Source organism: Peromyscus eremicus, chromosome 7, assembly GCF_949786415.1.
Source record: "Peromyscus eremicus chromosome 7, PerEre_H2_v1, whole genome shotgun sequence".
NCBI lineage: Eukaryota > Metazoa > Chordata > Mammalia > Rodentia > Cricetidae > Peromyscus > Peromyscus eremicus.
Genome location: NC_081422.1, coordinates 101028678 through 101585086, shown reverse-complemented (window position 1 = coordinate 101585086; position 556409 = coordinate 101028678). Strand labels below are relative to the sequence as shown.

The following is a 556409-nucleotide window of genomic DNA, read 5'->3' as shown; positions in this document are numbered from 1 at the left end:
TTGAGAACCACTGATATACCTCTTATACTAGGGACTCTAATGTACAAAGCCCTCTGGGCTAGGTTCATGGACCAACGTGAGCCACATTAGCTCACCTGTGGCACTGGGTATATGGATACCCACATTTTGGTCCCATCTGAAGCCCTGACAGTTGTGAGGAGAGTGAAGTTCCCTTAGTAGAATAAGCGATTGCTACCACTTCTGAGGGAACTGGCAGTGCACCCCTACCCAGGCTCTCTGGGTCTCCTGAGGTCCTGTCTCAGTTAGGGTTTCTATTGCTGTGATAAAACACCATAATCAAAATCAGCCTGGGGAGGAAAGGGCTTATTTCAGCTTACAGTTTCACATCATCCATCCTTGAGGGAAGGGCAGGGCAGGAACTTAGTGGAGCAGGAACCTGGAGGCAGGAGCTAATGCAGAGGTCACAGACAAACGCTGCTTACTGGCTTGCTCCACATAGCTTGCTCAGCCATCATTCTTACAGCACCCACAACCACCAGCCCTGGGAGGCTCTGCCCACAGTGAGACAGGCCCTCTCATGCTGTCAATCAAGAAAATACACCACAGGCTTGCCCACAGGCCAGTCTGGTGGAGGCTTTTTCTCAGTTGAGGTTCTTTCTTCCCAGATGACTCTGGCTTGTGTCAAGTTGACTTAAAACTACTCAGCACAGGTATCTAAAATGACCACTGGGTATCTTTGGCCTTATAATCAGGAATGTGAAGTGGACCAGTATTAAATCCCAAGGGCCTCTTTTCTTCCTGATAACTGCCTACCAGTCCTGTAGGTGGTCAGTAAAGGCCAATTTTATAGTTCAGAGAGTAAGACAAACAAAAGGAGGTTACTTTGGTCTTGCTGGGAGACTGAACTGAGCTGACTTTCTCTAGGGCCCAGCTGAGGCAGCTTGGAGCATCCCTGACAGGGCGGCCCCTTTCCCAGGGCCTGGGTCTCCCTAGGGCTTCTGCTTCTCAGAAGAGGCAGCCACTGAAGTGTCCCTGTTCTCTCAGTTCTACAACCTCCTCCAAGGGGAGCATCTGGAAGAGCAGACAGGCCAGATGTCCCTGCTCTGGGTCCAAGCAGCAGGTGCCATTGTTGGGGCTTGGTGTGCCTAGAGAGGTCCCTGTGCAAGTGAAGTTAAGGCTCAGCAGGGCAGGGGGGCAGGACAGTTCTTCCGGGGATCCCAGTCGCCATCATTTCCTCCACCCGCTAAAGGCTCCTACCCCGCCTTGCTTTGCAGAAACAGTGTCACCTGCTAGAAGAGGTAGTTTAGTCCCTCTGTCCTTCCTGGAGGTCAGCGAGAAGCTGAGTTCTGTGAGTATGCAGAGCGCATTCAGGATAGTGCTGCCTGAGCCTTTTGCCTGTTTGTTGACCTTGTGGCTAAGTGTCTAGTGTCCAGCTAGGCACTGGACCCCGAACAGCTGATCTGCACCATTAGTTATAAGTCTCAGGAAACCCTACAGGTCTTGTTACTGAGAACACCCCAGATTAGGTTGCACAGCAAACTGGGAGAGAGGACGAGGCTGCCCTTGATGCCCATCTGACCATCAGAGACCCTGAGGTGGGTGGGGATAAATCTTGGGATGCACCCTGAAGAGCTCAGCGTTAAGGTCCACCTGTCAGAGCAGTGGCAGAGGTTGCTGGGCCTGTCTCCACAGGGCTTCTCAGAAATGTAGCAGCTTGATAAGCTCCTCTACTGAGGCATGTGCAGCTCCGAGCTGGGACCTCAGTCTCCCAAGCCAGCCTAGGAGCCAAGCACCAGAAATACAGCCCATACCCACGAAGAAGGGCTATTAAACACAGAACTTGAATGATGCATGCTAGGAAAAGAGCACTGGATTATCGTAATCAGCCTTCGTGCTGGCCTGTAAGGTGGAAGCTGTGAGGCCATCATTTTACAAAAAAGAAACCAGAAAGATACGGCAGGTGGTGGGGAGAGCCTGGGAAAATGCCTAGGGGCTGGAAGGCACATGAGCAGAAGTGTGTGGTGCCAAGTGGGTGGGAGTGCAGGGGCCTGGCTGAGCTCTAAATGCACAAGTAGGGACCAGTGGCTAGTTCATTTGTTACTTGTTTTTGTGTGAGTGTTTGGCCTGCATGTGTGTCTATGTATCCAGTGCATGCCTGGCACCCATGGAGGCAAGAAGAGGGCATCAGATCCCCTAAAACTGGAGTTACAGATAGTTGTGAGCTGCCATATGGATGGTAGGAATTGAACCTGGATCCTCTGGAAAAGCAGCCAGTATGTTTAACCACTGAGCCATCTCTCCAGCCCTGGGCAAGGGGCTTAAAAGCAAGGTTTTTGAGCTGAGTTACAGGGATTGTAACTCAGGCATTGAAGTTGTAACGCATAGGATTGTTGTAATCTAGGTATTGAAATTGCTCTTTCATGGTCACAGGAAAAGGGGGCTCAGGCAAGTAGCCACAACTGTCCAATCTGGAGGTGGCTGGGGCTACAGTGGAGGCAAAAGGCGTTCTGGATCCACTGACTCACAAACATTACTGAGGAGCTGGATGGGGGTGGGAATGGAGATGGAGTGGTCAGGATCCTGATGCACAGCCCATGGCTCTGATTGGCATCAGAGGAGCTTGGGACTGCTCTGAGCTGGAGACTGGGGATCTGGAGACAGTGAGTCTAAGAGTAAAGGATACTCTCAGAACGTCCCAGAGGCAATGTGGGCATCCAGAGATCCAGATGTGACCATATGGGAGCTCAGCATCCAATTGGGAAGATGCTCCCAGGCCTTTGGGCTGGTGACAACGGTAGTGAGACATCTGCCATGTGTAACCAGTGATGGGCACCACAAGCCTTTGGTTGTAAGTCGGACAACAGCATGTCAGGGATGCCTGCCTGGCCCACTCTCAGGATAAAGAGTGAGACCTGACCTGTCCAGGGTCACACAGCAAGTGTTCACACTGGGGTTTGCACCTAGTCCTCTAACATCTGGACAGGAGAGAAGGTGAGCAGGCCACAGAGGCTACCTGCATCCAAGGGCTTTACTTCACAGAAGGTTTGGCAGCTGGTTAGAGGCCCAGAGCCAACATAGGCCCCTAGGCAAAGGGGAAAATGGCCAAACCAAACAGCACCAGATTCTGGTGAGCTTCCTCTTGGCTGCCCTTGGGTGCCTAGCTTTCACATCCCACTGCAGAGGAGCTAGACAAGGAGCCCTGGGTGTGGGGGAGGAGGCAGGGTGTGTGACTGGTACTGAAACAGGACTCCTGTGCTCTGGATATGAGGTGGGGCTGGCAGGCATCACACTTTGGCTCTTGGCTGGCAGGTGAGTTAAGGAGGTGAATCTCCATCACATTGTGAAGAAGAAGCATTTCAGGTCCCCAGGCCTGGAAGGTTCTAGGAGGAGTCACTGGATGGATGTGCCTTAAAACCCCTTTTGGAGGCACTCTACTGCTGAAGACTTTATTTATTTATATTTAAGACAGGACTTACTTGGAACTTACTACATAGACCAGACTGGCCTTAGACTCAGCAGAGGTCCTCCTGCCTCTGATTCTTGATTTCTGGGACTAAAGGCATGTGCCCACCAGACCTGGTAAAACGCCTTCATTGCACCCCAGCCCCTTACAGCTGCAGAGTTTGTTCCTTCAAACCAAGTTTCACATGGCATTCAAATACGTTTTTAAAAGGTAGAAGCAGCATTTTAATAACATAATGTTTCAACATTGAAATTCTTTCTTAGCATAAAATCCACTTAAGGTGAACAGCAAAGAACACAAATGTCGGCCCCAGGGCCTAGCATGGGAATTGTTTTTAAATTTAAAGATGTATTTATTTTTATTTTATATGTATGGGTGTTTTACCTGTCTGTATGTCTGTGCACCACAGAAGGGAAGGAGACTCGACTCACAGATGGGTAGTTAGGAACAGTAGTAGTGCCTTTCAGCCCGCCTGACAGTCTCCAACTGCAACAGAACCCTCATTGCAAGCTCAGGTCATGGGGAAGATTCTGATGTGTTATAATTGTGGGCTGTGCTTGTTTGTGTCTGTGGTGTTTAGATATCATCATCATCATCATCATCATTATTTGTGTGGGTGTGTGTATATGCCACGGTCGACATGGAGAGATCCCAGCGCAATTTTGTGGAGCCCGTTCTGTCCTTCCACCTTGACATGGGTTCCAGGGACTGGACTCAGGGCAGTAGACTTGCATTATGAGTGTTTTACCCACTGAGCCGTATCACTGGTCCTGAAATTGTTTATTTTTTTAAATTAATTTTTTAGTTAGTGTACAAAGTAATGAGTTCTCATTGTTAGAGAGTATATGTGTGTATATACATTTTTTTTTTCATTTTTTTTTTCTGGGACAGGGTTTCTCTGTGCAGCCCTGGCTGTCCTGGAACTCGCTTTGTAGATCAGGCTGGCCTCAAACTCACAGATCCACCTGCCTCTGCCTCCTTGGTGCTGGGACTTAAGGCATGAGCCACCATGCCCAGCTACATTGTATCTTGTTTTTATTCACTCCCCACCCCTCCCCCTCTTTTGCTTGTTCTTTTCATCTCAGGTGGTCCCTTCTGCTTTCCTGTTATATATAAGTGTGTGTTGGGAATAGATTCTGCATATAAAAGAAAACATTTGATATTTTGTCTTGCCTTTCATGACCCTCTCCCCTTACACAGTCCCTCTTCTGTATACTTCTGTTCTCTCTCTCTCTCTCTCTCTCTCTCTCTCTCTCTGTGTGTGTGTGTGTGTGTGTGTGTGTGTGTGTGTGTTCTGCTTATGAGGAGAAACACTGGACATTTGTCTTTCTGAGTCTGGTTTATTTCACTTAGCGTGATGACCTCTGTTCCATCCATTTCCCTACACTGTTTATTTCTAAATGTGAAAAAAAAAAAAAGGGAGAAAGGAAGGGGGAGAGAAAAAGAGAAAGGAAAGAAAATTAAAAGAGGGTCACAAGATGGGGGTGAAGATGTTTGCTGCCTGATGATCTGTGTTCCCCGTGAAAGAGGAAAATGCATATGACCTTCACGTGAGCACAGTGGCACACACACACACACACACACACACACACACACACACACATCAAATAAATGTTAAAAGTTTTTACATTAGAAGGGAGGGAGGGGGAGGGGGAAGGAACTTGTGGGCTGGCATGAGGCATCAATTTTTTTCTGTGTTGACTGTTCTGTTCCTGAACCCTCCAGCCTCCCCAGCTCTCATGTCCTGGAGGTATCTTCTCCCACCCAGCATCTGTCACAGCAACCGCATCTGGGCCACGTGTTTCTGAAAGTTCCCTGGAGTCCACAGCCCCAACCTGGCTTCACAGTACATGTGCCAGGTATGCAGTCCTTGGTCTGAGGCAGTAAAAAGCAGGCCCAAGCAGGAGGCACAGCCTAGGGGCATCCCCAGGCTTGATGTTGCCTTTAAGGTGGGCAGACTGGGGAACCCAGGGCCCCACAAAGCCTCAGATTTCTCTGGTTCTGGGTACCTTCATTTCTGGGAACTGGCCGTGCTTTGGAAAGAGAGAAATGAGAAGCAAAACACTTTTGGGCCCCAGCATCACCACCCCCCTTTTCTGTCTTCTTCCGCTGAGTCACAGTCAAGAGCCAGGCACCTCAGCCTCCCTGGGGCCATTGGCTGGGGCAGGATTCAGGGTCAGGTGAGGACAGCATCTGAGAGAGGTTCTCTTTCCTGCCAGCATCCTCTGTGAGCAGTTCTGGGGCAGCTGAGGGCTGAGACCACCTCCCCAAGCTAGGAGAGGGGGAACTGAGATGCTTTGTGCCCTGTCCCCCCATTTCCTTGTCTCATGTTTACTCCTCAAGCTTCTACTATGCTTGTATGCTGGAACCAGGAAGGTAGGGTGGTTCAGGCAGCCCTTAGGTTCCTTGTCTTTAGAGAGCTCATGGATGGAGACAGACTCCAGATTGTCTCCCAGCAAGGGACTCTGGGTCTTTAGGATTTCTCTTGTCAGCGATGGGGACCCTCACAAGATTTACCCTCCAGGGAGAGTGGCCATATTATAATGCTTATCAGAGATCTGCATATATGCCTCAGCACAGGAATGTACATGTACATGCATGTGCATGGGTGTGGCACTTGAACACCAGCTGGTATTCATGATCATAGGCATCCTTACAGAACCTCCCTTGGGTAGAGGAGCTCTAGGTTCTAGAAACTGGGTCAGAGCTCTCTTTGTGTGTGTGTGTGTGTGTGTGTGTGTGTGTGTGTGTGTGTGTGTGTGTATTATCCTGTCTCAGAGGCTCCATCAATACTTATGAGTCATGACAGCCTGTGGAAGCCCCAGCACATCACCCTCATATCATGGAAAAGAATGTTGACCCGGGGGTCTCCCTCCTTGGCTAGCCTAGTGTCACACAGTGTTTGGGGGGGGGGAGGGTCTGGGAGGGTGACTACCCAGGTCTCTGACATGTTTGGAGCCCCGCTGAGGACCAACTCGGGTCCTCTAAGCTTCAGTGGCCTTTCTCCAGGATTTCCTGCTCTCTATACCTTGCTAGGACTGTCCTGGCCTCCTGGGATCCATTCTCTCTAGCCAGAATGAACCAGCCTCCCAGTTCTGCTGACATGCTCCCTGCCTTTCTCGTCCTCTGGAATTTCCCTCTGACTCTAGCCTCCTTCCTTCTAGCCTCTGTCCCCTTCATGTCCACCCACTAAGGCTAAAATTGGCCCATGTATCCCTTTTTCCTGTCCTTTATATTAAGGATTGTGTTGGGCTGGGGTAGATAGCTCAGTCAGCAAAATGCTTGCCATGCAGGCATGCGGACTGGACCCATATAAACGCCAAGTGTGGCCATGTCTATTTATAATCCCGGTGGCTGGGGAGGTGAAGACAGGAGGATCCCTGGGACTCATTGGTCAGCCAGTCTAGCTTACTTGATGAGTTCCAGGCCAGTGAGGGACGCTGATTCAAAAGAGAATGCCTGAGGAACGACTCCAAAGTTGACCTCTGGTCTCCACATGCATGTACACACACACACACACACACACACACACACACACACACACACACACACGTGTTGCATGATAAAAGCTGAAATTTTTAAAAATTTCATGTACATTGGTGTTTTTGCCTGCATGTATGTCCATATGAGGGTGTTGGATACCCGGGAATTTGTGAGCTGCCATGTGGGTGCTGGGAATTGAACCCAGGTCCTCTGGAAGAGCAGCCAGTGCTCTGAACCAGAGCCATCTCCCCAGCCCCCGAAAGCTGAGATTTTTTTTTTTTATCCACTATGTAAGCAAATTAGTTAGCCCTCCACGTTTTCAAAGCTGCTAGCAGGAAGAGTAAAACTCTTGGTATAGAAACAAAAGACAGATTACCTCCGCTTCATCAGGAACAGGGGCTGTCAGTGCCTGCTGACCTGGCAGGGGTACAGAGAGGGAACGAAGTGTGGAGCAGTCTTCCAACATCCTGCTGGGGGCTCCTTAGCATCGGTTCCAAAAGAGCTACATTCGTTAGGTTCCAAAAAAGCTACATTCGTTAGGATCCTTGTCTCGGTGTGGCTCTTGGGCAGTGCAGGAAGTCATGCCTAGGAGGAGGCTTTGTCTCAAGCCTCCGCTCTGTGCCCCCAGGAGGAGCTTGTAAAGGACATTTTAAACATTGTTTCAGTTCAATTTAGAAATATTTGATCTGTCTAAGAATTTATGGTGAGGCAGACATTGGATATTTTTTTCCCCAAAATTATGCTAGTATCACGTGTTGGAAATTACATCTGGTCGGTTGCCGTTCTCTCGTAACTTCAAACCTGTCGTTTGAAGTAGAGTCCAAACCTATAAAAAAAATCAATTTCTGATACATTTACAAAGAGTGCAGGGCTATCACCAATACGAGGGTCTTGATACCCCGTGCCTGGTGCAGTGAGACAAACCCATAATCCACTCCCTAACAGTTCGAGGCCCCGGGAAACACAGGCAGGGTCTTCTTCTCTGAGGGAGCATAAACTCCCCTGCAGCTGTCGGAGGATTTGAACTGCATTCTGAGAAGGTTCATTTCTATGAAAACATTTAACAGGACTTAATAAAAACTTTAGTACTAAGGGTAGGCCTCACTGGTAGAGCACTGGCCTGGCATACAGGGGACCCTGGGTTTAATCTCTAAAAAAAGATTAAATAAAAAATAAAATTTTAATTTTCAATCATCTTAACGTTTGACATTATGTTATTCTTTCTGCGATAGGGTCTTATTCTGTATGCCAGCCTTCCTGGAACTCACTCTGTAGCCTGGGCTGACCTTGTACTCATGACAATCCTCTCGCCTCAGCCTCCTAAGTTACTTCCTTTTAATTCATTAATCATTAATTTTGCATGTTTTTCTGGGGGGGGGCTCACGTGTGGGTAGGTGCCCATGCATATGCATGTAGGTGCCTGTCGCTGACATCAGCGATCTTCCTGGGTTTCTCTCTGCCTTGTTCTTTGAGACTCTGAGGCTCTCCTGTCTTTACCCTCCTAACGCTGGACTCACGGGCAGGCCACTCCCTGCCCCCGGGCACTTAGGTGGGTTCTGAGTTCATGGAACTGCAGTTGTAGGTACTGTCTGTCCCTCCAAGTCACCGTCCCAACCTGTTACTTCACTTCTAATAGATAACTTTAAAAAAGTCTATTCATTTGTATGTGTGTGAGCGTCTGCGTGTGTCTGTGGGCACCATGTGTCATTCTTATGTGTGTGAGCGCCTGCGTGTGTCTGTGGGCACCATGTGTCATTCTTATGTGTGTGAGCGCCTGCGTGTGTCTGTGGGCACCATGTGTCATTCGTATGTGTGTGAGCGCCTGCGTGTGTCTGTGGGCACCATGTGTCATTCGTATGTGTGTGAGCGCCTGCGTGTGTCTGTGGGCACCATGTGTCATTCGTATGTGTGTGAGCGCCTGCGTGTGTCTGTGGGCACCATGTGTGTTCCACAGAGGCCAGAGCTGGACCTCGAGGTCCCGCTGGCTGTGAGTCTGTCTACATGTGGATACTGGGAACTGAACCTGAGTCCTCTGAAGACCAGCAAGAGCTCTCAACTGCTGAGTCATCTTCCCAGCCCCGATTCTTATTCTTTTAAAAATATTTTTTTGGTCTAGGGATGTAACTCCTTGAATGTTTGTCAAGTATGCCTGTTTGGTTCTCAGCACGGTATAAAACCATGCATGGTGGCACATGCCTATAATCCCAGCACGTGGGAGATGGGGGCAGGAGAATTAGAAGTTTAAGGCCCTGTCTGAATAAATAAATAAATAAATAAATAAATAAATAAATAAATAAATAAATAAATAAATAAATATTGATCCTATGTTTAAAATACTTTCAATTTTGGTATTTTTCATTTAACCTAACATTTTTATATCATTTGGTTATACTATGGTTTTATTTTGTTTGGATTTTGTTCTTTTTTTTTGGCTTTTTTTTTTTGTGAGGGGTGTTGTTTTGTTTTTCAAGACAGGGTTTCTCTGTGTAGCCTTGGCTGTCCTGGAACTCTTCCTGTAGACCAGGCTGGCCTCCAGGGATCCACCTGCCTTTGCCTCCTGAGTGCTAGGATTAAAGGTGTGCACCACCACTGCCCAGTATACTATGTTATTTTAACCTTGTAAACCATTACTGTCAAAAAACAGTAGTTACATGCAAATCTTATAATTGATCTTGTAAAACATCTTTTCTAGAATAAATACAAGAACACCCAGCACTACAGGATAAATGGAGAATGCATTATGAGTTAAGTATATCTCTGTTTTCTTACTTAAACCTCAGACCCATCAGAGAACGAATAATTGCCATGATGTTCAAAAATCCTTGCTATCTCCTGAGTTTCAGACTTATAAAAGCTGTCCATTGGTAGATCCTTTTATTGCTATGAAAGCATGTTTGTTAAGTAAGAGGCTAGCATATATTTTATTAGTAGCTTGTAGTTTATGGTTTTTCAATATTTAGATTCATATATTAGGACTTCCGCTTGTCCCTTTGCCCAGAGCACAGCATGCATCAGGGCCTGTGCTCCAGAGGGAAGGAGGGAGGTGTGGTCGCAGTTGTTTTTTTTTTCACTCCCACTTCTTGTCAGCTGCAGTGGGAGCCCCGGATGATTGGTGGCTTCGAGGTGAGGACACAGTGGGGAACGGGGTCTGGGTCACCTGCACTGCCTTTTTACAGGGGTTTCGGGGTCTCTTTCTTAGAGACCACCTCATAGCTGCCCCAGCCACTGCCCTGGCCTTCGGTCCCAGGACCAGCCTTTGATGGGGAGGGATGGTTTTCTCGGAAACATGGATGGGTAGGTTACAGGCTGGTGCTCAGGCGAGTGTGCAGATGTGAGTGGACTGGCAGTTCCCTGCTCACAACCCAAAACCGAGGCGCCAGAAGGCAGGTTTTCTCAAGGCTGCACAGCCGAGGGAGGCCAGGAGAACCCTGGATGGCTTGACACTGAAGCTGGCCCTGTTCTACGGTGCAGGGATCTGAAACCAGGGATAACGCTCACCTGGAGGTTTCCTGTTCAACAGGAAGTCCTCTCAGCAAGGCATTGTTGATCTTGCTCTGAATTCCCACTTTCTCTTACACCCCTCTTTCCTCTGACCTGGTAGTGCACTCATGTCTAACACCCCCTTTCCCTGTGCACATGCCCCCCTTTGGTGCTGTCCACAGCTGTTTCTAGTTGTTCACTCTGCCCCAGATTGGACACTTGATAACCCTAGAGGCCACACCAGACCTGGGCCCTCCCTGGGAGAGCCCTTAGTATGATGATGGGGTTGAAGGAAATAACTCCAGTCAAGGAGGGCTTCCTGGAGGTGGGGACCTAAGCTGAGGCTTTGACACTCTGTCCCTTCCCCAGGTCACTGGACGTCCTCTGAGCCTTTCCCTTGAATGGCCATCAGGTTCCAAGAAATGTCCCCTGTCTCTGCATTGCTGGTTCCAAGAACTGCAGCTTCCGGCAGCATTTGCCTGGCATTCTTTCTTAGAGCCTACTTGGGTTTCTAGAGTCTCCAGGCGGGGAGAGTTGGAGGTGGAGAACGGGAAGAGATGACTTCTCTACAGAGAAGGTCCTTCATGAACTAGACGTTAGGAGGTGGTCCTAGACTGTCAGGCAAGGGGGATAAACACACTGAGGTTAGGCATAGGAGGTCAGTGAAGTGAAATGCCCTATCTCCTTCCTGATCAGCCATATGAGCAGGACTATGAGTTCTCCCTCACAAAAGGAAAATGATTCCCTGAGCCCATCATTTCCACTAGCTTCCCACACCCCACTCCCCATCCCATTAGCCTGGGTCCCCAGAATTCTAGGCCACAGAGAACTGGCCCAGGCCTTCTCCTGGCCTCAGAGGAGACCATCGTCAGAAAACACCCAGAGGTACAGGCCAGGGGACAGTATGGCAAGTTCTCAATAGTGAAGGGGATGGGAGCAGGAATTCTGGGGCCTTGAAAGAACGTGACACCTTCACTCTGAATCTTTTTATAATGTTGCTTTGCCTGCTTAGAACTGAGTAAGTCACCCCTCCAAGTCCCCCAGCAAGTGGGGTGGGTGTGACTAGGGTCAGGGAGAGACAGGCCATGATGGGTGGGCAAAGACAGAGTCCAATTTCTCTCAAGGTCAGCTGGGCCTCTCCTCTGGGTATCTTCCACCCACTCCACCTCTGAGCTGGCACCGGGCCTGCCCACTCGCCTGGGACCTGCCCGAGCACATTGAGCAACCAGTTCCTGAGAAGCGTGGAAAGCTCTTTGGTTTAAAATTAACTCCCCCGCGCACCCTCCTGCCCGCCCTCCTCGGAGTTCTTGGAAGAGCACTCTGCTCTTCCTGGGAAGAGGCCTCTAGCCACAGCTGCTATGGTTCTGGCGAAAACACCTCACCCAGGGTGGGGGTGGAGCTGCCTACACTGTGCCTTCTCTGCCCTCCAAAAGCACCCACAGGTAAACTGCTGAGACCCAGGAGAGAAACTGGGGATGGTCAAGTTGCTGGAAAGGGGGTGCTGGCGTGCCCCAAACCCACACCTCCCAACCCTGATACTGACTGGCTGACTCCAAGTGAAAAGGTACAGGGCTATGCAGACCCAGCCTGGGTGCCTTTCGGGTAGGACACAGAGCAAATGGATCCCGCAGACAGTAAACCCAGAATCTTGGCCTGTGATGAGAATGTGTGTCTCAGGAAGATAAAAACAGCCTGCTCAGAGTCGCCCAGCTTTGCCTGTTAATGCTGCGCCTATCCTGTCGATGCCAGACTGGTGATGGCAAGATCCCAGAAGCACAGGCACCCAAGTGCCAGGGCTAACAGTACACCTTCCCAGGAGGTCTCTTCCTGTGGCCCCTCCACCTTTTCAGGCTACCACGGGAACTATCTCCTTCTGGATAGGCCTTCATGTCTCTGAGCTTTGAGGAAATGTTTACCTAAGGACTCTCTCTTCTATGGCTCCTCCTACCAAACTGTCCTCTGGAAGGAGCTGAAGAAAACAAAGGAATGTTGGCCAAGGGGAAAGGTCAGCACACATGCAAGCCCACGCACGCTCGCGTGCGCGCGCGCACACACACGCATGCACGCACGCACATACATACGCACACACACAAGCACATACACATGCACACACACACACACACACACACACACACACACAAATTGATGTGCTTAGTGGGGAGGGTAAAATGCTTCTTGGGAGGAGGCTGAGAGCTGAGAGGCACTTACAACATAGCCTTGGCCTCATACAGGCTGGGACTGAACTCTAGAAGAAAGGGAGCCCATGTCTGGTGACAGGAAAAATCTGGTCTGGTTTATTGGTTCTAGGGCTGGGGAAAGTCCCCAAAGCAGGGTTCTGCCCCTGGAAAGAATTTGCTAGATGTCATGCCCCCTTCAACCACACCATCGGGATATCTCTGGGGACAGTAAGTTCCTGTGTGGGTGGAACAGTCCCAGAGGGCTGCCTGGAGGAGTTGTAGTAGCACCAAGTTTTCCAAGCCTTCAAAGGCTACCTGCTGTACCCTGGACTCTGCCTGCTTCGACCAGGCTTGGGTCATGGAAACCACTGTCTTTCCACTGAGCAGACAGCTTATGGCCTCCTTCCGCACTCAGCCAGCTGCGTCTCCCGCTCATAGATGGGTATCTGCTTCCATGGACTTGGCTTGCCCCCAAAGCCAGGCCCAGACACTCTCTACTCACCCTCTGGTCTGCAGTCTGGCCAGAGTTAACCCTCCAGGGACCTCCTCTAGCTTGTGTCCCAGACGCGGATCCCTGATCCTGCTGCCCTACAGTGACCACTCATGCCCTCTAGTTGGCTGGCTGTGCTGCCCACTGAGCCAGAGAGGGGTGGGGAGGCCAAGTGCAAGCCTGCTCTAGATTAAAACTGGTCTAACAGGTTGGTGTGAAAGGGTTGCTCTGCCCTGCCCAGGCTCCCTTTCTAAAGGAGGACAGTGGCGGCAAGAGGGTTGCCATCGGAGAGTTAAGACAGCCCGTCATGGCTTCAGCTTCATTCAGACACATTCAGCCTTGGTCTAGCAGGCTCTGCTCAGGCAGCAAATTAAATGCTGGGCTTAGGTTCAGGGGCCCTTGGGACCAAGGGAATGCTAGGTGACTCAGTAATCTTGACTAAAACATCTCAGCAAGGTCTAGCCAGTTAGTCCTGCTGACAAGAAATACCTGGGTGGCTTCGTACTACCTGCCCCCTCCAACCATTCCAGAGGCCTGAGTCCAGAGAGCAACACCACATAGGACCGCTTTCCAAACCCATCCTCCTGTGGCTGGGCAGAATCTTCCAGGCCCCAGCTACGCCCCCATGCCACGCCCTGCTGAACCTCTCTACTCTTCTGTCGGGCTTTTGAACCTTGGGAGTCTAAGGCTTTGGCAGGTGAGTCTTCAGAGACAGGGTAGAGTAGTGGTTACATGAATAAGGTCTGGAGGCAAGGCTTATGATCCTGAGCTAGCCATTACCTCTCTCTAAGCCAGTGGTTCTCAACCTTCTTATGGTGTGACCCTTTAATACAGTTCCTCATGTTGTGCTGACCCCCAACCATAGAATTATTTTCATTGCTATGTCATAACTGTAATTTTGCTACTGTTATGAATCATACTGTAAATATCTGTGTTTTCTGAAGGTCTTAGGAGACCCCTGTGAAAGGGTCATGACTCACAGGTAGATAACTGCTGCTCTAAGCCATACCCCTTCAACTGAAAACAGAGACAACCTCTGTTAGTGTGCAGGGCTGGAGCCACGCCCCAAATTGCCACCTTTGCCTCCTCCGGTTTCCGGTGGCACCCCACCCCTCTAAGTTCGGTACCTGTGAGTCTTCTCACGGGCCACCTGCTTTGACGTCGTCATGGAGCCGCCCACCTAGAGTACTTTAGAAATGAGCATCAGAGCTCAATACAGCCTTCTAGACTCCGGGTGCTCTAGGATCAATTCAGCTGCCCTCCCCACTCATCCTGGATTCTAGGTTGGTTTCTGTCTTAGCGCCATTGTACTGGTTGTCCCCAGTTTTGGGGGGCAGCCCCTCCCCACGTTACCCACAGGACCTACCCCTGCACTTTTCTCTGGTAGCCAGGTTCACTGCCACCCTCTCAGCACCTTCTCGAACCCTCTTTGCTGCAGGGTGACCCGCACCAAGGCCATTCTTTCTCCCCACTCAGAACCTGCCCCTTTGTTCACATTTTACAACCTCTCTTGCACTACCCACAAGCTCCATGAGGATGGAGGCCATGTCTGTCTCGTTCCCTGCTGTGTCCCCAGGGCCTTGATGGAGTCTGACTCAGTTAGTGGCCAAAGAGCACACATGAAGGGACTCAGTCAGTGAAGGGTGACATTAATTACTCCTTGGGCATTACGCAGGGTCCAGCATGCCCACCTCGTGGCTTACCCTTCCTCTCCAGCTAGTGCCAGCAGGGTTGTCCTTTCAGTAGCCCAGGACCATCCAGGGTGGTCGCACTGGCCAGCTGCTTTTCCCTTTCTGTTAGGCTTGGGTCTCTAACTTGGATCTGGGGTCCAATGACATGTTTTCTGCTGTCCCTGGCCCTAGGCAGGCATTGGTATTCCTCTCATATACAGACTGAAATGTCAGTAGCTGGCAGCCCCTTGTCAGGAAAGGGCTAGACTCTGGTTTGAGGGGAGCTGGGGATGGCACATTGCCAGGACCACTCCAGCGCTCTCAGTAGGTGGAGATGGGTGGAGAGAACAGCTGTCCAAGCTACCACCCAGCTGCCGATCTCCACCTCACAGAGCCGCGTGGGGCGAGCGCAGGTGGATGAGCGCTGCTCTGTGCTCAACTCTCTGAGCGGCCTGAGCCAGCCCCTGCTCCTGGCATTTGAATACAGGGTAGTATTTGGACCCCACTCCCGTGCGGTACAGAGTCCTCATGCAGACTTGCACCTGGCAGGCATTCTTAGACAGTCGCTCGTGTGAAGAACGAGGTTTTCTCGGCTTCCTTTTCTTACAGCAGCTGACTGTCCAGGTTGAGGCACCAGATGTGGAAAGCCTGCCTCTGGCCCCTGTGTGCCCACTACTTTCCCACTATATGACTCAGATCTGGGGGGTGGAGGGCAAGAGGGATTACCTCACACATTTTGGGAACCACAAAGAGGCTGAGATCAAAGTTGAAGAAAAGGCACTACCAGGGCCATGGTAACGCCGGGAAGAGGTGCACTGTTGGCTCCCACTGTCAGCAAAAGTTTTACCAGCTGCCACCAGCAATGGAGAAGGTGTCAGACCAAGTGGGCGTGGACACTACTTCCGGCTTTTAAAAATATCACCCCTCCTTCATCTACCTCTTTTTAACTCTAACCCAATGTCATTCCTTAAAAAAAAAAAAAAAAAAGAGGAAAAAAAAAAAGGATTTTTCTGTGTGTGTTTCTGGTGTGTGTAGGTGCACAGAGGCCAGAAGACGACATCACTTCCACTGGAACTGGAAACTCTGGTCCTCTAAAGAGTAGCAAACCCTCTTGACCCCTGAGCCATCTTCCCAGCCTGCACGATGTCATTCCTCTTCTTTGTCATTACTGTCGCCTTGTCCTCAGTCCTGGGCCTCCCCGATTCTGGTTGTTTATTTTTTTTTTAGCCTCTTCTGTATCAAGATGCCGCTTCTTACAGCTTCCTGCTCACGATCCACCATTACTGGCCTCCTGTAATTTGCGTCTTCTAATGGTCTCAGGACTAAGACCATATCCCAAATTGTTTCCATAAGGCTTAGAAGGCTATGAGCACAGCTTAGAGGAGCCTTCCTGTGAGGCCCTCACACACGGTGGGAGAAAAGATCAGGCCATAGCAGGATCCCAGCAGTCTAAATATCCCCAAGTCAGACCATTAACCCTGGACAGCAAGAATTTTGACACTCCTCCCCGAGACCAGACCCTACCAGCTCATTGGTCACTATCTCTGACTCAGCTGATCTACCTCAGTGCCCGGGAAGAGCCCTCTCAGACCTCATGTCAGGGATCCTCATCATTCTCACATGCTTTTGTTTCCACTGTCCGTCCTCCTTGCCAGGTCTGTCCTGAGTGCTGTGGCCCCTTCTTCTCATACTACCCTCCCTCTGTGCCCACTTGCACTTTCGTTTTTTCTGGAGCTGAGGATCGAACCCAGGGCCTTGCACTTGCTAGGCAAGTGCTCTACCACTGAGCTAAATCCCCCCCCCCACTTGCACTTTGAACGGCTACTTCCTCTACATACACCTCTTGGGCTTGGAGTCCCTCTGCTCCCCACTTCCCACATACCCAGCGGTGCAGTGGAGAGCACACCGGAAGGCATGCAATAGACCTTCACCTCCTGTCTCTCATTTCCCAAGGGGAACAGGGGGGAGGTGACAAGAAAGGCAGCTCTCTGTTACCTTCACCCCTCAGGCCCCTGGCAGAGACTGCTCAGCCATGTAAGGTTCTGAGCTTCTGCTTTTCCAGATGTGAAACTGGATCACAACAGGACGAAAGGGAGACAGACTATCCGCAACTCCAGATGCCCACAGAAGGCTTCATAAATGGAAGGCATAATTTTATTATCACTACAGAAAAGTCAGTGGAAGAAAAACTACCAAGCTGGTCTTTGTGTTATAATAATGGTTTTATAAAGTCTCGTTAGGTATGTATTTCTCGCTCTCTCACATGCAGGCGACTTCCTGGTCAGGAAGCAGACACAAAAGAGCTGCCAGAGCAGCCCTTGAGCCAGCATCCCCTTCCTGACCCAGCACATGCCCCTCTGCAGGGACCGCACCACAGAGAAGCCAGCTCTGTGAAGGAAGCCATGTGAGGAGACGAGTGTGAGCTCTGTGTTTCTGGCTCCCGTCTGTCTGGTTACCCAGCCTCCCAAAAGAGGCTAGGGAGAAAAGAGAGTGGGCACATCCATATGCAGGTGGTCAGGGCCAGGACATTCAGGACGGCTTTGGGCCCAACAATACATCTGGGGATGGGGGTCTCCACAGGGAAGAACCAGAGCTGGGGATCTTTGGACCACCCAGGCCTTAGGGCAGAGAAATGGGGTGGCTCATGCCATTAACCCACCCCCAACCCCCACAAGGAGAATAAATAAATAAATACTGTATAACTGTGTAGCCCCCCAGGCTGGCCTGCTTCCTCCCAAAGGGATGGCACTATCAACCTCAGTGCCTCTGCCTGATACTCTCCCAGAAACAGGCTGGCTGCTCTATAGTTGGGCAGGGGGCCTGCCCTACCCAGCAGACTGAGAAACCAGGGCTGGGAGGAAATATAGAGTTCGGGTGGCTAGGGCACACCAGTGAATGGAGGCCTGGGTCCAGCCTCCAGGGTGAGACAAGGTCCTGCCTGTCTGTCTCTTCTCTGCCACGTAGCTTCACCACAAAGAGCCATGTGGGACCTGGAGGCATTGACCTCGGAGTTGTGTGACAATCCCTCTTCCACCTGCCTTGTTCTTGCTGGCACCTTCTGTATGTATACAGGCACCAGGATGACTGGAGAGGGACAGCAGGAAGCCAGGTCCAGCTGGGGCCTGTGTCCGCTCCAGGATATAATTATGTGAGGCAGGGCAGGGTGTCCGGCCCCGTCACAGTTGGAAGGGGTACTGTCGGAGGTAGTCGGCCATGCGCCGGGGCAGCGGTAGGCAGTCCACGTCAGCCACCAGACGGTTGATGACAAGGCGACACAGATGTTGTAAGCTGCGGGCACTGCTCCTGCGCACAAAGGGCTGCACCAGTTTCAGATGCACGGCAGTCGCCATGGGGAGAGGCAGGGCTGAGTCACCAGGTGCCTCGTGCTTAGGCACAGGCAGGGCTGCGGTGGGAACAGGATCTGGGCTGTCACTCCGGGTGTCAGCGGCACAGGAGGCCACATAGTGCTGCACAAGGCTGACCACATCTGGGAAGGCCAGGATTCGAGGTCTGGACAAGCAGTTGGAGTCCAGTCGGAAGCTGGAATCGGCATACTCAATGCGTACATTGGTGGGGCCACGGGTGGTTTTGACGGACAGCGTGAACAGGTAGCTGGGGTGGGTGCTATCTCGTACTAGGAATGTGCCCTCTGGCATCTTCTGTAGGTGTTGCCGGGCCTCACTGGCTGTAATGGAACCCCAGTACCATCCTAGACAAGTAGAGAAGAGGCCAAGGGACGGATCAGAATGGAAATTACCTAAGGCACCAACTCAGGGCTCTCAAGATGGAGAGCCCCTTCACATTTCCCTGGAGAGGGATGCATCTCTACCATCAGACTTAGGGGCAGGACCAGGCTTCCCAAATCCAATTCAAAATCCAAAGAGCTTAGTTCCTCCACAGACCTCTCAGGACAAGGTCTGTCTCTCCTGAGACTCACCAGATTCCCGAAGGTAGGAGAAAGTCTTGGCTATGCACAGCAGGTCCTCCTCAGGGTCCAGCACCTTTGGTTCGCTCTCTGACTGGACAGGGGTCTCCTCTGCCACCTCCTCTGGGAGTGCCCCAGTGGGCAAGGGCTGCATGGTTGGCTCAGGCAGCTCCAGAGACTGGGCCCACAGAGGCCGCTGCCCGGTTTGCTCCACAGCCAGCAGAGGACAAGATCTAAAGTGGGCAGATAGGCAACAGAGCTCTCATATGATCTTCATTTTCAGAAAAATCCTTTGATTTCTTCCCCCAAACATACCAATTTAAAAAAACAAAAACAAAAACAAACAAACAAACAAACAAAAAACCAGGGCCTTACTATGTAGCCCTGGCTGGCCTGGAACTAGTTATGTAGACCAGGCTGGCCTCACATTCACAGAGATCCACCTGCTTCTCTCTCCCAAATGCTGGCATTAAAGGTGTAAGCCACCACACCTAGCTCATATATACAGATCTTTCTTTCTTGTTTTTTGGAGTGCTGGGAACTGACCTCAGAGGCTCACACATGCTAAGCAAGTGTTCTACCACTGAGCTATATATACCCATACCCCCAGTTTCATAGAACCCATTCTCAAAAGATTCTTTTCTACTCTCCTGCATTTACTCTATACAAGTTAACTCTCATCTTGTATCACCAAAATCATAGGCCATTTCCCCATGAGCACTTCCAGCATGCTTACCACAAGAATGGGGGACCTGTCAATGCAAAAGCTATCTCCCAGCTGTACTCTGATTGAGGTAGCCTGTCAAATGCCACTGTATCTGGTAGAATCACAGGATGAACTCGGGTGGGATCCTCAGGGAGACCTCAAGATTACAGGAGAAAACCTAAGGTTACATGGTAGCTTCCTGTCAATGGAGGTATCTGTTGGGGGTACCTCTGTCCACACCGGCTAGGACTTCACGACTTAAACAAGCTCCTACCCATAAGCAGCTGGATTCCCAGCCTGGGCTCTGCTCCTCTCAGCTGAGGGGAGGCAGTGGCCTCTAAAGGCATTGGTGACTCTCATCTCTCATAAAATATGAGCTCCCACCAAAGGACGGAACACTCAACCCACATTCCAGACTCCACCCTGTCGAGTGTGTACAGTTTACCTCTCTCTGGGTTGCTGTTTTTCTTCCTTCCAGATGAGGGCCTACTTGCCCTGAGGGGTTTGGCAATATTAGAGAGCTTTGGTTAGGGGAACCGAGATGGCTGAAATCCTAGGGGAAGCCCACCCAGGTGGTGTCCCAGGGGCTCTGCGTCCTGAGGAAGGAATAGTTGGAGCTCTCTATTTCTAATAAAATATGTCTCCGGGCCTCAGTTCTGTGTCTAGGTCCCTGTTGGATCTTAGGACCTCAAGATAATGAAACCCTAGGCTCTACCCACACATGCTGGGGAAGGCGACCCTGTATCAGGTATTGCTTGTAAACAACAAGGTGTGGTTAGGAGCTGGTGGCAGTCAGCAGGGACAGAAGCCAGACCTGACAGTGTAAGTGGTGTTTAGAAGGTCACGGTCCTGTGACCACTCATCAGAAGGGGTGGCTGGCTCTTCCTGCCAAGTGTTTTTCCACACTTAATCAATGTGACTGAGCCGTGAGAGCTCTGGAATCCCACTTAGTGAGTAGAATTTTGAGGTGACCTGCCTGCTGGGGCTCATAGCCTGTTCCAAGTACCTTTTGAGAGGATGTGGGCAGCTAGCCAGTCATTCCACAGCCTCAGTTGTAAGCACGACCAGACAGCTTAGTGAGGCCTCTTGCGCAGGTCCCACATGCATGTGTAGTAAGCACCTCTGGGGCTGGTATGGCGTCTAGGTGTAGAATGGCTATGTTAATCCCCTCAGGTTGCTGGGGAGAGACTATATATCTAGGCAGGGGTGTGTCTACCACTGTGTCATTGTGGTGGGGGTGAGGGCTGGTGTGTTCCAAGAACCTGTGTGTGCATGTCTTGGAATCTAGCCATTAAGTCCTGCCTGACGATACAAGCCAGTGAGATGAACCAAGCCCAGGGAGGTGGGATACATGCGCATCTGTTCAAGAGCTTGTGTCCCTAATGCCCAACGCTGGCCCCGAGGTTCCCAGGGGCTTTCAGTTAAGGCAGAGTCAAAGAGGCTGTGGGAGCCCAGAATGGAGGAGGGGGCCACCCAAGAAAGAAGGCAGTGTGTGGGTCTGCTGAGGAGTCCAAAATTCAAAGACTGAAGGAACATGGTAGGGACTACCAAGGAATTAACAGTCTGCCCAGCACTTCCATGTCCTTGTCCTGGGACCCAGGACAGCTTAGAGCAAGAGCACTTCTGCCTGGCCTTACCTTCCATTCTTCCTCACTTAGCACCATATGCATGTCAGTTATAACAACTGCTACCGCACCACCCAGCTCTCCCTGGATTTGTAATACCCACGTATACACATTTCCTCTCTTCTTAGCATTTTCTTAATTCCTGACTGATCAATGACTTAAGGGGACACTGAAACAGAGTGAACAGGTGTGCCAAAACCACTCAGCGGAGGCCAAGACTTTGTCTTATCAAAGCCCCAGTCCACCTACAGCCCCATATTTCCATGTCCATCTCCAACCTTGGAGAAAGCAGGCTAACGTTTTTGTCGCACTGAGACCTCAATCTGGGCTTAAAAGAGGTGTGGGAATGCTCCTAAGGGTGCTGGTTATCAGGTGCCAGTCTTGGGAGAGTCAAGGACCTCAGGGATGGCCTAACCGCTGACCTAGGACGGAGGAATGGACACCTGAACAGAGAGGAGTCCAGGGGCTGGTCACTGGCAGCTAGGAAGCCGGAAGGCGTGGTAAGCTCTGGGCTCAAAAAAGTCTAGACTGGTGAGCTCCATCCTGGGGGACCTCTTAAAGTTGTTGCCAGTGAGATCTCAGGAATGGGGGCTCCTCCCACCGCTCACCAGCCCGGTTTAACTGTGTATGTGTGTGTGTGTGTCGGGGGGGGGGGGGGTATCCTAGGCACACCACTCAAGGTCCTCTAGCACTCCATCACCTCCAACCGGTCAAGCCCTCCCAAATCCCGCAACTAGCTGGAGGCCTGTGATCTCCCGTGCTTCCCGCGTGGAGCATGGGCAGGGAGAGAGCTGCGCTTACCCCTGTACGCAAAGGACCATGTCCTAGAGGCCACGGCGGCTCGAGAGTCGGGGCTCGGCGGGACGGAAGCAGAAGGGAGCCAGTGGGTGTCGAGGGCCCGAAGGTCAAGGTCCCGGGGCTCACGGCCGGCGAGCAGGGACTGAAAGGCTGTGGAGCTAGCAGCCTGGAAGGACGAGGGGGCCGGACCGGCGGGGCGGGGCGGGGCCAGGCGCCTCCTAATCTTTTGTCCGCTGCGTCCCAGCCCTTCCCGGAAGCCGCATCTTCCTAGAACCGCAGGCTTTGCGGCGGCCGGGAGGGGAACAGGGGCGCTGGCGTCTGGGGCTTCGGACTGCGAAAGGAAACACCTTTGACAGATTTCCAAGAACTTTCCAGGAAAACTGGGCAGGAGCTCCTCGAGTTGACCAATCGCAGCGCTGAAGGTGGAGCCGAGCCGCTGGACGGGCCAATTGAAGTGCGTGAATCCTGGACTGACGTGACCGAGTGAGGCGGGGCCTAGAGACTTCGGGCGAAGACTGAGTTTAGGGGCAACTGAAGAAGGAAAAAGTGTGCGATTCAGGCCAGATTGTCTTCCTTTCCTCAGCTTCTTTGGGGATGGGTGCGCTTATCTCCCCGTAGAACTACAGGGTGAGGGCAGGGTCTGGGCCGGTCCTCCTAGCTGGCCGCTCCTATCGGACGTTGTATTAGGGCTCCCTATTGGGTCTCGTTTACAGCAGGACGCTGTGTGGAGTTGCCAGGAGGTAGGTGGTGTGCTGTGAGATTTGGAGATAGACTTAGGGAGAGGCGTGGGGTGCATAAGGGGGCCGAGGAAATGAGTAAGTAGGTCTGCTGTGGTCACCACAGCTGAAAGGATTCAGGCTACATGTAATCTTTTGTATCAAATGAGTTCATCCTATCTGTATCCTGATCTCTGAGCGGACCTCCAGTCATGGAACGGGAGATGAACAGAGACAATCAGCTCCCAGATAGCTCAGTCTATGGCTTGGTGAGGTACAACCAAATGCTGTGAGAAAACTGAGTTCAAACAAAGGGAGATAGTTTGGGGATAGGATCATAGAGGTAGGGGACAGAACCGTGACACTGCTCTCCTGTAAAACAGAGAACTTGCTATGTTTTATTCCCAGTAACTCACCAGGGAGAATTAAAAAAGGATCCAGACTATCCTGGAACTCGGTATGTAGACCTGTAGACCAGGCTATCCCCAAACTTCCAAGTACAGGCTTCCCGTGTGGGATTACAGGCTAAGCCACCGTGTCCAGTTTACCAGGGAGCATATTGAAGGACTGTAGGGTCTATAGAGAACATCCTCCAAAACCTTGGTCCAGGATGTGGGGAGATGGGATCTAGAGAGCCAGTAGCATCCACTACTTCCACACCCAGCACTGTCCAGTATGTGTGTCTCTTCCCTTGACACATGTCACTCCACTCCACTCAGAAAGGGTGGCTACAAGATCTTTGGCAGGGCCGACAGGTTTCTGGCAGTGTACAGGACCTTGAATAATAGCATCTGGGCTTTCCTCAGCACAGATAAGGCTCTGGGTGCCCCACCCAAGATAGAGAGCTGAAGATAAGACTCTGTGAAATGGAAAGAGTACTTAATGAAGATCAGAAATGACTCCAAAGGACCCAGTTCTCTGTAGCTGCCCCGAAGGGGAAGTTAAGCTTCAGTGTAACTCAATCAGAGCTCCCAGAATAGAGTAAGAAGCCAGTTTCTTGGAATATGGGTGGGGTAAAGCTGGAGTATCTAGAAAGCATGGGATCCCTGTGTGGCTGCTAACTCTTCTGTAGGAACTACTGCCACATTGCTAAGAAGATAAGGGATTTCCCAGGTATCATGCAACTGATCTGTAATTTTCTTTTTTTAAAGTGTGTGTGTGTGTGTGTGTGTGTGTGTGTGTGTGTGTGTGTTCAAGTGTTTGCAGGTGCCATGGCACTCCTGCGGAGTCAGAGGATAACCATGTGAGTCCCAGGGCTCAACAAAGGTTGTCAGGCTTGGTGGCAAGCACCTTGATTTGCTGATCAATTTCTCTGGCCCCCAGAGCTGTGATTTTGAACTTGGACCTTCCGATGCCACATTTCAAGCACCCCAAGACCGTGTCCCTTCCAGTTTACTGTGACTACTGAATACCTACCGTGTGCTAGACACTCAGCAAGTTCCAGTTTTATTTAGCAGTCACAACAACCATAGATAATGCCGTGTGTTATGTGTGGAAACTAAGACACAGATTACACTGTACCTTAGATCTTACAGCTAGCAAGTAGTGGGTTACAACTAAAGCCTTATTACATTTCCATATACTTCGCCTCTAGGTCAAGGTAACCTTCAAACTCCTCAGCATCCTTCTCTGTCCTTACTCTAGTCTGTATCAGAGCACCTGTGTTCCCTTGAAAGCATCTCTTACAGAGGTCAGGGATTCGGAAGTTCTGTGCAAACCAATGTCCCCAAGGGGTTTGACTCTCCAATAGTCTTTTGTGGATTTAACAGTGTTATGCATCTCACCTGTGTGCTGGGAACTGTTGTGTGCCCCTGTTCTGCCCAAACTGCCCACCTACTTGCTTCATTTAAGCTTTGTGAATAACTCTGGCCATTCCCTTATTACCTCCAATCCCTGACTGCTCCGTTGAATGGACCCCCTCCTTGACTGCTGGGCCCACACTGCCACCTAGTGGCGGAGCCAAATACAAAGAGGTATTCCTTCCTAGTGTATTCTGTTGCAGGCACTGTGTGGATTCCTGTTGCTGCAGGACACCTTTGCCTTCACCCTCCCAGAAAAATCACAAGATGGATCACAAGGATACACAGCAATATTCCCTCAATATCTGGTTTCTATCCTTTCACCATGAGCAGGTTCCCTTTCATCAAAAGGCAATTGTGGTGAGGAGCAGGGGCTGCCCTCCACCAGCCACTAACTGGATGGTCTGTTTGGTCACTGTAAGTTACTTCAGTGGCCTCAGTCTCTGTTCCCTTGAACACAGCTATTACCAAGGGCTAAGTGGCAGAGTCTGCTGCCATGAACCCAGCCTGCCCAGGCCCAGCATCCTATGTTTCGAATCTTTCCAATAGTGTGAAAGGGGGACATGATTCCAGGTGGTTGCTGCAGCATAGGCATTGAGAAGAAGCTACACGTTCTGATTTTCCTGGGCTAAGTGGACAGCTGGAAAACCTCTGTTTATGATTGATATGGGAAATACATGTGTCTATATAATCATAGGCATTTACATTTAAATGTGTGTGTGTGTGTGTGTGTGTGTGTGTGTGTGTGTGTGTGATGGGTAAGCATGCCACGCTGTGAATGCAGAGGCTAGAAGGCAACTTTGTGGAGTCTGTTCTCTCTTTTCACCTTTGTATACATCCTAGGGATTGAACCTTTATGGGGATACTTACATTTCTACTTCAGTGTGGTCTGAACAATTGCAGCAAGCAAGTTTGACTTCTATGCATATAAATTTTAACAAAATGCGGTGTATGGTGGCTCACATCTGTAGTTCTAACACTTGAGAGGATGAGGCAGGAAGGTGAGGAGTTGAAGGCCATCCTTGTCTACTCAGTGAGTTTGAGGTCAAAAAAAGAAATGGAATGCTTTCTGAAATGCCCAGGGATGTGTTCATATGGTGTTGTTCTTGATTCCCATCATTACTGAAAGGGAAACTTACACAGGGTCGGGAGCCCTGGATGTCCTCAAATTCCTTGAGGCAGGGACCCACTTAGGTAGCACCAACCTTCACTTTCAGATGGAGCAGCACACCTACAAAAGGAAAAACGATGGTATCTACGTCATAAATCTGAAGAAGATCGGGAGAAGCTGTTGCCAGCAGCTCAAGCTATTGTTGCCATTGCGAACCCTGCTGGCGTCCGCATTGTCTTCTCCGGGAACACTGGCCAGTGAGCCCTGATGAAGTTTGCTGCTGCCACTGGAGCACTCCAATTGATGCCCTTTCATGCCTGGCACCTTCACTCACCAGAGGCAAGCGGCCTTCAGGGATCCCCTGGAAGCAATGTTACAGGTGGTTGTGACCCACCTGGGTATGGAGAATGTAACTTGGGTCCTCTCAAAGAACAAATGTGCTCTTAACAGCCGAACCCCATTTTTGGTTTGTTTTAAGAAAGAGACATTTTTGAGATGCCCAGCCCTAGTTTCCACCCTTAGTTACCTACCTTGTGGAATCCTGCTCATAGAGAACGAGACCTTGCTGAGCCTTGGGTTCACTAGCTTCAAACTGGTTGCCTACAGAGAGCAGTGCCTGCCTCAGCCTCCTAGCAGCAAAAACTTCCAGATTGCATGGCTTCCTTCAAGCTCTTAGATCTGGGGTCTGATTATTAGGTGGGACTATGATTCCACCTGATCCTAGATGCAGCTAGGCAAATGTGTGTGGGTGTGTGCCTGCACATGGCTATATGTATCTGTGCATATGTATGCCATACACATTTATGTATCTGAATATCTGTGTGTGTCACTTGTATGCAGTGTGTGTGTATCAGGCTTTTTCTTTTAGGCCACCAACCAGCTCCCAAATCATGACATAGAGACTTATCCTTAGTTTTGAATGCTCGGCCTAGCTTAGGCACATTTCTGTCTAGCTCTTCTAAATCAACCTGTTTATCTACCCTTTGCCTCGGGGCTTATTACCTTTCTTCTGTCTTCCTTTCACTGCTTCTCTGTGTCTGGCTGGCTGGTGTCTCCCCTGTTCTCCCCTCCTTCTTCTCTCCTTTTCCCTCCCCTCCTCCTCCTCTTCCTCCTCCTCCTCCTTTCCTCCTCCTCCTCCTCCTCCTCCTCCTCCTCCTCCTCCTCCTCCTATTTATTCTGTCTACCAGCCCCACCTATCCTTTCTCTGCCTAGCTATTGGCTGTTCCTCTCTTTAGTAGACCAATCAGGTACCTTAGGCAGGCAAGGTGAAACAAATGTGACCCATCTCTACATCATTAAACACACATTCTTACATCATTAAACAGATGCAGCATAAACAAAACGTAGCACTCCTTCACACAGTTAAAGTACTTTTCTGCAGCATAAACAAATGTAACACATCTTTGCCCAGTTAAAATAATGTTCCATAACAGTGTGAGTGCAGGTGTCAGAGTATACTTGCACATGTGAATGAGTAGAGCAAAGAAGGAAACATCATGAGAGGTGGTCATTATTTGAGAGAGCCCAACTTTGAGGTTGTGCTTGGGGGTTGAAATGGGGGGGCAGGGGGGGAGGCCTGAGGGGAGAGTCTCCTGCTAGTTGTTGACTTCAAGCAGGTCACTTGCCCTATCTGGGCTTGTTTCTCTTGTGGGCTTTCAATGTGTGTCTAAAGGGATGATCATGTCTTCCTTTCCCCTGTCTCAGTGAGACCATGGGGTTCAGGTAGAGCATTTCCTGGTCTGCAGGAAGTGTTCTTATGATTAACAGAGGCTCTTATCTAGGGACCTCTGCTTCATCGATTGTTGCTAGCTTAAAGGTTGCCTGGAGAAGACAGAGTCACAAATCCTGGAGGAGACAGACTGAGCTGTCTGCACACAGAGAGTACCACAAATAGTTGCAGTACCCTTCACAAAGTAGTTACCAGCAATGGGATGCAGTTGTATAGATAGAAGGGCACCAAATTCCTGCTAGCTAGGAACTAATTCTCTGACAACTGTGGATGTGCAGCCCATGCATCTTTGTATGTGTTGTGGTGGTAGGTTATAGAGGAGGTCTTCAAGGTCACCAATTCCTAGGCCAGGAGATTTATACGTTTTGGGTGGGACAAAGGTCCTAGTGGCTGCAGGTCTGAATACAGCCTGTAGATGGCAGCAGAGACCTGCTCAAAGGGCCTGCCTGTGGCACCACCCACTTTCCAAAAGTTTCAAGGAATCACTTGGCTTGGGTATTTCAACTTGTGGGTTGTGGATATGGTTGAAAGATTTGCCACAAGAGACACAGTCTCGCTATCTGTGGCTCTCACTGAGTTTTTTTTCTCCATGGGCGCCCCTGATCCTTCTGTAAAATAAGAGACTTCTGGGAAAGCTGGCTCAAGATATCTATGACGGGCTAAGATGGACTAAGATTGAAACTGATGTCTAAACCCAGAAAGGGAATTTCAAAGCTAATAGTGTGTCTCTGGGGTGGGAGAAAGGGAGTTTAATGTTAAGTTAATTTCTATTTATTTATTTGGTTTATTGAGACAGGGTTTCTGTGTAATAGCCCTAGTTGTCCTGGAACTTGCTTTGTAGATCAGGCTGGCCTCCAACTCAGAGATCCGCCTTCCTCTGCCTTCCCAGTGCTGGGATCAAAGGCGTGGGCCACTACGCCCGGCTAATTTTATTTTTTTAAACACAGCCTTACGATGTAGCCTAGGTTAACCCCGAACTCAAAATCTCCCTGCCTAAGCCTTCTTCGTGCAGGAATTAAGGGTGTTCACCACCGCGGCCAAGGGCTTGAAACAGAATAATCCAAAGCCCAAACCATAATAAGGTGAAAAGCTGATGTACCTGACCAAATGGAAAACCAAGATTTCTGATTCAGGAATGCCCCAGGTGTGTTCAACCTGCGGCTGCAGACTGCCTGCGTTGCAGAACAGCACGAATGTGGCCCACCCAATACGTTAGCTGACAAGTAAATCGCAAAGTCAAAAGTCAAAAGATTGGTCAGGAAGCGCACAAAAAGAAAAGCTGGCTAGTGCTAGAGAGATACCCTAAACCACCGGGGACCGAAGAGTGGTGAATCAAACAGCATACCAGTTCCCAGGGAAGGTTGGCAAAAATTAAGTTGAATTCTAGCGCGCTTAGCCACCTGGAAAGTGGGGCGTCTAGCAAGGCCCCCTGGTAGCATGCAAAAAGAACACCGCGCTCAAGAGCCTTAGAGAAACACAGTGTCTTACGCTGTCACTTTTCTAGGTCGCGGATAAAAATCCGAGACTGATAGGGCACTTGGAGGAGTTTCTACTCGGTGTCCCAAGGCGCCGGGAAAGTTACAGCCACTTCTGGAGGCCACGCCCCCATTTTGTCCGGGGCGGAGTGGGGGGGCTCGGGGCGGAGCCTGCCAGGGGCTGTGCCCTGGCCAGCCCAGCCCGGACCCGCCTGGCCCTTTAAGGCTGACCTAGCGGGGCCCCAAGTCCGGATGACGTGCGGGGAAGGGGGGGTGGAGGGTCACGTGGGCCGCGGGCGGCGAGACTCGGGCCCAGGGCGCCCCTCGGCTACGGGCTCCCGGGATCACGATCCCTTGCCCCTCTTGCCTGCTGCATGGCTTCCGTCTAGTGCATTGCCACCAAGTGCGCCTTCGCCAGGTACGTTTTCCCGGGGTCCCTGTGTGGCCAGCTCTCAGGATCTGGCGGCTACACAGCGCTGGACTCCTTCTCCACTCGACACGTGCCCCGACAGAGGGATCACCTCCCCCCTGCTGCACGTAGGTACTCTCAGGCAGTTTCCAGCTTGTCTTGGGCCAGCAGCCCAGTCAGTCTAGTTCTGGAGAAATCAAGGCTGGGGTGTGTCCCAAAAGTCCGTGTGGGGAGTGACTCTTTCCCTTTCCCTCAGGTGCCTCCGGACGCGTCAGGCTGGGGCTACCTCCGAGCGCCCCGTGGGGGCCATGGATGGCGAGACAGCAGGGGAGAAGGGGAGTCTTGCGCCCCCGCCAGGTGCTCTCGGTGGGCCCACCTTGGGCGGTGCTCAGGCCCTAGGTGTGCGACGGGAGCCCAAGAAGTACGCGGTGACTGATGACTACCAGTTATCCAAGCGGGTGCTGGGCCTGGGTGTGAACGGCAAAGTGCTGGAGTGCTACCATCGGCGCACGGGGCAGAAGTGTGCCTTGAAGGTTAGTGACCCATCTCTCTGAGGGCTGGGATGACCTGGAGGGTCCAACAGCTGATACCTGTGGGTGTGTGTCCAGGGCCTCTATTAAGCATCTACACTTAGCATCGTGTTTTATTTTTATACTCTCCCTCTAAGATCAGACTCATAGTCCTCCCAGCCTCACACATGGGGAAACAGGCTCGACCTACCCAAGCTCCGGGTGTGTCCCAAAGAGCAAGGGGAGGAGTCAATGTGAGTAGGGCTGTTGAACCCGGAAGGTGGGAGGGAGTGGCTGTACACTCTGGCTCTGGCTTGGGCTCAGGCCCAAGTGGGGCTTTTAAGGCTTGGCTATCCCCCCCTCCCCCAAGTAGCTTCTGCTATGGAGATGGGTCTAAGTTTCCCTCTACCTGAGGCTGAGCCCCCAAGGCTCAGAGCGGCCTGCTTCCTTCTCCTTGCCTTTGCCTGCTGAGGCTGAGCTATGAGCCTCTTAGAGCAGGTTCGGGGGGCCAAAGGCTGATGCCCATCACACCTTAGGGTGCTCTTTGACTACTGGGCTCTTGATAAATTGTTGCCCCCTTGTGGAACGGGCCAGCTCTGCTCCTAGGCTAACCCACCCTGGACAAATGATGGGCAGCCATTTAGTCCTATCATACTCAAGGTTCCCTAGAAGCCTGGCACATTGGAGGGGAGCTGGGGGCGTGGCTTGGAGTAGCTGATCTCTGCATCTGGCCCCAGGCACCCAGTTCCAGCCCAAGAGCCCCCATCCTTACTCCTGTCCCTCTCCTTCAGAGTCCCTTGAATTGTTTGTCATTGGGAACCTGTCCCAATTGGAGGTAATGCCATTGGCACTGGGATGATACAGTATGGTGGAGAGTGACCCCTGGTCTGTTTCCCAAGTTGCCAGCAGGAGCCAGAGTGCAGAGTCCTGAAGATGTGACTGTAATCTCTACCTTGGCGTGTGCCAACTCTGTAACCTTGGGCAGCACCTTGGAGGATTGTAGTTCAGTCTCTGATTTTGTTCAGGGAGAAGGAACGGGGCTTGGTGTGAACTTGAAATGAGATGAGTGAACTTGAACAGGCCTGGAATCAGCCTAGAATAGGCTTCGGGACTTACTCAAGGCACAGGCGCTGCAAGATTTGAGTGATACTCGGCCCTGTTCTTTGTCTTTCTCTGGTGTATCAAGGCTGATAGAGGGGTAGGTCGTCCCCCAAGAAGGACTCTGGAGAGGATCATGAAGGTGGCCTCAAGGGCAGGGAAAGGGTTGACCTGGGGGCTGGGACCCAGGTATAGCTTTGTGACCCTCTAACCCTACAGTTGACTAAAGCTTTGAGGTCCCAGGCAGGGGAGAAGGCGGCTTTCCTCACGGTAGATAGGTATAAGGAGATGAAAAGTGAGCCCTTATCCTCTCCCTTGTCATTAGCTGTCCTGTTGTGTGAACTAAGAGGCAGCCTGGGAGAGGGTGAGTGGTGGATTGAGGCCAGAGAACCTCTTCTCAGGTCCAAGACTTTGACCCTGAGAGGGAGACCAAGAGCTCTGACCAGCCCCTCTCGGGCTGTGAGCAAGGCGGGGGTGGGTGAGAGTTCCGAGTCTGTGGCCCAGGCAATTCCAGGTGTGCGCAGGGCTGGGCCTACACCTCCCCTAGAGACTGGAGGAACTTGGCTCCCATGGCTTCCACTCTAGTGCCACTATTTTAGGGCCCCAGTGTCCTCCCTGTCCTGGACTGGGAACTGTGGCAGTTCTGAAGTAGTTTTACCTCTGTATCCCTTAAGACTGTACGTGAGCATGACTGGAGCTACTCGCTCAAGGACCCTAGGATCTGGCCCTAAAATGACCCTCAAAGACACAGATTAGATGCGACCCTCACCCTAATTCTTTCTGATCTTGACTCCTACACTCAAGAAGGGGCCAGTACAACCTCTGGCTCAGTGACTGTGTACATATTGTTTTAGTGGCTTGGCCTTGGGGGGGGGGGCAATGGCATCTTCTCACTCATAATTTCTGTCCTCTGTCCAGAAGAGTGAGGACATATTGGGGGTCTCAACATAGTGGCAGACCTGGGCCTAGGGACCTCAGCCAGCCCTCGATGGGTCCTAACCCTCTCCCAGCTGCTCTAGCTCAGCCTAGGAGAAGGTCATGGGCTCTGGGCCTTTGTGCCTTCCTAGAGTTGTGTCTTAGTTTCTTAGGCTGTCCTATCCTGACCCTGTAGCCTGAACTTGGTCAGGCCATCCCTTTTTTATGCCCATCTTAAGGCTTTGTTGCCTGAGAGGTCAGAAAGGACCTAGCAGGAAGCCTAAAGGCAGCAGGCACTCATGAAACAGGAAGATTGTGGTCATTGGCCCTGTAGCCACGACCATTCTGTGGGGTTCCAGAGGAGCAGGCCCCTCCCCTCTTCCCCTTTCTCTTCGCCTCTGACCACTGGCTTATTCTGGCTTGGCTTCATGCACAGCAAGGCCTCTTTCCCCAGGCCAACTTCTGTGACCAGCAGAACTTTCTGTGGCACCCCAAGCACTTATGCTGTGCTGTTGGAACCAGAAGGTGAAGTGCCTCAGGGGGTGTATGGGGGATGCGGTCTTCATACTCCTTCTGCTGACATCTTGTGCTCCTTCCCAGGCCTAACTGATTAAAAGCAGATGTGATCTGGGCACTTAGTACCTTCAAGTAAAAACAAAGAAGGTCCAGGGGAGACGGGGGGGGGGGGGGGGGGGGGTGAGGGGGCGGGGCAGGGGTGCACATGGGAGGAGAGGTGGGGTTCTTTTTCCTGCTCCTGCTGCTAGACAACAGGACTGGGGACCCTTCCCTTCTGATCAGCACAGCCTGTTGGAGTCGCCTCTGGGCTCCCAGTGCCTCCTCTTCTCTTCTTCATTAAAGAGAATGGAATGGTGGGGTGGGGAATCTCCCTAGAGTCTTCCAGATGGGGCCTCTGCAGTGAACATCCTCCTCCCAGGCTGAAGATCAGGAAGTGACTGGCTGCTGCTTCACCCAGAACAGTTCTTCTTCCATTGGTGTTGATAGCTGAGGCAAGCTAGGCCTCTCTGGATGTGTGCTGTGTAGGACCACAAGTGATGCCCCGTAGCACAATGCCTCAGAGGATATTTTTTTCCCCTGATTGATTGGAAATAACACCCTGGAGACCAGGAAATCTTGCTTGGTGTCACCAGGGTCTTGGTGTCACCCTGACTCTGCATACTTTGAGCCTCTGAGTATGGCATACAAGGCTTTTGCAGTTCAGTCTTCTGGTCTTTGCTTCTGTAGGTGACTGACTTTCTTCTGTAAGTGACTGACTTTCTTCTGTAATGGAGCCATTCCCACCTGGGGAGGCTCAGGCCCACTGACACCCCTTCCAGGAAGCTGTCCCGAGTCTTTGACTTTTGGAGCAATGGAATCTTCTTTGGCCCTAAAGCTATAAATCAAAGCTCCCTGTAGCACCTGGGCCTAGGGCCTGGCATGCAGTAGTGGCTTATAAGTGCTTATTGAAATAACCAAGCACAAGGACCTGGACTTTTTCTAATCTCTCCTACAGCCTCTCAGAGATAAACCACAGGAAAGTGCTGTTTCCCAGTCTAAAGGCCTGGGACTTCACAGAGGAGCACAGCAGCTTCACTTTCCTAGGTGGAGGCCACGGGGAGGCCTGTGGAGGAAGGAAGGAGCCTTCGGTGAGGCCTTCCTGCCACTTCTCTGCCATTGGGCCACCCTTGTGATCAGAGGGGCTTTCTCCACCCAGAACATCGGGAAGGAGGAAGAAGCCTGAATAAGAGGCAGAGAGAGAGAGAGAGAGAGAGAGAGAGAGAGAGAGAGAGAGCCTCCAGTTGGCTCCAGTTGCTCCACCCTGCTGCTCCATGGGCGGGGATGGCCTGTTGGGGCTGGTGTGGTAGAGCTGGATTTGAGGCTAGGTGGGGCTGCCATGCAGGGCAGGCCTCTTCTCCTTTGGCAGCCACCACCCCTCACCTGCCATCTCCAGACCAGTCAGATGAGCCTCTGCTCCTTGTCACTTACTCAGCAGGTCAGAGGCCCACAGATGGACCAGTGGCCCTGTACAACAGAGTCCCTGGAGAAGGAAGGGTTTCGCTGGCCCAAGATTCCCGCCAGGTGACCCCTCACTGAGAAGGAAAAAAATATCTAAGGAGCCTGGAGGTTTCTGAACTGCCAGGGGCGATCAATTTGGTTAAGCAGGTTTCAGGAGAGCATTAAACCTACACAGCAAAAGTGAGGTCTAGATCCAGGCTTGAGTGTTCTGAGATTATTATGCCAGGGCTTCCCAAAATTTTCCCACTTTGCTAGAGAAAAGTTTTACGTGACTCTGAGTTTATAGATATATAAAATAGGTATACAAAACATACATTTACTGACAGTAGATCATCAAGACATTTATTTTTAAATAATTCTTTGTTATAGGTACAATGTGACTATTAAAAATGACAGCAAAATTTCATATTAATGAGATGAATGCACTTGTTTGTTTGTTTGTTTGTTTATTTATTTAGGTTTTTCAAGACAGGGTTTCTCTGTGTAGCCCTGGCTGTCCTGGAACTAACTCTGTAGACGAGGCTGACCTTGAACTCACAGAGACGCACCTGCCTCTGCCTCCCAAGTGCTGGGATTAAAGGTGTGCGCCATTACTGCCTGGCTTCAAACAGCAATTTTGAAAGTCAAATATTCTAACAATGTAATTCAAAGATATACTAGTGTAAAACATGCTGAGGAATGATGGTAGGAAAAATATTAAAGGTCTTGTTTTCTGTAATTAAACCATTGTGTTTCTGTAAGAGCAGACAACTTCGCAAACATGGTTTTTTAAAAAAAACCCACTGCCATAATACACAGTTGTATTAACTCTCAATTGAGGTGGTTCAGGCAGGCAGCTTCCATGTTGCATGTCCTGATGGCATGCACAGTGCAAAGTACATGTGTGTTGAGAACCAAGGCTGCAGAGCAGGCACATGATCAGCACTGCAGCAAACACTTTGGATTCATTATGTATTTGGTTTTTAAGTTTTTGGTCATTGTATATTCAGAAACCCAAATTTTGACAACTCCCACATTCAGTTAGGCAGCCCCATATAGGGTCTCGACCCACTGTTTAAGAAGCTGTACTTCATGCCATGCCTGGTTGGAAAGTGTGCTGCAAACCTACTTTGAGAATCCTCTTCCAGGGTCCTCTCTCCACTGCCCCCAGCCCATCTAGGAGCTAATGCCAGCATTCCTTTGTAGTAGGCTTTCTTTTGGGCCACCGACCAGCTCCCAAATTGTGACATGGAGACTTCTTATTAGTTATGAATGCTTGGCCTTATCTTTGTCCCACTAGCTCTTATAACTTAATTTAACCTGTTTCTCCTCATCTATGTTTTGCCTGGGGCTTTTTACCTTTCTTTCCTTCTGTATGTCTTACTCTGCGTCTGGCTGGCGGCTGCCTGGCTGGCTCTGGGCGCCTCCCTCTTTTTCTTCCTCATTCTCTCCTCTCTCACTTCTCGAGCCTAGATTCCTCCTCCCCTACTTATTCTCTCTGCCCACCAGCCCCGCCTATCCCTCTACTGCCTAACTATTGGCTGTTCAGCTTTTTATTAGACCAATCAGGTGTCTTAGGCAGGTGAAACAAATGTAACACATCTTTACATAGTTAAACATTCCTTGGTATTGTAAATTTAATTTCTTTTGCCATTTATTTATTTGTATGTATGTTCATGCACTTGGGTGTATTCATGCCGTGGCCTGCATGTGGAGGTCAGAGGTCAGGAGAACTGCAGGAGCCAGATCTCCCCTTCTACCTTGTGGGGTTGGGATTGAAGTCAGGTTGTCAGCTTGTTGACAATAGTCTTTACCTGCTAAGCCATCTTGCCAGCCCTGGTTCTGTAAATTTTTTTATTAGATTTATTTTATTTTAAAAAAATTATGTGTATATATGTATATCTATATGTGGGTATGTGCATGTGAATGCAGGTGCCAGCAGAGACCAGAAGAGGGTGTGAGATCCCCTGGGGCTGAAGTTCCAGGCAGTTGTGAGCTGCCCGACATGGGTGCTGGGAAGTAAACTCTGGTCCTCTGGAAAAGCAATAGCTTTCTCAGCCACTGATCCACCCCTCCAGCCCCTGGTCTGTAGATTCTAACACGCCCATAAACAGCGGACTGCTTTCTAGAGAAGTCTGTCTGGCAGGCCTGTCTCTAGTATACAACATGCGTTGTTTTAACGAAATCTCATCATTCTCCTTTTATGGATGAGCACACTGAGGTCCGGAGAGGTTGTAGACTTGCCCAAAGTACCCACATCTGGGGGATGTCATGGCTGGGGTAAAGCCCAGGAAACTGAGGCCAGTATTAGCATCCATGTCACCCCTACCTCGTGCGAGTTCTTGAAGACAAGGGAAGTCTTTGAGACCTGACCTCTAGAAAGTGCTGGCATTGCCCTCTATAATTTTATTGGGAATCTCGCAGTCCCAGCTTAGCCCTGTGTGATACTGCTGGTGTTTGCCTGCATCTCCCCAGTTCACTCACTGAGTGGAAGTTCATATCTGAATTCTCAGGTGTGATTCCATGAGGTCAGTATGCAAAGGTTATGATGAATGTGGGGCTCCTCGGGCTGTACAGCTTGTCTCAAGCCTCATGAAACTGAGCCCAGTGTGCCAGAGCCCACCACAGACCACAGGAAGTTTGGCTGCTGAGTGTGCAAGAACTATCTGGACTGGGGTACAGCAGGAGGGGGGACCTTTCTGGAAGGTGTTCCCCTCTTTAGTCCAGACCTCTGGTCTGAGAAGAACAGTCTGGTGTGGGTGACGATATGTTTGGTTTAACTCCTTAGCACCTGTGGTGTGGTACCACTTCCTCACTTGCAGATCAGGTCCTGGCAGGATATGGCTGATTTCACTGGGGTCAATGTCACAGGCTTGGGAAACAGTGGAGGGACTTAAGAGCTTTGGGGAGGAGGGTAACTGGAAAAGCACCATTGTTGGGAGTGCAGTAGAGATGTCTAGGTCGCTTGGGCTTTGTTCAGGGTCTGGTCTCCATGACAACAGATGTCTCTATCTCTCCCGAGCTTCAAATGTGGGATAGTAGTTTTCCTCTTTGCATTATCATGGAAACTGGAAAACCCTGGCTTTGTTGCTCTTCTGCCTCCCGTGGTCCCAACCTTGTGGCTGGCAGCAGATGTCCAAGTGTGGCGACCATTATGCAAGAGCTGAGGACAGTAGTCATCTCCGTGTGAAGAGTAATTTCAAGCATATAACAGTACTTTTACAGAGTACAGAACACTTCCTGGAGGACTGGCTGTACCCTTCTGGACAGGGAGACCAGGGCTCCTTGTAGCAGGTGTTTTCTTTTGAGCCACCAACCAGCTCCCAAATCATGACACAGAGACTTATTAGTTATGAGTGCTTGGCCTTATCTTAGGCTCTTTTCTTGCTAGCTCTTATAACTTAACCTGTATCTCTTCATCTATGTTTTGCCTCAGGGCTTTTTACTTTTCTTTCCTTCTGTATATCTTAATTTCACTGCTTCTCTTGTCTAGCTGTCGGCTGCCTGGCTTGTGGGCAGGGGTGTGTCTTTCTCCCCGTTCTCTTCTCCTCCTTCTCTCTCCTTTTGTTTAGATTTCTCCTCCTACTTATTGTCTCTGCCCACCAACCCTGCCTATCCCTCTTCTGCCTAGCTATTGGTCGTTCAGCTTTTTATTAGACCAATCAGGTGCCTTGGGCAGGCAAGGTGAAATAGCAACACATCTTTACATAGTTAAACAAAGGCAGCAGAAACAAATGTAACACATATTCACCTTGGTGACAAAGGCAGCAGAAACAAATGTAACACACCTTTACACAGTTAAAGTAATGTTCCCCAGCATAAACAAATGTAACCCATCTTTAGGTAGTTAAATATTCCACAACAGCTCCTAGGAGCACCAGTGTCTTCACAGAACACTGGGCTCTGCTGCTCTCGCTCTACTGGAGCTCTTGTGTGGCCCGAAATGAGAGGTTGTATAAGGCGCAGAGAAAATATGAGTTCCAAGCTTAGCAATTTTTCCTGCTCTTCCTGAGTAACCTTGGACAAAAGACAATTTGGGAATCTTTTTGTCAAAACTCTCTTTGTGGTTGAACCTGGATTTGTGTATATGTCAGGAAGCAGGATTCAGTCTTGGTGGCTGCAACCATCTTTGCATTCATGAGGAGACAGCACAAGCTAATACGCATTCTCAGAGGGTGGGGGCTCTCCTTTGGGTGGCTCAGGGACAGTTTTTGATGGTACATTATTGGCTCTTATAAGGGCTGTCCTGATCTCCCTCTGCATCTGGAGGAGGCAGCCCTCAGGGGGTGGAAAGAATGCTGTGGAGGAAGCCAGGGTAGCTGCGCTCCTCCCCACCCTCTTGCCCTTTTGGAACTAAATGGATTAGATTGTGGGTTTCAATTGTGATTGAAACCCTGCTGTGTGGGAACTGCAGAGGCTTGGCCTTGAGCAGGAATACAAGACACCTGCTTTGGGAACCAGGGCTCCCTGGAAACCCTTTCAGGGCAGGACCAACAGAAGTGCTGAGAATATTGATTTTGCTTTCCGTATAGGTTTGGTGTTAACGTTGCCATTTTCCTTAGACTAGGCCTTTGCCTTGGCCGCTGCTCTGCAATGGCACTGTTTCTTTACCTCTTTGTCCCACCCATTTCTCCTGCTGCGGTCCGCCCTCCTCTCTCAGGCCTTGCCATTGCTTGTTTCAAATGTTTCCAGCTGGGATGGGCCCTCTCTGTGGCAGCCCACAGGCTGAGGACAGACCGAGGACAGGGCAGGGCAGGTGCTGGGGACTTGTTCTAGTCAGCCTACCACTCCCCCATACTCAGGGGAGGGCTGGGGTGGGACAAGAGCAAAGAGCGCCGGGCCGCACCCAGGCCACTCCCCATGTCCCCTCCTGCTGTCAGCTTGGACCAGGTGCTGGCAGAATAGTGGAGTCAGGCGCACTTGGACTGAGCTGTAACTTGAGGCGTCCCTGTGGAGAGTGGGAAGGCAGCTCTCCTTCTTGGGTCTCTTTATGGCCCAATGGTCCGAGACTATTGCTTGGACAACAGTGTGACTAGGTGCATTGTGACTCCTAAGGTTACCTGGCCAAAGTCAGGGAAGGAAAGGACCAACGTCTTAGCAGAGCCTCAAGGCTAGCAGAAGAGACTGGGAGAGACTGGGAGGACTTAGATGTGAGGTGCAACATGATTCTGTTTCTGTAGGGTGGGGCAGAATGTGGGCTGCCCCTGCACTCTCTGGGACGATCCCCAAGGCTTTCTAGACTGTACTTAACTCCGTCACTCCGGTAATCTCAGAGGCTATTTCCAGAGTCTGAGTGGCCAGGGCCCGATCAGCCACACCCATTACTTCATTCCTCCACTCCTGAGGGGTTCGGCCTCCACAGGGGACCCAGAACTTGTCCTACTGATTTTCTGAACATGAACAGCCATTTTCTCAGGATGTCGCAGGGCGCCTAGCAGGTATTCTCCGTGATCTCTGGTAGGCAGCTAGCCAGGAGCTGAAGGGTAGAGAAGAGGGCCCTACTTGCTGAGTGTCCTTACAGCAGAGTCTGAGAACTGGTCACCACCCCTCCTACCCCCCCACCCCGACCCCCATCATGGCTGCAGCCACTGAGGTTCAAAAAGGCAGAGTAACTCATCCATGTTCACAGAGCAGGGTTGTGTCCACGCTGGGCTGGGTGCCAGGCTTGGCAGACAACTAATTCCTGGCCCTCTGCCATACTTCCCTGTGTGCCACAGTCAGCCCAATCTGTAAAATGAAGGGCTGGGTACTTTCTTTGGCAAAGGGTCTCCTTTCTGGCTGGGACACTTGGGTGGGCAGTGATCATGAACAGTGCCAGGGAAGTGGGCAGGAAGGAGTCCTACTCACTGTTTGGGCTGATCTCGCAAGTGGTTGAGCTGCAGGATGGAGACTAGCCAGAAGATGCCCCAGGGTGCCTGTCCTCTAGCCACTCAGTGAATGGTGTTGCCAGGGAAAGTGTCAGCTAGCTGCCTGATGCCACAAGCAGGGTCTATAGTCAACTAGGGACAGGAAACTGGGGTTATGACTCAGATTTGGGAACTCCTCTCCATTCTCCTCCATGGCTCAGTTAAATGTTTGAGTCAGGCTCACCCAGTGTCAGGGAACATTCTCAGAAACCCCAAGAGAGCAGAAATGAGTCATTGTAGCCCATCACCTTCACAGGGGTGTCCCTTGGCAGTGCCAGGCCATCTTCCTGGCCCTAAGAGGGCAAGATCTCTCCCCTTCTCCTGCTCATGTCCATGGCTCTGTGGCATGACTTTTAGACACAGGAATTTTTTTCTAGAAGCTGGCTAGGTATTGGGGACTTGGTCATACTCTGGATGGACAGGAACAGGAGTAGAGAGGGCCTGGGGTGGGGGTGGCCAAGGAAAACTGGAAGCCTGGACACATCACCGGTGCTTCTGGAGGAGTCTGAGTGGAGTGATGTAATGATGCAATTCCATGGAGTCTATCTAATAGTAAAAGGGATTTATTCTGGGTTAACTCACAATGAACATAAAGGACCTGGTCCCAGGATCCAGGAGGGATGGGGTGTGATCCAAGGCAGTTTTCTGGAGAACTCTGCCATGATCCACAGCACCAGCATCCAGTATCCAAGACCATGAGGTAGCCAAGAGAGCAAGCACATATGCATTCCAGGTCTTAAGGGGTCCCCCCTTGGCCACACCCCCAGAGGGGGCAGGTTCCTAGCAGTTACCTGCTGCCTACCAGGGGTGGTGCTTCAGGGGTAAAACACAGACAACTACCCCTACAGTGATGTCTGCCTGCACTCATGCAGACCTGTGTGGGGAGCTGGAGAGACGTGGATGAAGCTAAGGGAAGAGGAAAAGATGCTGAGATGAGCTGATGCAGGCTTCGGGAACTGCAGGGCCAGCGGGTGGGATCAGCAGGTTCCCTGGGTCTCTTGCCATGCCTGCGATGGGATCTAGGCCATCTTCCCTGCACTCACTTTGTTTTTAAAATTTTTTATTTATGTATGTGTATGGGTGTTTTGTCTGCTTGTATATCACATACATGGCTGGTGCCCTCACAAGCCCTGGGAGTCTAGTTACAGACAGTTGTGAGATGCTTGATGTGGATGATGGGAACTGAACCCAGGTCCTCTGGAAAAGCAGCCAGTGCTTGCAAACACTGAGCCATCTCTCCAGCCTCCTCACCCCCACTTCTTTCCATGACAACCAGGGTAAGAGATGCTATCTACCGTTCTGTTGGGAGTTACAGATGTACTGGGTCTCTTTTCTCTAGAACTGGCTGGAAGTTGAGTGCCTCAGCAGGGGTCATCTGGTTATGGCTTCACCTGTCCTGGTCACCCATGCTTAGACAGACACTGTCCCCTGTGACCCTGTGCCAACTATGTGGCTATCACTGCAGTACAGCTGACCAGTTGAGGCACATATTTGTGGCCAGGCTCAGATCCGATGGTGAAGACAGACCACCAAAGGGACATTATTTCTGAGATTAAAATAAAACACGGTATTTACTAAAGTCTCTGTTCATACGGTGAAAACATTCTCTTTTTCACACTATCGTGGAAGACATAGTGCTGTTGTAATGTTTCACAAATTATGTAGAAGTTTTTGTATGGTTTTAAAATTATATCTATATATTGGCTTGGTTTTGTTTGGTTTTTCGAGATACAGTTTCTCTATGTTGCCCTAGCTGTCCTGAAACTCGCTCTGTAGACCAGGCTGGCCTTGAACTCTGAGATCCACCTGTAATTGAAGTAGAATTACATCACATTCCCTCCTCTCTTTCTATGTATGCACAAATACATATAAATACCACTTGTGGGGTCCATTTTTGTTGTTTATGTGTATATGGTTTCATGGCTGACCACTCTGCACTGGACAATCAATAAGGATGTTCATCTCTGGGAGAGATTAATTCTTCCCTCAAAAGACATTAGTTGCCTGTAGTTCTGAGGGTGGGACCCTGTGACATTTTTCCCTGCGGTTATCTTTTAAGTTTATTTGTAAACTAGACATCAAAATACCACAATCCAATTAAAAAATGGGCTATAGAGCTAAACAGAATTCTCAACAGAAGACTCAAATGGCTGAAAGACATTTAAGGAATTGCTCAACATCCTTAGTCATCAGGGAAGTGCAAATCAAAACGACTCTGGGATACCATCTTACACCTGTCAGAATGGCTAAGATCAAAAACACTGATAACAGTTTATGTTGGAGAGGATGTGGAGCAAGGGGAGCACGCCTCCACTGTTGGTGGGAGTGCAAACTTGTACAGCCACTTTGGAAATCAGTATGGTGGTTTCTCAGAAAATTGGGAATAAGTCTTCCTCAAGACCCAGCTATACCACTTTTGGGCGTATACCCAAGGAATGCTCATCTCACCACAAGGACACATGTTCAACTATGTTCATAGCAGCGTTATTTGTAATAACCAGAGCCTGGAAACAACCTAGATGTCTGTCAACTGAAGAATGGATAAAGAAAGTGTGGTACATATACACAATGGAGTACTACTCAGCAGTAAAAAACAATGACATCATGAAATTTGCCTGCAAAGGGATAGAACTAGATAATATCATCCTGAGTGAGGTAATCCAGACTCAGAAGGACAAACACGGTATGTACTCACTCATAAGTGGATACTAGATGTAAAGCAAAGGATAACCAGACTACAACCCACAGCTCCAGAGAAGCTAGCTAACAAGGAGGACCCAATGAGGTGCGCATGAATTGCCCTGGGAAGGGGAAATAGAGGAGAACTTCATGAGCAAACTGGGGGTGAGGGGTGGCAATGGAGGGTAGGGGATGGGGGATGAGAACACAAGTGAACAGTCTAGCTGGAACAGGGATGAAGTGGGAGAGCAATGAAAGAGATACCATGATAGAGGGAGACACCATGCGGATAGGGAGAAACTGTGTGCTAGGGAAGTTCCCAGGAATCCACAAGGATTACCCCAGCTTAGACTACTAGTAATAGTGGAGAGGGTACCTGAACTGGCTTACCCAAGTAATCAGATCAGTGAATACCTTAACTGGAGCCTTTCTCCAGTAACTGATGGAGGCAGATGCAGAGATCCACAGCCAAACACCAGGCCGAGTTCCAGGAGTCCAGCCAAAAAGAGAGAAGAGGGATTCTGTGAGCAAGGAGCATCAAGATCATGATGGGGAAACCTACAGAGACAACCAAACCAAACTAGTGGGAACTCATGAAATTTAGACCAACAGCTGTGGAGCCTCCATGGTACCGGACTAGGCCCTCTGCATAAGCGAGACAGTTGTATAGCTTGATCTGCTTAAGGAGCCCCCTGGCAATAGGATCAAGATCCATCCCTGGTGCATGAGCAGGCTTTTTGGAGCCCACTACATATGATGGGACACCTCATGCAGCCTTGAGGCAGGGGGAGGGGCTTGGACCTGCCTCAACTGAATGTACCAGGCTCTGCTAACTCCCCATGGGAGTCCCTACCTTCTTGTAGGAGGGAATGAGGGGGTGGATTGTGGGGGGAGGCTGGAAGGGTGGAGGAGGGAAGAGGGGGATCTGTGATCGGTATGTAAAATGAATAAAAAATTTTTCTTAATAAGAAAACAAAAAAAATTATCCTTTTTTTTTATTTTTTATTTAATTTTATGTGTCTGAGTGTTTTGTCTGCATGTATGTCTGTGACCACCTGTGTGCCTGGTGTCCACTGAGGAAGATGGCGTTATCACCTGGAACTGGACGTGGACACTTGTGACCCACCATGTGGGTTCTGGAATCAGCCCCTGGTCCTCTGGAAGAGCAGCCAGTGCTCTTGACTGCTAAGCCATTTCTCCAGCCCCAATGTAGTTGATTTGACAGTTCAAAAAAAAAAAGAAAAGAAATGGTTTTTCCTCTGAGAAGTTAGAGGTAGAGAGCAGGCTGCCCTTTGATGTACACTTACAGGACTCACAGTCTTACCCCTTTGAAGAATTGAGGCTATTTCCCGACCCGTCAGACTGCTTCTGGAGGCTGCACCTAGCTGTCTTTGAGTTCTGGGAAATAGGGAGAAGGGCATAAGTTTATCTCAGGGCAAGGCCTAGATGAGGCCAGAAATCTCCAAGCAAACTTGGAAAGCCATGTCCACCCGTGAAACAGTAGTCCCCCCAGTGCATTCAACGTGTGCTTGTCATTGTGCTGATCTGAACTTGTGTGTGTTCTCAGTCTGTCCTTGAGACTGCCTAGGGAATGCGTACAGTCATTGTCCCCATTTTTCAGATGGGGCCAGCGATTCCCGAGATATGGAATGACCTACCGCTGGGTGAGCAGGGGAATGAATTAGCCTCCAGTGTTCAGGTATGTCCCACCTGAAACTGTGGCCAGAGCTGGTCTTGCCATGCAGGACCTGAGGCACTGGGACCCTGGTTTACTCCAGCCAGCACTCATGTGCCCACTCTCCTTGCCTATGAGACCAGTTTTATTCTCTTTTTCTGGCAACATCTCTTTCCCATTCCCAGCCCCACCAGGTCTGGCCCTTCTGCCTTTATTTCTAGGTTGCCTGGAACTGGCAGGGAGCAGAAAAACTGAGGCCATCAAAATTTAATAAATTGGAGGAGTCTGTGTTCTGAGACTTGCTGACATCAAAATGTGCCTTGGCTCTGCTGTCAGCCGGGCATCTTGGGGAGGTTGGGGCTTGGTGCCGCAGCTGCTCCCTCCTCCCTCTGGTGAGTAGTGGTCAGGGAGGTTCTAACCTGCCAGGATCCTAGCCTTGATCTGGAAGGGGGTCAGTCATTTGGGAACCATCTGTGCTCTTGGTTCCCTTGCAGGGGTAGTCTTCTCCATTTTGCCCTCTTTGCAAGGGTATGGTCCCGGAAAGAAGGCAGAAGAGAGGGGCCCAAGGCCAGTTTCCAAGACTGACCTCTTCATCAAACATTGCCGTGACTCATGCATAGAGCCCCCAAATCCTTGAGGACAGAGTGTCTGTGACAGCATTCCCTGCCAAGTTTTAGGCCTGGTGCCAAGATAGGGCCAGTAAGTGTTTGTGAGATATGGGAATGGACAGGCCTTGCTAGGGAAGAGAGCAGAACCTGGGATCCCACGGACTTCTCAGACTTGGAGATGGTCTGATGCAAATCATATGACCTAGGGAAGACATGAAACCTCTGAGCTACAGTCTGCTCAGCTGACAATGTTGGGTAACAGCGCAGCTGTCGAAGGGCAGGAGCTGATGGGTATTATGTGACTAGGACAGGGCATGGGATCTGCAAATGTCTGCCACTTTTGACACCTCTACCAAGCCTGGTCTGGACTCGGGAGTATGGGGCCCAAGTCTAGGAAGGACTGGCTGGGCCCTCTGGTTTATTTTTCCCTAGCTGATGTTGTTGGAGTATTGCCCACTCAACCTCACAGCTATGGAAAGAACATAACCCCCCACCCCCTCTCTCTGTATACTTAGAAGCCAACAGCTCTGGGTTCAAGTGTTGACTCATTATCTGACTGTGTGACTTTGGGTGGCTCACTTAACCTTGCAGAAAGACAGTTTCTCCATAGGTAAAGGGTGTTGCCAGTTCTTCTCTGGATACAGTGAGCGAAGCGTGAGATGTGCCAGCACAAACATGGACTTTGTATCAGGGAAGAACAATTGCTTTGAAAGGGGGTGCTCACACTGACCCGAAGCTAGCTAGGCATCCAGCTTGGGCCTGGGCGTTCGGGGGTCATTGGTACCGGATGAGCTGACCTCTCCGAAACTTCGCATCTGAGGAGGAGAAGGTAAATGACCAGGGTGCGACAGAGGACAGGCTGTGGTCGGAACTTAATGAAGTAGAGTCTGATCTGGCGTGAGGCCAACTAATCCATAGCTGCAAAATTGGTTCCATTAGCTCTCTTAATGAGCTACAAAAGCTGGGAAAATGAGTGTGAGAGAATAATGGCACATGTCTGAGGCTTTAATTTGAAACTGTGGCTAAGAAGTTAGATTTGACATCACTACCAGCTCCCTAAATAGCACTGGTACTCTTGAGGATACGGCCACAGGGAGTGTTGGGGGAAGAGCGCAGTTGTGACGACTTTGGTTTTATAAGGTCCACGTTTAAAGAAGCTCTTGTCAAGCCAGCCAGGTGGCTCAGCAGGTAAAAGTGCTTGTCACGAAGCACTTTTTCATCCCCAGTGCCTACATGATGGAAGGAGAGAATGAACTCCAGCAAAGTGTCCTCTGTCCTCTTCCACACGCCTCCTATGGCACACACGATCCCGCAAGCACACATAGGCACACAAGATAAAAGTAAATAAGTGTTAAAAATACTAAAAAGGATGCTGGGCGGTGGTGGCGCACGCCTTTAGTCGGCAGCACTTGGGAGGCAGAGCCAGGCGGATTTCTGTGAGTTCGAGGCCAGTCTGGTCTGCAGATCCAGGACAGGCACCAAAACTACACAGAGAAACCCTGTCTTGAAAAATGAACAAACAAACAAAACCACTAAATAGGAAGACACTCTTGTCTCTGTACCCTGAACCGCCCTGGATGATGTTTGCACCTAGATCAGAGGCGGAGGCTGTGCCTCATGCTCTCAGCAGACAAAAACAGCCGGAAGAGCCCACTGGCAGGTGAAGGCCAGGGGCAAGTGTGTTCACAACCCTCACAGAGTACACGGCAGAGGCCGTCTCATATACAGGTCGGAACCAGATGTGGTGGTGCACACCTGTAATGTCAGCACTCGGGAGGCTAAAACAGAGGATCATGAGTTTGAGGCTAGCCTGGGCCTCATAATGAGATCCTATAAACAAACAAAAAGGCTGGAAAATGAATCCTGCTATTCCAATGGTGTCTTTTATAACACTAGAGAAGTAGCCCTGTGGGGGTCACAGTCCCCGTCATTGTAGAATTAGACGCCATAAGGGATCTTGGAGATGGCTGAGTTAACAACTCTTGTCAAGGAGGAAGTGTGGCAGGGCTTCTTTTGTTTTATTTTATTTTATTAGAGCAACATACAGAGTATTAGATTCATTATGACATTTTCTTTCCCTCCCTCCCTCCCTCCTTCCCTCCCTTCTTTCTTTCTGTTTGGTTTTTGGTTTTTCTGAGACAGGGTTTCTCTGTTTAACAACCTTGGTTGCCCTGGAACTTGCTTTGTAGACCAAACTAGCTTTCAACTCAGAGATCTGCCTGCCTCTGCCTCCTGAGTGCTGACCTCCTGGGATTAAAGGTGTGTGCCACTAGATCTGGCTCATTATGGCTCGCTCTTTCCTTCCTTCCTTCCTTCCTTCCTTCCTTCCTTCCTTCCTTCCTTCCTTCCTTCCTTCCTCCCTCCCTCCCTCCCTTCCTCCCTCCCTCTCTCCTTCCTTCCTTCCTGTTTTTCAAGACAAAGTTTCTCTGTGTAGCCCTGACTGTTCTAGAACTCACTCTGTAGACCAGGCTGGCCTTGAACTTAGAGATCCGCCTGCTAGGATTAGAGGCATGTGCCAACACCGATTGGCATCATTGTGGCATGTTCAAACATAATTTGTTCTCGTTGCTCCTCTTTCTCCCTCTTTCTCTACATTCTTTTCCCTTCTACATCCAGCCTCCTTTCTGCTTCCACGTCACATGTGTTCTGTTACCCTCAGAGACCTCCTCTCCCCCAAAACACCTGTGCCTTTCCCCTCCCATGGTCCACTTTCTAGTTTTAGTGTTTTTGCTTATTCATGGCCTCCTTTGTTTTTGAGACAGGGTTTTTCCATGTAGTTTTGGTGCATGGCCTGGATCTCGCTCTGTAGCCCAGGATGGCCTCGAACTCACAGAGATCCACCTGGCTTTACCTCCCGAGTGCTGGGATTAAAGGTGTGCGCCACCGACCGCCGCCCGGCTCATGGCCTCCTGTGTGAGAATATGGGCTTCCTGTAGGGAAAACAGTGTGAGTCAAAGCTGTGTTTTCCTATAACACTGTGTTGGGTTCTTCTGCCCAGAGTTTGACACTGGGCATGTGCAACTCTAGTTCATCAGGGGCTGGGAATGCAGTGCTTCACTTCCTGTCTGCCCTGGTCCGAGGCCAGGATGAAACCTCTTATGAGTGAGAAGGTGTTGAGGGGATACACCAGTCCTTGGCCCTTGTCTCCTCTCTGTCCTCTGGCAAAGAACAAAGCCGGAATCCCAACAAAGTAGAGGGTCTGTTTATCTTGGTGCTAAATTCAGTCTTTATGGGGGAATCCATATTAAACATGTCCGTTTGTGTCTTCCTGTATCTTTTGCAGAACTGCTGCTGAAGGTGTTGCTAGAACGCTTTGCCTGTTGCCTCTCATGTAAGGGCTGATACTAAATTGCTTTTGGAGTTTGGTCTGTTGGAAAAGCTGTAGTGCTTACCTGGTTTGTTTCTTTGCCAAGACATCCAGGAAGCTCAGAATTAAAATTTGTCTTTGTTTATACTTGTAAACGTAAATGGGTTTCTGGTAATTTTGTCTTTTCATTCTAGAGACAACCAGAGGCTTTGGTTTCACTCGGCTCCTCTTGTGCTTTGGAATTATGTAATGCCTGAAATCTTGTGGTCCATGGACAAAGTCCATGGAGATAATGGGGTTTGGAGTTTCTGTGGCTCCTCTGTGGAGCCTCCTCATGTCCTGTGTTATCCTCCCATGGAGCTGGGACCTCAGTGGTCTAAATGGAAGATGTCTAATAGAAGTTTCCGGGCTCTGTCTTGGGCAAGGCTGTCATAGGTTGAGCTGTGGCAGCAAGACCGTCGTTCTTCCTTGAGGCCCTCCTTGTGGCCAGTTCTCTGCTTGTCGCTGTGGAGAAATTGAAGCTGTTGGAAGAGCTAATGGACAGATGGATGAATCCCGTTCTCTGAGAGTTCAAAGCCAACTTCATAGAACCAAGTGCCCAATCCCCGCATACCCCATACTTTCTGTACACCATGCATATACCCCTATACATGCACTTTGTCATGCGTAGACACACACATATACCTCCATGTGCTTATACACCTGTTCTCACATTTATTTAGAATTTAGTTTCCCGAGTCTTATGCAAGCTATGGGTTTCCAACTGGTGGCCACCCCTTCCTCTCATCTCCCCTCAGATGCTCTCTCAAAACTCAGTTCTCTCCCTCTCCCAGCCACCACAGTGAGACTAGAGGCCCCAGGGCAATGACTTCATCTTCCTGAGCCTCTGTTTCCTTCATCTGCAAATTGAGGCTAATGGTTCCCACCCTGCTTGCCTCACAGGGTGGCACCAAGCATTCCCAGGAGATAAAGGACAGCAGAGTGTTTTGTAAATTGCAAATTGTTTTCCAAACAAACAAATGCTACTGTTATGTTCTTAGTCCTGGAACTCAAGAATTAAGCCACTGTCACTACACCCTGTATTTGTGTGGGAATGGGCAGAATTGGGAGGGGGGGGGCTGCCTTTCCTGAGGCCTAGTTCCACCTAGGGCTGCCAGAAGGGCACCAGCAAGTCACTGGCTTGCTAGGGTCTGGCCATCTGGCTGTCAGGTCTGAGTGCAGGAGAGAGAATTTGGCAAAGGAGAGTGAGGGAGAAGGCAAGGTGGAAACCTGCTTGAAAGGCTTAGGCTAGAGAAGTGTTCAAGGACATGCCACCTCAAATTCAATACTTGGCTGAGCTTCAGTGGGGTCCAGACTTCAGCTGTAGCCAGGAACCCTGACTCTTCAGAAGGAAGCCTTATAGTGTATGTGTATAGCTGTTTGTGTCTGTTGGGTACTAGCTACAGTCAGGGAGCCGCCCAGATGTCATTGCTAACCCTCAGCTTTGATGGGCCCCGAGGAGCCCAGGACACAGCAGTGAAGCAAGGGTGGGGGCGTCTGTGGTTTGTCATAAGCTCCTTCCCTAATCTTTTTGTCTCTCCCACAACTGTGACTGGGCAAACTGTTGCCCATTCTGAGTAGAGATGAGTGGGCTCCGGTGTGGCTATGGGGTCTCTCCATGGGTGGTGCTGTAGCAGTGGCTACAATAGGGACTTTGCAAGCAGGTCCTGTCCAAAGGCTCCCTTTGTTACTGAGGCTTACCGTTTTACCCTGGGGAAACAGAGGCCCAGAGAGACAAGGGTATTACTTAAAGCATACTAAGAATAGAGTCTGGGCCTCTTGTCCCTGAGCCTGTGTTCATTCTCATGCTTGGGGACACTGTTTAAGAAGGATCATGTAGAGTCATGTACCTGTATGAATGAAGTCAACTTGCCGTGGGGATTAGAGGAAGTTCTCATGGGTCCCTGGAAGAGGGAGGAAAGTCTGGTTCACTGGGGAGAATGGAGGAGGTATGTACAGAAAGTTTGGCCAGGATGTCATGCCTGTCCTTTGTGGAGCCCACCTCTTGTTCTTATCTTGTTCCCATAATGCATTGTAAGTGTTTCCTCCTTTCATCCCTCCTTCATGGATGTAGTCACCTAATTTACAAGTAATATCAGAGACAAAGCCGGGCTCTGTGCCAGGCCCTGTTCCCCAGGACTGGGAACCAGAGGTGACCAAGCAGACAGACCCTGCTCTGTGGGCTCACAGTTTGATGAGGGAGGCAGCGGGATGTTGGCCTTGGGAGAGATTTCGAGAATAGTCATGTGATCAGGGACTAGTTATTTCCTCTCTTTGTGCTTCAGTTTCTTATCTAAAAAATAATGATAATGATGTACTTGCCTCCTAATATTTGTAACATGTTCTGAACAAAACCAGGCACATTGAAAATACAGTGTCTGTGTATATTTGTTTAAGGAGTGATCAAAGGAACAAGCTAATTGTAGGCTGTGAGCATTGTGGCATGGGAGGTAAAAAGGGCTATGACGTGGGAGCTTTCTGGGGAGCTGGGAATGTTTGCCATCTCGATGGGCGTGTGGTTCCCAGGGTGTGTGGGATTGTCTAAACTCATTGAACCAGACCTGTGAGACCTGGATATTTTACTGACTGTAAATTATACTCAATAAACAAACAAACAGAAACTATATAGACAGAGGAGAGAAATACAGGGTGAAAGGAGACTGTTGGATTCCTTTTTAGGAAAGATGGTCAGGAGGACTTCTGGAAGGAGGTGACATTAGGGGAAATCCTGAAGGAGAAGGAGGAGGAGGAGGAGGAGGAGGAGGAGGAGGAGGAGGAGGAGGAGGAGGAGGAAGAGAAGGAGGTTCTAGCTATGGGAAAAGAAGATGAGGAAACTTAGCTTTTACAAGATTTGGAGGCTGACAATGTAGCTCAGTTGGTAGAGCACTTGATCCCCAACACTGCATAAACCAGGTGTGGTGGCACATGCCTATAATCCCAACTCTCAAGAGGTAGAGGCAGGAGGATCAGGAGCTCAAGGTCATTCTTGGCTATATAGTGAGTTCAAAACCAGCCTGGGCTCTATGAGACCTTGTTTAAACAAACAAACAAACAAACAAACGCCTAGCAGTAGGAGTGCACACCTTTAATCCCAGCACTCAGGAGGCAAAGGCAGGTGGATCTCTGAGTTCGGGGCCACCCTGGTCTACAGAGTGAGTTCCAGGACAGCCAGGGCTACACAGAGAAACCCTGTCTCTCAAAAAACAATAAAACAGAAACAAAAACAAAACCAGATGTATGTGGTCAGAGAGATGGCTCAGTGAGTATAAATCACTTCCTGCACAAGCTGGCAATCCCCAGCATTCATGTAAAAGGTGGGTGTGGCAGAGCATGTCTGTTACTACAGAGGCTGAGATGGCAGATCCTAGGGACTCACTGGACAGCCAATATAGCTGAAACAGGGAACACCAAGTTCAGTGAGAGACCCTGTTTCCAAAAAAAAAAAATGGTGATAGTGCTGGAAAGATGGCTCAGGGTTAAGAGTGCCCACATGGTAACTCATGACTGTCTGTAACTCCAGCTCCAGGGAATCTGACACCCTCTTCTGGCTTCCTTGGGTACCACGCTCACATGTGATGCACATACATCGATGCAAGCAAACACTCATACACATAAAATAAAAATAATTCTTTTAAAAAGTGGAGAGGAAGTGTGATGTTGCCGGGTGGTGGTGGCGCACACCTTTAATCCCAGCACTTGGGCGGCAGAGCCAGGTGGATCTCTGTGAGTTCGAGGCCAGCTTCGTCTACAGAGCTAGGTCTAGGATAGCCAAAACGGTGCAAAGAAACCCTGTCTCAAAAAAAAAAAAAAAAAAAAAAAAGAGAGAGAGACAGACAGACAGACACACACACACACACACACACACACACACACACACAGAGAGAGAGAGAGAGAGAGAGAGAGAGAGAGAGAGAGAGAGAGAGAGAGAGAGAGGAGACACCCATTAGTGCTCTGGCTTTCACAAGTTCATGAACAGGCAAGTACACCCACTCATACACACACACACACACACACACACACACACACACACACACACACACCCCGATCTGAGGCTATGCTGAGGGACAAACCAAGGTGGCAGAAGTGACAGTCCAGGAGGTTTCTTGGCAGCTGGGCCTAACTGGGCCCAGGTTCAGGGCTCTGACCCTGTGGTCTCACCTGCAGAGAGTGCAGAGGAATCATTCATTGATTTACTGGGAGCAGCCATTGTCCCATGCCTGTGCCTCTTCTGGGGGCGGGGGCTTGGTACTAAAGGACTATTTATTTAGTCTCCAGGGGAAGTAGGGGAGGGGCCTCACACAGCTTCATCTCAGAGCATCAGGCCCAGCTCTGCGTTTCTATGACTCCTCTGTGGCAGCCCTCTTTCCTCCCTCGCTCCGCTCCTCCCTTCGGCCAGCCCTCACCATGCCCCTCCTTCATTTGCTCAGGCCAGCAGTGTTTCCTCTAAGGACCAGCCAGGGAACCCCAGTTCACCTGCCTTGCTTTCGCTGTGCACCTGCTCCCAACCTGGTAAAACAGAGGGAGGGGCTGCTTGTCCTGCTGGCCTGGACAAACTGTTTAGGGCCCAGAGGTAGCAGATCATGAGGTGGGTGAAGAAGACAAGTCTGGGTGCTGGGGCTGAGGGTGTTTGTCTAGAGGGCCTGTGTCCACAGATGGAGAAGAGGAGGGGCACCTGACCTTGCTGGATGCATTCCATCTGTGAGCTTGGGGTCTCTCAGAAGAGGGAGGGCTTGGGTGGGAATGAATGACAGAGGGAGTCAGAGTGAGGAGGGGTCTAAAGCCAGTCTGGGAGGCCTGACAGACAGGTCAGCCTGGGGAGCAGGAAGGTTAGGAGGTAGACGAGGAATATGTCTAAAGAAGGCTGGCTCACCTAGGGGCCCATGGCTGAGAACGACAGAGCCACCCGGGACACGGTAGAGGTGGGCTGCTGTGGTGATTGCAGGATCTGAGACGAAGGTCCTCAGCTCTGACAGCGGGAAGCTGCTGCTGCAGTGTGGACCGCAAAAGTATTCTGCGAGGCCAGGCTCCGTGGTACCCAGAAGTGGCCTTGGCCCACAGTGTTCAAACATACCTACCCCGGACAGGGTAACAGAGTAGGGAACTCAGAACTGACAGAGGGGCTTAGTAACTTCTGGCTCCCTGTATTTCTTGCACTGCCTGGATTCCCAGGCCGAAGCAGAGAGAAACAACCCCAGAGCTGGAGGAACAGCCAAAGGGCAGAAGATTCCAGAAACCACTGCTTTCCTCTCTCTTCCCTGGGACACTGCCCCATCTTTATCCGAGAGCTTGCTTCTATAGCTTTCTCAATTGTGCCTGTGTAAACTGGCTCTCCCCATCTTGTATCAGGGAAACTGAGGCCAGTGTGTCCTAGGTTCCTCTAGGTGCTGAGCAGGGCAGAGATGATTGGAGCACTGATCCTCAGCCTTCCTCAAATAAAAAGTAAAATACAGCTGGTCCTTGGATGAGCGAGGCTGCTGGGGTGGCTTGTCACTACTGTCCCATTCTGGGCCCTCTCCGCTTGTATGCCGGCTTCTCTCACAACTCCTCCAGGCTCTCACTCCCAGGGTTTGCTCATTTCCGATGATCAGCCTTCTGGAAGGCAGCCATAGCCCAAGGCTGTTAACCTGGGCGAGATTCCTGACACTTGCCTACTTCATGCCCGCTTTACTGAGATGAGTCTTGTGGGGATGACTCTGTTATTACTGCATTTTACAGGGTTGTGGGCTGTGGCTTGGAGCTGTGCATACTTACTTAAGGTCAGAGTAAGTCCTGGAGGAATTCAATCCCCAAACTACATCCAACTCCACTCAGTTGTCATTTTCCTCAGTTAGAGTCCTCCTTGTCCTGAGTTTATACCTCTGTGTTATAACCTGGGGTCTATATAGGCATAGGATGAGGGTGGGGTCACCTTGAGGTGATTCCATCTCTAGCATCATCCCTTTGCTCTGCACAGAAGATCTCAAGGAGGCTACAGAGTTATGTTGAAAGCCAGAGGTCATGACCAAACAGCTAATTTTATCTTATTTATTTAATTTTGGTGTGTGTGTGTGTGTGTGTGTGTGTGTGTGTGTGTGTGTGTGTTTAGAAGACAACTTCCTTCCTTCTACTATGTGGGTCCCAGAGATCAAACATGGGTCACCAGGCTTGGTTACAGGCACTTTTACCCACTGAGCCTTCTCAGCAGCTCCAAGCAACTCATTTTAGAAGCACTTTTCTTGGTAGTGACAGTTTTGTCCCTGCACCCACTCCTGGAGAATGTGATGTCTTAATTACCTTTGCTCTTACGGGAACGCAGCTGTGTCTCCCTCCACTCAGGGTCAGGTCCCAGAGGGATAGACTGACGGACACAGGCCTCCCTGCCTCTTCAGACAGCCTCTGTATATATAGTTCCATTGTGTTCTGATCTTACCTTTTGCCTCCCTCTAGCACCCCCATATTCCCATAGAGATTCTGGATGATGGACACAAGGCGTCACCAAGGGCCTGCAGATCCCAATCAGCCTGGATAACTGGGCAACCCTGTCATCAGTTGTAAAAACGAGGCTGTAAAGATACGTGGTCCCTGGCCTGCTGCCCCGTGACTCATATGATCCACCACAAACCTTGCTCAATCTCTACTTCATTTGCTTCCCCTGAAAAGAGAACCAGGGACTTTTCTGACCTCTGAACTCTAGCCTGTCAGGGTCTAACCGCCCAGGGCCCTCTAGACCTCTTGGCCAAGCTGCTTGTGCCCAGGGTCAACCCCTCAAGTTCAGAGGCTCACTGGACCATAAAGCAGGGAAAAGTGGATTTCAGTTTTCATTCTGCCCCTCACAGATAAATTCCTGACGCTTGGGCAGGTCACAGGCCTCTTTGAGCAAGGGGAGGGGGGTAGTAAGCATGAGCCTGATGCCCTTGGTGCCTGCCTCCCACAGCTCCTGTATGACAGCCCCAAGGCCCGGCAGGAAGTGGATCACCACTGGCAGGCCTCAGGCGGCCCCCACATCGTGAGCATCCTGGACGTGTATGAGAACATGCATCATGGCAAGCGCTGCCTCCTCATCGTCATGGAATGGTAGGCAGGTACCCTGCCTTTAACCCCTCTGGTGTCCTTGTGCCCCCAGGATCACTGCTATCCAAGGACTTTCTTCTCCAGATAGCAGCTCCGAGTGCCACTCCAGCTCTTAAGGAGGAGTGCAGTGGACAGTCACAGGCCTTGGATTTGTAGAGCTGGCCACCAGGGCATTTCCACAAGGGCAGGAAAAATACTTCCATAGCTTTCTGTTGCCTTTCTGGACAGGACTTCCACTCTGCAAGGAGGTGTCAGAAAAGGCTGCCAGGCCCTGAATGTGTGGGCAGGGAGCTTTGGGACAGAGTAGGATACACATGGCTCTTGACTTTCTCCTTTCTATGGGACTTGTCCTATTGGATGCTGGGTATTGAGGCCTGGGGACAGGAGCCATTGGCCGCTTCCACCCTGGGTTTGTGCCATCAGTACTAGGGCACAACCTTAGCCTTCCTCAGACCCTATGCCCCCTGTCTGGGTTCTTTTGTCTGCCTATCAAGCGTCTCCTGCCTCCATAAGTTAGCTAACTATTCATAAGTTAGCTAGCTGTGGGACTGTGGGCACCTGCTAATCTTTCTGAATCTCTGTAACTCAAATGTTAAATGTGGAGGAAGATCGTAATGAGGTGTTCACCCCGAGCTTGACTCTGTTCCAAGCTCTCCCTGTATATCACCCAGTCAATCTTCATGACTCCTGGAGGTTGGTGTTATTATTCCCCTTTAACAAAAGAGGTAGCTGAGGGAAAGAACCAGACCAGGCTTCCGTGGCAGTGTGCATGAAGGGTGGAACTCAGGGCATAGCACACCCCAATCACCCGGAGAGCCATGGACCATGAAGATGACAATGGACGTCTCGTTATGCATCTGGAGGAGTACCCTTGGATAGGGTTGGGGGTGTCCAAGGTCTCACAGCCAGGCAGAGCCAGCACCACAGGGAGCATGGGAGTTTCCTGGCAAGGATCCGGGCCTACCACCTTTTCTTAGTTCCGAAAGTTCAGATCAATCCACCCAAGCTGACAGCCCACCATCTGCCAGGCACATGGGCCCAGGCCTCTGATCCAGGGCAGAGCGAACTGGTGATACTCAGTTCTCCTCCTTTCTGCCTGTCTTGCAGCATGGAAGGTGGTGAGTTGTTCAGCAGGATCCAGGAGCGTGGTGACCAGGCTTTCACTGAGAGAGGTTTGTGTGGGCCCTGGGGCCAGTGAGGAGTTAATGTGGGAAGGCTACACAGGAGTTGCTATGAGATACTGGGCAAGGCCTGCCCCTCGCTGAACCTCAGGATTCACATAAGAACCAAAGAGAATGAGGCAGACTCTCCCATCCCCTCAAGGGGTTGGTTCTTTGAATCTGTAACATTATAGACAGACTATCTGTGGTCTTGAGGTGGAAAACTTGGTGCTGACCCATGGTAGAACTGATATGAGGTAGTGGAGGCCTGAGGAAAGAGGTCTGGGTGATCTCAGAACATCCTCGGAGGAAACTGAAGTGTCTGGGCCGGTATCTAGGATGGAAGATCTACTTAGGTTGCAGGACTGCCGCCCAGTGCTCAAGAGAGATTATAGGGTGGGTGTCCCTCAGGTCACATGACTTATAACTGACATTGTGTCCCCCTTCCTCTCTCTGTGCCTGCAGAGGCTGCAGAGATAATGCGGGACATTGGCACTGCCATCCAGTTCTTGCACAGCCAGAACATTGCCCACCGAGATGTCAAGGTGAGCTGCCAGAACTCAGCCTGGGGGACAGCGAAGGAGTGCCTCACTCATGGCTCCCAGCACTCACTGAACTGAGCCCAACTGCCTTGCCTCAGCTTCCCCGCTCAGACTGCTCTTCTCTCCTCCCATGGTACAGCACACGCATTCTGCTCTTGCCAGATGGACCTCCTTGTTTTCTTCAAACACTGGGTAACCCCAATAGTAAGGAGAATGGCTGCCTGCTTCCAGCCAGTGGGCCCCGACAAGCATCTCTTTTCATCCTCACCTGGCTCTGTGGGATGGGGCCATTACCCATTTCATAGACAAGCAAACTGAGGCTCTTTGAGAAATCCCCTGTCTTGCTTTAGGCTGTGAAGTTGCTGCGTGGGGATTCATTTGTTCGTTTGCTCAGCAAGAAGTTTTATGACCATCAGTGTGCCAGACCTTTGAGAGGGGCTGCCTTATAGTGTAGGTCTTCTGTGAAGTCACAGATAGAGTTTAAACCGATTAGGCTCCCAATCAACAGCATTTAAATAGAAAGAAGCCATTTGCTGGTTATTTGGGGAAGGAATCCAGGTGGTCCCAGGGCTGGGCTTGCTTGCCGTCCCAGTGAACGGGCTTGAAAGATAGGAAGCACAATGCTCCAAATGTTCTTTCCTGGGAAAACTGAGGTCTCCCGGGCAGCCCTACATACACATAGCTACATGCACGCACACACATAAACATTTGTGTGTGAGCCACTGTTAGCACAGAGTCTGTTCCTCCTCGCCTCTGCTTGGCTTATTTCCTCCTAAGCCTGGACCTAGGAGAGCAGAGAGGCTAGCTGACATGCCTCTCTGGTTGAGGGCTGCCAGCCTGTACAGTTACCTTTTGATTCAGGATACACACGCAGCCAAAGCAGATCCACCTTCTAAATCCTTGTTTTATGTTAGCCCCTGAGTTCCCTTTTTCCTAAGGGAAGAAAAGCCTGCAGAGCAGAATATGCTAAACCGCTTCTCTGTTTATTCTGATCCAAGGTCAGATCATCTCAAACAGAACTAAGAAACAGCTCCCACTGGATCCAAACTGGAGCGCGATTTTTCCACCCCAGTTTTACTTGGGCATCATCCCTCCTGCTCCTTGGCATAGGCCTGGATCCTACCTGTTCACTAAAAGCCAGCTTTCAGGGCTGCCTCCTCCATGGAGCCCTGCTGGCTGTCCCCATCTGCCAGGCCCATCTGTGCTTTGCAACTAGGAAGATTTCTTCTGTGTAGCTCCTGAGGTCTGTGTTTGGGGGTACCTGCTCCCTTGAGCTATCTCAAATGGGCCTAGCCTGCTGGCTTTGTGGGCTTCCTTCTGGGTTGGATGTGGGACATGTGCTTGGCAATACTGGCTTATGAGCTGTCTGCTTTCTATTCTACTCCAGCATCTTTCTGGCATTTCATGGTATTCACACCAACTTAGGAACAGAAGTTTCTGCCTAGGGGCTTCCTATGGCACCTGGTCATTCATGGTCTTGTCTGAACACCTGCCTCATTTTTCTCTCTGTGAATGAAGGTATCAACTCCAATCCCTGTTGATGACCAAGGTCCAGATCTTTTCATAAAACAGAGCTGGCTCATCATGTAATGGGATGGAGGCAGGGATTAGAGATTACTTTGGGGCTCTGTCTCCTCCTAGTACCTTCCTCTTTACCAATGCTTTCTTTCTCTTCCGGATGTAGCCTGAAAACCTGCTCTATACATCCAAGGAGAGAGATGCTGTGCTTAAGCTCACCGATTTTGGCTTTGCCAAGGAAACCACCCAAAATGCCCTGCAGACACCCTGTTACACCCCCTATTATGTGGGTGAGTCTTAATGTGTGTGGCTTGTATCCCCCTTGCTGTATACTGCTGTAGAACGGGGCAGCCAGTGGGTTGTGGGAACCAAGGAGTTAAAGCCTGATGAGGAGGGAGGAGGGAGGAGAGAGGAGGGAGCACTCTTGTCTGCATGGAGGCGGGTGACGTGGGGGGCCGGAGGCTGCAAAAATATTCTTCCAAACTTCAGCTTCTGCTTTTGAAAATAGATCCAGGAAAATTCTGGCTGTGGCCTGTGAGCTGAATGACATCACAGCAGCTCTAAATATATACGTGATAAAAGGCTGCCATCAGCTCGGGACGGAGCCCAACGGCGGTTGTTTTTCTCCGGTTTTCATCTTCATATTCAGAGAGTGGGCAGGCCTTTTCTCCTACATTAGAGGGATACAGGGTACTAGTCACCTGCCTGTGGGAAAGGGTCCCTTGAGCCAGGAATTAGGTGGGACTTGGGGGGCGGGGGTCCCACACTTATGATTCCTGGGAAAGCTCCAGGCAGCCTCCACGATTGCCAAAGGCTCCTGTAACAAGTGCCCCTTTCCGGAGAGTAGGGCAATAACTGAAGCTTTTTCCCTTTGGGGAGGGCAGCTAAGGGGTAGGAAACTCCCGAAACGGCCCCCTGCTGACCAGGGTGAATTCTGCAGGACTTTAATGTTAAGTCTGGCCTGCTGACCTCGTTGCACTGATTGGAAGACCGAGGTCGATGTGGGGTAGCCAAGCTGACAGGAATGCAGAAGTCTGTGATCTAGGCTGTGCGTTCAGAGAGATGAGAGACGCAACACAATGCAGCCGGCAGACCCTCCTGTCGGTGGCAGGGCCTCACCGAACTTGGGGCTGGTCTTCTTTCCCCCTCTCTTACCAAGTTGAGACTGGCAGAGGGGCCCTAAGTAGACAGGGGGCTGTCTGAAGCAGCTTATTTTTTTTTTCTGGGTGCTGTCTCTCCTCCCCCTACTTCACACACATACTGCCTTCCCAGAAGGTGCCAGACGCCAGTCTGCTCTGCCCTACCTCCCAGCCTGCGTACCTGTTCCTCACCTTACCCAGCCTTAAGACTCCTTTCTAGTTCCCAAGACCCTTGGAGCTGAAAGATCTATTCTCTCTGCTCTGGCAGCTCCCGAGGTCCTGGGTCCAGAGAAGTATGACAAGTCGTGCGATATGTGGTCCCTGGGTGTCATCATGTACATCCTGTGAGTACTGCTCCTCCACTGACCCACCCCACCCTGCCCCAGCCTTCTGCCTCTACTTTTCCATGTACCTTTAGTATCATTCAGCTTCTCACCCTTTGTGTCCTTAGGGACATGCCATCCCTTGGGCCAGGTTATCTTTTGTTTCTTGTGTCGTGAGACACCTTCCTTGAGACTGCCTGAGGGCTTCCTCATGTCAAGGCTGATGGCATTCCTGGGATATGTTCAAGAGTCTGCAGGGGCTGGTGTTATTGCTGTGGTGTTTGGCTGCCTGTCTCCCTAGTGAAAGGAGAGGATTGGTCTGCCTGACCCTTGTGTGCCCAACCCTTGTACCAAATGACTCCTTGTCTTTCCCAGTTTGTGTGGGTTCCCACCCTTCTACTCCAACACCGGCCAGGCCATCTCTCCAGGAATGAAGAGAAGGATTCGATTGGGCCAGTATGGCTTTCCTAAACCTGAGTGGTCAGAGGTCTCTGAGGATGGTGAGTGAACTTCTCTGCCCAACCTGGTCCCTTCAGCCTTTGTTTTGGGAGACATCCCTTCGGCTGTCAAACTGACCTGTGTTTAAATCCTAGCTATGTGAACCTAGACACGTCATTAGAACTTTTCAAGTCTCAGTTTCTTTATCTGTCAAGTGGGCTCAAAATTTGTCTCCCCAGCCAGGTGTGGTGGCGCATACCTTTAATTTACCATTTGGGAAGCAAAGGCAGGCAGATCTCTACAAATTTGCATAGAGTTCCAGAACAGCCAGGACTATAGAGACCCTGTCTCGAGAAAAAAGTTGTCTCCCAAGGACCCCCTCTTCCTTATAGTCCTTGTTCACACTTTCCTTCCTGTGGGAGCCCGTTCTCGGGTTCCTCGTGGCTTTACCCAGCAGGTCCTCATAGAGGATGATTAGACCACGGGCCTGAGTGCAGGTGTCTGAGATGGTCTGCACTTGGCTGTGCTGGGGGAGGAGGTCTTTTGCTCCACCCCTTGGCGTCTCTATAAAAACCCTGGGGCAGAGGCAGTCGGGGCCCGTTGGAATAGGTTCCAGGCCCTCTCGAGGCTATCCTTTATTTTCTATCTGTTTATCTCCGCGATATTCTCCGCAATAAATCCTTCTATCTAATATTTCCTGCTGCTCGCACTCAAGAAAACTCTGGGGAACTGTGGGGGTGGTTGGGTAAACGCCCCACAGAATGGCGCCATGAACAGGGACTAAAGAAAAAAGAAAAAAGGGACTAAAGAAAAAAAGGGGGGACTAAAAAAGAAGGGGGGACTAAAGACAAATGAACAGGGACTAAAGACAAAGTAATAGGGACTATTGAATAAGGAAAATAATAGTTTTATTACAGAGTTTTTGGCGAAAGTGCTGAGTTCAGCCCTGCCAGTGGATGAGGCATGCCGGTGTTATGGAAAATATATATTTTTTATATATATTGAGAGGCAGGGGTTTTATCCTCGAGAGAAAAGGAAAGCGGACTGGAAGGATGTCCGATGCTGCAGCGAAATTCTCTTCTGTCAAAATTTTCTATCTTCTATCCCTTTCTCAATTTCTATCTGTGAAAAATAAGTATAAGGCATAGGGTAGTAATATAGTTTAGGAAAAACTTAGAAGTGTAAGATTGTGTAGAAAAAAATAGGCAACTAGACAGAAAAACTCAATTTTCTAACTTTGGGGGCTATGAACGCAAACTGGGGAAAAAAAATCTTTCTTTGGGCTTTTTGGGTAGTAAAAACTCTTCTTTGAGCTTATGGGGAAGAAAAAGTTTCCTATGGAAGCTTTTGACCTGGGGCAGCTGAAATGCTAAGTCCAAGCGGCAGGAGAAAGTGATTTCTCCCTGAGGCAAAAATGGGGATGTAAAAAGCCAAAAAGTTTAAAGTTGGGAAGTTCTGGGAAAAGTTGCTCTTTCTCTTGGGGGGAAAAAACCTTTCTCTTAAAGCTTTTCTTGGAAAATTTGGGGGAAAAAACTCTAAAAAGCCTTCATCTTTCTCAAAAGCTCTTAAACTTGAAAACTAAAGCCTTTAACTTTCTCAAAAGGACAAAAATTAGAATCACCTGAAGATATTAATATGGAGACCACCTGTGATTAGCTCTAAGGGAAAACAACAAACCTCTTAAGACAGCAAAATCTAAGTTCTTTCAAGCTTTAAAAAATCCTCCCTGCAATGCAGGAGGCAGGGACAAGTTCCTAAAAACCTCTTCTAAGCTCTGCTAGTAAAAGACAGTGGGTCAGAGTACCCTGAGGGAAACACTTGGGAGAATGTGCGTGAAGAGTTACAGAGAGCCCAAAAGGGCGGGAAACTTTACTTGAGAAAAGCCAAAAAGCCAAGCTTTTCAGTTATGCCCAGCTGAGGCATCAAGGGTTTTGTTTTTGAATGAGCGTTTCAGAATGAAAAGGTGCTCCTAATCGTCCTAATGCAAAGATCCCCTCAAGTAATGCAAACTGTTAGCATTGTATCCTCACTTCTGACCAAAAACCCAGAGGCGACTGGCCAGCGTCTCTGAGTTGGGGTGCATTTCAGGGATACTAGGGTTCCTGCAGTTGCAAACTTCCTGGAGCACAGAGCTGAGGCAGGAAGGTGCAGGACCCAGGGGAAGGTTGCTAATGAACAACCAAAGCTAAAGCCAGTGGGAACAGCACAGTTGTCTGCTTTCCTATAAGTCCCGGGTTGATAGGTCCACAACTGCAAAAAGAAATCTGAAAAAAAGCTTTTCTATCAAAGTAAGGACCTTTCTTGGAAAACAGTAAAGCTGAACTGTGTCTGAAGCAGTTGTGCTGCTGAGTCAGAACGCTGTCTGAGGAAAGAGCCCAGCCAGGGCAGAACAGAACTAGTAAAGCTTTCTTTTCTGTCAGAGAAAGCATCTCTTTGAGAAAAGCTTTGTTTCAACTAACTCCCGATCAGATGAGGGAGTATAGCCCTAAGGGGTGATTGCCTCTGGCATAAGCTCTGTCCTTGAGCACCCAGACAAACACAACCTACTGGGGGACTGGACCAGGTGAAGGCCTCATGAAGCAAAACACCTGTCCTAATGGGAGTTTAGAAATGGCAAAAACCTCCCTTGTTAGATTTTCAGTCTGTACGCAAACCACACAGACCCCGAAAACAGAAACGGACAAAAAGCCCCTACCTTCAGGAGCAGGGAAAGCCGCCACTGTAGTGTCGGAAACTGTTTCTGGGGTAGAGGGGATAAACTGAGACCAAACTGGGAACTGTCTGGGAAAAACACTCCGAAGAAACAGAAGGGACATAATCCTCCCCAGAAAAATATGACCTAAAAAAGCTGCTAGAATTTGAGGCGGATTGGGGAGAAAAAAAAAGCCCCTACTTCCAAGGGCAGCTAGCAGAGGTACAGAGCCGCAGATACTTGAAGCTCTGCATCTGGGGAAGGAAGGAACAAGCAAAATGAAATAGATCAGTGGGAGAAAATCTCTCTGAAAGAGCTATGAAAAAACTGTTGTAAATATTTGTTTTTCACTGACTGGCTAAGACAAACACAAGCCCCGAGGAAAGTTGCTATCAGAAATTGCCCACCTCAATGCGCGCTAACGAGGCAGGTGCAGTTCTGATTTGGGGGCCAGTGTCAATTAAAGGAGAGACACCTGTTAAAGCCAGCTGAGGAGAGACCAGAAACCTCCCAATGTCCCATAATTGAAAATGTAAAATGCTTGTTCAAATCTCCTGTTGCAAAAGCAAAAAACTTTGTTCAAACCTCCCAGGCAAGAATTTGTAAGCAAGTCTGGTAAAAAAGAACTTAAAAGTTGACTCAGACCCAAAAAGAACTATGGGAAATGACTGATATAAGGGAAATGATATAAAGGACTGATTTAAGGGACTGATACTATTATGGACTGATATAAGGGAAATGCATTCTGGGAAAGGTAGTTTTTCTGCTAAAGATGGCGACATTGCCCTGAAACACTTTTGTCAGCTCGAAAATACGTTCATGGTAAACTTTAAAATACAGCTTTTAAAAGAATAAGGAGGAAAATCATCTAAGTTTTAAGTGTCAGTTCCAATGAAACATTGAAAGGATATGGAACTAGGCACTTCGCGGTTTGGGGGTTGGTAAAATGACTTATTTACCCTAATAGCTGTGCAAAGTTTTAACGGTAGTTGGATGACAGAAAGCTACCTATAAGATCAAACAAGCCACTTTAAAATCCTTAAAGCAAGAGAGAGCAGTTTATACACTGAACGTTGTCTTAGATATGAAGGAAACTTATGCTATCTACAAAAGAAAGCTGCCATGCTTTGTGGGCCATATTAGAGTTCACTCCAATCTTCCTGGTCCTTTAGCTGAGGGTAATGCGAAATGGAAAGATCCCTGCTCGGGATTGTGGAAGGGTCCCGATCCTGTGTTAATATGGGGTCGAGGACATGTTTGTGTTTTTTCACAAGAGGAGAATGAAGCTCGGTGATTACCGGAGCGTTTCGTAAGGAGCTTGGAACTAAGAAAGGTCAGCTCCAATGATGTTCCTACAATGGAACCAGAATGAAAGTGGCTCAATTAGTGTTTCTGAGGTTTTGTCACTGGTTAATGCAAACAGTGAGGAAATAGAGTTCGGAGCTGTGCCGCTTTTGGCTTTACTAGCTCCTTTGGAAAAATACTTTATATCACCTAATAACTGTGCGATATTTGGCAAAGAGCTTACAGCAGCTAAATACGGTAATTTCACCGTCAGCATGAAGGGAAGTTTTTCGGTAGAACAAACCAAGAGTACTGCTGTAATAGAAACATTTGTCTGAATTGAAGCACTTAGGGGAACTATTATGAATTTGGGTGAAGGGACAGCCTCTAGTTAAACACCGTCTACCACTGACAGTGCATCTCTGCTGGGTCCGGAACGGCTGAGAGAACTGGCAACTTTGGAGTGTGGCATCATCCTGGGAAGGTTACAGTCCCCTAGCAACAACTATCACAATTCTATAACAACACTCACTAAATCCCAGTGTTTTATAACAAAGCTGACTATAAACTCTAAACATTAGCAATGATGTATGTACTTCCTGTCTAGTTAAGAATCTTTCTAATAGAGATAGTGATAATAAGAGTAAGAAATAGAAAAAGATGAAAATAAGATATGTAAGTTTATAAAAATTCTCTTGTTAGATCTGTGTTAAAAAATCTTTAGGTGTTTGCTAAGTTAAATATATGCTAATGGTAGCCCTATATAAGTTTGTAAAATAGATCTATAGATCCTTTAAGAATATAAGCTTGCAAGAAGTATCTAAGGTAGTCTTAAGACATGTAGTGATAAGCTTGTAAGAAGTAAAGATGTTAGCTGTAAATGTAAGTTTAAATAAGAATAAGATGGAATGAATATAAGAAATATATAAGTAATAAGAAATATATTTGCTAAAGTAGTTCTATAGTTTCCTTAAGGAGTATAAATAAGTAGATGTTAATACGTTATATGTGAGTTTGTAAAATGTAGATGTTGAATGTGAGTCTAAATGCTTTGCAAGGCAAAAGGTTATATGTGAGTTTGTAAAGTGTAAATGTTAAGTGTGAGTCTATTCTTAATGTATATGGTGAAAGAACCTGAGACATACAGAAGTTAGTGTCCTAGCAGACTGCAAAGCAGGCAGTCTGAGCGGTTTTTCAAAAGCTCCAGAAGCCGCTAAGAAGCTAAGAATGGCGGACGCCAGAACTAGCACAAGGCATCCGCAGCTGAGATTCATGGAAAATCAACGCAACACAGAAAAACCTGAGCTAACATCAAAAACGGTGCGGTTTAGAATACTACTGTCCCTAAAAAGGTCTGTCTGTGAGAACAAAAGTTGCAGAGACGCTTGTTTGAAGTAAAATTGTTAACGGCAAAAAGTTTTGGTTAAAAACCATCTCTTCATATTTGGAAGTGAAAGCCTGATACTAGAATTTATTTCTTGTTTGAACTTTTTGAACTTAAAATGAGATAAAACTACAAAGATTTTGGTTATGGATTTCTTCATATTTGGAAGGCTCGTACCAGAATTTATCATTTGAATTTTGGGACTTAAGAAATGAAATGAACAATAGAGATTTCATTGCAATGGGACAATTTTGAGTTTATTCATAAAAAAAGGAACTGTTTAAATGAAGAAATTTATTATTTCTACCTAGAGTCAAGATGTGTATGCATATATGCTTTATTAATTGATTCATGTATTCTGTGTTAAAAATGCAATTGTTTTGTGGAACTGTTTATGTAAAAATGGAATTACATACAGAACTGGTTTTGTGTTACAAACGGAACTGTTTAAATTGAAAAGTTTGGGTTTTCTAACTAGGCTTGAGATTTTGCCTAAATTATAAAGAAAAGAGGGAGAGTTAATATTCCTTAGTCTAATTTCAAAAGTTGTTTGAGTGGATTAATGTCATGTTTTTGTTAGTAAGAAATGCAAATGGGGTATACTAAGAGACTACTTTAAAAGTGTGTAAAGAGTTTTATTAAGAAACTGCTTTTGGATGTTTTACTAAAAGTTTTCAAAGTGTTCATGGTTAGACTGAAAATATTGCTTTTCAATATGGGTTTGTAGGAATTGTATAAGTTTGGGTTCCTCTAACTAGGTTTGAGATTTTGTTTAAAAAATTATAAAGAAAAGGAGGAGTTATGAGATTGAATTATGTTTGCAGAAACCTATTGATAATCACCCTGGTTTTGTGGAGTTAAGGAAATATTTAAGTTTGATGTGAATACATTGAAGTTTTTCCTATGTTCTGTTAGCAAGAAAATTCAAATGATTGAGTTAAAGTTGTAAGACGGAGAAAATTGTTAACTATGTTTAGCACCATATATGCTAATTCAAATGGTTCTGTTATGAGTTTGCTTTGAGTTGTAAGATTGAGAGAATTGTGATTATGTATAGCAATATTTATGTTAACCTGTTAATGGTAATGATGAAGCTAAGGGATTCTTTAAGTTTGTAGTTGCCTTAAGAGTTTTTGGCTTAGAAAGGGCTTGAGGCAGCTAAGACTGCTGTAGTCACCTTGGACCTAATTCAAAAGAAAAATGCCATCTATATCATCCTCTACTCCATATTGGGAGGTGTAACAGCTTGGAGATTGCTGTAAGCCATTAATAGTTATTTTTTTATATATTAAGAAAGGGGGACCTGTGGGAGCCCGTTCTCGGGTTCCTCGTGGCTTTACCCAGCAGGTCCTCATAGAGGATGATTAGACCACGGGCCTGAGTGCAGGTGTCTGAGATGGTCTGCACTTGGCTGTGCTGGGGGAGGAGGTCTTTTGCTCCACCCCTTGGCGTCTCTATAAAAACCCTGGGGCAGAGGCAGTCGGGGCCCGTTGGAATAGGTTCCAGGCCCTCTCGAGGCTATCCTTTATTTTCTATCTGTTTATCTCCGCGATATTCTCCGCAATAAATCCTTCTATCTAATATTTCCTGCTGCTCGCACTCAAGAAAACTCTGGGGAACTGTGGGGGTGGTTGGGTAAACGCCCCACACCTTCCTTGGTAGCACAAACAAATCTGCCTTGTATTAGTTGTCCATTGTTGTTTAACAAATTATCCTGAGCACTTAGTGACCTCAAACAAGACACAGCTGTTAGCTCACCATTTCTGATCATGAAGAATGTGGGAGTACTTAGAGCTCTGTCTGACAGAGCTTGTGATTTATGCAGAGGATTGAGGGACTGCAATTCACCGCTCCCCTCTTTTCTGGGTCCCCTAGCCAAGCAGCTAATCCGCCTGCTCCTGAAGACAGACCCCACAGAGAGGCTGACCATCATGCAGTTTATGAACCATCCTTGGATCAATGTGAGCATGGTCTTGGCCTGGAGTAGGGCTGGCAGGCTGGAAGGTGGTCGCCCTGGAGGCGTGGGTGCAGGGCTGGGCTGGAACCTTGCACAGTGATGTGTGGTAACACCCCACCTGTAGCCCGGCCTGGCTGCTGTCCCAGGCAGGCTCCTTCACCTCTCTCAGCCTCCATTGCCCTACCTGAGAATGGGAGAAGGTATGTGGTGGTGGTAGCCTAGGCTGTACCACACAGTTCCGGGCTCTAACCCATGGGCTTGGGATTCCTTCTAGCAATCAATGGTGGTCCCACAGACCCCACTCCACACAGCCCGAGTGCTACAGGAAGACAAAGACCACTGGGATGAAGTCAAGGTGGGTAGATTCTTCCTCAGTCTCTATACAATACTGGATGGTATCTCCTTAGAATCTGGAGTTTGGTTCTTCCCCTGTGCCTAGAGGATGTCAGTGACTGCCCTAGTGATCCATCCTGGGCATGCCACTGAGCACTGGGCTGCTACACTTTCCCATTTAGGGTGGTGCTCATGGGGTACTCTTAGTGAGGGGACTTTAGGCTTAGGACTCCATGAAAGGATTTGGGGCCCAAGCATTGGCCAGGAACTTTCTTATGACCTGGCATTTGCGACAGGAACCGGCCTTGTTTTAGACGTAGTAAGGGTCAAGGTTGTCCCTATGAGATAGCATGGTAGAGCACTGGGATATCCAGGGTACAGTCTCCACGCTTCAGACGCTTGGGGACCTAGGGAAATGTCATTGTCTGTAGGTCGTCTTGTGGTTCTGTGCAAGTGCCATTGGCTCAGTTCTCTGTCCAAGTGGCCTTGGTGTGGTCTCAGGGGGTCATCTGTTTCTTTTGCCTTCGTGAACAAGCTCAGTGTCCACCACAAAAAAATTGTAGGGAGGATTATGTGTCCAAGGCCACGCACGTAGTGGGCACTGGAGCAGTGCATCTGTTACTCCTGTCAGTGATGTGTTTGAGGGGGCTTCCCAGGCATGACCGTGATGGCTTCTGATGTTGGGTTATCCTGATCTCTTCTTTCTCCCATGCTAATGGTACGCAGGAGGAGATGACCAGTGCCCTGGCCACCATGCGGGTGGACTACGACCAGGTCAAGATCAAGGACCTGAAGACCTCTAACAACCGGCTCCTCAACAAGCGGAGGAAAAAGCAAGCAGGCAGCCCCTCAGCCTCACAAGGGTGCAACAACCAGTAGCTCACGGGGGAGCCAGAATGACAGACTGCCATGTCCCGACAGACTGCCATGTCCCGAGGCTCTGGCCGGGAAGGGCCGGAGTCGTGTTTTATAAGAAAAGGATAATTTTGTTGTCTTAATGTGTCACATTGAACTTGAGGACGAAGAGCTTGGCCCAAGAGTCCCAGCCTAAGTTCAGGCCCTAGAAAGCTCCTAGGCCCCGGGGATGGTGAGCCCTCTGCTACAGCAAAAGCAACCTTGGCCTCTGTGGCTTGGGTGAGGCCACAGCTCTGTTCTGCTTTAGGACTTGGCCTTACTTCTAGGCCTCTGGGAGTTGTGGCAGACCTACCCTTTTTCTACAGAGACATACCCTGCTGTGTGGGCAGATGGGTCTGGCCTTGAGAAAGGTAGCTGGCCATTGGTTGCTATGGTGACCAGAGGCCATGTTGCTGTCTATGAATACTGAACAAAAGAGGAAGGAGGAACAGTCAAGGGGCTACCTTCTTGGGGAGGTTTATCTCTCACAGTGGCTGCTCCTCCCCAGCCTCACTTCTCTTTGGTCTGCCAGAGGCTGTATAGTCCAGCTTGCTTACTTCCCTGGGTGGTCCAGCCCTGCCTTCCTGTAGCACAGGCCCACACAGCACTCAGTCCACTAGAGTCCCTGGGGCCAAGCATCCTGTCACTACCCCCTGTCCAAAAGGTAACTTATCATCTCAACTGAAGGTGTGGGTATGCGTGCTGGGGGTGGGTATCCTTAACCTTTTTCCATTTTGGAAAACATCACTGTGACAAAAGCCCCTGCCTCTTCCTGCTCACCAGATCTCAGGTAGGGAAGTCCCTCTCTGCTGAAAGCAAGGGCTACTCTGGGGTTACTTTTGTGAAAGGGAGTGCTTGACTCCCTGTTTTCCAGGACCTCTTTTTCTACTCTAGATCAGACCCGAGGTGGTCATGGGCTGCCAAGCCATGCTTATGAGGTCCGGTCCTGGTTTTATCATGAATTGGAGTAGAGAGGGTCCTTCTTGGCTAACCCCAGACTTAGCCAGCTCTGCCCTGCCATGCTCAGGGTAGCCTCCAGGTGCTGAGTGTTTGATAGACGACCTGACAAGTGCCTGGCACCCAGCCTTGTTCCTAGATCCTGGCCTTTTTCACTGGCTGGGAAACCTTAGATCATATCAGTTAGAACGGTTCTGCTGGATTTTATATCCAGATATGAATAAACATCTTTTTAACATTTTCAGTGATTCCTGGGTTTCTTTTTGTGTACCTAGGTGGACAGAAGTGGTCAAAGAGCAGCTCCACACCCCTACTAGTGATTTTATCCTGGCTGGAGAGGGCGCCTCTGGCCTGGTAAACACGCCGGGCTGACTCCAGCACCTCTGCCTCATTCATTGTAGAAAGGTCAGAAGGACTGAGGGATGGCAGCTGCCGCATGCCTCCAGCTCTGTGCCGCCCCTGTGCACTGTATGTGTGACACCCACCCCCGGCCCTGTGTGTGCCAGCGTCTGCCCACAGTGGCCACCCCCAGCTGCGTGCCAGCCTGCTGAAGGGCGGGCAGAGTGCCTGCTGCAGCGCGGAGCTATTTTCAGAAGCTGCCAGGTTTCATTTGGCAGTGAGAATATCGGGGAGGGGAGGGGTGGTATGCTGGAAGACTGTCTTTTCACTACTCCAGCAAGAGAGCACCCTCACCCCTTGGGAGCCCTTGAGGGCAGCCTCAAGGGGCCCTCACTGTGGCATTTCAACCCCCAGCTTCAATCTTGCATCCTCCCATTTTCTCTAGCGCTCATCTGGCTCAGGCGGGGCTCGCTCCTCCTCAGCTGCCCCTCTTCTCTCAGGGCATGGGGGAGGGTGCAGAGATGTTAGAAGGCAAGCCACTCTAGAGATAGTCTCCTGCTTCCTAGCCTGGTGACCTTGGACAAGTCCCTCAGCTTCCCTGACTTCTAGTTCCTCAACTGAGTACTGCAGATGAGGTGCCCATCTCATACTATCAGCTAGGGGGTTGGGGTAGATGCCATTTGTGCAGTACTTTTAAGAGGGTGCTTGGTACGGGTCACAAGCCTAGCCCCTTGGTATCCAAATCCATTTAGAAGGAGAGAACTTAGAATGGTCTGAGGAAGAGGGAAGCTTAGTCCAGGCCCACTTCTACCTTTGGGACTCTGCATCCAGAAAATCAGATCTTCCAGACTCATGAGGTTTCACTTCCAAGGACTTGCTCTTTAGGATAGCAACATGTGGGCTTTTGGGGCCTTTACTGCAGCTCTGGACTTCAAAGGAGGGTGATTAGATGACTTCAAGGTTCCTCATAGAGCCTGTGGTTCAGGTCAACATTCCTCGTGTACTAAGGCTGGTGAAATGCTGGCCATGTAGGAAAGTACATATAGCACATGAGGTATAGATGGATTCTTGCACTTGGTTGCCAAGTCCCCACTATGCCTGAGACTTGTAAGTACAGGGCAGGCAGCAGTAAAAGCTTCTGGCAGGGTCACCTCAAGGAGTTTACATTGGTGGGGGAGAGGCAGAGGATACTGGGTGGCTAATAGGACCTGGGCATCCACTGTGTACCAGGCACTCCCCTAAATACCACACCTCCTCTTGGATTATTGAACCATGGTCTTCATGTGGTCTAGGAGGAAACTTCATAGGCAGTTTCATCCAAAGAGAGCTGATGTGACCTAGAGAACAGGAAGGTACCTGATAGGTCCAGGGTTCAAGAGTAGAACAGCTGGGACTAGACACTCAGGAACAGACAGACTGCCCTAGGTCTCTGTCTGCACTTCAGCCCTTCTAGTGTGTTTCCCTGGGGCTGGCCTTGAATTTCTGCTGTATCCACCTTCTTCACAGGTAAGACCACAGCTGCAGAAGTCTTGGAAGAGGCTCTTATCGGACTCAGTGTCTTCCTCCAGCCCAAGGAAGAATTGTTATTAGACACACTTGGCCCATCACTGTCGTGAGGGAGGAAGCTGGCCTCTCATGTGCCCTTAGGGAAGAGGTGCTGTAGGGGCAGTTAAGAAGGTGGAAGGCTTATTCTCTTAGCTCCTCCCTGGTCTCCTTGGCCACTTGCTTGATTCCATGAGAAAATCTGACTCAGTGACAAGCCCAGTCCAGGGCTCTGCCCCATGATGTTGGCATTAGATGCACTTCCCACAAGCCAGGACTGGGAGGTTGGGCCTCAGTGTGGCTACTTGTGAAATGGACAACAGAAAATGACAATCAGGTGATAGGTATTAGATGAGTTAAGAAGCCAACTGGCCACACATTCACACGAGCTAATCTAAACACAGGCATTGATTATACATAGTTACTGTGGTAGCTTCTTTAGGAACTTTTAGTGAAGAATTTCATGAGTGTGTGTGTGTGTGTGTGTGTGTGTGTATGTGTGAGAGAGATATATGTGTGTGTGTGTGTGAGAGAGAGATGCATGTGTGTGTGAGAGATGTGTGTGTGTGTGTGTGTGTGTGTGAGAGAGAGAGAGATATCCATGTGTATGTTTGTGTGTGTGTGTGTGAGAGAGAGAGAGATGCATGTGTGTGTGTGTGTGTGAGAGAGAGATATGTGTGTGTGTGAGAGAGGTCCCTGTGTATGTTTGTGTGTGTATGTGTGGGAGAGAGAGAGATACATGTGTGTGTGAGAGAGACACGTGTGTATGAGAGAGAGATGTGTGTATGTGTGAGAGGGTTGTGTGTGAGAGAGGTGTATGTGTGTGTGTGAGAGAGGTTTGTATGTTTGTGAGAAAGAAGTGTGTATGTGAGAGAGGGGTGTGTGTGTGAGAAACAGATGTGTATGAGAGAGAGGTGTGTATGTGTGAGAAGGATGCGTGTGTGTGTGTGTGTGTGTGTATGAGAGAGAGAGAGAGAGAGAGAGAGAGAGAGAGAGAGAGAGAGAGGTCTATGTGTTTGTGTGTGTGTGTATGAGAGAGATGCATGTGTGTGAGAGAGAATGTGCCTATGTGTGTGTGAGAGAGGTGTGTGTATGTGTGTGTGTGTGAGAGATGCATGTGTGTGTGAGAGGGGTGTGTGTGTGAGAGAGATGCATGTGTGTGTGTGAGAGAGAGGGGTGTGTGTGTGTCAGAGAAAGAGAGGGTGTGTGTGTGTGAGAGATGCATGTGTGTGTGTGTGTGTGCGTGCGTGTGCGCGCACGCGCGCACGCACGCGCACACACACGCACTCAAATGGGTGAGGGGAGCCCTGACTCAGTCCTCAGAACCTGAGGCTGGCTGCCTTCCAGCAGTCTGGCTCATTACTATGCTATACGAGCCCCTCTCTGCCCTCACCCTCCATTCAGCCCCTCCACTGCAGGATCAGAACTGGGTCTCCAAATGCAGCTTGCTATAGCCTTTGCAAGGGTCTCGATGTTCTCTGGCCTCTTGAACTCCCCCTGGAAGGCCTGAGGGTGCAGTGGGAACTGTGTAGCTGTCTCCAGAGCTGGTTGCTTTAGGTTGCGCCTCTGTGGCTCTCATGGGTTCTCACAGCCGCCTTCAAGCCCAGAAGGGTAAAATTGCTCCTTTTGTCCCCTTGAGCAGCCAGCCTGCTTACCCTTTGGAATAAAGATCAGCAGGCAGGAAGCCCACCTCATAGCCTATGTATAGGATGAGGTTAGAACCAGACCTAAACTTTAGTTTGCCTGAGGCCTTGGCCAAGTTTATACTCATTTTTGAGGTTCGCTATCAGTAAAATAAGCTGTTGATTATGCAGGACCAGATTACTCCAGCAGCCTGGCAGACATATATGTTGATATCAGTTGATAGACTGGGGAAAATGTTCTGTGGTCTCAAGCAGGCCATGAGCTTTGCTAGGTCTTAGTTTTCTTACCTATTAAATGGGAGAAAGCCCTCACAAGGCTGGGGGAGGAGGATGGGTAGATGAACCCCCAGAGGCCTTCGTCACCGCATCTGTTGCTAGGTGAGTCCAGCTTCCTGGCATTGCTAATTCTTCCTCTATTTCATCTGCCCCCAAAATATAGCTGTTAACTTAAGGGAGCCAGCTTTTGGGGGGGCTCAGGGAGTTAGTGGACAGTGGACAGCAAGACATGTTTATTGGAGATGTGAGGCCATCTACTGGTCACCCAGGTAAGCATTTTGTTGATACCTACTATGTGCCAGAACTTGGAAAAGGATGCGACCACATCATGATGAACAGTTTGTTTGCTAAGTACCTGGGTCACTTAGTTTAGTTCTCACATTCCTATCTAACTAATAGATGGAGAAACTGAGTCCTATGCTCTTAGGCTCTGTATACTCTCTCCACCTCCATCCTACAGAAGGCTAGAGGAAGGAAATGCTACTCTTGGTCTTGGCTGGAGACGATCACAGAAGGCCTCCGAGATGTAGCAACCATGTGAACTCAAAGGGTAAGCCAGATTTGGGTAGAGAAATTAGGGAAAGGGCACTTTGGCTAGCGCGGGTGAGGCAGGGCTTTGTATGGGAAGGACGGAGAATATTTCCGTCGAACAGCTGAAAGTCAGCTGTGGCAAGGCGTCTCTCATTTCTTCATCTGCCTGTGGGAAGTTAGAGTGGGGTCCTCAGTGTGCGATGGCGGATACAGAAGCAGCTCCTCCCTGTACATGCTCCTAGGGCACAATCGTGGGTGCCACACTTCCCACCCCTACCCCTCACCCCTGGCTCTCCTAGAGATACACCCACCTTTGACGCCAATTTGTCAAACAATGCGTCCACCTCCTCTTGCTGCTGTGGCATTTCCAGTTCGCTCCTGAGCTGGCTGTCAGAGCTGGAACCAGGTCTCGTCTATGTTGGACTCCCTGAACTCCCAGCATTTGGTGGAGGAGTCCTAGCTAGCTCCTTGCCTCACACCTCTGCTGCCAACAGAGTTATTTTATATACTGGGATTTCTCTTGAGATTTAAATTGAGCATGAATTTATGTGCTCTAAAAAAAGTTTATGGACCACTGAACTAGACATTATCAAAATACATCTTGAATCCTGCAAGGCAAGCGCTACGATCCCCAGTTTGCATATGGAAAAACCAAGATTCAGAGTAGGTCAGTGGCTGGCTAAGGTCCAAAGCTGGAGAGCACGGGAGGTGGAGCTCAGATGTGGCACAGTGACCTCCGTGTTATCCTTTCTCCTAGCGTGCCTGCCCTCAGTCCAGACTCTGCAGGGACAAGAAGAGAACAGCTGCCTGCACTCTAACAAAGGGGCAGAGATAGCTAGGTGACCATTGTCATCTTGTGCTGCCGTTGGGGGTGTTTCACTCTGGGAAGAGATAGTTGGGGTGAAGAGGGGGTAATGGACAGTAGGAGATTACAGGGACCATGTTGGGGAGTCGGCTTTCTACTACAAAGGTGGCCTCTGCTTCAGGGACTATGTGAAGTGTCCACATCAGACCAGGGGCAGTTGCCTCTCTCATCTAGCCGAGATTCTTTGTGCAAGAATGAGGCATGCTTGTCAGCTCGCTACAAAGCAGCCTTTCATCCCAGTGTGTGCACACACCCCAGTCCAGGTGTGTGGTAGGACTTGGGCTTACAGGCTATTCTCCACAACATAGCTCTTATAGGAGCTTGGGTAAAGATCACCGAAGAAGGCCAATCTATTGGGCCCATTGCAAACACAGTTTTCAGCTCAAGTATCGAGTACCTCCCGTGTGCCAGCTATATCTCACATGGCCTCCCTTATGTTTCTGTTCTCCCACTAGCTTGTGAAGCGCAAGTTATACCCATATTGCAATCCGCGTCCCTGGAGCATGAGCAGCTATGTCATGGCCAGCGGCACAGATCTCCATAGTTTCCTCGCTAAGAAGTTTGTCTGTAACCAAAGAGGCCGATTCTCTGGTCCCTTCCTAGACCTCTTTAGTTGAGATATCACTCATCTGTCCTTGCCCTCCCCTGACTTTTGTTACTCCCAGTTATCAGGAAAAGGACTCTTGAGGTGATCTGTGGCTCTGGCTCCTGACTCTGGGCAGGGCGAATGTTTAAAGTCAAGGTATTTCTCTGCAAATGAGTACCCTAGTCGTACAACCTGGGGTTCTTTTTGACTCTACTTTGAAATTTTGATAATCCATTTAGTCACTCTGAGTCCATTTTGCATTAGGATATTTGGGTAACAATGCCTGTCCCTTGTACTAGGAGACTAGAAAAGATAAAAACATGACGTTCTGGAGAACTCCCAGCTTGTCACAGGTCCTGAAAAATTTCACCTCACACAGGCCTCTGTGTGCGGGCATGATGGCCTTCTGAAAAGTGTTGAGTCACGGGTTAGAGCCTCTGGAAGGAGGCAGTCTTCCTGAATGGAGCTCTGCTGTGGGATGTATGGCAAATGTGTTGCTAATTAATCAATAAAACACTGATTGGCCGTTGGCTAGGCAGGAAGTATAGGTGGGGCAAGGAGGAGAATAAAGCTGGGAAGTGGAAGGCTGAGAAAGAGAGACACTGCCAGCCGCCACGATGAGAAACAGCTTGTGAAGATGCCGGTAAGCCACGAGCCATGTGGCAAGGTATAGATTAAAGGAAATGGATTAATTTAAGCTATAAGAACAGTTAGCAAGAAGCCTGCCACGGCCATACAGTTTGAAAGCAACATAAGTCTCTGTGTTTACTTGGTTGGGTCTGAGAGGCTGTGGGACTGGCAGGTGAAAGAGATATATCCTGACTGTGGGCCAGGCAGGAAAACTTAAGCTACAGAGCTCCTGTCTGATGGAGCTGCCCACATCTTTTGGGCCTCTTTGTGAAGGTCCCTTGCCAGGCCTAGTAGGCTGTGTGATGAGGCTGCCAAGGCTGCTAAGGAGACAAGAAAGGTAGAGTCTATGCTAGGCGGGTCCAGAGACCCTCTCCTACAGGACTGTAAAGGGAGCGAGAAGCTGTGGGGGTGCAGGCTTGCACCCTGCGTCAGATGGGTAATGGAATGGACTGGCTCCGAGGGCCTCCAATGGGCAGGTTTCCTGTGTGCTGGCTGGAGCAAGCTGAGCAGCTAGGACTCCATGTCCAAAGTTGGGGCCCACAACTGAGGAGTCGGTCACAGATGTGGACAGAAGGGTCAGAGAACACTGAGTAAGAGATGTCTAGTTAGGGACAGATGACGAAAACGTGGGCTATAAGAAGGACATCCCCAGAGAGAAAGAAGAGCAAGTGCAAAGACTCAAAGGCTCTTGGGGTAGCAGAGGGGCAAAGTGTGTATGTTGCTCCTGGAGAGGGCTGTTTCCCACCAGCCTCTCCTAAACAGGAGTGAACACGTGGGCTGCCTATGGGGCTTCAGAAAACAGCTTTTTTCTTTTTTGGGAATAGCGGTGGGGTTAAGACAGGGTTTCCTCATGTAATTTTGGCTGGCCTGGAACTTGCTATGTTAGACCAAGTTGTCCACGAATTCACAGGTATACCTGCTTCTGCCTTCCAAGTGCTGGGATTAAAGGTGCAATGATTACACAGAGCAAGCAGGCCAGACCCAGGGCTTAGGGTAGCATGGCTAAATGTATATCAGCCCTCTTCTAGCCTTGACTCTACAGAAGAACCATTGGCTTCTGAGATGGTTTTACCATGCTATTGTTGGTAACAAACTGAACCCACTAACCTGTGGATACATAGTTTTCTGGGGCTGTTAGTATCAGCAAACCCAATGGCTATGTCTTTTTACATATAATTCACAGGGCTGGAGGGAGAGATGGCTTAGCAGTTAAGAGCATGTACTGCTCTTCCAGAGGACCTGAATTTGGTTCCCAGCTCCCAAGTTGGGTGGCTCACAATAGCCTGTAACTCCAGCTGCAGTGGGATCTGATGCCTCTGGACTCTGAAGCCACCTGCACTCCACATGCACCCTCTCTATATATAATTAAAAATAATAAAATAAATCTTAAAAAAGATGTAACTCACATCTGAGTAGAGATCTGAGTGTGTGTGTGTGTTGTTTATGGGCACATGTGTGCAGGGTTGTGTGCGTGTGTGGAGGTTAGAGGTCAACATTGGGTGTCACTTCTCAGTTGTTTCTCCAACTTATTTTTTGAGACAAAATCTCTCACTAAACTCAAGCTTGTCAATTCAGTCAGTGTGGCTGGCCAACAAGCCTCAGAAAGCTTCCAGTCTGCCTCCCCAGCCTGGGATTATAGGTGTGTACAACCATGCCTAGCTTTTACATAGGTGTGGGTGATCAAACTTGGGTCCTCATACTTGCCCAGAAAACATTGTACATACCGAGTCATCTCTCCAGACCTGGAGATGGGCTGTAGAGATAGAGTGTGCTCTATCTACTAGGCCAGAAATGGAAGGGGCAGATTCCTCTTGGTGAGCTCTCAGAATTGGCGTTCCATTTTATTGGAGTTTATGGATGCTTGGTAGGGAGATGCTGAGGATGGAGTAAGCAGAAGTTCTCAGTCATACATCATGATCCCAACCAGCAAGAGTAAAGTGCCTCCTTCCCCTAGCTTGTGATCAGGACCTCCTGACTGTACCTGAAGCTGTAGAGATGTTGAAAGCCACAGCCTCTATAGTGGACCCCCTTTCTCTTCTCCAACAGGCAGTCCCAGGATGTGTTCCTAGAGTCAGAGCCATGGAGATCCTGGGAAGAGAATGGGAGCTTTGCTTGATCTTGGGGCTTGATATTGGTTTAGAAGAAAGAGGGCATTTGGGGAAGGTTGCAGCTTTGCTCCGGGAAGGGACTTACCACCTTGCTGTAAGAGGTGTGGCCTAGCTGAGAGGTGGTGCACACCTTTAATCCCAGCACTCGGGAGGCAGAGGCAGGCAGATCTCTGTGAGTTCAAGGCCAGCCTGGTCTACAAGGTGAGCTCCAGGACAGTCAGGGCTATTATATAGAGAAACTGTCTCAAAAAAAAAAAAAAAAAAAGAGGTGTGGCCTTAAGAGGACGGGAGTACTTACTGTCCTGTCAAGGGACATCAAAATGTTCCCACAGGACAGCCACATCCCCTATACCTGCCTTTCAAGCTTCATTAGAAGGTTTTTGTCTTTGTTGCTCTCGAGGTCAGGTTGTTTACCTTATAGAGCAGCTTCAAGGAGTAAATCCTCCCCATCAGAAGTTGCCTGGAGGAGGTAAGGACACGTGAATTCAAGAGTTTAGGAGGCCTTATGGGTGTGATAGTTTGTCTCAATTATCAGCTCTGTGGGATTTAGTATCACCATGGCAACATGGGCATGCCTGTTTGGAGTTTCTGGATTAAGTTAATTGGGGTGGGAAGTGTTGCTATACTGAATAAAAAGTAGAAAATGAGCTGACCACCAGCACTAATCACTTCTGCTTCATGATTGTGGATGTTCCTGCCACCACGCCTTCCAGCCATGACAGACTGCAGCCTCCAACTGTAAGACGAAATACATGCTTCCTCCCTTCAGTTGTCTTAGCCAGGGATTTTGTCACAGCAACAAGAAAAGCGACAAATGCCATGGGTGATGTGATTCCACAGTTGGGTCTGTGCGAACCCTCGTGGTCTGCGTGGCCAGTGACCGCCAAGGACAGAAGCCCCCTTTGCTGTCCTCGCCATTCACGAAGCCCTTGGGATTCGCTGCATCTAGACAGAAATTCACAAATATAGGCTGTGTCCTGCACTGGTTGGAGAAGAGAAAACCTCTCCCACTTTTCTCTTTCCCAAAGTATGGTCCACAGCTGAGTGTCACGGTCCTAGAGCTGGCACTTCCCACTCAAGGTTCTGCAGAATTCCCAAGTTCAGCTCTTTGAGGACTGGCCCCTGCCAGGAAATGCTGGAGCTCTATGACCAGCTGTTATCTGTACTCTCAGACAAGCTTCTTCCTTTCTTTGAATTATCTAGTTCATTGCCTGTAAATGGCCATAATGATGCTCCCAGGGTTCTTGGGAGAATTCAATATGAAAACACAGGAGAACCCCCCCCCGCCCCCCGCAGTTTTGATTTGAATTGAAAGTCTGATAATGGAGGTTACTCCAGGATGGGGGGAGTTAGGAGACAGATCTAAAGGGTGGGGAGGGGAAAAGAAGTTAGATGCAAAGTAACAACTGATATAACAGGAGGGTCAGGGCATTTAAGAGTCTAAGGCTCCTAAGTTCTGCAGAAGTCTCTACTGTAAAATCACTGAAGGGATCCATGGGTACACACTGGAGTGAGGCTACCCGGGAAAGTAGGTAGATCGATCAGAAGATGGAGTTTTGTTTTTCAAAGGCCATACCTGTGCTCATGAACTTGAGTCACCTTCAAGTCTTACATATCAGGGGTGGGGTCAGACTCTCATCCCTGCCCACAAGATGGTCTGGTTGACAGGGTGACAAAGCCTTTCAAACAAAAGACAAGCTCCAAGACTTCCAAACCCAAGGCCTTCAGCTGCCTGTCCCCTCAGGCTCTGGTAGCCCTGGCTCATCTCCGCAAGCACAGATCAAATGCATGTTGTCTATTTCCAGGCCTGATTTGTCTTGTCCCTCCAGACCACATCCAAGAAGGAGCTACAGGATGTTCATGTCCTGGTTCTTGTGAGGGCATTATACTGTTTGGGTCTGTTTTGCTAAAGCAAGCTGTTTCTGAAATTCATTTTTGAGATAACATGGACATAGAATGAAATCTGAAATGGAAACATAGATAGTTTTGACCTAACTTATATTACTATGTAACCAGTTTACCAACCAGGATATGGACCATCTCCTTCATCTCAGTTCCTAGTCACTTCTTTTCCCAAACCCAGAAAATAGAATCTGATTTCTATTATCACAGACAAGATTCGCCTAGTCTAAAAGTTCATATAAAGGGAATTTTACAGTATGAAAGTGCATAGCTCTTTGTATTGACTTCTCTTGGAGATTTACCCATGCTGCATTAGAAGTCTTTCCCCATTTATTGTTCCTAGTATTCTTAGGTTTTGGATGTGATTATAAGTGAAATTTAAGAATGTTTTAATTCCCTGGTAGTTTATTGCTGGATTATGGAAGTATTATTGTTTTTCTCACATTGATCTTGTATTCTATGATATTACTATAATTATTTATTTGCTCTTCTATTCTCCACACATAATTATGCTGTGAATAAAGACAGCTTTATTTCTTCCTTTGCAATCTCGTTTTCCCTCTCGATTCTTTCTGTTTTATGCAGTAGAGCCTCATAGCCCAGGCTGGCTTTGAATTCACAATCTTCTTACCTCCACCTCCTGTGTGCTGGCAGTATGTACCACCATTCCTGGAGCTTCCGCTCCAGTCTGTATGGCTCTGTTTTCCTTGCCTTGTTGCATTGGTGGTAACTTCCGTTCAACACAAAGTATTGGTTTGGACTTAAGTTCTCAATACATCATTATTCTAGGGTATGAATTGTACTTAGTCCCTCTGGCTGCCTGAGAAGAATCACAGGAGACACATGTAGAAGAAAGCAGAGAAAGAGGCTGAGAATTCCAAGTGAAAGAGGGAGATGGTTTGGCTTGAGAGAATGGAAGATTTGCATGAATTTAGAGTTGGAGTCATAGAACTAACTCACTGTGGCTGAGTATGGGAGAGGGTGAGGGCACCAAGGATGACCACTAGTCATTTGGAGAGGCAGAAAAGCTTCCTCTTGGGATGAGGAGACTGGGACGGTAGCTTTCTACCCCCTTTCAGGATACCGTTAGAGGCTCTTGATCTTTGGAAGGCAGCTCTAATAATCCAGTTTAAGATACTGGGAGGTAGTATGACTTAGATGCAGTTCAAAGCTATAAAAGCAGGCAGGAGAGGAGAGAAGAAGAGAAGAAGAGAATTGAGAAGAGGAGAAAGAGAAGAAGAGCCTTGGTGGTTTGAATGAGAATGGCCCACATAGGCTTATATATTTGAATGCTTGGTCCCCAGTTGGGAAGGATTAGGAGATGTGGTGTGGCCTTGTTGGACAAGGTGTGTCATTAGGGCCAGGCCCTGAAAATTCAAAAGCCTATGCCATTCCCAGTTAGCTTTCTCTCTGCTTTGTGCTTGTGGGTCAAGATGTAGGATCTCAGCTACTGCTCCAGTGCCATGCCGACTTGCCTGCTGCCATGCTTCCCACCATGATGGTCATTGACTCTTACCTTCCGAAACTGTAAGTCCCTAGTAAACTCTTTCTTCTATAAGTTGCCTTGGCCATGATGTCTTACCACAGTAACAGAAAAGTAAGGAAGGCAGAGCCTCAGTTCTGAGATAGGGATTGAAGAAAGATACATTAGCTGCCTTTTCATCACCACCAACCAAAAAAGCAACTTAAGAGAGGAAAAGTTACTGTGACTCACAGTTCAGGGGACATGCCACCAACAGCAGGAGGCTGTTCTTTCATGTTGTGGAGGATCAGGATGCAAAGAAGAGGGAACACTTGCTTAGCTGGCACACTCACAAACACAACAAAACGTGTGTTTCACTAATGCCCTAGATTTGGCTCTCAATCTACTCAAGTTGACACTCAAATTAACCATCACAGGAGATGAGATGGTACTAGGAAAGTGAGCAGACAGGTAGGAGAAAACCCAGGAGAGTCCCTTGATATCAATGGAGGATTGATTCCAAGATCCCCACATATACTAAAATCTGTAGATGCTCCAGTCTCTTACATAATATGACATACTATTTGCATATAACCTATGCATATTCTCATGAGTGCTTTAAATCATCTCCAGCTCAGTTATAATACTTATACAATGCCACTGCTGTGCTAATAGCTGCTATACGGCTTTGTTTAGGGAATAATGATGAGAAAAATTTTGTGTTCAGTACGAATGTAATTTTAAAAAATTTATTTTCCAATGTTGGCTTAAATCACTGATGTGGAAATCCACAGATCTGACTATATAGTTTATTATAAGACTCTAAAATGCAAGTGTTCCCAGAAAGGACTGGTTAATGTGTTAGATGCTGCTGAGCAGGAAAAGTAGGACAAGGACAGAGAAGCAATCATGAGAGCTGGCATCCTCGGAAGAGTCAAGGAGGGCATTTCTGTAGAGCAATAGAGCTAGGGGCCTATTCGGCCGAAGTCAGAGCTACTGATGTGGAGGTCGATGTGTGCAATACAGCCCAGGGGTGATGGGGTGTTGGAATCTTGAGGAACTTTTGGTGACCAAAGCCCTCACTGGCCACAGAGAAAAGAGTAGATAGGCCCAGTATCCTGCAAGACAGGGATTGGGGCTGGCAGGCAGTATAGATCAACCAGACTAGGGAGGATGAAGCAAGTTAGGAATCCCTTCTCAGTATTGTACTGATTCTCTATCACAAGATCCTCATGACACACAGTCCTGCTCATTTCCAGCAGAGGTGAGCTCCAAGGAAGGTGGGAGGGTGGGCTCCAATGTCGTTCAACACCATGTTCTTCCTATGTGCATTATCCCGAGAAAGTTACAATGCTTTATACAGTTGAGTTTAAGATGGAAACTATATATACTCATTGGGAAATTACAGAAAAGTGAAGGATTATCTTTTGACATATTTTACTCTAGTTTGTATCTACATGCATTTGTTCTTGCATAAGATTTATTATTTTTCATTGAATGCTGTATAATACATATTTTCCATGTTGATATATGGCTTTCATAGTAAAGTTGCTTGGTGTAATTCCTCTTGTTCAAGCAATTCTTCCCCAATGATGGTCATTTGGGTCATATCTAATATTTATAAACAGTATCACATAGAGTATCTATAGAAATAGAACTTACTCTTGATCCATTTCCACAAAGTCAATGATTGTATGGGTTTTTTTTGGTATTTTTCTAGCCATATTGCTGGTGGGAGGTCAACTGGACCCACCCCACTTGGCATACACAGTCTAACACTCCCAACTGCCTGCACATTTGTCATTTAATTTTTAAAAAAATTGATGCACCAAAGAGGGGTCTCATCATAGCTTCAATTTGTCTTTCTTTGGTGGTTAAATAAGATGCTCATTTTCCCATCTGTTCATTTACTGATTCTATTTCTCTCCCTGGGAGAAAGCAGCTCCCAAAGAGTGATTCACATTGGTGTCTTTCTCAGTGAGGTCTCTGAATGGCTCCCTAAGGCCGGTGGGAACTGTTTTCACCTACTGAAGTAAACCAAGTCAAATGCTTGTGCCCTTCTGCATGTCCCCCTACATCTAGCTACTCTCCACAGTTATGTTCTTCATGTTGAAAGCTCCATAGCAGCCTTTTATGGACTCTCCTCTAAATCATCATTGGCCTTCTCTTTAGCCATTTTCCATGGACCTCAGAGAAACTTTAAGAAACACTTCTTGACTAATTTATTAGTCTAGTCTCTACTGACTTGCTTGGAATTCTTTAGTCTGTCTCCATCTACTTGCTACTTCTCCAAAGGAAATCCTGGGCTTTAGTCTGACTTGTTTTGTTTCCTTCTATAAACCTCTATTTCTTCCTTCCTCTGTGTCTTGGTTTGGGGGGCCCTCTTCCTAGAGTGCCTCTGTTTACTCTTTGGCTATGTCAAGTCAAATATTCTCTGAGACATGGCCTCCTCAGCCAAGCTTTCCTGGATTTTCTTCCAGTCTACTCAGCCTCCAGCTTGCCTCTGAGTGTCTGAAGCATTTGCAGCATGTAGGGGATCTCTAAGACAGCCTTCAATACTCCAAGAAGTAGCTCTTCCCTCCTCCCATTCAACTTCGGATAAGGTGAGAAAGGTAGTCCAGGTAGAGGGCCAAGCATCACTTTTTTTCTTTTGATGATACAGGCTTCGTGGAGGAAATAGCTTAGTGTGAAGACAAATAGAACCATAAATTGACCCCAGAACTATTTTTCCTGTCTCTCCCCAAGTCTCAAGTGCTCTGCAGGGGGCTTATATGCCACAGTCAATGGAGGCACATGCATGGAAGGGGGAGTCAGCAATGAGGTATTTACTGCCCTCCTCACAGAGGATCCCTCAAGAGCAAATGCTAAATGTTGTCTGCAATTATAATTTTGTCACTTTGTGGATTTTATTGTCTCAGCTGTGCCTTGACCCCCTTAAGGCCCAAAGTATGTAGAACTTCTTATCTACATTATGCTTTCAGGCAGGTGAAAAAGACTCACTTAGCAAGCACACCCACTCCAGCCAAATCTGAGATTCTGTTCTGTTTTGAGGGCCTCATTTCTCTATTGATGACGGCCTAGTTATGCAAGCAGAACTCATGGGAATAAGTTAGGAAGTTTCCTTGACGGTGCAGGAAATGAGGACACTCTTGTCCTTGCACTAGAATAGGGGGGACAGCCAAATGAGAGTTGGCCTAGCTTGCAATTGTGTCCAAAGCTTCCCTGAGCCTTTATTGGACTTAGTGCTGAATGATCAATCACCCAAGGCACAGGGGAATGACATCTTTTTCACTTATCAGGAATTCATGGACAGAGACAGGTTACAGATTCCACTGCTCCATTGGCTGCTGCTTTCTAGAAGAATTTGAGCCCTCACAGAGTTTGGAGCCCACCTGCTAATGCCTGGATTCCAGAGCTGTGGGTGCACACACATCATTGCACCATGTAGAGTTAGAAAAAGATCTCTCTAAAAATAACCACCGAGGAATATTTAATTTGATAGCAAGACTGTGACTAATCCATGAAACAGAGAGTCTGTGTGACAAGACACAGTACAATAATGGGGAGAAATTCATGTTTGACCTTTAAGCAAGTGCAAAATGAAACATATCTATGCCTCAGCAGCTGAGGACCCTGTGGCTGTAGGTAGAGTGACTATGAGCAGGGGATTTGATGGTCATGGAGGAGAACGGATGACATTTATAGATCTCTCGGGTGTTGTATCATGAAAATAGAATGGGGAAATCAATACTTTTGATGTTAAATAGAGAGAGAAGGCTGATGCTCAGCTAAGTGGGGGCTGATAAAAGGTAGATGTGGACAGCCCGGCTGGGCAGGAGTGACCAAACCAGTCTCAGCCTGGCTTGGAAGAAAGGCAGGTCCTACAAATTTGGGGAGACTCAGTGTTTCTGTGTATATCATGGGGAGAGGAGCAAGATTATAATGTTGAATGAACTTTTACCCTGTGCCATGCTCTATGTTGAGAATCTTATAGGTATTATCCTCATAGATATTCTGGTATTGAAGGCATTGTAATTTTCACTTGCTAGAGGAAACTGAGTTCAGAGAGGTTCAATTACTTGCCTAGGGTCACACAGCGTGAATGTGTCCAGGACTGAATGTGAGCCCAGTCCTGATTCTAGGGCCTTAAGCTCTATTCTTTATTGCAATGTTACCTGAAACTTGATGCAAGGCTGGAAGTGGGCTAGAGTGACTGGGGTCAGAGGTGGGAGGCTGAACGCAGAAGTGGTTCTAGCAAGGCCATTCAATGATGAGTTCTTATAAAAATTTTCAGAGGATCCTGGCACGGCAGGTCGGTAGACCAATATTACTTCTCTGATTGTTTTATTATTCATGACTGTGCATAAAAATTATGATCCATTGCCCTCAATGTTAATTGAAGAATAGCCTCTATTTCTTCAAGTTTCTCTTCCTTAGTGGAAACAGGGTGAACACTGTTTCTGTTGCTCTCTGGGTCAGGACCTTACATTTTCTAAGCACATATTCAAGATCTGTTCTCATAATAGAGTCTTTTGAGTTTTGTTTTGTTTTTCACTCTCTACAGAGTGTTTCTCAAGGAAAAACATTAGCAATGGTCCTTGATCAGACTCAGGTCCAGTTGCTTTCCAGCATGCTTGGTGCTAGTCTTTCCTCAGACCCTTAGCATGTGCAGAGTTGTAGGAAAACAAGCAAATTTTTAAGTCTGAATGCACCTGAAGCACTGGGTCCCAGAACTCTTCTGCAGCTCTGGAGATTAGGCTGCTCAGGGAGGGATGCTGCTTTTTCCTTCTGAGCCTAGGAAATGAGGGCTACAGGCCGGGTACAACAGGTAGGGTATCTCTCGACTAAAGGAGGATTGGTTCAGGAAAAAGAGAGAAGCCTGGTGGGATCCTGGGTGAGAAGCGGTCCTAGGTGATTTTATATAGTTAGTTTTTATTGGGTGCTCAGAAAACTGGAAAATGTGCAAAGGTAAGCTCTGATCCCAATACTCAAGTGGGTGGGCCTTTTCGTAGACTCTTCCTAAACATACTCAGGACTTTTTCTAAAAGCTTTGTTTAAGGGCTCTATCTTACTCATAATGGCTTGTTAGGGCCTGACATGGCTAACACCCAATGTCACAAGACCTACTAGGGTCCTCAAGACCTGGCTCCACCTCTTACTCCAGCCATGTCTCTTCCCACTCTCCACTTGCCTACTTCCAGACCACATCCTAGGTATGTTAAACAATTTTTCTGTTCGATCTACCTCCCCGTGCTCCTTCTGTCTAGAATAGTTTCTCCTTTATTTGGCTGATTCATCTGCCTCACCAGGCTCCAACTTAAGTATCATTTCCTCCAGGAAGTCTTCCCTGACTTGCAAACTATGTCAGGCCACCTGACTGATGCTCCCTTTGTACAGTAGTCTTGTGTCTCTGACTAGAGATTTGCTTATGTGGTAACTGGTTCAGTTTCTCTTTCCCATGATTAGATCATAAACCCTATGATGAAAAAGACCATGGACATCTTCTGTTTCGACCCTAGTCCATAACAGGTTCTCAATACATTTTTGGTGAAGGAATGCTGCGAAATTTTCACATTCAATGTGAAAAGCAGCAAAGGAACACAGGAACAAACTCTCGCTTTCCTTCTTAGTCCCAGTCCCACAGCAATTCAAATACTGGGGAGATAGGGCTGTATCAAGCAAACAGGCTTTGTTTTACACTTCAGTGAGTTGGTGAATGCATTGCAATTGGTTGCTTTTTATGTATAGAGAAATTACCTCTGTCCTGATTTGCAATATCTGTGCTATTTTGGGCTGTTTTTCTCTTTTGGGCCTATTTGTATTAGAGCAATAATTTCACCATTTGGCTACACAGAGGCTCAATTAATATTACAAATATGGTCCCATAAAATTCACTTCTTGACATTAGAACGTTTTGTTGCTAATTACTCTCCAAGGTTTTTAATTTCAATCCCTCCTGTGACTTAGTGCAGAAATTCAAGGGCAAAATTATTTCCCCCAAGAGGAAGGAGAAGTAAGCAATGCCAAGTTTCTATCTGTTTGCCCTTCCTTCTGGGGGTATCTCACTTTGTATTCTGTTTTTGCTCATTTCCTTGGCAAAAAAACAATAAGCAAATCAAACCTTTATTGAAACAAAGATACGCACTTCTGAGATATAAAAAAAAAACAACCCTCTTTTACTAATGCATTCACTCAAAGAATATTTACTGAATGTCTACCATGTGTGACATCCTGTGTCAGGCACTGAAGATAAAAAAAATAAGGACGTCATGTTACTGTCTCCAAGTAGTTCAGTGTTGGGTGAGGCAAGAGGTGCTGTAGATTCTCAGGCACATCTGGACACATCTTGTGGTACTCATCATGATGGGACTAGATAACTATATCCCGTCCAGAATTCCCCTATCAATCTTTAGGGGTTGAAATCAGAAGAACCTTGATTTTTCCTAATTTGAAGACACTGGCTAACTGCAAAAAACCTGCATTTTAATAATATTTTGAATGGGTTGATTAAATAGGAACAGATGGTTAAAGTTTGTCGTTTTAGGAAAAATAATGAAATATTGCACTGCTTAATCTGTTTCTCTTTCACACTCTTCCATATTCCCTCCCCACTGCATAGATATTCATTGCAAAAAAAAAATTTTAAGGCAAAATGCTAATAATGTTTTTTTTAGTCATGTTAGCGCTCCTTACCTAAAAGGACCCTAACTTGGAAGCTATCTCAGTGTGGCTGGGTTAGCCCTTTGTTCCTGGGCTGCCTCAGAGGAAGCTTCCTACATGCTGTCAGTTTGGGACATTTAGGAAGTGGTGGGGAAGTGACACTACCTTAGACACTTCTTTCCATAAGGAAAACTAGCTCTGCAGGTATTTTACCAGCCAGAGGAGGCTCCCACCCTGAGGGTGCCAGCAGAGCAGAGGTTAATTGTGTAAGTCTCATCCATTTACTCCCCGGCTTTGTGGAGGAAGAAGCTCTGACTCCTGGTGCCTCCTGGTCAAGGGAAGGCAGGCCATTTCTGTCGCCAGCATTCTATTTGGGTGTGCTTCTCTGCCGAATGCATTTCTCTGAAGTTTTCTTACCATTCTGTGTAGACAGCATCGTATGAGATCAACTGCTGGGAGAGAAAAGGGAGTGCTGCTTTGTCACTGCTACCAGAAACTCTTGGGAGAATGAGCATCGTGTGCCACATACCCACAGCTTGCAGACTTCAGTAGCGAGAGCCTCCAGAATGCTCCTGGATAAACATCATCTTTGTGGCCACACATTGTTTTATGAGCTGAGTCATCAGCCTGGCTGGCTCCTTAAATGCTGCTGTCTGAATCTTCAGGCAGAAGAAAACAAGGAGGCTTGAAGTGCAATCTGACAGAACTTTATAGAGGGTCTGTCTCATTCGCCAAAGGTGATGAGGGACTTGCCATTATGGAGTTTGCTCACGATAAAAGGATTATTGATCAACTTTCATTTCATTTGAGAGGAAATATGCTTTTCTGCATTTCTTATACATTATTTAGGAAATCTGTTTCATTATAGCTACTTTTAATAGCCACTAGTATTAAGGGATTTCCTGATGAAAATTTGATTCCTTCCTCAGTCATCAAGTTGCAATTTATCATTTAAGGTAATGAGGTATAACCAAAAGTAACGGTGACACAAGAAGCCAGACTGTTTGCAGATTTCTTGGCTTCTTAAATTGTTCTATCATGTTTATGTTTTATATAGCTGTTCAGTAAGATGTTTCTTGATTAAAACTGATGTTCTTATAATGGGGAAATTTGTTCTGATTAATTCGAGCTTCTGATTGGGAGATTTGTGATTTGTTAAAGTATCCCATTTCTCTTTTTCAGCCCAATCTTATTATGGTGTCCGTAGACATATAGGTAGAACATTCACAAAAGAGTACATGTGAGATTCTTGTTAGGTGTCAGGTACTAAGTTAGCCTCTGTGTGGGGCTAACATAACTGAAATCCTTGCCACTGAAGAAGAAAATGGATGTTTATCAGTGTGCTAAGCAGACACACTCCATCTCTTAAAGTGGGGGATTAAGTGCTACAAGGAAGAAGGCCCTGATGGTAGAGAAGACAAACTTCCTGTTGTGGTGGGCAGCTGGGAGTCTTCCTGGAGAAAGTGGTCCCGAGGCAATCCTTGGAGGATGAGGATAACCCATAAGTTTCAAGTGAAAGAGGTTGTGGGCTAGTGGATAGTGTTCCCAAAAGCGCCATCAGATCAAGAAATGGTAGATGCCAGTGTTTGGAAGTAGGGTAGCTCTGGACAATTCTGGGAGAACAGTTTTTTAAGTGGTAAGCTTAGAAATCAGATCTTGAGGGGCTGAGAATCAAATACATTACACCGACATGGAAGGACCTGGAATAAACAGGTCTCTTCTGAAGTTAGGTGGAGACAGGAGGAAGAAGGGATGGTTGAGGAGCGGTGAGGCTACTGACGAGCTGGTCTTCCTGGGGTAGCAGGAGCCTGTGGAGCAGGACAGGGTGAAAATGGAAGACAGAGGCTTCCAAAGGAAGAGCAAGAGGCTGGGTTCTGGCAGGAACACAAGAAAACTGGGTAAAGAGGAGGGGGAGGTCAGTGAGGATTCTGAATTTCAGATGCAAGCTGGAAACCAGCTCAGGGCTGGGAGGGTTGTGTGTAGGGGGTTGTCAAGTGGACGGAGAGCCTGAGGAAGGGAAGGCTCGGACCAGATGCCATGGGGACCGAAGAGCAGGTGCATGGTCCTGCTGAGGCCTGATTCTCCACAATGTGTGCTGTGTCCTTTTGCTTTGTTTCAAGAAAACAATCTAAATTTAGTGCAAACAGCAAGAGTAAAGGAGCCCAGAACTTAACCAATGTCCCCTTTCTCCTCCTTGGCCCCTTTTCTTTCCCTTTCACTGGTTGGAATTAATAATCTCTGACCTCAGAGCTGAGATGTGCAGCAGTAGGGTGGATTTTCTTTGTTTGGAAATGGGAGTAAATTTTGGGGAAACTGGGCCTTAGGCTCTGCAACTGTCATTATATGCACCAGTCAAGGGGATGGAAGTAGAGGATGAAGTAAGAGCTTCATGGGTGTTCAGAGGACTGTGTTGCTTGCACCCACTATTTGGCCAGAGCTCTCTGGAGAGAGTTTTGTGGGAATGTGGCTCCATCCTGTGGTATGCCCTCCATCACTGACATTGTCCTGGGGTCTATATTCCTGGAAGAGCTGAATAAATAAGAGCACCTCTGTTGTTCTGCTTTTGGTTCCTGATCAACCTTCTACTCTCAAAGTGTATCTGGCTATTGAGAAATTCAGTTGTTCACAGCACAGACATTTTCTGGGCAGGAGTGGCAGGCAGCCTTCATTGGTAGAGGGAAGAGTCCGTAGATCAGGATGTAGTGGCAATAGTCCAGGTGACAGTGAGGACAGCCAGGGCACTTTGAAGAAGTAATCAGCAAGATCTGGCAATTACTAAGATACTTACTCTTAAATTAAAAAAAAAAATTTAAAAGCAAGGTCTCTGTATGTAGCCCAGGCTGGCCTCAAACAGGATTCTTCTGCCTCACCTTTCAGACTGCTATAATTACAGGGGAGTGCCACCATGCCAGTGGCACCAGAGTATTCTTATTCTAGTCCTGCTTCTCAATTAATGGCCATGCACTAAATGTTGAGTTGGGTGGGGGCTGAGAGGCCAGAACGATGATCTTAGCCTAAAGCTTGCCTACAAGCCAATAAGCTGACAGTCCTATGGGAGAAAGGCTAGGGTTTTAGATAAAAATGAATACCTGAAATCCCAGACAAAAGATGTAAGGAAGAGGCTGGAGAAATGGCTTTGGCAGTAGGGACCTGCTCTTCCAGAGGACATTATTTTTACACACACACACACACACACACACACACACACACACACACACTCTTAAAAGAGAGGAAACCTGTCATTGTGTTGACTGCTGGTTTAGGCTTCCTGGAAGAGGGTTCCTGAGATGGGTTTTGAAGAATATGGCATCCAAGAGGGATAGCGAGGCATGACACCAAGGTTTTGAACTTACAGGGCTGGTGACAATTTGGCTATGTGCTGGGTCTAAATGCAGAGTCCCGAAGTTCCTGGTCTTTGCTCAGCAGTTGACAGTAGGGGGTCATAAGGTAATGTTGGTAGCCATCCGAATGAATGAATTCTTAGGAGGAAGAAAGTTCTAGGAGGGAGCCGGAACTCAGGATGGCTGGAGGCGGAGACCTACACCCCAGAGAGGCTGTGGCATAGGCCTGGTGTACACAACTAAATAGAGTTCTGAGAGGAAAGGCTTCCTTTCTAGAAAGGCTGCTAAGCTTGCTCAGGCCCCACACACTCACCACCACATCAGCCAACTCAACAAAAGAACTCAGGAGATGTTAGAGGCCTTGGCCTAGATACAGCACCCTAGGAGCCCAGGAACCCGTGCACTTCACGTGGTTCCTTTGAGGTGATCCCACTCTGCCAGCAACGCCGCCCCCCTTTCCTCCTCTCCCCCCCGGAGAATTGCAGAAGAGGACCTTTCAGAGGATGTGGCTGTGACAGCACTGTGACAACGAGACGAGTTTAATGACAATACCCGTCCCCCCCGGTTTTTATTATTATTTTTTAAACGGGTTCTCCTCTTTCTGGCCAGAGGGCGAGCGCCCATCTCGGTAGGACTGGCTGGAGGCACTGTGGCCTTCCACACGCAGGACCGCGACCCCGCTTTGGTGCTCGCTGCGGCCAGAGGCTCTGGGTGGGCGGAGGGACCTGGTTTCCTAGGCCGGGCTGTCCAATAGCCTCTCGCAGATTTCCCTCCGCTGGCCCGCAGCGGCATCTCGTGGATTCGCGCGCGGGCTCGGGCGGCGCGAGCCCGGGTATTGCGAGCCCCCGCGCGCCAGGGAGCGGCGCATGCGCGGGCGTCCCGCGAGCCCGCTGAGGCAAGCCGAGCCGCGGCGGCGCCGAGGAGGCAGCGACGGAGCTGTGAGGAGCCCGAACGGCGGCGGCGCAGGGACGGTGGCGACGGACAGGTGCTGAGCCCTCGCCCGCGTCGCCAGGGGCTGTCCGGCCGCCCGCGGAGTCTCGCCGTCAGGACGTGGCATCCGGCGGTGGCGGTGGCATCCCGGACGGCCTGTGAGGGATGCGCCGCCTACTGCCCCGCGCCGCCTGACCGCCCCCGCCTCGCCTCGCGGTGCGCCACAGCCGGGCCCGCGGCCGCCCCTGCGGTCGTCCCCTCCGCGCTGTCACCCGGCCGCCGCGCCTGCGGGGCTGCGTCCGGCCCGGCCATGTGGACCCCCACGGAGGAGGAGAAATACGGCGTAGGTAGGTGAGGCTCGGGCCTGACAGCGGCGGCGGGGGACTCGGGGGGCACGTGCCCGAGGTCCCGGCCCCGCCTCGATGGCTGCCCTGGCTCCTCCGCCCCTGCCCGCAGACTGTGCGGCCTCGGCGCGGGGCGGGTGCGCTCCGGGCGGCGGGGCTGGGCCCGGGGCTCTGGGTGCGGGAGGGCGGCAGGGGGCGCTGGCGGGGCGGCCTCAGCAGGTGCGGCCCGCGGGAGGGGCCGCCAGGCCGGGGCAGTTGCGGAAGGTTTGTGGTGTGGGGCGCAGGACAGTTTACCCAAGAAGATCCATTCTGAGAATCTGCTTTTTCCAGCAGTCAAAACCCTCGATTTTAATGGGTTTCTGCACAAAAGTTAATGAGCCCGATGGCGGTTTATTTTCCGATTGGGATCTTACCAGAAAGGATGAAAATCGTTGACATCATTTTCTCAGTTCAAAATGCTGCAGATATTTGTCTTGCTTTAAGTATTAGAAATAGTTGCCCTCCTACCGTGGGAGGTGTTTTGGACATACATCATTGTTAAAGTTTAGGGTATTTTGTTGATATGGTTTTGTTAAAAAAAACTATTTTAAAATGAGAACGTTATTCCTTAGTTTTCTTTTTAAGTGTTATGCGAAACTCCAGAGGCTAAGGATTTCTTTTAACATTCCATTTTTTAAAAAAGAATACTCATTTATTTAAGGGACCGAGTGTTTTGCTTTTACAGTGTTAGCATTTCGTGGTCATTACACGACACTTTACATTATTTTGTTCAGCCACTTTACATTATTGGAAATTGGATTTACAATTTGGATTTACTTAGAAATATTTAAAATGTGGAGTGTGCAGTGATTTTTCTCTTTCTTAGCCTGTAATGGAAAATTTTAAAAAACTTGCAGGAAATATATTGCCAAGAGGCAAATTATTATTTCCACTATTGCAACAATTCTATCAGTATTTCGTTCATAATTCATTACAAAGTAACTTTGTAAATTGCAGTGGTAACAGTTGTTTTGGAATACCATCAGGCAAGATATGTCAAAATAGGATTTATATCAGAGAAGCCCTCTATCGTGTTCTGAAAAGTAACATTCCAAAGTTTGTAATTAGCTATGCTACAATGGAACTGGTGAAAAAGACTCCCGAGTCTGTTGAAATAGAATTGGGAAATGATGCACGTGCTGGCATTCACCCCGAGGGACTCTTTTACCTTTTCTATTTAAAGCATCCCTTGAATACTAAGTTGATGCTGTGAAATGAGGAGTTGATGGTTTTTCTTCTTCATAACTTGCTCTCAGAACTACTTAATTAGAATAACAAGCAAGCAGTGTGAAAGTGGTCAGCTGTCCAGTGGTACTTGATTGATTTCTTCTGGGGAGGAACCCCCAAGTAGTGCAGATAGTGGAGTTCAGAGTGCTGGCTTCCATTTACTGGTGCTTTGGGCAAGTTACTCAAATCATCTTCTTAATGTGTAAATGAGGGTTCATGTTTACATACCTTATAGGGCTGTGAAAACCAAACAGGTACACACTAAGTAGTTAGTAAATGTTAATCCTCCATTAGTACTTAGAGAGTGATAACACTCTGACAATAAATACCAGGTGTGTTAGTTCTAAGACTGGCAATTCAAGCCAATCAGGACAGGTGTATGTGAATCCTAAAGTACTAGGATTTGATGTATGATTTACCAAGACAAAAGATGGAAGGAGATTCTTGAATTCTTCGGACTATGTGCTTAGCTTTAGAAAAATTGCTGTTCCCTGTAGAGGAGCACAGCATTGGGCACAGGGTAGGTCTTAATGTTTGTTGTCATTCTGAAGACAGTTTTTTTGCAGCTGTGGTCTGGTATAATTTTGGTGCTTTTTCTTAAAAAAAAAAAAAGGCAACTACTTGGTATTTCTCTCACAGTTTTTTTTTTTTCAACTGTCTCTTCCTCAGTTATGGTCTAAACGTTTTTGTTAAAATTGTTTAAAACTCAGGACATCTCCCCCCCCCCAAACATGTTAAGGGCTGCACTTCTAGGCATTTTCTTAAAATCTAATTTAATCTGTAAGATATCTTCAGTATTGTGCTTAATAATGAGAAAAAATGTCAATTCAAATGATTTTCCATTTGTTCCAGTGTTTAATTGCTTTAAGGACTAGCTTGAAAGTTTAACTATTACCATTGTTTCTATAAGAAAGTATTTTGAGTTTAGCTTTGCTCCTTTTTCAAATTAAACATTTATTTTTACTTATTTGTGTGGGGGATGGGTGTGCCCATGCTGTGACCTGCACGTGGAGGTCCTAGAACACCTTGGGGAGTCTGTTGTTTTCCTCTACCCTGGGGCTTTGGGTGTTGAACTCAGGCCATCCAGCTTAGTGACAGGTGCCTTAGCCCACTGAGCCAACTCACCAGCCCCAGCTTTGAATTTTGTGACTAAGTCAGAGCACAGATATCTGTTTCTGTTTGGCAATTTGTAATCCTCCAACAAGGAAGAAAGTGTACTTTCCATCCGATCTGGAGAACCATGAGAAAGAGCTCCTGATGTCAGTGAGGGAATGAGTTCCTGTTGCAAAGTCTCCCCTCCACCACCCTGTATTAGTAGTTCCAACGCGTTTTCACATTTGTAAGGCTTTTGAAATCTAGTAGTAATTCACAGTTTTCTTTCAAGACAGTTTCTTACTATGTAGCACCTTGGTTTCCCTAGTATTTATAGAGAGATCCACATGCATCAGCCTCCTGAGTACTGGGATTAAAGGCATATGTCACCAAGTCTGGTCCGTAATTTAACGTCTTATTTTTTATCTTTATTTTTACAATAGAGGAGCTCTGTACAGGCAGCAACATTTCTTTTATTATTTTTCACTTAAGATTAGGTGGTACCTGAGCTCCCTTTTTGTTACATAATGTGTATGACTTGAGAAGGTGGAGAGGGCACTGCCCTTTTGTGAAGATAAATGATGTGCCAATCAGTTTGCTGGAGATACCCAATTGTGTAGCCATATGTTGATTCCTAGAGTAGTCTTCATAGGATCTATATTATATAAATGAAGAAAAGGATCTCAGAGATTGCTTTTCTTTCCTTCTTGTCTTTCTTTCTTGGTCATTCAGCAGTTATAGAGTCCCTTTAATTTTTTTTTTTTTGGCAATGGGAGGTATTTTATGACATAACTTGACTGTTTTTGCTCTTCTTCTCTAGTATTGTTAGGGGATTTTTCCCTCCATTTCTTCCCTCTGTGTTTTTGCAACAGAGTTTTATTCTATAGTTCAGGCTGAACTATACTCATGCTGAAAATATAATTGCTTGGAAAATTCTGTATGTTTTATTTCTTAGGTTGTCTTTCCAAGGAACTTCATGCATTACAGCATTACAGTGCATTAAATAAGAAAAATGGTTGACCTTCCTTCTTTTTTTTTGGTTTTTCCAGACAGGGTTTCTTTGTGTAGTTTTGGTGCCTGCCCTGGAACTCACTCTGTAGACCAGACTGGCCTTGAACTCACAGAGATCCACCTGGTTCTGCCTCCCCAAGAGCTGGAATTAAAGGTGTGTGCCACCACCGCACGGCCTTGTCCTTTTTTTAACTGATTGTACTCAAACTACTGAACAGGGAAGCCAAAACTAAAACCACACTCTTCTTACTCTCTCCTAACAAGAACAGGAAATACCCACAGCGAATAAAAATGTAATTAAATTCGTTCAATAGATAAACAGCAAAGATATGAATGTGTTTTGATGTCGTAGATGTGTATGTTGGTTAGTTTTTGTCAACTTGACAAAAACCTCTGGGAAGAGGGAATCTCAACTGGGGAATCACCGTCATCAGACTGGCCTATAGTAAGGGATATTTTTCTTGATTAATGATTGATGTGGGAGGACCTAGCTTACTGTTGGTAGTGCCACCTTTGGTCAGGTAGTCCTGGGTTGTATAAGAAAACAGGCTGAGTAAACCACAGGGATCAAGCCTGTAAGCAACATTTCTCTGTAGTCTCTGCTGCAGTTTCTGCCTTGGCTTCCTCTGATGAGGGACTATAACCTGTAAACCAAATTAAACCCTTTCCTTCCTAAGTTGCTTTAGTCATGGTCTATTTATCATAGCAATAGAAAATGTAACTAAGAGAATGTGTAAACTTCCTCAAAAAGCCATCTTGTCTATTACACTGCTGTCTTTAGGTTAACAAACAAAACCACATGTGTATGCTAGGCAGGCACTCTGCCACTGAGCTACATCCCCAGCCCCATGGTAAACTTTAATAATTCAGAACATTGATTCTTATTGTTTGCTATTTTTCAATTCTTTTTTTTTTTTTTTTTTTTTTTGGTTTTTCGAGACAGGGTTTCTCTGTGTAGCTTTGCGCTTTTCCTGGGACTCACTTGGTAGCCCAGGCTGGCCTCGAACTCACAGAGATCCGCCTGGCTCTGCCTCCCGAGTGCTGGGATTAAAGGCGCTATTTTTCAATTCTTATACCATGAAAAATTTCCCTCATTACCCTCCAGAATATTTAACATATTTAACAGTAGTTTTGCAATGCTACATTCATTTTTTCCTGATTCCTAAGACCAGGTTATGTGTGTACAGTCTTTTATTTGTATTTAAATAAATCACTAAGTTTCATGGAAATTTAACTTCTAAAGATCTGTAGTAGAGCCTGGTGTGGTTTATATTTCCTTCAACAGGAATTCAACAGACTGGAGGATTAGAAGTTTGAGGAGAGAGGGAGGGAGGTAGGGGAAGGAGGGAAGGCAGAGAGAGAAAGGATGAAAAGGAAGGAAAGAAAAAAAAAGATCTGTAGTACAGAGGAGTCTGAAGTGGAGCAGGAACCATATGGAAAAGAACCACTGTCCACAGCATTTGAGTAAATCCACTGGTCACTAGAACAGCCTGAAGACATGGCGGCTTTAGTTATTTTATGGCCCATCAGTCCCAGGAAGGAAACCCAGTTTTTGAAGCCTCTGAAAGAGAACCAACACCTTTTTTTGAGGTAAAGATTCCCACCAGGGGAAGAGCTGTCACATCTCCAGAACTTTATTTTGTTCTGAAAAACAAGTATATAATCTGCATTTATAATCATAGGTTTAGTATTACAGGGAATGTTGACATTTAAGATTTTACTTGAGCATCATGATGGGAGTAAAGTGACAGATCTAAGGTACTAGGCTAACGAGTGCTAAATTGAAGTTTGAAGCCAAGATTTCAGAATTCTAGGCCACAGATTTTCCTCTTTTACAAAAATTTTATTTTATTATTGTTATTATTTGTGTGTGTGTGTGTGTGTGTGTGTGTGTGTGTGTGTGTATGTATTGTGTCTTGAGTGTTGACATATGAGGTCCCATTGTGGTAGGAGACGATTTTTGGGAGCTGGTTTCCTTCTTCCACCATGGGTTCCAGGGACCCAACTCAAGTTGTCAGGCTAGGGCAGCAGGACTGTTTTACCAGCTAAGTCATCTTGCCAGCTCTACAGATTCTTTTCTTATACCCTTTGCCTTTGAGTGGAATTTGTCAGTACTGTATGTCTAGCTTGAAAGTTGAGACATAGTCTAGAACAGTGGTTCTCAACCTTCCTAATGCTGTGACCCCATACAGTTCCTTATGTTGTGATAATCCCCAACCATAAAGTTATTTTTGTTGCTACTTCATAGCTGTAATTTTGCCACTGTTATGAATCATAATGTAAATATCTGTGTTTTCCAATGGTTTTAGAAGAAACCTGTGAAAGGGTTGTTTGATCCCTAAAGGGGTTGAGACCCATATTTTGAGAACCACTGCTCTAGAGTCTTTTCATTTTTAACTAGGTAAATATATTTAAGGATTTTTTTCCATCTTGGACATTATATAAGGCTACATAATATTATTGTTCCATTTCTGAATATAATGATTTATTTTGATAGTGGGTATAAATACAGGGTATGAATTCAGAAAGCAAGTTTTTAATAATGCCTTAAGGGCCGGGCGGTGGTGGCACACACCTTTAATCCCAGCACTAGGGAGGCAGAGCCAGGTGGATCTCTGAGTTTGAGGCCAGCCTGGTCTACAGAGTGAGATCCAGGACAAGCACCAAAATTACACAAAGAAACTTTGTCTCGAAAACAACAACAACAACAAAAATGCCTTAAGAACTGTATTAGGTATTATTATTATTATTAATAATAATAATAAGACAGGGTCTCCTTAATTGGCCTGGAGCACACTATATAGACCAGACTGACCATGTCCAGCATATTGTTCTTTTTTAGAAAGACACCTAGGACAGAGGAAAGAAATTGAATTTAGCAAACATTTACTGAGTGACTTTTTAAACCAAAAGTTGTTGTTTTGACCTCTGTTCTCTAAAGCAAAAAGGAAATAATCTTCAGGGAATTAGCAATTAAAAGTTTGTGTGTGGTGTATGTGATGTATGTGCATGTGTAAGTGGAGATTGACCCTGAGGTATCTCCCTCAATTGCTCTCCTCCTCATTTTTTGAGACAGGATCTCTGGATGAAGTTGGAACTCAAGGATTTAGCTAGATTGGCTAACTGACCAGAGAGTTTCCAGAGATCTCCCTGTTTCCATTCCCCACCCCAGCAGTGATGTTACAGATGTATCTGGCTTTTACATGGATGCTAAAGATCTGAACTCATGTTCCCAGGCTGTGGAACAAACATTTCATTGATTGAGCCCCCCACCCACACCCTTTATAGAGATGGGTATCTTGCTGTGTTGTCTGAGTTAGCCTCTAGTTTCTGGGCACCCACCTTAATATCCCCTGTAGCTGTACAACAGGTGTGCATGAGCTACCATAGTCAGCTTAACTTTTTAATAGAATTAATATATAACAACATCCAGTAGACTTCAGATTTACAGATCATTTTATCATGCAGTATTAGAATATACTTTAGAAGTATTAGTAAATGTGGCATTGTTTTCAGGGTAACATTTAAAATTTTTATTTATGTGTATGTGTTTTTTGTCTGCCAAGTGTGTTCCAGTGTTGACAGAAGCCAGAAGAGGGTGATCCTCTAGAGCTGGAGGTTCCAGGCAGTTGTGAGCTGCTGGATATGGGTGTGGAAATCTGAACTTGGGTCCTCTGGAAGAATAGCACATGCGCTTAACCCTTGAGCCATCTCTTCATTTTAATGTGTAGCATTTTTAGACACATCCTAAAACATGGCAGTCTGAAAAGAATGGTCATTGAGGTTGGAAATACCTTATATTCATACTTGGTGCTGAATTTTAACTTTTAATAGCTTTTGAATCTTCTTTTGAATTTTTTATCTTTATTTTTGATAATAGGAATGTTTGAAAAATTATTCCTACTATGTAAACAGCTGTTGGCCTGCTATATTAGGGATTTATTTCCAATGTTAGGTTTTACAATAGTGAACAAACCTGTTTAGGATTGTGCTCTCAAGTCTCTTGCATACCTGCCCCCAGACAAATTTTGTATAGAGAAGCAAGATTTTATAAAGTTTTTGCACATAATCTCTGAAGACCTTTTTAATTTTTAAAAAATTCATAAATATATCACCACCTATTTTAGTGGTGGTCCAGGTACTTGCTATATTGTATATTAGGATACTTTAGTTAAGATAATGACTTTATTGGGAAGTGTCTTTCAGAAGCTTTCCATTTTCCTGTTTATTTACAATGGTGTAAAATCTCAACTTCCTACTTTCATATATTTCCCCTCTTCTTTCAAAACTCATTTATGTGCTCTTGCTAATGAGTAAGAACCAACATTTGTGGACGAATTAAAGCATGATAAACATAGAACCGAGTAAAGATTTAGCACTGCATCTCCAATAGGTGTGCATTTGACCTTCACTGCTCTTCAAATGGAGCCCATTTTATTAGTAGACAACAATTACTAGAGTATTCTTACTGCTGAATAGAGTTGATGACTTCATGTACATTCTTATAAATTTTTGTTCTTTGCCTCCATATAAATTGTTTGGGTCATACCCTTCACTAGTTCAATTTAAAATTTAAAAAATACATGTATGGGTGCTTTGACTGCATTTATGTCTGTGTACTATGTATATGCCTGGTTGCCCAGGGAGGCCACAAGAGAATGTTGGATCTCTTGGGACTGTAGTTACAGATGGGTATGAGCTGACATGTGAGGGCAGCCAGTGCTCTTAACCCTGAGCTATCTCTCCAGCCCCACTAGTTCAATTTTTGGCTTTTAAGATATCTTAGAGAAAAATACAGCTTAAGGTTCTGTAGTTTGATCTCTAGGAAGGACTTCCATGGTAGAAGGAAAGAACCAACTTCTGCAAGTTGTCCTCTGACTTTCACACACATTCCATGGCACACCCGTGCTCATACACAGACATACATGTGCACAGAATAAATAAGAATGAAATAAAAAATTTAAAAAGTATTGGTGGCAATTTATTGGTTTTTGTAACCCATAGTTAAAAAATAATGTTATTTGCTTGTGGGCTAGAGAGATGGTTCAGCGGCTTAAGAGTACTGGTTGCTCTTCTAGAGGACCCAAGTTCAATTCCTAGCACCACATGGTGGCCAACTACCACCTATAACTCCAGTTCCAGAGATGCTGCCTTCCTCAGGCAATGTATACACCTATAACTCCAGTTCCAGAGATGCTGCCTTCCTCAGGCAATGTATATGTGCCAACTATACAGACATACATGCAGGCAAAATACCCATACACATGAAATAAAAATTAAATCTTAAAAAACTATTTCCTTATTTTTTTTGTTCTTATATATTACATCCTGACCACAATTTCACCTCCCTCTTCTCCCTCAGTCTCCCCCCACACCTCCCCTCTTTCCCAGATCCATGCCCCCTCCATCTGTCCTGAGAAAAGAGCAGGCCTCCCAGGGACATCAACCAAACATGACATAATATACTACAGTAAGACCAGATACATATTATCACATCAAAGCTGGATAAGGCAACTCACTAGGAGGAAAAGGGTCCCATAAATAGGCAAAAGAGTCAGCAACCATCCCTGCTCCCACTGTTAGGAATCCCACAAGAACACCAAGCTACTCAGCCATAATGTATATACAGAGAATCTAGGTCAGATCCCTATAGGCTCCCTATTTCTTCGAGCCCCCATGAGTCCTGGTCAGTTGATTCTGTGGGCCATGTTCTTGTGGTGTCCTGACCCCTCTGGTTCCTCCAATCCTTCCTCCCCTCCTCCACTGGACTCCCTAAGATTCACCTAATGTTTGGCTGTGGGACTCTGCATCTGCTGCAATTGGTTGCTGGATGAAATCTCTCTAATCTCTTTGATGAGGATTCTACTAGGCTCTGGTCCCAGGAACTGCAGCAGGCAAACTGTAGGTAAAAGTTTTTGTGGCTGGGTTGGTGTCCCAATCCCTTCATTTGAGGCCTTGCCTGGTTACAGAAGAAGGCCAGTTCAGGCTCCATATCCCCCATTACTAGGAGTCTCTGCTAGGGTTACTCTCATAAATCCCATGGAGTTTCTATTGTTCTAGGTTTCCACCTTGTTCTCGAAATGCTCCCCAATTCCAATTGTTTCTCTCAGTATTTTCTCCCCCCCTCAATTGATTCCTACTGTTCCCACCCCACTCGCCCCTAGTCCACCCTCAAAATTTATTCTATTTCCCCATTCTCAGGAAATCCTTGCTTTCCCCACTTAAGCCCTACTTGTTGCTTAGCTTCTCTGGGTCTGTGGATTGTAGCATGATTTTATCTTTTACTTTATAGCTAATATCCACTTATAAGTAAGTACATAGCATTTTGTCTTTCTAGGTCTGGGTTACCTCACTCAGAATGATTTTTCCAAGTTCCACCCATTTGTCTGCAAATTTTATGATGCCATTGTTTTTAACAGCTGAGTAACACTCCCTTGTGTAAATGTACCTAATTTTCTTTATCCATTATTTGGTTGAGGGACATCTAGGTTGTTTTTAGTTTCTGACTATTGTGAATAAAGCTGCTGTGAACATAGTTGAACAAATGTCCTTGTGATAGGATGGAGTGTCCTTTAGGTATATGCCCAGGAGTGTGATAGCTGGGTCTTGAGGTATATTGATTCCCAATTTTCTGAGACACCGCTATATTGATTTCCATAGTAGCTATACAAGTTTGCACTCCCACCAGTGACGGAGGAGTGTTCCCCTTACTTTATATCTCTGCCAGCATGAGCTTGTTTTTGATCTTAGCCATTCTGACAGGTACAAGATAGAATCTCAAAGTTGTTTTGATTTGCATTTCCCTGCTAAGAATATTGAACAGTTAAGTGTTTCTTGGTCATTTGAGTTTCCTCTGTTGAGAATTCTCTATTTAGATCCCTACCCCACTTTTTAATTGGATTGTTTAGTTTGTTGGTGTCTAGTTTCTTGATCTAAATATATAATTTTGGCTCTTAGTCCTCTGTCAGATGTGGAGTTGGTGAAAATATTTTCCCATTCTGTGGGCTGCCTTTTTGTTCTATTGACAGTGTCCTTAGCCTTACAGAAGCTTTTCAGTTTCATGAGGTCCCGTTTATTAATTGTTGATCTTAGTGCCTGCACTATTGGTGTTCTGTTGAGGAAGTTGTCTCCTGTGCCAATGTGTTCAAGGCTATTCCCACTTTCTCTTCTATCAAGTTCAGTGTGTCTGGATTTATATTGAGGTCTTTGATTCACTGGGACTTGAGTTTTGTATAGGATGATAAATATGGATCTATTTGCATTCTTCTACATGCTGACATCCAGTTAGATCAGGACCATTTGTTGAAGATGTTTTCTTTCTTCCATTGTATAATTTTGGCTTTTCTGTCACAAATCAGGTGTCCATAGGTGTGTGGATATACATCTGGGTCTTTGATTAGATTCTATTGATCAACCTGTTTGAATTTATGCCAGTACCATACGACTTTTATTATTAAAGCTCTGTAATATGGTTTGAAATCAGGGATGGTGATACCTCTGAAAGTTCTTCTATTGTACAGGATTGTTTTAGCTATCCTGTTTTTTTCCATATGAATTTGAGTATTTTTTCAAGTTCTATGAAGAATTGTGTTGGGATTTTGATGGAGATTGCATTGAATCTGTAGATTGTTTTTGGTAGGATTAGCTCCATGAGCATGGGAGATCTTTCCATCTACTTATATCTTCTTCATTTTCCTTCTTCAAAGACTTGAAGTATTTATCATACAGATAAATACTTTCACTTGTTTGGTTAGAATTATCATAAGATATTTTATATTAGTGGCTCTTGTGAAGGGTGTTGTTTCCCTGATTTCTTTCTCTGTCCGTTTGTTGTTTGTATATAGAAGGGCTACTGATCTTTTTTTTTGAGTTAATCTTCAGCTGTAGGAGTTCCCTGGTAGAATTTTTGGTATCACTTATGTATACTATCATGTTGTCTGCAGTGATACTTTGACTTCTTCCTTTCCAGTATGTATCCACTTGATCTCCTTTAGTTGTCTAGCTAGAACTTCAAGTACTATATTGAATAGTTATGGAGAGAGTGGACAGCCTTGTCTTGTTCCTGATTTTAGTGGAATTGCTTTGAGTTTCTTTCCATTTACTTCAATTTCCTTATTTTATAAACTCTAAAAAGTAGGGATTGTGCTACAGTTACCTCAGTGTTCTTGAAAGATAGAGCTCAATGCCAGGCATATAGAGGCTTCATACATGTACTTGTGAATTAAATTGAACACTTTTGTTAGTGTGGCATTACGTTTGATTTTTGGTGACTTTTGAGATGTTTTTCCATACTTAATGGTTCATATTGAACTTATAACCAACTAAACTCTAGAACTTACTTCATTTGAACCAAAATCAAACTATGTATTCTGAGCTTATACATAATATCAAACAAAAGATGTTAAATTTTCTTTTTTTTTTCAAGACTGGGTTTCTCTGTGTAGCCCTGGCTGTCCTCAAACTTACTGTGTAGACCAGGCTGGCCTTGAACTCAGAGATCTGCCTGCTTCTGCCTCCTGAGTGCTGAAATTAAAGGCGTGTGCCACCACTGTCTGCCCCTAAATGTTCTTTTAAAATGTTTTATTTTTATTTTCATCATATTTAAATTGCCATACTTGGCTTATCAGTACAACTTCTCAAATATTTTTGAAGGTTAAGTTTGTGATTTTACTCATCTTTCTTTGATCATTTATCTATACAATTAATCAGACTTTGTTATCCAAGTGGCTTGTCTTTTTGCTGATAGCTAATAAAATATTAAAAAGACAATATTTAATTTTCAATAAACACTAGAGGGAGGTATTTACTATATAAAGTTGTATTTTTGCTGTCTTATAGTTTGAATGCAAATTATCTGGATGAATATTTCATGACAGTGCCAGCTACACAACCTTTGTGAATCTGACAGTGCTTGAGATTATGGCAGGTTCCAGATTATGATCTGTGACCAAGGTGTTTTAGTGAGGAAGAAAGATGTGGTTGAGAGGAGTGTGTGAACCTGCTTTTAGTTATGGAGCATGTCAAAGAAATGTTAGTATTGAAAAGAGGTTAGTCCCATTTTCATCTTCATACATAGGAGGAAATGTAGTGTTAAAATGTTCTTGACTTTTATTTCTGATTTTCTTTCCGAATTCTACATTGCTATAGTTTGGACTTGGAATGTTCCTGTTCCCAAAGCCCATGTGTTAAAGATGGCCTCTAGCTTGGGCTATTGGGAAATGGTAGATGCAAGGCTGTAGTCAAAAGATTTCCTGTGTCCCGCCCGGCCTCCCTGCAGTCGGGACAAATCTCTCTCACCCGCAGTCCCTCAGCTGCTTATAAAATAATCTCTCAGAAGAATAATATTAATTATAAACTGTATGGCCTATGGCTAAGAATTCTTTCATCTTCAATTAACCCATTTCTATTAATCTATGTATTGCCATGTGGCCATGGTGTTACCAGTCTGCTGGCATGTTGCTCCTTGGGTGGCAGGCTGGCATCTCCTTTCCTCTGCCTTTCTTCATCCTGCCTCTCTCTCTTGGATATCCTGCTTGGTTATAACCTGACTCACCGTAGGCCAGAGCATCTTCTTTATAAACCAGTCATAGCAATACATATTCACAGAGTACAGAAAGACATCCCACAGCACAAGGCTTTCTGAGTAGTCCTCTGGTTAATGGGGATGTATCCTTGGAAAGACTAGTGAGGACCTAGCTGCTGCTTCCTTTTCATTATTTCTTTCCTGGCTTTGAGGTAAATTTGCTGTGCTATGTGCTCCTCCTTCCTGAGAGTCCTAGTTCATCTGCCCAGTAATGGACTAAAGTTCCAAAATTGTGAGCTAAAGTAAACCTTTTCTGTGTAGAGGTTAGTTTATCTCAGATATTTGTTGACTATGATATACTTAAGTTCTTGATACGCCCCTATGCAGAAACATCATAATTTTCCACTTTTTTGCTTTATTCGGGTTATATTACTAGCAAGATTCTATGACTGTGTTTTTCTGCTTAGGGAATGCCAGTTCAAAAAGCTAAAATATCATCTTTTTTATGCCTTTCCACAGCTCTGCCTGATGTAAAGAAGTGCTGCTTCTGACCTGTCCCTTACTCATTTGTAACATGCTTAATTACATTTCTTTGCCCCAGAAGACTTTTGGACAAGAAACTGTCTTCATGTTTGTATCATCAGGATCTAATACATACTCCATTGAGAGTCTGAGCCAGTAAAGAGTTTATTTTTTATTAATCTTGAGGCTGTTTTAAAAGGCAGGCTGTGAATATAATACATGGTTGTTAGGCATGTGACATGAATATATATTTGTGCTGGACCGTTTTCTATCATGAGCCTGTTAGGGATTTACTGCTTATGGCTGAGTTCAAATGACTGATTTTGGGTGGGAGCCTGAGGATTCCAGTAGCAATTCATCTTACCTTGAATTGCAATTATCACAACAGTATGATTCAGAAATCTTACATCAGGTAATTGTAATATAATTTGACTTTCTCCCATTACCTTTTGTTCAGCATCTTTAGGGAATACTGTGTTTTGCATGAGTGGCTTTTCCACCTTAAAAAGCAACAGAAATATTTTGTCTACTTTGGTTGAAGTTTCTCCAAAATATAATGTATTGCACTCTTCTCTATAATGTGAATTCAATATGTTGAATTCATTTGATGTTTATTTATCTGTATTCATTTTGTGATTATAATGTACACATTTATTATGGAAATATCAGAAGATATGGAAAAACACACACACAACCTTTTTTTTTTTTACACAGATATAGCTCTTGCTAACGTATTGACATATCTTTAGTCTTTATTCTGTATATACATATAAATAGGCATTTAAAATAACTTTAGAACCATATTGTTTCATACACACACACACACACACACACACACACACAATTTGAAGTCAAAGGACAACTTGAGTTAGTGAGTTAGTCTCCCCTCCCATCATAATCTCTCCCTTAATCAGTCTCTCCTTTGAGGAAGGATTTGCTGAACCTGAAATTCATCAGTTCAGGTAGTCTGACTAGCTAGTGAGTTTTAGGGTTCTGCCTATTTATGTCTCCTGTCCCCCAAAGCTGGGATTACACATACCTCCATGCCCAGCTTTTCCCATGTATTCTGAGTATTTAACCCATGTCTTTGTGCTTGAATGGCAGGCACTTTACCAACATAGTAATTTCCCTAGCCTTTAGTTTTCTTCTTGACTTATTTAATTAGCCATTCCTCATTTTATGTCATTTAATCTCCATGAGTTTGTAAATTTCTATTTCTCTTGCTGTTATTCTAGTTTCATTCCATTGTGGTCAGATAAATTACAAGACAATTTTTTGATTATTTTTCATTTATTAAGATTTGCTTTGTCCCTCGACCCTCGCCCTTCATTACCCCCACTCATGTCCAGGCTGTTCATGTAGATCTCTTCCATTTCTCCGTCATTGGGCGATCCCCGTGTCTTTCTTGGGGTCCTGTTTTCCAGGTAGCCTCCCTGGTGATGTGAGTAGCAGTCCAGTCATCCTTGTTCCACATCTAGTATCCTCCTATGAGTGAGTACATACCATGTTTGTCTTTCTGAGTCTGGGTTACCTCACTCAGGATGATTTTTCTAGATCCATCCATTTGCCTGCAAACCTCATGATGTCATTGTTTTTCTCTGCTGAGTAGTATTCCATTGTGTATATGTACCACATTTTGTCTATCCATTTTTCAGTTGAAGGGCATCTAGGTTGTTTCCAGGTTCTGGCTATTACAAACAATGCTAATATGAACATAGCTGAACAAGTGCTCTTGTGGTGTGAGCTTGGGGGAGCGGGAGATCCCAGCTGGATCAACAACAGAGAGGGAGAACAAGGAATAGGAGACCATGGTAAATGAAGACCACATGAGAATAGGAAGAAGCAAAGTGCTAGAAAGGCCCACAGAAATCCACAAAGATACCCCCACAACAGACTGCTGGCAATGGTCGAGATACAGCCCGAACTGACCTACTGTGGTGATGGGATGGCCAAACACCCTAATTGTCATGCTAGAAACCCCATCCAACTACTGAGGGATCTGGATGCAGAGATCCATGGCTAGGCCCCGGGTGGATCTCTGGGAGTCCAATTAGCGAGAATGAGGAGGGTTTAATATGAGCGAGAATTGTTGAGACCAAGGTTGGATAAAGCACAGGGACAAATAGCCAAACGAATGGAAACACATGAACTATGAACCAATGGCTGAGGGGTCCCCAACTGGATCAGGCCCTCTGAATGGGTGAGACAGTTGATTGGCTTGATCTGTTTGGGAGGCATCCAGGCAGTGGGACCGGGTCCTGTGCTCATTGCATGAGTTGGCTGTTTGAAACCTGGGGCCTATACAGGATCGCTTGGCTCGGCCTGGGAGGAGGGGACTGGACCTACCTGGACTGAGTGTAGCTAGAGTTTTCCTGCCTGGCCCACAGTCAGGACAAATCTCTATCACCTGCCAGTCCCACAGCCGCTCAGACCCAACCAAGTAAACACAGAGACTTATATTGGTTACAAACTGTATGGCCATGGCAGGCTTCTTGCTAACTGTTCTTACAGCTTAAATTAATCCATTTCTATTAATCTATACCTTGCCACATGGCTCGTGGCTTACCGGCATCTTCACATGCTGTTTCTCATCATGGCGGCTGGCAGTGTCTCTCTGACTCAGCCTTCCACTTCCCAGCTTTATTCTCCTCCTTGTCCTGCCTACACTTCCTGCCTAGCCAATGGCCAATCAGTGTTTTATTTATTGACTAATTAGCAACACATTTGCCATACAGAACATCCCACAGCACTTCCCTTTTTTTTTTTTTCAAAAAGGAAGGTTTTTAACCTTAACAAAGTAAAATTACATATAATTTGGGAATTTGGGCGTAGCTTCTCTTACTACTTCCTGCTGGAGGGGGGCGCTGTATCTTATGGGGACACAAAGAAAATTTTAGGATCATGGAGTAGTCCGTGAGGCTGTATCGTCTGAGCCAGTTGCCTTGAAACCATTCTGGATGTTGGATCGTCTGGGCCATGGTGTCATCGGAGACCTTTCAGGGGGTCTTGGCTGGTCAAACCTGATGTATATTAATCTTGAACAAATCCATAGCTTTTGGCTTTCTGTGTTAACAAAAGCAGAGACTCTTTTCCAAAGCAACATATCCTTATATCCGAATTTTGAAGTCAAGATACCTTTAAAATATGCGTATTGGTTTAACTCAACATCTTTTACGATCAAATGTTTTTCTGCAGTTAAAAATCCCAAAGACAACACAATCCAGATTCTCTGTGTAATATTCATCTCTACGTGGCTTATTTTTTATACTACCTTTACTGTCTCTTTAAAGACTTTATTTTAAAAAACTATTTATTTCTTTATACAACTGTATATATTCCTTTTTCTCTCTCTTTCAAGCCTATGTACATTTTTACACACATTGTAAACTATTACATCTGAATCTGTCTTATTGTGAATCTATTGCTTTAAACTGCAGCAGCTGTGGCTGCTGGCTCCGCCCACCTCAGCTTCCCAACATAGCTACATTTACCACCAGCTCTGGGAGCTATCGTTGGTCTATGCTTTTATCCAAGCAGCGTGTAGTCCAGAAACCTCTTTTTTTTTTTTTTTTTTTGGTTTTTCGAGACAGGGTTTCTCTGTGTAGCTTTGCGCCTTTCCTGGAACTCGCTCTGTAGCCCAGGCTGGCCTCGAACTCACAGAGATCCGCCTGGCTCTGCCTCTCGAGTGCTGGGATTAAAGGCGTGCGCCACCACTGCCCGGCCAGAAACCTCTTTTTTTTTTGTTTTGTACTTGCAAAGGCTAAATCCACCATGCAGCTTAATGTGCCACTTGCAGAGGCCTCATTCCTGCCATACTGCAGGTCGAGCGCGCACGCTAGGAACCCGCCAGTAGCTCAAACCAGCAGCTGCTGCTCATTTGAGAGAGACAATTAGGAAGCTGGTTTTAGCTCCGTTTTAGAATCTTTTTTCTCAGTTTTTAGGTGGAAACTCTTGCCACCACGTTGGACGCCATTTGTAGCTAGAGTTTTCCTGCCTGGCCCACAGTCAGGACAAATCTCTATCACCTGCCAGTCCCACAGCCGCTCAGACCCAACCAAGTAAACACAGAGACTTATATTGGTTACAAACTGTATGGCCGTGGCAGGCTTCTTGCTAACTATTCTTACAGCTTAAATTAATCCATTTCCATTAATCTATACCTTGCCACATGGCTCGTGGCTTACTGGCATCTTCACATGCTGTTTCTCATCATGGCGGCTGGCAGTGTCTCTCTGACTCAGCCTTCCACTTCCCAGCTTTATTCTCCTCCTTGTCCTGCCTACACTTCCTGCCTAGCCAATGGCCAATCAGTATTTTATTTATTGACTAATTAGCAACACATTTGCCATACAGAACATCCCACAGCAACTGAGTCTACCAGGTTGATCTCAGTCCGTGGGGGAGGCTTTACCCTGGAGGAGGTGGGAAATGGGGGTGGACTGGGGGGAAGGTAAGGGGGGCCGGAGGGGGGAGAACAAGGGAATCCGTGGCTGATATGTAGAACTGAATTGTATTGCAAAATAAAAATAAAAATTAAAAAAAAGATTTGCTTTGTGTCATTATAATCTATTTTAGAGAAAGTTCTATGGGATGATAGAAAGCTTATGAGATGAATGTGTATTCTGCAGTGTTTTGATGGAATGTTTTGTAAAGATGTCTATTAGGTCTCTTTGACCTACAATATCACTTAACTCAGATATTTATTTTTATGAAGCTGACCTGTCTATTTGTTAGAATGACTTAATAACATCACCCGTTATTAGTGTGTTGGGATTAACCTGTGACTTTACATCTAGTAGTGCTTGTTTTATGAAATTGGGTGCATCAGTATTCAGTGTGTATATGTTTAAAATTGTAATGTCCTCTTGATTGATCATTCTCAATCTTGAATCAGTATAAAGGGACCTCTGAAAAATCCCTAATTTTCTAGTTTTTTTCTTGAAAAAATGTAATTTTAATTTGAAATTATTTTAAGTTTAAATAAAATAATTTTAATTTGAAGTCCATTTTGTCAGATTGTTAGAATTGCTATACATGCTTACTTTGTAGTGCTATTAGTTTAGAATATTTTTTATTTATTCTTTTACCTCAAGATTGTATTTGGCTTTGCCAGTGAGATATCTCTTGCAACAACACTTAGATGGATCTCAGTTTGTTTGTTTATATATTTGTGTCTCCTATGTAGACCAGGCTGGCCTTGAATTCAAGAGACCTATGCCCCTTTCCCTCCCAAATGCTGGGATTAAAGGTGTGTGCCACCATGCCCAGTGGAACTTGTTTTTTAAACCCATTCTGTTAGTCAGTGCCTTTTGATTAAAGAATTAAGAACATTAACATTCAGGGTTTTTATTGGAAGGTGAAATTCATCCCTGTCCTTTTGTTGTTTTAGTACTGTTTACTGCTTCCTTGTCTTTATTGGCTTATTTATGATTCCAGTGCATCCCTCCACTCCTGTAGGCTCGTGGATGTGTTTATCTTTCTCTTTTGTGTCTGTGATTCCTTCAGGTATCTTCTGTAGTGCTAGCTTAGTTGTCAGGAATTTCTTTAGTTTGTAATTATTATGGAAAAGTTTTGCTTTTCTCTTTCAGTGAAAGAGAATATATATAGAATATATAGAATATATATAGAATATATGAAGAATAGCTTTACTGGATGTAGTAATCTGGATTGACAGTTATTGTCAAGTCATTCAGAGGTTGAAATGTGTCATCCTATGCCCTCTTGGCTTTCAGGTTTCTATTGAGGAATGCGCTGTTACTTTGATGGTTCACTTTTATATCTGAATTGGTGCTTTTCTTTTGCAGTTTTCATTCAATAAACCTTATTTGTTTTGTATATTTTGTTTTGATGGTTAATATTGTCATTTTGACAGTATCCAGAATTACCTTGGAGACAAGATTCTGGACTATCTGTGAGGGAGTTTCTAGATTAGGTTGACTTGAGGTGGGAAAACACATCCTTATTTTTGTGTAGTGCCGTTTCATGGGCTGGGTTCTTAGACCAAATAAAAAGAGGAAAGTGAGGTGAGCAATGGCTTTGATGTATCTCTGCTTCCTGACTGCAGATGCAGTGTGCCAGCTGCCTCATGATGATGACTTCCCTGAACTGATGGATTGTACTCTCAAACTAAACTAGAGTAGCTCTTCCTTAAGTTAGTGTTGTAGTTTTATTTCTGTTGTTATACTAAAATGCTCTGACAAAAAGCAATTTAAGGTAGAGAGGGTTTATTTTATCTTACAAGTTTGAATTACAGTCCATTATTTTAGAGAAGTCAAAGTGGCAGAAATTCACATCATAGCTCTAGACAAGAAGAGAGAGAGATATGACTGCATGCATGCTGCCTGCTTACTTATGCTTTGCTCAGTTTCTCCACTTTTACAGTTTGGGACCTCCTACCTAGGGAATGATGCCACCCATAGTGGGCTGGGTCTTCCCACATTAAATTAAGACAATCCACTACAGACATACCTACAGTCAATCCAATGTTGACAGCCTCTCAGTGAGAATTTCTTACCAGGTGATTCTACGTTGTGTCAGGTTGACAAAGTTAGCCATAGTTGGTTTTGTGAGGTATTTTGTCACAGCAATTAGAAAACTGTTTTAGCAGCAATATAGCATGGGGAAATTATTTTCTAGTCTTATTTGGTGTTCTAAATGCCTCATAGGTCTGGATGTCTTGTCTCTTTTCCTAAGTTTGGAAAGTTTCCTGCAAATGATTTTATTCAAATATGTTTCTGTGCATTCTCCTTCGATGCCTACGAAACATTTGACCTTTTAATAGTGTCCTATAGATCTCATACATTTGGTTCATAAAATTAATTTGTTATTAATTTTAATATTTGCTTATGTTTGAATGTTCTAATTCTTCTTACTTCAAGCCCTGATATTTGGTACTGTTTCCTACTTGATTCATTCTCTTGGAAGGCTTTCACTGAGTTTTTTGTCTTTTTGAACTTTTAAAATATATCAGTAAGATTTTTTTAGTATTTCTATCTCTTTATTGAAATCCATTCTCATGTCTTGTATTTGTATAGAAGCTTTTTGGCTTCTTTAATTATTAGTAAATTATAAGTATTTTACTTTTTTTTTTTTTGTTTCTCAAGGCAGGGTTTCTTTGTGTAGCTTTGGAGTCTGTCCTAGAACTCGCTCTGTAGACCATGCTGGCCTCGAACTCACAGAGATCTACCTGCCTCTGCCTCCCAAGTGTTGGGTTTAAAGGCATGTGCCACCACCGCCCGGCAATTATTTTACATTTTATTTATTTACTTTTGTATGCATATGTTTGTGGACATGCATTTGCCATTGTGTGCATGTGGAAGTCAGAAGACTACTTAAAGGAATTGGTTCTCCCTTTACACCATGAGCATTCCGGGGATCAAACTCAGATCATCAGGCTTGATGACAAGCACCTATTCCTACTGAGTTGTCTGATTTCATCTAGGAAAAAAAAAAGCTTTGTTTTATTTTTAAACTAAGTGTGTGTGTGTGTGTGTGTGTGTGTGTGTGTGTGTGTGTGTGTTTGTATACCTGTACCAAGACCCACATGTGGGAGAAACAGGGCAGTTAGTGTATGTGCGAGGGTTGGTTCTCTCTACCATATGGGTACCAGGTATCCAACCTCAAGTCATCAGGTTTGGTGGCACGGGCCTTTATCTGCCAAGCAGTTGCACTAGTCCTCAAAAAACCTTTTGATTTTTCTTTCATTTATTCACTTAAAAATTTTGATTTACACTTAGACCCATTGATTGTTCAGAATATGTACTTTAATTTCCATGTGTTTGTGAATTTTCCAATTTTCTATTACTGATTTCTAGTTTCATACAACTGTAATTAAAAAAGGACAATGATTATAATTTTAGTCTTGAATTTATTAAGACTTATTTTGTGTCCTAATATTAGAGAATGTCTTGAGTGCTTGAGAAGAATATTTGTTCTATGTTTTGGTGGGAGGTGGCCTGTTCTGTATTTGTCTGTTTTTGGTCTCTTGAATTGTTCAAGTCCAGTTTTACTCTATTGATTTTATATTTGGATGGTGTAGCCATTGTTGAAAGGGGATGTTTAGGTCCCTTAACATGTCTGTATTGCCTTCTATTTAATTTCTCTTTAGATTTGTTAGTGTTTGCTCTAAGTTTTAAGATGTTGTTGGATGTATACATATTTGCTAATGTTATAGCCACTTTCAGAACTAACCCTGTCTCATGCATTCTGTCTCTTGTAGATTTTGATTAAAATCTGTTTTACTGGATAGAAGTTTTACTATTTCTGTGTTTCCTTTTAGTTTCCATTTGAATGGAATATCTTTTTACCAACTTTTATATTCATTTTGGCTTGTAAAATACAAATATTTTAATTGAAAATGTTTTTAAAAAATAATTTTTTGAGGTTATAATATCATTACATAAATTTTCCTTTCTCTTTCCTCCCAATAAATACTCCTGTTACCATTCCTTGTTCTTTCTCAAATTCATGGCTTCTTTTTCTTTGTTGTAGTTGTTGGTGTGTGTGTTCCTAAACATAAAGATACAAACTGCTCAGTTACCTGTATACATGTATGTTTTCAGCACTGACCATTTGGTATTGGATAACCAAATTGGTGTGCTCTTCCCTGGGGAAAACTATTTCTCCTGCTCAGTATTGCTTAGTTGCCTGTAGTCCTTTGTCTTGCATTGAGGCCTTGTGAGATCTCCCCCTTCCACATTCGCCTGTTTATTCATTTTGTCCTTGTTCAGGTCATGTTTAGGCAGCTATGTTGGTGAGACTTCAAAGGTGTACCTTCTCTGACATTTCTAAGAGACACAATCTCACAGCAAACTGCCTGCACTCCTGTTTATTTTTCATGTACTACAGATTTTTGCTTTGATAGTACCATTAGGCTTACTCAAGACATTTTATATAAGTCTGTTTACAACTGATAGCAATTGTCTGTGATAATATGTAAAAAAAATTCTACACTTAACAATATGGTAATTATAGTTAATAGTAATTCTTGGAAATTGCTGAGCTTTTAAATGTTACACAAAATATAAGTATGTGAATTAATACAAAATTCAAAATAGCATTTTATACATAATAGAGATGCGCACTTTTTTTTCCTGTTAGATTTTTCAAAATAGGGTTTCTCTGTGTGGCCTTGCTGGCCTGGAAGTTGCTTGGTAGACCAGGCTGGCATCAAACTCACAGAGACCCACCTGCCTCTGCCTTCTGAGTGCTGGGATTAAAGGTGTGTGCCACACCACTACCCAGCCGAGATGCACATTTTTTTCAATTAGATATAAATTTAAAAAATCCAACTCCCCCACAGAGCTCTTCTCTCTGTATATATTTTATTTAATATTTTTTAATCTTTTTATATTGGACATTCATTAACAGAAACTGGAGATAAGAGTTACTTTTAACTCTGTTGTCTTTTAACTTTTATACTAGAGTGATACATTTTATTATTCTCAATTTGACCATATCCTCTCACCTTTAGAGTGAGTGTTTTTCACTTTGAAGATCTCCTTTCAATATTCCTTATGAGGTAAGTCCAGTGGTAATGAAATGTCTCAGCAGTTTTGTTTGGAAAGAGAAACTTTTATCTTTTGTATTTCTGAAAGACAGCTTTGCTGAGTAATCTGTTCTTTGTAGCAGTTTTTTCTTTTCTTTCATTAGTTTTTTACTTTTCGAGACAGGGTTTCTCTGTGTAGCTTTGCGCCTTTTCTGGATCTCGCTCGGTATACCAGGCTGGCCTTGAACTCACAAAGATCCACCTGCCTCTGCCTCCCAAGTGCTGGGATTAAAGGCATGCACCACCACCGCCCGGCTCTTTCATTAGTTTGAATGTACCATTCCACTGTCTCCTGCTTGGAAGGTTTTTGCTGAGAAATGCACTCTTGGTCTTATGGAAGAACTCTGAAATGTGATAAATTGCTTTTGGTGCTTTCAAAAATTCTGTGTTTGACATTTTAAAATTTGATTACAATGTGTCTTAGTTAAGAGCTGTTTAATTTTTAGTCAAAGGTGTTTCATGGCTATGGCTGATCTTTGCTTGTTTGTTATGGCCCTCAAACCCAGGAACTTGAAGCATGCAGGGAAAGCATTCTGCCAACTCTAAATCTGTCAATTTCAGTCTTCGTTTTTTTTTGAGATAGGATCTCACCATGTACTTGCTAGAGCTTGCTGTCTATCTCCAGTTGACTTCAAACTTGCAATCCTCCTGTCTTTACCTTTCAAGTGCTAGAATTTTAGGCACAAACCATATCACACCCAGTTTTCATTCATTCTTTAAAAAAGCAACCCCTTTCCCTCCTTTTGAAATTTCTATAAAGATACATATTGGTTTGCTTTTTTTTTTTTTCATTAGATGAATGTAGGGTTGAAGTTGTTAAGTTTTTCAGCTTAGTCATTGTTTTCTTCAGGGAGATTATTTTTCTTAGTGGTTTATATTTGTTGAATTGTTCCTCTGGTCCACTTAACTCTTTTCCTAATGTCATTTAGTTGTCTGTGTCCTCAGCTTACTTGCTTTTTTAAGATGCTTTTTTTGTGGCCAGGCATGGTGGTGCCTTTATTTATTTATATTTTTAAGTCAAATCTTCAAGTTAATTTATTAAGATTTATTTTTTTCCCTTTTATTGAAAATAGCTTTTTTTCCTCACATAATATATCCTGATTATGGTTTTCTTTCCTTCTACTCTCAGTTTCTCCCCACCTCCCCTCCCATCTGAATCCACCCTCTTTCTGTCTCTCATTAGAAAACAAACAGGCATCTAAGGGGTAATTAATATCTAATAGAATATTATATGATATGATACTATATGCTATGATAAAACAAAAACTAATACATTGGAATAGGACAATGCAAGCAGAAGTAAAAGAGCCCCTAAAGGCACAAGAAACAGATAAAGACACAGAAACCCACTTGTATGCACACTCATGAATCCCATAGAAACACTAAACTGGAAGTCATATATACACAAAGAACCTGTAGGGTAAAAGGAGAGGAAAAAAAAATAGAAATAATTTTTCCTACTAGGTTACCTCATCCAGTCTTGATATGAGGGTTTATGGGTTTATGCCTAGTCTTTTTTGTTTTGTTTTTTTGAGACAGGGTTTCTCTGTGTAGTTTGGTACCTGTCCTGGATCTCACTCTGTAGACCAGACTGGCCTCGAACTCACAGAGATCCTCCTGGCTCTGCCTCCCGAGTGCTGGGATTAAAGGCGTATGCCACCATTGCCCATAGTGCCTAGTCATATTGCATCTTGTTATGCCATGTTTGGTTGATATCACTGGGAGGCCTGCACTTTTCTGAAGAGAAACAGAGGAGCAGTGCATATGGGGGAGAGGGGAAGTAGGCGGGGAGACTGGGAGGAAGGGAGGAAGGGGAGGCTGCATTTGGGGTGTATTATATGAGAGATGAGTAAAGAAAAAAAACCAAAAAATAAAATAAAAATAAGGTAAAATTAAAAAAAAAAAGAAAGAAAAAGCCCTGAAATGACATTATGAGACAAGGAACCCCCAAAGATGCAGTTAAATTCGCTTTCTGTTGACCATCTACTGCTGGGCATGTAGCCCACCCCAAGAATAGTTTGTTTCCCCGGTAAGACTCCCTTGGAGAATTTGCAAATGATTATCAATTGGAGATAGCTTCTGGGTTAGGGATGAGGGCATGTGTCCACATTTTTCGGCTCTAGGACCCCATCTGGTGCAGACCTGTGCAGACCCTGTGCATGCTGGCTCACAGAGCCGTGTGGATTCATATGTGCGTGGGTCTTATTGATTTAGAGGGCCTTGTTTCCTTGGTGTCCTCCATCTCCTCTGACTCTTACACTCTTTTCTGTCTCTTCTGCAGGGTTCCTTGAACCCTGAGGGGAGGGATTTGATGGAGACATTCCATTTAGGGCTAGTGTGTTCCAAAGTCTCTCATTCTCTGTATAATGTCCAGCTGTGTGTGAGTCTCTGTATTTTTTTCCATCTGCTGTAGGAGGGAGGTGCCTATCCCAGCAGAGGCAGGTAGATTGCTATGAGTTTGAGGCCAGAGTGCCTGGTTTACATAGTGAAAGCCAGGGCTACATGGTGAGACCCTTTTTGTTTGTTTGAGACAGGATATCACTCTGTAGCCTATGATAGTCTTAACTCTTAGTGTTTCATCTTCCTCATGCTGGAATTACAGGTATGAATCTGTAATGATTATTTTGGATCAGTAAGGCAGTTTGTAGGTCTCAGTTTCTTTTGATTTTCTTTTTTGATAAGGTTTTGCTCTGTTCCCCAGACTAGCTTGAACTCAACTATCTTTCTGCCTCTGTTATCAGACTTAGGGTCACAGTTTGCCCCAACAAGCCAGGTTCAGCCTCCTGTTTTCAGTATACCAATTAGAATAGCCCAATTAATGATGGAAAGCAGAAAAAAGAAGAGGGACAAAAACTCCAGTGACCCATCTTCTGAGCCCTGACATGAAGTGTAGGTGTTAGGAGAGGGTCAGGGCTTTAGGCTATCTGAGTAAAGTCCTGTCAAGGAGTAGTCCCACCCACCATTGACCCATCAGTTTCTCTTCTGTAAGGTGGTGTGACAAGTTGTAAATCTCTTTGAGGGTCTTGGCTTCACAAGTGCTGGGATTAAAGGAAAGTGTTACTATGCCCAGTGTGACTTCATTTCAGTTCTGATAACTCCCTGGCTTGTCTCTGAAAGTGTGAACTACTTGGTAGTTTGTTCTCTTCTGTCTCATGTGGATAGAACAAAGTTTGTCAAGGTTGGTGTGATTTGATCCCACATTGGAGGAAAAAAGTGACAGATGTTAGGGAGTTAGTGCTAGTGAACCCTTTACAGACAATTAAAAGCAAGTGTAGAAGAAAGGGTTCTTAATGTCAGGCAAACCTTAAGTCCATTCTGTTTGTCCTGTGGATAAAGAATGCAGTGGTATCTCAAAAATAGTGTTCAGTTTCTTTGTCAGAAGCAGTACTTCTGCAGCATGTTAACAGTCTAAAGCTTTATAAAACACAACTATCAAGATCAAGTACTTTTTCAGAATTAGCATTCAGTAGTTATAAAGCTTTATGATAACACAACCAACAAGAATAAACCTGATTTTAAAATTAAGTACTTGTTTATAGATTTATCTATGTTCAATATCTTTTAATTATTAAAAGGCACTGCTTGGAGTTTCCAGTCTTAAGGCCTGTCTAATAGCCTTTGCTGAGGAGAATAGTCATGATAAAATTAGGAATGCACAGACATAAATCCTGGGGGAGATCAGAAGTTACCATCTCTGTAAAGTGTTTCCTTAAGTTTCATATCACAGAAGGGATATGCAACACATATGTGAAATAGCCGGTGACACCACCATTGAGTTCAAGAGCGACATTGACACTGATTGTTGGGGGTAAGGAATTTATTAGAAAAGTTATTAATGCTATGGTCAAACAGACAGGTAACAGTTTGGCAGGGGCTTTGAGGAAAATTTAGGTCCCAACAGTAGAGAGAGGCAGCATGGCAGCAGCTCTGAAGAAAGGAAATCAGGGGCAATGTGGCAGAAGTGGGAGTCTCTTCTTACACCTTTCTGAGGATGGGGGTTGTTTCATTGCACAAGCCTGTAGCCATGCTCCCTGATTCTCAGGCAAGAGGTAGGGAAGGGGGATGAGGAGCAGGACTTGTGGCCACTGATACTCACTTTGATGTAAACTCACGTCCCCAGGTGAGATACCCTGGTACCTGGAAATCTGTTAGCTAGAAATTCACAGTGTCTTAGTAAGGTGCCTCTTGATATCTGTGAGAGGGGAAGGGCTACTGCATGTATGTGTGTATTGTGTATTACATATTGAGCATTACATTCTTATACATAGAAAAATTACAAAGAAGTTTTTTTATTACTCTTACAAAAATTTATGAAACAATGTTATTATAGGCAGGTTGTGTACATGTATGTACAACAAGATTTAATTATTTTGCCAGGGCAAATACATATACATATATATGTACGTACACACACACACACACACACACACACACACACACACACACACACGGGTTTCAGATAGCATCATTGTTCAGATGACAGATTTTCCCCCTAGATGCCTTTGTCTGTAAGACATTAAGAAGTCAACATTATACCATATGTAATGAAACTTTAAAAAAGTTAAAAAATTATTTTATGTATATGGATGTTTTGCCTGCATGTATGTCCATGCACCATATGCATGCAGTGCCCTTGAAGACCGGAAGAGGGTGTTGGATCCCATGGAAATGGAGTTACAGATGGTTATGAGCTACCATGTGGGTGCTGAGACACATAGAAGAGCAGCCAGTACTCTTAACCACTGAGCCATCTCTCCAGCCCCCATAATGAAACCTTTTTACATTAAATAGATAGGATCTCCAAAGGCTCATCATTATCCATTTTAAGCAGGTTCCAGTTGGTTAGCATCTAAGGGAACTAAAGAAAAATATTAGCAAGTCCAGTGTAGCATGAAAAGATCTCATCATTTGTATCAGTTATTCTTTCTTTCTTTCTTTTTTTTTTCTTTTTTTCTTCTTTTTTTTTTTTTCCAAGACAGAGTTTCTCCATGTAGTTTTGGTGCCTGTCCTGGATCTTGCTCTGTAGACTAGGCTGGCCTTGAACTCACAGAGATTCACCTGCCTCTACCTCCTGAGTGCTGGGATTAAAGGCGTGTGCCACCGCTGCCCAGCCATTTATTCTTTAAAAGGAGCTGAGTTAGGTACAATTGCATGGATGGAGAAATTTCCTTGTTAGCTTTCCATAATTCATAGTCTCCATGAGTTGTCCCTTGTTCTCATCCAGGGTACTGGCAAAGGACTGCCTTGCATTTCTGTGTGCCCAGGTGAGGTTCACTCAAGCTCTTTAGCCTGACCCAGGGCCAAGGGAAAGCAGGGCTATGCTCTGGCCTGCTGTGCCCCTTCCTCAGACTGGCTCGGGTTGCAGCTGCTGATATTGTCAGCCATAGAAGGCCCTGGGCTGAGCAATAGCAGTTACTTTGAGTGCATTAACTTTATATGTCTTTGATTTTGTAAACTTTTAAAATAATATATAAAATTCAGATATGTAGCTAATATGCTTCTGAAAGTCATATAGATGCACAGGGTATCATTTTAAGATAGTTGCTTATAAGCAGTTCTTTAAGGACTTTAACAAAAACAGATACTTAAATGGATTTCAGCTTTGCTAAGGTAATTTTGTAAGTAGCCAAAGTCTGAAGCATAAAAAATGAAAAACAAACAAAAAAACCAACAAAATCTTGTCTTTTAAGTTAAACATAAACTATTAGCAGAACAGTATTCATACTTAAGTTTTAAAATGTCATAAGATGGCATGTAACTATTTAGGTGCACAGACTGCCTTATATTTTTTCTCAGGTTTCTAACAGACAGTTTTAAAATAACCATCTGTATTTTCTGAGCCAAGAAACTGAACAGTCAACTTTCTCAACATCCTTAGGATTCTCAACTGTTGATAACATGGTTAATGGATAACTAGAAAAGAAAACCGAATTTTTAAATGTACTTTGGGCATCTGTTACTTATATTTTGAATCTTGAAAGCTTGAATTACATCTAATTTTTAAACTCATGATTATTTTTAAGACTTTTACAAATATCAAAATGTTAAAAAAAAGTTACTATGGTTTTTTTCCTGTAACAATAACCAGATGAAGTTTGTAATTGAGTGATATTTTTTAAAGTAGTTTGAAAAAACGAAAACTTGCAAATTGGTTGAATTGTCACCTTATAATTTCTACTGAAGTCTCCTAAATCATACCTACACTGAGATGATAATTCAAGATACACAAGTACAGCAACATTTCCAAACCAAATAACAGGTGAAAATACTAAAATGTTTTTGAGTCTTAGGGTAGAGTGATTGAAAAGTTGATAGTATGAACTACAGAGACAGTCTTACAGAAATCGAATTTTGTAAGAAAGCTTTTGCTTTGCTTTTCCTATAAGATACTTCTTACCTAGATGTATAAACTTGAACTGGAGAGTGCATTCAATTCTAGTCATTTGGACATTTATATAAAATAGATTAGGCAAAAAAGGAAGGAGGGGTAGACCTCAGCTGTTTCTGAGAAGTATCCATGGTTCTGTTTACAATGGATAACAGATGAATTTAAGTTAAAACTGTAGATTTTAAAATTAAAGGACACAGGTTAATGAAGATAAAGAAATGTTAATTTTAGAAGTGTTTTATCATTAAACAATATTAATTTGTTTTTAGAAAGATTTACATATAGCTCATTTAACTCTGTAAGCACAGAATCATAACAGAAGGGAGAAGACACAGCATTGCAATTTTAAATATGTAAAATAAGTCTATTGCAATACCATTTTTTCAATAGGTTTCATATACCAAGAAAATGTAACTATTTGAACAAAGGGAAAAAAATAGAGGAATTGCTCAGGCAAAGATGGGGAGGGCTGCTGCTCTAATGCCTTGTATCACAAGAATGGTATTCTTTTATCAAAAAGCAAAGAGGAAAAAACAAGCTCTCAAATTGATGTTGAAACTGTTAAATGCTGCTGGTAGCAGTAAATATGCATATATAAAACCAAAAGGTGAACACAATCTCCAGTAGCATTTTTCTTCATTGTATCTATCCGATTTACATAGTATAATTTATCTATGTCTATATCATAAGACTATTTTGTCTACAAATATAAATATTGAGTTTAATAGTCCAACAATCAGAGACCCTAAGTTCAGTATCTGTGTGTGTGTGTGTGTGTATGTGTGTGTGTGTGTGTGTGTGTGTGTACACTACAGTGGTTTTCTCTTTTCTCCTAACAGCTGCCAACCTGTTTAGCCTGTCTGCTACGTTTCCCTTTTCTCTCGGACTCAAACCAAGAATCATACCTCTAGACCATCAAGCCAGTTTGTTTCCCCTTTCTCAAACTCCAACATGGTCCTTGAGTTTCCTTCTGAGTCCGTTTCCAAATTCTCCCACCAACAAGAATAAGAACCACCCATCATTGTCTTCTATTTTCTGGAAGAAAAATTTGGCTGGGCCAGGCTTTAGCCTTTCTCTTTTCCCAGCATGAGATTCCTGGAGAATTCCAGTTTCTTGAGGTCTGTTGTTTGAGTAGTCTCATAGAGTGAGGGACACAGGTGTGTCTCTTTAGAATATCTTCGTCTATGTCTGGCTCATCACACCTCTACCTTCTGAGTGCTGAAATTATAAGTTGTGTCACATATCTAGTTCTGTGTATTTAGTCAGGCAGTGGTGCTTTGTTTTGTTCCTTTGGTGGCAGTTTTATGTGTTCCTGATTATTTGTGATTGTTTTGGCTTTGGCCTGAATTTGAAGAAATAAGTATTTCTTTCTTTAGTCTTACATGTTTGCTGTGTCCTGGCAAACACTATCAGTCTCTCTGTCTAGAGAGTTTGGGTGGGTCATTTGGCAGGTTATGTAGGTGGCCTTGATGGTGGAGTTCTTGGATGACCTGGTCTTGTGCTTTGGTTAACATGTGGGTGGTGGATTCTTTTCTTAGGGGTTGGTCTGATGCCTTAGTTCTCAGTTGTGGACTTGGAGCCTGAAACAGGTCTTCAGCCATATTTCTTGGAGGCTGGCTTAGTGCTGGGATCATCCCTTAGGTCTTTGGAGGCTAGCCTAGCATAAAAAGGTTCATGAGGGCTGGTATGGAAGTTGGGCCAGCTTGTAGTCTATAATAGTGTTCAGCAGCTAACCTGTCATAGCAGATCTTGAGTTTTATCCATAGATTCTGTTCTGTTACTGGGCCTGAATTCTTGGTCTGCAAGTTGGCCAGTCTGTTAACCAGGATTACTAACACGTTTGCTCAGAAACGGTATTGTGAACCTAGGTCATGCTAGGGGACAGGAAGAGTTTCTGTACATGAAATGTTTTTATATAGGAGCACATGCCACCACTCAGGAATAAATTTGCCACAATGTATGTAACTTTCTGACTTAATGATATTACCTTTTACAATATTGACTGTTACACATTAAAACAGGAATTGTTAAATAATGGAGAGTTTATATTGAACATTCAGTTGCTTAATTCAGTGACTCTGACCATAAGTATGTTAAAGATACTAACTGATATGTTTATCTTTGCTTTTCTAGTGATATGCAGCTTTCGAGGATCTGTCCCTCAAGGATTGGTCTTAGAAATAGGAGAAACAGTGCAAATTCTTGAAAAATGTGAAGGTAAGTGTGGGCCTATGAAACACATAAATAGTGATTAGTTATGGAAGTATTAGTTATGCTAATAGATTTTTTTAGCAATCTTTGTGATGCCATTATTAACCATATTAAATACCGTTATAAAATCTTCCCTAAAAGTGTAAGTTTTTGGCTTTAATGTAGTAACAGACATTTCTGGCCATCAGAATACTAATTTTACTTATAATGTCAAATGGTTATTTTTAATTTCTTACAAATCTACTTGTACTTATCTGCATTTGAGTGAATTGTAATTGGTTCTTTTTTGTTTTTCTGTCACATATACTAGATATTTTCAGCTGTAATAAGACCAAATATATGCTTGTCTTAGGGTTTCTATTGCTGTGAAGAGACACCATGGCCACGGTAACTCTTAAAAGGAAAACATTTAATTGAGGGAGCTTGCTTATAGTTTCAGAGGTTCAGTTCATTATCATCATGAAGGGGAGCACAGTGGCATTCAGGCAGACATGGTGGTGTAGGAGTAGCTAAGAGTCTTATATCTTACAGGCAACAGGAAGTCAGCTGAGACACTGGGCGGTATCCTGAGCATAGGAAACTTCGAAGCCTACTCCCACAGTGACATGCTTCCTCCAACAAGGCCATACCTACTCCAACAAAGCCACACCTCCTAATAGTGCCATTCCCTATGAGATTATGGGGGCCAGTTACATTCATACCACTATGATGCTCCAGTGAAGTTTGATTCAACTACTGTCCTTTTCTCTTATATATGTGGTCATTTTTACTATGACATTTATACATTCTGAAAATATATTCTAAAACCCTGAAATAAAATCAAACTAGAAATAATACAGAATCAAAGCATTAACAAAAAAAAAAAAAAAAGGATACTAGGAAGATAGCTCAAATGTTAAAGTACCTACTGCTCACACATGAAGATATGAGTTTGGATCCCCAGCATGTAAAGCTGGGTACAGCACTATGTCTGTAACCCTAGCATTGGGGGCACAGACAAACAGATCACTCAGTGGCCAGCCAGTCTAACTGAATATCTGAGCTCCAGGCTTAATGAGGGATTCTGTCTCAAAAAATAAGGTGGTGGAGGCTGGAGATATGGCTCAGTGGTTAAGAACATGCACTGAGCTTACAGAGGACTTAAGTTCTAGTTCTAGCACCTACATTAGGCTCACAACCACCTGTAACTCCAGCTTCAGGGGGATCCAACACCTCTGGCCTCTGTGGGCATCTGCATTCACATGCGTGTATCCACACACATATAAATAAAAGAAGAAAAAGTGGTGAGTGATTGAATTAACACCCTATATTAGCTCTGGCCTCCATATGCATACTTATACAGTACATACAACCACTTGAACCAGTGCACCTGCATGAAGATTTGCATACACATGAACGAACACACGTGTATCATACACATGTTGTGTTGTGGGTATGTGGAAGTGACACTGATCCAGTTGGGCTGTTATTATGAGGGTTTGTAAATGTAATATGACTTTGTAAACACACAAGTTTACTAAGAAAAAAATTTTTAATTAGATTTTTTTTTTGTTTTTTTGAGACAGATTCTCTGTGTAGCCCTGGCTGTCCTGGAACTCACTCTGTAGACCAGGCTGGCCTTGAACTCACAAAGATGTGCCTGCCTCTGCCTCTCAAGTGCTGGGATTAGAAGTATGTGCTGCGATTGCCACCAGGCTTAAATTAGATGTTTAAAAAGTGTATGTATATAAATGTCTTGCCTGCCTGTGCCCCTGGTATCCTTAAGGTCAGAAGAAGGCATTGAATCTCCTGAAACTGGAGTTGTTGATAATTGTGGACCACCATGTAGGTACTGGAAACTAAACCAGACCTTCTACAATAGCAGTAAGTGCCCTTTATTACAGAGCCATTTCTCTAGTCCCTGGAAACATACAAGTGTAGTAGTATACTTTGTTGGAAAATTATCTCCAGTGCAGTACTCATTTTAAATTTTCTTAGAAGTGTAAGTCAACATTCCTTCTTGATAAAAACAATAAAAGAAAAATAGAGGGTTATTTTCTTTTTTTTTCTGTCGTACTTAGTTATTTAATGTTCTGATCAAAATACAGTTTTTGAAAAAATAATTAAAAAAGAAAAATTATAGAAGTAAATTAAATGCAACACACCAAGATGTATGGAATTCAGTAGAGAAAGTTCTAAGAGAGAACTTTATAGTTATTGAAGTGCCCACATTAGCAAAAAAACAAGACATTAACTAAATGCGTTATTAAGGTCTTACAAAAACAAGAACCCAGAATAAACACAAGAAAAAAAATAATAGGGGGCTGAAGAGATGGGTCTATAGTTAAGAGCACTTACTACTCTTGTAGAAGATCCAAGTTAAATTTCTTTCTCATTGTGTCTCTGTATGAAAGTATGTGATAAGATCTATGTAAGATGAAACTTGCCTGGATTTAGATGAATTTTCTCAGTTGGACTCAGAGTGTGATGTAGTGGCAACGTTCCTACCTAATACATTCAAGGCATTTGGGTTTCATCCCTAGCACTATTCAGAAGAAAATAAACAGTGACAACTACATCATAAGAATAAACAAGATATGAAAATAGAGTAATAATTAATTTAAAATAAAACCTTTACAATACCAATAAGAATAGCAAAGAAAGGGCAAAATAAACAACAAACTAGTAATAAAGATGAAATATTCTAAAAGCTAATGAAAAAAAGGTAAATGAGAAGGAAGATGACAAGAGAAGGATCTGTTTGAAGAATAAGGGAAAAAGAAAAAAGTAAAAAATTTTAAAGGAGAAAAGAAAAATAAGAAAAATGCACATCTATGTGTATATGTATTCAAGCTAAATAGATCTAACAAAACTTACACTACCCTCCCCATTTTCACTGTGCAAAGTGGTTACCCTATAGCATCACCCTATCTGTCTCCAGTGGGCATCACAAAAGATGTCAGAAACAGATAGGCTTGCAGCGTCAGACTATGCTGTGAGTGTGAAGAAAAACAATACTAGGGTAAATTGCTGGGGGGAAAGGGGTAGTGCCTCTCCTCCTATTTGCAAAATAACTGAGAAATGTCATAAATGGCTCTAGTAACAAATCATTACAATGTGATCATTGATCTTCACTGTCAGTCAATTTGAATGTAACAGTTTGAGGGTACAGTCCATCATGGAGGGAAATCATGACCTTAGGGCCGTGAAGTACCTGCTCAAATTGCATTTGCAGTCAGGAAGCACAGAGATCAATGATCTGGCTTCTTTTTATTCAGTCCAAGACCCCATTATGTGGAATGGGGCTACCAACATTTAGGGTGTGTCTTCATTCTTCACCTCTTTTTGGAGATATTTTCATAGACATACCAACAGGTCCATGGTGATTTTAAATTCAGTCAAATTGACTGACAGTGAAGATTAATGATCACATTGTAATGATTTGTTACTAGAGCCATTTATGACATTTCTCAGTTATTTTGCAAATAGGAGGAGAGGCACTATCCCTTTCCCCCCAGCAATTTACCCTAGTATTGTTTTTCTTCACACTCATACAGCATAGTCTGATGCTGCAAGCCTGTTTCTGACATCTTTTGTGATGCCCACTGGAGACAGATAGGGTGATGCTATAGGGTAATCACTTTGCACAGTGAAAATGGAGAGGGTAGTGTAATGGCAACTTGTTTGCACACTACTACTTTGCAGACTCTGGTGCTTATAGATTTAGCTCCTACATTCAGTCACATTTGATCACTTCTTGCCTTACTACCCAGCTCCTACAGATGGTTTTCCTAGTTCATAGTCTGAAAGTGAAAGCAACCTTTGTTCCCTTATGCAACTCAGACATATTTGCTTCTATATAGACCTCTCAGTGTCTTTTTTTTTTATTTCTTCAGATTTTTTCCTGTAAGCAAACTAACTTGCAAGGCAAGACACCTGTTCACTTATTCAGTAAATTGATATTTGCTATGGGTTCTAGAGATAGGAATATACAGAGACCTCTGACTCCTGACTAAAAGTCTCAGACAAGACCTTCTCAAGATGACTCCTCAGGGCCAGTGACATGGCACTTGCCATCAGGCCTGATGACCTCAGTTTGATTCCTAGAACCCATATAGTGGAAGGAGAGACCCAGTTTTCACAGGTTATCCTCTGACCTCCACATATGTGATATAGCACTTGTGGAAAACTCACATTCACTTACACACTCACTCTTTGTATGTGGGGTGTGTGTGTGTGTGTGTGTGTGTGTGTGAGAGAGAGAGAGAGAGAGAGAGAGGGAGGGAGGGAGGGAGAGAGAGAGAGAGAGAGAGAGAGAGAGAGAGAGAGAGAGAGAGAGACAGACAGACAGACAGACAGAGAGATATTAAAAGATGTCTCCCTGTGATCTATACTATAAGATATTCTGGGAAGAGAGGAATCCCCCCCCCCCCAATCTGGAATAGTACATAGATCCCAGGCCTATTGTCTTTTTAGACTGATTCATGATTTATAACCTATTTTGACTTTGGTTCTTTCATGTACTTCTGCTATAGATTTTTCATTTGATTCCAGTTTCTACTTAACACTTTTGCCTTCTACTTCTCTTAGTATTTTTGGACTTAGTTGTGTGTTCTTTTCTTGCCTATAGTCATAAAATTGGCGCTGGCTGTTCTGTAAGAATCTTTCTACTGCCAAGCTGGAGAGAATAAATCCTTTTTTCTGAACTATATCATAGATAAAATTTCACACAAATTTAATAGTCTTTTCTAAAGTAGTATTGAACAAATGATTCCTTAAGTAAGCCAGTGTTAAAGAGTTCTTTTATCCAGAGAGATCTAAGCATTATAAATATTGATGTAAATTTAAGTTAGTAATAGACTATGGACTATTATAAAAAGAAGCCCCAGGGTTTGAAATTTTATATAGGCTCGTGTTTACTTTTTCCTGAAGCTTGAGGATAGGCTCTGGTGGGCAGTGGAGGGTTTTAATTTGTGTTATAGTTTTGTGTGTATATTTGAAATCAAATTTATTAGAGCTTCAAAGTGACATTGATAATCTCTCATGTCTTTCATGGGAGTTGATGAATGGCTCCTGGCCACTCAACCTGATAGACATCCTTTGTGTTTAGAAGTTCTTTTGTCTTGTATTTTCATTTGTATGCACCTTTGACTTTGTGGAGGTGATAGTGAAGTGGATCTTGAGAAACCAGAATTCTGTATATAGCTTTATTGTTGATGCTTTTAGGGCAATGAACATAATCTTGCTAGTCTTCAAGTTTTCCTTCTGTAAGATAATTAAAATAGGTACTTGAAATGATTCTGGGCATGTTTGTGAGGCTGCTTTGAGAGCAGTTAGGAAGGAAGACTCACCCTGAATGTGAGTGCACCATTCTGTGGGCTAGGATTCTCCACTGAATAAAAAGGAGGAAGTGAGCTAAATAGCAGCATTCTTTTTTCTTTATGACGAGCCAGCGTTCTTCATGCTCCTGTTATCATGTCTTTCCCACTATGATAGACCGCATTCCCTTTAAAATTGTGATCCTAATAAACCATTCTTCCCTTCAATTGCTTTTGTCAGGTTTTGTCACAGCAAGAAGAAAAGAAAGGAATGCAATTTGTTTTCATGGAAATTTTAGGTGACTAAATAAACTAATATCTTTTTGCTATTATTTGAAAAATCTCAGTTTATATTCAGGTATGCCATAGTTGGCATTTCTAAAAAAATGTTCCGTTATAGTTCCTTGAATGTTACTATCAAAACTCAGAAAAGAACATATGGATTTTATATCAGATCTTCAATTCATTTTGCTATTTGTGGCCATAAGTTAACAGGCAATGTAAAAACAGGTTTTAGTTTATACCACTCAGATGAATATTGTCATGTTATTAGGGACCTTGGTATATCACATTACTATTTTTAAAATAACATTGAGATTTTATTAAAAAGTATTTGGAATTCTCTGAGCAAGTTAAAAACTTCCTTCATAAGGATACAAATTTGCTACTGTGTTGAAAAGAATGTTTGGAAACTTTTAGATTATAGTGGAGGTTTTTGTTTTTGTTTTTCTCTGTATAGTCCTGGCTGTCCTGGAACTGTAGATCAGGCTGGCCTCGAATTCAGAGATCCGCCTGCCTCTGCCTCCTGAGTGCTGGGACTAAAGGCATGCACCAGCACACCTGGCTTATAGTGGTGTATTGAGTAACTACATCTACTTTTATCTCTTGAAAGTACTACAAAAATGAAATATAGGTTTTAAAAATATATCCACAGGATATGGAAAGTTGGGAAGGGATTGAAAGAGTGGAATCACCATACTTGAGATAGCTGAGACCCTAGGTACTAATAGAAATAGTTGAGTACTAATCTCATCTATGCAGCATATCCTCAAAAGGCATAGGAAATTGTAGACATGAGTACTGGGACTGAGGATGAAATGTATCTCATTTGGTGATTGTCTTTCTTTTGCTGTGGTAGAAGTTTTGAGATTTCTTTCTTTTATTTTTTAATTTTTTATTCTTTGGCAGTTTTATACATTTATATATTGAATTTTAGGTCACTTTCAATTCCTTTCCTCTTTTATCTCCTCTCCTTTTGATGAAACTCTTCTTCCCAACAAGACTCCTCCTATTTTAATTCCTGTCTGTCAGTCTGTCCATCTGTGTGTGTGTGTGTGTGTGTGTGTGTGTGTGTGTGTGTGTGAGAGAGAGAGAGAGAGAGAGAGAGAGAGAGAGAGAGAGAGAGAGAGAGAGAGAGAGGGGTATCAATCTACTGAGTTGCCTATTTTGCACAAACATGAATGGAAGGTTATTTACTGGAGCAGCTTATCAGTGGGTAGTTAATACTACTGAAGAAAGTGATACCCCTCCTCCAGTAACCATTGACTGCCAGTAGTTACTTCAGAGGAGGGTAGGGCCCAGTGAGCCCCTCTCCTATCCATGATGAAATATTGACAGGACCAGTCTCATGCATGTAACCACAGCTGCAGTACATCATGAGTGCAGTGGCCATGTTATGTCCAAAAGATGTCTTTTTGTGGAATAGCTCTCTATCCTTTGGTTCTTACATTCTTCTTTTGTGCTTTATTTTTCCCTTGGTGGTTACTCTAGAACAAGTATGTCCAACCTGCAGCCTGTATCCTGTACTTTGTCACTCAGGATGTCTAATGAATATGGCCCAACACGTTTGTAGATGACAATACTATGTTACACTGTCAAAAGGTTGGATGCATCTGCCTTAAGGGTGTAAAACATGCAGTTTGGCTTTAGAGTCTACATTAATTTTATGCTTTTATACTGTCAACAATATATAACAATCATAGTGATTAAATTACATTTCCCTTATGTTTTATGTTGCTCTTAATTAATTATTTGCTTACTTACTTACCTGTATATGACATACATATGGGGATCAGAGGACAACCTCTGGTATTGGTTCTTTGGTACCTAGAGCTCTGTTATATAATCAGTACTTAAGCTTTCAGGGACCCACCTTTCTCTGCCTCACATCTTGCCATTGCTGTAAGTATTACAGTTCTAAAGGGAAAGCTATCCTGGCAGTTGGAAGCCAAGGAATACCTACAGCTCGGAAGGGTAAGGTATCCTGACAACCAGAAGCCAAGGATTACCTGCAAGTGTTACAGCTCTGAAGGGAAATGTGTCCTGGCAGTTGGAAGCCAAGGAACACCTACAGTTTGGAAGGGAAAGGTACTGTGGCAGTTGGAAGCCAAGGATTACCTACAGCTCTGAAAGGAAAGGTATCCCAAGTGTTACAGCTCTGTTCTGGTTGGGGACAGTTTCCCCAGCAAAGTGTTAGAGTCTTTGCTCGGGGAAAGGTTTCCCTAATGCAGTCTTAACAACTCTGCTCCAGCAGGGGAGGATTTCCCCAGAGAGGTTGTCACAGCTCTGTTGTTCTTTGCTCTGCTCTGCTTGGGAGAAATGTTACAGCTCTGCTCAGCTTCCCTGGAGTGTAACACTTTGCTCTAGCAAGGGAAAGTTTCCCCAGCCAAAGTGTTAAAGTTCTGCTCTGCTCCTTCACTGTTCCACTCTGGATAGAGCTGTTACAGCTTTGCTCTGCTCCTGCAAAGGTTGTTACTCTTCTCTGCTCCCCTCCAGTGAAAGAAAGTTGTTACCACAAACTTCGCTCACAGATTTATTGGGAGGGAGGATTCCAGGAGAGTGGTTGCCTCTGCCAGGGTGGGAAAAGGGCAGCCCCAAACTGAACAGGTACAGGCCTTATATAGGATTTCTTAGGGGTGAAACTTTCCAAGGTGGAGATTTGCAGGGTGGGGATTGGTAGCTTCTCAATTCCTGAGCTTGGGACAAGCTCTGAGATGGGTTGAATTTAGTGCTCAGGGATTGGTTGGACTTCAATTCCCGAATTGGTTAGAGGCCGGGTGTGTTTCTTTGGCTCTGGTCTCAGGGCCAGGGTTTTCTTCCATTGACCCTTTTTACCCTACATTTGCTGGGGTTGCAGATGTGAACCACCACATATGACTTTTTGTGTGGGTTCTGGGCATCTGAACTCAGGTCCTCATACTTGTGAGGCAAGTGCTTTATGGATCGAGCCATCTTCTCAGGCCTCTGATTATCTATTTTACTTCTGTTTGTATTTATTTTCTTTTACATTCATTAACCCTTTCCAGGGCTTTTCCTTTTTTTTTTTCCATTTGCAAAGTTCTGTCAGAATCATTTTATTTCCATCTTAAAGTTTTCTCTTAGAACAGGTTGGCTGCATTCTTTTTTAGCCTCTACTTATGTGAATCTCCTTTCAATTTGTCATTGTTTTCCCTAGGTGGGTAATTTTAGTTTGATGGATTTTTTTTTTTTTTTTTTTTGGTTTTTCGAGACAGGGTTTCTCTGCGTAGCTTTGCGCCTTTCCTGGAACTCACTTGGTAGCCCAGGCTGGCCTCGAACTCACAGAGATCCGCCTGGCTCTGCCTCCCGAGTGCTGGGATTAAAGGCGTGCGCCACCACCGCCCGGCTTGATGGATATTTTAACATTTAGAGATTTTACTTAATTGGGCTGGCAGGATGGATAAAAGTGCTTCTTGTGCAAGCCTAAGGACCTGTATTCAATCTTTGGAACCTGCATAAAGGTAGAAGGAAAGAAGCAACCACACAAAGTTGTTTTCTGATCTCCATACACATGCCGTGGCACACATGTACCCATCTCCCCACACATCATATCCATACACACAATAATAAAAACAATACATTTCACTTAATACTTGATTTGCATAGTTTTTGTTGAAAAGTCACTGTGTTGTTTTCTCTTAGAGTGGGTCTACCTAGCCTTTAAGCCTCGGAGCTGCTACTTTCCTGGAGCCCTTCCATGGCTACCAGTTTACAAAACTGATAGTCATAGGAATAGAGATTATATACAAAAATTTGGATTGACTGTAATTCACTTTCTTACAGGATTTTATCCTTGAAGACAAAAGTTATTTTGGTAGACTTCAATTTCAACCTCATTGTCTTAGGGAGATTATCATTTTCTAATGGGATATCCTCAGAGAAAAATATCAGGTGAATGGAGGAACTCACCCTTACACAGTTCTTTCCTTAGATATTATAGTGCCTCAAGTCCTATCTGTGGTATTTGTGCTTGTGTTCTTTCATCATTTTTTTCATGTACTTTGTTAAGTTTTATATTTTCCTGAAGTACTTTACTGGAGAAGGAAACAGAAATTTCAAAGATCTGTTTGTGTTTGTGTGTGCATGTGGAGGCCAGAGGTAGACATCTGGCATCTTCCTCAGGTGTTCTTCCACCTTGTTTTTGAGATAGAGTCTCTTACTAGTCTGCCCACTGATTTTGTCAAAGCTAGCTGGCCCAGGGCTCCCCTTGTCTCTGCCTCCCCAGTGCTTATATTACAGATGAATGCTGCTGTGCCTGGTGTTTTACTAGGTGCTGAGGATCTGAACGCAGTTTTTCATGATTGTATGATAAATACTTTACCCACTGAGCCATCTACCCAGCTCTTACAAATGCATTTTTAAAGACATTTTCATTGTAGAATTTTACAAGTATCTTCTTGATCAGTGACAGCATTGTTCAAATTTGTTTAGGGCTTTCCAGAATAGTTTCAAGAGAAAATGACTCATTTGAAAGAAAAATCTCAGTTTTTGAATACATACTTAGTTTTTGCTGATTATCATCTTTTATAGTAATAGGTCATAAATGAAGACTTAAAATAGCATTAAATTATGTGAATAAATATACAAGATTATTCTTTAGGTTTTTTAGTGAAAATAATGGAAAGATAATTTTGAAAGTCAGCCTTCTGAATAATTACATTCCCACTTTTTGGGGCTGAATTCTGCTAGAAGTTTCTTAGGTTTTTAATTGGTTGGCACTTTCTTTCTTGCTTATTATTAGTTTATATGATTGGAAAAGAGACCAAGAATTTGAAGACTATGCATATTTTTATTGATGTACCAAAGTAAGAAAATATTTTTTAAAGGTTGTAGGTTTTGTTTTTGACCTTAAATCCACAGTTGGTTTCTTACATGAATTTTAGAATGTGCAGTCAGTCTAGTCTATCCTTCACAAAGAAACAACTAAAATCCTTTTTATTATTACTGTATGCAGGCATGTGTGCCATGGTGCCTAGGTGGAGATCAGAAGACAATGTTGTGCAATTAGTTCTTTCCTTCTGTCTTTACATAGGGCTAAGGATTGAACTCAAGTCACCAGGCTTGTGCAGCAAATGTTTTTACCTGCTGAGCCATCTTATCAGGCTTGATGGTTTCTCAAAAAATTTAAATCAGACTTTTAAATTATGGGATGGAGAAGAGATTGTATTTGTTTTTTAAGTATCTTGTGCTTTACTGTGATCTCTGTCTACATGGGTATTTGTTCCTGTAGTTAAGGGTCAGTAAGTTTGGATTGTTTTACTTTTGTCAATGAAAAATATATTACACCTTTGAAATAAAAGGCTTGAAACTTTTTGTCGAAGGGGATACTATCCTTGAGCTACATTTGGTACTTTTGATCCAATTTGCTTGGTTTGCACCTGATTTGGCTACTAATTGTCTCATGGCCTGGTCTGCATAGAGGCTTCATTCTTTGAGTTAACACTGCTCACATTGTTCTGCAGCCTCTCTGTCAATAGCAATTGTAGTGGTACTTTTTGCCTCTATGGGATAGTATGGTTTCACTTGCATTGGGTAACTATCAAGTTCGTTTTATAATCTAAACAGTAATGTATATTTAGCAAAGTGATATTCATCAGTGTTTGAGATTATACATGGTAAAACTTGTAGTGCAGAATGTGGCACAAGACTAAGTCATTACCAATTTTTATGCATGTGTTTAAATAATTATGACTTTCACACAAATTAATCTCATATTTACACCAAGATTAAGAATATTTTTTCAAATAGATTTTCTTTATTTGTATTTCTCTTATTTATTTCCTTGTTTAATATAACAGAATTAAAATGAAACAAACAAAACAAGCCATATTTATTTTTTCAAGTTGATTTGAAGTGACTTGACTTTTAATTTATATATGAAGTGTTTGGTGTGACTAATGAAGTAAAATACAATCCACAGTTAAGAGGACAAATGTAAACCACATAACTCTCACCTCTTCTCACATAAAGTAATCACTGACCACTTACTGATGCTATCACAGTTGCACTCTGTTGTGCTTCCTTCTTGTATGGTGATTGCCTAAGTGTTCTCAGTTTCTTCTTCTTTTGTACTTTAGTGACCTTTAAATAGTTTAGACTATTTTTATGAATTTATTATCTTTGGAAGTATTGTCAACTCAGGTCTTCTTAAACATGTGGTTTGCTTCTTGCTCTTTAGCCTAATATAGTTATTTTTTATTTAAAATGGCTTCCCATAATATTCTCATTTTCTTTGTGACCCAATTGCTTAATTGTGCTGTAAATAACTTTTTGTGATGGTTAATCTTATTACTTAGGAGATCTCTAGGTATGTGTTTGAAAGTATTTACAGAGATGTAATTTAGCTGAGGAGAGAAGATTCACTCTAAATGGGTTGGGGTCTGGAAGTAAAAAGGGAAAAAGGAGGAAGTTAGCTGAGTGCTGGCATGCATCTATTCTTTGTTACCTTCCTTTGGAGGTAGTATGACCAGCTGTCCTGTGCCTGCTACAGTGGACTATGCCTCTTCAAACCGTGAGCCAAAATAAATCCTCCCTAGAGCTGCTTTGTCAGGTATTCTGTCAGAGTGCAGTAAAAGTAACCATTGCATTATTACATTAAAAAGCCCTAGTATAAAAGAAGAAATAATATCTATGTGTCAGAAATTTAGTTTGATTGCATACCTTAATTTTTAATCACATTTGGTTACACATAACATTTAATTTTTTTATTATTGTGTGTATCCATCCATGCATGTGCTTGAACATAGTGTGGTATTTGGGTATGGGCACACATGCCACAGTGCATGTGTAGAGTTTAGAGCACGACTTTGTGGAGTCAATTTCTCCTTCCACTTTTATGTAGTGATCGAATTCAGGTTGCTGTGCTTGTGTAGCAAGCCTTTCTACCCACTGAGCCATCCTGGAGGTTTGTTTGTTTGTTTGTTTGTTTGTTTTAAAGAGTTTGTGTTTTAAGTATTTTAATGTTGATTTTGAGTATACACCATTGAATTTTATATATTTATTAAATGTATTTAACTTCATTATTTTTAGTGAATGCAATTAGTAATGTTTGCAGTGAAATAGGAATGCTTCACTTTTCTCTCCCCCTGCTGCCACTGAATTGCGTGGAGGTGGAGGCTCAGTGCCTTCAAGATTTGGCCTCACATGTAATCCACCACCATGGCAGAGGAAGGCATTGCTGCAGGAGGTGTAGTGAACATCAGTATTGCTCTAAAAGAGGTGCTGAAGATCATCCCTACCATGATGCCTAGCTCATGGCATCCACGAAGCTGCCAAAGCCTTAGACAAACGCCAAACCCATCTTTGTGGTTGCATCCAGTTGTGATGAGCCTATGGATGTCAAGTTGGTGTAGGCACTTGTGTTGAGCACCAGATCAACCTAATTAAAGTTGATGACAACAGGAAGCTAGGGGAATGGGTAGACCCCTGTAAAACTGATAGAAAGGGGAAGCCACAGAAAGTGGTTGGTTGCACTTGGGTAGTGGTTAAGGACTATGGCAAAGAATCTCTAGCCAAGGATGTCATTGAAGAGTACTTCAAACACAAGAAATGAATAAGTAAAAATTTCTGCTCATTTAAAAAAATGCTTCACTTTTTTCAGTCATCCTCACTAGAATTACAATGTTTGAATGAACAAATTTATATAGCATAGGGCCATTTCTATTCCAAATTGGCTAATGTTAGAAGAGTCAAAACAGGTCCAGTTAATACTTCAGAGCTCTTGGCTTTACTGTTACTTTTCTACTTTTTTCTTTATTTTGTTACTTCCTATTTATTTTATTTTAGAGGCCTTAAAATCATTTTTAAGGGACATTCGTGTTATCATTGATATTACACCTTCTAAGTGGAATTTCAACTCTACGTTTTTTCCCCCCTTTGGTTTGTTGTTGTTTTGCCTTTTTCCACTTACTTTGTAGCAGCTCTTTGATCGGCTCTTTTCAGCATAAAATGTTTTGTGTATTTCTTGTGTCAGTGAAGGAGTTGTAAGAATTTTTTGTAAACCTGATTTAGAGGACACCCAGTTTGTCTTTTCATGAAACATTTTACCCTCAATAATAGCAGTGTAGACTAAGAACATTTTTTTCTACTAGCCCAGTGTGTGCTTGGGACAGCAAATCAAAAGAGACATTTCAGTTTATTTTAGTCTCTCATATCTCTAATTTACTTTTTGTATCTTGGTTTTGGCTGAAGTTTCTTTTTAAGCCTTGATAAAAAAGACAACCAACAGATGGGTAGCTTTAGATAGTATTTTATGTGAAGTTGAGTTATAAGTAAAAGTTAGCTGTAACAGAGCTGTAGTTAAAATCATGAGAGATTTCAGTGGTGATGAGGGGACTATAGGGTTGCAGAGATGGCTTAGTCAATAAAGTACTTGCTGTGCAAGAATTGGATTCCTGGTACCCACAAATAAATCTGGGTGCAGGACTACATGCCTGTAATCCTATCAATGGAGCTCACTAGCCAGCCAGTTTAGATGAGTTGGTGAGCCCGAGGTTCAGAGAGACCCTGTCTCAGAAAAATGAAGTGGAAAGTGATTGAAGAAGACATCCAGTGTCCATTTCTGTCATCCACATGCACAGGTGCACCATACACATTGTATATACACATGCACATGCATGCACACATGTGCATATATACAGACAATATACCCAAATATGGGGATTATAGATAAAATCATATTAATATGAATAACATAGGCTTTATTGATAAATGTGGACAGGTTTTATAGAGAAATCTTTCCTGTTTAATATTGGAAGAGCCATTTGCTTTCTGTAGGTATTGAAGCTCTTCATACTCATCTCTGGTTTCAGGTCTAGTGATTGTCATTTTGTTGCAATGATATATCTCCTTAATAGTATTTTTTTAAAAACATCTTGTTGGTGAGAATAGAAGCATAGCTGTTAGTTCATGTATGGATTTGCACTTGTTTTTTTAAAAATGTATATCCTAACTTTTTCAAAAGGGACTTTACATAGATCTTTGGACATGTGTGTTTTTGGTCTCCTAGAATCTACACTATATTAAGCAACTTCAGACTTATTTTATAAGCTTAGTCTTTCCTGGAAAAATTTTATCATTAAAAGGCAAACATAGAGCCTTAGTGTTTCTTGTTCCTTTCAACTGCCTCTTCTCTTATTTATTGAGTTACTGTGTGTAAGAGACTATGTAAAGACATTATATGTGTGTTAGTTTAAACTGATTGTACTGGCTTTTTTTTTGTGTGTGTGTCAACTAGACACAAGCTAGAGTCAGAGGAAGAAGCCTCAGTTGAGGAAATGACTCTATGAGATCTAGCTGTAAGGCATTTTCTCATTTAGTGATCAGTTGGGGAGGGCCCAGCCCATGGTGGGTGGTGCCATCCCTGGGCTGTTGGTCCTGGGTTCTATAAGAAGGTGGGCTGAGCAAGCCATGGGACGCAAGCCAGTAAGCAGCACCCCTCAATGGCGTCTGCATCAGCTTCTCCTTCCAGGATCCTTTTCTGTTTGAGTTCCTGTCTTGACTTCCTTCATGATGAACAGCAATGCTGAAGTCTAAGCTGTAGATGTAATGGTCTTATTAAATAAGAAACACAGAGCCAAATGCAGAGTTAAAAGCCCAAGAGGTCAGAGCAGTAGCTAAGAGCTGATACTAAATCTACCTTCTTAGCACCCGTTGCTGCTGCCATCCTTCCCCTGAGAAAAAGACCTACTTCCTGTGTATCTGTCTTTTTATTGACTTTCTGTTCTGCCTTCTCATTGGTTGTAAACCCAACCACATGACCTCCTCGTCACTGCCTGTCTATACAGACCTCCAAGTCTTCTATGGTTGGTATTGAGATTAAAGGCGTGTGTCTCCATGCTGGTGGTGTCCTTGAACACACAGAGATCTGCCTGTCAATGTGATCGGGATTAAGGGCGTGTGCTACTACTGCCAGACTTCTGCTATGGCTTGCTATTAGCTCTGACCCCCAGGCAACTTTATTTATTAACATACAAATAAAATCACATTTCAGTACAAATAAAATATCACCATACTAAGCCAAATAAACCCTTTCTTCCCCAACTTACTTTTTGGTCATGGTGTTTTGTCACAGCAATAGAAATCCTAAGACACTGACCAACAGACTTGTCATATGTCATGGATTTTATCACCCCATATTTTATAGATTCATTCAGTTTTTTCAGCTACTATACATTTGAGTGCCTAATGCAGGTCAGCCACTCTTATCTACTGGCCTCAGCTAGAAAAGAATAAAACACAGTCTGAATTTTCATCAAGAATAAGGAAGAATGGAATAGATAAAAGAACATTTAGTGGCTCAGTATGGAGAAAGAGAGGGAAAGTTATGACTTGCATATAGTTTTATATTTTCTCCAAAAGGAAGGAAAAAACCCCACACCACCACAACAAAATAATAGGAATCAACAGACACTGCTCACTGATAACTCTGAATATCAGTGGTCTCGATTCCCTAATGAAAAGACATAAACTAACAGAATGGATTCGAAACTCAGGATCCATTCTTCTGCTACATCCAAGAAGCACACCTTAACATAGATATCACCTCAAGGTAAAAGGATGGAAAAAGATATTCCAAGAAAATGGACCCAAGAAACAAGCCAGTGTAGCCATTTTAATATCTGACAAAATAGACTTCAACCCAAAACTCCTCAAAACAGATAGAGGACACTACATACTCATCGAGGAAAAATCCACCAAGAGGATATTGCAGTTCTTTATATCAATGCACCAAACACAAGGGTACCCAAGTTCATAAAAGAAACACTATTACAGCTTAAATCACGTATTGACCTTTACACAGTTATAGTGGGTGACTTCAGTACCCCACTCTTACCTATAGACAGGTCATCCAGACAAAACTTAAAACAGAAATGTTGGAGAGCTAATTGATGTTATAAACCAAATGGCCCTAATAGATATTTACAGAACATTTCACCCAAACACAAAAGAATATACCTTGTTCTCAGCAGCTTTCTCCAAAATTGACAATGTTCTTGGACACAAAGTAAGTCTCAATGGATATAAGAAAATTGAAATAATACCCTGTATCCTATCTGACACCATGAATTAAAGCTGGATATCAACAACAATAGAACAACAGAAATCTTGAAAATTCATGGAAACTGAGCAACTCACTACTGAATGAACAATGTGTCAAGACAGAAATTGAGAAATTACTTTCTAGACGTGAATAAAAATGAATACACACGTTTCCAACCTTATTAGACACAATGAAAGCTGTTCTGAGAGGAAAGTTCATAGCAATAAGTGCCTACATAAAAAATTGGAGAGAGCTTATACTAGTAACTTAACAGTACACTTGAAAGCTCTGGAACAAAAAGAAGAAATCACACCCAAAAGAAATAGATGGCAAGAAATAATCAAACTCAGGGCTGAAATCAATAAAATAGAAGCATACACACACACACACACACACACACACACACACACACGAATCAGTAAAACAAAGAGTTGGTTCTTTGAGATAATGAGTAAAATTGTCAAACCCTTAGCCAGTTTATCTAAAAGATGGAGAGAGCAGATCCAAATGAACAAAATTAGAGATGAAAATGGGGACATAACAGATATCTAGGGAAATCTAGAGACTCTTATGGACACACTTTATAAACCTTTACTTTGCCAAATTGGAAAATCTAAAAGAAATGAATAATTTTCTTGATATGTATCACTTACCAAAGTTAAATCAAGATCAGATAAGCAGTTTAGACAGATTTGTAAATAGAAGCAGTAGTTAAGAGTTTACCAATTCCCCTTCCAAAAAAAGAGCCCAGGGTCAGATGGTTTTAGTCAGATTTCTACCAGACTTTCAAAGAAGAGTCAATATCAATACTCCTCAAATTATTCCACAAAATAGAAACAGAAGAAATAATGTCTAATTAGTTTTTTTGTTTGTTTTTTTGTTTTTTCGAGACAGGGTTTCTCTGTATAGTTTTGGTGCCTGTCTTGTATCTTTCTCTGTAGATCAGGCTGGCTCTGCCTCCAGTGCTGGGATTAAAGGCATACACCACCACCACCTGGTTCTCCAGTTAGTTTTACAAGGCCAGTTACTCTGATACCCAGACCCCATAAAGATCCAACAAAGAAAGAGAATTACAGACTAATTTCCCGTATGAACATAGATCAGTGATTCACAGCTTGTGGGTCATGACCTCTTTGGGGTTCCATACCAAATATCCTGTGTATCAGATATTTACATTATGATTCATAACCGTAAAATTACAGTTATGAAGGAGTAACAAAATAATTTTATGGTTGGGGATCACTACAGCATGATGAACTGTATTAAAGAGTTGCAGCATTAGGAAGGTTGAGAACCACTGACATAGATGCAAAATTCTCAATAAAATACTTGCAAACAGAATCCAAGAATGCATCAAAAAAACAAAAACAAAAACAAAAACAAAAAAAAACAAAAACCAAAAACCCTCATCCACTATGAACAAGTAGGATTCATCTCAGAAATGCAGGGATGGCTCAGCATAGATAAACCAGTAAATGTCATCCACTATATAAACAAACTGAAAGCAAAACCCACAAGATCATCTCATTGGACCTTTGACGGAATTCAACACCCCTTCATGATAAAAGAGCTAGAGAGATTAGGGATGCAAGGGGCATGCCTCAACATAATAAAAGCAGTTCACGGCAAGCCCATAGCCAACATCAATTTAAATGGAGAGAAACTCAAAGCAATTCCACTGAAATCAGGACCACAGCAAGGTTGTCCACTCTCCAGACCTATTCAATATAGTACTGTAAAGTTAGCTAGAGCAATAAGACTACTGAAGGAGATCAAGGGAATACAAGTTGGAAAGGAAGTCAAGTGTCTTTATTTGCAGATGATATGATAATATACATAAGTGACCCTAAAAATTCCACTGGGAAACTCTCACAGCTGGTAAACACTTTCAGCAAAGTAGCTGGATACAAGATTAACTCACTACTTTCAAATGACAGTTTTTTTCTTACTTTAAAAAAAAAAAATTATTTATTTATTTTATGTATGGGTGCTCTATCTGCATGTGCAACTTTATGCCAGAAGAGGGCATTAGATCCTACTATAGATGATTGTGAGCCACTAGGTGGTTGCTGGGAATTGAACTCAGGACCTCTGGAAGAGCAAGCAGTGCTCTTAACTGCTAAGCCCTCTCTTCAGCCCCTCAAGTGACAGTTTTTCAAATGAGTTTGCATTGTTATTCCTGGAGCTGTTGATGAATTGCTCATCCATTTTCTTCAACTAAGTTCCACTTGTGAAAGGTTCAGATTAGCCTCCAAACCAGCACTACTAAATGAGAACCAAGTGATGGAACACACAATTCTGTGGGGAACATTTTACATCCAGCCTGGATATTTTGAGCATTGGATATCTCTGCTTGTAGAAGAATGAAATATGATCCTATCTCAAATTATTTATATAATCAATTTAAAATGAATTGGTGACTTAAATATCAGACTCCCAAACTATAAAACTTCCAGAAGAAAACATAGTGGAAACATTTAATGACTTTGGTTTGAGCAGCGAAATTTTGGATCAGGCCTGAAATGCACAGGCAGCAAAAACAAATGCTAATGAATGAGCTTTTGTGAAATTCAAAAGCTGCTTGCTGTATAGCAAAGGGAAATAACAGACTGAAGATGTAACCTACAGAATGGGAGAAAATACTTGCAAACTATATATGTGACAAAGAACTATTATCAGGAGTATGAAAAGAACACACTAGCAAAGAAGCAAATATTTTGAAATTGAACAAAAGATTCAAGTAGACATTTCTCAAAGAAAAACTAAAGATGCCAGGCAAATTAGCATGTGAAAAATACTCAGCATCACAAATCATCAGGGAAATGCAAATCAAAACCATAGTGTGCTATCATACCCCTGTTAGAATGGGTATTATTAAGAAGAAAAATATGAGTGGATAGGTCTGCGATGTAGACCATCCGGGACAATGTTTCATCACAAAGTCATCAGCCTGTAGAATCTCCGAGTGTTGTGCTGGTGGGATCCCTTATATATGTTTCTTTCTTCCAGTGTTTTGAGACAGGAAACTGAGCGATGTTCTGACATATACATAGTGAAGCACTTGAGACAAGAAGACCTATACATATAAGAGGTTGTTCAGTGACTGTAAACAACCAAACTTGAAACAAGAACAGTATTTCTCCCAATGAAATCTTTGGTTGTGGGTTTTTTTTTTTAACTTACGTTGTAATTTTGATGTGACTTGTGGTTGTGGTGGCAGGTGTAAAGAATAAATAAAATTGGCTCTCAAGTATTTGAAAAATGCTCAGTATCATTATGGTTAGATAAATGCAGATCAAGTCTACAGTGTGATGCCATGTTACTCCAATTAGAAGATATTATAAACAGACAAAATAACAAAAAATGGTACTGTTGTGGAGAAAAAAGCAACTCTTATGTACTGTTGGTAGGAATGTAAATTAGTACAGCTATTATGGAGAACAGTTTGGAGATTCCTCAGAAAGCTATAAAATTAGAATTACCATATGATTCAGTTATTCCTGTATTTGGTTGCTATCCAAAGGAGATGAAGTCAGTGTAGCAGAGAGGTTCATGCATGACCATGCTTATTGCTGCACTATTCATAATAGCTAAAATAAGGATTCTACCTGGATATCCACCAACAAATGAATGGATAAAGAAATGTGTTTTGTATTCATGATAGAGTATTAATACAATGACTGGATCAAAGTTCTGTCATTGGCAATACAGTGAATAGAGCTAGAGGACATCACGTTATATGAAGTAATCTAGACACAGAAAGACATTTACTGCCCATTCTTTCTCATATTTAGAAGTTAAAAAAAGTTAACCTAAAGCTGGGCCGTGGTGGTGCACGCCTTTAATCCCAGCACTCGGGAGGCAGAGGCAGGTGGATCTCTGTGAGTTTGAGGCCAGCCTGGGCTACCAAGTGAGTTCCAGGAAAGGCGCAAAGCTTCACAGAGAAACCCTGTCTCGAAAAACAAAAAAAAAAAACAAAAAAAAACAACAAAAAAAGTTAATCTGAAAAATCGAAGTTATTGCCAGGGACTGGGATGCATATATTGGGGTAAAAGTTGGGAATAAAAAAGTTAGATTTTATCACTGCACACCATTTGCATGTATGGAAATAGTACACTCTACCTCAGTATTATTAGTTAATTCATGCTAATAAATAAGAAGAAAATGTGATAACCGAAGTTCGGTGAGTGCGATGCATGATCCTAAGAGTGATCGCATCTGAGGAGATGATAATACCTTTTTTTTTTTCTTCTTTTGGTTTTTCAAGACAGGGTTTCTCTGTGTAGACCAGGCTGGCCTTGAACTCAAGAGATTCACCTGCCTCCTCCCAAGGCGTGTGCCCATGCCCCCGCCCCCACCTCCCAGCTGATAATACTTTTTTGAAGCTATTTAGATCAGTGCTTGCCAGGGCTGTGGGGAAAGAAAGTTTGGGAAAAGGTTGACTGCAGGGGAACGTGGTATTTAAAATTTTGCTCATGTAGTGTTAATAAATGAATGAACACTATACATTTAAGGTTCTACCTAGCACTTTGTGTTACCAATATTCCAGATTTAGGTGGTCCAGTGTGCAGTTGGAGCCTATTTTAATTTGCAACTCCTTAATCAGTTGATAACGACTGTCTTTTGATCTATCATTCATCATCTGTATATCTTATTTGGTGAGATGTCTAGCTTTATCTTTCATCTATCTTTAAATTTGATTTCCTCTCTTCCCCTTCATTCTACTCCCATCATTTCTTCTTTCTTTCCCCCTTCCCCCCTCCTCTTTCTTTTCCCACACCTGATTGACTGTTTATTGTCTTCATGTTGAGTTGTGTGCATTCTTTATTTATATATTTAAGGTAATGGAGTTTACATATATATTTGAGGTAATGGTATTTTATCAGATACATTCATTGTAAAGATTTTCTCCTTCTCAATAGCCTATCTTACTCTCTTTGTTTTTCATAGGGCCAAAACTTTACATTTTTATGTAGTCTAGCTTATCAGTTATTAATGAACCATGCTTTTGGTTTTACATCTAAAAAGTCATCACCGTACCTAATATTATCGGAGTTTTCTCCTGTATTGTCTTCTGAGTGTTTATAGTTAGCACTTTACATTTAGATGTGTGATCCAGCTGAGTTAATTTTTGTGAGGGGTAGAAGCTCGCTCGCGCGCTCTCTCTCTCTCTCTCTCTCTCTCTCTCTCTCTCTCTCTCTCTCTCTCTCTCTCTCTCTCTCTAGTTGAGGGTTCTCTTTCTTTTAAAGGAGAAGTAATTATGTGTTTACCACACTTTTTGCATGCAGTCATTGGATAGACATTTGAGTTGTTTTCTCATCTTAGCTACTGTATGTAGTGATGTCAAGAAGCCTGGGGTACCAATGTCTCTTTTGGAACACGGTTCCAATTATTTCTAATGAATACTAATAAGTTATAAAGATAAAAAGGGAAACCCTGTATCAGGATGGGATGTTTAATTTTGATTGGACAGTTAATTAGGGTGACCAAAAGGGGGTTTTTATTGCTGGATTTTCATAGTTTGATAGTTGGACCTTGGTAGTCAACCTCGGGTGGAAGTGACCAAATAATGGAATAGACTTGGGTGGCTATTTTTAGGAATGTAACTTAATGGTTTTTAGCAAGGTAGGAGGATATGAGAGGAGGACAAGGCCCGCCAGAGCCATGTTTGCCATGCTTGGACCTGTTAGAGCCCCTTCAATGGACAGTGAGACATATCAATGAGCAATTATTGTTAATTCCTGTTATTTTGTTGGTTGTGGTGTTGGCTGTGTGTGTGTGTGTGTGTGTGTGTGTGTGTGTGTGTACACGTGGGTGGGCACAATACTTCCCTTTTTTTGGTTTTGTTGGTGTAAGATTATTTATTTCCTGTGTTTTCATGGGTTTAGTTAACCTCTTTGGGTTTGAGTTTACCTTCTTGTACTTTCCCTAGGGCTGAATTTGTAGATAGGTATTGATTAAATTAGACTTTATCACGGAATATCTTGTTTTCGCCATCTGGCATCTGTGATCTCTTAGAGTCTTCAGGACATCTGTCCAGACCCTTCTGGCTTTTAGAGTCTACATTAAGAAGTTGAGTGCAGTTCTAATAGGTCTGCCTTTATATGTTACTTGTTCTTTTTCCCTTGAAGCTTTTAATATTCTTTGTTCTTTATGTTAAATGTTTTGATTATTATGTGGCAAAGGGACTTTCTTTTCTGTTCCAATCTATTTGGTGTTCAGTAAGCTGCTTGTACCTTTATAGGCATCTCCTTCTTTAGGTTAGTAAAATTTTCTTCTGTGATCTTGTTAAAAATATTCTCTGGGCCCTTGTGCTGGAATACTTCTCCTCCTTCTATTTCTATTCTTCTCTTTTAAAGATTTATTTATTTATTATGTATACAGTGTTCTGTCTGCATGTATGCCTGCACACCAGAAGAGGGCATCAAGATCTCATTACAGATGGTTGTGAGCCACCATGTGGTTGCTGGGAATTGAACCCAGGACCTCTGGAAGAACAGCCAGTGATCTTAACCTCTGAGCTATCTCTCCAGCCCTATTGCTATTATTCTTAGATTGGTCTTTTCCTAGTGTCCCAGATTTTCTGGATGTTTTGTGTCAGGAATCTTTTAGACTGAACATTTTCTTTGACCAATGTATCTATTTCTTCTATCGTGTCTTCAATGCCTGAGATTCTCTCTTCCATCTCTTGTATTCTGTTGGTGATGCTTGATCTGTATGTAGTTCCTGTTCTCTTACCTAGATTTTTCATTCCAGAATTCCTTCAGTTTGTGTTTTCTTTATTGCTTCTATTTCTATTTTCAGGTCTTGAACAGTTTTATTCGTTTCCTTCAACTATTTGTTTATTCTTGGCTTTCTTTAAGGGATTTATTGATTTCTTCTAATTTTTTTGATTGTCTTTTCCTCAATTTCTTTAAGGGAATTATTAATTTCCTCTTTAAAGACCTCTGTCATCTTCAGAAAGTTGGTTTTAAGGTTGTTTTCTTATGCTTAGCTGTGTTGGAATATTCAGGGCTTGCTGTAGTAGGATAGCTGGGCTCTGGTGGTAACTATTGCCTTGGCTGTTGTTGATTGTGTTCTTAGCTGGCCTCTAGGCATCTGGGTTTAGAGTGATTATAGGTCTAGGTGCTGATTTCTGAGTTTATCTTTGTTGGGTGAGTGTTTTGTTCCTTGGTTTCTATATCCTCTTTGGTCTTTGGGCAGGTGTGGCCTCTGATTGAGCAGGGAGTCTCTGCCCAAGTTGTGATCTGGGACACAGAAACAAGGAGGGATGGTGGGATTGAAGATAGGGTGGGGGATACCAAGAGAGTAGGGTGCCCATAGGTGGGTGGCCTACCTGGGCTTCTGGTGGCCGGTGTGGCCTCTGGTTGAGTAGTGGGGTCTCTGCCTGAGTTGGGGCCTGGGACTTGGTGACAAGGAGAGTGGAGGGTGGATTGGGAATAGGGTGGGGAAGGGCACTGAGAGAGTAGGGGAGGTCTGCTGGTCAGTGGCCTACCTGGCCCTCTAGTGGCAGGCTTGGCCTCTGGTGGAGCATGGGTCTCTGCCCGAGTTAGGGGTTAGGCTGAGTGTATATGTATATAATTTATTTATTTTCCCAAGTTGATACCAGTTGTTCTTGCATGATTTGGTAAAAAAAAACCCTTTTCCTATTGTGTTGCCATTGCTTCTTTGTCAAGGGTCAGTTGAAGTCTGTGTGAGTCTGTTTATGGATTTTATCTTTTGTTTGGTAGATCGTTTGCCTATTTTCCCCCCAGTACCCCACAACTTTGAATACTGTAGCTTTAGAGCATTCATGGCTTTATGTATGTATGTATGTATGTGTGTATGTATGTATTCATTCATTCGCAAGGTTTTTAGAGAGACTCATTCTGCCATGTGGTGTCTCAATACATTCATGTTAGGTATAGTAAGATTATTATTTTTTTTTAAGGTTTTTTTTTTTTTGAAACAGGGTTTCTTTGTATAACCTTGGATGTCCTGGAACTAGCTCTGTAGACCAGGCTGGCCTCAACCCCACAGAGATCTGCCTGCCTTTGTTTCCCAAGTGCTGAAGATTATCTAAAATGATCAATGAAGAAATTGAGACTCAGTTTGTGAAACTAATTACTGTAATTTATTGTTTTAGCTGTTGTTACTAAAAGAAGCAGAATTTCTGTTCTTTTGTAGTCTATTGTTTTCATATGAAAAATTTAGATTTCCCCCTTTTCATAGCTCTGTCGTGAGATTTGAAGATTAGTACATGGAAAATGCCTTCAATTCCAATATGTAAAATTAATCACAGAAGTTCTCAGTTAATATTAGCTGTTATTTATACTCTTCACTTTCATTTTCCTTTTGTATGTACTTTTATTAGTTTATACTTTTACATGCTGTTTCCTCTCAAACACTAGTGAACTATATAGCAAAACTCTGAGAATTGAGAAAGGTTGGCAATAAAATTTTCTTTGCTTGAAAATTATACTTCTGTTGGGTAATTGAAACTCTTGTTAGTATTGCTGCATATAAATGCTGAAAGGGAAAAAGATTGATTTCTCTATAATAGTAGGGATACTGACTTTAGCAACTGAACAGAAACAATAACAACCAACAAATAAGTGAATAGTATAGTATGCTGCATGGGAGAGTGAATGAATCAGGAAACAGTCTGGACTGTATTTCCTGTCTGCCATAAAAACCAAAACTGAATAAAGATAAAAACCTATTCCTTCAGGAGTAAACTACTAGCACTTCACTGTAGATCCTAATGAAGCCAAAGTATAGTAAGGAAAATATCACATTCATCTGCTTTTTCTGAAATAACTATTATGTCTTTTATGGAATGACAGTAACATTATTTTAATATCTTTTTAGGTTGGTACAGAGGAGTTTCAACAAAGAAGCCTAGTGTGAAGGTAATGGAGAGTTTATCATTGTGTTCCTTAATGTGTAGGATTTGTCTCATATATTATTAACCGTCATAACAGCTGTTTTCTAGTTCATCTTTAATCCTTTATAGTAGCTGCAGTCATCTTTTTGGCAGAATTGTGTAAGAGTCTTCTAAGGCTCAGGCAGTATTAAAATGATTTTTCAAATATCACAGAAAATGCAAATGTGGTTATAGTTATATACTTATCTTGAAGAAGCCTAGTCCCATACCTTTAAGTGCTTTTTCTTCAAGATTTGACAAAAACTAAATAGACTTATTTATAGTTTTAGTGCCGTGGAACCACATCTATTTAGATGAATTTATTGCTAAGATGCAAAGTAGGGAAAATGAAAATATGCTTAACTGGGCATTTCTTTGTTGATATTAAAAATTTTGTTAAAATGTGAACTTAAATAAGACTGCATTGAATACTGATATTATATATTAAATTTTATGTGTTCAGTCCATTATTACTATTAACTTAATAAAACAAGATATATTTTAATTAGCAATTATATCTAGAAACATTTTTAATGTTTCATTATTATTATATTATTATTATTTATTATTATTTTTTATATGCTGACCACAGTTTCCCCTCCCTTTTCTTCTCCCAGGCCCTCCTACCTGCTTCCCCTCTGTACCACCCTTTCCATCCATTCCTTGTATGTTTTTATTGAGAAAAGGGCAGGCCTCCCAGGGATATTAACCAAACATGGCATATCAAGTTGCAGTAAGACTATGCACCCCCCCCTTGTGTTAAGGATGGGCAATAACAAAGACTATTGGGGTCCAGCCTTATAGGACCCCAGGGTTCCAGAAAAAATGCTACCAGTGGCGAAAATTAATCTGAGGGTTGTTGAATGAATCTAAGTACACAGAGTTCTTTAGTCCATTCGCTTTATTCTTCTAAGTCAAAATCTCCCAGTACTGTGGGGGTACCAGTATATATATATATACTTACAAACAGTAGTACTTTGACAATGCAATTCAAGATTTTCTGGGTCATAAGATCCACACAAAGAGCAGTGTTTGTCAGCTTCATTTGCAACATAAAAGGGAAGTGATTAAAGGAGGTGGGGTCAACTAAGGGCTAAAATCGGTTAATAGATCAAAAAGGGAAATTTATGTGCTCAAACTATATTCTTAGAAGTGGTTAGGTAAAATGTTGGGAGTTTTATGTCACTAAGTCATGGGTAAAATAAAACTGCCTTTTTTTTTCTTTTCCTTTGGATCCGTATCTGTCTCAGCCTAATCTTGGCTGTGCTGTTTTCTGACAGGGTGGGGGTAGCTAGGCAGCCTGTGTCACAGCTTGATGTACCTGGAGTGTAAAAACCCTTTTGTTCTGAGTAATTGTTAAAGGCGAAGTCTAGAGATACCACTTGGGCTATGGGAGAAAGGAGATTTTTGTTTGCATAAGAAACAAGGCTTTGTACCTAATGTCTGTCTGGCCTTGACAGTTGTCTCCATATGGATATTTACATTATTTTTAGGAGACTAGCAGGTGGTCTGGATGTTTATCTATCTGCAGTCTGTCCTTGGATGTTTGAGAGGTATCTCAGATAAAATGCTTTTGTCTGGAGATGACTCTGGCCCTGAATAGTTGTTAAGGAGATAATTACAGAAGGCAGATAACTGATTCAAATGCTAAAAAGTGGAAACAAAAGCTTGGAAAAGAGAAGTCTTGCCTGTGTGACTGTTGTCAACATAGTTGGGGGAAGTTATCCAAATACCTTAATTGTGTAGGGAAAAACTGTGCCCAATGAATGATCAAACACACTATTCTTAGAAAGAGAATTAAATGGAAAAGCTACATTAGCATACAAGAAATTCATTGTAGGAAATGGCTAATATTCAAAAGCCAATATCACCAAGACTCCTTAAGTCTTAGCTTTATCCTCTGGAAGGGCGCTTGGCTTCTTCCAGGTGTTAGCTTTGCCATAGTCAGCTGAATTCCTACTTCATATTTCTGCAGCTCTCAGTAGGGCAAGGCAAACCCAATACAAGGAGTAAGGTCCCAAAAACCTGTAAAAGAGTCAGAGAGAGGCCTTGCTCCCACTGTTGAGTCCCACAAGAAGACCAAGATACATAACTGTAACATATATGCAGAGGGCTTAGGTCAGTCCCATGCAGCCTCTCTGGTTGTTGGTTCAGTCCTTGTCAGCCCCTATGAGTCCAGGTTAGTTGATTCTGTGGATTTTCATGTGATATCTTTGACCCCTTTGGGCTCCTACAATCCTTCCTCTTCCTCTTCTGAAGGATTGCCTGAGCTATGCCTAATGTTTAGCTGTGGGTCTCTGAATCAGCTGTTTCTGTCAGTTGCTGGATGAAGCCTCTCTGATGACAATTGGGTTAGGCACCAGTCTATGTGTATAGTCGGATATCATTAGACATCATTACATTGATTTTCTTTGAAATTCATGTTTGGTTCTATCCTAGGTCTCTGGGCCATCGATTCTTTGGGTCCTAGCACTCAGGCAGTGTCAGGGGTGGGCTCCCTCTCATGGCATGAGTCTCAGGCTGGACTGGTTATTGGTTGGCCGTTCTCACAATTTCTGTGCCACGTTTACCCCAGCACATCTTGTAAGCAGGACAAATTGTGGGTCGAAGGTTATGCGGCTGGGTTTGTGTCTCAATCCCTCCACTAGAAGTTCAGGCTATGTATCCCCTATTGCTAGGAGTTATAGCTAGGGTCACCCTTGTAGATCCCTGAGAGTTTGCATTGTAACTAGGTTTCTACCTGATCCTGGAATGCCCTCCTTTTATAGTTGCCTCTTCCAGGACTCTTCCCTCTCTAACTCCCTACCCCCACTTTGTCCCTCCTGTTACCATTTCCACCTGTTCCCAGTCTACCAGCAAAATATATTCTATTTTCCCTTCCCAGGGAGATCCAAGTATCCCCCTTAAGCCCTTCTGGTTACCTAGCCTCTCTGGATCTGTGTATTGTAGCATGATTATCCTTTGCTTTGCAGCCAATATCCACTTATAAGTGAGTACATACCATATTTGTCTTTCTGGGTCCGGGCTGCCTCACTCAGGATGCTTTTTCTTTTTTTCAAGTTCCATCTATTTGCCTACAAATATCATGATGTCATTTTAACAGCTGAGTAATACTCTATTGTGTAAATGTACCACATTTTCTTTATCTGTTCTAAATGTTGAGGGACATCTAGATTGTTTCCAGTTTGAGGCTATTATGAATAAAGCTACTGTGAACATAGTTGAGCAAGTGTCCTTGTGATAGGATAGAGTGTCCTTTGGGTATATGCCCAGGAGTGTGATAGCTTGGTCTTGAGGTATATCGATTCCCAATTTTCTGAGAAACTGCCATATTGATTTCCAAAGTTTGCACTCACACCAGTGATGGTGGAGTGTTCTCCTTGCTCGACACTCTCTCCATCATGAGCTATCACTTATGTTTTTGATCTTAGCCATTCTGACAGGTACAAGATGGAATTCAAAGTTGTTTTAATTTAAATTTCCCTGATGGCTAAGGCTGTTGAACATTTTTTTTAAGTGTTTCTTGACCATTTGAGATTCCTCTGTTGAAAATTCTCTGTTTAGATCTATACCCCACTTTTTAATTGGATTATTGGGGTTTTTTGATATCTAGTTTCTTGAGTTCTTTATATATATTGGAAATTAGCTTTCTGTTGGATATGGAGTTGATGAAGATCTTTTCCCATTCTGCGGGTTACTGTTTTGTCCTATAGACAGTATCTTTTGCCTTACAGAAGCTTTTCCATTTCATGAGGTCCCATTTGTTAATTGTTCATCTTAGTGTTCTGTTGAGGATATTGTCTACTGTGCCAATGCATTCAAGGCTATTCTCACTTTCTCTTCTATCAAATTCAGTGTATCTGGATTTATATTGAGGTCTTTGATTCACTGGGACTTGAGTTTTGTGCAGGGTGATAAATATGGATCTATTTGCATTCTTCTACATGCTGACATCCAGTTAGATCAGGACGGTTTGTTGAAGATGCTTTCTTTCTTCCATTGTATAATTTTGGCTTCTCTGTCACAAATCAGGTGTCCATAGGTGTGTGGATATACATCTGAGTCTTTGATTTGATTCCATTGATTGACCTGTTTGTTTTTATGCCAGCACCATGTGGTTTTTGTTACTATAGCTCTGTAGTACAGCTTGGAATCAAGGATAGTGATACCTCTGGAAGTTCTTTTATTGTACAGGATTGTTTTTGCTATCCTGTTTTTTTTTTTTTTTTTTTTTTTTTTTTGGTTTTTCGAGACAGGGTTTCTCTGTGTAGCTTTGCGCCTCTCCTGGAACTCACTTGGTAGCCCAGGCTGGCCTCGAACTCACAGAGATCCGCCTGGCTCTGCCTCCCAAGTGCTGGGATTAAAGGCATGCGCCACCACTGCCCGGCCGCTATCCTGTTTTTTTGTTTTTCCATATGAAGTTGAGTATTTTTTGCTGTAGAATATTATTTTATATGTGTTACATTTGTTTGTGTTATGGAACATTTGCTTTAATGATGCAAAGATATGTTGCATTCTTTTATGTTGCATTTGTTTAACTCTGTGAAGCTGTATTACTGTGCCTGACTAAAACACCTGATGGTCAAATAAAGAGCTGAATGGCCAATATCGAGTCAGGAGAAAGGATAGGTGGGGCTGGCAGGCAGAGAGAATAAATACAAGGAGAAATCTGGGAGGAAAAGAAGAAAGAACAAGAAAAGGAGGAGAGGAGGATGTTAGGGGCCAGCCACCCAGCCACACAACCAGCCACAGAGTAAGAGTGAAAGTAAGATATACAGAAGAAAAGGAAAAAGCCCAGAGGCAAAAGGTAGATGAGATAGTTTAAAGTTAAGGAAAGCTGGCAAGAAACAAGCCAAGCTAAGGCCGAGCATTCATAAGTAATAATAAGTCTCCATGTGTCATTTATTTGGGAGCTGGGTGGCGGGCCCCCCAGAAGAATAAAGAGAAAAAAAAAAACAATTGTTCTTTCAAAATCCGTAAAGAATTGTGTTGGGATTTTAATGGGGATTGTGTTGAATCTGTAGATTGCTTTTGGTAGGATGGCCATTTTTACTGTTAATTCTACTGATCCATGAGCATGGGATATCTTTATATATTCTGATATCTTCTTTAGCTTCTTTCTTCAAAGATTTGAAGGTTTTTTATTATTAAGAAATTTTCTATTCATTTTACATACGAACCACAGATTCTCCTCTCTTCCTTCCTCCCACACTCCCAGCCTTTCCTCCCAACCCACTTCCTATTCCCACCTCCTCCAAGGCAAGTCTCCCATGGGGAGTCAGCAGAGCCTGGTACATTCAGTTGAGGCAGGTCCAAGCCCCTCCCCCTGCAGCAAGACTGTGTAAGGTATCCCACCATAGGCACTGGGCTCCAAAAAGCCTGCTCATGCACCAGGGATGGATCCTGGTCCTACTGCCAGGGGACCCCTTAAGCAGGTCAAGCTACACAACTGTCTTCACCTATGCAGAGGGCCTACTCCTGTCCCATGGAGACTCCACAGGTGTTGGTCTAAATTTCATAAGTTCCCACTAGTTTGATTTGGTTGTCTCTGTTGGTTTCTCCATCATGATTTTGATGCCCCTTGCTCATAGATCCCTCTTCACTCTCTTCTACTGGACTCCTGGAGCTCGGCCTGGTACTTGGCTGTGGATCCCTGCATCTGCTTCTATCAGTTACTGGGTGAAGGCTCTATGATGACAGGGTATTCACCAATCTGATTACTGGAGTAGGCCTGTTTGGGCTCCCTCCCCACTATTGCTCCTAGTTTAAGCTGAGGTCATCTTTGTGGATTCCTGGGAACTTCCCTAGCACCAGGTTTCTCCCTATCCCTATGATCATGGGATCTCTTTCCTTGCTCTTCCACTCCATCCCTGCTCCAGCTCTACCATCCCATTCCCTTATGTTCTCATCCCTCATCCCCTACCCTCTATTGCCCGCCCCCCCCCCCCCCGTTTACTCATGGAGATCTCCTCTATTTCCCATTCCCAGGGCAATCTATGCTTTCCTCTTAGGGTTCTCCTTGTTAGCTAGCTTCTCTGGAGCCGTGGAGCTGTGGGTTGTAGTCTAGTTATCCTTTGCTTTACATCTAGTATCCACTTATGAGTGAGTACATACCATGTTTGTCCTTCTGAATCTGGGTTACCTCACTCAGGATGATTTTATCTAGTTCCATCCATTTGCCTGAAAATTTTATGATGTCATTGTTTTTTACTGCTGAGTAGTACTCCATTGTGTGTATGTACCACACTTTATCAATTCTTCAGTTGAGGGGCATCTAGGTTATTTCCAGGCTCTGGTTATTACAAATAATGCTGCTGTGAACATAGTTGAGCATGTGTCCTTGTGGTGAGATTGAGCATTCCTTGGGTATATGTCCAAGAGTGATATAACTGGGTTTTGAGGAAGACTTATTCCCAATTTTCTGAGAAACCACTATACTCATTTCCAGAGTGGCTGTACAAGTTTGCATTCCCACCAACAGTGGAGGAGTGTTCCCTTTTCTCCACATCCTCTCCAACATAAGCTGTCTTCAGTGTTTTTGATCTTAGCCATTCTGACAGGTGTAAGATGGTATCTCAGAGTTGTTTTGATTTGCACTTCCCTGATGACTAAGGATGTTGAGCAGTTCCTTAAATGCCTTTCAGCCACTTGAGATTCTTCTGTTGAGAATTCTCTATTAAGCTCTGTAGCCCATTTTTTAATTGGATTGTTCAGTATTTTGATGTCTAACTTTTTGAGTTCTTTATATATTTTGGAGATCAGCCCTCTGTCAGATGTGGGGTTGGTGAAGATCTTTTCCCACTCTGTAGGCTGTCGTGTCCTTTTCTCTACAAAAGCTTCTCAGTTTCAGGAGGTCCCATTTATTAATTGTTTCTCTCAGTGTGTGTGCTACTGGTGTTATATTTAGGATGTGGTCTCCTGTGCCAATGCGTTCCAGACTATCTCCTACTTTCTCTTTTATCAAGTTCAGTGTAACTGGATTTATGTTGAGGTCTTTGATCCACTTGGACTTGAGTTTTGTGCATGGTGACAGATATGGATCTATTTGTAATCTTCTGCATGTTGACATCCAGTTATGCCAGCACCGTTTGTTGAAGATAATTTCTTTTTTCCATGGTACAGTTTTGGCTTCTTTATTGAAAATAATATGTTCATAGGTATGTGAATTAATGTCAGGGTCTTCAATTCGATTCCATTGGTCCACATGTCAGTTTTTATGCCAGTACCAAGCTGTTTTTATTACTATAGCTCTACAGTAGAGCTTGAGATCAGGGATCATGATGCCTCCAGAAGTTGCTTTATTATTCAGGATTCTTTTAGCTATCCTAGGTTTTTTGTTTTGAAGTACCTATTTTATATATGACTTACAGCATTATAGTGTCAGCCACAAAATCCTCTCCATTTAGACATTGTTTATGCATCTTTCATTTCATTATCTTCAGTCTTACTGAAAGTTGATATGAATGGTACCTACGTACTTAATATAGAAAGATCATGTATACACCTGAATCAGCCACTCTTGACCATGTGCTGTCATGTAAACACTAAGAATGGGTGATTTTAGAGTTGAATTGCATCAGTAATTACTTTAAAATTAAAAAAAATATTTTGTATGTATGTCTTTTTTTTTTGCATGTTTGTCTATGCTTTTGCATACCTGTTACCTGTGGAGGTGAGAAGAGGGCATTAAATTCCCTGGAACTGGAGTTACAGATGGTTATAAGCTGCCATGTGGGTTCTTAGAATTGAACCCAGGTCCTCTAGAAGATCAACCAGTGCTCTTAACCACTGAGTTATCTCTTTAGCTCCTAATAAATACTTTTTACAAATAAATAATAAATAGATAAATATCAAAATTTTGAATGCAGAGGTGTACATTGAATATAATTATAGCTCTCCAAAATTAATCTTTTTCCGGCTTAAATGTGTACGTAAATAAATTACTTATTTTGATTATTATGTGTCAGCAATATCTAAAGAGTAAATGTCTTAGTAGTTTCTAGTGTGAGTCTTATTTTTATTTAGACTTTTAAAAATTAATTATTATTATTATTTTTTGAGATGGGGTCTTTCTGTGTAGCCCTGGCTGTCCTGGAACTTATTCTGTAGACCAGACTGGCCTCGAATTCAGAGAGATATTCTTGCCTCTGCCTCCTGAGTGCTAAGATTAAAAGGCATGTGCCACTACACTACCACACCTAGATAAAAAAATTAAGTTATTTTTAATTAAAACATAATTATATAATTTCCCCCTTTCTTCCAGCCCCTCCCATGTCCTTCCTGCCTCCTCTCAAATTCATGGCCTTTTTTCTTTAATTATTATTGTTATACAGAAATATATCCATATATATGTTTATAGACTTGTTTTATTGTGATTATTTTTCCGTATTCATTCTATCAGTATTTTTTTCACTTTGCATTCTCTGATGTTTTCCAAGTTATATATTTTTTCAAAGAGCTTTTAATATTTATACATTTGCATTCTATTGTTGAATAAAGTTTGAATGAAAACTAAAGGCTTTGGGCATTTTAATAGGCTTTTCTTCAAGCATACATTCTCTTAGACAGAGTAAAAGACTGATAGTAGTGCCTGTCAGCTGGCTGTTTCCCTAGTCATACAGAAAATTTAAATAGAGGCTGGGGAGATGGCTCATTGGTCAAGTGCTTATTGTGCAATCTGATGACCTGAATTTAGGTCCATAAACCCACATAAAAAGCCAGAGGCAGTAGTGCACATGCCTATAAACCCAGTGTACTCCTACTGGGAGATGGGGGCGCGAAAGAGTGTTTCTGGAAGATCGGCACACACAACAGTGAATAAGAGAAACAGTGAAAGGCCAAGCCCGTGACACCTGATGTGTCATCTGACATCTACATGTGCTCTGTGGCACACACAAATCTACACACACACACACACACACACACACACACACACACACACACACACAGAGAGAGAGAGAGAGAGAGAGAGAGAGAGAGAGAGAGAGAGAGAGAGAGAGAGATCACAATCACTAATAGGTGAGGCTTTTCTAGTGTAACAGAACTGAATCTTTGGGTGCCAAAGGCTTATGGATTTAGTTGACATGCTTATAGCTCCGTGTTATGAGGACTAGTAGCTTGTGGTGCTAGATTATAGGCCAGTGTCTTTTGCTCAGGTTGCAAATGTATTTTTCTAGGCTTTGATTGCAAGAGACCTTTAATTGGTAGCTAGTATAATCCTCATCTTAAAAAAGTATTTCTGTGTATTTTCAGAAGACAACTTACGAGAGTCAATTCTCTTCTTCCACCATGTGGGTCCTAGAGAGAACTCAGATTATCTGTCAGACTTGGTGTCGAGTACCTTTACCTACTGAGTCATCTGTTCTGCCTTCAGCTTTTAGCAGTAGGTAGTGGTAGCAGCACTCATTATCAGCTACTGTCATAGTTTCCAAAGCCTTGGGTGATAGACCCATGGCTTCTAACAGCAGTTAGTATGTATTTCTTGGGCTTTGGGTGTCAAGATCCTAGAGTTTGGCAATTCCTTGGAACGCTTTCAGTAATCATTGCCCCAGATCTCTTGCCTTTGGCTCTGCATAGCCATTTCTGTAGTTGTACCATTTTTGTCCTTTTGGATATCTCTTTCTCACCATTTCTGCCACTGACCTTTCTCTGGAACTTTTTAGCTGCTTTCTTGCCAGTATTCTATTTCTGTTACTACTATTATGGCTGTTGCGGTTATTGACACTTGCCATTACTACCACCCATTTTTCTTCTTTTTGTTTTTTTGTTTTTTTTACTAGCTCAGCCTTTATTTTATGATAAAAATCCAGATCCCATCAGGAAGAAGTCTTTTATTATGCCTAATTTTGCAACATCAGGGCCAATACGGATGTCTTTCAGATAGTGTGTTTATATAGTCAGGAGAGAGTAACCATTTATGCAAATGAAGGATTGTTGTTATGCTAATCAGAATCCTTTAGCTGGACCACTGAGGGAAGTGCTCCCTCTGGTATAGTATGATGAAAATGACTGTAGTCTTCTGGAGTGCTGCTTTCTAAGCAAGGTATCTGGAGTGGTTATTCTTCAGCCATGTTATGGTTGTAATGGCTCTCTACATATGTTGGAGTATCCTCAGAGTGGTTGTAAGTATTACTGCTCAGATGAGAAAGGTATCCTGTCAGTTGGGAGCCAAGGAATACTACAAAGTCATACCATACAACAAATCTCACACTCACACAAGAGATTTGTTGGGAGGGAAAAACCCAGGAGGGTGGTTGCCTCTGCCCAGGTGAGAGGCAGCAGAGAACTGAACAGAAGACAGTGTTATATGGCATTTCTTGTGAGTGGAGCTTTCCAGAATGGCTTGAGAATGGAGGGATTATGTGGCCTGATCTTGGGGCAAGCTCAGAGATTGTTGGGATTTTTTTTTCTATAGGGCGTGGTGTGACCACTGTCTCGCCTCTGGGGGTTGGGAATGGCTGTTACAGCCATTAGAGAAGTCTGGGGGCAGGGCCTGGCCCTTGGACCACCTCAGGGGTGGGACCTGGTTATTGGAGCTCCTCAGGGGAGGGAAAGCCACTTCTGCCACCCAAGTCAGTATGAATAGCCAACAGTGATTGTGTCTAAAACAGCCACTAAGAGGACAGTTTGGCAACTTGACAGTAAGGATTTCTTGGCTGACAGTTAATCTCATTTATTTATAACATAATTTTTTGTTGATTCTTTGGAAATTTCACACCATGCACCCCGGTCCCACCTACTTCGCAGTCCCTCTGTATCCACCCTTCATCCTTGTAGCGTTCCCCCGAAAAGGAAAATTTAAAAGGCAATAAAAATAAATAAATAAAAAATACAAGTAAAATATTACTAAAAAAAAACAAAAAAAGAAAACAACAAACAAACCAAAAACACTTTGCTCTTCCATTTTTCCTGCCTCTCTGTCACCTCTTCATTTGTCTTAGTGACATTGGGAACTGTGGTATGTCACACAGTAGACCCTTTTGTCCAAAAAGCTTTACTTGCAAATATTTGTTGTGTAATGAGTTGTTGGTTAGGTTCAAGGCCTCTGGCTTCTGGTACACCATCAATACTCTACCCTCACTGAAACTCCTCTCAGATATCCTGCAGTGGTCCCGAGTCATAGCGATCCTGTAGCTATGGTTCTGTAGGACCAGTCCCTTCATGAGCTCCAGCATGTCAAAGCATATACTTAAGAGGGAAAAGCTAACAGTTCCAAGAGTTGATATTGACTTCTATTTTGTGATTTTTAACAAGCATCCTTCATACACTAATTATCAACAGATGCCTAGAATTACGAGTTAGGAAAGGGGCCTTATAGAATATTTTGTATGGTAGAAAAATTTACAAGGCATAGTCAAGAAACAACAAATAATGCAAGCCAACTAGAGTACAGTGTTAAGAGAATGATGGTTAATATGACAGGAAAAGTAAGTCACATTCGTATTTAGTGTATTATATGCCAACGAGTACAGAGAATGGTAAGATCTTTAGTCTTCTCATTGCTAACAGGGACTCCATGATTCAGCAGAGCTGCATGTGTGCTATTGTCACACAGTAGTTTAACTTTCTGTCACTACAATGAAGTACACAAGATAATTAGCTTAATAAAGAGGTTTGTTTTGGCACATAGTTTTAGATCTTCAAGTCCACGATCAGGCAGCCTGTTCCATTGAGCCGTTCAGATGGTTGTGCCAAATGGCAATGGCCAGGGAGCATATGGCTAATCACTTTATACATAATATGAGCCAGAAAGCAAAGCAGGGAAGTCAGAACACCAGAATCTCCCATGGTTTCTTGCCTTCAATGACCTCCCAGGGGCTTTACTTTCTGAACTGGTTGCCCCCCAGTAGTGACACCCTGAGGACCTTCAACACAAGAACCTTAGGGGACAAAAGCCATAGTACACAGTATAAGACTTACAAGAGAAACTGTTATTAAAGATACATAATGATGACTTTATAGATGCTTTCTGAAGTGTACTCTACAGTACTGTAGTGAGTATAACTGGGGAATGATGACTCAAGGTTGTGTGGTACAGTTTAGCATTGTTAACTAGTGTAAAGTACTGGATGCCAAGTGCATTGTTTCATTTTCTGAGACAGGGTCATTCTATTTAGCTCAAGCTAGCCTCAAATTCAGTATGTAACCCAGGCTGAACTCAAAATTTAGAATCCCCGCACAAGTACAGTTAAACATTATTGGAATTGGTAGTTTATTGTTGAGATTTCCTTAAGTCTTTATTGTAAGCACCTTTTTTGTGCTTTCTGTGTATCATTTTGATGGGGTCCTTTTTCTCTGAGTAGAAATTTTATGTAGGTGGAGAGTTCTTTTGCTGGCCTCTGGCAGCTTTTATATCCCTTGGCATTTGACAGTGGTGAGTAGTAACAGCAGACAAGAAGGTGTTCCCTCTAATTTTATAGCTCTTGTTTAAGGTAAAGGTACTAGGACCCTTAACTATATGGCAATAAGTATTACAGCTCTTGTTCAGGCATAGCTTACAAAGGTCACATCTCTTACAGAGGTCTGGGAAGTTGGAATTCCTTAGCCCTTGCTAATATATTTAATAAACCTAGATATTGAGATTCAGCTTTTGTTGCCTTAATCTCTCATGGTTCAACCTCTTATGTGGCTATTAAAGCAGCTAGCAGCTCCACTGCTGCTTTTCCACCATCTCTGCTGATGTTGCTTCCTTTGTGATTCATCTCAGCTTTCTCTATTAAAATGAGGCAAGAAAAGCTCTTGATACCGAATGCTGTGTATGTGCCATCTCTCTTCCCTCAGAAGACATGGGTTATTAAATGAAAATTTCTGTGCCAGGTGTGTGATACCGCCTCACAGGTTATTAGTCAGGGAGGCTCCAAAGTTTGATTTGCATTTCCCCATGGGGAATTTATTAAACAAGCTTTAAAATAGTAACAACAGCCAAATCACACCTGAGATGCTGAGACCCTGGAATTGGGTCCTTGAGGCTATGTGCCACAGTAGCTGGAGTAATTCCAGAATAACTCTTTCAGTGTGTGTGGGGGTGACAACTAGTAGTCATTCAGTCCACAAGGTGGGGTGGTGCCTTACTAGTCCCAATCTAGTACTGGGACTCTGTTAAGTTCCTAAAAAGCTGCTGATCTCTATTACATTATGAAAGCTTGGAAATGCTGCTGGTTCTGCTGTCAGCAAAGGAAGCAGCAGCAACAACAACAACAGGGCAGATCAACCCAATGGCAAGAGAGAGAATGTGGGCTCCTACCAGAAAGTGCTACCCACAGTTGGGCTGAGTCTTCCCACAGTAATCAGGACAGTTCTTCAGGTGAGACTCCCTACTCAAGTGATTCTGATTTGTGGCAAATTGACATTAAAACCAGCTACAATAATAGCTAAGGATATTAAACTTTTTTTCACATTTTTATTGGCCATCGGTTTTTCTTTTTTATGAAAAGATTTATTTATTTTTATTTCATGTGTATATATGAGTGCTTGCATGTATTTATGTGTACCATGTGCATGCCTGGTGTCCGTCGAGGCCAGAAGAGAGTATCAGAGCTCCTTGAACTGGAGTTACAGATGGTTGTGAGCTGCCATGTGGGTGTTAGGAGCTGAATCCAGGTTCTCTAGAAGAGCAGCAAGTGCTCTTGATTGTTGAGTTGTCTCTCCAGGCCCATGTTCTTCTCCTTCTCTTCTTGCTCCTGTTTTTTCTTTTTCTTTTTTAACAGAAGTAGCTTTTATTTATTTACATGTTTCTCATTAAGCTGGCTGAGTTGGTCGTTTTGAGGGGATTAGTCAGAGAGACCAAATCCCATATCCCCATCTGATTCCTCCGACTCTTGCTTGGCATCAGCCTTGGCTGGAGCTGCAGCAGCAGCAGGAGCAGCAGTGGTGGCCGCGACCACAGGGGCAGCAGCCGCGAATGCAGATGGATCAGCCAAGAAGGCCTTGACCTTTTCGGCAAGTGGGAAGGTGTACTCAGTCTCCACAGACAAAGCCAGAACTCGCTTGTACCCATTGATGATAGAGTGTGGCACTGAGCAACAGTTGGGTAACCAATCTGCAGACAAACACTGGCAACATTTTAGACACCCTCCAGGAAGCGGGAGTGCAGAGTCTGCTCTGTGATGTCGAGCACTTCCGGGTTGTAAATGCTCCCATTGTCGAACACCTGCTGGATGATCAGCCCAAAGGAAAAGGGGGAGATGTTCAGCATGTTCAGCAATGTGGCTTCACTGGACCTACTTTGTCTCCAGTTTTTATCAGCTGCACATCACTCAGAATTTCAATGGTGCCCCTGGAGATTTTAGTGGTGATGCCTAAAGCCTGGAAGAAGGAGGTCCAGTGTTCTGGGCTGGCACAGTGACCTCACACGGGGCGATGGCACCAGCACAGGCAGCAGCCTGTCCCTAATCTCAGTGAGGTCCTCCTTGGTGAACACAAAGCCCACATTACCCCGGATATGAGGCAACAGTTTCTCCAGAGCTGGGTCATTCTCCAGGTGCCCCCCAATGGCCTTGTGCATCATGGTGTTCTTGCCCATCAGCACCACAGCCTTCCCTCGCAGGGACATGCGGATCTGCTGCATCTGCTTGGAGCCCACATTGTCTGCTCCCACAATGAAGCATTTTGGGTAATCATCCAAAAGTTAGATGATCTTAAGGAAGTAGTTGGACTTCCAGGTCGCCCTGTCTTCCCTGGGCATCATGTCGGTGCGTCAGGGATTGCCACGCAGGGTTTAAAGACGATGTCATTCCAATGAGGACGCCTGGTGAGAGAAGGCTCTTTTGGTTTTTTGAGACAGGATTTCTCTGTGTAACAGCCTGGCTGTCATGGAACTTGCTCTGTAGACCAGATTGGCTTTAAACTCACAGAGTTGCCTCTGCCTCCAGAGTACTTGGATTAAAGGTGTGTGCCACCACCACCCGGCACTTTTTTTTTTTCTTCTTTTGAGAGCTGTTTACTCAATTCATTTATCTGTTTATTGATTAAATTGATTGGGGTGATTTTTCTGTGTGTATTTCATTTTTGGGGTTATATATCTATATATATCTTAATATATTCTTGTTATTAATCTCATATGAGATGAATATCTGGCAAAGATTTTTCTCCATTATGTAGGCTCTTTCTTCACTGGTAACTGTTTCCTTTGCTGAATAGAGGCTTTTAACTTTATTTATTTATTAGGTTTTTCTTACTTTCTTTTTCTTTACGACAGGATCTTGTCCTGGCTGTTTTGGAACTCACTACATAGACCAGACTGGCCTCAAACTCAGATATCCACCTGCCTTTGCCTCCCAAGTGCTGGAATTAAGGGTGTGTACCACAACACCTGGCTATTTTTATTAGTTTTTAAAGATTAATATACAAAGTAATGATACTTCACCATAGGATCCTCATACATACTTTTTAAAAAAATATTTTATCTATCCTTTGACAATTTCTTACCTGTATATTATGTATCTTGATAGTATCAACTTAAGTGGCCCTTCCCCCTCTCTTGGACCTTCCCATCTTCTTCATCTCCTCTTCCTCCTCCTCTCCTTCTTTTGTTCAATAACCTGTTGAGCCAGTTATTGCTGCTTGCATTCGAATAGATGTGAAACCACTCACCAGAATATGGGCAACTTACCAGAGCCACACCCCCAAAGAAATATGACCCTCCCTCCCAGTAGCCATGGCCAGTAGCTCTTTGGCTAACAGTGGGGCCTCATGAGTTCTTCCCCCACTTATGCTTGAATGTTGATTGGCTTGATCTTGTACAGATCTTGTGCATATGAAAGAAAAAAACCAAGATATTTATTTTTCTAGGATACTTCACTAAGATATAATTTCCAGGTCTATCCATTTTCTGTGCATGTCATGATTTCATTTTCCTTTATGGCACAATAAAATTTATATATATATATATCACATTTTCATTATTCAGTCATCTTTTATGGACATTGTGGTAGTTTGAATGTAATTGGCTTCCATAAGCTCATAGGAAGTGCCACTATTAGGAGATATGGCTTTGTTGGAGTAGGTATGGCCTTATTAGAGGAAGTATGTCACTGTGAGGGTGGGCTTTGAGGTCTCATATAGGCTCAAGCCATGCCCAGAGCCTCAGTTCACTTCTGGTTGCCCTCGGATCACAAATGTAGAATTCTTAGCTCCATCTCCAGCACATGTCTGCCTGCACACCACCATATCCCGCCATGATGATAATGGACTGAACCTCTGAACTATAAGACACCCAATTAAATGTTTTCCTTTAAAAGAGTTGCCGTGGTCACGATGTCTCTTCACAGCAATAGAAACCCTAACTGAGACAGAAGTTGGTAGCAGGGACTGAGGTGTTGCTGTGATGGGCCTGACCATGTTTTTGTTTGGAGTAATTTGGATTTTGGTACTTTGGGATAGGAAAGTAGTGGAATGTTTTAAACACTGTTTAATCGGCCATACTAATGTATGGAAGACAGTGGTGCTGAGAATGATTTGAACTGTGGGGGGCTGGCTCAAGAGGTTTCAGAGGAGAAGAATTTTAGTATGTTGCCTAGAGATCATTCTTGTGATAATCTGGTGAAGAAAGTGGCTGCTTTTTGCCCTTGTCTGAAGAGTTGCCTGAGGCCAAAGTGAAGTTTTGGATTAATTCTGCTGTCAGAGGAAATCTCAACACAGCTAGTAGAGAGACTCTGTCATGTGGTTATTAGTGTTAACTCTAATGAAGATATGTAATAAAAAGGAACAAGCTGAGGAGAAAAGGAGCTAGGGAATGGAAGGGGAATGGAGCTAAATCCTGTGTTCAGAGAGATAAACAGATTAAGAAATGGACTAAAGGGAGTGATGACCTCAGGGCAAGATCCCACCCAGCTAAATTTCTAACTTGTGAAAAGGAATTAAAGAAAAACCTAGAGGCAGATGTGATGGCACACACCTTTAATCCCAGCGTTTGGAAGGCAAAGGCTGGCAGATCTCTCAGTTTGAGGTCATCCTGGTCTATAGAGCAAGTTCAAGGACAGCCGAGCTTAGGCAGTGGAGGTAACTATCAAAAACAAAGTTGGTGAAGATGTAATTGAACGCATGGAGCATGTTTCAACCCCAGCAAGCAACAAACCTTGGTAGCTTCAATCACATGGTTCTGGCTTTAGAGTTAAGGAGAGAAGAAAGGGGTTATGGAATTTGCCTCTGTGACTAAGGAAAGCCACTGAGACCAGGCTTGTGTCATGGGTATTCCTGAAGGCCTAGACAGGTTATTTTGTGAAGCTGTGAAGTTGAAGCCTGGATTGTCTTGGAGACCCTAAGATGTTGGAGATGCTGGTGCTGTGGGATACCTGCTGAGGAAAACTGCTAACAGAGTGGGACCAGCTCAAGAGAAAGAAGTGTGTTGCAGTCAACAAAGGTGAATGGAGTTGGAGATCTGAAGAGCATCTTGACATCAGACATGGAGATGCAGAGTTTGGAGTTTGCTCAGATGATTTTTGGTCTTACTTTGGTCCAGTATTTCCTCACCATGCTCCCTTCCCTACATTTTGGGATGTTAATGAATATCTTGTGCTATTATATGTTGGAAGTATGTGATCTGTTTTTTTTTTGTTTGTTTTTTTTTTTTAGTATGACTTATTGAAGATGACATTTAAGAGATTGCATGAATCTCAGAAGAGACTGAACTTTGGACTTTAAAACATTTTTGAGACTGTGATAGCCTATGGGGACTTTTGAAGTTGGGCTAAATGAATATTGCATTGTGTTATTCCAACAGCCTTATGGGGGCCAGGGAGTAGATTGTGGTAGTTTGAATGTAATTGGCCACCATATGCTCATAGAGAGTGGCATTATTGGGAGGTGTGGCTTTGTTTGAGTAGGTGTGTCCTTGTTGGAGGAAGTGTGTCACTGTGGGGGATGGGCTTTGAATTCTCATGTGCTCAAGCCACACCCAATGTCTCAGTTCACTTCCTGTTGCCTGTGAATCAAAGATATAGAATTCACAGCTCTGTCTCCAGCACCTTGTCTGCCTGCACACCACCATATCCCACCATGATGATAATGGACTGAACCTCTGAACTGTAAGACACCCAATTAAATGTTTTTCTTTAAAAGAGTTGCCGTGGTCATGGTGTCTTTTCACAGCAATAGAAACCCTAACTAAGAGACATGTAGGTTGGTTCTCTTGTTAATGTGAGTAGTGCATCAGTAAACATAGGTGTGTAAGTATATCTGTAGTAGGACTTAATAATCCTTTGTGCATATTCCTAGGAGAAGTATAGTTTGACCATATGTTAGTTCCATTTTTAGTTTTTGGAGAGATTTACATACTGATTTTCATAGTGCTTGCACAAGTTTACATTCTTGACAGCAGTAAATATGGGTTCCTATTTTCCTTTGTCCTCAACATCATTTTTTGACTCTTGTTTTCTTCCTTTTTTTTTTTTATATTGTGCTGGATTTTTTTAAAAGAATAAAATGGAAAATTTTTATGTAAATGGAAAATGTATCGCTATATTATTATGATAATGTCAATAAAGACTTCAATACAAACAATATCAACTGAAATTGAGAAAAAATAAACAATGACTCTTGTTTTCTTGATGATAGTTATTTTGGGCAGGGTAAAATGCAGTCTTTAGGAGTTACAATTTGTATTTCTTTAATGCATAAAGCTGTTAAACACTTTTCAAATATTCATTGGCCACATGTTTTTCTTCTTTGGTAACTGTCTTTTTGGTTTATTAGTCCATTTATTGATCAGAAGACTTAGTTTTTGCTGTTTGATTTTTGTAGTGTTTTTATTTTTTATTTTATTTTATAATTTAATTTTACATATCAGCCACTGATTCCCTTGTTCTCCCCCCTCCCACCCACCCCCTGCTTTCCCCCCAGCCTACCCCCATTCCCATCTCCTCGAGGGCAAAGACTCCCCTGAGGATTGAGTTCAACCTGGTAGATTCAGTCCAGGCAGGTCCAGTCCCCTCCTCCCAGGCTGAGCCAAGTGTCCCTGTATAAGCCCCAGGTTTCAAACAGCCAACTCATGCACTGAGTACAGGACCCGGTCCCACTGCCTGGATGCCTCCCAAACAGATCAAGCTAATCAACTATCTCACTTATCCAGAGGGCCTGATCCAGGTGGGGGCTCCTCAGCTATTGGTTCATAGTTCATGTGTTTCCATTCGTTTGGCTATTTGTCCCTGTGCTTTTTCCAATCTTGGTCTCAACAATTCTCACTCATATAAACCCTCCTCTTTCTCGCCAATTGGACTCCTGGAGCTCCACCTGGGGCCTGGCCATGGTTCTTTGCACCCGGTTCCCCCAGTCATTGGATGGGGTTTCTAGCACGACAATTAGGGTGTTTGGCCATCCTATCACCAGAGTAGGTCATTCGGGCTTTCTCTCAACCATTTCCAGTAGTCTGTTGTGGGGGTATCTTTGTGGATTCCTGTGGGCCTCTCTAGCACTTTGCTTCTTCCTATTCTCATGTGGTCTTCATTTATCATGGTCTTTTATTGCTTGTTCTCCCTCTCTGTTCTTGATCCAGCTGGTCTCTCCCGCTCGCCTAAGCTCTCTTTCTCTCGACCCTTGCCCTTCATTACCCCCACTCATGTCCATGTTGTTCATGTAGATCTCATCCATTTCTCTGTCATTGGGTGATCCCTGTGTCTTTCTTGGGGTCCTGTTTTCTAGGTAGCCTCCCTGGAGTTGTGAGTAGCAGTCTAGTCATCTTTGTTTTACATCTAGTATCTTCCTATGAGTGAGTACATACCATGTTTGTCTTTCTGAGTCTGGGTTACCTCACTCAGGATGATTTTTCTAGATCCATCCATTTGCCTGCAAACCTCATGATGTCATTGTTTTTCTCTGCTGAGTAGTATTCCATTGTGTATATGTACCACATTTTATTTATCCATTCTTCAGTTGAAGGGCATCTAGGTTGTTTCCAGGTTCTGGCTATTACAAACAATGCTGATATAAACATAGCTGAGCAAGAGCTTTTGTGGTATGATTGAGCATTCCTTGGGTATATGCCCAAGAGTAGTATAGCTGGATCTTGGGGGAGATTGATTCCCAATTTTCTAAGAAAGCGCCATACTGATTTCCAAAGTGATTGTACAAGCTTGCATTCCCACCAACAGTGGAGGGGAGTTCCCCTTGCTCCACATCTTCTCCAGCATAAGATGTCTTCAGTGTTTTTGATTTTAACCGTTCTGACAGGCATAAGGTGGTATCTCAGAGTTGTTTTGATTTGCCTTTTCCTGATAATTAGGGATGTTGAGCGATTCCTTAAATGTCTTTCAGCCATTTGAGTTTCTCTGTTTAGTTCTATAGCCCATTTCTTAATTGGATTGTTGGGCATTTTGATGTCTAATTTCTTGAGTTCTTTATTTATTCTGGATATCAGTCCTCTGTCAGATGTGGGGTTGGTGAAGACCTTTTCCCATTCTTTAGGCTGTCTCTTTGCCTTGTTGACCGTATCCTTTGCTCTACAAAAGCTTCTCAGTGTCAAGAGGTCCCATTGATTGATTGTTTCTCTCAGTGTCTGTACTACTGGTGTTATATTTAGGAAGTGAACCTGCTAGAAGAGAAAGTAGGAAGTAGTCTTGAATGCATTGATTTTTGTAGTTTTTTAAAATACATATCTAGGTATTAAATTAGTTCCTTATCTGAGATATAGCAGGCAACGATTTTCTCCTGTTCTGTAGCCAGTCCCTTCAGTCTGGATTGTTTTACTTACTGTGAAGAAGCTTTTGGATTTCATGTAATTCCCCCCCCCTTTTTTTTAAAGGAATGTTGTGTCTTTCTGAGGTCATTGTAGTTCTCTATGAGTTGAGGCTTCTTTACAGTTCAATGAGGAATTTCACTTATATTTTGATGGGATTTGCATTGAATCTTTAAAATTCTTCTAGTAGTTTTATTCACAATATTAAGTTGAGTTAGTCTCTAAGCATGAAATGTTTTTATTTTCTAGTGACTGTATCAGTATCACTATTAAATGTTTTAGAGTTTTCATTGTAGAGGTTTTTCTTTTTAAATCTTCCCAATAAGGTTTGTATTCCTAGCTTTAAAAAAAGATTTATCTTGTTATTTATGTTTATTTGTGTGCCTATGTGTGTATGCATACATGGGTGCTAGTGCTCATAGAACCTAGAAGAGGGCATTAGATTTCCTGGAGCTCGAGTTATAGGAGGTTATGAGCCCCTTGACATGAAGAGAACCAGACTCCATTCCTCTGCAAGAGCACTCTTAACTAAGGAGTCTTTTCTCCAGCCCCCTATTTTTTTTAAAGCTATTGAAAATGAATTATTTTTCCTAATTTATTTCTTCACCACTTTATTATTGATATACAGAAAAGCTACTGATTTTTTTATGTTGCTTTTAGTATTCTGCTGCATGCTGAAAGTATCAGACCTAAGAGTTTTCTGGTGACATCCATAGCATCCTTTAAGTATAAGATCATGTCATCTGCAAAGAGAATGATTTACTATCTTCCTGTCCTATTTGTATCCCTTTTTTTCTCTCTTATGGGTCTAGCTAAAGTTCTGAGCACTATATTAAGAGTGGGCCCCTTTTTGTCATTTCATATTTTGGAGAAAATGCTCTCAGTTTCTCCATTTAGTATAATGTTAGCTTATAGACTTGTCATATGTAGCCATTATTATTTTTTCTATTAGTCTATGTTTCCCCCTTTTTTTAATTAAGAAATTTTTTCATTCATTTTACACACCAATCAAAGATCCCCCTCTTCCCTCTTCCCTCCTCCTGCCTCCCGCCGCCCACCTTCCCCCTCCCAACTCACCTTCCAGTGGGGAGGCACATCCAGTAGAGGCAAGTTCAAGCCCTTCCCCCTGCCTCAAGACTGCACAAGGTGTCCCATCATAGGTAGTGGGCTCCAAAAAGCCTTCTCATGCACCAGAGATGAATTCTGATCCTACCGCCAGGGGTCCCCCAAGTAGATCAAGCTACACAAACTGTCTAGCCATGCAGAGAGCCTAGTCCAGTCCCATGTATTGCCCCAGAGATCAGACCGCTGAATACCCTGTCATCACAGAGCTTTTCTCTGCTGACTGATGGAAGCAGATTCAGAGATCCACAGCCAATCACCAGACAGAGCTCCAAGAGTCCAGTCAGAGAAAGAAGAGGGATTCTATGAGCAAGTGCCTCAGGGGAAACATGCAGCCATTAATATTTTGAGTTATGTTTCTTCTAATCCTAAGTTTTGAGGATTTTATTATGAAATAATATTGGATTTTTGTCAAAAGGCTTTTCTGTATCTGTTGAGGTGATTGTGTTATTTCTGTCCTTACATCTTTTTGTATAATGTATTACATTTATTACTTTGCATATGTTGACCCAGTCTTGCATCACAGAGACGAAGCCATAATGTAAGATATTAATATGCTCTTAAATTTACTGTTTGAATACTTTGTTGAGAATTTTTAAATCTATGTTCGTTAGGGAAACTGGGCTATAGTATCTAGTTTTGGTATCTAGATAAAAATAAATATCAGAGAAGGTTCCCTAGGCCTCTTAGAAGAATGTATATTTTTTATGTTAGATGTGCTGAATCCAATGAGTCTATTGTATGATTATTTAAAGCTGACGTCTCTTTACTGGTTTGAGATGCAAGGACCTACCTAAGGCTCTTAGTGAGACAGTGAAGCCTCCCACTATTATTATATCAAGATTTATCTGACATTTAATGTGCTTTAGTGTTCGTTTTATGCTACTGGGAAACCCTTAACATTTATTGGAAATTTTTTTTTACAATCATTATAACATTCTGATGAATTGTTCCCTTTATTAATATGTAGTTTCCTTCTTTACTTCTTCTATCTAGATTTTCTTGGAGGGTATTTTATCATATATGAGAGCTTCATTTAGTTGTTTCTGCATGCAGTTGTGTAGTCTAAGTCTTCATATTCTCTCATATTTAATATTCCTTGTCAATGTACAGGTTATCTTTTGTTATGAGCCATTACATGAAATGAATTACTATAGCTAAGTTGCTGATAGCCTTATGTATTATTGGTTGGTGTTATAATTTATTATGCTCTAGGTTAAAGGATAATAGTATCTAGGTTATTCATGTTTTATTTGAAGGAATTTTGTTAGGAGAAATTGAAATGGTTGGAAAACTGAAATGGCTTTTTTAAAAGAATGTATTTCTGTGTTGGTAAGGATACCTGTCACCAAACCTGACCACCTGAGTTCAAGCCTCAGCAACCACATAGCAGGAGACAAGGGACTCCCACAAATTGTCCTCTGAACTCCATAAATGTTGCACACACACACACACACACACACACACACACACAAAATTAATTATTTTTTACTAAATGAAAATAGTTTTAAAAGAGTACAAGCAGAACTATTTGTAAAATCTTCCAAACTTGTGCATTCTTTTTTTTACAATTTTTTTCTTTTTAAAATTTTATTTTTATTTTTATTATTTAAAACAAATTTTAAATTTAAATGTATTTTGTTTATATTCTTTCTCTCCCTTAAGTTCCCTACCCACCCAAATTTTTTTCTCCTGTTTTTTTTTTTTTTTTTTTTTTTTTTTTTTTTTTTTTTTTTTGGTTTTTCGAGACAGGGTTTCTCTGTGTAGCTTTGCACCTTTCCTGGGACTCACTTGGTAGCCCAGGCTGGCCTCGAACTCACAGAGTCTCTTGTTTTTTATTAAGAGATTTTCTGTTCATTTTACATATCAACTAAAGATTCCCCTGTCCTTCCTCCTCCCACTCCCCAGCTTTCTCCCCCAACCCACCTCCCCATTCCCACCTCCTCCAAGGCAAGGTCTCCCATGGGGACTCAGCAGAGCCTGGTACATTCAGTTGAGGCAGGTCCAAGCCTCTCCTCCCTGCACCAAGGCTGTGCAAAGTGTTTAATAAAGAATTTTCTTTCCTTTTACATATCAACCCCTGTGCTCCCTCCTTCTTCTTCTCCCACTCCTCCCCACCTACCCCCCCCCCCCAACCACTCCAAGGCCTCCCTTGGATAGTCAACACAGGCTGTCATACCAAGTTGGGGCCGAACCTAGGCCCTCCCCACTGCATCAAGGCTGAGTAAGGCATTGCACTATAGGGAATGGGTTCTAAAACGTCAGTTCGTGTACCCATAATAAGTCCTGGTCCCATTGCTAGGGGACCCACAAACACATCAAGCCAGAGAACTTTCACCCACATTCAGAGGGCCTAGTGCGTTCCCATGCAGGCTCCCCAGCTGTCAGTCCAGAGTCCATGAGCTCCCACTAGCTTGGGTCAGCTATTTCTGTGGTTTTTCCCATCATGATTCTGACCCCCTTTGCTCTTACAATTTTTCCTCTTTTTCTTCAGCTGAACTCCAGTATCTTGGCCAAGTGCTTGGCTGTGGGTCTTTGCATCTGCTTCCATCAGTCACTGGATGTAGGTTCTATGATGACAATTAGGATGGACACCAATCTGAGTGCAGGGGAAGCTAGTTCAAGCACCCTCTCCACCATTGCTATGAGTCTTAGCTAGGGACAATCTTGTGAATTCCTGGGGTTTTCCCTAGCTGCAAATTTTTCCTCATCCCCTTAATGGTACACTCTGTCAAGATATCTCTTTTATTGTTCTTACTCCCTATCTCTCCCCCATGTTCCCACCTTCCCTCCCCTCCCCTCCCTTCTATTCCCTCCTCCCAGTTTACCCAGGAGATCTTAACCCTTTCATCTTCCTGGGGCGATCCATGTGTGTCCCTCTTAGTGTCCTCCTCTTTACCTAGCTTCTCTGGGGTTGTGGATTGCAGCCTGGTTTATCCTTTGCTTTGTGTCTAATATTCACTTATGAGTGAGTACATACCATGCCAAACTGGTACATTCTTAAATGAATCTAAATATTAGTGAGAATCTTAAAATGGTTTCTGTAACTCAAAGCTGGATAACTAAGTTATTGATAAGATGATGATGTGGGTTTTGAACACAAATGACCTGTATACAGTACTATAGCTTGTGAGTCATTTCATAGATTATTTCTACTTTGTAGTTATTTAACATTTTATTTATAAAGTATTTAAGGCTGTAGTTTTCTCCTGAGGATACAATCTAGTTATACATGGTCATAAAATCCCAACCTAATGCTCTTCCTTCAACTCTGTATTCTTTTTTTTTTTTCAACTCTGTATTCTTGATGTGCAAAGTGGTTGTTTTAATAGAATATTTACTACATTTCCATTCTCTTTGAATATATATATATATATGAGATATTAATCACAATTTGTATTTTGTTAACTGGACTTTTTGTTTGTTTTACAGGGAATCTTTCCTGCGAATTATATTCATTTGAAAAAGGCAATTGTCAGTAATAGAGGGTAAGTAATTAGCTTAAGTTAATTTATAATTATTAGAGGTTGCAGAGGAAGTCTGACTTGGTTCATAGTTTATATAAAATATTGACAGGATTTTTAAAAATATGCATTTATTGTTATATAGAATCCCAAGCTCTAATTTTTTAAATTGTATTTTGGATAAATACCCTTAGCTGTAAATTTTGTCAAAGCAGTAACATATATAGTGTCTTTTATAAGTATATTAGGTACGACTTTGAGAATTATCATTTATAGACTAGGTATTAGAGATAAATTTGTCATTTCACTGTTACATGTCAAAGTGAAGGAAACTTTAAAAATCTTTTTAAGTAGAGATTCAAAAAATTTAAAGGTATACCTTATGGATAGAAAACTTATTATGTAAAATGAATATATTATACACACATTTGAAAAACAAAAATTAGTTTTTGTTTTTGTTTTGTTTGTTTGTTTTTGAGACAGGGTCTCATATTAGCCTTCACTGGCCTGGCACTTGCTATGTAAACCAGAGTGGTCTCAACTTACAGAGACCTGCCTGTTTCTGCCTCCACAGTTTAGTGTTTTTATGGAATTCCTGAATGTATGAATGAGTGGGTCACTGATTGTTGTGCCGTTTCTTGGACTCTTTTTCTTCTGTTTGTTTTGTCCAGTTCCGATGTGTTTTGTTTTATCTTACTATATTTTATTTCATTATTATCCATTAAAAGCCTGTTCGTTTATTTATTTATTTATTTATTTATTAATTTTATAATTTGATTTAATTTTACATATCAGCCACGGATTCCCCTGTCCTCCCTCCTCCTACCCCCCACCCTTCTCCCAGTCCACCCCCCCCCCATTCCCATCTCCTCCAGGGCAAGGACTCCCCTGGGGATTCAGCTCAACCTGGTAGATTCAGTCTAGGCAGGTCCAGTCCCCTCCTCCCAGGCTGAGCAAAGTGTCCCTGCATAGGCTCCAGGTTCCAAACAGCCAGCTCATGCACTAAGGACAGGTCCCGGTTGTAGCTAGAGTTTTCCTGCCTGGCCCACAGTCAGGACAAATCTCTATCACTTGCCAGTCCCACAGCCGCTCAGACCCAACCAAGTAAACACAGAGACTTATATTGGTTACAAACTGTATGGCCATGGCAGGCTTCTTGTTAACTGTTCTTATAGCTTAAATTAATCCATTTCTATAAATCTATACCTTGCCACATGGCTCGTGGCTTACCAGCATCTTCACATGCTGTTTGTCATCGCGGCGGCTGACAGTGTCTCTCTGACTCAGCCTTCCACTTCCCAGCTTTATTCTCCTCCTTGTCCCGCCTATACTTCCTGCCTGGCCACTGGCCAATCAGTGATTTATGTATTGACCAATCAGCAACACACTTGACATACAGACCATCCCACAGCACCCGGTCCCACTGCCTGGGTGCCTGCCAAACAGTTCAGACTAATCAACTGTCTCACTTATCCAGAGGGCCTGATCCAGTTGGAGACTCCTCAGCTATCGGTTCATAGGTTCATGTGTTTCCACTAGTTTGGCTATTTGTCCCTGTGCTTTTTCCAATCTTGGTCTCAACAATTCTCGCTCATACAATTCCTCCTCTTTCTTGCTGATTGGATTCCTGGAGCTCCACCTGGGGCCTGGCCATGGATCTCTGCATCTGCTTCCATCAGTCATTGGATGAGGTTTCTAGCATGACAGGGTGTTTGGCCATCCTATCACCAGAGTAGGTCAGTTTGGGCTTTCTCTCGACCCTTGCCAGTAGTCTGTTGTGGAGGTATCTTTGTGGATTTCTGGGGACCTTTCTAGCACTTTGCTTCTTCCTATTCTCATGTGGTCTTCATTTATCATGGTCTCTTTTTCCTTGTTCTCCCTCTCTATTCTTGATCCAGCTGGTCTCTCTTGCTCCCCTAAGCTCTCTTTCCCTCGACCCTTGCCCTTCATTACCCCCCCCTCACGTCTAGTTTGCTCATGTAGATCTCATCCATTTCTCTGTCATTGGGTGATCCCTGTGCCTGTTCATTTTTTAATGAAAGGGTATGAATCTGGATAGGAGGGAGGTGGGGAGAAATTGGGAAAACTGTAATCAGGATATATTATGTGAGAAAAAAATCTATTTTCAATAAAACAAAAAAATTTTAAATAAAATCTTTAAAAAGACATTTATACAACAACAAAAGAAAAAAATTATTTTCACAGAAAAGAAATGAGAAATAAATATACCAAATGCTAACACTGATTGTTTTACATGTTGAGAGTTCTTTTTAAGGTAATTGTTGTTGTCATGTCATATTTTATAAAGTTATCTAAGTTTTAAAAATTCATTTTAAAATGTGAAATTTAAGTAGTGTTTACTTTTCAACTAAGAAAGCTTTTGACTGGAGAGTGAGTAAGTATCAGAGTCCGTAGTCATTTAAAGTTCAGTCATGAAGATACAAACTACATTAGTAAAAGTGTGACGTGGAATTTAATGTAGGAAATTATTTGTGCTCATGTTTAAAGGGTGAAAAACAAAAGAGGAAATAATGATACCAACCAAATAATAATAACAACAGATTCCAGTCAACTCAAGTGGCTGGAATACAAAGTGTAATAAGATGGGATACCAGATCCTAGGAACTGCAGGAAATGGGTCATAAGACATTGGAGCTCAATGAGAACGGGAGATAACAGGGCTGCTGGTGGTGTTTATGAGTAATGTGGCAATAAGGGTACTCTATCAGTGCCAAAGACAACTGGATGCTAAAGCCAATTTTCATCAGTAGAGAATTGTTTATAGGAATAGTAAGAAACACATTTTTTCTTTGATATCTTTCTAATGTCTGCAGCTTTGACAAAGGGGGTTGTGTAACAAAGTTCATGCGCTCAGCCTTCAGATTATGCTCAGAAAGTTACGTTTGGAAGTGGTAATTTATTAGTAAATCACTAGTCTAACTTCCAAGGTAAAGTTTGTTTTTGGAAATTATAAGAATTACAATATTATGACATAAATATATTATTAAAATAATTCTTTATCCCCCCTTTTTCTTTGTGTGTTGGGAAGTAAACCCAGAGCTCTGTGTGTGATAAATACTCTACCATTGAGCCACATCCAGAGTCCCTGACATATTTCTTATTTGTCCCTCTTTCCTTTTTATGAAATGAACATATCCTAGCATGTATGTGTGTAAACTTGAAAATCCTACATTACAGAATCTTTGCAAGACATAACCTGCCACTTCAATTTTTTTTTTTTTTTTTTTTTTTTTTTTTGGTTTTTCGAGACAGGGTTTCTCTGTGTAGCTTTGCGCCTTTTCCTGGAACTCACTTGGTAGCCCAGGCTGGCCTCGAACTCACAGAGATCCGCCTGGCTCTACCTCCCGAGTGCTGGGATTAAAGGCGTGCGCCACCACCGCCCGGCTGCCACTTCAAATTTTTAAGTAAGGACTATCAAAGTATTAACACTATGTAGAAGTTGTATGAGGAAAAGGGTGTATCTAGACTCACAATGGGGAAAGTATAGATCTTAGAAGTTATAAAAAATATATTTCCAAGTTGAAATGGCCTGTAGCAAAACATAAAAGTGATATTCTTGATCTTTAGCGCTATGATCTATAACAGAGCTGAAACTGTGCAGAAGCACCATGGGCGTGAGGTAAGGAAGGACTTACAGAGAATATGTAGTGATACAGAAATAGAGTGTCTCAGAAAATACTAGCAAGACAATGCTTCCCCATGATAAGTGACTCATCTTGAGTTCAGGCACCATGTGTCTCATTTTTAACAACTGTGAAGGCTTGGGAGACAATTTGGTAGCAGAAAGATACACACCTGAATTCTGTTTGCTTAGGGAAAGCAGAAGGGCTATAGCTTGCAGAGAATTGCTCAGAATAGTCATATTTGTTGGATGTACTCTTTTTCTGTGGGAGCATAATGCAAAGGTCTTTGTATAAATCATAGAAAGCTACCTAGAATTAACTGTTTTATCTAGATGTCCAGCAGGGTTATTATACAGAATGGAAGTTATAAAACCGAGATAAAGTATGAAAAAAAAAAAAAACCCTGCCTGCAGGCACTGGAGAACAACTCACATAGACAGGATCTTTAAAGGTTCTTTTGCTTTTTTATTTTTTTTATTTTGTTTTTTGAGATGGGGATTTCTCTAGCCCTGGCTGGCTTTGTTTTCTTTTGGTAAGGATCTTTAAAGGTGATGGTCCATGAAGGAACAGATGTACACAGGAAGAATTCATGTTTATTTTGGCTTTTTTTTTTTTTCCAGAAAGTTTCAGTTTGCCATCTGTTGTGGAACAGGGCCCAGGAAGACAATGATAGTTTTTTTGGCATCAGCAAGATGGTGGAATAAGTGCTTACTTTGGCAGCACATACAGTAAAGTTGGAACAATACAAAGATTAGCATAGCCACTGTGCAAGGATGACACACAAATTCGTGAAGTGTTAATATTTTAAAAGAGATAAAAGGTAGAAAGGAAACCCCATCCCTCATCCTTTGCAGAAACACTGATTTAACAGTCACATATACAGCAATATATTTTTATGAGTGGTATAGAATCCAATAAAGATGATGCAGGACTCTACAGAGTACAAAACAGGAAACAGCCACTTTTGAAACCTTTAAGAAGAATGTCATTTCCCCGAATCATCCCTTTCTTCATAATAGCTAAGACAGAATTTACATCAGTTGATCTATACCACTAAAGCAATATAAAATGAGCAGAATATACTTAACATCTTTAACATTTCTGGGCACTGCCCAAGTGACATAGCTTAACCCGCTTTACTGCAACTACTGAAGTTACCTGCATAAACTTTCAGAGGCAACTAAAAAGGAGTGGCCACAAACTGAAGCTTTCACAGCTCTGTAAGACTGCGAATAGTGCAAAATCAAGACTTCTTCCCAGATGGGGTAAAGAAGAGTGTAACAGGCATCTAGTGTCGCAGCCCTTCAGTACACTGTTTTAGAAGAAAGTGATGTGCAGCTAGCTCCCTGTGGACAGATAGTTCTGCAAGATTGAGAAAGGGCATACAATCAGAGGGTTTTTTTTCCTCAGAGGGAGAGAGAAGAGCAGAGTGCCTTGGTCTTTTCAATATACTACCCTGGGGAAAAGAGATGAGTGATTTACTGTGGCTGTTTATGAGTATGAACAAATTATAAGGAGACTCATAATCTTGAGACTCTCAGCAAGAATGGAGGAGTAATACATATCCATAGAAAAGATTTGAGAGGTTCCCAGATTCTCAGATGGATTGATTGGTAAAAGCCTTTCCCTGTTAAAGCCAGTCCATGAGGACCAAAGGAGACAGCTGTTTTTATTTTTCATTTTGCTGATAGAAAACGTCAAATTTACAAGAAATATGAAGAGTCAAGTGATATGATGTCTTGTACCTGATGCTAAAAAATGAAATTATATGAATTACCTGACAAAGAATTTAAAATATCTTTTAAAAAGTGAAATACAAGAAAATAGATACAGATAAGGTAATTAGAGAAATAATGTCTGAACAGCATAATCAACAAATAAAGAGAAACCACAAGGGAAAAGTAAATGAGAACCTAACATAGTTCTGGAGCTGAAGAATATCACACTTGAATTGAAATAGTCAATAGAATAATATTCTTGATATAATAAGAGAAATACTTGGTGAAATAATTGGTAGATACCCAAAATGATCTGTGCATGGGACAAAGAGAATAAGTGAAAAAAGCCTGTGAAGTTTATGGGAACATTATATGCAATATGGAATTACCAGAAGGAGAAATGAGAGAGAAATGGACAAAAATTTGAAAGAAATAATGACTGAAGACTGTTCAAATCTAAGGAGGAAAATGAACATCAATTATTAAAGCCCAAAGCACACTATTTAGATAAATTAATATCTAGATCAATGCATGTTATAACCTGACTGTCATGAGTCAAAGACAGATATTTTGAAAGCAAGAAAAGAAAAAGAAACTTGTGTATAAGGAAGCTTTATAAGATATGGCAGATTTTTCAGTAGAGGCTTTTCAGAAAGGAAGAGAATGATGAATTCTGCATACCATCGGAACAAACCATTTAGCAAAAATATTGTGCTTAGTAAAATGATCCTTTAAAGATAAGAGAGAAAGATTTTCTTATACAAATAGTAGCAGAGGTAATTTATTACAAGTAGACTTGCCTAGCAAGAAATACAAGGAAAGAGTTCTTTAAGTTGGAGCAAAAAGGGTGCTTGCTATATGGCATAAAAGAAAATTAAAGTATAGAATTTATGGGTGAAGGCAAAGATAGAAACATGAAGACATGAATATTATTAAGGTAGTATATAAATCACTTGTAATTTTAATATAAAATTAAAAGATAATTATTAAGAGTAATTATAGTTGCAAAATTTATCAGTGAATACATGTTGATGTTAGTGGTGATGTCAGTAACAAAAATTTGGGGAAAGAATTGTAGAATTTTTGTATGCAAATCAAACTATAAACTTACAGGCTGAGGAAATGGCTCATCAGGTAGCATGAGAATCTGATTTCAAATCCCTGGCACCTATATAAAAAGCCAGGCATGGTCATGTGTACCTGTAACCCCTATGTTGCCTGGGATAGACAGGAGGATATTTGGAGCATGTTGGCTTATAGAAACCCTGCCTCAAGAGAATAAGGTAGAGCATGATAGAGTAGGATACATGAGCTCTTCCTCTGTCCTTCACATGGGTACATACCCCCCTACATGTATATGCCCCTTCTCTTTCACACACACACACACACACACACAATATTAGCTTAGAATAGGTGATTATAAGGTGCATTATATAAGCATCGTGGAAACCACAAAGAAAATATTTACAGAAATTTAGAAGTGGTCTAGGCTAAATATAACTTTGTAGTAAAGTGGTTACCTGGCATGCAAAAGCCCTGTATTCAGTCCCCACCACTAGAAAATATCAGAGAAAAATATAAAGGAAGATTATAATAATAGTTCTTGTAGGACACTATGCTAGCTTAGATGCAGATGTTCATTAGGGTGGTAGAAAGTGGTAAGGTGCTGTATCAATTTTGGCGTTTGAACTGATAGAATTTTCTCTCTCTCTCTCTCTCTCTCTCTCTAACAGCCCTAGCTGTCCTAGAACTCACTTTGTAGACTAGACTGGTCTCGAACTCATAGAGATACACCTGCCTCTGCCTCCAGAGTGCTAGGATTAAAGGCGTTTGCCTCCACTACTTCAGGCTAATTTTCCAATAGCACATATATATTATAGATAAAAGAAGATGTGACTTTTTCAACTAAGGATGTAGTCATCATTCAGGGAGATGTGTAGTTTAGAAGGGATATGTTTTCAAGAAGACATAAAATACTGCAATCTTGATTATATTGTATTTGAAGGGTACAGATTTAAGTGGAGTTGTAAATTAGGCAGTTGTCTGTCTGAATGTAAAGTTGTGTAAAGTGTTGGATGTCACTAATTTTCTATTGATTTTAAAGCTAAGGGGCTGATTGAAAACAAGGAGTTAATGTAGCTAGAAATAAACTGAAGTGAAGACAGATTCTAGGGAACTGTAGCATTTCAATTTAGGTGGAAGAGGAGAATTTTTAATAAGATATGGAAAGTTGTAGCCAGTGAGGTATATGGAGACAAGTAACATTTTTAGAAGTGAAAAACAGAAAACATTTTGGAGAAGAACCAGTTAAATATATGTGTTAATGTTGATGTTGAATAGAATGAAACCTGGAAGTATGACTAGCATATTTGGCAACAGGAAATTGTTGCAGATTTTGAAGAGAGTGATTTTGATCAAAACAGAAGAGTGAAGGAGGCTTGACTGAGAACAAGAAAAGAGTAAGTAGAGTAGAATGTAATGACCATACCTTTTTCAGTTCTTAATAATTTTTAAAATTTTAGTTAAAAGATAATTACAGCAATTCTCCCCTTTCCTTTCCTCCCTCTAACCACTCCCATGTCCAGCCCCTTAATCCCTCTCAAATTTGTGGCCTCTTTTTCTTTATCATTCTCACACATACATATATCAAACACATAAATATATAAATATAACTTGGTAAATAAATCCATTTAGTGTTGCTTGTATGCATATGATTTCAGGACTGACCACTTGGTCCTGGATAACCAGTTAGGAGGCCCGTCCCTGGGGAAGACTTAATTCTTCCTTTTCCAGCAGTTGTTAGTTGCCTGTAGTTCTTTGTCAAAGGGTGGTACCTCTTTAATATTTTTTCCCTTCCATGTTATCATGTCTGTTAGTGTTGTCATTGTTTGGGTCTTTTTAGGTAGGCATATTGTTGAGGTATCATGAGTATAGCTTCCCTGTCATTTCCAGGAGACACAGTCTCATATCAGACTTCCTGTTCATCTGGTTCTTATTCTATCCCTTCATTTATGATGTTCTCTGAGCCTTAGGTATGGGAATTGAGTTGTAGATGTATTAATTGGGGCAGTCAAATTCAAATTTTGATACATATAATTGCCATAGAATCTGCCTGCTTTCCATATTTTATAAATCTGCCTTTAACATCTTCTACCTATAGTTAAGAGATAGAGATATAAAAATTGATGGCTTCTGAGGAGGGAGAATCAGTTTTCTTTAAGGGTGTGGCTCATGGTAGGTTGACCACACTCGAGTGGATGGCCCCACACTCAGAACAATATGAACAATACAATTGAAGTCAATGAGCTATTGAATTTTTTAAAAGAATACACAAAATTAGGGGTTAGGGGAGGTAAGGGTAAATCTGGGAGTTAAGGGGGAAAAATATATTGAGATCATGATGGGAGGATGTACAGAGATGGCCGGCCACACTAGTAGAAGCCCATGAACTGTGGTCTGGTGGCTGTGGAGCCCCCATGGGACTGGACTAGGCCCTCTGATACGGAAGACAGTTGTTTGGCTCTAACTGTTTGGGGGGCACCCAGGCAGGGGGATCAGGATCTGTCCCTGGTGCATGGGCAGGCTTCTGGGAATCTGGTGCATGTGGTGTGATGCCTTGCACAGCCTTGGTGCAGTGGGAAGGAGCTTGGACCTGTCTAGGCTCAGTGTGCTGGGCTCTGCTGACTACCCATGAAAGACCTCAATTTGGGGGATGTGGGGATGAGAGGTGGCTTGGGAAAGAGGGCTGGGGGTGGAAGGAGGGGGGAGGGGGAATCTGTGGATGACATGTGGAGTGAGTAGAAAAGTTCTTACTAAGAAAAATGAAAAAAAAAAACAAAATAAATAAATATTAAAAATAATTACTCTGGGAGCTGTTAAAAAGCACTTCCTGCTCTTCAAGGACATGAACTTAGTTCCCAACATCCAACATTGTACATATCACAAGAGCCTGTAAGTCTAGCTCCAGGGTACTTGACACTCTCTTCTACCCTCTGAGGGCAGTATACTCACATGCACAAACCCACACACACATCCCTACATGTAATTAAAATTATACAAATGAATGATGAGTCTTAAAAAAATCCAAGATGAAAATTTTAAATGTATAGAATCAAACAAAAATGGAGACACAATATTCCAGAATCTATGGGATACAGTCTAAGCAGGTTCTAATAGGGAATTTTAGAGCTATGGGTACTCAAACACACACAGACATTGAAAACATCAAAAATAAGGCAAACTTAAAATCAAGAAAGAAAAAAGTCAAGGTCATGGGGGAAATTAATAAAACCAGGACTAAAATAATGATATAAAGGATTAATGAAACAAATAACTGGTTTTTAAAAGGATAAAAAATTGATAAGCCCTTAGCCAAAACAACTAAAAGAATAAAATTACAAATGAAATGGAAGATATTACAACATGTACCACTAAAATCCAAAGTATTGTTAGGGACTATATTGTAAACTTATATCCCACTACATTGGAAAATCTAACAGAAATGGACAGATGTCTATAAACCTATGGCCTACCACAAAACAAACAACTAAGAACCTAAATGGACCAATAATAAGCAATGGAATTAAAGAAATAATAATTAAAAGTCTACCAACAAATAGATGCTCAGTATCAGATAAATTCACTAATGAATTTACTAGACACTTTAAAGGCTTATTTTATTTTATGTGTATGGGTGTTTTGTCTGCATGTGTTTGTGCATTGTGGATGTGCAGTGCCTTCAGAAGCCAGAAGGCAGCATTGGATCCCCTGTAACTGGAGTTAGCCATAATGTAGCTGTTTGGAATCAAACTCAGTCCTCTGGAAAAACAGCCAGTGTTTTTAATCACTAAGTCATCTCTCCAGCCCCATAACTTATCAGACTTTAAATAAGTGATATCCCCCAAGAATTGGTCCTGCTGGGAAAAGCTTAGTGGAAAACAAAAGGAAAAAAAAACTGATTTCTGTTTCCATAACAAAATCTATGCAGGAATGCTATCCAAATGTTCCAAATGCTTTTCCCAGCAAGATTAAGATTTGGGGTCTTATCAGAGCAGGTTACGAGCCTATGGCAAAAACTTCCCAATTAAAGAAAATGCACTGAGTTTCTACTACACATTTGCACTACACCACTGCTCATTTGTGTGGAAGCATGACCCTGACTGTCAGTGTCATACAGTATGCAAGTGGCTTTTTGAAAATTTGTAATGTCTGTGCTGAAAAGCTTGTTCCATTTGCTTAATAAGTTATTTAAATAGGCTATATAGGAATTTTTCCATAGAAAACGTTAAGTTGTCATATTTTTAGTTTGCTTTTAAAACGTTTTTCTGTTTTTTTTTTAATGTTATAAGACAATTAAGCAAAACTTTTATCTACGCCTACATTGTGGTACAGAAATACATTTCAACTGATTAAAAGTCCAACACCAATGAAGACATAAACAAAAACAATGGTACCAAAACTTCCCCTTCTTGTGGGAGGCCAGCTCCCACTTTTTCCCAGGGTACTCTTGAGGAGAGAGAAATAAGAAATATTTACATAGAAAGATAGTGTGGAGAAAACAGACAGAAACACAGGATAGCTTCGGGAGGACCTGGATCAATATCTACCGGCCCCTTCTGTCTCTTCAAAAGGGCTTTTTATAGGAATACCAAGGAACAGGGCAAAAGACCTCCCTCTAGCACAGCCAAGTGCAGACTCTTCCAAACACCTGGTAACCATGCACATGGTCAAGCCATCCCCTAATGCAGCCCTGCTGAGTAAAGCAAGCACAGTTCTCACTAGGAAACCTCTGTGAGATTCCACAGCTCCCCCCTCTTTATATAATAAAGGACCCTCCAGGCCCTTCAGATAGACTGTGCCTGTCTTAAGTCATTCTTCTTTACTAATCTTCCTCACCAGTCATGGAGATACACTTTCTATCAAGCATACTCTGACTTAGGTTGGAAGCTAGCAAGAAGAAAGTTGCCCATCTTTGACTACCAGCCTCTGGCAAGAGAGGGTACAGAAACTAACTTGGCTCTGATTCAGGCCCCTACTAAGAGCTTGCAATTAGTTAGAACATCCACAGCAATCCCTGGGCTGCCACATCCCCCAGAAAAGGAGTAGAGGATAATAAAGATGGTATGTTCTTTTTGAATTGGTCTAAGATGTCTATAACAGCCTTAGCTGTGCCAAACTCTTTTCTAAATCAAAACTCTCAGTGCAAACGCATCAAAAAAACTGCATCAAACTTAAAGATTCCCTTAGCTTCACCAAATCATGGTCCATTAATAAATTAGCATAATTCTAGTATGAACATTACTATACATATTTACAACTAGCATGAATATCACCATACATATTTACACTTTTTAAAAAGCAAACTCTATAGGACTACTTTACAAACTTTAGCAAACATCTAGAAAAGATCTCTTTATAGAACTATTTACATTTTCTTCCAACAAGACAGAGTATGCAAATCATGAGTTACCACAGTTAAAACTGTAGGTGAGCTGGGTCGTGGTGGTGTACACCTTTAATCCCAGCACTCGAAAGGCAGAGCAAGGCAGATCTCTGTGAGTTTGAGGCCAGCCTGGTCTACAGAGAGAGAGCTCCAGGACAGGCACCAAAATGACACAGAGAAACCCTGTCTCAAAAAACCAGAAAAAATATTGTAGGTGAACTCAAAATTGCTTCATTCCTGTAGTTCAAAGTTCACACTCAGCTTTGATATCATCCTGAAAGTTTTCCTGACAATCTGAAGTCAGAGCCTAATTCATCAATGGCTTCAGAGTCTTTTTATTCAGCTCCCTAGACCCTAGAATTCAGTGAGAGTCATTGCTAGGGGGCTGTAACACTCAGGACCACACCACTGCCCCAAAGCTACCTTTCTCACCGGGCCCTCTCAGCCATTCTGGAACCAGCAGAAGTGAGTCCAGTGGCAGACAGTCACCAGCCAGGGGGTTGTCCCTTTACTTATTGCAGCTCCCCTGAGTGCCACAATTCAAATAACTGTTGCTGAAACTTCACTCAGTTACAGCAGCACTTTCAATTAGCTTTCCTGGTGAAGCCTTGCCTCAGAGCGAGAATGGCTGCCATAGTAACTGAGCCACTTTTCTGTTTAGCTGGTAAGACTCAAACTGTTTTTTAAAGGGGCCACACATTAATTCGCTGCTAGTAAACAAAAGCAGTGTGGCTCCGTGTCTCATTACTAAATGGTGACAAAACCTTTGTCCCAAATTCCTCAGCGGTCTGGAAGCCCCTTATTCTCCTACTTTCCCCAGACTGCAGGATGGAATCTCAATATCAGGGATGTTAATTCCACCGCTCTCACTCCAGCTTTTCTGGAGGAGCATCATTGCAGCTGACATTCCTCTGTTCCACACATTGCACCAAACGCTCAGGCAGCCATCAAGCTTCGTTTGATGACTTGTCTTTGATAGATTTCTCTTAGCCTAATGTTTCCCTCTTACATCTCAAGCACAACCCAGGTTCCCTATTCGTCCTTAAGCTTTTTCCACACCCAAAGCAACTTCTCAGTGTTCAGTCCTTTGCTTTCTAAAGTGTCTCAAAGTGGTCTAACAAGTGACATTAGCATTTTAATTGCCTCCTGACAGGCAAGCTTTGTTCACCTGTTTCCCACACCTGGGAGGTAAGCTAAGCTTTCTAACAGCACTTGGGAAAAAGCAGCATTTTAGACTGTACCTGTACCAGCAGCAAGCCGTTTTTAACTCCTTAAGAGTTTAAAAGAAATTGGAACATGCATTTACATGATATTTCCCTGGGCATCTCGCTGCTCTAGTAAGCGGAACATTTGAAAGCCTTGTCTGGACTCACCCTGGTCTAAAAGGGCTCTGTATTTGTACTGAAATCAAGATCAAGCTTTTGCTCTTTTGCCATGGGAGGTTTTTTCTTCCCTGAGCTCGTATTAGGACACCGGAGTTACCGTTTGACAGGTGTTATCTCCTTAGTCAAACTCTCCACCTGGCACTGTCCCCAGAGTGGGTCACGCCTGCCCGCCCACCCACCCACACACATGGACTGGCACTTGGTGCCAGAAGTGAAAACCCCTCGGGGCTCGCTCTCCCGCCTCACTGGGTCAGTGAAAAACCAATGAGAGTGCTTGAAACAGAGCCTCTTCAGAGAGATTTCCTCCCGATAGATCCCCTTTGTCCCTGCTTGTCTACCACCCCCCCCCCCCCCCCCAAGTTGCAGAGTTCCTAAGGCATTGGCCGCAGCTCAGCCCTCTGCTAACTGCTTTCTGTTCTGGGGTTAGGGGCTTGTGTCCCCATTTCTGCCTCGTTTGTATGGTCAAATGCAGCCTAGGCTTTTTCTCATGCTGCCATTGCAGCTACTGCTAGGGACTTAAATCTCGCTCTTCTTCCTCCTGCTAGCCACCTCCCGAATGCTGGCTTGAAGAGGAGACAGCACTAATAGTGAGGGTCTGCAATGCTCCAGGGGATTTTTGTGCTAGGGCAATTACAGGTGACTCTCCCATTCTCATAGATGTTCCCTTCCAGGTGAATATAATTCTGCCCTTACAGAAAGAAAAAGAGACCTGAAGAGCTTCCAGTTTTTTGAGTAAGAGAAATTACTAAGTTTTTCCCAAGACTGCTGTTCCTTAAACTCAGCTTCATGGCCTATAGGAAACTGATTGTACAATGTTATCAACAAGCATTTTTATCCAGCTGCATTGGAACAGAGTTTTGTCTCACCCTTGTCTGCCTCAGGGAAAATTTTCCTCCTGCCGCTCAGGACTCAGATCTAAGCTGTACACAGGCCAAAAGCTTCCACAGGAATCTTTTCTGGCCTGTTTTCTTCATAGTATTTTTGCATTTCTGCTCCGATTCTCCTCCAGGAGTCTGTGTTCAGATTCCTATAGTCAGAGAACCAAGGACACAGTTCCTCTATGAACTCCAAAAATCTCCGTACTTCTTATGGTTCCACCTTAACCCCTCCAGTTTTTAAGCTTTCTACAAGTGAATCTTTGAAGATCTGCTTACTATTTCCCTGCCCCATTTCAGCACTAGGGAAATTCTATTCTTATCCTAAGTTTCCTCTTACCCAATATTCCTATACATAACCCTATATTTTTACTTAATTTAATAGATAGAAATTAAAAGAGAGAAAGAAAGAAACCTAGACAGAGAGAGAGACTCACTGCAGCCTAACTTCTCGCTTTGGCTTTTCTTTCAGCCACTTTGCTTTATCTATATACAATTTTACTCCTGAAAATAGAATACCGTTGCCTTTACTTTTAATGCATTAGTGGGCATGCCCCCATGCTCTCACAATGTCCCCTACTCTCCTTTTGCCAAGTCCCTAGTTATGTCCCTAGTTCTGGCGCCATCTGTGGGTGGCCAGCTCCCACTTTTTCCCAGGGTACTCTTGAGGAAAGAGAAATAAGAAATATTTATGAAGAAAGAGAGTGTGGAGAAGACAGACAGAAACATGGGATAGCTTTCGGAGGACCTGGGTCAATTATCCCCTTTTGTTTCTTCAAAATGGCTTTTTATAGGAATACCAAGGGACAGGGCAAAAGACCTCCCTCTAGCACAGCCAAGTGCAGACTCTTCCAAACACCTGGTAACAATGCACATGGTCAAGCCATCTCCTAATGCAGCCCTGCTAGGTAAAGCAAGCTCAGATCTCACTAGGAAACCTCTGTGGGACCCCACACCTCTTGTAATCACACTAGGATCACTACTCAATCTACATTTAGTTTTCTAGGCTTTCTTCTACAAAAACCTATGCAAATTTCAACATTAGAATTCTTTTTCTTTTTTTTTTTCTTTTTTCTTTATTAAGAAATTTTCTACTCACTCCACATACCACCCACAGGTCCCCCCTCCTCCCTTCTCCCACCCCCCAGCCTTCTGATCCCCCTGCCTGGGTGCCCCCCAAACAGTTAGAGCCAAACAACTGTCTTCCGTATCAGAGGGCCTAGTCCAGTCCCATGGGGGCTCCACAGCCACCAGACCACAGTTCATGGGCTTCTACTAGTGTGGCCAGCCATCTCTGTACATCCTCCCATCATGATCTCAACGTCCCTTGCCTGCAGAATCTCTCCTCTCTCTCATCAATTGGATTCCTGGAGCTCAGCCTGGTGCCTGGCCATGGCTCTCTGCATCTGCCTCCATCAGTCACTGGACAAAGGCTCTATGATGACAGCTAGGTTATTTGCTAGACCAGTCACCAGAGTAGACCAGTCCAGGCACCCTCTGGACCACTGCCAGCAGACCAAGGTAGGGTCATCCTTGTAGATTCTTGAGAGCCTCCCCAGCACCCTGTCTCTTCCTGTTCCCATGATGTCCTTATCTATCATGGTATCTTCCTCCCTGCCCTCCCACTCTGTCCCTGTTCCAGGTTGAACCTCCCATTTCCCTTTGTTCTCATCCCCCACTCATCGCCCTCTGCCACCCCACCCCCCTACACCCAGTCTGCTCACATAGATCTCATCCACTTCTCCTTCTCAAGGTCATCCATGTGTCCCTCCTAGGGTCTTTCCCTGTTAGCTAGCCTCTCTGGAGTTGTGGGTTGCAGTGTGGCCATCCCTTCCCTCACATCTAGTATCCACTTATGAGTGAGTACATACTATGTTTGTCCTTCTGAGTCTGGGTTACCTCACTCAAGATGATATTTTCTAGTTCCATCCATTTGCCTGTAAATTTCATGATATAATTGTTTTTTACTGCTGAGTCGTACTCCATTGTGTGTATGTGCCATATTTTCTTTATCCATTCTTCAGTTGAGGGGCATCTAGGTTATTTCCAGGTTCTGGCTATTATGAATAATGCTGATATGAACATATGAGCATGTGTCCTTGTGGTGAGATTGAGCATTCCTTGGGTATATGCCCAAGAGTGGTATAACTGGGTCTTGAGGAAGACTTATTCCCAATTTTCTGAGAAATCGCCATACTGATTTCCAGAGTGGCTGTACAAGTTTGCATTCCCACCAGCAGTGGAGGTATGTTCCCCTTGCTCCACATCCTCTCCAACATAAGCTGTCTCCAGTGTTTTTGATCTTAGCCATTCTTACAGGTGTAAGATGATATCTCAGAGTTGTTTTGATTTGCATTTCCCTGATGACTGAGGATGTTGAGCAATTCCTTAAATGCCTTTCAGCCACTTGAGATTCTTCTGTTGAGAATTCTCTGTTAAGCTCTGTAGCCCATTTTTTAATTGGATTGTTCAATATTTTGAAGTCTAGCTTTTTGAGTTCTTTATATATTTTGGAGATCAGCCCTCTGTCAGATGTGGGGTTGGTGAAGATCTTTTCCCACTCTGTAGGCTGTCGTTTTGTCTTATTGACCATGTTCTTTTCTCTATAAAAGCTTCTCAGTTTCAGGAGGTCCCATTTATTAATTGTCGCTCTCAGTGTGTGTGCTACTGGTGTTATATTTAGGAAGTGGTCTCCTGTGCCAATGCGTTCCAGACTACTTACTACTTTCTTTTCTATCAAGTTCAGTGTAACTGGATTTATGTTGAAGTCTTTGATCCACTTGGACTTGAGTTTTGTGCATGGTGACAGATATGGATCTATTTGTAATCTTCTGCATGTTGACATCCAGTTATTCCAGCACCATTTGTTGAAGATGCTTTCTTTTTTCCATGGTACAGTTTTCGCTTCTTTATTGAAAATCATATGTTCATAGGTGTGTGAATTAATGTCAGGGTCTTCAGTTCGATTCCATTGGTCCACATGTTGGTTTTTATGCCAGTACCAAGCTGTTTTTTATTACTATAGCTCTACAGTAGAGCTTGAGATCAGGGATCATGATGCCTCCAGAAGTTGCTTTATTATTCAGGATTCTTTTAGCTATCCTAGGTTTTTTGTTTTTCCATATAAAGTTAAGTATTGTTCTTTCCAAGTCTGTGAAGAATTGTGTTGGGATTTTGATGGGGATTGCATTGATTCTGTAGATTGATTTTGGTAAGATTGCCATTTTTACTATGTTGATTCTACCTATCCATGAGCATGGGAGATCTTTCCATTTTCTGATATCTTCTTCGATTTCTTTCTTCAGAGACTTAAAGTTCTTTTCATACAGGTCTTTCACTTGCTTAGTTAGAGTTACCCCAAGGTATTTTTATATTATTTGTGGCTATTGTAAAGGGTGATGTTTCTCTGATTTCCTTCTCAGCCCATTTATCATTTGTATGTAGGAGGGCTACTGATTTTTTTGAGTTAATCTTGTGTTCTGCCACCTTACTGAAGGAGTTTATCAGCTGTAGGAGTTCCCTGATAGAATTTTTGGGGTCCCTTATGTATACTATCATATCATCTGCAAATAATTAAAGTTTGACTTCTTCCTTTTCAATTTGTATCCCCTTGATCGCCTTTTGTTGTCTTATTGCTCTAGCTAGAACTTCAGGTACTATGTTGAATAAGTATGGGGAGAGTAGACAGCCTTGTCTTGTTCCTGATTTTGGTGGAATCGTTTTGAATTTCTCTCCATTTAATTTGATGTTGGCTGTCGGCTTGCTGTAAATTGCCTTTATTATGTTTAGGTATGTTCCTTGTATTCCTGATCTCTCTAGAAACTTTGTCATGAAGGGGTGTTGGATTTTGTCAAAGGCTTTTTCAGCATCCAATGAGATGATCATGTAGTTTTTTTTTTCTTTCAGTTTGTTTATATGGTGTATTACATTGACAGATTTTCGTATGTTGAGCCATCCTTGCATCCCTGGGATGAAGCCTACTTGGTCATGATGGATAATTTTTTTGATGTGTTCCTGGATTCGGTTAGCCAGTACTTTATTGAGTATTTTTGCATCAATGTTCATGAGGGAGATTGGTCTGTAATTTTTTTCTTTGTTGCATCTTTATGTGGTTTGAGTATCAGGGTAATTGTAGCCTCATAAAAAGAGTTTGGTAGTGTTCCTTCTGTTTCTATTGTGTGGAACAATTTGAAGAGTATTGGTATTAACTCTTCTTTGAAAATCTGGTAGAATTCTGCACTGAAACCATCTGGTCCTGGGCTCTTTTTGGTTGGGAGACTTTTAATGACCGTTTCTATTTCCTTAGGGGTTACTGGTCTATTTAAATAGTTTATTTGGTCTTGATTTAACTTTGGTATGGGGTACCTATCCAGAAAAGTGTTCATTTCTTTCAGATTTTCCAATTTTGTGGAGTGCAGGTTTTTGAAGTATGACCTGATGATTCTCTGGATTTCCTTGTTGTCTGTTGTTATGTCTCCCTTTTCATTTCTGATTTTGTTAATTTGGATGCTCTCTCTCTGCCTTTTAGTTAATTTGGATAAGGGCTTATCTATCTTGTTGATTTTCTCAAAAAACCAACTCTTTGTTTCATTGATTCTTTGTATTGTTCTCTTTGTTTCTATTTTATTGATTTCAGCCCTCAATTTGATTATTTCCTGGCATCTGTTTCTCTGGGTGAGTTTGCTTGTTCTAGAGCTTTCAGTTGTGCTGTTAAGTCACTAGTGTGAGATTTCTCCAACTTCTTTATGTGGGCATTTAGAGCTATGAATTTTCCTCTTAGCACTGCTTTCATGGTGTCCCATAAGTTTGAGTATGTTGTACATTCGTTTTCATTGAATTCTAGGAAATCTTTATTTTATTTTATTTTATTTTTCTGAGACACGATTTCTCTGTGTAGCTTTGGTGCCTGTCCTGGATTTCTCTTTGCAAGATCAAAGGAGTGTGCCACCACTGCCCGGCTAAGAGTTATTTTTAAATTACTGTATGCTTGCATAATTGCTGTATTTTTTCTTGTTGATTTCTAGTTTATATATGTTAGGATCTGATAAGATACACAGAATTATTTTAGTGTTTTTGAGTTTAAGACTTGGTTTATGGCCTGTGACATCTGTTTTAGAAGAAATTTCAAGTTTCTGGTGTCGGTCAGGGTTGCATAGGATAGTTTGTTGATGTTCATTAAGTCCATTTGGTCTATAGAATAGATTAACTCTAATTTTGTAAAAAAATTTTCTTGGATCACTTTATTAGTAAGAATGGATACTGAATCAATCTTTTTATATTGATGCCCATCTGTTTCCTTCTCTTTTTTTGTTTGTTTAGTTGTGTTCTTTAAAAAAATAACTTACGTATTTTTAATTTTTAAAAATTATTTTTTAATTTTTTTATTCTTATCTCATACAGTACATCCCAACCACACTTTCCCAGTAGTTTTTTTTTAAATGAAGCTGGGTACAATGATGTTTCATGTACATGTATTTAGAATCTTTTATTATCTTGATGAATTCTTTCTTTGATCATTATGTAGTGATCTTCTTTGTCTCATTTATCTAAGTTTTGCTTGAAATATGCTTCAGTGGATATAAGGATAAATTACTGTTTGTTGTCAAATTCCATTTCCTTGGAATGTATTTTTCTATCCTTTCATCCTGGCTTTGCAGGTGAAGTCAGTATCTTGACAGACACAATTGATTTTTGTGTTTTAATCTAATTGATAAACCTATGTCTTTTAGTTGGAGAATTAACACCATTTCCATTCAGGGTTATGGTTGAAAGGTATGTATTGATTCTTGTTAGTTTATTTACTTCCAATTGTTTCAAATATTCCATATGCTTTTTCTCCCTTATTCCTCTTATAATTTGGATAATTTATTGAGTTATTAATGTTTGATGCTTTCCTCATTACATTTGCTTTTCTAAATATCCCTATGAGTTTTTTTTTTTAACCTGTGCTCTTGTGGTTATAGATCTGTGTCTTTTCTGTGTGTGGGATCTTTTAAGTATTTCCCATAGTATTGACTTAGTTCTGTTGATCCCTATAGTTTTGTACCATCTTTACAAGTTAACTAGATGACATCATCTAGATTGGCAGTTATTTGATTGTAGGACTTGAAAAAAATTCCATGCCATCTTAGCCTTTAACATTTCTGTTGAGAAGTTGGCTGTTTTTCTGATGGGCTTGTCTTTATGCAATTTGGTTCTTCTTTTGTGGCTCTCAATAGTCTTTGTGTTTCCTAAATCTAGGAAATTTAAATATTTTGTGAAATGGAGTCTTTATTTTTACTTATTAATTATTGTTGTTGTTATTAGTGTTTTTAAAATAATTTATTTAATTTTATTTTATGTGCATTGGTGTTTTTGCCTGTGTAAGGTTGCCAGATCCCCTGGAACTGGAGTTATAGACAATTGTAAACTACCACATGGGTGCTGGGAATTGAACCTAGGTCCTCTGGAAGAGCAGCCAGTGTTCCAAACCTCTGAGCCATCTCTCCAGCCCCTGTTATTAGTTTTTTGAGACAGGGTTTCTTTGTGTAGTCCTGGCTGCCCTGGAACTATGTAGTCTAGGCTGGTCTTGAACTCACAGAGATCCGCCTGCCTCTGTCTCCCGAGTGCTGGGATTAGAGTGAACATGGAGGCTTTCTTTTATGGCATATGCATTTTTAAGTTATAAATCCCATCTGCACCTGTAGGTCCTTACCTTTCCCAAGATCAGAGAATTTTCTGTTTATTCTACTAAATGTGTTTTCTGTGCCTACTAATCTGAAGTTTGGTCTGTTATCAGTGTTCAAACACATGTTCTGTCTATAATTTCTTATTTTTTCTTTGCATCAGTTACTTTTGTTGCTATGACCAATACTTGACAAGAAGTAATTTAAGGAACAAAGGATTTATTTTGATGTGTAGTTTAAGAAGAGATAACGTCCTCATGGTGGTGAATTTTTAGTTGCAGGAATATGAGGTGGTTGGTCACATTTTTTTCCAACAGTCAGGAAATGGAGACAGGAACATGTACTGTTGGTGGGCTGTAAAACTTCCAAGTCCTGCCTCCAGTGTCTGACTTCCTCCAGTGAGACTTTATCTTCCAAAGATTCTCCAACCTTTGAAAACAGCCACCAGCTGAGGACCAAGTATATAAACCCATGAGCTTGTGGGAGACATTTCACATAGAAATTGCAGCACTGTTTGGATGTTATAATTCATCAACCATAAGACCTGCCATTCTTTTTCTTCTTAATCTATTTGAAGATTTCAGCTGAGTTATGTTTTTTTTTTAACAGAAGAAAAAGCATATTTTTATTTTTAATTTTATGTGCACAAGAGCATCAAGGAAGAAATGAATACCCAAAGTAGAAATGAGATTTGAGAGCTCATTATACTATCTTAATAGAGGGAAAAGAAGGGGCAGAGGGGTGCTTCTGGAAGAATAAATGGCTTTTTACAGGAGCATGGGGGGAAAAGACATGTATAGAAGCACAAATGACATCTGAAAGGTAAATAGGCTTTGAGAAGAATAGTTGGGAGACCTGATAGTTTGCAAAAATGTTCATCCTGTGTATTGTATCAGTTTTGCCTGGTCTCTTATGATACATCAATTTTTGGTTGAAGTTCCTAGTAAGAGGAAATTTGTGTGTGTGTGTGTGTGTGTGTGTGTGTGTGTGTGTGTGTGTGTGTTTTTAAAAGGATCTAATTTTACGTAGTTAAGAGAAAACTTCTTCCTGCACTGGCTGATTCTCAGATGTCTTCATCTCTAAACAATCTTCATGCACCTATGGCACAAATGTACTGTTTTGGTATTAGTACCCCTTTAATGGATTATGTTGTTTTGCCAGAGAGAGGTTTTTAAATGCAGTAGGTGCTAACAAGGAACTAATTCTAAGCTATATTGTTTTCCTCCTCAAACAACTTATTTTTCACTAAAAGGTTGAGTTTTTTGGGGGGGTCTTTAAAAGCAATCATTGTATATCAAAACTGCTCAGTATTATAACTTCATATTTTATATTAATTGTGGAATTATATGAATGCAATATAGCAAATTTATCAGAATAGAAATATATCTAGGCTCAGGAGATGGTGTAGTGGGTAAAAACACTTGTTATACAAACATGAGGATCTGAGTTCAAAATACCCAGAATTCATATAAAATCTGGAAATACAGCATCAGCATCTATAATTCCAGTGCCTCTCTAGGGAGATGAGAGGTGGAGACAGGAGAATCACTGGAAGCTTGTGGGTCAGCTAGCCACATGACTAATATATGACATTTGTTAAGGTTTTTCTAAAGGAACAGAATTGATACAATGAAAAAATATATGTGATTTATTAGAGTGGCTTACAGTCTGTGGTCCAGGTATTCCAATAATGGCTGTTTCCTGTGGGGAAGGCAAACAGTAGTAGTTGTTCAGCAAGTAAGACTGGATGTCTTCCTGAGTAGTGGTGGTGCACATATTTAATCCCAGCACTTGGGAGGTAGAAGCAGATGGACCTATGAGTTTGAGGCAATCCTGGCCTACTGAATGAGTTCCAGTACAGCCAGGGTTACTTAAGAGAAACTCTGTCTCAGGATAAAAATAATAAAATAAACAAAAATAGACTAGATATCTTAGCATCCCCAATATAGTGCTGGAGTCCTGGGGAGTTCCTAGAGACCTGCAAGTCTTCAGTCTGTGTTGGAATCCTGAAGAAGTAGATTCTGATACAAGCAAAAGAGTGCCAAAGCAGTAAGATAGATGAACACGGGAGCAAGAGTGAGGGCAAACAGGTAAAAATCAAAAGCTTCCCTCCTTCCTTGTCCTTTTTTTTCTTTTTTTCCCCCAAGACAGGGTTTCTCTGTGTAGCTTTGTGCCTTTCCTGGAACTCACTGTGTAGCCCAGGCTGGCCTCGAACTCACAGAGCTCTGCCTGCCTCTGCCTCCCAAGTGCTGGGATTAAAGGCGTGCACCACCACTGCCCGGCACCCTTCAATGTCCTTTTATGTGGGTTGCTACCAGAAAATATGGCCCCAATTTAGGGTGGGTTTTCCCTTCTGAAATGATCCAATCAAGGAAATCCTTCACATGCATGCCCAACTACTTGAGTTTTAGTTGATGAAAGATGTAGTCAAGTTAGCAACCAAGATTAGCCATCACATGGCCAGAAAACATAAGAGACCTTGTATCAAACATGGGAGGGTGGATGGTAGGGACTGAAACCCCAGGTTGTCTTCTCATCTCTACATGTGCACCAAGGTACACACATACTTGCGTTCACAGGTATGAATGCACATACAGAAGCATACATATATTGTATAGACACACACACAATTATATATATATATATATATATATATATATATAATATATGTTTAGCTGAGTGTTTCCATTCATTTGAACTTCTCATTTTCAAGATTTCTGTTTCCTTTTTGAGATCCCATTGTCTTTCTTGAATTTTTCATGTCTTGCATTGTCTTGTGTCATTCATTTATTTTCCATATGACTATGTGAGGAAGAAGGAAAAGTCGTACTTTGTCTATTACTTCTGGTGGCAATACTTGGATCTTACTTAACCAGACAAAACCCCTAAATTTTACCAAAAAGCCAGTTCTTTTGGAGCTCCTTTAGATTCATGGACCATCCTTTCTCAGATGAGCTAGAAAGCTTTCCAAACCGGATTTATGTTTGGAGGAGAAAGGTTTGTATATTATTAATGTAATAAGACATTTGAATAGTTAGTGGTTTGGTCCATGATACTTGATTAAATGCCAGTATCCCATAGCATATTTTGAGCTATGCAAATTCCTTGGGGCAACAGAGTAGTCCACTGAAGGCTATCCATTAAGCTTGTTCTTATGTCTGTAATTATTTACCATGGGCCTTTTGGATTATATCTGCTTTATTTCTGTTGTTAAAATCACCAAAAGCTTAATTTACAAGTTTATTTGCAAGGTTTGACTCAGAGTAAGAGTGCTTGCTAAACAGATTGTAGGCCTGAGGTCAAATCCCTAGAATCCAGTAAAAATCTGGTGTGGTCCTGTGAGTCTATATCTCAGTGCAGTAGCAGACAGAGGTAGGAGGATTGTTTGGGCTTGCTGGCTACAGGTTCAATGTGAGGCCCCATTTCAAAGGAATAAGGTAGAGAATGAAAGCAGGACTCTTCACATCGTCCTTCAGCCTCCACCCACTCTTGGACAACCCCCACATACATGTGGTAATATACTATGGACTTAGACTACACTTATGTATGCACAGTAAGCGTTTGGAGTGTCTGGGGTTCCTCTGCTTCCTTTTGAGGTTTCTTCCTAATGTCTGGAGAAGAGTGCATGAACTAACTTTGTAGTAATACCTGGACTTAGAAAAAATAACTCATATTTATACACCATTTTTCTTTAAGTCTTGTGTTCATATATCTTACTGTGACTTACTCAGACCTTCTGGAATGTGCTTAAGTTTTCTGGCTTTGCCTTCACTTTTTTCTATTTCCATTTTGAAACAATCCTTTACTTAGGATGTAATTACCTGAAGTCCTTTCTCTTCTAAAAATATTTACTTTGTTCTTTAACCTTGTTTATAAAAAATACATTCCATATATATATATGGAATGAACCAGTGAACTCTGGTCCTCTCCAAGAACAGCAAGCACATTAATATTTGAGCCATTTCATAGCCCTTTTGTACCTTTTTGCATTTGATGGTTTCTTTCTGTTCTTTAGAAAACATTTCTTAATAAAATAAACATATTCCAATGAAAACACAGGAAGTTGCAGATAAAACACAGACAAAACACCTTTACTGCCCTTTATATTTTGTGTTTTCTTCCACCAAAGGCAGGATAAGTGTATATCACAGCTCTGCCTTTACTTTGCATTTGTCTGCTTTCCTTTGGGTTATCTCCTTAACTCTGTACATAGGCATGTTAAAGCATGGAGATAACTCACTGTCCTTAATAAACCTGTAACTAGGCTGAGCAGGCAGCAACAGCTTGGTTTAAAATGACAGGTTTTTTTCTTCCTGTAGTCCCAAATTGGATAAGATAAGAACTTTGGAAAACCTGTTTTTCAAAAGAAGGGAACACACTCAGATAAGCTCCTATACCTTTATGCCATAATTGAAAGTTTAAAAATTCTACTAAATTTTTTGTATTTACATATATGCATACACACATTTTTAATTAGACATGCCAAGAATGGTAATTTTAGCTTACAATAAGTTAAAAAAATGTAAAATGTAGTTACATAGGTTTTGTTACTCAGTTATTTCAAGAATTCTAGTGGCAGATTGAGTTTTTTGTTCTGTGCTGTTTTAGGTATAGAATGACACACAAAAACAGTTACCATGGGCATCCATGACACATTTACCTTAATGAGAGCATATTATTAGTGAAAACAAAAGAAGTCTAGTAAAAACAAAGTAGAAAGGTTATATCTATATTATCTTCGAGATGTCAGAAAGGCCTCATTGGTGAAAGCAAAAACAATGAAGAGATGAAGCTTGCTATGTATGCTTACCTTAATACCTTTTTTCTGTACAGTGAGTAAAAAGCTACAAAGGACCAGCTGAGGTAACTTTAACTTTTCTCAAAGCCTCAGCTAGCTGGTGGGAAAAAAGGGCAGGATTTCCCCTTTTGTAAATGACTTCTCTATCTTACTAGAGCTGACAAATTTCTTAATATGGTTTTCTTGAGGGGAGGTCCTCAACCTGTGTCCATTAAGGTTTTATAATTCTAAGCAAGGGGGTCCTGATCTGGAAAGAATGTGTTCTAGGGAGGTGGTCATTGCAGGATTTTGAGCAAATAGTATGTCTGCATGTCTCCATGCTTTCTCCCAGATTCTCTGATTTGTCTCAGAGATGCAAGAAATCTGATCAGCTATAGTCATTTCCAACTTTTAGCCAAACTTCCCTATCACACATCTTTTATTGGGACCAGACAATGTTATACTAAAGTATTAGACTCTTCTTTTCTTTGGGATTAGACCTATTCCAATATAGTAGGGAACTAGAAGCAATTGTATTTTTTTTAGAAGCAATTGTATTTTTTTAGAATTAATAAACTCATTTAATAGTATTGTAAGATACAAAATTAATAACAAAATCAATAATTAACTTCTTAAATTAGATTAAGAAATAATCCTTTTAAAATTGGCATAAACCATTCAAAGAATGGATAAATTTAATGAAAAATTATTTAGTTGTAGTTGTTTATAAAGTGAAGCAATATCATAAGGCTTTTTCTCCTGAAGCCCATTATTTGAAATCCACAAAAGGTGAAGACAGTATTGATGTTTATCTGTTAAAAATACATGTCAAATTAATAATACTCAATGTTGGAGCATGAAAGGAAAAAGCAATATGCAGAAAAATTATGTTAAGAACAGAAGTATTCAAGCCGGGCGGTGGTGGCGCACACCTTTAATCCCAGCACTCGGGAGGCAGAGCCAGGCGGATCTCTGTGAGTTCGAGGCCAGCCTGGGCTACCAAGTGAGTTCCAGGAAAGGCACAAAGCTACACAGAGAAACCCTGTCTCGAAAAAAAAAAAAAAAAAAAAGAACAGAAGTATTCAGCTCCATCCTAAAATAATTTTAAAATATTATATTTAAGTTAAAATGACTTAGTTTGTTGTAGATTTTCTCAAAGATATTAATATAGAAATGTTCTTTAAGATTTCTAAAAAGAGGTGTACATCCTGAAGGACTGTGAAAATGCATTGTGACATAAACCTCCCTTTTAAGAGGCTCAGTTTATTAGATTCACTAGACAGAGATTTGCTTGTGTGAACAGCTCTAGCCTTTCTCCACGCCCAATGCCAGAAGTACAAAAATGACCAGTCTATTTCTTGGATCTCATGTTGAAGAGAGTGTCTTACATTTAAGGAATTGCTCAACATCCTTAGTCATCAGGGAAATGCAAATCAAAACAGCTCTGAGATACCATCTTACAACTGTCAGAATGGCTAAAATAAAAAAAAAAAACACTGAAGACATCTTATGTTGGAGAGGATGTGGAGCAAGGGGAACACTTCTCCACTGCTGGTGGGAATGCAAACTTGTACAGCCACTCTGGAAATCAGTATGGCCGTTTCTCAGAAAATTAGGAATTAATCTTCCTCAAGACCCAGGTATACCACTCTTGGGCATATACCCAAGGAATGCTCAATCATACTGCAAGGACACATGCTTAACTATGTTCGTAGCAGCATTATTTGTAATAACCCGAACCTGGAAACAACCTAGATGCCCCTCAACCAAAGAATGGATAAAGAAAATGTGGTACATATACACAATGGAGTACTACTCAGCAGAGAAAAACAATGACATCATGAGGTTTGCAGGCAAATGGATGGATCTAGAAAATATCATCCTGAGTGAGGTAATCCAGACTCAGAAGGACATACATGGTATGTACTCACTCATAAGTGGATACTAGATATAAAGCAAAGGATAACCAGACTGCAACCCACAGCTCCAGGGAGGCTAGTTGGTAAGGAGGACCCTAGGAAGGGCACATGGATTGCCCAGCAATGGAGAAATGGATGAGATCTACATGAGCAAAACTGGGAGGGAGGGAGGGTAATGGAGAGCAAGGGATGGGGGATGAGAACATAGGAGAATGGGAGGTCCTAGCTGTATCAGGAACATAGTGGGAGAGCAAGGAAAGAGATACCTTGATAAATGAAGACACCATGGGAATAGGGAGAAGCAGAATGCTAGGGAGGTTCCCAGGAATCCACAAGGATGACTCCACCATAGACTACTCACCATAAAAAGAAACATGAAATCAATGAGAAAGGCATGTTAACAGAAAAGATTTCTACAAGGGACATAAAGGTAATAATACATCTGATTTGACAGACTGTATTATCAATGAAGGGATAAGAGGTTTAACCTTAACACTATAGAAAGAGGAAGCCACGTTAGCAAAATTAATACAGAAATGACATACAAGATGAACAGCAGAGTGTCAGGTGTTTGGAACCTCCTCTGTTTTTGTTTTCAGCAACTTTAATCACTGGCATTTGTGAGAGACTTATGTTTTTCCTATTTTAAAGTTCCAAAATTTCTAACATACTGAAATCTATACCTACCTTTCTTCCTTCCTTCCTTCCTTCCTTCCTTCCTTTCTTTCTTTCTTTCTTTCTTTCTTTCTTTTTTCTTTCTTTCTTTTCTTCTTCTTTTTGTTGTTGTTTTCAAGACAGGATTTCTCTGTATAGCCCTGGCTGTCCTAGAAGTCATTCTGTAGACCAGGATGGCCTCTAACTAAGAGATTCACCTGCCTCTGCCTCTGCCTCTCGAGTGCTGGGATTAAAGGTGTGTGCCACCGAGGCCTGGCCTGAAATCTATACTAATTCAACCTAAATTGATATTTATTTCTTTTAAGCTATAATATATAACCAATGTATTTATGATTCAGAAATAGTATAATATGTAGATACATTATTACATAAACTAAGTAGAATGTATTTATAACACTACAAAAAAATACACCAGATTACTGAATCCAAAGGAACCCCAAGTTCAACAGATTTTGAGTTCATGAGAAATGAAAATCTAGCAATGAAAAAATACAACACTTTGATTACATGGATATAATACAATAGAGGTAAGCCATCAGTTGCTTGGTGGAAGGAGAGGTGGCCTTCAGAGAAAATGTCCAGAGCATCAAGGAAAACATATTGGCTACTATCTTAAAAAAAAAGAGATAAAGAGGGGGGAAAAAGAAGGAAAAGATTTATTTTGGTTTTGTGACAGGTCTCACACTATATTCCAGGCTGGGCTGGGAATTGTTATGTAACCTAAGCTGGCCTCAAAGAACTGCTATGACCTTCTTGCTTTAGCCTCCTGAGTGCTAAGATTATAAATATGAACCATTTCCTGCCATATCCACCATCCACAATGCCCCTGATTTTTCTTTGGTGTTCTGGGGTTTGGGGGCCTTCTTGTTTTGCTAACAAACAGCACAGTCAGAAGCATACCAAAAAGGAATACAGTAAAGCAAATCTTAGGGTGGGCACAGATGAGAAAATTGAAGGCCCAAAATGGTTATGTAGTTTTATGATGTCTCTCTGTGTCACTCATAGGAACCACCATGCTAAGTACAAGAATACCCTGAGTGTGACAGGGCTTACTAGCTATAGTGAAGGCAGCAAACAAATCAGTTCCAGAAAACTGAGGGCAGTTGGTTATCCATTGCATTGCCCCTGTTGGATGTACTGAAGGATACCTCTGACAAAGACATAGGTGCCCACTCACAGATTCACAGACTTCAGGAAGAATTAAAACTAGAAAGGAATAGATACCAGCATGGATGCCCTGACAAGAAAACTTGATCTAGCCAATGAGAACCTTCATGGTATGCAGGTCATGCCGTATCGCTATGCTACCTACAAGGGCACAGGGGACCTAATGTGAGGATCTGGACTAACATCTCTAGTGGAAGTTGGGATCCCCAGACAAAATGAGGCATGAGAATAGAGCAGATAATGAGTTTTAAAGAGCCTTGGGCTTAGGCTGTCACATTAGTATAAGAACAAAGCAAAGAAGAAATCTGGAAACCTCCTAGAGGATAACTAAATCCAGCTACCAGCACAAGCAGAAGCACTCCACAGTAGCTGAAGGCAACTTTATGACACATTATAATACTAAAACACACACCCCTGGTTGGAGATTTAGGATGAAATAGAAAATGCATGGGGTTGTATGTAGAACTACATAAAATAGAACATGTGAAAGAAAGCCTGTTTTATGCAAATGACCTAGAAAGCCAGTATTACTTGACATCCTTTCTGCATCAGGGCTCTCTTTGCTGTGGCACATTTCCTCCAGTGAAAATGGTTTTTTTTTTTTTCAGCCACAACTGCTGTAAGTGTTGGTTTCTGCTCAATTCTTTGTTCCAGATGAAAGAATCTGTAATCACTCTGGATTGCATACTCGACACCGATATCAACTGATGACACAATCAGGAAGAAATATTTACATCACTGATTTTTTAAACTTTGTACTCATTCTGGAGGTACCTGAGAGGGGCCACTCCAAATTGTAGGCATGGGTTGGGCAATTAAACACCTAAGAGAACCCCTCCTGCTTGAAGATTACTGTGACAGAATAATCTGGTCATTAGCTGAGGTTAGAACTGTCCCTTGCCAGATGGAAGCACATGTTCATGCATCAGGGTACACTGTAAGGTCATGACTACAAACATCCTGTGGTAGCTCACGGACAAAAACATAATTACTTCCAAGAAGCTGAGAATGTTTTCATTTTCTTCCCTCTCTTTCTCATCCTCTAACAAATAGTGTCTTCCTTCAGTCACTTCTTTCTACCCTACTTTCATCCCCTCCTATCACTTTTCCTGAAGATCATAGGGGTGGTAGGTGTGGGGCAGGGAGCAGGCTGTCTAAGTGCTTATTGTTGCTTGTACACTAAGAGTTCAGTGCCCTGCCCAAAGGAGTGCAGTGCCAGGAGACCCAGGCATGTAAGCATCATGCTGGATGTTTCTTGGGGGTGGTATGAGCAGTGGGCCCCTGGGATAAGGTATATCTTATTACTCCACTCCACTAACTCCACTCCACTAAGAACTGTTGCCTCCCCAGGCTCCCTTATATTACAGGAAGTTTGCTCACCTATCCCAACTCATCCTTTTCAGCACTTTTTGCTAATTTTGCTTTAGATCTTCCTACAACCATTTTAGGTTACTAAGTTTATTTACTTTTGGTTTGTTGGGACACTTTCTGCTCTTATATAATAGAAAAAGCCCATCTCTGAGAGATTTACTCTCCAGGTAGTTAGTAAGTCAGTCAGTCAGTCTGTCTGTCTGTCTGTCTGTCTGTCTCTCTCTCTCTCTCTCTCTCTCTCTCTCTCTCTCTCTCTCTCTCTCTCTCTCTCTTTCTCTCCCTCCCTCCCTCCTTCCCTCCCCCCCCCCTCTCGCTTTCTCTTTCATCTTTGAAATTTTTGTATTTTCTTTTTTTTTAATTAAGAGGTTTTCTATTCATTTTACATACCAACCACAGATTCCCCTGTCCTCCCTCCTCCTGCCCCCCAGCATTCCTCCTCAACACACTCCCCATTCTCACCTCCTCCAAGGCAAGGTCTCTCATGGGGAGTCAGCAGAGCCTGGTACATTCAATTGAGACAGGTTCAAGGCCATCCTCCCTGCACCAAGGCTGTGCAAAGTGTCTCACCATAGGCACTAGGTTCCAAAAAGCCAGCTCATACACTAGGGACAGGTCCCAATCCCACTACCTGGGGGCCCTTTATACAGTTGAAGCTCAACAACTGTCTTGCTTATCCAGAGGGCCTAGTCCAGTATCATGGGGGATCCTCAGCTACTGGTCCACAGTTCATGCGTTCCACCAGTTTGGCTAGTTGTCTCTGTACTTTTTCCAGTCATGGTCTCAATATCTCCTGCTCATGGAATCCCTCCTCTCTCTCATTGATTGGACTCCTGGAGCTCTGCCTGGGACACAGCCGTGGATCTCTGCATCTGCTTCCATCAGTCACTGGATGAGGGCTCTATGATGACAGTTAGGGTATTCAGCCATCCAACCACCAGAGTAGGTCAGCTCAGGCACCCTCTACTACTATGCAGAGCCCTTCTTCATACCTGTTTGCCTTTCAAACATAACCCTCTTTTAGGATCCTCAGTTCTTTCACAGATGTTTGTCTGATAGTAAGAATGTATAGAAACTCTATTTATGTAAAACAATTCTAGAACCTGATAGTTTATATTGTGCATTTGTTCCATTATTAATAACATCTCCTTGATTGTTTCTTTAAATCCCCTATTTATTTCTGCAACATTTTTTTTTTTTTTGGTTTTTCGAGAAAGGGTTTCTCTGTGTAGCTTTGTGCCTTTCCTGGAACTCACTCGGTAGCCAGGCTCACAGAGATCCACCTGGCTCTGCCTCCCGAGTGCTGGGATTAAAGGCGTGTGCCGCCACCACCGCCTGGCGCAACATTCTTTTTTATTAAATTTTTTCATTTACTTTACATATCAACCACAGTTTCCTCTTCCTCCTCTTCTCCACCCCACCCCCACATCCTATCCACCCCCCTCATCCACTTCTCTGTCTCCATTCAGAAAGGGACTGGCCTCCCATGGGCGTCAACAAAGCATGACACACCAAGTTGAGGCACACCAAGTTCCTCCCCCTGCCTCAAAGCTGGGCAAGGCAACCCAGGATGGGGAATACATTTCCAAAAGCCAAGTCAAGTGCCAGGGGCAGGTCCTGAACCCCCTGCTGGGGAGCCCCACAAACAGACCAAGCTACACAACTGTCACACATCTCTGCAACATTCTTAAGACAGTCTGTAGAATTAACTTCCAAACTTGTCATTTGCTTTCAATTATTCATTTTCATCAAGTTATTCTAGCTTGAAAAAAAGTAAAAGATGTCCTCATTCAGTAGTTTTTATCAAGTATGACATTTATCCTTGATTTTCTTATCTGAAATCACTATGTCTTGCTAATTAAAAAAATCCAGTTAAAACTTTCTAATTTCAGAACTTTTATAGTCATAGTTCAATTCATTGCTGTCTGGGATTTGCTAGCTTGGTGCTGGCAGGAAAAGTAAATTTATATTTTATTGGTTTTTTCTCCTTTAAATAATTCTTTAGTATGAAATCTATGACATTTTTCTTGAAGTTTTATTAGTGTGTAACCGTGTATATTTAAAGTGTACATCGTGAAATGATTATCAGAACCAAGATAATTAATATATCTGTTGCCTCATATTGTTATTTGTGTGTGGCTAGAAAAAAAGAATACTTAAAAAAATTTTCAGCAGTGGCTTTTTGAAACACATTCTCTAGGGTGGGATACCTTGCTCAGCCTTGAAGCTGGGAGGAACTTGGTCCTGCCTCAACTTAGTATGCCAGACTTTGTTGACTCCCCAAGGGAGGCCTTACCCTCTCTGAGGAGTGGATGGGGGTGGGGTGGGCAGAGGTGGGAGGCCTGGAGAAGTGGAGGGAGGGGGAACTGGGATTGGTATGTAAAATGAAAAAACTTTTGAAAGGATAAATAAATAAAAATACAAAATAATAAAATCTTTGAAAATAAAAAAATCTTTCAGCAAAGTTGAAGTTTATAAGGTATTATTTTCAACCTTAGTAACCATGCCAGCCATTAGGTCTCTGGAGTTTATTCATCTTATAATTGAATTTCCCCATTTTCTTCATTCTTGGTAAATCAGCTTTGTACCTTGTTTCTGTTAATTTGTCTTTTATAGGTCCCATAAATATATGCAATGTCTGTCTTTCTCTGACTTATTTCATTTAGCATAATATTTTTCAGGTCCTGCATGTTGTCACAAATGTTAGGATATTATTCTCTTTAAGGCTGAGTAAAATTCTGTTAATATGTATACACTACATTTTCTTTATTCATCTCCTGACCTCTGTGTGTGTTCGAGCTGTTTGTGTGTATACAAGTGCATGTGTGGGGCCAGAGATCAACCTCTGATATTGCTCCTTAGGAGCTGATAACATTTTTTGGTTTGTTTGTTTGTTTGTTTGTTTATTTATTTTGTCTTTACATCCCAACTGCAATTTCCCCTCCCCTCTTTCCTCCCAGTTCCTTCCTTCCACTTCCTCTCTTTCCCCACTCCATCCACTCCTCCTCCTCCATTTCTCTGTAGAAAAGTGCAGGCCTTCCATGGATATCAGCCAGCCATGGTATATCACATTACAGTGAGCCTAGGCACCTCATCTCCCATTAAGGCTGCATGAGGCAACCTGGTAGGAGGAAAGGGTCCCCCAATAGCAGGCAGCAGAGTTAAAGATAGTCCCTGCCCCCATGGTTAGGAGTCCCACAAGAAGACCAAGTTACACAACTAACATATATGCAGAGGACCTAGGTCAGTCCTGTGCAGGCTCCCTGGTTGTTGGCTCAGTCTCTGTGAGTCCCTGTGAGCCCCTATGAGCCCAGGTTAGTTGATTCTGTGGGTTTTCTTGTGGTGTCCTTGACTCCATTGGCTTCTACAATCCTTCCTCCCCCTCTTCTGCTGGGTTCTCTGAGCTCTGCTTAATGTTTGGCTGTGGATCTCTGCATCTGCTTCCTATCAGTTGCCGGATGAAGCCTCTCTAATGACTGTTGGGTTAGGCATCAATCTATGAGTATAACAGAATTATCATTAGGAATCATCCCAGGTATCCTATAACAGCAAGACCTACATATTCCAGTGCAGCAGACTACCTTATTTTTTGAGACAAGTTCTCTCATTGAGACCAGGGGTTAACCAATTATGCAAGGCTGGCAAGACAGCAAGCTCTGGGATCCACCTGTGTCTGCTTCTCCAGTGCTGGAATCGAAAGTACATGCTTCCACAGCTAGCTTTTTGAGTTCTATGACCAAGCTTTGGTTTTCATGCTGTGTGGCAAACATTTTACTTACTGAGCCATCTCATTAGCCATTGACAAACTTTTTAATATTTTTTTTTATATCTTGCCTGTTATGAAGGATGTGTCCGTAGACTTGAGGAGAGTAAATATTTCTTTGAGATAGTGATTTAATTTCCTTTGGATATGTATTCAGAAGTGAAATTGTTAAGTCATCTGATGATTCATTTTTATTTTTTGAAGAACCTCTCTATTGTTTTCCATAATTGCTATAACTATTTACATTTCTACCAGCAAGTATAAAAGGGCTCTCTTTTTTTCCATATTTTTCTCATTACTCCTTACCTTTTGGCTGTTTGATATAGCTTCCTAAAAGGTGTGAAATAATATCTCATCGTGGTTTTGATTTAATTTTTTGTATGATTATTGAATTTGGATATTTTAATGCATCTGTTTATGTTTGTCTCATGTATTTTTATTAGAAATGTGTTCATATTCATTAAGTTTTTATTTTTGATGCTAGTATAAATATAATTTTTGTGGTATTAGGTATTAGATCTCACATACTTTATGAAAATGCTCTTATCAAGTTACGTTCTCAACCATTGTAAGTGGTATTTTCAAAATTTATTTTTACATAGCTAAATGCTAATTATAAAAATGGTACTGGTATGCTGGTTTTGTCTCCTGCAACTTTACCAAATTAACTTATTAGTTCTAACAGGTTTATTTCGGTAGACTCTGGGATTTCTTCAACTTAAGAACTAATAGTATTCTTTTCTTTCTCTTCATTTCTTTTGTCTATCTTGTAAAGCTTATTTTAAATTTTTTAAAAAATCTGTTGAAGATGAAACTCAGGACCATTGATGTGCTAAACAAGCACTCTACCACTGAGTCACACTCCCACTCCCCAAGTTTCTCATTTGTTTGTACACCATCTTCCCTTATTTCATTGACTTGCTTGTTTTCTTTCCTTTTTTTTAATTCTAGGTCAGGGTTTTTATTAAAGTTGAAAACAAAACAGACTATTTCCTTATGGCCTAAATATATCTATAGTAGATTAACAGGCACATTTGATATTTGCCTTATTTAGGCTTACCTTGCAGGTCTTGAATGAACACAGTACTGCTAAGTTACATCCCCTGCAGAAGACCTTTTGGGACTTAATCTCTACTTAAGATCATTTGTTCAAATGGCAGCTAAACAAATCCTATAGTTTTGAGCTTAATTCATTAATGCCATTGCCTGCTACAACCTTTAACTGGGGTCATATAATCTCTGTGGTCCTTTAGCTTTAGATATAATGGGAAGCTACTTTGTCTAGTAAGAAAATGCCCTCCATCCAGCAGGGTATAAATCTGACGGCATGTTACTCTTATATGAATGGGCCTCCCCTTTCACTCTATCTTTCATGCCATTAACTGGATCACCCTCACAAATGCCAAGCCCTGCCAGCCAACTCTTGTTTTTTATTTTAGCTAATTTAAATTTCTTAGCATAATCATTTTGAAATATTTTTCTGAAATTCATAAATCTTCATTTATTTGGTGTTGATTATTAGCATGTTATTTTATTACTTTGGTTGTATCATTTTAATTTTTTTTTGTGTGTGTGTGTGTTCCTTGAAGCTTTCCATTTCTGTTTTCCCATTTCTGTTTTGAATGTAAAGTCACCTTCTCCAATCTTACCTGCCTGGCTTAAGGAGAAGAATACCATTACTAAGCATTATGCTAGGGACTTTGAATCCTTTTAGCTCTTTTAGCAAAGAGCTACTTTGCATTACAGAAAATGTTTTTTAAAAAATTATCTAAGTGTTTTAGTAGGTTTCTATTGCTGTGAAGAGACACCATGACCATGACAATTCTCATAAGGAAAACATTTAATTGAGGTGGCGGCTTACAATTTCAGAGATTCAGTCCATCATCATCATGGCGGGAAATATGGCAGCATGCAGGCAGATATGGTACTGGAGAAATAGCTGAGAGTCCTACATGTTGCAGTCATCAGGAAGTCAACTGCAACACTGGGTGGTATCCTGAGCATAGGAAAATCAAAGCCTGCCCGCACAGTGACACACTTCCAATAAGGCCACACCCACTCCAACAAAGCCACATCTCCTATTAATGCTACTCCCTATGAGATTATGGAGGTTAATTACATTAAAACTACTACACTAAGCAAGAATTTTGTAGTGTTACAGTTTTTCTAGAAGAAAAAAACTTAATGTTTTAAGATGATGCTAGAAAATCAAAACAAACAAAAAAATCTCAATGTTTTCTAGGCAGCTTTTCTTTTTTCTTTCTTTCTTTTTTTTTTTTTTTTTTCTTCGAGACAGGGTTTCTCTGTATAGCTTTGCGCCTTTCCTGGATCTCGCTCTGAAGACCAGGCTGGCCTCGAACTCATGGAGTTCTCCCGAGTGCTGGGATTAAAGGTGTGAGCCACCACCGCCCGGCCTCTAGGCAGCTTTTCTAAAAGCAATTGGAAATTATGTAACAAAACCAAATATTTTTACATTAAGTTAGCCCAGTTACACCATTGTATGCTATCACTATATAAAGGTGTCTGAATAGTTAGGTGTGTTTCTCTTTATGTTTTCATGATTTTAAAATTTGAGTTTAGAACATTGAAAAATGTAGCAGATGTCATCTAAGATTTTATCAAAGATAATGGGGCTGTGGTGATTTTTGTTTCTAGGCAGTATGAAACCGTGGTTCCACTCGAAGATTCTATCGTGACAGAAGTTACAACAACTCTACAGGAATGGGCCAGTCTGTGGAAACAACTATATGTGGTAAGTAGTTCATAATCATTTCATGAGCCGTAAAGTTCTGTTGTACCAAGTGAAAAGAAAGTCTGCCTTGGTGACAATTCTTCAGTTTGAAATTTTAAAATCTTTCCAGTTTCTAAATATATGTTCTGATTATCAGTTGGAATGTAACAAACTAAATTTTTTGAACCTAAACAGAGCACAGTTTTCATATTTTAAGACATGCAGCACCTTTGCCCTAATTTGATCATTAGAATTGAAGTTCCATGACCATGAATCTTACCTGTCTTATAAGTTGCATGTTCATATATGCTTTTATAAACAGGTGTTTATTGAATGATTAAAACACTTGGGAATTTCCTAATTTTTATTGTTTATCATCCTAATAGTGATTTAGGCCAAGAAATTGTATTAATGGTTCCTTGTACTACTTAATGAATATATCATATGTAACACTTTGTTTGTCAGCAATTAATTAAAAATTTATTAGAAATCTATGTTGGTTACTTGTCATCTCTGTGACAAGAGAACTTAAAAGAAAGAAATGGAAATATTTCCCAAACTGGAAGATTTATTACAGGTCATGGTTTTAGCACTTTCAGTTCATGGTCCCCTTAGCTCCATTGCATCTGGGCCTGAGCATAATAATGCATCCTGGCAGAAAGAATATAATAGGAGAAAATGGCAGATTGCAGGGAAAAAGAAATGAATTGGAAGGTGCCAAAACCAGGATATACTATTCAAAGGCACTTTTCTGATGACTAACTTCTTCAGTCAGGCCCACTTCTCTAACTTCATGATCTGTCGGTGGATAATCTATTAAGTGGGTCAGAGCTTGTCATGATCCTCTTAGCTCTCAGTGAGTGGATCCTCTCAGTGAGAGGAACCAGGCTTTCAGTACCTTGGCCTTTAGGGATAACAAAATCCAAAATAAAGAAGCCGGGCAGTGGTGGCGCACGCCTTTAATCCCAGCACTCGGGAGGCAGAGGCAGGTGGATCTCCGTGAGTTCGAGGCCAGCCTGGTCTACAAAGGGAGTTCCAGGAAAGGTGTCAAAGCTATACAGAGAAACCCTGTCTTGAAAAACAAAAAACAAACAACAAACAAAAAAAAATAAAGAAAAAACAATAAGCCCATTTAGACACAGAATAGAGAATGATAAGATGTTCATAGTTATACACTAGAAATAAGTAGCAGAATTTGAATTCTGAACAAAATGAGCCAAACACAACTTGTTTTTAGGTTTGAATTCTAGGCAAGATGGAATAAACACATTTGTCTTTAGCACTGTTTTGGCTGGGTTGATTTTTATGCCTACCAACTATGTTTACAGTTACCTTTTCTCCATATCCTTGCAAGTATTTTTGTTGTTGTTGTTTGCTGATAGTAGTATTGCAACAGAGACTCCTGGACAGAACAAATAAACCATATACCAGAAGACTTCAGAGATAGGGTAAAGAAGGGAAGGGACTTGCTAGTGTTATCAAAAGCATAGCTCACAAAGAACAACTTGACAGAGTAGACAATAAAACCTAAAAAGTTTTGCTTTGTAAACCACTGTGGTAAATGGAAAAGATAAAACTATAGACTAGAAAAAAACTCAAATCACAATCTGTAAAAAGAGATGTATTTAAAATATATAAAACATTCTCTAAGCTGAAAATAATGAAATTATTCAATTATATAATTGCCAAAAAATACAAAAAAAGAGACTTCATTAAGGGAGTGTATGTAGATACCCAGTAATCACATGAATATTTTCCTTGTCATTAACCATTAGACTAATGCAAAGCAAGGCTGCAGTAAAATATATACCTATCTGAATAAATGAAATAACAAATACTGCTAATACCAAGTCATGGCAGAGACGTGGCTCATGTTCTCTTCTGTATTGCTGGTGAAAATGTAAAATGATAAGCTATTTGGAATTTTTTTTATTTTCTTATAACATCAAACATGGATTTAATAAATGACCCAGCTTTGTGTATTTACCCTAGAGAAATGAAAACCTAATTTACTTAAAAACCAATTCATGAATGTTCATAAAACCTTTTTTTAAAAGGACAAAACTGGTAAAACACCAAATATTTTACAGTGGGAAATAAATGCTTTGTCTATCAATATTGATGATCAGCCAAAATTAGGTTGTTTTTGAAAAGAGGAAAAAGATAACTTTATGTGTGATTTCAAATGATTTTATAGCTTTCCGTTTGTTTATTTTGATTTATACAATAGAAAACTAAAAGAAATTTAAAAAATTAATGGTACTTTTCAGCAATCTGAATTGATCTCAAGGACATCATGTTGCATAAAATTCATATAATTCATCGAGTTGAATATACTGTGATTCTGCTTATATACATCTTCAAAGTGAGGAAATCCAGTGACTGAAGTAGGTTGATTGAGGTTGAAATGTGACTGTTAAGGTTTAAGGAACTGCTTACTAATGACCTGACTATGGTGAGAGGTATTTCTGTAACCATCTTGTAACAATATCCATTTTCTGATTATGACAATGTACAGTGTCAATACGAGGTACACTCAATGAGTAAAGTTATGTTTATAGAACTCTGTATTTACTAATGCACGTGATATTTAGTGGCAAAGAAGTCCTATCACTTGAGAAGGTTTTCTGTATATAGAAATAAATGGACATAATAAAATGGGTTTCATTTTTATAAGGAGGTTATTTGGACAATATGATGCATACATACATATATACATACATACATGAATTGAAATAGAAAAACCTCATCTCTCTGAGACATCATGCCACAACCTCCTGTTCAGTAGTTTTATTTTTACATAAAGATTATCTGAGAGCTTTCATTTGTAGAAAATACCTGATTATGTTTTTCTGTCAAAACAAAATTGTCAGCTAGGTGTGGTGGCACACACCTTTAATTCCAACACTCTGGAGGCAGAGGCAGCCGTTATCTCTGTGAGTTTGAGGACACCCTGCTCTACATGGTGGGCTCCAGGACAGCCAGAGCTACATAGTGAAACCCTGTCTCGAAAACAAACAAACAAAAAAAACAAAAACTATAAGCTCACTTGAAACCATCCAAAAGTTATCTTTTTCCTTTTTTTCCTAAAACAATTTAATCATTGCTGATCATCATTATTGCTAGACAAGGCATTTATTTCCCCAAATTACTTTTATTCTTAATTTTAAAGAGTTATTGTAGTCCATGCTAGGCTTTGAAACTACTCCTATTACCATTTCTATATAAGATATGCTAAGAAACTGAAGTATTTCTGGCTATTGTTAAATCAATTAAGTGAAATTTATAGTACAAAAATTAAAAGAATTTAATAAATGTACAGTTATATCATGTTTATACATTTTATATGGATTTTTCTGACTCAAAAGATTTGATCCTTTGTGTGTGTGTGTGTGTGTGTGTGTGTGTGTGTGTGTGTGTGTTTTATTTTTTAGTTAGGGTTTTGCTATCTAGCTCTCCTGGAACTTACTAAGTAGCACTGCTTGGCTCTGAACTTCTGATCCTCCTATCTCAGCCTCATAAGTGCTGGGATACCATAGTAATTCTTGTGACTCTTGTTTTCAATATGATCTGCTTATAAATACTAATATCTATAAGCTAACAAAGTTCAAAGTTTCTAAGGTGAGAATTTTAAAAGTCTATAAATGAGCAATTGGAATGATGTTGAGTAGGTCTATTCCTACTTGATGCCTTGAGTTTTCAACACTTGCATTTTGACTGTGGAACAGAATGTAGTTTCATGATTAGTTAATGACCAATCAATTCTACAGGCATAATCTCATTGCTGCAGTTCCTTCATCATCTGTAATCATCCACGCATTCCATAAGTGTGGGGATAAGGTATTATGTGAGTCCATGGATAGTAAGTAATACTGGAAGCATTATTACTGAAGAAGACAACTGTATATGTAGAATATGCCTATTCAGTAAAGTTGGATCTGTATTATCATAAAAAATCGAATTTAATCTCCTTTTCACTAGATTCCCAGGAGAAATAATGTCTTACCAAGGCCTGAGGACTGGCATTTGCTGTTGTTAGATTCAACACTCATTAGAAGCATTAGCCATACCACCTTCATTAAGGAGAAATCAATGTTGCTGAGGTTGTGGGTGGCTTTTGTCCCTGCCTCCCAGGCCACCTTGCTATGGTCTTATTGAGCTAGCACTAGGCTAGCTAAGGAGAAAAAGATTATTCATACTCATGGGATGTGTTATTTTCCTTCATTATTGTGGTGAGTAGTACTTTGAATATCTTCAAGTTAATGTTACTTTACAGAGAAGTCCTTGCGTATTCCTTTTACCCTATATTTCCTTTACTGGTCTTCATTCATCTTCTTTCCAGTCTCCTTACCATCAAAACTTTTAAACTTCTCATGAATCAGTGTCTATGTTTATTTCTGAAACTCACATCAGATACAACGAATGACCCAAACATGACACTCAAACTTCTGTTCACCAAGAGGGTATTTTGCATCATTCTCCAGTAGACTGCTTCTTCAGTGAACTATAGTATGCTTCAACATTCCCATTTTGGTGTGGTACAAACATACTGTGTAGATCCATCTCTTTGTGTCTGTGACAGGCTTCAGTATTTTTCTTTCTTAGTTAACTGGCCACAGGGGACATCCTAGGAGGCCAATAGGCATGGATTAAAGGAGAGGAAGCAGTGAAAACAGGTTTTGGCATTGAAGAGTCTGAATCACTTGTTTCTTTAACCTCTTTATGTCTTATGGATCTGTCTAAGCTTGGTGTCACACTGTTTCCATATGATGACATGTTGATTATTTTCATGACTAATCTATTTGACTGGACGTGTAGCTCATCCACCAGGTCACATACTTGGGACTCCTATTAGATCTCTACAATGATTTGGACTCTTTATCATATGTGGGAATTTTATTTTTTGGGATAAAGTCTCTTTGTGTAGTACTGGTAGTCCTCGTATTTCTCTGTGTAGACCAGGCTGATCTTACACTCAGAGATCTGTCTACCTCTGCCTCCTGAGTGCTAGGAATAAAGGTGTGTACTACTGTGCCCAGCTCCAGTATTATCTTAAAAGTCACATATTATCTCCAGAACCAATGATAACCTGTGCATAGGCCCACCAGTAAAATAAAAAAAATAACCAGTGTAAAGAGGGAAAGGGTGAAGTTGCAAAGATGGTATGGCTTTGCACTAGCTTGTTAGTCTCTAAGCACAGAAATGGAAAGGAAATACGGAGAGTAAGACTAGTGGTTAGAATTAGATCAGCAGGAAGAAAAAGAAGACGAAGAGTACGATGAAGTGATGAACAGTAAAGACAAATGGAAGAAATAAGGCAGTTCCAACTAAAGTAGAATGAAAGAAAAAAAAAAAAGGTAAAGAAATGCAGTCAAACAACCTAAGATCAATCCAGAGCTTAGGAGGCTCAGGCAGGGAGACCACCAATACAGAATAATCCGTGTACTTTAGAAAATTCCACAACTGGGGAGACAGGAGAATACGGCAGGACTGAGTTTATCCAGTAAATTAAAATTACACATTGAATAAGGGGAGTGTAGAAGTGAAGAAAATAGTTTTAGTAAGGAGTGTAGAGTCCCTGACCTATGCACAGGGACTAGGCTTGTTCTTGTGCGATCTCTGGGTTGTGCTTGTGTTGTTCCTCTCGGAGGTGAGGTATATCTGCTGTTCTGCCTCTGTGCAGTCCAGTGTGTGAGCAGGTTTCAAGTGCTAGGCCTGTCTCTGTACAGGCCCTCAGCTGGGTGGTTTGTAGGTGTAATATCTTTATTTATATATCCTATTCTAAATTTATGGCCTAGGCTAGATTTCTACCTTGTAGAATACAGTATATAAGTTTCTGATTCCTTATGTAGAGATATTCCGTAGGTCAGATCTCATTTGTTCTGTCCCATGACACCTGTTCTGGGTTTCCAGAGTTAGCTCTGAAGATAAATTCTTTTCTCTAGAGCTACCTAGTTGCTGACTCAACAGGGAAGGGTCTTTTAAAAATGGCTTCTTCTTAGTAAGCATCACTCTCCAGGGCCTCTGCATCAACTCCTGGCCTGACTTCCCCAGATAATGACTATAAGCCATAAGGTGAAATAAACCTTTTCCTTCCCCCCCCCCCCAAAAAAAAATGGCTTCTTCTGTTGAGAATTCTCTGTTTAGCTCTGTAGCCCATTTTTTGATTGGATTGTTTGGTATTTTGATGTCTAGTTTCTTGAATTCTTTATATATTTTTGGAGATCAGCCCTCTGTCAGATGTGGGGTTAGTGAAGATCTTTTCCCATTCTGCAGGCTGTCGTTTTGCCTTATTTACCATGTCCTTTGCCTTACAGAAGCTTCTCAGCTTCAGGAGGTCCCATTTATTTTAATTGTGCTACTGGTGTTATATTTAGGAAGTGGTCTCCTGTGCCAATGCGTTCAAGATTACTTCCTACTTTCTACAAGACCCAGCTATACCACTCTTGGGCATATACCCAAGGAATGCTCAATCGTACAACAAGGACACATGCTCAGCTGTGTTCATATCAGCATTATTCATAGTAGCAAGAACCTGGAAACAACATAGATGCCCCTCAACTGAAGAATGGATAAAGAAAATGTGGTACGATGGAAGCAGATGCAGAGATCCACGGCCGCATCCCAGGAGGAGCTCCAGAAGTCCAATCAATGAGAGAGAGGAGGGATTCTAAGAGCAAGAGATATCAAGACCATGACTGGAAAAAGTACAGAGACAACTAGCCAAGCTAGTGGAATGCATGAACTGTGGACCAATAGCTGAGCAGCCCTCATGGTACTGGACTAGGCCCTCTGGATAAGCAAGACAGTTGTTTAGCTTGAACTATATAGGGGGCCCCTAGGCAGTGGGATAAGGACCTATCTCTAGTGCATGAGCCGGCTTTTTGGAACCTAGTGCCTATGGTGAGACACTTTGCACAGCCTTGGTGCAGGGAGGATGGCCTTGAACCTGTCTCAATTGAATGTACCAGGCTCTGCTGACTCCCCATGAGAGACCTTGCCTTGGAGGAGGTGGGAATGGGAGGTGGATTGAGGGGGAATGCTGGGGGGCAGGAGTAGGGAGGACAGGGGAATCTGTGGTTGGTATGTAAAATGAATAGAAGATCTCTTAATAAAAAATTTATTTTTAAAGAAGAAAATGGTACATATACACAATGGAGTATTACTCAGCAGTAAAAAACAATGACATCATGAAATTTGCAGGTAAATGGATGGAACTAGAAAATATCATCCTGAGTGAGGTAACCCAGACTCAGAAGGACAAACATATTATGTACTCACTCATAAGTGAATACTAGATGTAAAGCAAAGGATAACCAGACTACAACCCACAGCTCCAGAGAAGCTAGCTAACAAGGAGAACCCTAAGAAGAATTCATGGATCGCCCTGGGAAGGGGAAATAGAGGAGATCTACATGAGTAAACTGGGGATGGGGGGGCAATGGAGGGTGGGAGATGGGAATATGAAGGAATGGGATAGTCGAGCTGCAGCAGGGACAGAGTAGGGGAGCAGTGAGGGAGATACCATGATGGGTGGAGATGTCACAGGGATGGGGAGAGGTCAGGTGCTGGGGAGGTTCCCAGGAATCCACAAGGATGACTCTAGCTTAGACTACCAGCAACAGTGGAAAGGGTGCCTGAACTGATCAGTAATCAGATCAGTGAGTACCCTAACTATCATCATAGAGCCTTTATTCAGTAACTGATGGAAGCAGATGCAGAGATTCACAGCCAAGTACCAGGCTGAGCTCCAGGAGTTCAGTCAAAGAGAGAGAAGAGGAATTCTATGAGCAAGGGGCATCAAGGTCATGATGGGGAAACGTACAGAGATGACCAAGCCAAACTAGTGGGAACTCATGAACTTTAGACCAACAGCTATGGAGCCTCCATGGGACTGGATTAGGCTCTCTGCATAAGCAAGACAGTTATGTAGCTTGACCTACTTAAGGGTCCCCCTGGCAATAGGATTAGGATCCATCCCTGGTGCATGACCTGGCTTTTTGGAGCCCACTACCTATGATGGGACACCTTGCACAGCCTTGATGTAGGGGAAGGGGCTCAGACCTACTGAATGTACTCCCCATGGGAGACCTTGCCTTGTTGGAGGAAGGAATGGGGCATGGGTTGAGGGGAGAAGGCAGGAGGGGTGGGAGGAGGGTGGTGATTAGTTTCTTAAAAAAAAAAAAAAACAGACAAAAATGGCTTCTTTCCACTTCTAGTTGAATACTGAGAGGATTTTCCCGTCATTCTCCTCTCCTTCTGCCATGCCTCTAGAAGCTTTTGGGTCACCTCTCCTCCACTCTCCTTCTTACCCCTTCTTTGAATTATATATCACTAATAAATTATATATATATAAAATATATTATATATCACTAAGACAGTACAGATTTTGAGTCTCCAGCTTTCTCACAAGCAGCAGTTCTGATCCTCTACAGTTGAACTTGCCTTAGCCCTGGTTGGCAAACACTTTCTAATCAGAGTCGAGGTTTCTGTAATGAGCTAGGATGCTTCTGTCCTGTTTTCTGAAGTTTCTTTTCTTTCTTTGTTACCAAAACCAGTGTTTTTCTGCTGTCCCCCACCTCATAGGTTGATTGTTCTCCAACTATCTCCAGTGTATTTCTCAGATACTTTAGCAGAAGGCTGGGACACATCATCTTTCACATCTGTGTCTCAAAAAATATTCTGGATTCCACATGAGAGGAAGCATGCAGTCTTTTTATTTTCTGTAATGTTAGCTGCAGTTCCACCCAGTTTTCTGAAAATGCTATAATTTCATTCTTGCTTATGGCTTACTAGAATATCATTGTGTATGTATATGTGTATTTATATACCACATTTTCTTCATCCATCTATTGGTAGGTATCTAGGTTGCTGATTCTATAACTTGGCTGTTATAGACAATGGTAAACATACATATGCAGATATCCTGTTGTATGCTGCTTTAGAATGTTTTGAGTAAATACCTAGTCATGGTATGGCTGGGTCATATAGTGCTACTTTTAGTTTTGTGAGGGAACCTCCATATTACTATTCTATAGTAGGATAACTATAGTTATAGTAGCCAAATACTTTTAGTTTTTGTGTAGTTCCTGACCATTGGATGTTTGTGTTTTAAATGAAAGAGGAAGCTTATGTAAACTATAGAGAGATGTTTTTAATAATTTTTTTGGTTATTGTGTTATCATTATGTAGACCTGGCTGTTCTCGAGCTTACTTTGCAGACCAGGTTGGTCTTGAACTCACCGGGATCTACTTCTCCCTCCCAAGTATTGGGATTAAAGGCATGTGCCCCCATGCTGGGTCTGAAATGTATTTTTTTTCAAATTTAGTTTTATTTTATTTTATAATAATTTAATTTTACATATCAGCCATGGATTCCCTTGTCCTCCCCCCTCCCGCCCCCCCCCCACATTCCCCCCAGCCCATCCCCCATTCCCCTCTCCTCCAGGGCAAAGACTCCCCGGGGATTGAGTTCAACCTGGTAGATTCAGTCCAGGCAGGTCCAGTCCCCTCCTCCCAGGCTGAGCCAAGTGTCCCTGCATAAGCCCCAGGTTCCAAACAGCCAGCTCATGCACTAAGGACAGGTCTTGGTCCCACTGCCTGGATGCCTCCCAAACAGATCAAGCTAATCAACTGTCTCACCCATTCAGAGGGCCTGATCCAGTTGGAGGCTCCTCAGCTACTGGTTCATAGTTCATGTGTTTCCATTCGTTTGGCTATTTGTCCCTGTGCGTTTTCCAATCTTGGTCTCAACAATTCTCGCTCATACAAACCCTCCTCTTTCTTGCCAATTGGACTCCTGGAGCTCGACCTGGGGTCTCTGCATCCGGTTCCCTCAATCATTGGATGAGGATTCTAGCATGACAATTAGGGTGTTTGGCCATCCTATCACCAGAGTAGGTCAGTTCGGGCTCTGAAATGTATTTTTGAAATACAGAGTATTTGCTGAGTCTTCAGATTTGTTCTTGGGTGCTGATTTGTTTCAATTGCTTTATTTCCTTGCAGATTGCCCATAACGTGTTGATTTGAAAGGAGAAATAGTGTAGTCTTGTTTCAAGTTGCTTCACAAATCATGTCACTATCATATATGAAGGGCTAATAAAATAACATGTATAAAAAAGAGCATAATACAAATGCTCTTCACAATCATTTGTATCTCCTGTACATTCTGCAAAGAAGCTGACTTTACTAGAAATTAACTCATCAATCTTTTTGCTACCCCTAAGCGAAGTGACCATCTTCTATCCTAGCAGCAAGGGAGTTGGCATTAGCTTTTTACAGAGAAGTTTAATTTTGTGCCCATGGTCACTTGCATAGGAGGAAATAGAATGTTGAGTTTATGACCCTAATAACATGAAGAAGACAACTTGTCTGAATTTGCAGAATGGCTTTTGTATTCTAATTAAATACCTAGAGTTTTGCTTTGGATAACAGTTAATTCTAGATTAATTGGACCAGAGTTCTTTAAAATCTTTTAAAATTACATTTTATTTATTTGTTGTGTGTATGTGTGTTTATGTTTGTGTACATGTGTATGTGTGCCTGTCTTATCTATCAGTGGATATATGAGTGCCCTTGTGTATGTGTTGAGGTCAGAGGCCAACTTACAGGAGTCAGTTCTTTACTTCTACTATGTGTGTCCTGGAATTCAAACTCAGCTCATCTGGCCCAATGACAAGACCTCTGTATACAGAGCCATTTCATTGACGCCTGAGGACCTGGAGTCAACAAACAAACAAACAAACAAACAAAAAACCCCAACCAAACAAACAAAAAAACCAGTACCCAAACAAACCATATGTAGTGATATATTGGGTATCAAATAAAGGTTGCCTGAGGATCAGAGGACAGAGCCAGCCACTAGATTAAACATAGAGGCCAGGCAGTGGTGGCACACACACCTTTAATCCTGGCACTTGGGAGGCAGAGATCCATCTGGATCTCTGTGACTTCAAAGCCACCCTGGACTACATGAGATTGATTCAGTCTAGGAGAGAAACAGAGCCAGGCAGTGGTGGCACACACCTTTAATCCCAGTATTTGGGAGTTACACACCTTTAATCCCAGCACTTAAGATCTCATGCCTTTGCTACCAGTATTTGTAAAGCATACATGAAATTAATCCCAGCACTAGAAAGGAAGTGATACAGCTGGGCAGAGAAAGGTATATAAGGCGTGAGGAGACAGGAACTAAAGCCCCTTTCAGCTGGACTCCTTTTGGCTGAGGACTCAGAGACATTCAGTCAGAGGATTCATGGAGTTGGCAAGGTGAGAAGTACCTGTGGCTTGTTCCTTTGTCTCTCTGATCTTTCAGCATTTAGCCCAATATCTGGCTCCAGGTTTTTTATTATAAGACCATTTAGAATTTGTGCAACATCCATATGATAAAGAAGCCCAAATTATTCTTTTATGTAGTTTCTTGAATATATATATGTTACTGTAGACATTTATATTTACATATTATTAAGTTTGTTCAGTTTCAAAATATTTTAAGTCTTTCCTTTAGAATAGGGAAACTCAGATCTTGTGGCTTTTTAAAAACGATCATGTTTTAAACTATTTTATTCTAGAATTTTACTAAGCATATAAATGTTTAAAAATATTTCTATTTGATAAGTATTCGGAAAATTTGTAAAGAGTTTCAGAAATTAATTTAGACTTGCTGATTTCCCTGTAGACAATTGCAACATTGTTTCACTATGTCAGGTGAGCAGATATACTTAAAGAAATTACACCACATAACATGTGATAGGTGTCAGTACTATTGATGTATTAAGCTTAGGGCCCACTCACAGTCCTCTAGAGTGTCTTGATTTGAAAAGCAATTGTCTTTGTTTCTACATTCATTTCCAGATTTCTCACTGTAACTCAGAGAAATGGCTTTGGTGGTGGTGGTTGGTCAAAGAAAAAATGAAGGCAGGAAAAAAAATTAAGCATTTTCTTGAACAGATAGTAGTAATGTTAACTTTATAGTTCAAAAAAGCAACATGATGTTTGCAGTTAAAGATAATGGAAAAAGTAAAACGATTGCAGTTGAAATAATGAGGCATGTATGCTGGTTTCAGGGGACAGTTTTCCATGTGCATATGAGAGAAGAATTGACTGCTTGCATGAACTATGTGTGTAAAGGCAGAGCATCTTGGAGCTATTCTTCGCACGCCTAAAGTTTATAATGAGGGAGTTTTTAAGCAGATAAAGTAGAGGGACGTCATTTAGAAGAGAGTGAATCTAAGTCAGACGTTTCTGAGATGCTTCTTTAATATGAAAGAAAGGTTTTACATCTTTGACAGCATTTTAAAAACCCTAGCAAATTGATTGCTAACAAGTTATGATCTTTTTTTGTACTTTATCTGCTGGTTTATTTTTTCAAAATTTGTAAGACATCTGTAAAAAAATTTATTACCAAAATGATCAGATGACCTGAAAAGACATTTCACTAAAGAGAATACAGAAGTGGCAAATAAGCACACTAAAACTATTCAGTAATATTATCATCCTGGAGAAAAAAAGTTAAAATTACAATACCACACAACTATAAAAATATAACAGTGTAGCTAGAGTTTTCCTGCCTGGCCCACGGTCAGGGCAAATCTCTCTCACCTGCCAGTTCCACAGCCACTCAGACCCAACCAAGTAAACACAGAGACTTATATTGCTTACAAACTGTATGGCCATGGCAGGCTTCTTGGTAACTGTTCTTATAGCTTAAATTAATCCATTTCTATAAATCTGTACCTTGCCACGTAGCTCGTGGCTTACCGGCATCTTCACATGCTGCTTGTCCTGGTGGCAGCTGGCAGTGTCTCTGACTCAGCCTTCCACTTCCCATCTTTATTTTCCTCCTTGTCCCGCCTATACTTCCTGCCTGGCCACTGGCCAATCAGTGATTTATTTATTGACCAATCAGCAACACACTTGACATACAGACCATCCCACAGCACTACAATACCAATTTTTTGTCAAGGATGTGAATTTGATCACTCATACAAAGTGGCAGAATGCAAAATGGTATGTATAGCTTATGTATGTTTTCTTTTTTAAATTTATTCTTCTCTCGTACATTATATTTGACCACAGTTTCCCTTCCTTCACTACTCCTAATCCTCCCTCATACCTATCCTCTTCCCCAGATTCACTCCTACTTTGTTTCCCTTCAGAAGAGACCAGGTCTCCCAGGGATATCAACACAATATAACAAGTTACAGTAAGACTAGGCACAAACCCTCATATCAAGGCTGCACAAGGCAACCTGGTAGGATGAAAAGAGTCTCAAGAGCATGCAAAAGAGTCAGAGACAGTCGAGTGGGAGTGGGCCACTGTTAGGAGTTCCTTAAGAACACCAAGCTACACAACCATAACAAATATGTAGAGGACCTAGCTCAGACCCATACAGGCTCTGTAATTGTCGGCTCAGTCTCTGTGAGCCCCTATGAGCCCTGCTTAATTGATTCTGTGGGCCATGTTTTCCTGGTATCATCAACCCCTCTGGCTCCTATAATCAATCCTTCCTCACCGTCTTCTACTGGGTTCCCGGAACTCTGCCTAATGTTTGGCTATAGTTCATGCATCTGCTCCCATCAGTTGCTGGATGAAGCCTGGATGATGATGATAGGGCTAGGCACTGATCTGTGAGTATAGCATAATATCTTTAGGAATTGTTTTATTGATTTTTTTTCAGTCATGTTTGGTTTCTATCCTACGCTTCTGAGGTCTTCAGCCTCTGGTGTCTGGCCATACAGACAGTGTCAAGCATGGGCTCCCTCTTGTGCCATGGGCCTCAAGTTGGACCCTCAAGTTGGCTGGCCACTCCCACAAGTTCTGTGCCACTTTTACCCCAGCATATCTTGCAGGGGTAAATTGTAGGTTGAAGGTTTTGTGACTGGATTAATGTCCCAGTCCCACCACTGGAAGCCTTGCGTGGTTACAGAAGATGGCCACTTCAGGCTCCGTATCTTCCATGACTAAGAGTCTTCTCTAGGTTCACCCTTGTAGATTCCAGGGAGTTTCTATTTCACTAGGTTTCCACACTGCCCCCCAAATGCTTCGCAGTATCCCCACACCTGATTCCTCCTGTTCCCATTCCCATCTGCCCCCAATCTACCTATAAAAATCTATTCTGTTTCTCCTTCTAAGGGAGATACATGTGTCCCCCTTTAAGCCTTCCTTGTTACTTAGCCCCTCTGAGTCTGTGGTTTGTATCATGATTATCATTTACTTAACAGCTAATATTCACTTATAAGTGAGTACATACCATATTTGTCTTTCTAGGTCTGAGTTACCTCACTAAGGATAATTTTTTTTCTAGTTCCGTTTATTTGCCTGCAAATTTCATGATACCATTTTTAACAGCTGAGTAATACTCCATTATGTAAATTTAGCACATTTTCTTTATCCATTCTTTAGTTGAAGGACATCTAGGTTGTTTCCAGTTTCTGGCTATTACGAATAAAGCTGCTGTGAACATAGTTGAACAAGTGTCCTTGTGCTAGGATGGAGTGTTCTTTGGGTATATGCCCAGGAATAGGATAGGTAGGTCTTGAGGTATATTGATTCCCAATTTTATGAGGAACTGCCATATTGATTTACATAGTAGCTATGTAAGTTTGCACTCTCACCCACAATGGAGGAGTGTTCCTTTTTTGTCCCATAAGATGCCCTTTGTATCAGGCTTTCTTTTGGGCCACCAACCAGCTCCCAAATCATGACATGGAGACTTATTACTTAATTAATGCCCAGCCTTAGCTTAGGCTTGTTTCTTGCTAGCTTTTATAACTTAATCTGTTTCTCTTCATCTGTGTTTTGACTCAGGGCTTTTCACCTTTCCTTCTGTATGTCCTGCTCAGTGTCTGGCTGGCTGCTGGCTAGCTGACTCCAGGCATCTTCCTCTTTTTCTCCCTCATTCTTTCCTTCTCCTTCTCCCCCAAGCTTAGATTTCTCTTACTTATCCTGTCTGCCTTTCAGCCTGCCTATTCCTCTCCTGCCTACTTATTGGCCTTTCATCTTTTTCTTAAACCAATCAGGTGCCTTAGGCAGGCAAGGTAAAACAGCAATACATTTTTACATAATTAAACAAATGCAGCATAAACAAATGTAACACATCTTTACATAGTTAAAGTAATATTCCAATTCCCCCTTTCTTTCTAAAAAGGATTTAACTTTAACCATAGTAAGAACAATTACCAAGTAAGAATTATATTTATAATATCTAGTCCATTTCTATTTGCAAGTTCAGAGAAATTATTATCTATCCTATCTTAATGAGTTCAAAGTTTTGTACCTAATTACTTTCTATCATAGCTAAGGAAACTGTAACTATAACCATCTAGTCTTCAAGACCCCAGAAGGATATAATACTGAGTAAATAGAATGTACAATGCAAGCCACTTCCAAAACTATAGAAATGACAGAGACATCTGGCTGCCTGGGCAGTCACCCAAATTTCCTCTGCAATGTTGGGGCATCCTTCTTTGGTCTACAGGCCTAGAATATCTGGCAGACTTTTCTATGAAGCAGGAATTTTGAAGGACTGTCCTTCCTTTGTCTTGGCAAAGTTTGGCATCTTTTTCCTTTGTGTCCTACAGAATATGTGGCAGACTTTTTTATGAAGCAGGAATTTTGAAGGATTGTCCCTCCTTGTTTTGGCATAGTTAGACAGTCACTTTTCTTTGTTTTCTGCATGTCCAGTTTGGACAGTATACTGTCAACAGTCAAGGCAAGGACAGTTTCTTGCCCAAATGGCTAGCTTTGCCACATTGAAAGTAAACTCCATATAGAGGTTCTTGGGTGCCCATCATCCTTTTATGAAGTAGATTGGTGCTGCCAGGAGCAGACGTCTCACTGTCATGAAAAGCCTTAGGTTATTAAACATCTTAAATGCCATATTCTGTAGGTCTCTGAAGCATTTGAAGAGCACCTATCTATCTAAAATATATCTTCTTAACCTTGAAAACAGAGCTAACTTGACTACAAGTTTGATTGTTATAGATGACTACTAACCTGCCTGTCTTATAGATTACATTTTTAAATGAGCTGCATAAGCAGAATATTCCAAACGAGTAGAAACATACTGTCTTATAGATTACATTTTTAAATGAGCTGCATAAGCAGAATATTCCAAACGAGTAGAAACATACATGCAGTATAACAAAAAACCCATTTAAATTTGTATCAGTATGCCAAAATCCTTAACAATGTAAACTATTTGAAATAAATAGTTGTCTTTTTATCCTTTATTCCTATATCCCCACTAAATGATGGCAAACATCCATAACCCACCGAATGACCACAAACCACACACCCCACCTTTTGGGAATGTGGACTTGTGTTTTCTAGAATCCATGTTGAAGCATGTATGTTCATGTGTCCTATATGGCTAGGTGTCTTACCATAGTAACCTCTAATGATGCTGTGTTCTGATGTTCTACTTATCAGATATGGTAGGAGATGCAGGAACTGCTTCCTCTTCTGGTTCATCATAGTCTGGCTCATGTTGAGATTCTCTACACTAACAGATTTCTAACTGATCTATCACTTATGCTTGTCTTATCTTTGCGCTAGATCAGTTTAGTCATTCTTTGTGTGGCTTAATATTTTTCATAGATTTTTTTGTGTTTTTCAGTTTTATCTGGCTTAGTCACAATCTTACATATATGTAGTTTATGACATTCAGATATATAGACATTAGAAAACCAGCAGGAAAAAAATTAGCTGGGAGCATGGTAGTGCACAATTTTAATCACTCAAGAGGCAGAAGTAGGAGGATCTCTGTGAGTTTAATGCCAGACTGTTCTATGTAGAGAGTTCTAGGCAAGCCAGGGCTGTATACTGAGATCCTGCACTAAACAGACAACAAAATAGTGTAAAAAAAAAAAAAAAAAAAAGGTTGATGAAGTTTGATAAAGTTTTCAAACATAAAAGCAAGAGGGAAGCTGTGGTGGCGGCGCACGTCTCTAATCCCAGCACTCAGGAGGCAGAGGTAGGCAGATCTCTGTGAGTTCGAGGCCAGCCTGGGCTACAGAGTGAGTTCCAGGAAAGGCGCCAAAGCTACACAGAGAAACACTGTCTCAAAAAACCAAAAAAAAAAAAAAAAAAAAAAAAAAAGAAGAAGAAGAAGAAGCAGCAAGAGGGAAATTAAAATCCATTTCAAGAAACTAATGTATTCTGAAAAGGTGAAATGAGCCATTTGAGAGAACACTCTTCATATATATAAAACCAGGGCCAGTGCATAGTGCTCCTTGCATGTAATCCCAGCACATAGGAGCTGAGGCAGGATCATTGTGAATCTGAGGTCAGCCTCATGAGTTACATAATTAGACCCTCTCAAAAATTACAGTAAATAGTGTCAGAACTGAAAGATGTATTACATCTAATGCTACTAGTAAAAAAATAAGAACATATTATTATCTATGTGCTAGTGAATTAGCAAAATTGAAGTAGATAAATCCCCAGAAACGTATAACCTCCCAAGACTGAATAATGAAGGAAGAGAAAAATTAAAGGCACTCAAGTAGGAAAAAAAGCAAAATATCTTTTTAAGTGGAAATCTCTGGTGTCTGTGTATATACATACACCTCAGAATTAACCGACAAATTCACTAAAGTTATAGGATAGGAAGAACATACCAAAGTCATTTATATTTCTATAAAACTAATAGATTATCTGAAAAGGAAATTAAGAAAACAATCCCATTGATAATAACATCAAAAATAAAAATACTTGTGAATAAAGTTAGCCAGGAAAGTGGAAAATTTGTACACTAAAAGCCAAAAAACATTGTTGTAGCTAGAGTTTTTCTGCCTGGCCCACAGTCAAGGCAAATCTCTCTCACCTGCTAGTCCCACAGCCGCTCAGACCCGACCAAGTAAACACAGAGACTTATATTGCTTACAAACTGTATGGCCATGGCAGGCTTCTTGCTAACTGTTCTTATATCTTTAATTAATCCATTTCTATAAATCTATACCTTGCCACATGGCTCGTGGCTTACCGGCATCTTCACAAGCTGTTTCTCATCGTGGCAGCTGGCAGTATCTTTCTGACTCAGCCTTCCACTTCCCAGCTTTATTCTCCTCCTTGCCCCGCCTACACTTTCTGCCTAGCCAATGGACAATCAGTGTTTTATTTATTGACTTATTAGCAACACATTTGCCATACAGAACATCCCACAGCACATTGTAGCTAGAGTTTTCCTGCCTGGCCCACAGTCAGGACAAATCTCTATCACCTGCCAGTCCCACAGCCGCTCAGACCCAACCAAGTAAACACAGAGACTTATATTGGTTACAAACTGTATGGCCGTGGCAGGCTTCTTGCTAACTGTTCTTATAGCTTAAATTAATCCATTTCCATTATTCTATACCTTGCCACATGGCTCATGGCTTACCGACATCTTCACATGCTGTTTCTCATCATGGCGCCTGGCAGTGTCTCTCTGACTCAGCCTTCCACTTCCCAGCTTTATTCTCCTCCTTGTCCCGCCTACACTTCCTGCCTAGCCAATGGCCAATCAGTGTTTTATTTATTGACTAATCAGCAACACATTTGCCATACAGAACATCCCACAGCAAAACATTGCTGAAGGAAATTAAGATACAATTAAAATGTAGAAAAATCCTGTGCCAAGGTCATTCATATTTGGCTCCAGAATAAATGAGCTCATGCTTACTTAGAAATGACAGCTGTGCTTTTGCATCAGCATATAGTTATGTATAACCATATGTACTTTTTTGATAACTGTAAATGCCTTATTATTAATTTATAGTTTGTATACTGTAAATTATGTATAATTTATAGTTTTTATATATTGTGCACCCTAATAAAGCTTTCCTGGGGATCAGAGAACAAAACAGCCACTAGATTAGACATAGAGGTCAGGCAATGGTGGCACACACGCCTTTAATCCTATCACTCAGGATTAAAGTGGATCTCTGTGAGTTCAAGGCCACACTGGGAACAGAGCCAGGCGTGGTGGGACACACCTTTAATCCTGGCACTTGCAATCTCATGTCTTTGCTTGGGAAGGACACACGCCTTTAATCCCAGGAAGTGATGGCAGGAAGCAGAAAGGTGTATAACGTGTGAACCAATAACTAGAGGCTTTTAAGCAGTTCAGCTGAGATCCATTCGGGTGAGGACTCAGAGGCTTTCAGTCTGAGGAAACAAGATCAGCTGAGGAGTTGGTGAGGTGAGGTTGGCTGTGGCTTGTTCTGCTTCTCTGATCTTTCAGCTTTCATCCCAATATCTGCCTCCATTTTTTTTTTTTATTAAAAGACCACCTAAGGATTGGGCAGTGGTGGCGCACACCTTTAATCCCAGCACTCAGGAGGCAGAGCAGGTGGGTCTTTGTGAGTTCGAGGCCAGCCTGGTCTACAGAGGGAGTTTCAGGACAGGCTCCAAAGCTGCACATAGAAACCCTGTCTCAGAAAACCAAAAAAAATAAAAAAATTAAAAAAAAGACCATCGAAGACTTGTGTTACATTTGGCACATCTTATATTGTACTTTGTAGTTCGTCTGACTGTTGATAGCCTTTTAAGTTCAGGTCTAAGACTTCATCAGTAACTATCTCACTTTGAAAGAAAAACAACTACAACTGACTTGTTTACCTTCTTCAGAGCGGCATGCTCTTCAAAAGTAAAGGTTCATTTCATCAGGAAGATAAAGAATTTCTGCATATGACATTTCTTAAAAACAGATAAAAATGAGCCAAACTTTAAAAAGGAATTATGTACATAAGTAATTAAAATATAAAGGAAGTATGTGATACAACAAGATTGTGATTACCATTTGGGTGTTAAAAAGCATTATTGTTAAGTAGGGGTGCTTATAAGTAAGGCACAAGGGCAAGGGTTGGTGGTCATTGTTTAGAAGCTCATCTTGCAACCTAGGTGATATTTTGAGGCCAGGTCCAGAGCATTGTCTACTGGGGAAAGAACAAAACAGAGGTGTGATAATAACTACAGATGCAGGTAGATTCATTCTCATCTCTCCCTCTCTCACTCTCTTTCCTTCCTTCCCTCAAATGAAAAGACCAAGGCATACCACAGAAGTTAGTTAGTAAATTTCACCCAAATCACTATGATTGGTAGTTAAGATAGAGCATCAAGCATTCTTGACCCTGTATCTAGTATCCCTTACCCACTATGTTATATTGTTAAAGAATTATTAAAGTCTAGAGGGACAGTCAGTAGTAGGAAGACAGGGAATGCTCTCATGTTACTGCTAATGATGAACTTGAGAATTCACTTTGGAAGTGCAGGGGTGAATTGTTTAACATTTAATTTAAAGGATTCAGGTTTTTTCTCCTAGGAGGAAAGACAGACTTTTAAGAGAAAACAAATTAGACTTCGGATTTAGTGTAACACTGAGCCTTTAATAAGGAGCTCCTAGGTTTCCTTGGAATTAGGTACTGGTATGAAATGACTGTTGCTGTAGACTACTAGATGTAAATATGTACCTTCTACTTCTTTTCTTTTTCTTTACTGCTACAGAATGACTGAGAGCCTAAAGGGTCTTGGTTGGCAGGGTAGCAGCAATCACTGCTGCTCTATATGTAATGTCAACAGAATATGAAAGCTATCAGTGGACAAATCACATGCTGTAGTCAAGACACAAAGCTTTTTCCAGGGCCACCTTCTGCTGTGGAATGCTTTTCATTTCTCATATGTTACAGGAATGAGACATATAAGTAGTCTAGCTTTTGTGTTGATTTTGACAGGGAGTCATTGTACTTAGACAGATTTTCTAGTTCTGTTTATCAATATTTAAGTTGGTAAAAAGCAATGAAAGCTGTGTTCAGACTGTACTGAACTTTGTGTCCTATGATAACTTACTTGGGGTGAGAGATGGAAGAAGGCCTTTTATAGCTGGGGATATTAAGTTTTGTCTTTTAAAACAGTCAAAGATGTATGTAAATCTGGGTTTTAAATAAAATTATATAGTTATTTAATTAAATTTGAGTTCTAGTGCCGTCTCTTCCCACTTCTAATTCCATACTTATTTTTTCTAGCTCTTTTAGCTATTTCCTTAATGTTCTACATGTCTAGAAATATTCCCTTAGTGGATGTCTTTTTTAAACTTGAGGTATTATTTAATGATTTTCTTACTGTAAAAGATAGTAATTAAACGGAATGCTCATTCACCTACACATGTACTATTCCACTCCTGCCTTTTGTCCAAAATCCAATATCACCATCTTTTGAGTCAATATTCAGTATGTCTCTGTAACTATTTTCATAAATACTATATCATCTCCCTTTGAGTCAAATTTCTGATTATATGATCCATTTCATATTAAGTTGTTATGATGTCTCTGTAATTGTCCTCATAAATAAGGAATTCAGGTTGTGCTTCCTTTCTTGTATAACGTTTTCGTAGTTAGTGACTGCTTGGTTTTCTTTACTCTGTTTTCTAAAATCCAACCTCTTAGCAGAAATAAAAATCTCTGTTGAATATGTTCAAATGAATTAGGTATTTAGTCAACATAACTTTTTTCCAGTTATATCCTGTTTGAAAGCCTGCCTGCCGCCTTTTACATTAATATGTCCTGAAAAATGTCTTTGTCTCTGAGGCTAAACCACTTTTGCCTTAATTTTGGCTTATTTGTTTATTTGGCAAAAACACTTTACCAATAGCTTTCTGAAAAAAAAATCATGTAAAATAAAAATAATCATTTTGCATTTAAAAATATATTTAGCCTACCCTTACCTTTGATTGATAGTTTTGATGAATATAAAAATTTTATAAATAAGATACAGAATTTTAGCTTGATTTGAGTATACACACTTATCCTAGCCAGCACTCAGAAAGTTGAGGCAGGAGGATCAAGAATTTGACTTCATCTAGACTCAAATATCCAGTGAGACTGTTTCAAACAGACAAAACAACAACAAAAGCAGACCCTCCAGAACTTTGAAAGCAGGTCTTCATCATTTTCCATTCCAGTGCTGTTGTTTCTGTCATGCTATGCCAGTGTTGTTCTAGTTCTTCTATTTACAATTTGTCTCCCTGAAAGTTTGTGGATCATCTCTTTGTCCTCAATATTGTGAAATTCACAACAAAGTCCATCATTGAATCTGTTTTTTTGTTTTGTTTTGTTTTGTTTTATTGTTGGTTATGCTGACTACAATCCAGTTATTCCAACATGAGAGCTCATTTTCTTTACTTCTTGTGCATGTAGTTGTGCGCTAGCTTAATTCAGGAGTTGAAGTGCTAGAAGAGCTCTGGTTACACAGAACTTCTACTGAGTTAGTGGCTTTAGTTCTTGAGAATTCACAGAATTTTACTGACTACAGATAGGGTAGGATTTTAGGAAGGACATTACTGTAGATGAAAGCTTAAGGAAAACTAAGCTAGCAGAGTGCCTGTGTAGCAGGAGCAGGTCCCTGAGAGAGGGAACCACTGAATTGAGTGTAGAGGATTGGAAAATAAATTGACACCATATGATTGCAATAATAATGCTGCTTTCTAATTATATGATCCATTTCATTTGTACTCTATCTTTACACAAAAGGCTAGGACAGGTTTTTCCACCTTTGCATAGTTAAATGAGAATGGATTTTCTACTAGATGAAAAGTATGGCAGTTTTATTCCAGTTATCTATGTAACAAAACATGAACAGCTTAGTAGCTTCAAATAACTGCTAAATGTTTTAGTAACTTAGCTGGGCAGTTTTCTCTTATGGTTTCTCATTCTGTTGCAGTCAGATAGTTGTAGAGTGGGCAGTAAGCCCCTAAAGATTTGACAAGGCTATGCATACAATATAGCCCACATATTCAGAACTAGTTATTAGAGTGCCTACTTGTGACTTTAACATGTAGCTTGTGCTTTTAAAAGCATGATTACTTTACTCATTCATTTATTCATGCGTGCTAAGAGACAGCAAGAAGAGAACTAATTAAGGTCTAACAACTGACTTAGTTCACTGCTGTCACGTTCTGTTGCTCAGAACAGTCTCGGGACCTGCCTAGATTCATGGATAAACACACTCTGTCTTTCCCTGAAGGACTGTCCATGTCACATTGTTACAGAAGAACAGGGCATGGTAGATATTATTATCTCTGGACATTTAAATATGAAAACTCCTTATTAAGAACATAAATAATTGTGTATAATTCCTATACCAATATATTCTTGCATAAATATTATGTATGTATATGCATGTGTATAGATATTACATGTATGTGTCTGCTTATATATGTATATACCCATATACATAATTATATACATATATACTACACATATACTCTTACTTTATTAAAGCTGTTATATCAAAATTATATAAACTGTAAAGGACAGAAATTTATTCATCATAGTTCTGGAGTCTGGGAAGTCTAAGATAAAGATACTCACAGAGTTACTGTCATGGGAGAGCCCATTTCCACATAGCTGGCACCTTCTCACTATATCCTACATTGTGTAGGAGATGAACAAACTCCCACATCTGACAGAGGACTGATATCCAGAATATATAAGGAACTCAAGAAATTAGACATCAAAATGCCCAACAGTCCAATTAAGAAATGGGCTATAGAACTAAACAGAGAATTCTCAACAGAGGAAACTCAAATGGCTGAAAGACATTTAAGGAATTGCTCAACATCCCTAATCATCAGGGAAATGCAAATCAAAACAACTCTGAGATACCACCTTACGCCTGTCAGAATGGCTAAGATCAAAAACACTGAAGACACCTTATGCTGGAGAGGATGTGGAGCTAGGGGAACTCTCCTCCACTGCTGGTGGGAATGCAAGCTTGTACAACCACTTTGGAAATCAATATGGCGATTTCTTAGAAAATTGGGAATCCATCTCCCCCAAGATCCAGCTATACCACTCTTGGGCATATACCCAAGGAATGCTCAACCACACCACAAGAGCACTTGTTCAGCTATGTTCATATCAGCGTTGTTTGTAATAGCCAGAACATGGAAACAACCTAGATGCCCTTCAACTGAAGAATGGATAAACAAAATGTGGTACATATACACAATGGAATACTACTCAGCAGAGAAAAACAATGACATCATGAGGTTTGCAGACAAATGGATGGATCTAGAAAAAATCATCCTGAGTGAGGTATCCCAGACTCAGAAAGACAAACATGGTATGTACTCACTCATAACAGGATACTAGATGTGGAACAAGGATGACTGGACTGCTACTCACATCACCAGGCAGGCTACCTGGAAAACAGGACCCCAAGAAAGACACAGGGATCGCCCAACGACAGAGAAATGGAATGAGATCTACATGAACAGCCTGGACAGGAGTGGGGGTAGTGAAGGGCGAGGGTCGAGGGAAAGAGAGCTTGGGTGAGTGGGAGATCCCAGCTGGATCAAAAACAGAGAGGGAGAACAAGGAATAGGAGACCATGGTAAATGAAGACCACATGAGAATAGGAAGAAACAAAGTGCTAGAGAGGCCCACAGAAATCCACAAAGATACCCCCACAACAGACTGCTGGCAATGGTCGAGCGACAATCCGAACTGACCTACTCTGGTGATGGGATGGCCAAACACCCTAATTGTCGTGCTAGAAACCTCATCCAACTACTGATGGACCTGGAGGCAGAGATCCATGACTAGGCCCCAGGTGGATCTCTGGGAGTCCAATTAGCGAGAATGAGGAGGGTTTATATGAGAGAGAATTGTTGAGACCAAGGTCAGATAAAGCACAGAGACAAATAGCCAAACAAACGGAAACACATGAAATATGAACCAATGGCTGAGGGGTCACCAACTGGATCAGGCCCTCTGAGTGGGTGAGACAGTTGATTGGCCTGATCTGTTTGGGAGGCATCCAGGCAGTGGGACCGGGTCCTGTGCTCATTGCATGAGTTGGCTGTTTGAAACCTGGGGCCTATGCAGGGTCCCTTGGCTCAGCATGGGAGGAGGGGACTGGACCTACCTGGACTGAGTCCACCAGGTTGATCTCAGTCTGTGGGGAAGGCTTTGCCCTGGAGGAGATTGGAATGGGGGGCGGGCTGGGGGGAAGGTGAGGGGGGCGGGAGGGGGGGAGAACAAGGGAATCTGTGGCTGATATGTAGAACTGAATTGTATTGCAAAATAAAAATTAAAAAAAAAAAAAAAAAAAAAAAAAAAAAAAAGAACATAAATAATTGTGTATAATTCCTATACCAATATATTCTTGCATAAATATTATGTATGTATATGCATGTGTATAGATATTACATGTATGTGTCTGCTTATATATGTATATACCCATATACATAATTATATACATATATACTACACATATACTCTTACTTTATTAAAGCTGTTATATCAAAATTATATAAACTGTAAAGGACAGAAATTTATTCATCATAGTTCTGGAGTCTGGGAAGTCTAAGATAAAGATACTCACAGAGTTACTGTCATGGGAGAGCCCATTTCCACATAGCTGGCACCTTCTCACTATATCCTACATTGTGTAGGAGATGAACAAACTCCATTGAGCAATTTTATAAGGGCACCAATGGTATTTGGGCTCTGCCCTCTTGACTTTAATCATCTCCCCAAAGGTACTGCCTTCTAGTACCATTGCCTTAGGAGTTAGAATTTTGATATGTGAATTTTGGTGTGACGCAAACATTTACATTGTAGCACATGGGCTGCAGAGATGGCTTAGCAATTAAGAGCACTGGCTGCTTTTCCAGAAGACCTGTGTTCTATTTACAGCACCAACATGTCAAATTACAACTGTCTGTAACTCCAGTTCCAGGGGTATCCAGTGCCTTCTTTAGTCCTCTGTGGGCACCAGACTTGCACGTGATACACAGACACACATTTAGACAAAAAAACCGATGAACTTAAAATAAAAAATTAATCTTTATAAAAATAATAAATCATAACACATATGTACACATGTGATACACTGATGTCAGTACACTTCCTTATACTTGGTCTAAAAAAAAAAGAACTCCACTTTTAAATAGTACATAAATCTCAGAGCTACCTAGCAACTGAATTCCCCTTTAATTGAAGTTACCGTTCCCTGAGAAACTGTTTGATGTTTTCTAGAGCCTCAACATCCTTTTACATCACTCTCAGGGATGATCTTGCCCTTTATTTCTTTGAGAATGAAGTAATCAAAGGAAAAAACTTCAGTCATTTCATTAAATTTCCAGCTCTCTGTGTCATTACCCATACTAGAAGCTTTTCCTTTCTGTGATAATATGGTTGCTCCTTTCTACCCATGGATTCATGTGATTATGGAACATAAATATTTGAAAAAAACTTGTATTGGGCATTTGTTGATTGATCATTAAAAACGTTCTTTATAGACTTGTTTTATTCCAAATTGTTCAGTAATCATATAAAATTATTTTTGTCTTTGAAAGAAACAGAATCCTAAGTATTCAAAAGTCAAGATTTTGCTTCTATGAAATAAGACTTTCAGTTCTTAAATTTTTATTCTTAACATTTTTTGAAGCATCAACTCTGAGTGCTTAGTTTTGGTTTTGTTTTTTTACTTGCAAGGTAATAAACACTATAATGCCCTTAATTAAGTTCATTATGATGTTTCTACTTAACTTTTGTAAACGTAAGGATCTTTATTAAGCTGAAAGGAGTAGAGAGTAGAAATCAGTTACTCTAGGGACCCACACTGTTTAAAAGAAGCTAATTAGAAAGCTAGATGAGGCCTAGAAACCAAGAAAGGAATCTCACTCCTGAGACTGGCTTTATATGAAACCTTAGTTGCTTCAAAATAGGGCAGTTAATTCTCTCCCTCCTCCTTTTAACTTGACTATCCCTCCTGATGAAACTAGAGGTGTTGCCAGATGGTCCAAGTCTTTGCTGTTAAGTGCATTATTACTTCCGTTGTGAAATCAGCTTTGGGCTCCTGTGTAAGTTACTTTTCTGATTAAGCTTAATAACTTTAATTTTCTTTGAGATGAGTAGTCCAGAAAGGGATAGAGGGGGTGCTTTTTCCATGATCCAGATTAGTTACACTGCCTTGTTAGATAGCACTGTGTGCACAAATTTTTAGAAAGTAGGAAGTCAAAACTTTGTTTCTAAGTAAGCTCCTTCTTACATTGCCTGTATAGTTCAGGGAAATGAGCACTTTTCATAGTTTAACTATTTTTCTTTCTCTTTTCATTCCCTTTCCATATCCCTTTTATATTTCACCCACACCAAAATACCTTTCAGAAACACAAAGTAGATCTTTTCTACAAACTACGCCATGTGATGAATGAACTTATTGACCTGCGAAGGCAGCTACTGTCTGGTCACCTGACACAGGATCAGGTGCGGGAGGTTAAACGGCACATCACCGTGCGCCTGGACTGGGGTAATGAGTAAGTATGACTATTACTTGGGCATCTCTTAGTTTCATTGTGACTCAGTCCTCAGAGAATTTAAACTTGATCTAGGCTTCTCTTTGATGATTAAAAGATAGTATATCTTCTGTACAGTTTTGCTAGTTATCGTTGTTTCTTCTCATTATCAAAGGGCATTCACTAGTTCTAGTCTGAAGTTTTCTTAGCCTGTGTTTTATTTCTGGAAAGAATTAAAGAATTGGACTGGGTTATCCTCTGAGCTGTCTTCCAGGAGATCAAATTCCTTTATTTTAAACCTCACTAATCACAGTATATTTAAAAAAATATTCTATAGTATTTTAGGGAAAAAAGGAGAGGGAGTCAGGAAAGATGGCTCAACAGATAAAGGTACTTGCCACTGAATCTCTCTACCTGAGTTTGATCCCCAGATCCTACATGGTGGAATCTCACATGAGAACCTGACTCCTCCAAGTTCTGATTCTGCATGGCATCTCCATGCATACACACACAACAAATAAATGAATATTGTGTGTATATGAGAGAGAGAGAGAGAGAGAGAGAGAGAGAGAGAGAGAGAGAGAGAGAGAAAGAGAGATTAGTGTTCTTTAAACCTTTTCCAGCCATACAATAAATCTGAATAATCTGATTTATACTTCTGATTTATTCTTAACTCATTTGTCATTCAGAAAGATTCCTGCATTTGTGCAGTGGATGTGATGATGTTCTGTGCTATTAAAATAAAATTTAGGGGCTGGAGACATGGACCTGTGGTAAAGAGCACAGGCTACTCTTTCAGAAGACCTGGGTTCTATTGTCAGCACCAACATGGTGACTCACAACTATCTGCAACTTCAGTTCTAGGGGATCTGCTGCTCACTTAATAGCTTCTTTGGCACCATACATGCACATGGTGCACAGATACATGCAGGCAAAATACACATATACATAAAATAAATAAATTTTTTAAAAAATAAAAATCTGAGACTTTGTCATTATAAATTGAGATAGATTTAAAGTTATTTCTTCCTAAATTTAAAACTTATTCATGTCCATTGAACTTTGAAGCAACTAGGTTGTTTCCTACTTCAGACATATGTATTTACTTAAATATATTTAATATTTATGTTCTCCCAACCAAGGCATTATTGAAATGATAGAAAAGAAAAGGGATGGGAAGGGGTACCCACCAGTAAATGAGATATGTGAACCTATTTCTGAAAGGTAGGAAGTAGGCTTCTTGACAGAAGGAGCCAATATAGGCAGAGAGAACTTTAGCTATGTTGGAGACAGTCTGCTCTGAAGCTCCCAGGATCAGGGGATATGAGAGGGACATTAAAAGGTCATACTAATGGTTTGAAAGTCTGTATGAAGACTAATCATACCTCGGGAACAATTAATAGCTACTTGTTTCCTCTTTATGTAAGCAAATAAGAAACCAACAGCCTCAGAGAACTGGGCAACAGGAGGGAGAATTGGGACCTTGTGTTTTGTGGCATTTAAAGATTTCATAGTATAATAATCAGGTCTCCCACTCTTACCAGAAAGGAAAGCCTGCCAGTTATCTATTCATGCACAAAATCTTTCTATATTTCTTCCAGTGCATTTTACATACAAATGAACAATCAAATTTCACCAATATTTATATAAATTAAGCCTCAAGGAAGAGGGACACCAGAATTGAAAAAAAAAAATTACCAGGGCCTAGGGGAAATGACTTCTCCTTTGAGAGAAATAGAAATTCATTTACAAACTTTAAGAACAATCAAATTCCCTCTGTATCTACAAAGAGAATCAAGAAGGCTCATTATGTAGAATTAGAGTCAATGAAAAAAATGAAGTAAACGATTTCTAAAATAAAACACTCAGATAAATTTTGTGTAATCGCCTTGAAAATAAAACAAAAAAGATGGAAAACAATTGAGTGAATACATTTACTGTTAGAGAATAATTACTGAGGAGGTTCAAGATCAGACAGATATAATTCCCAGAAAAAGAACAAAGACAAGGAAGTAGTATTTATAAAGAAACAGAAATTCCAAGAGCCCAGATAGAATAAGCAGCCTCCAGATAGAAAGGGCTCACCATACATTTAAAGGAATGAATGGAGTTTTTTTTTTTTAAAAAAGTCCATATTAAGATACATATTTGTTTATTCTAGGGGTGAAGAGAAATGCATAAAGATCCTTAGATAGAAAAATAGCTTCTCTTAGAAAAGAAAGTAATTACACTGACCTCAAAGATTTTATCAATAATAGCAAATACTGGAAGATAATAAAGTAGTTGCTTTAGAATTCCATAGGGGAAATGATAAACTAGCCAGAGTTTGTAAGAAGTCACACTAACTGATAGTGTCAAGATCAAATAAAGCCATTTTTAGATATAATAGCTATCTCTCATTTCCTTTCTGTGGGTGAAACTTGAAGAAAGAAACTGCAAAGTATATGAGTAAATCAGGAATGCCAGGCAGTGGTGGTGCACACCTTTAATTATCCCAGCACTTAGGAAGCAGAGGCAGGTGGATCTCTGTGAGTTCAAGGCCAGCCTGGTCTACAGAGTGAGTTCCAGGATAGTCAAAGCTACACAGAGAAACCCTGTCTCAAAAACCAACCAACCAAACAAACAAACAAACAAACAAACAAGAGTAAGTAAGGAAATATGAACTCTAATAAATCTGAGTGGATTCAACTGAGAGTGATAATTGTTATTACTAATAATAAGAGAAATAAGAGAAATACAATTTAAATTAGTTGTTTATAGTTTTTCTGAAGGAACAGGATCCCTATCCCGGCTAGTTTTGTAACTGTACACTGTAATCTTTGTTATATACTAAACTACTTATGTACTATAGTATATATGAATTCAAGTATACTGATCAATAGTGGTCTCTAAATTAATGACTTGAAACAATTAAAAAAGCTCAGTAAAATATGTTAAATAACAGTATAGCTAGTGATTTTACCTCCTCAGCCCCAAACACTACTTATTATGTTATAAAATATCATTGCATTTTCTTTAAGAATCAATAGTAGTAACCAGTAGTGATGCACAACTTCAATCTCAGTGCACTGGAGGTAGAGGTAGAAGGATCTCTTTGAGTTTGAGGTCTGCCTGGTCTCACAGTGAGTTCTTTAGTCCTAGTTATCCAAGACTAAAGAGAGAGAGACCCTGTGTCAAAAAAAATCAATACTAGTAAATGAACTTGAATTGATGCCACTAATAGTTATGTAATTCATTATGTTGCAATTTAACTGCAACCATAAAACCAGTAAATAAAGTAAATAATATTTTTCCAAATATCAGTCACCTTTTTGCTGTAAAGCTTAAAAAACAAATTAAACATATTTTACAATCTTAATGAGGGTAGTTTTAAGGTGGTATCTTAGAGACAAGTAGAAATTATTTTTTAAGAAAACTAAGTACACTGGAAATACCTTTCAGTAGCTGCAGAACTATTCCATTTTTGTAACCTTTCCTCAATGAAGTATGTGTATGTTGGGGGGTAATATGTCAATTTTAAATAAAAAGAAACACAATTCCATTTCTTTCCGTCCTTTCCCTGTTCTCCATCTTCCTTCTTCATGCACCACTTCTTTCCTCTAGTTTTCTTTTTTTTTTTCCCAATAGAAAATAAAGTTGAAACTTAAACAAAAAATTTGTTGGTCTGTCTCTAGTTTGTCCTTGTTTTATTTATTCTTCTTTCATACAATACATCCTGACCACAGCCTCTACTCCCTCCACTCCTCCCAGCACCTCCTCCTTCCCCAGAACCACTGCTCCTCCATTCCCTTCAGAAAAGAGCAGACCTCACAGGGATATCAACTGAATACAGCATAACAAAATGCAATGAGACTAGATACAAACTCTCATATCAGGGCTGGACAAGGCAACCCAGTAGGAGGAAAAGAGTCCCAAGAGCAGGCAAAATAGTAAGAGATACCACTGCTCCCACTGTTACATTGCAGAATATTTGTTTAACTATGTAAAGATGTGTTGAATTTGTTTATGTTGTGGAATATTTGTTTATGTAAAGATGGGTTGCATTTGTTTAATTATGTAAAGATGTGTGGCTGTTTTACCTTGCCTGCCTAAGGCACCTGATTGGTCTAATAAAAAGCTGAATGGCCAATAGCAAGGGCAGAGGTATAGGCAGAACTTCCAGGCAGGAAGAGTAAGTAGGAGGAGGAATTTATGCTCAGGGAAGAAAGAAAAAGGGATTTCAGGGAGGTGTCAGGGGCCAGACAGACAGACATGGAGGAAGCAGGAAATAGGACATACAGAATGAGAGAAAGGTAAAAAGCTCTGAGGCAAATTGTAGATGAATAGAAACAGGTTAAATTAAATTAAAAGAGCTAGTGGGACAGGCATAAGATACGACTGAGCATTCATAATTAATAAGAAGTCTCCATGTCTTTATTTGGTAGCTAGCTGGTGGAACAAAGAAAATGCCTTTGACACTGTTAGTAGTTCACAAAATCCCCAAGCTAAACAATTACAACATATATGCAGAGGATCTAGCACAGACACATGTAGGCTCCATGATTGCCGCTTCAGTGTCTATAAGCCCCTATGAGCCCTGCTTACTTGATTCTGTGGGCTATTTTCTTCTGGTGTCCTTGATCCCTCTGGCTGCTACAGTCCTTCCTCTTCCTCTTCTGCTGGGTTCTCTGAGCTCTGCTTAATGTTTGGCTGTGGATCTTTGCATCTGCTTCCCATCAGTTGCTGGATAAAGCCTCTCTGATGATGATTGGGCTAGGCATTGATCTATGAGTATAGCAGAATATCATTAGTAATCATTTAATTGACTTTTTGATCTCTATTTAAACAAACAAGCACATAGACAAATCCAAAAATGTTTGCTCAGAAATGATATAACTTCTAGTTCTTGCTTGAGCTTTAATTTTTCCTTAGTATTTTCAAAAGAAGAGATGATTTACTGTTAAGATGCTTCCTGCCTTTAAATTATGTAAAAGAGACTATTTCACACCAAAGTTGAGTCGGAAAACCATATCCATCTTTCTTGTGTATACCAGAATATTTCTACACTTTGTATTCTACTATTCTTATATAAGTGCCATAAAACATTGGCACATAGCATATATTGGCATGTAGTAGATGCACTGTCAGTATTTTATGAACACATTTTAATGTTTTATTTCATGTAATTAAGTACTAGTCATATGCTAAACTTTTTTTTGTTGTTGTTGTTTTTTCGAGACAAGGTTTCTCTGTGTAGTTTTTGTGCCTTTCCTGGAACTCACTCTGTAGACCAGGCTGGCCTCAAACTCACAGAGATCCACCTGCCTCTGCCTCCCGAGTGCTGGGATTAAAGGCGTGCGCCACCACTGCCCGACCATATGCTAAACTTTTATGCCTTTCCTATAAGCTGTGACATATTATAGTTTGCTTTTTTCTTACCTAGTGAGGGAACTATGACCAAGAAGCACTCTCCTTGGTGTTCTGTCATGTAGTGGGTGCTGGAACTGGCATTTGTACCTAGGGTGAATCCTAAAACTCAATACTTTCAGAGGACTGTACCTATTTGTGTGCATCTTAAAACTCAGTTACATGTCACCAGTGTTTGTAGTTTAGATGTTATTTGGTTTTTAGTTTACTTTTCTCCTAGTATTGCTTCTCCTCCTTTCCTTCCTGTTGTTCTCCCATCTCTCATTCCATGTTCTTTTCTTAAATTTTAAAGTAAACACAGAACTTATTTTTTTTAAAGACAGGATCTCACTATGTAGGCCTAGAGCTCACTATGCAGGCCTTGAGATCACCTGCTTCTGGCTCCCAAGTGCTGTGATTAAAGGCGTGTGCCACCATGACCAACAATATTGTGTTCTTATATTTTTAGGAACTGTGATACAGGAAGGGTGTAATACAAAGTTCTTTTCAAGTGAACTGTTCATTCTCTCTTCTAAAGTATCCTATATAAAGAATAAGTCCAATAATTCTATTCAGCGCAAAGAGTTAAAAAATTATGTACCTAGTAATTAATTTTCAATTTATTAATTTTTCAATACCTTTCATAAAGGCTTTTCTGCAAGTCTCTAATTTCATCACTATAGAAAAATATAAAATAGGTAAATTAAAATTATAGCAATCTAGAATTGACACAGATAAACTGATTTTTCTCTTAGAAAAATACTCAAAGGGACAAAAACTTTCATTTTAAAAAGTTGATATTGCTTCTTTTATTTTTTGAGATTATAATATATCATATCATTTCTTGCTTTTCTGTTCTTACCCCAAACTCTCCCATGTATCTCTGCTTGCCCTCTTTCAAGTTCATAGCCTTTTTTCATTAATTGTCATTGCATGCATATATATATATGCATGCATATAATATATATATTAACATACATATATATTCCTAAATACAACTTGATCAGTTTGTATGATGTTTATGTTTTCAGGGCTAGCCACTTGGTATTGCCTAACCCATTGGTGTGCTCTTCCCTGGAGAAGACTATTCCTCCCACTCTCAGTATTTTTTAGTTGCATATATTCCTTTGTATAGAGCTAAGTCTTGTGGTCTTTCTCCTATCTTATTTAGCATTTCTATTGTTGTTGCCTTGTTCAGTTCATGGTTTGGCAGTTATGTTGGTGATACTTTATGGGTGTAACTTCTGACATTACTAGAAGACACAATCTCACAGCAAACGTCCTGTTCCTCTGGCTCTTAGAATCCTTCTCCCTCTTCTGTGGTGTTCCCTGAGCCTTAAGTGTGGGAGGGTTTTTTTTTGTTTGTTTGTTTTGTTTTTTGTTTTTTGTTTTTGTTTTTAGATGTATCCATTGGGACTGGGCTCCAGAACTCTGCATTGTGATTGGTTGTGATTTTCTGTAATGGTCTCTGTCCCTTGAAAAGAGAAGTTTGCTTGCTCTCATGATGCCAGAAGGTGTCATGAAAGCTTCCAAAGGAGGGAAGCACCCAGCCATCCTACTCAGCTGTGACGCCTGTGAACAACAGAATAGCATGGTAACTCTCAAGTGTGCTGTAGTTACATATACTCGTTTAAAATTATAGAATTTGATGTGTTGCATTTTTTGGGGGGGGAGTTCAGATCTGTATAATATGCAAGTATTTTATAAACTTTTGTTGAGTTAAAATTATGTTTCTGTCGGGTGATGGCACGCCTTTAATCCCAGCACTCAGGAGGCAGAGGCAGGTGGATTTCTGTGAGTTTGAGGCCAGCCTGGTCTACAGAGTGAATTCCAGAACAGCCAAGGCTGTTACACAGTGAAACCCTATCTTAAAAAAACAAACAAAAACGTTTCTGTACTTTATATTGTAAAATGAAATTGGTATTTTTATTGCAAACTCAAAAAATTTTAAATGAATCATTTATAAATTTATAATTCTAATTATTTTATTTTTGTTTTGTTTCAGATCTAGTCTCACTATAGCCTAGCTTTGAATTTGTAATTATTCCACCTCAGTATCCTAAGAGTTACGGTCGTATGTACCTGCATCTGCTTAGCCTTTTGTTCTTTCTTAACCTCACTTTCTCTTTATAACTCTTCTCCTCCTCCTCTTTTCTACCTCCACTATCAGATTTTTACCTGTAACAGCTCCTTCATGTTTCTCTGTTTCTCTCCCCCATTTAGTTTATGTCCTTTATCTAGATAATTGTGGTTTGAGTAAGTATCACAAGCAGGAGTTTGGTTTGTAATATATAAAATGTGTCACTCAGTCAATTTCCTCTCAGTAGATTTTAAACTAGGATTCCTGATTAAAGATATGGTCATTTTTTCTTTGTAGAACATAAAGAACCAGCAGAAATACCAATGACTTCTCAGGTTCTTCTTGTGGTTGAGGTAGTGTCTTCAGCAGCCATTCTTATTCTGTTTAAGAATTTTGACTGTGTGTAGTCAGAAAAAAATCCTTCAAGTTTTATTTTCAGACCAATCAGTTTGTCTCTTTCTCCTTCTCTCCCTTTTCCTTCTCCACCTTTCTTTCATTTTCTCCCAGATCCTCTCCACCCTCTTACTCCTCTCTCTCTACCCTTTCCTCTCTTCCTATCATCATATTTTGTAGTAAGTACAATCCCTCCCTTGGTAGTTAGTATATAAATGTATTTTTGTATTAAAATAAACTCTTACCATACCTGGTGGTTATTCATTAATGAATTAGTATTTCTTCCTTTCTAGATTGAAGTATTGAGAATTAACCCCCAAACTATTATAACTAATCTATTATAAATACAGTCACTTGTAGCCGTTAGTACTTAGACAGTTATTAACAGAAAGATAGTGGTTATAATTGAAATACTATCAGTTCAGAGAAAGATAGACCAAATAAAAACTCATTTCTCCTTAGGAGGCCACCTTTAATCTCTCTAAACCTTCATTTTCCTTCCTTAAAAAAAATGTATCTAGCTCGATGTTATAGTACAGGCCTATACTCTAACTACTTGGGAGATTGAAGCATGAGGATCAAATATTAAGGCCACCTACACTATAGGGATAGGTCAAGGTCAGCTCAAATAACTACTCAAAAAGTAAGAAGAAGGGACTCAGATGGTAGCTCAGTGGTGGAATACTTACCTAGCATATGCAAAGCCCTTAGTTCAATTCTTAGAATGACAGAACGGCAGGGAGAGGGGGTGGGGAACAACAAAGGGGGGAGGGTTGGAAAGGGTTGATGATGTTATACATAGGAATAATTATAATCACAGTAGCTGTCCACAATGCCAGGCACTGGCAAATGTTTACATGCATCAATCCTTAAAATAGCTAATGAGACTATATCAGTCAATGTGGATTGGTGGAAAAAATTAAAATAAAAAGCATACGATCAGACATTGGAGCCCTTTTTATTATTCTGCTGTACTGCTGTTGACTCCCTTTGAATAAAGATAGAAAGAAATCATGTTGACTGTTTCTTGCATTTCAGTTCACAGTCTTTGAAGTAATTTATAGGAAAAAGTGGCCGGGCGGTGGTGGCGCACGCCTTTAATCCCAGCACTCGGGAGGCAGAGACAGGCGGATCTCTGTGAGTTCGAGGCCAGCCTGGGCTACCAAGTGAGTTCCAGGAAAGGCGCAAAGCTACACAGAGAAACCCTGTCTCGAAAAACCAAAAAAAGGAAAAAGTGGCCAGGAACCTCTTTTTCAGGATATTAGATTTGTAGGGAACATGTATAGATTACATCTCCTTATGTAGTTACTCTGCTTTCTTCAAATGAGACTAGTTACTAGTTTAACTTTTGCAAATTTTTCTTCCTTAACTGAAAATGATCATATTAGGGCTGGAAAGATGGATCACCAGTCAAGAGCGCATCTTGATTTTGCAGAAGACCTGCGTTTGGTTCCCAGCACTATGTCAAAATAGCTCACAACTCCCTGTAACTCCAGCTCCAGCAGAGCTGGTGCCTTCTTTTTGCCTCTTCAGGCAACTCCCCTAACATGCACATATCTCCCGCTTAGACAACACATGAATACACATGATTAAAAATGAAATAAATCTTTTATTTTAAAAAATGGTCATAATACATATAATTCAGTTTTCAGTTGTTACTAGATCATTCCTTAATTATTCTCTTATTTCCCAAGATAATGAAATCAATGTACTGAAAGGGCACTTCATTCTGGCTACTTCTAGGAACAGGAAAGCACTGTTCTCAAAGGAGAAAGTATGATAAATAACATTTGCTTGACTCAAAACTGGTATGTTCCCTATATCTAATACTGTTAGTATGATGTGATTAAAAAAAACTTCAGAAAATTTATGTATAGATTGGGTGGGATGGTGCATGGTTGTGTGGCTGAGTGGACAAGCAAGCGAAGGCCCCAGGCCCATCATTACATGTGTTCCACAGTGGCCAGAACACATTTACATTCAATTCCTGCCCCACTTATTTAGATACCAATGAGAGTTTTCTTTAGTTCTTGTACGTAAAGCATTGGATTATTTTGCTTAGTTTCTTTTTTTGTTACTTAATTATTATACTTAGGCTACTCCTTATGCATTTGGCCCTCTATATTTCAAGTTCCATTTCCACATACATAGATTAAATTGACCATAAAATGGAAAATGTTTTTCTTAAATTACATGTTTTTCTTATTATTTCCTAAACAATGCAATTCAGCAACTATTTATATAGCATCTACATTGTACGTATTACAAATAATGTAGAGATGACAAAGTATACAGAAAAATTGTGTATTATATGCAATTGTATTGAATATGTATATGCATTAAGTGCAAATTGTAGCTGTTTTATGTAATAGTCTTGAACATCCTTGGATTTGGGTGTTCTTGAGTGCTTTTCATACTAATCCCTCTTGGATCTCAAGAGACAGCTGTACATCTCTGAACTTGAAGCAGTTGAAGAATATATATGAAATATTTTGTTCTCTCCTACCCATGCTTCTCCTTCGTTTGTTCTTCTCTCTCATGGACACAGATCTTATTATGTAACCTAGGCTGGCCTACAACTCATTATCTTCTTGCCTCAGTGAGTACTGGGATTTAGAGACACTTACCAATCTGCTTTTGTATATGTCTTTTTTTTTTTAGTAGAAAAATTTAAATGACATGGCTTATAAAGACTTTGGAAAATATTTTTAAAGATAATTTTATAGCTTTAGTTTTTTAACATAAGTACTGGCATACACTTTTCATTCTTAATTATAGTAATTATTTTACTGTTAATCCTTGCTTTTAATATACTGTTAATATGCTTGCTTCTATCTTCCTCATAGTTTTGATTTTCCATTTTTATTTTATCATCACCTTATAATTTGATACTTTCATATTGGATATTTTGCTATGAACAAGATTGCCTTAGTTTGTTTTTTGATGTCATGATAAACACCACAAGATCAAAAGCAGCTTGGGGAGGAAAGTGTTTATTTCCTCTTACAGCTTATAGTTCATCCTGAAGGGGAGTGAAGATAGGAACTCCAGGTGAGAAGTAAAGCAGAGATCATGGAAAAACACAGCTTACTGGCTTCCTCTTCATGGCCTGCCCAGCCTGCCCTCCTATAAAACCTAGGACCACCTGCCCAGGGATGATACTGCCCACAGTGGGTATACTCCCACATCAATTTTAATTGAGAAAATATCCAACAGACTAGCTCACAGGCCAATTTGATGGAGGCATTTTCTCAATCGAGGTTCTCTCTTCCCAAGTGACTCCAGCTTGTGTCAAGTTGACAAAAACAAACAAACAAACAAACAAGCTAGTACAAGGAAATTATAAGTTATAAGTAAAATAAACCTACATTTTAAATGCACAACTGACTTTATCTTAAATGAGTAGGGGTCTGTGTACTGAAAGAGCTTACAGAATTAATTTTGCTAGCATATTATGAGAAGGTTTATAGCTTAGTTAAAGTAGGGTAATTGTTGTTTCTTTTAAAAATTTCCATGGAATACTTTTGCCAGCCATAGTAATTCATAACCTTATTTGAAGTCAGGTGATCATAGAACCATCTCTGAAACCCTGATAAGTAAGCTCTCCTCTTTAGAAAAGAAATTCATATATGATCTCCCCCAATCTAGTGTCATAGGTTCACAACCCTCTAACTTAACTGATCTTCATGTTTAGAGCTAGTATCTTAGACTGTGAGACAAGGACTAAAAGTTATTGACTATAAATTATGTTAGATATGTGAATCCAAAAATACTGTTTCTAGTGAGTTCTTTCCACTGCTTAATGCTACCACATAATCAAATGAATATTATCATCACTTCTTTTTTTTCCTGTCCAAAATTATACTGTATCTTGTAAATTCTGTTGCTTGAGTAGTAGTATTCCTTTAACTTCTGTCTAATGTTAAAAATATTACAGCTTATATATGTTCAGGACTTACCAATGTTAGTATTAAATTGGAAACAGTATACAGCTAAACTAAAACAAATTTCTAGGACATGATTTTTGTTTTGTTTTGTTGAGATAGAGTCTCACTGTATAGTCCTGACTGACCTGGAACTTGTTTTGGAGCCTATATTGGCTTTGAACTCACAGAAGTCTGCCTGCTTCTGCCTTTGAGTGCTGGAATTAAAGGTGTGCACTATCATGTATGGTGCTAGGACATTAATTTTGTGTGTTAATTTTTTTCCTTGGGATGAAAATGATTCATAATTTAACCTTGAACATACTAGTATGGTGGGAGAAACAGAGAAATAAAAAATGGCTTATTATTTGTCTAATAAAAAGTATTCTTAAAGTACTGTTATAAACATACTAAATGAAAACTTTTGTAATTATGAGATGGAACAGCTTAGTAACTAGAATTGTGTCTTAAAATCCCTAGCTTCATTTATTTGCCCCAAAGTGAACACAATTTGATGTTGCTAGATAAAGGCATATCACTTCTAGGGCAGTGCTTGAAACTCTGTCTACAAAATCGAGACACGTAGAGGTTTCTAGTTCCATAGAAAGAGGTGAGTAATCTGAGCACTTACAACTGACTGTGGTCTTTCTCTTTATTAGGCATTTGGGCCTGGACTTGGTGCCTCGGAAGGACTTTGAAGTAGTGGATTCAGACCAGATTAGTGTCTCAGATCTCTATAAAATGGTAAGAAATCTTAACAAGGAATGGATTGTTCCTTTACAGCTCATTTTTCTCCTTTGTTTTCCCCTGATAATGTTGTAAATTGTATGTTTTTTTAAAGCAACATTTTAAAAACTGCCCTTTTGCTTCTGTCTCCGTATTTAAGAAACAACTAATTTTACTCTGACGTCACACTTTCCAAGTGTAAATACAAAGCAGAGATGTTGAACTCACTATACTTTCTAGGGATTACTTCTCTGTTAATTTTGCTCTGTTGGTTTCTCTACCACTTGTGGTAGTTAATAACATTATATACTCCTGTCTTTCCTTTTATTTTTTATTTTTTTTAAATTTTTATTTTGCAATACAATTCAGTTCTACATATCAGCCACGGATTCCCTTGTTCTCCCCCCTCCCGCCCCCCTCACCTTCCCCCCAGCCCGCCCCCCATTCCAATCTCCTCCAGGGCAAAGCCTTCCCCACAGACTGAGATCAACCTGGTGGACTCAGTCCAGGTAGGTCCAGTCCCCTCCTCCCAGGCCGAGCCAAGGGACCCTGCATAGGCCCCAGGTTTCAAACAGCCGACTCATGCAATGAGCACAGAGACAAATAGCCAAACAAACGGAAACACATGAAATATGAACCAATGGCTGAGGGGTCACCAACTGGATCAGGCCCTCTGAGTGGGTGAGACAGTTGATTGGCCTGATCTGTTTGGGAGGCATCCAGGCAGTGGCACCGGGTCCTGTGGTCATTGCATGAGTCTTTCCTTTTATAATGAAAAGATGACTAACGTAGCAAAGAACCAGTTGTTAGTTAGAACAATGATTTAAAAAAAAGTTATTGAACCTGAAAATAATATGCTAATCGTTCTAGAGACATGATGTTGTTAAGAAGCATATTCAGGGTCCTGCTGTCAATCACCATCCTCATAGTTTGTATATGTGGTCTATAAACAGTTAGAAAATGGAGGGAACTCAAGTACTCTTAACATACAGGGGTTTCCATTCTTGGGATGAATATTGTGGATAACAAAGCCTATAAATATCTGACAGATCCTTAGATGTATATTGTTTATTATAAAAATATACTGAACAAATAAAATTGGCCTCCACTTAATGTAATTTTTTCTAGTTATGATATTGAATTATAAACTCAGACTAAAGGATACTCAATAAAAATGATGAGCCTTAAACCCCTGTCATATTATTTAGTAGTTGTGTGACATAGTTATTTAACCACTTCTAACAATAGACCATGTATTACTGTATAATACCTAAGTCATATAATAATTATAGAAATATGACATTGTGTATAACTAAGTGTATATAAAATTTTGGGCATAAAATAAAAGATCAATAGATCTAAGTAACCATTTTAATGAAAAAAAATCTATAGGGTTGACTGATAACCACAATTATATTTTACACGCTGAATAATAAGTAAAAAAAGAAACCTACAACATTATGATGTAAAATATAGTAGAAACTTGTGGTGGCGCACACCTTTAATCCCAGCACTCGGGAGGCGGATCTCTGTGAGTTCGAGGCCAGCCTGGACTACCAAGTGAGTTCCAGGAAAGGCACAAAGCTACACAGAGAAACCCTGTCTCGAAAAACCAAAAAAAAACAAAAACAAAAACAAAATATAGTAGAAACTTAAGGTGAGAAGTTCAGACTAAGGAACTTCACTTTTAAAGAGTTTGTAGTGATTCAGAATATATGATGAAAACCTGCAAGTTTTAGAAACTTAAGAAAATGAAATACTTTTATTTAGAATAGTACTGATTAGTGCTATCATGAACCTATGTTAGAAGCTCTTAGTGGATACATCACAAATAATTACCCTTGCATGTACTGCACAACATAAATAAGGTGTATGCTGATGTTATTAGAATTAATGATTGGTGTTCTGGAGACCAGAAAAGGTAAGGAAGGAACTTCCAAGAATGGCACACAACATAAGGAAATGGCAGTTCCAGGAAATGTGAGGTAATTTTGGCTAAGAGAGAGTCAGGAGCCAAATTGTGAAGAGCTTTGTAGGCCCCAAATTAAATTCTCTCCAGAAGTCTGATAGAACATGATAGTGACATGGTAAGTTTTTCAGATCATAAAATGAAACCACAGTGAAGTCATTTAAGTAAGAGACATTAATTTCAGTAGTTTAGACTGGAGCCAGGACAGTAGAAGTGGTAAGAAGGTGTTCAATATTGAATATACTTTGGCATTAGAGCCAGTTGTTGATAGATTGAATTGGTATGCACATGTACAGGAAAGAGATAGATCAAAGAACAGTGACTCCTGTGTTTGATCTGCCCAGATGATAAAAGGACAATGGGGAACTATACAGAAGAATCAGCTTTTGGGGTAAGCAATGGGGAACCAAGAATACTGTATATTTTGTTTTCAAGTATATTGTATCTTCTAAACTTCAAAAAATTGTATTTAAAGTCTGTGGTTCAGGAGTAAAGTTTAGCTATAGTAATTTTAGCATCATCAGGAAAACTATCTATATTTGAAGCTCAGCAAGAGGATTGCTTTCTTTTCTCAGCAAGAGGATTTCTACAGTGAAACCCAATGATAACAGATCCCACATAGTACTTTTGGATAGCCATACATGAATGAACAAAAATCCCTACATAAAAATTAGAGAACAGCACAAGTAATGTATGGAAGATCTAAGTAGGAGAAAACGGTGATTGTTGCCTGCAAAGAAAAAGGAGAAAACAAATACAGAAAGAGTACAATAATCCACACAGCTTTTAAAAATTGAAACCAGCTGCATGGTGGTAACACATGCCTTTAATCCAAACACTTGCCAGGCAGAGGCAGATGGATCTCTGAATTTGAGGCTAGCCTGATAGACAGAATGAGTTCCAGGACATCCAGGCCTACACAGCGAAACTCTGTATTAAAAAACTAAAAAAAAAAAAAAAAAAAAAAAAACTAAAAAAAAAAAAACAAAAAAAACTAAAAAAAAAAAAACGAAAAAGAAAGAAAGAAAGAAAAATCTTCCTGACTTATCCCCAAGTGGGACACCAATATAACACAACTCCTGTGCCCAAGGCTCAGAGAGTAATTGTGAAAGAGGGTGTGAAGAAAAGAGTCAGAGAACAGGGAGAACTACTTTGATAACATGAGGAGGATGTTGCTCCACGAACTCTCAACAGCTGTGATTACTTGTACAAGACCCACACGAGACCATACAAGTCAGCATACCAGAATGGTTGAGCAAAGAGCTCATGAACTTCTACCCCTAGTTTAGAAGCTACAGGCAATTGGGGAAATGAGAGTCAGGTCCCCTAACAATCTAGATTGCCCATGCCCAAGTGGTCAGTTCTGTTCCCATGTACATATAGGCAACAATAACTAGACTCAATAGGATATGAATATGTGTGCACACACAACAATAGTAATTATAGTAGAAGAGGACATGAATTTGCAAACATCATAATAAGATGGAAAAGGATAAGGTAGATGGCTCAGTGGTTGAGAGCACTTACTTCTCTTCCAGAGGACTCAGTTTTTATTCTGGCACCTTCCAGAGTAACTCCAGTTCCCAGAGATTTGATGCCTCTGGTCTCCACAGGCACCTGCACTCACATGCACATTCCTTCATGCAGACACATATGCCTACACATGTTGTAAAATAATGAAAAAGAAATCTTAAGAGAATAAAAGTAGGAGAGAGAAGCTACAAAGATGAGAGATTTAATCTCAGTATAATGGGATTAATGGACTTTCAAAAGGAAAAACAGACACAAAGGCGTGGAGAGGGGGAGGGGAGAGACTCTTTTCAAGATAGTACTGAAGAATAAATTATTCCTTCAAAATGAAGTAGAAAAGGGGTGGAGGATGGGAGGATGGGAGGAGACCAAAGGTACTATGTGCCATCCAAATGGAACCTGCCCCAAATGAAATGGGCAAAGAATTATGATGCAGTCAGGGTAAGGAAGTCCCAAGGTATCATTTGTACAAGTATTTAAGAGAAAAACTGTTGAGAACTGGTCTACATTAGATGAGAAGAAAGTAACCAGGAAGATTATCTGTAGAAGAAAAACTAAATTATCTGACAACCTTAATTTTTCTAGAGCATGTAATTGAAAAATATTTTATAGAGCTATTGGAGGACATAGGAAAAGACCCTTTACAATTGGTATTTCCTATCTGTAGGTTCCATATCTGAGGATTTTTTACCAACTTCTAATATAAAATAATCAGGAAAAAAGTTATGTCTGTTTTAAACATGTATTATTCTAAACCACATATCTTACTTAAGATTTCTGCTGCTGTGATAAAACACCATGACCAAAAGCAGTTTGGGGACAAAAGGGTTTATTTCGATTCCCCTTCTACATCACAGTCCCTCATCAAAGGAAGTCAAGGCAAGAACTCAAGGCAGGAACTGAAGCAAAGGCCATAGAGGAATGCTCTTACTGGCCTGTTCCCTAAGGCTAGCTCAACCTGCCTTCTCAGACACCCCAGGACCATCTGTCCAGGGGTGGCACCACCCACAATGGGATGGGCCTTCTCACATCAATCACTAATTAAGAGAATGTCTCACAGGCTTGCTACAGGCCAGTCTTATGGAGGCATTTTCTTAATTGTGGTTCCCTCTTTTCAGATAGCTCGTTTGTGTCACGTTAAAAAAAAAAACCAGCCGGGCGGTGGTGGCGCACGCCTTTAATCCCAGCACTCGGGAGGCAGAGCCAGGTGGATTTCTGTGAGTTCGAGGCCAGCCTGGGCTACCAAGTGAGTTCCAGGAAAGGCGCAAAGCTACACAGAGAAACCCTGTCTCGAAAAACAAACAAAAAAAACCCCCCCAAAAACAAGAAGCTATTCCTAAGCAGGATGGTATAGCCACTCATTATATAACATTTACATTGTAGTTGATATTTTAAGTAGTTGAGAGATGAGTTAAAGAGCAGAATGTGTGTAGGCTGTATCCATCCTGGAGGTTTTGGTATCTATGAGGAGGCCTAGAACAAATTTCTGACTGATAACAAAGAATGACCATAATTTAAAGAAAAAGAATTATATCCATGATAAAAATATGAAACAAGAGGACTAAAATTGAAGTATATTGACTTACTTAACTGTGAACAATATTTAGATTATAGTGTTATGAATAGTTTTAACCAAAAGTTTTGAAAGGAAGATAGATGAACAGAAGAAGATGTAAACAAGAGTTAACTGCTGTAATAAAAAGTGATTAGATCATTTTAAATTTGGAATAAAAGAGAACATTATAAATGTAACATTTAGAAGTATTTGATAAATTCTGGAGAAAAACACAGTAAGGAGTTAAAACTGTTTCTCTCTATGAAGCAGGACAGATGGTCAAAAGACTAGTAATTTTTATTGTAAGCCTTTAAAGATATTTAGCTCTTAAAATACATGCTGTTCTTTTATTGCTTTTTTGTCAAAATACTGATGTATCACAAAAGCTTAAATTCAAGACTTTTATTTTCTATTTTATTTTCTTTTGTGTTGTGCATTTATTTTTACAATGAAAGAATCAGGTATATAATAAGCTGGGCATAGAGGTGCATTCATTTAATCCTAGCACTCCAAAGCAGAGGCAGGCTGTTCTCTGTGAGTCTAGGCTAGCTTGGTCTTCATAGTGACTTCCAGGACAGCCAGAGGATACATAGTGAGACCCTGTCTTGAAAACACAAATAAACAAATAAACCAACAAAAAAGAATTAGCTATAATGAAGAAAAACTGATTGAGAGTTTACAAATTCACCACTTAGGGATATATATTAGCTCATATACAGACGTATAAATAATGTGGGCCTGGTGTGTGTAGAGGACATACTACTCCTCTTACTGACATCCCAAATTCTGTTCTCAGCACCCTTGTCAGGCAGCATACAAATGCTTGTAACTCCAGTTACAGAGGATCTGATAACTTCTTCTGGCCTACATGAGCACCTGGATTCATAAGCATGTAGACACACATAAGATATACACACATTCTCTCTGTCTCTCTGTCTCTTTCTCTTTTTCTCTCAAGAATTAAATCTTTTATGAGGTTAGAGAAATGACTCAGCAGTTAAGAGCGTTGGATCTTCTTCCTGGGTTTGATTCCCAGTACCCACATGGCAACTAACAACTATCTGTAATACTAGTCCCAAGGGATCGACATCATTTTCTGGTCACTACAGGTACCAGGCACACACATTGTACACACACAATACAGGCAAAGTACCTATACACATAAATAGCAAATAGTAAAATAAAAATTAAAAAAACAAATTTTTTATATAAAGGAAATGGATGATAATTCATACATTTTTGCTAAATCTTAAAAGTTATCAGTGAGGTTCAAAAAAGTCCTTTTATATTAAAATTTAGATAAAATTAGAGATTATAAATCTAAGCCTGAAACTTTCTAACTCTAGTACTCTTTGTCAAACATTTTCTTTAAAAAAACACCTTTATAATGCTGGGCAGTGGTGGCGCACGCCTTTAATCACAGCACTTGGGAGGCAGAGGCAGGCGGATCTTTGTGAGTTCGAGGCCAGCCTGGTCTACAGAGAGAGATCCAGGAAAGGCACAAAGCTACACAGAGAAACCCTGTCTCCAAAAACAAAAGCAAAAACAAAAACAAAACACCTTCATAAATAGAATTTATGTTGCATTTAGTGCATTGTCTTTTTCATTAGAAAAAAAAGCCCCAATTGCAAGTGTTAGGTATTAATTATTAATGAAATTTCTTTAAATGCACAGTTTAAATTTTTATTGTTTGAGGAAAGCTGTTATGTTTCTTCCTTTTTCATCTTCCTCAACAAGTTTAAACCCATTTGTCAACAACAGAAAGTCAGTTCTGCAGAAGATACTAAAGCATTTTTTAAAAGCAACACCAAAATGTTTGTATTAATGTTTATGAACTGGATACAGGTGGAAATTACAAAGAGAGTATCCAAATTGTGCCATGCTTTGGCATGTTGCTCAATGCATTGTAACCCCTACTTCATTCTTACCCTTTCATGCAGTGTTGTATTACTTTGAAATTCTGTTATCCTATTGTTTTTTAGTACTAATTAATATATTTCAAAATAATGCCTTTATTTTTAAAATGTAATTGATATTTTAATGTATAAATGTTCTCCCATTTCTGAAGCCAATCACTTGACTATATTATTTATCAAAATTAAAGTGTCATTGATAATCCTGATCAGATACCTTATATTTTCTTGTAAGACTCAAAATTCTTATATATAAATATATGTAATTTTTATTTTATGTGCATTGTCTGTTTTGCCTGCATGTATGTCTTTGTTGAGGGTGTCACATCACCCGAAACTGGAGTTACAGGTAGTTGTGAGCTGCCATGTGGATGCTGAGACTTAAACCTGAGTCCTCTGGAAGAGCAGCCAGTGCTCTTAGCTGCTTATTCATCTCTCCAGCCCTACGACTCACAATTTTTAACACAGTCCCCAGTGTATACATCAGGCAGTTAATTACATTATTCAGTTTAATACTGTGTCCAAAGATGCATAGGTTTGTTTTCATATGGGTAAATTTGATAGACTAAATGAACTAGAGATTGTAAGGGGCTGGAAACCTCTCAACTGGAGGAAAATTGTCAGGAGGAGTAATGTAGTCTGTGTATTTCTTAATTTCTAAGTTTTATTTATATTGATACACTATTAGAATAAAAAGATAAATAGAACAATACTTTGCTTCCTGGAAGCTCATAGTCTAAAGTTAGATAGTAAATGTGGAAACATTAATGAATTAAAGTCCTGATACTAGTGATGGTTGCTGTTAAGAGGCAGGATTTTTGAAACCTGTTTGTTTTGTAAAGTTTATTTTTTTATTTTATTTTTTAATTTATAATTTAATTTAATTTTACATATCAGCCACGGACTCCCCTGTCCTCCCTCCTCCCGCCCCTACCCCCACCCCCATCGCACCCCCCATTCCCATCTCCTCCAGGGCAAGGACTCCCCTGGGGATTCAGCTCAATCTGGTAGATTCGGTCCAGGCAGGTCCAGTCCCCTTCTCCCAGGCTGAGCCAAGTGTCCCTGCATAGGCCCCAGGTTCCAAACAGCCAGCTCATGCACTGAGGACAGGTCCTGGTCCCACTGCCTGGGTGCCTCCCAAACAGTCCAAGCTAATCAACTATCTCACTTATCCAGAGGGCCTGATCCAACTGGGGGCTCCTCAGCTAAAGTTTATTTTTTTCACTGTCTGAGGTCAAGCCAAGAGCTTTGTGCATGCTAGATAAGTGCTGTATCATTGAGCTATACCTCCAACCCTTAAAGTGTTTTAAAACCAGTTTTATATGTGAAGTTTTCTTTTGTGAATATACATTCTATGAATAATTTATCACCTATTAGACACTTGATTTTGTTACTTTAATATGTATCATGGGAAAATAAAGTTCCAGGAGTAGACATTAATAATCAGTAGTAATTAGCTAATGTTGCTAATAATGTACATAGATAATTATGTATGACATTTAAATTATTATTTAATTTTACCTAGTTATTGTAGTTAAATGCATTTGTGAATGAAATGAAGTAATTCTATTGAAATAATAATTCTCATCCATGCTATGTGAAGCACCAAATGAGTTCTGTTACATACCTCTATATACTTTTAGGGTAGAAACAATGATTAAAAGTTTACTAGTATCAGGCACTAAATGTTTTTGATGTCATGATGTTCTTGGACAGGATTTACTCTTAAATGTAAATGACTTTTCCCCTGTAATATATCTGTAAGAATAATACCAATTAAAGAAATAATAAGTATACTAGTTGTAATTACAATTATCTATTTACAATTTGATAGGTACTATATTGAGTTAATCCACATAAACTTCTATGAAGTTGATTTAAGCACAAAGTTTTAAACTCAATTTATAGATGAGAAAATACCTAACTGGTAAACATGATTCAAAACCAGAGCCAATTTCTGTAATTAAGTTCCTAATTTACAATAGAATACTGATTCTCACTATGTAATTTGAGCCTCAAAAGAACTTCCTAGGGGATCTCTGGAGTTTACTAGCCAGCAAGCCTTGCCAGTTGATGAATTTCAGGTTCATTGAGAGCCCTGTCTCAAAACTTAAAAGTGGACAGCAACTGAAGAAGATACTCAGTATTGACCTCTGTCTTACACATGTACATGCATATGCATGCACACCTGAACCAACATTCTGGGAAAGATGAGACAGGTTCTTATCTTTTATATTTGAGGAAAATCTCTATTGGAAAGATTGATATTTTTTTAAATTTCACAGCCTAGGTGTGGGGGAAGAGGCCTCAAGCAGGGAAGAGCTGAAGAAGGGCCCTTTACACACTCTCACCCTCCTCACTGACTTCCATTATGTTCCAGTTCCTACTTGAATTTAATTTGAGAAAAGTGGTTGGAATGTTTGGCTCAGAGCTGTGACATACTTGTCAAGCTGGGCTAAATTCTTGAAGATAATAAGATTTAAAAAAAAAAAAGTGGAAGCCAAAAAGAAACCCCCTAGTTCCAGATGCCTACCCCAGCACTGCATTTTGATTCACTGGTTCCACCACTGGGGAGGCCTGCTTCCTTTACAGCCTTATCCCAAAGCTTTTGTGTTCCTCTTTAGTCTCAAACCCTGTATGTTGCCTCAGAGCCATCAAGAGGCCAGGACTTACGAGTCACCCCTTAGGTTTCCAGCAGCCTTCCCACGTCCATATCTTCCTTCCAGCTACTCAGAGGTTTCCAGACAGGAAATATGGTGCTGGATTAGCAAGCACAGCTTTTAATTAGTAGTTGTTCACCTGTCCTTTGAAATTCCTACCACTTATTGTCGAAAGAAAAATAAAGCTTTAGATAGCTGCTCCAATAAGTAATGCTGATTTCACTGTCTAGCAGTTATTTTGGGGATTGTTAGATATTTATTATTTCAAAGTACTTAAAATTAGTTTCCCAAAAAAAGTTCACAGCCCTACATGGTAGCGCTCAAATTGTAGTCTACATCTTGTAACTTCAGCCAGTGGTAAAGGAACAACATACAAAGATGTTTGGGAAATTCTGTTAAAGGACTCTATTGTAGAAAGCCTAAAGAAACTTCATCTAGTAGCATAGAAAATTATACAATGTGGAAAATAATTGCCAAATCAGAAATCTAGTAACAAGCACTCATCCATGTGTGGCTTGGATATTGCTTAGGAATAGAGAGGCTTGGGTTTTACATACAGACTTTACCACTTCCTTGTGTGACCCTCAGCAAACCAGTCCTTTACTCTGAGCATTAGTTGTCTCTATGAAATGTGAATAATACTGATTTCAGTGAGATCACGACTATAATAGGCATAGTAGACTGCCTATTTTAGAGAGGTGCTTAATAAAAGTTAGTTTCCTCCACCATAGAGTAAATCTTTCTATATTTCTTTCTTTCCATAGCATTTATCTAGCCGACAGAGTGTACAGCAGAGTACATCCCAAGTAAGTGACTTTCTCAAACCTCCAAGTTTTTTCCATCAACTCTTTCTTTTATAAGATCATAAATGTGAAAACACTAAGAAATGACAGGCACCATTTACTTTTGGGGGCCTACTGTGTGATTAAAGTTTTTAGGACATGTATAAAATAATGGGCTTCTTTAAGACATTTTACATATCATGTATATTATTATACTCAGCTCATATTTGCCTCCCTAAAACCTTGATTGTGTTATACTTTCATTCTAAGGGGTTTTGGCCTCCAAGCAGTTTGACCAGTCTCCATTCTTCTGTGCAAATTTATTTAAGCACAATTAAAATAAAGTAGACTGAGGAACTAAAATGATATTTGCAATGGTTACTATTACCACCTAACAGTTTAAATTAAGCATGTCAGATGCTTGTCGAGCTCAGTCTAAGTCTGCTGTAGTAGTCCATAAATTGCAAGAGAAAAATATTCAGTCTTACCTATTTAATAATCCCATTTGTCAGTATAATGAGACTTAATTTATTTTTGTTTCTTAATGATAAATATAATGAGTAACTAGAATATAAATCACAACATTTTACTTTCCTCACTAGGTAGATACAATGCGCCCACGCCATGGGGAAAGCTGTCGGATGCCAGTACCACATCATTTCTTCTTCAGCCTGAAGAGTTTCACCTATAATACCATTGGGGAAGATACTGATGTCTTCTTTTCTCTGTATGACATGAGAGAAGGCAAGCAGATTAGGTAAGATCCTGGGATGTTCTAGTGAGGTTTATACTTATATTTATATTTCTTAGAATGGGATGGGTCAAAGTCAACTCTGGCCTTCAGAGTAAATGTATCAAGGTGATAAAACAAGATAAAATAGCTTTGCCTTTAGCTGGGACTTTGGCTCCTGTTCCCAGTAGCCCTTGAAGTCATCCAAAGCATCCCATGTTGTGTTAACTTTCCATCACTATGACAACATATCTTCAGTAGGGAGCTTACTAAGAATAAAGATTTATTTCAGTCACTGACTCAAGGGTTTCAGTCCATGGCTGGCTGTTGTTTTTAGGCTTCTTGTAAGGCAGAACAGCGCAATGAGGATATGTGATGGAGTCAACTGCTCTCTAGAAGGCAACTAGGAAGCAGAAAGAAACAGGAAGGGCTAGAGTCTCAGTGTACTCTTAGGTGGCATGATCCATTCACTTACTTCCACCAGCTAAGTCTGGCCTCCTGTAGTTTCCCACCACCTCCCAGTCGTATCACCAGATGGAAATAAAACTTTCAACATGGATCCTTGGAAAGATATTCCAGAAAACACCTAAACATGAATTGCCTCTTTTTCTAATATACCTAATTCCATATGGAAGCACAAAATTAAGTTTTGGCTATCTCTACCTCAGGAAAAAAATATGTTGTGTTTAATGTTAGAGAAAAGACAGTGGAGAAGCATAAGGGCAAAGAAAATGTAACAAAGATGCTCAGCCCCAGAGAACAGAAGTCACTTGGTCCTGGATGCTTTTGCTTTGTGTGAGAAGGCTCACAGAAAAAGGCTGTGAGTGTTTTATCTGAGGGTAGCTTCAGATCTCAGTGCTGTTGTAGCCCTGTGAGAGAGAGTGCATCTTCTGAGCAGAAAGGAAGGCTGGCATTGTCATTCATTTTTGCTTTGGTTTGGAAAAAAGGCAACAGACTGGGTTGACACATAGTAGACTATATTGGCAGAGTGTTGGATCCTTAAGCATAAATAACTACAGTACTGCTTTCTCACTTCATGGATAGGGAAAAATTAAGGAGACTTTAGGCTTCCTTTGGTCTAATAGGCACAAAGATCTGATAGTATGTGGTGACGTTTGTAGCCAAGATGCTATTTTAGAGAGTTCAGACATTTCTCTGTGGTCATTTCCTAAGTGGAGCCAAGAGAAAAAATCTTGGGGTACTTTATATTATTACTTGGGAATTTTCTTGTCATTGGAATACTTTAATGGAGCTTTTTTTGTCCTTTGATTTAAATTTACACTTAAGAAAATTTTTTTTTTTTTTTTTTTTTTTTTTTTTTTTGTTTTTTCGAGACAGGGTTTCTCTGTGTAGCTTTGCGCCTTTCCTGGAACTCACTTTGGAGACCAGGCTGGCCTCGAACTCACAGAGATCCGCCTGCCTCTGCCTCCCGAGTGCTGGGATTAAAGGCGTGCGCCACCACCGCCGGCAAGAAAAAATTTTAATGAAAGTTAATATAATGTGAAAGAAAAAGTTGATTTGGCCAGGCTGTGGTGGCACATGCCTTTAATCCTAGCACTCAAGAGGCAGAGGCAGGTGGATCTCTGAGTTCAAGGCCAGCCTGGCCTACAAGGTGAGTTCCAGTACAGCCAGAGCTGTTACACAGAGAAACCCTGTCTTGAAAAGACAACAACAACAACAAAATAAAAAGGAAAAAAAAAGTTAATTTGCATGCTCCACAGTGCTCTGATTTTGACAAAAAAATAAATTAAAATACTGCTTCCCTTTAGCTATGAATAGATTAATACACTACTGATCAAGGCATGTGATTAGTTGCTAAGACAGGTACTTTATTTATTTATTTATTTATTTACTTATTTATTTATTTATTTATTTATTTATTTATTTATTTATTTATTTATTTATTTGTATGGGTGTTATGTCTTAATTCAGGCTTCTATGACAAAAAGTCATAGTCTGGGATGCTTATATTTCTCGTAATTCTAAAAGCTAGAAAGTTCAAGATGAAGGTGCCAGTTGATCCAGCACTTGGTGATAGCATTCTTTCAAGTTTACAGATAGCTGTCTCCTTTTTATATTTTCAAATGACTGGAAAAGAAATCTACTCCCTTTCCCCTACCGCTGTCATTTCTTCTTTTTTAAATATTTATTTTAATTATATATATATGTGTGTGTGTATATATATGTGTATATATACACACACACACACATATATATATATACATACATACATACACACACACACATACATGTTTTCTGTGGGTGTGAGCAGTTGTGAGCTACCCCATATTGCAAAGTGAACTCAGGTCCTCTGTGCTCTTAACCACTCATCCATCTCTCCATCCCTCTTGAGGATTCTACCTTCATGACATAGCTACCTCTTAAAGCCCTTAATTCCCGATGTATTGGTGTTTAGAATTTCAATAGTAATTTGAGAGTGACACAAACATATGGTTCATAACCTTCTGTCCCTGTCACCCCCAAATGAATATCTTTCTGACATAAAATGTACCCACTTTGTCCCAACAGAATCCTACTTTGTTCCAGCATCAACTCTAAAATCCAAAATCTCATCTAAATATCTAAACCAGAATATGGTGAGACCTGAGAAAGAATTTATCCTGTGGCAAAATTCCTCTCCAGCTGTAAACTTAAGAAAAAGTTATATACTTCCAAAGTACAATGGTGGGGTAGGCATTCTCATTCCAAAAGGGAAAAATAGTAAAGGATGTGTGATAGATCCCACATAAGCCCTCAAAAGACGAACTTCATGAAATCTTAAAGGTTAAGCATAATTCTTGTTTCCACACTCTGCTTTCTGTGCCCAGTAGGGTGGCACCTACAGCTTGTCAGACAGGCACCTGTCTTTTCTAGTATGTGAATTTCCTTATTCACAAAAGAATATCATTGTTTGGTTTGTGCATGCGTGCGTGCGTGCGTGCGTGCGTGCGTGCGTGCATGTGTGTATGTATTGTTATACTACTCAGGTCTTTTTACTGGATCTCTACAAATTTAACAGTCTTCAGAAGTCCTAGGGTGCCAGTGTTGGATTTCATCATTCACCTGACATTCCCTATAGTCTCTTCTTTTTAGTTAGCTCTTGAGAGTATGACCTTGTTCTCAGAAACTTATCTGTATTGGTTGTCATATATAAACCCTTAGACTAGCCATCTTTATATGGATGCTGTACAAAGCAAGCTACAACATCCTCTTATTCCTCTAGTATTTATTTACTCAGCATTCAAAATACCCTTGCACAGAATACTTTTTCTTGGAAATCAGCTGATTCTATAATTGAAGTAGAGGAGTCTGTCTGAGAGTTAAGCATTCTACTTAAATGAGATAATTTGGGTCTGAGATCCCAAGAGTTCCTGAAGAGAAATATTCATTTAAAATTATAGGTGAGCAGCCTGTTCACTAAAGTTAACAGTTTTGTTTTCCTCTGCAAAAGAGACTATGTCTTATAATGCAACTAGAGCTTATCTGCAGGAGCTCAGGCAGATAATTATAGACCACCATCTAAGTCATGGTACACTCTAGCTGTCTTAACTGTTCTGAGACATGGATTCTAGTTCATTGCTCAACATCCTAGGAAGATTTCCTGTGAGTCCCAGCAGGAATAAGACAGGAACTATCCTGCCTTTGGTATCTATGAGGATCACCCCTTTTCTTTACTCCACCCCACTCCCCTTCCTGATATAACCTAGGGATCTGAAACTTGTGGATTAAATGAAATTGTATATAGTCCTATTGCCTTCATTGTTTCATTATTATAGTTTTCAGAAAATTCCAATAAGAAAGTTAGGACAAATGAATGCAAATTGGCTTTAAAAGCTCAATATATTTCCTACCAAATGCAGGCTATCTTGACATGCTTATGTGTTTAACATATCAAATCTTATTTAGAAACATTTAAGTCAAAGTCATCCGAGAAGGCCAGAAGCAGAGTGAAACTTTGACTTCAGGTATGTTCTTTGGCCTGTGGTTAAACCTTTGCCTTTTTTATCTATGAATATGATCAGATGTTACTGTCCTGTGTTTGTCATCTATGTTTTGAGTCCACTGCTCAAGTTGGACAGATAATGGCTGTCACTTTAAAAGGCAGTCAATTTGTCATTCTACAGATAGGGATAAAGACAATTTAAACTCAGATACTTTAAAAAGTTTCATGTTCACTGGTGGTAATGGTGCCACACCTTTAATCCTCACACTCAGGAAGCAGAGGCAGGTGGATCTCTGTGAGTTTGAGGGCAGCCTGGTCTACAGAGTGAGTTCCAGAACAGCCAAGGCTACACAGAGAAACCCTATTTCTTTTAAAAAAAAAAAAAAAAAAAAAAAAAAAAGGAGAGATTTAAAGTAGTTTGTGTTTATCTGAGACCTGGTACTTAGAGAAACAAGTTTAAGGACTGTGTCTGTTGTCTTTGGAATTTCAATGCCTGAAGGTATCTGTAGCTAGGTTCCCTGAGACACACATTCTAGTGACTGGAGATAGTTCTGTGAGCAGATAATTTTCTTAACAAACTAGTGCATACATTTCTCTTCCTTCCCAAAGAAATGTAAAAAAAAAAAATCTGTCAGGCCTAAGATCTACAGGTATTAAAGACCATGTTAGCTGGGTGTGTTGGAGCATGCCTGTAATCCCAATACTTGGGAGGCAGAGGTAGGCAGATCTCTGTGAGTTTAAGGCCAGTATGGTCTACATAGTGAGTTCCAGGACAGCCAGAGTTACATAGTGAGACCCTGTCTTGGAAAAACCAAAAAGCCAACCAAACAGCAATAACAAAAAAAAAAAAAAAAAAAACCAGAGGCAGGAAAAACATGAATTTGAGGCAAGCCTGGGTGACACAGTGAGACTGTCTTTTGAAAGAAGAAAGAGAGGAAGGGAGGGAGGGAGGATCTCAAAATAGATTAAGAGTTTGAAAAGTAGATATTTGAATCTTCACATGGAAATGTATGCACTCTAGGAACTCAGTTCTCTCTGATCAATAAGTGCAGTAAGACTCATTTTGAAGGATGTACTGAATAGTGTTTAAAAAAGCAAAAACAGGACTGGAGAGATGGCTCAGAGGTTAAGAGCACTGGCTGCTCTTCCAGAGGTTCTGAGTTCAATTTCCAGCAACCACGTGGTGGCTCACAGCCACCTATAATAAGACCTCTTCTGGTCTGCAGGCATGTGTGCAGATAGAACACTGTACATATGATAAATAAATCTTAAAAAAAAAAACACCAAAAACTCCAAGGCGTAGATCATGAGCCCCAGGAGGCAGGGAGGAAGCAAATACAGGGTACTGGGAGGGTGGCATGTAGCTCAGTAGTAGAGCACATGCTTAGCATGTGTGAACTGTCACCCCTCCCAATGCCTCCAACATCTAGGAACTGATGAGAATGTCAGGACAGAGCATCACAAGCCTATTGCCATAGAGCAAGAGATAACAGATGTTATGGTAACTGCAAAATAGGTAAAGTAATGGGAAATAGCACAAATAATAGGAAGCTTTGGACTAGCTATGTCTTCAGCAATAAACAAGAACCAGGAGCCCACAATTATTGTTTGTTGCCCAAAGCAAAAAAGTATGAGGAGAAAATGGAAATATCATTTTAAATACAAAATATATACATTTATGACTTAAAAACTCAATTTTTAGGTGGAAAAAAGAGAATATTTTATTTTTAAATTTTATAATTAATTTAATTTTATGTATCAGCCACGGATTCCCCTATCCTCCCTCCTCCCGCCACCCCCTGCCCCGTGTGTCCTCCCCTCAGTCCACCCCCCATTCCCACCTGCTCCAGGGCAAGGACTCCCCTGGGGATTCAGCTCAGCCTGGTAGATTCAGTCAGGCAGGTCCAGTCCCCTCCTCCCTTCACCCAGGCTGAGCGAAGTGTCCCAGCATAGGCCCCAGGCTCCAAAAAGCCAGCTCATGCACTAAGGGCAGGTCCTGGTCCCACTGCCTGGGGGCCTCCCAAACAAATAAATATTTTGTTTTAATGGCACTGGCAGCTATGACTGACTGCTGCTTTATGATAGGGAATGTTCTAGATAGCTTTCCCTGGGAATAGAAATTAGAGTCTGTTGATTATTTGCCTTCAGTTTGGTTCATTATTACTAAAATGGCCCCACCCCATAGGAAAGTAATTATGTTTCATAATGATTCTTTAAATCAAATTTGTAAAACATTCTACTAAATACTTAGATTGCTGTTTAAGTTTTCTACTTAAATACATAAAAAGGTATCCAAAATCTTTTAATAGAAATAGAGCCGGGCGGTGGTGGCGCACACCTTTAATCCCAGCACTCGGGAGGCAGAGGTAGGCGGATCTCTGTGAGTTCGAGGCCAGCCTGGTCTCCAAAGTGAGTTCCAGGAAAAGGCGCAAAGCTACACAGAGAAACCCTGTCTCGAAAAACAACAACAAAAAAAAAAGAAATAGAAATACTTTAGCACCTCAAGGAATAGGATGGAGAGACATACAGCAGATTCACTAAAGTGATTATGGTGTATTCTGAAGAGTTTGGGCTAGAGGAAACTATAGAGAGAAGTAAGGGAAATATGCAGAAGGAACAAAGCAGATCAGTTCCAGCATTTGGAAAAGCAAAAGTGAGGGTCATTTGTAAATTCCCCAAGAAAATTTAATATTAGTCTGAGTCATGTTTTGTTTATTAAAAAATACTACCTTTTTTATCTTCCTTTATCATATTTAATTCTGAATTACATTTTGTCCCTCCAAAATGATGAGATTCTATCAAAATACTTAAGTATTATACAACTGTCTCATAGAAGATCCATTGTTGTCTTTGTAGTATGCTAATGAACCTGTTTTCTGAGAAAGAGATAACAAGCAGATAAAGTCTTAGAGTTTTCCAAGCACAGGAAATAACAGCAATTGCAAAGACCCTAATTTATATGGTTTGGAGAGTAATCTATTATAGCTATGTTTTCATAACCAAAGTAAAATATGAATATTAACTCACTGTAGCTAAATAGCAAAACATTATCAAATTAGGCACTCAAAACAGAGGAAATCAGCCAAGGTAAGGGAGCCAGTTGGACTTCCTAATAGAGTCCCAGGCAGAGCAGAGAGGCCCATCATGGAAGACCCCCTAGTGAAAGAAAAAGTAACAGCAGTGTCTTAGGGTTTCTATTCCTTTGAAGAGACATCATGACCATGGCATCTCTTATAAAAGAAAACATTTAATTGGGTGACTTTCAGAGGTTTAGTCCATTGTCATCATAGCAGGACATAGTGTCATGCAGACAGACATGGTGCTAGAGACAGAGCTGAGAGTTCTACATCTTGATCTGCAGGCAGCAGGAGGTGAACTATGTCATTGGGCATAGCTTGAACATAGGAGACCTGAAAGCTCACCCCATAGTAACACACTTCCTCCAACAAGACCACACCTACTCCAGCAAAACCACACCTCCTCATAGTGCCACTCCCTATGAGGGCCATTTTCTTTCAAACTACCACAAGCAGAAAGGTAATATCATTAAATTGGAGGCTTAAAACATCTAGCAGTAACCAACTGGATTCCCAATAGAGAGAATCTTAGGCAGAGCCAAGTGTCCTCTACAGTGAGGTTTTCAAGTATAAGTATAAATAGTAGCAGATAGAGATATATCAAATGAATTGTTCAACAATATCCAGCAAAAAGCAACTAGGGAAGTTGAGGTTGTCAGTTGGAGTTCCAATTGAGTCTTCTGTCTGTGGCTGAACTTCTTGCTTCCCTTTCCCACTGCAGGTACGTTTATAACATAGCATAATAACAACAAACAAGAGCAGCCAGGTGTGGTAGCACATGCCTTTAATCCCAGCACACAGGAGACAGAGGCAGAAGGATCTCTGTCTACAAAGCAAGTTCCAGGACATCCAGGGCTGTTACACAGACAGAGCCTGTCTCAAAAAATCAAACCAAACAAACAAGAAACACATACAAGAAAAACCCACAAAAATGAAAATAAATAAACAAGCAAAAGACCTAAGACAAAAAATGTCCAATGCAAAAGGAGACAAAAGGTCTACAGAAATACCATTGAGTTTATGTTTGTCAGCTACTCATGGGGCCTGCCCTAAGGTGTGGTTAATATACCCAGTGTGATTCTACTGGAGAAAACTGCTTTTTCCTTTGCCAGCAGCAGGTATCAGTTGCAGAGAGCTTCTTGGTTAGAGGTGGGTGCATATGTCCATTTTCCCCACTAAATGCTCGGACCCCATCTGGCTGGAACCTGTGCAGTTCATGGATATGCTGCCATAGTCTCAGTGAGTTCATATGTGCATAGTCCTTTTGTATCTGGAAGACACTGTTTCCTTGGAGTTATCCATCACCTCTGGCTCTTACAAATTTTCTGCCTCCACTTCCACATAAATCCCTGACCCTTGAGAGGAAGGCTTTGATAAAGACATCCCATTTAGGACTGAGTTCTTCAAAGTATCTCACTCTCTGCACATTGTCCAGGTGTGGGTCTTTGTATTAATTCCCATCTACTGCAAGAAGCTTCTCTGATGAGGGTTGAATGATGCATTGATCTGTGGATATAGCAGTATGTGATTAGAAGTCATTTTATTGCTATGTTTCTTTTGCAGAATAAAAGTAGTAGGTTTTCTTCTAGACAAGTAGTTCTCAACTTGTGGGTTGCGACCACTTTAGGGGTTCAAACGACCCTTTTATAGGGGTTGCCTAAGACCATCAGAAAATACAGATTATTTACATTGCAGTTCATAGCAGTAGCAAAATTACAGTCATTAAGTAGCAACAAAAAATAATTTTATGGTTGGGGGTCACCACAACAGAAGGAATTGTTTTAAAGGATCACAGCATTAGGAAAGTTAAGAGCCACTGTTTTAGGCCCATGACCTATCTAGTCTTAGGTTCTTGGCCCCTTTAGCAGTGTCAGGTATAGGCTACATCTCATGGAGTGGGCTTAAATCTAGAAAGTAGTTGGTTAACGTAACATTCATTCTGCTATTGTACCAGTATATCTTGCAGGCTGGTACATAGGCAGAGTTTACCTGTCCCTTAGACACTCTCAAATTAACACATTGAGGCTTGTATTAATTACAAATGCTCGGCCAATAGCTCAGGCTTATTACTAACTCTTACTAACCCATATTCCTTATTTACACTCTGCCATGTGATGCTACCTTTATTAGCATGGCACGGAAAACTCCTGCTCCTTCTGCATCTGGCTGGTGACTCCAGACTCCGCCCTACTTCCTCCCAGCATTCTCCTAGTCTTGCTCTCCTGCCTAACCTTATTCTGTTCAGCTATTGGCCAGTCAGCTTCTTTACTAAACCAATTACAGCAACATGTATTCACACAGTGTAAAGGAATATTCCACCACACAGGTCACTGTTACAGGTCATGGATATTGAAGTTGAGATGATAGAGAATATGATTGAGATTTAAGAAAGAACCTGGCGTAGTCATTATTACATATCATATGGGTCCCTTATGTAGTGTAGATCTAAAGGGTGCATAGATGATGTCTAGAGGCTGAAGTTGGACAATTTTTTATTATTTATTTTTATTTTATGTGCATTGGTATTTTGCCAGCATGTATGTCTGTGTGAGGATGCCAGATCCCCTAGAACTGGAGTTACAGACAGTTGTGAGCTGCCATGTGGGTTCTGAGAATTGAACCCAGGTCCTCTGGAAGAACAGCCAGTGCTTTTAACCACTGAGCCATCTCTCCAGCGCCGAACAATTATTTTTAAGCCATGTATTTCTCTGTTACAAGAGAACAAGGTCACTGTGATACTTGTCTCTTGTAGAACAAAATAAATAGCAACAATGCATATACATCTTAAATTTGGTGGGTCTTAAAAGGGTTTTAAGTAAATAAATAAGAATTAAATATTGTAACCTGATAGTTGGTATTGATAAATCAGTAATGTCAACCTCACATATGAAGGACAGAGAGTCTAATTTTTTTAGAAAATGCTCAATATGTTATAGTATTTGGACCAAAGCTATTAGATTAAAGGAATATGATATACTCACCATCAAACTGCTTATCATAACTCATTTTAAGCTGGAGTGAAGTGACCTTGGTCCATGCACAAGTTACATATATCACAATTCTGTCACACAAACCTGATGAGATTTCATCTTTTTGAGGGGTGAGGGGTTTCGAGACAGGGTTTCTCTGTGTAGTTTTGGTGCCTGTCCTGGATCTCGCTTTGTAGACCAGGCTGGCCTTGGACTCACAGAGATCCGCCTGGCTCTGCCTCCTGAGTGCTGAGATTAAAGGCGTGTGCTACCGCTGCCCAGCAAGATTTCATCTTAATAAGCTGCAATGTACACTGACAAAGCTGTCAGTCCCTTATAGTTTTGTAGAAAAATATCTGAATTTTCCTTAGGCATGTCAAAATGTTATACCATCATTTGTTTAAAAAAATGTACATTCATACTTTGAACTTACTAGGAAAATACTCTTGTGAACAAACTGTAGAAAGATGAAAGATAAAATACACTTCAAAAGTGTTTAGGCTTTTTTTTTGCAATATTGTATAAAGTGCAAAGAAATCCTAAGGAAAGGGAAAAACTACCTTCTATAATTAGTTTAATCACAGGAGCTTTTGCATAGCAATATTGAAAGGAAGCTAGACACATCAGTTTCCTCATGAAGAGGGTGAAAGAGGTTCTTCTGATTGTGTCTTGGCCATTAAGTTTGCTTTCTTCAGGAATGGTTGCTGATGCTGAATCACCATCAAGTATGTTTCCTGAACAGGGAAGAGGTCTATCTTGGTCTTCAAGGGGAATATCATCAAAATATTCTGTCCAAGTAGGTTTTTGGTATTACTGAGAAAGTCAGTGAAGGGCAGATGCTGGTTTGTTCATAGAGTAGCTGCTACTCTCTGAACTGCAAGAACTAGAGTGACTGACAACGCTTCATCTGCACAGAAGGAGAAATCAGTGAAACCAAGGGATCCAGATGAGGTCATTAAACATGTCAGGTTTAAACTTGGCATTTGCTGCCTTCATACAGTCCTTGGTTGTTGTGATGAATGTGTTAAAGGTGGCACTAAGCAGGGAAGAGGTTTCACTCATAAATGAGACTCAGCACGGTGAGCAAATTCCTGGATGAACCTACTCTATTAGGAGCTCACAGTATAGGTGAAGTTCAGACATTTTGGTTTTCAAAGATATACTAGTTTCACATTTCTTTTTCCTTTTTAGTCCAGCTGTCAGTCAAACATGTTTTGGAGCTCCCATGGGCAACCAGCCACCTTGTTTCTTAGTGGCATTTACTGCTCTCATGTAGAAATGCTGCTTTCCTGGAATAATTAGTTTTATTCTTGTGTTGTCTGTTGAATGGGCTTTAATATCACAAATTGCCATCTTTAACTTCCTTTGAAGACATCATCCTGTGAATGTTAGTAGGAAAAGATTCTATTGTCTAGAATAAACCAGCAAGGCTGCCAACCTGTGAGAGAGTTGGTCCACCTGTACTGAAACCCCTCCATTAGAGCCCTGCACCACACATTAGAGGCCCTGCCTACAGGTGCTGCATGCTGTTTGCTGGCCACAAGACACCAACAACCTTGGTAGGTGCTGTGACCAGTGTCCACTGCCCTCCCACAATGCCACTCCTTGTGCCCTAGCACTGTCTTCCTCTGTGCTCACCTTCCTTGGACAAGTTCTTATAAGAGTTAAGCATGCCTAACTAAATTTCCTTCCCAGGTAAACCCAAGGAAAATAAGAAACAGATTCATAAAAATATTTAAACAAGAATGTCTAATGAAAGCTCATAATACCCAAAAATATAAATAGGAGAATGAGTAAATAATTGGAGTATATTCACATAATGTAATACTCACCAACAATAAAAAAGAATTGATGCCTATAACATGAATGAATCTTGAAGTGTTATGTTATAAAACATGCCAGATATCAAATGACACATACAAATGATCTCATTTATATCAGGTTAAAGAGTAGGTAAGCCTAAAGAAAACTGATCTGCATCCCATTTCTAAATGCCTGGGTATTTACTAGGAATATCACGGGGGGGGGGCGGGGGGAGAGGGGGGTGTTAGAGTGCCAGTAGCATTCTATATCATGGTTTGCATAGTAATTCCATAAGAAAAACTAACAGTCACATCCTTAAAATTGTATGTATTACTATAAGTAAATTACATGACAACATGTTTAGTAATACAAATACATGCCAATAGCTTATAAGATAGGCATTGGAAATGTCCATAAAGGGCTAGTGAGATGGCTCATCCATTAAAGCTAGGCTCACAACCAAAAATATAAAAAATGACCATAAAGATACACATTCAAAAGACATTTCATTAAAAGTATGAGGAGTAGCAAGAATGACCATTGGGTGACTATAAGGATAATGCAAAAGGAGAAGACAGGTTTAAATGAAAAGGTTTTAGATAAATGGTTTTTGTTTCTCTTTTACTGTTGTTACAACAAGTTCTCACTACATAGCTATAGTGGTTTGAATAGATATGGCCCCATAGACTCGTGTGTTTGAATGTACATAGAGAGTAGCACTATTAGAAGGTATGGCCTTGTTGGAGTGGGTGTGGCCTTGTTAGAGGAAGTATGTCACTGTGGAGGTGGGCTTTGAGGTCTTATATGCTCAAGCTATGTCCCGTGTGAGACACAGTTTACTTCCGGTTGCTTGCAGATCAACATGTAGAACTCTCAGCTCTTTCTCCAGCCCCATATTTGCCTGCATGCCATCATGTTTCTGCCATGGTGATAATGGACTAACCCTCTGAAACTGTAATCCAGCTCCAATTCAGTGTTTCCTTTATAAGAATTGCTGTGGTCATGGTGACTCTTCACAGCAATAGAAACCCTAACTAAGACAATAGTTCAGACTTACCTCTAACTAGCCATCTTCCTGCCTCTATCTTTCAAATGCTAGGATTACAGACTATGCCATGCATAGCTTATACCAGTAGCCTTGACCTTTTCTGTGCATTAATTTCAGTTCCCAATACCCTGCCATTCCCTAGGACCATTAAATTTTTTAAATGTTTTTATGTGCGTTGGTGTTTTGCCATGGATCTGGAGTTACAAACAGTTATGAGCGGTCATGTGGGTGCTGAGAATTGAACCTGGGTTCTCTGGAAGAGCATTCAGTGCTCTTAACCTCTGAGCCATCTCTCCAGCCTTTCACCCCTGGACAATTAAATCAAGAGAACTTACATGATTCCAGTGTGTAAGAAAGGTTAAGACGGGGGCTGGAGAGATGGCTCAGAGGTTAAGAGCACTGACTGTTCTTCCAGAGGTCCTGAGTTCGATTCCCAGCAACCACATGGTGGCTCACAATCATCTGTAATGAGATCTGGTGCCCTCTTCTGGCCTGCAGTCATACATGCCGTATACGTAATAAATAAATAAATAAATAAATAAATAAATAAATAAATAAATAAATCTTTAAAAAAAATGCTAAAAAAAAAAAAAGAAAGGTTAAGACTCTGTCTTCAACAGCTGAATTAAGGCACCTGCTGAATTGAGTCATGCTCAGAAAGTCCTTTCCTACACTTATATTATGTTTTCTTCTAGTAATTTCAGTGTTTTGGGTTTCACATTTAGGTCTTTGATGCATTTGGAGTTAATTTTCATGCAGGGTGATAGATATAGATCTGATTTATTCTTCTACATATAGATAACCAATTTTTCCAGCACCATCTGTTGAAGATACTTTTTTTTTTTTTTGAGCGGAGGCAGAGGGCATCTGTAGCTAGAGTTTTCCTGCCTGGCCCACAGTCAGGGCAAATCTCTCTCACCTGCCAGTCCCACAGCCGTCAGACCCAACCAAGTAAACACAGAGACTTATATTGGTTACAAACTGTATGGCCGAGGCAGGCTTCTTGCTAACTGTTCTTACAGCTTAAATTAATCCATTTCTATAAATCTGTACCTTGCCACGTGGCTCGTGGCTTACCGGCATCTTCACATGCTGTTTGTCATCGTGGTGGCTGGCAGTGTCTCTCTGACTCAGCCTTCCACTTCCCAGCTTTATTCTCCTCCTTGTCCCGCCTACACTTCCTGCCTAGCCAATGGCCAATCAGTGTTTTATTTATTGACTAATCAGCAACACATTTGCCATACAGAACATCCCACAGCAGGCATCTTTGTCAAACATTTAACAGCTGAAGTTATGTGTACTCTTGTTTAGTTCAGATATTGAATTTTGTTCCATTGATCTACTTGTCTGTTTTTAGACCAGTACTGTTTGGTTTTTATTACTATGGTTTTATAATATAGCTTAAGATCAGGAAAGGTCATCCCTCCATCATTGTTTTGTTTATTTTTTTTAACTTCAGGATTGTTTTGGCTTTCTGGGGTCTTTTGTGGTTCCATATAAATTTTGGGATGGTGTTTTTCTGTTTCTGAAGAAAGTTGGCTGTGGGTATATAGCATTTATTATGTTGAAATATGTTTCCTTTAGATGTATATTCTCTAGGATTTTTATCATGAAGGCATATTGGATTTTGTCAAAGGCTTTTCTGCCTCCATTGAGATGATCATATGATTTTGTCTTTAAGTCTGTTTATGTGGATTATTATATTTATTGACTTGCATCTAGTGAGCCATCCCTGTATTTCAGAGATAAAGCAAACTTGACCATGGTGGATAATCTTTTTTATATGTCTGTGTTCTGTCTGCAGGTATTGCAAGTTCATCAGAGATACTGGTCTGTAGTGTTTTTGTTTTTGTTGTTGTTGTTGTTGTTGTTGTTGCTATGTCTTTACCTGGTTTGGGTATTAGTGATACTGGTTTCATAGAAGGAATTTGCTAGTGAGCTGGCAAACATTTCTACAGGACTAGTAGGTTTTGGAGAGAAGATAGTGGTTTGATCTTTCATATTGTTCAAATATTTGCAATGAGATCCGAGCATGTGGACTTCCTTTGTTCTAAGTATGATGTATAAAAGACAGTTTGGGGCAGAAAAGAAGATGTACAGGCAGGCTGGGCCTCGAGGTAGGAAATAACTTGAGTGGGATGAAGAAGTCAGACGGACAGAAGGAACTGAAGTGGTATATGGGATGTGCCTTCTGGTCCAACCCTGGAGTGTGGGGGTAGATCTAGCTGGGTAAAGAGTGGGTATGGCATGGGAGGTTGTGGAGTTGGCATGACCTGTGGGTTGAGAGGTAGGCAGGGTCGGGTCCCAGAGGAAGCCTAGAAATTGGTTATTGTGCAGGTAGGAATGGAAAGACTAGGCCTAGGCATTGGACATGGGAGATGGGGGGCTCAGACTAGATCTGGCTGGTCATGGAGGGTGTGTGCAGGGGAGGGTTAGACAGACTCAGTAGACTAGACCTTGGAGAAGGAAATGGGAGATCTGGGTGGATGGAGAGATTGGATGTAGTGAAGCAGGAACCTGTGGGTCAGTGGCAGGTAGGGTGGGTCCTGGTGGACTCCTAGAGGTTAAGTTCCTCTGTAGGCAGCAATGGCCTACAAAGTCAGCACACTGGATGTTGACCCCAGGCTAGGTCTGGCCAGTTTAGGAGAGTTATGTGGAGGAGAGGGTCAGACAGATTGACCCAGACAGACTCTGGAAAAAGATATGCTGGATCCCAAACTCTAAAAACATGATGAAAGTCAATGAAGATTTGTTGAGAAAAATTAAAAAGGCAGGAGCAGTGAAAACTGTAGAAAGACCTTTGTGTTAGTAGTTACAAAAAATGTTCTAATCCCACCAACATGAGTCTGTTCTTTAATTTTTCCTGTGTTGGTGAACAGTAAGATTTGTTGAAGAGGAGAGGAAAGCAGAAACTAAAAATAAATCTGGAAACCGTGGCACTGGACTCTGGTTAGCTTTTATGAAACAAACTCCTTGGGCATGTTTGCTTTCTCTACTTTAACATGAAGCAGGAAAACTTAAGGAACTTGAAAAATAAAGCTAATTGATCTAAATGAGAAAATGAATCTATGAGGGAGTGTTAGAGAGTTCCTAGTCTGTTAGGATATACAATATAGTATATCCTTGGGGCTACTTGCCAGTTTTCAAGCACCTGGCCAGTTACCGTGAGAGAGGTAGCTAAGTGGCAGGCATCCATCTCCAGGGAGGACCAGATGAGGAGCATAAAAACTAAATTGAAAGAGTTGGGAGAATTCAACTGATTTTATTTGAGGGATTTGCATTTATTTCTAAAACTTAGTCTTTAAGAAAGATTGCCCTTTAGGATGAGAGATTTTGCTCTGCATCTGTGCACCTCATTCACCAAGCGTTTGCTGTAGGGATGCTTGAATTGCCAGCAATGAAGTATATGAAATGCAGGGCCACCCAAGAAGTAATAATGTTCATAAAAGCAAGTGATCTTAAAATTAAGATACATTAGACTTGTCACAGATTCAAATTATGGAATTAATTTGTAAGACTGATTTTATAATATGAAATTAATGTAATTTCAAATAGTGTCTGTCCATAGTTCATCATTATGAAGACAACTACATGTAGAGTTTTCTTGTAATATAGTTCACTAAAGAGGAAGAACTGGGGAGGGACATAATGGTGTGCACCTGTAAGAGCAGGAGGACATCAACACAATTTACATAGCAAGTTACAGCCCATCCAGAAATGCTAACAAGATCCTATTGCAACAAAACAAAAAAGGGAAAGAATACTAGTTATCTCTCTTTTCTCTTGAAAGACATCGAATAGTAAATTAGTGAGTTTTTCACCTGTTGTTTAAGAGAATGAATGACCTGTTGTTGTTACATAAATATATTGATGTTGATAAAATCTATATGTGGGGCCATGCATAGTACATGCCTTTTAATTCTAACACTCTGGAGGCAGAGGCAAGTGAATTCAACCATCCTACTCTACATAGCAAGTTCCAGTTCAGCCAGGGATATATAATGAGATGCTCTTTAAAAATTTTTTAAATCTCATGAATAAACTTGACTGTTTTGACTATAATCACCTTTAAAACTCAGTAGAGTGTAAGCAATTGCTGGCAAGTAGATTTAATGATTTCCCCACTTTCCATCCCTATGCATTCTTTGGTAAAGGATCTATTCAATTATTTTTTCCATGTTCTTTGTCTTTTTCATGTGTGTGTGGGTGCAATATCTATGTGCGTTTGCATGTATGTGGGTACAGTTGTATGTAGGAATGCACATATATACATGTGGAAGCGTGAGGTTGATGTCAGTTGGGAAACTCACTCAGTTGCTTTCTACTTTTATTCTCTTTTGAGGCAGACTCTCTCAATTAATTTAGAGCCTTGCAAAGTCTAGTTAGCCATGTTGCTCCAGGGATTCCCTGTTCCTCCCTTTTGCCTTCCAAGGCTGGAGTTAACAGAAGAGGCACGTTTATGTGGTTTCTGGGATCTAAAGTTTGGTCTTCTTACTTGCATGGCAAGCACTTTAAACCATTGAACCGTGCTAGCTCCCTTTTCCATTTTAAACAGATTTGTTCATATTATTGAGTTACATTCTTTATATAGTCTCAATGCAATTCTTTTATAGATAAATGTTTGTTAAACATTTTCTCCCAGTCAGGACCCTATCCTTTCATTTTCTTAACATCCTGTTTCAAAAAGGAGATAGTTTCCACTGGATAAAATTACTTTATCATTCCTGTGACTTAGGATATCTTCTTAATAATCCCAGGCCACAAAGCATTTTCAGTTGTATGTTGAATATAAAATCACAAATTTCAACAAGATACAAGACTCTTTATTTTTATCTTGTATTTCACCTTTATTTTCTTGTTATTTGATAATTTGGCCTATTTAAGTATGCGATCCATTCAAGTTCATTGCTGTAGATAAGGATCAAGGTTTGTTTTAATATGGATTCTTCAGTATTTGTTAAACTACTGTCTTTTCTCTGAAAATGTATTTATATGTATGTCCGTGGGCCATGTGTGCCCTTGGCAAAGGGAGAGGGTGTTAAATCATCTGAAACTAGAGTTATAGGCAATTGTGAGCCACTCAGCAAAAGGGCGGGAACCAAATTTGGGTCCTCTGGAAGAGCAACAAGTGCCCTTCACCCCTGAGATATCTGTCCAGCCCCAGGCTTATTTCTTTGAACTACCTTGATAACTATTGAAATTTATTTGACTTTATCTAGGTGCATTATCTTCTCATTTAACAAAGACCTTCCTTACTCCATGTAACTATTAACTAAAAGTACATCACTTCTATTTCACAACCATGCTTTTTAGAGAGTTATAGATTTGCCGTTTGACCCTCTTTATCTTCCTTCTCACACAGCCATCCTTCTCTATTGTTTCACTAAGGCAGCTCTCCCAGAATCATCACATGATTCTTTTTAAAATTTATTTTGCATACCAACCACAGTTTCCCCTCCTCCTCTCATCCCGACCCCTCCCCCACCTCTCTACCCCCTCCCCATCCACTCCTCAGAAAGAGTAAGGCCCCCATGGGAGTCAACAAAGCATGGCACACTAAATTGAGGCAGGACCAAGCTCCTCCCCCCTGCATCAAGGCTGAGTGAGGCATCCCAACATAGGGAATAGGTTCCAAAATGCCAGCTTATGCGCCAGGGACAGTTCCTGGTCCTACTGCTAGGGGGCCACAAACAGACCAAGCTACACAACTATCACCCACATGCAGAGGGCCTAGGTTGGTCCCATGCATGCTCCCCAGCTGTTGATCTAGAGTTCCTGAGCTCCCATGAGCTCGGGTTAACTGTTTCTGTGGGTTTCCCCATCATGATCTTGACCCCCTTTGCTCATGTAATCCTTCCTCCTTCTCTTCAACTTGACTCCTGGAGCTTAACCCAGTGCTTGGCTTTCATCACACTATTCTAACATTGGTCCTTAGCTAAAGTGCTTCTCTACAGCTTTGACTGAAAGAGCATCCTGTTGTCCTTATTTTTCTCTGTGTTGATGTTTGTCCATATGTATCTAAGTTCTTAGTTTTTCTTTTGCCTATTTCTTAAATCTCAGCATCTTTAGGATTCTGACCAAAGCCTCTTCTCATTCTTATGAATTCCTTTCTTATTCTCATTTACTCTTCCAGATGAAGAGTTTCAACTTTATATCTGACCTAAATCTTTTGAGATTTGGTTATGCACATTTTACTATCTACAGGAATAAAACCTTAGTGAAAGAAAACTATCTTGTATAGGTCTTGTTCACATTTGTATCCCATGTTTAGCACATAGAACATCACAGAAATTTATGACTATTTACTTGGTGAACAAATAGATATATGAAAAGCTAATCAAATTTGGTAGGATTATCTTATTATTCTAAGTGTAATACTTTCATTCCATTCTTTTACTAATACCACATACATTTAATGAGTATAACTGGGCACATAAAGAAAGAACATTTACTTTATAATCACATAGTTTTTGTTTTTGTTTTTGTTTTTTTACCATGGCTTAGTGTTGCTGTTATAGTTGGTAAGGAGCCTGGGGGAAAAGGGCAGGAAGGAGATTTTTAGCTGGGATGGGAAGATTAGAGAGCAAGGGGATATTTTTCCAAATGTTGCAAATACTGTTTCTGATGTGTTATTCCATAATTTTCTACAGAAATGGTCTATGTGAATTGAGAATAAAATATTTACTGTCTCCTAAATTCTCTTTGCAGCAAGAAGAAAAATACTTATAAAGACTTAGGTAAAGTTTAAAAAACAGTATATAATAGTGAAAGTCCTAAAATAATTCTCCAGAGTTAAATATAGGAAGCTATAAACTGGATAATCTAGCTTCCTTTAGCTGTTGTATGATACATACTTTTACAATGATCTGCTCACATCAAGGAATATATCTGCTATAATAGATGTAGAATCATACTCAAGCTTCTTTAAGGAGAACTTATGGAGGAGTATAAGTTCATTGATACTCTCAAGGAGCTCACAACTTGAGAAAGACTAGATACACAACCACAACCAATAAATAAACAACAACATATGTGAGAAGGTTTAGAATATCCATTGCAAATTCCTTGGCAAAACAAATAAAAATAGTGTTTGCCAATGCACATAGTTTTATCCTTGCCTATCACAATAAGCTGTTTGATAAGCATTTAGGGATTTTTCTGTACATGCCTTTTTAATTTGTTCTAGAATATGTAGTTCTTTACATTCATCTCTGTATTTCCTTTCAGTGAACGGTTTCTGGTGAGACTGAACAAGAATGGTGGGCCAAGGAACCCAGAGAAGATAGAACGAATGTGTGCCCTTTTTACAGTACGTGCAAATTCTCTTTCTCTTTATGTGTTGACTCTAACCAAGGGCCTGCTTGTGGATATTGTCACTCTGGAAACAAACATCTATTCTTATCTTCACTTGTGAGAATAGGGATTGACTTATGTTTCCATCAAGTTTTAATTAAATATTTTTAGAGACCTTCAATTAACAATGATTTTTAATTGAAATTTTATTTTAAAAAATCAAGTACCTCTTACTAATGTAGATTTTATAAGCTATTTCATATGAAATCTCTGATGTCTAAGTCATCCACCAGATCTACAGTTTAGGAGCATTTTAGTAAGTTCATGTAAACTAACCAGTCCTCTTTCAAATACCAAATGGAGGGATTTTTTTCTACTCTCACCTATACTTTACATTTTTCCAAATAACTGTGTTATTGTTCATGGTTTCCACTCATGAAGCCATCATCGCAGAAGGCTTGGCAAATCTGCTTATTGAAAACTAAATCTCATAATACTACACTGTCTTTATGTTTTCCAAATCAACTTTATTTATTTTTACTAAGTAAAAATTATCCAACTTTATTTATTTGAATTAATTTATTGAAGAAGAAGAAGAAGAAGAAGAAGAAGAAGAAGAAGAAGAAAAGAAGAAGAAGAAAAGAGTGTGTCACAGTTTAAAGCACTTGGACCCTTGTAGATTCTTTGTCCTATTTCAGTGATAATTAAGATATATTGAATTCATTAGCTAGGCATAGTTTACTTATGTCTGTTACAACTAGCTAGTTAGGAAGTAGAGGCTGGAGGATTAGCAAGATGCTAGGAAAACCAAAACAGAACAAAGCAAAAATCCTCATTAGCTTAGGAAGGTGTAATAGTTTCACAGTGTTCTTGGCATTACATGTAGCTTATGACTAGTAGGTGGAGAGATATCTTAAAACTGACTTGATGCAAATGGTATTTATCTAAAGATCTAATATGTGACTTTATTAGAAAGCTAATTATATTTCTTCACCTGATTTCAGATCATTTACTACAACTTAATCTTTCAAAATGTCAAATGATGGTGCTACAGAATAAGAACCTGCTTTCCCGGGAATAGCTTCACTGAAAATGTTCCATATAGGAAAAAAATGCTCCAGCTGTACAGGAGGATTTTCAAATCTAGCTAAACTCAAATAATGTTTTGTCCATGTCTGAGTTCATCATTGAAACCTCAGGAGATAATGTAAGAAGAAAGAACAGGGAGAGCAAACCCATGACAATTATTGAGGGAATTAAATAAAAATGGCTTATCTGGAAAGAACAATACACTCTATTCAGCATCCAACAGAGGAAAGAAAGAATCTAGATTATAGGGAATGGGGTTATGTTCATTGAGAACTTTTGAAGTGAGAATACCCAACTGAGGTCTCTTTGAGACTTCATTTCTAAAACAAAAAGAGAATGTCTCAGTTAAAAAGAGGCTTTTCTAGATCTTGATTCCCTCGTATTTTCTGGCAAAACAAGAGAAATTGTTGATGACTGTTATTTAGATTTGCAAGAGCTAAGTGTATAAGTAAGCTGTTGTTGAATTCTTAGATATGAGTGCCTGTCCTTTGTCTCTTGAAAAATTAGCTTAATTATGAAGATGTTTGAATGCAATTACAGTAAGTCAAAATTTTTATTTAGCACTTTAATTATTTATATGAGCCCAAAGGCCAAAGCTGTAGCATCACCTGTATAAATAAAAAAATGTGCATAATACTCATGATGTGCTCCTCTTCTACCATAGTGGGAAGGCACAAAGCTGTTAAGTATACTACTGTATAGTTTCCTTTGTAGTACAGCCCTGGATTTTTTAAAGTTCCCCAGTGTTATTGGAGGAGTATTAACAAAATTTTAAATAATATTTTTATTAATTCCTTGAGAATTCCATACATGTTGGTTTTTATCATATTCATCCCCTTCCCTGATCTCCTCCATATTCATACCCATTCCATTCTCTCCCAACTTTGTGTCCTCATTAGGAAAAAATTGAGTCCAATTTGTGCTGCCTAATATACTCTTGGATATGTGGCTGCCCACTGGAGCACTGGTGATAATGATGTTAGACATTGTGAAGTATGGGTTAACACTAATTTAGGCTATGTAGATGGAACTGTATCACTGGAAAATGTGTCAAACCTTCTATATACTTCAGGAATATGTAAATTTTAACCTAAGAATGAGTATAAAATACATGAAAATATTTTGTTTCTAATTTCTGTTATTTATTGTATTTTTTTTCTTGGCTTTCCAAGACAAGGTTTCTCTGTGTAACAGCTTTGGCTATCTTGGAACTCACTCCGTAGACCAGGCTGGCCTAAAACTCACAGAGATCTGCCTGCCTTTGCCTCCCAAGTGCTGGGATTAAAGGCATATGCCACTACCACCCAGCTATTGTATATCTTATTACAATGTTACCTTGAAAATATCATTTAAAATTCCATTTTTATTTTTATTATACTTTTTTAGATTTATTTTATATGTGTGAGCATTTTGCACACAGACATATATGCACCATGTGCAAGCCTGGTACTTGTAGAGATCAGAAGAAGGCATTAGATCCCCTGGAACTGGAGTTCCATATGTTTGTAAGCCACCCTGTAGGTGCTGGGAACTGAACTCTGTTCTCTGCAAGAACAGCAAATTCTCTTAACCACTGGGCTATCTCTAGCCTCTAAAATTCCATTTTTAAATTAGAGAAATGTGCAAAATGGAGTCCAACACATCCCTTCAATATTAAAAGATAACTTTCATGTAAAAGTTTATTTTTGTAATACCAGAAATACCAATTATGTTACATAATAAATTTTTGTGACTTATTTCATTGTTACTATTTTTTAAGAACTTGGCAATAAATTGTAACCATTTAGAATCCAAAACTACAATTTCACCTTTCTGTATTACCTTTTTTTTTTTTTTTTTTTTGGTTTTTTGAGACAGGGTTTCTCTGTGTAGCTTTGCACCTTTCCTGGGACTCACTTGGTAGTCCAGGCTGACCTCGAACTCACAGAGATCCGCCTGGCTCTGCCTCCCGAGTGCTGGGATTAAAGGCGTGCGCCACCACCACCCGGCCTGTATTACCTTTTAATGTCTCCCTGGTTCTGTTGTTTGTTCAGAGTTATTTAGCAGGACAGAGCAGGGACTAGAGTAAGATAAGCAACACACAGGATCCCAAGAGTAAGAGCCTCTGTACATTTTGTGCCTTAGGTTACTTGCTTGCTTCACCTTAATTCTAGTCCAATAAAAGGCTATAAATCAAGACATGGTGACTCTGCATTATAAGCTAACCCAAAGTCAAAGCCACTCTTTTTTTCCTTCCTTATTAAAAGAGACAAGCATGTGAAACCAAGCAAAAGATGAAAGATGGACAGGAAATGGAGCTGAGGGGCTCTTTCCTAGAAAGGAAAACTTGTCTCATGAAAGACAAAGGTCACACCATCAGGCATCACTAAATAACAGTAATTGGCTGGAAGCAACCTGCAAATGGATAGCCTGATGAAAAATCTGAAACCAAATAGATGATAGATAGATAGATAGATAGATAGATAGATAGATAGATAGATAGATAGATAGACAGACAAGAAGGAAGGAAGGAAGGAAGGAAGGAAGGAAGGAAGGAAGGAAGGAAGGAAGGAAGGAAGGAAGGATATATGAAATATATGTGGAAGTTTTACTATTCTTGGTGAAATGTTCTAAATAAAAAAAATAGCAAATGTGTTACTTTAAAATGGATTTTAAATATAAGTATGTTCAGACAGATTTTTGTAATTTTTTTAGTTGGAAAGTTTCTGATTTGGGATTAGGTTTGTTTATTTAAAAGAAGCTCTTTCAAGTTTCTAATAAAATTATTTTCAGGGCTAATAAGATGGCTCAGTAGATAGATGTACTTGCTGCCAAGCCTGATGACCTGAGTTTGAATTCTAGCTCCCACATGGTGGAGAAAACTGATGTGGAAGTTGTCTACTGACCTTCATATGCATGCCATGGCACACATGCTCCCTTCCATAAGTAACTGAAAAACAAAGACAAAGTATTTTCAGTCTTATAACTTGGTACAGATAATAACAATAAATATCTAAATTTAGAACCAAATCTTTTATCAAGGTTTTGCTAAGATCAAATTAATCTCATTTGCAAGAAATATGGCCAGTGTGTAATAATGACTTGTGGACAGTGGGATGAATGTAAAGTTAGTACAGAATAAATTTTTAGCATATTAGTCATTAATGAGATTTTAATATTTTGCTGCATTTTATTGCACTGAACGTTTATTTCTTGCATTAAAAAATGTCTTTGCATGATGACAGAATAACCATGGGTGAAGACAATATGATTTTCATTGTGAAACTTTTGTAGATACTTGATTTATTAGGTGATCTAATTGAGAGCTAGAATAATACTATCTAAATAAAATGTCAAGGTAACATGTTATTCAAATTTTCACTATATATATTTTAACAGTTTTTATTTTAATAAAAATTTTAATGCAATTTTGATTATATTTGCTCTTCCCCAGATAGTCCCAAGATCCTTTCCACCTTCCTACCTACCCAACTCATGTTCTTTCTCTCTCAAAAAAAAAAAGGAAAAAAAAAAGGAAATTAAAATTTAAAAAAACAGTAAGACAAAAAATAATGAAACAAAAATCCCCCCTACACGCACACAAACATGGAGTCTGTTTTGTGCTGGCCAGCTACTCTTGGGCATGGGACCTGCCCTGGAGTGTTTATATACTCCATTGAAGGATACTGATTTTTCTCTTCCCTAGCAGGTTTCAGGTGTAAATAGCTTCTTAGTTAGAAGTGGAACTTTGTGTCCATTTCCCCTTCTTGGAGTTTTGTATAGTTTGAACCTGTGCAGGTTTTATAGGTGCTGTCACAGTCTCTGTGAGTGAGTTCGTATGTACATCAGTTCTGTTGTTTTTAAGATACTGTTTCCTTGGTGTCATCTACCACATCTGGCTTTTACAATCTTTCCTCCTTCTCTTTAGAATAGATCCCTGAGCCTTGAAGAGAAGGGCTTGACAAAGGAATCCCATGTAGAATGAGTCCTCCAAAGTATCTCATTCTTTGCACACTGTCCAGTTGTGGGTCTCTATGTCAGTTCCCATCTAATGCAAGAAGAAGCGTCTCTGATGAGGGTTGAGCAAGGCACTGATCTATGAGTATAGTAATATGTCATTATGAATAATTGTATAGCTGTGTTCCTGTAGCAGAATAATAGTAGGTTGTCCTCTAGTGCCCATGACTTACCTAGTCTCAGGTTCCTGGTCATTTGAACCACTGCTCAAATGGTCTGGTATGAAATCTACTCATGGAGTGAACCTTAAATCCAATCAGAAAGTAGTTGATTACTCCTAACATTTGTGCCACTATTGTACCAGTATATCTTGCAGGCAGGTTGCTATTTTAGGTCATAGGTTTTGTACCTGGTTTTTACTGGTGATTACTTTTGCCTTCCAGTAGTATGTAGAATACCTTCCAGCATCATGAACGCTAGTCAGTAGGGGTTAAACTTCTAGTTGAGCGCTAACTCAATTTTTCATTGTTTGGTGACATATATAGTATTTTTAATAATAGGGCCTCTCTTCTGTATAAATATTGTATTCATTAAATGTTGTGTTCTATAAATCCCTTCTCTCACCTGTAATGTATACTAAAAGCAAACTATTATGAAGTTCAAATGAAATTTGAATGAAATAAAATTTATCATCATTTTCTGTGCATTATTTGCCTAGATTTATTTATTCTTTTTCTTTCCTTAGGATCTGAGCAGCAAAGACATGAAGAGAGATTTATATATAGTTGCCCATGTGATCCGAATAGGTATTGTTCACTTTACTTGTTCTCATGATTAACACTGGTCAAACTTAGGAAAAGTATACATCTGAACTTTGTTTTTCCTGCTATTTCAGGTCTCAGGATTAGAATCTAGCTTTTTTATTTGTTTGTTTTGTTTTGTTTTTTGCTTTACCTTTAATCTGAGCTGCTGCAGTAGCTGTATGCAAATGAATACATGTTTTTCCCGTTTCAAATCTTCTGTTCCCTCTTTACTTTTGAACCCAAACTTTGTATTTTAAGTGATCTGCTTTTTTTATATTCCTCCTGTTACATTGCCTGCATCTGTATATGTCTTTTTCCTCCAGAGTACTCATAGAGTTATTAGAATGCCAATTGAACAGGTAGCACATGCCCTTTGCTATAGTTTCTGTCCAAAATTATGCACCTGTGCCATTTCCCACAAAATTAGAGTTAATGTCACCACTACAGAAGATGAGTAACCTCTCATTTCTACTCAAACTGAGATGAAAGAAAGTGACTTTTCTCTACTGTTCCATTGTTGGATTGTCCATACATATTTTAGTGATATAACTAATCAAGTTTTCTTTTATAGTTTAAATTCTAGAATGTGGTGTATAATTTTGTCAAAAATATGTTTAATCCTTTGACAATATAACAACTATTTTGCCCTACTTCATATAGCATTTGTTGAAATTGCAGCTTTTGCAAGTGCTTGTATCACTATTGGCACAGCCTTGCTCACTTGGAGGAATAAGCAGCCACCCATAACTAAGATTTCTCTCACTCCCACAGTGGCTCATCAGCACCTTTGGCATTAAAATTTGATTAGAGGAAGAACACAATGTCCTCTTTACCTGTGAATATATGGTTTATGAGTGCAGCTAAAAATACTGAACTTTTATAATTAAATGGCCATCAAGTTTAAATCTTATCACCACGCTGATTTTTTTTTTAAGAAATTCATCAAGTCATCCTTATTTTCATTTAATTAATAAATGTACTGTTGGGGTTAATTGACCAAATGCGACACAGAAAAAGGGCTTTGGCCAGAGGCTAATTTGGTGTTCTCCTACACAGATATCCTTAGATGACTCGTGTTAGCTCTTTATTGTTCTTAGAGGATTGTTTAGGTACCTGTAGCTTTGGTGTCACTGGATGATAATTAGAAGGTGCTAGAAGAAGCGCATTGGAGTTCTTTGTCTGATTGGTGTTTTCTGCTATTCCCAAGGCCGGATGCTCCTGAATGACTCCAAAAAGGGTCCTGCTCACCTGCATTACAGGCGACCATATGGCTGTGCAGTTTTAAGCATTTTGGATGTTCTGCAGTCACTTACAGAATTAAAAGAAGAAAAGGATTTTGTTCTTAAAGTTTACACGTGAGTAATAATGCCTATCAGGAATAATGGTGATTTGTAGCATGCCCTGAGAGCAGCAGTTCTCAAGCCTTATGAACATAGACTGACCATAATGCAGCATAGGGAAGTTAGTGGAAATGCAAAGACTTTGATCTAAGGTTTTAAAGGCTTAGGCATTTTTATTTTTAATAAATTTTCTAGGTATCAAAACATCTGAATTTAGGACCTTCTATCCTAAAGTAAAAATCTGATAGTATACATTTCTTATTCACACTATAGTAGTCATTTCCTCTGTAGAATAAGCCAACTTTATTATATATTTTCAGAAAAGCTAATAATATAATTTCTCATGTATCTTAGATACAAAATTCTGTATTTAGTACTTGTCCAACAGTTACTGCTGCTGAGCTAGCCAAGGATTCAGTTTACTTAAAAGAATTATGAGTCAGGTTACGATGTATTTCAAGAAAAGTCAAAAGTTTTGGGGAGCCAAGATTTTATTCTTTTCTTCTGCTACCACAGATATCTTATGCCACATTTGGCATGGCATGGAACAACTTTTTGTATTCTTCAACCAGGGGATCTGCCTTATAGATGCATTTCATCTTTTCATGGTCCTTGTTCAACAGTAGGAAAGAGAAAAGGAACTGATAAAAGAAACAGAACATGGGTGTATAGTCTATCTTTGCTTATGGGGAATCCATAAATAAATACTTCCCTTAAAAATGATTAGTGGTGGCTGGGCAGTGGTGGCACACACCTTTAATCCTAGTACTCGGGAGGCAGAGGCAGGTGGATCTCTGTGAGTTCAAGGCCAGCCTGGGCTACAGAGCGAGTTCCAGGACAGGCTCCAAAGCTACACAGAGAAACCTTGTCTCGAAAAACCAGAAAAAAAAAAAAGAAAGAAAGAAAGAAAGAGAAAAATGATTAGTGGTGAATTTAGCGAGTTTTTGCTTTTGAGACATTCAGTAGTTCCAGCTGGCCTAGAATTCACTGTGCATCCCATGCTGGCCTCTAGTCATGATGATCCTCCTATTTCAGTTTCCTGCATTCTGGGATTGCAGTCATGAGTGACTATGCCCAGCTTTAATGAGTTTTAAATAACTAGTGTATCTCTGATAATTGTTAATATTTATCTTATTTTATGTGTATGAATGCCTTGCCTGCATGTATGTAAGTATACCATAGTATGCTTGGTGTTTGCAGAGGTCAGAAGAGGGCTTTGGATCCCCTGGAATTGGAGTTAGGGATGATTGTAAGCCACCATGTGGTTTCTGAGAATCAAACCCAGGTCCTTTGCAAGAAGAGCCAGTGCTTTTAACTGCAGGCCCTATTTCTGATAATTTTTTGATAGAAACTAGTCCTCTGTTAGCTTTAACATAGTACCATTTTCCAAAATTAAGTCAAATACTATCAGTCATTTTATTAATATAGTTTTACCATAATATTGCATGTACATTTTCCTGTATTATCTGTTCTGTCTGGTTCAGATGTGGAATGAACTTAATTTACAATTACACTTAATTTAGGACTTTCTATAATCAAGTACATTTGATGAATTTCAAAATAAAAGTCCAGACATATTTATTATGTATTTTTCTTCAGCTTTGTTTGGTTGAGATGTAGAATTTATGGGTGAAGAGCTTTCATGGTAGTAGTCATTTACAAAGAAAAGATTGTCTCACTTCTTCTTTAGTGTATGAGTTAGAGTTTCTAAAAATACTGTTTCCTCTTTGATGAGGGGTAAAGCCTGTTTCTTCATATACTTTCCCTTCAAAAGGAGTAAACAGAAATCCAAAGATCATTGTTCTCATCTTACTCCATTAAATTCTTTCCATTGGCAAAGGGCTGAAGGATAATACAAAGGTGGTGTATCTATGTAGCAGCTAATCCTTGCTTTAGAGCAAAATCTCATTGCAGATAAAAGAAACTTCTTGCACTACTTTGCTTCTGAAATCTTGTTAGAAGGCTTATTTGCCTAATTGCCCCTTAAACGACTGCTTTTAGTACCAATGTGCCACTTTACAAGAAGTAGGATTCATGAATAGTATTTTCTTAGCTCTGTCCTACAGGCTGTGTCTATTCTAACAGTCCAGAGAAAGAAAGTTTGTGTTTATAGAAAGGAATAGCTGTTTTTCATTTTGAAGGAGTAACAAAGTTTAAATGTAGGATGACTTTTCCACTTGAAGAGGTTAGTAAGACTTTCAAACAGATTCCCAAATGTAGGTTTGTGAAGTTGATTTTTCATGCAGTTTGGAATCCTTCCAGGATTAATAACTTAAATCCATATCATCTCATTGAACCTAGCTGTCAGAAGCCATATTTTTAGTACCTTTCAGGTAATGTGTTTGTTGGTTCAATTAAATTGTAAACCTAAAGGCTTTACTAATCTCTACTAATAGTGCTTTAGCCTTTGCTAGGATAGAATTTTCTAAGTATGAAAATCTGTTCTACAGACTTAATTGACAAAAGTTACCTCTTTAGTTGATGACATTCTCATTTTTTTTTATTATTCAGAGTCAACTTTTACTAGAGAAGATTCAAACTTCTACCTGTCTCTGCCAAGGCCACTACTGTACATCATAGTATTTTTAAATACCATATGTGTGTGTGGCAAGAGACCACATCCTTTTAAGAAAATGGTAACGAAACAGACATGAAAACTAGGTTGTTTGCTAAATCAAATGTCTTAAAACTATAAATAAATAAATAAATAAATAAATAAATAACCATCATATGCATTTCATTATACTACAAATATAGTATTTCTCATTGCCTAGAGGGACAAAGGGTCACAGCAGGACCAAGCATATTGTCAGGCTTTAGGAAACTAAAGAAGAGGAATACCAGGCTAAAGCCAACATTTGGAAGGGATGAGTATCCATAAGTAATGTATGTGAACAAATACAAGAAGATTTTGAGTACATGATGACCACTGTCTAATTTCACAATGACAAAGGTTTAAGTAAACATTTATAAAGGGACAACTTTAATAAAATAAATATTATTGATATATTAAATCCATAATTTAGATTATCTTTTATATTGTTACATAAATATTTATTATAAATTATGTATTATCTCATACTCTGTCAAATTGAGGAGTATTGCTTATTCTCCATTCTCATATTTTATGAAAAAAATTCCATGAATTCATCATATTTAGCCATGCCATCATGGCTTTGTTATCAGTAGAGCCACTTTCTGCATTAACTGATAAGATTTTTTAAGGAACATAATTTTTGCTCCCATTGGGCTACTTTTTTATGTATCCTGTGATTCCTTAATGATGCTCTATCACCAGAAATTCATTCTGAGACACAGCTAGTTATTTGTTAATTGAACTGTTATTGGTGGTGGGAGTGGTTGTTTTAAGTCCATGCATGTGAATTCACAATATAGCTACTATCTTTTCTGCTTTTGAAGTGATTTGAGAATGGGTATGGATTTTGAATGACAATAGATGAGAATGAGTGAGAGTTTTAAGTATACACACACATACACAAACACTTAACATACACAAGTGGGATTGCTGAGTCATGTGAGAGCATCAGTTTTAGTTTTTTTGATGAACCTCCATACTGGTTTCTGTAACAGCTATACCAATTGACATTTCCACCAAAAATGTATGAAGGTTCCCCTTTTCTGTACACCACCAACACATGTTATCTCTCATGTTTGGATTGTAGACTCTGTAGCCTATATAAACGGATACTTCATGATGGTTTTGGCAACTTTTCATATATCTTCCCACTTGTGTGGTTTTTTTTTCATATATGTCTATTTACTCCCTAGCCAATTTTTTAATCATTAATGTTTATAAAATATTTTATTTGTGTACATATTTTGTATTCATGTAAATATGTGTAACACATGTGTGCCTGGTGCCTCTGAAGGTCAGAAGAGGGCATAGAATCCAGTTGATTGTGAGTCAGTTTGATTCTGAGAATCAAACTTGGGTCCTCTGGAAAAGCAACAACCACTCTTAACTGATGAGTCATTTCTCAAGCCCCTATTATTAATTTTTTAATTAGCATGCAAAATAATGGACTTCATATGACATCCTCATACATACATATTATTTTCTCATCTTCATATTGTTCCTTCATTATACCCCCTTTATCTTTCTTTCCCTCTCCCACGGGTCTCTTTCCCTTCTCCAAAGAGTCCTTTGAATTCATTTATGTCGTGTGTGTGTGTGTGTGTGTGTGTGTGTGTGTGTGTGTATGTGTATGAGTGTGCGCATGTGTGCACACCCACCCCACATAATTCCTAATACCTGAAGTACTCTGTGACGATCACATAAAATATCATGTGTTTTTATTAGCAATGTCAATATAGATTTATTTAATTCTCTGTACTCTAAATGAGCTTCAGCATCTTACACACGAGAATATGATCACACTGAAAGGACTGGTATAAGCACAAGACACCCCAAAACCATGTTCTCAGCACAATGCTTTCCAGAGGGACAGAGGGCAAGGAATAGGAGACAAAGGAAACAGAGGACTAGGGAGAAAGGGGAAAGGAACAAAAGAGAGGGACTAAGGGTGCCCCAAAGAACTGTCTCTTGATAGAGAGGAGACAGACGTGGCTCCTAGGTAAATGGCAGTTTATAAAGGTAAAAATGGAAACACTATGTCAGGATGAAGTATTTGATTTTGATTGAACAGGGTTAATTAGGTTTTCCCAAAGGGGACTTTTGATTGCTGGACTCTAATATTTTGATAGTTCGACCTTGGTAGTCAGCCTCAGTGGGTATAAGTGGCCAAATAAGGGAATAGACCTTGATGGCTAGCTTTAGGAATGCAATCTAACGGGTTTTTGGGTTTTTTTTGTTTGTTTTTGTTTGTTTGTTTGTTTGTTTTTAAGCAAGGAAGAGGGAATAGGGGAAGGGCAAGACCTGCCAGAGCCATGTTTGCCATGCTCAGGCCTACTAGAATTCTTTCATACGCTCTAGTTAAGTGACTCAGCAAGTTAACTTCCTTTCTTAAAAGAACAAGAGAATGATAGTGCTCATATTTTGATTATAAAATTAGTATTTTTACCCTCCAAGAATTAAAACAGAACTACCATTTGTTCCAGCAGTCCAGTTATTAGATATGTATCTAAAAGAAATGAAATCATTATGTCAGGAGACATCTAAACTCTTAGGTTTATTGCAGCATTATTCACAGTAAACAAAAAATGGAGACATTCTAACTGTCTTCCAGTAAGGATTAGATGAAAAAAAATGTACCTATACATAATGGACTACTTTTATCCTCTATGACAACAATGAGAGAACTAGAAATCATCATGTTAAATAAAATAAGCTAGACATAGAAATGCATGGTAACATGATCTCACTCACATATGGAATCTTACAAATGAATCTTGGTAGAAGTGAGAATGATGGTTACTAGAAGCTGAGGAGTTGGGAAGATGAAGGAATGGGGACAATTTAATTTATTAATAGGTACTGTTACAGTTAGATGAGAACTAGAAGTTCTGGTGTGCCATAGTCTATTAGTAAGACAATAATGTACATTTCAAATAACTTGAAAAAAGGGATTCTGAGTTTTCACTATAAAGAAATGCTAGGATTAGTCAGATAGCTCAGTTGGTAAACTGCTTTCTTTGCAAGTGTGAGGATCTAAGTTCTACCGTCAGTATCCCCACCAAAAAATTGGACTTGATGCCATGTTATTATAATCTCAGCATTGGAGAATTAGAGACAGGCAGATCCCTGGTGCTCACCTGCTAATCAGCTTAACCTACATGGCAAGTTCTAAGCCAGTACAAGACCCAACAACAACAAACAAGATGAATAGCACCCGAAGAATAATAAAGATTGAATTATGGCCTCCCCACACACATGTGCACATACCTACATAGATGTGTATGAAAATTCATACACACACACACACACACACACACACACACACACACACACACACATGTTGAATGTGACTGAAAATGTAGCTCAATGGTAGCATGTGTGAGGCCCTGGGTTTGATTCCAGTACCACCACTGCCCCAAAAAAGTAAGGTTTGGGTAGGTAGATGTTTAACCTTAGTTAGTCATTGCCCAATGTGTACATGTATGGAAATATTACATAGCACCCCATTAATGGATGTAATTTCTATGTTTCATGTATCTTACATATTGTATGTAAAGACAATGTTTTAGTTAGAGTTTGTACTGCTGTGAAGAGACACCATGACCAGGGCAACTCTTATAAAGGAAAATATTTCATTGGAGTGGCTTGCTTACAGTTCAGAGGTTTAGTCCATTGTCATCATGCAGGAAGCAAGGCAGCGTGCAGACAGATGTGGTGCTGGTGCTAGAGTCCTTCCATCTTGATCCAAAGGCAGTAGGAAGTGAACTGAGATACTGGGCAGTATCTTGAGTATATATGAGAGGTCAAAGCCTGCCTCTACAGTGACACACTTCCTCCAACAAGACCACACCTACTCCAGCAAAGCCACACCTCTTATTAATGCCACTCCTTTTGGGGGCCATTTTCCTTCAAACTACCACAACAATTTAATTTTTAAAAAATAGTGTTTTGTTTAACCTAAAATGATTCTTAAAAAGCAATAACAAAAATGCTAAGGGTAATAACCATACCATAAACTTTATAAAATATGCTATTTTCAAAGTATCATTCTTTATAATCAACATTTTGTTCTTATTGATGTTGAATTCTGTTTCTTACCCAGTGAAACAAGACAGAAGAAATCTAGCCTGTATCTGTTGTTCTTGCCTGAATCCTAAATGGTCTTTTTAATTAAAAAAAAAGTCAGATATTGGGGTGAATGCTGAAATGCTGAAAGATCAGAGAGACAAAGGAACAAGCCACTGCCATGTCTCACCTTGCCAACTCCATGAATCCTCTGACTGAATGTCTCAGAGTCCTCAGCCGAAAGGGGTCCAGCTGAAAAGGGCTTCTGCTGAAAGGCTTTAGTCTCCTCACGCCTTATACACCTTTCTCTGCCCAGTCATATTACTTCCTTCCTAGTGCAGGGATTAAAGGCATGCATTAATTCCCAAGTACTGGGATTAAAGGTGTATGCCACCACTGCCTGGCTCTGTTTCTCTTCTATACTGAGTTAATCTCATGTAGTTCAGGGTGGCTTTGAACTCACAGAGATCCAAATGGTTCTCTACCTCCTGAGTGCTAGGATTAAAGGTGTGTACCACCACTGCCTGGCATCTATGTTTAATCTAGTGGCTTGTTCTGTTCTCTGATTTTCAGACAAATTTTATTAGGGTACACAATGTATCACCATAGTTGTAATAACAAGTGTAAATGAGGTGAAAAAATACTACAAGATAATCCTCTACAGAGTCAAATAAAAATCCTATATATTAATAAAAATTCAGGAAGATGATAAAATTATTATAAAACATACAAATTTAAAGTAAATAGGATAGAGGGCTAGATAGATGGCTCAGGAGTTAAGAGCATTTGGTGCTCTTGTAGAACACCTGGGTTCTGTTCCCAGCACTTACATGGTAGCTCACAACCATCTCTGACTCCAGTTCCAGGAGATTCAATGCTCTCTTTTGACTTCTGTGTGTACTACACGCACATACATGCAGGCAAAACACTCATAAAAATAAAATAAATACATTAAATGTAATAATAAAAATATGCTGTGTATATACTCAGATACCAACAGAGTGGAAAAATTCTACACACTGATGATAAAATATAAGGCATAATGTACAAAATGGATGTTAGTATATCAGGGATTGATGCAGAAAGACACACGTCCTCTTTAGGGGTTATGTTTTCCAATGTTATCCTCTAAGAACACATTGTTTCTATGCGAAGTGAAACAGCCTCTCAGGGTCGGCACAAAGAGCACATGACAGTGCTTCTCTTTAGCTCTAGGATCCCCAACAGGACCACCACTTGGTTGCTTGTTCTCTGAGAAATAAAACTATTTTCTGCCTTTTAAATTCAGAGTTCACATGCCATTCTGGGGGAATTTCCCAATAGTCTGTGTAGTTCACTTACAGGAACACTGATCAAATTCAGCCTTAGCATTTCTACCTTGTTACCTGAGGAAAAGGCAGAGACAGTGTACTAGGTAGCACCTCTGCCTCTGCTTCTCCACTGTTACAGAAAACCTCATCTTTGTTTTCTCTACAGGGATGCCTACAGTAGCTATAGGTGTAAGTTACTGATAGAAGTGATTGTAATGAATCTAGATTTCATACAGTACATAGTGGAATACATAATGAAGATCTTATTGTATTGACCTATATGCACATAATATTTACCTAAAGCCAACTTACTAGAAACAGAAAGACTACTAACATAGTGCAAAGTTGATTTTGTACCTCTTAACAGATATGAAGACCAAAATTAGTCTGTATGGAGGGAATCTGATATTTAAGAAAATATGAATAAGATTGAATAACATAATAGTAGCATCATCAGACACACTATGACCTTTGTTAACTCTTTTACAGAAAGGGAATAGATGGAACTGAGAGTTTGTATAAAAAAAAATCCTGAGTAATATATAATATATAGCTTAGATTTTTCATAAATAAAAAGGTAATTTCAAGGCTAGGGATATAGCTTAGTTGGTAGAGTGCTTGTCTTTCATGCATAAGGGCCTGGGTTTAACTTCCAGCTCAACAAAATAAGGGGGGAGATAATTTTCCATGTATCTTCTGTCAGCTACTCTTAAGGACCTCATTTAGAAATTAATGTCCCCTGAATACTATACAAGTGAATATTGACTGTAGATTTAAAAACATGAGGAAATAACTAAAGAAGATGAGACTGGGGATGTAGTTTAACAGAGTTTTACTTAATATGCACAGTCCTAACATCACCAAAAATCAAAATTAAAGCTACAAAATTCAGCATAAAGGTTATCTCTGAATATATTAATAGCCAATAGTTCAGAGCCATAAGGTAGGGCCTCTGAGCCCCTCTCCATTATTTGACTGGTTGTTGATAGAGTTAGGAGTTAGTCTTGTGTGGGTCCAGTTCAATAACTATAGGTGTGACTTACTGACATCAGTGGATGTAATGAATCTAGAAAGTGCATTTCACAGCCATTCACTGTGGTGATATTTTGTTGTACTCTAATAAAATTTGCCTGATCAGAGGACAGAGCCAGCCACTAGATTAAACATAGAGGTCAGGAAGTGGTGGCAGAGATCTGTCTGGATCTCTGTGAGTTCAAGGCCACACTGGGCTACATGAGATTGATCCAGTCTAGGAGAGAAACAGAGCCAGGCAGTGATGGCACACACCTTTAACTCCAGTATTTGGTAAGCACACATGCCATTAATCCCAGCACTAGGAAGGTTGAAATAGGAAGTGCAATGGCTAGGCAGAGAAAGGCCTGAGGAGACAGGAACTAGAGAACGTTTTGTTTTTTGTTTTTTTTGTTTTTTTTTTTTGACTGAGGACTCCAGGGCATTCAGTCAGAGGATTTGTGGAGTTGGCGAGGTGAGAAGTGGCTGTGGGTTTGTTCCTTTGTCTCTCTGATCTTTCAGCATTTATTTGGCTCTGGGTTTTTATTACAAGACCATTTAGGATTCATGTAACAATTCACCCTATTTTCCAGCTCTTAAATAACTTCTCTCACCCTTTTCTATCTTGATGATTATAATATATTTGACTTTCAAATAAAACTGAGAAATGGAGCTTCCTCTAAATGGTACAGTGAGTTATTTTGATCTTTACAGACCTGGATGTTGATCCATAATGAAAATTGTTGTTTCTTCTGTGAACAGATACTCTCTAAAAGTTTTATAGAATCAGTTATTTGATTGATCCAGCCTGACAGTTCGAAAGTAAACTTCTATAGATGGAACCAGAATTGTCCCAGCTCTATGAATTATGCTTTATTTGTACTTCTGCTGAATGGTTCTGATGTGTCTTTGATGAGAACTTGGCCAGTAAGCACCCTGTTGCTGTTTCTTCCCAGCATAGACTTTTTGTACTAATTCCAGTTCACAAACTGATAAATGCATGCACCAAGCCTCTCACATCTGCCAGACCTAAGCCTAGTTGTCTTCTGTAATCTTTGTACTCATACTCCCAGCCTTTCTCCATGTTCTTGTATGTCCCTTTTTATCCTAGAAGTACAAGGATTTATACTGATTTATTTCTACCTTGTATATATATTTTGGTTTTTCCTCTTATTTATGCTTCTGTTTATCTCCCTGTACTCTAATGACACAGTACAACTCAAGGATAAGAATTGCAGTAATTATGTTCATGTGTAGTTTCCTCATGTGATAGATGTGCTTCCAAAAGAAGGATTCAAACTGGTATTCTACAAACTATTGTATGCTTTTAATGCTGAGACTATCTATTCATTTAAAAATAGATTACCAGTATTATTTCATAGAGCAGATTATTGATACTGTTTTATCCTTTATGATCTTGACTTAATTACTTAAGTTCTATGAGCCCTTATTTATAGACTTTTAAAATAGAACTAATGCTTGCCTGCCTCATACAATTATGTATATCTCCATAGTTCAGGATATTCATGTTGCTTAAGATGATGCCTATGCTCACAGAATTGAGGTTTTATAATTTTAATTTCCTAAAACAATGATTAGTATAAGTGGTTTTGGGAGCAAGACTCTTTTTCAAAGAGAAACATACTCATGGGACCTGTATTTGAAAACGCAATCCAGATGCTTCAGAATTCGATTGTTTGTTTGTTTGTTTGGGTGCATGTGGGTGTGGAGACCAGAGTTTGACCTTTATGTTATTTCTCAGGAGCCCTTTACCTTGTTTTTTGAAATAGGGTTTCTCACTGAGACTTGGGGCTCACTGATAGGCTAAGCTGACTAGTTGGTGGGCCCACTTAGGCTAAGCTGACTAGCTGGTGGGCCTCCTTTCTTTGTCTCCCCAGCATAAGATTACAGGTGTAAGTATTCACACCACACCTGGCTTTTTATGTTGGTTCAGGGGATTGAACTTGGAACCTCATACAGTTGGTACATCACTGACTGAGCTATCTCCTCAGCTTAGCTTTGATGTTTTGATTGCTTACTATTTGCCTAGCTCTGATAGATGTTTGAAAATATTGTAACTTGATGAAAGTAATCATGGGAAGTCCATATTATTATTGCCATTTTTATAGATGAGTAAATTGATGTTAATTGGTTTCCTGAGTCATAAAGCAGAAGTTAATGGAGCTAGGATTTCAACCTAACTCTTCTTGCTCCATTCTTTCAACACATTTTCCTGTTCCACATTTCAAGTATACATGTGTGATATTGGCAGGAGCCTGGATTTAGAAGTTCAGTGATACAGACTTGGGAAACAGCTGTGTAACTTTGAGCCCACCATATGTCTCTGTGAGCCTCAATTCTTTCCCTGTAAGGTGGCGATCATGGTACCTGACTAATGAGTAAATTTTCTAAGATATGCCCATAAAATAACCACCACAGGTGACATTTGGCTGTTTTCTGCATTCAGGCACTCTGGTAAATATTTGGCATGTTATTAACCTACTTAATATTCACATACAGTTGGTGATCCTCTAAAGTTCTTAGTTCCTTGCCTAGCACAAAAGGCATGCTCTGCTACTGATAGTTCTCATCAATTTTAGCTTAACAGGAAGGGTTTGGTTTGATCATGCACTTCTTGGAAGCCTCTCTGACCAGAACCACCACATGTCTCATGAAGCATGGCATTGATATGTGAGAAAGGGAGCTTCTGACATAAAGCAAAAACAGTTTCTTCCTTGTGAGAATTTCAAACATATATTTTTAGTTGAGATATAGAAATGTGTTCGTGGTCTAAACAGTTCCCATCTGGACAATAAAGGACAGGTATGTCTCATGAAAACTTATCTAAAATCAATTAGATTGGTCAATTTGTATCTGATTAGTCAGGTGATTTTTGTAGGAATGCATGGTTTTGTTTGTTTTGTATTCATCCTTCTAAACTCTTATTTCTCCTTTTGCACTAAAGGTAAAGTCATCATGAACTAATGATCAGTATTGATGGTGTTCCTAAATATGTAGGTATTGACTATTTTCTAACATAAGACCTTCAACTAAATAAACAAAATTAAATAGACCCCAGAGATAAATACATAAAATTTTAGTCAGTGTTAAAAGCAATAAGTCAAAGCCTAAAATTTTAGTTAGTGTTAAAAGCAATAAGTCAAAGCCTTGACGAAAATTTAATAGTTACAGTTAAAAATAGGCAGACAAAATAAGAATACTGACTGATATTGGGCAGACAACTTAGTTTGAAGCCTACTGTGAGAGTGGAGCTCTACAAGCCTACCCTGCTCTCTCCCTAGTCTGCCTTTAAGAGAGCCCAAACATGTGCTATCTTGTTCTCTTTATCTGAAAAAAAAATTGGCATGGTAATACCTACCATATTAATTTTAGAAATTAATGCAGCAGTTATTGACCTTTCATAGGCACTCTTTTTAAAATGCAAACTTACAGATCTTAACAGCCCTCTAAAATATTTTAAATTATGGTTTTTGTGCTACCTAACCAGGGAAATATGAGTGAATATTTATCAGAAACATAGAAATCAAGAGGATAATAATATGGTAGGGAAGAAATAAATAATGAAATATGCTGTAGTGAATGAGAATAAGGTTATGATCTCTTTTGAACCTACATACCTACTCTGGTGCTTCTGAATGCTTGGAGAATTCCTGTGGAAAACAAAAGTTTTCCATCCCTCTGATTTAATCCCTGAACATGCAGTGGCCTAAGAACTACCCAGTTGTCTGTGCTTGTTGTCCCTGTAATGGGTAAAATGGTGTGCCATGGCAGGATACGGATGATGACATCCTTCATGCATCTTATAAGTGAAGACAAACTATTGACATCGTTAATTATACTCTGCATATTAATTTGATTGGTTATAACATAATCATGTTTTATTATAACCATGAACCATTTGATTAATAAATGCTTAAATTTAAATTTTTCCTACAAAATATGCTAGTGATTGGATAAAATATGCTGATGAAGCTACATCCATCCAAATAAAATGATTTGAGTAGCTTCTCTTTATCTTTAGCCTGTACTTAATGTCACTCATATTCTTATCCTCAGTCATTTGCCATGTAATACATCCTCATGAAATTAGCCTTTGCTCCTAAGTCATAGCAATGAAATATGTCTCCAAATATTACAAATGTTCCTTAGAGCAAGATTAGCCCCCCATTGAGAGCCATTGTGACTAACTTAGAAATGAGTTTTACTTTTTTTTTTAAATCTGGTAATTTCTGTTTCACTTTTCTCTAGACCCATATCTTTGATACTTAATCACAGTGTGTTAGTCTGTTCCTGAGTTCTTTGTTCTTTCTGCCTAATTTGTTGCTCTCTCATTTTCATTGCCTTATTTTCTTCTACCTACTTACTCCTTATATCTGTTCTCATGTATTCTTGGTGCTTATTCCCTTCCTTTTTATTTTAAAATCTTTTTTTTTTCAAAACTCGTTGATCTTGATGTGGTAGTACATGCCTGTAATCCCTCAAGAGCATAAGGAAAGAAGATCTTGAGCTGTATGTTAGCCTGGGCTACATTGTGAGACCCTATCTCAAAACAAAAAACAGAATCATAACAACAAAAGAAGTATAGGCTAAAACATTTAGTTATGGAAATGAGGTTGGAGACAGCAATATGAACTCGCCTATTTTAATACAGAGGCAAATGATTGCATATAGACATTTATAAATATCTCTATATAGACAGATTATAAAAGATAAATGAATACTGTTTGTTATCAGTAAAATCCGTGAACAAATATTACAAGACAAAATGGAAAGTCTGAACCAAGTCACTAGGCTCTGCCACTGCCGCTACTTGTTCCTCCTTCCAAAGGGCCACGCATTCCTCGGCCCTGCCTTTTTCTTCAGTCACATCCATTCCCAATGAAAACCCCACCTCTTGGACCAAAACACTCCTTTCAATTGGCTAGCAGTCCAGTGACAGAATTCCTGTAACATTTCCCCCTTTTTGTCTAATTAAGAAGGAAAGGTTCTAACCCTAACATAATAAAACTGTATACAACAAGAATTGTTATCAAGTATTGTCCAGAAGAAGGGAAAGGTAATAACCTTAACAAAAATGAAACTGGATACAAGAAGAACAATTATTAAGTAAGAAATACATTCTAAATGTCCAGTCCATAAGTAATTGGCAAATTTATAGAGATTACTTCAAAAGCTGTCCTCTCCTGAAGAGTCCAAAGTTTTTGTACCTAATATGTCTTTTGCCAAGATTTGGGAGAATTGTAACTGTCTAGTCTTCAACCCCATCGAAAACCTGAGAAAAAAAATATTACCCGAGTAAGAAGGAAGTACAAGTAAGCAACTTCCAAGAAATGACAGAAACAGCTGGTTGCCTAGACAGTCACCCAAGGTTCCTCTCCACTATTGGGGCATCAATCTTTGGCCTACAGGCCTAGAATATCTCACAGACCTTTTTCAGAAGCAAGAAATATGAAGGACTGTCCTAGCCTATCTTAGCCAAGTTTAGCAATTGCCTTTCTTTGTGTCCTGTTTGCCCAGTTTGGACAGTGTACTATTAGCAGTCAAGGCAAGGGCAGTTTCTTGCCCTAAAGGCCAGTTTGTGCCACAAAGAAAGCAAACTCCATGTGGAGTGTCTTCAGTGCCCATCATCCTCTTTAGAAGTAGATCGGTGCTGCCAGGAACAGACAAATCTCATGTCAAGAGAAGTCTTAAGTTATTAAAACATTTTAAATGCCGTATTCTGTAGGTCTTTGAAGTGTTTGAAGATTACCCATCTATTTGAAACATATCTCTGCATACCTAGAAAACCTAACTAATATGACTATAAGTTTGATAAATATGGGTTAATACCTGTATTTCTTTATTATCCTATATAGCTTTTTTAAAAATTTATTTATATTTTATGTGCATTGGTGTTTTGCCTGCATGTATGTTTGTGTGAAGGTGCTGGGTTCCTGGAACTGGTGTAACAGACAGTTGTGAGCTGCTATGTGCTGGGAATTGAACCTAGGTCCTCTAGAAGAGCAGTCAGTGCTTTTAACCCCTGAGCCATCTCTCCAGCCCCACTATATAGCTTTTAAGGACTAAAACTTTACATTGCATAAGTAAACAAGCTATATAGGTAACACTTTAAACAAAAATAGAAACAGATGTACAGTATAAGGACAATAACCTCAAATTTGTAACAATATACAAAAAAATCTTAAATGAAATTAGAAACATATATACAGTATAAAAAATTTGTATAAATATACAAAAATATTAAACAGAAGTAGAAACATATATACAGTATGACAAAAATGACCTTAAATTTGTATCAATATACAAAAATATCTTAAACTGAAGTAGGAACATATATACAGAATAACAAAATTAACCTTAAATTTGTATCAATATACAAGAATTCATGCCAATGTAAATTATTTAAAACCGATAGTTGCTTTGCAGATATAGGGGTAAGAAGTATATAACCAACCAGAGGCTTTTCTCTGTCCCACCCCATCCTGCAGCCACTTTTAAATAATCACTCAGAGGCTTATATTAATTATAAATGCTTGTCCAATGGCTCAAGCTTATTACTAACTAGCTCTTACATTTAAATTAACACAGTTCTAATAATCTGTGTATCACCACATGGCCTGTGGCTTACTGGTTCTTTTTGTTTGTTTGTTTGTTTGTTTGTTTGTTTTGAGACAGGGTTTCTCAGTGTAGCTTTAGAGCCTGTCCTGGAACTCACTTTATAGACCAGGCTGGCCTTGTACTCACAGAGATCCGCCTGCCTCTGTCTCCCAAGTGCTGGGATTTAAGGCATGTGCCACCACCACCCGGCTGGTTTACCAGTTCTTTCACATCTTGCTTCTTAGGCTGCTTGCAGCTTCTGCTGTGACTCCGCCCTTCTTCAGCTTTGTCTTCAGTTTGATAGTACCATCTAACCTTATTCTGCGTCGCCATTGGCCAAACAGCTTTATTTATCAACCAATGAGAGCAACACATATTCACAGTGTACAGAAAGACATCCCACAGCAGGGGTATAAATGGGTAAAGATATAAGGCTACTGGACTTTCTCAAGGGAAAAGAGAGACCTGGAGATGTGAAGGAAGACTTCTTCAGATTGTTTAAATAATCTTCTAAAAAGTCAAAACTTTAGCATTGTGTGCAGTGAAGTTGGAGTGGGATAGGTAGATCCTATGAAGACCTTGAAAAGGGTGGCTAAGTGACTAGATGGGTATTCTGGAAAGGAAATATGTTTTAAAGACTAGTTAGAAAATGTTTATAATGTCCAGAAGAGAGACTATAACAACCAAACTAAGGCAATAAGTAGAAGAGTCCAGATGTGACAGATTTTGATACAGAAAATAGGACATAGTGACTACTGCAGGATTCTGGCTAAGCAAACCAGTGGACCCCACTCAGTAAGAAGGCAGCTGTGAGTGCAAACAGGCTAGGGAGAAAAACTGTACTCTGTGGACACGACACTGCAGAGTGTGGGCTATAATTTTATAATACAACTAATTGGAGGTTAGCCACACTGGGTGACATTTTAAACTGTGGAAGTGGTTAAGATGCCCAGCTATGTTTGTAAAGTGCTGTAAATGGGAAATGGACTAAATGTGAGTGAAGGTCATCAATAAATTATATATAAGCATAGAGGAATTGTAGGGAGTTTGGCATCTGAATTGTATGTGTTTGGTAGAAGGTACATATGGGTAAAATGATATACACTGTCATTGTGATAGACAAAACACTGGCTTCAGTAGTCTTCCAAGGGATCAATACATGCTTTGCTAGAGAAATCCAGAGATGGTGTGGTTGATAGGGTGGTACATTTTCAGGGCTTTCTTTTTGTAAAGAAAGAAGGATGTAATTTATGAAAAACTATAGCACATTTTAACTAAAAGTGACTAGCAATTTCATAAATCTAGAAAGATGTCAAGAAAAAAATGTTACCAAGACAAGTCTTTTGAGTCCTCAACTCCTGGACACTTCTTTAATGTCTTGACTACAAGATGGGACAATGTGCAAGTCAGACAGGAAGACCTGTGCATGCTCCTGCCAGCACCTCTCACTTTTTACTGACAGCTGAGTTATAAATCACAAACATTGTTTTAAAGCATTCTCCCTTCCCCTTTGTTTAGAAGGAGTTCTGTAAGCAGGAAGCTATCCTCAGAGCTCTGGAGCTCTGTTTAACCATTCATCAGAACAGTTGGGAGTACATGAAGCTTACTGATTTGACTAAGAAGTCCAAAGAGCTACTGATTCACTAACAAAATCCATCTAGTTACTTGCCTCCTTTTTGTGAGTGGCTTCTAAACAATCATTTTCATTTAGAAACTTGTGATACATCATACTTCTAGATGGAATGTTGCTCTATAACCCTTACACTGGTGTTTTCTTCTGGAAGTGGGCACTTCTGAGTGATCAGTTAAAGATTCTGAGATCCTGTGGATTTTTCTTTGTTCACAGATCCTGTTTTCTACACTTGGTAGGACTGAACAAGGGCTTGGGGTAGGAATCTAGAGTGTCAAATGGAAATTTCAGGAGATGACTCAAATGTCTGTGTTTCATTGGAATGTCCATTAGGTTGAGGAGTTTATTTGAAGTAGTTTTCTTTAAATTAACCATTTACAGAGTCACTAAACATCAGACTATAACAGAATTATGCTCTTCCTCTATTGTTGCTTTTGTCTCAATCCTTAAATCCCTTGGAAGAAGGAATGTTTAGTTCTTACACGTTCAGGAATCCAGCCATGTCTGTTAAGCTTTCCATCACCTAGACCACAGAGTACTTCAGGCACTATTCTCGGAAGCTTTTCATATTCTTGTCCACATTGCCTAAGTTTAGTAGGGCTTTCCTCTAGGGCTGGTATAATGACAGTTGGATGACAACAAATTCTTGAAGTTTTTACTCCAAAAGAATAAGAAATGTTGAGGGGGTGGGAGAAAGCCACACAGAACAGAGAAGATAATTGTTCAGAACTGGCAGATGGATTGCACAATAGCATCTCATTTTTCTAAATAACCGAAGCCTGGATGTTTTTACTCTTGCTAGGATTATATGACTACCAGGAAACTCTTTACAGGGAAGAGGATGGGAGTGGGACTGACCTTTAAAAAAACCTAGGCTGGGCGGTGGTGGCGCATGCCTTTAATCCCAGCACTCAGGAGGCAGAGCCAGGCAGATCTCTGTGAGTTTGAGGCCAGCCTGGTCTACAAAGCAAGATCCAGGACAGGCACCAAAACACCACAGAGAAACCCTGTCTCGGAAAAAACAAAACAAAACAAAACAAATAAACAAACAAAAAACCTAAAAATTATTTAAATTCTCAATTTATTAAAAGTAAAACATGACATTGTTTTGCTCTTCTGTTAATTTTACTGAGTTCCTTGGACCTGCTGCTGCTCACTTGACTCACTCAGGAGAGGCTCCCCTAACCTATTTAGCTCTATATGTGAGCTCTTAAGCTCCATGTTAATCACTAGAACATCATTGGTCCCTTTTTTCTTAAGTGGACATGTTTTCCAGCTTAAATATAAACTGGAAAGGGATACCTATTAGCCTATTTTTTAACGTTTCAGGAAGCAATGACATCTAGGCCATCTGATAATAAAGTGCCATCAGAATATAACATTGACAGCAACTGGTAGAAACAGATGCAGAAACTCACAGTCAAACATTAGGCCAAGCTTGGGGAATCCTGCTGAAGAGGGGGAGGAAGGATTGTAGAAGCCAGAGGGGTTCAGAACACCATTAAAAAAAAACCCACAGAATCAACTAACCTGGGCTCATAGGAGCTCACAGAGACTACGTGGGATTTAGGCCCTCTGCATATATGTGACAGTTCTGTAGCTTGGTCTTTTTGTGGGACTCCTAACAGTGGGAACAGGGCCTGTCTCTGACTCCTTTACTGGCTTTTGGGACTCTACTTCTCATACTGGGTTGCCTCACCCAGCCTTAATACAAGGGAAGGTGCTTAGTCTTACTGCAACTTGTATGCCATGTTTTGTTACTATCCATGGGTGTCTTCCCTTTTCTGAATAGAAACAGAGGAGGAGTGGAATGGGGGGAGGACCTGGGGAGAGAAGGGGATGTAACATAAATTAATTAAAAAAACAATGTAACACTAAACAGATAAACCATTTATGGCAGAAAATAAGCTGAAGTGTTAATCAGTCAGGTTTCAAAATGTTCATTTACTGAATATCTATGCAAATTGTCACCTCAGCTGCTAAATATACCTCATTAAAGATTCATATGGTAAAGAAAAAAGCTAATGTCATGGCCGTTTCTAAACAGTAGTATTTGTTGAAAGAAACCTTTCTCTATCAGGAATTATCTCCCCCACCCTCCTGTGTGTGTGTGTGTGTGTGTGTGTGTGTGTGTGTGTGTGTGTGTAGAGCTAGAAAAGAAAGAACTCATTCTACTTCAGAGATGAAGATATTTTCCCACTCGAAAAATATGTATACCTGGTAATGTAGCTTAATAACAGAAAATAAGTTTAGTATGAGGCCTTGAGTTCAATCCTTAGCACCCCCCAAAACTTATAGACGTGTGTGTGTGTGTGTGTGTGTGTGTGTGTGTGTGTGTGTGTGTTCAAGTGTGTGCATACTAGGAAGGATTAATTTTAAAGTTTCAAAATTATATATGTATGTGTTACATTAATATGCACATTGGTATATGCATATATGTAAGGGTTCATTTTAATATCTACTCTTTCTCCAAGTTAACAGTAAAAGAACCTTATCTAATTGTAAAGCATATACTCATTTCTGCAGGAGAGTGAAAAGTCCTTTTCTCTTCAAACTTAGTGCTTTGAGCCACTAGACTGGATGTTTTAAATTCTGGTGAGCCATAAAACCTGTCCTTCTGTTACAGATGTAACAATGAGAGTGAGTGGACCCAGATTCATGAGAACATCATCCGAAAGTCAAGTACCAAGTACTCTGCCCCCAGTGCCAGCCATGGTGATGTATTTCTTTGGCTAGGAAATTTTGTGTTGCATTTGTAGACGATAATTCAGTGGTTGGTGTTGATTGACTGCTGTGTAAAGTTTAATTTCCTGTTCACATTGTTTCCTTCTTTCCTAGTAGTAGTTCTTTATATAGTCATTTAAGACCTTTTTAGTATCTGCTGACTAAAATATATTTTGATCTTTTTAATAATGAAATCTATACACCTTGCAAAGTAACTTGAACTCCAGTACAGTGAGCAAAATGTTTCAAGTTTTGTTACATTGTGAAGTCTGTTTTCTTGAACAAAAAGACAATTAGTATCAGTTCTCTTTCTACTCCTATTGAATGTCAGCATCTTGAAGAAAGCCTGACACTAATGATTATTTTTCTAAAAAAATATCAAGGCAATGGTGTAAGTTAGTGATAAAACGTTTGCCCAACATGCAGACCTGGTTCTATACCTAGTACTGTGGCAGGAGAAATGGAAAAGAGATCAAACTTGATGTCTTTCCTATTACTATGCACAGGGTAGATGTGTGGTTCTGAATAAAAAAATGTTTTGTTTTTGTAGGTCTTATTATTTCCCTACAGCTTTTTCGTGGTGACATGGAACAGATCCGGAGAGAAAATCCCATGATATTTAATAGAGGATTAGCAATTACAAGAAAATTGGGATTTCCTGATGTCATCATGCCAGGTAAGAAGAACTGCTTGGGGTTGGGGAGGGAATGGATTAGCAGAATGGAGTTTAGTGCTCCTTGCTTGAGCAGGTGGTGAGCTAGTCAGGTGAGCTATACAGCCATTAGAGTCAAGCAGCTGACTGTAGTCTTCAGCAGTAGCCCTTTGGGTTCTTGTAAGCATCTCTTCTTTACCAGAAGCCCCTGCATCATGGCCCCCAGTGCAACATGGCAGTTCAGCAGATGGGCACTATGGAGTTCCAGTGATAAGAGAACCAACATGAAATTGCTTCGTAGAGACGTTTTTGTAACCTTCTCTTCCTTCACATTCCCTAGTTGAGGATTCTTCATGAGAATTTCCTGCTTAAGGGGAAGAATTTATCAAAATATGTGTCTACACTATCAGAGATTCCCATTTGAATAGGAATTACTGGCACATTTTAATGTAACAGAAAATAGATCATATAAACGTTATAGCTTTGGGCATTCAAAATATTACTTCCTGGCCATTTTCTCAGCAGTTGTTTCGATAGAGATCCAGGGCAGAAAGTACAGATTCATTTCCTCTCCAGTATGGTTTTACTAGGCAGATAACTAGGCTCATGCTTTCTACTAGGTGGACTGAGGTAGAGCTGGAAAAGTAGATCCAAATATGCTGTTTAGAGCTGAAAGAGCTGTTAGAAGTGAAAGGGCTGGGTAGAGATTGATGGCAGCTAGTTTGATAACCAAGAAGATGTGAAGGTAGGGAGCTCAGAACAGGCAAATACCTGGTTGTCTGGATAGATTCTATGAGAGGTAGACCTACCCTCTCAGTTGAGTTTTAATTCCCTGTACAAAGCTTATTTTGTTAAGAAGAGCCAGGCTAGGATGGACTAAATTGTGACTACTTTATAAATCATCTATTAGTTCTTCCTGGTTCTTGACTAAATCCTCTTGTTGGAAACATTTGCCAATAACACACCCAAAGGGGAGTGTGACTTGAGCATAAAGAAGGCCCATACAATAGGTTCCAGCTGCCTTCCAGCTACTCTGTTTGCCCAGATTTATTTTTTTATTGCCTTCATTCTCTCCCCATGGACACTGTGTGTGCAGAGCAAGCTGCTGTGCACTGCTTTTATTTCCTACTCATTCATACAGGAGGCTCTTTGGATGGCAAATTTAGGCCAACTAGATCAATCATGTTTATTGCTAAGTGCTAAGAGACTTCATGCTTATGAAGGGCCTCCATCTGGCTATCATACAGGTGAAGTGTTCCATTGAAAGTTGCTCCTGTACTTCCCTGATTCCATTCTTCAGCCCTGTCTGGACCCTGTAATCAGGGAAAGAAAAGCCCAAACAAGTCTCAACTTTGCATCAATGTGGCTTTGAAAAGAGAATAAAGGCTAACTGAAATTGATTTAATGACCCTTTCAAAATAAGATGTCTAGGTGCTAACTGTAGTGGAATAATATGTGTTCTTTGAGTCCTTTTTTTTCTTAAGTATTTTGTAGAGTATCTGGACATTAACTTCCTAATAGCTCATAGAATTAAAACTAACTAAATATAATCTAGAAAAAAATAAACTTCAGTCAAAATTGTACATAATGGCTGAGAAACAGCTCATTCAGTAGAGTGCTTCCCTTGCAAGCATGAGGACCTGAACTCAATCATTAGAACCCATTTAAAAAGCTGGATATGGTGATGTATGGTATAATCTCAGCACTCGACCAGGAGGCAAAGACAGGCAGATTCCTGAGGCTTGCTGATCAACCAGCCTAGCAAACTTAGCAAAGCTCCATGCCAGTGAAAAACCCTGTCTCAAAAAAGATCCAAGGTGAATAGCTTCTGAGAAATAACATCTGACTTTCCTTTGACCTCCACACATAAAACATAGTTACACAAGTTATATTAGCAAGATACATTTAAAAAAACAAAACTTTCTACCTATGGAAAAAGACCTGCTCGAGTACTCTCCCTCACTTTGTATCATTCACACTAAAAATGACTGAAAGTGTGTGATGTCAGGCATTAGTGAGACAAGCTGAAGTTGAGGAAGTATTCTGTTTCCTGAGAAACTAAAGCATCGTCAGATGATTTTCTCTACAAGGCAAGACATTGGGCATTTTCTGGAGACCTGGGGCTGGAACATATGTGTGCTACTTCTGGGTTGTCTACCTTTGCAGTGCTGAGTGTTATAGCCAAAAGTAAGCAGTATTTTGTACATTTTCTGTTCCCTACTCTATCCTTTCTCCTCCTTAGGAAAGAACCTTTTATACAAATGGCCACCCCTGAAATTACAACTATTATCTCCTTATGTTGTGCTCCAGTATATTGTCAGAATGGGTTTCACCATCCTTAGACAGGGTGATAGTGCTGCACCTACAGGTTCTGCTAAAACAGGTGTGCGCGCGTGCGTGCGTGCGTGCATGCGTGTGTGTGTGTGTGCATGTGTGTGTGTTATATTGTGGTCAGTCTGTCTTGGGAACAGTGACCGTAGGAAGAAAAGCCTTGGAGAGTCTTGTAAGTCCTAGCCATCCGTCCTGAAGCTGGGTCTTCTAAGAGAATATTGCACCTGGGTTGTAACGATTCCTTAGCTTCGAAGTGCTGGCCAATTTACAAAAAGCTGCAATTTCATCTTCTTGACACATGGACACATGGAGCAAGAACAAGAAAAGAAACTGTGTCAGTAACTGTGAGCATATCACACTAAAGTCTGAGAAATTATAGTAAATGAAAAATTAGAATTACTCATAAGCTGTGATCCTTATTTTAAAAGTATCCAGCATTTGGCAGAAACTACCAGATACTCATATGGAGAGGTCTGTTTTTGTCAGGCTGGCCCAGATAGATCCCTGTCAAAACATGTTGCTAGAGCTGCATAGAGGAGTTAAGCCAAACTCTAGGCACAGGTATCTAACATGTCATTTCTAAAAAGGTCTTTCTGACTTCTTTTCATTGTTTTCTGTGAGAGTTTATATACTTGCCAGGTGGATGCTGTAAGCAAAAGACAACCACCTGTGTGCCATAGCTGAGTCCCTAATTAATCCATCTAGCTCTACTCATGGCCCTTAGTAATGAGCAAAGGCAGCAGTGATACTGCAGGAATTCTGAGATCCATTGCCCTTAAAGCCCCATAAAAAGACATGCCTAACAGAAAATGCCATTTTATAAAAGAACAAATACATACAGGAATTTAAGCCTTGATTGATTGATTGAGATAGGATGGCTTTGAACTCCTTATATAAGTGAGTGTAAGTGAGTCTGGCCTTGAACTCTTGATCCTTTTGCCTCTACCTCCCAAATGCTGCTATTACAGGTTGGCCCCACCACACCTAGCTCATAGTTGTTCTTTGTCTTGTGTAAGTATGTGGTGTTTATGTGTATGTGTGTGTGTGTCTGTGTGTTTATATTCATGTGTTTGTGTATGTGTGTATATGTAGAAGCCAAAGGTGTCTTCTGTCACTATCTTTTTTTCTTTCTTTTTTTGAGACAAGGCTTTTCATTGAACCTGGAACTCACAAATTGGCTAGATTAGCTGGCAACTTGTATCTCCATGCTCCCAAATGCTGGAGTTACAGACATACACTGCTGTACTTGGTTTTACATGGTGCTAGGGATCTGAACTCAGGTCCTCATGTTTGTGCAACAGGCGCTTTACCAACTAAGCCATCTCTTAATTTTTTAAACTGAGCACATAAAACCTTTAATTGGTTAATCACAATATTTCTCTATTTTCTCCTTCAAGATTATTTTTACTCAGTACAAAAGCTAATAACTCTATATCTATAGCACACCCTTAGTCCTTTCCTCTATTTTTAAAAGATGATGGGTAGGAAAGACTGGATTAGGACAGCTGTTCCAGGGGGACAAGTAGATGTTAATATCATTCCCTGTGACTCACAGGTCAGCATTAGCCACAATAATACCTCAAAGAATGCTGGCAGCTAATAGATTGTAACCTACTTAAAACATCTATTGGTGTTTCTAGACACCATACTTAAGCCAGTAGCGATGTGCCAACACCTGTATCTTCTTGTTTTATTTCTTATCTTTCCTGGAAAGCCTGTGTCTTGGAGTTAATGGAAATACAGATAGTTCTTTTGTGGTTCTCTGACAAGTACAGTGTTTTAATCTGTTTTCAACATCTTGAATTTCTAAGGGTATTTATTGTCTCTAGTGGATCTGGGACAAGTTTCAAATTAGTTAAATGGTCTTCTATCTTAATATAGAAGTCTACCTATGACTTAGTATATTGTTCTAACTAGAATAAGTCTTCCCCTAAAGCAGTGGTTCTCTAATGTTAATATGAATCAGAATTACTTGCAAGGCTTAGAAAAACAAATTATTGTGCCCACTTCAAGAGTTTCTGATTTGTTGAGTTGGGGCCCAACAGTTTGGCTTTCTCACCAACTCTCAGGTGATGATGATGGTGCTAGTTTGGGAACCCCTTTAAGAACCATGTCTTAGGGTAAGAGATGGCTCAGTGGTTAAGAGAATGTACTGCTCTTGCAGAAAGCCTGGGTTCAGTTCCCAACACCCATATTGTATGGCTCACTACTTGTAACTCCAGCTTCAGGGGATCTGACTCTCTCACCTGGGCTTCTTATACACAAGTACATGAGTGCATGTGCATACAAGCGCACACGCGCGCGCACACACACACACACACACTCACACATACACATTTTTAAAAAATATGAAAGAACCACATCTCAGGATTGGTAAAGTGGCTTAGTGAGTAAAAATACTTGCTGTGCAAGTCTGAATTTAATCCGCAGAACCCACGATGGAACTGAGTCCTGAAAGTTGTCCTCTGACCTCTGCACATAACATCAGGCCTCCCATAAACCCACACTCATGTACACACATCATACATGCATACATACTCACAATAAGTAAAATTTAAATTCAAACTAAAAGAGAGAGAAAGCAAGCCATGACTTAGAAAATACTCTGCTTTGTGTATGGGTGGTTTGTCCCTGCTGAGTCAGATCTAAGCTACACCGTATTTGTCCCTGGTTTGCTGTGGATTTGCACATTAAAAGATAGCTGTGCAGACATGCCACCCATCTTATGGAGCCTCTGATTTTTGCCTTTGGATTTGTAAATACACTCTTGTCATTTTCTTTGATCCTTAATAAAAAAAAATAGTGCATGTTTCATCGCTGACCAACAAGTGACGTTTCTTTCTCTTTTCCTGTTTGTCTTAATTGTTCTTGTTTTTCTCTGTGCTGTGTCCCCCATTCTCGCCCCTTTCTTTCTGATGCAGAGATGAAGATAGTTGGGTGTAAGTTCTTGATTTTGTGTGTCCTGACTGCTTATTGCCTGCTTTGTTCTCATCACCATTTGTTTCATGGAATGTTGCAATCCTGGGGTGGGGTGTCATGTACATTATTAATCCTTCATCAGTTTCACCTTCCTGGGTAATTGACAAGAACTAAAAGAGAAGCTACTAGCCTAATCTAAAACACCACATATTTCTTTGGATGGTCATTAAGATCTGAGACATACTGCAATGTTTTAAAAATATCTTAACAAGCCGGGCGGTGGTGGCTCACGCCTTTAATCCCAGCACTCGGGAGGCAGAGCCAGGCGGATCTCTGTGAGTTCGAGGCCAGCCTGGGCTACCAAGTGAGTTCCAGGAAACGCGCAAAGCTACACAGAGAAACCCTGTCTCGAAAAACCGAAAAAAAAAACAAAAAAAAAAACAAAACAAAACTATGTTTTAAAAGCCGGGCGGTGGTGGCGCACGCCTTTAATCCCAGCACTTGGGAGGCAGAGCCAGGCGGATCTCTGTGAGTTCTAGGCCAGCCTGGGCTACCAAGTGAGTTCCAGGAAAGGCGCAAAGCTACACAGAGAAACCCTGTCTCGAAAAACCAAAAAAAAAAAAAAAAAATCTTAACAAGTCTGAAGTGTAGGTAGAGGAAAGGACTTTAATAAGACATTATGTATTACTCCAGTTACTTTTTTTTATGGCCAGGTGGTGGTGGTGCATGCCTTTAATCCCAGCACTTGGGAAGCAGAGGCAGGTGGATATCCATGAGTCTGAGGGTAACCTGGTCTACAGAGTGAGTTCCAGGACAGCCATTGCTACACAGAGAAACCCTGTCTCAGAAAACAAAACAAACAAACAAAAATGAGTAGTTATTATTCTGAGCCACAGAATCAGAAAGGCAAAGATTTCTCTCTTTAGTTATGTTAGGACATAGCACATAAGAAGGGCAAACACATAGAAACATGACTTTTGGGGAAAAACTCTCCTCAAGGCCAGTGATAGAATAATTGACTACAAATGTTTTCCCATGGTCAGCTTTTATCAAATGAGTCCTTGACCAAGGCATGCTTGACCTTTTGGACTTTTAAGGAGGGAAATGAGGCTTTGGCCATATCTCTAAAGTAAAGGATACAAGTCAGTTTTCTTTAAAGAATGTAGTCCCTGTTGGGTCAGTCATGTTCCAGTGGAAGGCCACACATCCAAGAATTTATGGGTGGCACACATTGGACTTGATAGGTATTAGGGGGAAAAGAAGAAGACACAAAGTTGGGTGGGTGGGAAAGAAGGTGGATATGGTCAAAACACATTGTATAAAATTCTGAAAGGAGTAATAAATGTTTTTTTACTTGGAAGGTCGTCACATTCCTGGCTCAAGAAAAGATTCATTATATATAGACATATCACTTTTCTCTCATACTATTATCCTATTAGAACAGAGGGTATTTATGACTTTGTAATGATAGAAGTCAGAAGTGTATTGCTGAAGACAGTGTGAAAATAATAAAGATCTTGGGTAATCTAGTGCAGCCTGTCCAAGAGGCTTCTTCCTTCCCTACCTTAAGAAAGTAAGAACTACCACAAATAAACTTGGGACTCCTAAGCCTGAAACTCCATGTAGAATGGCATCTCCACATTTTGATAAATGCTGCTGCTAGGATATGTCTTCCTTTTTCTTCCAAAAGAGACTTGGTACCACCTCAAGTAGGCAGCTATGTCTTCTAGGAGAAAGTCAGTTTTTGTGTTCCAGTTTCAAAGGAAAGAAAGTATTTCCACAGGCGCCCTTGCTAGTCCTGTCTAGAACAAAGTATAACTGATACAGTATTAAATACCATTTTACTTAAACTCAAAGACCCCTACTTTGTGATATGAATAATCTATGTAGAATGGATGTGAATATAAGACAAGCCAGACTATATACCCAAATCTGTGTGGACCATTTCTACCAGGATGGAATTCCATGTAGGTCAGAATGATATGATACTGTCTTAGTTACGGTTTCTGTTGCTGTGAAGAGACACTATGACCACAGATACTCTTATAAAGAAAACACTTAATTGAGGGTGGCTTACAGTTTCAGAGCTTCAGTCAGTTATCATCATGACAAGGAGCATGGCAACATGGTGCTGGAGCTGAGAGTTCTTACATCTTGATAGGCAGGCAACCAAAGTCAACTAACACACTGGGCAATATTCTGAGCATAGGAAACCTCAAATCCCTCCCCTACAGTTGCATACTTCCTCCAAAAAGGCCACACCCACTCCAACAAAGCTACACCTCCGAGTAGTGCCACTCCCTGTGAGATTATGGGGGTCAGTCACATTCAAACTACCACAGATACGTATAACCCAAAACTCCCAAGCAAGGCTAGAGTATCTAACAAGAGATAATCTTGCTAGCAGAATGTTCTGGTATATGAATTAGACCTCAGAGGTTCAGGTATCTATAAGGAGAGTACTCTTAGAAGAAATCTTTGTGTCATGTGCAGTGTTTCTTCAGTTACTAGGATGCACACTTTGGAAAGCCGGACTGTCAGAGTGCTCCCCAACCTGCTAAGGTTTCTGGTGGCTGAACAGCACTGTTACCTTCTCAGAGCTCTTCTTTTGTGAGGACACTAAAGTATTTCAGGCAAATTCCTATCATAATAATGTGGCCTTAGGTTCAAAGCTTTGCTTCCAGTGGTTGTTTCTGTAGGCTCACAGGAATATGGATTTTTTTAATGCATAGTAGAAGATATATAGATATAGATATAGATATAGATATAGATATTCATATATATTCACATATATGTGTGTGTGAAGTTCATATGTATATGTTTATATGTGTGTGAAGGTATATAAACATTCTCATCTGAGCCAAATCCAGCCAGAAGTCTGTTTTTGTACTAGTTGCCAGCCAAAATTGTTTTTGTCTTTTAAGACAGTATCTCTCTGTATAATATAGGTAGGTCTTGAACTTCTGGGGTAGATTCTTCTACCCCAGAAATTTTAATATAATAAAGGATTGTGAAAATATAATATGCAACTGACCCACAGTGCCTAAAATACTGTCGTATCTGTATAGGAAGCTTTTCTACCTCTGCCCTCTGTTAAGTATCTAGTCCCCTGACCTGCTGCTATACCAACAGCTGATACTGGTTATTATAAGAGCTGCGAAAGAGGGGGAGACAATTTATTCTGAGGCATTTTTACAAGAATGAACCCAATTAATTCATCTCCAGGAAAGAGGCGTTGCATGGCTCCCAAGCACTAAACACTCAGAGATATAAAATATAAAGTCCTCTGCCATCATTAGAAAACTGAGAGTCCCCAACAAAGAGAGGCAGGGATGCTCAGCTTCCTTCCTAAATTATGACAGCCCATTAGCAGGACAACTCTCAGCAATGCCACATTCTGCATAAAAACTCACCTTCCCAGCACTTCTCCAGACCGCCTACCTAAGGGCTGCCCAGGCTTTTACTCTCAAGCAAACTATCAGTGCACTCTCAGCAAACTCCATGATATAAACTAGGAAGAATATCAGAATCACCTAGTGATATTTTTGGGAATATATGTATACAAGACCCACAATAATCCCAATGGGTAGATGCTAGAAATCCATTTTTAACATGCTTTCTGGGTTATTAAAATGTATCAGCCAGGCACTAACATACAAACCTTCACAACTAGTACTTAAGCCCTCTCTTATTCATCTTCATTACAAGGTGCCTGTTATATTCCCTCATTAGAAAGTAGTTCCTGGCAATGAGTGTTAATTTTTTCCCTGGAGACCCATGCCTTAACCTTGAGGCATGATTCCATTGATGGGTTTGGGGAACATATAATGTACATTGGGAACAACTGAAGAGTGGGAGAACCCTGGGAGACTACCTTTAAAGTGAACTTGGGCTGTTCACACTTGCTTTTTAGGTTTTCTCCTAATTCCAGGACAATTAGTGAAGAGTGCGATTTTAGTGATACCACCAGGACCTTTTGACAAGAAGCCTGGCATCAGCTCAAGTACCATTAACCTTCACAAAGTATTATGTTTTTAAATAAAACATGATTTTCAAAATTACAACCCATAAGGCAGTTTAATATGTGTTCTGAGCTTATCTCTGGTCTAGGCAGATCTAGTCTCTAAATAAAGAGCAGCCAGGGACATGGTGAAATCAAGCTGTTTCAGGCTGTACCTCAGAGGGTAGTTACTCATATTAAAACTTGTGAAGGGTATCACTAAGGCACTCTGTTTCAAAAAAGAGTAAAAACTGAAGGAGTATCTAGCATATTTTAAAATTGGCATTTTCACTTAAAATAGCCTGCTCAGAAACTATGAGCTCATTAATAAAGCAACACAAATCAAATTTTGTCATTAACAGTCTGCAAGATAAAGACACAGTTTTGTGTTAATATTCTGTATTGTTACTGCTAAGAAAAGTTTGGAAACATTTCATTTCAATGGTATGTTTATTGTTGACCTACACATAAAGCCATAGAAATGAAAAGTTTGTATGTGTTAGACTAATATCTCAAGTAACCAGCAGATACTCACTTTTAAAATCCACATTGACTATCTCTAAAATGACTCCCAGAAACTGAAAACCGGGGTAAACCAAGTGCCTATTCTTTAGATTAGACATTAAAATTGGGCTGGAGAGACAGCTCAGGGGTTAAGAGCACTTACTGTTCTTGCAGAGGATCCAGTTTAAATTCCCAGCGCTCACATGATGGTTCACAACCATCTGAAGCTCCAGTTCCAGGGGCTTTGACACCCTCTTCTGGCTGGTACACATGTGGTATGCAGACAAAATACCATACATATAAAATAAATAGGCATTAAAATTATCTTAGTTCATTTATTCATTTAATGCTAAAAATCACTGTAGAAACTGAATAATTACTTAAATTTCACAGGAAAGCTAATGTGCAACTAAAAGACTTTTATTAGAAGAAGCAGTTTCAGTTGTTAAAGGTACCACAAATCATCAGTTCTGATTCATCTCATTATAATGACAACAGTCAATAGTAAATTTCCGGGTTGAGGATTTGGCTCAGTGGTAGAGCACTTGCCTAGCAAGCACAAGGCCCTGGGTTTGGTCCTCAGCTCCAGGAGAAAAAAAGTAGTAAATTTCCCGGTTAAGTTTGAATTTTAGACTTTAGGGGCTTTCAATACATACAGGACTAATGTTATTCAGCCTGTTATCAGACAGTGACAAACTGGTGAATTTGAGTTTCCTTTTTCTGTTGGCCTTCCCCCACCACACCTGTTCATATCAGTACTATTAATGTATGCGAGGAAGACCAAAATGAAGGAAGCAGATTAAGGTTCTAAATTTACCCAACTTTAAAGTGGAGATTACCCAACCAAAGAGAAAAGTTTGAGAAGACCACAGAAATGGACACCTTCAAACCAGCCCACATATGCAATATTCATGTGTAATCTTTAGAACACATTTTCTTTTTCCCTTCATGAGAGCCTAAGAAAATAATATGGCTTTCAATATTAGAGAAAGTTCTCCAGGCTTCTGAAAAAAATATCTGCTATGGACTGCTTTTTCTACTTGACCAGGTCATTTTAAAAACTTTGTGTATCCATATGATTGTGATTGTTAGGTTACACTCCTAGATTAGGATGGTGGTGACCTGTAGAATGAAAAGAAGAGTCACGAAGACTTCAAAAGAAAACATTACATATAGGCCAGATCCATTCAGAGTTGACGCCTAAGACACTTTCAGAGTAAGAGAGGAGAGACCGTTGGTACAAGAAAGACAGCAATGCTGCATATATCTGACCAAACCAGGAAGCTTACTTGCTAAACAAAACCAAATGTTGTTTTTCTAATTGTGACTTTAGGTAATAAACATATTTTGATAAGCCTCCAGAAAGAGTAGTGTCCTTTATTCAGACTCCAAAGTTTTGAGAGTTGTGAAAAGAAAACTATGAAAGAAAAGAAAAATCTCTTAGGGGAAAGAGAGGAGACTAGTAGTAAGACAGACATGATTAAAACAATTTCTAAAATCTTCCTCTTTTGAGATGCTTATACTGCAGCCATCTTGGAGGGGAGAGACACTGAGCAGTCTGAACACCAATAACCCAAGATAAGATTCTCTAAGTAAGCTATAGTGAACACCTTTAGAATACACTTAGAGAATACGTAACTAACCTTCTGATGCTGCTGCTCTGGTGTTGGCAGAAAGTCCATTGTTATTAACCAAGCTTGGAATGCCCCGAGGATCCAAATGCTAGCCTTATCTTCCATGCAAACAGGGCATTGTGGTGTCTATGGTCACAAACACATTGCATTTTCCCCTCTCAACAGGTGATATCCGCAATGATTTGTACCTAACCCTGGAGAAGGGGGATTTTGAAAGAGGGGGAAAGAGTGTACAAAAGAATATTGAAGTGACCATGTATGTGCTTTATGCAGATGGAGAAATCTTGAAGGTAAGGCTTGTTATAATTTAGAATGAAAGCTAATGTGTTTTTATGAACTTTGTCCAGAAACTCATTCCCTTTAGGTAGGATCCAATTCAAATGGCCCCGTATGCATTGTTTTTGTCTTTTGTTTTTCCTGCCTTCTTTTTCTATCCAGAAACTCTACAGTGCAGTTTGAAAAGGATTCCTAATGTCATATAGCCCTTGCATTAATTCTTCCTAGTTTCTAACCTGCATGCTTCTTACTCCAATTTAGACCTATTCCTTTAGTTCTGCCCTGCATGTTACCTGTTTTCCATTCCACCAAGCACAGAGCTACCTGTTTTTTGGTAGTGATTACTAGGTCCCTTTATCTTTTTGTTCTTTGAGATAGGATAGGATTTAGACACCCTCTTGCTGGCACCAAGTTTTGGAACACAGAAGAACAGATCCAGCCTAGGAAATTATTTCCAGCAATGTAGTACAAGGATTCTTTGTCATTCTTCTTTGAAAATGGAGACCTAGAGAGCTGATTTTTTTTAAGGCTTGTCTGTTTTTTTCCTCAGGCTCCATTTCCAGTGCACTTGAAGCCCCACTTTGGTATACTGACTGAAAGCCCATGAGGAAGTCAGAACAGGAATTATTAGCTCAACTGTACAGAGAAAAAAAAGGCAAAGTTAGTTAAAATAGTCTCCCAAAGCAGACAGAAATAGAGGAGAATGCTTAAACTAGGATACAACAGTGATTTGTGTCACAGTAAAATATTAAATCAACAAACTCAACTCAAGGACCCTAGATAGTCATGTTCATTGCTTACACAGGAAAGCACCAGAGAGGCAGAGCTGTCAGCCACTCGTGTATGTGTGGAAAGGAAGCTGTCTTTAATTTTATTGCCCAAAATTCCATCTTCCAGGGTGAGGGGCAGAACAGCGCTAAGTCCGTGTCTTTGTAATAATGTTTCAAAGCTGGAGCCAGATTAAATCTGATATATCTTGTTTATGAAAAGTTAATAAAGGTAACCTAAAATAGTTCAACATAGCATTAAGGAAAATTAGAAAACAGTCTTTATTCTATAATTTAGAATTTCTTCTTGGTCTGATAAAATGTTGGGTATAATTGACTTCTCTTATGGAACTTCTTATTCCCTTTCTCAGAATGAAAAACTTACCTTGGTGATGCAGGTGCACCAACTAGCTTCTTTCAGCTTGTCACAGTTTGTGTAGTTACTTCTGACCAAAGGAAGATACAAAGCATTATGACTACTGCCAGGAATGTCCAGCCTTTTGACATTTTGGCATGTTGTCATCTATATAGCCATCCCAGGATGCATGTAGTTCATGGACCTGGGGTTGGGCATTCCTGGAATAATTACACTGTCTGTATAATTACTTCCAAAAATAATGAATTTAAGTCAAATACATTATCATCTGGTCAGGTGCAAAATTAAGATCTTCACATAGAATAAAATAAAGCAGAGAGAGACTAATGACAGAGAGAAAATGAGGTTCTTCTTCCATGAAAATAACATCTTATTTTGCTTCTCTTTTCCAGGACTGTATCAGCTTGGGTTCTGGAGAACCAAATAGGAGTTCCTATCACTCCTTTGTTCTCTACCACAGTAATAGTCCTCGTTGGGGAGAAATTATCAAATTACCTATTCCCATTGACAGATTCCGGGGTTCCCATCTACGCTTTGAGTTCAGACATTGTTCCAGTGAGTGAGACTTCTCTTCATATTCCCTTGAGGATAAAAATATAACTCTACTCTTGAAGTGAAATTGTGAAGATTCTTGTTATTAGGAACTAGAAATACACAGAAATAGGATGTCATCAGAGCTGTATCTTGGACTGTAAAAGCAGTGGTTCAAAACCATGGAATTTGGGGCTGGAGAGATGGCTCAGCCATTAAGAGTACTGGCTGCTCTTCCAGAGGACTTAAGTTCACTTCCCAGCACTGATATCAGGTGACTCAAAACCAACTGTAACTTCAGCTCCAGGAGATCTGATGCCCTCTTCTGGCCTCATGTACACATGTGGTACACATATGCACGTGTACACACACACACACACACATACACACACACACACACACACACACACACTCACATATACACACACAAATGAAAATAATTTTTAAAAATCCTTGGGATCTGATATTGGCTTTTCTTAGTATCTGAAATGCCCAATATTATTTGGAATGTTTTCTTTTGTACTTACTGAACTACTTTTAAAGAACTCCCTTCCCTGTTTTATCAAGACCAGAAAGTTAGTTCCTCCTGTGGTCATGGTAGCCTTGCATACCTTAGGATATTAAATGGAATTCAGACCAGCATATTTCTCATCATCCTGCAGTCAGGTTGCTACCTAGTTAATGAAGTAAGTTCAAAAGCGTGTGGGTGACAAATACAGGGGGATTTCTAATAATTGGCTCTGCTTGCAGCAAAGGACAAAGGGGAAAAGAAACTCTTTGGCTTTGCATTCTCTCCCCTGATGCGTGATGATGGCACCACACTCTCAGATGATATTCATGAGCTTTATGTGTATAAGGTACGGACCTGGCTTTCTTTCATCTCCATTCCTTACCCCACTATGGCCATTCTCAAGTACAATTCTCACTTGAGTGGTTTTCATTGGTCAGGCCATAGGATTCTAGGGAGTACACTGGTGTGTGACAGTAGGAGAACTGTGGTCAGGCTTTAATTTTCTAAGTGCATTTCTAAGTGGCCCTTCTCCCACAACTAATACCAGCAGGCCCTTTGTTTCCCACCTCTCACTTCAGTAGAGAGAAATCCATTACCAACTCTTCTATGCCATTATCATCTTAACTAATATGTCCCAAGTCCTGCTATTTCAGATCATGGTGTTGCCAGTTGCCACAGCGGAGCTGCTAACCAAGGTTGCTTCCATATCAGGTAGAGGCCACAGATCCTATCATGTTCTAAGAATTCACAAACAGAAAGCACGCCTGTAAGAGAATCTGCAACCCAAGGTCCAACCTTAGAGAGATAGTTATAAGTTTTAACTCAGAAGTTCCCTGGGACCTGGTTTTTTGCATATTGAGTGGCTTAGGAAATATCCTCTGTTCTCTATGTTTACCTACAGTGTGATGAGAATAGCACATTTAACAACCATGCCCTGTACCTGGGCCTGCCCTGCTGCAAAGAAGACTACAATGGCTGCCCTAATATTCCCTCCAGCCTCATCTTCCAGCGTAGCACCAAAGAGTCTTTCTTCATTTCTACACAACTTTCTTCTACCAAACTCACACAGAATGGTAGGTAATGGTGCCTGCAAGGTGGTTCTCTCCTTTGTTTTCAGTTGTTGGTTCCACATTGTTTGTATGTGTTGAGATCAATACTGCTTCTTCATGACAAAGTAGAGACCTTTTTTTCCATTTGAAATTGAAGGAATTGCTCAACAATATAGCCCACAAAGTTGTCCGTGGCTCTTGTAGTTCCTAGGGTTCACATCCACAGTGCACAAATGTATCTTTATCTTTTTTTTCAGCATTTAAAAAAATCTGTTATAGTCACAAGTAGTTCTACTACCCTAGATTCTATTTGTCTTTGAAAGAGTCTGAGCCTTGCTTAACTTTCTAAGGTTCACTGTCTTCTGGGTTTGCTTTCCAGTGGATCTCCTCGCTCTGCTGAAATGGAAAGCCTTCCCAGACCGAATTATGGACATCCTAGGGCGGTTGCGGCATGTCAGTGGGGAAGAAATTGTTAAGGTATGTCTCTCCCTCAGGCTAAGCACACTGTCTGAAGAAGAATATGGGCAAAAGACCTTCCCTATGATTTCTGCCTGTAAGCCTCTAAGACCATTTCTCCAAATACATAATAGATGAATGGGAATAGTTTGGGAAGGTTTTTTGTTTGTTTTGTTCTCCAGTTGCTTTGCTAACTACTTTATTTTTCTTCAAGAAAATGTTTATTACCCCTTAGGAATTACATTTAAATTTTAAACTCTATAATGATTTGTCTTACTTCCCACAGGAAAAAATATTAAAGGATAGTGGTAAAAAGTATTTGCTCAGAGCCAGTCCTAGTAGTTGTGCTGTCTGAATGGCTTTGTTTTCTTCTTTCTTTAGGTCTTTCTCATTTTCCTTACTTTATAGCCCTTTAACACACAAGCCTGAGCTCTTGACTATAAACACTCTGAATACTGTCCATTAACGTGTGGCTGTTACTTTTGGTCCTACTTCTTATCTGGGGTCCATACTATAGAACTCTTTCTTACCAACTAGCGTGGATATTTTCTCTATGTATTTTTGTGATATTTCCCATCTAATGAAACACTGTCTTTTCCAGTTGTATTTTTAGGAATTCTCTGGGCAGCATTTTGCCCAGTTGGTTTTAGCTTGAGATTGTACCCGACACTTCTGGAAGCACAAGCCCAGCAGGAAATGCTACACAGTAGACCAGTCTCTGCTGAAGAGAGTGGAGGAAGAACCCTAAGTTACCTCATATTGTTTTGAAATACATTATAAATGTATCATTTACATGCTTTGATTGACAAGATAATAGATTTTAGTTTTCAAGACTCCAAGCACCCATTGTTATTTACTATTATCTTCCTTAGTTTTACAGCTTCAAAAAAAAGGGCATATACTTAACAAAACAAACACTAGCAACAAATAACACTGCCAGATTTTTATCCATGTTGAGAGCCCTCATTGGCTGCATTTTCCTTTCTCCTGAGATATTTTGGTAATTACTCTTTCCTTAGAAGTTTAGCATTTGCCCAATGGGAAGAGCCACTTTAGATAGATCTTCTGCACGATCCTTAAGCTATATATAACCCCAAGAGTCTACATAGTTATCACTTATCTAGGTAGCAGCAGGTACTAGATGTTTTTTGTTTTGCTTTTAAGATTCTTGGAGATTTTTGTTGTTTACTGGGAGCTAAAAATCATGGTTATATGAAAATTTGACCTTGCATCCACAGTCCTAAGATGGGAACCCTTTGTTTCTTGTGTTGTTTCAGTTTCTGCAGGATATATTAGATACACTCTTTGTGATTTTGGATGATAATACAGAGAAATACGGCCTTTTGGTTTTTCAGTCTCTGGTAAGTCATTTCCTGAATTTTGATTTTTTTTTTAAATTTTTATTCTTCTCCCATACAATACATCCTAACTGCAGCTTCTTCTCCCTCCACTCCTCCCAGTACAGTACCCCCTACCTCTAATATCTCCCAGATCCACTCCACTCTCCCCCAGATCCTTTACCCCCAGAAAAGAGCAGACCTCCCAGGGATATCCACCAAATATGGCACAATAAGATACAAGAAGACCAAGCACAAACCCTCTCATCAAGACTGGGCAAGGCAACCCAATAGGAAAAGAGTCCCAAGATCAGGCAAAAGAGTCAGAGACACCCCCACTCCTGGTGTCAGGAATCTCCCCAAAACACCAGACCAATAACCATAACCTAGAGGACCTAGTGCAGACCCATGCAGGCTCCATGACTGTCATTTTATTCTCTGTGAGCCCCATGAGCCCTGCTTAGTTGATTCTGCAGGTGTGCTCTCCCAAGGTCCTCAATCCCTCTAGTTCTCACAATCCCTCCTCCCCCTCTGCTGTGGTGTTCCCTGAGCACTAAGGGGAGGGATGTGTTAGAGACCTCTGACTTGGGTGCTCTCTCCACCTCATGTTTAGCTGTGAGTCTCTACATTTACTTCCATCAGCTGCCAGAGGCAGTTGCTCTGATGTTGACTGGACTAGACCCTGATCTATGAATATAGCAGAGCATCATTAGGAATCATTTCATTGGTTTATGTATTTATTTTGCCAGTCATGTTTGGTTCTACCCTAGGCACTGGGCTATCCAGCCTCCGGTTTCTGGTCATCCAGGCAGTGCCAGGCATGTGCTCCTTATTAATTATTACCATCATATGTTTCAAAACAATCTAAAAAACTTACTAGACTGAGTTAAGAGAAGTTCTGTTTTCAATAGAAAAGGGTCTTATGATTGTCACCCAAGCAAGACTTACCAGCCAACCTATCTCTCATATTCTTCCGAGATCAAGTTTAAATAATTGGATTTGAGGGCTAGAGAAAAGGCTCAGCAGTTGAGAGCACATACTAGTCTTACAAAGGACCTAAGTTCAGTTGAGTTTGATCTCAGCTGAGAGCGATATCAGTGTTTGGCACACTTTGTTTAATATATGAAGTACCACAGGAGAGTTGTATATTCAAGATGAATTGGTACTCCAGTCTAAAGGATAGAGAACTGAAGCTAAAGCTAGAATGATCCTCTGGCTTTTTTTTTTCTTACTTGCTTCCTGGTCATGAGACCCTTTTTAGAAGAGCACAGACTTCCACAGGCTTAAATTACCCCCTTTTCCAAGTTTTGGAGGACTCCTGAGTGTTTATGCCACTTACACAGGTATTTTTATCTGTATTATTATTTTATCTGTATTATTATCTGTCCTTGATCCATATTGTACCACTCATCATTGTTGTGAATGAAGAGGCTCCAGGTAATATAGGCACAAACTGATAAGGTATAGATGTAGACTGGAAAGTCATTGGAAGAAAAAAAAACAAGACATAAGTACAGACAATGGAAATCTTATGTTTAGTTCCCATAGGGAACACTAACAGTTTGGTCTTTGAAGAACAAGAGTCTGTTCCCTCCTAGGGACTTTTCTGAGGCCTCTAATTAAACCATGGTGGCCTTTCTATCTTCTCAGGTTTTCATCATCAACTTGCTTCGAGACATAAAATATTTCCACTTCCGACCTGTGATGGACACATATATCCAAAAGCACTTTGCTGGAGCCCTGGCATATAAGTAAGTTGTATATGGTATCATTACAAACTTGTATTTGAATAGAAAATCAGAAATTTAAGAAGTTTAGTTATAGCCGGCATTCATTTAGCTGATTTTTTAAACTTTACTTTTGTAATTGTGGTTAAAAAAAAAAAATGTAATGTAAAATTTACTGTCATAACCATTTTCAAGTTCATGATTCCATTTAATTAAATAATTTACTCATATTGTTATAGAGCCATCACTAGAACTCCATCCATCTCCAAAGCTCTTTTTATCCTACGAGCCAAAACTCTAACATTCAACAATTATACTTGTCAGTCTCCCTAGCTTCTGAAAAACATTGTACTTTTTGTCTTTGAGTTTGACTGCTCTTTAGTACCTCATATATGAGTCAAAATATTTGTCCTTCTGTGAGTAGCTTGTTCACTTACTTACTATGTCATCCAAGTTCATCCATGTTGTAACATATATCAGCATTTTCTTTTTAAGAATAAACAATAGAAAGCTGGAGAAATCACTCGTAGTCAGAAGTTTTCTCTGGTCCCACCCAGCCTCGCAGTTCCTCAGCTGCTTATAAAATAATCATTCAGAGGCTTAATATTAATTACCAATAGCATGGCCTATGGCAGGCTTCTCGCTAGCTAGCTCTTAGAACGTAACCCATTTCTATTAATCTAAGTTTTACCACGTGTTCCATGGCTTTACCAGTCTGCTGGCATCTTGTTGTTCCTTTGGCAGCAGCTGGCATCTCTCCCTGCCTCTCCTTTCTTCTCTCCATATATCTGCTTAGATTTCCCATCTGCCTCTAAGCTGCCTTGCCATAGGCCAATGCAGCTTTTTTTTAATCAACCAATCAGACCAACACATGTTAACAGCATACAGAAAGACATCCCACAGCACTTCCCCTTTTCTATCTAATCAAAAAGGAAGGTTTTAACTTTTTAACATAGTAAAATTATATATAATAGAACAGTTATCAAGCAGTAATTACAGTTACAATAGCTAGTCTATTTGTATTTGGCAAAATTAAAGAAAATATTCTATCCATCCTATATTTGTAAGTCTAAGGTTTCCTATCTAATTTATCTTTTATCATAACCAAGGAAAATTATAATTATAACTATTTAGTCTTCAACTACATCAAAGACCTCAGAAGGATATAATATTAGCTAAGTAAACAGGAAGAGCATTGTAGGCAACTTCCAAAAATCTAGAATGACAGAGACAGCAGGCTGCCTGGACAGTCACCCAAAGTTCCTCTGCAGTGTTGGGGCATCCATCCTTAACCTATAGGCCCAGAGTTTCTCAGTTGCTTATCCCTGTGTCCTGCAGAATGTCTGACAGTCTCCTCTGCAAAGCAGGAACCTGAAGGACCATCTCACCTTGTTTTGTAAAATTTAGTGGTCATTTTTCCATGAGTCTTGTATGTCCAGTTGATACAACATTTTGTCAAGCAGTCCAGGCAAGAACAGTTTCTTGCCCAAATGGCTACTTTTTGCCATAAGGAAAGCAAACTCCATATGGAGTTTCTTTGATGCCCATCATCTTTGAAATAAATCGGTGCTGCCAGGAGCAGATGTGTCTCACTGTCCAGAAAGTCTAAGTTTTCAAAACATTTTAAATGCCATGTTCTTTAGGTCTTTGAAGTATTTGAAGATTACCTACCTAATTGAAATATATCTATGTATACCTAGAAAACTTAACTAATATGACTATAAGTTTGATTATCATAGATGACTAATTATTAATCTGTATTTCTTAATTATACATTATAATTTCAAATTAACTACAGAAATATAATACTTTAAACAAGAGTAGAAATATATATACAGTATAACAAAATTAACTTTAGATTTGTATCAATAAACTAAAATCCATAGCAATGTAAAACATCTAAACAAGTTGTTGCTCTTTAAAAGTAGATTCAATAGCTGGGGGTGGTGGCACACACCTTTAATCTCAGCACTTGGGAGGCAGAGCCAGGTGGATCTCTGTGAGTTTGAAGCCAGCCTGGTTTACAGAGCAAGATCCAGGACAGGCAATAAAACTACACAGAGAAACTTTGTCTTGAAAAACCAAAACAAAACCAAACAAAAAAAGTAGATTCAATAATCTACCTTTTATCCTATTATATCTATACTATCCTCTTTTCTTTTTTAGAAAGAGATTGCATTTATAATCAACCCCCTTTAAATAGAAATAAACATTTATAAACAATATTTTGCGAATTTGGGTGTAGCTTCTCATACTACTTCCTGCTGGTTGGGTGCACTGGCAATCTTATAGGATCCTGAGAAAATTAAGAATTGTGGTCAAGTCCTGAATGGAGTAGTCTTTGAGGCTGCGTTGTCTGAGCCAGTTGCCTTGAAGCTGTTCTGGATGTTGGAACATCTGGAGACCTCTCAGGGAGTCTTCCTTGATCAAACCATATTAGCTTGGACACAATCCATAGGTTCTCATCTTCTGTGGAAACAAAAGCAGAACCTCTTTTCCAAAGCAATGTATCCTTAGACACAAATTTTGAAGTCAAGATACCTTTAAAATATATATATATATATATTGGTTTAACTCAGCAGCCTTTACAATCAAATGTCTTTCTGCAGTTAAAAATCCCATAGACAATATAATCCAGACTCTTGTGTAATTTCCATCTTTATGTGGCTTATTTTTTATATTACTTTTACTGTTTCTTTAAAGACTTTTTTTTTTTTTTTTTTTTTTTGGTTTTTCAAGACAGGGTTTCTCTGTATAGCTTTGCACCTTTCCTGGGACTCACTTGGTAGCCCAGGCTGGCCTCGAACTCACAGAGATCTGCCTGGCTCTGCCTCCCGAGTGCTGGGATTAAAGGCGTGCGCCACCACTGCCCGGCAAGACTTTATTTTTATTTTTTAAAACTATTTCTTATATAAGTATACTCCTTTTCCTCTCTCTTCCAAGCCTATGTAAATTGTGAATCATTTAGAGTTTTATTCCATTCTGAATCTGTCTCATTGTGAATCTATAATTCTTCTCTGACAAGGAGAGATTTTAAACTGCTAAACTGTGTGGCTAGGACCAAAGCCACAGCCTTGGCTGCTGACTCCGCCCACCTCAGCTTCCCAACATGGCGGAAGTAATTCACCTCCAGCTCTGGGAGCCATGCTCTCTGCTGACTCTGGGAGGTAGTGGGTCCATGTCTCCATCATGTAGCCCAGAAACTTTTTTTCTTTTGTACTAGCAAAAGCTAAATCCACCATGCAGTGCACTGCACTACTTGGAGACGCCACTGTGTACTGCAGCAGGAATCTGCCATGCTGCTTAGCTTATGGCGGCTGGTGGCCAGCTCCATCTCACAGGCAGCTGTCAGAAGATGAGTCTCTACGCTGCTACTGGCATGAGACTGTGAGACTAGGAAACCTAGTGTGGCTCCGTTTCTGTGCATTCAGAGTCTTTAAGCTTTCTTAGGTCTATGTGGATCAATGCCCTACAGTTTGTGCCAAATGTAATCAGAAGTTTTCTCTAGTCCCTTCCAGCCCCGCAGTCTCTCAGCCACTTATAAAATAATCATTCAGAGGCTTAATATTAATTACCAATTGCATGGCCTATGGCAGGCTTTTTACTAGCTAGCTCTTAGAACTTAACCCATTTCTATTAATCTATGTTTTGCCATGTGTTCCATGGCTTTACTGGTCTGCTGGCATCTTGCTGCTCTTTTAGTGGCGGCTGGTGTCTCTCTAGACTCCACCTTTCTCTTTCCTGTCTCTCTCCTTGAATTTTCCACCTGCCTCTAAGCTGCCTTGCCATAGACCAAAGCAGCTTATTTATTAACCAATGAAAACAACATATATTCACATCGTACAGAAAGACATCCCACAGCAGTGACTTATTGGTTAAGAGCACTGGCTGCTCTTCCAGAGGACTAAGGCTTAATTTGAAGCACCCACATGGCTTCCTTTTCCCCAGCATCCATCAATAGCTATTAATTTCCCAGGAGGGGTGGGTCCCCATGAGCTCCTTCCCTATCTTTGACTGACTGTTGGCAGCCCCAGTCTTGTGCATGCCCAGTGCTGGCAACTGCAGGTGCTGTTAGTTCACTGTTGCAATGGTCATGGCCTGCCCAGGATAACATTTTACAGCCCTTCTTGCTGTCATCTGGCTTTTAGATTCTTTTTCCCCTTTCTTCCTTTATGTTCCTTGATCCTTAGAGAGGGTGATATAGATGTCCTGGTTAGGGCTGAGCACTCAACAGTCACTTACTCTCAATACTTTGACTAGCCATGAGTTTTCGCATTCAGTGCCATTCACTACAAAAAAGAAGCTTGTATGGTCAAGATTGACAGTAGCACTTGTGTATGGGTATAAACATAAATACTTAGAAGGCAATTTGATACCATGTCCATTTAGCAAAACAACCATAATAATACCCCCTCCACCCATGTTTTTGTTTTATTTTAATCAGGTTTACAGTAGTAACCATTGAATTCCTTGTTGTGGAGCAGGCCTCAAATCCAATTAGGGAGTAGTTGGTTAACCCCAAAACACTATTGCACTGGTGGGCCTACATCTTGTTTGGCACATTAGCATTATAGCACTTAAGGTCCACTGCTGGGTAAAACAGTTGATGGGGTGTCATTCCTTCCCACCCCCTACCCCCACCATCTGCATAGCATTGTCTGGTACTGTGTATGACAGCCAGCAGCAAGGGAGTTTCCAATTCGGTTCCAGATTGATTTCTCTATGTCCTGCAACTGAGGTGTGTGATGTCTTCAGAAATAAGGTCTTACCAACTACAGAGCAATGGCCATAGCCTATGTTGTTTTGGGGTCTCTGTAACCTTCCCGACCGACAACTCTTACAGGGAGGTATGTTACACCTGGCACTAAGATACTTGTTTGATTGCCTGTGGCTTCTGGGATTGACATCCACTTGTATAGGTTACTTCCATTCAAAATCTTTTTTTTTTTTTCCCCGAGACAGGGTTTCTCTATGTAGCTTTGAAGCCTGTCCTGGATCTCGCTCTGTAGACCAGGCTGGCCTCAAATGCACAGAGATTCACCTAGCTATGCCTCCCAAGTGCTGGGATTAAAGGCATGCACTACTGCTGCCCGGCTCAAATTCATTTTTTTAATATATTTTTAAATTACTTATAGAGTAATAGGTTTCTATATAATTTTTTCCAATTTAACTCTTTATTGATTCTTTGTGCATTTCACATCATTCATCTTGATCCCACTCATCTCCCCATCCTTTCCCATCCACCCTCTACTCTTGCAACCTCCTCCCAACCTCCAGGATAAAACAAAATGAAATATAAAAGAGAAGAGATTTTTTAAAAACAGAAAAGAAAGATCTCATGTGGAAGCTGTAGTGTGACATAGTGAGTCACACAGTTTACCCTTTAGTCCATGTATCTTTACTTGCAAATGTTTATTGCATTGAGTCATTGGTCTGGTCTGAAGCCTCTGGTTTTTGCTACACCACTGATATTAGGTCCTCACTGGGACTCCTCTTGAGTATCCTGTTGTTGCCTTGTGTCATGAAGATCCTGAAACTTTGGGTCTGCAGAACCAGCCCCCTCAGGTGCTCCAGCAGATCGCAGGTGGGGTGGATGCTGGGGTGGGCCAACTTATAGCCCTGGTGGTTGCTGGGTTGGTTGGCCCCCAAGCTCTACCTCATCCTTACTACCAGGGTGAGCTCTCCAGCACTGCCCCAGCCAGCTCACCCTATGTAGTAAGCAGCAAGGGGTGGGGCCAGTTCTCCTGCCCTCATGTCTGTAACACAAATCTTAAAAGGTCTTATTAATAAAAACAAACCTGGAGCCAGATATTGGGGTAAATGCTGGAAGATCATAGAAGCAGAACAAGCCACAGCTAACCTCACCTTGCCAACTCCTTAGCCAATCCTGTTTCTTCAAACCATAAGCCTCTGAGTCCCCATCCAAATGGATCTCAGCTGAACTGCTGCTAAAAGCCTAAAAGCTTAAAAAGGCTCTAGTTTCTGGTCCTCATGCCTTATATACTTTTCTGCTTCCTGCCATCACTTCCTAGGATTAAAGGCATGTGTCTTTCCCAAGCAAGACATGAGATCTCAAGTCCTGGGATTAAAGGTGTGTGCCACCATGCCTGGCTCTGTTTCCAGTGTGACCTTGAACTCACAGAGAACTGGATGGATTTCTGCCTCCAGAATGCTAGGATTAAAGGCGTGTGCTACCACTGCTTAGCCTCTATGTTTAATGTAATGGCTGTTCTGTTCTCTGACCCCCAAGTGAGTTTATTGGGGTGCACAATATATCAATCACACCAACCCAGTGTTCTTCCTCTATGCTCACATTTCCCATGTGTTCTACTACCTGCTCCCCTTCAGGCCTCTTCCCAGCTATCCACCCTAGTTCTAACAGTTTTCTTAGATCTTCAGTAACCCTCCACACACACTCTCACAATCATGATAAATAGTAGAACAATAAGAAATGAACATACATGAGATCTAAACAGAGGTACTTTTGCTTCTTCACTTCAAATTTGGATGCCTTTAAATTCTTTTTCTTACCATATTGCTCTAGGTAGAACTTCTCATAAAAATAAGTTAATATAAATAAGTGGTTAAAAACAAGTGTCCTTTCCTTTTCTTCATCTTAAAATAGCTGTCAGTCACAACAAATACGATGTGAGCTGCAGGCTTTCTGTTGGGAATTTAAAATATAGTTTATTACATAGTTACTGTACTTTTTCTTTTAAGAACTGATGGTAAAGCTACTGAAATTTAGTCTTGTTTGCATGATAGACATGAGAAGCCAACATGATAGTACCCCAAATAAAGATCAAATAAAACAAAAAGAAGCCAGGCAGTGGTGGCGCATGCCTTTAATCTCAGCACTTGGGAGGCAGAGCCAGGTGGATCTCCGTGAGTTCGAGGCCAGCCTGGGCTACAGATCAAGATCCAGGAAAGGCTTCAAAACTACACAGAGAAAACCTGTCTAAAAAAAAAAAAAAATTAAAAAAAAAAGATAACTTCATGTGAAACAAATTTGTAGCTTAAGTTTTCCTGCCTGGCCCACAGTCAGGATATATCTCTTTCACCTGCCAGTCCCACAGCCTCTCAGACCCTACCAAGTAAACACAGAGACTTATGTTGCTTTCAAACTGTATGGCCATGGCAGGCTTCTTGCTAACTGTTCTTATAGCTTAAATTAATCCATTTCCTTTAATCTATACCTTGCCACATGGCTCGTGGCTTACCGGCATCTTCACAAGCTGTTTCTCATCCTGGCGGCTGGCAGTGTCTCTCTGACTCAGCCTTCCACTTCCCAGCTTTATTCTCCTCCTTGCCCCGCCTATACTTCCTGCCTAGCCAACGGCCAATCAGTGTTTTATTGATTAATTAGCAACACATTTGCCATACATCCCACAGCACAAATTAGCTAAGACCATTGGATAAATAAGATGTTGCTATTTTTATGAAATTAGTATAATTTTTACTGCCATAAACAAAGCTTAACCAGTGGCAAAACTGCAGAATTCTTAGACTTTGATGGCACTTTGAAGAGTAGACACTATGTGCTTTATGTGTCAACTTCTTAGTTTTCAGCAGCTTTGAGATATATTGTTATTTCCTCCATATGTCCAATGACTAGTATGAGGCACAATGGGATTAAATAATGTGCCTAAGAACACAAAACTGTATACTAGTAGGCACCACATCTTGTACCTTTTACATCTGTCAATCTCTTGTCATGTAAATGTGTATGCCTTCTTGTTAGATCGTCAGCCTGCCGCTTTAAAATATGGTACCTTAAGAGATTAGATGTGGCCAGGCAGTAGTGGCACATGTCTTTAATCCCAACACTCCCAGGAGGCAGAGGCAGGCCAATATCTGAGTTTGAGGCCAGCCTGATCTACAGAGCGAGTTCCAGGACAGTCAGGGATACACAAAGAAATCTTGTCTCAAAAAAACCAAAAGAGACAGAGAGAGAGATTAAGAGATATTAGATGTGCCAGGGGGAATCAGGCCACATATCTTCTGTAACTTATCCTTAAAAACAAGGAGAACCAACGGGCACTTTCTGTGACTGTAGAGGAAGCCCAGCTTCCCTCTGCTGCTAAAGACAAGACATCTTTAAACTATGGTCTCACCTAGTGCCTACCTCCATGTCAGAAGTAGCATAGTTTAGGCCAAGAAGTATGAAGCTTCTCAACTTACTCTGGAAACCTGTAAGACTCAGAAGCCCTGTGTGCTCCTTAAATTTGAAGGCTCTTTCCTTCGAGACCTCTTCATACTATACAGGGCGTTTGTCTCTTCTAATGCTTTCCCACTTTACGGCTTGATCATGGCCCCTCTAGTTGTGGCATTCTCTCTCCTACTACAGCTTATTTTGAAGGGTACTTTGTTTCAGTTCCTTTGCACAAACCTGCTGATTCTTCTCTTTTAAATTGTAATACTTCTGACCCAGTAAACTCATTGCTCTTAGGTGACTTGGTCCTTGGGAAATGAGGTGTGGAATGGAGTGGCATTTACAATTATACACTTTTATTCAGTGTACTAGTTAGTGTTGTATGTTCTGGAGATACTGCAACTTAAGACAAATCAAAATACATAATACAGTTTAAGTTTGGGGGGAAATGAGAGTGGGAAAGAGTGCTTGTGACTGCTGATATAAATTCTGTAGCTCCTTATGCACAGAGAATGTCTTTCTCAGATAATGTGAAAATTCTGCAGCTGTGATAAATCCATCATTCTAGCTCATCAGCAGAATTTTATTTCCTATTTGACAGTTCTTTGCTATTCTATTTGACTAAATACAGATTTGAGACTCACTGCCTTTTGGTTAAAATGGAATTTCTATAAATGTTCTCTTTCCAGGGAGCTCATCCGCTGTTTGAAGTGGTACATGGACTGCTCAGCAGAACTGATTCGGCAGGACCACATTCAGGAAGCCATGCGAGTAATGTCCCAAGCTTGCCATAAGGAAGGGGGCCACTCCTTCAGTTTTTGTGTGTATAATGTCATTGGTATGGTGCTCAAGACAACTGTAGTATGCTGACCTACTTTCAGGAGTGAATGCCCTGATCCATGCAATCACCTTTCCTCCCCTCAGTGGTGCTCCATGAGAGCTTTACACCTCATCATTTTACCTTGAAGCAAGAAGTGAACATGGATCCTGGCCATCCTCCTCTGCCTTATTTTTACCATAGTATCAGTTTGCCCTCCCACTGGCTCAAGTATTGATACTATTTCTAAACTAATACTGGTAGGAACATTGATTAGAATTAAGATTGAATACAATTCCCTTCTTTAGTGGATACTGTTATAATTCGTAGCATACTCTGTCCCAGCAGTCAGACAAAATGCTTAGTCACCTCAGGGCCTTACCTCCTAGGTAATCTACGTGCAGCGTGATCACGTAATCTATGCACATGCATGGTGTAATCACATAAGCCCATATGCGCATGTGTAGGGGGAGACAGGGGAAGAGACCTATAAAAGCAGATTCCACCTGTTCTCCACTCTCTCTTTGGCACTGTTTGTTTCCAGTAGGCCTATTGCACGTCCCTCTTTTCCTCCCCTAGTAAAACTCTTGTAGTGGGTTTCGTTGTACTTCATGTTCTCTATTGCCCAGTAAATAGCACTGCAAATAAATAACAGATACTAAATAATTGTTTTTTGGAACTTTGTTAATTAAAAAGAGAAAAGTGGATAGATGTACCATATGAAGATGTTTGAAGAAGATAACCATAAAACCTTGGCCTTAAGGAGAATCTGGAGTCTTCTGTGGGCTGGTCGTCGACATGTTGGCTTGAATAGGTTCCCTGACAATGCAGCTTGCTTTTCATTGCTGGGTAGCTCCAGATGATAAGAGGCTCCTCTCACCGTGAGTTAACATCAGTCTATTAACTTCTTCTCATAGCTCCTCTATACAATAGAGAGCAATTAAATTCCCTTTTTTTCCAAATGTTTTTTTCTATCTTTTTTTAATTAAGAAATTTTTTATTCATTTAACATACCAATCACAGACCCAAGCTTTCATGTCTTCTAGAAACACCCTTAAAGCAAGTTCATACTTTTTGTATCTGTCCCTGACTTATCTTTCCTTAAAGTTGCTTTTTAATTATGTTTCCCCTACTTTCTACATAGTAATTAAAAGGAGAATGCCATCAAAGTTGTTCTTTTTTCTGTCTTCTTTTAGTATCACATCATCTATACTAAGTGTAGGCCCTGTGTTGTGTATTGTTCTTCTGGCTTACATAGTACAATGTATGGGTAGAATTAAGCCGCAGATCTCTTTTTACTTTTCCTTGGCTTTCTGAACATACTTTAAATAGCTGATTTTTTTTCCTCCTTCATACAAATGTTCACTAAATGGTTACTGTCTGTTCTGAGTGCTAAGAAGCATACTTAAGACCAGACCAGCTGGGCGGTGGTGGCTCACGCCTTTAATCCCAGCACTCAGGAAGCAGAGCCAGGCGGATCTCTGTGAATTCCAGGCCAGCCTGGAGTACAGAGTGAGTTCCAGGACAGGCTCCAAAGCTACACAAGAAACCCTGTCTCGGAAAAAAAAAAAAAAAAAGACCAGTCCATCTCCTAAAAATTAAATACAAAAGATTCTGTGTGAGCCCATTAATTAAACAATTAAGGGTACTATAGAAAATTTGGAAGACTTCCCCATCCACATTGGCATGTCATTGTGCAGGTCTTGTTTATAAAGCCATGTCATGAAGTATTGCAGCACGGGTGTGAGGGTTCCCGTGAATCCATGGAAAGAAGACTCAGAAGCACTATAAGAACAAATCTAGCCTTTTGTGGCTGCATGGGGATCCAGTCTCTCAGGACTGAAAACTTTCCCTTCGCCCAGGGCTTTTTTATTTTTCTCTATATTTACAGTTTAGCCAACTGATTTCCATATGCTCAAAACAACCTGAAAGAAGCTCCCAAAAATACATTGCCAAGTGCAAATCCCTCAATTCATCAGGTACCACACAGTTTTTTGGGTTTCCTGAACCAGGTTTTGCCTAGGCCTTTGTATCCTTGGTAGACTCTCAGACAAGAGACACATAGAGGGCAACAAGAGAAACAGGGTGTCTACTAAACAAAAGATGGATTAGGGCTAGATGCTGCTCTCTAGACTTATTGTAGATGTATTGGTTGGGGTTGGGCACTCCAGTCAGTTGTTGTTTACATTTTTATCAGTTGAGGATTTCTGTAATAGTCCCTGTCTGTTGCAAAAAAGAAGCTGCCTTTATGAAGGGTGAGAGCTACACTTACCTGTAGAAATAAGAGTAAGTATTTACACTACAGATAGAAATTATGCTAGTTTAGGAAAGTGGCAGATGTAGGTTCTCCTCTAGGGTCCATGACCTCTTCAGCCATGAGTAGTTGGCTAGGTTTACAGTACAATCATGAGTTCCCTCCTATTGAGTGGGCCTAAATCTAATTAGACAGCTGTTGATTACATCCCAGCATTAGAAGTGCTACTATTGCACCAATGAGAATATCTTGCTGGACTGGTCATTGTTGTGGCTGATAGACTTTAAAGCTGAGCGGGAATATTCATTGCTTTTCTCCTTTGACAGTTTGCATAGCACCTATGAGAATTACTCCTCAGGGAGGTGGCTTCCAGGCCAATTGCAGCTTTGTTTGTCTTTCTGAGTCTGGGTTACCTCACTCAGTATATTTTCTAGTTCCATCCATGTGCCTGCAAATTTCATTATTTCATTTTTCTTTACAGCTGAGTAGAATTCCATTGTATATATGTACCCCATTTTCATTATCCAGTCAGCAGTTGAATGACCTTTAACTTGTTTTCATTCTTTAGTTATTGTGAATAGAAGTGGCAATAAACATGGTTGAGCAAGTATCTGTGGAATAGGATATGAGGATGGCTTTTGACAAAGTGTTCCACAAATATAGCATGCTCTTCACTGCTGAGCTGTATCACTTCCTTAGCAGGTAGCAAAGGGGTTTAATGAATCTTCTTGGTGATATAAAAGTTGTAATCGGGGATGGAGAGATTACTCAGTGGACAAGAGCACCTTCTGTGCAAGCATGAGGACCTGACTTTAAATCCTGGCACCCAAGAAGCCTGGCATGGCCACAAGCATGCCTGTAACCCCAGCTCTCTGGGAGGCAGAAATGAGGAGCATTGGGGCTTGCCTGCTGCCAGTCTAGCTCCAGATTCTGTGAGAGACCTTGTCTCAAAAGAACAATTAAAACACCTGAAGTCTTCCTCTAGCCTCTACAGGTGTGTATACATACAGATATATACACCACACACACACACACACACACACACACACACACACACATGCGCGTGCACGCACCTCTCCTCCCATAACACAGAGAAGAGAGAAAAGTTGTAAAAACTTTCACAGTCTCCTCTCCTTTCAGATTTATGGAGTAGAAAAGGACAGTGTAGGTGCTTTAGCCTCAGTTAATGCTTCATTTTCTCAAAACAGGGTTGGGAGCAACCCTTTGAATTTTTAACAGATACCCTAAGATATACCCTTCACCTTCTACCGCACTCTGTCTTGGGGTCTCAAAGGTAGCAAGCTAGTTATCAGGAGTGAGAAAGGGGAAATTGGGTGGTAATGGAAGATTTAAAGTGGGCTTATTTTCCTCTCCTTGGTCCAGGTTGCACAGGACTTTCTTTGACACAATCCTGTGCTCCTTTGCACACTATTTTATATCATAGAACCTAGTAAGAGAACTAAGCCGTCATGTGTGGACAATGTGAACAACATTGCTATTTAGAGCATCTCTTGTAGTAGTCATTTCTGACGGAAAAGCAAACAGCTACAATTGGGCAATGCTGAGAAGAAAATATTTTCTTTTTAAAATTCAAGATGTGTGTAATATATAACTAGATATAATAGATATCCTAGGCTTTCATATTTAAAAAATAACTTTGTCTGTTTACCATATTCTACATAATCACTGATCCTTTGCCTCCTGAGGTTAGGCATCTGACAATAAGACATTTAATGGGCTCACGTTTTAGCCTAAGCCTGTGAAATTTTTGAGAAATTTCTCTGGGACTGAGAATATCCATGTCATGTAGAGGGAATAACTCATACTTGAGTGACTGGCATAACCTAATAAATGAGACTGGGTCTTGGTATTTTATATTTTCTGCTGCACAGGCATAAAGAATCACTAAAATACAGACATAGTAGAACAATCGCAGCACATAACTTGCAAGTATCTATCTAGATTTATAAAGTAACAGACTTTTCAAATTCTCTATTCACTAGATGTTAAAAGGCTTCTAAGCACAGGGCTCTAACACTGTATGAGGCCACTGTATTCGTTACCTTTTTTCATTGCTGTGATCAAATACCCAGTAAAAAACAACTAACAGTTCAGAGGAATGCTGTTCATCATGGCAGGCAAGACATGACATCAGGAATAGCTTGGTCTGTGGCACAGAGCAGTAAACAAAGGAGAACACAAGTCCTTATCTGGCTATCTCCTTTCCTGCCCTTTAAAAAACTAAATTACATTTGTTTGTTTGTTTGTTTGTTTGTTTGTCTATCTGTCTGTCTGTGGATGTGGAATGTGCATATGGAAGTCAGAGAACAACTTACCAGACACATTTCCCTAAACTAACCATCACCCTGTGAACTGAATTTCCTAAGCTAAATGTAACAGGCAGATGTTAAAAAGAGGCTAAGAATTGTTTTTTTTCTATGTATTTCAAGTAACTGGGTTTTGCTTGTTTTAATCTGGTGTTTTTACCTTTCAATTATCTGAGATAATATAGCATTTCTTTAATTAGAAAACAGTCTTGGGGCTAGAATCTATTCTCTTAAAGGAGAATTACTCTGTTGATAAGTATCAGCCAAATTGCAAGTATCCATCAGAATTACATTCTGCTCTTAAGCCATTTTTTGAGGACGTTGTCTTCTATGTTGCTCCTATACTGTTAATGGCAGATGTCATGACTGGAAGGAACTGGAAAGTGGATGTGTCAGGTACACAAGCTGCTATACAACTAGGACTAGTTTTCCAGACTTCTTTAACCTTCTATAAGGAGGCAGAAGTCCCTAGTCTAGACCCCACCTGTAATGTAAACTTGCAGGAGACTCCTTAAAAGCCCTTTCCTTCTTAGAGTAAACTCAAAAGTACTTATACCAGGTATGGTGCCATATGCCTATAATCCCAGCACTCCACAGGACGTGCAAGTAGATAGTGAGTTTGAGGTCAGCCTTAGCCACACAGCAAGACCCTGCCTTAAAAAAAAAGTGGCTAAGCTATATCCTTGCCTTTGGGGTTTTGAATTTCTGCCCTTAAAAAAAAAAATACAAAGAATCTGAATTTTCTTTGAATTCTGAATGTTCTTTAATTTAACCCTTTGAATAATTATGACTTAATTCCAGAACATAGAGAATGATTATAAAATCATTTGATCATTCTGTCAGTAAGCAGACAGCTTCTGCTTAGTGACAGTTTAGATCTTTGAGGAAAGATTTTTAAGAATAAAGTGCCCATCCATAGTTGAAATCAATCACATGTCACCTGAATTTTTTTTTTCTGTTTCTTTGCCCTTACATTCTTGTTATGTGAGTTCCTAGCTATCTTCAGTGTCTCTCTGTTACTTTTCCTCCTACATTTCTAGGCCTTGGAGTACCTTTTCAAGTTCATTGTGCAGTCACGAATCCTGTATTCAAGAGCAACATGTGGGATGGAAGAGGAACAGTTCCGGTCTAGCATTCAGGAGCTTTTCCAGTCCATCCGGTTTGTGCTGAGTCTGGACAGTAGAAACTCAGAAACACTCCTCTTCACTCAGGTCTGTGAACTGTGGGAAAATAGTGTGAGGTCTCTTGTTGCCATTGTTGTTGCGTTGTATGGGGGACTTCCTAAATTAAATTACTCCTTTGACAATTTCATTTATAATAACTTCTGATTATTCTTTCCCCAACCCTTTTTTTTTTAAATCTTCATTCCCTCCTTAACAACTTTCTGTTCTTCCCTACCAGTCCCTTTCTGAAATTCCTGACTCTTGGATTGGTTTTGTGGCCCATTTAGTTTAATCATGGCCATCTGTGTAAACCATTGGATTGGAACTATATCGAAGCCTGGTGGAGTATCCAGTGGATACACAACTGAAGACAGTGACTTCCCCTCTTCTCTGAACCTGCTATAGTAACAAGTAGTTTAGTAGTGAGGGGTAGAACCCCCAAGACCCTCTTCCATGCCTTACTACTGACAGCCCCGTTCTGGGATGGACATCTACAGCTACTGTGTGGGGTGGTGTTGCTGTTAAGATGACTCTGTCTTAGCAGGCACTTTCTTTGTCTGATTTCTAGAATTGAAGAAATTGTGGTAAGGTTCTGTGTGTTGGGAAAGAGGTGATTTACAAATAAATACTTGGTAGAACAAAATGCTGCTCTTTACTTGAAAGCCAACTTTGCCTCAGCTGTGAGGTATGAAAGAGCTTACTAGCTTTATACTAGAAAAGCAGAAGAACTTTATTATTATGAATTCTCCTTAGACCAAATTTGCTAGTTACCATACTATAGTTGTTAGTAACATTGTATTTATAGGGGATATTTAAAATATATAGGGATTTTATTTCCTAGGTAGTTTTTATTAAAACTTATCCATTACAACTGTTAAGAATGGGATAAATTGAAACCTAATAGGAATAACTGAATGCACTGACTAAGCATTAGAGCCAGATTCTATTAGAAATACCAGTGTTAGAAGTTTTCTTCTTCATACCAAAATTTCCTAACCAGCTAGTCTCTTACCTTTACCAAGCAGACTTGTGCTATAATAAATCAAACATTCATTACTTCATCCATATAGGGGTTGGGGTTATTTTCTCTTATCAAATTAGTAGGCTTTTATCTAGTGGGTTATAGTTCTTCAGCTCCTTGAAGCCAATTATGTCAAAAGCTGTCAACAAAGATCAGATAGTTTTATTTGTGTCTCTCCATTCCATGACTGCATGAGTTATTAGTCAAAGTGTATGTTTAAGCCCTGTCTTACTTGAGTTTAGAATAGTCTATTATTTTTTTGTCTTCCACTTGCCTCTTTATTGTCCCTTTATGCCCATGAATTGCCTGTAGGTTCCTTGGCCAAAAAACAAGTGTCATTTGGGAGCTCCGTGCTACAAAGGAATTCTCAAGGTTTCGAGAACCTCTCTAAGGGAACGCCTATGAGCTCACTTTAAAAGTACCACAAGAAACTCATTTTCTTCTCCCTGACTTTCCCCAATCTATCTGTTCCTTCTAATAGGGGCCAAGGATACCTGCTGCTTCTCTCCCCAAAAAGAGTTACAGAGAGATTGAAGGTAGCTAACAGGGTAGGATAGACATGCTTTCTGGGTGTTTGTCAATGCTTTGTACAGACAGTGGTGCTTCTGGCTCAGTACATACACTTGTCAAATGTTCTTGCAGAACCAGCTTTTGTTCCTGGTTGACCACTGGGCATTTCATCTGCTGCCTCCTTGGGTCATTGGGAGAAACATCAGAACAGATAGCTTAGACCTGGTAGACCTGGTATCAGTTTAGATATATTTAGGGTTCAAATCCAATTCTTTGCTACCAAGCTTATGTTTCACGAGTTTCAGAACTCTTGGAAAATTTACAATTCAATTAGACTTTCTGTCATTGATCATGACTATCAGAAGTTGTCAGAGTGTATCTTTCTGTTCTGGTGCATAATTGTAGGAAATTTCTTCATATACTGAGTATGACATACCTAACCCTCTTTTTGTCTTTTGTATCTGAATTGCTTACATGCTTGTATACTAGTTTTAACTGCCGTAAAATAAAATTCCTGATATTTCATAGAGTTATTAACCTGAAGACAGAATTCATATGAATTTCACACTTTAGTCTGGCCTTAACATAAAGGACATTAATTCAGGCTTTCCCGTGGCATAAATTTTCACTCTATACCATTGTCTACTGCCTGATGAATCCTTTAAGAAAAACATCCTCCCTTAACCCCAGCTCACTTGTTAAAAGTGAGCTGTTACCTTTTGTTCTTAAGGTGCCACTTCTGTTTCCCTTTGTAAATCTTGTTGGGATTCGTGGTATAAGAAGACTAAGAAGTACAAAAAGCTTCCTTCAAGGTGCTTTCAATAAATCCAGGAAGAAAATAAGAGCCAGCTCATCTTTGCTTCTTTTCTTGTTGCTGTGGTAAAATATTGTCACAAACACAGTTTAAGGAGGAAGGTGTTTGTTCTGCTCACAGTTCAACATACAGTTCATCATAGTGGAAGTCAAGACAGCAGGAGCTTGAAACAGCTTGTCATTACATCCCCACTCAGGAAACAGAGCAGTGAATGCATGCTGCTGCTCAGTCCTTTTTGTTTATGCAGTTCAGGATCCCCTGCCCGGGGAACAGTCCTGCCTACAATAAAGATGGGTTTTCCCACATCAGTTAACATAATGAAGATAACCTCTCAAGGGCATGCCCAGGGACCCCTCTCCCAGGTGATCCTAGACTTTGACAAATTGACAATTAACATAGTATACAGCACTAATTGAAGACTTGTTGTGTTCTAGGCACTCTGCTGAAAACAGCGCACCTAAATTTTCCGTATGCCAATAGCAGCATCATCCCCATTTTATAGATGAGAAAACCAAGGATTAGGGCAGTTCATCAAACATACAGCAGGCAAATGATAAAACTGGGCATTTGTCTATTTGTATTGAGTCTTGTTGTGATATCTAGGCTGGTCTTAAACTTGAAACTTCCTGCCTCAACTTCCTGAATAGTTAAAATTACAGACATGAAACACTACACCTGGCTTAAAGCTGGAATTTGAACTCATATGTGTCTAATTTAAAAATCTATTATTTTTCTCCTATAGTGTTCTGCCTCTCAAAAATTATGGATCAGTATTATCAGATTGGGGCAGCAAGATGGCTCAGCAGGTAAAGGCTCATGATGCCAACCGTGATGACCTGAGTTTGATCTCCAGGTCCCACGTGGTGAAGTGAGAGAACCAACTCCCATAAGTTGTCCTCTGACCTCCACGTGAGCATGTGCTCCCCTACTAGATAAATAAATAAATGTGATTCAAATGAATGAATGAATAAAACTAATGCCATCATGCTTCCCCCACCTCATTAAAATAAATTGTTACATTTTTCTCAAGAGACCCCCATCTTGCTTACGGAGCTCAGATCCTAGAAGCCCACATGCACATGTATTTTCTCTCTCTCTCCCTCCCTACTCTTTTTGTTTGGGTCATCTGAGTCACTGAATTCTAAGTCAGCATTATCAGTAGTCCTCAAGATTTTATAACTGAATGAATCCATGTTTCCCAACTTTTGAATTATACTTGAGACTGCCAGAGATCACATATTAGAAAATAATTTATGTATTCTTCAGATTACATGATCATATACAAATATCACTATCCCTGGAAAGTGGTCTAGTTCTTAAAGCTGGGTTACTGCTATTGATAGAGACCAGCTAGTACTGCTTGAAGGCACTCAGCTTTCGATTACTTTTCCCTTTCTTAGAAGTTTCTGGCTTGTGTTGGAAACCAAAATTGAAAAGTCAAGAACTTAATCATAAAGACGAAACTTTTAAATCTTTTTTGAGGAAAAATAGCTGTTTGTCTTAAGCTACGTTGTGCAAAGTTCTCTTTATACTTCCTTCTCTTCTCTGCAAAATGCTTGGCAAGTTATGAAAGCTTCAAATGGCCTGAGCCCTAGTAAAAATCCCTGGTTTCATTTTTGGATTTCCTTTCCCTATGCTCCAAGAGTGCTACAGGACTGAGTACAGTCAAGGGCCAGGGAAGAACCCTCTCGAGGCAGGGATGCTATAGTCCCTTCTGAAACTCTTTCAACCTCATACCTTTGAACATACAAGATTAAGCACAAACCTAACTTTGAGCTAACCATAGCTTTACTTGCTCCCACAGGCTGCACTGCTTAATTCTTTCCCTACCATCTTTGACGAGCTGCTGCAAATGTTTACTGTGCAAGAGGTAGCAGAGTTTGTGAGAGGTACACTGGGAAGTATGCCTAGCACTGTGCACATCGGACAGTCAATGGATGTGGTGAAGCTGCAGTCCATCGCCAGGACAGTGGATAGTCGCCTGTTTTCTTTTTCAGGTAAATTAAGTTGAGAGTCAGAGTTTATTTCTTCCCTTCCAGGGTGGTAGCCAAGTTTAAACTGATCAAAATATCAGTTTAACAGCCATGATGTAAGAAACTAGTGAGCCTTAAAGTGTATAGATTTTAGTAAACTATATGAGAAATTCAGCTAAGACCTAGACCCGCTGCCTTTTTCACAATTTACTCTTAGGAACCCGTACTTTAGGGTGTACTCATAGGGCATAAACTGGATGGCTTACAAACAATAGTGCTGGGTATGATGCCAAGTGGATCTCTGTGAGTTTGAAACCAACCTGAGTTACATAGTAAGATTGTGTGTGTGTGTGTGTGTGTGTGTATAGGGGGACATGAGGACACATGCCTGTAACTCAGCACATGAAAAGTAAAGGTCCTGGGTGAGCCAGCCCTGAAGTTGTAAGCATGGGAGAGCTGTCCCATTACTCATCTGTCATGTGGCAGCATGGGGAAGGGAAGATGCACTTGCACGCGTACACACACACACACACACACACACACACACACACACACACACACTGCCATGCCTGGGAAACACAGTAGAGCTGGTCCTAAAGGTGGAGGTTCTGGAGAACTGACCCTGAGGACATGAAAGCAGGAGAACTGGCCCCGCCCCTTGCTCATCCATGCAAGGGGTGAACTAGCCAGGGCAATGCAGGAGAGCTCACCCTGGTGGTGAGGACAAGGGAAAGCTGGTGAACTGACCAACCCTGCAACTACCCAGGCCCAGCACCAGGGTTATGAGTTGGCCCACCCCAACATCACACCATCTGTAATCTGCTGGAGCACATGAAGGGACTGGTCCAACAGACCCAAAGCTGCAGGATATCTACAACACAGGGTAACAGCAGGATAACCAAAAGGAGTTCCAGTGAGGGCCCAGCATCAATAGTGTAGCAGAAACCAGAGGCCTCTAACCAGACCAATGACTCTTTTTGATGAACACTTGCAAGTAAAGATAAATGAGTAAAAGGGCTTACTGTGTGACTCACTGTGTCATACTGTAGTTTCCGTGACGAGGTTGATTTTTCCTTTTTTTTCTTCCCTCTTAAATTTTATTTTATTTTATTTTGGGGGGAGGTTGCGAGGGCAGATACAAAGGGACGGGGAAATGAATGGGATGGAGATGCATGACACAAAGAATAGATAAATAATAAGTAGAGAGAAAGTTAAAAAACAAAGAAAAAGAAAGTTTAAAGAAAAAGAAAAGTAAAGGTCATCCTTGGCTTCATAGCAAGTTTCAAGTCAGCCTGGGTTAAATGGAACTCTATCTCAAAAAGCAAAAAAAAAAGCACAAATACTTAATTTTTACAGTTGTAAAGATTAGAAAGTCCAGGATCAAGGTACCAGTAGACTTGATGTCTAGTTGAACCTACTTCCTGTTTCATAGACATCTCTCTTCTCTGTTTTATGACCTTACAGGAGGAGCAAGAAAGCTTTCTGAGATCTCTTTTTAAGGGGCACTAGTCTCATCCAGGAGAGGTGGTACACACTTTTAATCTCAGTACTTGGGTGGCAGAGACAGGCAGATCTCAGTGTGTTCAAAGCCACCCTGTTCTACATATCAAGCAAGTTCCAGGCCAGGCAGGCCTGTATAATGAGACCTGTCTCAAAGGGGAGATAAGGTACTAATTTCATTCATGAGGATAAGGCCCTCCTGACCTTATCACTAGAAAGTTTCCCACTTCAAATACTGTCACATGGAGAATAGGTTTGATGTATGAATTTGATAGGGACATAAACACTCAGTGTGTAGTAGGAGGCCCTTTGTCTCCAGGCCACAGGTACAGCCATAGCCTGGCTGTGGGGTCCTGTCACAACAGTAGTCAGATGAAAAGAAGCAAGTCCAAGAAGACGAAGACAAGCCAAGGAGGTTTAAAAGGCCCTGAAAAGGGACCTGGGAAACCCTGTGCTTGCTTTTTTTTTTTTTTTTTTTTTTTTTGGCTCACCAGTCAGATAGATTCCTTCTCTCTCTCTTAAGATAGAAGTGGACAGAAAACCTTTCATATTCCCTGGGAGGTTAGCACAGCCTAACTATAAATCAGGAGTCTAGGATACCTTTCAGAAAGAGCCTTTGGATTTATCCATGAAACTATATTGCTTGTGATCAAGTTCAGCCTTTCAGCTGCATCAAATATGAGCCTGATTATTTAAGTAGGATACTGTTCTAGAATAAGCCTCCAAGCACAAGAATAAATCTGAAGCATCAGTAAAACAGCTATCTGAATTTTCATAATTAGAATTTTACGTGTTAATTTTTAAAGTTTAACTTCCAAGTATAAGAACAACTTATTCCAGGAGCTTGGCCAAGTGGTTGGTTGTGTCTCTGCATCTGCTTCCATCAGTCACTGGATATAGGTTCTATGATGACAATTAGGGTAGACACCAATCTGAGTATGGGGGAGGCTAGTTCAAGCACCCTCTCCACCATTGCTATGAATCTTAGTTGGGGACCTCCTTGTGAGTTCCTGAGAATTTCCCTAGCTCCAGATTTCTCCCTAACCCCTTAATGGTTCACTGTCAAGGTACTTCTTTCATTGCTCTTCCTCTCTGAAGAGAGGGAGGAGGGATTATAAGAGCAAGGGGGGTCAGGATCATGATGGGAAAAAAACACAGAGATAGCTGACTCAAGCTAGTGGGAGCTCATGGACTCTGGACTGACAGCTGGGGAGCCTGCATGGGAACGCACTAGGCCCTCTGAATGTGGGCAACAATTGTCTGGCTTGATGTGTTTGTGGATCCCTTGGCAATGGGACGAGGATTTATTCCGGGTACACAAACTGGCTTTTTAGAACTGTTTCCCTGTGGTACTGATGCCTTACTCAGCCATGATGCAGTGGGGAGTAGGGAGGGGCTTGGTCCTGCCCCAACTCAGTATGTCAGCCTGTGTTGACTGCCCAAGGGAGGCCTTACCCACTATGAGGAGGGGATAAGGGTGGGGTGGAGGGAATGGGAGAAAGGAAGGGAAGGAGAAGAGGGGCTGTTAATGTAAAATGGAAAAAAATTTTAAATAAAAAAATTAAAAAGAACAACTGATTAGTTCAATGCTGTATACACTTGGAATACTAAGGAGATATTTCCATTAACTCAGTTCTGCCAGTGCAGAGCAGTAATGGTAACACTGCCATTGAAGAAGTCAGCCCTTCTCCAGTACCTGTTGTTGATAAGCTTCTTTCTTCTGCCTCAGATTGAAAACTGTTGTCAATGATTTGACATGGTCACTAAACCCACTGCTTACAACTCTTCCTTTATTTGCTGTTTAAAAAAAAGTCACTTTTAAAAAATACAGAAAATGAAGCAGCTAACTGCTCTCACACCTTTATTTCTGTTATTTTTGTATGTGTTCAGCTGCTTTACACGATCACTTAAGAAAATTTTTTCTTAAAATTCATGTAATGTTGGACTATATAATTAGATTTTATGATAATCCACCACCAAATTTTCATTTGCATTTTACTCTAATTCAATGTTCAAGTTATAGATGCTCTTTGCCAGTGATGTCATATAACCAGTTCTTACATTCTCTGAACATACCAACCTGGTGTCTTCTCTGGCATGTTCTAACAATAAACTGCTATTTTATCTGAAAGCAGCTATTGCTTGTTATTAATCCTACTGTATTTATGTTTTGTTCTAAAATATAATCGCTTTTTTAAATCCAGACATCCTTTTAAATATAGAACAACTATCTGTTCTTTTTGAACATATAAATATTTGACAAAACAGTCAAAATCTCTTATATGTCATATAATTTATCTTTGGCTTAATTTTTTTTTTATTTCTGGGGGCTGGAGAGATGGTTTAGTGATTAAGAGCACTGACTGCTTTTCCAGATGACCTAGCTTCAATTTCCAGCATCAACCATCTGCAATTCCAATTCCAGTTAATCCAGTCCCCTCTTCTGACTTCTGTGGGCACTAAATATATGTGGAATGCAGACAAAAAACCTATATGCATAAAATAAAAATGAAAGAAATTATTTCTGAAGTTCATGTGGAACTCTTAACTATGATCAAATGTAAACAGTAAATTATATTTTCCATGGCTTGTGTTATTGATAATCCAACTGAATCAGTATGGACAGGTAGGGGACAGTATCTGCAGGGGTGCACAGTCACTACCACACAAGAGTTTAGGGTGCCAGAAACATGTTCACACTTGCCTTGTATTTAGTAGAAAAGGCCCTTTAACACCCCATTCTACACAGGAGAAAATCAAGCTTGTGAGAGGAATCAGTCTGCTTAAGAACTCTTATCAGTAAGGGAGCTTGAATATCATTCAGCCTGTCTGAATTAGGGGTTCCAAACATGGTTTCTTTTTCATGACATGCTATTCTGGCAACATGAAGAAGAAAAGAAAGATATTTAAGTGTATACAGTAGGATAGGTGTAAGAGCTCACTAGTTATCAAAGCTATGACAAACTAAGGTTATACTCCTGTTCCATTTGTTGTTGTGAACATTACCAATAGCAGTCTACCAAGCCTGTGACAGAAAAGAGATTTGACAGGGTGAATGCATACCAGAATAGGAGTGACAGACTGCTTAGCTGTGGCATGATGAGGGGCAATTAGAGATTCCTAATAAGCCTACAAATCTAGTCATTGCGTAGTTCATAAGTGTGACATTCACATGGATTTTTCACTATAAACAATTACTTGTTTTGTTTTCGTGTTGTTGTGGTTGTTTGAGACAAGGTTTCTCTGTGTAACAGCTCTGGCTGTCCTGGCACTCGCTTTGTAAACCAAGCTAACCTCAAAGAGATCCTCTTGCCTCTGCCTCCCAAGTACTGGGATTAAAGGCGTGCACTACCACAGCCCAGCTAAAACTAACTACTTTTAATTTGGAGCTTAATCATTGAAAAGATATCCTTTGGAAGCAGGCTTCTATTTACATCTTTTTTTATGAACGAATGAATTTCCTGGGCATACAGGAGTGTGGGTGAGAGGTTACTCACACAGGTGACTCCAGAACAGCTTCATCCCTGAAAAGTCTCACCCCAACATGGATTGACAACTTCCCTAGAGCTGCACAGGTGCAGTCTTCAGTGATCCTTTTACATATATACTCTGGTTCTTCCCTGAGCCATGTACAGCCAGAGCTGAATTAGATGCAGCTAGGAGGGGGCACAGGAGGGAATGGCTGGAGCCTCCAGGGATGCTCTGATGACCCTCCCCATGCCACAAGGAATGCCACCAGGTCAAATCTTGAGGCTCTCTTGTGGCTAATTACAGCTGCTCTGATTAAAGAATGACAATAGCTGTCATGCTCAGAGCACAGAGTTCCAGAACATATACAAGGTACTGTCCACGTTTTCTAATCCGAAACTGTGCTTTGTAACCTCTAGCAAAAACTGCAGGCTTTGTTCCTAGGCTTTTATCCTAGAAAATAAAATGGTTTATAAAATCTCTTCACATATTTTCCTCTCTCTCCACCCCCACCCCTACCCATGCATTTTAACTTTCCAATTAAGCAAAGTCAAAAGCTATCAAATGTCATTATAGTGTAGGGATCTAAAATAATAATGAAGAAAAAAAAAGAACCATAGAATGGCTTGCAGTTTCCAGGCCCAGGATTTTTAGACTTTTCAAAAGGGGTAACCTCTGCTATGACTCTATTCCTAATCTCTTCTCCTTTAAGTCCCACAGTACCACTGTATTCTAGCCATAGTTAGCTGTCCTCCAATGGACAACCTCATCTCTGTTTTCTTTCCTAGAATCCCGTCGCATCCTGCTTCCTGTGGTTCTTCATCACATTCATCTTCACCTGAGGCAGCAGAAAGAGCTGCTAATCTGCTCAGGGATTCTGGGCAGTATCTTCTCCATCGTCAAGACCAGCTCTCTGGTAGTGACCCCACACCTGTCCCCACTTAACTCTGCCCTGATCTTATGTTATTGTAGTCAGGAGCAGACCAACAGTGATCACTTTGTTCACTTCTCAATCAGAGATGCTTTTATTGGTGAAAAGAAAGTGCCAGAATGAATGGAAATCTGTGTGTGCCCATGGGTTTCTCAATACAATACATTCTTGGTATATTAATTGTTATACTACTATAAATGTACACAGATATAATTTCCCTCGGATCAGAAAGCCCAGTTTTGTTCCATCTTCTGTTGCTATCAAAAGGTATTAATTCTAGATTCTTGGGAGTTTTCTTAGGATTATAAATACAAATACCAGGAAGCAGACCCAGTCTAGGGGGCAGAGGAAGCTTGCTTATTCAGACTTTTCTTTCAGCTTTCAGACAGCTTGATTCCACCTATGGCATCTTTACATCTTGCTAGATGAGGTCAGGATATGCAGTAGCTGTATGCTACCCATAGAGTGCTCTGTCGTTGTAGAATCATTCTTTAGAGGTCAGGTTTCAACTAATGTTTTATCTTCTTTTCTCTTTTTTTTTTTTTTTTTTTTTAGGAAATATGTGGTAGTAGGAGAGAGATTGAGGTAGGAGAAGAGTAAAGGCATGGGTGAGAGTAGAATTTATTTTCTTTTTCTTTTTTTAGAGATTTAGGAAATTGGGAGACTTAGGAAAGCTATAAAGAGAATGAGAATAAGCATGGGTTTTATTACATAATTTTTTTAAAGTTAATGCTCCTAGAATAAAATTTGAAGAGCATTTAAAATAAAGGGCATAGTCCAGGTGATAACATACAAAGCTAGACTATGTCGGTGGAGCAAAAGAGGCACCTAAAACAAAGGCATGCCTCATTTGAGCAAAAGCCTGAAACCCAAAAAGGGAGCTCTACTATCCTGAATTAAAGTACCATCTAATGACAGAGGCCCAACTTGTCAAAAAGTGACTCTAATGGTTGTAGTGACCCTATTGTTTGCTTTTTACTCCAGACAAGACCTGGCAACTCTCCTTCCCACCAGACCTCATAGAAGCCATGCCAAACACATAGTATCTACAGAAGTACAGGTCATATATGAGATAGCTTATTGCTTAAAAGGAAAAAAAAAGGTGGGTAGGGAGAAATTGAAGAATTTTTTAAAGGAAAAAAATGGAAACCAGTGAAAAACCTGAAGGATGTAGTTTTGTTGTATTTGGAAGAAAAGAGAGCTGAGTATAATTAGTTGACTACAACTGCTCAAACTATATCACAGGAAAAAGAGTGTTATAATCACTTTGATAGATGGGAAAGATTACTCTAGCCCCAAGAGCTAATTCCGTATGTGAAATGGGGTAGAATATAATTATTTTTGGTGAATGGGTAAATTTAAGCTCTGTGAGATCAGAGATAGTCTCTCTCTAGTTCACTAATCTCAGTATAGTCAGGTTCTCAAACAGTGAATGGCACATAGTAAATGTTTAATGACGATGGATGGATAGAGGATGATCATTATGATCAGTAGTGGTACAAATATTTTGAAGGTCTGGGGAGGTGGCTCAGTGTTTAAAGTGCTTGCTTTGCAGGCACCAAGGTATGAATTTGGATCTCTTAGCACCCATGTAAAAACTGGTATGATGGTACATATGTCTATGACCCCAACACTGTGGAGGAGAGAATGAATGGAGGAACAGGAAGATCCAGGAGGCTTGCTGGCCAGCCATTCTGGATGAAATGGCAAACTCTAGGTTCAGTTGAAGACTTGGTCTCAGACAATAATGATGATGGTGGTGAAAAGAAAAATAGAAGACATCTCCTGTCAACTTCTGGCCTCCATATGTGTGCACACAGCTGTGTGCACCTGCATACATGTGTACTACACATAAACCACACAGGCACCCAAAATAAAAATTGTAAATATATTTTGGAAAAGGGACAATGGGAATCTCTTTGAGAGATAATTAAAGCCACCCTAAAAAAAAAAATGAAATGAATATGTGATGTCTATGAAAGGGTAATACAAACTCTTCTAAAATTCTAATAACTGGGAAGTAGCCTATAATGAGAAGGCATGTTCTGTTTTTATAAAGCTGTCAAGAGAAAGATGGATTGAGAATAGAATCTTTCAGATGAGCTGGGAACAGCAACAGACTGAGGAACTAGAAATGGCCACAGAGGAGGTTTGCAAAAATTACGAGTAGTGAAAAAAAGAAAGGAAAGAAAGGGACTTCATAAAAAAGATGCCTGCACTAGTAAAAAAGTTCCTGCCACACTGGGGTGCAACTTTACCATTTCTCAAACTTTTATCATTTCTCAGTGTCAGTAGAGGTATGCTTTCTTTTCACTGTACTAGGGAAATCAAAGAAAACTTTTAACTCAGGGCATTCATCTCTGTCCTGTATGTCAAAATTAATGTGTCTGCCTGAGATTGAAATTTGTGTGTGGCATTAGGAAAGGCAAGGCCTCAGCCTCCATGCCTAGACAGCAGAGACAGGCATGCCTTGCCTCCTCCCAAAACCATTGTCCTGGGTTCCTTACACACTTCATCTTGGTGAGTCTGAGAGGTCAGTGTTGGAGATCTAGTAAAAAAGCTCACTCCTGATGCGGCTTAGTAAGTACTACTAGCTGAACATCTGCTTGGCCTAATGCTGATGGTGTGCTCTTTCACTGCTCACTCCAGGAGGCAGATGTCATGGAGGAGGTAGAGATGATGGTGGAAAGCCTCCTGGATGTGCTCTTACAGACTCTACTCACCATCATGAGTAAATCACATGCTCAGGAGGCGGTAAGAGGGCAGCGGTGCCCGCAGTGCACAGCAGAGATCACTGTTAGTAACTAACACTGAGGTGTTCTTGCTTTCTTTTCTAACCTGGGGCTCCTCACATCACTCCTATCTCACCACCCCACCATTTTCATCTCAGCCTCCTTCCTGCATGGTTGTCAGCATGCCACCCTCTTCTTTCTTGAGTTTTACCCCCTCCACCTCTCTGAAAGCTCTAGTTTCATACTCCCAGGAGCCTAGTTTAAGGAAGATTCAAGGAATGTTTCTTGTGTGGTTTCCCTACCATACTTTCAGTTGGTTTTAGCCTTTAAGCCAAGTCACTTTCTATAAATGTTGATTGAAGCAGTGATATAATAAAGCTGTAGGAAAAGGCTAAAGATAAAAGATAGACAGGCCATCCCCTGTAGGAAACCTCACTTAAAGCTCTCCTAAATGATATATAGGACAGAAAAGTTTCTTGGGTCTACAAATTAGTTGGTTTAGTCCATAGTATATGTATTTAAATTTATAACATCAAGAAAAATACAGTGTGGTAGAATATCAGAGGTGTTGCTAAGTAATGAGTATATATGACATAATTAGGAGAGAAACATACTAGGAAAGCATCTCAGATGGGTAGAGACAGAACCCTTGGCACCTGACCCCACTTGCATATTCAGAGTGGATTTTCCAGCTCTTGTGTGGTAACATGATAAACGGTTTCTATGAACTCTTTCAGTTGGAAGATGAGAAATGATAGAACTCTCTTTGAACAAGTCATCTCTGGGAACAAGCCAAACTCTAGCATGTTAGGGTGAGCATGTGTTCTGGACCATTCAGCCTGGAAAAAGTGTCTTCTTCATTAAGAGCCCCTGTTGAAAAACAAGACTTAGTAATTTTTTTTTTTACCAAAGGCATTGTCTGTTGCACAAGTCTGTGGTGTTCCTCAGTGTGACAGCCTAGGAATAGACATAAACAGGAACTCATTTGTATTGAAAAAAATAGGATGTCAGTATTGCAAATCAGACAGTCCATCTGTTCTAGAACAGATTCTAAAGTAAACTTCAACAAATTAGATGCCAAAGATTTCAGATGAAGAATTTTTAATCTGTCATCAATACGTCCATAATTCAAGTAGAAATGAGAAAGCTTAAGTAAGAGACTTACGGGCTGATAAGATAATTAACTATATTAAGCAATTCTATTAAAATGGACTGTCCTGAAGAGAAATCTAGAACTTCAGTTTAGAACAGAAATGGCCTTAATGAGCAGTGAAAGAATCACAGCATGTAAAATCCCATAAGCAAAGTTGAGTGAGGTTTTTGTTAGAATAGAAAGCCCCTGTTGAGAGCATGCTCATTGTAGTAAAGTAACTATGTACCCTGACATGTCCTGGTAGCCTGGCCTTCTAATCAACATTTACACAGCCCTTGCTAGGGGGTCTGACCCTTCTTGAAGCATTTGACAAGTGTTACTAATGAAGCCATCCATTTCTTTAGATTATGATTATAGCTATAGTTTGTTGGGTTCTTTTTATGTATTAGACTTTGTGCTTCAATGCTAACCGACACACACACACACACACACACACACACACACACACAAATTCATCTGACCTTTACAGCAAATTAATTATGACTTATGCCCATTTTCATATAAAACTGAAGTTCATATACATGTGTAGATTTTGTATAGTTTCAGGGCTCTAGAAAGGATTTGATAAGTTTAAAGGCTACTGTGAATTTAGAAACACTTGAAAATCATCTAAGTAAAATACTTTTTTTTCCTGAGGAGACAGCCTTTTAAGAACCATGCCGATAACTGCCGTAGCATGGTCTTTGGAATCTTTAAAGCATTGAGTTTTTGTTTTTGTTTTTGTTTTTTTAATGTATCCTCATTGGCTTAAAAGACTCATAATTGTACTTAAATATGCCTTGAAGTTCATAACTTGTTCCCTCCCAAAGATCAATTTTGATTGCTTTGCCTTTCTTTTGATCACCTATGTCCCATTTTCCCAGCTGAGCTGCCCTTCCCCAGAGTGTCCTTGTTGAAGGGCTGCCTGCCCTCTCCCAGCAGATGATCCAAACTTTGCCCAGAGGAGAGGCTCCCTTTCCAAATAGCCTCTATAGACTTCCGTATTGTACTCTTATGATAAAAGACTAATTAGCCAAAACTTTGCTGTAGAGAAAATAGTAATACTTCACTTTGTAATACTCTATGTTATATGTGAAGGTTTTTTAATATCCCTGTGCTGCAGAAGCTTTATTAAAACTCCAAAACACTCCTAGAAAAAAAGTTCATTTTCAGGAACACAGTTGTCACCTTTCTCCATGAACATTGGGGGCCATCTCAAACCCTCCCTTCTCTTCTTACCCTCTGTGATTTGGAGAACAAAGCCCCTGTGACTGGCTGTGCTAAGTGTTTTGTTTTTGTTTTTGTTTTTGTTTTGGATTGGTTCCCAGGGCGAATATGTGTCCTGCCTCCTCTCATTGCTCCGTCAGATGTGTGACACTCATTACCAACACCTTTTAGACAACTTCCAGAGCAAAGATGAACTCAAGGTAGGCAACAGAGCACTGGCTTTTTACCCAGGAAAGGAAGTAGTCATCCACAACTGCCAATAGGCTTCTCCTTTGTCGGGGGTTGTGTTTGAGTGACCATGACTGCCTAGGGCAAGGATTCAGCAGCCCCAGTTTAAAGCTGAGTACATGACCTCCAGAAGCTGAAATCTGACAGTGCCCTCTACATGCCCTGAACCCCAGGTTGACACTTGAAAATTTTTATCTAGCTGATAGCAGCTTTGTGAACATATGCTTCTATTAGAGAATAACCTGAAACACCCTGGGTCAGAAAGCCAGGATGCTCCTTTTCTTATGTTTTATTCCCCCCTGGGCTAAGGACTATTGTAGATTTTAGGTCTGTGATCTGCTTTTATTCAGAACAAAGTCACTTGCACTATATAGCAATGCATCCCACTACTTTTCCACTTATATTATTTTTATTAACTCTATTGTGTCACTTAATAACAATTGTCACCTTTTGGTATCTGATTCTGCCTCCTCTCCACAGACAGATCTCTTCAGGTTGGTATTGTATATAACCTGTAAAGTGAATCAAAAGACAACCAGAACCTAAATACAGGTCAAGCAATGCCCAAGCTGAGGTATAGAGCTAGAAAGTACAGACTTGCCTATTCTAGATTGTTTTCACCCTATGTGTGATACTGAGTCTCAACCAGACTGATATCATTCGCTTTTAATTGTTTATTTTTATTACAGAAATATTTATATGGTTATAAAAGCTAAAACTGTCCACAAAATTTATAGTATGTTCAACAGTGGTTCCTTGGTTAGCTTGGCAAATAGCTGGTCCCTATTCCTCAACAGCAGCTATTTTTTTTTAATTTTTATTTTGCAATACAATTAAGTTCTACATACAGGCACAGATTCCCTTGTTCTCCCCCCTCCCGCCCCCCTCACCTTCCCCCCAGCCCGCCCCCCATTCCAATCTCCTCCAGGGCAAAGCCTTCCCCACAGACTGAGATCAACCTGGTGGACTCAGTCCAGGTAGGTCCAGTCCCCTCCTCCCAGGCCGAGCCAAGGGACCCTGCATAGGCCCCAGGTTTCAAACAGCCGACTCATGCAATGAGCACAGGACCCGGTGCCACAACAGCAGCTATTTTTTAATTTGCTGTTCTTCAGGAAGCTTCTGCTGAAAATGTTTAGATATTGTTAGTTATTTATTTTCTTCTTCCCAAGGAAAATGAAGAGAGTTCTCTTCAATTATTCCTCTCTCACATGCCCACCTTTCCTACTATTCTTCCAATGTAGACTTTATGCATTTTTATTTAAATTGGTTAATTTTATTTAAATTGGTGGTGAACCAAGTGCTGTACTATGATTCTATTTCTTTTCTTGTGTGTTGCTTGTCCAGAAATTGATTGCCTCATTTCTAATGTGTTTATATTTTATTTTTTCACATCTGGCTTCTGCACTCTAGCTGTCACTTAGTATACCTCTCTTCTCCACCTGACTCATTGTCAGAGCTGTTGGATACTGTAAAGGTCATTCTTTCTCCTTAAAGACATCCTTGTCTTTATTTGTTTGTTTCAGTCTGTCTTGTTTTGTTTTATGGTCCTCAGGCCTTGGCATGTCCTTACCAATGAGTTATATTCTGGCCCCATTTTTTGCAGAGAATGGGATCTTGATGTGTGGCTCGGGCTGGCCTTGAACTTAATATATATCCCAGGCTAGTCTCAAACAATCTTCCTATCTCTCTCTACCTCTTGAAAGCTGAGATTACAGGAATTCTACCACTATGCCTAGCCCATTCTCTGTCTTTTGTATTAAAGATATGGAGAAGACTCCCCGATGTCAGTGTGTATCTAAAAGTAAAGTCTGTCGCTGCTGTTTTGAAATCTTAGTTATAAACAGGGCTTGTCTTAGTTGTAAATATGTAGATTTGTTCTCTTGGACTTGAAAGAAATTTGTGTCTCTCACAAATAAATAATAAAATAAATGTTAGGATATAGATAGATAGATAGATAGATAGATAGATAGATAGATAGATGAATATATGAGAGCCGGGCGGTGGTGGTACACGCCTTTAATCCCAGCACTCAGGAGGCAGAGCCAGGTGGATCTTTGTGAGTTCGAGGCCAGCCTGGTCTACAAAGCGAGATCCAGGACAGGCACAGAGAAACCCTGTCTTGAAAAACCAAAAAAAAAAAGGGAGGGGGGAGAATATATAGAATATATATATATATGAAAGTCTGAATGGGGACAAAGTCTGAAGGAAATGATTGGGGAGGATGGAAGATGGGATAATGGGGTGGTGGATAAGTTCAGTGATCTATATCTTTAAAAATGTCATAATGAAACCCATTATTTTGTATGGTAACTAAAAACATTAATATGGAAAAATAGAATCCACAGGCGTTCCAGTTTAACATATAAACTTTCTTTCAATTCCTGTTTTCCTTTTGGCATCTCAGATTTCAGCTTTTACTGTATTGAAAACAAATACTGAGTGATCACCCAACTCCAGAAAACATTTCTCAGTTTCCTGATGGGATAGGAAAAGGCTAGGTACCTGACGACATGAGTGAGATAGCAGAGGGGAGCCGGAGGGATTGAGACTAACTGTCCTGCTTCTTCCCTTCGTACCCCAGCCCCACAGAAGTGTCTGGTGGTCCCTGCAGTTGTGTGCCGTTCTGAGAGTCTGCCTGCCTGATGTCCTCTTGTTGCTTCCTAGTGCTCTCACCTTCTGCAGGGAATAGGGTTCCTCAAGTCTGTTAAGTCCGTCACTATACTTTCTTCTTTTAAATTTTTTATTTTTAAATCATGTGTTGCGGGGAGTGTTTGCATATGTCTTCAGGTGCCCTCAGAGACTAGAGGCATTGGATCCCCTGGAGCTGGCATTGAAGGTTGCTGTGAGCTGCCCTACATGGATGCTGGGAACAGAACTAGATCCTGTGGAAGAGTAGTAAGCGCTCTTAATCACAGAGCCATCTCTCCAACCCTGATTTCTCCCTTTTAAAGTTTTCTATATGTGTAGAGTTAATTTGATTTCTGTATTCTCTCCTGTTTTGTCTCTGTGAATCCCTATATTTTACTTTCTTGACTGTCAATTTTAAAGATTTGAAGAGATGCATAAATAAGAGAACATGTTCAGTCTACCACATTAAATATGGAATCTGTTCATGTGCTCTTTAGGACAGCATTTTTTAGTTATCATTTATATACCTTTTATCTTTGTGTGTAAGTGGGTAAGAGATGTGTGCATGTGTGTGTATTCATGTGTGGAGGAAGCTGTAGGATTTCAGTGTGGTCCTTGCCTTGAAACAATGTTTCTTGATGTGTGATCTTCATTGTGTACACTAGGGTATCTGACCCATGACCTTCCAGGATTTTCCTGTCTTGCCATCTTAATTTTAATGTAAGAATGCTGGGAACACACACACACATACACACACACACACACACACACACACACACACACACACAAATGCATTTGACATGTGGATTCTGGAATCCCAGCTTAGGTCCCATGATTGCACAGTAAGCACTTTATACATTGAGTCATCTTCCTAGCCTTAAAATTCTTATTTTTAAAGAATATAGTTTGGTGTTTCTTTTATTGTATTCCTTTTAGATGATTTATTACAACTAGCAAGATCAAATTATCAATTTCAAGCCAGGCGGTGGTGGCACACGCCTTTAATCCCAGCACTCAGGAGACAGAGCCAGGTGGATCTTTGTGAGTTCGAGGCCAGCCTGGTCTACAGAGTGAGATCCAGGAAAGGCTCAAAACTACACAGAGAAACCGTGTCTCGAAAAAAAACAAAAAAAATTATCAATTTTAAATTTCCCATTAATTAATAAAAAATTAGAGCAATTAATAAAATTAATTAATTAAAAATAAAAATTAATAAAAAATAAGAGCAAGACTAGATTTTTGAACACTTACTGAGACCAAGAAAATGACCTCTGCCCTTATATAGTCAGAAAATATTGGCAAAGGAGAACAAATCTAACAAAGAGCAAATGAGTGAAACCACAATGTTTAAAAACTATATATGTAGGCCGGGCGGTGGTGGCGCACGCCTTTAATCCCAGCACTCGGGAGGCAGAGCCAGGCGGATCTCTGTGAGTTCGAGGCCAGCCTGGGCTACCAAGTGAGTTCCAGGAAAGGCGCAAAGCTACACAGAGAAACCCTGTCTCGAAAAACCAAAAAAAAAAAAACTATATATGTATACATATGTATGTATGGCTATAGAAATGTCTCAGGAGAGAAAAAAACCAACTGCTGAACAAATATGATGGCTTTAGTTCTATCTCTAGAACCCATATGAAAAACCAGACACAGCAGCACTGACCTGTAGTCTCAGCGCTCCCATGGTGAGATGGGAGATGGAGATGGGAAAAACAGTCAGAAATATGTGTACATAACAAAGCAGCAAAATGAGAGACCCTGCCTCAATGCAAAGAAAGAGAGAACTGAGTCACAGTCAGTTGTCCTGTGCTCCTCACATGCATGCTGTGCATATACTCTTCCCCCATATACAAAGAAATATTTTTAAAAAGCAGATCTGTTGGAGTTTTAGTTTTACTTTCTGTATCTGTAAAATGAAGACACTATACAATAGAGTTTTGTGTGTATACATTTAGTATAGTGATTGGCTCATAACTTGAATTCTATTGTTACTTCCTTATCTTTACATAAACATCCTTTCATTGGCTTTGATGACAGAGTTGGATACAGTATAAGAGCCATCATAATTTATTTGCTAGTAATCAAGATTTCTAAGATTACATAAGGTCCCAAAGCATAGATTTTGTATACTAGGTATTATTTTATGAGTATTAATGAGTGATGCTATTTGAATGAAGTAAGAACAAGTAAGATTTTGGACAGGTGTCAATGAATGAAGAAAATGCATAGGAAAACTTATTAAAGAAATGTTCATTTCAAAAAATGTTAAATAATTTGATAATTTTATCAAAAATTTTAAGAAGAATGAATGCCAGAATCTTTCCCAAAAAGAGAACATTTTTCTGGGTCATTTTTGTTGGGGAATATTATTTTAAGGTGTGTTACTTTTGTTTATGTTGCATTTGTTTAACTCTGTGAAGCTGTGTTACTGTGCCTGTCTAAAACACCTGATGGTCTAATAAAGAGCTGATGGCCAATAGCAAGGCAGGAGAAAAGATGGGTGGGGCTGGCAGACAGAAAGAATTAACAGAAGGAGAAATCTGGGAGAGGAGAGATCTAGGAGTGAGAGGAGGAGGAGGACATCAGGGGCCAGCTACCCAGCTACACAACCAGCAACAGAGTAAGAAAGAAAGGTACACAGAAATAGAGAAAGGTAAAAGCCCAGAGGCAGAAGACCTATGGGTTAATTTAAAGTTATGAAAAGCTGGCTAGAAACAAGCCAAGCTAAGGCTGGGCATTTATAGTAAAGAATAAACCTCCATATGTGACTTATTGGGAGCTGGGTGGCTGGCTCCACAAAAGAGAAAAAAAAAACCTACAACACATTTTGTGAAATTATTGTTAAAAGTCAGAAATTTCCCATTGTGAATATAAGCAAAAAATTTTTCATCTAAATGCTAGCAGGGGAAGGGATCCAGTTCAGTGGTAGAGAGGCCCTGGGTTCAGTCCTCAATACCATATACCACTAGACCTGCGAACGCGCGCGCGCGCACACACACACACACACACACACACACAGAGTCCAACAACATAATACAAGAATAAAATACATTGATCAAATTGAATTTATCCTCCAAAATGCCAGATTGGCATAACACATAGAAGTCAAAAAATATAACATCCTATTATCCAAGGATGTATAAAGAACAACAAAAACAAAACAAAACACGATTTTCCCACTAATGGCAGAAAAAAAAAGGTAAAATAAACCCACAGTTTTTTTTGTAATAAAATCATTCAAGAAACTAGAAATAAAAAGGAACATCTTTGGCCTGGTGAAGAGCACCTATGAAAATCCATAGACAGTGTCACACTCAATAACAAAAGGTTGGCTGCTCTATTCATTGATAGTCATTATTAATGCTGAAGAACTTGCCTGAGGTAACTAGGCTTGAGGAAAACAGTAAATGCTATGTGAATTAGAAAGGAACTAAAACTATCTCCACCTACAGACAGCACCACTTTACATACTGTAAACTCTAAGGCAACCAGGGACAACAAAACCTAACAAAAGTAAACAAATGACCCTTAGAGAAGCCCCCATTGTGCTTTCTTCTGTAGTGCACCTGTCTATTAACCTTCATGCCTAAAATCTATCTTAAAATATCTGCAATAAGCCCCAGCTAGATATAGCTACACACAACTTTAATCCCAGAACTTGGCAGGTAGAGGCATGAGGATCTCTGAGTTCAAGGCCAGCATGGTCTACAAAGCAAGTTCCAGGACAACCAGGGCTACATAGAGAAACCCTGTCTCAAAAAAAACCAAAAAAAAACCCAATAATAATAATAAATAAAATAAGCCCCAACTCTGCTTCATATAAAATAGAATAAATAAGTTCAGCAGGGATTCAAAACACAAGTCATATTCTATTCACTAGCACTGAATAATATGAAAACTGATTATGGAAATAATTCTGAGGAGGGGACCAGGACAGGAACATAGAGAGGTGCCAACCTCCCCTCCATTCTCCAGCCTGTAGAAGTAACCGTCTTATTAAATAAGAAACACAGAGCCAATGCAAAGATGAAAGCCCAAGAGGTCAGAGCTAAGAGCCTTACCCTTTCTGCTGCAGCTAGCCTCTTCAGCCAAGAGACCTACTTCCTGTGTGTTTGTCTTTATATAGACTTTCTGTTCTGCCTTCTCATTGGTTGTAAACCCAACCACATGACCTCCTTGTCACTGCCCATCTATACAGACCTCAAGGTCTTCTGTGGTTGGTATTGAGATTAATGGCATGTGTCTCCATGCTGGCTGTATCCTTGAAAACACAGAGATCCGCCTTACTCTGCCTCCCAAGAGCTGGGATTAAAGGCATGAGCCACCAACGCCCTGCTCTGCTATGGCTTGCTATTAGCTCTGACCCCCAGGCAACTTTATTTATTAACATACAAATAAAATCACATTTCAGTACAAATAAAATATCACCATACCAGCCTGATTCAGGCTTGCAGGCCCAGTACCGTAGCCTCATTTCCTGCCAAGTGCATGCAAGAAGCAAAAGGGGCCTTGGAAGACAAAGGTGGTGGTGCCTAGAGAAGGAGGCCCATCCCTAGAGTCCATAACTCTGAACTCATGAAGAAAGAAGGGGACAGGGTCAGATACTGGAAAGGGAACCCAAGAACCCTAGTCTGCAGACTGCCTTGTGAGCCTCACTAAGACTGGACAGGGAACTCTATGCCATCATCTTCAATGCCTCTGAATAGCCTTTGTTAAGTATGTGAGAGAAAGAGAGGAGAGGATGTTCCAGGAAAAGGAGTAAAGATGGGGATTGTCTGCAGGAAGATTCTCTTGTTGTTTTCTGAATTTGGGGAACTCACCATGGGAATCTTTTTGAGTAGCACACAAATAGGTGGTCTCTTCATTTGAAACCCAGAACAGAAATAGCCTGCTGTGTGCATGCATGTGTGGGTGGATGGTTTTTCAAGACAGGGTTTCTCTGTGTAACTATCCTGGCTATCTTGGCATCTGCTTTGTGCACCAGGTTGGCCTCAATCTCACAGAGTTCCATCTGCTTCTGCCTCTGAGTGCTGGGATAAAAGGTGTGTGCCACCACACCCAGCCAATGTCATAGTTTTTGATTAGCAATCTTCCTAATACCAGCCCCTGTAGCTAGAGTTTTTCTGCCTGGCCCACAGTCAGGACAAATCTCTCTCACCTGCCAGTCCCACAGCCGCTCAGACCCGACCAAGTAAACACAGAGACTTATATTGCTTACAAACTGTATGGCCGTGGCAGGCTTCTTGCTAGCTGTTCTTACAGCTTAAATCAATCCATTTCCATTAATCTATACCTTGCCACATGGCTCGTGGCTTACCGGCATCTTCACATGCTGTTTGTCATCGTGGTGGCTGGCAGTGTCTCTGTCTCAGCCTTCTACTTCCCAGCTTTATTCTCCTCCTTGTCCCGCCTATACTTCCTGCCTGGCCACTGGCCAATCAGTGATTTATTTATTGACCAATCAGCAACACACTTGACACACAGACCATCCCACAGCAAGCCCCAGTGTGTCAGAAGACCTTTTCAATTTGGTGCCTTGTGTGAACAGCATTGAAACAGCCAACAGTTTTGCTTTGACAATGCCTAGGGAAGACAATATAAAGATCAGGTGCAGATAAATGGTTGTAGCAAGCTTTCTTGGACTGCCAGCCCCCAAATCATAACACAGATATTTATTAATAATAATTAATTAGGAATGCTCAGCCTTTAGTTTAGGCTTGTTTCTAGCTGTCCCTTTTTTAACTTAACCCATTTTTATTAATCTGTGTGCTACCCTGAGGCTCATTTTCCTCATCTACATACTGTCCATCCTGCTTTCCTGCTGTCTCTATGTCTGGCTGGCACCCCTTTTTCTCTCTGCCTGCCAGCCCCACCTATCCCTCCTCTGCCTAGCTGTTGGCTATTCAGCTTTTTATTAGATAAATCAGGTACCTTATGCAAACAAGGTAAAACAACAACACATTTTTACATAGTTAAACAAATATTCTATTCCACAACAATTAGTAGCTTGTCATGAGTGTCAAGTACAAGAGTTCATGTTATATATTTCATTAGTTTTATTTTAGGAAGAGTGTTAAAATAAAATTGAAGTAGGAAAAAATAATTCTGGGCTGAAAAGATGGCTCAGTCAAAATCCTTCTTGTACAGTATGAAGACCTAAATTTGGATTCCCAGCACCCACATAAAAAGCTGGATATAAGTGTATGCCAGTAGTCAGGTGCTAAGAAGGTGGAGATAGAAGGATCCCCAGAGCCACTGCCCAACCAATCTCACTGAATCAGTCAAAGACCACTGATTTAAATTTGAAATTTAAATTAAAAAGTAGAAGGCCAGGTGTGCATATATGCATACCACCCATATAAATATAACTAAATAAAAATACACATGTATTACATCAAGATGAATAAGATAATTAAGGAAAGAAAATAAAACTCAAATAGATAGAAAGATATTTATGTCTTCTTGGATTAGAAGAATGTTACGTTGTTAAGATGGGGATACTTTTCTAAATTGATCTTCAGTTTTGATGCAAACCTATCAAAATTCCACCTCCACTTTTGTACAGACTGATTTGGTTTTTATTGAATTGAAAGTGACATTGCTAAAAAAATATATATATATATTGGAATAGTAACACTTACCCACTTTAGAACTTACTACAGAGTAACAAGTAATCAAGATTGACACTGGCAAGCTGGGGCATGGTGGAGTACGCCTTTAATTCCAGCACTTGAGTTGGAGGCAGGCTGATCTCTGAGTTCAAGGCTGAGCCAGTCAGAACCACACTGTGAGACTCTGTCTTTAAAAAAAAAAATTGATACACGCAAAAAGATAGACACATAAATCAATAAAATTGAGCTGAATAGTTCAGGAATAAATCTTTGTATTTATACTATTAATTTCCAATGGTGATGCCAAGACAATTTAGTGAAGGAAGAAGGGTCCTCAACAAACCTGCTGAAGTGATTTGATATCTGCATACAAAACAAAACTGTGCTCCTTTATACATGGTTCAATGTTTCTTTCTTTTCTGCTTTCAGTGTATTTTCTTTCTTTGTTCTGTATTTCATAGTTTAATTATGATATGACAAGGGAGCATTCTTTTCTGATCTTGTCTGTTCGGTATTCTGAATGTTTTTCCTGTATCTGGACTAGCATCTCTTTCACTAAAATCTGCAATTTTTTCTGCTATTTTGTTGAAAATGTTTTCTATGCCTTTGGAATGAAATCTTTTATTTTTTCTATGTCTATGACCTTAGATTTGTTCCTCTTCATACTGTCCCACATATCTTAGAGAAAGCTAGACATCTATCTAATGTTGAAACTCTGAAAGTCAGATTAGTCCCACCTCAGGGTTTGTTGTGGATTTTTGTTGTTTATGCTAGTAACAATGTTTTCACATTTTTTGACTTTTTGGTGTTGGTTGTTGTTTGTTTGTTTGTTTGTTAATTATTTGGGGGGGTTGAGTTTTTGCTTGATTGGTTGGTAGAGTTTTGGGGGGGTTGTTTGTTTCCAATCAGTTAAATTGGTGATCATGTAACAATTAGACAGCTATGTTCTTAGATGCTCAAAATCAGTAAATCTCTCTGCTTTGCTAAGGGGCTCTATGTATATTCTGGGGCCGCCTTTAGTACTCCAGCATGATACAGCTCTATCTTGTTAGAGTTCTGTTTGTACAGAACCTCATGTTAAGTCAGAGATGAGAGATTTGAGCTTCTTGAGTCTTTCTGACAATATGAGCTGCCCAGCACATGAGTGACTGTCTAGAATCCAAGGAATTTATCAGATCTTTTCACAGGTCTCTATATGTATCTCATTCATCAGATTTTCCTTGAAGCTTCTTGGTAGATCTCTTTTTGTTCCAACTAATGTGAATGTGTTATGTATCTAGAATGTTAAATTATATAACCTTTTTTTTTTTTCAACAAATGTCCTAGGGTTAGCTAGATAAGCTCTAAGTTAAATAAAATAAAGACAAGCCCTGACAGTAGGCTTGTCCAAAGAGCTGCCAAACAGGACAAACAATAACAGTTCTCTAGATAATGGGCTTCATAGGGGCTCTAAAACTATTTTATTCCAGTGGCTGCTAGACTCTTGGTTTTTGTGTCTGCTGTAGTTCTGTAGTTGAGTGTTAAAGTAGATAGAGAAGATAGGAATTGGGAAGAGTGAAATGTAACAAAATTCAGTGTTTCCTGAGATTCATCTATTTTTCCTTACTAAACTTTTTGTCCTTGTTTGCTTTTGTTGGCTGTGATAAAATTCTGACCAAAACCAATTTGGGAGAGGAGAGGATTTATTTAGCTTACAAGTTACAGTCCATCATTGGGAAGCCAAGGCAGGAACTAGAGACAGGAATCTGGAGGCAGGAACTAAAAGTAGAGCCCATGGAAAAGTGCTGCTTAATGGCTTACTTGCACGGCTTGCTCAGTTTGCTTTCTTAAGCAACCCAAGACCACCAGCCCAGAGGTGGCACAACCCACAATTGGATAAGGCCCCTCCCACATCAAATATTAATTTGAAAAAATGCCCCACAGGCCAATCTGATGGAAGCAATTCTTCAGTTAAGGTTCTTTCTTCTCAGCTGACTCTGTCAAGTTGACAAAACTAGCCAGCACATTCTCCTCAAATTATATAATATTGAATTGTTTAATCAGTCTTAGCCACCTCATAATTTTCATGGACACAGATTTATTAGAAGGTTTGTGGTTTTTGCTTTGTTTTGTTTGGGGATTTTGTTTGAGGGTGGTATTGGGAATTACACTTGACTATTGGGTATACTAAGTATACCTTCTACCATTGACTTCAGCCCCAGGAATTTTTGGATTTTTACACTCCCATTCCTAAAGTATTTTTCTCAACAATCAAAGTGCTCCTAATATTAAAGAAAGAAAGAAAGAAAGAAAGAAAGAAAGAAAGAAAGAAAGAAAGAAAGAAAGAAAGAGAGAGAGAGAGAGAGGGAGGGAGGGAGGGAGGGAGGGAGGGAGGGAAGAAGGAAAGAAAGAAAGAAAGAAAGAAAGAAAGAAAGAAAGAAAGAAAGAAAGAAAGAAAGAAAGAAAGAAAGAAAGAAAGAAAGAAAGAAAGAAAAAGAAAGAAAGAAAGAAAGCAAGCATGTTCTTACTATCAAATGCTTGATTGGGACTCTTACTTAGAGAATGATAGTCTGCCCTGGGCTTTAGGTTTTAGGTGTGGATCTAGAGTTGATGTAAAACTGTCTCGAGTCTGCCAAATTTGACTCTGCCCATATATGGTCTAGAAGAATGTCCTGAATTCATTGTCATGTAACTAGTAAGAGACAAACAACTCAGAGAGGGAACTAAATATAACCCACTTGTACCACATTCTCTTAGCAGAAAGTTCAGAAAGGGCCAGCTGAGGAAATGGCACAGCAGTAGTAACATTGTCTCATATTGCTTTTCTTCTGTGGTCAGGAATTTCTGCTGAAGATTTTCTGTGTGTTCAGAAACCTAATGAAGATGAGTGTCTTCCCTCGAGACTGGATGGTGATGAGACTGTTGACAAGCAAGTAAGAAAAGGCCCTGTATTGGCATCCGTAGAGCCCTAGGTCAAGCTGGGGGTAATTTGTATATGTGAGTGAGAGGAAGATTAAGACCAAGACTGGGAAGAGAGAGGAGTTGACAAATACGAAATTTGTTTGGAGATTCAACCCACAGGATTTGCCCACTGGCCATAAAGACAATGAAAGAAAAGAATGAAAGATAATTCAAAAAGCAGAATCTATAGTAGTGAGGATAGAAAAAGCTATGTTAAAGAGGGGAAATATAATACTAGGAAAGAACCTCTGTTGTTCTGCAGCTTTAGGCAGTGTTACAAGCTGCCCTCTTGATTTGAGTTGTATTGTCTGCCAGGCAGTACTTACCTCCTAGTGCTAACTGTCCACCTAAGCCCTGGCTGCAAAGCTCTGAGCACTTCTGACTATAGAGATGAAATACTAAGACTGTCTTAATATGTCTGCCCAACTCATATTTCTATCTGTGATTCCTCTTGGCAAACTAGAGAAGTGATACGTGTAGTAAGAAGTTTGTTCATTTGATCTCTGTCTACCATAGATTACCTGGTCTTCACTATTTAGCCTACTGCCTCCTCCCACTGGTCTGCCTTTTATGTTGGCATTGTATAGAATGCAGTCAAATTATTTATTAGGTATATTAGCAAAGCAATGTGAATTTTTTTCATGTTGAGCTCTTTATAGGGCCCTTTTTTCCTTAAAACCTACAAATGTTTTGTCCAAAACAAAAGAATGATAGGAAGTTGCACAAATATTTTCTCAAATAGTGGTTTTCTATCTAGATCATTCTTATTTCTGTCTCCTAGTTACACTTAGAAAATTTTAGATTTTGTAGCCTGTCCTGCAGAAGTAGCCTCTTTATCTTTCACCCTTACCCTTGCCACCTGCTCTGCTGGAAGACTAGTCTCTTTTATATACTATTTTTGCTTTTTTTTCCTCTTCTCTATAGAGACCCATATGGCCACTTCTTTTTCTTTTTATTGAAAATAGATAATTTTTTCACATAATATATCAAGATTATGGTTTCTCCTCCCTCTACTCCTCACAGCTCCTCCCCAGTTCCCCTCATCCAGATTCACTCCCTTTCTGTCTCATTAGAAAAGAGCAGGCTTCTAGGAGATAGTAATAAAATATAATAAGACAAAACAAAACTACCACATTAGAATTGGACAAATATGATAAACAAAAGGAAAACCAACTAAAGGAAAAGAGCCCAAGAGAAGACACACGAATCAGAGACCCGCTCATGCACACACTCAGGAATCCCATTAAAAACACTAAACTGGCTGGGTGGTGGTGGCGCACGCCTTTAATCCCAGCACTTAGGAGGCAGAGGCAGGTGGATCTTTGTGAGTTCGAGGCCAGCCTGGTCTACAGAGCAAGATCCAGGAAAAGGTGCAAAGCTGCACAGAGAAACCCTGTCTCAAAAAAAAAAAAAAAAAAACAAAAAAAAAACAAAAAAAAAGAAACCACTAGACTGGAAGCCATAATATATGTGCGCAGGACCTGGTGCAGACCCATGTAGGCCCTGTGCATGCTGCCTCAGTCTCTGTGAGTTCATATATGTGCTTTGATCATGTTGATTTAGAGGCCTTGTTTTCATGGTATCCTCTATGCCCTCTTGTTCTTACGCTCTTTTCACCTATACTTACCTGGTAGGTCAGGTGGCCACTCTTAAGCATAGTTTCTTTGCCACATAGTCAAGGCCCTCTGTAATAAAACCCTTAACTTCCCTTCCCTTAGCATCACATTTCCCTTCCTTTACACTTCAACTCATGTTCTTGATTCTCACGGGAATATCGTCCTATTATTAACTTATATGTTCCAGGCTAAGATTAAGAGTGATATTCTAGTCCAAAGGCTGAAGCCAGATGAAAATAGTACATGACAAAAGGAAATATTTAATCACTATAAACTCCTATTATCTGGTAAAATAATAAAATTATGCTCTAAATCCTACAAAGTGATCATAATCTGTGTTGTTATCCAAAGATGCCCAGAGTACTAAAATTACTTTTTGTGCTAGAAAAAAAATCTTAAAGAACAACAAGTCTTAAGAGAGAAGAATTATCAATGACCCACATCCTTTGCTATCTCACTTTCTAAAAGACATTTCTCTGAAACTGGTTTTCTGTGGAGTTTACTCCATTTTCTTTTTCCTTTAAAGCCCCATCTTATCTAAGAGCAAGTTGTCTTCAAGAAGTTTGCCTACAGGCAGACAGCCGATGCTAGGCTATGCCACTGTTAGTCTTTTAATTCTGCAATGCCTTGTTTCCTCACTGCAGTATTATAGTTACTACTGTCCAGTACCTGTCCTCTGCACTGCACAAGAATTTCACAGACACAGACTTTGACTTCAAGGTAGGAGCTCCTAAAACTCATCACTGTCACAGTAACCCTAGAAAGCTAAATTCTACGCTCTCCCCTTTTTGCTTTATTAATATATTCATAGTACTATAGATTCCTAGGCTGATGGTTATTGTATTTGAGCTGAGAGCCTCCCTGGTAGAAATATTGGGAAGCAGGCATCTATAAAGATGCCTATTGTTGGCTTCAGAAAGAATCCAGGGAGCAAAAATGGGGAAAGACCTATTTCTAAAGATAGTTAAAAGGAAATTTTTTTCTTATAAGAAAATAATTTAAGATTGTCTAATGGACTCTGTGCTACACATGTATTTAATTACTTTCCCTGCAAGGTTAAGGACTTAGGCAACCATGAGGTTCTTTTTCTGTCTCTCTAGGTGTGGAATTCTTATTTTAGCCTGGCAGTTCTGTTCATAAACCAGCCAAGCCTTCAGCTAGAAATCATTACTTCAGCCAAGAGGAAGAAGATTCTAGATAAGTAAGACAGATGTCTTCTGTTCATCTCTCTGCTACTTGTCCAGATGGAACTATTTTTCTATGACAGACTCTTTCAGAAGTTCAGAAGTTTCTCACATGGGTGGTTTCCCAAGGAGCCAAGTATGAAAGTTCAGTCATTAACCAAATGGCTTAGAATTTTGAGAGCATTAGAAATAACAGTGCTGATGTTCTGACCTCATTCGATTTCCAGGTCTGCCTCCCTCCACTAACAGTTGGCTTCTGTGTTACTATTTTCAGGTACGGGGATATGCGTGTGATGATGGCGTATGAACTGTTCAGCATGTGGCAGAATCTGGGTAAGTCTTTTCTACTGATTCTTCCTTTCATATACTGCATAGGTAAGTAAAAAGTACAATAACTAATAATTCTCCAAAGTTTTCTGAATATCAGTTCAGACCCCAGAGATCCTCACATATCTTTAACATAGCACCTCAGATGAATAATGTAGTGTAGCATATGTATATAAAGCCCTCCTTGGCAGGGAGAGTTTGGCTAAGAGATCCTACTATGACATATGCATTCCATTTTGGGAACAGAAGTTAAAAGAGTAAAAGGAAGACTCAATAGTTTTTTCCAGTTTGGGAATCCATGCTGTAAGAGCCTCTACACTACTCATGTCCCTGTCTACATGTTACAGGCTTAGAAGTGTCAATCATGGAGACAGCATGAAAAAAGGACAGGTATTGATTTTAATAAAGATCGAAATAAATTTTGGATCATGAGTACTTATGTGTCCAGATCATGTATCTGATACCACTTACTTGAAAGATCATGAAAGATGAAAGTTAGAGCCTTTGGATGAGATTGACTTTGGCTTTTTCTTTGAACACTTCTAATAGATACTACTTTGAATCTAAAATTGTCAGATCAGTGTTTCTGGTAGAGTCTTGCAGTTGCCTAGATGAGTAGCTGGGCCACCCAGAATTCTGGAGGGATATGAATCTTCTGTCAGGAAGATTTTAAAATACTAGTTATATGGGGGCTGGAGAGATGGCTCAGTGGTTAGTTAAGAGCACTGGCTGCTCTTCCAGTAGGTCCTGAGTTCAATTCCTAGCAACCACATGGTGCCCTCTTCTAGCGTGCAGGTGGAACACTGTATACTGTATACATAATAAATATTTTTTAATTAGTTATATTTTCAATGAAATGTGATTTAAGCTAAGCTTGTGCCTCTTAAGCCATAGGAATGATGATCATAGAATCTTAAAGTCACTTATGAACCCTCCTCACCCTGATCTAGAGATGAAAAGTAGGTGTAGGGGGCACTGGTGAGATGGCTCAGCAGTTAAAAGTACTGGCTACTCTTCTAGAGGACCTGGGTTCAATTCCCAGCACCCTCATGGTGACTCACAATCATCTGTAACTTCATTTCCAGGGGATCTGATGCCCTCTTCTGGTCTCTGCAGGCACTAAGCATGTACATGGTACACTTAACATACATACATGCAGGCAAAGCACTCATGCATATAAAATAATATATTTAAGACAACAATAGGACTCTTCATCCCTCAGTAGGCATGTGTTTCCAAACAGGCCTTTTAGCTTTATCACTCTTACTACCTTCCCACAACAGAATTTGCATATATTTTTCAACATTGAACTTGACTTTGAAATTCCTAGGAACACAAGAGACTGACAACTATACCAGGTACCAAGATCAGAGTATGCAGAGTGAGCCTTGGAGCTAACATTTGCTTCTTAGACAGGTTTCCAAAATAAAAGAAACAAAAGAGGTATTAGCCTGGGTTCAGTCCCCAATACTGCCAATTTTTTTTAGATAATAGATTTGTCTTGTAAAGCCATTCATTGCTTTTGAAGGAAGTAACATTCTCTGTCTGGTGCCCCCCAAACTAGCAGGGGGGCTAGTTACTTGACTGTAGCAGTTACTACACAAGCAAAGAGTCCCCCTCTTGTAGTCTCTGGAGTACTGAAAACAGAGATCTGAAGTTGGTTCTTTCTCTTGCACCATTGCAAAGAAAAGTCCTCAGAACTGACCCTGGCTTCTAGGAATACTCCCTAGAGAACAGACCAACCAGAGGAAAAGCTGTAACACTCACTTCACTTCCCATAGGAAGGCCTTATAAAGGAAGTTGGAGAGTGAGTGAATCTGATCAGAGTGGATGTATTCCTATCATAAGAATACAATGTGAAGAACGGGTGGGAGGGTACAAAAAGAGTCTAGGTCTTCAAGCAAGCCTATTAGGGTGAAGCTATGCAGTAAGCTCTTAGCTCAGGTAGAGGGTTTGTTTGTTTTTTATTAGCATACATGAGTGTGGGCGTTTAAGGGGTCCATGGACTTCAGGCATTTAGTAGCTTAAGCCTTGAACTGGACTTTGTGATCATTGAAATGCCTTCTAGAAGTAGAATTGTCAGGGAGGTCCATTGTGTTTAAGCAGAAACATACAGATTTTCCTTACTAAACAGAAGCTGTAGATAGATGTTTGAAACTCTTAGCACATTACTCATCTGTAGAAAGCGAGCTATTTCCTTGCTCTGAAGATTTTCAGGTAGTTAAAACTTACAGGAAATTTTTTTAAAAGAAATTTTGTGCCCTTTGAACATGTGTTTCAAATTGACTAGGTTAGTCAATTGAAAACCCTAAAAAGATGAGGGAGTGAACTGAAGGGATGGATCAGCACTTAAGAGCACTGACTGCTCTTCCAGAGGACCCAGGTTTGACTCCAGTCACCAACATGGTGGTTCACAACCATCTCTAACTCCATTTCCAGGGGATCAGATGCCCTTTTCTGGCACCTGATAGCAGGTGGTACCATCTGGTATCAGGCATCCACATGGTGCACAGACATACATTCAGGCAAAAACTCATATACATAAAATAAAATGATAAATGTTTTTAAAGAATTTTTAAAAATAATAAAAAGATAAAAAACAGAGGGAGTATCTCAAAAACCATAGACTAAATCATCTTTTAGCCTTAGAAGCTTCTAATATAAATAAGCAGTTGAAGGTAGAGTGTGTTGGTTTGGCTTTCTCAATGCTGAGAAATTCAGATCTATCTCAGGACCTCACACATGCTAGGCAAACACTGTACCACCACTGATTCCCAGGCTCACTCTAAATTGTAACATGTCCTGGCCTCTCTTGTGAATCTTCTATGTAAGGAACAAAGCTGGAATGAACTAATATTTGTTGGGTTTTATTGTTCAGGTGAACATAAGATCCACTTTATTCCGGGAATGATCGGTCCTTTTCTGGGTGTGACACTGGTCCCACAGCCAGAAGTGCGGAATATCATGATTCCTATCTTTCATGACATGATGGACTGGGAACAGAGGAAAAATGGCAACTTCAAGCAGGTAAAATTATAACTTCACTCTTTGGTGTGCTCTCCTCTGAAATGAACCTATTTGCATCAGACAGGTAGTCTAGATCGGTTGGCATGGTTCTAATAGAGAAGTTAAGCATCTTAAATCCTGCTTTAGAGTTTGTGTATGGCTTGCTAGGCAAAATTAATATGCAAATTTTTTCAAGTTAGAGACCAGATCCTAGCAGTCAGGAAAATGAGGCAGGAGAATTGCCATGAGTTTGAGGGCAGCCTAAGCTACAGAGCAAGTAAAGCCTGGACTACATAGCAATACCTTGTTTCAAAGACAAATAAGCAATCAAAAGAATTAGAGGAAAGGGATAACATGGTAAGAACTTTCTTATGAAGAAAAGAATAACAGAGACTGAATGCTCCTAGTTTCGGTAAGAAGAGGGTCCTGGGAGCATGCTGTCCTTCCTCTACAGTATGGCCCAGGAATTTCTAAGACTGGAGCCAGACCAGACAACTTCTCACAGCCTCCATAAGTTTCTGGCCAGTGTCAACAGTAATCTCTAGTTTGATCATAGAGAAAGCAAGCATATAGGACAGTTGTTTTAGGAGTTGATTAGATATTACATGGATAAGTATCTCCTTTTGGCAACCTGCTGGTGGGTGAGCTGTCCCATCATGAGAATGGCCTGGTTAAAGTAAAAGTTCAGCTACCAGCACAGGGAACATTCCTGTATGAGTACATGGAAGTACAGCTTTAGTACCTTATTAAACAAATACTGTTTTTTAAGTTCTGTCATAAACCCTGTTTTTATGATTTTTGCTTTCAGGACAGGAATTATCATACAAAAATAGAGAAAACCGGCATAGGTGGTAAGCACCAATGAAGGAGAGACGGATGAAGGAGTAAAGGGAACTGGATCAGCCTTTGACAGCCTAATAGAGAGCAATTTCCTGACCCTATTAGGATGGGCTGTTGGTTAGAGGTGGGGGTCTCTTGGACAGTAAACATCCATATGTACAAGTTACCCCAGATAGGTGTAGGTAAGAAGAAATAGAGGAGAAAGCAAGTTTATGAAAAATTTTTGGATCATTTGTTTGTGCAGTGGCAGAAGTTATCATTGAAAATTGAGCATGCCAATTTTGGCCATTTGAACTGTGCTGAGGAGGCCAGAGCGAGCTTTAATAAAGTGGAGTCTGTGGAGGAAGAGGAAAAGGTTTGAAAAAATGAACTCTGCTGGAGGGAGTTTCTGTAAGCTCCAAGTGGGAGCTGAGAGGCAGGAATGACAAGGTCACAGAGACACAGAAGGGCTTAAGGAAGCTATGGGACTTAGCAGGCAGCTCCTAGGGGAAGGAGGCCAGAAAACAGGGAGGATTCCAATAGAGGGAGAAGAGCAAGTGTCATAATAAATAGAGTTGCCCACATGGTGTATCAGATTCCAGGAGTCAGAGAGGATATTTACCAAGTAGGTGAGGAGAGGTGGATGGTTAGAGCAGATGGAGGGAAGAAGCAGCTGAAGAATTTAGAACCAAATATGATGGATAGCAGAAGCCAGCAGAAACAAATGATCTGTACACACCTTAAGAGTCAAATCAGCAACTTAAGTCATTTTGAAATGTTAAGACATTTCATGGGTACTACAGGGTGAAGGGGGAACCACTGCTGAGTTGATAAGTCAGAGATCCTGAACCAAGAAGTAGGTTCCATTGTTTGATCATTCTTCTAACTGCAAGTATGGAAGTATTAAAGTGAGAAGTGGGGAACAGAAGATTCTTTATTAAGAGATCAGAGATGGGAGGCTTATGTCCCCTGAGGCTTTGGAGAGAGAGTGGGTACTGAGCCTGGGTTATATATTTGGTGGGGTTTTGTACTTGAATGATAAGGGGAGTAATGTTTGGCTATAAAAGAGTTTAGTGTCCCATACCTGGGGATCTACCTGAGAGGCTGGTAAGGGAAAGGGTATGTCAGATCATGTGGTTTGGAGGAAAAGGAGGAGGGGAATGACTGGCGAGCCTGGGGTCAAGCAGATGAGGGGAGCAAAAGAAATAGAGGTTCCCACTTTGGCTAGGAGGTCCTTTCCCATCAAGGGGATGGGACAGGTTGATACCATTAGGAAGGAATGGCTAAGGAGGATACCCTTAAAGATACAGCCAAGAGGTGGGGTTTGGTGAGCCTGGTAAGACTGTCCTCCCTACCCCAACAATAGAGGAACAAGAAGGAGAGGTGGGACCCCAGAACTTTGTCAGGACCAAAGAAGTGGGCCCGGTGTCCAGAGGAAGGAGATGGATCACCCTGATATTGTGATAACTACCTGAGGCTCCTTGTCAGAGATGGTGGTGGTCAGGCCAAGAGAGCCTGGGCCCCCAGAGTCATTCATGGCCAGATCAAGGAGGTAGGTTGAAGGGCAATCTGGGCTTGCTGTTCTCATGCCACGAGGCCCATGGGGGCAGTGCCCTTCTTGATAGCACCTTGGACATGGTTCGGGTGGTATAAAGGTTCAGACAGGCCTGGGCCCAGTGACCCTCCTGACTGCATTTGAAACAGGGATGTGGAGGTTCTCAGGCTTTCGGAGGCCAGAGAGCCTCAGCAGTTGCTATGGCTGGTCAAAAGGCCTTCACTAGCTCCAGGTATTTTTGGTTTGGTGCTTTTTATCTCTCCCATGGTACACCTTAAAAGGCACAGTTAAGACTTTGGCCTGTGGAGTCAAGGGTCCTCTCTAGATGTTTAAACTTGTCCCTAATATCAGGGGAACTTTGGGAAAAGTAAGTCATAAGGAGTTGCTTCCCATCTGGGGTCTCAGGATCCAGATTGGTGTATTGTAAGAGGGCCTTTGTAAGGCAGTCTAGAAATTGAAGTGGGTTTTTGTGTTTGTCCTATATTATCTCTTGAATTTTTTTTTATAATTTGCTGCCTTAAGGGTAGCCTTATGGAGACCAGTCATGAGGCAAGTTAAAAATCTATTCCTAGCTAGGATATCCCCTGGAGTATTGTAAGTCCATTCAGGTTCCTGGTCGGGGACTGCCCTAACCACAACTGGGTGGGTGTCATCAATTTGGTGGATTTCACCTGCATGGGCCCTAGCCTGATCCCAGACTAGCCTACACTCCTCTGGGAGAAGATTGTTAGCGAGAATCATATAAACATCATTGTTGTTTGTTTTTGCTGTTTTGAGGGACCTGCCACCCAGCTCCCATATAAATCATACACAGAAGCTTATTCTTAATTATGAATGCCCAGCCTTAGCTTGGCTTTTTTCCAGCCAGCTTTTCATAACTTTAAATTAACCCATAGGTCTTCTGCCTCTGGGCTTTTACCTTTCTCTATTTCTGTGTACCTTTCTTTCTTACTCTGTTGCTGGTTGTGTAGCTGGGTGGCTGGCCCCTGATGTCCTCCTCCTCCTCTCACTCCTAGATCTCTCCTCTCCCAGATTTCTCCTTCTGTTAATTCTTTCTGTCTGCCAACCCCACCCATCTTTTCTCCTGCCTTGCTATTGGCCATCAGCTCTTTATTAGACCATCAGGTGTTTTAGACAGGCACAGTAACACAGCTTCACAGAGTTAAACAAATGCAACATAAACAAAAGTAACACACCTTAAAATAATATTCCTTAACACATCATGGAAAGTAAGGTTATATAGGATTGGGTAATGTATTGGATACCCAGTTGGTTAACATAGAGCAAGGCCTCATACATGATAGTTGAGTACTACTTTAACACCACATACTCAGCCTTGACTGGGTGGGCAGCCTGTCACTGAGGAGAAAGGGGAACCAGAGAGGCTAGAAAGAAAGAGAAGGGACTGCTGCTGGTTGAGGCTGATAAGGAGAGGTTTGCTAGTGTGATAGGAAATAATGGAGGAATCATCTGGTTTGGGCTTCATAGCTTGGAGGAGTTGTTTCCTCTTTGGTTGGTTTATCCCAAAATGGCATCAAACCATATGGTTCCTTCAAGATTACCTAAGTACAGATTTTTAACTATCAGCCACAGTGTTACAGATTTTTCAGATTTGTAACCTTATCCAATATGATAACAGATCTTGGGGTAAGATTTATACCTTAGCAAAAGTTTTAGAGAGTTAGAACAAAACCAAAATCATATGAGATGAGTAGCAGTAGTCCCCATTGAGACTACACCCTACACATAGACTTTTATTTTTAAAAAAGGGAATGGTTGACTATATTGTTTTGTAATTTCCAATTTTAGTGACTTGTCTCTTACTGTTCCTCTACACTCCACTGTACCTTTAGAGTCCTTTCACTATAGTGTATTTAGTCAAGTTCTTAAGAACTTGGGTTCATTTCAAATTTTTGTTGTTAAAATTGTCAAAACCATCCATTCCTATATTCCTTGTGTGAGTATATGTGAATGCATGTCATGTGGGTGCACATACATGTGGAAGCCAGAGGTCAGCTTCAAATGTGATTCCTCAGGAGCCATATACCTTGGTTGGTTGGTTGGTTGGTTGGTTGGTTGGTTGGTTGGTTGGAGATAGAGTAAGAAATCTCATTGGTCTAGAGCTCACTGAATAGTCTAAGCTGGCCAGCGATCAAGTCTTAGTGATTACAACTGTTTTCCAGCACACCCAGCTTCTTTATATAGTTCTGGGGTGGATCTCAGGACATCCCGCTCGCACAGCAAACACCTTACCACTTTACTCCTCCTCCGCTGTTTTCTTAGGTAGACTTCTCAGCCTGTAATCACTGTGTCAGGGTGGCTTAGTTTGCTTTCTGTTGCTGCACTAAAGATCGTTGATCAAAACCATCTTGGAAAGAGTGGTTTTGGTTTACATGCTCTGATCATAGTCCATCACTGGAGGAAGCCAAGGTAGGAACTCAGTGAAGCAAGGTGAGAACCTGGAGGCAAGAACTGAATCGGAGATCATGGAGGAGTGCTATTTACTGGCTTTCTCTCCAGGACTTGCTCAGTTTTCTTTCTTATACAACCTAGGACACTACCTATAGTGAGATTTCCCACATCAGTCTTAATCAGGAAAATGCCCCCAAAGATTTGCCTACAGGCCAGTCTAATAGAGTAATTTTCTCAGTTGAGGTCCCCCTTCCCAGATAATCCTAGCTGATGTCAAATTGACAGAAATCTAACCAGCACAAAGAGTAAAAACAATTAAGTTTTTATAGCACTATTTCTTGAAACTTGGCTTTGTGTTGAGATCTCAAATCTCAGACTACTGTTTCTGTGTGAGCTGTATCTGAACACTTACCATGCTGAACTCTGGTCGCTGTTGCCTCTGTCTCCCTTACTAAATGATGGGTCCCCAGGAACCAGAATGATTGTGCATTTTATTTCTCAGAGCTCACTGTGGTACTTGGCACATAGTGGGTTGTGAGGATAACAATCAAAACTAATATTATTGAGCATTTCCCAAAAGCCAGGGCATAGTGACACTATAAAGGAATGTTACCATGACAACTGTTTCACAAATAAGGATATTTAAATTTAGAAAGGTGTATATCCAGAACTCTATATCTAGTTATAGCACAGGATAAATGTCGAATGGATAGCAAGGTGTCCTTATGAGTTCTGCAGAGATAATAATGTCCCCACATCCTTCCATCATTAGTTTTTTGCCTGATACAGAAGTTTTAACAGTTGAATATGCATCTAAGGCTTTTTATAACAGTCTGTGGACTTTCACCACCACCCAGAGTTTCTAGTCCATCAGATTTAGAGAGGCCTAAATACTGGATTTTTAACAAGATCTGTGGTGAAACTAAGGCTGCTGACCCAGGGACCCATTCTGTGAACATTCTGGACCCCAGTGGACTACTGAAGCATATTTGCTCTGTTTGTACTCCCTGCTACTGCAGGTCCCCTCCCTACCTTTGCTCTGTTCTAGCCCACACTAGCTACCTCTGTCTGTGAAAAGAAATTCATTGTTAGTATCAGCCCATTTGCTTAAGGAGTTTTAGTCACCTCATTGAGTTAGCGTTAAACATGCTCTGGACTAGGACTGAGATATTTTGGCTTCTAGACCCACCAGACTATGTTTAGTTATAATTCAATCCTATAGTCTTCCAGTCAAGAAAAGAAGCTTGATTCTTTTTTTTTGCATGATTTGTCCTTGTTCTACTGAGGTTGACATTAGTTGAGTTTGAATGAGCTATATTTCCCTCAGAAACTTTTAGGATAACAGGCTTCACTTTTTGTACCCATAAAACCTAAAGCTCTTGAAGCCACTGCTTTGTCAGTGCCCTGTGACTGGATTCCTCAACTGTGAGGAACAGTACTACCTTGTTCCTATTCTACAGATCTGGAGATACAGTCTATGTATATAAATTCCTTTGAATGGATGTTTGTTTGTTTGCCTGCTTTTAAAGACAGGGTTTCTCTATGTAGCCCTGGCTATCCTAGAACTTGCTCTGTAGACCAGGCTGGACTGGAACTCTCCCAGAGATCTGCCTGCCTCTCTCTCCCAAGTGCTTGGACTAAACGTGTTCTTGAATGGATATTTTTTTTTTTTTTTTTTTTTAAAGATTGTATTTATTTGGTTTACAGCATGTATGACTGCAGGTCAGAAGAGGGCGCCAGATCTCGTTACAGATGGTTGTGAGCCACCATGTGGTTGCTGGGAATTGAACTCAGGACCTCTGGAAGAGCAGTCAGTGCTCTTAACCTCTGAGCCATCTCTCCAGCCCCTTGAATGGATATTTTAAACAAAGAAATATTTGAAGCCAGTAGAATGGCTCAGAGAGTCTAAAGGTACTCTTCACCAAGCCCAATGACTTGAGTTTGATCTCCAGTAGAAAGAGAGAACTGACTCTTTGTAGGTTCTCTGACCTCCACATGTAAACTTCCAGCACACATACAAAATAATAAATATAAAAAAACAGTTTTTTTAAGAAAGAAACAGCTGTGCCAGGTGGTAGTGGCACATGCCTTTAATCCCAGCACTCAGGAGGCAGAGGCAGGCAGATCTCTGTGAGTTCGAGGGCAGCCTGGGCTACAGAATGAGTTCCAGGACAGCCAGAGCTATACAGAGAAACCCTATCTCAAAACAACAACAACAGAAAAATAGCTGGGTGATTGTAGCACACACCTTTAATCCCAACACTCGGGAGGCAGAGGCAGGTGAATCTCTGTGAGTTTGAGACCAGCCTGGTCTACAGAGTAGATCTAGGAAGCCAGGGCTGTTGTACAGAGAAACCCTGTCTTTAAAAAAAAAGAAAAAGAAAGAAAGAAAGAAATGTTTGGGAGCATTGCAGAAGAGATGTTGGAAAGATTGTAAGAGCCAGTGGTCAGGGAAGACTGGGATGAACAGTTTCTTCTGGGGACTCTTAAGAGGGATGCATGGATTGCCCTGGGAAGAGGAAATATGAGATCACCTGGGTAAACTGGTGGCAGAGTGGGGAGAGTAGAGGGGTGGGTGGGGAATGGAAACATGAGGGATATGGATGGTTGAGTTGGGGGAGGGATGGAGAGGGGAGGAACAAAAGAGATATCTTGATAGAGGGGGGCCTTATGGGGTTAGGGAGAAACCTGATATCAGGGAAAATCTCAGGAATCCACAAGGAAGACCCCAGATAAGACTCCTAGCAATAGTGGAGAGGGTGCCAGAACTGACCTTCTCCTGTAATCAGATTGGTGACTACCCTAATTATCATCCTAGAACCTTCATCCAGTAACTGATGGAAGCAGATGCAGAGATCTGCAGCCAAACATTGAGCTGAGCTCCAGGAGTTCTATTGAAGAGAGGGAGGAAGGATTGTAGGAGCCAGGGGGGTCAAGAATCATAATGGGGAAACCCACGGAGACAGCTGACCTGAGCTCAAGGGAGCTTATGGACTCTAGACAGACAGCTAGGTAACCTACATGGGACTGACCTAGGCCCTCTGCATGTGAGAGTCAGTTGTATAACTTGGTGTCTGTTTGTGGGGCCCCTAGCAGGGACCAGAATCAGTCCCTGGTGCATGAGCTGGCTTTTTGGAACCTATTCCCTATGGTGGAATGCCTCACTCAGCCTTGATAGAGTGGGGAGGAGCTTAGTCCTACCTCACTTGATATACCATTAGTTATTAACTCTGATGGGAAGCCTTAGCCTTTCTGAGGAGTGAATGGGTGGGAGGGTAGAAAGGAGGTGGAGGGAGGGAACAGGAGGAGAGGATGGAGGAGAAAGTAGTTGGTGTGTAAAATAAATACATTTTCTTCTCAGCACAGGAGAAAAAAAAGAAACAATGTCTTCTGGGCATGACAGGACTGATACACTCATGAACTCACAGCATCAATGGTTGTCTTCATAAGACCTATACAAGATCAAGCCTGTCAGTTTACCAGCATGGAAGCAGGAGGGGCTTATGAGTCTCTCACTCCCTAGCTGAGGAACTATTGATGGTTGATGCCTGCTAGGAGGGGGAGAGTCTGTTTACTTTAAGAGTGTACCCTGGGGCTCTGGTGGGGTTGGGGGGCACATGCCCCTTTAATTCTAGTACTCAGAGGCAGAAGCAGGCAGGTCTCTGTGAGTTCAAGGTCACCTGGTCTACAGAGTGAGTTCTAGGATATTCAAGGCTACACAGAGAAGCCCTGTCTCCAAAAAAAAAAAAAAATGTAGTCTAGTAGGTCACCTGTGCTCCAGAGGAGGACCCCACACCCATGCACATATGAGCACCACAGATTGGATTCAGTGGGTTATCTAAGGGGGCACCTAAGGGATAGACTCAAAAGCTCTTAGAGGGCAGAGTGGGGAGGTGAATATGATCAAAATAAATTGTATGTGAATATGAAATTCACTGGGAATTAATAAAAATACTGTATTTTAAAAAGAGGAACATTTGATAAAGGCCTCTCTTTTAGATCTGAAACACATTTCCCTGAAGGAGTCCTTATCTTTAGCTCTTAGATAGGAAATGGTTATCTGAAATTTGCACACTTAAACCAGAATGAAAAGCCTTCCTAAGCAAGGGAGACAGGTTTGTTTATTTGTTTTTCCTTTTATTGCTAATAGACTTTTTTCTCACATACTATATAGTGATTACAGTTTCCCCTCCCATGCAGATCCACTCCATTTCTGTCTCATTAGAAAATAACATGCTCCTAAGGGATACAAATAAAATATGATGAAATAAACTATAATAAGGTAAAACAACAACTAATACATTAGAGTTGGACAAGACAAACAAGCAAAAGGAAAAAGCCCAAGAGACGGCAGAATAATCAGAGACCCACTTGTTTACACACTCAGAAGTCCTATGAAAACACTAAACTGGAACCTATAATATATATGCAGAGAACATGGTACAGACTAGTGCAGGCCCTGTGCATGCTGCCTCAGTCTCTGAGTTCATATGTGCATGGATCCTGTTGATTTAGAGAGCCTTGTTTTCTTGATGTCCTCCATCCCCCTCTGGCTCTTATCGAAGGCCACTGAGAATATACAGCAGATGACAGCTAATATTCAACAGGTTGACCCATCAGATGAATAACTCTCTGATGAGAAGCCCCACTAGGCAAAGACCTGTGGGGTTACTGGCTGTGGAAACTGGTTGTTTCTGTCTGTAATTTTCTCATGTGCCACCACAATTCCTCCCTAAAAAGAACAGCTGTGGGGTTCTTTCCACAGGCCTTTGGTAGTGTGTTTTACACTTTGGGGGCACAGTTATGTCTGTGAATTGACAGAAGAATGACTTCTTAACACTGTGTAATTTTGGTGAATAAAATACACTTTCTTAGCCAGGCTTTTATTTCATGGCTTCAAGACAAGTACAGACCTCAGAACAAATCCAAAATAGACTAGTTGCTCCTGGAGATGAATTGCTCAAGGACAATTTCCCAGGTGTCTGTGATGAAACTAAGGTCAGACATGAAACAACTTTAGTGCCAGTTTTTTGCTTGCAAAAGCCTGGCTGATAACATTAAAGATACAACTCCCTGTACAAATCCTCTCAGCAACTGACTTTCTGTACATACTCCTGAAGTCACTTTTATGATACAAGGCTCAAGGTTAAGCCAACTAACTGTTTATTGCTTAGGTCCTGAATTTTAATGTCATTCTCTGTGATGTGTCTCAGGCTATGTGCCTCCTGCCTGCACAGACAAGTGTTGCCATGGTTGCTCACCATGCCTGGTCAGAGCGATATTTCTAGCCTGAGAGAGGCTGTGTGTTGCCAGATTGGCTCTGTTTCTTATTGTTTACTCAAGAAATGCTATGTGATCCTGAATATGTAATTCATATATTGTCTAAAGTTTTCTGTTGAGGAGAGATTTGTTTTCAAGATGAATTAAAGAGAAAGTTACCATCAGAAAGCATGTTTTTCTTTTTTATTCCCCTCAGATAGAAAAAGTCTAGCCCTTGCCACATTCGTGGGGTTTTTTTTTGTTGTTGTTGTTGTTTTGTTTTGTTTTTTTTTTGCATGCCCTGGGCTTCTAGAGGCTGGCCCTCCAGGCAGCGATAGACTCTTATACTCTTCACATCTCCTTTTTGAAAAGTTCCCTGACCTCTGAAGGGAGGGATTTGATAGACATCCCATTTAGGGTTGAGTGTTCAAAGATCTTTCACTCTCTGTATAATGTCTGGCTGTGGATCTCTGTATTTATTCCTATCTTCTGCAGTATGGGAGCCCAGCTCCCATCTTTTGAAAGGTTCTTAGGTGGAGGAGAGAGGAATGAGGAAATATCAGATAGAAAGAGAGACCTAGCCTACAAGAAGAAAGACAGAAACACAGGATAGCTTCAGGAGGGCCCTGGATCAATACCCAACAGCCTTGTCCTTTATTGAAAAGGGCTTTTTCTAACATGCCAAGAGGAGGAGCAAAAGAGCCCCCCGCCTTGCAAGATCAAAGCACACCGTACAGCCAAGTGTAGACCCTTCCAAACACCTGGTAAACATACCCATGACCAAATCATCTCATTATGCAGCCCTGCTGGGTAAAGCAAGCTCAAGATTCTCTGACCATGAGTAATTTCTCACTAGGAAGCCTCTGTGGGCTCCCACACCGCGGGAGAAAGCTTCTCTGATGATGACTTAGCAAAGCACTGAGCTATGAGTATAACAGAGTGACATTAGGAGTCATTTTATCACTGCATTGTTTTGTTTGTTAGAACAGCAGGGTTTGGTTTTACTCTAGGTCCCTGGGCTATCTAGAAGACAAGGTTTTTTTTAATGCAGTAGATGAGATCCTGTCTTTGGTGAAATATACTTGCAACTATGATAAAATATATATATAAAAAAATAGTTTTCCATGATCCTTGAGTAGTCATGAGACTGGAGTTTTTTCTCTGAGTTCATTTGAGCTTATGAAGTCTCTGCTTCCTTATAGGTGGAGGCTGAGCTGATTGACAAGCTGGACAGCATGGTGTCAGAGGGGAAAGGTGATGAGAGCTACAGGGAACTCTTCAGCCTGCTGTAAGCTGCTCCTTTCCCAGGAGCCCCATGTTGGGAGAAGGCATGATGTGAGCTAGTGAAGGGTAGAGGTGAAGCCTGCACTGGGCAGGCTTCAGAGGTTGGGTACCAGGAGAGACCCCATTGATTCTGGTGGTAGCAGTAGTCACTTTCTATCAACATGAAAACAAGGGCTTGGGGATTTAGCTTAGTGGTACTGGGTTCAGTCCTCAACTCCTGGGGGGTAGTGGGTGTGGTACCTTAGCCTGGTAGTGGTGGCTTTAATCCCAGCACTTGAAAGGCAAAGATCCCTGTGAGTCTGAGTCCAGCCTGATCTACAGACCAAGTTCCAGGACAGCCAGGGCTATACACAGAAATCTTGTCTTGAAAAAAAACACACACACACACACACACACACACACACACACACACACGAAGAAGGGAGAGAGAGAGAGAGAGAGAGAGAGAGAGAGAGAGAGAGAGAGAGAGAGAGAGAGAGGGAGGGAGAGAGGGAGGGAGGGAGAGAAAAGCAAGCAAGCACGTTTAGGGATCATTATGGTTAACTGAAGATGAATGAATACATAAATAATAATTCAGCTCCTAGGTTTGCTATAAGAAGTCATGAAGTCATTGTATATCTTCATAACATTCCCTACATCCTGTTAGAAAAATAGCCCATAGGGATTTATTCAATTTAGGATTCAGTTCTGGCATTTCTGGGAGGTAAAATATGAGTTCTGAGTTCTCTTCTAGGAAACATTGCAGCTTGATAAACACTGCCCAGGTTCTTGAATAAACCACACAGCCTCTCTAGGCCATTTTCCTGTTTATGAAATGATCTGGCTGTACTGAATGATGCCAAAGTTCCCCCAGACCTATCATTTTAATAACTTCTTTTTTTAAGTTGATAAAGGCCCTCAGGCCTCATGAGACATTACTTAGTCTTACTTACTTAGATATTATTGCAGTGTATAAAATGTATTGATATTTTTATTTGTTAAGATTCTGAGTTATTCTATTTACATTAGCAGTTATTACAAAAGTACCATTGGGTGTATCAGATCCACAATATAGACCTAATCATAGAAAATAGTACTTTTATTGAAATATAATTGGTTTCATAACATAATTCCTGTGTGTACTTTATTAATCTAATATCAAAATGTCAAATTTAACAAAATTTATAGCTGTTGTCTACCAGTAATTCAGAAAATTTTAAACTCCAAAAATTGTGCAAGTTGACTTCCAGACTTGATGCTGACAACAGACTTGCAAGGGCTACAGTGTGGGGATTGTACTCCCCTTCTTAGACGTGCTGAGACTGGGCTCGAGGAAGTGCTGGCATGTCATCAGTTAGCTGGCCAGTAAAAGGCACCTCTGAAGGGAGAACCCTTCTTCCTGGTACACTATGGCTGGTTTGTTCTTTCATGAGTCATAAGAATTTTATTGGAAATTTATGATGAAATATATTCATCTTCCAATATATCTCTTTTAACAAAATGTTTCCAGTTGTGGAAGAAAGACATTGAATTCTCTTTGTTGGCTACTAACAAATGACTTTATTACAAAGGAAAAAGTATAAAAATAGCTCTCAATTAATAGTTACCTATCCAAATTGTGTTTGTAAATCCTTTTAAAATCAGTTTGAGACCTGATAGCTACTGATACCATGGAGCAACATTTCATAGTTTTAATTTGGAGGTGATGTTTGTAGGTTTTGGGGGGATAAAATGTGTATAGATTAATTCAGAAAAAAATTCAGTTAAAGGAATGAGGTAGTAATCAGCATTTTCCTGCTTGTGTGCTCATAGAACACCTCTTCCCAATGTCCAGGACAGTAAAACTCCATAGAACAGTTGGAAATAGTATAGTGTTCTAGTCCACACAAGTTAGAGGCTAAAGCCTATGGTCTTCTTCTCTCTCTTTAGCAGCATGATCACAGAAATTCTCACTTTCCATGAACCTTTGGCCCAGGTGTATGTTCTGTTCAGGGAGGCAGTGATCATAACGAAAAGCATAACAGCAATCAAGCTGTGAGTTTGAGTCCCCAGTGCTTGTTCTCAGTCCTGGGCCAGCCAACTCAAAATGACTCTTAGAAACTTAGAAAGCAAGAAGCATGCTCATAAGGAATCATAAATAGAGTTGTATGGAATGAGATCGAGACCTAAGCTCATTACTAGAGCAAGAAGAAATAATGCAGGTCATCACCTCCTGCAAGAAGCATATGGGATGTCAGCGTATCCTAAAGCCAGGTTTTTTGGATAAGCTAAAAGCTGCCTCAGAGTGACTGTCAGATTTTTTTTTAATGACCTGTACATTAAGTTTCTATCTTTGTCACATATGTTTTAGAAGTTTCCCTTGACTAAGGTGATGACAGAGTATAGCTCCTGAATTTGTTCTCTGTCCCTCATACTGGGCTCCTGAGACTTGTGGAAAACTTTGATGTATGAGAAGAGGTAGTTTTGTACATTTACTGAAAATGGCTCTGGACAATATTAACCAATTGGCAAAGCCAGACTTATTCCACCATGGGCTCTTAACTCATGTGTTCCTTAGATAATCCCTATAGCATATGCCTCTCTCACCTCCACCTCAATGGTATCCTTAGGAACATGCACTCTGAAATGGGAGATAGGTTCTTTTGTTGCTGCCCGTTCAGTAATATCCTTGTCTTTGTTTTCTGCTGCATGGAGTAGAACCCAGCTGTTTGGGCCCTACCCCAGGTAAGACTACAGTGTGGCAAGTCTCCTGTCTCCAGATGTATCACAGCCTCCACAGGTTCTTGGACCTCACTCTTGTCACCAGGAAAGGCTCATGAATTATGTTTGCTTCTTCTGCCAACAGCCTTCTGGAGAAGGTTGAACAAGAAACATGGCGTGAGACTGGCATTTCCTTTGTCACCTCAGTCACCCGCCTCATGGAACGCCTTCTTGACTACAGGTATTTTCTTAGTTTGAAACCTTTGAAGCCTCTCCCCTAGTAGAATATTCTCTTCTGAAAGGGTATTCACTTGACTTTAAAACTTAAGACCATACTGGGGACTGGAGTACTGACTGCTCTTGCACAAGACCTGCTTTCCAGCACCCACATGGCTACTCATGACTGGCTGTAACTCCAGGTCCAGGATATCCAGTGCCCCCTTCTGTCTTCCGTGAGTACCAGTCACACACATGATACATGTACATGCAGGCAGGCAAACACTCCAACACATAAAATAAAAATAAATGAACATTAAAACAACAACTGCCAGCCAGGTGGTACTGGTGCACCCCTTTAATCCCAGCACTCAAGAGGCAAAGGTAGGTGGATCTCTGTGAGTTCAAGGCCAGCCTGTTCTACAAAGCAAATTCCAGGACAGCTGGGGCTGTTATGCAGAGAAACCTTGTCTCAAAAAAATAAAACAAAAAGCAAAAAACCTGCCAGGCATAGTGTCACACATGCCTTTAGTCCCAACACTCAAGAGACAGAGACAGGTGAATCTCTGTGAATTTCAGGCCAGTCTGGTCTACACTGGAATTTCAGGCTAGGCAGGCCTATATAGTAAGACGTTGTCTTTAAAAATAAACAGGCCAGGTGGTGGTGGCATATGCCTTTAGTCCCAGCACTTGGGAGGCAGAGCCAGGCGGATCTCTGAGTTCAAGACCAGCCTGGTCTACAGAGCAAGATCCAGGACAGACACCAAAACTACACAGAGAAACCCTGTCTTGAAAAACCAAAAATAAATCAACAAACAAATGTGAGAACTATGCATGGTGGTGCACAGCTGTAATCACATCACTAGGAAGGCAGAGGCAGAACGATCATGAATTTGAAGCCATCCTGACCTGTATAGCGAGACCATGTTTAAAAAAACCAAAAACCACTGTGTCTTAATATCTGGTTCTGTTGGCTGTTGTTAGGGATCATCTGACCAGTAACAGAATACCTTTCTTCAGGTATAAGTTAGAGCTTCTTGGGATCCACCTAAGATTGAATATACTCAAAAGGCATCCCAGAGACATGCAGCCATATGGCCTTCCATCTAGAAAAGTCAGAGCTCAAAGGAATAGACATAACAAAAAGGAGAGAAAAACTGAGTCCAAAGCAAGTTCAGGAACAACTGTAGTTCCTTAATGAAGACCTTCCTCAGCCATATGGGAGATAAACGAGGAAATGTTACCTGGTACCAAAATATGACCAAGGACAATTTTTATTTGCTTCTCCAGGGACTGGGGACACCCTTTTTCTTATACCTATATTCTCTTGTTAAAACCTATTCCTGTCCACTAATCCTAGCCATGGGAACAGATTAGAGGAGATGTTTTGTGAATTTAGGGATCTCTGTTATGTTCAGCCTGAGAATTCCTGTGGAATTAGAATTGTTTCATGAAAGCCTGCCTTCCTAGTCCTGTCATGACTGCTGAATTGGTCTAAAAATAACAGTGAAACAACCACTGCAGCCTTAATTATGCTCTCTGTAGGACTCAAATAGTCGCTAAAGGTGTTTTCGGGAAGTAAAAAAAAATGAGAGATAGGATGAAAAAGGAACAAAACCAATCCCAAACCATAATGCTAGAAGATGTACAAACCCCTGGATCAATAAATGAGGATGCTCAGACTTCCTCCAGTTCCTTCTGAAGAAGAAAGCACTGCTGTTGAGAAGACTCAGATGTCAGTACACTGACTTGAATATGGGAATGGAATTCACAGCCCAGACATCCCCTCTTTCTGTAGCACAGTTGTGTTTGTGCAAACTTCTACCCATTTTTCTTGGGCCTTAAAAGGTCAAAGCTGGCCTTTGTCAGCCCTTTTTAAAAGCAAAAGGCTTCCTTTTTCATGTCAGGTCCCATGCCTCTCCTGTACCTGCCATCAGACAGAAAAGAGAAGTGGGTTAAAGCTCTATATCTTTCTCTTACTGCATTATTTACTGAAGGTTATTCATATTCACTACTATCTACCTGAAAGACCCAAAATCAGTGTCTTAGACTTAAAGGCCTTCTTTTAACTGGCTGATTTTCTTTCAGTCTTCTATAAACAAATGAAACTCATGGCCAGAACCAACTTCATTCTCCATTTCTTATCTCATTGTGGTATCTATAAACCAAGTACACAGCCTTTCACTTGTCTTCAATCATGAACTGGTCTGTGCCCTGTGTCCTTACAGTTCCCATTGCTTACATTCCACGTTCCAGCCTCCAAGTATTGTTCCTTGTGAACATGGAGAAAAACACCACGATTTTTGTGGTGGTTCTATCTACTAAAAAAAAAAAAAAAAAAAAAAAAAAACCTAACATGTTAATTGTATATGCAATGCATCTAATAACATTTGCATTCCTGAAGGGTTACTCTTGTAGTTGTCAATGAAGAAGTACATGTGAGAAGTTCTGTTGCCAAAGTTGATCCAAGTGCTAGCTGATTCAAAGGCTGTGCTCTAGATCCCCATCCATCTGTTTCTTCATTGATCTCTTCCCTTCAGGTTTTTTTGCTATGTCATTTCCTTAGAGTAGCTCCGCAGTCCAAAGCATCAGAGAGGCTTTCCCAAGCCAGGAGCTCACCTGACTTGCTGTGCATGCCTTGAGTATACCTCATTTGCCATCTCTCTGACTCAGTTTGACAGAAAAGAATCAACTCCTTGAAGGCAGGACCCTTGAGCTTTTCTTCTGGTACTCTGCTTATCCCTGACAGGTACACAATAAATAATGATGAATCAAATGAGCTTGCAGGAAAGTCTGTGCCAAAATCAAGAGAATTCTTTCCTTTACCCAAGAACTTAAACTGTTACTGACAGTATATGTGTGTATAATAAAAACTATATATACATGACATTTAGACATAAGTTATATATAAAATCTTAATGTTTCTTCTAGAAGTTGTGGTCCAACATGACTTGAACCTTTGGTGTGAGTCTTATTTTTAGACTTGCCAAACTAAGTCTTCTAAGAAGTACCTCTTCAGCTTTGACTTTATGTAATGTCCTTAACTTTATGTGAATTCTAGCATAGATTTATAGCTTATATTTCACATTTTCTCATAAAATGAAACTTGCCCTTTAAGAATAACTCTCTGCCTCCCTGGGGAACTTGGGAATTTGGCCTTCTGCCTTATAGACGCATCCTTCTGTACTAAGAAAATTGGTAAGTGCCACTTACTGCTCTGATGGTGCATCTGGGCTCTATACTCTGCAACCAGAACAAGGAGCTCAACAGAGATCTTTGAACCCCAGGATTGGCTGCAAAGCTGGCAGAGGGGGGAGGGTGTCTCACAATACAGTCCTCTTCTGTCAAAGTACTTCCTGTTAGAAGGCATACTCCTTTTAGAATTGACCATACTGATATTCCAGTAATACTGCTGTTTGATGTATTGTTCCAGGAGACATCACTCCATCTCATGGTCAGTCGTCTGTGCTCTCTCTTTCAGGGACTGCATGAAAGGAGAAGAAGCAGAGAACAAGAAGATTGGCTGCACTGTTAACCTAATGGTGAGAGGACACAGGCTCTTCCTCCTTCCCTCCTGAGGACACAGCCAGGCTTTGGGCTGGCTAGCTGGGGCTTAGAAATGACCTTCAAAAGGGGCAGACTCTTGCAGCTTACATATATTTCATTCTCTTACAGAACTTTTACAAATCTGAGATTAACAAAGAGGAAATGTATATCCGATACATCCATAAGCTTTGTGACATGCACTTACAGGCTGAAAACTACACAGGTGAGTCAGGGAAAGAGAAGAGCTGTGTTTTCATTAGGACAGACTTAGGGGCCTATACAGAGAAAGGCCCCAGGAGGATACCTGCCAGATCTCAGCAGTGTTGGGTCCCAAAGTATTCCTTCACCTCACTCCTGTCCTTCTGCCCCTTTGTAGTGTGGAAAAACCAGGTGAATTTTTTGTTCTTCATGCATGTCCTCTACTGTCTGGGGCTGTTCCATTCACCTTTGCTCCTATCCATGTCTCTGAGGACTCAAGAGTAACTTCCAAATTCTGGTGCACCCTGTTTAGAACATTTGAAGTTCTGTTGCTCCTCAGAAATATAACTTTTCTTAGGTCTTAGAACGCTGAAAGTAACTAAGACCATAGCAAAGGAATATCTCCTTCATTTTGAAACTTCTAGAACTCACTGGTAGATCTGGCTGTTCCTCTGCAACTGCACACCAGCTCCTATACCGAGCTTCCAGTACAGAGTTTGGACAGCATTCATCTTCTTGACAGGCCAGATGAGAGCCTCTTCATTATGTCTACAGTCTATGCAAAGACCCATCATGATCTGTTTACTGAGAGCAGCTCTGAAGGAAGGGGAAGGATGCATGCATGGATGTTCTGTGTGATTCCTTTGTACCATAGGTCCCTAAAGAACCATCTTTTCCACTGTGACCAGACCCTATTCTTATCCCTCAGGCTAAAGGACTTAAATTTGTCATCTAAGTGTGGAAATGTGAGCTATTCTTATTTGCAGATCTTAACTAGGAGTTTATGAATTAGTAAAAACAGAACCCCCTTCCTTACCCTTGTATCTAGATGTTAGAACATTGTGTATATCCTGCTTTTTCTGTTAGCATAACTTGGCAAGAAGAACGGGACAGGCTTGTTCTTGGTATGACTGGTCTGTCTATACTCAGGAAGCTAATACATGAGGATCATGAGTCTGAGGTAGGCCTAGGCTATGTGGTGAGACTGTCTTTAAAAATGAAAAGAGGGCCTGGAGAGATGGCTCAGCAGTTAAGCATGCTCACTGCTCTTCCAGAGTACATGGATTCAATTTGTAGCGCCTGTATGGCAGCTCACAACTGTCTGTAACTCTAGTGCAAGGGGATCCAACGTTCTTCTCTAGTCTCTGAGGCACTAGGGATGCACGTGGTGCACAGACATACATACATACAGGCAAGACACAATACACATTAAATAAATAAATATTTTTAAGAGAGATTATATGACATTGCATAACATGACTAAATTTACCATTCTTTATACCTACTAATCATGATCTTAACAACTCTGAAAGGATGGTGAAGGGAAAGAGTTTTATAAATTCCCTGTATTGAGCTGGAGAGATGTCTCAGTGGTTAAGAGCACTGCCTGATCTTCCAGAAGACCCAAGTTTGATTCCCGTCACTCACATGATAGCTTACAACCATTTGTAACTTCAGCGCCAGGGGCTCCAACACCCTCTTTGGCTTCTGCAGGCACTACATTGACCCGTCCCGCGGGCCAGGTTATTTGATGAGACCCGAGGAGGCACCTCCTGAAAGATCAATGGGGGCGAGAGAGAAAGGAGACCAGGCGCGTAAAGGAAGACAAAGTCAGTCTGAGTTGCGCCAAGGTCTTGTTTATTGCAAGGGGAGTCAGGCTTATATATGCTGGGAGCTAGGAGAAGTAGATAGGGGTATGGAAAGTTACTAGGAGGAAGTTAGGGTAAGGTAGGGCTCAGGAAAAGGTCTCTTTGTTCCAGGGCCTGATCAACGGACCATACAGCAAACCATTATGTTTCAGGGAGTCGATCAAAAGGTACATACTGTGGTCTTGTTGAAAAATGGTTGCTATTGAAACTGTTAACGGAAGGTTGGGTACACAGCTTTTTCCCATGAGAATCAGTTAGGCTACTTGGCTCCTGACACTACATACATGTGGTCCACAAACATACATGCAGACAAAGCATCTATACATGCTGGCCCTGAGGTCATAAGAGTGGGAGAGCTGGCCCTGCCACTTATCAGTTGCAGCACATGTGAGAGTGGCCCCTATGCCATGCCTGGGAAACACAGTAGATAGAGCTGGCCTGAGGACATGAAAGCAGGAGAGCTGGCCCCGCCCCTTGCTCATCCATGCAAGGGGTGAACTAGCCAGGGCAATGCAGGAGAGCTCACCCTGGTGGTGAGAATAAGGGAAAGCTGGTGAACTGACCAACCCTGCAACTACCTAGGCCCAGCACTAGGGTTATGAATTGGCCCACCGCAATATCACACCATCTGTAATCTGCTGGAGCACATGAAGGGACTGGTCCAACAGACCCAAAGCTGCAGGATATCTACAACACAGGGTAACAGCAGGATAACCAAAAGGAGTTCCAGTGAGGGCCCAGCATCAATAGTGTAGCAGAAACCAGAGGCCTCTAACCAGACCAATGACTCTTTTCGATGAACACTTGCAAGTAAAGATAAATGAGTAAAAGGGCTTACTGTGTGACTCACTGTGTCACACTATAGTTTCCATGACGAGATTGATTTTTTCTTTTTTTCTTTTTTTTTTTTTTTCCTCTTAAATTTTATTTTACAGCCAGGCGGCAGTGGCGCACGCCTTTAATCTCAGCACTCTGGAGGCAGAGCCAGGCGGATCTCTGTGAGTTCAAGGTCAGCCTGGTCTACAGAGCAAGATCCAGGACAGGCACCAAAACTACACAGAGAAACCGTGTCTCGAAAAACCAAAAAAAAAAAAAAAAAAAAAATTTACTTTATTTTGGAGGGAGAGGTTGCAAGGGCAGAGGATGGATACAAAGGGACAGAGAAATGAATGGGATGGAGATTCATGATGTGAAAGACACAAAGAATAAATTAAAAAAAGTTTAAAAAATCTATACACATAAAAATAAGTAATTAAAATATAAAAAATTAATTCCATGTATTATATAGACATTTGCTAAACTCAAGGACTGAGTTATGGATATTAACAGAGAAGTACTATACTTTGTATTTTGTAGCTCTAAGTGTTACATGAAAAAATAATATAGACAATTGTCTTAAGGTTTCTGTCACTGCCACAAAACACCATGACCAAAATGCAAGTTGGGGAAGAAAGTGATTATTTGGCTTACACTTTCATATTTCTATTCATCATTGATGAAAGTCAGGAAAGGAGCTAAAAAAAAAGGCAGGAACCTAGAGGCAGGAGCTGATGTGGAGGCCATGGATGGGGTGCTGCTTATTTGCTTGCCTGCTTTCTTGTAGAATCCAGTACCACCAGCCCAGGGATGGAACCACTCACAATAGGCTGCACCTTCCCCCATCAATTGCTAATTAAGAAAATGCCTTACAGCCAGATTTTATTGAGGCATTTTCTTAATTTAGGTCCCCCCCTTTCAGATAACTCTAGTTTGTATGTCAAGTTGACGTAAGACTAGCCATCACAACAATGATAACAAAGATTTCATGTGTTTCTCCAACTTCCATAAGAGGGTCTGGTAAGAGATGTCAGTGTCAGGGCACAAATAGAGAGAGAAGAATGAGAAGCTCAGAGAGTGGACCAATGAAAACTGGAAATGGATCACAAAATGATTAGAATTAACATTCTTTATAATCATGTGAACACTTTTTAGTATGACCTAGAAATCTGGGTAGAAGCTAGAACTATTTATCTTGCTAGTGGGGAAAGGCCATTAAAAATTAACAAACAGAAGAAGAAAGAGAATTCCTTAATAGGGCTCTGGACTATGGTTGCAATTCAGTGTGACTTATCTCTTGTAATTTACACTAAGCATCTAAGGATACTGTGTTTTTATGTAACTATCACTAACTGTTATTGCTAAGCCTACAGTCTGAGTCCAGTATCAACAAATTCCTCCAGAAACAGTCTCTGGTTCCAGACTCATCACATGGTTAATACCACTCACATTCCTTAACTTTCATTCTTTTAGAAACAGTAACAATAAGAGGAAAGAAAATTTCCTGGAGCAGTAGGCAAGAGCAGATTAAGTGCTAGGGGAATCCTTGATGAATTGGTGCTCACCAAATAGAACCATTCTAAGACAGTTAGAAAGAAAACTGGAGCAAAGTGAACAGAAAGGAACTTAAGAGCTCTCAAGTATATGTGTCACCCAAAGCAAGACAACTTGTGCATAGCCTTAAAGTAGCTGGGCCATTTAAAAACTTTCCATAAATATATTTTGATCATATTCTTTCCCCTCCCAATTCCTTCCAGATCCTTCCCACCTCCTTACCCACCCAACTTCATGCACTTATGCTCTCTCTCCTCTCCTCTCCTCTCCTCTCCTCTCCTCTCTCTCCCGCTCTCCCCTTTGTCCCTCTCTCTTCCCTCTCCATCCCCCTCCCTTCTCCCTCTCCATCTCTCCCTCTCAAAAACAATGAAAACACAAACAAAAAATTAATAAGACAAAAAAATAGCAAAACAAACTGAAACAAAAATCCCCCCCTCAAAAAAACCAAACATGGAGTCTATTTTGCATTGGCAACTACTTCTAGGCATGAGGCCTATGCTGGAGCGTAGTTGATATACCTAGTGAGATGCCATTTTAGAAATTCATTTCCCTTTTCCCAGTAGGTATCAATTGCAAATAGCTTCTTGGTTAGGTGTGGGACTTGGATGTCTACCTGCCCTTCTCAGAGCTGGGACTTTGTCTGGTTTGAACCTATTGAGATCCTGTGCCTGCTTTCACAGTCTCTGAGTTCATATGTGCATCAATTCTGTTGTGTCTGGAAGATGCTGCATCCTTAGAGTCATTCATCACTTCTGCTTTTATGATCTTTTCACCTCTTCTTCCACATGGATCCCTAAGCCTTGAGGGGAGGGGTTTGATGAAAACATCCCATGTAAGGCTGAGTCCTCCAAAGTCTCTCATTCTCTGCATATTGTTAAGTTGTGGATCTCTGTATTAATTACCATCAACTGAAAGAAAATGCTTCTCTAATGAGGGTTGAGCAAGGTACTGATCTGTGGGTGTAGCAATATGTCATTAAGAGTCATTCTATTGCTGTTTCTTTAGCAGAAAAATAGTGGTAGATTTTCTCCCAGATCTAGTCTCAAATTCTTGGCTACTGGAGTAGTATCAGGTATGGATTCTATATCATGGAATGAGCCTTAAATCCAATCAAAAAGTAGTTGGTTACTTCCCTAACATCCTTGCCACTATTGTACCAGTGTATCTTACAGGCAGGTTGCTGTTGTTGGTCATAGGGTTTGTAGCTGGGTGGTATTGTTGATTACTTTCACCTCCAGAAATGTGAAGTACCTTCCAGCAACATGAACACTAGTCAGTAGGGGGTGAAACTTTGAGTTGGGCTCCAGCTCCATTTCTCCATGTTTGATGACATAAGTAAGTGGTGTTTTCAGCAACAGAGTCTTACCATCAGGTTGTGGAGAATGACCAATGGCCTGAGGAGTAGTCTGTGATGTTTAGAGGTTCTTTGGGACCCCTTTGGCCAGATACTCAACAAGATATAGCTCATTCCTGGCACTGAAGGGTTTACTTGGTGGAATAAGATGTCTAGTTGGGGCATCATCTCTCCCATTATATAGTGACTCCATTTAAATTCCTTTCATATATGTATATACTTTAAGAAGCTTATAAATTAGTAAGTTTCCATATGTGAACCTTTCTTTATTCTTTATCTGGAACTCAAAACAGGTGACCAGGTACTAGGAGCATTTATGGCTCCTTCATTCTGTGAACAAGGGTTATTAGCTTAGACAATCCTACTGTCTTTGGTCTCTAGTATTCCTGATTTGTGCTACCCATGCCTTGCTCTGATATTCCTGCTTAGCTGTTCCTAGGCCCCCAGAGAAAGCCCTGAGCCTCTCTGCTGTCTGTCCCTACAGAGGCTGCATTCACCCTGCTTCTTTACTGTGAGCTGCTGCAATGGGAAGACCGGCCACTACGGGAGTTCCTACACTACCCATCCCAGACTGAGTGGCAGCGGAAAGAGGGACTGTGTAGGAAGATCATCCACTACTTCAACAAAGGCAAAGTAGGTGTCAGAAAGCAAGACTTTCAGCCCCTCACCTTCAGCTCTAGTGTATGACATCTTTGTTAGAAACAAAGAATAGTTGAGGTTGATGATAGGTATCTAAGTTCATCATGTGTAAGTTTGAATTAGTATTTGGAAGTTGGGAAGAATACATTGAATTAAATATCATATAAACTAATGTTTGTAAGGACCCAAGAGAAAGAAAATACTATAATAATAAGAGGAAGATAAAGGTGTAGTTCAGTGGTAGAGAACATAGCTAGCTTTCACAGGGCTCTGGGTTCAGTCCTCAGCACCACAAAAAGAAAAAAATATGAAGGAAATAAACAGTTCGTTAGAATGAAGTTCACTGCAGCCTTCTTCAAGTACCTGTTAGATGGGCCTATTGCTGGAACAGGAACTGTATCGCAGAAACAGTCTGTTTTCCAACTAGGCAAAGATCATCTGACACCTAAAGTTACAGTCTTTTCATAAAAGAGAAGTGCTACGAGGCCTACACCAGGCCTTTGACAGCCCCTTTCTGCTTGATTGCCATAATTTTCCTTAATTCATCTCTATTCATGGTCCCTTTATTAGCTTATTAAAGAAATACTGAGTAGCTGCCATACCTGCTATTATTCTAGGATCTGAAAATAAAGTACATAAGCATAACTTTCCCCCTTATGCAGTTTATAATCTAATATAGACTAATACATCAAAAAAGTAAATATATATAATATGTAATTTTGAGTTTTATGGTAGTGAGTAATATGGTTTTTTGAGATAGGGTTTCTCTGTATAACAGCTCTGGCTATCCTGGAACTCACTTTGTAGACCAGGCTGGCCTCAGACTCATTGAGATCCGCCTGCCTCTGTCTTCCGAGTGCTGGGATTAAAGGTGTGCACCACCATGCCTGTCATAAATATATTTTTAAGAGATAACATAAAAATAAAAGACCAAAACATACTAAGAAGTACCTCTTCTTGTAAAGATAGTCAAGAGAGGCATAACACATTTGAGCAAAAACCAGAAAGCTCTGCGTGAGTTAGAAAACAACAATGCTGTGTGTTACTCTATATAAACTGGTTTTGAAGACTATGTTCCTTTTAATATATGAGTTGGAGGTAGCCTTTTGTTTTAGTCTTTTATATGTTAAGTGTGGACTTAACCATTCTTAAGATGCCTGAGGTGCTGAAGCCCTGTTTCTGTCTTTTATACAGAGCTGGGAGTTTGGAATCCCTCTATGTAGAGAGCTGGCATGTCAGTATGAGAGCCTCTATGATTATCAGAGCCTCAGCTGGATTCGGGTAAGCTTTGTCTGTTCCACTGTATCTCTGACCAAAGACTCCTGGACTTCCTGGCATCTGTTTCTAAGTGATGCCTAAGGCCCTTAGCTTATTGCCATGAACAGAGGCTAGATTTCTGCCCTCAGGATACTTGGAGTCTTACTAGAGAACAAAAGCATATACCTGACAAGTGACTTTATGATCTGAACCCAAAAAGCCAATTATACTCAGGGAAAGAAGGCATGATAGGATAGTGATTTGTGTGTGTGTGTGTGTGTGTGTGTGTGTGTGTGTGTGTGTGTGTGCCACATGCACACATGAAGCCAAGCTTCATGAAGAAGTTTTTCATGAAATGGCTTTGTTCAGTGATATATAAATTTTTTAAATTTATTATTTGTGGGTATGCATGATATAAGGTAGGCATGCATGATGAGGTACATGTGTAGAGTCAGAAGACTACTTTGTGGGGTTCATCCTTTCCTTCCATCTTTACATGGATTCTGAAGATCAAACGCAGATCACCAGACTTATGCTGCCAGTAAATGTTTTTATAGTTCACCAGCACCTAAAATTTTTTATTATAAGAGCTTTCCCCACTGCATCTTGTAGTTACTAAATCACTTTGTCCTTGCTCCCTTCTTTGGAGCAAAATATTCAAAAATTATGTCAAATGTCCCTTGGATTTTGAAAGTCTTTGTACTATCTTCTAAATCGTAATGTTATGCCCCCTGTCATGAGCCCCCCAGAGACTATCAAGAGTCTGAGTTCGTATGCAAAAGCAAAGAACCTTTATTGCAAGCTCAATCTTGGGCTCTCTGTCTGCTCCTATATATTGGTTGGATCAGGGAGAGCATTGAGCTCAGTTATGGCAGAGTTTTTAAAGAGTAAAGGATGGGGGGAGGGGTGGGAGAATTCCAGATTTAGATGGGGATTGAACTCCTGATTGGGAAGGAGTGAGGTAACAGATATTTTGTCAAACAGTGATTGGTACTGATGTTGCTGCAAGAAAACTGGCAATCTATATGTAGATTATGTAAGAGCATCTAGTACTTGTTTGTCTCAATTCTGATTGGTCTCCCACAGAATATAGTTTGTGGCTTTTCCTGGTTATTGTGATGGTGAGACCTAGTCCCAGTATTGTTACTCTGCAGCCTGTCATGGCTGCACTAATGTTAAGTTAGGCCTCTTCATTCCCCTCTCTACAAGTAACTAGAGAGGACATAATCATGGGTCCTGTGTGTCTGGGGGCTCTAGGGGGTAATATTGAGACTGGAGGTCATGAGTTAGACTGTATTGACTTTCCTACACAAAGGCTGTTAGCCTGTTAATCAAGCAGGGTCATAAGGTCAGTAAGAGGATAAGGATTAAAAGTAGTCCAGCTAGTGTTGAGAGTAGGGTGGTTAGCCAAGGGAACCAATTAAAAAGACCCTCATATCATCCAGACTGTTCCTGGATCCCCTGTTCTTTGTCTTTAATTTTTATGTTGAGGAAGAGCTGGACCATCGTAGCACTCCTTTCCTGTATTTAGGACCATATCATGCAGTCAACCTAGTGTTGCAGGCCCATCATCTAGATGGGGCAGCATAATGAGTTTCATTCTGTGGTCAAGGTTTTATTTTTGTTGAACTATCTCAGAATGATTGACATGTAAGCAACAGGTTTCCCCCAAAGAGAATTTGCCTTTGACTTAGCATTTTCAGCCTGTAAAGGGGACAGGGACAATGTACTCTCTGCTTCCAGCTGAAATTGGGGTGTCAGCTGTCAGGGCCCAGGAAGGCTGAAAGGCTAATCAAAGGCTGGGCAATGGGGCATTTATCAGGAGCATCTGATTAGCTGTTCCAAGTGAAGGGACAAGGAGCAATCACATCTGCTGGACTGGTTCACATCAGCTTTCAGCAAGTCCAGAGCTCAGCAGTTTGCAATCCATAGGTGCTCCCTGGATGGTGTCTGTTAAATCTGCAGAGACAAATATAGTCTAAGGACAAAACTTAAAATTTAGGGACTTAAAAAAAACCCTTATATTTGGAACTTTTATTTATCTGGAGTTTGACCTGTGACAGGTAGATTTAAGCCTTATGACCTTTTTGACTCTTTGCAACAAGTGTCTGTAAAATCGCTGGAACAGATTTTCATCTTGGAGACATAGCAAAAGCTATGGCTTTGGATTAGCCTGATGAAAAACATCTTTAAGTTTATAAAGAAAATTTAAAATCTTGAAACTCTAAACTTCTGAAATTTCAGGTTAACAAAATATTTTTAGTCAAGTTTACAAGTCATATAGGGTGTATAAGATTAATGTCCAAGACCAATTGTCCTGTTAGGCTTTTATGGTTTTTTTATTATTATTATTAAGGGAACATATAGAGAAACATAACCAGAAAAACCTATGATACATGTCTCTCAATGTAGCTAGATCAAATCAATTTTATGGTTTTTTTGTAAGGGTTGTTTTTTATTGAAAAGTTACATTTGAAAGCTGTGTATTTTTTCAAGAGAAAGTGTTAAATTTTTATTTTCATTTATTTTTTTAAGAAATTTTCTATTCGCTGGGCGGTAGTGGCACACGCCTTTAATCCCAGCACTCGGGAGACAGAGGCAGACAGATCTTTGTGAGTTCGAGGCCAGCCTGGTCTACAGAGCAAGATCCAGGAAAGGCGCAAAGCTACACAGAGAAACCCTGTCCCGAAAAACAAAAAAACAAAAAAAAAAAAAAAGAAAAAGAAAAAAGAAAAGAAATTTTCTATTCATTTTACATGCCAACCACAGATCTCCTCCCTCCTCCCATCCTCCAGCCTTCTTCCCCATCCCAACCTCCATTACCACCTCCTCCAACGCAAGGCCTCCCCATGGGGAGTCAACAGAGCCTGATACACTCAGTTGAGGCAGGTCCAAGCTTCTCCGCCTGCACCAAGGCTGTGTAAGTTGTCCCACCATAGACAGTGGGCTCCAAAAAGCCCTTTCGTGTCCTAGGGATGGATCCTGATCCCACTACCAGGGGGGCCCTTAAGCAAATCAAGGTATATAACTGTCTCATCTATGCAGAGGACCTAGTCCAGTCCCATGGAGGCTCCACAGCTATTGGTCCACAGTTCTTGAGTTCCCACTAGTTTGGTTTGGTTGTCTCTGTAGGTTTCCCCTTCATGATCTTGATGCCCCTTGCTCATAGAATCCCTCTTCTCTCTCTTCGACTGGACACTTGGAGCTCGGCCTGGTGCTTGGCTGTGGATCTCTGCATCTGCTTCCATCAGTTACTGGATGAGAGTTCTATGATGACAGTTAGGGTATTCACTAATCTGAGAAACCTATGTATTTTTTAATATGAAGCTTGTAAGGCAAACCCGTTTGCCTTTTTTCAATAAGAGACCTGTTACCTTTCATTAATTAGTGAACTGACTAATGAACAAACAAGATAGCTGCAGCCTTGAGGGAAGGAACTGATTACCCACTGTTGTCTAGCTGACAAAGCTACAGTTAGCTTAGCCATCAATGTCAAAGATATGAGAAGAATTGATCAAAATGACAGAGGCTAGTGTATAGTCTTTATCTAGACAGATACCCCAGGCTCCTATGGGTTCTGGGATGATGAGGGCAGAGTTATCAGGACAGCAGTCTTGGCTGCCAGGCCCAGAGGATGAGAGGCTTTCCTGTGGAGGAGGAATATGGGGAGATTGGCCTCACCTTGTCTAGGCAAAGTGGGACATCAATTCTCCAGTATCCTTCTTGTCCATAATTTGGGCTGAGCCTTGGCAGAAGGCAAGGCAATGGGGCAATTTCACCCAGTGGTCAGCTGGTTAGCATTACCATAGTACAGGTAGAGTTGTCCATTGCTGTGCCCATTGTCTTCTTGGAGACCTTGGGAGTCACTGCTAGGATCTGAGAGTCTCTGTCATATCTTAAATGCCATTTACAGCAAATCTCTGACAGTTTGAGAACTTGAGCCAAACAATTCCTGTTTGTTTTTAGTTATTTGGTTTAGGCTATATCTTGAAAATATATAAGAGGCTAGATAAATATTTCCTGTATTTGATTATATTAGTACTTAGCATGACTTACAAGTATAGTTTTGAACATCTTAAGGCTTAACCATTTTGAATAGTTTTATATTAATAACAATTTTTGAATTGAAGCTCTTTAGTATCAAGATAAGATTTTTAATTTATAAATATAGTTTATAAACAGACTGGAATTTTTCTGATCCTTATATAGTGTATCATTATAGAAACATAACAGTTTCTTGTATGAGTCAGTTCACCAAAATAGCCATAGCTTAACAATGCTAGCAAAAACAAAGAGGTTAAACATCTTTAAACCAGTTTTTGTAAATTTGAATAAGTTTTAAGAGAGACATTCTTTAAGCCACTGGTTTTTAACTTTTTGTGTCATTGTTATGCAAATGTTTGACATGCAGGTGACCCTAGGCTATTCCTGTAAAAAGGTCTTTTGACCCCCAGAGTCTTGAGGTTAAAAAAATGTTCTAAATTCTTTGCCAGATTATTTAAGGTCATTGTCTTTTTGCATCATAAGATAGAAATATCCCAGTTTTTGGTGCTTAGCAGTTGTGGCCCTAACTTTAGTTGACTAATGGTTACATTGGGTGTTTGGGATTCTAGTGTAGTATTGAGCCTTCCTCAGGGTGAGCCTTTAAATACAAAAACCTTGGGCTGGAGAGATGGCTCAGTGGTTAAGAGCACTGACTGCTCTTCCAGAGGACCTGGGTTCAATTCCCAGCACCCACATAGCAGCTCACAACTGTCTGTAACTCCAAGATCTGACACCCTCACATAGACATATCTGGAGACAAAACACCAATGCAAATAAAATAAAAATAAATAAATTATTTTTTTAAAAAAAAACTTGTTTGGGGGTTGACATATTTCAGTTGACAAAAACAGTCAGAAGCAGAACTAAAAGGTTAAAAAGCAAGGCCCAGAAATATAGACATTGATGGATTAGATCTTTGTTTTAAGGCTACCTATGTAGCCTTCTGATTATTAACCCTGTGTTAAAGTTTTGAGTTAATCTTTTTGTTATGAATATTATAGATTTTTAATTATGTCCAATAAATTTATAAACCAATAATTTTTTGGTTGCTCTGCTCTTATTCTGTCTGCCAATTTTTCACCTCAGACATAGAGACTTTAAAAGTAAGTCTGGGTCTGAAAAATGATGGACCATAATCCAATTTCAGAGCCAGCTTTTTAATAGAACAGAACAGTATAAAATAATTTTTATATAGGGTATAGTTCTAATGGCCAGAACGCCCAGAGATAAATTCTGAGCCTGGGTGGCTGGCTGCAACAGTAACAGCTGAGTTGTAACCAAGACATACAGAATTTAGTAAAGTCATATATTTAAGACTAGTCAGACATAAACATACAGTGGCCATATTTATGTATTCAAATATTTTAAAATAGATAATGTTTTTTTATTTTGTTAGCTATAATTTTAAGGAGGGGTGCCTTGTTAACTGTTGGCTCCAATTCTCATGGGCATTAGAGAAAGCTATCCTTAAGCCCAAGTGTTATATTCTGCAACTATACGCTATCATTGAATTATTTCAGGTTGTGGCTCTGGGCAGCAGCAGCAGCACTTGGCTTAAAGGAGCTGCAGGTGCAGTGCTCCCATAGCAGTTTTTGTCAAGGAGCCATTGTTTTTTTTTTAATATGAAACATAGAGCAATAATTAATCAATTAAAATTACAGACAAACTGACAGACATGAACAGATCGCTGCTCCAAGGGCAACCAGTAGAGTGAGAGAGAGATGGGAAGAGAACCAGATGTCCTGCCAGGGGGACCCAGACATCCTACTGCTCTATCAATCTGACCTAGGAGGCAGATGAGGCATTGACCAGCACCATTTCCTACCTGGGCCAGTTGCAGATTCCTGGTCAACCAGAGGAAAACTGAAACCTGGATGAAAACTTAAACCAAGAGACGTCTTGTTGCCAATTGACAGGGCACAACTCCACCTCATCTATTTAAAGAAACTAGGGGGATCCAAGATCCAATCCCGTACAGAAGGGTCCTGGGACGTCTCCCAGTTCCCCCAACCTGCAGTCTTTCAAGCATCTGCCCAGACCTTTTGCAGGCAACTTGGAAATGGGCTCAGTCAAAGTACAATGCAAGACAGAGACAAAGTGGAACCAAACAAGACAAATGAGACAAACAGAAAGACATTCATCAGCTGATCAAAGGCTCTATGGGTTGGGGTCCCGGTGGGTCTGGGGGATCCCAGATGAGCCTCCAAATGTTATGCCTACATCATGAGCCCCCAAGAGACCATCAGGAGTCCAAGTTTGTATGCTATGCCTACATCATGAGCCCTGCCAGAGACCATCAAAAGTCTGAGTTCGTATGCAAAAGCAAAAAACCTTTATTGCAAGCTCAAGCTTGGGCTCTCTGTCTGCTCCCATATAGCATTTGGATCAGGGAGAGTACTGAGCTCAGTTATGGCAGAGTTTTTAAAGAGTAAAGGATGGGGTTGTAGGGGAATTCCAGATTTAGATGGGAGTTGAACTCCTGATTGGGAAGGAGTGAGGTAACAGATATTTTGTCAAACAGTGATTGGTACTGACGTTGCTGCAAGAAAACTGGCAATCTATATATAGATTATGTAAGATATCTTTTATATTTTAGAGCATTTAGCACTTGTTTATCTCAGTTCTGATTGATTCCCCACAGAGTACAGTTTGTGGCTGCTGTGTGATATTGTTCTGTATGCTGTGAATATGTGTTGTTCTGATTGGTTGATAAATAAAACGCTGATTGGCCAGTAGCCAGGCAGGAAGTATAGGTGGGGCAAGTAGACAAGGAGAATTTTTGGAAGAGGAAGGGCTGAGTCAGGAGTCACCAGCCAGACACAGAGGAAGCAAGATGTCAAGGCAGAACTGAGAAAAGGTACCAAGCCATGTGGTTAAACATAGATAAGAATTATGGGTTAATTTAAGTGTAAGAGCTAGTCAGTAATAAGCCTGAGCTAATGGCCAAGCAGTTGTAATTAATATAAGCTTCTGAGTGATAATTTTATAAGTGGGCCATGGGACTGTGGGGGCCTGGTGGGACTGGAGAAACTTTCTGACTACATGTGACTTTTTCTCGTTATTGTAATGGTGAGGCCTAGTCCCAGGATTGTTAGTCTGCAGCCTGTCATGGCTGCACTAATGTTAAGTTAGGCCTCTTCAATACTATGTTCTTATTTCATCAGCAGAGAAGGACTAGTAGTTTCAGAGCATCATTCACTACACCCTTGTTTATGGCTAAAACATTTAAGCAAAGACCAGAAATCTCTGGTCTAGATTGGGATTTGGATTTGATTCTCTAAAGTAGCTTTTTGGCTAATGTTTGAGAACTACTGCCTAAAGATGCTTAAATGTGAAGCCAGACAGCCATACTGAAAAATTTGCTGACTTTGTAATGTTAGGCATGATGAATATTAGTTATCTTTTCAAATTTAAAATCTCCTAAATTGGAACCAATATCAGTGATACTGGCAACTGAGGCTTCCTCACTGTGGTTAATAGTATCTTAAGTCAAATGACAGATGAATAAGAGTGGATGCAAATGGACTGACATACAATGGTAATGAGAGTTGTTGGTAGACAGCTACCAGCAACCCTAGTCAAGGATCAGATGGTATAGTGAGTATCAGTCAAATCCATGTGAAATATTTACCTCTCAAGTTCAGGCCTCAGATCTCCATGGATCTGGGTCCATGCCCAGGGAGGATATTGAGAGCAACCTCACAGGGATATAGTAACCAGGCTTATCTTTATCCTGTCATCAGATGGCAGTGAAGAAGAACCAAGGGCTTTCCTCTTCAATGATGCAATTCCCTGGAGAGAGGTAGATAGTGTCTAGGGGGTTTACTTCCTTGTTACCTAGATTGAATTGCCATGATCCCTCTCTAGAAGACAGTGTCTAGTTGAGCCTAGGAGAACTTGCTTTGAATAACAACCACACCTTTATTGTTAACAGAAAATGGAGGCCAGCTACTATGACAACATTATAGAGCAGCAACGCCTAGAGCCTGAGTTCTTCAGGGTTGGCTTTTATGGCAGGAAGTTTCCTTTCTTCCTTCGGGTAAGTCCATTCAAGTGGTCACAATAATTGTTTAAGTGTGTGTGATGGGGGTAGTGGTGGTGGTGGGTAGGTAGTGTATTCTATGTAGGTATATACACATGTTTACACATGCATGCAAAGGTCAGAGGTAGATGCCAGGTATTTCTTCGATCACTTTCCACTTCATTTTTTTTTTAAGTTTTATATGTGTCATTTTTAAGAGAGGGGGTGGAGAGAGAGAGAGAGAGAGAGAGAGAGAGAGAGAGAGAGAGAAAGAGAAGAGCATGTAGGCGTGCACATGCCTGTAGAGCCTAGAAGAAGGCATTAAATCCCTGTAGGGCTAGAGTTACAGATAGTCATATGCTATAAAATTAACTAAGATCCTCTGCAAGAGCAGTAGGCGCTCTTAACTGCTAAGCCATTTCTTCACTTTCTCTACCTTATTTTTAAGAAAGAATCTCTCACTGAACCTGAGGCTCATCAATTCTATTAGGCTATGTGGCCAGTGAGTTTCATGGATCTGTCAGCCTTCACATTACCAGTGCTAAGGTTAGATGTGCACACCTCCATGACCAGCTTTTTACGTAGATTCTGGAGATCCACGCTTAGGTCCTCATTCTTGCACCACAGATCTCAACTAAACCATCTCCCCAGCCCACAAGAACATTTTACATTATACACATAATTCACTTAACACCTGCACACTCTCTTTCAATTTCCTATATTCTACTGACTACTTCTTTCCAAATGACTGATCAGTTAACCAAAGACATTTGGCTTTATTTAACAATACTAGCTGTCACTTTCAATTCTATTTTAATTTGCAGTATTATTCTGTGTTTACAAGGAATGTGTCGGGAAGTGACTAGTGCCTAAAAATCTCCTACATAGGTACCTTCCAATGTCTGCCTCTAGTGCCTGGAACCTTCATTGTAGCTCGTCTTAGCCAATAGAATTTAGTGTGGCCAGAAGGTTTCTCCAGTCCCACCAGACTTCTGCAGTCCCGTGGCCCGCTTATGAAATAGTCACTCAGAAGCTTATATTAATTACAACTGCTTGGCCATTAGCTCAGGCTTATTACTGACTAGCTCTTACACTTAAATTAACCCATAATTCTTATCTATGTTTAGCCACATGGCTTGGTACCTTTTCTCAGTTCTGCCTTGACATCTTGCTTCCTCTGTGTCTGGCTGGTGACTCCTGACTCAGCCCTTCCTCTTCCCAGAATTTTCCTTGTCTACTCACCCCACCTATACTTCCTGCCTGGCTACTGGCCAATCAGCATTTTATTTATCAACCAATCAGAGCAACACATATTCACAGCATACAGAACAATATCCCATAGCACATTAGTATAGCCCTGACCTCAACAGTAGGCATATCTCTTGGGTGTTTGTCTAAAATGGTGGGTTTTTTTCCTTCTGAATGCACTATAACCCATATAGGCAGGATGGAGAATTGTGGGCTTAAAAAGAACCTAGATGACAGTACACTTAGTTCCCAGGTCCCTGTGAGATCTAAGTTCAGCTGTGAAAGACTAAAAAGCCATTTCCATGACACAAGATAACAACAGCAACTTCTCTCTTTCAATGGGAGAAAAATGTCCAAACAACTGATCTGGAATCTACACACACAGTGCAGAAGGATAATTTGTGCATATGTCTGGTGACAGTAGTGACGTCATTGTGAAGTACAGGGTGGAATTTCATCATTATGTATATGTCACTGCAAGATAGGAAATTATGTATAGAAATAGGAAACCCATTCAGAGGACAGGCTTCATATAGTATGTGTAGTTTGGAACTCCTGTTCAAGTATAGTTTAATTTTTTAATGCTCTAGTAACAAACCACATTATAAAAGAATTGCTAAAGCAGGCATGATGACACACTGTAAACCCAGCATGTTGCAGCTGGAGGCAGGAAGACTGTGAGTTTCAGGCCAGCCCAGACCACACAGACCTTGTCTAAAAAAATTGTGTCAGAGAAACAGTTATGCTAAACTTAAGCTAAACATCACTTATAATACAACAAACTTAATACCTCAGCTGTAATATTTAAAATTAAGGTCCCAGTAGTCCCATCCTGAATTTGGAAAGTAAAGCATTCAGAAGTAGTTTCTGACACATTTTTGACCCTCTTATTGTTTGGTTTTGGTTTTTGAGACAGGGTTTCATGTTGTCCAAGCTGGCCTTGAACTAGTTATGTAGCTGACACTGACTTTGAATTCCTCGTCATCCTTCTGCCTCCTGAGTGCTGAAAGCCTGGTATTATGCACTGTTGCAAATCAAACCCAAGGCTTTGTTCATGCTAGGCAAGTGCTCTATCAACTGAGTTATATCCCCAGCTCTTAATCTTATTCTTTTTTTTTTAATCTTATTCTACTAAAGAAATAATTCTCACTTAAGCTTGATAATGTTTTGTTCATGAACTTATTTTAAGGCTTTATAAACCCTCAATTTTGTCTAAGCCTCCGCATATTCTTTAATCACTATACCAAGTTTCTCTGTAGGTTGAAAGATAATTGGAATGGTTCAGAATAACTAGTATGTTTTGAGACTCTTTCACAGTTAAAAAAATTCCTCACTGTGTCTATTGTGGCACAGTAAATGAAGTATACAATCTGTGTAACCCTTCCACCACTCATATGGTCACAGCCTATAAAGTTTCCTTTTGTATCTTAAACTCTGTCTTAAAGAGAATACCAATGAAAAATGAGACTAATCCATAATGTAAAAGTCTTGTTCTTGGTCCTGACAGCCATCTGTGATGCTTGACATTGTCCCTGTCACTTCCTTCTGAATATTATTAGTTTAGAGTTAGCAAGCTGGGAGTTATGGCAGATACTCCTGCATATATCATAACTTGAGTCTGCTCATCTGTTCAGTGACAATGTTCTCTATAGCTTTTAGCATGGGAGTTAAAGTTGGAAATTCAACAGATCCTAGAGGCTTCACATTGAAGCACAACTCCTGTTTGCATGGTCATTTCATTGTGTTTGGATCATCAGTAATGTAGAAAACATCCAACCTAATGCTTCTGCTTCTGGATCTTCATGATGCAGGAGATGAACTAAAAGTAGGGAAAAAGTTGTTCAATATCTAATGGGTGTGAAGGATTCGTAAAGTGACAAATATTTGAAGGTGTCCAGGTAAGATTATACCAATACCACATATGAAATATATTATATCAGGAACTGCAGAAAACTAATAGTGGATCAACCACACTTGGTACCTGTGTCTAAGAGAACTAAACCATCACCTGCAATATTTCCTACAGCCCATGTAGCAGCTCACTAATGTGAGCCTGGAAAAATGCCAACAGAGATAACCACAGCATTTGGCTCTTCTGATTTTCCATAAGCAGTGCTAGCACCCAAACAGATTCAAACAGAGTAATCAGTTCTGCCCAAGAAGGACACAAATTTTGAAATCAACCCTGCCTAGATTATGTTGGTATGGGGACTTTTTCCCTAGAAAGCAATTTTCTAGCAGCTTCTGTAGCTTAGAGCAGACTTTCCAAATTGTTGCTGTTTATATCTTTGATAATGTCATCAGCAGAGCAATTCACAGTGCCCTGGCTGCTGTAGTTTCCCTTCAGGGAAAAAAATGCCATCATTAGGAAACAAGCTTATAGTCTCCTTTGTAGCACCTGGTTGTCTTCTCTAGCTTTCTCTTCTCCATAGTAACATCTGTCCAGTGCCATCCCATTCTTATACTGTCATTTTCTGGTGAATCAGCATTCACATTGGTCAGTCTGGGAATGAGAGACAAAGCAGGGAAGTACATAAGGGATTGAAGCTTCCATGGGAAGTGGCGCAGAAGACAGGCTCAGTCCAAAGGTGGTGTGTGACTCTATTTATTTATTCAAGTGTAAAGCATATGATCCACTAGTTAGCCTGGTCCTAGGCTGCATCCCATTGACATTGATTGTTGTCAGATGACTTAAGTAAAGCTGTTCTTATAAATGAACCCTGGAGCTGCAATGCACTAAAACTAGTTCTGATTGTCCCCAGCTCCAATGTCTTAGTAAATTGCAATGCCCACAAACCTCAGCCAAGAGATGAGAAAGATCACTAAACCCTTTAATATATCTAAGGTCTCCTTAGGAAAACTGCTTTAGACAGTGAGCAATAACAAGTTTAATATAATATCAAGAGTCTGCTGGTTCCCTGAGAGTTGTGGGGACAGGGAACGACCCATTCTTCTAACAGAGTCCAGGACATCTGTATTTCAGATGTAAAGTAGGTCAGCTTTCACTTTTTCTAGGAAGTACTCATTCTTAGCTAAAAGAAAAACTTACCTATATTATAACAGGTAATATAAGAGGGACAGCAAACTCTTTCTGCCTAATAATTATCCCTAGGAAGGTTCCAACTCTGTTCCAAAGAGAAATTTTCTGAGGACTGACTAGGCTTCTTTGACATATAACAACTATCCAGCCCAGGCATTTCAGAAGTGGCGTATTTGTTACTCCAGTAATCAAAGATTCTATAATAGTCTGGTGTGTTGGTTTGTTCTTACAACTCCAATACTTGGGACCTAAAGAGGCACATTGTAAGTTCAAGGCCAGTCTGAGCTACATAGTAAGTTCTAGAGCAGTCTAGGCTCTGAAATAGGGAGACCCTGTCTAAATAAAGAAATAACAGTGGAAGCCAAGTGTAATGGTGCACACTTGTAATCCCAGCACTTGGGAGGTGGAGGCAGAAGAAACAAACATTCAAGGTCATCCTTAGGTACATAGTGAGAGTGAGTTTGAGGCAAGTCTGAGCCACATGAGACCCTGTCTCAAAAAAAAAGAAAAAGAAAAAAAGAATAATATTGAGCTAAAGGTCAATAAAAGAGGTGAAAGGAGCTGGGCGGTGGTGGTACACATCTTTAATCCCAGCACTCAAGAGGCAGAGGCAGGCAGTAAATTCAATACCTGTTGTCTCGTGTTGCTGTCTTCCAAGTGAGAATATGCTATCAGGTTCAAGCTCACTTTCATCTTCTCATGTACATGTCACAGAACATACAAAGTCCTAGATACTTAGAACTTTTGGACAAGAAGGACCGGGCATAGAACCTGTATCCTGTGTTTGCAGTAACCGTCTGGCAGTTCATTGTAATAATAGGAGAAAAACAAAGACTATTAGGAAGTATCACTTGTCAGCCCATCCCTCCTGCTTACAGCTGATTCAGGCACACAGAGTCCCCTGGCTTAGCCTTGTATCTTCTTCAAGCTGCTCAGCTCTGTGGCAAGTGGAAGCAGGTGGCACAAAGTACAAAGTAGGCGCAGCCAGATGTGTCTTTGTGGGGATGTTTGCACTTGTGTACAAGTGACTAGGAGACCAACAACCAGCCTCAAGGTCAGCACTTGTGTGCCGTCCTCTTACTGGGCCATCCCCATAAGCTCCTCACCAACCCCAAAGACACAGGACATCTATTTCTTTAGCCCACTTAGCTTAGTTTCTCTGGCTTATCTGCCTCCCTCACCTCACAGTTTGGATTATCTACTAATCTTCAAGGAGAAAGGAAAATATCCAGTCCTCCTTTCTTGGGAGAATTCCTATTTCTCACTTGATCCGTGAACAGATGCTTGTGGGGATTATGTGTATTTTAGTGGATGTTGAAAAAAACAGTTCTTCAAAGGTACAGTCAGCCCTCTATGTCCATGGGTTCCACATCTGCAGATTCAACCAACCAAGGACAGAACATACTTGGGGGAAGTCACAGACTTGTTTTTCCTTGTCATCATTCCCTAAATAATACAGTATAACAGCAGTTTTATAGAACTTACATCCTGGTATTTTAAGTATCTAAAGATGATTTGAAATATACAGGAAAATATGCTATGCTTATATATGAAGGTATACCTTTTATATAAAGGGTGCAAGCTCTGTAGTCTTTGGAGTCTTTGCTGGTAATAGTTTTCCATTCTGATTCACCCAAATATGTGGCTCAGTCCTATTTGAGTTTACCCGTAGATAGGGTGAGGTCCTCCAAAGCTTAACCTATGATCATCTCTGTCCCAGGAAGTGTATAGCTAGCTGCCCTTATGATGCTATGCCCCTTCTTCTGCCTCTCTTTCTTTTCTTCTTTCTTTCCCCATAAAACTCCCCCTTTCACTAAGACATATCAAAAAGAGATTCTAGCGTCTGATGTGACTTGCTGAAATGGGCCTGGTGAACCAGCTAGGTAGGCAGTATAACTAGTAGGCTTTTTAAAATTTTGTTTATTTGTGTGAGTGTGTGTGTCTATGTAAGTGTATGGGCATGTGTGTACACAATAGAGGCCAGAAAGGGGGTGTCAGGTGTCCTCCTCAATCACTCTTTTCCCTAGTCCCTTGAGGCAGGATCTCTCCTGAACCTGGGTCTCACATTTTTTCCACTAGGCTGGAAGACAACAAACCCCAGTAGTTCCCCTGTCTCTGCTCACCTCAGAGCTGGGGTTACAGGTGTGCTCAGGACACCCAAATGTTACATGGGTTCTAGGATCTGAACTCTTTCCTCATGGTTGTACAGCAAGAGCTCTTAAACCATTGAACCATCTCTCCAGCCTTCCTACTAGCAGGTATTAGTGGGGCTTCTAGTTATTCATACATGGCCAGCTGTGAGGTAGACAGAGCAACAGGAATTAAGGGTGTCTTGTTTGCAAAGAGACTTCAGTTCACAAAGAGAAAAACTAAGACCTAACCCAAACCAATGTGTGCATGTCTGTAACCCCAGAATTCAGGAGGTTGGGGCAAGAGGATCACCTCTAGTTCAAGGCTAAACTGAACTGTATAATGAGACTGAGGAAGGGAAAGAAAGAAAGATTGACATTTGTTCTACTTATAGAGAGAATGATACTGATTTGTTCTGCTGACATGCTTGCAAAGAAATTTGCTACCAAAAGGATTTATCAGGTGTAATAATGTACAGTGTTTAGGTGTACATGATCACGCCTAATTTAAAATTATTTGTCAACACTCAGGGCACTCACTCCTTAACACACATTTGCTAGTCTCTCCAGCCACCCTCTCACCAGTTCTACAAGCATACGTTATTTCCATCTGTGCTTTCTTGTAGTTTGGCTGTTGCTTGGGTTGTTACCATACATACAGCTGGCTTGCTCCCCCTCTTCCATAGCAGGCTAACCAAACTGGGCCTTTTGGGGTTTTGTAAACCATTGATTCTTCTAAAGTCCCTCTTCTACTTTGCTTTCCTTCCCCAGGAAAAGAATCCATCCTTCCCCCACATTGCTGGATGCCTGTACATTCTCCCCAGGACTGCCACACCACAGAACAGTCATTTCTTCCTCTGTCCCCTCTCCCTTCTCAACTGTCATTTCTCTTAAGACAGGGACTGAGTACTGTGCCCTATACCTGTTCCTAGGTCTAGTACAAAAGAGGCTCCTAGGGTATGTTTATGGATAAAAAAACTGCCTCTATGTAGAGAAGGAGGCAGGTACATGCAAGGCATAGAATGTACTTTCATGTTTTTGGCAGAACAAAGAATATGTGTGCCGTGGTCATGACTACGAGAGGCTGGAAGCCTTCCAGCAGAGGATGCTCAGCGAGTTCCCACAGGCCGTTGCTATGCAGCACCCCAACCATCCTGACGATGCCATCCTACAATGTGATGCTCAGTGTATCTTTTGAAACTTGGTAGAGTGGGAAGGGCCGGGATCCTGAGATGTAAGTCCCTCCCACCAACCATTCCTCTACCATGTGGCTGGCCTTCTACCTTTATTTAGGTTACCTGTTGTCCCAAATCTGGGTCTGTCTTTACCATTGAACACACATTTAGCAAGACACTCAGCCTCCTAAGAGGCAGTAGCATGCCATTAGCCATGGATGACCTCATAACTTACAAGCTGAGCTTCAGGGACTGATAATCAGGCTAGTTACTCTCATGCGTTTAGTCTCCACCCTGGACTCTACGGGGCCTGGTCAGGCAGTCCAGGCCAGCCACTGGATAAGGTAATTGTGGTTCCAGCAGGGCTCTTGGCATGGGTTTACCACCTATGCTGCAGCCTGCTCTACCTTCCTGTGCAGTTTTTGTTCCTTTTCTTTGTTAAATGGCCTGTAGCAGAGTACCAGAGAGGAGGAGGAGGAGAAGAGGAGATAGAGAATGCCTATGATTTGCTAGCATTTGGAAGTTTTCATGAAAACACTGGCCTGCCCCTCACTACCCACTTTAGACAGATTTGTTAGAAGTTATAAGCTCCTCACCATGTGGACAAACTTGTTCCAGAGAGTAAACTGCAAGTAGACACCCATTCATGTTCTCTTCACAAAGACCTCAGGCAGTATTTTAGTTAAAGCGTTGTTTTGGCTGGGCCTGTGACATAGGCCTGTAATCCCAGTTACTTGAGAGGCTAAAACAGGAAGAGATGGAGTCTAAGACCTGTCTAAGCTACAGGGTGAATTCAACACTAACCTGAATCCCTGTGCCAAAATTCAAAAGGAGCTAGAGATATAGTCCAATGGATAAGCACTTGCTTATCATTCCCATCCCAAAGCCTTGGTTTCAAGTCCTAATGTCACAAAAAAAGAAAGGAAAAGAAAATAAATTTAAAAAACAAAAATAAAGGAAACAAAAAGGCTGCTTTATATAAAATCCATTTAGTTACTATGGGCAGGCCCAGATACTTATTCCTGTGGTGTGAATATTACAACTCCTGTTTATTTAATCCCTCTCTTAAAGGGGCACTTGCCACCTTACCTTGGGTGAGTGCTCCTGACAGTCACTGTTGTAGCAGGAGGGAAGGGGGCAGGTACGGAGGTTTGTCTAACTGTGTTTAGGTCTGATCTACACCTTAGGATGCTGCTGCCGCCACCACAACTTCCAGTAAGGAACAAAGGCCACAGTGTACTTCATCAAGGAGAAGACAAGAGGCTACCACTTCAGTCATTTCCTTTGCCAAGTCTAGATTTCTCCTTCACTTCATGTCCAGATTTACAGATCTATGCAGTGACACCTATTCCAGATTATGTGGATGTTCTACAAATGGATAGAGTACCTGATCGTGTCAAGAGCTTTTATCGTGTCAACAATGTGAGGAAATTTCGGTATGATAGACCTTTCCACAAAGGCCCCAAGGACAAAGAGAATGAATTCAAGGTAAATAATACAGGGAAGTGAATGCCATGCACATAGCAAATCTAGGGGCAAGCCCTGCTTCTTGGAAAGTCATTGCTTTTACACCCTTCTGTTAGGCCAAGTATAGCAAAACTTGTCTAACTTCTTACACTTGTCTGTGCCCTCCCTGCAGAGCCTGTGGATTGAGCGCACCACACTGACACTGACCCACAGCTTGCCTGGCATTTCTCGGTGGTTTGAAGTGGAAAGAAGGGAACTGGTAAGTTATGCCTCAGAAGGTTTAAACTTTCTTGCCACTCCTCAGTTCCCTCCTATGCCAGAAGCTTTGGTACCTTCTCATCTAGACCACAGGACACTCCTAAGCATCAGGTATTTTTCAGTTTACAAATAAAAAAAAAATTCACTGAGATTCTAGAAGCCATAAATCCCTGACTTCAGAACTAATACTCCTCACTATTCTCTTCACTTCCAAGTGCCTTGAGTCAGAAAAGTAGAGAACACCTAGGAAGTCTTACATCCACAGGAATGAGGAAGGAGGATTAGCATCATAGGTTATCACTCTCTGTTCTCAGGCTATGATGAGGGGTTATGATCCCTGAGAGGACTCTGTGTGTGCCCACAGGTGGAGGTGAGCCCTCTGGAGAATGCCATCCAGGTAGTTGAGAATAAGAATCAAGAGCTACGAGCTCTGATCAGCCAGTACCAACACAAACAAGTGCATGGCAACATCAATCTGCTCAGCATGTGCCTGAATGGTGTCATTGATGCAGCGGTCAATGGAGGCATTGCGCGCTACCAGGAGGTAAGATGAGACTTTGACCAAACTTAGCCAGGCAGCCTGGCTAAGAACACAGTTCATAGGCTCCTCTTCCCAAGTTATGGCCTCCTTGGAAAACCTTCCAAGCTAGCCCTCTTCTGGATGAGGTAGTTCTGAAATAAAAGTTGTAAGATCTTAGCCACTCTCTATTTCTATAGCACAGGTCTCTGGTGGGGCTTTTCCCCACCCCCAGTCTCTGTCAGCTGGATAACTCATCTGATTATAGACATTAAGTAGCCTTCTGGGGTCCTTAAGAAACCTAGTCCTTCATGAGACAGGCTACCTAAGAAACTGGTGCACCTCCTCAGGATACCGGCTCTGCCTAGCATATCCAGACCATCCAGGCTTTGTGAGAACTAGAGCTAGCATCCAGCCTCAGGATATTAGGCCACCTCTAGTCTTTCCTAGGCACAGAAAATACACAATTCTTAACTGTTGGGTGTTCAGCCAGGTCAAGCTAGAGGTGATACCAAGACACCCATGAGGAAGCAATCTGGCTGCCTTTTAAGGGCTCCATGTAAGCCTAAGAGTCTTCATTACCTGAACTTTATTTTTACAGGCCTTCTTTGATAAAGATTATATCTCTAAGCACCCAGGAGATGCTGAGAAGATCGCCCAGCTCAAAGAGCTAATGCAGGAACAGGTATGGCTTGTAAGACTTGGAAGGTCCAAAACCAGTGAGAAAAGTTACATACTACAAAATGACCTAGTTCTCAGAGGCTGCTTCCTGCTTAACAGAGGCCTTATTTGGCAATTCTCATAGGTCCATGTTCTTGGAGTTGGGCTGGCAGTCCATGAGAAGTTTGTGCATCCAGAAATGCGGCCTCTGCATAAGAAGCTGATTGATCAGTTCCAGATGATGAGGGCCAGTCTGTACCATGTAAGCTGATTCCATACCTGTCCAGGAGAACCAACTTTCACTTCCTCTAGACCACAGTCAACAAAAAGTAGGAGTGGGAGCGGTGAAGTGGGAGAGAAACTGTACCTGCCTCAGAGGGGTGGGAGGTGAAGGTACTGTATCCAAACAGTATTCTCTTATCAGTTCACTCACTCCCAAAGAAGAAATCAGATTCAGGACAAAGAACATATTTCTAGGTACTGTGCTAATAGAGTTTTCCACGTGCAGAAAGGGCTCATTTGCAGGAATTTCTTTGGAGATATTTTCTTGCCAAGAACCTAAAGAATAAAGGCATGGCCTGAACTGGCCCTCTTGTCATCTCTGTTCTTTTCTCTCCCTACCCATTTTCTTCTCCCTTTCTCTCTTTCCTTCTCCCTATATACCCACCTTCCCTCCTTCCTTTCTCTTCTTTCCCTCTACCTTCCTTTCTCCCCATCTCACTTTCCTCCATAATGTCTTATGATCCAGGATCACATCTAAGAAGTTTTTGGCATCAAATACTTTCATTCTGGCTGCTCTTAAAGGTATCAGGCAGTTCTAAGGTGACATCAGCCCCCAGATTGTCTACCTAAGTCTGACCTGGCTCTTCACCCTCCATGGTAGGTTTGGCCAAGAACTAATGCACACAGGCAGGACCTGTATTCCAGGATCAGCTTTCCTTGGCATGGCCTTAACATGGAATGATGGCTGCTTGGAAATGAGATTCAGGTAGCCCTGAATCCCCAGGCTCTCTTCATGTCACATACCCTTGTCCAATTTTTAACTGCAAGGCTGACTCTAAATGATTTCTAGAGTAGACTTTCTGTTAAATATCCTGGCTCCAGGCCTTAGTGGCCATGAGCCAAATTACCTGCCAAGCTGCCTGCCAAGCTTTCTTCTCATCTTACTGAGGGCCACCAGGTATAAGTGTTAGGGAAACAAACATAGCTGTCAGATGCTGCCCCATGCTGTCATAGAGAAGTTCCCTCTTTAGAGATGACATAAAAGCCTGGAGGTTCATCCAAGGACTCAGTGAGCCTGTCCCACTCGGAACTGGCTGACTTTGTTCTTGGATGCTTTGGGTTGTAGTTCTCTTAGTCCCTCCAGACTCAGTGCAGGCCTCAGCCATTCATTGCAAGAGGGGACAGCATGAAAAGCAAAACAGGAAAAGAATTTCATCATAGTTTGAGAGACTGGCCCACTTTGCAGAGAAATTTCTACAGCTCATCAAAGTTCTTCTTGGTGGGGTTCTCCTGTGGTCTTTCAAGGTGAAACATGCAGAAATGTTTCCCCTTTAAAACTGAGTTGGCTGGCTAGTAAAGAACTTGAGTAGCATTAATGAGTCTGATGGGGATTCCATCTTATTACACTGGTTCCTGCCAACATGGCTGTTCTCTGCTCTATGCAGACTTCCCATCCCACCTGGCAGCCCAGGCAGTCTAGAGCCTGGCACCAGGGGAGGTTTCCTGCCACATCTCTGTAGTCACATCACTGCAACAAAAGCACAAAATGCTTGTCCATACACATCAAGGTCCCTATTGTGCACATTGCAGAAACACACTATAACACTATGCCTGCTTTGGAAGAAGAAACTGGAAATTCTGCCACTTTAAGTCTAGCACAGAAACATACCCAGTAGACAAGATCTTTTTTCCATCATATATTATGAAGAACTTGAGAAAACCTGGATAAAGTTATGCATTAAAATTTCCTCATTGTCACCAGGCAGTGGTGGCACACACCTTTAATCCAAGCACTCGGGAGGCAGAGGCAGGCAGATCTCTGAGTTTGAGGCCAGCCTGGTCTTCAGAGTGAGTTCCAGGACAGCCAGGACTACACAGAGAAACCCTGTCTCAAAAAAAAAAACAAAAAACAAACAAACAAAAAAAAACAAAAACAACAACAACAAAATCTCCTCATTGTAGCAGAGACAGAAAACAAAATGCTTTCTGTCACCCAGTGGGGAGTTAGATTAGAAGTTTCTGCCAAAGTGATGAAGAAGTCATGTGTTTGGGTTTAGAGCCAATGAGAAGGCAGAACAGAAAGGCAATAAAAAGACAGGACACAGGAAGAAGGTCGGTCTCTCAGGGGAAGGACGGCAGCGAGTGGTAAGCTAAAGGGAGTCGTGGCTCTTGCTCTGGTCTCTTAGGCTTTAGCTCTGTTAAAAAAAAAAAGAAAGAAAGAAAGAAAAGTTTCTGCCAAGAAGTCTACATACTTAGTAAGAATTTAATTATGCTAAAATAAAACTGTGCTGTTTTCAAATACTTACATTAGGACTTTGTTTCCTGTTTCCCTATAGACTGTACCACAGGCAACTTAACTCAGGTCACTAAGAACTGAGCCATTTGGCAATCCAATAAAACCCAGCACCAGTTCTTATGTAAGAGTTTGCACTGACTGACAGCTGATAAGTTCTTCCTCTCCTCCTTCCCAGTCACTGTTCTACTTACTGTGAAGTGACGAAGCCTGCTAACACTCTCCTGTGATTCACTTTAGCCTATTCCAGATGTGTCTCTCAGTGGAGTTTTACCTGGGGCTCCAGAGCATCTGGTCTAGGCTCCAGTACACTTGCTGGAGTGTTTAGTAATGAAGATGTAATTGTCCAAAGGAAAGCAGAAGTATATCATAGTTCTGTTTTTGTTTGTTCATTTGTTTTAAATTTTTACCAACTGTCAAATCATCTCTCCTACCCCTTACTTACCTATTCATTGCTCTCTATGAACAAGTACTCATTTCTCAACAGGAGTTTCCTGGTTTGGATAAGCTAAGTCCTGCATGTTCGGGCACCAGCACCCCACGGGGAAATGTTCTGGCATCCCATAGTCCCATGAGCCCTGAGAACATCAAGATGACCCACAGGCACAGGTATGATATTAGGGACCTCCAGAGAGGTAGGTCTGGAGGATAAGCATCAGATAAGAAAAGAGCTGCAAAGAGTACTTATGTGTGCTCACATCCGTTCTTATCCCCTATCCCCAAGCCTTGCCTCAAGCAGCTCCTGCACTAGTCAGTGGCATCTGACCTGCATCTAATTAGCCACCATCCTACATAACAGAAGCATACACATGGTATTCTGGATACACAGACAAGGGGACATTGGGATAAGTCTTGAAGGACAGACAGAAGTTTGCTAGGCAGTAAAGAGTCCAGGTTAGAAGAGTGATGGGACAAGATCCAGGCAAAAGAACTTACACATGTATGATGTGAGCAAGGCAGCCTGGCCAGTACTGTGAGTAGAGGTAAAAGGCAAAGGTGCAGGATTCCTTAGCATGGAAGAGGGGCAGGAGCAGCTTGGGATGGGCCTTGTTCATAATGTGCCTTTGGACATGACCCCAAAGAGAATGAAGATCGTTGATTGTTTTTAATGTCGATGGTATGGGCATTTAAGTAATAAATGCTCAAGACTCAAGAGTTCTGGCCTCAGCAGGCTTAAGTGGGAATACTCAAAACCTTTAGGACAGGGAAGCCAGGTTTAGGAAAGGAAGCCAGTACAAGGAGTCTCTCACTTATATTTATTTTCCAGCATAAGCAGCAACTCAGAATAGTAGCCACTTAGCAAATGAGAACAGGAAGAAATGAGCAAAAGGGTCTCCTGGTATTAATAGAGGAAAGTTGTTGGGAAACTTGTAGCCACAGATATGGGCAGAAACCCACAGGGTCTACAACTATCTCTTTTGATAGTGTCTTCACACCAGTAAGACTCCTGATCTCAGAGCAGATCTCATAAGTGTATGCTAGATTAGGCACTGTTCAGACAAACATTCCATAGAAACAAGGATATAGGATTCTTGACGTAATTTATCATCTCTCTCTTTCATTCCTCCTGATATACTGCTAGTGCCTTCACGCTGAATGGCTATAATCCATTTAACTCTAAGGAGAGATTGTACTAGCATAAGCCTTCCCAGGATTCCTCTAGGCCTCAGACAGATGTGAACACTGGCTATAGAATCCTCCCAGCCAGTGCTGGCTAAGGTTGGGTGTCATTGTTCCACAAATCTCTCCATTGCTCCTACTGCTTAGCATGCATTCTTAGCTATTGCCTGATTCCTCCCTATTTCCTTCTCTTGTTCACAGCCCCATGAACTTAATGGGCACAGGCCGCCATTCATCATCCTCTCTCTCCTCACATGCATCTAGTGAAGCAGGAAACATGGTGATGATGGGTGACAGCTCTATGGGTGAAGCTCCTGAAGACCTCTACCACCACATGCAGGTACTGAAGCTGTGCAAGAATGAGCAGGGTATCATGGCTAAAAGACTCCCCTTTCTGGAGTCTGGTCTGGTGGCTGGAAACACTCTATCAAGTTCCCTAGTTCCTGGATTCAGGAACACACCTTTCAATAGCTAGCAAGGCAGCCTTCTTTCTACATACCACCCCAAGTCTTAGTTCTCATGCCTTATTTTACAAGCAGACCTTTATTTTCAGACCCAGCTGCTATTACAGATTGCATAGCAAAGGTCTTCTGCCAAATTAGCCTCCTGCTTGGCAGTCATTTTTTTTTAATTAAGAAATTTTTTCATTCATTTTACACACCAATCAAAGATCCCCCTCTTCCCTCCCCCCCCCCAACCTCCCCCTCCAACCCCTCCACTCCTACCCACAAGAAGACAAGGCCTCCCATGGGGAGGCACATCCAGTAGAAGCAAGTCTAAGCCCTTCCTCCTGCACAAGGTGTCCCATCATAGGTAGTGGGCTCCAAAAAGTCCACTCATGCACCAGGGATGGATTCTGATCCTACCACCAGGGGGCCCCCAAGCAGATCAAACTACACAATTGTCTCGCCATGCAAAGGGCTTGGCAGTCTTGATGGCTGAGTCCTGCATTCTTTTCCATGTACAGCACAATAGAGCCAACACAACTGTCTGCTCCTGTAGGTGGTATGGGTAGTCCTTAGTGCTTGCCATTAGTCCAGCCTCCAGCAGGGTCCAGAATACAGCATCAGTCACTTGGTCTGGGGATTTCAGGACATGAATGCATAAGCCAGCTCTCTCTGTGCCAGCTTTATAGTACTGATCATTCAGAATGCTGATTTTTCTTCCTTTGCAGCTTGCATATCACAACCCAAGGTACCAGGGCTCAGTCACCAACGTCTCTGTTCTATCCTCATCCCAGGCAAGCCCTTCTTCCTCCAGCCTGAGTTCTACTCATTCAGCACCATCCCAGATGATTACCTCTGCCCCTTCTAGCACCCGAGGTAAGGATGACAGGATGCTGCTTGCTGAAGGAGAATGGAAAGTTCCATAAACCCCACTTGTCTTCCTTTCAGCTGTACCTATATCTTTGAGAGTGACCTTGCCACCTTTTGTAGATTGATAAAAAAAAAAATTTAAAGCAGACTTAGAAGAAAAATCAAAGACAATTTTATTAGAATTCAAGAAAATAACAAGGCAAGCAAGCTGGAGTTCCCATCAGCTGCGTGAAGGAGAGAGGTGGAAGGGGGAAAAAGAAAGTTACTCTTTCTCAGTTAGAAGTCAAGAAAGCAGGTAGGTTCAGCAGTGAAAATCTACAAGATTTCCACTTCTACAAGAGTGGAAATCATTGGTACAGGATTACTAGGAGAGGACATGCCCAGAGTGTCAGAGAAGTAGGTTTAAGATTGAGTAGCTGTCCAGAAAAGGGAGATGGAAAGAGAAGAGAAAAAAAGTTATATCTTTAATAGAATGAAAAGTAACAAAGATGTGTTGGAAAACAAGGTGAGAACAAGAGAGAACTGAGTGTCCAGAGCCTTTCTGGAGTATGTGGGGGGTGTTTTTTATTTTGGATTTTGTTTTGAGATAGATTCTCACTATGTAGCCCTAGCTAGCCTGGAACTCAATGTGTAGAACAGGTTGGTTCTACAGAGATCCACCTGCCTCTGCCTCCCAAAAGCTGGAATTAAAAGAGTGCCACCATGTGCCTGCTCGTGTAGTTCTTATTGATGGGGAGCAAAATTGCCTTCTAAAGAGTGACATAGGCCTTGAGTGTAAGAGCAGTGTTCCACCTTCTGGGCCCACTAACGAAGAAATATTTGAGTTTGGTTTAGCCTTGTGGTTAGCTAAAAATGGTTCTGGGTAGCCGAGAATTTAGGGCACACCCAAGATAGAAGTAATAACTACCTGAATTAACTGTTTTCTGTTTTACCTTCTAGATTTCTTAGCTTTGAGCCAGTAAGGAGTAAACAACAGCACACATCGCTGTCAACTTACCTTTTGGCTCTGTTTGGTTGAGGCCAGTTTGGAGCCCTTGCCACTGGTTTAGCTCTAACCTCAGTTACAGCCAGTGTGTGGATCTTCATCATTTACTGAAGGGCCAGAATTGTTTATTTTTAATCTATCCATGGAAGGCCAGCACTTGGAAATGTTATAAGCATCATGGAGATTTTCCCATATAGTGTGTAAAATTGGTCTCCTTTTAGTAGTCTTTAATTCTGTATCTACCAGGGTATTACTTACCCACTGATCATGGTGTTTGTCAGAGAAGACTCTGACATTGATATTTATATGCCTTAAATGATGCCTGAAAAGTTGATGGCTGCTGAGAGACTTCATTCTCTCTCTTCCTGTCTAGCAACCCCTATCATTGTGTTAGAGAATGCTTGCTTTTCGGCACCCATACTTGAGGGTTTGGGTCACCTCTCTAGCTGACTTTAACTCCTGCTCTGGCAGGATCCGCTGCTGTGCTGCTACTTGGTAGCCAGTATTGCGTCTCTACTCAGTAAAAGACATGATCCAGGAAAATCTCAGTTCTTTCCCACTGAAATATTTGCCATGCATACAGTGGTCTGAGCCTGTCAACCACTCACTGGCTGTTGATTTCAGGCTTCAGAAGAATAGGTTCTTTTTGTTCTGATTATTTTGTATACAAAGAACAAAGCCCAAGCTTATAACATTAAGGAACGACTCTCTCCAAAGTATACAAGTCTGTGAGGCCCGCAGTAGACAAGATGGAAAGAACCAATGTAGTGTGGCCTGGTGGAAAGATGCAGTGGCCAGGTAGGGAAAACATTGGCAAAGTGGAGGGAAGTGAGTGAGGCTGCAGTAGAGCAGTCACAGGCTTCGATTTAAAGCACCTTTTGGCTGTCCGTAGGTTCAGTGAGGAATTGAATGCTGAATATGGAGTACAGGTCTTTACAGTTAGCAGCCCTCAGTCTGCTTATTCTACTACCCATATTGCTTTCCTAATGTGAACTATGGGATCCAGACAAGAGGGGCCAACTTTAGGGAACACAATCTATGAAGGCTGCAAACTAAGACAGGACTGTGTATTATGAAAAGGGCCTACTAAAAGATGGCTTTGGGAATAGAAAGGAAGAAAAGCCCACAAAATAGCTGGGAATGTCTAGACATTGGTATTTCCAGTGTCTTGTGTAAGTGCCCTGATTAGACCTGCAGATACAAATTCCATAATACCATCTAGGAGTTGTTGTATTCCTTAACCTGAAGTCTCTGAGATATGCTCAGCCATATCTAAGACTTTATCTGGCTATTCTTTTTTTCTGATTTTTTGTTTGTTTTTGTTTTTGGGTTTCTCTGTTTAGTCCTGGCTGTCCTGGAACTCACTCTTTAGACCAGGCTGGCCTTGAACTCACAGAGATCTGCCTGCCTCTGTTTCCCAAGTGCTGGAATTAAAGACACGCTCTACCACCTCCCAGATTTATCTGGTTATTCTTGCAGATTCATGATTATTGATAAACAGAAGGCATCAAATGATGGATATTTTAACTCAGTATTACTCTGATACTGTCAGATTCCCTGGAATTGGAGTTATAGACTGTTGTGAGCTGCTTGATGTGGTTGCTAGGAACCAAACTCAGGTTTTCTGAAGAGCAACAGGTGTTCTTAACCACTGAGCAATCTCTCCAGCCCTGAGACTGTTTGATATTCCTCTGTTGCTGTGGCTGCTATTAGAGACGTTCCGGGCTAGCTGTTACCGCCTGTCTTGGTTACTTTTCTCACTGCTATGACTAAATACCTGACAAGCAACTTGAGGAAGGGTTTATTTTGGCTCACAGTCTGAAGGTATTGCAGCAGGAGTATAAGGCAGCTGGTCACTCACTGGCTTCCTCCTGTTTTTCTGTTTATTCAGCTTAGGTCTCTGGCCCATGGGCTGGGTCTTCCCTCCTCAGACCTCTCTACACTCAGAAGCCTGACTTGTAGGTGATCCTAAATCCAATAACAATAAGATTAGCCATATTACACCATCATTTGTCCTTCTAGCAAACTAGTAACTGATTTGGTCCCTCATAAGCTTTTATTGAGTGCTCAGTGGAGAATCTGCATGGCTCTTTTCTAATGAGCACATCAGAGTAAAACAGAGGAAAATTTCTCCTGGGTATGTTTTTCTTTCTAATGTCTTTGTTATCTGATGCTGCATAATATAAAGTGTTCTCAAAATTTAGATATCTTAAAACAGTTATTTCTTAGAACTCTGAATTAACAGGATGTTCTATGAGGAGTAGAACATATAGTTGAGAAAGGAAGTCATTGATGATCACCATTTTTAGAGACAAACTCTCATAATGGCTGAATTCCAAACTGTTACACAGAGGAAAGTTAAGAAAAGCCTCTTCCCTCCCCCCCTCTGAGGCATTAATTGTATAAATCAACAAAATCGTTAAATAGAACTTGGCCCAAATCGGGGAACTAATAGCAAGGGCAGAAACAGTAAGAAAGAAAGGAAGCTTTGGACTACACTTGGACTTTGGACTACACTTGGACTACAGCATTCATATAGTCTATATAGCAGTCATCTGGAGAGAGTTGCATGCCCAGATGTCTGTCAGGCACACTGTTGGGCCTGTCGGGGAAGACAAACTGTGTGGGGCCAGTGAGATGGTTCAGTAGGTAAAAGCACTTGTCACACAGGCCTGCATTACCTGAATTCAACCCCCAGTGCCCACAGTGGAAGGAAAAAATGGACTCCCAGAAGTTGTTCCCTGACCTCCACTCACACACAGTGTAGAAGTAGTAATAGTTTTTAAAATAAATAGTTTTTTGTTTGTTTGTTTGTTTTTTAAGAACTATACAAGGGGCCGGAGAAATGGCTCAGCATTTAAGGGCACTGGCTGCTGTTTCAGAGGTTCTGAGTTCAATTCCCAGCACCCACATGGTGGCTCTCAACCATCCGTAATGAGACCTGGTGCCCTCTTCTGGCATGCAGGCAAACATGCAGGCAGAACACTATAAATAATAAATAAATAAATCTTAAAAAAAAGAAGAACTATACAAAATCATAGGGGTAAGTAAGACTGATGTTTTCAAGTATATGTGGCAATGTAATAATGGATGCATTCTTGATAAACAAGGCAGTGAGGGGTCTGTTCGTTCATTAATGTTCCTTGTTACTAGTGAGGGAAAAGCTTTCTTGAAAAAGGTCTGGAATGGAATCCCCTTCCTCCTTGGTCATAAGACCATTGACCTTCCTTGACCTACTCACTGATGCGCTATGCTGTATGGTTCCTGTAACTGGAATCTGTGAGACCAGTGGCTGCAAAGTACAGTTGAAATTCTTGTAAGTCCGTGGCTCCCCCTGCTGGTCAAAAGGCTGATTAGGCCTGGGAAATAGATTTGTAATCCCGTGGCACTAGCACCCAATTTCCCTAAACTGAAGTAGTTCAAAAGCTCCATGAGCAGACAAGCCCTCGTGGTATTTAAATGTATTAATGAAAGTTAACATCACCCTGTTACTGGCGGGGACTGGCTGCCTGGGACATAGGAAAGTGAGGCAGCTGATTGAAGAGAATTAGTGCGCAGTACTCCTTTGTGAGAACACACGAGGGACCACCACGACTTGCATGTAAGTCCTCACCAGAGCCCTGAGGCCTTCAGGATGGTGTCCTCCATCCCAGGCCAGTATGGATCAAGGCAGCACATGTGGATGCACAGTTGGTCTCATAAGCCAGGCTTCCTGAGGTGAGAGAACATAGCCTGAGGCAAGCAGTTCCAACCCTATGCCTAGTGTAGAACAGACATGAAACAGACAGACTTTCTGAGTGAGTTGATGTCAGAGTGGTGTTCCTTCTGTCCTTTGCAGAGACATGTCTGGAGGTTGCCCACAGGGCTGAGGGGCATTCACAGTCTCTCAGCTGGGAAGGCACAGACAGACCCGTGGGACTTGGAGCTTTTTATAAAATTTCTTTTCTTTACATAGCCATCTTCTTGAGATTGCCTAAAAGCACAAATTTTAAAAGAGAAGATAAATATGAGTAAAGCCACAAGACAAAACAATTCAAATTTTTAAAACAGCCATACTCTATGCATTCCCTTATTAATGAAGATGTTATAAAAGTTAAAAAGTCCTAAAGCCAGCCCAGAGGTTTTCTCCGAACAGCCGTGGGAAAAGCTACCTTGTTGGTATTTACGCATACCTTTGGACTGAAATGAACACCTGGACTCTCAAGGACTCCTGCAATGAGCTAACTGAAGATCTGGTTTTGCTATGATTTGTTGGATTTTTTTTTTTTTACAGTACCAGCACCACAGGCCCAGAGGAGAGCCCCAGAGACAGTGGGTTTCAGGGACTCACAGGCCCTCTAGGAAGTACAGACTCACCTCTCAGCTGGAGCCCATGGGCTAGTCTCCACTGTCCAGCTTCTCAGAGCTGAGTCAGCCAGAAGCATCGCGGTCCAGATGACTTTGCTGTGGAGGGACTGGTAGTCAGTTGTCGGATGTAATGAATAGTGTGCATTTGTAGAACTGTTCATGTTACCCTACCACAGGAAAGCCAGGATATTATCTTACTGTTTCTATAGGAAGTTTCCTTAAGAACCACAGATGGGAAGTTCCTCAATGCTTTAATAGCACCTCAGCCAGCAATCACTGCAGTGGCTTCATTAAAAATGACATGAAAAGGAACAAAAGAAAATAGCATGAAATAAGTCAACTCAAGAGCCTGTGTCTAGCTGGACAGTAGTGGCGCACACCCTTAATCCTAGCAGTCGGGAGGAAGAGGCAGGCAGATCTCTGAGTTCAAAGCCAGCCTAGTCTACAGAGTAAGTTCCAGGATATCCAGGGCTACACAGAGAAACCCTGTCTCAAGGAGTGGGGGAGCCTGGGTCCAAGTCCCTTGCCTTCTGGGTTGGTTCCATGCCCCTGAACTCAAGGGCCAGCAAGTATCAGACCACCTGTATATAGGGCCCTGGGCTTCCAACTAGCCTAGCTTTCGATCTGTAATAGGCCCTGCAGGTAGGCAGAATCAAGGCAGTGGGAACCTACCACCTGGAAGGGATATGCCAAAAAGGTAGTTGGAAGCCAGCTGGAAATAGAACCACTGGTGTTTGGAGAAGGTAAGTGTGTGTAGACCCAGTATGTCAAGTCAGAACTATGTGGTTGTTATTCCAAGTGTCTCTTGTCTTTGTGTGATGGCTCTATCACAAGCTGGCCTTGGCTCATACCTGGGTCCTCTGGAAAAGCCCAGTTCAGGCTATCCCTCTGCCCTGAGAACACAAGGTTCAAAAACCCCAAGCACTCTGTACCAGGCCTCAACTCTCCTTACCCTTTGCCTCTGGGTATGGTGGTAGCCTCTGTCAGTGGGTGTGCCTCAGCCAAGATATCAGATACAGTCTTCACCATTGAGTCACTAGATCTGCTTCACTCCTCCTGGGTTTTGCTGAGTTCACCCTAACTGTAAGGGACACCTACTCTGGTCCCCAGTCCTAAGGATGCTTGGCCACTGAGCCCTCCATTTGTGGTTTGTCATCTGTTCGTGATTGTTCTCACTTGGTTACAGGCTCTCCCTCTCTGCCAGATAAGTACCGACATGCCCGGGAAATGATGTTGCTGTTGCCCACACATCGGGACCGCCCAAGCAGTGCCATGTATCCAGCAGCCATCCTAGAAAATGGACAGGTAGCAGACCCAGCCTTGACTATCTGTCCTCTGCTACAAGTGTGTTGGCTTGGGCTCCCTCATTGCATTTGCTAAACCTTTGCATGCACAGTCTTGCTTGCCTCCTTCATTCTGTTATAAGGAAGCTGTTGGACTCCTAGTTGGGGAGGACAATGAATCTGAGGGCCAGAAATCCAGTCAGAGTGCAGGCATGAGTAGACTGGTGACAGGGTTGGAACTGCACCTGCCTGGGAGGCTTCCTAAATCTCTGGCCAGCTTTCTGAACTACCCATTCCTCATTCCTCTGGCATAAGATGTTGGTTTGTATGACATCCCGAGGAGACTGTAGTAAACATAGGTAGGAGGATGTCTGTGTGTCTTGCTAGGGTTGCCCTCCACACTTAGTTCTCTAGACACCCTGCTTGGACCAGCAAGTAACACTTAGCCCTGTGTAGTTTGCCCCTGCCTTTCTATCTAAACCCATAAAAGTCACTTCCAAGTAACTGCCTAGGCCCAAGTGCCAGGAATTTCTCAGAGGCACCCCTCTGCCAGGCCGAGGGCAGATCTGACAGGAGAAGCTCAGAAGACTGGGACCTGCCAGACTCCAGATTTTGGTGCTGCCTTTCTCTCCCCTCAGCGCTAACCTGGACCTGGTGGGCCCTTCCAAGAATTAAGACCTATCAGTGCTCACGGGGCAGACAGGGTCTTTAAATCCTTTCTGTCAGTGGTCTCCCTGGCAAATAGAAAGATGGGACAGTTAAATAATGGAAGGTACCTATGTCCTGCACAAGACAACCTGGGTGATGTCTCAAATATCCATGGAAGTGCTCAGATCCAAATATACCTAGACTATTGTAACAGCCTTCCCAGAGCTGTGTGAATTTCTTAGCACATCTCAAGCATGAGCCATTTTACTGCTTTGATATCCTCATCTGAGCTTAGAACATTCTGGCTCCTGTAGTCCATAACACTGCCTCCCAGATGTTATCTGGCTGCTTTTACACTCTTTGATATTTTTCTCCTTCCTTCAGCCACCAAACTTCCAGCGGGCCCTGTTCCAGCAAGTAGTTGGAGCCTGTAAACCCTGCAGTGATCCCAATCTGTCTATGGCTGAAAAAGGTATTTTCCTCTCTCTAGGAGCTCTCTCATGTTTGTCCCATCTTGAGTGTCTGACTCTTGCTCTTGAGTTACCAACTGTCCAGGCCTGAGCCACAACCCAGTGCCCAGGTCTGTCTACCTAGACATAGTGCTGGCCAAACCTCAGGTCACCTTTTAGACCACACCTGGCCTGGGTCCTGTTTGTCTGTCTGTATTCTCCCTCTCTCCAGTGCCCACCCTCAGAGAGGCCCAGCTGCCATCTGCCTTGAGTAATTCGTTATAATGCAGGCTGCTGTGGGTATCTACTCTCCTAAGTCCTTCCTAACAACTTCTAGAGTTTAGTAAAGCTAGTGGTCCCTCTGGGACTTCAGAAACTTCTCCATGGAGCTCAGAATGGACTGTGGCCAATGAAAGCCCCAAAGGGATAGAAAATATATACTACAGTGAATTTCCCCAAAGTAGGTTTCTACAGGGAAAGCTCCGGGTGCTTCAGTGAAGTCCAGTCATTGTTAAGCCACTCTGGCCAGCAACTACTGGGTCCATCTGTACTACACTGTGCCATTGAGAAACTCTCCCTAGAGCTGTAGCTATATAGATGGTGACTCGTTACCTTGTGTTCTACAAGCTGATGTAAGAACCAGCATCCAACCTCTATAACCTCGACTGAAGCCCCAGACACCTAAGTTAATTTTAGCACAGCAGTACCTACATGGGGACCATGCTGAGCTTGTCTGTCCACTAGAACCTGGTCCCATAGTCCTCGCCTCTCTTCCATCCGCTGTGTTTAGTGCATATTCACTTCCCACCAATATAGTCTATCGTCCCTGAGCCCATCAGACCATGTCCCTTCAAAGCTTTCATCATGTTGTCATTGCACCTGCTTACCAAGTGCTGTCTGCTCTCCCCACTGTCAATGTTACCCCTCTTGGTTGTTGTAGAGGATTGTTTTTAAGGAGTCCAAACACTGGGTCCAAAACCTTGGTTCCTAGTGGGCATTAATGCCAGATGCTCAGCCACAAAGGCCCTACTGAAGATGCCTTCCTAACCTCAAGGCTGCACATCCCGAAAAAGTGGCTTCTTGGATTCCTGCACCTATGACCCCAAAACAATGGGTCTTTTTGCCTGGAAGGCCAGAATCCACAGTGGGTTTTCTTCACCTAAGATGCAGAGCAATCTCAAAACTAGCCAAGAGTCACACAGCTCAGAGCTCAAATGAGTATCGGTGGTCAGACCAGGATGCTACGTCAGCTGGACACAGAAGAGCCTCAGGCCTCAAGCTAACTGCAGCAAGGAACTGGACACGCCCACCCTAGGTGTCTGAGAACAAAAGCTGAGCCCAGAGCTACCTAATCCAAACTACAAGGTCAGCACTTAATGGCAACACATTAGACAACTTCCCATTGGTAATACACAGGCCAGAATAACTCCTGGGTCCCCTAGAAACCTACCTCTCACCTGTAGGTTCTTTTCTTTGCCAGTCCCTCCCAGACAAGACAAGCCTGCCCTTAGGGACTGGGAACCTCAGGCCAATGCTGATAGATAACAGGACACAGTGGTCATTGCTCTTCTCCTAGAATAAATCATTCTCTTGGCCACTCCACATGTCCAAGGTCCACTGGCCTCACTGCAGATGTGTGGGTTCTGATTGACATGGAGTGACTCACCCAGACACTGTCCTAAGCACACCATTACAGCCTTCCTAGCACTCTTCCCTAGAGTGTCCCCGACCTCAAGTTCCTGTGGACCCTTGCGGTAAACTTTTGCAGCCCATTTGGTTCTTTCAGGAGTTAAGGACGTGTCTGAGGTCTTGGGTTGTCAGGTCCTTTTGGAGAAGCTTCTTGGGGTCGTCTCTAAGCTGCCGCTTCCAAGACCTGTGGCTTTCATTGAAAATGTCATCTTTGGGGGAAGAAAGCTTGGGTGCTTAGAAACAAGAAGCCCCTGCTAGATCTTGGAGAACCTGGGAGAGGATACACCTATTCTTGAGCTCAGGCTTTCTGAGGAAACCATCTGATTCTTCCAGATTCAGAATTCTTTCCTGCAGGTAACAGCTCAGTGGCTACTCATCAGATTCAGATGCCTTCTTCCTGCTATTAGCCATCAATATATCATGAGATTAAGTAGTCCTTGTAATTGAAGTTTTACCTGTAAGCCCATGCTAGCCCCTGAGCAAAGAGATGAAAAATGATGTCATCCCTCCATCCATGGAAGGCCTTGGTCCCAGCGCTTTGGACCTATCCTACTCAAAGGCCAGAGTCCAACTCTTTCTAGAGACTCCCAGCTCCCGTCAGGCCTTGGAATTCTCCATTGAGTGTCTGGGCCATTAAAGCCCAAACCTTGGATACATTGAGCTCCCTTTAGCTACCACTGCCTTAAAACTGAACCCGTACTAGACATTTGTACTCTACATAGGCTGCCTTTCCAAAAGGCCCTCCCCATGAGAGGAGAGGCAAGTTTCTTCTCGCTGGCATGTTTGTTCTCTGAGGAGAATCAATTAAACATGCTTCACCTTTCCTTCTCTGCACCTGCAGAGTAGCCAAACCCCAGACTGTGAAGTGTAGCCACTGCTCTTCTCTCCTTCACAAAGAACTCGGACACCAGCTGTAGCCAGAGAGCCAGTACTGAGGCACCTGACTGCTCTGTCTGGGGCCTGCTCTGTTCTGCATCCATGGACTTTATTGCCTCCTCCTTTCTCAGGAAGCAGTGTGTTCCCCTGGGTCTAGGCTGAAACTCCTGGGCTTTGTAACTGTACTGCAGTGAGTACCTTAAATACCTCTCCTTGCTATGAAAATGTCTTGCTCTTAAACCAGCCAGTGAGCCTATGAAAAACAGGGATGGGCCACTGTTCTAAGTGCCACCACAGGCCCTTTGTGGAACTAGCGGAGCTGCTTCTCAAAGGACACTGCCTCTTATCTCCTGTCCTGCTCCCCTGTCCTGCTCCCGGCCTTTCACACAGGGCATGGATGGGCACTGCAAGGACCCTGGCTAATTCTTGACTTGGGAAGAGCTCTGTGTCCTGTGCTCTCTGTGTTCTTGACCTCTTCAGCCTGCCCTGTTCTCTCCTGTGGTCTTCTGGTTTTTCTCCTGACAGATGCCAGAGTCTGCAGGTGTTTACTCCTTATTGTACTTTCTCTCAGTTTGCCTTATCCTCAACACTCTTCAGAAATCAGCTTACTCATGCCATCACAGGCAGCTTCAGTCACTGGCCAGTCGTCTCTCTAGGCCACAGTGCCTTGCTTGGCCAATGTTTTCAACTGTAGGGCCTGACATGCCACTTGGATGCTGGCTACTCAGAGCTCACCCAGAGAAGCTTCAGGCTGTAGGGCAGCTTCTCCAGATGGGAAGCTCAAGAAGTAACCTCCGTTCACTCCATCTCTTTCCACCCTTCAGCGGTGCCAGCAGCCCCCAGCAGCTGGAGCCTGGATAGCGGAGCCCAAGAGGCCCAGCCCTTCCTGTCTGCCCTCATGGGGCCCATCCTGGCCCCCCCAGTGCCTCCCCGAAGCCTGCTGCATGGTAAGCGGGTCCCCCAAATAGTTTCTGGTCTCAAACTTTGACCAAGGGCTAGATCAGCAGCTGTCTAGGCCATCTCAGCCAAGGGAAAAAACATCCACATCACAGAAAGGAGCCTGCCGAACATTGGGGCCAATAAAGTTTTTGAGTCCTGCAAGCTAGCTCAGTAAAGCCATCCCAGCCAGGGAGGCTGAAGACAAAATCAACCATGCCAGATACACCACTCACCAGTCTGCCATCAACCTGCCAGCGGACTAGGCCATCTCCTGCCTGAAGCCTGTCTCAACCTTCCTGGCCTCCTGTGTAAAATTACCCCAGCAACCTGTGTTTTCCAGACTGTCAGTATAAAAGAAGGTTTTCCGTGGCCTTCAATGCTGAGGTGTTCTTAGGGACTTTTCCACACCTGCCCAGTGCCCAGCAAGGTCATGCTGCCGTGCAGCTTATGCAAGGGTCCCCAGCTGAGGCTGTGGTTCTGTTCCCTTTACAGGTCACTACTCCCTACACTTTGACGCCTTCCACCACCCTCTGGGTGATGCCCCCCCAGCCCTCCCTGCCCGGACCCTGCGCAAGGTAATGTACTGAAGCAACTGTCCTACTGCCTCATCTGCTGTAGGATCACCCCTGGGGCCTACAAGAGGAACCTGCCTCCCCTGCTCCTCTGTCCTGAGAGCCTAAGCTGGCAGAAGCTGGGGGTGGCCAGAGCCACACTAGAGCAGCAGGCGACCCCATGCATCCTGCAACGAATGTGATGAGGGCAGGGAGATCAGAGGGTCTTGTGGACAACACTTGACAACAAGACAATGTGCATAGGGAGCGTTGAGGAACTTGGAGGTCTCAACACACTGTAGTCCAGTAGCTAATTAAATGTCCCTGTGGCGGGTTATAGAGTTTTTAAAACTACTGCCAACTGAAAATGAGAAATATCAGGCACTAAAATTTTACAAAAAAATCAAGAGGTAAAATTCGAATCCTGTTGTTAGCTTGTTAGCTTGATTTTTCTGCAAATGGGAAAAGACTAAGTCTGTGACAGATTTTAGCAACAGATTAACTAACATTCATTTGATCTGTGGCCCACCAGGTTCCTTCTGCCTGATGACCCAGCCCTCCTGTCAGTCAGTAACTCAGACCATACCCAACCTGGGACTTGGCCCCAGGTGCATCAATGCCCAGCAGCCAAGGCAGGGGCATTTATTGGCCCTCAGAAATAATAGTGATTCTGGGCTCCACTAGCTTGATTTTGGGGGGAGATACTTAGAAACAGATGTGAAGCTGCTAAGATTTTAAAGTCGGTTGATAAGCAGAATCTTGGTCTCCACATGGCAGGCCAGCCCACCTGTCTAGAGGGGTTCTAACTTACCCACCCTTTCCTTCGCACAGTCTCCTCTCCACCCCATCCCAGCCTCCCCTACAAGCCCCCAATCGGGCCTGGATGGCAGCAACTCTACGCTGTCTGGCAGTGCCAGCAGCGGTGTGTCCTCCTTGAGTGAGAGTAACTTTGGGCACTCCTCAGAGGCCCCACCTCGAACAGACACCATGGACTCCATGCCAAGCCAGGCCTGGAATGGCGATGAAGACCTTGAGCCACCCTACCTCCCTGTCCACTACAGCCTCTCTGAGTCTGCTGTCCTTGACTCCATCAAGTCCCAGCCATGCAGAAGCCACTCAGCTCCAGGGTGTGTCATCCCTCAGGACCCCATGGACCCACCTGCGCTGCCACCCAAGCCCTACCACCCCCGCCTGCCAGCCCTAGAGCACGATGAGGGTATGCTACTGCGGGAGGAGGCTGAGAGGCCAAGAGGCCTGCACCGAAAGGCCTCATTGCCTCCTGGGAGCGCCAAGGAGGAGCAGGCCCGCATGGCCTGGGAGCACGGCCGAGGGGAACAGTGAGGAGCAGAGGCAGCTGCACCACCACCTTCCATGAGCAGCTGGCCCAGGCACTCCAGGTCTGAAAAGCAAGTCCCTCCCAGGGAGCTAGAGGCTTGGCACTCAGGAGAGAACCACCAGAGTCTCTGTTCTACTGCCGTGAACTTCATGTATTGCCATGTCCAGAGGCCACAGCAGCATGAAGGGTTGTGGCTTCTCTTTTATTTCATTTTTTGTTTCCATTTTTCTGGGTTTTCCTTTATGCAGTAGTTGCTTTCTTCCTCCTGCAGTTCCAGACCACATGGAGCTATATGGAGATATTGCACAGACAGAATGCTTTGCAGCATTGCAGAGTCCAGGAGTTGGAGCTCAGGCCCTCCTTTCGGGGTAGAGATGGCGAAGAATGGAAATTGCACTAGGGACCTCTTCCTTTGCTGTATGACAGAAAAACTCATGGTTGCATTCAGGGATTGCAAGGACCACATGGACTATATGTCACAGGTGGACAAAGGGGCCACAAGCCGTTTTGCACAAATGCTTGCCCACCTGCCCACTCTTACCTAGGAGTGTGCAACTGAGGGGCTGGTCAGGCACATGACTGGCCTAACTGCATGCCCAGGGCACACTGCCAGGCTTCCATGGGCCAGCCTTGTCTCTTATCCCACTTTGGACGTTAGTCGTCACTTTTAGTTTGGACCTTTCGCTCCTTTCCACTCAAAACACCTCATGATCTGCAGAAGCCTCCCTGGCTCAAATGGACTTGCAAGGGTTATCTCTTACGCCCTGGGGCTTGAATTAAATGAAGCTAGAAGGGCTATCACTCCTGCAGGGAGTTAGACCCCTTCCCTTGTAGTAGAAAGAGCTGGTGTAAGAGTGAGGCTGGAGTGTGGCAGGAGCCAGAAAGCCTCATAGCTTTCACAAGTGGCCCCAAACACCTGCCATTTAGCGCCTGAATCAGGGATTTTCAGCACTACCTCTGAGCCTTGGGGTTGGCTGCCCAGCCTGGCTTCCAGGCCCTGAGGATGTGTGGTCAGGTTCAGCAAGCTCCTGGGTTTAAAACATTTAAAAAAAAAAAAAAAATTAAATTAAAAAAGAAAAAAAAAAAAGATGGGAGAAAACTAATTTTGGAAGCAGAGAGCCACACAGGTAAAACTGTTATCTTCCAAGTAGCCAAGTACTGAACCCTCCACTCCACACCCATAGGGACCGCCACTCAGGGTTCAGGATGGGCAGAAGGGCAGTTTTTCAAACCTCCCCAGTCTGTTAGGCAGGGCACAGTGGTGACTATAGGAAATTCTTTCATGTCAGGGCACTGATTTTTCTCTTGGTATTATGGTGGGGGTATGGTAATATTTCACCAGGGTGCTTCTAAGTTACTTTAAAATATAACCTGTTTTGAGACAATTGTTTTCCTTTCATTTGCTTACATTCACATCAGTGATGGCCATAAGACTGCCTTCTCCTTGGTGAGCAGGTATGTTGTTGCTCCCTTACTCCCTTCAACTTGTTGGCCTTCTGGCCTCCTGTGGCCAAGTTCTGGGCCTAGCTGCTCATCCTTTCTCCACAGTTCTTTCCCAAACAGAAAATTCCATGGCCAGGGTGTATTTCTCTTATAAACAAGTTCAATAGAACTGCCAGCAAATAACCTAAGGAAAAAGATAGAAGGCCCATTTTCCTCCAGAGTATGCTGGGGTCCAGGTACAACAGTGCAGGGCTTTCTGATACCCTCAGGATGATTCAGGCAGAGGAGAGCAGAGACTGCTGAGGATGTAGGCCCGTCCAGGGAGCCCTGGCTCCAAGGGCACACACACCTGCTCCTGAACCTACATCTATTGGTAAGCTTGTCCCTGGACCGTCTGGGTTCACAGGTATGAGGGTCAAGGTCTTGCTTTGAATGTGATTCTTAGGTAGGGCAGCGTTAGGTTTCCAGGCACATCTGAACCTCAGTCCACGAAGGCAGTCAATTATCACATGCAGACATCTACCTTCTCCACTTGGTGACACAGAAGGTAGGGAAGGGAGTGTAGGGTTAAGTTCCTTGGCCTTGCTTTATGCAAGATGAAATATATTTGTGTTGTCCCTCTCCGTTTTCCCCAACTGGATGAAATGGACCTATTCTGAATACTTTCTATTGAAAAACCAGCCAGTGTGAGGGAAATGGGAGGCCAGAGATCAAAATCCTTTGAAAAGATTGTGAAATACTGATTTTCATTCTTTCAAGCATATTTGTAAATACCTATTTGAATGCTGTGTATTTGTACAGGAATTTGAGCAAAAAATGTATAGAGTGTGATGTCTAATTGGTAATAAGCCCTATAAATGTGTTTTTAACCTCTGGCATTCTGTGCTTATTTAAAACAAGAAAACTTCTAACCATTTCCTTTGTGTATTCATGTCTAAAGAAAAACTGATTTTAAAATGATCTTACCTGTACCAGAAAAGTTAAAGAAAAAAAATTGTGCCGGTGTCCCAAGAGGTATTTTACTGTATATATTGTGGTAGCATGTTATAAATCCAACAAGTAATGTGAATTTTAGATGTAAATATCTGCCAATTGACTCCCCACTCCCTTGACTGCTGTGATGTGAATTAAAGATGAATACCTGATATTGATCCACTGATTTCACTGACTGGGAGCATAAGTGCCCCTCTCAAACCCTTGTCGCCGGGCTCCAAGCCCTTTTAGCTCCAGATACCTTTCTGTACTTAGCCGGCCGTTCTCCGTATTCTGCCCTCGAGGGCGAGTGGCCAAGTCCTTGCACTTAGTTAGTATGAGTGCAGTCTAGGCGGTAACATCTCCAGTTCCCATCTGCGCATCTCCAAGAGTGGGACAAAAAACCTCCCAAGATCCCCTGGCCTCCACTGGGAGGCTATCCCAACGCCTCGGTTCCCCTTGCCGCAGGCAGGGCCCTCAGAGGTCCAGGACAGCAGCCGACTTTCACAGGCCTGGAACCTTTCGTCTGGGAGGTTCTGCATTCCGACCCAGGATAAGGAGGGGTGTGGGCAGCCGGCGAATGAAGGTGGACGCTTTCAAGAGATTGGTTCGCCAATACACGTGGTGGCTCAAAACAACCCTTTCTGATCCTTACTCGCGCCGCTTATCCTGCTGGGTGTCTGGTGACGCCAGAAATCCTGCGCTAGGAGTCCGGGGCCCGGGAGGGGACTGGGTGTGGAGCCAAAAAGGGGTACTCGGGACGAGTCACCAGATTCAGAGGGTTCCCTGCAGCAGCCAAAGCAGCTGCCCCTACCCAATATGGCGGCCGTGCAGCTTCCGCCCAGCCGCTTTCTATGGACCGCCCAGGCTCAATCAGCAACCGACAACTGTCTAGGGTCCGGACGCCACAGCCAATGAGGAAGGGTAGCGTGGAGCCGCCGGCCTGGGCTCCGGGGCACGTGGACCAATGAGAACGCGGCATGTGGGTGGGCGCGGGGGCCGCCCACCAATGGGAAGCTCCGGTTTGTGTCCCAGCCCCCTAGGCGGCGCACCGCGCCGGGTGCGGTTCATTCGCGCGGCGGCGGTGGTGGCGGTGGTGGCGGTGGTGGCGGCAGCAGAGGAGATGTGGGCTACGCGCGGGCTGGCGGTAGCGCTGGCCCTCAGCGTGCTGCCTAACAGCCGGGCGCTGCGGCCAGGCGACTGCGAAGGTACGGGAGGGGGCGGCCAGGCGGCGCTGAACCCAACGGAACCGAGGGGGCGGGTGCTCCTCCTGGCGGGGTCCGCTGGAGCAAGGGCCTCGGAATTATTACCCGGGCCTAGAAACTGACTCGTTTAGGGGAAAACGTCGGCTCAATCACGTTGAAAACTTGGCCGGAAGCCCACAAACGCGGGAGTTTTTGTCCTTTTTCATCACTGTTTAAAGATTCCGGGAAGGGACCCCGTGGGCCGCAACGGCCTCTTGGGGTTGCCAAGCTTCACTTAAGGGTTTGGTGTTGTACTTGGAATAAGAAACATTTTGGTCGTTTGCTTCAGCCTCCAGTCTGTCCCTTATGAGGTCACAGTGAGTTCCCTTTCAAGGACACGTGTCCACTCGCGGCTTAAACTTGAAAAGAGCAGACAGGCTTGTGTGTGGGTCACTGGGGTAATGTTCATTCCCGGCATGCACTGGGTATTAGGACCCCAGCAACCTAAGGGTTCTGTGCACCTGTGAGTACCTGAGTAAACCAATGATGGGAAACGTTTTAATGATCATCTCATCCCTTCCACCAAAACTGCTGACAGAGTTTCTTCCTGGTGAAATAGAGACTAGTAATTGCTTAACATTTGTCTTTCTTCTTTTCCAGTTTGTATTTCTTATCTGGGAAGATTTTACCAGGACCTCAAAGACAGAGATGTTACATTTTCACCAGCCACTATTGAAGAAGAACTTATAAAGTTCTGCCGTGAAGCAAGAGGCAAAGAGAATCGGTTGGTGAGTAGCTGGTGACCCATCCAGGCTCTCCCTGGCTCGTGTGTACTGTCCACTTCATGATGGGACATGTCTGTAAACTAATTCGAGACTGAAGTATTTTTAGCCTGTATTTATTAAGCGTCTATGAGCCGAGTATTGGTAATGCCAGAAGAGAACAATGACAGGCAGATGCACAGCAGGGAAGGGTGTGTCTGTGAAGAAAATAGACTAGGAGAGTTTGGGGGTTGGGGGGCTATTAGAGAAAGTAGTCAGAGGAAGGGGACCCATCAGTGGAATGAGTGCGTCCAGGGTATGAGTGTGCAAAGGCCAGAAAGAGTTTGGTGTGTTTGGGATCAGAAGTAGTTAGCTAGGTGCCCCAACGTGGCCAGGGCCAAGTCAACTAGTCAACTAGCCCTAGTAAAGTCAACTAGTCAACTAGCCCTAGTAAAGCACTGGCCTCTGTAGCTTTCATTTCTCTGGCAGTCTCTCATTGGAACTCTGATGGTTGTTAAACTCATCTGGAAACTCTGGGACTGAGCACATATCAAGTGCCTAGAGATCACAACAGCTAGATCTGGGCAAGTACTTAAAACATGAGGCCCTGGCAGAGAGAAGTTTTCAAGGTGACCTAATAACAGCTGTTGTCTGGAGTTGGAGAGGTGGTTATGAAAATGTACTGCTCTTGTAGAGGACCTGAGTTTAGTTTCCAGCGCCCACAACACTGCTAACTCCAGCTCTGGGGAATCCAGTGCCTTCTGGCCTCCTCAGCACCTGCACACACGTGACTTAGACATGCACGTAAATTCTCCTTTAAGGCTTTTGTTCTTTTTTTGCTACAGTGCTACTACATCGGGGCCACAGATGATGCAGCCACCAAGATCATCAACGAGGTGTCAAAGCCCCTGGCCCACCATATCCCTGTGGAGAAGATCTGTGAGAAGCTGAAGAAGAAAGACAGCCAGATCTGTGAGCTAAAATACGGTGAGTGTGACCAGAACTGTGTACCTCCTGCGACGTCTACATGCCCTTCTGGGCTTGCTTTCTAGCCAGAAAAGTCATCGTGAGGGTTTATAGCATGATGGATGATGTTCTGCTGCAGTTCAGAGACTTCCATATCAAAGCTAGGTGGAGGTCAGAAGTGGAGAAGGTGAGTTGTTAGCTTACTTCGAAAGAGGGAGGAGGCCGGGTGCCAGCACTCAGGAGGCAGAGCCAGGCGGATCTCTGTGAGTTCCAGGCCAGCCTGGTCTACAGAGTGAGTTCCAGGGAAGGCACAAAGCTACACAGAGAAACCCTGTCTCAAAAAAGAGAGAGAGAGAGAGAGAGAGAGAGAGAGAGAGAGAGAGAGAGAGAGAGAGAGAGAAAGGAAAGAAAGGAAAGAAAGAAAGAAAGAAAGAAAGAAAGAAAGAAAGAGGGAGGATTAGCCAAAAGGCCAGCTAATAGCACGGTGCAGACACAGAATAGAGAGAGAAGTGTAATACATAAGGTAGACAAGTTGGATGGGGCCTTGGGGTTTGGTGAGGAATTTGGCTTTTAGTCTGAGTGAAGTTGGGAGCAATTGAGAAACTTTTGAGCAGAGAAGTGATGTAATGAGACTTTAACAGACTTGTCATGGCTGTATTTCTGATGGCCATAAAACCTTTAGCCCAAGAGTGATTGGAGTCACAGCATCACCATGGCAGAACCCATCTCATTGAGAAGAGCCAGGCCTCTCCCATACAGTTTAAACCGTGCCAGTGTTGTCCAAGAACCTTGTGTTTGTGGTGTGTGCTTGTGCTAATTTGGTACCCTGGTTGGTTCTGATACAGGTCTGTCTGGGTCATATGGGTTATGGAGTAAGCTTTGACTCTGGTGCCTTGATGGGGACACAGGGGATATGTCTGCTCTGTCACCAGCCTGGAACTGTCATTCTGTGCTGACATGGGGAACTGGAGCTGTGTTTCTCCTCTGAGCCATGTGGGTTCTCTGCACTGTTGTCCTGTAGTGGATACTGACAACCTGAGGGCCCTCTTGCTGAAGAATGCCAGTTCCCTCTTGGCGCAGTATGCATATGTCTCCCCTGCTGCAAGTAGGCTGGTCCTCCTAAGGAATGGTTTGGCGAGCAGCACAGCTGGGGGCCGCAGCATCTGCTACCCAGCCATTCACTCTCCTGCTCTCCCTGCAGACAAGCAGATTGACCTGAGCACAGTGGACCTGAAGAAGCTCCGGGTGAAAGAGCTGAAGAAGATCCTGGATGACTGGGGGGAGATGTGCAAAGGCTGTGCAGAAAAGTCTGACTATATCCGGAAGATAAATGAACTGATGCCTAAATACGCCCCCAAGGCAGCCAGCGCACGGACTGATTTATAGTCTGCCCGATCCCTGCTGCACCCGAGGGGAAAAACAGTTCTCCTGTCTCTTCCCCAAACAACCATTTTGTAATTTATTTTTGAAGTGGGCTCCTGACAATGACATGTGAAGCCTGGAGCTTTCCTAATGATGCTGGCCCTGCGGTGCCCCCTCCCCGAAGAGGGAGGGATTTCCTTCCTTCTTTTGCTGGTTTACTCTAGGACTTCAAAGTTTGTCTGGGATTTTTTTATTAAAGGGAAAAAAAAAATCTGTCTTTGGAGAGTTGAACTGAAACAGGATTGTGTCCTGTAATCTACTGGTTTACCTTTCCAGGCTGCAAAAGTCCCTTGGCCTGCCAGTGCCAGAAACTCCCGTAACAGGATTTAGGGGCATATAGCAGCCAGAGTGTGGGTCCAGGGCTTCAGAGTATTGTGTACTTCAGCCCAGTGAAGAGCTAGACTTGACATCCCCTGCCTTCAAACCCCATCCAATACAGTCCAGTGGGCGGAGCTGAAGGTGGGGCTATCACTGGACTCAAGTCTAAAGTATATTTACATTTTGGCTCAGCATATGCAGAACAAGCAGAGAATCTTCTCCACTGAGTGCGGGTGGTCAGAATTGGCATTTCTTCACTCCACCTGGTACTTAGTTATCCTTTCGTTGGGGTCCCAGTCTAGTTCTGGTGTGAACAAGGCCCCTTGCATGCTTCCATTTTTGCAAGTGTGGCAGGAATCGGTTTACACAGAAGCAGTGTGAGGACTGGTAGGAGTGGAGGACCTGGGAGCTGTGTGCAGTGTGGTTTCCAGTTGCTCTGTCACTGGTACTGAGCAGTGCCTCACCGGCGACACTTCACTCCTGCTGTCCCCAAACGTGAAAGGAATGACTGCTAAGTTGTGTTTTCCATCGGGCGGCGGTGGCACACGCCTTTAATCCTAGCACTCAGGAGGCAGAGTCAGGCGGATCTCTGTGAATTTGAGGCCAGCCTGGTCTACAGAGATCCAGGACAGGCACCAAATCTACTTGGAGAAAACTTGTCTCGGAAAAAAAAAAAAATTCCAACGAGCTGGTCTTAGCTCACTTGTGTGGTTCCTAAGTTCAGTTTGTCAGTTTGCATCCACGGGGCCTTAGATCCTGCCATGGAGCTAGCTCACTGCTGTTTATTCCAAGTTCTCTTCTGCACCTGTCTCCTGCCAACTGCTGCCTGTGGGAGGAGGGAAGAGCTGGGTGCACTCTTCGTCATCCTATTGATACTTCAATGGATCCAGCAACCATCTGTGGAGAACATAAACCCGCAGTGGCATCTGGGTACCCTTGCCTGTACTTCACCTCCTGGATATAAACAGAACACTAGCCAGCAAGATGTCAGCATGGCAAGAAATGATAACTTCTGGCATTACCTGCTCTTTACCCTTTGCTCTGCAGACTATCTTTCCAGCCTCCTGTCTGCCCAGAAACCTACAGCAGAAAGTTGGACCCAGGGACACCAAGATGCCTGTCTATAGGTTGCAAATGCAGTCTTCCTAGTTTCTGTACCTGGATCCGGGAAGGTCTCACCTGCATCTATAGTCTTTGTTTTCAGGGTCTTGCCAGGACAGCGCCTGAAGAATCTAAATACAGAAGATGCCTGGAGTGGGGGTCCTGGACAGGGTGTAGGGATCCTTCAAGGATGCCACCTCTGTCATGGTCGCAGTTAGAAAACGCCATGGAGGGGAATAGGATTTCAACCTAGCGGCAGGATACCGCCGGTCAAGTGGGCATTCCTGTTGCAATGGGCACAGCCCCGAGCCCGGAAAAAGCAGGCAGATCCGGTGTAGCTAGCCCTAGAGCACAAAGCCTAAGTCCAGCGGGGGCCCACCTTGCTCCTGAGGGAATCCGCGCACAACGCACTAGCCCGCGCTTAAGCCCCGCCAGCCGCGCGGGGGCGCCAGAGCTCCTACTCGGGCCAGCTCCTCCGCTGGCCGAGATGTCACGTGGTACAGGTCCGCGGGGCCCAGGCATAGGCGCCGAGCGAAACTCTCGTCCCGCCCACCCCGGTCACGTGGCACGGCCGGCGCACCTTGATAACGCAGCTCCCGGCCGCCGCTCCCGCCCCGCCCCGCCGCCGCCGCCGCGCCGAGTCCTTTTGTCCAAGATGGCGGCGCCGGGGGCGCTGCCTCCTGGGCCGCCGCCGCTGCCGCTGTGAGGGGCCCGCGGGCCGCCCGCCCGCCCGCCGCGCCGGCGCCATGAAGCGGCAGAACGAGCGAGACTCCAGCCCGAGCGGGCGTGGCTCGTCATCGTCCGCCAAGCGGCCGCGGGAGCGCGAACGGGAGGCAGAGGCGGGCGGGCGGCGAGCAGCGCACAAGGCCTCCGGCGGCACCAAGCACCCCGTTCCAGCGCGGGCTCGTGACAAGCCCCGCGGCAGCGGCGGCGGCGGGCACCGCGACGGTCGCGCTGCCGGGGATGCGAATCACCGAGCGAGCAGCGGGCGCTCCTCGGGCGCGCCCGGAGGCGGAGGACGCACCGGCAAGGCCTCCGGGGACTCCGGTACCGGCGGCGCGTCGCCCCGCGCCTCTCCGCTCCCGCCGCCCCCGCCGCCCCCCGGGGCGGAACCTGCGGGTCCCGGCTCCACGGCGGCTCCGGAATACAAGACGCTCCTCATCAGCAGCCTGAGCCCCGCGCTGCCGGCCGAGCACCTGGAGGACCGGCTCTTCCACCAGTTCAAGCGTTTCGGTGAGATCAGCCTGCGCCTGTCGCACACACCGGAGCTGGGCCGCGTGGCCTATGTGAACTTCCGGCACCCCCAGGACGCGCGCGAGGCCCGGCAACACGCGCTGGCCCGGCAGCTGCTGCTCTACGACCGCCCGCTCAAGGTAGAGCCGGTCTACCTGCGCGGCGGCGGCGGCGGCGGCGGCGGCGGGAGCAGCCGGCGCAGTAGCAGCAGCAGCGCCGCTGCCTCCACGCCGCCCCCCGGGCCCCCCGCGGCCGCCGATCCGCTGGGCTACCTGCCGCTGCACGGGGGCTACCAGTACAAGCAGCGCTCGCTGTCCCCGGTGGCCGCCCCGCCCCTGCGGGAGCCCCGCGCCCGGCACGCCGCGGCAGCCTTTGCCCTGGATGCGGCGGCCGCGGCGGCCGTGGGACTGTCCCGGGAGCGGGCCTTGGACTACTACGGGCTGTACGACGACCGCGGGCGCCCCTACAGCTACCCGGCCGTGTGCGAGGAAGACCTGATGCCAGAGGACGACCAGAGAGCCACTCGAAACCTCTTCATCGGGAACCTGGACCACAGTGTGTCTGAGGTGGAGCTTCGACGGGCCTTCGAGAAGTACGGCATCATTGAGGAGGTGGTCATCAAGAGGCCTGCCCGCGGCCAGGGTGGTGCCTATGCCTTCCTCAAGTTCCAGAACCTGGACATGGCACACAGGGCCAAAGTGGCTATGTCCGGCCGGGTGATTGGCAGAAACCCTATAAAGATAGGCTACGGCAAGGCTAACCCCACCACCCGCCTCTGGGTGGGTGGTCTGGGACCTAACACCTCGCTGGCGGCCCTGGCCCGGGAATTTGATCGCTTTGGGAGCATCCGGACCATCGATCACGTCAAAGGAGACAACTTTGCCTACATCCAGTACGAGAGCCTGGACGCAGCCCAAGCCGCCTGTGCTAAAATGAGGGGCTTTCCCTTGGGTGGTCCAGATCGCAGGCTCAGGGTGGATTTTGCCAAAGCAGAAGAGACTCGCTATCCCCAGCAGTACCAGCCCTCACCTCTCCCTGTGCACTATGAGCTGCTCACTGATGGGTATACCCGGCATCGAAACCTGGACCCTGACCTCAGGGTGCGGGATAGGACCCCTCCACACCTTCTGTATTCGGACCGAGACCGGACCTTTTTGGAAGGGGACTGGACCAGCAGCCTCAGTAAAAGTTCGGACCGCAGAAACAGCCTGGAGGGGTATAGCCGCTCGGTGCGCAGCCGGAGCGGTGAACGCTGGGGAGGAGATGGGGACCGGACTATAGCCAAGCCCTGGGAAGAGAGACGCAAGCGGAGGAGCCTTTCCAGTGACCGTGGAAGGACAGCTCACTCCCCTTATGAGGAACGGAGCAGGACCAAGGGTGGGGGCCAGCAGTCTGAGCGAGGCTCGGACCGCACCCCTGAGCGTAGCCGGAAGGAGAACCACTCCAGTGAAGGGGCCAAGGAGTCAGGCAGCAACTCGCTCAGCAACAGCAGACATGCAGAGGAGAGGGGCCACCATCACCACCACCACGAGGCTCCAGACTCTTCCCATGGGAAGAAGACCAGAGAGAGTGAACGCAATCATCGGACCACTGAGGCAGAGCCCAAGACTCTTGAAGAGCCAAAACACGAGACCAAAAAGCTAAAGACTCTTTCAGAGTATGCTCAGACACTGCAGCTGGGTTGGAATGGGCTTCTAGTTTTGAAAAACAGCTGCTTTCCAACATCTATGCACATCCTAGAGGGGGACCAGGGAGTTATCAGTGGTCTCCTCAAAGACCACACTTCTGGCAGCAAGCTGACCCAGCTAAAGATTGCCCAGCGCCTTCGACTGGACCAGCCCAAGCTGGACGAGGTCACCCGCCGCATCAAGCAGGGGAGCCCCAATGGCTATGCAGTGCTCCTGGCCATCCAGTCAACCCCCAGTGGGCCTGGCACTGAGGGGGTGCCCACGGTGGAGCCAGGCCTACAGAGGCGGCTTCTCAGGAACCTGGTCTCCTACTTGAAACAGAAGCAGGCCGCGGGGGTGATCAGCCTGCCGGTGGGTGGGTCTAAGGGCAGAGACAGCACGGGCATGCTCTATGCCTTCCCGCCCTGCGACTTCTCACAGCAGTACCTCCAGTCAGCACTGAGGACATTGGGCAAGCTAGAGGACGAACACATGGTGATCGTTATTGTCCGAGACACTGCCTAGCCCACCTGTTCCCTCCAGCTGCGTGTGTCACAGAAGCAGTTCTTTTACAAATCTGCTCCCTCCTCGACCTACCTTACTCCCTTGGTTTGGATTCTTGCTGGTTTGTTCTGGTTCATTTGGTGGCGTCCTGTCCACTGCTAAAACTCAGTTCTCGGGTCTGGGGCTTTTTGTTTTTTACAAGAAGAATCTCCTAGTATGTTTCCTGTGTATGAGATACTGTCTGCTGTATTCTGTATTTTTTTATTTTTATTTTTTTTGACTAACTGTATGGAAAGTTGTCAGTAAAGCCTTTGTCGGGATGAATTTTTCATCCGACCACAGTCCCAGTTTAACCAGGTTCTCTTAAAGAATGGACGGCTTCCCTCGGGTGCATGCCCTGTGTCATGTTCTTGGGACCACTGCTTCCGAAAGTTGTGCTGCATTTGGGGTGCGGCTCTTCATCTGTCAGGACTCTGAGCACACTTGTCAGTCTTAGCCAGTGGCCAGCAGGCTTGTGTGCTGTGGGCCGTTCCACCACCCTGAGCTGAGCCCGTTAGAGGAAGGGCTTGGGCCTCAGATCTGTGCCAACGGCTGCAGGTAGTTTTCTGTTGTTGTTTTTTCCCTTGTCCTTCACGGGGAAAAAGTGTGTGCTTCAGTTTGAGCTGTGGCCACTGGACAGCACCAGTTGTAAAGCCTGTTGGACAGAGGGTAGCTTTCAGTTCTGTAGACGTGCATTTGGGGGGAGGAACAGTGCAATATTGATGCTGAGGGGCCTTGTGCATGGCCTGTCCAGGCTCCCCCTCTGGATCAGCCTTTAGTCTTGATGTAGTTTAGCGTCTCCAGTGTCAGAGCCAGCTGCCTGACTCCCAGGGGTCCTGGAGGCAAAATGTTGGCATTCAGGGTGAGAAGCAGCCTAACTTGGTTAACTCTTCAGTGTGCTTGTGATTTGGGGCTTTATTGGTCTTTCAGGGCTATGTCAGTAGAGTGAGCCTGTGCCACAGTCAAACCTAGAGCTTTATGGCAAACAACAAACCCCAACTACAGTACTGCAAGGGGATACAGGGCCAGGAAGATGTCCTTGATGAGTGACAGACATAGTGTTCTGTGCTCTTGATACACAGAAATGAGGTAAGGAAATAGATTTTTTTTTTTTTTTTTTTTTTTTTTTGTGGGAAAGAAGTCACAGTTGCTAAATAACAGGCTAGAACCCAGAGCCACATCAGCTGTGTTAAGAGGGAAACAGATTTGAGGCATCCTCACGCTGGGAGGAGAAAGTAGCCTAAGGAGTTTTGGGCTCTGTCTTTGCTGCCTCAAGTAGGAAGCTAGATCAAGCAACAGTTGTCACCACAGATGACAGCCAGGCTCATAGTGTGACAGCTTGAGTAGTCCAAACCATTTAGAATGGGAACCCTGGACAGAGGTTCTGGGCCACGCCCTCAGGCAGCCCCTGTGACGCCTAGACGAGGAGATGGACTTTGAAGGTTGTGTGGCAATCATGCCGGTCTACAGACAGAAATTCAGGAGATTGGGCAAAACAGGGGCTTTCCACTCACCAGGCCTTGGCTGGTGTTCATGAGAAACGAAGCATGTCTCCAAAGCTGTGGTTCTCAACCTGTGGGTCGCGACCCCTCTGACAAACTATTGCCAGAAAATATTTACATTACGATTCATAACAGTAGCAAAATTACAGTTATGAAGTAGCAAAGAAAATAATTTTATGGTTGGGGATTATCACATGAGGAACTGTATTAAGAGGTCTCACCGTAGGAAGGTTGAGAACCACTGCTCTAAAGCGTTAGTGTTAATGTATCTGCCTATGTCTACTTGAGCTGTGGCCACTGCCTTCGGATTGGAACAAGCCAGTCGGCCTGGTGTCCCAAACTACTTCAGGATTCTTTGTTATACCACAGAAACCAGAGCAGGCCTCATCCTGAAGGCCTGTTGCAGTTCTTGTAGAACTTGAACAGCGTCACAGAACAGCTGTTGTAGCACATCTGGCTCCCCATCTTCCTTAACAAAGCAGGTTTCATCACCAAGTGTTCCCTTTCAGGCAGAATGGACTAAGGCACCCCAGCCCCAGCTTCATCAACCCGTTCGGAAAGGGGTGCCCCTTGGCTCTATTGGTAACTACTGTTTCTTGGTGAAGAACCGCCACCCCGCTGTAACCTTCCACCTTGGACCACTTAACCATCTTAACCACTTTTAGTCCTTAAGAGTAACAGGTTCTGTGGCCTCTCAGCACCTGTCAGCACTAAGGAAGGTGGGTCAGGTGGCCAAGGCCTTGTTCGATTGTGACATTGTCTCCAGTGAGAAAGCTAACAACAGGTACCCAGTGCCTGAGATGTTTCATGAAAGCAAAAAACACGAGCAAACAAAACCCCTAGTTGGTAGTGTTCTCATCTCCTGTGTTTTCCTAAGTGACTCAGGTTTTGAACCCTAGTAGAACAAGAAAGGTAGATGTTTTCTTTTGGTCTCATGAAGCACATTCCTAAGGGAGTGTTGTCAAGTCAACCAGAATTGTGCTTTCCTATTAAATGTGCCCATCTCCACCTTGGGAGGCCTGTGGGTGCTCCCAGGAGCCCCTGGCAGGTGAGCTGCATTAGTGACAGTGCAGAGTTTTCCTGCTCTCTTCAGTGGCATTCAGTACCAGCCATCAGACTTCTACTAGCTGGTGTCAGCTAACCATTTAATGCCAAGGCATGAAGCAAATGAGGAGCTGAGGCCTCGGCTTTTAAAGGAGCAGGATGTACCTCTGTGGTACAGGTCATTTCAGCATGACAGGTTGTGTTCCTGAGTGGAGCAGGCTCTACCTACCCCTGGAGAGTTCGCCATCGTGTGTTGTTTACTTTATACCCGGTGCACCCTTCTCAGTAAAGGGAGAGGTGTCTCTGTGGCTGTGTAATTAATGCCTATGTAACAGAAACCGAAGCTACCATTAGGGCAAAATCAGAGAGAGAAATTAATGTTTTAATATTTATTGTGGGAAGGGAAGTGATGGGATGAACAAAACATGAGCCCCTGATACTTTGTTAGTTTTAGACCCATGAAATTTTTCTCCATATCCAACCTGACCAAGCCTCAAGTACCCCTCAACTTCTAAGACTGAAAAAGACCAGAATGCTCCTTAAAGGTCCCACACATGGTAACAGATGCAGCCCTACTCCTCCACGCCCCCTCTGTGCCCCATGCCATCCTCACAAGGCCTCCGGCAACTTCAGGCCAGGCTCAAGTGTCTAAACGGCTGTCTGCCCTGGGGGCTTGCTCTGGGAGAACTCTGGCCTGGCCAGAACTGTGAGGAGCTGGAGAGTGACACCCCACTTCAGTAAAAGAAAACAAGAAAAGGCCATAAACAAAGACAGACTTGTAGTTTATTTTGTATTTTTTTTTAAATAAATACACTTTACATTAAAGAAAAAGACCTTTGATTTGTAATTTCCACATTGGGAAGAAAGGGAAGGAAAAAAAAGACTTCTGAAAAACTGAATCACAAAGAGAAAGAGAGGGAGTGAATTTATACCCCTAAAGTTCTCAACTCCACAAAACCAAAGTCCACACAACTGCTGCCTGGCCACCAAGGGAGGGAGTTAGGCATCTTCCCAGGAGCAGGCCATGCCTTCCATTCCCACTCTGGCACAAAGGAAAACAAATTAACTTGACAGCGTATGAGGCAACAAAACAGGTTAAAAAATCATATATTATATTTATAATAAAATATTCTTAATCCTTATCAATTTAAGAAACCACGATTTTTCTCTTCATTTAAATACGTATGTAAAAATGCCTCTATATTGTTCTGTAGACGTCATTTTCTTCCAAAGAAAATGAAGTGCAGGGATAGACTGGTGGGTAGAAGTTCAGACCCTCGGTTATAAATGCCTGTTGCTTTTTTTTTTCTTTTTAAAGTTTTATAAAAAACTATTTCTTGTTCTTTAAGTAAAGAACATTATACAAAGAAAATATATTGTGAAATACCCAGAGACATGTTTGTTTTTCCCATGAGGAAAGCTATGTCCGTCCTAGGAAGAGGGGACACAAACTGGGGCCTAGTCCCTGTAGTCTTTGTGTGTGTGTGTGTGTGTGTGTGTGTGTGTGTGTGTGTGGTTATTGTTTTTTAGAAGGGCCCTCAGATTCCAGGGAGACTCTAAATCACAGTCCTCTGAATGCAGGGCATACAGTTCCTTAACAGACAGCCCTGGGAGACAGCAAAAGGCAGGTTTTCTGAATTCATTCACTCAGTTTCTCTCGCCTGCCAAGATTCTCTTCCAAGTGGGGACTGGCACATCACTCATTCAGAGATAAGATGATGTCATCTTCCAAATCAGAGTTGTCCGAGCTGTCTGCTGAAAGGTAAGAGAAGGAAGAGAGAATTATGTGCTAGGATTGTAGGAACCCTGCATTCAACACACTTATGCCTGAGCAGGGTTAATTACCACTTTCCAGAAAGTAGAAAACATACCAATTAACTCCTTGGAGCTTGGCTCCAGAGAATATGCCTGTTGCTGGCAACAATGGACACCCCTGGGACCTCTGATTCTCTTGCCTTTCAAAAGACCTGAACCTGGAGGCCCTGCTTCCTGCCTGGGATGCCCCAGAGGGATCAAGTGTCCTCAAGCCTTCACCTGGGGCACTGGGCTGCAAAGGGGCAGGGCTGAGGAACACAGAGGTCCTAACCCTAGGCCTATTGTGTCCTTATGGCAGGATCATAAGCCTGACCCTAAAGAAGCACTAAGAAAAGGAGGCTCATGGGCTATAGTGAGTTCTAGGCCAGCTGGGGTCACAGAATAAAGGCCTGTCTTTAAAACATAACCAGGGGACTGGGAGAAGGGGACAGGAAGAACCAAGTGAACAGTTCAAAGTAGCAGATGCAAAGGATTAAAAAGTCCAGAGTCCTAACATACGACATGAAGACAGTATCGGTGAAATTATACTCTAGATCAGACTACAAGATTTTTTTTTTAAACTGCTCTTGCCATAGGAAGTGGGTGACGGTTAGGTGGTAGGCGTGTCCATTCTTCACTGTAGTAACCTTGTTACATAAATCCCATACTTTCATGATGATACCTTAAATGCTAATTTTGGGGGAGGGGGGTGTTTTGGTTTTTTCAAGACAGGATTTCTCTGTGCAGCCCTGGCTGTCTTCAAACTCACAGAGATCTGCCTGTCTCTGCCTCCCAAGTGTTGGGATTAAAGGCGTGCACCACCACAGCCTGGCACTCAAAACTTATTTTTAAAAGCAGGCTGAGTCCCTTTCTCCAGTCCTCAGAAGCCTACAAAGGCAGACGATCCTAGGATTCAATCCTTGTAATGCTAAATGATAGCAAAAGAGCCCCTCAAAGCCAGGTGTGAGGGACATTATTTATAATCCCACACTCAGAAGAGGTCAGCCTGGATGCAGTAAGACCCTCAAAACAAATATATATCATGTCTCTATCTGACAAAAGTCAAAACTAGTAAATAACTCTTAAGGCCTAGTTTTTGTTTAAGAAGCTACGGAAAGGGGCCAGTAAAGTGTCTGAACAGGCAAAGGCCCCTGCCACCAACCCTATCAACTTGAGCTCTATCTCTGGAGAGAACCAACTCCACAAACTCCTCCTCTGACCTCTACACACTACTGTGGAAAGCATGCTCTCTCCTTAAATGTTAATTTGAACTTTTTAAAAATGTATATATGGGTGTTTTTTGCCTGTGCAACACACGGGTCTGGTGCCCAAGCAGGTAACGGCATCAGATCCCCTGGAATTGGAGTTACAGATGTGGTTGTGAGCCATCATGTAGATGCTAGGAATCAAACCCAGGTCCTACAAGAGCAAGTGCTCTTAACCACTCAACCATCTCTTCCAGCCCCTTAAATTTTTTTTTAATAATAACAAAGCTGTGGAAATATTTTCATGAGGTTCCCAGGAACATGAGCAACATAGCCCGAGCCCTGAAACACCTGGACTCTTGTTTGTCCATGTGGAAAGGGGTACCCACAAGTACAAAGCTTCAACAGCCTCTCCAAGGTATCTGAAAGAATTCTAGGCAAGGTAAGGAAGGAAAAATTCATGTTCCCAAATCTTCATTTTCTGCAAGATCCCTGGGGGGGGGGGGGGGGGGGAAGAACAGTAAAATTTAAAAACAAGACAGCGCCAACATAAGAATGTCCTTCAAGTAAAAATGAGCTGGGGGGAATTGGTGTTCCCAGAATCCAAATGGATACAAATTTGGCCCAACATGGCAAGGACTGAGAAACACAATGGCTTGTTCACAGAATGAAAAGCTGATACTTGAACCTGAACAGACCACACCCCAGCAGTTTCTCTGAGGTAAAAACTCCAGAAGGAAGAAGGCAGTGTCTACTCCCCGGAGCCACACACAGCACCTGTCCCTGCCGGACACCTCTGCAGACCTCTACAGAATCCTCTAGTGACTGCATTATAGGCAGGCCAAAAATGCCAGGCCCACCTGCCAGAGAACCTTCCCAGGAAGCCAAGGGGTTCAATCCCCCTACCCTACTGCCAAAAAAAAAAAAAAAAAGGAGTCAAGACTTATCTCCCTGTTACATCTTAGGACTACTCAGTAGGATAACAGCAGCCAGTGATCAAATGACAAGACTCCTTTTATCTACCTGCTCTAACCTTTTCTCAGCCCTAAATGTTGCAGAGACCAAATCCCCCGCCTCTGGTCAGGACCTCCCATTCTTAAAGGTCTATGGAGCAAAGACAGATGAACTATAATCTTTCCAGTGTTCTGACCTGCTGTTGCCTTACAACATCCAGGCTTGGGAGCAAGGGGTCCCCAGAAGCAGACACATAAAGACCCTGAAGACATCAATGCCTTTCTCTCAAGGACTAGGGTTCTGTATCTGGAGCTGTATCGGGTGTGGGTCTCTATGGTTTCTATGGCTTTCACCATGCCCTAAAAAGGCCCCGTAAGTTCATGATAATACTTATAAATGAGGAGGTTAGTACAATCAGTCTGATCCACAGACAGCCATGAGAGAGATATCCACGATGGACAGCCCATAAAACACAAGAAGAGCAATCAATCTAAAGGATAACCTACAGGTGCCACCTCTGTGTCTCCCCTCAGTCCAAGCAGAAACACCCCCACGTCATGTATATGTCAATATTACACCCAGGTTACAATGACAATATTCTTAAAACGTAATAGAATTAAAGTTCTCCAGATTACCTTCGTTTTGAGAGAAGAAATGTTCAGAACAGCAAAAGGAGGGTGTACTGTTACAAACACAAATTGAGAGGGTTTATATTCAAATTAAGAATGGAAAACCTGAAGCTGGGTGTGGTGGCACATGCCTATAATCCCAGTACTCAGATGATAAAGGCAGAAGGATTGGGGAACTTGAGGCCAATCTGGGCCACAAAGTAAACCGTGTTAGGTGACTAGGACAAAAAAATCAGGAGCTGAGGAGACGACCATGCTGCCCCATATAAAACCAAGCACCCTGGGCTGAACCAGTATCTGGTGTCATTGTGCGGTACGTGTGGGCAATGTGCATTAACCATGTGGTTACTGCTGCCCAGGATCCCCCCTTTCAAAGAAACACTTAAATGTCGCTGCCAGAAAAAGACCCAACGTAGAACTTAAAGTGTGTTTCAAAACCAAAATGGATCATCCCAATAGAGGCAAGCTAGGACTGTACTCAGGGATCTGGAAGGCAAGTGGTCCCCAACACTGGGGATGTGCACAGTTCTATCAAAACAGCCAAGTCCACACCCTAGAAAAAGCTGGAGCAAGGATCAGGCTCCGTGCTGCGAGTAACACTTAAACCCATCTTGTCACCATGTGGGCGTCCCTGCTGCTCTACCAAGACTCCTTCCATTTTTCTTTGCATTTAATGGGTAGAGGTTTAGAAACATTACAGAATAAAAAAGCCCAGATATCTTCACTCCTCTGTGGATTAAATGCACATTAGCACATCTATGTGTCATTTACTGTTGTAAAGCATGAGCAGAAGCTGGAACTGTCATCTGGATTGTTGGGACACGGCCACTGGCAGCAGCTCTCTGCTTTCACTCACTGCCCCATCATGGATTAAGTACACAGCCCTGTGGATGAAGGCAGTTGTCAGGGTTAGAGCAAGGATGGGAAGGTTTCTCTATTTTACCTTTGATCGGAAGCGGTTTTATTTTCACTGTCTGGGTTATATCCCCCCCTTTATGTGGAGATGTTACACTGGTTAAAAAATGGTGATCCAGTTCTTCAGAATATACAGTCTAGCCACCTCTTGCTATAAAGGAGGCCCTGGAGGAACAGGCCTGACTGAACAAAAGTGGGACACCCAATAATAGTATTGCAACCCTTGTTGGTAATACTATAACTCTGTTGTAGAGCCCCTCCTTCAAAAGCAGCTTTTGATTAGTCTGTCTAGTTTATCTGGGAACTTCTTTAAATCTTGTGTTTTGATAAAGTATTTTTTATTTAAAAACAACAAACAAAAAACAAATGAAGTGACACTCTCTTACATGTGGGGATGACACCAGCTTCCTGCTGTTGACTGACCCCACCTCCTGCATTATTAAATACTGTTATTAATTGAAGGGAGGTATAATTTGTCTCTAACATCTCACTATGGATACTTTGTTAAAAATGTCTCTGGGTCCTTCTTACCTAGCTCTCAGGTCATAGCCAGGAGCTAACCCACAGAATCACCCCAACCTTTCTTTTTCTTTCTTTCTTTCTTTCTTTCTTTCTTTCTTTCTTTCTTTATTTATTTATTTATTTAAACAGTAGATAGGTAGATATAAGCAACCCCACCCCCACCAAGAGCTTCCTCAAATACCCTACGAGGACTTGCTAAAAATCTCTGCTAAGCAATCAACTGTCAGTCTTTAGCACTACCAGCACCTAAGAGGTATTTGTCCCAAAGAAAATGGACTTACATCAGGTAGAGAAGTATTGTGTATGCACAGTACATATTACAGGAGAATCTATATTCATATGCTCTGAAATCAGTCACCCGCCTCTTCTACCAGGAAATATGATCATAAACATAAGGCCCTCTGATGAAGAAGCGTGGCATTTGTTTGGCCTAGGCCATCACAACACAACTTTCTGTCATGATATTAAATGATATAAACGTATGTGTTCTTGCTGCTCAGCACAGTAGCAACATGTGGATACAGAGCATTTGGAAATGAGAAGCTAATTTTTAATTTACTTAAATGTGAACATCCCCCTGTGATTTGTGGCTATCATTATTAGACACAATACCTACCATGCCTGTGAGAAGCTGGGTATGTTAGCTAAGTGAGACAGGAATCACTCCTCATTCAGGCAGGGCAGCACTACAAAGAACCAGGAGCACCCTAGCAGAAGTCTGCCAACAATGGCACTCTCACAGCAATGCTAACACAGGGAAGAGTGCAGTGGAGCACAGTGTTGCCCAGCTGCTGGTTGGTTTATTCGGGATTCATTAGCAAAGGCAGAAGATGGCTTCAGAAATCCACTAGTGGGAAATTACTACACAAACTGGAGTTTGTTCTTCAAACTTTGGAACAAGTGGGGGAGGAATGATCAAAACAGATGCATTTGTTCCTCAGCCTTTAGGGGAGATTGGCCAAAAGCAGACTGGAGAGGGCTCTCCCACAAAAGACCCTTAATTTGTATGCAACAGTCAAAAAGGCACAGCAGCCTGTGAGGAACTGCTTCTCACTGATTCCAGCCTGAAACTCAAGTGACAGCTATGCTTTGGCCTTCCTAAGACCAAACCTTTTAAAGAAGGAATTCAAGCTATAAGCTCATACCTATTTTGTAAGTTTATCAATTTATGTCTGGCCTGTGACTGCTTTCTCATTATTACAGTAGAGCTGAGTGTCTGCAATAGACATCATATGACCCAGGAAGCAAAAAAAGTATTGACTTTGTGTCAAACAAAAAAGGTTTACAAGCCTTTGGTTAAAAGGTAAGAGGTGGGAGCCAGTTGGAATGGTTTATAAAGTCTGATAGGAGAACAGGGGTGATTGATCCATCAAGGGACCAGAGTAGAGAGTGAGCAGAACCCACGCACAGCTGTCTTCTGGACTGGGTTGGTACAGGAGGGGCCTGGCCCCAGGTGCCAAGGCTCATCCCAAACTCTGCCCTATACTTACTGTCGCCCAGGATCAGTTCCACTTCCTCATCTGCATCAGAGTCTTCATCTTCCCCCTCCTCTCCCTCCTCTAGAAGGTTCGCTAGCTCCTCATCAGAGGGAGAGAAGTCATTGTCCCCATCCTCTCCTGCGTTCTCATTGTTATCGTCCTCCTCCAGTTCTGCCTCCAGCAACTGGTCAGTGTCAAGTTCATCTAAATCATCAGTGTCATCATCATCTTCATCATCATCCTCTTCCTCCTGTTCTTCCTCTTCCTGGTGAGAGAGCATGAAGTCCATTAGGACAGAAGCAAAAGCTTAACCCATATGGGCCATCTTGTGATTCCTATCCTGGGGTGGGCAGTGTGCGCAGAGGAATAAACCGTTTGCATGATGACTGGGATAGGCACACATGTTCGAGACATTCGAAAAGCCCCTGGATTACAGGCCCCTCCACAAGGGCATACTGGTCATGTAGCCCTTATGCAAAGAAACAGAAAACCTGCCACATATGTGCCATCAAATAACCTTCAAAGACTAGAGGGACTCTTCTGCCATCAACCAAAGGGAAGGAACTGAGCTCAGACACTGGAACAAAAGGTTTTCCCTGAATTCTAAAGTCCCACGTTCTAGGAAAACAACTAGAACACAGGTGCTGAGCTGCCAGCTCCTTCATAACGGGCAGATCCCTCGCAGAGCTACTCAGCACTCAGTATAAACGTTTCCACAAACCAGGCACACAAAACAAATAGATACCTACTCTTTCCTGTTACAAAGCAATCAATCAATCAATCAATCAATCATGTGCCAGAAAAACACTGAAACATTTTCTCTAGGTATTCTGGACTCTAAATATCTTGTCACTCACTTAAAAAAATAAGCACTTTAGCCAGGCAGTGGTGGCACATGCCTTTAATCCCAGCACTCGGGAGGCAGAGGCAGGTGGATCTCTGTGAGTTCGAGGACAGCCTGGTCTTCAGAGCAAGTTCCAGGACAGCCAAGGCTACACTGAGAAACCCTGTCACAAAAAAACAAAGCAAACAAAAAGTGCACTTTGTTGACAAGGCCTTAGGTTCAAACTCCAGCAGCACTAAGAAGAAAAAACAAAAAACGAAACAAAAAAAACACAAATCACAGCTACAGTATAAGCCAGACTTGTCAACAAGCAGCTCTGCTTCTAGGTCTGATAACCCTGGAACACCATTAAAGACTTTTAAACGCATACACATGTTACTACATGTGGGCACCCATGTGCAAAACAGCACACACATGGAGGTCAGAGGACAACCTCTGGTGTTGATCCTCATCTTCTATCTTGTTTAAGACAGGCTCTCTTGTTCTTCAGCCACAGTTTCTAGTCTGGTCTGCAGGCTTCTGGGGAGTCTCCTGTCTCCACCTCCCACATCACTACAGGAGTTATGGGACTGCAATTTAAGCAGCTTTATGTGGGTCCTGGGGATTCAAGCTCAGGTTCATGCTTGTTTGGCAAGCACTTTACTCACGCAGCCATCTCCCCAACCCAGAGAGACTTCTTTACAAGCTGTCTGATGCAGCGATTCAGACTTCTGAACAATTTACTACAGCTACATGGGAGAAACTAATGATATCCAGTAATCCTAATGTGTGCAAGTATGTGACTTATGTGCGCACGTGTGTGTGTGTGTGTGTGTGTGTGTGTGTGTGTGTGTGTGTTGCGTGATGGCTTGAGACCACTATTCTACATCTTTGGCTATGAATCACTTCCAGAAACACAAACTTGATAGTTACTAAGCATTCACCCGCCTGAAAGGAGCTAAAAATGTCTGGAGGAAGCAGTGAGTGAGTAACACAGACAAGCTCACACAAATAAAAGAGAAACAAGAGGGAGTCAAAGTCAGGAGACACTCAAAGTGCTAGTCAGATAATAACTTCAGTTCCTTTGCAGGCACATTTCCATGGCCTTGACCAAAATTAACTCTCATCTATTAACAAAGAACCATCGTTAAAAATAAGCAAAGAGGAAAGAATACAGGACCATATGTCTCTCTGGTCGTCATGGAAAAAAAAAAAAAAACGATGTTAAAAATTTTTGACAGGTAAGACCTGTCAAAAACAAACAAAAAATTACAATAGCACAACTCCCAAGCTTTTTTATTTTGGGGGGGGGGGGGTTGGAGAAGGGAGGTGGAGCAGAATGTATGGGTCTGGAATACAAATCAAGATATCATTTATACCAGGCAAGCACTCTATACCACTGTATACCCCCAGCCAAAAACACAACTTTTGTTTGGTTTTTTGAGACAGGATTTCTCTGTGCAGTCTTGGCTGTCCTGGAATTGCTCTGTAAACCAGGCTAGCCTTGAACTCACAGAGATCTGCCTGCCTCCGCCTCCCGAGTGCTGGGATTAAAGGTGTGCACCACCACTGCCCACCATCGACATTACTTTTAAAGGTCCACAGTTGAGTGGATATGTTAGCTGCTCAACTAGGTATTGGTTCATCAGCAAATGAAACCTTGGTAGTTTCCAAATCAAGAATGATGCTGGAAAGTAGATAAAGCAGGAGAGTTAAACTTCAGCATCTACAAACCAAACCTTTTAGGCTTAGGGTGTAGACTCATTAATTCTCCTCCAGGTGGAGGGGAAGGTAGACTGAGGAGGAACTTAGGAACATTATGTAACTCACTGTCTCTACTCTGAATAACCAATGCTGGTGTGTGTGCGTGTGCATGTTGTGTCTGTCACAGGTGGGCACGCCCATCTCAGCTGAATAACATTCTAATCTGAAAACTGGATCATGGAGCAAAGGCTCATAGACCTACCCAAATGCTGCAGAAGAATCTAAGCCTGTGCTGAACCCAGAGACTCTGAGGAAGCAGCATTCAGAGCAATCACTGTGAGTCACAGACCTGAGACAGCAGAGCGCCTCTCATCTATCTAAAGGTTTCCACTGGTTCTAATACAAAGTGCTGGCTTTTGTTCTAATTCGCTGAGTCTTCACTGAGGATTTAAGACAGTTTAGAGGAACTGAGAACGAGGACATTTTAAAAGCTACTACTAAGTTTTAGAACAGAATGAAGTAAACTCTTTTCTCTCTGAATTCATCTCAAATCAATTTCATGTTTATCTAAAGCCCCAAAGCCTCCTTCAAGATCAAAGGCAAAAACTCTCTCCTCTGGCCCTAAATGCGACTTTGGCAAGCTTCCTGCTCTGGGCCTGAATCCACCTTGAAAGCCTTTTCCCACAGATGTGTTTTTCACATCCCTGCCTCAGACACCTTCACACTTCCTCCACTGCTGCTCACTTCTTAGGCAAAGAGACTCAGCTCCCCAAACCTGACACTCTCTCCTCATTAGTCCTCCGCAGTCCCCCTGTCTACTGTTGAAGGTGACAAACCCACTACTCCACCTGCTCACTTACCCTTTTCTCTACCTCTGCCACTCCACAGCGTACACCGTGCTCAGGAATAAGGCTGCCTCCACTAAGCTCTAACTCTATTAGCATGAAGTACAACTGTGAGGTCATTTTTAAGTGGTATTTTATTTGTTGTTTTGGTTTTCTGAGAGAGGGTCTCACTATGTACTCTGGTTATCTTGGAACTTACTATGTAGACTACATTGGCCTTAAGCTCACAAAGATCTGCCCGTCTCTGCCTGTCCAGTGCTGGAATTAAAGTTATGCACTTCCATACCTGTCTAACTGAAGTGTTTTGTGTGCTTCTGTTTTCTTTGTTTAATGTATCTAAGCTTGGGAAGTGCTTGATGCACATACAATGTCTCCTGAGTTTGCTGTTCTTTTTGTAGGCACAGAACCCTTCCTGCAGAGTATCCAAACCTGAACAGCAACCATCAGGCTCCTCTGTAGTAAATGTCACCAGTCAATGCCGGCATTTAAACTAGCAGTGACTGTCACCAGCCTATCTTGGCTTCTAAACTGTATTGCTAGCCTGATCCTTGTTTTTTCCCCTAAGCATGTACTTTTTCTGCCTGCATATATCATCTCACACATAAATGTAAAACTCAAGAGTTTTACAACCAAACTCTGCCTACTTCTAACAGCATTCGTCCCTCTTCTCTCAGTTAGTCTCTCTTCTCTCAGTTACCAGGTCAAAATCTGAATTTCAACTGTCCTGCTTCCTTGGCTCTACTTCTAGTTAACTTGTTTCTCAAAAACCAGGGTCCCAATACCTCCTCCTTCCCATTACTGCCCTCAACTGCAGCACCACACTTCTACCCACCAGCCCACTGGTCTCTCAACTCTGTATGGTCTATTCCTTTTCATAAGCTAAACATCCCAAAGGATCGTGACACACCCTACAATACAGAACTGCAAAAAAAGCAATGGTCATTTACTGTAAATCCATCAAATGCCAACTTCTCTGAATCTCAGTTTCTTATTAAACAAGTTCAGATTAAATCAGGTCTACCTACCTACCTCTCATGTGTGACCACCAATCACTTGAGAAATGTTTTTCCAAAACATATACTTCCTAACCCCCAGCAAGGATGCAGAATGCTAAGTCAAGTCTTCTGTCTTGTTTTTGAGACAGGGTCTCACTGTGTAGCCCTGGCTGAGCTGTAAGTCACTACGGTAGACAAAGTTGGCCTCGATGGAACTCAAGAGATCCAACTGCCTGAGTGCTGGGATTAAAGGCATGTATCATCACGCCCAGGAAGTAGTTTTTTCTAGATGAAGTAGAATTATGATGTGAACCCCTAATTAAGAACCATGTAAAGATGCCTGCTCAAGTACTCACAACTCTCAAGTTCCACTTTTCTGTCCACCTCACCTTCCCAAGGACAGAATCATGGAAGGGAATCCAGGCAATGCCTGCACTTTACACCAAACTGTCTGGTTCTTCAGGATTTGCACAAAATGTTCACATGTGTGCTTAACGTATTTAGTGTAGCATTTGTTCACAGATAATTCGAAAACTCTTCTTGAATATCTGTTTTACAAGAGAAATGGCTTTTAGCCCTATATTTTCTTCCAAAATATAACCAGTCAGAAAAACCAAAATTCTGGCCATACTAAGAACAGTTCATCCAAAAACAAGGATAGTTTTTAAAATGTAGTTAATTCAGATGCAGTCCTGCTGTCTGACACTTAATGTGTCATATTTGCCGACCTCACACTCCGACTTCGCACCTATTATTGGACTGACCACCATAAAAGTCTACAGGTTTGTTCAGTGTCAGACGTGGTCTTTCTCTCCTTACTAGCAGAGTTTAACTCAAGTACATTTTTTTTTTTCTTTTTAAGGAAAAAAATATAGAAAGAACCTTTCAGGAGTCACTACATTCACCTCTGGCCAGGGGTGCAGTTGGTGTGGACTCACCATCCGCTTCTGGGCAGTGGAGAACACACACAGGAAGCACAGCAACAGTGTGTCCCAGATTCAAAGAGTGGAAAAAAGAAAACATTATTCCCTTGTTCAGATTGTTCTTTATAAATTTAAGGTTAACAGTAATTAACTGACAACTACTGACTTTTCAAAATCTAGGAACAATGACCAATTATTAATTTTTGGCTTCATAATTTTCCCTAAAAGCTGACTTGACTAAATGTTTTTAAAACACAGACACCAAACTTTGAATGAATAATATGAACTCTAGCAGGTGACGGGCTCATTGGTGCTTTAATGAACTACTTGATGCTATGCAGAGTGCTGCCTCAGGACCAACTATGCACGGTTAAGTCTTCCTATACATTTCATTCATCAACATGATGAACAGTTCATCCCTTTCTGTTAAACAACCACACTTATTTAAGCCTAAGGATAAACGGTAACTTTTTCATTCACATATTATGTGTATATATGAGTAGAGACAGAAGACATCTTGTGGGAGTCTGTTCTCTCCTTTCACATAGTTTTGGGGTCATCATTCATCTCTCAATAACCACCATTTTATATAGATACTTTACAGTGGACCATTTTAGCAAATGGCAACCAACCACTCAATATCCTGAGCTTGTTTTGCTAAGGTGAAAAGGCAAATTCAAAGGTGTTGGTCACAGGTGCTTGCATCTCTAAGCCACATGACACACCCAAACCATCTGAGAAGACCAAAGAGTGGGTAGCAAGACCAGGACAAAATTTTGAATAGCAAATAATTCATATGAAAATGAAAAGTCTAGTTTTAAAAATCAGGTGAGGCATATAAACTCAAATGTTCATTTAAAAATTCAAGGTGGCATAAAGAAAGGTAGTGAGGAGAGATCCAATGGGAACAGTAAATACATCACACTGTCACCATTAAGAGTCTACAAATAATGTGGATCAACACAACAATATTACAAAGGAGACTTACTTGATATTATCCCATCCCAAACATCTCAGATCAAAAGTATTCAGTAATGGATGTCTTTCAAACTTGAAATGCAGCAGGTAGTAGACCACCAGTGGGATATTAGTGTGCACTGAAATTAGCCGAAATCCTGGGAAATCTGAAAATATTACTACCTTGCCCATGCCACCGTCCTACGCATACAACAAAACCCTCCAAGATAGAAAGCTTCTGCACTCTTCTACACACTGGGTACCAGAGGTACTTGCTAGAGTCCACCTAACTATTGGACATTGGCGTCCTTGCAGAGATAGCCTCTATTTTTCCTTCAGAATCAGAAACTCAGAAGCCCTTACCAACAACCTATCCTCATTCCAGTATATTTCTCACTGAATATTCACAAGTCAAGCAGAATCACAGAAAGAGAATTGGTCTTTTTGCTAACACAAGCTCCCTGGAGAGTGGGAAGAGGAATAAAATACTTAGGTTAAGTTGATACTCCATGATGGTCCCTTGCTTCCAAAGCCAGCAACCTATCCTTAGTGCCTTTGCCTCTCTTACTACCCCATGTACTCAAGAATGAAGCCCTTTACCTCCTCCCAAAGTGTCTTGGGCAACCCTAGCTTCCTTTCAAGCTTCACCTTAAAAGACAAAACACCAGGCCTCACTAGTTCCAAGTGATGATCCCCAGAGAAGACTATTAGCCTTAAACTTCACAAATATGAAGGGCAGGGATAATGATGTTAGACGAAGAATTTAAAATACACCTCAAGTTTGCTTCAGATTTAGTTACATATATCCCAGCCAAGAAGCCTGAGACAGAGCTAATAGATGGTACTTATGACTAAACCCATGGGGGAATAAGAGAGTCTATGAGTGCCTACACCATTGCTATGTACAGATAAATGGCTTGACACCTGCACCTTCTCTATTTACTTACCAAGAATAAAATATTTACTAATTCATTTGCTTTTGGAGGCAGGGTCTCAATATGCAACCAAGCCAGTCTCAAACAAGACTGTCCTGCCACAACCTCCCAAGTGCCAAAATTACAAGTTTGTACCACCATTCCCAGCCACTAAATCTCATCTTATTTCACGACAGGCAGCATGAAAAGTATAGTGTCTAAAGCAACAAAGTGAAACAAGAATAAAAGAATGACACTATTAAAAAGCTTGACTTAAGCCGACAACAAGATAGCTCAGTAATTGAAGACACTGGCCACACAAGCCTTAAGAAGGAAAGAACCATTCCAATATCAAGTTGTTTTCTGACCTCCATATGTACCCTGTGGCACACATATACTCATATATACCCCACCTGTCTCAACACACACACATTAATAATGATTTTTATAACTGTTCAGAAGAACTTCTCAGGGAACTGGACATAGTAGCTCATGCCTATACGAGGGAGGTAGAGCCAGGAGGATCAGTTTGTCATTCTCAGCTATATAACAAGTTCAAGGCCACCATCTAGGAAAGGAGGGAAGGAGGAAAAGAGGAAGCAACTTATCCGGCATAGTAGTGAATGCTTGTAATCCTAGTACTCTGAAGGAAGGTGGAGACAAGAGTAGGAGGTCAAGACCATCTCTGGCTACACAGTGGAATTTGACAACAGTCTGAGCTACATAAGACCCTGCCCCAAATCTAAAAAAAAAAAAAAATGAAACCCACTCAAACCAAGACATGACAGCTTACGCCTATAATCTTAGCATTCAGGAGACTGCCAAAGAACTGCCACAGGACTGCCATAAGTTAAAGGCCAGCCTGAGTTACAGAGGCTCTACCTCAAAATTAAGAAAAAACAAAAGCACAAAAACCAAAAACAGGTATAGCATATGCCTTCAATTACAGCAGTCAAGGCAGAGGCAGGTGGATCTCTGAGTTCAAGACCACCCTCGTTAATACAGTGAGTTCTAAGCTAGCCAAGGCTACAGAGAAAGACCCTATCTCAAAAAGAAAAAAAAAAGGGGGGGGGGGAGAACCTCAGTAAGAAAAAATTCATTCAAGACAACCACATGAAGTTTAGAAAATTTGGTATCATTTTCAAGCTATGAAGAGTAGCAACATATATAATCAGAGTATAGCACTCAAGAACATATTATTCACCTATTTGACAGAGGAAAAAGAAGTCAGAACTGAACACTTAGCCCACCCTAGGAAAATGCCTCTTACAAAGGAAAATGCCTCTGATCAAGCAGCTGCTAGATCTTAATGAAGACTCTTCCTAGTGATTTCAGCCCTACCCAGAAACAGAAGCACAAACACACTCTTTTTCTTACTCCATTCAAAAACTCCTATCTGAGGACTACCCCTAAGCATGCTTAGCCAGCTGGAATATACCACCCAAACCAGCAGAAACCAAGAAAGCACAAATGGGGTTCTAGAAGTGTGTTTTCGATTTCTCAAACCAGTGTATCTCACTCAGGTGTCCTGCATCATCTTTCAAGTTCAGACAACACAGTATTCAAAAACATACTCCAAGTTAGGGTACAGCTCAGTAAGGTCAAGTGCTTGCCTACTGTTCAGGGAGCAGATGATACACTAACTATATAGCCCAACAGTGAAATAAATCCCTGAATTTCAAAGCAGCACAAGGAAAAGCCTTTGTTTAGTCAGTACTAAGGTCTGTTAGAGAAAAATGTGAGTCCTTAGCCCACTGCACTCAGAAAACTACTGGGTTTTGTTTTTTATTTGTTTTGTAATTTTGCTTTGGGATTTGATCTTGTTGCTCTTTTAACAAGGTATGGGCAATTTGTTAGATCCTATGTCAAAGTTTAAAAAGGGTGAGGGGCTGGAATATGCTTAGCATGTAAAAGGCCCTATGTTCACTCAATCTCTGGTACCACAAAAGAAACAGAGCATGCACAAAAGGGAGTGAAGAAGAAAAAATTTACTTAAAAAGTATTCTTGCCAATGTAAATGTTGCGTACATGCTATTTTGGATGGACACTAGAGAAAAGAACGTCAGTAGCCCTGACCAGAGGGCCTGATGATCAAAACAGGAGAGGGATGAGGACAAGGGCTCCAGCAGTACAGAGAGGGCACAGTTCCCATCCTGGGGCACATCTCGTCCAGGGGACCTCACAGAAATCAACTCGGGGCCTGGGAAAAGGTTATTTTTACTGGCCCTCATGATCTGTAGCGAGAGGAAGTCAAACACTAGTCCTTCAACTTCAACTCAGCATCAACTTGGCAGTAAAACTCTAAAAGATCAGACAAAGGAAGTGGACTCATAAAAAGAAGGCTGTGAGCCCAGCAATCAGGAAAATCTGCTGATGCTCTCAGGTTTGAGACACTCTTCAGAACTGAAACCAACACAAACATCTACAACATAAATCCCCCACCTCAAGAGAAAGGTAAAGCTAAGACTGGGATATAATACGACCTATCTGTATTTATGTTTAAATTTCTCCAAACCATTAAAATGATCTTTACCTATTCATTCCACTCTTACTATGGGAGTGCTACCTGATCACACTGTCACCAGGATATGAGAGCTGCTTATCTCTTGTGTTACCTTATTTACATAAGGGGACAGGGTGTGCACCTCAGACAACTTAGACAAATTGGTTTTCTTCTACCACATGAATCCAGGGAACTGAATTTGGATCATCAGACATGGCAACAAGCAATTTTAACCAATAAGCCATCTCCCTGGCCCTATGAGAGCTGCTTTTCCTGAAGCCCAAAACAGACACTCTAACAGCATGGAAGTAAAATCAGAGATTTCTAGGCTGTACAATGTAAATAAAACACAGGGTCTCCAGGCACTAGGTTATGTTGTTGTTCTGGTTTGGAATTTGTGCTTTGGAGACATGATCTCACCAAGTAGCTCAGGCTGGCCTTGAACTAACTCACAGTGTAGACTAGGCTGGCCTCAAACTCAAATCTTTCTGTCTGAGTACTGAGATAGCAGGTAGACAATACCACCCTTGTCTGTTTAAAACCCTGTACTAACGACAGATAAGTTTCCTAACCCCTTTTCATTTTAAAACTCTTCAGTAAAGACGAGTGTTTTAATTCAATCATTTAAATTAAAAAAATGTTTTATTATAACAAAATTGCACTTTCTATAAGTTTCAGACATGTTAACAGGTCTTCCAAATATGGCAACATGTAGAAGACTTATCTTAAAATTCCCTCCAACAAAAAACAGAGCATGTACTCCTCAAAGCTTTAACAGAAATTTCCAAGATCACTGACCTGGTCCTCCTCTTCATCTTCATCCTCTGCCAGACGCTGCCTGCCCACTTCATAAAGCCTGCATACTGTGTCCATGTTCAGGGCATCCATACTGCCTTGATTCTAGAATGGAAAAACGGTTGAGAAATAAGCAGTGAGTCAGGGGGGCTCATATCCATACCTCAGCTCTGACAGGTGCCATTTTCCTTGATCCTGTAACTATCAAAGCTTCCAATTGCTACAATTATTTGGCTGACTCTGAAAATACATACCGAGGACAGGTGGGAAAGAGATGGGATGGGAAAGTTTAGGCAGTGCTAACTGTCAGCACAAGAGAAGCTACCACTGCCTGAACGGGCTTATCTTACTCTGATGAGACACAAAGACCCCCTCTGAGAAAGAGCAGTTTGAGTCCAGGAGCTAGGAACTTATAAAGGGATTTTTCCTCACTGTTTCTCTTAGACTATGCATCTCCCAAGCCCTGTCATTGAGTATGTCATCAGTAATCTATCATCAAGAATATTACTTACTTAAGGATGTATCTGATGTCACATAAAATGCCTAAATATAACTTGGAAATTATTTTAAATACCAGAACCATAGAAAAGAGTCTCTGTAAACCTCCCTTACCTCAATGACAGCAAGATAGCAATCTTTGGTGTCTGTACATAGGTCAAAGATGTTCCGTTTCACATCAATAGTTGCTGAAAAATAGAATGTGACTGAAACTTAAATTACTGCTATTGCCTAAAAAAAATTATTTTGCTCACAGAAATTAATTAAAGTTCAATATTTAGAACCAGATAGATGGCTCAGTGGTAGAGTACATCCTCAAGTTCAGTTCTCAGCACCTATGTAAGATGGTTCACAACCACCTATAACTAACTCCAGGGCATCTGATGCCGCTGGCCACTGTGGGGACCTGCACTCACATGCACATACCAACACATAGACACATACATACAATTAAAAATTAATTTTTAAAGGTCAATATTCATAGATATTTCTATAACTTGTTAGTAAAAAATCCTCCTGGAAAATGGAAGATCTTAAGCAAGACATGAAGAAAACAATGATCAAGTGCCTGCCCTTTCATGCTTACCTATAGGCTTATAATCAGTTGCATTAAATGTTCGGAAGGATGACCCAAAAGGGCTTTTCATCCTCTCTTCCAATAAGTCATCTTCATCATCTGCCTGCAACATTGCTGATTGAGAGGAGGAAGAGTAATGAAACATTATTAAGAATCAGAAACACTACTGAACCACAAGTGCAGAAAATTAAAAAGGTCAACCAAGATTTTAGTGATTACCCTTGCCAATAAATTTATTCTGCATTTAGTTAGATCTTCTCCAGGTTCCTCATGACATATCCAACCCACTGGAGCAAACAATACTCTCAATCCCTCAATAAGTACTGAGGCTGAAGTTTTATAATATCTCAAAAAAACAAATACAATAGCTTTTAAGTTTTGTTTTTCGGTTTTTTGAGACAGTGTTTCTCTGTGTAACAGCCCTGTGTGTCCTAGAACTCACTCTGTAGACCAGGCTGGCCTGGAATTCAGAGATCTGCCTGCCTCTGCTTCCCGAGTACTGGGATTAAAGGTGTGAGCCACCACACCTTGCTCACATATTTCTTTCTATACAAATTTATTATCTTCAAAATTAGTTGCCTTTTATCCTGATCAACAAAATTTTTCGTCTTCTCTTTTGTCACCATTTGTTCTTTTTTTTTTTTACTTTGAATTTTCAATTGCTTTTCACAAGTGAAAAGTATTTCTAAATATGTGAGAGTGTAGAATAGGAAAAAGAGGATGAAGTAAAAGGCTTATTACCTCCATACATCACTGTCCCTGTGTGGTTAAACACCACACGACACTGATCCAGAGCAGGAACTGTGTGTAAAAGATGGAAAGTTCGAAGGTCCCACTAGGAGGGTGTGATTAAGGGAACTATTTTTACACCAAAGTTGAGAGAGCTGACTTTACGAAGGTAGGACAAAACCATGCTTAGCAAGCACTCTGCCAACTAAACTACATCCTAATCCACAAAGGCTTTTCTCTGAAGTATCATTTCTTCTTCTTCCTACTAAATTTAAAGTACCGATTATTACTGACTGATATTCCTGCAAATAATCCCATACACATAAATACTACACGAGTTCCCTTCCTCCCAAAAATAGCAGTTCATTCTCCTCTTCTCGAGTCTAGCAATAACTGATTTCCACAGAGCAAAAGTCAAGTAATCCGAAATAGGTAACAACAAATTAAGTAAGACATACAATCTCTTGTAAGGATACAATCTCTGTATTGATGATGACCTCCAGCCCATTTGGATGGAAAACACCACTGATATTCATGTTGAACTTGTCAAACTTGTGGATGGCCTGTGCAGAGCGGACATCCCAGAGGACGCCATCATTTAAGACAAGATCATCTGTAGGATTAAAGGTGGCACAGTTCCTCTTGTAGTTGTTGGCAAGATCTGGGTTAAACAGAGTCAACAGCTTGTTGCCAGTCTGAATATCATAAATCTTTAGAGAAGAAGGGGCGGGAAGAGAAAAATCAGACCAATCTACGCAGTGACAGGTTTAAAGAGAGACTGTGAAATGCCTCTCCATGTTCCCAAACCCCAATCACAAAAGTCTTGACACTGTTCAACTGAAATGCTCAAAAGCACACCCTCTGAGCAAAGGTAAAGTGCACCAGTTCCCATGTGAGCTTTGAAAAATCCCTTTCCAGAGTAAAATGAGAAGTCAACCAAATTAAGGATTTAAGATAACAAACCTTTTCTTCTCTTTTGAAGAGAAAATGATTCCAAGGTTAAAACAAAGGAATTGTCATCAAAGATCAATGATTAACCATAAAATACTACTCAAAAGCTATTGATGAAATACTTGGGTTTGGGTTTTTTTTTTTTTTCCTTAAAATTCCAGAGTGTATTTTAGCCCCATCATACTAAAAAGTTCTAAAGTCTACAATTTACAACTGGTGCACAGACCAGATCTTTCCCATCAACTACGAAGTTGCAACATTTCCAGTTTAAAAAAGATCCTCCTCTGATATAAATAAGGAAACACCATAAAGAAACAAGCCCAGATCATGGACAAGACAACCATTCTGGTCTCTTCAATTTTCAAAATCAGGAAAACTGGAGGATAAGTTCTTGACTTTAAAACATTTGTAAGATATAACCCAAATGCATTACATGAATCCTAACTAGATCCTGGTTTTTAAAAACAAAAACCCATGTAAAGCAAAGGATAACCAGGCTACAATCCACAGCCCCAGAGAAGCTAGGTAACAAAGAGGACCCTAAGAGGGACGCATGAATTTCCCTGGGAAGGGGAAATAGATGAGATCTCCTGAGTAAACTGGAGGGAGTGGGGAAGTAATGAATGAGTTATCGTGATAGAGGGGGACATTTTGAGGTTAGGGAGAAACCTGTTGCCAGGGAAACTCCTAGGAATCCACGAGGATAACCCCAGCTAAGACTCCTAGCAGTAGTGGAGAGGGTGCCTGAACTGGCCTTCTCCTGTAATTAAATTAGTGACTACTCTGTCAACAGAGAGCCTTCATCCAGTAACTGATGGAAGCTGATACAGAGATCCACAGCCAAGCACTGGGCCGAGCTCCGGGAGTCCAGTTGACAAGAGGGAGGAAGGACTGTAGGAGCCAGGGGTGTCAAGATCATGATGGGGAAACCCACATAGACAGCTGACCTGAGCTCAAGGGAGCTCATGGACTCTGGACTGACAATTGTGGAGCCTGCACAGGACTGACCTAGGCCCTCTGCATGTGGATGACAGTTTTGTGTAGCTTGGTCTGTTTGTGGGGCCCTTAGCAGTGGGATCAGGACCTCTGGCACAAAAGCTGGCTTTTTGGAACCTACTCCCCACGTAGGAATGCCTCACCCAGCCTTGATGCAAGGGGAGGAGCTTGGTCCTGCCTCATTGTGATGTGAGATGCTTTGCTGACCCCCATGGGAGGCCTGCCCCTTCCTGAATGGGGGAGTGGATGAGGGGATAGACCAGAGGTTGAGAGTAGGAATGGGAAAAGAAGAGGAAGGGAAAACTGTAGTTGGTATGTAAAATAAATTTAAAAAAGCTGCTTACTTCAAAAGTAAAATATAGATAGATAGACAGACAGACAGACAGACAGATAGATAGATAGATAGATAGATAGAAAGAAAAAACCAAAAGCCCTTTGAAACCAAGTTCATCAGAACAATTAAGAAAACTAAGTGTGGACTGGATAGCAGATACGTGGAATTACCTGGGAATTTATTATACAATAAAGTATCTTTATCATTAGAAGATAAATATAAAGATAAAAATACTGTGATGATGTTTATAACCCCCTTTCAAATGATTTTTTAAAAAGGAATTTACAAAGAAAATACTGTAAAATATTAAAATGACGAATCTAGGTAATGAGCACATGTATTTTTTTCTTTTGTATAATTTTCTATATATTTTTATGTTTCCAAAGGGGGAAGTCCTCTTGATGGACTGCCTTCCATCTTCCCCAAGCTCTCACCCTACTTCTCCGGTTCACTGCATGATCGTCGTACTTCCTTCAGGGTTCTACTTAAACACTACCCTGTCTTACTCTGTAACACTTACTACCTGATATATTTCTTTTCTTTATTGTCTAATAAGGCTCTTTAAAGGCAGAGGCTATATTTCATCTAAAATGTGGTAAGAAATCAATAAACATCTGTTCTTAGCTGGGTGTGGTTGGTCCACACCTATAATCCTACAAGTTGGTAGGCTGAGGCAAAAGGATCCTGAATTTAAGACTAGGGGAGACTACATAAAGAAATGCTGAATTGAAAAATGAAGAAACTGGAAAAAAAGGACAGACTGCTACACTAACAGTCTTTCAAGCTTGCCCTCTCACATTTTCCCCATGTAGCTCACTCTTTATGACAGTCTCACTAGTGGTATTGGCCTGTAACTCCTTTTTGCCCCCCAAAACAGGTTTCTCTGTGTGGCCCTGACTGTCCTGGAACTCTGTCTGTCTACAGACCCAGACCGGCTGAGAATTCAGAGATCCCCCTGCCTCTGCCTCCCGAGTGCCAGGATTAAAGGTGTGCACCACCACTGCTTGCACTTGGGCTTGAACTCTTGCTCCTCTTACCTAAGAAATCACAGGTATTCACAACCATGTCTGGCTCTTTGTATAATTTACAACTACTTTTGTTACTTCTGTATTCTAACTAGGGGGTTTGTTTTGGTGCTTTAGTTCTTTGGTATTTTGTTGTTTGAGATATTATAGATTCTAGATCATGTTAGGCAGGACTTCTCAGTACATTTCCAACTCAGCTCCCAGCCCTTTAAATTTCATTTTGAAGAGGCTCACTAATTGCTTAGGCCAGCTCTGAATCTGCAATCTCCATCTTGGTCTATAGAATAACTGGGATTTCAGACCTGGACTACCATATCCACGTCAATGAGTAATTTCCAACTGCCAACAGAACACAAATTTCCACATTACCTCCAGAGGAGTTCAGTGTGAACCAATGAGTAAACTCAGCTTGATAGAAGTAGATTCTTAAATACTTACATGGGCAATGTCTCCTTTTGTGCCTATGACCCGATCTTGAGAATGCTTACTGAACTCAACATAATGATCTTCTGTGAAGGAATGCCTACAAACAACAAAATTACTGAGGTAACAGACTGTCAGGACATTCTCTTCAGTCACCTGAAAATACAGGTAATTTTGAACCTCTTGCAAATCATACTTACCTGATTTTCCTTGGTTTCCAAAGAAAAAACAATTGTATACATAGATTAAAAAGAAAAGTCCCTCTATCGGTCCAGTGAACAGATACTGAATAATGGGAGTTTGTTGGCTAGAGAAATGGCTAATACATGACATGGGCTTTTGAAATATCCCAGAAATCAATACAACTGTCATGTGAACATAATACATAAATGTCCATTTTGGGTTAGTGAACAGTCCATTGTATAATGGGAATATAAAGACATCATAACATTATTTATAAACTAAGACAAATTCTTATTAAATGTGAATCTCAAATGAGAAAGGAAGAAATTACCAACAGTTGACATTATTCCTCTTTTCCCCAAAAGGCTTGTAATTTAAAATCGGATAAGGGAAACAAAGTGGGTAAATAAGACACATAATACAAGATACTATGCTGTAAAAGCAAATAAATACATACTTCATATCGAATACTGACTTCATCCCCCAAAGTGCAGACAAAGGCTGACTCCAAGTGGCAGATGTCAGAAGTAAGGACCCATCCTAAAAGAGGAAGGAGTTAGAAAACACTAGGATCTTAGTTACATGTGCCTACAGTGGACTAGAAAATAATATATTCCCAGGGGCCTAAAGGTGGTTCTTTTTTTACAGTTTACTTACTGTGCATGTATGTATGATACGTAGGTATGGTGGCACATGTGTCACGCATGTAGAAGTCAGAAGACAACTTTGTAGAGTTGCTTTCTCCTACTTTTACATGGGCTCCAAGGAACAAACCCAGGTAGTCAGGATTGGCATGGTGAGCACTTTTACCCATTAACCCATCTTGCTGGCCTAGGCTTTTTTTATTTGTTTTTCTTTAGTTGAAATAAGGTCTATGTACTTGAGGCCTAGAACTTACTCTGTAATCCAAGTTGGCTTTGAACTCACAATCATCCTGCCTCAGTTTCCCATGTACCACCACACACAGCTAAAACTCTATCAATAGCTGGCCAAATATCTCATATTCTTTGAGACATGAGTCAACATCAACTAGACTTTCTAGTTAATGACTCATCTAAAATCCAATAAAAGTAAGACTCCTTTAATGCTGGCTCCCCAATCCATACCAAATTGGGAGCAAACAGGGGAAGGACCTCTCACCCTGGAAGGTTCAAGGTGTGTGATGGCTGAGTTGTGACAGTTGTAGCTGGCCTCTTCCTGTCCACTGAATACATTGTAGAGCTTCAGCTGTCCTGTACAGGTACCAAGCATGAGGAACCGCTCCCGGGCTGAGAATGCACAACACGTGAAGCCACTCTCATCTTCGTTAGCTTCCCGGAACACTGAGATAGGACGAAATCTACGCAAAAACAGAGAGAAAGTGCATACATCAGAGCAAAGAATATCCAGGAACTCTGGAAAACACAAACTTTGCTACAGAGTATGAGAGAAGAGCATTATATTTCAAAATGTGAAGTCACTGAATTCTGAAACATTACAGTGACCTTCAGTAGTTTAAATTTTCAATGAAAAAGTGTGTGGTCCCATGATCTGTGTGTAAGATTTGTAAAGAACCAGACAGAACACAACATGGACAACACAAAAGGCAAATTTGAGAACTGGCTAGAAACCGTGAGTTGTTTCAGTTCTAACAAACATACTGGTTATGATGACAGCAAAGGGATCAAAATACTGCCAAGAACCTAAAACGAATCAATAATTGACTTAATTAGTTCACAAAACACATAAAAATGATGTTCAGTGATACTTTAGGCCAACAAATGACTTAAACTAATCACTCAGTGATGATACTGACCAAATACTGATTTAAAAAACAATCATTCCAAGAAGCATGGAGAACCTCTCCTTACCTGCTAAAAATAAGGTGCCTATCAAAGCATCCGCCATCTACCCCTCCATATTTTGGAAATGATGCCCTGCGGTTTAGCCTTGAGGTAAAGTTTATTGGCGCTTGCCGCCTCTGTTTTGGCTCAGGACACTGGTGAGGAGTAAAGAGAGAAAAAGGTGGACAGGTGGCAACGGGGTTCTTGCAGCGAGCATGTTGCTCTCTAAGATACTCTGTGATGATACTGTCCAGCGTAGGTGGGGAAGGAAGATGTCTATCCAATTGTTTTTTTATGGCAGGGCTCTGGCTGTATGCGCCGTGGTCCGACTTCTGCCGCAACACTCGAATTTTCCTGCCATTGCACGGTGATGGCCTCTCCCTGATAAAACTGATCCTACCAATCAAAGGGGAGTTGCCTGCATATGATGGGCCAGGCAAAGCCAATGAACCCTGGGGGGGGCGTGGTGGAGGATGGGCAGGGGGGGCAGAAGGGGCAGAAGCACCCACAGCAGCATGGCTGCCCAGTCGACTTGCAATGCCATTGGCAATCCGAGGGGTCCGGGGAAGAGAGACAGGAGAAGCAGCAGCAGTTACTGGGGTGAAGGCAGAAGAGTGTGAGGCAGCAGTCATGGGCAAGTCAGCCTCTCTGGTCAGCACAGTGGCTGTCTCTCCAAGCCCTTTAGAAATGAGATGGTTCCGTATCAACAGGAGCAGTTCTTTCTCAGGGAAGGAGATCCTTGACTGGGCAACAACATCTGCTTTCTGTAGCCGTGCCAGCGACACATCAGTGCCAATGAGAAGAGGCTTTCCTGATACTCGCTCAATGAGCTCAGCGGCGTATTTGCAGAACTTGACATGGTCGCTACGCTTGTCCTGCAGCACTGGCTCCTTCATCAGCTGTTGAATCTGGCAGCTACTAAAAAGGGGCAATTTGCTGATAATCTGTCGAACAGTGCTACTTCGAGATAAGCCCACTAGGGCCTTGCAGGCCAGGGCCCGGATCTGGTCTGCATCTGTGATAGGCATCTTGATGGACAATAGGGACAGAAGCACCTTGATGCCATTGTTGGATTGGACCACATTCCACATCTTGGCCAGGGTATGCTCACTGCTCTTGGGGGTCTGAGACAGCTTTCTCCGAGGAGTTCCAGAAATAAATTTACCAATACTGGATATTCGGTTATCTGGGCCACATACACAATTGATGATAATTTGAAGTGCTGACTTCTGAATTTCAGCATCATGGATAAAGAACTCACCCTCAGCCACTCCCAAAATAATGCTGATACCTGTAACATTTAAAAAAAAAAAAAAAAAGTGTATTACTCTTCATAAAACTGAAAGCTAGGAGGACCTAAAATGGCATGTCACAGGGACACTTTACACATCCATCTTTATTGTGCACTATTAACAGCAGCCAAGTTATGGGATCAGTCAAATAGATGGGCATGACAAGATGGTTTATTGGGTAACAGCTCTTGGCATCAAGCCTGCTGACCTGAGTTTGACCCTCAGAACCCACATTTGTAGAAGGAGAGAATTTATTCCAGCAAGTTGACCTCTAACCTCCACATGTGCACCATGGTATGCAACAACACACACAAAACAAATAATAAAATGTAAATAGAAAAAAATAGATGGATCTTAAAATCATTTTAAATAAACTAGCCCATATGCAGAATCTAGAATTAAAATGAAACAGAAAAACCCACACATGCTAGGACATGACATGCTGTGGGATAATGCTCTTGTACACTGTAAAGAGTTGTCACTAAAATTGGTTTAATAAAATGCTAATTGGCCAGTAGCCAGGCAGACTAGGAGAAATCTGGGAAGAGGAAGGGCAGAATCAGGAATCATCAGCCAGATGCACAGGAAGCAAGATGAGAATGGTGTATTGAGAAAAGGTACCAAGTCACGTGGCTAAACATAGATAAGAATTATGGGTTAAATTAAGTGTAAAAGCTAGTTAGTAATAAGCCTGAGCTACTGACTGGCCAAGCACTTATAAGTAATATTAAGCCTCTGAGTCAATTATTTGGGCAGCAGCTGCCTGGGTATTTAGAGTTGCTTGCAGGACAGAAACTTCCGCCTACAAGGACGCCAGTATTCAGAGGCTGAGGCAGGAAGATACCAACAAATTCAGGGCAAGCCTTGGCTACATAGTAAATCCCAGGCAAGGCTGGGCTACAGAGTGAGAATCTGTCTCAAAAACAAACCACCACCAAAAAAAGGCATGGGACTAGAATGGAGCCTAAGAAAGAGGAAAAAAAAGGTGACTGTTTTTTGTTTATTTTTAACTGGTTGGCTTTTTGGTTTGTTTCTTTTTTTAGACAGTCTCTCTCTTCTTAGCCCAAGCTGTTCTGGAACTCACTATGTATACCAGGCTAGCCTCAAACAAAAAGATCCACCTGTTTCTGCCTCCCAAATGCTAGCACTGAAGGTGTACAACACCATGCCCAGAGAAGGAAGAGGTCTTGAAAAAGGCAACACATGAGGGTGATGGGGGGAGAAAAACAAATAAATGTTTTGTCCCATATGGAAAATCTAAATTTATGTGTAAGTATGACATGAAAGTAGAAAGGGGACAGGAATATTGGAAGGAGGAAAGTGGAAGGCATATATGAGCAAGGGACTATAATATACGGTATAAAATACCATAAAGAAACACATTCTAGCCGGGCAGTGGTGACGCATGCCTTTGATTCCAGCACTCGGGAGGCAGAGCCAGGCAGATATCTGTGAGTTCGAGGCCAGTTTTGTCTACAGAGCGAGATCTAGGACAGGCTCCAAAACTACACAGAGAAACCCTGTCTCGAAAAACCAAAAAAAGAAAAGAAAGAAAGAAAGAAACCCATTCTGTAGGGCTTTAAGGGCCAAAGAGACAGCTAAGAGGGTAAGAAAGTTTGCTGTATAAGCCTGATGACCTGAGTTTGACCCCCAGAACCCAGATAAAAAAGCTCAATGCTGTACTGTTCTGTAACCGCAGCACTTCTACAAGACAAAGAGAGGAGAACAGACTGGTTGGAAGCTAAGCACCCAAGCAACAGGATAGGTCGTGTCTCAACAGGATGAAAGGAGAGAGTTAACAACCAACAGCTGCCTTCTGGTCTCTACATGTGCTTACAGGTGTGCACACACAAATTTTTAAATGTTTTTAAGTGAAAGCTAATGGCTACCTTCAGTGTTGCCACAACTTCATAATTTGAAGTTCCATTCATTTTTTTCCACGTAAGAAAGGGAAGAAGGAAGGAAGGATGGAAGGAATGAGGGAGGGAAAAGAACCTCCCTACTTCTTTAAAAGCACTCATCAGGTGGAGGTCATTAGGAATTCAGGGTCATCCTCAGCTACTTATTGAGTTAGAGATGAGCCTGGGATACATGAAACCCTGTCTCAAGACACACCCTCCAAAACAACAAAAAAGTACAATTGTTCTCCTACATGTTCTATACCTCAATGGTACAATATGTCCTGAATTGTTATTAGAGGGGTTATATGAAATATGAAAGTTATCCAAGTTTGTGTACAGTATTTCCTAGGTAAAAGGGACAAAAATAGTGAAAATTAAAACCTTCTGCAGAAAAGCAAAAGGTACCCGGCAGTAGGAACCTTATTCACTATCTATTAAACTGGGTTATAGTAACACACGCCTTTAATCTCAGTCCTGGGGGAGACTGGGGCAGGCAGATCTCTGAGATCTAGGCAAGCCTGGTCTACAAAGTGAGTTCCAGGACAGCCTACACAGAGAAACCCTGTCTCAAAAAAGCAAAAAAAAGTATATGGGGGTATGTGTGTGTGTATGTCTGAGCCTTAGGCACTTTCCTTTCCCTGAGTCTTACACCTGAGGACCCACAGTCTATCATCATTCACCTCAGCAGCCTGCTCTTAATAGTGTGTGTTTTCTGTTGTTGTTTTTCGAGACAGTTTCTCTATGTAGCCCTTCTGGTCCTGGAACTCACTATGTAGATCAGGCTGGCCTCAAACTCAAGAGATCCGCCTGCCTCTGCCTCTAGGGCAGGGATCAAAGGTGTGTGCCACCACTACCCAGCAACATTGTTTTTTTCAAACACAAGCTTTCTCCTTTCTCATGTTTCTTAATACTCAAGTTACCAAACTCTTGTTTATCTCAACTTATAAATTATCATAAAGCTAAAGTTCTGGGAAGTGCACACATCCTAGACAGAAGTATCTGACCCATTCAGAAATGCTAAATTTCTTAGCGTGACTATCTATATGAACTGTATGGTGTCAAATACAAGGACAGACAAGGAACCCTCCTCCACAACCTTCTATTCCAGTGGTTCTCCATCTTCCTAATGCTGCAACCCTTAAATACAGTTCCTCATGTTGTGGTGACCCCCAACCATAAAATTATTTTTGTTGCTACTCCATAACTTGCTGTGGGATGGTCTTTCTGTATGCTGTGAAAATGTGTTGCTACCAGTGGTTAATTAAGAAGCTGCTCTAGCCTGTGCTAAGACAGGATATAGCCAGGTGGGAAATCCAAGCAAAGATACAGGGAAAAGAAAGGGAGAGTCAGGAGAGGCAGAGTCAAGAGAGACGCTGTAAGCTGCTGGGGGAGCAAGGATGTAACAGAATACAGTTAAAGCCACGAGACACGTAGTGATACATAGATTAATAGAAATGGGTTAATTTAAGATGTAATAGCGCCGGGCAGTGGTGGTGCATGCCTTAATCCCAGCACTCGGGAGGTAGAGGCAGGAGGACCTCTGTGAGTTCCAGGCTAGCCTGGTTTACAAAGTAAGTTTCAGGACAGGCTCCAAAGCTACACAGAGGGACCCTGACTCGAAAAAAAACAAAACAAAACAAAAAAGATGTAATAGCTAGCTAGCAATAAGCCTGAGCCACAGACCAAACAGTTTGTAATTAATATTAAGCCTCTGAGTGATTATTTTATAAAAATGGCTGCTGATCAGGTGGGACTGAGAAACTTCAGTCTACAAAAACTAATTTTGCTACTGTAAAAAAACTGTAATATCTGATATGCAGTATATCTGATATGTGACCCATATGAAAGCCATTTAACCCCAAAGGGATCTAGACCCGCACACTGAAAATTGCTGTTGTATTCTAACATCCAGAAATTAGGTTACAAACATGACCAGAAAAGCAAAGGCAAATTATCACACAACAACAAAAATGGCAAGGTGCAGGCTAGAGAGATAGCTTAGTCTGTAAGAGTCAGAAATAGTAGCATATGCTTGTATCCCAGTACTGGGAAAAAAGAATATTCATTCCCAAGGCTCAATGGCCAACTAGCCTAGGCTACTTGGTGAGTTCCAGATATCAAGAAGAAATATGGTTAATCCCTGAAGAATGACACTTGATGCTATCCTCTGGCCTTCACGCACACGCATGCACTTGAATACATTCACAAAAACTAGCACAGGAACAAGGTGCAACCTACCTACAGTGGATATAGTGGAGCCAGCCTCGTCCAGGACATCCACTGACTCTGCCAATTGGAGCTGGATTTTTGGCACCACAGTGAGGATAGCCAGGACATCCAAAGCAAAGCGCACAGTGTCATTCCTAGACAGGAAGAAGAATTAATCAAAGGAGACTACAATACAACTACAAAACACAACTTTAAAAAAATGAAGAAATAACAGATTGGAACCACTATTTGAAAGGTTCTAAAATACTTATTTTTTAAAATATTTAAGACTAAGAATATACTGGACACTTTAAAAAATAATCTGAAAATATGAGATACAATTGTAATTACATTTACTTATTCACATGTGTGTGTCACAGTGTGTACAGTCAGAAGACAACTTGTAGGAATTGGTTTTCTCCTTCCATCATATTGGTCCCAGAGATCCAACACAGGTCACAAGGCTTGGAGGCAATTTCTTTTCCCACTGAGCCATCTCACTTGCCCAAAACAGGTTTGTTTGTTTGTTTGTTTAAATTTATTTATGTCAGGCAGTGGTGGCGCACACCTTTGATCCCAGCACTCAGGAGGCAGATGCAGGCAGATCTCTGAGTTCAAGGCCAGCCTAGTCTACAGAATGAGTTCCAGGACAGCTAGGGCTATACAAAGAAACCCTGTCTCAGAAAAACAAACAAATAAATAAATAAATAGATAAAAGACAAAAGACTGGATGTCTCCGCATTCCCAATCTGGTGCTGGAGCCCTGGGGAACTTCCAGAGACCTGCTGGTCTTCAGTCTATGTCCTTAAGAGTCCTTAGGAAGAGGATTCGGATAGGAGCAAAGGAATGCCAAAGCAACAAGAGATATTTAAAGCCAGGAATGGTGGTGCACTGAGGAGGCAGAGGCAGGAACAGGAGCAGGAGCATCTTCATTAGTTCAAGGCCAGCCTGGTCTATATGGTAGTTCCAGGACAGCTAGGGCTATGTAGAGATCCTATCTCAGAAAAGAAGAGGAACAAACAAGTGTTTATATAGGCCAAGAATTCATTATCCAAAATTCTCTGGACCAAAACCACTTCAAAATGACAGTGCTTTTGCAATTTTAGAGTACTTGGACAGAATCTATCACTTGAGAATTACTAATCTAAAAATTAAAATCTAAAATGCCCCCAAATCAATCATAGCTAACTACCCTGTAACCAGTGACAATCAGTTAAAAAGAAAAATTATTCTATAGGAAAGAAAGAAAGAAAGAGAGAGAGAGAGAAAGAGAGAGAGAGAGAAAGAAAGAGAGAAAGAAAGAAAGAGAGAGAGAGAGAGAGAAAGAAAGAAAGAAAGAAAGAAAGAAAGAAAGAAAGAAAGAAAGAAAGAAAGAAAGAAAGAAAAAAAAAAAAGAGCCTGGACCTAATTCTTTTAAAAGAGAGAAAGAAAAGAAAATGAAGAAGGGATGGAGGGAATTAGAGGAAAGAGAGAACAAACTCCCACAAGTTGTTCTCTGACTTCCAAACATTCACCTTGCCACTTATTTACCCCCACACAAGTAAGGAAGGAAGGAAGTAAATAAATAATTTAAAAGCCAAAATCACACCTTTCAGGCCATAGAGACAGATTAGCAATTAGTCACTTGCTACCAAGCCTGACTCAGTTATGAACCCTGGGACTCACATGGTGAAAGGAGAGAACCAACACCTGTATGCTGTCTGACACACACACACACACACACACACACACACACACACACACACACACTCTCTCCTCCTCCTCCTCTCTCTCTCTCTCTCTCTCTCTCTCTCTCTCTCTCTCTCTCTCTCCATATATAAGTAAAATCACATTATAGGTGGGCATCATAGCACACACCTTTATTCCCAACACTCAGGAGGCAGAAGCAGGTAGATCTCATTGAGTGCCAGGCCAGTCAGGGCTACATAGTGAGATGCTGTCTCACAAAGTATAAAATAATAAAATAAGGAGGCTAGAAGATAGATCAGGGGCTAAGAGCACTGGTTGTTCTTCCAGAGAACATGGGTTCAATTCTTAGCACCTACATGGCATTTCACAACTGTCTGGCTCCAAATTCCAGGAGATTCGATGCCCTCTTCTGCTCAAGATCCTAAGCTCACATAAGAACACATAAGCTCACACAATCACACACACATAAAAAAATAATAAAGGGGGGGGATAAAAAAATTAAATAATAAAATAAAAATCACATTCTTTTTCTTGTTTGTTTGTTCCTTTTTGTTGTTGTTGTTGTTTTGAGACTGGGTTTCTCTATGTAGCCCTAGCTGTCCTGGAATTCACTCTGTACTCTAGGCTTATCTGGAACTCAGTGATCTGCCTGCCTCTGCCTCCCAAGTGATGGAACCAAAGGCATGTGCCACCACCACCCAACCAAAAAAAAAAAATTTATCACACTTTCATACTTAATCTTCTTCCTTCACAGAATCAAGTATAAAACTTCAACAAAAGCTTGTTAAGCATGTATTATGTGAAACTGAATTTTAGTTGAAACTTCTAGTCCCACCTTGCATAATAGGTCTTCCAATTGCAGGCGATGGAAATAAGCTGCAATAAGAGCTGTACACAGGAAAGCTTGAGGAAGACTTCAGCAGGTTCCCAATACAGCTGAGCTGGGCCATATTCTATCAAAAACTCCATCATTTCCACAATCTGCTCATGAGTGTATGAGCATGCCTATAAGGAGAGGTATGTATTACTATAATACATAAATGCACCATCTGCTACTTATCAATGCTTGCCAAAAGATTTTAATAACAGCTTTCAATATCCACAGTTCTTAAGTCATCAGTCTATATGTAAAACAATGCCCCATAATGCTTAGTCCTTTATTTGTAATGGCACACATAACTTAAAAAAATAATAACAAAAGGTTGATTTGTGCATATTTATAAAGGTTGAAAAAGTAGCACCATACAAACAGGTATCAACTTGAGATTTTTTGAAACATGCAGACATTAATCTTGATCCCAAATCTATCAAATAAGTTCCAAAATGATAGAGAGCTAGAGTTATGGACACATCCTTTCCAAAGAGAACTTCTGCACAGGAGGCAGGGTACTTAGCACTTTTCACAAAAGCAAGCAGTATGACTCACCCTTCAGTCCCTTTAGTTCTAGTCTACCACATTAGTAGTGACTCACAAGTGGGAACAAAAAAAGGTCCTTGAGCCGGGCGGTGGTGGCGCACGCCTTTAATCCCAGCACTCGGGAGGCAGAGCCAGGCGAATCTCTGTGAGTTCGAGGCCAGCCTGGTCTACAGAGTGAGTTCCAGGTAAGGCGCAAAGCTACACAGAGAAACCCTGTCTCGAAAAAACAAAAAAAACAAAAAACAAAAAAAAAAAGTCCTTGAAGTTCATCTATTACCTCCACTTTTAATTGTTCTGCTTTCATATAGGGGAGGTAAAAAATGCGTAAGTGTCTCCTACGAACATGACACTGGGCTCAGATGGGATTTCAGACTTGGAGCGGCTGCTGCAAGTATTATTATTATTATTTTTGTTTGTTTTTGTTTTTGAAGACAGGGATTTCAGACTTGGAGCTGCTGCTGCAAGTATTATTATTATTATTTTTGTTTGTTTGTTTTTGTTTTTGAAGACAGGGTTTCTCTGTGTAGCTTTAGAGCCTGTCCTGGAACTCACTCTGTAGATAAGGCTGGCCTCGAACTCAGAGATCCATCTGCCTCTGCCTCCCAAGTGCTGGGATTAAAGGTGTACACCACCACCACCTGTAGCACGAATCTTAACAGTTCTTATTAATAAAAATAAAACCTGAAGCCAGGTATTGGGGTGAACGCTGGAAGATCAGAGAAGCAGAACAAGCCACAGCTACCTCACCTTGCCAATTCCTCAGCTGATCCTGTTTCCTCAGACTGGAAACCTCTGAGTCCTCATCCAGAATGAATCTCAGCTGAATTGTTGCTCAAAAGCCTAAAAACTTAAAAAGGCTCTAGTTCCTGGTCCTCATGCCTTAAAAACCTTTCTGCTTTCTGCCATCACTTCCTGGGATTAAAGGAGTGAGTCACCATGCCTGGCTGTTTCCAGTGTGGCCTTGAACTCACAGAGATCCAGACAGATCTCTGCCTCTGGAATGCTAGGATTAAAGGCATGTGCTACCACTGCCTAACCTCTATGTTTAATATTGTGGCTGTTCTGTTCTCTAACCCCAGGTAAGTTTATTAGGGTGCACAATTTTTTGGGGAACACAATACCACCACAACCACCTGGCTTTTTTTTTTTTAGTAGTATTAATTTTTAAGACTGTGTCCTGGGTCAGGATATACTTAAGTTTTACAGCACTTATCTGGTATGTTATGAGACCCTGGTTTTGATCCCCAACTCAGAAACAAGAAATAAAAAAATAGAAGACTAGCTGGTCATGGTGGTACATGCTTTAATCCCAGAATTAGGAAGCAGAGGCAGATAGTGCTCTGAGTTCCAGGCCAGCCTGGTCTACATAATAGAGACTCTGTGGTGGCCATTCTTGGTTGCCAACTTTACTACATCTGGAATTAACTATAACAATCAGCCTAGCACACCTAGTGAGAGACTTTTTTCTTAATTAAAACATTAAGTGGGAAGACCCACTTTTAATATGGATCTTTTGAGGTAGGAATACACTAGTCCAGGTCTTTTGAGGTGATAAGATCCACCTTTAATCTAGGTCACACTTTCTGCTGGCAGCCTATAAAAAGGACATGGAAAAAGGAAGCTTTTATTCTTTGCCTGCTAGCTCTCGCTCTCTCTAGCAAGTCCATTCCTTCATTGGCATTAGAGTCTACTTCTTCGGGATTCTGTCATGTACTGAAGACCAGCTGAGACATTCAGCTTCATGGACTGAAAAAATACTGGATTCCTAGACCTTCTGCTGGTATACAGCCATTGTTGGGACTAGCTGGGCCAGCCTATAAGCCATTCTAATAAATCTGTGTGTGTGTGTGTGTGTGTGTGTGTGTGAGAGAGAGAGAGAGAGAGAGAGAGAGAGAGAGAGAGATCGATCATTCTATAAGTTCTATTCTTGTAGAGAACCCTGACAACAGATTTTGGTAACAGAAGTGGTTCTAGAGCAAAAGAAGTATAATGATGAATTTTTTGTTGTTGTTTTGGTTTTGGTTTTAGCTTTTTGAGACAGGGTTTCTCTTGTGTATCTCTGGCTGTCCTGGAACTCTATAAACCAAGCTGGTATCGAACTCAAGAGATCCGCCTGCCTCTGCCTCCTGAGTGCTGGGATTACAGCTGTGTGCCACCACCACCCGGCAAGAACAAATTTTTTAAAGATCTGGAACAGGCTTTCTAATTTGCCAATACCTATGGTTATTGTAGTCCCTCCAGTTACTGAAGCCTCTCCTACAAGATTGGAGAGCATTAAAAGCCCATAGTGTGAACCATTTTACAAACTTAAGGAGGCAAATGCATTTGCTTATTCACCAATTCTAAGAGGCAATGGATTTGGTGACTCTATATAAATCTTTTGAAGTTGGGCAGTGGTAGCAAATGCCTTTAGTCCCAACACTAAAGGAAGCAGAGGCAGGTGGATCTCTGTGAGTTCAAGGACAGCCTGGTCCATAGAGCAAGTTCCAGGACAGCCAGGGCTACACAGAGACAAAAAAACAAAAACTTTTGACAGTGTGTGGAAAAATAAGGGAAATGATGATGCTAGTTGGTTGTTCCTAGCATCTCTGGATAAATTGGTGAAGGACAGGAATATGCTCTGTGATAACAGTAATTCACTTCTAGCATGTGAGAATACAGTGAAGGACAACAATGTGATAAGACTGACCAGCTCCAGATGCACACAGTCTAAAAGTTTCTAGTGTGCCCTGGTAGGAAATCTTCTCCCCAGCAGCCATGCAGCTTAAGTTTAGAAAATCATACAAAAGCACTCATTATTAAACTGGCTGAATTACAAAGAAAATTAATTCCCAGCCTCTGAGGGTTAAAGTAAGGGTACTGATAGGTAAGGAATGGGATCCTGTAACTTGGGATGGAGATGTGTACAAGACCCTATTAAAGCTGAAAACTTTGAACGCTCATCATTCTCAAGGGTTTTATCTCACCTGAGGGAGTAGTCTCTCCATCTTCAACAGATGTACTCCCCCATCCCCTGAAATAATTGCCTCTCCTCCGTTATCTGAGGAAATTAACCCTTCATTGTCTGCTAAACCAGCAATGACTTTCTCTGAAGATGCCAGGCAAGACAGTACTAATGTCCCTCAGGGCCCACCAATAGTTGCCTCTAGACCTATAACCAGACTAAAAGCTAAGCAGGCTCCTGGATGGAAGACAGAAAATGTAGTCCATGAGGAAGCATACTATACTACTAAAGAGCTTAATGAGTTTGCTAATTCATTCAAATAGAAGTCTGGGGAATATATGTGGGAATGGATTTTAAGGTTGTGGGATAATGGTGGAAGAAACAAAACTAGACTGGGCTGAGTTTATTTGGATGGGTCCACTGGGTGGCAATTCTAGGTTTAATATGGAGAATGTGCAGTTAAAAAGGTGTCAAAATGCTAGGTGGTAGTGGTACAAGCCTTTGATCCCCAGCATCAGGGAGGAAGAGGCAGGTGGACCTCTGTGAGTTCAAGGCCAACCTGATCTATAGAGCTAGTTCCAGGACAGCTACAGCCACACAAAGAAACCCTGTCTCCAAAAACAAAAACAAGGGATTGGAGATTTGGCTCAGTGGTAGGGCGCTTGCCTAGCAAGCTCAAGGCCCTGGGTTCGGTCCTCAGCTCTGAAAAAAAAAAAAAAAAGACAAAATAACAAAAACACAAACAAACAAACAAAAGATATCAAAAGTTTGTTTAAATGGTTGGCTGAAGCATCTGTCAAAAGATGGCCTATTGAAAAGGAGCTGGCAATGCCTGATATCCCTTGGCTTAGTGTTGATGAAGGGATTTTAAGGCTCAAGGAAATTGCAATGCTAGGGTGGGTAAGCTGTCTAAAACCTAATCCCCACAAGGGGAAGGCCCAGAAGACATGGCCTTCACTAATCCTATTAGATGCAAAATGGTGATGAGGCACCAGTACATTTGTAGAGCTCTGCTGTTACCTCTTTCCTTGTACCAGACCTTAGGGTTGGAGATACTACTGCTCAACTGGATGAATTAAACGCAATGGGTTAAACTGAGCCTCAAAGTAGCAGGGGCCAGGTGGCAGCACTGAATTGCCAAAAGGGAGGTGAATATAGTTATCGTAATGGGCAGCAAAGACAAAATAATGTCCATAATGGCCTGACCTGGAATGGGCAGCAAAGGCAAATAGATTTTTATGGTTGCATAACTCATATGGACCTGTGGTACTGGCTAATCAGTCATGGTGTTTTCAGGAATAAAACAGAAAAGAAGTCTACCACGTTTGATTTACATAAGCAGAAAATTTCTCAAACAGAGAAAGACTACAACTGGATTGCAGCAAGAGAATCTTCACCTATGAACCAATTTCCAGATGTAAGCCAGTAAGCAGCATTCTTCCATGGCCTTTGCATCAGCTCCTGCCTTCAGGTTCCTGCCATTTGAGTTCCTGCCCTGACTTGCTTCAATGATGAACAGATATGGAAACAAACCCTTTCCTCCCCAAGTTGCTTTGGTCATAGTGTTTCATCATAGCAAGGATAACGCTAAGACAACCTGTCTCAAAAATAAAATTAAACAAATAAATAAATGACTATTCTCTTACCTTGTATGGAGGTTGAGGGTGCACAAGAATACCACCCTCAGTCCTCTGAAGTGACTGCTTGACTTGTTCCAATTTAATGGCCAAGTGAGCTTCAAAATACTTTCGCAGAGCCATGCAGGTATGTTTGCCAGTTTGGCGGCTAGCAAATATTTCATCATCACTCAAAAGTGCACCCTGGTCTTCCAAATTTAAAATCTCCAAAGTACTGATCTATTAGTGAACAGGTATGAGATTGAAAAAAAGATGGGGAAAGAACACACAGAAGAGAAAAGTAAAAAGATAACAAAAAACGATTTTGGTAAATGTTTATGTTCAACAGTACTGACAAGTATACCCATATATACAACATGCTAACAGTCATATGAAACAAAAAAATGACAGCTTCTAATCATATTAAAATATATACAGAAGGTGAAGTATATATATATATATATAGTGGTATATTCTTGTAGTCCAACACTTGAGAGGCTGAGACAGGAAAATACTAAGTTCCAGGCCAGCCAATCTACATAGCAAATCCAAGGCTAACTTGAACTACAGAGAAATTGTCTTAAAAATCAAAAGAGGGGTTGGAGTGATGGCTCAGAGGTTAAGAGCACTGGCTGATCTTCTAGAGGAGCCAGGTTCAATTCCCAGCACCACATGGCAGCTCACAACTGTCTGTAGCTCCAATTCCAGGGGATCCAACACACTCACACAGACATATATGCAGGCAAAATATGAATGCACGTAAAATAAAAATATTTTAAAAATCAACAAGAAGAGGAAAACAAAGGTACACCAGCCTAAAGTTGTTGCCATTTGAAAAGATCAAAATTAAACACTTGCAGTGTGTGGTAGCCAACAGTTGCAATCCAGCTCCCAGCACTTGGGAAGCAGAGCCAGAAAAATTGATACAAGTTCAATGTCAGCCTGTTCTACAAAGGGAGTTCTAAACAAGGCTACATAGTGAGACCTTTTCTCACAAAAGAAGGAAAAAAAAAAGATTAAAAAAAAATGGTTATCACAGCAATCCTCCTACACAATTACTATGTCAAAATAGATAGATGGATAGATAGATAGATAGATAGATAGATAGATAGATAGATATGCATGTCTACAATGGCATAGAGAACAGGGCTAGGTACAGCCTTCAGCAGTATAGTAAATATGCATGACACCCTGGGTTCAATCCTTAGCACCAAAAAACCAAACATAAGAAAGTAAGAAAAACTCATAAATAAAGGAGAAAAATATATATACAACCAAAGCCCAAAATGCCAATCAGAAATGTACCCAGCTGGGTGCAGTGATATGTATCTATGATCCCTGAACTGGGAAGTGGAGGTAGGAGAGGTAGTAAGTAGTTCAAGGTCATTCTTGGTTATATAGCAAGTTAGGGCCAGACTGGGCTACATGAAACCTTGACTCAAACAACCAAAAACAAATTTCTTCTCTTCTACATAATGTCTTTCAGGATAACCAAAACAAACAGGACCCCTACAGCTAACTGAAGAGCCAGTGGAAGAACCTCACCAAGTTTACTAGGCGACGCAGACCATCATAACGGTCAAAGAGCTCCAAGACAGCCCGGAATGAGAAGCAAATTGAGAAAAACATTGTAGCATGGCAGCATCCTGAAGCATGAGAACATTCCATTAACCATAGGGTATAGTTCACCACATCAGATAGAACATTGTGGGGATGCATGCAAACCTGCAAAAAAGTAAATAAATAAATTAAATAAATATAAAAATATATTTTAACATTTGGGGCAAATGTTTCTTTAAAAGGGATGAAAAGTTCACCAGTGTAGATAGAAAATTTTATAGAATACAGTGATCATTCTAAGTCAATTCTAGAACATAATCAATTTCAAACCTGAAAACTACCTAAATTTAATTAAGTATAACCTATACTTACCGAGAGCCATAAAATACATCATTTAATGCTTCTAAAATCCTCAGTGCATAAAGTACTAACATCTTGCTTAATAATTATAAAGAGGCTCAGAGAAGTTAAAGACTTTTTTTTTTTTGAGACAAAGTCTCACTTTATGGCCCTATCTGGCCTGGAACTCACTATAAAGACCAGGCTGGTCTCAAACTCACAGGGATCCACCTGCCTCTGTCTCCCAAGAACAAGGATTAAAAGCATGTGCCACCATGCCCAGCAAGGACATTCTTAAAAGTGGCAGAGCTTACTGTAACACTAAGTCTACAACTGTACTATCTGCTGCTCCACTGATTCATACATGTGTATGCCTCCTATGAATTAAACAATTAACTGTCAAACATTTCCTAGTTTTGCTTGGTACCTTTCTCTACATTTTAGCCATAATTAACTTTGTGCATATAAATAGTTTAATATTCACAAAAAGTAAAATTTTAATTATTACGGTTATCTTAGTAAATGAGCAAAGACAAAGTCAACGCTCAAGTAAATCACCAGGTTTACTTAACTTAAAAAGTCACGTACATACACAATATTAGAAAAATATTCCTAGTACAGAAATAAGCCCTCTCCTAGAAATACCCAGGGGAACCATCACTTTTCAAATGTAAAACCCACTCACTTTTTTTAAAAAATGATAACTAACATGAAAGACTTAGGGAAAAACAACAGACTCAAATTAAGAATGAGAACATCTGGGGCTGGAGAGATGGCACAGGGGTTAAGAGCACTGGCTGCTCTTCCAGAGGTCCTGAGTTCAATTTCTAGCACCTACATGGTGGCTCATGACCCTCTATAATAAGATCTGATGCCCTCTTCTGGTGTGCAGGTATACATGCAGAGCACTCATATATAAAATATAAATAAAAATTAAAAAAAAAAAAAAACGAATGAGAACATCTGAAATTAATTTATCTCCATCACAAATTATTTAACATATATAAAGCATTACCTGTTTTTACAATAAACTGACTTTAAAATATAATACAGCAAAAAATATATATATGAATAATACAGCTCTACTAAAACAAACAAACAGTGTTTGGCTACTAATCATAATGCCACAGAAATCAAAGAAAGTAAATAAAGCTTGTGGAACATCTGTCCTGCACTTTCTCAGCAGAGTTAAATTTTTCTAAACAATTTTACATTTTAGGATGCTTTATGAAGATAAACATTCACATCTGTCACGTCTTTCCTAAGAATTTCATCTTTCAATTGTTCATTTCTTCTTATCCAAACGCTGACCTGGGAATGTGCTATTTTAAAAAGATAGTCCCCACCAAATCCCATTCTCATCACATGAATGGACTAGACTTACTCTCTCCATAGCATCCTGGTTGTAGGACAGGTAATACAAGCACATGGATACACCAGTTGCGGCCATAGAAGGACGAGGAATTTCCAGTAATTTCTGAACTCCACCATGTGCAACAAATTCTGTAGCAAATTTGTTATGGAGCAGGAGAGATGCTAGGTGCTAAACAGTAAGAACACAGGTTACAGGAATAATCAAAACATCACGAATCTCTTAACATAATGTCAGCTTCTATAAAGAGTCATCTATGTAGAGAACCACCCTCTCACAAAAGAAAAGCTAGAGTAGAGGGAAAGGAAAAAGGGAAAAAGAAAGATGGGAGAAAGAAAAAAGAAGAAGAGCTGGGCCAGGCAGTGGTGGTGCACGCCTTTAATTCCAGCACTCCGTAGGCAGAGAAAGGCTGACTTCTTTCAGTTCGAGGCCACCCTGGTCTACAGAGCAAGCTCTAGGACAGCCAAAGCTACACGGAGAAGCACTGTCTCAAAAAACCAAAAGGAGAGACAGAGACAGAGAGAGGAACAGAAGGAAAAGAAAAACAAAGTCTTAAAATTCTACAACGTCCCTCCTTTCCTTCCTAATACAAAAGATGTTCATCTTTCAAGGACCTGTGGGTTAGGGAGGCAGAGTAGGAATAGAACCCCGGGACCTGCTAACTATGAGATAAACCAGTGAGCTACACCTTCAGCACACCTAATATTTGTTGCAGGTTAAAAACAAGACAGGGGTTGTCTGCAATATTCTTGTTACTGTCAACCCTTGTAGGGTATGAAATAAACCAATAAACCTGTTTTCTTTTTCTTTTAAAAATAAAACAAACAAAAAAACTCTACTTTCTCTTTTGCCAAGATGTGAGGAGATGAAAAGTCCCAGCTATATATTCCTGCTACCATGAAGCTGCCTTGCCTTCCCTACATGATGAACTATATTTTATCCCTTAAAACTGTAAGCCCTTCTTCCATTAAAAAAATTTAAAAATTAAAAACTAAAAGTCAAACAAACAAACAAAAGTAATCTATGTGCAGCAGGACATGCCTGTAATCTTAGCACCTTAGGCTAAGACTGGAGAACAACTTCAAGGCCAACCTAGGAAAATTAATGTGACTATGTCTCAAAACTGAAAAGAAGTAAAAGAGCCGGAGGTTGCCGATTCCTAGTAGAGTGCTTGCATAGCATCCTCAAGGCCCTAGGTTAATTCCTAGTACCCACAGACAGAAAAGATGATAACGATAAACCTGCTGTAAGCAATGGCACAATTTTACAATCTTTATTTATATGTTTCCTGAGCAGGCTTTTGCTAACCTTGTCAATTTAATTCTTCCTCCATAATCAGCTCAGTGTTTAATCCAAGTTCAGTCACTGACTTTATGAAGTCCAGAAAATTTTATTTTACATTTATTTTCAGTATAGCCCCAAACAATAAAAAAACTTTTTGAGACAAAGTTTCACTATGTGTCCCAAGATGGTCTCTACCTCTCAAGTGCTGGAATTACAGACTCCCAAAGAAGAAACTTAAGCAAAGAATCAAAAGTGGTATAAGAATGCATTTTTAAAAAAGTAAAACTTCAGCCAAGCAGTGTGGCAAACGCCTTTAATCCTAGCAGTCGGGAGGCAGAAGCAGACAGATCTCCCCACAGAGTAAGTTCTAGGACAGCTGGGGATACACAGAGAACCGCTGTCTCAAAAAACCGAAAAAATAAAAAATTTAGATACTTTATTGTATTTATTTATGTGAGTGGCTATGGTGTTACATGTGGAGGTCAGAGGACAACTTGCAAGAATTGGTTTTCTCCTTCTACCATGTCGTTTCCAGAAATCAAACCCCAGTCATCAGGTTTGGCAACAAGTGTCCTAACCCACTGAGCCATCTTACTGGCCCTAGATACGGTATCGACTAGCCTTGAAGACTGGACAACACCCAGTCAAATTTTTAATGTTTAAGTTTTGTTAATTTCATTTTAAGGACAGGGAGTCCAAGAAAAGTGGGATGTTCTTCATATTTCTGAACCCAAGCGCCTCAAAAACAGGGCCTCAGGAGAGCCACAGCTCCCCCTCCTGTATCCAGAACAAACAATACAAGTTTGCAACTACATACTTGAAGAGATAAAGTCAATGGCAGCATTAACAGGTATACACCCTCTTCAAAATTTCTCAAGACCTAGAGCTGGACTAAGTCTTACATGAAATTCAAATCCTTTCCTTCATTATCCTTGTTTGTCATAAAGGCCTCTACCATTCTTCCCTCAAGAAGCAGCTAAACTAGGTATCTATTCCCAGCAACTTGGGCCACATGAATCGTTTTCTCATAATGTCACTAACATACCACCATGACAATTCACCATCACAAAAGGTGGAGAAATAGAGTAAGCAGGCTTAACATTTACCAAGAAACCTAGTTTTATTTGAATCCTTCAAACATACAAACCCACTTTACCTCACCCTGTGAGCAGATTCTGTCTGTTTTCTTTCTTTTTTGATAGTCTGGGCCTGGAACTTGCTCTGTAGACCAGGCTGGCCTCAAACTCAGAAATTTGCCTGCCTCTGCCTCCTGAGTACTGGTATGGTGTAGCACCATACCTAGCCTCAATTTTCTTTTAAACCATTCTGTTTCTATTTGACTGTTCCTTTCTGTTCCCTTCTCTTACACAGCTTGAATCTTCCTTTTGAACAAAATGATATACCCAGATTTGTGCGCGTGTGTGTGTGTGCGTGTGCGTGTGCGTGTGCGTGTGCGTGTGTGTGTGTGTGTGTGTGTGTGTGTGTGTGTGAGAGAGAGAGAGAGAGAGAGAGAGAGAGAGAGAGAAGAATGATGAATATGTACACAAGATAGTATGTGGGTGCCCAAGGAGAATATCAGAAATCCTGGAGCTGGAGTTACAAGCAGTTTTGAGCTGCCAAATATGGGTTCTGGAAACCAAACTAGGTATTTTAACAGCTGAGCCATCTCTTCAGCTCCAATTTTGTTTCTAAGGATCTTTTTTTTTTTAATTTTTTTCCTTGTTCATACAAATTTCATTATATTTTGTCCCTTTCATAACTTTTTAAAGGAACAGATGAATGATAATAGCAATTGCAATTCCAAGGAGAGTGAGCAAACACCCAAAGCCACTATCCAATTGCACCTTGTTCAAAATCAATGTTGTAACTGAATGCAGTATTTCTGGGCCACTGGACACAGCTCCAACCTCCAGTACCATTTCACTGTTCAAGACCTAACTAGAGTACACTCTTTAAACAAACAGATACAGACAGAAACAGACACACCCCACAACCACAGATTACTCCAATTCTGTCTGATCTCAACCAAACTTAAAATGTCTAGGGACTGAAAGACAAACTTACCCATTCTGAATTCCACTTCAACATACTTTATAACTGTACTACTGTTTGATGCAGTAGACACTGGTGACATGAGATTAACTTAATCAAAATTAACTAAAATTTAAAGCCAGGCCTGTAGTAATTCACAAATGTAATCTCAACACCAAAGAGGCTGAGGCAAGAGGACTGCTGTAAACTTGAGGCCAACCTGGTCTAATATGAGTTCCATGCTAACCTGTGCCCCAGACTGAGACCCTGTCTCAAAAGTAAATAAATGAAACTTCAGTTCTTCAGAGACACTATATTTTAAAGTACTGAAAAATCACATATGGTTGGCCAGTACTGCTGTACTAACCGCATTTAACATGAGTTTCATAAACATCAAGTACTAACAAAATGCTCAGTGACCTAATATTTTTAAGAACTTTACCTTTCCAGGCGGCGATGGCACACACCTTTAATCCCAGCACTCGGGAGGCAGAGCCAGGCAGATCTCTGTGAGTTCGAGGCCAGTATGGTCTACAGAGCTAGATCCAGGACAGGCCCCAAAACTACATGGAGAAACCCTGTCTCAAAAAAAAAAAAAAAAAAAAAAAAACTTTACCTTGAGTGCCTCAAAAGTAAGCAGGACATCATTAGTCTGTTTCAGATCAATATAAAACATCATCAATTCTCGTGATCCAAGTTGCATGAATATGGGAAGTAACTGAAATGAGAACCAAAAAAGAAAGTCTTAAATTGTGGCTTTTTCACATTCCCTGTATTTTATGAAGGAAAATTACTAAAGAAATGAAACCACAAAGAATAAAAAGAAAGTTAAAAGAAAATTTTTTAAAAAATTGAAACCCCCCCCCCCCCAAGAATATGTTCATATGTTATGGTGGTTTGAATAGGAATGGCGCCCACAGACTCATGTGTTTGAATACTTGGTTCATAGGAAGTGGATTAGGAGGTGTGGCTTTGATCGAGGAAGTGTGTCACTAGGGGGTGGGCTGTGAGGTCTCAGAAGCTCAAACCAGTTCACTTCATGCCACCTGTCAATCCAGATGCAGAACTCTGAGCTCCTTCTCCAGGACCATGTCTGCCTACATGCTACCATGTTTCTTGTCATGATGATAATGGACTAAACCTCTCAAACTATAAACCAGCCCCAGTTAAATGTTTTCCTTTATAAGAGTCGCCATGGTCATGGTGACTCTTCACAGCATTAGAAACCCTAAGACCTATGTTCATATACCTTATGTTTATATGGATACATTTTGAGCAAACCAACCTTTATCAGGAGTGACCTGCAATAAAACCTTATTTATTTGAAAAAAAGACCTTTCTGGAATGAAGTTAAGAGTATGTCAGTGGCTAAGATATAAACATAATAGACCCAAAATGTGAACACTACCTTATCCCAAAAACTTACCTCCTGATACTCTCCTAGAGGGGTCAGATACTGGAGAATAAGTCGCTGTTCAATAGCAGGAGTCATAGGATAGAGGGTATAATTGGTGCCAATCACCCAGGGGGACATTTCTGACCAGCTGCTATTAGACAGCTCAACAAACACACGATCTGGGTCAGAAGGTGAGAATCCCAACTTCTGCTTGGCCTTCCTAAAGTTCTCTCTGTCACCATGCTTTGTAGACTTGTTCTTCTTGAATCCTGAGGCTTCCTCAGGCTTAGTGGCTGAGTTCACTCTACTACTGGTCTTGTGACTTGAATCCAGACGAAAGGAGATGTCCATATCTCTAGAAGCTTCTTGTTCTCCATCCACAACATCTACTGCCATGTCCCCATAGTCCATATCCACAGCTTCCTCATCCAGAGGCAAAAGTGGCTCCGATGAAAGCTTCCGTGGACTAGGACGCTTATTTTCCTGACGCAAAGCCACTTCCTGAAGTTGTAGCTCTCTCAGTCTGCGAAGCACTATTGCCACCTAGCAACAAATATTTGAGTAAATGAGTTGTTTATTCTGAATTTAATTTACATGATTTTTACTAAATAATTCTTTTCTTTTGGTTTGTTTTATGAGACAGAGTCTCACTCTTCCTTTACCTCTCAAATGCTAAGATTTGTAGGCACATGCCACGACAAACAGCTCATTATATATTACTTCCCTACTAAAGAGAACTCAATACTCACACAGTTAGCCCAATGCCTGGGAATAGTAAAGATGTGATAAATTAGTTGATTTGATTCCTGTATTTTGATGAAATAAGCTAAGGCTAAAAGTGTATTTTAAGTGGGGCGTGGTAGCTCACACCTTTAATCCCAGCACTCAGGAGGCAGGTGGATCTCTGTGAGTTCGAGGTTCAAGGCCAGCCTGATCTACAGAGCAAGTTCCAGGATAGTCAGAGCTGTTACACAGAGAAACCCTGTCTCAAAAAAAAAAAAAAAAAAAAAAAAAGTCTATTTTAAAATATGTATGTGTGTTTTTTCCTAGAAAACCAAAACCAGAAGATTTGACATAAAACACACCATTTACAAGTGGTCAGTTTGGGCCAAGGTAGACTGGGCTATGCATCACACCTAAAAAAAGCAAAAACTAGATTTTTAATTGGCTTTAAAAATCAAAACTAAAGCCGGGCGGTGGTGGCGCACGCCTTTAATCCCAGCACTCGGGAGGCAGAGCCAGGTGGATCTTTGTGAGTTCGAGGCCAGCCTGAGCTACCGAGTGAGTTCCAGGAAAGGCGCAAAGCTACATAGAGAGACCCTGTCTCGAAAAACTGAAAAAAAAAAAAAAAATCAAAACTAAAGATTTCAAAAACTTACTGACTATACATTGTATGTCACTAGCAACTACATAATCTAATTTCCAGGTTTGCCTTTTAAATCTTTTAGTACTGACTTTTGGGGCCAATATTAGGAACTGGTTCTACATTTACTTGAGTGCAATGGTGCATGCCTTAACTTCAGCACTTGGGAAACTGAAGCAGAAGGACTGTTCCAAGTCTGAAGCCAGCCAGAGCTACATAGTGAGTTCAAGACCAACCTAGGCATACAAAAAAAAAAAAAAAAAAAAGAAAACACACAAACCAAAAAATAAATTAAAAAAAAAAATAGCAAAGACACAAAGAATGATACTACATTAAAGAAAGGGTTTGTGGGGCTGGAGAGATGGCTCGGAGGATAAGAGCACTGATTGCTCTTCCAGAGGTCCTGAGTTCAATTTCCAGCAACCACATGGTGGCTCACAACCATCTGTAATGAGATCTGGTGCCCTCTTCTGGCCTGCAGTCATACATGCTGTATACATAATAAATAAATCTTTAAAAAAAAAAAAAAAAAAAAAGAAAGGGTTTGTATCTGGATTAATATGAATTGCATTTCTTTTAAAATTTAGAATAGTGGATAAATGGAAGGGAGATGAGTAAACTAATGAGTCTAATAAAATGTTAATAACTCACTCAACTGGTACAGATTCAAATATTCACTAAAATTCTTTCACCTTTGCTACATATTTCAAAATCTTCAAAACACAGAGGTTAAGGAGAGAAATGAGAACAGGACATAGGTTTATATGTTATGATCCTGACAAGATTAAAAAAAGTTTTAATGTAAAAAAAGAAAAGTAAAATCAAAACTCTTCACTACGGAAATAAATCTTAAAGTGCTGATATATATAACTATGTTCTAGTACAAGTTTTTGATATTCAGATTCAGGTAGTAAGTGTGCAACAATTCATGCTAAGATGGTCCTTACCAGCTGTGAATTTTCATCTCTGTAGTTGGCAGCAATATCTTGATTTTCCATAGCACCTCCTAACAGTCCAGTAGAATATGTCCTCAGTGGCTGATCAGCCTCTCGGGCCCATTTGAAAAGATTTTCAACAATTCCTTCCTATAGGAAAGAACAAGAAATAGTGCAATTCAGAAAAGGCCATTTTTATAACTAAAATTATAAGCCAACATTTCTATCTCATGACAAAAAAAGTTAATGTCTATTTCAGTGATGGACCATAGATGGTTCAGTCGTTAAGGAGAGCTTGCTGCACAAGCCTTAGGACTGAAGTTCAGATCCCAGCACCCACATAACAAGCCAGGATCCCACATATACTCATAACAACTCCAAAGGAGTGAAGAAAACGAGGACTGCTGGGCCACCCTGGCTTCCAGCCCAGTAGAGAAAATAGTCCAAGGAAGACTGCCTCAAAGAATAGGTGGACAGTGATTTGGCAGGCCACCTGATACCCTCTTCTGGCCTCGAAGTGCATGTACAGGCCTATACCTACACATGTGCACATGTGTGCACGCACACACACACATTTAAAAACTGTATTCCAGTGTTGTTCATAAGAGTAACTAAGTTTAATCTCCATTACCACAAAGGAAGAAAAGGAGCAAAAACTTAAATGAAATCATAATATACTTTTTAAAACCTGATCTTAAGATTCTGAAAAATACTATTTCACCCATATAGCAGGTAGCTATCCAAATAACATAAATAACATACTTTTGTTGCATTTGGAGATAGGATCTTTTTTTTTTTTTTTTGAGACAGGATTTCTCCATGTAGTTTTTGCTGCCTGTCCTGGATCTCGCGCTGTAGACCAGGTTAGCATCGAACTCACAGAGATCCACCTGGTTCTGCCTCCCAAGTACTGGGATTAAAGGCTTGTGTCATCACCACCCGGCGGAGTTAGGAACTTATGTAGACCAGGGTGGCCTTGAACTCCAAATTAGCAAAAGATGACTTTGAGCTCTTGATCCTCAAACTTCAACCATTCCCAGGCTGAGATAACAGCTGTATACCACCTGATTCAAATAACTAGTTTTTGAATTTGTCTTCTGTCTATCTAGAGTACACATTACTACCTGAATAAGAAAAAATTAACAATTACTATAGTAACAAACACAAATCCAACAATTCAATCCACTCGATTCAAAAACACAATGACTTTTCTTCTACTAGGTACCTTTTCTTGAAAGACAACTGCAGTTTCTAGACCTGGCATGATGTCCAGTAGCAATCTGCAAGCTGCAGTATTTAAAGGGGGCTCTCTACTTGTCATCACATACGCATTCACCAGCTGGAAAGAAAAGGGAGGAAAGGAAAACAAAGGGAGGCATGGGGGGGGTAGACATGATCAATATACAATACATATACATATGGAGAGAGAAATGTTAAAAGGAGTCTAATCAACTCGTATAAATATGGGTTAATACTTGCAATTTTTAAAAAAGATATAAAGGAGTACTATTTGTTCTGGAATTAATCCAATCAAAATTAATTATTAAACCTATTTTTTAAACTTCCTTTATTATTAAAATAAGTTAACAACGTCCTTAATTTGATTGCATTGAATTGAATATATCCCCCATGGATTTTTTTGGGGGGAGGAGGTGTATTTTGAAATAGGTTCTTACGTAGCTGAATCTGCACTACATCTCCTCCCTCAGCCTGCCAAGTGCTAGGATTGCTTACATACATAAACTATCACACTGGTTCCCATCATTTTCTACCTCCAAACAAAAAATAATTTCATCACAACCAGAACTTTGTCAAAAAAGCAGCTTGATTACTTTTTCAATAACCAAATTAAAAAAAAAAAATCTAACCACTCTATTCTCAACTTTAACAAAGTTTTAAGGTGACAGAAAACTATTAAATAAATAATCAAATGTATGATTATCTTCTGATAATTTCTGGAGGAAAGAAAAAGCAAACCTACTGCATTCATGAAATCATCATTCTTGAAGAGTATTCTCAGCAAGTGGCCCAGCATACACTCTGGATCAGCTCGACCTACCAAAAGAAGAGGGAGGCACAAAGGAATAGGTAATCCTGTCAAACAAATCAGACCTATAGAATAACATCTGGGTTCTTATAAATATAACTAATAAACTGTCAGCAAAAATAAACAGAAACAAAGACAAGATTCTTTGAGTAAATTTAATAAGAAACATTTTTAGGACTAGACATGGTGGCACACATCTTTAATCCCAGTACTTGGGAGGCAGAGGCAGGAATAGCTCTATGAGGCCAACTTTACACACCCATCTAGAGTTACATAGTGAGATCTTGCCTCAAAAAAAAAAGTAGCAACAATAATTTTAAAGAAAGAATCATTCTCTAGGGGCTGGGTAGATAGATTAGTCACTAAAGCACTTACCACACAAACATAAGGACCTGAGTTTGATCCCTGAAACCCATGTAAAAAGCTAGGCATGGCGGTGCACACTTGAAATCCCACTACACCAGCCATCCTAGCCAAACTGGGAGCCCTTAAGTCCCAGCAAGAGACTCTAAGAACCAGATGGATAGCTCCTAAGGGACAATATCTTAAGGTGACCTCTGGCCTCCTCATGCACACAAACCAACAAAAAAGTGCACTCACATACTAACATGTATATGAAAATACATGCTGTGGAATAATCCTTCTGTACCCTGTGAATATGTATTACTCTCACTGGTTAATAAAGAAGGTGACTGGCCTATAGCAAGGCAGGATAGAGTTAGGCAGGACAATCAAACTGAGGATGCTGGAATGAAGAAAGGCAGAGTGACAGAGCTGTCGACAGATGCAGTCCAACACAGCTTCTTGGTAACCGCCTTTTCTCCGACGAGCTGTTTGCTGACAATGAGCAGAGGCGTGACAGGTTTCTTTGGCTCAATGCTAGCGGCAATAAAGGGTGGCTCTTTTTAAAGGCCCTGCTGCCAAACACTAAATGGTGTTTATAAGCAGCTGGCGACACACTGCTGGGTAACAGCCAGCGTAGACCCAGAAACTTCCCTGAGGTGGGGCAGTAAACATGGCTCCCAGATCTGGTGGTAAACATACCTCTGCCATGAGATTAGGCTCTCAGGGAACCAAGGGAGAGCACCCAGAAGAACTATAAGACACAAAATGTATACTTTACTTGCTTAAACATATAACAAAAGAATCATCTTTGGCTGACTTGTGTAAAATACACAGCCTATACTTGTATTAATAAAGATATGTAGCAGAGTGGTGGTGGTGCATAAGCCTTTAATCCCAGCAATCGGGAGGCAGAGCCTGGCAGATCTCTGGCCTGGTCTACAGAGTGAGATCCAGGACAGGCTCCAAAACTACACAGAGAAACCTTGTCTCAAAAAAAAACAGAAAAAAAGAAATACAGATATGTATGTAACCTTTAAAAGTTTATGTATTTTCAGAGCAAAGGGACCAGACACAAGTAAAAACAGATGGTCCAAATGATCCAGCATCCAGAACAGCTTCAAGGATGCTGACTGGGATGATCCAGCCTCACAGAATACTGCAGCCAAGACTTAACCATTATCCTAAATTTTCTCACAGTCAAAAGATTACCAGCATCCCCAAACAGGAAGTAGTCTAAAGAACTATGCCCACATTCCCAAAAAAATGGGTTATGGATGTTTATTATCACTAAAGGGGGGTTGGTTACAAATTGTTATTGGTCATAGTCAAGAAAAAAGCTAAACAGAGTTAAATTCAAAGATCTCTTTCTAAAGGAAAAAAGGGGGATAGGATATAGAAATGAAAGGATAAAAGGGTAGATTATTGAATCTACTTTTAAATCAAAACAGCAACTACTAGTCTTAAATATTTTACATTGGTATGGATTTTTGTATATTAATATAAATTTAAAGGTAATATTGTTATACTTTATATTTCTACTCTTTTGGGTTATTATTCTTATACAACTCATTTAAAAATGTAATGTATAATTAAAAAATTCAGCTTAATAGTTAGCTATATTAGTCAAACTTATAATCAATCATGTTAGATATGTTTTCAAAGTCATAAACGGATACATTTAGATAGATAAATGGTCTTCAAACACTTCAAAGACCTACAGAATATGGCATTTAATATATTTATCTAAGGCTTTTCATGACAGTGAGACACGTCTGCTCCTAGCAGCACCAATCTACTTCAGAGAAGATGATGGGCATAGAAAAAACTCCATATGGAGTTTGTTTTCTTTATGGCAAAAGCTAGCCTTGTGGGCAAAGAAACTGCCCTTGCCTCAACTGCTGACAGTTACTGTTCAAACTGGACCAGCAGGATGCAAGAAAGGCAACTGCCGAATTTTGCCAAGACAAGGTAGGACAATCCTTCAGAATTCCTGCTTCACCGGAAAGTGTGTCAGATACACTAGGCCTGTGGACCAAAGATGGATGCCCAAACACTACAGCAGAACTTTGAGTGACTGTTCTGGCAGTGAGATATCCCTATCATTGGGCAACATTTCACCCTTCTGGGATCTTTGATAGAGCTGAAGACTAGACAGTTAGTTATAGTTTTACTTAGTTATGAAGGTAAATTAGATAACAAAACTTGGGACTCACAAAGATAAGATAGATGACAGCATGTTTTCCTTAATTTTGCCAAATATAAATAAACTAGATATTGTAACTAATTCTTACTTAATAACTGTTTGTTATATAAAGTTTTACTATGTTAAGGTTAAAACCTCCCTTTTAATTAGACAAAAAGGGAGAAATGCTGTGGAATAATCCTTCTGTACCCTGTGACTATGTATAACTCTCATTGGTCAATAAAGAAGCTGACTGGCCTATAGCAAGGCAGAATAGTTAGGCAGGACAATCAAACTGAGGATATTGGGATGTAGAAAGGCAGAGTGAGAGAATTGCCAACAGATGCAGAGAGAACAAGACAGGCATGCCGTACTGAGAAAAGGTACCAAGCCACATGGCAAAGCATAGATAAGAAATATGGATTAATTTAAGTGGAAAAGTTAGCTAGTAACAAGCCCGAGCTATAGGCTGAGCATTTGTAATTAACAATGAGTCTCCTTGTCAGTTATTTGGGAAGCAGCTGTGGCACAGGGAAACTTCTGCCTACACATACACACACAGACATATAATCCTCCCACCACCCCCAGACACACAGAAGGAAAGAAATTGCTGGGCAGTGGTGGCTCAAACCTTTAATCCCAGCAACTTGAGAGGCAGTGGTAAGCATACCTCTTATGAGTTATGCCACCACACCTGACTTATCACAAATATTACAATTTTACTAGAATTCTTTGTCTCACTTTGAGAAATAGCAAAAAAAAAAAAAAAAAAAAAAATTGAGAGGGTCTCAATATGTAATCCTGGCTCCTGGCTAGCCTGGAACTCACTTCATTTGAAGTCAGGCTGGCCACAAACTCACAGAAATCCACAGCCTCTGCTTCCCAAGTGCTGGGATTAAAGATGTGTGCCACCATGCTCAGCAAAAATATAAGAACATATTTACCACAGAGAGCCAGGCAGTGGTGACGTATGCCTTGAATCCCAGTGCTCGGGAGGCAGAGACAGGCAGACCACTTGAGATTGAGGCCAGCCTGGTCTACAGAACAAGTTCCAGGACAGCCAGGGCTACACAGAAAATCCTATCTCTAAAAACCAAAGGGGTAAAAAAATTAACACAGAGGACACTTGCTGTGGGATGTTCTGTATGTCAAATATGTTGCTCTGATTGGTTAGTAAATAAAACACTGATTGGCCAGTAGCCAGGCAGGAAGGATAGGCGGGACAAGCAGAGAAGAGAATTCTGGGAAGTGGAAGGCTGAGTCAGAGAGACACTGCCAGCTGCCTAGCAGCATGTGAAGATGCCAGTAAGCCACAAGTCCCATGGCAAGGTATAGATTTATAGAAATGGATTAATTTAAGATATAAGAAGTTAGCAAGAAGCCTGCCATGGCCATACAGTTTGTAAGCAATATAAGTCTCTATGTTTACTTGGTTGGGTCTGAGCGGCTGTGGGACTGGCGGGTGGCAGAGATTTGTCCTGACTGTGGACAAGGCAGGAAAACTTTAGCTACAGACACTATCAATTGTAAAGTACTATTAACAATTTTCCTTTTAATTGTTTTTTACTATTTTCTGTGTGTTGGAGGGATGTGATGTATATGTGTGTATATGAACATGCCACAGTACATCACAGCACATATACAAAACTCAAGACAACACTCTTGAATGGTTCTCCCCTTTACGTTTACATGACTTCTAAGGATCAAATAAAACTCAGCCTGTCAGGCTTGCAGCAGGCACTTTTACCCACCAAGCCATCTGCAAAGCCCAACAATTTTCTTTTATAAGAAAAAAGAATGTGTTGCCGGGCGGTGGTGGCGCATGCCTTTAATCCCAGCACTCGGGAGGCAAGAGGCAGGCGGATCTCTGTGAGTTCGAGGCCAGCCTGGGCTACAGAGTGAGTTCCAGGAAAAGGCACCAAAACTACACAGAGAAACCCCTGTCTCGAAAAAACAAAAGAAAAAAGAATACACGGGCACAGTAGACCACGCCTGTATCTCAGCTACTCATAAGGCTATGGTGGAAAATCAAGAGTTCTAGGCCTGTCTGAGCAATATAGCAAGACCCTCTTTCAAAAGAAATAGAAAATAAAAAAGTCTCAGACATAAGAGTATACATCTTACCAGGATGTCGATCATCAAATGGGTCTGGATCTCCTTTACGATATTCTTCAGTTTCTTTTTCAATTAATTCTGACATCCTAGCACAAGAAGAAAAGAGTCAACTCTGAACAAGCACACAAAAAATGCCAGGCATTGTAGTACACACCCAAAATCCCAACACTCAGGAGGTTGAGGCAGGAGGCCTGCTTTTAAATTCAAGGGCAACCTGGGCTACACAGTGAGCATCATCAGGCCAGTCAGGGCCATACATTGAGACCATGTTAGAAAAAAAGCAAAAATAAAATTCAAAAAAATGTACTATCGAGCCGGGCAGTGGTGGCGCATGCCTTTAATCCCAGCACTCGGGAGGCAGAGCCAGGTGGATCTCTGTGAGTTCGAGGCCAGCCTGGGCTACCAAGTGAGTTCCAGGAAAGGCGCAAAGCTACACAGAGAAACCCTGTCTCGAAAAACCAAAAAAAAAAATGTACTATCGACAACAATTAATCAATAGTCAAGGTGTAAAACGTAGAAAAACATGATTTTCCTGAATAACAAAATCTAAATAATCACCTCATAGCATAATTTCCACTCTCAATCTTATTCTTCTCTAAACTTTCTTGCATCACAAAACACTACTATCACCTCAGAAACTTAAAGTCAACAAATCTTCATTAAAATCTTCATTTTCAAATAGGCATGGTAGCACATGCCTGTTCTCACAGCAATCAGAAGGCTAAATTTCAAGGTTGAAGCCACTCTGAGCTACACAACAAGTTCAAAGCATCTGGGCTTTAAAAAAAAAAAAAAAAAGAAATTCATTCTCCTCATCCACCTCAGCAATTCCTGTAACTCTACCTACCAGACATCTCCTGATACCAATCATCTCTAAATTTGACCACTGCTATCCTTAAACAGACCACTACCATTTAACTATCTGAACTACTTCTAGTACCCATTTTGCAGCTCCTGCATTCTACTTCTCTGTTTTACTTAACACATTTCTGTCTCCAGCTTCCAGAGACTAACTATATTCCTTGAATTAAGTCCAAGTACTACACAGCCTGAAATTATCTAGCTTCTACCAGTTTTGTGAATGCTTCTTCTATTCTCTTTTATTAAACTTCAAACACATGACCCTCTGCTATTCAAAGAACCCAAGTACATTCCTACTTCAGGGCCATTTCGTTTTCTCTTTGTTAGCCTATGTTCCTTCCACCATCTAGGCCTCCACTAGGGCCCCAAGTAACCATTCTGCTTTTACTTACTAGAGATATGTTTTGCCTGTTCTAGAATTTTACATAAATAGAATCATATAAACTTATCATGCCAGGATCCTTCTGGAAAAACATCCATGCTGTGATATCAAATTCCTTTTTATTCATGAACTCCTTTTTTTGATTCTTGTGTGTATGGGTGTACATGTGTACATACATGTGGAGGCCAAAAGACAATCCTAAGTATTATTCCTCAGGAATTCAGTCCACATGGCTTTTCTTTGAGGCAGGGTCTCTCACTGGACTGGAACTCACCAAACAGGATAGGTAGGCAGATCAGCAAGCCTCAGAGATCCTCCTTTATCATCCTTCCCAGCACTGAGATTACTAGTATACATCACCAAGCCTGACTTTTTTTGTTTGCTTGTTTTAAATACTTGGTTCTGGGAATCATACTCAACACTTGAAAGACAAGTACTTTAGTAATTAAGCTATCTCCCTCAGCAACACCCCCTTCCCCCATTTTATTCTTTTGTGGCAAAATCTGATGTAGTGCAGGGTAGGCTCTAACTCCTTATGAAGGTGAGAATGACCTCACACTCATGATACTAATCTCTGCTTGCCAAACAATGGCATTAAAAGTGTGTGTCACTATGCCTAGTTCTATTCCTACACACTTGATGAAAACAAGAAAATTACTTGAGTACCCTAAACAAGTCTGATATTTTGGTCTTTTTTAGAGAGATTTTATATATAGATTTTAAGCTTAGTTTAATCCTTTAATCTATTATAATAATAACTCTCTAACTGTATGCCATCTACCTCCCAAGTCAAACTTGCCTACATGATTTAGCTATACAAGCCTAAATTCCTCACTTTTTATTACATTTTTCTTTTTGTATATGTATGCATGCACGTATGTGCAAGCACATCACGAAAGCATATGTGGAGGTCAAAGAACAACCGCCAAGAGTTAGTTCTGTCCTTCCACCATGTGGGTCTCTTGGATGTCCTGAAACTCTATATAGACCAGGCTAACCTCAATTCATAGAGCCCCACCTGCCTAAGGCATATGTCACCAAGTCCAGCTAAATTTCCCACTTTTCAAAAAGTATGTACCTATGTGGGGGTATGTGCACATGAGGCCAGAAAAAGCAGCTTAATCCCCAGGAGCTGAAGTTATTGGTGGTTGTGAGCCACACAATATGGGTATTGGGAACCAAATTTGGGTCCTCTTAAAGAGCAATATGTACTTGTAACCACTGAGCCATTTCTCCAGCCCCATAAATTTCCCTTTCTTCTAGTTTTAAACTTTTTAAAATATTTTATTTTTATGCGAATGAGTGACTATCTGCATGTATGTATTATGTGTACCACATGTGTGCCTGGTTGCCCATGGAAGCCAGAAGAGGATTCAGATCCCTTTAACTAGAATTACAGAGAGTTGTGAACAGCCATATAGGCGCTGGGAACTGAACCCAGGTCTAGCCAGTACTTTTAACCACTACGCCATCTCTCCAGTCCTGAATTTTCCTTTTCCTATTTTTTATTTTTATTTTATTTTACTTTTTTTGCTTTGGGTCTGGCTACATAGCCCTGGCTGTCCTGGAACTCACTACATAGGCCAGGCTGTCCTCAAACTCAAAGATCCTCCTGCCTCGGCTTCCTAAGTGCTGGGATAAAAGGCACACGCCACCACATCCAGCAACTTTTCCTTTCTTAAATATTATCTAAAGATTTGCAGCCCAAATCTCAAAAATATTCTTTTATCATTCTCCATCTCATCTTCTGACACAGTGTCCATCTCTCACTGAACTCAGAACTTGCCAACTGGCTATACTTGCTGGCCAATGAGCTCCAGAAATTCACTTGTCTCCATCCGCCTGCATTAGGGTTATAAACACAAACTTGTACCTTGTTGGTTTTGTGTGTTTGTTTGTTTGCATAGATGCTAAAGAGCCTGGTTTACAGAGTGAGTTCCAAGGCAAACAGGGCTACACAGAGAAACCTTGTCTTGGAAAAAAAAGAAATAAGAAAGAAAAATTAAAAAGCAAAAAGAACCGGGCGGTGGTGGCGCACGCCTTTAGTCCCAGCATTCATGAGGCAGGTGGATCTTTGAGTTCAAGGCCTGGTCTACAGAGCAAGTTCCAGGACAGACAGGTTCCAACGCTACACAAAGAAACTCTTTCTGGGGCGCACGTGCGGGGGGGGAGGGGGGGGTATGATGATATGGGGAGGAATAAGCAAAAATTTTAAAAAAATCTGATTCTGTCAAAATATTCTTTTATTTCCTTCCAAAACTATTGTTAGTGTGTGTGTGTGTGTGTGTGTGTGTGTGTGTGTGTGTGTGTGTATGTATGTGTATGTGAGCACATGCATAGGGTACCACAGAGATGAGGAGTCAGGTCCCTCAGAGCTAGAGTTACAGGCAGTTATGAGAAGCCCAACATGGGTGTTGGGAAACAAATGTTCTTAACTGCTCAGCCATCTTGCTATCACCAATACACCCATTTTTTAAAAAAATATTGTTTTGTATATATGAAAAGTAAAATAAGGTTGTGTGGGGGAAAAAAAAAGCTATTCTTACCTGGTAAGGATAGGTACCATATCCTGCCCACTGCCATGGTCCTTTTCCCACTGCTCCAGCAGGGTAGTGAGCTCAGCTTTGGAGTCCACATGCACCACTACTGTAGTCATGGCTTGGCCTAAAGAAGTCAAAACAGTGAGAAATGAACAAACACACACATCTGACATAGTTCCTACAAAAAGAAGTGTGAAGGTAGTAGGTAAAGGATAAGTCAGAGTCTGAGGCCAGCCTGGGCTATATAGTTTTACTCTAGCTAGGGACACACAGAAAGACCCTGTCTTCAAAATGGGGAGGAAGGGGGACCCTGAAACTAAAGAGATGATAGCTGCCATCAATTGTGAATCTACTAAATACCACTGGGTTGTAAATTTACAATCTTTGGGGATGGGAGACAGGCTCTCACTAGTAGCTCCAGTTGACTTAAAACTCACTATGTAGCCACCACACCAGGCTTACAATTTTTTTTAAAGACAGAATATGTAATGCCTAGGCTTGTTTTGAACTCATTTTATACCCAAGAATGACTTTTATTTTCTGATCCTCCTGCTTCTACCTCCCAAGAAGTAGGATTAGAGATATAATGGTATATATATATATATATATATATATATATATATATATATATATATATTATAGAGGAGGCTTGGGCAGTGCTGAGGATTGAATTGAGCTTCATGCATGCTAGACAAGTGCTGTACTACATAAGAACAGTCTAGCCCCTTTTTATTTTTTGCCATATTTTTAATGGAGGTTAAAAAAAAAAACCTCACCATGCCTTTAAACCTAGCACTTGGGAGGCAAAAGGCAGGAACATCTCTGTGAGTTGCAGGACAGTCAGGAAAAGAAAAAGCTAGGCAAGGAATGCACATCTTTAGTTCCAATACTTGGGAGGCAGAGGCAGGTGGATCTCTTAAGTCTGAGATCAGCCTAGTCTACAAAATGAGTTCCAAAACAGCCAGGGTTTTGATAAACAAAACAAACAAACAAAAACTATAAAGGAATGCACTTAAGCAATCAGCCTTCTAGAATACATACACTGTTACAGTTTTGTGCTGCTTTCACTTACTTTTGGTTGACATTTTTGTTCTTTGAAGTGACAGGGATTGAACACAGGGCCTTCTCATGTTAAATAAGAACTCTACTACTGAGTTACATCCCTAGCCCTTGGTTTATTCATTTTATTGTTTGGTACTAGGAATTCTAGAGTCTCAGATATATTAAGAAATCATTCTAACACTGAGCTACCTCCCCAGTGTTTGTTTAGGGTTATTAGTTTTGGTTTTTAGGGTTGTTAATATTTTGGTTTGGGTTTTGATCTTTTTGTTTCTCTGACAGGGTTTCTTTTTATATAGCCTTAGATGTCCTGGAACTAGCTCCGTAGACCAGGCTGGCCTCAAACTCACAGAGATCTGCCTGCCTCTGCCTCCCAGTGCTGGGATTAAAGGCTTTTGCTGCCACTACTACCCAGCTTATTTTGGTTTTTGTTGTTGTTGTTGTTGTTTTTGTTTGTTTGTTTGTTTTTTGTTTTTGAGGGGTCTAGTTCCCAAACTGTCCTTAAACTCACTCTGTCACCCATGTAGACCTTGACTGAGCCTTGGATATTCCTGGATCAGCTTTGAGTCCTGGGCCTTTAGGCCTGCCATACTAGGCCCACTGAAGTAGTTTGAATGTAATTGGCCCATATAAGTTCATAGGGAGTAGCACTATTAGGAGGTACGGCCTTTTCAAAGCATATGTATCACTGTGGAGGTCCTATGCTCAAGATACATCCAGTGTGGACACGGGCTCCTGCTGCCTGCAGATCAAGATACAGAACTCTCAGCTCTTTCTCCAGCACTATGCCTGCCTGCACACCTCCATGTCCCACCATGATGATAGTGGACTAAACCTCTGAAACTGTAAGCTACCCCAATTAAATGTTTTCCTTTATAATACAGAGTTGTCATGGTATCTCTTCACAGTAATAGAAACCCTAAGACACTCATGTAGCCTGTGGTTTGTTGGTTTTTGTTGTTTTTATTTTTGTTTTGAGACAGGGTGTCACTATGTAACTCATATTCATGATTGTTCAGCTTCAGCCACCCGAGTTCTGGGATTACAAGTGTGCACCATCATACCTACTGCATTAACATACCACTTTCAAGGTTCCTCCACCTATTAGCACAATGTAAAGAAAAGTTTTTGAGACAGATTTTCTCTGTGTAGCTTTGGAGCCTTTCCTGGAACTCACTCTATAGCCCCGGCTGGCCTCAAACTCACAGAGACCCACCTGCCTCCTCCTCCCGAGTGCTGGGACTAAAGGCGTGCGCCACCACGGCCCCGCAAGAAAAAATATTTTTAAGAAAAAATAATTTTTAAAGAACAAGAAAGTAGCTGGGTAGTTGTGGCACATACCTTTAATCCCAGCACTTGGAAGGCAGAGGCAGGCGGATCTGTGAGTTCAAGGCCAGCCTGGTCTACACAGAGAAATTCTATCTCAAAAAAAAAAAAAAGCCGGGCGGTGGTGGCGCACGCCTTTAATCCCAGCACTCGGGAGGCAGAGCCAGGCGGATCTCTGTAAGTTCGAGGCCAGCGTGGACTACCAAGTGAGTCCCAGGAAAGGCGCAAAGCTACACAGAGAAACTCTGTCTCGAAAAACCAAAAATAAATAAATAAATAAATAAATAAATAAATAAATAAATAAATAAATAAGCCAGTCTGGTGATGGTGCATGTCTTTAATCCCAGCACAGGCAGGCAGATCTGAGTTTGAGGCCAGTCTTGTCTATGGAGTGAGTCACAGGACAGCCAGGGCTACAGAGAGAAACCTAATTCCACAAAATAAACACAGGGAGAAAGAATATACAGGAAAGCAGTTAACTGTTTAAACTAAAGGTATTCACTTAATTTAGCTTTTCTACTAGAAGGGTTTTTGTTTTGTTGTTTTGTAAGATTCCATTTCAAAAAACAAACAAATTCAGGATCAGAGACAGGAGGATCTCTGTTAGTTTCTAGGCCAGACTGGTCTACAAAATCAAGTTCTAGGACAGCCAGGGCTGTTACACAAAGAAAGGGTGTAGGGTGGTTCCTAGGTTCTGTCATCCCCAAAACATCATCCAAAAAACAAAAACAAAAAAACAAAAAACAAAAAAAAAAAGTTAGAACTGAACCAACTTTTTGGTCAAACTAATTTAAACTGATTCTCAAATATCTTTTGGTTGGTTGGTTGTTTTTTTTTGAGACAGGGTTTCTTTGTGTAGCCCTGGCTCTCCTGTAATTCACTCTGTAGATCAGGCTGGTCTTGAACTCAGTGATCCGACTGCCTCTGACTCCCAGAGAGTTAGGCTTAAAGGTGTGTGCTACCACCACCCAGCTCAAATAATTAAATACAAAAATCAAAGTGAAAACTTTGTGCAGAATTGCCACCTGTGAATTTAAATGTGTATGCATAAACCTCTAAAATGAAAAGAATACCCAAGATATAGATGAGTTATTATGGCAAGTAACTGTGTGTAGGATTTTTTTTATTACACTTTACTCCATTCTACCATTTCCCCACCATCTTGCAACTTTTAAATTAAACCACAAAATAGGTCCTCTTCCTACACTATACTTAATGGCTATTTCAGCAAATATTGCCCCCATATCTAAGATAAAGTCCATGTTAAAACAGATCCTGAGGCAAAGAGGAAAGGTGGGAAACAGCACTTCTTTAGGAAAGTTGCAACCTTCACTTAAAAGGAGCTGAGAGTTGTAGCTAAATGTAAGGCCTGTCCCTGAGGCCCTAAATTCAATTCCTAGCACGAGGAAAGAAAGGGGGAGAGGGAGGGAGGGAGGGAGGGAGGGAGGAAGGAAGGAAGGGAGGGAGGGAGGGAGGGAGGGAAGGAAGGAAGGGAGGGAAGGAAGGAAGAAAAAAAAAGGCAGGCAGGCAGGCAGGGAGGCAGGCAGGCAGGCAGGCCAACTCGAGCCGATGGTGCACATCTGTATCACAACACCTAAAAAGCTGAGTGGGGTGCATTCACAAGTCTGAGGCCAGCCTGGGTTACATAGATTCTATTTCAATAAAGACTTAAGGGAAGGAGAAGAGAGGTCCTGGGTCAATCCTCACTAGAAGGGAAAAGGGGAAAATTTCGAATTTACAACTTTAAGCAAAAACTCAACACTCTGGCACGTGATCATATATAACTTTATTACTGTCCATGACTATCTGCTTTACAAAAACAATATAGTGGTAATAAACCAACTCCAATCACTTCAATTTAACACGGAGTTCGTTTTATTACATTTTATTAAATTTAACAACTGAACGACAATGTAACAGTAAAATACTATGCTCAAGAAATGTGAAAAATTCCTGAAATTACCTTAACACCCAAAAAATATATCCCCACTAGAAAATGGTTAATGAAATACTGCTACATACAAACACAAATCTTGACATCTGGAAGAAATATACTATATTGACTCCTAAAGTCAAAATACATACGCTTATAAAAGCCTTAAAGGTAAATGCCAGGAAACCCAAGATGGGGAAAAAAGCCTTCATGTGACACTACCAATGAACCTCTCACGCTCCACATTAACAAAGGGCTTGCAACAGGAAGACAGTGCTATAATAAATTAATAATTAAAACATGCAGGCAAGTTAAAAGGCTTCGATGGAAAGTGTTATGGAAAACAAGAACGCCAGGCATTAATGGTGCATGCCCTTAATCCCAGCACTGGGGATGCAGAGGCAGGCGGATCTCTGAGTTTGAGGCCAGCCTGATCTACAGAGCGAGTTCCAGGAAAAAAAAAAAAAAAAGGCAACACGAGGTAGACAAAACGAGTCGTAGTCATTTACGCAAAAGTCATTTACTACTACACACACTCTAAGAGTTAACTCCTCAACAAATGGAAAACTAGAGCTATCACGGCAGTAAGAGGAAACAGACCGACGGCTTCTAGAAGCAGGAGAGAGTGAGAGTGAGAAAACCCAACAGAAAACAACAAAAAGCCCTCGGAACAAGCTCTCGAAAAGCCCGGCAGGCAACCTCAGGTCAGTCTCGGCCCCCGCACACCTCTCTCCCCGTCCACGCTGCACCCGTCCACGCTGCACCGCATTGTACAAGTAGGAGGGGTTCCCGCAGCGCTCCTCCCCCTGGCCCGGTCCAAGAGCAGGGCGGTGGGAGGCGGCCCGAGGCCGAAGGAGGGGAAAGCCCGCCCAGGTGACTGAGGCTGGAGGCGGAGACACAGTCCGCGAAGGGGTCCGTCGTGCGGCCGGGAAGAGGGCGCCCCTCGCCTCGTGAGGGACAGAGAAATTGAACGAGCACCTCCTTCAGGTAGAGGCGAGCACATCCCTGCCCCCCCACTCCGGGCGGAAGAGTTACTCTAAGGAAGCTTCTTTAGAAGACTGAAGGAACAACCTGGAGGCCCCGCCCCCGAGCCCGGGATCAAAAACAGGAAAGTCCTGTCAGGCCCCGGGCCCAGCCTCCCGGGTGGTCCTGCCCGCCCCCTCGCCGCCGGCAGACGAAGCAGGTGCCGCCCCTCCCCCAGCGAGGCGCCCACTCTCCCGCCCAGCCGGCCGCGCGCTCGGTCTCCTCGTGCCCCTCCCGGAGAGCCGGCTCCTTCCTTTCCCCGCTTACCTTCGCGGGCGGCTCGGCCGCTTCTCCCCCGACCCCTCCAGCAGCCACAGTTCACACACACCGCCTCTGGTCCCGCACTCACTCTCCCTCACTCACACACACAGCGCGACCACGGCTCCTGGGCGGCCCACATATTATGCGTCACTCGCATGCTACGTACTGTGCGCGCGCGCGCAAACTTGGCGCGAGGCTCGTGAGCAGGGAGGGGGGGGGAGAACGTCGGCGCCGGCGGAGGAACATCAAAGCGCTCCTGGGAAATGAAGTTCCGCGTTTCAAGGGCGGGGAAAGTGGGGGCTAGAAATACCAGTAAGCACCTCCCCGGCGCATTGGCTTCTGGAATCCGTAGTTTTCTGTAGTAAACGTGCATTCCTGTGTATTTATTGGCTACTTCCAGAATCGGGAGCGAAAAGTGAAGGAAGGAATCGATCTTTCTAAAGCAGAACTGGCTACAGCTGCCTGATAACTTGGTCAATACTTAATTCTACCCTGTGTCATCGGAAGAGCTCTGTAGTACTATGATTGACACATAAGCCCTAGAAAATGCCAGAGTCAAAGAATGCATTTCGCACAAATGTATCAGAAATTACAGTACTCATTAAGAAGAAACTCGCTAGTTTTCCTTTGGCTTTCTGTTCAAAACAAATTCGGCAAGAATCAAAAAAGCATCGTAGTATATGTGAGGCAGGTAATTTTTTTAAAAAAGCCTTTCAGCGAAGACTGGACCGACTACAAAGGTCATCTAATTCGATTTCTTAATTTTAGAACTGAGGAAAGTGTAACCCAGAGTAAATGACTTGCCGAATATCACCAGGCAAAGTGAAGCAGCATCAGGAGGATCTATCTGACTGTGTCCCCCAGATCCTATGTCAGAGCATGGAAGATAAACTCCACAATTGAGCAGAATCTTGACAAGACCTACCCCAAGGCCTGATGCTCTTGGAATTATCATCATTATTGCTCTTGGAATTCTCAGTGTGTTCTGTGCGTTTCCATAGAGTTCCCACAGTCAATACTTTCACATGGAGATTATAAAAACTGTGGGCCTATTGTTATGAACAGATTCTATGGCTGTTAAGCCAATAGCCACCAGGCAGTGGTGGTACCTGTGAGTTCAAGGCCAGCCTGGTCCACAGAGCAGGTTCCAGGACAGCCAGAGCTACATAATAAAGAGACCCTGTCTTCAATCACAAAACAAAAAAAGATACGGATTTGGAGGCTGGAGAGATGGCTCAGCAATTAAGAGCACCTGCCTCCTCTTCCAGAGGACCAGGATTGGATTGAAAACACATGGCAGCTCACAGTTCCAGAGGATGAGATACCCTCTTCTGGCCTCTACGCATCATGCATGCTTGTGGTGCACCCACCAACATACATGCAAACAAAACACTCATACACATAAATCTTTAAATTTCTTTTTTTTCCCCCCTTTGGATTTTTTTTTTATCTTTCAAGATAGGTTCTCACTATGCAGCTGTGGCTGAAATTGTACCTCCTTATGTAGACCAGCTGGGATTTAAGGCAACCAGCTCTAACTTCAAAATCACAGAGATCCACTTCTGCCTTCCAAGTGCTGGGATTAAAGGCTTGGGCCACTATTCCCAGCTACGACATAGACTTCATGATACTTCCAATACCACTTTAGGCAGCTTTCCTGACATATACCCCCCTGGGGTGTGAACCCAAAATGTAGCAGGATGGATCCTCTAGATATCCTCCCTAATTCCTTGGATACCTTGCCTCTGCCTGTGGTCAGCTCTACAAGAGCCCGTGGGGGAACCCCAAGTCCCGTTTATCAAAGCAGGAGTCACTGCCTCACTCTGTCACCAGAGGGCACTACTCCACTTAGGAACCCAGTGGGGGTGGGGGGCTGGGTTGGTGGTGGCTCTAAGGGGCGTCAAGGAGAGGTCTGGGACATTTGGAGACCAGAGGAAGTACAGGGCCTGTCTAGGAGCAACTCCCCCAAGAATCTCCACCCTAAGCAGGTGATGGCAGTACATGCTTAGAATCTCAGTACTTTGTGTGGAGAGATAGGAATCAGAAGTTCAAAATCATCCTTGGCTACCTAGCATGTTTAAGGCAAACCTAAACATGAGACCTTGCCTCCAAGAAAATACCAAAACATCTACCCCTGTACTCCTGCAACCCTCCTTCCCCGACTGTGAACACCGTGTAAACACAGTCACATGCCTGCAGACACTCCAGACTCTCATTCTGGGAGGAGCAATGGGGCGGCACCCAGGCTTCCCTAGCTACATATCCCTAGTGTGATCATTGCAGAGTTCACAGGAGGGGCGTTACCTACATTGCTAGATGCAAAAGCATGTATGTGTATTAGGCACTAGTCTTCACAGCCAATACTTTCACACCTAAGCACATATAAGCATAAAACCACAGATAATCCAGGCCTGCACACCTAGCTTGGTTCTGGTACATTTATTCTGAATCCTTGAAAAGGATTGTTCTGATTTGTCTGTTTATTTTTTGCCTCTTTGGTAGAATATCTGTGAGCTTTGTCCTACCCTGCTCTACACATTTCTCCCTATCTTGTGGTACAACTAAGAACCCCCCAGCCTGGTGGTGGTGGTGCAAACCTTTAATCCTAGCACTCAGGAGGCAAAGGCAGGCATATCTCTGTAAGTTTGAGGCCAGCCTGGTCTACAGAGCAAGTTCTAGAGAAACCCTGTCTCAAAAAACAACAACAAAAAAAGATGACCCCCAGCTGAAAGAGGGAGGAATCATAGAGCTCCCCAGAATCAGAAAGGACAAGAGCCCCAGCTCTGTCCCCAGCATCAAGGGTTACAGTCTTAGACATAATCTACCTCTCCCTGTCCCAAGCATACTCATTATTTATAGGAAAATCCACAGTAGCAAGTCCTCTGGGCCTCAAGCTCCAGCTCCTTCTATAATTACTTTTCTCCAAGTGCCTCCTCTCTAGGTTCACCCAACCCAGGTGTTTCTCCCCCTGGTGCCACCCAATACCCCCTGATTTCTTCCAGAACTCACTTGGGCTAGAAAATGAGCATCCCCTTATGCTCTCCTGTTAACTGGAGGACACTAAACTACCAGTGTCACAGAAGTTACTGAAAACAGTAGTGCTATCAGGCTCTGGGGATCCCTACCTATGCAAAAAGGAAAACTCAGTCATTCTCTGACCTACCCAGCAAGATCCAACAGTTCTCCAGAAAATAAAAGGAGTAACACTACTATTCACCCAAAATGTATGCAGAGGCCACTCCTGCCTAATTATATCCATGTACAACACTTCATTTTACAGAGAAATAAACTGAGGATCTACAGATAATAGTTTAATCCTCTACCTTATCTGATGAGTTCAAAACAACTTCATAGAGGCCAGAAGGAAATAAGGCAGTGACCTCCATCTCTACCCAGCTCCCACGTCCCTGGGCCTCAGACATAGAGAAGAGCCTTGCATAATTATTGAGGACAATAATAATAGCAAATGATTAGTTTTCCTGAAATTCAAATTGAGCTGACCATCTGACAGCCCTGTGTCAGAACCGCTACTCAAACACAGACTTCCCAGGTCTCCCATTTCTGCTCTTTCTGGAACCTCACTTCTTCTGAAAAATGGTGAGAAACAAGTTAGAGCTAGCATGGTAGCACTTGCCAATAATCTGAGCACTGAGGTTAAGGCAAGAGGATCAAGAATTCAACGCAGAGGGGAAATGGCTCAGTGGGTAAAGGCTCTTGATGATTAGCCTGATGGCTGAGTACAATTCCTGGGACCCACATGGAAGGAGATGAGCCAGAGCTGTCCTATCCCCTATAAAATGTAATTAAATATTTGAAGAGTCAAAGACAAGCTTTGATTGGGCTGGAGAAATGGCTCAGAGGTTAAGAGCACTTGTTGCTCTTGCAGAGGACCCAGGTTCAATTCCCAGTACCCACATGATGGTTCACAACCATCCATAACTCCAGTTCTAGGGTAACCAGAACCCTCTTCTGACTTCCCTGGGCATCAGACACATACATGTGGCACACATAACATACAAGCAAAGACTCATACATGCTGTGGAATAATCCTTTTGTACACTGTGAAGATGTGTTGCTCTCATTGTTAATAAAAAGCTGATTGGCCGATAGCTAGGCAGGATTTTCAGGACAGAGAGAATGCTGGGAAAAAGGTTAGAGTCAGAGGAGACACAGAGCAAGCAGGATGGGAAGTACATACATGAGGTAAATGAGCCTCAGGGTAGCACATAGATTAATAGATATGGGTTAATTTAAAATGTAAGAGTTAACTAGTAACAAGCCAGAGCTAACAGTCAAGTATTTTTAATAAGTCTTTGAGTGGGTTATTTAGAAGTAGTTGCTGGGACACAGAGAAACTCCGCCTACACATACACATGAAATAAAATAAATCTTTTAAAAAAATACTGGGAAAAAAACAGGCAAGCATTGGCTCTATGGTAAGACTCTATCTCAAAAAAAAGAAAAAAGAAAAGAAAAGAAAAACAATAGGGGCCTGGACAGATGACTCAGAGATTAAGAGCATTGGCTGCTCTTTTAGAGGTCCTGAGTTCAATTCCCAGCAACCACATGGTGGCTCACAACCATCTATGATAGGATCTGATGCCCTCTTCTGGCATGCAGGTATACATGTAGAGCACTCATACATAAAATATAAATAAATAAATTTAAATAATAAAATAAAAACAATTGGTTTTCTAATCAATATTATTAAAGCCAAGACAGGTTTGGTGGTGCTCTCTTTAATCCCAGAACTCAGGAGGCAGAAGCAGGCTGATCTCTGTACTTTTAGGGCAGCCTGGTCTACAGAGCTAGTTCCAGGACAAACAGGCTACACAGAGAAACCCTGTCTCAAATAACAAAACAAGAAAATTTGGATCAAAAGTTCAAAGTCATCCTGGACTGCTGTGGAACAATCCTTTTCTATACTTTCACTGATTAATAAAAAGCTGACAGGCTGGTTGGTGGACAGGAAGTTAGGTGGGAAAGCAAAACTGGGAATGGTTGGAAGAAGGAGGGCAGAGTCAGGAGTCGTCAGCCAGAGGGAGACTGAGCTGGACAGACAAAATGGGATAGAGGTAAAGGCCACGAGCCTCAGGGCAATACATGGATTAATAGAAATGGGTTAAGTTGTAAGAGCTAGTTAGTAATAAGCCTGAGCTATTGGCCAAGCATTTATAATTCATATTCAGCCTCTGAACCTGTTATTTGAGACCAGGTGGCCAGGACAGGAAACATCTGAACTACATAGAGAAGTTTCAGAACAGCAGCCTGGGTAGACTATGTAGCAAGAATCAGTCACAAAACAGATTATACAAACCAAGGAGTCTGGGCTCCCTTTTCTAAAACTTGATTAATAACAAGGCTCAAACCCTGTCTGTGACTCCTTCTGTGTCACTGATGGTTAGGGATAAGGAAACAGTTTATTCTATTCTAGTAGAATTTGAAGAAGTAGATGGGTCCATGGTTCAGTTCAGATTTGGAGGCAAACAGACCAGGCCTAATACTGCTTGTGCTGGCTAGTTTTATGTCAGCCTGACACAATTAGTCATTTGGAAAGAGGGACTCTCAATTGTGAAAATGACTATAATAAAATTGGCCAAGGCCGGGCAGTGGTGGCGCACACTTTTAATCCCAGCACTCGGGAGGCAGAGCCAGGTGGGTCTCTGTGAGTTCAAGCCCAACCTGCTCTACAGAGCAAGATCCAAGAAAGCACCAAAGCTACACAGAGAACACTCAAAAACACACACACACTCACTCACACAAAATTGTCCAGTAGACAAATCTGTAGTGCATTTTCTTAATTATTGATTGATACTGGAGGGCCTAACCCATTGTGGGTGGTGCTACCCCTGGGCTGGTGGTCCTGGCTGCTATAACCAAGTCATGGGAGAGCAAGCCAGTAAACAGTGTTTCTCCATGGCCTCTGCTAGTGTTCTTGTTTCCAGATTCCTACCCGATTTCTTACCCTGGCGTCCCTCAGTGCTAGACCTATAAGCTGTAAGGTGAAATAAACCCTTTCCTCCCTGTTACTTTTTCTCACAATAGAAAAGCTAAAACACTATTGCTCCTTTGTACTAGCTCTGGAGCTTTAGGCTACTTCATTTTTCTTGAGTTTTGATGACGACAGCGGAGTGTAGGCTTTCCACATATGAAAAATGAGCTTGCCGGGCGGTGGTGGTGCACGCCTTTAATCCCAGCACTCGGGAGGCAGAGCCAGGCGGATCTCTGTGAGTTCGAGGCCAGCCTGGGCTACCAAGTGAGTTCCAGGAAAAGGCGCAAAGCTACACAGAGAAACCCTGTCTCGAAAAACCAAAAAAAAAAAAAGAAAGAAAAAAGAAAAATGAGCTTTATATCAGAATAATCCTAGAGCATATTTTCAGCTGCCCTGAAAAAAATAGTAGAATAGCCTCTTTCTTTTGAAGAGAAAGAGGAGTTTGAAACAGGATTTCACATAGCCACCCAGACTGGGCTTGAACTTGTTCTAGATAGATAGCCAAGGATGACCTTGAACTCCTGATCCTCTTGCCTCTATCCCCAGAGTTCTGGGACTATGGGACCACACCTAGCAAGGTAGAATAGCCACTTCTCGATCTGTTTCTCCATTCTTTGTCCTAGCAGAGAACTTTCTCACCATTGAAAGCCATACCTCTAATCAAAGTTGAAGGATAGTAAAGGACAAGGAGTCTCTTGGATGTAAACGAGACATGTTCAGTCTTTCCACAAACCAACCCATTCATACTGACTTCCTGTTGAGCTGCTGTCTATGTTTCAAATCCTTGCTCAAAGCACACTTACCTCCTTCCCTGGGATTTGCTGGCAGAACAGTGATGTTATAATCAGTAGAGGCCAGAGAGGATGGCCAGAGATAATACACCATGCACTACTCTTCACAGTGTACTTGCCCCACACAAGGCAGGAACTTAAGCATGAAAGGAGCCGAATGTCCTCCAGGTCCTCCCCCATCCCCATTCCATCTCATTTGATCCCCCCTCCCCCAGTGAATTTAACACTTCTGACTGCTGGAGTTTTGCCCATCCCAGAGGCCATGCTCCAGCAGGCTTGGAAGACAGGGTACAGAATTTTGTTTTTTTGTTTGTTTTGTTTTTGTGTTTTTGTTCTTTTTTGCCTAACCAATCAGTTTTTGACCATACATACATTAGCACAAACTCAGCTTGTGGCAGATACGTCAACACCCCTCACCTATATATAACCTATAAAGTCTCCCTGCTTTAGTTTTGGGGTGTGATTTGTCTGGCCTCGATCTCTGGGACCAGAGAAACTGTCGAGGAGTTGCTCTGCTCAAATATACCTCTTGTTATACTTTTTCAGTTCAGCTTGATCTGGCTTTCTGTGTTGGCAGAAAAACTTATTATTGACGGGGGGGGGGGGGCAGGCAGAAAAACCTATTAGTTTATAGTTATAAGATTTCTACAGAATGCAGAGACTCTCTGGTCTGACTCATTGGGAAATGCTCTAGGGAGTGATTGGGCAGAGCCTATGGAAAATTCACACCATCAGTTCTTTCATTTCAAAAGAACAGCCATGTCTAATGAGAAGATCCTGGTCTGACCTGATCTCCCCCTTCCTCCCCTGCCCGATTCAGACACCACTACCGTCACCCTATCTCTCCACAAGTCTGGATGATGAACCTGGGCCTAAGATATTGCCAAATACAGCCTGGAGTACCCACTTGGGCCTGGAAGCCAAAGCTATCGAGGAGAGACATTGCTAGGTGCAGAGGTTATCCTGGGCTCTTACCGAAGGGACAGCTCTTCTTCATTCCCAATAGGTGGGGGTGTAGCTCTGTGAAAAGTCACATGATGTTCCTGAAGGGAGCCCCTTCTGCCCAACTCCTGATCACTGGGTTCAGACTTGTCACAAGAGATTTTTGTGAAGTCACAAAGCTGACTCCCTCTACACAGGGCCAAGGACCAGGACAACCAGGGACTAATTGGATATGACTTAATGAAAGGGAGGAGTTCAGAAAACAGCCTTTGGGCCAAAGGGAGGAATGTGGAGCCTGAAAGAACTCACTGGACCAGCCTCAGTTAGAAGTGGGTGAGGGGATCTGTCAGAGACCTGGGGTTGAGGACAGTTTCTCAGGCTTCATCACTACCTGATGGGAGCTTGGGATTTGGGTCCTTAGCTGTGTGTCTGACTCTTGAGACTCCTTTGGGGGACCTTCCCTAAACTGAATACATATAAGAATCCTGATTACTAGCATTTATTCCATGGAAAAGGGAAGTTTAAACCTTTGATCCAGAACCACTTTATCCCTTTAATGAAATCCATCTAGGATCATCAATTTGTTTTGTCTGCTTCCTGGGCAAGAATGTGCAACCATATTTTGCTACACTGAAAAGCAGCCCTGCTGGGGGTGATAGCATATGCCTATAATCCCAGCACTTGGAAGGTAGAGGCAGGAGGATTAGGAGTTCAAGGTCAACCTAGAGTGAAAAAATAAAAATAAAAGGGAGGACATAACTACTCCTAAGGCCTCGGGCTAGTCTGAACTACAGGAGACCCTGTTGAAGAAGACGGCGTGGGGATGAAAGAGGGAAAAAAATAAAGAAATTAAACTACTCAAGCCGGGCGGTGGTGGCGCACGCCTTTAATCCCAGCACCCGGGAGGCAGAAGCAGGCGTATCTCTGTGAGTTCGAGGCCAGCCTGTCTTGAAAAACCAAAAAAAAAAAAAAAGAAAAGAAGAAGAAAAAGAAAGAAAGAAAGAAAGAAAGAAAGAAAGAAAGAAAGAAAGAAAGAAATTAGACTACTCAAAGGAAAAACAATGGCAGCAGAAAAAAATGAGTGCTCAGTGCCCGTGGTCTCCTAAACGTAGAGACTCACCTCCTGAAGAGCCAACCAGAGGAGAACACAGGATGGAAGAGAACACTCAATTTATAAAGGGTGGAAAGGCAGTCACTGCTGTGGAGGCCACAGTTTTTATGATGAGAGCCACTGACAGAAACCATGTTTTTAAAAGCAACTAACAAGCCGGGCAGTGGTGGCGCACGCCTTTAATCCTAGCACTCTGGAGGCAGAGGCAGGCTGATCTGTGAGTTCAAGGTCAGCCTGGTCTACAGAGAGTTCCAGGACAGCCAGGGCTACACAGAAACCATGTCTAGAAAACAAATTTTTTTTTGATAAAGGCTGCGGAGAAAGCTCAAGTAGTGGAGTGCTTGCTGCTCTTCCAGAGGACCTGAGTTCAGTTTCTAGTACCCACACAAGGCAGTTCACAACCACTGGCAACAAAAACTCCAGGGGGTCCAGTGTCATCTTCTGGCCTCCATCAGTACTTACAGACAGACATGTGACTGATGCGTATACATAAATATAAATAAATTTTTAAATGAATAAAATCATGTTTCAATGTAGAATTCATAAGCCACTGCTCTGTACCTAGCTCTATATGTGAGACCAAAACAGAAACAAGAACAATACACCTTGCAAGTTAATGGGAGACCAAAATAGGAAAAATTTACCTTGCAGGTTAAGGGATCTGTTTGCAATTAAGACAGTTAACAAGTTCCTCCCGGGCTGTGGTGGCAACTAACAAGCCAGGCAGTGGTGGCGCACGCCTTTAATCGCAGCACCCGGGAGGCAGAGCCAGGAGGATCTCTGTGAGTTCCAGGCCAGCCTGGCCTACAGAGCAAGATCCAGGACAGGCACCAAAACTACACAGAGGAACCCTGTCTCAAAAAACCAAAAGAAAAAAAAAAGAACAAGTTTCTATTTACCCTATGTTTGTTTGACCTACCCGCACTGGGACCATCTGTCTTGGGTATGCTTAATGACATGTGGGTAGGTAGGAGGTACATGGTAGGAAATATGTCAGGATGTAAGCTTGTCCCTGATTGGACCAGATGGGAAATATATATTATACTATGCCTTCATAAGCCTCAACAAAATGTAACTAGTCACCATTTCCTGGGAACCCTGGAATGGTCCTGGCCAGAGCCCATCATCCTGGCCAGTATTCAATTAAAGCTTGTTTCAAATTTGGCTCAAAAATTGTGAAACTAGTCTTGCTCTCATGATTCTCAGGCTCAACACATACCCTTTGTACCTTGAGGTAGGAAGGATGTAGCACATTGTGTACTCTACTGGCCTTGTTTCAAGGGCCCACAATCCAGGAACTGAGAAGTCATGCCATCCTTTAAAAAGAGGGCTAGCCAGGTGTAGTGCTGCATATCTTTAATCCCAGTACTTGTGAGGCAGTGGCAGAGGCAGGTGGATCTCTTGTGAGTTCAAGGCCAGCCAGGTCTACATAATGAGTTCCAGGTCAGCCAGAGCTGCATGGTGAGACCCTCTCAAAATAAAGGGGGGGGGAAGAGGGCTATTGGTGCTTACTTTGGCAGCACATATACTAGAATTGGAATGGTACAGAGATTATCATAGTGCCTGCCCAAGAATGACACACAAATTTGTAAAGCGTTCAATATAGTTTAAAAACAAAAACAAAAAGATGACTACTAGGGCTGGAGTGTTGTGAGAGAATTGTTTGCACTGCAACCCCACTGTGCCAATAAAGCCACCTTGACTCAAGGACTTAGTCAGCAATTGGCTGACTGGGATTAGCCATAGAGTTGTTGGAAGACTGGGGAAATTGGAGAGAGGAACAGGAAAAGAGAAGGGACTGGGAGGAGGTTTTCTGGGACTTTCGGATGGGAAAAACATGGAAAATAGGGTCAGCTGATCGCTCCAACACTGTTCCTTAGATTTATCAAGTTTTTATCTCAATTTCTGACTCCTGAGATTTAATACCAGAACAATTTAGGTAAACGCTATACTGGAGTGTAGCTCAGTGTTAGATCATTGGACCAGAATGTCAATGTGTTCCATCCCCAGCATCAATGAAGGAAAAAAATAAGAAGAGACTGGGGCGGTGGTGGCGCACACCTTTAATCCCAGCACTCGGGAGGCAGAGGCAGGCGGATCTCTGTAAGTTGGAGACCAGCCTGGGCTACAAAGGGAGTTCCAGGAAAGGCTCCAAAGCTACAGAGAAACCATGTCTTGAAAAACCAAAAAAACCAAAACAAAAACAACAAAAAAAGAAAGAAGAGGAGACTGTATCCTGACCCCTTCCCAAATGAGGGGAACACAGAAGACTGAGGACTGCAGCAGAGGAGCTAGGGCTCCTCTTCCTCTCTGGGTCTGCAGGCGTGGACTAGGAGTCATTCATTTTTCTAAGAGTAGGTTCACATTGTGTGCCTCTGGTTGGTTGGATCCTCCGGCTTGCCCCTGCAAAGTCCGGGAAACCCCTTTCCTGTCTCTCTCTCTCTCCCCAAACCCTGCCCACTCAGAGTCTCTGAACAAAGGAAGGCACCAAAAAGCCCAGTTCCACGTTCTTGGCAACTATTGAAATGCCCCCCCCATGCCACCAGCCACTCAAGTTCCTGCCTAACAAATCAGCTTTTGACCATACTTGGACACAAACCCAACTTGTGGTAGACATGTCATTACCCCTCATCTACAATCTATTAAATCTACCTGCCTTAGCTCAGGTGCATGACTTCTTTGGCTTCATTCTCTGAGACCAGTGATCTTGCCCAGAAGTTGCTTTGTTCCATATACCTACTGTTAAACTTTTTCAACTCAGCTTGATGTGGCTCACTGTGTAGGCAGAGAAAATTATCAGAGGCAGAAAACCTATTAGTCTCCTATATGACCAAGGAGTCCTCTTGGCCATTTTATCACTGCCTTTAAGCCATGCCTTCATGGAGGGCTTCTGGATCTGGCCTCAAGGAATAGAATACTATGACCCTGAGAAGTTCCCTCATCTATTTTCATAATTATGTTTTTGCTTCATCTATGACCTTTAAATTTTATTGATACTACTTTTGCACAGAATTTTTTCCAGTAAAATTTTGTGCATAAGTAGATAAAAAGAGATATGGTGTGATTTGAGAGACATGACAGGGCAGAGTCCTTCCAATTCTGAGAAGTCCCTAGGGTTCTTAGGAACTCAGTCTGAAAAAATATGTACCATGTACCTTCCAGGACTTTCCAGGCTTGTCCTCTTGCATCTGTGACAAAGCATGTCTTTTATGAAGGATGGGAACAAGACAAAAAAGTGCCACCACATTCAAAGGCCACCTCAGTCCTGCTCAGAATATCTCCTTCACTGCTACTATTAGTATCTGGTTTCAGATCAGTTCATTTCCAACTGGCACATATTGTCAAGCCACCTTCACCTGCCTTTTCACTCCCAGCTTTACTTCCTATGGGTTCTGAAATCAGCATCTGATTTATTGTGGCCCAAAGCTCACAATAGTTACGATAACACCCAGGACCCTACACGTGTTAGGCAAACTGGGCTGTATCTGCAGCCTTATATGGTAGGCACAAGTCATGAGCATAAGCTACCTCTCTGTCCAGCAGACAAAGGATAGCAGTCAGTCTTTTTCTAGATACCTGACTCTGCACTGTGATCCCTGTAGACACTTGAATTGTCATTGTTGTGCCCCACCACACACACACACACACACACACACACACACACACACACACCACACACACCACACACACACACACACACACACACACACCACACACACCACACACACACACACACACACACACACACACACACACACACACACTACTGGAGATGAACCCAGGGCCTTACATGCCAGGCAGATGCTTAAGTAAATGAGCTATACCCTCAGCTGTCCTTGTCCTTATTTAGATGTAGGGAACATACTTGATTTCAAAGGGTGTCCTGCATTAAGAACAAACCCTATTCGTTTTCATTACCCCTAGTTGCAAATCAGAAGGGAGGCGTCAAGGTGGGCTGCCTACTCCACAAGTTAGGCAGGTCTAGACTCAGAAGCTTTTGTTCCAAAGAATAAATGAGAAGCCAATAGCCTTAGTTCATTCTAAGGAGAGCAACAAGTCAGGAGAGCAGAGCCATAGTGGAATGGACCTTATTACAGGAATAGAGAGCTGCATGGTAGCTGAGGGCAAATACTAGTTTGCCCTTTTGGCTGCAAAGGTAGGAGAAAGAAGTACAGAAATTCCCTGGGGCCAGACAAGGACCAGAATAGGACTGTGTGGTTGTTTGAATGAGAATGGCCCCATAGGCTCATATATTTGAAAATTGGGTCGCCAGTTGGTGGAACTGTTTGGGAAGGATTAGGAGGTGTGGTCTTACTGGAGGAGGTGAGTCACTGTAGGTAGGAAGTTTCAAATCCCCACACTATATTCAGTCAGTCTCTCTCTGCCTCATGCTTGTGGAACATTGTTGCTTACTGGTTGCTATCAATGGCTTGCACAACTTGCTTTATTATATAACCTCCTGCCCGGGGGTGGTACTTCCCAAAGCTCCTCCCTTGAATCAATTATTAATCAAGAAAATGACCCACAGATATGCCCACAGGCCAATCAAATAGATGCATGCCTATAATCCAGACACTTAGAAGGTGGAGCCAAGAAGATCAGGAGTTCAAGACCAGCCTAGGCTACATACAGTCTGAGGGTAGCCTGGACTACATAATACACTGCTTCACAAAACAACAAAATAAAATGTTAATGACATGGTCAAAACTCATACTGAGTATAATAGGAAGAGTGAACTCCAATTTTAGATAATAGTACTGCTTTATGTAACTTCATCAATTTTTAAAGAAAAAAATTGAGATAAGGTCTCATGTATCCAAGCTGACTTCAAACATATTATGCGACCTGAATGAGAAAAGGAAATCAAAGGGGAAAGGCCATGACTGATCCTAGGTATGGTGGAGGAGAACGCTTATTGTAGATAAAAAGGACAGCATGTCAGAGGCAGAGACATCTGGGAGAGTCCAGAGTGGACATGACGCTGGGCCATGTGAGGAGAGGGGGAGGTGAAGGAAGATGTAAGAGAGGGAACCAGGTGCAACTGTGGGGGGGGGTGTCAAAAAGGACGGGTAACAAAAAAACGGCTGTATTGTAGAGAAGAGCCTCTGGCCGCAGGGTATGCTACCCATATCCTGTAACAGGCAGGGACTAAGGGATGCTGCCATTTGTCCCAGGGTTTGAGACTTAGCATAACCAAGGAAGACCTTGAACTTGATCCTCCTATTCTGCCTCCCTAGTGCTGGGATTATAGGAGACACCACCATGTCTGATTGTGCGATCCAGGGGTTCAGTCCCAGGATTTGGTAGTTTAGCAAGCACTTCACCAACTGAGCTACATTCCTGTTTCATCAATTCTAATAACTATATCATCATGGAGTACTTAGTTGTATTTTTCTAGAATTGAGAATTTGATCCACAGCATGGTCCAAAAAATTCACTGAAGGCAAGTAAAATAGCTCAGCAGGTCAAGGTACCTAATACGTTTCCTGCCCCTCCCCCATAATAAGTTTTCCCACTGGCTCAGTAAGCCACATCAAGCAGAACTGAAAAAGTGTAATAGATATATTGAGCAAAGCAACTCCCGAAAGTTCTCTGGTCCCAGAGATCAGGGCTGGAGAAGCTGCACACCCAAGCCAGGTGTGCAGGAAAGTTTTATAGACTGCATGTGAGGGGTGATGATGTGTCCGCCACAAGCTGAGTTTGTGCCCAAGTATAGTCAAAAGCTGAGCACTTGGGTGGGGACTTGGGTGGCTGACAACTTCAGGGGAGGAAGTTGCAGTAGCCGCCAAGGGTGCAGAAGGGGCTTCTGGTGCCTTCCCTTTGTTTAGAGACTCTCTGGATAGGTGGGGTTTGGAGAGAGAGAGAGAGAGAGAGAGAGAGAGAGAGAGAGAGAGAGAGAGAGAGAGAGAAGAAGGAGGAGGAGGAGGAGGAGGAGGAGGAGGAGGAGGAGGAGGAGGAGGAACAGGATATCCTGGATCATACAGGGGCAAGCCAGAGGATCCACCCGAACAGTACCTTTGGCTAAGCCCAGTGACCTGAATTTGATCCCTGGCACCCAAATGTTTGAAGGACAGAAACAATTCCCACAATTGGTGCTCTTTTTTTCTTTGTTTGTTTGGGGGGGCTGTTTGTTTTTTTAGATAGGTTTTCTCTGTGTAACAGCTCTCTCACTTTGTAGACCGTGCTGGTCTCAAACTCAGAGAACTGCCTGCCTCTGCCTCCAGAGGATTGGGATCAAAGACGTGCACTATCACCACTGCCCAGCCTATAATCTGTCCTCTTATCTTCACAAGTTTGCTGTGGCACATGTTAATCCCATCTATTGAGAATTAAGACCACCAGCAAGGTTTAAGGCCAAATTTGAAGCAAGCTTTAATTAAATACTGGCCAGGTGGCTAGGCTCTGGCCAGGTCTATACCCAGGTTCCCAGGAAATGGCCCCTAGTCACAGTTTGCAGCAGCTTAAGAAGGAAAACCCTTGGGGGCTGGAGAGATGGCTCAGTGGTTAAGAGCACTGGCTGCTCTTCCAGAGGACCTGGGTTCAATTCCCAGCACCCACATGGTAGCTCACAACTGCCTGTAACTCCAAGATCTGACAGCCTCACACAAACATACATGCAGGCAAAATACCAATGCACATAAAATGTTTTAAAAAGGAAAGCCCATAATTCATTGCATTTCCCATCAGGACCAATCAGGGGTAAGCATACATCCTGATGCACCTCCAGCCTATATCCAGTCAGGGGCAATCCTATATCCTAACATATTTTCTGCCTGTGAAAATATGCAGATGGGTCAAACAAACTTGTTTAGGGAAGTAAAAAACATGTGGCTTGTTGTCTCCCATAAACAGTATCCTCCAGCATTTCAGGAACTATCTGTCCTTAGACAAGGGGCTTGCAGATCAGAGGCATTTTTGTTTCATGGGTCTCTATGGCATAGTAATTAAACCTTAAAATGTATCTTTGGTCTCATATTTCCCCTTTGAGTTGTATCCTGAGTCAAATCTGTGACTCTATGATGGGTACTTATTTATATTGGGATCTAATAAACATCAGCTTAATGGTACCAAGACAGGAATTATCATTTAGTTAAGGTATCAGTGATGCAAGAGCCAACAGCAATTAGCAAAAGCAGAAGGGCCAAAGGTCCTGTGATGGCTGACATCAGAGTTACTATCTAGAAGGGACCTGGAAATGAGAATGGGAACCAGTTACTTACTTCATCTCAGGTCCCCTTTTTTGCTACGAGTTTTTTAAATATAGCCAGGTTATTTCTAATGATTCCTGAGTAGTTTGTATAGAAACAACAATTTTCTCTCAAAGCTAAACAATAACATCTTTATTTTAATCGAGCAGGTTGTGTGCCCTATCATACTATAGAAGTATTTCAGCTAATGAATCTACCTATTGATAGATATAAATCTATTTGGTTTTAACAAGTAAATTCATGGCATGTCAATAGGCACTATAAGTAGCTATTTATATATGCCAGAGAGTTTCCTTTTGTTTTAACATTTCAGCCTGTTGGGGGACAGGGGGCAACCTACTCTCTTCTGTAACTACTTCCTGCTAAAACTAGGACATTGTTGTCAGGGTCCAGGAAGGCTGAAATAGTAGTCAAAGGCAAGGAGGGAATTCAGGCAAAGGGACATTCATCAAAAGCATCTGGTTCACTGACCCAGCTGAAGAGTCACAATGACTGGACTGGTCCACAACTGCTTTCAGCAAGTCCAGGGCTCGTACTTGTTTGCAGTAGGTTGTAGTCAGAAGCTGATGCCTAGTTGTGTCTGTCAGTCAACTGGAAATCTGCTGAGACAGATATAGACTAGGGAGGGACAGAAGTTAACACTTAGGAACTTAAAGGAAAATCTTACATTTGGAACTTCCAGGCCCATTAATCCTAGTAGTTGGGGGAGAGAAGGAACTCCAATACCATCTTCAGGAATAGACAGGTGGGGAAGGAATCTTAGGCTGTACTTATCTGGAGTCCTTTTGATCTATGAGAAGTGGATCCAATTCTTATGACTCCTTTGATTCTCTGAAGCTTACATAATTTTTTACAAAAAGACATAAAAATTTTAGATATATTAACATTACCAGTCTGTACTGAATTACACATTGTACAAAAAGCAGGTAACAAGTGTCTGTAAAACAGCTGGAGTAGACTCATACCTTTGAGTTCTAGCAAGAGCTATAGATTTGTTTTAAAAGCAAGAGCATGTTTTCTCTGTCCAGCGAGCCAGATATGGATTAGACTGAAATGTCTTTAGACCAGTGAGAAGCACCTTTAAGTCTATATTTAGAAGACAACCAAAAGAAATCTAAAATATTGAGCTTGTGACTGAACAGTAAGTAGTCAGTGGTCTACCAGCTTATCAGAACTCTATTGATCAATGTTAAAAGTCTGAACTTTTGAAACCTTAGTGTAACAATAGCATAGAAGGGAAAAGAAATTAGAAACAATTTTCATTTTTGCATATCTTAAATCACTTATTTAGACATTTACAACTTGCATTTACATCTTGAATCATTTTCTGAGACCCTCAAAACTTACTTAAGCTTTCACATCCACAAAACTTCATATAATTTAGACCCTCAGAACTTACATAGACATTAACATTTTTTATTTCCATTTAATCATTTCACAGAAACATAACCAGTTATTACTGAGAATAGCTGCAGCCAGCTTGTTAGCTCATTTCACACGTAAAAATTAGGCTTTGCCTTTTCTAGAGTAAGGCAAATCTGTCTACCTTCTCAACAGGATACCTAGTAGCTCTAGAAAAAGCAAGGCCTAATTTTTACATGTGAAATGAGCTAACAAGCTGGCTGCAGCCTTGGGGGAGAATTTGGTTGCTGGCTGCTGCTAAGCTGACAAAGATATAGTTAGCCTAGCTATCAACACCATCAGAGACCTGAGAAGGATAAATTATAGCATGAAGTATAATCCAAATGGCCAATGTACCAACTAAAATTACAGAGACCAGTCCATTACCCAGGCAGTCATCCCAGACTCCTGTGCTCTCCATGGCACTGGGGGCAGAGTTACCAGGACAGCTTCAGTCTTTGGCTGACAGGTCCAGAAGGTGAGAGGCTTTCCTGTGAAGGAGGAACATGGGAGAGACTGACTTTACTTTGTCTAGGCAAAGTGGGGCAATCAAATCTTCAGTGTCCTGCTTGTACAATTTGGGTCAGGTCCTGCAGGCAAGTGTTGCATTGGAGCAGTCTTGCCCAGTAGTTAGCATTACCACAATCCAGGTAGAGATATTGTGATGCCCTTTGATCTTCTTTGAAGACCTTAGGGTAACTGCTAGGAGCTGGGAGTCTGTCTATCATAGTCAGCTTTTTCCATTAAACATTTTAAATTCCATATTCATCACTATTATCTATTAAGTATATCTGAGCTAAACCTATACTTAGCCTTGAAAACATACCTAACATGACTACAAGTTTGATTATTATTTTTGGGGGGGGGGGTTTCAAGACAGGGTTTTTGCTGTAGCTTTGGAGCTTGTCCTGGACTAGCTCTGTAGACCAGGCTGGCCTCAAACTCACAGAGATCCACCTGCCTCTGCCTCCCGAGTGCTGGGATTACAGGCGTGCACCACCACTGCCCGGCAAGTTTGATTATTATAGATGACTGATTACTGATCTGTTATTTCTTTTATTTATGTATGTATGTATGTATGTATGTATTTATTTGTTTGTTTGTTTGTTTGTTTATTTATTATACAGTATTCTGCCTGCATGTGTCCCTGCAGGCCAGAAGAGGGCACCAGATCTTATTACAAGTGGTTGTGAACCACCATGTGGTTGCTGGGAATTGAACTCAGGACCTCTGGAAGAGCAGTCCGTGTTCTTAACCACTGAGCCATCTCTCCAGCCCCGATCTGTTATTTCTTAATTATACATTATATTTTTAAATGAGCTGAATAGGTATAATACCTTACACAAGAGAAGAAACATACATACAGTATAACAAAAATAACCTTAAATTTGCATCAATATACAAAAATCCATACCAATGTGAAATATTTGAGACTAGTAGTTTTTGGTTTCAAAGTAGATTCAATAATCTACCCTTTTCTATATCCCATCCCCACCTTTTAAAAAAAATCACTGAATCAAACCCTCTTTGTTTATTTTCCTCTCTGACCATGACCAATAACTTATAACCAATCCCCCTCAACAATAACAAACATCCATTGAATGACCAGAAACCAACCACCTCATCTCTTGGAAATGTGGGCATCAGGTTGTCTAGACTGCTTCCCATTGTAGGGGGTGGGGGTGGGAGGTAGGAGGAGGGGTGGCATCTCTAGGGGATCCTTAGGAAATTGGGAAAATGCTCAAGCCCTGGAGAACTAGCTGCATTATTTTTTTTGTTTAGTCTCTGTGTGATGGATGGGAAAATATAGAGCTTATCTGAAGTCTTGCCTGGAGTAGTCTGTGAAGCAGAGCCATCTCAGATAGCAGCTTTGAAGTTGTTCTGGGTGTAGATTTTTGAGGAAACTGTCACTGGGGCATTCTGAGAGGATGGATTATTTAGGCTATTTGTCATGTCTTTATTTATGTCTGGTCCTTTTGTTGTGAAAGCATACAAACTTTTAAATGTAATATACATATCTATCCATATTAACACAAGTATGGAATGTATGGTGTGCACAAATCCAGCTAAAGATGATTTGTTTTATGTTTGAGCAGGTAAAAGGCATCTGTCAACTTTGTAAGTCTGTTTGGACTACATAACCAAACTGTTATGAGGACTCTGTAGCCAACAATATTTATCATGTCTCATCCAATCTCTGAGCTCTCCCCATGTAAAGGGATCAGCATATGTGTCACATGTCCTGTAGCCTTTCCTGGCTTTCTCCCTCACATCTGCAGCCAAGATTCTCAGGAGGTCTCCCCCCTTCAAATCTGATCTTTATTAATTTAAGAAATCCATAGTATTTCATTTTGTGGAAACAAAAGCACAACCTCTCTCCAAAGGCAACACATTTCCTGACTTCCATTCTGAAGCCAAGACATCCCTAAAAGCATTTAGGCTGGTTTAATTCAGCAGTTCCTTCCACAATCCAATGTCTCTCGGCGGTTGCCATTCACTCATCAGTACTTCAAAAATTCAAAATCAACAAAGCAACATACAGAATCCAGATGCCGGGTGTATTTCACATCCATATATGGCTTTTTTTAATATTATTTTACTCTTTCTTTAAAGACTTTATTATTTTTAAACTATTTATTTATTTTTATGACTATTTATATTTATTTTTTTTTCTTTCTTTAGCACCTAATCACATTTTCAAGCACATTATAACCTGTTCAGAGGTTTTCTTGGCCTGGACCTGGCTTTTTCCCCCCAAGTCTGTAGTGTTCTCTGACTGTGTGAGCCAAAACCTAAACTGTCAGGCAGCCGCTGGGCCCTCGGCCACGCAGCTATGGTAGCTGGCTGTGCCCGACTAGGTTCCCTGAGAGTCTAGCCTCATGCTGGCGGGTATAGGCAAGAGTCACATTTACTGCCCCAGCTCTGGGAAATTGTTGAATCCACTTTATGGAGTCCCAAGGAGCAGCAGCCGACTGTTGTGAGTGCTTTTGGAGAGGTCCAGGTGGCAAATGTGGTGGTGCTGACTGGTGTGACTTTTCTGTCTATGTAGTCATGCCATGCATTGGATGCCAAATACTGTTCGATTTGTCTTAATTATCCTTAACAGTTTACAATAACTTATTAGCTTTCATAAGACTAGGACTTGCTGGGCTAAGGCTTTTGAGCAGGGACTGGGGGAGCCTAGAGACTAGCATTGCCCTACACAAGTTATAGGCACCACAGCCATATGTTAATGGAAGGGCCACAAGTTCCTTCTGTCAGACATAAGAATAACTCCATTTTTATCAAGCAGGAAGTTTCTTCAAGCTCCTGAAGGAATGGGGGCTTTTGTCTAATACCTGACCTTGGGAAAAGGACTTTATAGTTTTATCTGTTTCAGCCTTAAAAAAAAAACCACTTTTTTTATTTGGTTTTTCGAGACAGGATTTCTCTGTGTAGCTTTGGAGCCTGTCCTGGAACTCACTTTGTCGACCAGGCTGGTGTCGAACTCACAGAGATCCGCCTGGCTCTGCCTCCCTAGTGCTGGGATTAAAAGTGTGTGCCACCACTGCCCGGCAAAAACCAACACTTTCTGAATTGAGGCTTCTTTAGTATCAAAATAAAACTTTCAAGTAATAAACACAGTCCACAGAGACTGGGAAGTTTCCTGATCCTTTTATAGTACACCATTACAAAATATAACAGTTTCTTAAATGACTCAGTTTATCAATATAGATTAAGCTTAACAAAGTTAGCAAAGACAAGTAGGCTAGACATACATTCTCAAGCATGAATGTATCTTAGGTATGTCAGTGGTTCTCAGCTTTCCCAATCCCTTCAATATAGTTCCCATGTTGTGGTGACCCCTCAACCACAAAAATTACTCTCATTGCTACTTCACAACTGCAGTCTTGCCACTGTTATGAATCTCATTGAAAACATCCAACAGGCAAGTGGTCCTAGGCTACCCCTGCAAAAAAGGTCTTTCAACTCCCAAAGGTTCATGACCCGTAAGTTGAGAAGCTGCTCCAAGCCTTTGGCAGACTGCTTAGGTCATTGTCTTGCTGCATCATAAGATAGGAACATCCCAATTTCTGGTGTTTAGTATTTGGTGCTCATAGCTGTGGCCTTAATTTTTAGCTTTTTATTTATCTTTAAGTTCAAATATTAATATAAAACATTTTATAAACTTAAAATGTCACGTTGCCTTATAAATTTAAATATTTTAAAAGCTGTTCCTTAAAAATATCGAGTTTTTTAAAATTTTCTGTAAAACTCTAAAATTTCCACTTAAAAAAGTTTAAAATCTCTCAACTGTATGTTCCTGCCCTATCAAAAATAAAGTATCCTTTTTTTACTTCAAGAGGGAAAAAACAGGGCATAACTGCAATCTGCCTAAGGTCAAGCCAAGCTCCAACAGTGCAAAGAATTCAGAGCTAAGTATCTGGGATTCATTCGCAATCCTTTGGGTTTTCTCAAGAGGCCTGGATCACCTCTTTGGCCCCACCCTCGGCAGCATTACACATAGCCTGCCTTCTGGATCTCAGCCTGCTCCGTTTCGTTGTGGCTGGTGCTTCTGGTGACTATCACATGGCACTGGCATTTCCAAAACTGCTAAGATCCACCATTGCAACTGGACTTTCTTTAGAAACTCTAGCCCTGTGACACACTGGCAAGCCTCAGCTGTTCCCCATTACCCCTTAAAACCAATTCCACCTGGGGGACTCTTAAATTACAAAGTTTAGCTGCCAGAGCAAGGTACAGTCTTGCATATAAATGCGTGGAGGTGCACCTTAAATACCTTATTAAACAAACATTGTTTTTGAATCCTATCTTTCATAAATCTTGTTTTCAAGACAGGACAGGAATTATCATATAAAAATCCATCCTAATTCCAAGTATCTTGGAGCCCTTCTGTTGTGTCCTTGGTAGACCCACTCCATGTGGTCACCTTTAATCAAGACAGTGGTGTTATTACATGACATTTGTCTTCTCTAACCCTAGCAAAGAGGGCTACCAGCCACGTAGCTATCCAAAGATGGTGAAGTCATATGACACGCATCCTCTCCAATACTAGCAAAGATGGCTGCCAGACACATGGCTGAGCAAAAATGGCGAAGTCACATGACATCCACCTTCTCCAACTCTAGCAAAGATGGCAACCAGCCATGTGGCTGCCTAAAGATTGTGGCAATCCAAAATGGAGTCATGCCTGTGTTTCCTTTCAAATTACTTATGCATAGATTTTTAATTATCAACTCCTGGTGTTACTAGTTTTAACTTTTTCCATATTTTACCATATCCAACAAAATAAACTAATAAATCTCAAGGTGCAGAATGTTCACATAAAGGAAACCTCATGTTTTGGCTGCTCTGCTCTGCTTTCTGTTGCCTGTCACTGTGCCAAGCAGTTCAACTGACACAGTGACAGAAGAAACGTTTAAACATGCCATAATCCACCTCTAGAGCCAGCTTTCCAATAATGAACAGCATAAAACAACTTTGTTATCCACACCCAAAAGACATCTGAAAGCCTACTAACCCAAATCCAGTGACCAAATTGCTCAGAGAAAAATTCTGAGCCCTGGCCATAAATGCAGCCATGGAAACGGTGGTGATTGGCTGCTGTCGGCAGCAGAGGCAGCAGAGGCAGCAAAAGTATCCATCCGACCCATTTTTGTCTCAGCTCCATGCCTGCAATAAAATTTATGGACACAACAGAAAACACAGACATAATTTTCCAACAAAACTAGGAGACACAGGCCAGGCAGTGGTGCCGTACACCTTTAATCCCAGCACTAGGGAGGCAGAGCCAGGCGGATCTCTGTGAGTTCGATTCCAGCCTGGTCTACAGAGTAAGTTCCAGGACAGGCTCCAAAGCTACACAGAGAAACCCTGTCTCAAAAAAACCAAAACCAAAACAAACCAAAAAAAAAACCAACCAAACAAACAAACAAACAAAAAAAAACCAAGGATACAACCCTACAACTCTCTTGAGAAACAGACAGACAAAACATTCCAACAAGACAAACTTACGAACACACCAGAAAACAAAGACAGACAAAACTTTTCAACAAAACAAGCATACACAACTTTCTTGAGAAATAGATGAAACTTTCCAACAAGACAAAACATTCCCTGGGAAACAAAACTTTCTAACCAGAACCAGTACCAGAATCAGATGGTTGAGAAATGCCTTGCTATATGCCCTAGACAGGAGAATATTGGGGTCCTGTCCAACCCCCTCCATATCCCAGATAGGGAACCCCAAAACAGAACCAGACTATGACTCACCAGGAAGCCTCTGTAGAGTCTTGCTACATTTCTCAGCTTGGAAGTTCACTCCCATAGTCTGAAAACTGAAGACAGCCTCAGAGCCATGGAATGTCTCAAGGTGAGTGCCTCCTGAAGTGGCCCCTCAGGCCAGGAGTTCCTGAGTGAAGGTCCAGTTTTAGAATTTGGGTGGGTGGTCTGAATTTGCTAGGGCGTCCAGAAAATGTTAATCCCATCAATCGAGAATAAGATCACTACCACAGTTTAAAGCTAAATTTGAAGCAAGCTTTAATTAAAGACTGGCTAAGTGGATAGCTTCTGGCCAGGTCCATACACAGGTTCCCAGGAAATGGCCCCAAGTCACAGTTTGCAGCAGTTTAAGGAGGAAAACCCAGCCAGGCATGGTGGCACACACCTTTAATCCTAGCATTCGGGAGGCAGAGCCAGGCAGATCTCTGTGAGTTCGAGGCCAGCCTGGTCTACAGAGTGAGATCCAGGACAGGCTCCAAAGCTACACAGAGAGACCCTGTCTTGAAAAAACAAACAACAAAAAAAGAAAAATCCATAATTCATTGCATTTCCCATCAGGTCCAATTAGGGACAAGTGTACATCCTGACATATTTCCTGCCTGTGAACCTCCCACCCACATGTGATCAAGCACATCCGGTGCAGATGGGTCAAACAAACTTGTTTAGGGGAATGAAAAATAGGAGGCTTGTTATCTCACATAAACAATAGCCTCCAGCATTTCAGGAACTATCTGTCCTTGGCAAGAGGCTTGCAGATCAGAGGCGTTTTTTTGTTTCATGGGTCTCTATGGCATAGTAATTAAAACTTCAATTGTAACTTTGGCTCTCATGCATGTGTGTAGAAGCACACATACAAAATAAAAAAATGAATAATGTACCCGGGCGGTGGTGGCGCACGCCTTTAGTCCCAGCACTCGGGAGGCAGAGGCAGGCGGATCTCTGTGAGTTCGAGGCCAGCCTGGGCTACCAAGTGAGTTCCAGGAAAGGCACAAAGCTACACAGAGAAACCCTGTCTTGAAAAACAAAAAACAAAAAACAAAAAAAAATGAATAATGTAATTAAATTATTCCCCAGTAATACAAAGGCTAGGAGTTCAGTGGTAGAATGCTTGCTTAGTATGCTTGATTTCCTAGTTTGATCCTAGCACTTTATAAATCAAAATAAATTGAAACAAATGTACTACTATGATACAGGATGTTAAAAATGGGAGAGGCTGTTATGCCTAGATCTCAAGGACTCCCAGAAGACCACCAGGAAGACCGAAACCCTCATATAAAAGCAAAGAGCCTTTATTTCAAGCTCCAGAGCTTGGTCCTTCTGTCTGTCCGACACAGCGGTGAGAGCAGAGAGCCCTGAGCTCAAGTGGGGCAGAGTTTTTATCATAGCAGAGGTTGGGGTGAAGGGATTTCCAGGGTCCAGGACTCTGATAGGCTGACAATTGTCTAGGGGTATCTGTAAAACGAAAATAGGTGTGTGCTAGACTCAAGGGTATCTGGCCACCTTATCGAATGGTTTGAATGTTTGGGATGCCAGGTGCTTCCTCATCCTTGGGTAGATCCCTGGGTGGTATCAGCTTGACGCTTTTCCTGGATCTGGGTGTTGCCTGCCAGTAAGCCTGTCACGGAAGCTGTGTCTAGGTCCCTAAGCCTGTCATGGCTGCTGTGTGGTCAAGCTGTTTTGGGGCCCTCCACAGAGGCATCACATGTGTGGAAGCAAGGAATTATACACTCTGATAAATTCTGCTGTTAACTTAAAACAGCTATTTATATGAATACAAAGACAAAACCTCAACCCATGGATTTTCATAGGTCATATGAAATAACAGATAAAAGGGCTTAATTTGGCCCAGATGAGTTTTCTTTTAAGAGGAGGATACCTGAGCTTGGGATGCAAGTGTTGGTATTATGTACACGGTCCTGGGTCTGATCCTCAGCACCGCATAAACTGTGTGTGGTAGTATGTTTGTAGTCCCTGTATCTAGGAGGTGGAAGCCAAGAGGATCAGAAACTCAAGGTCACCCTCAACTATTTGTCAATTTGATGCCAGGCTGAGATACCTGAGACCTTGTCTCAAAAAATCAAAAACAAGAGGGAGTGGTGGTGAGCACCTTTTAATCTCAGCACTGGAGAAGCAGAGGTGGGTGGGTCTCTGTGAGTCTGAGGTGGGCCTGGTCTACAGAGTGAGTTCCAGGACAATGTAGAGAGACCCTGTCTCAAACAAACAAACAAAAACATGAAATGGGATAGCACCAGACACTGTGGTACTCATCTGTAATTTCAGCCCTCAGGAGGCTGAGACACCTAGGAGGATGGTGAGTTGGATGCCAGCTGGGACTAAATAATAAGGCCCTTTTCAAAGGAGAGAGACAAAAATAGACAGACAGATAGACAGACACTCACTCACACATACAGACACACAGTCATTTTGCTGCCCAGGCTGGCCTAGAACTCTTAGGCTCAAGCAACCCTATCTCAGCCTGCCAAGTAGCTAGGCTTACTGGTATGCACCACTGCACCTAACTGGCTTTTGTTTTATTGCCCTCTCTGACCCATGTTTCCTCTCAGCGGCTACCCATGGGAGGGAAGTCCAGAGAATCAGGCCTTTATCTCAGTATGCTGAAGCATCAGAGGCTTTGTCACTAGCTCAGCTACAGGGCTTAACTGGTGATAGTGCAAGCCAGGCCTCTGGGAACAACCACTGATCTCTGTCAGGATCAGGGTTCTATACTCAGCTCAGACATCTGAAAGGCATTGGGTACCTACCCTATTTATGCCATCCTATAAACAGGGTTATGGCTTGAATATGAGGTAACCCCATAGTCTCCTGAACTCGTTCTTAGTTAATCAGTGATTGAACTAAAGACACATTGTTCTATCATGCTCTCGCTGCCTTACCCCTGAATGGGTGGGTTGTTTTATACAGAGGAGGATGGAGCCAGACACAGTGGTCTAAAACTTCTAAAAGTGTAGTTTCAGAAGTCTGGAGCCTTAGGCAGAGGTAGGCATTCTAGGCTAGCCTGGACTATATAGTAAGACCCTGTATCAAACAGACAAAAAAAAAAAAAAAAGAGAAGAGAAGAGGAGCAAAGCCACCAACACAGGAAGTGCATTCATTTTTTACTCTAACTCAGGTGGTGGCTGTGTCTTTTCCCCATTGGCTGGAACCCAACCTCACAATCCTATATGATTGTCTGAAAAGAGTTGGCCCACTACACCAAATGGAGGATAGGAAAGGGATCACTGCTTCCAGGAGAAAAGGTCACTGCTCCAGACCATCAAATATCTGGAATGGAACAGTGGGCCTTTGTATAAATAAAGGCGGAGAAGATTAAAACATTTGCATAAAAGTCTTACAAGGTGGGGGAGATAAAAAGATCATACTTCCTGGTCCTAAACAGAGTTTTATAGTATTCGATAGAAAAGACATCTGTTTGATATTTCTTACAATATGTAGCTAGGGCCTTCCTTGAAAATTCAATCTCCTGCCTCAGCATCCTGAGTGATAGGATTCTAGGTATATGCCACCACACCCAGACTTAATATGAGTGAAGTATTTCCTCCCTTGAGTTCCTGCTGATAGTTTTGTGCTCACAGTAGTTATGGTTTTGTTATAATTACACTCGTGTGCTTGTCTCACCCAGGAGTCTCATGGGCTGTGGGGCTTTGTCTTTGTATAACAAATCCCCAGAGTCTGTTGACTGAAATGGAATCCCCTTAGGCATATGGGTAGGTTGGAGAGCCTAAAGATTCCCTGCAATACATGCTGACTGGACCCAGTATTGTACCAGACTTTCAAGGTATGGAGTCTGACTCAGCTGGACCCATCTGGAGCAGAGACAATTCTACTAAGAATGAGATATTGAAACCAAGATAATTGCAAAGGTGCAGCTGAGTCTGGGGAGGTCCAGCCAGCCTTACACAGATTGTGCAATTGCCTTAAGAGTGTGGAGGTCGGCTACATTTCATATGAACTAAATAGACCTGTACGTACATTTAGCAACCCAAACTTCACATTTAGTGCTCTTTTAGTTTAATATTAGATTCCATAAACCTACAATTGATAGATTTCATTCCCTTTTAGGTATGGAATGAGATACTTAGAAATACTAACAAAAAAGTATTCAAAAGGTTAATTTTGCTGATAACAATAAATTAGTTCAAATTCCAGCTTTGAGCTCAAGGAAGGCTTTCTTTTGATTTAATTTATTGGTTTTTTTGACAACGGGTCTCTGTATTCTAGTCTAGTCTAGCTCTTGAACTCATTAATTATGTAGACCAGGCTGGCCTCAAAATCTTAGCATCCTTCTGCCTGAGCCTCATAAATGCTGAGACTACAGGTATCAGGTGTATGCCACCATGCCTCACTTTGTTGATGTTTTGTTTGTTTGTTTGTTTGAAACAGGGTATCACAGTACCCCTGGCTGGCCTCCAACTTGTGATGTATCTTAAGATGACCTTGAATTTAGGATTCTCCTGCTGTGAGGGCTAAAGTTATCTTTTAAGTTTAAATTACTGTGCATAAGAAAACTATAAAACAAAAATGCCTCTAATCTATAATCCTCACTTGTCCAAAAACAGATAACTTCCTGGGAATGCTGGGGACTGTTCATGTAAGATAATAAGCATGGCCTCACGGTGGTGACACACTCCTTTGATCCCAGCATTCTACAGGCAGAGGCAGGCAGATCTCTGTGAGTTTGAGGCCAGCCTGGTCTACAGAGCCAGTTTCAGGACAGCCAGAGCTGTTACAGAGAAACCCTGTCTTGAAAAACAAACAAAACAAGATAACAAGCTACATGATTTCACCTCTATACACAAGGTTGTTTGCCCCAACTGCATACGATATGCTTGATCACACATAGGTGGGAGCTACATAGGCAGGAACATCAGGATGTAAGCTTGCCCCTGATTAGAAATACATAGCCTTGTGGAGTTTGCCTTTATAAGCACCTGTCTAACTTGGTTCGTGGCCATTCTCTGAGAATCCCAGGTATGGACCTGGCCAGTGTCTACTGTTCTGGCCAGTGTCCATTGTCCTGGCCAGTATTGAATAAAGCCTATTCAAATTTGGCTCAAAAACTGTGCTAGTAGTCTTACTCTTGCCTGGTGGGATTAACACTGCTTCTATCTCCCAAGTGCTAGGATATGGATCAATCCCTTATCATGATATTTGATTTGCAAATATCTTTCCCATCCCATAGGTTGACATTTCTTTACTAATAGAGCCATTTGATATACAGAAGTTTTTAGTTTTGATGGAATCCAACTTACCTTCTTTATTGCTTGTGCTTTCATTATTATATCTAAAGCCAAAACATTGCTAAATCCGATGTTAAGCTTTCCTCTGTGGTTTCTTCTAACAGTTCTATAGTGTCAGCTCTTAGGTTTTCTTTTTGTTGTTGTTTGTTTTTTTCAAGGCAGGGTTTAACTTTGAAGTTTGTTTCTTTCTTGTCTTTGAACTTGGAATAGTCCTCCTGTCTCAGCCTCTGGACTCCTGAGATGATGAAAGTGAGGCACTCGCTCAGTTCCTGAAGTTTCTGTGTTGATTTTTAGGGAGAGGTGTCTGGATGATCTATCTAGTGATGACTGGTTGCTGCAGTCACCTAGACTTACTGTACCTGAATTCACTTTTCCCCTTTATGTATAGCAATTTTTGTTCTAGGAGGTTAAGTGTCCCAATATTTGGTGTGTATGTATTTACAGTTGTTTTATTATTATTATTATTATTATTATTATTATTATTATTATTATTATTATTGGTTTTGATGCCTGTCCTGGATCTCGCTCTGGCCTCGAACTCACTGAGATCCGCCTGGCTCTGCCTCCTGAGTGCTGACTTTAAAGGCGTGCACCACCGCTGCCATACAGAAGGAACATCTTTTAATTGAACACTTAAGACTTTCTGTATTCAGGACTACTACTGAAAAGTGTGAGCAAATGTCTCCCTCTGTGTCTAGAGGTTTGCTGGTTTACTGAGTTAATGCTTGACACTCTTGGTGAATTCTCATTTGTTTATTCTTCTTGTGCGATGTATTCTTTCTGGAACTCTCATGCTCGTGTGTATCTTTCTTCCTCTTCTCTATGCAGATTTCCTTTAAATATCTTCGGCAATACTTGCTGAGTGGTCATGGTTTGAGTTCATGTTTATCATGGAAAGCTTTTATTTCTACTATTTTAATTTAAAAATGTACTTATTTACTTAGTTATTTGGTTTTTGTAGACAGGGTCTCACTACATTGTCTAGGTTGGTCTCAAGCTATCAGCAATCCTCCTGCATCCCAAGTGCAGGGATTAAAGACAAAACCACCATGCTTGGCCAAAAAACAAAAGAGTCAGATCCTCTGGACCTAGAGTTATAGATAGTGAGCCACCCAATGTGAGTGCTAGGATCTGAACTGTGGTCCTCTAGAAAAGCAGCAAGAGCTCTTAACCACTGAGCCACCTCTACAGCCCTCCTCTTTTAGTTTTAAAGGATATCTTTGCTGGATATAGTCATTTGAACGACAGCTGATTGGTTTGGTGGCTTGAAATACATCAACCTATATTTTCCTGGTATGTAGTGCTTTGAAGTAGCTTTGGACTTCTCTTGCTGTTTCAGTATTCTTCCTGTGCCCTATGTTCTTGGCATGTTAGCTATAATATGATGCTTAGAGGTTCTTCTCTGGTCATAGAGCCAAGGATGACTTTGTGCTCCTTATCTTACTGCTTCCATCTTCCAAGTGCTGGGATTGCAGGTATGGATATTATGTCTAGCTCTCCCTTTGGAGAGTGTCCTTCTAGACATGGATATCCATTTCTTTCTCTAGATTTGAAATCTTTGGGGCTACAGAGATGACTCAGTGGTTAAGAGCATATGCTGTTCTTGCTGAGGACTGAGTTTGGATCCTAGCACCCATTGTCAGATGACTCACAATCAACTTTAACTGCAGCTCTAGGGAATCCAGCACATTCTATCTTCTACATGTACTGGCATACACATGGTTTATACTCTCACAGACATAAACTTGTGAATAAAAATACTTTTTTTAACAAAAGAATCTCATTATAGATAGATGGTTGTGAGCCACCATGTGGTTGCTGGGAATTGAACTCAGGACCTCTGGAAGAACAGCCAGTGCTCCTAACCTCTGAGCCATCTCTCCAGAGCTCAGTTGGTAGAGCATGAAACTCTATCTCAGGGTCGTGGGTTCAAGCCCCACATTGGGTGCCACTTCTTATGATCAATCCCCATGAGTCTATTAAATGGGTAACAGAATTTATTAAGATATAAATTGAGGAAATACACTCACGATTACAGAACAGAGTAGAGAGCAGAAGTAGTCCTCTGATCTGACCAAGAGTGAATCCACCTTGGAAGCAGGAGCAGGGAGAAGGGCATGTCATGTGACCCTTCTCCAACCCTTATAAGAGGTCACTTTAAAACATCAGGAAGCACCACCTCCTTTGGGCCTTATAGCCCAAGGTCATGGGCGGAGCAAATACCACTACAAGAGAAAATTTGGGTTTTTTGAGACAGGGTTTCTCTGTGTAGCCTTGGATATATTGGAAATCACTTTGTAGACCAGGGTGGCCTAGAACTCACAGAAATCTGCCTGCCTCTGGATTAAAAGCTTGTGCCACCTTTGCCTGGCAGGTGCTATAATTTTTGTTGAATACATTTTCTTTGCCTTCAATTTGTATCTCAGCTCCACCTTCTAGAATATAGATTCATTGGTTTTGTCTCTGTGTTCTAGACATCTTTGTTGTTGTTATTTTGAGACAGAGTTTCTCTGTGTGTCCCTGACTATCCTGGAACTCCCCCTGTAGACCAAGTTGGCCTTGAACTCAGATCCACCTGCCTCTGCCTCCTGAGTGCTGGGATTAAAGGCATGCACCGCTGCTGCTCAGCTGTCTTAAAGATCTTAAATGCTATGGTTATGATTTTTAAAATTACTATCTAAATATAATATTTCTTTAACCTTGTTTTCAACCCCTGATATTTTCTACTAGTTGGTCTATTTTACTGTGATGCCTTCCTTTTTATTCTTTCTTCCTTCCTTCCCTCCTTCCTTTCTTTCTTTCTTTCTTTCTTTCTTTCTTTCTTTCTTTCTTTCTTTCTTTTGACAGGGTTTCTTTGTGTAGACTTAGTTGTCTGTAGATGAAATTCTAAACAGTCTTAGTAAATAAGAAACACTGAGCCAAATACAGAGTTAAAGCCAAAGAGATCAGATCAGAGAAAGAGCTACGACTACCTTATCTGACCACCTCGCCACCATCGCTTCCCCCGGACCTTCTTCCTGTGTGACTTGTCTTTTTATTGCCTTTTTGTTCTGCCTTCTCATTGGCTCTAAACCCAACCACATGACTTCCTCATCACTGCCTGTCTATACAGACCTCCAGGTCTCTCTGGTTGGTACTGGGATTAAAGGTTCAGGTCACCATACTTGGCTGTGTCTTTGACCACACAGAGACTCTGCCTGCCATGTGATCAGATTGAGGGCGTGTGCCACCACCGATGGACTTCTGCTTAATGGCTCGCTTTTACCTCTGATGTCCAGACAATTTTATTTATTAACATACAAATAAAATCACATTTCAGCACAAATAAAATATCACCACAGTTGTCCTGGAACTCATTCTTTAGACCAGGCTGGCCTTGAACTCAGAGATCCACCTGCCTCTGCCTTCCCAGTGCAGGGACTAAAGGCGTGAGATGCATCACTACTGCACAGTGTGGTGCTTTCCTTTAACTTCATTGTTATTATTAGTTCCCATTTTTTATTTTAAGTTTTTTAGCTCTTTAGTTGATTTATTAATATCCTTGAGCTTTTGTAATTTTTGAGACGGGGTCTCATAGAGCCTTTTTTTTTTTTTTTTTTTTCCGAGACAGGGTTTCTTTGTGTAGCTTTGCGCCTTTCCTGGAACTCACTTGGTAGCCCAGGCTGGCCTTGAACTCACAGAGATCCACCTGGCTCTGCCTCCCGAGTGCTGGGATTAAAGGCGTGTGCCACCACCGCCCGGCCTCATAGAGCCTTTAATTCCCACTACTGTCTCCCAAATGTTGGGATTATAGGCACGTTCTACTATCTGGCTTCAGTCACCTTTTCATTCTCCAAAGATCCATGTTTTCAGTATTTCTATCTTTTTGCTGAAGTTCTTGTTCAAGTCTTGACTTTATCATTTAGGTCTTTTTTTTTTTTTTTAAGATTTATTGTATTGTGTCTACAGTGTTCTGCCTACATGTATGCCTGTGGGTCAGAAGAGGGCGCCAGATCTCATTACAGATGGCTGTGAGCCACCATGTGGTTGCTGGGAATTGAACTCAGGACCTCTGGAAGGGCAGCTAGTGTTCTTAACCTTTGAGCCATCTCTCCAGCCCCATTTAGGTCTTTTTTGTTGTTACTATTAAACAACAAAACATTCTTAGAAACTACTTAAAACCTTTCACCATTCCTTATCGAACTCACGAGATAGTCTGCACACAAACTGCAAACTTGGGGAATTTTCATTGAGGAAAGATGAGTCTACAGTAATTTGATCTTTTACAAAGTTACTGCAAGGGCCAGCAAGATGGCTTAGTGGGTACAGATGCCTGCTGCCAAGATTAATGACCTGAGTTTGCCAAGATTAATGACCTGAGTTTGATTCTCGCACCCACATGTTAAAAAGAGAGAACCAACTCCCACAAGATGTCCTCTGAACCCCACTTGTGCACATCTCCAATAAACATGTGTGTGTGTGTGTGTGTGTGTGTGTGTGTGTGTGTGTGTGTGTATATGGTTTTTCTTTTTTTTCTTTTTTTTTTTTTTTGGTTTTTCGAGACAGGGTTTCTCTGTGTAGCTTTGTGTTTTTCCTGGAACTCACTTGCACTTGGTAGCCCAGGCCGGCCTCGAACTTACAGAGATCCGCCTGGCTCTGCCTCCCAAGTGCTGGGATTAAAGGCGTGCGCCACCACCGCCCGGCAATATATATGGTTTTTCAAGACAGGGTTTCTCTGCGTAGTTTTGGTGCCTTTCCTGGAACTCACTCTGTAGTCCAGGCTGGCCTCGAACTCACAGAGAGCCGCCTGGCTCTGCCTCCCGAGTGCTGGGATTAAAGGCATGCACCACCATCGCCAGGCTCTAATTCATTTCATAAAGATGAATTTGAGGATATTATGAACCCCAAAAATTGTGGTGAGGATATAACATCATTAAGTAGTCAAGGAAGAGCCAGGCAGTGGTGGCACATGCCTTTAATCCCAGCACTCGGGAGGCAGAGCCAGGCGGCTCTCTGTGGGTTCGAGGTCAGCCTGGACTACAGAGTGAGTTCCAGGAAAGGCACCAAAACTACACTACACAGAGAAACCCTGTCTTGAAAAAAAAAAAAAAAAGCCGGGCGGTGGTGGTGCACGCCTGTAATCCCAGCACTCAGGGAGGCAGAGGCAGGTGGATCTCTGTGAGTTCAAGGCCAGCCTGGTCTACAGAGCTAGTCCAGGACAGGCTCCAAAGCTACAGAGAAACCCTGTCTCGAAAAAACCAAAAAAAAAGAAAAAAGAAAGAAAAAAGTCAGGGAAGTTCCTGAAAGGCAAAGCAGCAGTGATGTCACAGAACAATGGCTTCCTAAGAGGAAGGAACAGAAGGGACTTTCATCACCAGGGGAGCCAATTTTGGCCCCTGTTACTCCAAACTCAGTTGTAGGAGAGAAGGGTAAATATAGCTGTTTTGATAATTGGGCTTTGCATCTTCATTTTTGGGGAGATGTAAATAAAGCTCCTTTCTTAAGTCTCTGGTCAGCCTTCCATGTCTCATCTTTGTCCCTCTGGTCATCTTTAGGACTATTATCTGAATATATTTAAACTTGCTTTATAATTTTGAGAGATGGTCCTAATAGTTGGACTGGTGGCACACACCTTTTTTTTTTTTTGGTTTTTCGAGACAGGGTTTCTCTGTGTAGCTTTGCGCCTTACCTGGAACTCACTTGGTAGCCCAGGCTGGCCTTGAACTCACAGAGATCCGCCTGGCTCTGCCTCCCGAGTGCTGGGATTAAAGGCGTTCGCCACCACCGCCCGGCGGCACACACCTTTAATCCCAGCACGTGGGAGGCAAAGGCAGGCAGATCTCTGAGTTTGAGGCCAGCCTGGTCTATCTACAGAGTGAGTTCCCAGACAGTCAGGACTACACAGAGAAACCCTGACTTGAAATCCCCACCCACCCCCCATAAAAAATAAACGAAAAGAGAGATGGTCCTCCTACGTTGCCCTGCTGGCCTGGTGTTTACTAGGTTGGCTTCAAACTTGTGACAATCTTCCTACCTCATTCAGGCGTGTATTATGCTCAGTTTTTGAGCCTTGCCTTTTCTTTTCTTTTTCTGTTTTTTTTTTTTTTTTGAGAGTTACTGAAGACAGTTTATTAGAATGTGGGGTAGGTTTTCAACAGCAAAACCTTCACATGTTTCCATTTCTGGCTCTAAGCAGAGTACAAATATTTATTTATTTATTTAATTTATTTTTTAATTACACTCATGATATTCATTAATTACACTCATGATATTAATTATATTTGTGGTATTCATTAATTACACTTGCAGTATTCATTCAAAAATTACATTTATGATATTCATTAATTACATTAATTGTATTGATTTCTTATATTCATGATATTATGTCCTGATACTACTGTCCATTTGTGGGGTTTTTTCCATCACACAAAACAGAGATTCTGTACTTAGGAAATCATTGCTCTATATTTCTTTTTTCTCCATCTTGAGATAACATCTAATCTTTCTGTCTCTATAAATTTGTATATTCTATATATTTCATGTAATACAATTCTATAGTATTTGTCCCTTTTTTTGAATGTAAAAACATTTTATGTACAACTGCAGGAGATATAATACTCAGATAGCCTGAACATAAAAACAGGTTATAATTTAAAAGTTCAGGGTTATTTTAAACAGTAAAATATTTTTTCTGTAGAAAATAGTATAAATGATAACATTTCCTAATAAGCCCTTTTAAGCCAAATGATAGCCAACTCCTTTTGTTTGTTTGTTTGTTTGTTTGTTTGTTTTTTGAGACAGGGTTTCTCCATGTAGTTTTGGTGCCTGTCCTGGATCTGGCTCTGTAGACCAGGCTGGCCTCGAACTCATAGAGATCTATCTGGCTCTGCCTCCCGGGTGCTGGGATTAAAGGCATGCGCCACTAAAGGCATGCGCCACTATCACCTCGCACCTTTTCAACTCTTGAAGCCAAATTTGCTTTATCTGTCACCCAAGGATTTCTGTACCAGGAGGCCACTGGAAAAATTAAAGACTGACCTCAGGCTGCAAAGAAGTAAACCAGGTTTGAGGCATGCTTTGTCTATTTACAGCCTAGGATTAACTTGTTCTTACAGCAGCAAAGAATTTCCAGAAACTGTGAGCATGCTGCTTTCTATCCCTCAGTCCTTCTTTTCAAGAGAGTGCTGGACTGCCTTTAGACTTCAGAACACATTTGTAAATCCCAGAAAAATAATCCAAATGGAAATTTACGTGTATTACACAGTGATTAAAAACTTCAGATGCTTCCGAGCTTTTCAGAAGAGTTGATTGGAACAAGGTGAAGAGTATGGAAGAGTCTCAGAAGTCAAGCTGGTGAGTAAGAATGGAAAATGGAGAATATGTCAAATTTGTGTTACCTTTTTTGGGATTATCTGCGTCATATCTGAATTCCCAAATAGGTAGTTTGGGAAAGCACACCTGAATGTTGATAACCTAATTTATTCTGAAAGTAGCCATATCTGATATGTGGAGGCGTGAAAGCCCAGAAGTGAGATGGAGTTCAGAAGAGAATTTTTATACTATTAATTTCACGAGGAAAACAAAATAAAACTTTTTAAAAAATAGATCTATTTACCTAATATTTTCATCTTCCACTCATATTCACTTCTTGCGGGGAGAAGAAAGAGCCAAAGGAATGTAGTGAAGAAAGACAACAATACAGCTCATAGGAAAGTGGAGAGTACTTGCTAACAATTTCCAACTCCAGGGAGAAAATCCTGTAACCTTAACCTGCCCCGGAGTGTCAGTGATTAAAAAAAAAAAAGAAAAAAAAGAAAAAAAAAAAGAAAAAAGAAAAAAGCCCCCATCCTCAGCTCCACTCCCCCGAGACTCTGCTACTCTTCTAGATGATTCTGAAGACAGCTTCGAACAACAGAAAGCGCTAGGCGGGTAGGGATGAAGGGCGAAAGAGCAAGAATTACATGGCTCGTATCAACTCAAGGGAGAATAACTTCTTTTGGAGGCGACAGCCGTGGTAGCATTGACTATCGGCAACAACGAGCTTACGCCAATGTAGTCTTTTATATTCGCGTCATATCATTCCCGGTAAGTTTTGATATTATCCCAAAACTGAGAGTAGCTCAGACTGTATTGTACAGATTCGTGTGTGTATTTGG

The 556409-nt window shown here is 41.8% G+C and overlaps 7 protein-coding genes, 2 non-coding genes and 3 pseudogenes across 25 annotated transcripts in view; 8 read left to right on the top strand and 4 right to left on the bottom strand.

Annotated features, from left to right (window-relative positions):
- Positions 1-16860: 16860 nt before the first annotated feature.
- On the bottom strand, positions 16861-22139 carry Cish (cytokine inducible SH2 containing protein). 3 transcript variants are annotated; one of them, XM_059267104.1, is made up of 4 exons: positions 21782-22139; positions 19386-19512; positions 18662-18882; positions 16861-18433 (listed from the first exon to the last, which is right to left on the bottom strand). In XM_059267104.1, the coding sequence occupies exons 3-4, from the start codon at positions 18801-18803 to the stop codon at positions 17901-17903; spliced, it is 675 nt and encodes a 224-aa protein (XP_059123087.1). In that variant the 5' UTR covers positions 18804-18882; positions 19386-19512; positions 21782-22139; the 3' UTR covers positions 16861-17900. The 3 variants fall into 3 exon arrangements, with proteins under 3 accessions (XP_059123087.1, XP_059123085.1, XP_059123086.1); XM_059267102.1 differs by lacking the exon at positions 19386-19512; XM_059267103.1 differs by lacking the exon at positions 21782-22139 and having other exon boundaries at positions 19386-20401.
- A 6755-nt stretch (positions 22140-28894) lies between these two features.
- Positions 28895-68477, top strand: Mapkapk3 (MAPK activated protein kinase 3). 2 transcript variants are annotated; one of them, XM_059268558.1, is made up of 11 exons: positions 28895-29026; positions 29274-29550; positions 54659-54798; positions 55903-55967; positions 56421-56500; positions 58182-58305; positions 59423-59498; positions 59853-59977; positions 67151-67236; positions 67507-67587; positions 68292-68477. In XM_059268558.1, the coding sequence occupies exons 2-11, from the start codon at positions 29326-29328 to the stop codon at positions 68442-68444; spliced, it is 1155 nt and encodes a 384-aa protein (XP_059124541.1). In that variant the 5' UTR covers positions 28895-29026; positions 29274-29325; the 3' UTR covers positions 68445-68477. The 2 variants fall into 2 exon arrangements, with proteins under 2 accessions (XP_059124541.1, XP_059124542.1); XM_059268559.1 differs by having other exon boundaries at positions 28895-29145.
- A 23758-nt stretch (positions 68478-92235) lies between these two features.
- Positions 92236-442811, top strand: Dock3 (dedicator of cytokinesis 3). Of its 4 annotated transcripts, XM_059268544.1 has the most exons (53): positions 92236-92578; positions 124058-124141; positions 149621-149661; positions 174898-174953; positions 211983-212079; positions 239211-239359; positions 251779-251863; positions 262237-262278; positions 262857-263011; positions 283052-283133; positions 288888-288948; positions 290153-290300; positions 310142-310230; positions 310790-310915; positions 322445-322569; positions 324091-324253; positions 324980-325086; positions 325642-325813; positions 326169-326266; positions 327523-327606; positions 329233-329333; positions 338151-338232; positions 343900-344070; positions 348172-348364; positions 354097-354224; positions 356889-356993; positions 359432-359530; positions 371612-371706; positions 373995-374070; positions 374451-374551; positions 374809-374867; positions 377740-377888; positions 389115-389200; positions 391873-391899; positions 392021-392116; positions 395573-395633; positions 395767-395860; positions 401693-401841; positions 403042-403128; positions 411083-411187; positions 418632-418773; positions 420083-420249; positions 420401-420487; positions 420851-421030; positions 421605-421688; positions 421809-421925; positions 424666-424787; positions 426000-426138; positions 426973-427120; positions 433633-433751; positions 434762-434849; positions 438823-438905; positions 439713-442811. In XM_059268544.1, the coding sequence occupies exons 1-53, from the start codon at positions 92542-92544 to the stop codon at positions 440220-440222; spliced, it is 6051 nt and encodes a 2016-aa protein (XP_059124527.1). In that variant the 5' UTR covers positions 92236-92541; the 3' UTR covers positions 440223-442811. The 4 variants fall into 4 exon arrangements, with proteins under 4 accessions (XP_059124527.1, XP_059124525.1, XP_059124524.1 ...); XM_059268542.1 differs by lacking the exons at positions 92236-92578; positions 124058-124141; positions 149621-149661; ... (3 more) ...; positions 251779-251863; positions 262237-262278 and adding an exon at positions 438216-438338 and having other exon boundaries at positions 262863-263011; positions 433651-433751; XM_059268541.1 differs by lacking the exons at positions 92236-92578; positions 124058-124141; positions 149621-149661; ... (3 more) ...; positions 251779-251863; positions 262237-262278 and adding an exon at positions 438216-438338 and having other exon boundaries at positions 262863-263011; positions 439713-442574.
- On the top strand, positions 136888-137281 carry LOC131915374 (small ribosomal subunit protein eS12-like; annotated as a pseudogene).
- Positions 163445-164358, bottom strand: LOC131915371 (large ribosomal subunit protein uL10-like; annotated as a pseudogene).
- On the top strand, positions 179278-179381 carry LOC131915708 (U6 spliceosomal RNA). Its single transcript, XR_009380372.1, has one exon. It is a non-coding gene; the product is annotated as a U6 spliceosomal RNA (small nuclear RNA).
- On the bottom strand, positions 273606-274451 carry LOC131915372 (pleckstrin homology domain-containing family A member 3-like; annotated as a pseudogene).
- On the bottom strand, positions 435493-527153 carry Dcaf1 (DDB1 and CUL4 associated factor 1). 11 transcript variants are annotated; one of them, XR_009380327.1, is made up of 26 exons: positions 527048-527153; positions 513694-513811; positions 509914-509990; positions 505197-505270; positions 504441-504554; positions 503228-503365; positions 500948-501460; positions 500138-500239; positions 496219-496377; positions 494481-494660; positions 492966-493175; positions 487794-487963; positions 485300-485424; positions 479896-481159; positions 479186-479384; positions 478503-478585; positions 477878-477962; positions 474610-474843; positions 474146-474239; positions 473414-473518; positions 472942-473015; positions 472333-472434; positions 467143-467184; positions 461883-462135; positions 459727-459839; positions 455137-456128 (listed from the first exon to the last, which is right to left on the bottom strand). XR_009380327.1 is itself a non-coding variant. In XM_059268546.1 (25 exons), exons 1-25 carry the CDS (start codon positions 527067-527069, stop codon positions 456070-456072), a joined length of 4596 nt encoding a protein of 1531 aa, XP_059124529.1. In that variant the 5' UTR covers positions 527070-527153; the 3' UTR covers positions 455137-456069. The 11 variants fall into 11 exon arrangements, 9 of the variants coding, with proteins under 9 accessions (XP_059124536.1, XP_059124529.1, XP_059124530.1 ...); XR_009380328.1 differs by having other exon boundaries at positions 455137-456125; XM_059268546.1 differs by lacking the exon at positions 459727-459839.
- Positions 443697-447187, top strand: Manf (mesencephalic astrocyte derived neurotrophic factor). The gene is made up of 4 exons (XM_059268557.1): positions 443697-443840; positions 444477-444604; positions 445423-445564; positions 446745-447187. Exons 1-4 carry the CDS (start codon positions 443756-443758, stop codon positions 446927-446929), a joined length of 540 nt encoding a protein of 179 aa, XP_059124540.1. The 5' UTR covers positions 443697-443755; the 3' UTR covers positions 446930-447187.
- On the top strand, positions 449099-452129 carry Rbm15b (RNA binding motif protein 15B). Its single transcript, XM_059268555.1, has one exon. It carries the CDS (start codon positions 449131-449133, stop codon positions 451807-451809), a length of 2679 nt encoding a protein of 892 aa, XP_059124538.1. The 5' UTR covers positions 449099-449130; the 3' UTR covers positions 451810-452129.
- Positions 527154-529629: 2476 nt separating the features above from the next.
- Positions 529630-529733, top strand: LOC131915717 (U6 spliceosomal RNA). Its single transcript, XR_009380378.1, has one exon. It is a non-coding gene; the product is annotated as a U6 spliceosomal RNA (small nuclear RNA).
- Positions 529734-556188: 26455 nt separating this feature from the next.
- The window catches only part of LOC131915684 (uncharacterized), a 63549-nt gene continuing 63328 nt past the window's right edge, over positions 556189-556409 (top strand). Inside the window, exon 1 of the mRNA XM_059269086.1 lies at positions 556189-556338. Within this exon, the coding sequence (XP_059125069.1) occupies positions 556189-556338 (150 nt within the window). The remainder of the gene's footprint in view (positions 556339-556409) is intronic.

Excerpts from the sequence above, each read along its gene's own strand:
- Dock3 (XM_059268544.1), top strand. The coding sequence starts at position 92,542 with ATGTGGACCCCCACGGAGGAGGAGAAATACGGCGTAG. Across the intron at positions 310,916-322,444 it reads TCCTGATGTCATCATGCCAG|GTGATATCCGCAATGATTTG; the intron begins GTAAGAAGAACT and ends CCCTCTCAACAG. Across the intron at positions 392,117-395,572 it reads GAACGCCTTCTTGACTACAG|GGACTGCATGAAAGGAGAAG; the intron begins GTATTTTCTTAG and ends TCTCTCTTTCAG.
- Rbm15b (XM_059268555.1), top strand. The coding sequence starts at position 449,131 with ATGAAGCGGCAGAACGAGCGAGACTCCAGCCCGAGCGGGCGTGGCTCG.
- Manf (XM_059268557.1), top strand. The coding sequence starts at position 443,756 with ATGTGGGCTACGCGCGGGCTGGCGGTAGCGCTGGCCCTCAGCGTGCTG. Across the intron at positions 443,841-444,476 it reads GCGGCCAGGCGACTGCGAAG|TTTGTATTTCTTATCTGGGA; the intron begins GTACGGGAGGGG and ends CTTCTTTTCCAG. Across the intron at positions 445,565-446,744 it reads GATCTGTGAGCTAAAATACG|ACAAGCAGATTGACCTGAGC; the intron begins GTGAGTGTGACC and ends CTCTCCCTGCAG.
- Dcaf1 (XM_059268546.1), bottom strand. The coding sequence starts at position 527,069 with ATGAAGAAGAGCTGTCCCTTCG. Across the intron at positions 504,555-505,196 it reads ATGATGATTTCATGAATGCA|CTGGTGAATGCGTATGTGAT; the intron begins GTAGGTTTGCTT and ends TTTTCTTTCCAG. Across the intron at positions 503,366-504,440 it reads CAGTTGTCTTTCAAGAAAAG|GAAGGAATTGTTGAAAATCT; the intron begins GTACCTAGTAGA and ends TCTTTCCTATAG.
- Mapkapk3 (XM_059268558.1), top strand. The coding sequence starts at position 29,326 with ATGGATGGCGAGACAGCAGGGGAGAAGGGGAGTCTTGCGCCCCCGCCA. Across the intron at positions 29,551-54,658 it reads GGCAGAAGTGTGCCTTGAAG|CTCCTGTATGACAGCCCCAA; the intron begins GTTAGTGACCCA and ends TGCCTCCCACAG. Across the intron at positions 54,799-55,902 it reads CTCCTCATCGTCATGGAATG|CATGGAAGGTGGTGAGTTGT; the intron begins GTAGGCAGGTAC and ends CCTGTCTTGCAG.
- Cish (XM_059267102.1), bottom strand. The coding sequence starts at position 21,801 with ATGGTCCTTTGCGTACAGGG. Across the intron at positions 18,883-21,781 it reads ATGGTCCTTTGCGTACAGGG|ATCTTGTCCTCTGCTGGCTG; the intron begins GTAAGCGCAGCT and ends TGCCCACTTTAG. Across the intron at positions 18,434-18,661 it reads CTCCTACCTTCGGGAATCTG|GATGGTACTGGGGTTCCATT; the intron begins GTGAGTCTCAGG and ends CTACTTGTCTAG.